General features: G+C 36.5%; 3 protein-coding genes and 2 long non-coding RNA genes across 29 annotated transcripts; 3 read left to right on the forward strand and 2 right to left on the reverse strand.

Annotated features, from left to right (window-relative positions):
• Positions 1 to 47,808: 47,808 nt before the first annotated feature.
• On the forward strand, positions 47,809 to 162,874 carry LOC137862849 (uncharacterized). Of its 3 annotated transcripts, XR_011100552.1 has the most exons (6): positions 47,810 to 47,856; positions 114,056 to 114,140; positions 133,380 to 133,429; positions 135,672 to 135,753; positions 161,305 to 161,439; positions 161,871 to 162,874. It is a non-coding gene; the product is annotated as an uncharacterized lncRNA (long non-coding RNA). The 3 variants fall into 3 exon arrangements; XR_011100553.1 differs by lacking the exon at positions 114,056 to 114,140 and having other exon boundaries at positions 47,809 to 47,856; XR_011100551.1 differs by lacking the exons at positions 47,810 to 47,856; positions 114,056 to 114,140 and adding an exon at positions 114,147 to 114,269.
• Positions 88,228 to 93,483, forward strand: LOC137863197 (uncharacterized). Of its 3 annotated transcripts, none has more exons than XR_011100736.1 (4): positions 88,228 to 88,429; positions 88,788 to 88,996; positions 92,477 to 92,546; positions 92,952 to 93,483. It is a non-coding gene; the product is annotated as an uncharacterized lncRNA (long non-coding RNA). The 3 variants fall into 3 exon arrangements; XR_011100737.1 differs by having other exon boundaries at positions 88,229 to 88,429; positions 92,477 to 92,541; XR_011100735.1 differs by lacking the exon at positions 92,477 to 92,546 and having other exon boundaries at positions 88,279 to 88,429.
• On the reverse strand, positions 120,063 to 277,928 carry UNC13C (unc-13 homolog C). Of its 4 annotated transcripts, XM_068695259.1 has the most exons (33): positions 274,950 to 277,928; positions 258,719 to 258,741; positions 258,135 to 258,199; positions 240,071 to 240,149; positions 230,754 to 230,825; positions 223,970 to 224,189; positions 219,873 to 219,932; positions 218,421 to 218,648; positions 212,667 to 212,808; positions 206,165 to 206,334; positions 204,583 to 204,698; positions 202,663 to 202,826; positions 195,430 to 195,580; positions 191,894 to 191,962; positions 190,461 to 190,550; positions 189,728 to 189,856; positions 182,916 to 183,049; positions 174,984 to 175,069; positions 162,882 to 163,008; positions 161,847 to 161,943; positions 161,275 to 161,418; positions 160,201 to 160,278; positions 159,184 to 159,261; positions 158,753 to 158,782; positions 151,062 to 151,150; positions 148,711 to 148,860; positions 146,939 to 147,062; positions 144,165 to 144,221; positions 143,085 to 143,165; positions 139,976 to 140,123; positions 126,156 to 126,248; positions 125,059 to 125,218; positions 120,063 to 121,681 (listed from the first exon to the last, which is right to left on the reverse strand). In XM_068695259.1, the coding sequence occupies exons 1-33, from the start codon at positions 277,915 to 277,917 to the stop codon at positions 121,396 to 121,398; spliced, it is 6,708 nt and encodes a 2,235-aa protein (XP_068551360.1). In that variant the 5' UTR covers positions 277,918 to 277,928; the 3' UTR covers positions 120,063 to 121,395. The 4 variants fall into 4 exon arrangements, with proteins under 4 accessions (XP_068551360.1, XP_068551362.1, XP_068551361.1 ...); XM_068695261.1 differs by lacking the exon at positions 219,873 to 219,932; XM_068695260.1 differs by lacking the exon at positions 158,753 to 158,782.
• A 137-nt stretch (positions 277,929 to 278,065) lies between these two features.
• Positions 278,066 to 332,369, reverse strand: LOC137862848 (protein unc-13 homolog A-like). 13 transcript variants are annotated; one of them, XM_068695270.1, is made up of 9 exons: positions 332,212 to 332,359; positions 330,824 to 330,853; positions 326,881 to 326,980; positions 323,061 to 323,178; positions 321,248 to 321,371; positions 316,831 to 316,966; positions 300,195 to 300,255; positions 292,426 to 292,498; positions 287,104 to 292,266 (listed from the first exon to the last, which is right to left on the reverse strand). In XM_068695270.1, the coding sequence occupies exons 1-9, from the start codon at positions 332,282 to 332,284 to the stop codon at positions 291,986 to 291,988; spliced, it is 996 nt and encodes a 331-aa protein (XP_068551371.1). In that variant the 5' UTR covers positions 332,285 to 332,359; the 3' UTR covers positions 287,104 to 291,985. The 13 variants fall into 13 exon arrangements, 12 of the variants coding, with proteins under 12 accessions (XP_068551374.1, XP_068551373.1, XP_068551380.1 ...); XM_068695269.1 differs by having other exon boundaries at positions 300,195 to 300,258; positions 332,212 to 332,357; XM_068695273.1 differs by lacking the exons at positions 287,104 to 292,266; positions 292,426 to 292,498 and adding an exon at positions 278,066 to 278,203 and having other exon boundaries at positions 332,212 to 332,324.
• Positions 332,370 to 342,912: 10,543 nt separating this feature from the next.
• Positions 342,913 to 467,812, forward strand: WDR72 (WD repeat domain 72). Of its 6 annotated transcripts, XM_068695264.1 has the most exons (21): positions 342,913 to 343,424; positions 344,971 to 345,162; positions 351,958 to 352,119; positions 353,206 to 353,312; positions 356,116 to 356,194; positions 359,040 to 359,211; positions 359,746 to 359,822; positions 360,843 to 360,962; positions 363,255 to 363,400; positions 363,744 to 363,840; positions 365,561 to 365,702; positions 366,196 to 366,438; positions 366,981 to 367,201; positions 368,560 to 368,755; positions 383,049 to 383,254; positions 399,288 to 400,108; positions 405,034 to 405,125; positions 407,307 to 407,389; positions 412,978 to 413,089; positions 460,997 to 461,095; positions 466,978 to 467,812. In XM_068695264.1, the coding sequence occupies exons 3-21, from the start codon at positions 351,967 to 351,969 to the stop codon at positions 467,031 to 467,033; spliced, it is 3,222 nt and encodes a 1,073-aa protein (XP_068551365.1). In that variant the 5' UTR covers positions 342,913 to 343,424; positions 344,971 to 345,162; positions 351,958 to 351,966; the 3' UTR covers positions 467,034 to 467,812. The 6 variants fall into 6 exon arrangements, with proteins under 6 accessions (XP_068551365.1, XP_068551364.1, XP_068551367.1 ...); XM_068695263.1 differs by lacking the exon at positions 344,971 to 345,162; XM_068695266.1 differs by lacking the exons at positions 344,971 to 345,162; positions 460,997 to 461,095; positions 466,978 to 467,812 and adding an exon at positions 413,940 to 414,977.
• The last annotated feature ends 108,904 nt before the right edge of the window (positions 467,813 to 576,716 follow it).

The raw sequence follows: 576,716 nt of genomic DNA on the forward strand, positions 1-576,716 counted from the left end.
ACTTACTTTTTCTGAGTCTCAACATCTCTAAAGATTTTTTTTTAAAGGTTTTTACATATGTGTATGCTTATCTTCTGATATACACTCTATGTTGTACATTTGTAGTTGTCCCTGTTTGTATGACATATTAGTTCTTCATCTTCCACTGAAGCTCTGCTATACTACTGAAATGATGTAACTGTAAAGAACTGCAACAGACCAAAGCTTAAAAAGTGTTAGAATGCTTCTGGAGGTTTCTTCCATTTCTGATAAGGAATGAATTGAATGTTTGGACTGCAGAGCTTGTATGTAGCTGTCTCTTTTTACTGTAAATTCTTGATTGATTTTTATCTGAGAGAAGTTGAAAAATAAAACTCTTGAATATGGATGATATGAAGATAAAGAGCTTGAATTCGGATTCTGATATAAAGTACAGAGAAAATATTTCAATTTTATTTTCCTTTTTTTTTTTCATAATTCAGTAGCTTTTAAAATCAGAATTTAAATGATATTTAATTAGGCTTCTCTCTCTTATAGTACTAACAAAACAGGAGAAAAGCCTACTTTTATGTTGAAGCAAAAGTGCTTGCAAATAAACTGGTGTTTAATCAAGTGATCTGGGTTAGACCTCAGTCCTCTCTCTTTGTTGGTACTTCTGATGTTGTGGATGAATTTGTAGCACATATTTCTGAGATGATAATGAGACTCAACTCATAGAAGCATTGGGAAAATACCGAGCTTTGTAAACTGATTTCTCACCATCAGATGAAAAACTAGCTAAGCGAAAATTTATGCCACAAAACTTCAAGTGGCTGCATTAAGAGAATGTTTAAAATGTATCTGCAATTAAGCTAGGAGATGTTTTCATGAAACTGCTATTAGGTAATTGATGGCTCTTTCAAGAGAGGTAAGATGACAGCACAGCTGCTCTATAAATCACGAAAATTAATGTTTGTCCTGCACTTTTCTAATAGCACTGTTCTTGATTAAATCTTCTGTTCTCTGCTCTCGCTCCTAGAGAAATCTTGGTGCTGATGTCAGTGAGACTGTCAGCATCTCATTCACAGAACAAACAACCTGGCTACTCTCAAAGGATTTGCAGTTCTTACAATGAAAATAGCTCTTTCAACATAAATCAATATCCCAAAGTCATAGAAAGTCTGTAGCCAGGCAAATAAATAGTTGCACTAGAATATTCTTAGGCTCGCTTTATACATTTTGTGCAATCACTGATGTGCTAAAAACATTGACTAGGTCAGAAATAAATGAGATACTAAGTGGATCAATTAAAGCAGTTATCTAATTAGGTTGGGTATAAAAACATGTTTTACAACTTCTTACCTACTGGAGTACGAATGGTTGATAAGCCAGGGAGAGTTTTGTTCAGGAGGAGTACTGGTGCAAGGCCCTCCTTCCGTGGATAAACCTTCCTTGGAAAGAGACTGCTCACTGTTGTGTGGCTGATAAACAAACCTGATATCCAAAGGGCAGGCTGTACAAACTGGCATCAATTCATTTCATCAAATATGGGTGTTTGTGTGGGAACAGAGGACCTTTAGGTATCTTTGGTTTGTTTTCCCCATTTCTGAAATTTGGTGATATTTTACCCTTGTTATACATGTCAGTATGATTTAACGTAAGTTTGTGTCTCATAAAAAAGCATGCGTTAATGTTAACTGTGCTAAGGGAAAGAAAGTGAACTAGGTCTACAGAGCTTCTTTCCAAACTGAATTTTTCTGTAACAAAAAAAGAGATGTCCAAAGGGTTTTCCAGCTGGAATTTAACAGGAACTGAATATTATTATGGCCTGCATTTTGCAGGGGTTGTTCAAATATTTTTCAGTTCTGATTTCCCACAAGATGTGCAGGAAGCCTGAGTATCAGTGGTGAGTGTTGACAAGCAGTGCAGCAAGGCTTACACTGAACCTGGAGAACGTGGCAAAAACAAGTGTCTGTGTTTGTCATGAACAGGACAACAACAAAAAACAGTGAAATGGGGGGTGGGGGAGGGCATGGGGGGTCATTGTCAAATGTGCACTTTTATCTAATTGTAAATTAATTTGGAAGTCTTTTTTGTTATACATTTTAGATGCTCTTTCTCTCTCTCTCTTTTTTTTTTTTTTTTTTTTTTTTTTTTACTCAGACAGCCCGCCCCCAAAATGATGATTAGCTCTGTGAGGTGCTGCAGCCTTTCTGAATGCTCTCTTCTGAATGCATTGCATCCTGATTCACAGGGAGCTTCTTAATTTTTTATAGCTTTTCAAAATCTACTGTCACGAGACAGTAATGAAAATAATGAAACATCCTTATGGGGAAAAAGTGCTATTTTCTTTTTGATTTTTTCCCCTGCTCACTTTCTCTCCTTTCCTCTCCCTTTCTCTCCTCTCAGTCGTTTCTCCCTGCCACCTTATTGGGAAAGATTCTCTTTTCCACGATAGGAAATATTTGGAAGGCATTATACAAAACATCAGCACTTCCAGTTTTCTCTGGTTGTATTTGACAGTGGTTAATGAAGTCCTGATAGAAGCTAATTAAGTTGAAAACAGTCTTCTAGCTGTAAATACATCTAGTGAGGAAATGAGCAGTATTATTGATAGGACTCCTTCCCTTGATTGCTTATATTGGAGCTTTGGGCTTTAATGTTATGCAAAGCAATGGGAGATACAGGCATTATTAAAGACACCTGCATGTTCAGCATGCTATTCATTGCCTCTTTTGAATTTATGTTTCAATTAAAATAAATAAATAAATAAATAAAAGGTGGATCCCTGCTGCCTGCTCGTGTTGCAGCCTCCAGGGGACCCCTGGGGAAGCTGTGCTCAGGGTGGCACTCGCAGGCTGCAGCTTGTGTGGGACAGCAGGGAGGCAGGGCAGCGGGCAGGGAGCCAGCAAGGGTCAGTCAGGAAGAGCTGACTCACCTGACTTGTCCTTGCAGAATTTTGCTTATTTGGCATTTCTCTCGTGGAAAATTTCTGTCTGTTGAGGAACTGGCTGAATTTGTCACCTCTCTTTCCATGCTCCTTGAGGAGGGCTTGCAGGTCTGGAGCAGGGGTTGCAGAGCCAGAGCAAACTGCTTCAGCAGAGCAATGCAGTGGGCTTGGACATGGACTGCTCAGCACAGGGCACCTGGTACCCTCCACTGAGACCCTGGGGGTCTGCTGCAGGGAACTGGTGTAGCTGAAACAGTTCCTGAAATAACCATGCAATCCAGTCAGTTCTAGACTGGAATATTTTACTCTGAAGATGCCTGAATTAAATGGACAGATTTCAAAACAGCAAACACAAAAAATCACCCCAAACTTTATGCTGCAGTTTAACAGTATCCTGTGAGATATTTGTGTGTGTGCACACAAGCCCTAAAATGCCCGTGTTGGTTTTGTCTTGCAAGTACCCAAGAAGAATGGTATTTACTGTTTGTCTCTATGACATTGTGCCACCATCGCCCCTTTTTTTAAGCAGTTTTTTTCGTATTTACCTATTTATTTATAGCACATCTTGTTATAGCAGCTGTCTTTCTACCTTTGCTTTGCCATTTAAGCATAGAATTTCAATTACACCCTTGTCACCTCTGAAGTATTGAAACCATTTACAGTATTGTTGACATGTCAGTTATAATGCCTTCCTCTGTGCTCTTCAGAGAGATGGCCAAAGGGGACTGTATGTGACGAAGATCAATTTAATTATTATTATTATTATTTTTTTAATGTTTGCCTTTAATATAGTCAAATAAATGGAATTTTAAAATAAACTTAACTGTTTGAATCCAAGGGAAAATACAAAGCAAGCATGAGGACAGAATATAACAAATCTTCATACTCTTGTTATTGTTGTTGACTTTGTCTCTCCCTCCTCTGTTTAACAAGAGCTTTGCGTATTTATGTGAAGAAACTTCTTGATAATATATTGGTTTCTGCAAAATCTCTCCTCATTTCTCTGCAGTTTGTGCTCCAACCACAACAGGCTGTACAAACCACAGCCAGGCCAAATTGGTTGCTCACCTGTATGGCCCCGGCAGACACAGAGCGTAGCAGCAGCATTGGATTTCCTGCCCATGCACAGCTCCATTGTGCCATGCGTGCGTGGCAGGTTCCTGGGCCAGGCTGCATTTTAGAGGGCACAGGGAGGAATCTGGATGTGCAATTTGGAGATGCAGTTCTGAAGTTTATAGTTTAAGACTTTTCTCCAAGAAAAGATTTTCTGCTCCAGTGTACCTGAGGTTTGCTTTATACGTTGGTCATGTCTTAATTGGTCATGTCTGAATCACTGGAGAGGAAATCTGCAATATTTGCTTTCATATATGGTGCAACTGCATTAGTCCTTGACTAACAGAAAATGAAATTTTCCAGTTTTAGTAGTAAAATGGAAATTTGGAGAATACTTGGTGCTAATACAAGTAGTACTACAGTAGAATGAGGCATTTGCTGTCTTCCGAATAATAGCAGAAAGTCAAATGAACAGTGATTGCCAATATACATATTTTTCCTGAAGGATCAAAGATAACTTCCAGTAAGTTCACACTTATAGCTAACAGAAAACAAGGAAAGAACAGAAAATAAAGTTGCCAGACTTTATGTCCCTTTGGGATCAAGGGTCATTGAGTCATGCAGAGATATTGAAGCAGCAGAAAGTAGAAGTTCTCTAGAAGCAAAATAAAAACACAGCTCTTTCCTTTCCTCCCATTCACAATGTCAACACACGCTCTCTGCTACTTAGCTGTAATTTCTCCCTAAGAGCTGCTCTGCCAGGTAGAGTGGAACCAAGCAGTGTTTGAAAATGTTTGCATTTGCCCTGAATAAATGTAACATTGGCATAGTGGAATGCTACTTGTAACTGAGACTGGGGACTGCATTGCTGTCCATGTAGTAATGTCCCTTACGAAGCTTGTGTTAGCTCCTGTGTAACTATGTGGCCTGTCCAGGAACGTGTGTCCTCTTTCCTTTCCATCAGGGGCTGTTTTCCCAGGGCCGTGCAGCTCTGGCCTCTCCCTGTGCTGCAGCAATGAAAGATGCACACAGTAAGGGTAGCATTTCTACTGCCGCCTTAGCAGGGAGACAGAGCTTCTTCACAAGGTAACTTGGGAATACAAGGGCTGGAGAGCCAGAAGTAATCCTTTTGAGGTTCAGGGGATGACAGAGCTGCATTCCCGGTGCGGCACTTGGATCTGCTCGGGCAGCTGCAGCTGGGTGGTGAGGGAAAGGCTGTCCATGCCGTGCTGGGCATGCAGAGACAGTCGCAGCCTCCTGGAAGCCTGCAGCAGGAAAGCAGACCACGGGCAGTGCCAGGGCTGAGAGAGGGGACGCCTCTCTAGGGGCTGTTTATGGGCCTGAGGAGTTTGCTGAAAATCACGATGAGCTGAAAAGTGGTGTATTAGAAAGTGAAGAGCAGTAGAAAGAAGCACTGTGCAAGGACACAGTAGGAAGGGAAAACGAAATTTGTTCTCAAGTCATTTAATTTTAATCTGTCCATCCCAGCAGGTCTACGTTTTCTTGCTTTAAAAGGTTACCTTGGTCTAGCTTTCCATATGCTTCATTTTAATGAAACCTGGCTTTACAGATTGGAAACCTTTGGTGCCTTTTGGCTTTGAAGTAGTGAAGCAGCTCCACTTTGAGCTGCTGGCCAGTTCAGGTCTTATAACACATGGCCAGCAGGAGAGAAGAATAGATGTCCAGAAATGTAGAAATGTGCTTTTGAAAAAGGAATGATAAAGAAGAAATGCAGCCTCCAGTAAAAGCTCCAAACAGCCAAAATACCCACCACCACTCTTTTTGTCACTGTGTTCAAGAAGATCGCTGCATAGTCACGGTTTGAGTGGCTCTTCTGGCACATGCACTATTGCTTCAGCCTAGGAAAAATAAAGTAGCACTGTGCAGGATATCTCAGCAGGGAAAAATCATAGAAACAGAGCAGAGCTTTGGCATATGTAATTTCCTTTTTTAATTCTCTCTCTCTTCCCCCCCTCCCCCCCACCCCCAAGGTTAAATTTAAAGATTGGGATTTTCAATTAAACCCAGTTTACGTTTCCTTCTCCCATTGTAGATTCTTCATTTCCATCTTACATTTGTGGACCACATTGCTAAATATGCAAGGGTATGAATCCAGATTAAGAGGTACTGTTAGCAGAAAATAAATTGTTTTGTTCAAGCTATGGCCATGCTTCTCAGGACATTGTCAATGTCACAGGATTTGGGTTGATGCTAGGATTACTTGGCTGTTTTTTTTTTTTTTTTCATGTTCTCATTCCATTTCATGAGAAATTTAAATGTCTTTCATAATAGTTATCTTCACAGCTGTGTAGATTTAAATGAGAACTGATAAGAACAGCAGGTGTTGGGGCAAATGATGGCATCAAGATTCACCAAATACTTAAATTTTACTTCTCCACACCCACATTTTAAATTTACAACCTCCTTCCCTTGGATAACAAGCATTAACTTTTTTCTTTTTCTTATTTTTTTTTTTTGTATTCTTTTTCTTTCTTCTGGTTAACACCAAACTGAAATTATCTGCTTCATATCAGAATTGTTTTGACTAAATATGTTACTCATGGACGTATATTTAACCTCTTGGTGTGGTATGAAAAAGCATGCCAATGACTTTCTTAATACCTACTTTCTTTTGTTTGAGTGCCTATCAGAGCCTTTAGCTTTGCTTTGCATTTGAATAAATGTTGTAAAAGTGGGAAGAATGTTGATGAGATTGAACGTTTTAGCTTCAGGGTTTGACACTCTAAATCTGGCTAAAATCTAAACTCTTTAATGTTTCTTTATCTGTACTGACAAAAAAAAAAAAGTAGCGTAGGCTGAAATTCTAAATGCTCACTGAAGTGCAGTGGCACATAGTGATTTCCTTGCTTTAGCTATGATCCTTCGTGTTTCCCTGGCTGTTCAACTAAAATCATTTTTGTCTCTCCTATAGCACATTGCAGGCTAGTGATTGAGAACTTTTTGGAGAAACTGCACAATAATGCAGGAGGTTATTCAGATCCTATCTTTACTATGAATTTTGTAAGTCCTACTATTACTGTTAATGACAGGTTTGGGGAATGCTGGCAGCTGCTTTGTAGTTTTTCCTTCTAGCAAGACCTGCAGTGTCAGGCACCACATGCCACTATCCTCATCACAGGGGCTCGCTGCTGCAAAGCTGTTCACATCACGTTTTCCTCCTGAGTTCCCGTTCTAACAAGGAAAGTAGCAAGTGCCAGATTTCTTTATTGTAAATTAAGGATTTCCGATTTGACAAGCGGAGATGAAAGTCAAACAATTTTTAGGCAGCAAGGGAATTCAATACCCTGCTTGTTTGACATTACTGAGGCACTTTGCTGGTGGTGTTTCTGAATATTAACTAATCTAATGTAAAAGGTTTGGTGTCAATCTAGAGAAGCAGTTGTTTCTTTAGAACTGGGTCTTGGGCCAGTCATGGGAGTGTCTGACCCACCTGGAAAATGGGGGAAACAGTGTTATTATGCAGGACTTTTAAAAATTGAAGTTGTCACGTGAACCTCTGGTGCTTTGTGGCAACAAATTTGAAGAAATTTATAGTAAAGCAAGTCCTTATACAAACTGAAAGTGCTAGCAGAACTTAATTACGGGCAGGAAGAGAACTGAGTGTCAGATGAATAGCTCCCCTAAAGGTTTTAATTTTTAATTATAGATTACAGGAAGATTTTGCTGAGTTCCCTAAGATCAATATGGAGTACAGATCATTCATTCTCACTGCAGTGCACTAGTGGCATAGTTATAAATATTCAAAAAGAAAATGGAAGTAATGTAAACAGGCCCCCTGTTCTGAAGACAATTACACTGACGTACAATACCGTTATGTGCTGTGACATACTGCAGCCTGCTCAAAGGCAGTGGCCATGTTCCAAAGGTCTAGGAGTCCACAACAGAAAAACTATGTAATTAGTGACTGCATATATTCATCATGCCTGATTTTTCCCCAAAGATTCCTGCTGGTGGATTTTTCCCCAGCAGGTGAGCAGGCTGCATTGTAGTGCAGTAATGTTTTTCAGAATGCAGTGTCTGGTACAGCCTTGCAAGCACTGCTCACTTCAGTGCATGAGCATCACACTTTTTTTTTTTTTCCCTGAAGTATGGCATTTTATTGTTTTGCTTAATTTTTGCTCAAATTGAGTTGCTATATTACTGACCTTTACCCACTTGGGGACTGTTATTCTGAGATTATTAGATTAATAATTACTATATTCAATTATTATGTTTAATATAGTCAGCCAGTAGCTATGCTATTCCCTAAAATAGATTAAAATAAGATTCAAATTTAATTCAACAAACCTTTGATTATTTTTGTGTTGCTGAATAATGCTGAAAAACGTATGGTTATTTCACTTTCATATTTATGTAGTATTGATTTTTTAAAAATTTATTTTTTTTGATGAGCAAGGTAGAGTTATCTCTATTGAAAATTTTCTAAGATAAAATGACTCTAATCAAGGCACCCTGGTAAGCTGTCTGCATGGCTGATGTAAGCATGGCTGCTTACACTTACAAGATTTGATCCTACCTTGTGCTGCTGCAAGCTAGCTCACTTTGCTGTTCACAGAGATTGTGGCTTGATGACTGTTTTATGAGGGCCAAAGGGCTGGAAGGTTACACTGAAAGAAATGAGGAATACGTGGTGCAGGAGCTGCTTGCTGCAGATGCCAGAGTTAATTAAGGAGCTTCACTGAGCCTGGTTGTGGATGCTTCTAATGCACTATGCAATTGATTAGTTGTAATTATGTTTGTGAGTTAGATTAACAAGACTACACTGATGTTCTGTTAGTTACCCATCATTATTTCAGTCCTGCTGGTCAGTGTAACAGAAATCTTCTCTCTTATTCTGGTTTGTGTGGCAGAATGCAATGCCAGAGACAGACAAACTGCTGACTGAGGTGGGCTGTACCTTTTAAGAGTATTTCAGCTGAAAAATAAATTACCTGTAAATTTTGCAGAAGAAAATAGCTTTTGGAGACAAAGTCTTAGACTGAAACTCTCTTCAAACATACCAAATGTCTTATGCGTTGATGGGGGAATGGGGATGCATGGTATTGTCTTCAGCTTGTGGAGTTGGCAGAGAACAGGACATGAAATCAGACGAGCAGCACACGCAGAACAACTGATGTTCCTGGCAGGTAATTCATTCTCTCAGGTGTACTTTTTTTTTTTTTTTGAACCACCCAAAAGATCTCCTATTAAAGGAGGGAAAATCCAATAGAAATCCAATGAAAGACAACAGCATTGTCCTTTTCAATGTGGCAGCCCATAGAGATTTTTTTGAGTAATATTCCTTGTGTTTTCCCATGTTGCAACTTTAGGTGACGAAAATGTGAGAATTTTTTATATTTTTACACTCATTGCCAACGTGGAGAGCTGTGAAGAGGAGGATTTGCTCTGCAAAGATGGTTAAAGCCAGATATTTTGATGGGTTTCCTGATGTTCTAATTTAGTTGTTAATATTCTCTGATGTCCAGAATCCTTCATTTTTCAGCAATAGGGATGAAAACTTTACGCAATAATTCTGCCTTAGCAGGACACACTGTTTGTGAGATCTTTCCTTCTTGCCTGCGGTTATGAGAAGTAGGGATCTGTACTGTTACAATTCTGCAGGCATTGTTCTTCACTTGATATTGTTGTCTGCGAGCCACAAAGGTGGGGGACTGTGTGACATATTTATCCCAAGTAGAAAGTGCAGTCACAAGAAATCCCACTTGCAAGAAATCTCAAAATTATTTCAGTGCTGGATGTCATAGGGAAATGTTTGTTGAGGTTATTGGTACAGGGGAAGAAATGAGGTTAAAAGCTGAAAAGCTGAGGTGCAAATAGTGGATGCAGCAGACAGAAGTGTCCTGGTCATCAGCCAAAGCAGCAGACTGCAGCAGATGCAGACTGGCACTTCAAGGGGAACAGGTTATTCTCTAGCATTAGACAGCCCCAAATTGCATATTCAAGAAGGAATATAAAAATAATTATTTAAGGATTTTTCTTTGTGCATGTCTGAGAAAATAGTAAGTCAATGAGAACACTTTAAAAACTAATGTGTGACTTGTGCAATGACTCCTGAGTTGTGTATTCCAAACGCTGTCTCTGTGAGTGCGTGTGTGCTTCCCTGGCTGCTGGGAGGGCTGCATGGAGCCCTGCTGTAATCCCTGTGTGCAATCCTTCTGGAGTTCCCTACCTCTGGTTAAATGGCTTTGCCAGAGCACCCTGGCATTAACTGTGACAGGGAGCTACTTGTTGAAGTGGTAGTGCTTTTGACTCCAGTGTCCCGTATGAATGGACTTTGTCTTCTTGTTTCGACTTGTACTTTGTATGCATACCATTGCACAATATATATTACCCCAAATATTTTAGAAATTAATGTACCATATCAATATTTCAAAGAGCTCTGAAGACTTTGAATGTCACGATGAGAGGAGGCGTAGTTCAAAAATTAAAGCTTAAAAGGATGCAGTTGGAAGAAGTTTGGGCTGTCTGCCCAATTTGGACACAGATGTGCTGTATGACCTTCGTGTAGGACACCTCAAGCTCAGTCTTTCTTGTTTTGTGAGTAGGTCTGAAGACTGCAGCGGAGACTACACGCTGCACAAAGCAGTATTCTTAAATGTAAAGGCTGTTACAGCAAGGTGGGCTGCTACTGCTCTGTGGAAGAGGTGACTTCCAGACTGCAGCAGAAGTGTTTTGAAAGTAGAGGGTTTTGCATCAAATCACAGACACTCCAAATTTACCCTCTGCAAATTAAAATCTTACAATGAAACCCAGCAGCATCTAAGGATTATCCAGGCCCTGACCAGAGGTCAAAGCAGAAATCCATGGGAATTCCGGGAGTTCTCTTTCTGCTCTAATAATAATAATTGTTATTAAAAACCAAGAAGAAGAACAAGACTTTCTACAAGTCTATTGGCAGCGTCTTGGAAAAGAACTGAACACAGTCCTCTCTCCCTCTGCTTTGGAACCCATCTTCTCAAATCTTTCTTCCTATGCCTTCCTGCTCTGGGAAATAAACTTCAGAGGCTTTGTTTTCTTACAGCTTCTTTCACCAGCAATTTGGAGTCACACTTCCCTTACTAGGAGCATATTTAAACCATTGCTTTAATAGAAATAATCTGAGTGTGACTGAGAGCAGCTTTTGCTTTCATTGCCACTCTGTGGACCATTCTGTAGCGAGAAAGCAGTGCTGGTTATGCATCTGCACAAGTTATGGCCTTTCCAGTAGAGAGGGGTGCAAAGCAGAGACACCAGGGAAAGAAAAGGAGGTAAGATTTTTTTTTTTTTTTTTTTTTTTTATAGGAACATATGGAACATATTTCAAAGTCAAAGGGGAATTTAAGTTGTTGGAGAATAATTACAAAAATTGGAGCTGGGCCAACATGCAAAGCCTGGTGTTCCTGGCTCTTACAAATGGCTCCATGAAATCTTAATGATGAGAAAATGTCAAGGCCTCAGGCTTTACTCTGTGGGCAGAATGTAATCTCTTGTATGTATTCCCTGAGGTCTTTTGGGGCTGCTTACTCAGTCCCTGACAAACGGAACCTTTACTATAAATTACTAGCATAAACCCACGTAACACTTCTGGTTTTGTGGAAGGTCTCCCTTTCAGATTGATTCACTATTACAGGACCTTAAATCAGAGATTTCAAAAACTTGTACAACAAATAAGGACACCTGAATTTAAAAGTGTTCTGAAGTTGAAGAAAAACAGGAGTTGCATTCATTATAAAATAGCCTTGGAACAGTTTCACAGTTTAAGAAGCTTAAACCTTGGTGGTTTCTAGAGAGAACTTGGATCTGTAAACTGGCCTCTTGCTATGCCTGTTAATCAGCTGAGTAGGGAAGCCAAACCTGACTTTCCCAGTTTTCTTTCTTCCTGGTCTTCTACCAACAGACTTGATGTGCAATATCACTGTAAAAAAAAGAGTGATCCTCCAATAGACTGTGGTCATAAAGGCAAAAACTTGACGGATGCTAAAGGCAATCTTTAAAGAAGTTCAGAGTGTATAGATTTTTAGTTAGGTCAGGGATTTGGAGATGTAAAATTAAACTACAGAAGTCCTCAAACATTTGCAGTAACTTTTTTCAAGATTAATCTGTCAGTTACAGCTTTGTCCAGAGCTGTCAAAGAAAATGTTATAGATCTTATTTACTTTTTGTAACTTTTTTCCAGTAAGTATGCCAAGTGTGATAACTATATCATATAATCAGTCCTAAGAGTGCATGTAAATTTAAATAACAGTAATAGGGGTTAGGATCTGGTGGATGTGGTTTGAACTGCTCAGTACATACTGCCAAAGAATCAGGACAATTTCACAAGCAAATTCTGGTCTATTATGTGCTTACATTCTGCAGTCATAATGTTATTGGAAAAAATGTAATATTCTATTTGAAGGACTGTGACCCAATTAATGAGTCTTTCCTGATGTATCACTGATTTCCAACCTTTTTCCACTGGAGAACAACTGATTTTTTTAAAGTGAAGGTTGGTTTCTTATATTGCAAGTTTAAACCTACTGAGAATGGGCTTCTGGCTCTTAGTTACATTTTTTATAAATACTGCTGATTCTCTGCCAAGAGTCCACAGACCATAAGGTTAAAACTTCTAGTTTACACAAACAGGATGTTTTTACCTCTGTTGGATGGATGCCATCTTTGGTTGGCTGTATATGGATGTTTAACAGCCATTTGTGTGAGTGTATGCAGTATTAATGGATGCGGAAAAGAATGTGGGAATCAGTAAGTAAATCCTTGTGCATTTTTTTAAAGTCAAACCTGTTGCTTCCTCTTCCCTACATCATCTCTGTCCACCCAGTGCAACCTATGGTATGTATTTCTGACTTCTGCTTCCACAGACTTTTCCAAATGGTAAATGGTTAGAAAATTGTGTCTCCTTCATGCTGCAAATGTTGAATAAGCTTTTCACTAAAAACTATAATTATAGTTTATAGTTATATATATATATATATATAGTTATATATAGTTATATATATATAGTTATAGTAGGTATGTATTTAGATGGTTAAGTTTGCAAAAGATGAGTTTTATAGCTGCTGTGTAGAAAGACTTGCAAATAACTTTATTCCTCTGCTTTCAAGCTCTGATTCAGAAATATTCCATCATTACTTTATATTCTGCTGCAGCTGGTAACAAAGCAGACAGTGTTTGCAGTGGAAAACACTGGTTAATATCGAGGTTTTAGGTGTTGAACTTTTTAAGTAACACATTTCTAATTGCAAACTACAGCTTCAAGATCATTTTCTTACTGAAAATCCTGCTGCAACAACTGAAGAGGCAGTGATTTTTGCTAATTTCTCCATGCAATTCAGGTTCTATGTGAAAAGTAGGGGATGTTTTAAACATATGAGTGTACGCTGATAGTGGTTAATGAATAGAAAGTTTTAAATGTTATAGAAGAGTCTTGAACTTTTATCTGGCCGTATAAAACAAGGTCAGAAAGATATGATAGAAAGAGTGTAGCAGGGTTAAATAAAAGAAAAGATGGATGAACTGTGTGGGTCTGTGTACAGAAAGTGTTTATATAAGCTATAATTTGGAAGCTGCAAGTGCAGCACTGGTTCTTGATTAACAAAAAGAAGGTGTATAATTTAATTGGAAAGGTTTACTGAGTTAGTTTGCACAGCAAAAACAAAGAGTATACATGAGAGAAGAGAATACATCCAAAATACCACTGACAAAATTGTCACTTGTCTGCCCTGGCAGGGAACATTGGCGAGAATGTGAGACAGAAAGGTCAAAGAAAGAATAATTGGAAATGGATATTTATAGCCTCTTATGTATACCTCCTAGGCATTTCAGCATATAAAAATGCAGACTAAATCAAGAGAAGTTGATGCAGGTAAGAAAGGTCAGGGAGACAGTCATTGCTGAATGACATTAACTGTATTTTTGTGGAATTGTTGGGGTAGGAAAACCATTTCTGTATCTGAAGAAAATGGCTGTAGGAAACATACCAGGTTTTCAGCTAAAATATTATTATACTTTTAATAATCTTAGTTTTGGCCCCGACATTAGTTGCTTTGGACATATAGGAGTTGTAGGTCCACACCCTGTTTGCAGAGCAGAACTACTCAAAACTCCCCAGCTCCCCAAACAAGATTGTTAATGAAAATACAGAACTGCAAAGTTCTGAAGAAATCTCTATTCTGTGCTTCGGATTAAGGACATGGAACCTACAATAATTGTAAATGAAAGGTCTCCATTGAAGGCATTACTAGAAGTTATATGTTAATGATCAGAGAAAATCCAAATTTCAGTTGTTCTCGGAGGCCAAGACAGTTGAATTATGAATGTCAGTAAAACCTGGGCTAAGGTGATCAGACCTGCAGAGATCCAGCACAGCCCCTCCAGGGGAAAGGCTGCTGCCCTGGGTTGTTCTGGGCCACTGGGCAGTGCAGTTACTGCGGCCAGGTGGGTGAGCTGAAACAGGTTCTGGACTGCAGAAGGTTGTGTAGGCATGCTTGAATCAGATCTTCGTTCTTCATTACTGCTGAGATTCCACATCATTTTGGTTGTTCCTCAGTCACTGAACTTAAAAATAACATTGCTTTGCTCAGCTCTTCTGACTAATGAGCTGGTCTGTCTGTAGGAGGTACCGAACTCATTGCTATTCATTGCAACAAAAAGCTTATTTAAGCTCTTCCCACCTGCCCCCATGATACTACAGAGTAGGGCAGTCTTAAAAGTAGAATTAGAGTCCTTGTGCTGAACTTTTCTGTTAGAGCTTTTAGCACCATTAAACATTCAGTGCCAGGTACACTTTGAAAGGTGTAGCACTGTACCTGTTGTGGGCTTTTCATCTCCTAATTACCTGCGAGCAATTTGGGTCCAAGACCTCAGGTCTGAATTTTCTCCTTTCAATTTATCTCTCAGAGTTTAAGAACACTATTAAGAGGTGAACTTGAAATTCTCACTAAAACTTAGAAAAAACAGCTGAATGCGTTTAGTCTTTTCATGATTGTTCATAAGGATCTATGTTTGCACCCACACTGCCTGCCTGTCACCACATTACTGACAGAGACTTGAAAAAGAAGCAGTGAAGGGACAAATGTTTGTTCTTTAGTTATTGATTTCGTTGGCATGAGGTTTGAAGAGTCAATGAGCAAAGCTGTTGAACTGAAATACCTGTTCATTTCATTGATAATACGGCAAATAAGGAGATTTTGTATTACACATAATCTTTGAACACTCCCTGGACCCAGATTTCTTAGGGGTTTAAGTTTTGTGAGGGCTTTCTATCTGCCTCTCTCTGTTCAGCATCCAGCAGTCCAGGATAACTGCAGTTGCAGCTGAGTTTGCCTATTCAAACATTTGTGTCCTTTTCATGATAATCTTTTCAGGTGGATTGCCTTTTCATATCTTTTAATTTATGGGAGAAGAATAGATTAGTTCATATATTTGTCTTTATATATTTTGTCTTTAACAGACAAAACTAAAAGACTAATTTTGCTAATACAATATTTTCAGGTTTACTTCACAATTTGATAGAATATAATAATAGTAATTATTTTTTTACTGACAATTAATTTAAAAAATCCAAGATTTTTCTGTCTGGGTATTGCTGTGCGCATAAAATCTATTTTATAAACTTAGCAAATCTGTGAATTCAAATGGTCTTTGAATTTGCTTCCACCTGTTTTCATTGGTTGGAGTATGTTATATATTTCTTAATTGGCAGACCTAACCTGTGAGCTGTCATCTTCTGGTCTTTTTTTTTTTTTTTTTTTTTAATTATTATTATTATTTTTTTATTTATTACATATCCCAAATCACCACACTGTAATTATATTGAATTCTGTCTTTAATAATACTTGATTTATTTAAAAAGACAAGTCTGAAGTGATAATACCCTGGAGCAAATTCAGATTGGTTTAGCTAATTGACTTCAATGGAGTTGGATTAGCAGCAGATAGAAGGAACTTTTTATTTCATCTACGCCCCTGGCATTACCTTCCATTTATGGAGACATCAAGCAAACTGGAAGTCAAACACACAGTTGATGGTATTTGGTTTATCTGGAGTTTTCAAAATGACATTGGTGGTCTTTCCATCCTCCTAGTCCAGGAATCTTGTGCCTGTAACTAGTGAACCAGAATTTTCTGCTGCATGAATTGTTACCAATTTGTTGATTCGCCAAAACCAATTCAGTATAATTTCTGCTTGTTGTGCTATGATTGGCAAATATGGACATGGATTTTTACACATATCTTGATATCTGACTGCTGTAATAGTTCTCCCCTGGGAATCATGAATAACAATAATGAGAACCTTTGTGTATTTCAAGCGAGAAAAATACATGATGTGTATGCTTTTTGGACTGTTTTCTTCTACAACAAAACCCACAAAGTATAAATAGTGTGACATGATGTAGAAAGTGTGGCAAAGGCAGACTATGAAATGTGCTGCTTTATTCAAAGTTCCTTGCCAAGGCTGCAGTACTACTGAAATAGATGTTATTTACGTTTCATATTTGGATATTAGGTTTTCATAGTGAGATTGTGTACAAAAAGCACTTTTCTTCTCTAAATAGATGTTGATTTTTGTACTTTGAAAATGTTTCATTGCACTAACCTTTCTGTGTTGGAAATGATTGAATAAAATTGTTTTGATGGAGCAAATGATTTTAAGATACATAAACTGTACTAAAATTACATTGAATTCAAGCTCCATCTGTTGAAACATTGAGAGTTTAGGATATTAGGTGAAGATGGAATATTTAGGAGGAAAACTGCAGTCCATGTGGGAACCTTGAACACTAGCAGAGAACTTACAGACAGGCAACCAAGAGAGAAGGGGCTGGAGGACACAGAGAATGCTGCAGTGTTTGCCTATATATATATTTAATTTATATGGGTTGAGATACACAAATCTAAATGTTTCTGGCAAATTGAATTAAATATGAGAATCATCTCAAAAATAAGTGGCAGAAACATCCCAAGGGAAAGATCAGTAGAAAAGATCAGAAAGATCATAGATATTGAACTATGTGATCTTTCCAAAAGTACCTTGCACAGGCTCATAAGAGCTAATGAGGATGCAGGAAAGCATAACTGCAAACAACTGTCATTTCCATGTGTTAGCACTGTGATCATTTTGAGTGTCTAATTCACACTATGAAAAAGCCGACGAACTTTGAGACGTGTCTTCTAGATAAGAAAGTTGTTTCCTTTGCAGAACCACATGGTATCATTTTTTATCCACTTATGAAGGAAAATATTTTTGATGTCACACTAGCTATGTTCAACACAGATCCAGTTCATTGTTTTGTGTGCTTTTTGATGTGTGAAAATGTTTGTGCTTATGTTATATTCTGTGCATCTCCAAATTTCTTCTTCTGTCTGCTGACCTCCCAACCTTGTAAATGAATCTGTCAGGTAAAACAGCACCAGATGCTTTCCAGAGATTCAGATACTTTTCTCTTGTAGTGTTATACTTACCATTTCAGTAGTGGGAAAAAAAAAAGTCATGATTTTCCTTCTGTAAATCCAGGTTTTAATGTTCCTTTCCTCATGCATTTCAACTTAATCCGCGATCTTTTGTTAATTTAGTATTTAAAAATGATCATTTTTTGCTATTATGTTTGGCCACTTAGTTAGCCTTCTCCGAGGTTACTATTGCTATTCTGTATTTACCGAATTTCTGCTTTCCCTTATGGGGTTGGCTTACGCACAAATAATGACCTGCATGCTTGACGGCTTGCTGAATTAATTATACCACATAAATAAGTTTGATCAATACATATCTGTCATAAGACTCTTGATGCTTTGGAGAGCATTAAAAATCTTTTCTCACTCTGCATTGTTGAATAAAACTCCCATCTCTCTCTTCAGTTTAACCTTTAATGTCAGAAGCGAATTAATTGGATAACTGAACTCCATGAAAACAGGGTATATTTTGAGATTGGATGACACTGGCTATGAACATCAAATATTAAATAGGTTCTGAAAAGCACTGAAACAAAGGCAGGAAAGGCCATAATTCATTCTGCTTCAGAGACAATATTTTGGCTCTTGTTTTTCTAAAACTTTGGAGATCTATTGAATTACCAGGATTTAGATAATGAAACAAATGGAAAATTGTCAAATAAGTGAGAGGTATTTTCACTCTCATTCATTGGTATGTGATAACTGATGCAGTTGAAAGGAGAAATCAGCGCTCATCAGCTGAACATCATGTCATATATTGTGTCCTCCTGTACAAATGAAAAACCCAATGGCAGGAAAGTCTCTTCCCTGTTGGGAGCTAAATTTAAATAAGCAAAGCAAATTGTTATGGAAGATGTTGTGGTCATGTCAATGTTTGAATATTTAAGGTATTCACAGAAAAGCTATGACAAAACTATAGATTTTCTCTGTTGAAAAATGTCATCATGCTAAAGGAAAAGCAGTTTGTGGAATGATTGTTGCTGTTAGTGCTTTTTATTAAGGATGGACCTTATTTTTTTCAATTTCTCACTAAGGTGAGAAATTGAAAGAGAGCAGGAAAAAAAAATAAATAGTAATAGCTACATTCAAACTAAATTGTATCTTCATAATGGTTGTAGAATATACAGTCTGCTGGGATTGTCTTTCACTTTTTTCAGCACATTTTTAAAGCCTGATTTTTTTTTTTCAGTGTAAATCAAAGTTTCTCTATTGCTATGTTCCTGACAGCATCACAGTAGAAAGGTATGTTCCCTCAGTTAGTAAAATAGCTTAATTCATGAGTAATTCTCTTTAGTTTAGAATTCTGCCATTCATAGATATTGAAAACCTAAAATGTTTTATATCTTTGTATACAGAAGCAATCAAATTATAAGTAGCTTATGAGTCCCATAACTCTGCTATAGGCAAAGATATCAGGATACAAGGGTCACCATGCATTTGAGGTAAGTGAAACTTTTTAACAATTTATAATAGGAATTGGAAAATGTTTATTTTTCCTCAATGAAAATTGTTTTGGCAGAAATGATCTTCGGCCTCTTCCTACGTTTTTATTGCTATATGTTTATGCAGCATTAAATCATGTGAATCATTCAGCGATATCACCGTGTGGTCTCCTGACTGCATGGGCCAGTGCTCTCCATTCCTGTGAGACTGGGAGGTAAAAACACCCACCCTTTGTAGCACTCCCGTGCTCAAAGGGAAAAGCACCACTTGTTGCTTTTTAGTGGAACATGCATGGGGGTTGATGGGGCACCCAGCCCAGGGTTTATTCTTTGCCAGAAGCAGCAGCAGATGTGGTTTGTGGAGACATCAACAAACTTATTAATATGGAGAGAGAGAGAACCAAAAGCAACAAGGTTGAGAGAATAATGGATATTATGAAATGTGATTCTTGTCAAAACTGATTTAGGGAAAGCAGACAATAATTGAAATAAATGAATACTCTCCATTGCACATCTCCCTTCCACTCCCGCCAGCACTAAAGAGACATATGAACGTGCTTTCTGCTTTTTTTAATGTTGGCTCTTTGTCAAGGTTACCTGTACTTGACCTTCTGATACTGTGCTGTAAAATGCCTTTGATGTTGTGTCTGGAATGCAAGGCACAGACTTCTCTTAGAAACGCAAATCCCACTGGAAGCAGTTGCATGTATTTCAATAAATGCAATCATTTGAGTTACTTAGAGTTCATGTGACAGAAATAAGAAATAAATTTATGCAGGAAGCAAACACAGACTGTCTATAGAAAGTGGAAAGCTGGTATCTGTAGCTGGATAGCTATGTATAGATGAGTACCTTTTTTCTTGCATAACTTTTAAGTGGGTTTGTTTTTCATAAAGCATTTCTTCTGATGTCAGCTCATTAATATTGTGAAACTTGGCTTAGAAATGTCTGACAAAACTAGGAGATTGCAACCGCTGTCATCTGAGGAGCTATCCCTTCAGGCTAGTTAAAGTGATCCTTTTGTGCTGCAGGGAGAGTAAGCACAGGTAGGACTGAGCTTCCCATTATGTTGCCTATCTGGAGGAGGATACCCTTGATAGAGGTGAAGTCAGTGTTACAGGAAGCCACCTTCTTCCCCTGGAGTGAGAGAAGTGGCTCTGTGATGGTTTTCAATGTATGTGTCCAGAATTTCTGAGCACTGGTTTGAATAGCTAGGGAACCTGGAGGTGTCACAGCTAAATTTCAGAAGAGAAACTTCCTAGAGTGTTCCAGAAAAAAGGCTGTAAATGTTTTTCTACCGAAATGCCCCAGCTTCTCAACAGTAGGTTCTGACTCAGCAACACAGAATTCCACAGAGCCAGTTACTGAAGTGTGTTTCAAAAGGTGGAGCCTTGGAGATTGGAGTCTATCATTTCGATGCAAAAATAAGGATATTATATATCTTCTGAAATACCTTAGAAACACAGAGGGTTAGTTTTGACATCTATTACTGGCAGGGCACTGGGAGATACTAGGTGTTACCAATTCTTAGCATGCTTAAGAATTTGGGCCAGTACTGAAGACTTCAGTTATCAGTATAAAGATGGCATATAATAAGATCTTTTGCATTAAAAAAGGTATTTCAGATGAATCATATTGTGAACATTGTAGAGCAAATGCAATAACAAATCATTCAGATTTCAAATGTTATAAATGAACTAAAAAGAATCTAGCAAAATAACATATTGCTATTGAAAAAGTATGGGATTCTGCAGTTTAAGAATAAATGCTTACAAAAAGGAGCTGTTTTCAAGATGGCCATGTTGATATAGACCAAAATTTTTGTGCTTGTTCCAGTGTATACAACTGATATTCCCTTTCTATGTGTTCCTTTGTGTTAATAAATAAATAAATAAATAACCCTTAATTTTTCCTTCTTTCTAACCTCCTCCACACTTGAATCATGTAAAATTTCCATTGGTGAATTTTCCAATCATATTTACTCTACCTTTCTGTCTTGTCTTGTGTGTGAGTCTGTTAGTTAGTTTGTTGATGTTGTTCAGCGTCGGCTGAATATGAGCCAGCAGTGTGCTCAGGTGGCCAAGAAGGCCAATGGCATCCTGGCTTGCATCAGAAACAGTGTGACCAGCAGGGCTAGGGAGGTGATCGTCCCCCTGTACTCGGCTCTGGTGAGGCCGCACCTCGAGTACTGTGTTCAGTTTTGGGCCCCTCGCTACAAGAAGGACATCGAGGTGCTTGAGCGGGTCCAAAGAAGGGCGACGAAGCTGGTGAGGGGCTTGGAGAACAAGTCCTACGAGGAGCGGCTGAGGGAGCTGGGCTTGTTCAGCCTGGAGAAGAGGAGGCTCAGGGGCGACCTTATCGCTCTCTACAGGTACCTTAAAGGAGGCTGTAGCGAGGTGGGGGTTGGCCTGTTCTCCCACGTGCCTGGTGACAGGACGAGGGGGAATGGGCTTAAGTTGCGCCAGGGGAGTTTTAGGTTAGATGTTAGGAAGAGCTTCTTTACTGAAAGGGTTGTGAGGCATTGGAACAGGCTGCCCAGGGAAGTGGTGGAGTCACCATCCCTGGAAGTCTTCAAAAGACGTTTAGATGTAGAGCTTAGGGATATGGTTTAGTGGGGACTGTTCGTGTTAGGTTAGAGGTTGGACTCGATGATCTTGAGGTCTCTTCCAACCTAGAAATTCTGTGATTCTGTGATTCTGTGATTCTGTGTTTTTTGCTTTTCAACACGCCAAGGGCAAAAATCTGACTATGGGTCCTCCTGTTGCACGCAGTGCTGCTGTGACTCCTGGGTGTGCAGGGTCCCCTGGCAGGGATCAGGGCAGAGAGCAGGGCAGGCCAAGGCTGGGGTGTGCATCCAGTGCAGAAGCAATCCTGGCAGTACTGTGCAGTTCCCCTACCCTGAGACAAGCTGGTTTGCTTTGTTTTCTGTTCCTCCAGGAACAGAGTGTTAAAATGAATGTATGGGCATTCCTTTGGTGATAACATATGGAAAAGCATACTTGTAGCTGGAAAGTGGTCCTTGCAACTCGGCTCCTTTGAATATGGAGCACAGCTTGCTGGTGCTTCCCTTTATTTTTTCATGATACCATTTTTGTCTTTGTGTATCCAAAATCGACTTCTTCCTGTATGTCCCTACTATACTCTGAACTTCTCCCCCCAACCCATTGTCGTGTAAGTTGTCTTATACAACTCTCCACACCTTATAAATAAAAGCTGTGATGCTGCCTCTGTAATTCCTCTGCATTGTAACACCTTGCTCCTTATTTCCCTTACTTCTGCATTGCCATGTCCTAACCCAGGCTGACCCAGGAGATGTGCCCTCTTCAGGCTAATCCTTTCTGCAATAATCCCCTAACTCACAGCGCTAAGGGCCTTGGTGCTTTTGGGTTCTCTGTCTGGGCTTCCCAAACTTTGTCTCGGCTGTGTCCATCTCTAAGCTGTGCAGTGCTGCAGAAATGCTAAACAGCTAACAGGTCCTCAGCCTCTCCTTCCTACACAGTCTGATTGCCAGCCAGCAATGTACATGGGATCCCCACACTGCGGCTGGTGGAGAGAGCAAAGGAGACCTTCCTGCGAGGCCGGAGCTCGATGGGTGCTGTGGAAGGTGAGGGACTGAAGGTGAAGTCTGGTGGCTGTTCTGCATCTTATTTCTCCCAGGAACACTTCCTTCTTTGCTGACTATCTCTCACGCTCTGTAAGTCCCACCCTGCAGCCCAGCAGGGCTCCTTCCCTTGGACAGGGGCTGTTCAGTAGCGCTTGGCCTCTCGGGAGGCCCGTGTGGCTTCGGAGGTGCACCTTGCCCACTGTCATGCTGCACCTCATCCCCAGCACGTCACCCAGGGAGGTGACATCCTTCAGGCTTGGCGGTGATACCTGGTTTAGGTACATCATTATTTCTAAGTCACTTTGGCAGGAAAGTTTATTTACATTTCGTAATTATCTTAAAGTCTCATTACTGCAGACACCTGGTACTTGCTGTCACATTTAAGGTTGCAAAACAGTTCCCATAGCAACAGCTGCCTGCACACCGTCATTTTGCAGTGTTTCCCTATTGGCTAAAAAATCCACAATTGCTTTCTGTCTAAGGTTTAATTTTCCCATCAATCAATTCTGAATTAATTGGAGGTGCAAGAATATATTATTTCTTATTAGACAAAAACTATCTTCCCATTTTCTTTTAGACAAAGCTATTGCAAGATTAGGCAGGCTGAACGCTACTAGTATTTTAATCAATATAAATCCCATTTAAAACATTTGAAGGATTTAAATTGTGGCCATGTCTAAAGACCCAAAATGCGTTATGAATCAAGAGATATTTAAATTTCTTTTACCACTATATAAGAAATGAATATTAATCTGGAAATGCATCTCAGATCTACTGCCAGTTCTCAGATCTCTTGGCAGTTTCCTGTGCAGCACCTTTGTGTTCACAGCAGCTGCAGCAGAATTACAGGTCTTCCATTGTACTTTCTGGTGCCTAGCAGTCTTGTGCACAGTGTTTCGAATACACAGCTTTCTGCTTGAACCCAAATGCCATCCTATCCAACAGATTAGAGCCCACATGTATTTTTTTTTTAAATGCCGTGCAAGTTAATCGCACATTTATGTCTTGAGAGATCAGAAGAAAATAAGGACATTATGCTTAAATTCCTTTTATTCCCTGTGTAAAGGTGTCACAATAATCTTCAGTAATCTAAGGATACCAGTTTTATTCATGAAATAAAATATTTTTCTATTCAAACTAAATATATGTATATCTTTTATAGTAAAACACTTTGTATGATGGAATGAGTGTATGGAAAGTAGATGGAGTGTAAGAAATTACTTAGGTTTAAGTAGAAAATTAAACAAATCAAATTACATACTGAAAATATGTCACAATAAAAACAATGCAGTAAGGTTGAATACTAAAGCTGGTACTATTGGTGTAATTTCACCTTATTTTTCTCCTTCAGCATTAATATTTAATAACACTGTAATTTAAATGTATTCAATATAATAGACTATATATAATAGACTATATAATATAATAGACTATATATATAATATAATAGACTATATATAATAGACTGTATAACTTGGGCTGTGAGTCTGAGATGAGTTCAGTGTACTTTAAAGCTGTTACAATAACAGATTTTTTCAGCAGGAAATATATTTTCAGCAGGAAATATATTTTCTAACATACCTGTGCTCCAGGAAAAAGTTTTGCTCCTGAGAGAATTGAACACATTGACTTTTAAAAAGACAAGTGGTCCAAATCTTATTTGAATAAATATCTCATCAACTTGCCATTAATATGTTGTAATGGGATTAACGAATGGTATATTTTGGACAGTTAATTTACAAAGGAAATACCTATTTTCCCATTTGTGTTAAGTAGTGTATTCTAAAGTATCTGAAACATATAATTAGTTTAATTAAAATTTAATTCTTTTAAAAAATCTGAACTGTACCCCTTTGAATTGGTAGTTCAGTAGCAGATTAGCAGAAAAAGATTAAAATTTACTTATTCACCCTTTGCAGCCTCTTCCAATATATTCAGACCTGCTGGGTTTTTATCACATTTTTGTTGACATGTTAATGTATAACGTGAAGGTGTGGAAAGACTGTAAGAAAATGTGGGAGGAGAAAAATCACAGACATCTTAAATAACATTCAGAGTAAGTGAAATGGGTGTATGGATTTTTTGCTGCTTATGTCCAGATACTAGTTTTAGAGGATATTAATTCTAAGCATCCACTGAATGTGTCTCTCAAGTCAGCGTGGTTTTCATTTTTCCATTATAGCTGAGTTCCAGGACTGTTCTATAACAGCGTCATTATTTTTACAGTCTGACACTGCAAATTATGTAGCAATATTAAACTATCTTGTGGTGTTTGAATAACACAAGCAAGTCAGTAAAGCAGATGAAAGCTGAGGTTTACAAAGACAGCTCTAGCTAGAAAAGCAAAATGGGAAGGATTTGTTTTTCATATTCAACAGCAAGCAGAGTATTCCTATGACTATGGAAATCCAGGATGCCATTGTTAATGACAGAGTACCTCAAATTAAATAGCAAGCATTCATATTTTCATGGAAAAGAAGTAATTTTCCTGGCTGTGGAGGCAGGTTCTGCAATTTCCTTTAATATTTTATCATTGCCACATTTTTGTGTAACATGTTTCCAAACACTTCTTATGAGATTATGATAATGCATAATAGACGTAATGAATGTCTACTAGTGTCTGGGGCTTGAACATGTTTGAGGTTTGTTGTAGCAATACCATCTTCTGACAAAGACTTTTGAGGAATGAGAATTTACATCTTACAACATTGTTTGTTTTTAAATAACATTTCGCATATAGTTAAACAAAACAAAGCACATCCTTTTGAATTAAAAGCCTGTCAAGCATGCCAAGCTGAGAGTGGACCTCTGGGTGAATATATTATTTGCTATCTACATATAGCTCATACAAACTCTCAACTCAATCCAGCCCTTGTCTGGTGCTAATGACCAGGATAACTGCTGGAAATAGACATATGGAGTCTTTCCCTTTGGGAGGGATGTGTGGCAGGGGCATACTTGGTACCACCAGCTTCAAATACCGCCTTCTTTTTTGTTCTTGATAGACTGGGTTTTGCTTTATTTTGATTTTGAGTGCCTGTCATAGTATGGGAGGAGATGTTCTGAAGCTGCTTATATATTGTTTACTTTTGCTGGCAAAAGTCTTTGAAAGAGGGATCTTTGAAAGATAGTGTGTATGTGAAACAGCCTCATTCTAATTTACACCAAGACTGGAAAAAAGCCAAAGTGGGCTTCTCTAGAAATAAGATGAGTTGGCAACAGCTGTAATAATATTATCTCCAAATCTCTTAGGTCTTCTGATGAGGACCTTGCCTCAGGCTGCTGAGGTGAGTGATTGAATTACAGTGGATTACATTCTGTTGTTGAGTGTGATTTATATCGACAAAAGGAAAACAAACAAACAAAAAAAAACAGTAAAAGAATAGTAAAAAAGTTTTTATCTTACTAAAAAAGATGACTCAATGTCTCAATGTGCAGAGCACTTTTTTTTTTTTTTTTTTTTTTTTTTTTTTTTTTTTTTTCCCCAGTGGAAATCACTATGGCAATTGACAAAGTATGATTTTAATTTCACAGTGTTCTTTGGGTTTTGGCTGCTTTGGGTTAGTACTTTTATCTCTGTGAAAAACAGCGTAGAATCTGGGGCAGTGTTTGAAAATATATCCTTGAATGGAAGTTATCTGAAGAAAGAAGGTAAACCACCTGCTCAATAACTAATGTTAGTGCTAGAATTTACCGTTGGGTTTTATGCTAGCAGGACATGATGTAGGCTGTGCTGTTTAACAAAAAATCCATACTGTGTTGGAGTACTGAACCAAATATCTGTCTTCTCCTGTTGCTTAAACATAGCCTTACCAGGCATTAGCCATGAATCTAGGAGCATGCTGAATTTACTGCAGGTGGGAATATAGAAAAATATATTTTCCAGCATAGAAGTGATTTGTGTATCTACTGATTTTCTCTGCTCTTTTTTTGTGATAAGGGGATTCCTCTTTCTGGGTACTTTACTACACAGTGTTTGGCTTATTAAATAAAAATGTAATAAATATTCATAAAAGTGTACATTTCTTATATCATTGATTTCCTTTCAACAGTTTATAGAAAGTTTCTTTAACCTACAATAAGAACAACTTGAAAGATTTACCATGTCAAATATATCTTTTTAGAAACTCAGAACTGTTAATTTCCTTTCCAATTTTTAAATTCTCATGAATTTACAATGACTTAATGATGAAAGCCCTCCCTTCCTTGTAGTGACAAGGCCTCCATATTCATCTATAACTTCAAGAATGTGTAGACTGTGTAATATTTCATGGCAGATGGATTAAAATATATCTTAACAAAAGTATTTAATTAAGTTTCAAAAATGATAAGCAAAAGAGTGTTTACAGCCTTGTTTCTTCCAGTGTCATTAACCTTATACAATGGCATCCTGTCATATTTCAAAGCTGAACTTGCACAGTTTCACCTTCTGTCTAGTATTTTTATTCACAATGCAGTCAGCTCTCTGTGCAGTCATATATCTTATTCATGTAGTTGTTCACTGATGCAATGATCAAGTCTCTTGTCAATCTGCTTTTCATTAAGTTGAATAGCTTGAGTTCCTTCATCCTTATTATTATTTTTTTCTTCAGTTCTGGGTTATTTTTGTGATCCTCTTTCCAGTTTCTGAGTGGCTATAGGACCATGAATGGCAGGGTCTGATAGTTATGTCAGTGCACTCCTCAGTGGCAAAGCTTTTCTTACAGTCACTTAATATTCTACTGTTCCATATATCCCTTTTCTCAGCATAGCACCAGGGACACATTGAAGCATGAGTTTTCAGTGATCTTTAAGGTCATTCTCATTCTGAGCAACTGTTGTCAAAGGAGATCCCTTATTGATTTATTTTTTTTTTTCCACATGTACCACTTTGAACCTGTGCCATTAAGATTCCTTTGATTAGATTGTGACCACCCAGTTAACTCTAACGATGCAATGACTTCTGTCATAAATAAATGTTATACATTTTAAAAATTATTCCTGTGTAGATTTACCAGTCAGTGGACTGCTCTTACCTATATGCTGGCAGATCTCTTAAGTAAGTTTTAGAAATATTTAATTGACTCTTTGCAATCCCTCACATGCAAATTTTTCATTCTAAATTAAGTACCTTGAAGACACCAGAGTGGACTGTACTGACACAGCTGTCTCTATCAAACTGCTATGTATCTTTCTAAAAAAGCTGACAGGTTGTTTTAACAGGACCAGCTTACTAGGAAAACATCAATTATTTCAGTTTGGCTGCAGACTGGCACCGATGAGCTTTGTTGCCAGCTACAAGATCACTGCTCTGGGCTTTGCATAAAGCTGACCAGTTTTTGATCTAGTTTCCCTGCCACCACTTTTACCAGTTGTAAACACTGCAAATACATGCAAATTCCATGCTTGAGAATTTCATTTGATTTTTTTTTTTTTTTTTGGTTAAAAAATTGTTGTCAGTTGTTCAGCTAATTATCTGGACCTGTTGATTTGAAATTGTTACATTTCTTCAGATGCTGCTTTGCATCTTCTTTTATTACAGGTTGTGCAGTTCTGCTTTGGTCACAGTCAGGTAGGAAGAATATGCGTTTTAGTGCTATCTTTTAAAATTTAAATATAGAACAAAGAAATAAGAAGCTTGTATTTTATGAATTGGTATTTGATTTTCCTATCTGTATAAAGTAGAGAGTATATGTCTTGCTGATGAATTGTTTTTTAGAAATTGTTTTTAAGAGCTTGTTCCTAATGTCTATGACCCCACAGGCTATTTCATTGATTCCTTCCATGTCTGTGATCAGTCATTTGCATTATAGATCTTATTAAATGGCTATTAACTTTTTGCTTTGTGTTTTTCTAGCATGTTTTATAGATGAATAAAATGGAAGTCCATTTCTTTTCCCCCCGTTTTTAAATCTAGTATGTTTTTTGGGTTTGTGAAAGTGTGGGAAGCTGGCATCCAGTAGGATTTTTGCTAGGGTTTTCATTTTGAAATATAGTACTCTAAGCAGTGATATTGCTTTTTCTATTACAGCCATACAAGATGTGAAAGAAGGAAGAGTTTCAGGAGGTGCATAATTTATAACCCCTTTTATTTATTTATTAAAAAAAAAAAAAAACACAAACATTTTTTTTCCCCCTAGAGAGAACTTAAAAAGTACATTGGATAAAGCAACAAATAAAAATAATAAGAAGAGGTATGAAACCAGGAAGAAGAAACTTCTGTATAAAAGTCTCTGAAAAATGGGATGATTATACAAGAGAAGTTTTATTCAGCATGAAAAGATTAAATCCAGGAATGACATTTTTCTTTTTAAATTTTAACTTCCTCCCACTAAGCACAGAGTCATGCAAATGAGGGAAAGGTACAGTAATTGAGTCCTTTGAAAGTGAAACATCACTTAGAATCAGGAGGGAATTCAATGAACTATTTAATTTAGAATCTCTTTCAAGTGTATTAAATAGGGTTTCTCGTTTCTGAACTTGCACTGGAAAAAGTTCTAGTTGATGTTAAAATATTTGTTCTATTTAAGAGTATTGTGTTTCAGTTTAGAGGTAGGAAAGGCAATGTCATCAGATTGAGAGCTGACCAGAGTGGATATATTACATGGATTGCTGTCTTGTGTTTTGAGATCTGTGGTGAGCAGGACTTGCTAATTATGTTTGCTGACTTAGATTGGAAGGAAACTTTGATTTGAAGAGATTTAGTGCTTTTTACCAGAATTACTGGCTGAAGTTTTGCAAAAGGAAACTTAGTTTGAATTATAATTATGATTATGTGCTATCAGCAAACTCTCATTGCATATCTGTGGCACAGATGGCAATGCAAGGAACTTATGAGCATGAGGCAGGACCATAAGTAATGTATTAGTCAGACTGAAAGCTCAGTCTGTTGTTTCCAAGAGTAACCAGTTGCAGTTAATTAGGCTTCTGGAAAACAAATTGTTCTTCCTGGGCTGTCAGTTCTGTATGGAGTATTATGTGTAATAGCATCTAACTGACCCATTTCCTGTAAACGTCTCTGATTGTTCTTTTTGGCCTTATGTTTCTAGAATGTACCTGGCTTTGTTTAAACTGGCCTACAGTTAAACTGTGAGCTATAAATGTCTGCACTGTATATAACTGGGCACAGTACTACCTGCCTTCTAGCTTGCATTGGCAAGTCATTCCCTGTAAATCTTAGTACAATGTGCGCAGCTTTCTCTGCACCAGAGTGGCTGTTTTTACAATGCCACTCCATTCCTCCTTCCTGTCATTCTTCCTTTTGGAAGAATACCTTTTGGTCCTATTATTTTTATTTATTTATTCCCTCCCCCCCCTCCCCCCCCTTTTAACATTGGTTTCCTTTTCTGTGTATTAATTTGGATGACATTTCTCATGTTCTTCCCTTTCAAAGAATAGCACTGTTATAGGTATCCTCCTGATGTTTACTGCACTGAACTGCAATGCAAAGCAGCAGTATTCTCCTCGTAAATTATACTATAGGAGAAACTATGAAGAATTATGAGAATAGGAAAATCAAAATGTTAGTGACTAAATTACCTTCTAACTTTACTCTTACGTTGTGTAAAGCTGGATACTTGTTTCTATTTTTTTTTTTTCTCTGATTTTGGAAACAAGTCACATGCAAAAAACATCTCCAAATTACTAAGTAGTGCAACTGTTTAAAATGTGACAGCAGCACTGCTCAGTCTGCTATCACGAATAGCTGTTTTTGTGTCTCATTGCTGTGGGTTGCCATTTCAAAATATGTTTCCAGAGACTCAGAGGAATGCAATCCCCTGTGCTAGAAGCCTTCCAGATGTAATATTCTGCAATAACCTCATGCAGTTCAGTAACAGACTGACATGTTTGCAATGGGCTCAGGGAAGGAAATATTTTTCTTTGAAAACCGGGCAATCTCTGCTTCTTGTGGCCTTGTGTGAGCCACAAGTTGGAGCCTGCAGAGGTGCCTTCCAACCTCAACCGTTCTGTGGTTCTGTGTATAGGGTAGCTGGAACAAAGAGAATTTGGGCTGTTTGTTTGAAGTAGGTATTATCTCTGAGAAATTAAAGCATAAGGAATGCCATCTGGCCCATGAAAATATGCCACTGCAATGATTACTGTATTAAAGAAAGCAGTCTCCTAGCATTTAGCAGGGTAATGAATATCATTGCTATCACTTGAAACAAGATGGCAAAACTGAGGATTTGTTAGAGCGAAAAAATTCTCCATTGTTTGAGGAACAAAATTGTTCTAAGTCATTTACGTGGCCTCTGGTCACCAATTAGATAAATTCCTCAGCTGATCCAAGTCCCCTTAGCAATGTAAAGCTGGTGCTGAATTAGCTTTACAGCTTCTCTTCTAGTGGAAATGCATATCTGCCACTGCACATGGAGAGCATCCTACAGATTTTCACTGTTCTGTTCTTTAAGTAGCTGGTGCTTCTCTTGGCACTTAAAGAACCCGGTATTCATCCTGGGAGATATCAATATCTTGCCTGTGACAGCAATGCATATATCTCAAGCTGTACAAAATGAATTTGTGTCATGTCACCTGTAGAACCTGATAACCACACTGATCATTTTCAGCCATGGGAAAGCTTTTGTGTTTGATTTGAGCAAGGAATGCCCGGATAGTCTGGAAGTGATTAGGAAGTGGTTGTCATTTTACAGTGCAAGGCTGGTAGCTTTTTAATAGCCTGGTGAATGTGTGTCTGCATCTTTCAGAAAAAATGGAATGAGCTTTAACTGAAAAATACACACTACTTAATTCTGCTAGTCCTGCCTGGATGGTGGTGCGTCTGCAGCCAGGTAAGAGTCTTACTGAATCTTACCGTGCCATTTACATTGCTGACAAACTCATATTGCAGCTGTACATATAGAAACTATGGGAAGCAAATAAAACATTTCTCAGTTATTAATTTAATAGTAGACTTTGGGCAAATGAGTGAACTTCCTGTTTCCAAATATGGCCTCCATGTTTAGGTCCTCTATACTTTATAGGTATTTAATAATAGCTGTTTTCTTATCCTGAATTCAAGAGGATTGAACACCTACTTTTTCTATCAACTACTACTTAAAAGCATACTCTAGATTTCTAGAAACAAACTGAAAAATCAATTTAAGAAATCCGAAGCATTTATGAAATATGATTTTTAATTTCCTGGACTTTAGCATCCCCATGGTACAATGACTGTCTCAGCTGGATGTTGAGGAAGTTTGTCAACTTAGTGGCAAACTGGAAGGAAGTCACTAGTACTGTTCTTGGATTGCACTATAAAAACTGAGGAGAAGAAAAGTCCATGGTCGTTCCGTTTTCCTAGCAGAGCTTTCTCCTTGATGCTCTGTCAGGGGGAAGTCTGAATTTCTGTTGCCCTTCAATGGACTTGCCTCTAAATCTCACAGATATTGGGGTCCATGTAGAAACTCTGAATCTCCATGCAGTTATGTGCCCCTGGTAACTGTGCAAACCTTGTCAGCACAGCCTTCAGGGATCTGTACTTTCCATCAAGAGATGCGGTATAAAAAATAAAGGTATGCCTTCACAGTACTTCTCCATCCTGGTGCACAGCCATCATCATGTCTGCAGTAATTGAGGAAGATGCTTTAGTAGGGTGGCCTCTACTCAACTATACATAACTGGGACTATCTGTGGGGAACCTTTGTATGTCCATATCTGCCCCCTGCAAGATGGTTGTGATGCTGGTCATGTAGTTTCTACTCTAGGTACAAAAGAGTCCCACTGTGAACTTGCTGGACTGGTTGTTAAATACATTAAACTCTTCTAAATGGAATCCTTGCATTGAATAGTAAAATTCTGTGTTTATATTTATCTTTGCAGTGTCTAATTAACTCTCTGTGAGATTGGTCATTCACGCCGCAGGTTTCCAGGAGCTATGAACCAATTCTTAATTCTCTGTTAAATGCAGGGAGTTCTCATTTTAGAAGTTTTCTTTTGTATGTTGAAATTTAAATAATTTGAACTTCAAACAGGCATTTAATTTTACCTATTTTTTTCCCTTGGCTTTGATAAAATAGTGAGCCTGCACAAAAGGTAAAATTGTTCAGCTGACTAGCTTGAACAAACCCTTTCTTGAATAAAACTTTCTCTTTTCTCACCAGTTAAAGCTTTGTGGAGTTTTTTAGACAGGTATGAAAGGCACCTTGTCTGCACATTGCAGAAGCTCACAATCGTTTTCTGGAAACTGCGGATGGAGGTAGATTGTTGTGCTATACTGGACAACTTCCAACACATTTTCTCCTGTGCTGCAGGTAGCAGTGGCCCATTCTTTGCCAACATTTATATGGAGTTATTTTAATTTATATGAAGCTCCGTTTATAAAAAAAAAAAGAAAAGAAAAAAAAAAGGTTTTCAAATGCTTCATTGATTAGTCTCATATCTCAGAAATATTACATTTCAGTAACCTACTTACTCAAGTTTTCACAATAATTATAAAGTTTTCTAGCAATAATAATTTCTGATTGGCAACTTTGAATTTTGTTGGCTAAAGGAGCCTAAACATCTAAGTTCTGAACTTTAGAAGATATAGTAGGAAACTATATAAGGAAAATTTCCCACGTCTAAAATAAGATTAAAATAGAAAATGTAAAATAAACCTAAAAAAGGTTTTTTTTTTTTTTTTTTTTTTTTTTTTTTTTTTTAATGTAAGCTACTGATCTATTTTACTCATTTTAATTGGAAGAAGGAAATGTTACTTTGATAAATAGAAAAAGCTTAAATTTAACAGTAAAGGTAGTCTTCTTCTTTAATATTAGCTGTTTGACTCTATGGGCTATTGTTTGGAAAAGTCACAGTGATAATATTGTGAAATATATTGAGAACAGTTTTACAAACTTTGGCCTGCATGTACAGTATTGGATACCTTTATGTTTAATATATCTGTCCCTTGGGTTTATACAAAACAAAAATATTCCTACCTTTGTAGGTAACTGGGATAGTTCCTTGCAAAATTCCTTGTTTAGTCATTAACAGTGGGGTTGTTTATTAATTTTGTACTAAACTTCATGAACTTATCTCTACTGAGAACACATCTTGTGTTGTAACTGGGCTGCAAGTGGAAAGATTGCATGCTTGCTCTGGCTTACACATGCTGGGGTAAATGAGCTGCAGTGGGGTGGTGGAGCTGAATCCACTAAGGTAGGCTATAATTGGAGATACAAAGCAGATAATTAGAGACATGATAATTATGGATGTGAAAACCCCTCCAGCAGAGGGACACAATTATATGGTTGTGCTGTTGGCTTCTCAGTCAGGAAGCTGACAGCTCTCCACTGCTTGTTGAAGAGGACTGTAGTTTAATGACATGAGACTTCATAAAGCCAAAAAAAGCCTATTTTCTATCATAGAATAGAATACTATGACTCCAATTCTGGGAAAAACAATGCTGAATTTCATGTATAGATATTTATCAAAATCTAACACCATCTATTCCAGCTGAGTTAGGCACATACCTGGAATAGCAGCAGCAAATCTACTGATATTACAGCAGTTATTCATTTTTTATGTTTCCATGATACTAGAGTTATTTCAGGGACAATATAATGTGGAAACACAGACAGTGTAAATGGCCCAAGGCCATAATGGTGGTACCAGTTAGATAAAACATTTTTTTTTGTATTGCATTTTATAGGCATTTCATGTGCCCCCAAACAGCTTCACTCATGAATAGTATTTTTGTTTTTTTTAATAACCTGTGGGCCTCTGTGAAAAGCAATGACAACACTGTGATTGTTTTGCAAGCATGTTTCTAGGGTAAAGTATAATGACATAGTCATACAGCATTTTTGCAACACAGAAACTGCAAGACTATATTCTGACTCCCTTGCAGAGTTGCTTTTTCCCCAAATAATTGAATGCATTAAATAGCAACACCACCATTTTTGAAAGATTATTTCTGGTTTGGATGAACAAATATATATATATTTGGTTAAGATAATATATATATTAACTCAAAGGTAGTGACTAATTTTAAAAGCTATGATGGGTCATATTTTATCCATCTGTGATTATCAGAGTGTAGAAAAGTCACTCTGAGTTTAGGCAGGAAATTTTGTATCCACTTATAAAAGTAAAAAAACAAACAAATTAAACAAACAAACAAAACCATAACAAAATAGAACAAAAGAAAGTGTAGACTAAGAACATCCTCATGCAGGAAATCTGTTCAGAAGAGTTCTCCGTGTTGCAAAGTACAGTGCTGAACAAATAATACCACTGCAACTGAAGTAAATTTTCAAGAAATGTGCAAATGACAGAACCTATTGAACATGGTGTTTTGCTTAAATTGCAAGTCAAGCTTGTCTGCAAATACTAAAAAAGGCCTGAATTAGAAAGATGGCTTTAAGGAGCAACTGTGGTAGTCAGTTATGAGACAGTGTGGGGAGGTAAAGATCTACAACACAGTAGACTTTCAGGCCATTTTAATGCTTTAGAGATATATTTTCTTCTTCTTTTACACATCTTTCTCATCCCAAATCTCACTCGTGAAGGTCATTTGCTACGTGATTTTCTTCATTTCTTCCTGGGATGAATCTCTAAACATTTACTTGGATGATAAGTTATGTATGTATATTTAGATGTTAGAGAAAAGATAGACTGAAATGTCTTTACAGTGAGATTCTTTGCAGTTGTAAGGTAAACTTTGTCTCCATTTTGCAGACAAAATTCAAGGAGGTTGTTTGGTCCAGAAGATTTAGATCTGTACAGAACTCAAAATTATTTGTGTGTAAATAATGGGCTGACTGTGGTGTATCCATTATTGTATGAATAATTTATATAGACCTGGAGACCTGCTGTATGCTTTAATGTCTTTAAGGCAAATGCGCTTGTTTTACAAACAGACAGTTAAAAATCCAGTACTGGACAGTTAAAAATCTGTTTTACTTTCTGGTTTAAATTACCCTGTAAGGTGATTAAGTCCAAGCTATGGCCCTTGACTTCACTGTCTTGACGCAAAGGTTGCATTTCATTTCTGCAGCTTTATTGCCTTGACAGTTTGCCTGGCAATTGTAACTGAATAGTGCTGGAGACTAAACCAGGTTACTGATCAGACATAATAAGATAGAAACAGGTTTTCACTCTGTGTGGCACTAGGTCTGTGAGCTGTTGAGAATAACAAGCACTAATTATTTAGATTATAATACAATAGTGTCTCCATACTAATGACAACCCCAGGGAACTTTCATGGGTTAGTTTGACTCCAAAGCAGCATGGTTCTTACAAACAAGAGCGATTCAAACTTGTTGTGCCTGTCTTACAGTGCTCATTGCTATTGGGAAACCATGTTTTGCCTATTAGTAAAGCAAACAAACCTGGTGGTGGTATAAGGAAGGCAGACCAAGGCATTGGCCAACCCACATGCATTTTTCATCCTGAAGTGGTATGCAGGCACTGGGATCTAAAATACAGACCTTAAACCTGGCGCAGCCTATCTTTGAATGACAATGCAGTGGGCTGTGCTAATTTTATATGACATTGACATCCCCAAGTGCAACCTTTTGAAGTAACTACTCTTTTCCAGAATATTAAAACCACTAAATAAGTGTCAAATAGCATCATTCAGTGTATGAAGAATAGTTAAGGAAGTAGATCCTCATTCACACAACTTTGATTTTTAGATCGTTAGATATAAAGCTCATGAATCTTTACCAAACTACTTCGTTCACTGAAATCCATAATTGATTTTTTTCACCATGAGACTTGTGCTGAACAAATCAATTTTTAGCATCTGTCTGAAAGCAGAGGCCATAAATCACCTATTTTACTATAAACTCTTGGGATTTCAGTAACAGGTTTTCAAAGCCTGTTGGACTAAATTTACATGAGGTGTATATTTACTTGTTTTGCTCTAAAATATTCTTTAGTACAATACATATGTGCAAATAAGAGAGGTTTTATTTGGTCTGTTATTTCATTTTGGTTCAAGACATTTATTGGCTCTGATTAAAATGAAAACAATGGAAAATACATTGAGCTTAATATTTGGTTTGGATTTTTTTTTTTTTAAACAGTGTTCTGTAAAGATCTTAATGAAATTTAATGTTTACCATGACTTTGTTTAATCAGTTACTTATTTTGTATTTCATTCACTCCTAAATACCTTGCTTGGAGTCAAAGCCCTACTATTTTAGATGCTATAGAAATGTGAAGGAAGAAGACAATCTGTTTTTACCATCTGCTACTTGTTCTTGCAAATTTGCACTTATATGGCCCATTTTACACAGCATATGCAGTTTCTGTCATATTAAAAGCAATGTTTGCCATATATTAACTGAGTACATATGAAAGGCCTTGCCTGAAGTTTCCGTGCTGCAAGTGCCAATTAAATAGCTTTTGGTAAGAGGAGCGGTTCTCAGTACAAACTTGCGTGAATGTGTTGGTGTCTGTAAGAAAGAGCTGTAAGTTAAAACACATTTTGGGAAGGAGCAAAAGAAAAATGACAAAGTGTCTGAATATATGCTGGCTTCACCTACAGATGGTTGGTTTCTTAATTCCTTTTCAAGGTCATGAACTATAAAGAACAGATTGTATAAGAACTACCTAGTACAGAATTACCTAGTCCCTCTTAGCTGGCTTCCCATGGTTGTTGTGGCACATGGTCTTTCTATACCTGTTCTGTCACTGACTCATTGAGCAACCTTCAGTAGCACTCTTGGAGTTGTGTTTCAAGACATCTGCAAGCACTGCACACCTTTGCCTTGTTTTTTTTCTAAATTAAGACAGCAGTATCTTAACTTGATGTAGCATCTGTCAATGAAACAGAAGATTTATGAGTTTGTGTAATTGAGAAAGATGCATGTTGCCCATGTGCTGGAACTGTGGAGGAGAGATTTCCCTGTCCTCTAGCTCAGCTTCTGTATCTATAAATTAGAGATTATACTTAACCATCCTTTGTGCAAGACTTGTAATTTCTCAGCTGATGCAATTCTCTAGGATTATCTTCTTTCATTTTAGAGGTTGTTATTTTATCCATAGTTCTAATTAAACAAAGTTTTAATTTCTAGTAAATACACACCAAATCCTTAAAAAGTATGGATATCAAAAGTTTATAATAGAAATAATTGAAGATTTGAAGACTGAGACCTTAGGAGAGTCCCACTCAATGACTAATAACTGAAACATTTTAGTGCTTATAGTGTGTGTGCGTTTATTTGGGAAAATAGTTTTTAATGAAAATGACAATTATTTAACATTTTGTTTTCTGAGATTAAGGTTAATAATAGGAAAAACATGTTTTCTGAGTAGAGGATATGACCTATAATTTCAGGGACTATACTAGTTATAGAGAAGTACCTTAAACTGCTTAGAATAGACAACATCAGCTAAAAAGCAGTGCTGTTCTAAAGTATTAAGCATCATTGCTATTTAATACAAACCCTGTATGCACCAGAAAGCGGTTAATGAATGAATCTGACTACAGCTACTAGATACTAGCTAGTGGGTTAGGACCAGGTTTAAAAGTGGAAGAGATTATTTGTAGCTGGATAGAAAGCAACCTGTCAGCAACCCTTGTGTATGTCAAGATGTAAATGTGCCTAAATCCCTTTTGGATGAAGATTTACTCTGTTTCCTTTAAAGCCTTTTTATTTCATATGTGCTTGTCTCTTTTCTGTTCCTCTGTGTGCAGTACTGGTGCTTTCCAGTAAACAAGATGTGAATTCAGTCTCCTATTACAAAATGGCTTCACTGTCGGCATGAATAGCAGTAGCATAAATATTTTGAGGAGGCTTTCAAATTGAGAGTATGTTCACTCATATTACAAGTTAATATTTGAGAAGTGCTATATGTTTATTTAGAAAAAAAATGGAAGAACTGCTGATCGGCAGGACAAGCATTGTGAGCGTTTTCCTCCTGATACCAAACAAATAAACAAAACCAACCAAACAAAAGAATTACCACCACCACCAAAAAAAGCTACCAAGAAATGTTGTTTCCATAGTCTGTCAAGATGAGAAATGAAATTGAAACTTGCTTGGAAACCACAAAGAAGCACTTGGAGATAAAATCTGATGAAAATCCATCAGAGTGGCAGAGAGTGATTGTATTTCAGGGCAGTTCACCTGTCTGAGATGGAAGGGCTCTGAAGCTGCAGACAGTGACAAAATGCTTGGTTTATTATTCGAATATTTTTGTCAAAGCTAAAGCTTGACAAATTTAAAATATCCTCCTGAAAGATATACCATGACAAGAAACTTTAAATGGGAAACAGTGTAATTTCATGAGTAGTGTCATTTATAACATTGCTGCTTCCAGAAATCTCTGTTTGTGTATCTCAAAATATGTGTGGATTTTACTTCCACATAGCAGTGGTTACTTTGATCAACTGTTATTGTATCTAAACTTTTATTCTGAACGTGAGAATTTTGTTTGTTTGTTTTTAACAGAAAGTATATTCTGGTCTAAATGGAAGGTTAATTGTAGAGTTGTATTCAGTCTGATAGCCACACAGGTACAAAAGATGACAGAATTCTTACACTTCCCAGAGGCTATTTTTTTCTGCATCTCATTTAGAAAATATTCATCCCAACCAGCATGTAGTAAGAAAATCTGAAATTTTGGAGAAAACCAAAGTTTGAACAATCCTAACCAATCACAGTTCTCTTTTATGAGCAGAAGGTGTTCAAATAAATGTGTTTTTCTTGGTAATATTGGTCACTAGAGATGCATTGCACTGTCATTTTCATTTATTTCAATGCCCCTCCCATGTGTTTGCACAGTTGCATTATGTTCCTTATTGCATCTGCAGTTGTGCATAGTGAAAATTATTACTGAAAAGGTATTGATGTACCATGTTTGCTCAGAGATCATGTGATTCCAACAGAGAAGCTGGCAACCTTTTCAGATGGCAATCTACACAGAGCAAGAACTGGGTAAGCCAAGGAAAGAAAAACACTAAAGGAAGAGTCTCGGAATGTTAACTGTTGGTAAAACCTGAGCTGTTCATGAAAGCAGGTGAAGCAATGGACAGCACTTCAAGAGAAAAGGAAATGGAGAGAAGCTATAGACTCAGCAGTGAAGCTGCTACTATGGCAAGACCCTGCAGAGCTTTCTGTCCATATATCTGAAATCCTGTGTAGAAAATTCAAATGAAGATATTCTCTGCTTAGCTGACTTGCAAAAACCCTTTTACAGCAGTAAAGAGCTGGTTAGATAGACTGTACTTCATTGTTTTTTAACAGCTCTGCCATTAGCAAAGGTGTTAGCATGTGAGTATTCATGTTTTGCTAGTGCTGAGACTGATACATTATCAATTTGATTAAGCTTTTCTTACTGTGTCTGTTTTCTAGGTATAGTCAGGATATTGTTTGCTTCAAAGTGCATTATTTAATTTCACTTGAATTTACTTAACATTGTGTTAAAATTTTGTGTAGTTGATCTGTTTTTACATTTTTAACAGTACTTTATTTTTATAGTGGAATATTTGGAACCATTAGAAACATTCTCTTTTGCATATCTGACAGCAGGAGGACCAGCATCTATTTTTGGTTCTCTCTGCTTTTATTTGCAAATTAGCACAAAACTCCAACTGCTGACATGGAAGAAATGCAAGCCAACATTATGGTTTTGCATGACTGTACATAGCTTTACGTGAATTATCTTAGACATTCTCTGGAGTCATGGAATTGCTGCTGGCAAGGAATGTGATAAAAAAACATTTTATTTTTTATGCCATGGTCAAGAGATGGTGGTTGCATCTTCATGAAATGATTGCAAAATGTATGAGAAACCCTAGCTATCTTCATCTGATAGGTGCAATAAAATGCTCAGACATAAAAACTATTTGGCTCCCTTGAAATACCACAAAAGCTTCTGACTCAGTAGCTTAACCATCTAAACTTGCTGCTGCCCACAAGAAAGTTGAGCTGGAGTCTATGAGTGGTATCTTGTCAACAGTCTTAATGTGATCTAGGAAATGATACAGCAACATTCAGAAAAGAATGTCCATCAGAGTTTTGCAATCTTTTTCTTAGTCTTGACATGGATTTTGGTCTTCTAGTTTTGGAGAAAACTGACATTTAGATGCAGTATGTGCTACATTTTCAACAGTTTCTACAAAGCTTGGAGGTGTGATGGTTAACTAAACAAAGAGATTGTCTCTTTTCTGTTATTATATTACCGTTTGTGAATTTTACATGTTGGAATTTCATGGGACATGAAATGTCACATGTGTGAACTTGAAATTAGAGTGAACGATATAAAATTCTGAATTAGAGTGAATGATATAAAATGACCATTGGTAAAAAAAAAAAAAAAAATGCATTGACAGATCCTGATTGGGCATATTTGCTCCAGAGGGATCATGCTAAATCAGTTGATGTAACAGGAATAAATTGCAATTTTAATACAGTGCTTGTGCAAAATTCAAGGAAGTTACTGATTGTATTTCTCATTGAATACTTCTTTTTCCATTGCGCTTCCTCCTGTTTTCCATTTACCACTTGCCTTCTACCTCTAGATACGAACATTTTCAAGTTAAGTAATAAAGTAGCAATTAAAATTCAGGACGCAATAAAGCTGGAACAGAAGTGTGTGTTACTGCCCTGTATAGTTACAGTAATTCAGATTCTTTTGTCAAGTCAGGGTTATCAAGATTCCCTCCCCCCCGCTCCCCAGTTCTTTAAAGCTCTTAAATGCTATGAAAGCCAACAATTGGTTCCACCTGTTTCTCTCCTACAGGGTGGAAAGAGCATTGAAGCATAGGTGAAAACAATCTGTTTCAACTAATGTTTAAAGCTCCAGTAAATGTGAACTTTTCACCACAAGCCCTCTAAAGATCTGTAACCATGTATTAGCGTGCTCTTACTCAACTTATTCAAGAAATAGCTGTTTGTTTTATTACACACAGATAAATATACACACACTTGCTCATGCAGCTATATCCAGGTAAATGAGTCAAGAATACTAAACCTGAAATAAGCTGCGCATTCTGTAATTTTGATGCAAGTTTCCTCAGGCTTTGCTAATGTTTCTTTTGTGCATCTATCAATCCATCCGTCTTATCCATCAATGGATATCTTTAAATATTTGTGTTACAGAGTCCCTTGATAATTATTTTTTCCCCACCCAAGAGCAACAAATTGTGTTCAGAATATTTGCAATCAATTCTTTGAAAGCAAGTATTTGAATACTTTAAGCTAAAAAGAATTGATGAATTTGCTGTATTATTGCAGAGAGAATCTCAACTAGCTGAAAAACTTATTCATGATTTGTTGAGCTCTAATGCAAACACACTTTTACAATAAAAAGGATTTATATTGATTAGAATAGAAATTTTGATGAAGTTAAAGCCACACTCAGATTGAAACCCTAAGTATCTGTGATGGACTAGTAAAGATACATTTAAAAATCTGACTAGTATTAATATTTAAATATTAAAAAAATGTGTTTATCACACCAGATGGCTTTTATTGTAGTTTCAGAATTTCTGTAGAGGTTGTGGGTTTCAAGTATAATCATGGCCTTTAAGAATAATGTTCTTAATTTGTGTTTTCTTGGAAAAACTAATATTCTAAAAAAAATAGAAAAAGAAATTTAAGGTGTGTCCTGAGGCTCTTTTTCTTATTCAGGATAGTTTCTGATAAGACATCCCTAGATTTGTTATGTCCCTTTTGTATAAAATGTTTGCTGTAATAGAAGTAGCACTAGATTAGATAATCTACTTTGGTTTTACAACACACATGCTTTTGAAAATAGCCTTTGATTTGAACTTTGAAAGCTACAAAGAGTATCTAATTTACCTCATTTAAATATATATTTTTTTAATTTCTGGTTTTGCACCCATGCTTTCAGAGGCTTGTCCTTTCCAAAACACAAAACAAAACAAAAACAAACAAACAAACACTGTTAGGGCCAAATTCTGCATTCACATGTGTCAGTTGAACCACAGAGTTCAGGGCAGTGGCATTACTTGAATCAAGGACACAGTCTGACGTAACTAACTGAGGCCAACCACCTATCAAGACGACACTAGAGTTACTGATACCTGAAAGGTTTAAAACCATTTTTCTTACTCTATTTAATATAACAGTTCCTAGAACTTAGACACTCTCCCACCAGCATTTGTGTATACAAATGATCAGGTATAAATAGTTTTTAGTATATTTTCTGTAATTATATCTAATAGATAATGAGCAGTTACAAATTGATCAGGACATCAAATTTTAGTAGCAGACATGCCATATGGCATCAGAGCTATAATTGTTAGGATGTAAGAATTTCTTGAGAAAATAGAAGTTGCTCCCAATCCTATAAATTCTACATGAATGTTCTTTAGGATTTACATTATTTTAGAAGCAATCCTCTTTCTCTTCTCTGTTCCCAAACATTTTTCAATCTGTCTGAAAAATGTCTGAGATTGTTACTTTTCTCTGCAGGCCTCCAAATTGCCTGATGGGCTTAAGATTGATTTCTGTACCACAGGTGCATTTTGTCATTTATGAACTTTTTCAGCAGCATTTTCAAAAATGAATGCCTAAAAGTCAAGCACTTTCAGTACCCAGGTGGAACTAGTTTGAGTTTCAGATGAGCTGGAATTTCCCAGAATAGCTACATACCCCTTCAAATTAAATTTTATATTAAGTGAAAAATTGAAGATGTTTATTTTCAGTTATCAGTTAAAAATATATATATATTTGAAGGGTTAAATTTTTGCAGCATTAGGCAAAAAATGCCTGCCAAAATATTGCCTACCTGGCTACAATTTGGACAGTTTAGAACAGCTGTATTCCAAACTGGTTGCAAGGAACTAACATATGAATTTCAATTAACTTACTCCTTTCTATATTTTTGGGCGGTACTCTGTTTTGTTTATGTCCAGGTTTAAAATTTGGTTGGTATTAGCTTTTAAAATAACTCTTCTCAAAACACAGTAAGTAGCTACCAAAGAACAAGGAATTTGAGACACGAGCTTAAGGTCAAAGCAATGGAGGAGTTACAAAGTCTCACTTGATGACTAAATGCTGGAAGAATTAATCATGTGTATATCTTGCCTAATACCGAACTGTGATTAACAGTGGCTGAGCTACATGTCTGAGATCCTGAAATGTTCTTAATTTCCTGATGCCATCCCAAAATACAATAAAAAATGTTTCTTTTCATTTTCTAGCTTCTGTAGCCCTTTACATTTCTTGAACTGTTTTTTGTCTAGAATTCACAGTTTCTAATTGACTAAAAGTAATTGCCCAGTTGTCTCGTGTACTAGTTTTTACTACAGTTCTAGTGTGCTACTTCTGCATTCAAATCACACAGATAATGGTGCTGTTTGTTTCATTAAACAAAAGATATATAAACACATACAAGTGCAAACATAAATCGCACAGTAATCAAGATACATTATGTCACAAGACATGTTAATTTTATATTATAAAATTTTATTTGCTAAATGAAAGATAAATTGCAATAATGTGAAAGGATACTGAAAATTATTTTTGATTTAGAGCCAAGTCTGGGACTTCCCTGTGTAACATGGTAGATTTCCATGATAACTACATTAAAATATAAGAGGTAAATGGTCGTGCCATGCTGTATGAAATCAGTAAGTATTATGACGGTAATCTATCCACCAATTTTATTTTTATAACCTGATACATTTTATTTTAGGTTTCTAGGTTTGGAAGTAGTAACAAAGTTTTTAAAAAGTTGTTGTTGTTGTTGTTATTATTATTTAATTTCCAAATTAATACCTAGACCTAGATCAGGAAAAAAATAATAATTAAAAACAACAACAAGATATGTTGTATGTTGTGAATTTGGCTTCACAGTAAGTAGTTAATTGAATGCTTGCATCTTTGCAAAAGCCCTGGCCATAATAGAAAATTGAAAAGCTTCATATTTGCCTTTTTGATAATAAAGTAAAAAAAAAGGCAGAATATTTTTTATCTTGCAGAACAATATTTTGTCATTGGTAATCCAACATACATTGCTTTTCTAATTATTTTTTGTCATTCTCATTTTGACTATAGACTAAGTAATCTAAATTTTAAGAACATAGCATTACTGATATCCATTACCTTGTAAGGCACGAGTAACATAGGGAGGTTCTTCAAGCTATAAAATGTCATCTGTGTCCTTATGCTCTTGTAGCTGCATTCAATGGCACAGAATTTTCCTTCATTATTTTCCTCAAAATGTAAAACCTCCTACTTATTTTTTCAATATTTCAGGTAGTGGCTGTGTATCTTCTGTAGTCTGTAGCAGAAATTAGGTTAGTACTGGTTGGTTTTAGCTTTCTTTCTCGTGTATTTCCCTAAGCTCAGTGTTTAGACTTGGTAATGGTATTTCAGCCTGCTTCTCTGGGATGCTTAGTGCCTTCCTCTACCTTAGGTGCTCAACTTGTTTAAGATCAAGCCCAGGATAAGCACATGAGCTGGGTTTTCCATACAGTCAGATCCCAAAGTTCATCTTGGGAACTGATGATTTACTGCTTTGAGAACACTAGTCTGGAGAGTTGTGCGTCTGCAGTAAATACGAAGCACAGAACTCGTTAATCAATGAGTATAGCCTATTATTTCCTTAAATGAGAAGGATTCTATGGTTAACAGTTCCCACAAGAATTTTAGGGCAACACTGTCCAGTATCAAATATTTGTATGCTGGTCAGACTTGATATTAGACCAGAAGTACTCTTTTCTATGATGGTTGGGAATCCACGGTTAGGAGACAGAAAGTTGTGCTCCTGCTTGTGATGTAAGTTTTCGACCTGGTTTAGGCATGGAGAAAGGAAGATTTTTTCTTCAAAATGTAAATGCTCAGTTCAAAAGGTAAATCTGCTCATTTTCTAACTCAAGTATTGCTTTAATGTTAATAAAGTAATGAAGAGGTAATGTTAACATTGATTAAACTGTTGATCATGCCAGCTTGACCACCGGAGCTCTGCACATCAGAACATGCATTACTGCTTGTCATTCTTTTAAGTTGTTACTCTTTAGACTGAATGATTTTAGAAGAAATATATTCTTCTTCCTTAGTTTTAACCTTAACGTTACATACGAAAAAGAATGCAGACTCAAACATTTAAAGCACTTATAAAAAGTCTCCTTTTAACTAATTTTACAGTATTAATGACTGAAAAGACCAGATAGTTTTCTTCTGGAAACCATTCATTTAAGAGTATGCCAGCTGCTCTCTAATCATTTTACAATCTGTTTTGCAATATATAGGACACTGAGATTTAAAATAATCTACTTTAGGACACTGAGATTTAATATAATCTAATTTACTGAATATTTCAGCATTTGGAAAGGATTTTCAGACTTTTCTGGGAGTTGTCTAAAATATTTAGCAGTTCCTAATTTGCAGAGTTTTTCTTTTTTTGTAATTTTGAAAAACAAGAGGAGATGTGAAAATACATTTTTTTGTTGTTGTTGATAAAGGGACTTTAAGCTTTTATTCAAATTCTGTAAATGAAAAGAAATTGTATCTATAGTTCTACAATATGTGTCATGGAATGATAAAAAGCTAGTTCATGTTTGCTTTGTAAAAATGCTTCATAATTTTTTGATGCAAAATAATAGTGAAGAACATGAAACTCTTCACTGATATTATGAACTCTCATAAAAGGTTTATAATTTTCTTCATCAATCGAATGCGGATCAAGTATAAGGTATATCCTTAATTATGTTATGGTATTTTTCAATAAAATTCCTCACTTTCAAGAAACTAACGTGTAAGGAAGAAATATTCTGTGATTAATTCTGACTCTGTAAAACATAACAGTACATCTGGAAGCTATCTTTAAAAACTCTTGAGTTATGCCATACTTAATGAAATTCTGATTAACAAATTTGCAATGGAAGTTAGAACAAAAAAAAACAACAACTGATGTTGAAAGGGATTGCAGCAACATTTAGTGAAAAGTAGTGATATGTTGTTCTGAAATATATGTGTATATATATATTTGGTTTATTCTGGAATACATTTTATACAGAATTTTATAATAAAGTATAATATTTTAGAATGACTCTATACCAACCTTTAAGTATAAGTGTTGGTTCTTTGGCTCTGATTTGTCATCCCAACTCTGGAGGTTGGGTATAATGGTGTCATGATTGAATAAACAGATCACACTTAAAATTATGCAAATATGTATAACTGCTCTATTGAAGTAAAAAAAATGAGAAATTATGTTTAATATTTAAAAAGCACTGGAGCCATGTCTGGTAGGTTAATCCTCTGCCTTGGTATAGTACATACATAACTCAGCATTTCAAGAAGCAAAATTATTATTTTATTTCCCAGCTGATCCACCTATATAATGTAGATACAGATAATGTAATGGAAATTCTCTAATTCTAGTCTTCACCATTAAAACAAGAACATGACCATCATTACAAGTACCAATTCAATCTGGAAAATTCTTATCTTCCTCTCGAGCACAGTTGTTCCTTATCAGACACTTTTAATACATTCTAGTGAGAAGTAATCAGTGTGGCAGTGTTCAAAAAGTTATGGTGGTGATATGATCTCATTGCTAAGAAGCTTCACTATTATAAAACAAACAAACAAACAAAAAACACAATAAAACTCATTCTTCTCACCTGAATATTTCCTTATCTAAAGCCTATTGTGTGTACCTTAGTTAGTTTCCTCAGATGATTTAAACTTTGTCTTCTACCTTACTATGTATCCTAAGTATTGATGATCATTATCTTTTTGGCTAAAACGTATAGAGTATTTATTGCTTAATTTCAGCTTTTCAGGCCCTTCATGTATATTTACATATAGAAAATATTATGCTGGAACATATGTGGCAAACAATGTATAGAATAAAATCAATGTCCTTTTGCCTCTCTGTACATAATAGCAATTTAATTTCAGCCAGCTTCTACCTTGCCCAATGCCAATGTCACTATTTGTATCCAAGCCTTGAGCTGTGTTATTAATGGTAAGATATTAAAAATAAAAGAAAATACAAGAAATAAAGTCAGGTTTGTTACTTTGTTGTGGACAGAGCCTTTCTCTGCCTCTTATATGTCTTCACGTGTAAAAGAAATAATTTTTAGTTTCTCCTAATTGTAAAGAAATGACCTATAGTTGTATTCAATACTAGGAATATGTAGCATACAGCAAAAATAATAATATTTATTTGTAGCATCTCTGGGTGAATTGAGAACATACTTATGATGCAGATGTGAAATCTGTTGTATCTCTGATATGAATTCAGAACATATTTATGATGCATATGTAAAACTTCCTGGTGATGAATGTTAATACTGCAGATTAAGACCCAAAATCAGTAAATGGAATATTTTCTTGTACATATAACTCCGGATTTCATGTCTAAGTACGCATCTGAAGAACTGAAGAATGTAAATTGATTGCAATGTATAGGGAGACTTTCGGTTAATGTCTTTTTTTCTTTTCTTTTTTTTTTTTTTTTTAGTGTGTAAGCATGATAGTGTCCAGATGTATGGGACATACAATTCAGGTGAGTATTCTGTTTATCTATAGTTTCCAGTCAACTGTTAGAAATATGTTTGTGCTGATGTCTGATCCTTGATTATTTCTAAATGTTTGACCAGAAATAGTCTTTGCAGTGTCTTGTGAAGTGTCTTTCAGCTGTCTGGGTTACAGCATAATCATCATATTGCTCATTGTCTCTTGGGTCAATGTTCAGGCCTCTGAGCTTAACCTGTGGAAGAAATGCTGAAGTTGTTTCTAAGAATATAATTTGAGGTAAAACTCTTTTTCTATTTGCTTTGAAGTGGATTAGTTACAAACCTTTGCAGACCCGAGAACTACAAAAATTTCATTGTATTTTCACAGGACAGATTAACGGCAAAAAAGATTATATGTCTTTCATCTTAAGATAAATACATATTTCTGAAGTACTTTAAAATTTAAAACTGCATTAGAAGCTTTTATTTGTAGGTTATCTCTGATTCAATCTGTCTTAATAGATTTATGTGCACAGTGTAAATTGATTCCTACTGAAAAGAAAGACTAGGAATAGAAAACACATTTTTATACTGATAGCTCAGTGTAATGGCCAGGAGAATGACTGTTTCATGGGTGACATGCTCTGTTGTATTTTCAGACCCTAAGAAGCAGAAGTGAAAGATGTTGCTAGTCTATCCTTAAATATATTGAAATCCTTGAGGACTGCCTTTGGAAATGGATGATTATGTTTAACTTGTTTTCCACTGATCAGAGGAAACTGAAAATTCAAACTATTATTTGATTTCCATTTTTTTTTTTTTTTAATACGCAAATAGTGGGTTTTTATTGTTTTTATAACTAAAGCATTTATACGCAAGAGTATAGTCTCCCTACATGCTACATGGCATCCCAAAGAGATGGAAAAGATAGATTCTCAAATGATGTGTTATGGCAGAACATAGTTGTAGGCAGCAGTTCAGATGAGGCTCTATTTCATTTAAAATATAAATGTAATAAAGGCTTGGGCAGCAGTAGGAAATTGTTATTGATTTCCATGCATGACACACCGCTGGCTTCTGACAAAAAGCTGATTACAGACACCTTCTGTTCAAGAAAGTATCCAAATATTCTGCCTGGGGCAGCCTCATAGATGGTGCTCAGCTGTCAGAGCCTTTGTGTGAGTACCCAGACGAGGCTAATGAATGGTGCACAGGCTGCCACGTCTTGGACAGACTGTGCATTAACTAGAAGCGCTGCAATGGTTTGCAGTTATGGGGTTGTTTTTCTTTGTATTTGTCAGTTGCTTGGGAAGTAATTGGCAACAAGAACTGGTAGGAAATGTTCTGATAAAATATCCAACAGATCAAGAAAGTTAGGCAGTTCCTCCAGTGGATGAGACTGGTGGGTCAGTTCCATTTATGGACCATGGAAGCTCCAGGTCACAGAACACAGGGGATTCTCATGACAAGTTTGCTCCAGAAGTGTGGACCCTGAATGTACTTGTCGCGTTAAAGGGGTGTAGCTGATTAACCATTACGGGCCCGGTTAGATTCAGAGTACTGAACCAGTCGGACATTCACCAAAAACACATTAACCGCCTGGGGGTCTAGTCAGACATTCACCAAAAACGCATTAACGGTCTGGGGGTCCGTTCGGACATTCACCAAAAACATATTAACCACCTGGGGGTCCATTCAGACATTCACCAAAAATGCATTAACCGTCTGGGGGTCTGGTTAGATTCAGAACACTGAACTATCACGGATAACCACCCTCACCCTAGTTGCATTAATGAGAGCTATCACAATGCAATCAAGTATGGTTTATTACAGCAACAGTTAATCAGGTTCTTTTGGATTGCCGGCGATAGTGACTGTCTGCAAAAGCAAGCTAGTATGCATGAAATACACAGGTGTTATAGGTGTTACAGATGTTACAGGTGTTATAGGTGTTGTAGGTGTTACAGACGTTATAGGTGTTACAGACGTTATAGATGTTACAGATGTTATAGATGTTATAGATGATATAGATGGTATAGATGTTACAGGTTTTGTAGGTGTTATAGGTGCTATAGGTGCGCAGCCTAGAAATAAACGCGTTAAAAGATTATAAGCAAGTATTCAGATGTCACCCAAAGGCGTCCCAATGGGGGGGGAAGAGAGGCTCAGCCCGTCGACTGATCCCAGGAGTCAGGAGGTCCTAAGGATGTTGTATGTCCTCGGATGGTATCTCCCCTGACAATGGTATCTTCCCTAACATCCCCTCTCTCTTGGGCCAATTTATATTATTTTCTATCTTCTAGGTGGAGCTTGAGTGGCTCTAGTCAAGCATATCTTAGTAATGATTGGTGTAGAGTTTTCTTGTCTCCGTTTAAAGTAATAGGCTCCGAGAAATTCAGGGCGCATGCTCAGTGAGGGGTGGTCGCACCTTGGAGGCGGGTAGCTTTTGGGATGGAGGTGTGTTTTGGTATTATAATGATACTATAATGAGCAAAAAGTACACTAGGGTACAGCATTTGTCAAAACATGACAGGTCTTTGGCTCAGGGTGGCAAAAAGTGCAGCTTTGTGCACAAGAACAATCGAGGCCCCACCTGATTACAGAGCCTAGCCGTGGTGTCTCCACTCCACTCTACGCTCCGTGCTGTTCCTTAGGGCTAGCACACCAAGTTTCCCCAGTGTGATAGCATCTAAGGTTGGGAGCCTAGGGAACGCTCAGGTAATGCAGTTATGCCCTACCATGAAAGCCTCTTCAATGTTGTACCTTTTCCTTAAAAATGTGAATGTTAGTTTTATTTTCCTAGTTACTTCAGGCATTTACACCACATAATCCACCCCGTGACTATAGTCACTCAAGCTTCACAACGGTTGAAATATGTCGGGGATATCACATACATTCTCGGATTGAGGTTTATCGAGTGTATGTACATTGTGTAGGGATGCTAAACGTTTCATCATAAACCAGAGTTTAACATAGAAACTAATTGTTAGTATAAAATATAATACGGTGAGTATTAGCAGAAAAATAACAGGGTGAAGCATCTTGTTGAAGATTCCCTTGGCAGCTGGCGACCATCCAAACAAAGTGTCCCACCAACGGTGTCTCTCATCTCTCTTTACTCTTTCCATCACTCGATGTATTTCTTGTGCATCATGATGGACAGTAATCAGAGTCTTTTGTCCATTTTCTCGGACCTGTGTCATCAGCTGCTTCAGGTCCTCATGTACCAGCAATTTCTTCACCAAGGTGAGGTTCTTTCCAATAGGAGTAGGCAGCAGTTCATGAAGCAGAATATAATTAGATGTAATAAGTTGGTAAGAAGTGACAGGAACTGAGTATTTAAAATCACATCCTAGAATTTTGGTAAAATTGCAAACACAAACGTTAAAGTGATTACTGGTATCTACCACTGTATTATCTACGACTATAGAATCACAATGAGTTCTCATACAAACACAACCTTTCCCGATATATACAAGTACAGTTTCAAGGGTTTCATTAGGATGTATCTCAAAGTGGCAAATATTTTGCTCAATGTCAAGACAAATGTCTTGAGATTCCAGTGTGTTACTTTCACAGGTGAAACCTTTTTGTTCACGCACAATGCATGCATTTACATCAATTGTTTGCCACTTTCCTCCCTTTTGATGGGCCCATACTTTATGCTCTTTAGGATAAAGTATAGTTCCATTATGATTGAGTCGTAATGCAATGATTGGATATACATTGTATATGGTGGCATTACTTACAGTAAGTATAAAGGCAACAATTTTATCATTTTCTGCATAATGGGTAAAGTTGACTAATTGCCACCACGCTTGAAATTCTTTTTCAAATTCTGAAGCATTATCCCAAATCAATTTTCAAATTTCAGTGGGCAAAGTTCCTCCTTCTCCCTCTCTAATAATTGCTGCTGCTACAGATTGTATCCATAACTGTGCTTGGATACAGCTCAAGGCAAGGGAGGTATTGCCTTGGGCTTTTTCAAGGGCATTTACAATTAATTGATGATCATTTTCCTCAATTTGTTCCCAATGGGGTAAAATATCTGATAGAAGCCATTGATTTGCTCCTAAAGCCAATAAGGATGATTTTATTGGTTGTTCCAATTTCCTTAGGTCATCTGTAGTAGCAGTTACTCTACTCATTAAGACCTCAGCATCAATGCTATTTAATATACCTAATCCTGTCCCTAATAACCCAGTTGCATCCCGTGGCATGCGCTGAGATTGTTTTAGAGAACGTCCATGTAACCATGCTAACCAGCCGGTGTAGGCAGTTCTCAGAAAGGTGGCACATTTTGAGTTAATTTCAGAGATATTAATGTGCAGCGCTAGCTCTACCCTTTTTAGGGACCAACTAGGGTTAAAGAGAATTTGTTGTTGTCCCACATTTTTAATTATGTAAGGACCTGTTTTGAAGATGGAGGGAGTTAGACCAATGGGGGGCTGAGTCGGTTCATTTTCAAGTACCTGCGGAGGCAGAGGCTTCTTATCCTTTGTAGTCGATGATGTTTCTGTGTTAACCATGAATTCAAATAATATTTCTGTGCCTCTGGAACCCCAAAGACAGTACACAATTATAGGTTTAGTGAAAGTAAAATTGTACCAGCAATCAAAATTTGGTTCTGTTATTTTAGTACAATCAGTACTATAATTTTGTGGTCTAGTAGAATCAGTGTATACTGTCTTAATTTCAGTCGGCCGATTATAAGTGGATCCATTAGTTATTCGACAACCAATTTGTATTAGCTGGCCAGATGTGGCTTGAAGTTCAGCCATTTTTAGAGAATCATTCCAACTCCATTCATCTTTCAAAAATATTTTGTTTCCTTGTAAAACTAAGGTGGATAAATTTAGGCCCCTTTTGTTCTGAGGTTTTCCAGTGACTGTGCTATACTGTGACAATACATGGTTAAATGCCATGGTGAAACACCTCAGCTCCATGCACAGCCACAGTAGCTAAGTTTCCTTTAAGGTCTGTAATTGCATCAAGGTCAGGGTAAAGCATAGCATCATTAATCCAAACTGTTGATTCGTCATCTTCCAGCTGTCCCTATACAGTTTGCTCAGGGTTCCTGTGAACACAAAAGAAAATAAAATATGCTCGGTTGTATTCAACTGGCAGGGTTAGAAAGAGGGTGAAATAGCAATCTTTGATTTCCCATGCACAGAAATATTTGGGAGTAGTTAGCACTATTGCTACTGTTAGAAACACAGAGGGCTTTCACTATCTCTGCCATGTTTGGAACTGTGGCAGTCAAAGGTGTAGTGTTAGCATTCAGCTGTCTGTATTCCACTGTAAAATGCCATTGCCTGGTTGGTTTCTTTACTGGCCACACTGGTGAATTGTAAGGTGAATTGGTCCTTTTAATAATGTCTCTTTTTTTTCAATTCTGTTACCACCGCGTCAACCCCCATAAGTGCTGCTGCTGACAAAAGATATTGCCGATCATTAATGATTTTAGCAGGGGATAAGGATATGGATGTTTGTAACAGGCTTAGTCTCACGGTGCCTGAATCCCTTTGATGTGTCGCGAAACTCCACACAGTTCCATCAGGGAGTTTCCACATACGACCATGCAGTATGTCAAATCCTAAAATATTAGTGTATGCAGAACCAACTAATACTTCTACCCTGGTAAATTTTTGTTCTTCTGGCAACCAGAGTGAAATTTTTGCAGTGGGGCATTGTTTTTCCACACCATTGATTCCCGTGAATTTAACCCTGCGTTGACCAGGTTCATGGGTCGTTAACCCATGTTCAGGGTTTGTGCTGTCTCGTGCGTAATTACTGATATTTGGGTCCTGGTATCAATAAGAAAATTTACCAATATTTTTTTGGGGTTCAACAGGAATGGCAATGATAGGGTCAGAGTGTTCATTAGAGAGCCATTGAATTGCTAATACCTGCAAGAGCAGACAAGCATTGGGACGGGCTGCCCAGGGAAGCGGTCGAGTCACTGTCGCTGAGGGTGTTCAAGGAAAAGTTGGACCTGGTGCACAGAGACATGCTTTAGTGGGTGACATTGGGGGTTGAGTGATGGTTGGACCAGATGATCTTGGAGGTCTTTTCCAACCCTAATGGTTCTATGATTCTGTGCTACACTGATGAGAGGCTAGAGCCTGAGCTGGAAAACATCATGTGGAACAAGGCAGATAAGGCCGCAATTTGCGATGTCCTGTAGTTCTGCCACCTAACCTAACCCATAAAAGTGGCCTAAGAGAAAGCTGGAGATGGGCTCTGTCAGGGAGGGTAGTGATGGAACAAGGAATAATGGCTTTGAACAAATGGAGGGGAGATTTAGACTAGATGCCATGTGAGGAAGAAGTTCTTCACTCAGAGGATAAAGCACACATGGGCATTGGGGCTGAAGATGCACCGCGCTTTTGTCCTTTTCCGTAAACAATAGAATGAAATTCCATAAAAAGCAGCGTTAAAAATAAACCCAGGGCACAGGATGCGAGGTGGAGGGCAATCCCTGTGGCCGAGGGGCAGCCTTTCTCTCTGGCAAGCCAAACGGCCCGGGGAAGCCAGCCCCACACAAGGGGCCCTCAGCTACCCCAAACTGGCCACGCACGGGCCCCTGCATCACAGAGGCTTCCTGAGGTCACAGTGGCCACCACTGCCCCGCCCTTGCTGCGGGCCCTATAAAAGCGGACCCCCGCCGCTGGCCCGGCACTCGCTGAGCTTCGAGGCCCTCTGAGAGCCGGCATTGGCGGCAGGAGGAAGAGCCAAAGCAGCAAGGCGAGAGGCGGCCCTCGTTGGTGTGAGCGGGCAGCGACGCAGGCCCAGTGAGCACCAGTAACGAAGGCAGCTGTTAAGGAGAAGGAGATGGAGGAGAGTTATGGGTGGAGGCAGAGCGCCGGCGGCACGACCGACACCAGTGCCCAAGGCAGCTCTGGCACCCAGGCCACCGACACCCTGAAGTGGTACCATGGGTACCGCAAGGATGTGAGGAACAGGCCAGCCCCCCAGCCACACAGTGACAGGGGGCCTGGGCCTTCTTCCAGTCCAAATGGCAGCGTGAGGAACCAGCAGGACCAGCGGCCAGACCACCACCAGGAGCGCGGGTGCAACAACAACGCGCAACGCAGTGTGGGGCCCAAGCACGGCCAGAAGGAAGATGGCAGCGTGGGGCCCAGAAACGGAAACGAGGCGCAGAGTGGAACAGGACCTGGGCGTGAAAATGAACAACCCCATGGCTCAGCACCCCAGCCGAGAAAGTGCACGGAAAAAAGGCATCACATAGAGCCAGCTCTCGTCAAGGACAGGCTCAAACTTCAGCAAGGCCAAGCCGTGCGCTGTCCCTCCCCTAAACGAGACAACGACTCGGGCCATGGGCCTTCCAATTCACCCAATGACGGGATGGGGCAAAGGCAGGAACATCGGGCAGGCAGCCACACGGAGCAGAGGGGCGCCCATGGAGCAAGCCCAGACACCTACCGGCGGTACCGCTGGCACCGCAGCGATGTGAGGAACAGGCCATCCCCTCCACCACACAACGACGGGGGGCCTGGGCCTTCCCAGAGCCACTACAGCGGCAAGGGGCAAAGGCACGTCCATTGGGCAGACAGCCCCATGCAGCAGAGGCGTGCCCAGAGTCCCCAGCACAGTGCAGGATCCAGGCATGGCCAGAAACCTGACGGCAGCATTGGAGCCGCAAATGCAAATCCACCTCGCAGTGTCACGGGATCTTGGCGTGCAAGTGAACGACCCCGTGGCTCGGCACCCCAGCCTGAAAGGTCTTCTGAGGGAAGGCATTGCGTGCAGCCAGGACCAAGCAAGGACAAGCTCCGACACATGCAAGTCCAAGCCGTGAGTCGCCCTTCCCCTAGACGAGACAGCAGCTCGGGGAATGGGTCTTCCAGCTCACGCCACGATGGCACAAGGCGAAGGCAGGAACATCAGCCAGCCAGCCACACAGAGCAGAGGCGTGCCCATGGAGCAAGCCCAGACAGCTACCGGCGGTACCACTGGCACCGCAGCGATGCGAGGAACAGGCCATCCCCTCCACCACACAGCGACGGGGGCCCTGGGCATTCCCACAGCCACCACAGTGGCAAGGGGCAAATGGAGGACTATTGGGCAGACAGACACGGGGAGCACAGGCATTCCTACACCAGGGAAACCAGTGCAGGACCCAGCCACGGCCACAGATCAGATGCCGGCAGTGGTGGCACGAAGGAAAATCAAGCCAACGGAGGCACGGCACCAAGGAGTGCAAGCGGACGAGCCCCTGGATCTGCTCCCTGGCCTGAAAACATGCCAGGTGGACGACAGCCCGTTTGGGCAGTGCCAGGCAAGGACTGGCTTTGCCTTCTGCCCAGCACTGTGGAGCCGATGGAGACGGATCCGCCAGGAGACGAGGAGGAGCCGATGGAGGTGGATCCACCTCCGCCAGAACTGAGCTGGGACCCCCGCGGCGCGTCCTTGCTCTCTACTCTCCAAGCGCACAAGGAGCGTCGCAAGAGTGCCCGCCTAGTCCCCTACTTGTTGTCGCGCCGGCTCCATCGCAAGCATTAGCTTGCGATGGAGCCCCCAAACACCATGGACATGCCTACCTGCAGGACGTCCCGCCAATAAACCACTCTGTTGCTAATTCTCAGGGGTTGTGTGTGTGTGTTTCTTTCCCATCCCCCAGCCCTTGTGCCAGAGGCGCCATCCCTTCTGCACAGAGCCTCGAGGAAGAGCACAAGAGAGGACCCAGCTGCCTTCGATCTGCTGCGCTGGGGTGACAGGAAGAGTCCCCGAGGGCCACCACGCACCTCTAATATTTGTGAAAATAGACCGAGGGAGGGGTGAAAATAGGAGTGTGTAAGCGATGATAGGTGGCTAAATTCTTCTCCTAGGAATGGGTTTCTCTAGCTGAGTGATTGGTAACAACAGTCGTGGAGAAGGCTGAGGTACTCAGCAATTTCTTTGCCTCCATCTGCACTGGTAGATGGGCTTCCCAAGTCTTTCATGGCCCTGAACCCATAGGTGGAGGCTGGGAGATCAAAGTCCCACCCACTATAAGTGAAGAGCAGGTTCAAGACCTCCTGATGGATCTCAGCAGGGACGCCTGGTGTGGTAGTTAAAAACACTCCAGGTCCCCAAAAGCCACCTGCTTCTTCCTCACTCAACATAATTCGATCTCCTCCTTCAAGAGAAACTCGCCACACATATTCCACTTCCGATTCCCCTGGTCGCCTTGAGAACTTCTCCTGTATTTTAATCAACTCCGCCGGTGACCACGGAATCGTTCGCACAGTAGTGCGGATTTCATCATTGTCATCAACAGTAGTCTCAGTCTTAACCAAAGGTCTCAAGGAAATCGATTGAGGTTCAGAGCCAGAAACCTCTTCAACACCATCATCATCGTCAAACCAGATATCACCATCCCAACTTTCAGGGTCTGCATTATACAACAGTCTACGAATCTGCTTAACCGGAGCACAAGGCTGTATTTTAGTTAACAGATGACTAACCCTCTCCAGCAATTGTTTAAGATAATTATTTTCACTCACAAGTTTATCCACTCTGACTCCTAATGCTTTTCCTGTCTCCCTTTCAAAGGCCAATGATGACTTCAATATTTCATTCTCTGATTTCAAAGCGGTATGTTCCGCATCAGAGATCAGTTTGGGAGCAGGAGTTTCTTTAGCTTCTTGCTGAGCCCAAGTCAAACAAGCTCCTAACACAGCACAAATCGCACCTTTACCCTTTCTTTGACCAATCTTTCGTGAAGCCTGACACTGCTCAATGCGCTCCACCACCTTTTCCTCATCTTTCCAAAACTTTTGGGAAAACTCCTTCCCTGCCTGGGAAGGGGCACATTTATATTTTTGCAGAAGTTTATCCATAGCAATCCTGCTGACTACGCCAAATTTACCGTCGCGTTAAAGGGGTGTAGCTGATTAACCGTTACGAGCCCGGTTAGATTCAGAGTACTGAACCAGTCGGACATTCACCAAAAATGCATTAACGGTCTGGGGGTCCGTTCGGACATTCACCAAAAACGTATTAACCACCTGGGGGTCCGTTCAGACATTCACCAAAAATGCATTAACCGTCTGGGGGTCTGGTTAGATTCAGAACACTGAACGATCACGGATAACCACCCTCACCCTAGTTGCATTAATGAGAGCTATCACAATGCAATCAAGTATGGTTTATTACAGCAACGGATAATCAGGTTCTTTTGGATTGCCGGCGATAGTGACTGTCTGCAAAAGCAAGCTAGTATGCATGAAATACACAGGTGTTATAGGTGTTACAGATGTTACAGGTGTTATAGGTGTTGTAGGTGTTACAGACGTTATAGTTGTTATAGATGTTATAGATGGTATAGATGTTACAGGTGTTGTAGGTGTTATAGGTGTTATAGGTGCTATAGGTGCTATAGGTGCGCAGCCCAGAAATAAATGCTAATACCTGCAAGAGCAGACAAGCATTGGGACGGGCTGCCCAGGGAAGCGGTCGAGTCACTGTCGCTGAGGGTGTTCAAGGAAAAGTTGGACCTGGTGCACAGAGACATGCTTTAGTGGGTGACATTGGGGGTTGAGTGATGGTTGGACCAGATGATCTTGGAGGTCTTTTCCAACCCTAATGGTTCTATGATTCTGTGCTACACTGATGAGAGGCTAGAGCCTGAGCTGGAAAACATCATGTGGAACAAGGCAGATAAGGCCGCAATTTGCGATGTCCTGTAGTTCTGCCACCTAACCTAACCCATAAAAGTGGCCTAAGAGAAAGCTGGAGATGGGCTCTGTCAGGGAGGGTAGTGATGGAACAAGGAATAATGGCTTTGAACAAATGGAGGGGAGATTTAGACTAGATGCCATGTGAGGAAGAAGTTCTTCACTCAGAGGATAAAGCACACATGGGCATTGGGGCTGAAGATGCACCGCGCTTTTGTCCTTTTCCGTAAACAATAGAATGAAATTCCATAAAAAGCAGCGTTAAAAATAAACCCAGGGCACAGGATGCGAGGTGGAGGGCAATCCCTGTGGCCGAGGGGCAGCCTTTCTCTCTGGCAAGCCAAACGGCCCGGGGAAGCCAGCCCCACACAAGGGGCCCTCAGCTACCCCAAACTGGCCACGCACGGGCCCCTGCATCACAGAGGCTTCCTGAGGTCACAGTGGCCACCACTGCCCCGCCCTTGCTGCGGGCCCTATAAAAGCGGACCCCCGCCGCTGGCCCGGCACTCGCTGAGCTTCGAGGCCCTCTGAGAGCCGGCATTGGCGGCAGGAGGAAGAGCCAAAGCAGCAAGGCGAGAGGCGGCCCTCGTTGGTGTGAGCGGGCAGCGACGCAGGCCCAGTGAGCACCAGTAACGAAGGCAGCTGTTAAGGAGAAGGAGATGGAGGAGAGTTATGGGTGGAGGCAGAGCGCCGGCGGCACGACCGACACCAGTGCCCAAGGCAGCTCTGGCACCCAGGCCACCGACACCCTGAAGTGGTACCATGGGTACCGCAAGGATGTGAGGAACAGGCCAGCCCCCCAGCCACACAGTGACAGGGGGCCTGGGCCTTCTTCCAGTCCAAATGGCAGCGTGAGGAACCAGCAGGACCAGCGGCCAGACCACCACCAGGAGCGCGGGTGCAACAACAACGCGCAACGCAGTGTGGGGCCCAAGCACGGCCAGAAGGAAGATGGCAGCGTGGGGCCCAGAAACGGAAACGAGGCGCAGAGTGGAACAGGACCTGGGCGTGAAAATGAACAACCCCATGGCTCAGCACCCCAGCCGAGAAAGTGCACGGAAAAAAGGCATCACATAGAGCCAGCTCTCGTCAAGGACAGGCTCAAACTTCAGCAAGGCCAAGCCGTGCGCTGTCCCTCCCCTAAACGAGACAACGACTCGGGCCATGGGCCTTCCAATTCACCCAATGACGGGATGGGGCAAAGGCAGGAACATCGGGCAGGCAGCCACACGGAGCAGAGGGGCGCCCATGGAGCAAGCCCAGACACCTACCGGCGGTACCGCTGGCACCGCAGCGATGTGAGGAACAGGCCATCCCCTCCACCACACAACGACGGGGGGCCTGGGCCTTCCCAGAGCCACTACAGCGGCAAGGGGCAAAGGCACGTCCATTGGGCAGACAGCCCCATGCAGCAGAGGCGTGCCCAGAGTCCCCAGCACAGTGCAGGATCCAGGCATGGCCAGAAACCTGACGGCAGCATTGGAGCCGCAAATGCAAATCCACCTCGCAGTGTCACGGGATCTTGGCGTGCAAGTGAACGACCCCGTGGCTCGGCACCCCAGCCTGAAAGGTCTTCTGAGGGAAGGCATTGCGTGCAGCCAGGACCAAGCAAGGACAAGCTCCGACACATGCAAGTCCAAGCCGTGAGTCGCCCTTCCCCTAGACGAGACAGCAGCTCGGGGAATGGGTCTTCCAGCTCACGCCACGATGGCACAAGGCGAAGGCAGGAACATCAGCCAGCCAGCCACACAGAGCAGAGGCGTGCCCATGGAGCAAGCCCAGACAGCTACCGGCGGTACCACTGGCACCGCAGCGATGCGAGGAACAGGCCATCCCCTCCACCACACAGCGACGGGGGCCCTGGGCATTCCCACAGCCACCACAGTGGCAAGGGGCAAATGGAGGACTATTGGGCAGACAGACACGGGGAGCACAGGCATTCCTACACCAGGGAAACCAGTGCAGGACCCAGCCACGGCCACAGATCAGATGCCGGCAGTGGTGGCACGAAGGAAAATCAAGCCAACGGAGGCACGGCACCAAGGAGTGCAAGCGGACGAGCCCCTGGATCTGCTCCCTGGCCTGAAAACATGCCAGGTGGACGACAGCCCGTTTGGGCAGTGCCAGGCAAGGACTGGCTTTGCCTTCTGCCCAGCACTGTGGAGCCGATGGAGACGGATCCGCCAGGAGACGAGGAGGAGCCGATGGAGGTGGATCCACCTCCGCCAGAACTGAGCTGGGACCCCCGCGGCGCGTCCTTGCTCTCTACTCTCCAAGCGCACAAGGAGCGTCGCAAGAGTGCCCGCCTAGTCCCCTACTTGTTGTCGCGCCGGCTCCATCGCAAGCATTAGCTTGCGATGGAGCCCCCAAACACCATGGACATGCCTACCTGCAGGACGTCCCGCCAATAAACCACTCTGTTGCTAATTCTCAGGGGTTGTGTGTGTGTGTTTCTTTCCCATCCCCCAGCCCTTGTGCCAGAGGCGCCATCCCTTCTGCACAGAGCCTCGAGGAAGAGCACAAGAGAGGACCCAGCTGCCTTCGATCTGCTGCGCTGGGGTGACAGGAAGAGTCCCCGAGGGCCACCACGCACCTCTAATATTTGTGAAAATAGACCGAGGGAGGGGTGAAAATAGGAGTGTGTAAGCGATGATAGGTGGCTAAATTCTTCTCCTAGGAATGGGTTTCTCTAGCTGAGTGATTGGTAACAACAGTCGTGGAGAAGGCTGAGGTACTCAGCAATTTCTTTGCCTCCATCTGCACTGGTAGATGGGCTTCCCAAGTCTTTCATGGCCCTGAACCCATAGGTGGAGGCTGGGAGATCAAAGTCCCACCCACTATAAGTGAAGAGCAGGTTCAAGACCTCCTGATGGATCTCAGCAGGGACGCCTGGTGTGGTAGTTAAAAACACTCCAGGTCCCCAAAAGCCACCTGCTTCTTCCTCACTCAACATAATTCGATCTCCTCCTTCAAGAGAAACTCGCCACACATATTCCACTTCCGATTCCCCTGGTCGCCTTGAGAACTTCTCCTGTATTTTAATCAACTCCGCCGGTGACCACGGAATCGTTCGCACAGTAGTGCGGATTTCATCATTGTCATCAACAGTAGTCTCAGTCTTAACCAAAGGTCTCAAGGAAATCGATTGAGGTTCAGAGCCAGAAACCTCTTCAACACCATCATCATCGTCAAACCAGATATCACCATCCCAACTTTCAGGGTCTGCATTATACAACAGTCTACGAATCTGCTTAACCGGAGCACAAGGCTGTATTTTAGTTAACAGATGACTAACCCTCTCCAGCAATTGTTTAAGATAATTATTTTCACTCACAAGTTTATCCACTCTGACTCCTAATGCTTTTCCTGTCTCCCTTTCAAAGGCCAATGATGACTTCAATATTTCATTCTCTGATTTCAAAGCGGTATGTTCCGCATCAGAGATCAGTTTGGGAGCAGGAGTTTCTTTAGCTTCTTGCTGAGCCCAAGTCAAACAAGCTCCTAACACAGCACAAATCGCACCTTTACCCTTTCTTTGACCAATCTTTCGTGAAGCCTGACACTGCTCAATGCGCTCCACCACCTTTTCCTCATCTTTCCAAAACTTTTGGGAAAACTCCTTCCCTGCCTGGGAAGGGGCACATTTATATTTTTGCAGAAGTTTATCCATAGCAATCCTGCTGACTACGCCAAATTTACCGTCGCGTTAAAGGGGTGTAGCTGATTAACCGTTACGAGCCCGGTTAGATTCAGAGTACTGAACCAGTCGGACATTCACCAAAAATGCATTAACGGTCTGGGGGTCCGTTCGGACATTCACCAAAAACGTATTAACCACCTGGGGGTCCGTTCAGACATTCACCAAAAATGCATTAACCGTCTGGGGGTCTGGTTAGATTCAGAACACTGAACGATCACGGATAACCACCCTCACCCTAGTTGCATTAATGAGAGCTATCACAATGCAATCAAGTATGGTTTATTACAGCAACGGATAATCAGGTTCTTTTGGATTGCCGGCGATAGTGACTGTCTGCAAAAGCAAGCTAGTATGCATGAAATACACAGGTGTTATAGGTGTTACAGATGTTACAGGTGTTATAGGTGTTGTAGGTGTTACAGACGTTATAGTTGTTATAGATGTTATAGATGGTATAGATGTTACAGGTGTTGTAGGTGTTATAGGTGTTATAGGTGCTATAGGTGCTATAGGTGCGCAGCCCAGAAATAAATGCTAATACCTGCAAGAGCAGACAAGCATTGGGACGGGCTGCCCAGGGAAGCGGTCGAGTCACTGTCGCTGAGGGTGTTCAAGGAAAAGTTGGACCTGGTGCACAGAGACATGCTTTAGTGGGTGACATTGGGGGTTGAGTGATGGTTGGACCAGATGATCTTGGAGGTCTTTTCCAACCCTAATGGTTCTATGATTCTGTGCTACACTGATGAGAGGCTAGAGCCTGAGCTGGAAAACATCATGTGGAACAAGGCAGATAAGGCCGCAATTTGCGATGTCCTGTAGTTCTGCCACCTAACCTAACCCATAAAAGTGGCCTAAGAGAAAGCTGGAGATGGGCTCTGTCAGGGAGGGTAGTGATGGAACAAGGAATAATGGCTTTGAACAAATGGAGGGGAGATTTAGACTAGATGCCATGTGAGGAAGAAGTTCTTCACTCAGAGGATAAAGCACACATGGGCATTGGGGCTGAAGATGCACCGCGCTTTTGTCCTTTTCCGTAAACAATAGAATGAAATTCCATAAAAAGCAGCGTTAAAAATAAACCCAGGGCACAGGATGCGAGGTGGAGGGCAATCCCTGTGGCCGAGGGGCAGCCTTTCTCTCTGGCAAGCCAAACGGCCCGGGGAAGCCAGCCCCACACAAGGGGCCCTCAGCTACCCCAAACTGGCCACGCACGGGCCCCTGCATCACAGAGGCTTCCTGAGGTCACAGTGGCCACCACTGCCCCGCCCTTGCTGCGGGCCCTATAAAAGCGGACCCCCGCCGCTGGCCCGGCACTCGCTGAGCTTCGAGGCCCTCTGAGAGCCGGCATTGGCGGCAGGAGGAAGAGCCAAAGCAGCAAGGCGAGAGGCGGCCCTCGTTGGTGTGAGCGGGCAGCGACGCAGGCCCAGTGAGCACCAGTAACGAAGGCAGCTGTTAAGGAGAAGGAGATGGAGGAGAGTTATGGGTGGAGGCAGAGCGCCGGCGGCACGACCGACACCAGTGCCCAAGGCAGCTCTGGCACCCAGGCCACCGACACCCTGAAGTGGTACCATGGGTACCGCAAGGATGTGAGGAACAGGCCAGCCCCCCAGCCACACAGTGACAGGGGGCCTGGGCCTTCTTCCAGTCCAAATGGCAGCGTGAGGAACCAGCAGGACCAGCGGCCAGACCACCACCAGGAGCGCGGGTGCAACAACAACGCGCAACGCAGTGTGGGGCCCAAGCACGGCCAGAAGGAAGATGGCAGCGTGGGGCCCAGAAACGGAAACGAGGCGCAGAGTGGAACAGGACCTGGGCGTGAAAATGAACAACCCCATGGCTCAGCACCCCAGCCGAGAAAGTGCACGGAAAAAAGGCATCACATAGAGCCAGCTCTCGTCAAGGACAGGCTCAAACTTCAGCAAGGCCAAGCCGTGCGCTGTCCCTCCCCTAAACGAGACAACGACTCGGGCCATGGGCCTTCCAATTCACCCAATGACGGGATGGGGCAAAGGCAGGAACATCGGGCAGGCAGCCACACGGAGCAGAGGGGCGCCCATGGAGCAAGCCCAGACACCTACCGGCGGTACCGCTGGCACCGCAGCGATGTGAGGAACAGGCCATCCCCTCCACCACACAACGACGGGGGGCCTGGGCCTTCCCAGAGCCACTACAGCGGCAAGGGGCAAAGGCACGTCCATTGGGCAGACAGCCCCATGCAGCAGAGGCGTGCCCAGAGTCCCCAGCACAGTGCAGGATCCAGGCATGGCCAGAAACCTGACGGCAGCATTGGAGCCGCAAATGCAAATCCACCTCGCAGTGTCACGGGATCTTGGCGTGCAAGTGAACGACCCCGTGGCTCGGCACCCCAGCCTGAAAGGTCTTCTGAGGGAAGGCATTGCGTGCAGCCAGGACCAAGCAAGGACAAGCTCCGACACATGCAAGTCCAAGCCGTGAGTCGCCCTTCCCCTAGACGAGACAGCAGCTCGGGGAATGGGTCTTCCAGCTCACGCCACGATGGCACAAGGCGAAGGCAGGAACATCAGCCAGCCAGCCACACAGAGCAGAGGCGTGCCCATGGAGCAAGCCCAGACAGCTACCGGCGGTACCACTGGCACCGCAGCGATGCGAGGAACAGGCCATCCCCTCCACCACACAGCGACGGGGGCCCTGGGCATTCCCACAGCCACCACAGTGGCAAGGGGCAAATGGAGGACTATTGGGCAGACAGACACGGGGAGCACAGGCATTCCTACACCAGGGAAACCAGTGCAGGACCCAGCCACGGCCACAGATCAGATGCCGGCAGTGGTGGCACGAAGGAAAATCAAGCCAACGGAGGCACGGCACCAAGGAGTGCAAGCGGACGAGCCCCTGGATCTGCTCCCTGGCCTGAAAACATGCCAGGTGGACGACAGCCCGTTTGGGCAGTGCCAGGCAAGGACTGGCTTTGCCTTCTGCCCAGCACTGTGGAGCCGATGGAGACGGATCCGCCAGGAGACGAGGAGGAGCCGATGGAGGTGGATCCACCTCCGCCAGAACTGAGCTGGGACCCCCGCGGCGCGTCCTTGCTCTCTACTCTCCAAGCGCACAAGGAGCGTCGCAAGAGTGCCCGCCTAGTCCCCTACTTGTTGTCGCGCCGGCTCCATCGCAAGCATTAGCTTGCGATGGAGCCCCCAAACACCATGGACATGCCTACCTGCAGGACGTCCCGCCAATAAACCACTCTGTTGCTAATTCTCAGGGGTTGTGTGTGTGTGTTTCTTTCCCATCCCCCAGCCCTTGTGCCAGAGGCGCCATCCCTTCTGCACAGAGCCTCGAGGAAGAGCACAAGAGAGGACCCAGCTGCCTTCGATCTGCTGCGCTGGGGTGACAGGAAGAGTCCCCGAGGGCCACCACGCACCTCTAATATTTGTGAAAATAGACCGAGGGAGGGGTGAAAATAGGAGTGTGTAAGCGATGATAGGTGGCTAAATTCTTCTCCTAGGAATGGGTTTCTCTAGCTGAGTGATTGGTAACAACAGTCGTGGAGAAGGCTGAGGTACTCAGCAATTTCTTTGCCTCCATCTGCACTGGTAGATGGGCTTCCCAAGTCTTTCATGGCCCTGAACCCATAGGTGGAGGCTGGGAGATCAAAGTCCCACCCACTATAAGTGAAGAGCAGGTTCAAGACCTCCTGATGGATCTCAGCAGGGACGCCTGGTGTGGTAGTTAAAAACACTCCAGGTCCCCAAAAGCCACCTGCTTCTTCCTCACTCAACATAATTCGATCTCCTCCTTCAAGAGAAACTCGCCACACATATTCCACTTCCGATTCCCCTGGTCGCCTTGAGAACTTCTCCTGTATTTTAATCAACTCCGCCGGTGACCACGGAATCGTTCGCACAGTAGTGCGGATTTCATCATTGTCATCAACAGTAGTCTCAGTCTTAACCAAAGGTCTCAAGGAAATCGATTGAGGTTCAGAGCCAGAAACCTCTTCAACACCATCATCATCGTCAAACCAGATATCACCATCCCAACTTTCAGGGTCTGCATTATACAACAGTCTACGAATCTGCTTAACCGGAGCACAAGGCTGTATTTTAGTTAACAGATGACTAACCCTCTCCAGCAATTGTTTAAGATAATTATTTTCACTCACAAGTTTATCCACTCTGACTCCTAATGCTTTTCCTGTCTCCCTTTCAAAGGCCAATGATGACTTCAATATTTCATTCTCTGATTTCAAAGCGGTATGTTCCGCATCAGAGATCAGTTTGGGAGCAGGAGTTTCTTTAGCTTCTTGCTGAGCCCAAGTCAAACAAGCTCCTAACACAGCACAAATCGCACCTTTACCCTTTCTTTGACCAATCTTTCGTGAAGCCTGACACTGCTCAATGCGCTCCACCACCTTTTCCTCATCTTTCCAAAACTTTTGGGAAAACTCCTTCCCTGCCTGGGAAGGGGCACATTTATATTTTTGCAGAAGTTTATCCATAGCAATCCTGCTGACTACGCCAAATTTACCGTCGCGTTAAAGGGGTGTAGCTGATTAACCGTTACGAGCCCGGTTAGATTCAGAGTACTGAACCAGTCGGACATTCACCAAAAACGCATTAACGGTCTGGGGGTCCGTTCGGACATTCACCAAAAACGTATTAACCACCTGGGGGTCCGTTCAGACATTCACCAAAAATGCATTAACCGTCTGGGGGTCTGGTTAGATTCAGAACACTGAACGATCACGGATAACCACCCTCACCCTAGTTGCATTAATGAGAGCTATCACAATGCAATCAAGTATGGTTTATTACAGCAACGGATAATCAGGTTCTTTTGGATTGCCGGCGATAGTGACTGTCTGCAAAAGCAAGCTAGTATGCATGAAATACACAGGTGTTATAGGTGTTACAGATGTTACAGGTGTTATAGGTGTTGTAGGTGTTACAGACGTTATAGTTGTTATAGATGTTATAGATGGTATAGATGTTACAGGTGTTGTAGGTGTTATAGGTGTTATAGGTGCTATAGGTGCTATAGGTGCGCAGCCCAGAAATAAATGCTAATACCTGCAAGAGCAGACAAGCATTGGGACGGGCTGCCCAGGGAAGCGGTCGAGTCACTGTCGCTGAGGGTGTTCAAGGAAAAGTTGGACCTGGTGCACAGAGACATGCTTTAGTGGGTGACATTGGGGGTTGAGTGATGGTTGGACCAGATGATCTTGGAGGTCTTTTCCAACCCTAATGGTTCTATGATTCTGTGCTACACTGATGAGAGGCTAGAGCCTGAGCTGGAAAACATCATGTGGAACAAGGCAGATAAGGCCGCAATTTGCGATGTCCTGTAGTTCTGCCACCTAACCTAACCCATAAAAGTGGCCTAAGAGAAAGCTGGAGATGGGCTCTGTCAGGGAGGGTAGTGATGGAACAAGGAATAATGGCTTTGAACAAATGGAGGGGAGATTTAGACTAGATGCCATGTGAGGAAGAAGTTCTTCACTCAGAGGATAAAGCACACATGGGCATTGGGGCTGAAGATGCACCGCGCTTTTGTCCTTTTCCGTAAACAATAGAATGAAATTCCATAAAAAGCAGCGTTAAAAATAAACCCAGGGCACAGGATGCGAGGTGGAGGGCAATCCCTGTGGCCGAGGGGCAGCCTTTCTCTCTGGCAAGCCAAACGGCCCGGGGAAGCCAGCCCCACACAAGGGGCCCTCAGCTACCCCAAACTGGCCACGCACGGGCCCCTGCATCACAGAGGCTTCCTGAGGTCACAGTGGCCACCACTGCCCCGCCCTTGCTGCGGGCCCTATAAAAGCGGACCCCCGCCGCTGGCCCGGCACTCGCTGAGCTTCGAGGCCCTCTGAGAGCCGGCATTGGCGGCAGGAGGAAGAGCCAAAGCAGCAAGGCGAGAGGCGGCCCTCGTTGGTGTGAGCGGGCAGCGACGCAGGCCCAGTGAGCACCAGTAACGAAGGCAGCTGTTAAGGAGAAGGAGATGGAGGAGAGTTATGGGTGGAGGCAGAGCGCCGGCGGCACGACCGACACCAGTGCCCAAGGCAGCTCTGGCACCCAGGCCACCGACACCCTGAAGTGGTACCATGGGTACCGCAAGGATGTGAGGAACAGGCCAGCCCCCCAGCCACACAGTGACAGGGGGCCTGGGCCTTCTTCCAGTCCAAATGGCAGCGTGAGGAACCAGCAGGACCAGCGGCCAGACCACCACCAGGAGCGCGGGTGCAACAACAACGCGCAACGCAGTGTGGGGCCCAAGCACGGCCAGAAGGAAGATGGCAGCGTGGGGCCCAGAAACGGAAACGAGGCGCAGAGTGGAACAGGACCTGGGCGTGAAAATGAACAACCCCATGGCTCAGCACCCCAGCCGAGAAAGTGCACGGAAAAAAGGCATCACATAGAGCCAGCTCTCGTCAAGGACAGGCTCAAACTTCAGCAAGGCCAAGCCGTGCGCTGTCCCTCCCCTAAACGAGACAACGACTCGGGCCATGGGCCTTCCAATTCACCCAATGACGGGATGGGGCAAAGGCAGGAACATCGGGCAGGCAGCCACACGGAGCAGAGGGGCGCCCATGGAGCAAGCCCAGACACCTACCGGCGGTACCGCTGGCACCGCAGCGATGTGAGGAACAGGCCATCCCCTCCACCACACAACGACGGGGGGCCTGGGCCTTCCCAGAGCCACTACAGCGGCAAGGGGCAAAGGCACGTCCATTGGGCAGACAGCCCCATGCAGCAGAGGCGTGCCCAGAGTCCCCAGCACAGTGCAGGATCCAGGCATGGCCAGAAACCTGACGGCAGCATTGGAGCCGCAAATGCAAATCCACCTCGCAGTGTCACGGGATCTTGGCGTGCAAGTGAACGACCCCGTGGCTCGGCACCCCAGCCTGAAAGGTCTTCTGAGGGAAGGCATTGCGTGCAGCCAGGACCAAGCAAGGACAAGCTCCGACACATGCAAGTCCAAGCCGTGAGTCGCCCTTCCCCTAGACGAGACAGCAGCTCGGGGAATGGGTCTTCCAGCTCACGCCACGATGGCACAAGGCGAAGGCAGGAACATCAGCCAGCCAGCCACACAGAGCAGAGGCGTGCCCATGGAGCAAGCCCAGACAGCTACCGGCGGTACCACTGGCACCGCAGCGATGCGAGGAACAGGCCATCCCCTCCACCACACAGCGACGGGGGCCCTGGGCATTCCCACAGCCACCACAGTGGCAAGGGGCAAATGGAGGACTATTGGGCAGACAGACACGGGGAGCACAGGCATTCCTACACCAGGGAAACCAGTGCAGGACCCAGCCACGGCCACAGATCAGATGCCGGCAGTGGTGGCACGAAGGAAAATCAAGCCAACGGAGGCACGGCACCAAGGAGTGCAAGCGGACAAGCCCCTGGATCTGCTCCCTGGCCTGAAAACATGCCAGGTGGACGACAGCCCGTTTGGGCAGTGCCAGGCAAGGACTGGCTTTGCCTTCTGCCCAGCACTGTGGAGCCGATGGAGACGGATCCGCCAGGAGACGAGGAGGAGCCGATGGAGGTGGATCCACCTCCGCCAGAACTGAGCTGGGACCCCCGCGGCGCGTCCTTGCTCTCTACTCTCCAAGCGCACAAGGAGCGTCGCAAGAGTGCCCGCCTAGTCCCCTACTTGTTGTCGCGCCGGCTCCATCGCAAGCATTAGCTTGCGATGGAGCCCCCAAACACCATGGACATGCCTACCTGCAGGACGTCCCGCCAATAAACCACTCTGTTGCTAATTCTCAGGGGTTGTGTGTGTGTGTTTCTTTCCCATCCCCCAGCCCTTGTGCCAGAGGCGCCATCCCTTCTGCACAGAGCCTCGAGGAAGAGCACAAGAGAGGACCCAGCTGCCTTCGATCTGCTGCGCTGGGGTGACAGGAAGAGTCCCCGAGGGCCACCACGCACCTCTAATATTTGTGAAAATAGACCGAGGGAGGGGTGAAAATAGGAGTGTGTAAGCGATGATAGGTGGCTAAATTCTTCTCCTAGGAATGGGTTTCTCTAGCTGAGTGATTGGTAACAACAGTCGTGGAGAAGGCTGAGGTACTCAGCAATTTCTTTGCCTCCATCTGCACTGGTAGATGGGCTTCCCAAGTCTTTCATGGCCCTGAACCCATAGGTGGAGGCTGGGAGATCAAAGTCCCACCCACTATAAGTGAAGAGCAGGTTCAAGACCTCCTGATGGATCTCAGCAGGGACGCCTGGTGTGGTAGTTAAAAACACTCCAGGTCCCCAAAAGCCACCTGCTTCTTCCTCACTCAACATAATTCGATCTCCTCCTTCAAGAGAAACTCGCCACACATATTCCACTTCCGATTCCCCTGGTCGCCTTGAGAACTTCTCCTGTATTTTAATCAACTCCGCCGGTGACCACGGAATCGTTCGCACAGTAGTGCGGATTTCATCATTGTCATCAACAGTAGTCTCAGTCTTAACCAAAGGTCTCAAGGAAATCGATTGAGGTTCAGAGCCAGAAACCTCTTCAACACCATCATCATCGTCAAACCAGATATCACCATCCCAACTTTCAGGGTCTGCATTATACAACAGTCTACGAATCTGCTTAACCGGAGCACAAGGCTGTATTTTAGTTAACAGATGACTAACCCTCTCCAGCAATTGTTTAAGATAATTATTTTCACTCACAAGTTTATCCACTCTGACTCCTAATGCTTTTCCTGTCTCCCTTTCAAAGGCCAATGATGACTTCAATATTTCATTCTCTGATTTCAAAGCGGTATGTTCCGCATCAGAGATCAGTTTGGGAGCAGGAGTTTCTTTAGCTTCTTGCTGAGCCCAAGTCAAACAAGCTCCTAACACAGCACAAATCGCACCTTTACCCTTTCTTTGACCAATCTTTCGTGAAGCCTGACACTGCTCAATGCGCTCCACCACCTTTTCCTCATCTTTCCAAAACTTTTGGGAAAACTCCTTCCCTGCCTGGGAAGGGGCACATTTATATTTTTGCAGAAGTTTATCCATAGCAATCCTGCTGACTATGCCAAATTTACCGTCGCGTTAAAGGGGTGTAGCTGATTAACCGTTACGAGCCCGGTTAGATTCAGAGTACTGAACCAGTCGGACATTCACCAAAAACGCATTAACGGTCTGGGGGTCCGTTCGGACATTCACCAAAAACGTATTAACCACCTGGGGGTCCGTTCAGACATTCACCAAAAATGCATTAACCGTCTGGGGGTCTGGTTAGATTCAGAACACTGAACGATCACGGATAACCACCCTCACCCTAGTTGCATTAATGAGAGCTATCACAATGCAATCAAGTATGGTTTATTACAGCAACGGATAATCAGGTTCTTTTGGATTGCCGGCGATAGTGACTGTCTGCAAAAGCAAGCTAGTATGCATGAAATACACAGGTGTTATAGGTGTTACAGATGTTACAGGTGTTATAGGTGTTGTAGGTGTTACAGACGTTATAGTTGTTATAGATGTTATAGATGGTATAGATGTTACAGGTGTTGTAGGTGTTATAGGTGTTATAGGTGCTATAGGTGCTATAGGTGCGCAGCCCAGAAATAAATGCTAATACCTGCAAGAGCAGACAAGCATTGGGACGGGCTGCCCAGGGAAGCGGTCGAGTCACTGTCGCTGAGGGTGTTCAAGGAAAAGTTGGACCTGGTGCACAGAGACATGCTTTAGTGGGTGACATTGGGGGTTGAGTGATGGTTGGACCAGATGATCTTGGAGGTCTTTTCCAACCCTAATGGTTCTATGATTCTGTGCTACACTGATGAGAGGCTAGAGCCTGAGCTGGAAAACATCATGTGGAACAAGGCAGATAAGGCCGCAATTTGCGATGTCCTGTAGTTCTGCCACCTAACCTAACCCATAAAAGTGGCCTAAGAGAAAGCTGGAGATGGGCTCTGTCAGGGAGGGTAGTGATGGAACAAGGAATAATGGCTTTGAACAAATGGAGGGGAGATTTAGACTAGATGCCATGTGAGGAAGAAGTTCTTCACTCAGAGGATAAAGCACACATGGGCATTGGGGCTGAAGATGCACCGCGCTTTTGTCCTTTTCCGTAAACAATAGAATGAAATTCCATAAAAAGCAGCGTTAAAAATAAACCCAGGGCACAGGATGCGAGGTGGAGGGCAATCCCTGTGGCCGAGGGGCAGCCTTTCTCTCTGGCAAGCCAAACGGCCCGGGGAAGCCAGCCCCACACAAGGGGCCCTCAGCTACCCCAAACTGGCCACGCACGGGCCCCTGCATCACAGAGGCTTCCTGAGGTCACAGTGGCCACCACTGCCCCGCCCTTGCTGCGGGCCCTATAAAAGCGGACCCCCGCCGCTGGCCCGGCACTCGCTGAGCTTCGAGGCCCTCTGAGAGCCGGCATTGGCGGCAGGAGGAAGAGCCAAAGCAGCAAGGCGAGAGGCGGCCCTCGTTGGTGTGAGCGGGCAGCGACGCAGGCCCAGTGAGCACCAGTAACGAAGGCAGCTGTTAAGGAGAAGGAGATGGAGGAGAGTTATGGGTGGAGGCAGAGCGCCGGCGGCACGACCGACACCAGTGCCCAAGGCAGCTCTGGCACCCAGGCCACCGACACCCTGAAGTGGTACCATGGGTACCGCAAGGATGTGAGGAACAGGCCAGCCCCCCAGCCACACAGTGACAGGGGGCCTGGGCCTTCTTCCAGTCCAAATGGCAGCGTGAGGAACCAGCAGGACCAGCGGCCAGACCACCACCAGGAGCGCGGGTGCAACAACAACGCGCAACGCAGTGTGGGGCCCAAGCACGGCCAGAAGGAAGATGGCAGCGTGGGGCCCAGAAACGGAAACGAGGCGCAGAGTGGAACAGGACCTGGGCGTGAAAATGAACAACCCCATGGCTCAGCACCCCAGCCGAGAAAGTGCACGGAAAAAAGGCATCACATAGAGCCAGCTCTCGTCAAGGACAGGCTCAAACTTCAGCAAGGCCAAGCCGTGCGCTGTCCCTCCCCTAAACGAGACAACGACTCGGGCCATGGGCCTTCCAATTCACCCAATGATGGGATGGGGCAAAGGCAGGAACATCGGGCAGGCAGCCACACGGAGCAGAGGGGCGCCCATGGAGCAAGCCCAGACACCTACCGGCGGTACCGCTGGCACCGCAGCGATGTGAGGAACAGGCCATCCCCTCCACCACACAACGACGGGGGGCCTGGGCCTTCCCAGAGCCACTACAGCGGCAAGGGGCAAAGGCACGTCCATTGGGCAGACAGCCCCATGCAGCAGAGGCGTGCCCAGAGTCCCCAGCACAGTGCAGGATCCAGGCATGGCCAGAAACCTGACGGCAGCATTGGAGCCGCAAATGCAAATCCACCTCGCAGTGTCACGGGATCTTGGCGTGCAAGTGAACGACCCCGTGGCTCGGCACCCCAGCCTGAAAGGTCTTCTGAGGGAAGGCATTGCGTGCAGCCAGGACCAAGCAAGGACAAGCTCCGACACATGCAAGTCCAAGCCGTGAGTCGCCCTTCCCCTAGACGAGACAGCAGCTCGGGGAATGGGTCTTCCAGCTCACGCCACGATGGCACAAGGCGAAGGCAGGAACATCAGCCAGCCAGCCACACAGAGCAGAGGCGTGCCCATGGAGCAAGCCCAGACAGCTACCGGCGGTACCACTGGCACCGCAGCGATGCGAGGAACAGGCCATCCCCTCCACCACACAGCGACGGGGGCCCTGGGCATTCCCACAGCCACCACAGTGGCAAGGGGCAAATGGAGGACTATTGGGCAGACAGACACGGGGAGCACAGGCATTCCTACACCAGGGAAACCAGTGCAGGACCCAGCCACGGCCACAGATCAGATGCCGGCAGTGGTGGCACGAAGGAAAATCAAGCCAACGGAGGCACGGCACCAAGGAGTGCAAGCGGACGAGCCCCTGGATCTGCTCCCTGGCCTGAAAACATGCCAGGTGGACGACAGCCCGTTTGGGCAGTGCCAGGCAAGGACTGGCTTTGCCTTCTGCCCAGCACTGTGGAGCCGATGGAGACGGATCCGCCAGGAGACGAGGAGGAGCCGATGGAGGTGGATCCACCTCCGCCAGAACTGAGCTGGGACCCCCGCGGCGCGTCCTTGCTCTCTACTCTCCAAGCGCACAAGGAGCGTCGCAAGAGTGCCCGCCTAGTCCCCTACTTGTTGTCGCGCCGGCTCCATCGCAAGCATTAGCTTGCGATGGAGCCCCCAAACACCATGGACATGCCTACCTGCAGGACGTCCCGCCAATAAACCACTCTGTTGCTAATTCTCAGGGGTTGTGTGTGTGTGTTTCTTTCCCATCCCCCAGCCCTTGTGCCAGAGGCGCCATCCCTTCTGCACAGAGCCTCGAGGAAGAGCACAAGAGAGGACCCAGCTGCCTTCGATCTGCTGCGCTGGGGTGACAGGAAGAGTCCCCGAGGGCCACCACGCACCTCTAATATTTGTGAAAATAGACCGAGGGAGGGGTGAAAATAGGAGTGTGTAAGCGATGATAGGTGGCTAAATTCTTCTCCTAGGAATGGGTTTCTCTAGCTGAGTGATTGGTAACAACAGTCGTGGAGAAGGCTGAGGTACTCAGCAATTTCTTTGCCTCCATCTGCACTGGTAGATGGGCTTCCCAAGTCTTTCATGGCCCTGAACCCATAGGTGGAGGCTGGGAGATCAAAGTCCCACCCACTATAAGTGAAGAGCAGGTTCAAGACCTCCTGATGGATCTCAGCAGGGACGCCTGGTGTGGTAGTTAAAAACACTCCAGGTCCCCAAAAGCCACCTGCTTCTTCCTCACTCAACATAATTCGATCTCCTCCTTCAAGAGAAACTCGCCACACATATTCCACTTCCGATTCCCCTGGTCGCCTTGAGAACTTCTCCTGTATTTTAATCAACTCCGCCGGTGACCACGGAATCGTTCGCACAGTAGTGCGGATTTCATCATTGTCATCAACAGTAGTCTCAGTCTTAACCAAAGGTCTCAAGGAAATCGATTGAGGTTCAGAGCCAGAAACCTCTTCAACACCATCATCATCGTCAAACCAGATATCACCATCCCAACTTTCAGGGTCTGCATTATACAACAGTCTACGAATCTGCTTAACCGGAGCACAAGGCTGTATTTTAGTTAACAGATGACTAACCCTCTCCAGCAATTGTTTAAGATAATTATTTTCACTCACAAGTTTATCCACTCTGACTCCTAATGCTTTTCCTGTCTCCCTTTCAAAGGCCAATGATGACTTCAATATTTCATTCTCTGATTTCAAAGCGGCATGTTCCGCATCAGAGATCAGTTTGGGAGCAGGAGTTTCTTTAGCTTCTTGCTGAGCCCAAGTCAAACAAGCTCCTAACACAGCACAAATCGCACCTTTACCCTTTCTTTGACCAATCTTTCGTGAAGCCTGACACTGCTCAATGCGCTCCACCACCTTTTCCTCATCTTTCCAAAACTTTTGGGAAAACTCCTTCCCTGCCTGGGAAGGGGCACATTTATATTTTTGCAGAAGTTTATCCATAGCAATCCTGCTGACTACGCCAAATTTACCGTCGCGTTAAAGGGGTGTAGCTGATTAACCGTTACGAGCCCGGTTAGATTCAGAGTACTGAACCAGTCGGACATTCACCAAAAACGCATTAACGGTCTGGGGGTCCGTTCGGACATTCACCAAAAACGTATTAACCACCTGGGGGTCCGTTCAGACATTCACCAAAAATGCATTAACCGTCTGGGGGTCTGGTTAGATTCAGAACACTGAACGATCACGGATAACCACCCTCACCCTAGTTGCATTAATGAGAGCTATCACAATGCAATCAAGTATGGTTTATTACAGCAACGGATAATCAGGTTCTTTTGGATTGCCGGCGATAGTGACTGTCTGCAAAAGCAAGCTAGTATGCATGAAATACACAGGTGTTATAGGTGTTACAGATGTTACAGGTGTTATAGGTGTTGTAGGTGTTACAGACGTTATAGATGTCACAGACGTTATAGATGTTACAGACGTTATAGACGTTATAGATGGTATAGATGGTATAGATGTTACAGGTGTTGTAGGTGTTGTAGGTGTTATCGGTGTTAGAGGTGCTGTAGGTGTTGTAGGTGTTATAGGTGCTATAGGTGCGCAGCCTAGAAATAAACGCGTTAAAATATTATAAGCAAGTATTCAGATGTCACCCAAAGGCGTCCCAATGGGGGGGAAGAGAGGCTCAGCCCGTCGTCTGATCCCAGGAGTCAGGAGGTCCTAAGGATGTTGTATGTCCTCGGGATGGTATCTCCCCTGACGATGGTATCTTCCCTAACATCCCCTCTCTCTTGGGCCAATTTATATTATTTTCTATCTTCTAGGTGGAGCTTGAGTGGCTCTAGTCAAGCATATCTTAGTTATGATTGGTGTAGAGTTTTCCCGTCTCTGTTTAAAGTAATAGGCTCCGAGAAATTCAGGGCACATGCTCAGTGAGGGGTGGTCGCACCTTGGAGGCGGGTAGCTTTTGGGATGGAGGTGTGTTTTGGTATTATAATGATACTATAATGAGCAAAAAGTACACTAGGGTACAGCATTTGTCAAAACATGACAGGTCTTTGGCTCAGGGTGGCAAAAAGTGCAGCTTTGTGCACAAGAACAATCGAGGCCCCACCTGATTACAGAGCCTAGCCGTGGTGTCTCCACTCCACTCTACGCTCCGTGCTGTTCCTTAGGGCTAGCACACCAAGTTTCCCCAGTGTGATAGCATCTAAGGTTGGGAGCCTAGGGAACGCTCAGGTAATGCAGTTATGCCCTACCCTGAAAGCCTCTTCAATGTTGTACCTTTTCCTTAAAAATGTGAATGTTAGTTTTATTTTCCTAGTTACTTCAGGCATTTACACCACAGTACTGAATCCTGTCCTCAGGGAATGAAGTGATCAAGGGGGCTACATCCTGAATCCGGCTGTCATTTGGAGTGAAATTTCATTAAGGTAGGGCTGTGAGGTTCCTGACTGCTTGCCATCCTAGAGTTCAGCTTGTGTGGAACATGGTTTCTCTGTTGAGAGATATGTGTGAGAGGAGCCCTCCTCCTCCTGTGATTCTCTGGTGATTCTCCAGTCCTATAAGCAACATTGTTGAGTTGATGTGACTTGGCCCCAAGATCTTTTGTTTTCAGAATACTGTAGTTCAGTGTACTCAGGCAAAATTTTCTCAGAATTCCTGATTCACAGAAAGTTAAGAGAGAGACTGAAGCCAAATCAGAATTAAGTTGATGTTTTTAAGTAACTCATATACTGCCTTTACAGCCAGGTTTTCTGACCAAAGGGAAAATTCAGCTCCTAGAATTTTTTAATTCCATGAGAAGACATTTATAATACTTGTAGCATGAAGTACAGTTGAAAAACTCAAAAAAAAAAAAAAAAAAAGACTTTTAATCGTTTATATTGTCTACCAGATAGTTTTTATTTTAATTGATTGAGGTGTCACCAGGTGAGCTATTCTGGCAATTTTCTCTGTCCTTACTTATTAGTATTTGATAGTATTTGATGATCTATAAATGCAAGACAAATACTAAAGTCAATTTTCACAATGCATTAGGGTAATTATTGTATCACGTTATTAGTCTAAAACTCAATTGACTGAATATGTAGCAGAAAGACTGCCACGTATAGTAGTATAGTATGGAAGAGAACTGTAAATTACTTATAAAATCACTGCTAAAGAAGATACATATATATATATATATTAACTTGTAATTTAGTTTTGTTCAAAGGTGAACTTGGAGTTCTGAAACATATTTAGTAAGCTTCTGTATTTGAAACATTTCAGTGACTCTAATAGCTGCTTTAGATTGAGCTGCTTTTGGTAGTCACAGATATGGCTGGTTGGGACGTTTCATCTGGCTTAGTCTGGGAAATAAAAAATGTCAAAGTTATGTAAGAAAGCTCAGCAGGAGACTGTTAGATCCAGCAAGTGCTATTAAAATGTTATGGCTAGGATTCCAAATGACAAGGGAATGGCCTTGAACAAAGAAATCCAGACAAAACAGGAAAACCTTTCTAAAAAGGCTAATTATTTTATATATATACATAATATGTTATCTCCTGTGATAATTATATATATATTCAAAAATTAAAAAAAAGAAAAAGAAAAAGAAAGAAGAAGAGCCAACTCAAACTGTTATAACTGGTGTCAAGAGATGATACAGCTCTTGGTTGATGGTATTTCTCATGGCAGGGACAAAAGAAGTGATTTCAGTCTCTGTGAAGCTGAGGGCAGAATACAATAGATGAGAAAAAAAATCTGCTAACTTCATTTACACCTGTAGTTTGACCCAGAAGGATTTCAGTACTTTGCTGAATGTGTTCATCGTTTTGTAAAACTGTAACAGAAATCAGAAGAAGTCTGATTCAGAAGACGTCAAATTTTGTAGCTGTAGACTTGCACATCTATATTTATTCCAGTAAATGTACCCATTTATATTACTTTCAGGATGGTAGAAAAGCCGTTTTAATTTCATATTAGTTTTCCTGTCTAGAGAGAAAGAGATATAAAGCAACACTTTCTCTAAAAGGTAAGATGAAGTATCTTTTCTTTAAAACAACACTAACACTTTAAAATAAAGCGATTCTTTGTTCTGTGGAACACATTTAGCAATGAGAAGGATGCATCTTCTCTTTTGTAAACATATAGTTATGTATTCATTTGGTTAAAGAACATAGGCATAGAACATAGAATCTGAAAGGACTTATTTTCATCTATAGGAATGGAGTCAAAACAATTACATGTGTAATTCATGACAGTAAATAAAAACTCATGATAAAGTATACTTTGTAGAGAGTTTCTCACATTTTATTTTGATAGTATTCTTTTTCTGTTGCTCTCTCTTATGGAAGCTATTTGATTTTTTTAAATTATTTTTTAATTAATTAATATTTATCTTTATACTCATAATGGTATCATGTTTCTGTTAGAAGAATGGGAGGAGGCTGTGGTGAGTGCAGTGGCAGCAGGTGGGAAGGCTCCAGCAGGGAGAAGCCAGCCTGGCCTTGGAGGGGGTGGAAGGAACCTCCTAGGGACCGGAGGAGGGCAGATTTGGCAGTGTCTCAGAACAGGAATGTCTACAGGACTCTGTGTGGTTCCTGGATACCACAGTACTGTCCTCTCTTTTCCTCCCTTACAGCAGAGGAAACTTTTCCATTTTCAATAAGAAGGATGCAGCAAATTTAACATCTGTAACATAATCCTACTTTAAACTCTCTGGGAAAGCTTGAAATGTTTGGGGTTTTATAGTGCTGAAAGCAATTCTATGCTGAGAAAGCTCATTGCTTTCCTATACTAACCTGTTTGTGTCTGATGTATTTTACTGTGTGTTTGTATTGTAATTCCTTTAATGGAAAGGATGTATTTTTATTATTATAAATGCTAGCATTTATTTCTTAGATCCATGAACATAGCTAGATATACGAGGAGGGAGGAAATGATTTTTAAACATTCCAAAAACATCTCCTCCATCTCCTCCATTTCTGCTGTGGTTGGAAAATCCTAGATTTTTGAACATTGATTACTTCTAATGTTTTAAGTAATGGAGAAACAAGTGTTTTTAAGAAAATTAATCTCCCATCTGCAGAGCAGGACAGATGTTGAGTCATGGTTAAATAGGTGTAAGCTGCAAATCACCATTAATCTTAAGCAGTATTGTTGACGACATTGAAGGCTATTTTTTTTTTTTTTTTAATTTTAATTTACCTGTAACCAATGTTAAACACTAGGATATTTAGGATATTTTTTTTTTTCCACCAAGAAAATGGTCATTGCTGGTAGAAATAGCTGGATTATTTTGAAAGCTGATCTCACTACCTCTAGCAATACATGCATATTTAAACAAAATTAACAAACTTTCAAGGGGTTTCCTGAGCATAAAACAAGTAGGATCTTTATTTGTTTGTTTATTTTTCCCTGTTGATTTCTTTTCCACAGGCATAACACAGGGCTATTAGTACATTATCAGCATGTGATATGACTCTCCTCTCATTACCTCAGAACTTTATGCAGTAGCCTAGGATGTCCCTGGTATCCTTCACTTTGCCTTTAGCTCCCTCCCATGTCACTTTACACATCTGACTGGGCATGGGACAGAATATTTGCTGTGGCAGATATCGAGCTGTGCACATGCTGTGTGACCAGCTGGCTGCACTTGCTTTTCACCATACTCACCTCTACTTGCCTTTCTGACCGTGGGCAACTGGCCTAGGTCTCTCTTGGTCACTGCTTATTATAAATCTCTAAAAAGGTCATGCCTTTGAAATACTCACTGCTCTGTCAGTTTTGCTTGGAATTGGCCATAAGTTTAAAAACAAACAAATGTGATGCAGGATATTTGCAGGTTAATAGAGGTTAATGGCTTAATTCTCTCTTTTAAGGAAATCAAGATGGCGTATGCAACTGATTGCAGGCCTATGCTGTAGTTCTTAAAAAATGAGGCACTTGTATTTAGGATAATTGCTGTTCACTGCAAGTTAAAAAAAAATCTAATTTTTTACGTAATGTGTGCTGGAATTAGAGCTCATACTGAATAGACTAGATCTTTCTGGTTTCTGTTAATCTCTAGCTGGTGTATTTGAAGCTCCATAAAAAGAAACTGCAAAGTAATTGAGCCTAAAGTAATGCATTAATAACTAATCTCCTAGAATTCATCAGCTGGAAAGAAGTAAAATATTTTATTTATTATTTATTTCAGGATGTTTTGGTTATGGCCTGCAAGTGAGAACTATAGAAGAAGACTATAGTGGAATACAGAAATTTTAAATAAGAATAACTAGTAAGGTGATTATATAGAACAGTACCTAAATCCTTTCCAAAACTGCAAAGAAATTTTTTTTTTTGTGAAGCCTGAATTCTTATTTATTAACTATTTACTCATTTTTAGAGAAGAATGATTTTATTCTGGAGTCTTGACACAATATTCTAATCAAAAAATGTACTCATTATTTCTCTGAGGAATTAGTTAGCTTATGGAAATTTGAGTGTGTATAATGTGTTCTAATATGCTGAATATACTTTTTCTGAGCTCTTTGATGAGCTACAGTAGAGGTGTCACATTAGTAGGAAAAACATGAATACAGAAAAGAAAGTCTTTGTACTGTGAGAAAAGATACTACTGTGTTTGGGGTTAACCAAGCAGGATATTGTACATTCTGTTTTCTGAGTGGTGTTAATAATGGAAAAAACCCACAGTATGAATTCAGTGTACCGTACATAAACATGGTAATAGTGATAACTCTAGTATGATATATTCTTAATCACATAATAATCATGCAAGTATCACAAAATGCATGATTATATTCTATCGCATTATATAACAATATATAATACATTACACAATTAAATGAACTGACAGTTATTATTTACAAGATATAGTTGTTATTATTGTAATATCTGCTAAAATGTTAAAGCTGTGGTTCTAATGGCATTCCCAGTTTTTAGTAAGACAATATGAGTACTAACTGAGGGGGAAGTCCTCAAATGTGCTGGGCAATTTGTTTCAGAAACTGTAGAAAGCTAATGGAACAGCCATTTTATGTTAGATTTGGATTAATAGGGGGAAACTAAGAAGCTAAGTTAAAAGCACCAGGTGAAATAAATAAGACAAAATTAGTTTTTTTTTTTTTTGAGGAAAAGGAGATATTGGAACAGCAAAATTATACTTTTCAGAAAAACAGACTTCCATAAATTCAGGGAACAGGATTTCCTGTGAAGATAGGCTAAGTGATGAGTGCAGCTTTTGAGGGAGACTGAGAATTTGCTTTTGTGCGTGTAATTATATACAATGTGGAGGTGAAACAGCAATGATAGAAACAGACCATAGTGGCTGTATTGGAAACTTTTCACTGACTTCAAGATCAAATAGAAATCATACAGAATGAGGAAAAAGAACATGTAGCTATGTCAGAATGCAAAGGAATAGAACAGATCTGTAGGGATCAAATTGGTCGGGAATTTTAATTATCAAGAGGCACAAAAAACAAGTAATGGGGCTAGAACACAGGGGAAACAACAGAGACGTATTACCACTACTAAACAGAAGAAGCATAAATACTCTGGTACAGAGAAGGATAAAATGTCCAATAGTTTTCTGCAAAATTTGTTCAATAATTTTCTGCAGAAAGCTCAGTGTCTCAGTGCTTGTAAAAAAAAAAAAAATTAAAAAAACTAACAAGGAAAAGAAGGTTAGGTCAATTTACATAAAACAAATGTGTTGGCATACTTCAGGGATAAATGTCAAAGCTGTCAGTATCTGACTGAAGTCACCTTACAATACTTGGCAAAAAGTAGCTAAAGTCCTTTTGGAACTCTGTATGGTTATCTTTCTGAATGAATGCAGACAGATGCTCTGCAGAAGTGTTGGTACAACTGTGCTAGCTGATCTAGCCTGTTCATACTAGAGAGCAATCTCTTCCCCTTCCTCTGAGGGAGGTCCTAATTCAGTGATTTTTCATAGCAGAGGTTTTGATCCAATCTACAAAGATAGAGGCCAAATACACAGTTCCAGTCTTTAGACTTCACCCTTGTTTCAAGATGGTTTAGGGAGTTTTGATTAAGACCTAAATCTGCTTATGAGAGACAGCTGGTTGATTTGCAACTTGTCTGCCAGATGCACTTGTCTGCCCTCATACTTCTAGGTAATGATGTTTGTTATGCCCCCTTCTGGAAATGTACTTTGATTTTTTTTTTTTTTTTTTTTTTTTTTTTTTTTTTTGGTAGTACAACCATTAGGTACAGTTCCTTCTCCCTCTCTGTTTAAGAAACTGAAATATTTCTTCTAGTAATCAGCAACATTGTAAATGCATTAAGAATTTTTTTTTTTACATTAAGAAGAAAAGTAAAATAAAATCTCCAAGTTCATAATAAGGACAATGGGAGGCATCTTTGAGCATTCCTGAAGATGAGTAAATTCAGTGGCTCCTGAAGCAATAACAAAAATGTACCAACTACAACTAGAATTGATTTGTGTGGCTGAGGCCACAGTGTCCTTTTACACAGGAAAGGCGAAGACAAATTGAAGATTCAATGTAAAGCTGAAGAGTGAGAAGGAAAACAGAACATAGCTCAGCATTGATTTTAAGGTATATATCTGGAATTAGAAAAAAGAAGGAGAATCAAAAGAACAAAGGTACTGAGAGAGAAAGCGGAAGGAGCTGGAGAAAGGGTGGCACAACTAAACATATACCAAGCACCTGCTTATGTCTGATATTGTAAATTGAGTGCACCAATAATTTCTAATTGCATCACATCAGAACTCCATCTTGATCTTAGTAAAACTGAAGCACAGAATCACTGAATTGTCTAGGTTGGAAGAGACCTCAAGATCATCAAGTCCAACCTCTGACCTAACACTAACAAGTCCTCCACTAAACCATATCGCTAAGTTCAACATCCAAACATCTAAATAGTTCTTTCTGCACCCTGGGATTCATGTCAACAGTAATTTCTACAGTAAGTTCTACTCCTTACGCAAAAGAAGAGAAGCAAGGTGCATCTTCAGCCCCAATTCCCATGTGCGCTTGTGCTCTGAGTGAAATATTTATTCCCCACATCACATCTAATCTAAATCTCCCCTCCATTTGTTCAAAACCATTATCCCTTGTTCCATGGCTACACTCCCTGATAGAGTCCCTCTCTGGCTCTCTTTTAGGCCACTTTTACGGGTTGGGTTAGGTGGCAAAAATGCAGGACCTAGCAAATCACAGCCTTACCTACCTTGGTCCACATGTTCCATATGTTCTTTTCCTACTAGATACAGATATACTTCTGTAGCCAGAAAGAGCTTATTAGCTGACTGGTTCTGCATGCCACTATGCTGTTAACACATACTGTTACCATAACCACAAGTATAAAAGTACACTGTTATCGATCTCTGTAGCATAGCAGCAGGAAAAAACTTCAAAACTATGCAAGGTAATTTTCAAAGGGTAAAATATAAATCTTATAACTGGTGAAAACAAAGAAACAACAACAAAGGGCTGAGAATCAAGTCTTGAATGCATCTTTTAAAGACTTTTATTAATTCTTTGTGAAAAAGCAGAAAGAACCTATCCATATGTAATGGGAAAGCATATGAAGCACCACAAACTTTTTCCAACATGTTCCTTGTGCTGCCACAAGAAAATCTTCAGACAGCCTCATCTCTTAAATCTAGTCAGGAACAACACCTTTATTTTTAAGATCTTAAAGTCTGAAAGTAAAGGCCCTATTTCTTGGCACATCTCGCTTGCAATTCATACTTAAATGATAGCGGTCTTAAATATGACTAATGAAAAACCAACAGGTGGGGAAATAGTGAAAATTATTATTTTCTTTTCCACTTCATTTTGAGGTGTTTCTGAAATCTGTGTTCTTTATTTAGATTTAAGGACTCCAGCAAAGGATATTTCCTAGGCGTTTTATTATGCCCATATTCTGCTTTTGTCTCAACTAAAGTCAGAGTCAGAAATGTTATATATCATTATTATTAAATGTATTTAGGTTTAGAAATAGCGATTAAGTTTTGTGTCAGTTAATGTTAAGTCTCTGGAAATGTGCTGTATATGTTTGAGTTCAGCTTAGTGGAATGTTCTCTGACAATAGTATGAGTTACGCTCTTACATTATGTCCTATCATAAGGCCATACTCTTTCCTGTAGATTAATGTCTAGGTGATGGAACCTTAAGAGCACTGTGCTATCTGTCTGAATATCTCACTGTGTTATGTTTACTGCTTAAAAAGCTTGTTGCATAATGACTGACATTACTGTACTGTTTGAAGTAATCATGTTACAATACAGCGTATGCTCTCAAGAGTGCAGTTTAAATTTCTACTTTATTGGACAGTATGTAGTCTGGCATAATTGTAAATAGAGTAGAAGAGAATGGCTGTGTCCTGAGGTTGCCCCAGTACACAGTGCAAAGATGAACACAGTAAGTAGAGCTGCTGGAAAATGTTTGCAAATTTGTAAGATTTTCTACATTTTTCTGATTCCCTACTAAAATACATGATTTTGATATATCCACTAAAACTCAGCCTGTAGGTACAATCCAGTTATCACTGAGGTTTGTCTTTTCTTCTTGTCTCAGTGAAAAGCTTTCCTTCTGCCTTCTCCCTGATCCACGCTCCTTGCTGTTGTTAAAAAAAAAATGAATTTGAGATGAACTCCTTTGTTTATACACGTTTTGTTGAAAAACTTTTGCTTTGGGCTAATTTTTTCCACTTGGCAGCCACCTTTTGTCCCGGAATCTCTCTGATAGTTGCTGTACTATTTGGCAGCTTGTGGCGTTGCAAGGTGTAATGACTGGCTTCAGATTTTCTGTTTCCTTCCAGCACTGTAATATATGGTGGTAGAAATGCTGTGTATGAACCCCTTTTTCTTTACAGAGGGGATGACAGGTTACCATTCATCACATACACTTGTAAACATTTCAACTAGATGTAACCAGAAGAGTGGTGCAATTATTCCTAGTAACTTTCTCTCCAGTATAATTTTTTGACATCATAGGCAAGCCAGCATGAATGTACTTTCATTCTTCATCTGAGCAAAAGCTGATGCAGTTCTGTTAGGACTGTCATCATGACCAATTCCATTTACAGTCAGTCTAATCTCTCCTTTTTCTTTTATTTCTTAGTGTGCTATTATCAATACTCTTTCAGTGCTGCACATAGCATGAAAACTGTTATGCTTGTAAAATGTGTTAAGTTTCTGTACCTTGAATTTGCACTTATTAGAGTGAATTTGAGCCATTGCATTCCAAATTTGTTATCTTTCTATTTGACAAAATATGTGTGGAATTTTCCCCTGACACTGTGACTGTTGTGAACTGGGGTCTTTGAAAAATATTTTCATGCTGAGGAACCAGATGGACAGGCAGCCGATCAGAATACCTCCTTGTTTAAAATGATATGAACTTATTTCCTGTTAATTGAATTCATGAGGTCAGCGAGAACTTGTTTTTAAGAATAATTTTGTCCTTTTCATTCTTATAATCACTTACTATGACTTTAATACCAACATAATCATTCCTTGCTAGTAACTTCAGAGATTTAAATGTTGAAATTAATATTTTTGATGACACAGCAAGTCTTTGTGGAATTCATAGTCTTTCCAAAAATTCAGATTATTATATAAAGTCACAGAATAAATGAGCATTTTTTAAGAATTTGACTTTGTGTTTCTCAGGTGTTATTTAATGCAAAATAAACAAGTAGCATAACTGCCATCCTCAAACCAAAACCCAATTCCTCTTTTCCCCACTTCAGCAATCCCAAAGTAGGAAGTATGGTACTATTTAGGACTTGAAGTTTGGTTGGCATTTATTCCCATGAATGGGAATTTGGAAAAATGACTGGGATGATTATAGTTTTTTTTTTTCTCTTTTCATTTTGTACAGAATGTTGTTTTTTTCTCCCCTCTGATGCACTTTATTTGTATTTACCTTGTATCTTACTCTTGACAAGGGTTTTGGCATTATATGTGCTTAAATAATGATATTTGCCCCTAGAAGACCGTTGTTCTGAGGACAGACTGAAAAAGCAAAACAAAACCCAGCCCAAAACCTTTTTTAAAGAAACAACTTTTGGGGAATGATATAAATTACGTTGAGATCTTGAAAATGCTACATGATACTGTGAGAACTTTGAATAAAAGTCTATGTATAAGAACTTTTTTCTTTTCTTTTTAATATACTGTTTTCTTTTGAGGCAGCTTACCAAGTGGAGAATTATGTAGTAATCCAGTGCATTTATAAGAATAGTTCTTAGTTTTAAGGGTTCACTTTCAATAAGAGTTGTTATATTCCTCTTAGAAATTACTACAGTTGCTTAAGGAGTATGTCAGAAGTTTTCCACACAGGCAATGTTTCTGCAATGTTTCTAAAATGCAACTGTGAGAATTAAGTGCTGTTCACCTGTTGCCAATGAGCCTCAGGGTCATTCAGGCAGTGCACATGTGTGGCTGGGAAGAAACCCTACAATTCAGAAAGAAAAATAAACTCATTAAAATTATCTGCTTTAAAGTATCCAGACTTTGCTGGAAAACAAGGTGTGGGTAAGATGACTCCATACAGGTCACATGGTGGGATTTCAAGGCAATTAAATCTTAGAGGAATTTGGTCCAATCCTCCAATGTGAAAAAGAATGTGTAAAAAGAATGTGTGCATCCAGACCCTTTGGCTCCTCCAGGTACCTCCTGCTCTTTTGTGCATTTACCTTGTTTTTAAAAAATGGCATATCGCATGCTACAAGCCTTCCCTATGGCAGGTGATAATAACTCAAAATGAACCCAAACCTGATTGCAGATTAGTAAACTTGTGATATGATTTGCATTTTGCATGTAGTCTATGCATTTTCTCAGTTGCTTCATCATATGGGCCTTCTAATGTATCATTTTCTGGTGAAAAATAATCTACGATAGGGAGTTATTTTCACATGGTGGCTATCCTTACAGGTGCCTAAATGGTCCATAGTATTTTTTAAACTTTTAGGTTTCCAGGTGCCAAAAAAGCTTTTGTTTTTAAAAACTGTGCTTTCTAATTCTAAAATATAAGCAACATAATTTTGCAAGTTATACGAACAAATCAGTTATTTGATAATATGCATACATAGATTCTTCACAAAAACCTTTCTGCATTAAGAGTTTTTGTTTTCAGTGTTTTCCATCTTCTCTACCTTTCCTCTTTCATAAACTAAGCTTTTACACTAGCATTGTGTTATCTTTCCTTGCTCTACTTTCCATACTTAAAAACAAAACGAAACAAATGAGTAGAGGACTGATGTTGCTAAATAGAAACGATGGTTTTCTTGTGATGGGGGAACATAGGAATCAGAACAAGAAGACAGTTTATACTGGAAACAAGATTTATTGTTTTAGGTTAAAGAAATATAAATGTTTGTCTTTACAATGTTCATGCAGCATAATTACACCACACCAAAGCAGTAAAGAGCATTATCAAGCTTGCTACAGTTTGACTGTTAACAACAAACAAACAAAAGATCATAATCCTCCCCCAGTGCAGAGCTATCTTGACTTTTTTCTTTTGGCTTCTAGCCCTGAAGTTGTGATAGGTATGTGCAGCTGCAACAGGGACCATGGATGGCCTAATTATTGTTCACAGCTGCACTAACTGGAAAACTAGCTGGAAACACCAGTGCACATCGACTGGGGAAAGGTATCAGGGTGAGCTCAGTGCTACCAGTCAGAAGCTGTTGTGGGAAGTCCCACTGCGGGGTGCTTGGGTGAGCTGAGGGGGCAGTGAGGTGAAGAGTGCTGAGGTGAGAGGAGTCCTGCTGGGGCGGTGGTGGGGTGAAGGGTGCTGAGGTGAAGTGAGGGGAGTCATGCTGAAGGGCAGTGGGGTGAGGTGAGTGTGCATTGAGGTGAGGGGAGCCTGGCAGCAAGGTGAGAGGTGACCAGGTGAGAATGGGAGGAGGGCTGGGGGGAGTCCTCTCAGGCCAGACAATGCCTGCTGGAAGAAGGTTCTAGAGTTGGCAGGGTGTAGTTGTGGGGTGGAAGCTGGGGTGGATGGCTGAGAAGGGTGGCTCTTTGGAGTTGTAGGTCAGTCCTTGCATTGGTTTTCAGTAAATCTTTGAGTTTTCTTCACTTAAAGATGGAAAAAATTGTACACTTTCTCAGGAACTTGATGCAGGCTCACCACCAAAAATAGCCTGGCTTGCAGTGTCCCATAAAAAAATTTGTCCAGAAAAACTAGTGGTGGATGGCACCTACCCTGACAGAGGGGAAAGGATGTCCGGGGAGGAACTGCCAGCCAGAAAATGGTAAGCAGCTGAGGAAAATGGTGGAGAGGAAAAGATGGTCATCTGTTCTGTGACTTTTAGACTCTGGTAAGCCAAAATTTTTTTTTTGTTTTGTTTTTTTGTAATCCCCCTCCCTTTCTTTCCCACTTCCTCTCTTCTTAATGAAGAGGATAGCTCTGAGAGGGGGGGAAAAATTATAGGGGGAAACTTTTTTTTGTTCCCTCTGAATTGTGTCCTCTGTGATTTAGTTTTTTGATTCTTGGAGAGGCAACTCCAAAAAATCCATTTATGTGCAGCTCTAATTGGTAGCTTTAAATGTTCTTTTATTAGTTGGTGTCTGTCAGTACAGTCAGGAGGCATTCTGAGCTCTGTGAGGGAAAAAATGCATTTACAAATGCATCCGATTCAAATCAGTAGTTAGGCTGTCAAGTGTCTGGCAAGATATAGATGAGTTACCTTGCAAGCATTAACATCATATGAATGACAGTTTACAATGTCATTCTTAAAGGAGTTTGGGACCTCAGCAAGCTGCCTGAGTGTAAGGATAAAAAATGTGATACAAAAATATCTTACATTCAGAGCAATCCACTTCCAAAAAAAAAAAAAAAAAAAGATAATTAAGGCTAAGACACAAAACATGCACACAAATGCTGCAGCTACATTTAAGCGGTGATAAGCAGTGACTATATTTTGGTGCTTGGATAGTTATGATCACAGTGCAGCCATTATCTGGTAAGTAAAGTTGCAACTTTGAGATCAACACATTAAGTTCACTTTTGAGATGTATATTATGCATCTTAAAACAAGGCTATACTTCCACTTCTCAGAAATCTTACTTCAGCATTTCTTGATTTTGTTGTAAGAAATCACTCTTTAGAGTAGAAGTGAATAGCTTGAACTTGTCTGGTAGATTTCGCATATTTTAATATAAATAAAATGAACATTAAATATTTTGTATTCTTACATGAAGTATAAGCATCTGTCCTGTATTTTTACTTAGTCACTTGATTTGCTTCATCTTTTGTATAATTAAAAATCTGGTAATATAATATATATACCTTATGCCCAATTGGTTTGGTTACTTTTTGAGGCTAAGCTTAATTAGTTTGTCAACAAAATCATATGAAAAGGGAATGAATGGTAACTTTAATTATGACTTACAGCTTAATTTTGTGCCATATTCTAGCTTCCTTTTATCAAAATTTGGGCTGCTTAATATAAAGCTCTCTAGAGGCAGCATTACTTTCTAACATCCAGTTTTAGAACTGAGCTATCATTTTATAACTATGGGCTAACAGGAAAGCACGATTCCCCTAGAGGCTGTTGCAAGCAACTTGGTAAGAAAAAAGAAATATTTCAGGAAACAGATTATCCCTGACAAATATATACAGCTGTCTAATAGAGCAACCTCCTCAGACCCTGTCCATGTCACAGGATTTTTCAGGTCTCTATAATCTTCTTACTTTTACAGAAGCCTGTTTTGTATCCATTAGTATGCATGTGTATATTCTAATAGACTACAAAAGTGCTGTGTGACCTACTTACTGAGAACCTGGTTTTACATCCCATTAGTGTGCATGTATTTTTACAGTAATAGACTTCTAAAAACACCACATGACCCATTTATTCTGCTTCATCAGTAACTCTCTATGTAGTGTATGTGTATATTTATATGTATGTTCTTTTTCATTGTTTATGAAAATCTTCCAATGCTGAACAAGAGCTCTGTGCTGTTTGGACTGCTTAGATGCTAATATGATATTTATTCTGTATAAAATAATTCATGATACTTAAAGGCATTTGCAATGAAAGAAAACAAAATGTAGACAAGCAACCTGTATTGAGAGGCAGATTAATATTGCAATGTAAGATGGCCTGTTTTTTAAAGATATCTTTCTCATTTTACTGATTTCCTGTTGAACTTGCTCACACCTTACTTGATTCAGTTTTTTTCTGAGATTTACTCAGTGTGTTCAGCATGAAAGAAGTTCTTATAATAGAAGACAGTTTTTTTTTTTTTTTTTTAATTTTCTTTTTAGTGTAATCCCTGAATGTTGTAAAGGACCACGTGTTTTGTTTGAAAGCTGCCATCTGCCTGTGTTGTTTGGTATGCTTTATATTTCAAGCTGATCTTAATTTTATAGATCTCAATCAAAACTCTTCATTGATCTAAAAGGCTGAGGGATCCCTGTAGATTCTAATAGAAAATGTTTATAGTTGTGGTCGTCTTTGTCACCCATTTTCTGTACTTTCTATTGCTCAGTTTTATTCTTTCTGAGGACAGGGATATGGAAAGTTAATAGCATTTAAGATACATGTCAACCATGGACCATGTAATAATGTTTTGGTCTCTGTTTTTTTCTCAGTACTGCCTAAGATTCAATTTGCTTTTTTGACTGCCATCGAACAGTAATCTGGCAGCTACAAGAAATCACCTACAGTTACCCCAGATCTGAAATCCAGATGAAGGAACTTAGCCCATTGTATATACAAAGTGATCAATTCCCTTTATATTATTTATATTCAGCCTGATCTGTTAGGGTGTGGGTACTTTGGCAGATGCTTAATCCTTTTGTCCTATACGTTTTCAAGGGGATAGTTTTGTGGTATAGTGTCATTCTTGGGGAGTTTAGATGATCTGTGCATTGGTCCCTCTGTTTTTGAGCATACACTGAAATGTATATCTTGCATCAAAAACATATGTGGTAGTGGTTTTATAATATCATTCTTCTTGTAGCACCCATACTGGTAAGGAAACTATGCCCTGTATGTAGGAGACGTCTTTGAAAACTTAAGAGCCCTTTAGGTTCCTATCTGCATCTCAGGTAGTTGCTTGTTTTAAGTGGCACAGCTGTGCCACTTAAACCTGCACGATGGTCTGACCCTGGAGTGACTTACTTGCTGTCCTTCCCTATGTGTATCTTGTAGTCAGTCACTAGTTTATACCAGACTGCAGCTTGGAGAGCTGGTCTCAGAAGGTGTTGAAACAGATATTCTAGTACCAAGAGTAAATAGGCATAGCAGAGGAGAAAAGGACAGAGTGGTCTAGTCCAAGGGATTTGTTTTTTGGGAAAAAAAGTGAATACCAGTAGGAGAGGTTATTACATTTCCCTAGGACCAATAACGTGTCATTTGGTGTGATGTGAACCTGCTTAATTAATTGTATTTAATTTTGGGGGTTTTATACTTCTGAGGAAGAAGCAATTGCATGGGGGTGTTCCACACAAGCAAGTTGATTTATTTTGTACCTCATCTGCACATAGATGCTTCCCTTTCCATTATATTGTCACTTATAATTTACATTGTGCCTAGGTTCATTAATTTCAGTACTGGGATTTCTTAGTGTAACAGGAAAAGTTGATCTATCGAGTATGATCTCATAAGATCAATGTTGTAGTTAACTTGATGCACAGCTAACTGATATTTGATCTTTAGGTAATCATGCACGAGTAGGGAATGGCACCATATGAAATAGGTTTTTCTACCAATGATATGTGACCTGCAAGATAACTTTTGTAGATGGCCATCCTGTTTTTCCTGTTTTGACTTTTTCAAGTGGAAACTCAGTTTGAAGAAATCACAATAATTCATGTCATTTGGAAGCTTTACATTAAAGTCTTGATGAAGTTCACGTAAGGTGAGTTTTTTTAAAAAATAAAAAAAAATTCTAGGAGTTATTGCTTTCCAAAATCCTATTTAGACTTGCAAAACATGGTGCATTTTCCCTCATGATAATTAATTTGAAGTGGGTATCAATGTTATGTCTGAAACAAATGGACATGTAACCTGGAAAGATACAAGATTGATTTTTAATTTAATGAGGTACATTCAAAAAGGTGGTCAGCCCACTCAATAAATATCACATGAGATAGGTGTTAACATTGGTTCACTTAAATGTGTTTTGAACTCCAAACAATAGCTTATTAGAGTTGCAATGAAGACATGCTCAAAAAGTGAGAGAAGTCTAAAACCAAAATGTATTCAATATATATCTCTGTGATACATAAGTATATTTTTATTGCATATTTTTATTTTATTTTAGGCAAAGTCCATCAGTGGCGTGTGGGTGTCTTACTGTGTTGAACTTTTCACCACCATAAAACTCAGTTATCCAGACTGCTCAATGGAAAGTGGAAGTAAACATGGACATATTTATCTAAATATTCTGTATTCCTCTTGAACGTCAGTGATTGCTGCTGTTCAAATATTGTTTCAAAAATACCTTGTAGAACTGTTGTCTTTGATTTTTGCCTAACTGAAGGCTAGAGAAATAAACTATCAAGGCAGTTGACAACAAGATCGTGTCTGAACTTAATAAGTAGAGTGTATCGGAAAAAGGACAGTAATAGTACTCCCCTGCAGTTGTTGTTTTTAATAGTTGCTTGTTTTAAATTTTTGTGTGTTTATCTGACTTTTGCTCCCTTCTCTGGAATGAATGTTGTGCCCGTTCCTGACTGCGGGTCAGGTAAGTAGGCATGGCTTGAATGGAACTTACTGAAAGTTGTGAACAGACTGATTTTTGTTATATTTTCAACTTTATGAAATGGTTGAAAATAAAAGGAGTAAATTCAGAATATGTTAAACCACTCACTTATGATTAAAATTACAAGGGCTTATGAATGCTTCTGTGTTGAACTCAATCTTGGGGGACAGCTATATTTTATGCAAGATTAATAAACTGAAGAAGGGAAACAGCTCTTGACACATAGAAACATGACTACTCAGAGATTACTCATTTAGCTACTCCACAGTAACACAAATATGTGTATAATGTCAAGTGTCAACTGCTGTTATTTTTGTAGTCTTTATTACCTGTGTTGAAGCCTTGGGACTTTAGCTGGAGAATCCAGGGTACCTCTAAGCATGAATGGTCTACTGCTTTGATTTGCTCATAAATTTTAGTATTATGTGTATTAAACTTACGTGTTTTATTTTCTGAAGTGGTTCCATCTATGATGTGGGTTTTAACTAAGTGACATATCCTTCCCAACCTGCCAAAATATTAGACACTAATTACAGTTTATGATGCTTAGGATGAAACAGTGAAATTGTTGCAGATTGTGATTACAGAAGGGTTTAGAGCCATAAAATGCATACAGATATTGCATATGGGAAAAATAGACTTAAGCTGTGTTGATAACTGTGTGTAGGTTTCAGCAGAATTTAATATTTCTTTTTTCACTGAATTCATGAATTTTCTGTGGCTATTTTTAATGATCCCCTGGGCCCAAATTGTGTATTGCATAACTCCATTTAGTGTCACAGAAAATTACTTACTGCTTTTATAATATAAATCACAAAACAACATTGTGTTTTGTTTAAAAATAATAGTTGATCTTTAAAGACTTTTTTACAAATAGCAAAATACGACTAAAAAGGAGGACTTGAAAGCTTAATTGTTGCAGTTTGTATTGGTAATTACAGCAGTGAGTATCTGACTATCTCCTAGAACTCTTGTGGGATTTTATCTTTTGAGAAAGAAACAATAAAAATAGGTTTTGTATTGAAATAATTTGCAATTGTAGGGAAAAAAAGTTGACTTAAATGATCAGAATAGTTTATTTTAAAGAGACTGTCAGAGAGGACAAGAGTAGAGGGGAAAAAATGAGTGCTGAAAGGAGCCTTAGAAATAAATCAAATTTATGTGAGGCTCAAATTAAAAGGCAAAGCAATGGTATATTTATCTCTTCGTTCTGTTTTCTCCATTTTATGGTTTGCTCAGTTAGCTTTTTATTTAGTAGTAATGAGAAATAACAAGTCTTTTTCTGTTCTCAGTGTGCTTTCCTGTGCCTGTAACTCACATTGGTGGTTTGTGAGATTGATCTTTCTTAAATAATTGTTCTACTGCACTGTATCAGTGGTAGAGTTACTAACTTCAATTGACATGAAAAACTCAACTAATGCATAGCAGTTGTCAGAAGAAGTGTCACCGCAGTTGTTTGATTTTTTTTTTTTTTTTGTAAACTTTTGTGAAGGTAATTCTGTATAACTCTGCATCTTAAATCTATAGATTTAAGCAGATTTTGAGGTTCTATGGCTAACCAAACAAGTAGTGTTGAGAAGAGGAATCATGGTTGAAAATTGTATCAAGTATGCAAGTTCTTCAGGAGGCAAACGTTAAAAGTACCACGAAGTGTGAAGCCTAATATTTTCTGAATAAGAAACCAAAGGGTGTCCCCATGTCAGTGGTTTGGATTGGACTAGTTATGCTTAGGAAAGTAATCCCCTGATTATTCCCATCTACCCTCCTTTTGCATGATCATGAAGTGGTCCTGGTGCGTGCGACTTTCACCATTTTGGGTGGTGGTACACAGTACAAAACTACAAAATAAATTCCTGTGAAGTATAGATCTTGGAATTTAAGTGTCTCTGGGTTCACTCTGTGGATCATCTATTAGTCCTGATTGAGTAGACATGGCTAAAGTTGGGGCTGTGGTTTTGTTGGAACTGGTATAAAGTGGAAATCACCATGTGGCATGAGTGGTATTATCATCTGAGATGCTATTCCACAGACAAAATAACCTTAGTGAGGAATGTTATTAAGATACCATGGCATATTTCACAGGAGTTGGAAATACTATAGCTTTCTGCCTGTTAAAATGCTAGCTTCATCAGGTTTTGAGGAAGGAGAAAGACATAACACTGAGAAATTGTGTGGAAGAATAAATTGTATTTAGGCTACTTTGTTCTCTCCATGTAGCACATATACTGCCTGTATGGCTCTAACTATATCTGGAGGAAACCACTTAAGATGTTTGCATTTGTCTCTTTTTTTTGTATTGTTTTTGTGTTGATTTGTACCATCTACTTATTTATGAACATTCTGTTCATTTTGTGATAAAGCTGAATAGTATTACAGTAAATCTGTATAGATTATAATGGCTTGCTTAATGAAACTTAATTTTTGTTTAGGGCTCTACCACTTTATATTTTTAGACAGTAAACACAATAGATTTTCTTCCTTAAAATGATAATGCTGTGTAATCTGGAGACTTCTCAAGGGATTGTCATTAATATTTTAAACACTTGAGATTATTACCCTGTCTACAACAAAGCATTAATTGATTGTGTTTACAAAACTATTGTATTTTATGAAAAAGCAAGCTAATATTACAAATTTTGGCTGAAAGGAACCATTATTACTTGCTGAGTTGGTGAACATCAAGAACTAGAATTTAGTGATTTGTTTTGTGGCTGCGCTAAACTAATTTCATTCTTTGGATCTTCATCCCATTTGAGTTCAAATGATCTCTTAATTTATAGTAGTAAATGTTTCTGTAATTTTTGGAGAATATCCAATTATTTGGCTGTTGACATTGCTCCATCTGAGAGCAGGTTAGAGAATTTCTAGGAATCTATTGTTAATTAATTCATCTGGTTAAGATTAAGCTAAATGGCCCAGTAGTTATTGAAAACCAATCTTTTTGAAGTGAAGGAGGAGGGCACTTCAGAATTTAAAACTATTTTAAGAGAAGTGTTCTGAATACTGCATACTATAACATAGTTTTGCAAATAAGAATTGTCATTTATTCCAGCAGCAGTGATAGCCTTTTAGTGTTTTGTCTCATTGTTTACTCAAAATACAGAAGAGTGTAAAGTATTTTGGATATATCGTTTAAAATTCCCCCATCTGTGAGTGCACTAAAACAGTCTTGTTCTCCATCTGTCCCTTGTTTCTGTCATATGGTTGAATCAGTGACACGTATGGTTGTTTTTACTTTGGAACAGTCTCAGGCAGAAACTGAGTGAACACAGCTAAGTGAACTATGTTTAAACATAGTACCACTATTTTTAATAAAATATATTCCCAATTTTAGTATTAAGGATTTAGATTTAAATAGTTCTGAGTCAAATCCTGAATATAAAGTAAGATATTTTTTAAGGGCTTTTAAAAAATTATTTAATATATCCTATTAAAAAGGCATTGCATCGTGTTTTATTTATGTCTGTACAAGTGCTTTGAATCTGAAGTTGCTGCACAGGTATTGGGGATTTCAGCTAATCACTTTAGCAAAGGGAGGGGATGATGTGTTCTATGGCAAAGCAAGAAAAAATAGTGCAGTTTAAGATGTAACATTTTTTTAAACTTTAACATGGTTTCTCAGTAGACAACTAATCTTTGTATGTGAAGGGAAGGAACTTGCTCTAACACATATCTAGAAAAATCTACAAACTTTGGGTAACTTATTCACAAGGATTTCTGTGTGTTTGTCCTTATTTTAATTTGTGTTTCTTCAGAAACATGAGATGACTGACTCCTTGGCTCATGTAGCATTCATGTTAATGTTCTATCTTTTATGTAAATACCGTGGCTGAGATTAGAAACTTGGATTCTAGTTTTATTTAAGTGATGTCACTGATTTTTAGTGCAGTTTTAACTAGCAATGGAATGACTAGGAAGATAATTTTTCCTGCATTCCTCTCTAACATTTTTTTGCATGTATTTTTTTCTCCTTTGGAAATACGTTTTCCCTGTCAAATCTTTAAAAATGTATAGTTCAGGAGACTGTTACTCATCCTAATGCCATCCTATTTACCTGTTAGCTCCATAATGCAAGATACTCCTCATTAACACCTGAGGAAATAGGGTTGTGCTATGCTGAAAAATGCAGTAAAAACATAAATATATTCATTAATTGCTTTTCATGGACTACATTTAGTCTCCAGATAATTTTGAACAACTAAACATAACAATTGCATTTAAAATTTGAAATCCAGTTCATGAAGATATAAAAAGATAGTGTTTTAGGTTGTCCCTCCTGTGGGAATGGGCTTGGTCTGTAAATATTTGAGTACAATTCTTGGTGTAATTTCTGCTTTAATGCATCTCTGTGAAAAATATTTTCATGCTTTTTACAATTTTGAAATGAGCATATTATATACTGATTGATATCAGATTAGCAAAGTCTAGAAACTTTTTTTTTTTTTCATTTGGGCTCAAATCTTTGGTTAATTGTTTCATGACAAGGATTGCTGTTATTAGCGTAGAGCTCCTGTCTGATGCTTTCCTTTTGCAGAGAAGCAGCAGGTTTTCACAACGTGGCCAGCATTGTTCCTCAACTCTGCTTCTACCTCTGTGGTTGCCTCTTTTCACCTCTTGTATTCCTGCTGAGGCTTCAGTTCAGCTACTGGCTGGTGATCTTTGCTATAAATATAACCACCTTCTTTTGACAAGCTCATAATAAATGAGAGAAATAGTAATTTTACACAAGTCTGGAATTCTAACTTGATTGTTGAAAATTAAGGGCTTAGAAACACAAAATTCCACTTCTAAAAATACATCTGAAGAGCTGCTCAATGCAAGATTTGCAAAAGTATTCTTATTTTGCTAATCACTGGTAAGGAACTGCTGGTACTTCTGTGTTGTGGATAAACATTTAGAGAGGTTGTCATTGCTGTTATATGCTACATTTGTAGGAAGTCTAGCACAACAAAACCCCAGACTTGTCCTGTAGGTGCTGTCTCTGTAAATGTTCAATAACAGGGCTGTGGTAGGTGTCAGCAGATGGTACTACTACATGCACTACACGAGCAGTGTTCTTATCCTATGAGCATATGTTCAGTCTTGGGAAGACATGCTGTGTTGCTCTTAGCTTTGGTTATGCGAGTCTCAGTACAGTGACAGGTCTTCTGGAGAAGGCATATGAGAGCAGCAGGAGACTTTGCTGCCTATCCTGGTTTCTGATTAAATTTAATTTTTGAGGCAGAGCTGCTTTTTGAGAACTGCCCACTGTTATTAAGTATGTTATTGAAGAAAGAGATTGCCTACAGGCATTTCAATCATCATTTCTGTCCCAAACCCTGAACGGAGGATCTGTATAAATAGAACAAGTTATGTTTAAATTATACACAGACTTGACGTCTGTAGTTTCTCATCCATTAACAACTATTGTGCAAGGCTCCACACATCTTCCAAATGATGGAAGAGTAGCACCAGAGCAGATGCTGCTGTGGGAAGAAAGGGAGACAAGGAGGGGAAAAAAAAAAGTATTTTACAGTATCATATACACCGTGTATGGCTTTTATTTCAAATGATCTATTTAACAAATTCCATGGACTTTTTTTTTTTTTTTTTTTTTTTTTTTTAAAGGAGAAAGCAAAGGAAAAAATAACTGTTTTCTGGCAAGTAAATTTAAGTCCATAATTGGCTGTGAATATAGAAGAGCTTTGGTAATACAGGCAAATACATTTCTTGATTAAGAGGTATAGATATTAGAGAAGGAAGAAATATCACATGTTCTTTCACTTTGAGGGGCTTGCTAGGTAAAGCAATGCTCACAAACAGAAGGCATTCTTGGAACTGAAAGTCTGAGACTGTATCAGCAAAATCAGCCTTGGGAAGAAAGGAAGGTGGTACACAGTCCTGAGGTTACAAGCTGACATGTGAATCATTTGACAAATTCTTTCTGAATACAAAATACTCCAATGTGAATGCTTTCCCAAATTTAATTCAGCTTTTTTTTTTTTTTTTTTTTGCAAATGGCTCAGCAGTGTTAATTGGCTCTCCACCTTTCAAAAATCTGTACATCTCACTTTTTGTTGTTCTGATAAATATTGGATGGCATCTATAGCTTCAAAATCAAAACGGGGTTTAAGTGGCAAAGACTTCTGCATAGAAGACCAGACTGAAAGGGTTGAAGATGGATTCTGCAGTGACTCTTCACGTCTTCAGTTCAGTTTACTCTCCTTTGAAATTTTACTTGGTCTTCTGTGATCTGGAGATCATTGTAGTACCCAAATACTAGGCAAATGAGCACATAACCAGCTAAGCCTATCCACTGGTATCACTACTAGCATTGTAATGTAGAATCAGATACTCTTCGTTACAGAAGATTTTTTGGTTAATGTCATATGCTTTAAAGGTAGTTTTTCACTGTTGTGTTTGTCTTCACCATATTTTCTGCGTTTTGTGACTATGACACATAAAATACACACAAAGTGGTTCCATTTTGGCCTGCTTTCTTTACTTGTACATCATGGCCCAGAAGAGCTGCTTGTAACTTTTCTTGCTTGTTACATATCTTCAGCTTTACACAGAATATAAAGTGTGTGTTGCTATTAGTTATTTGCTAAATGTTGCCGATAAAGGGAAAGTCTTTAATTGCAGTAAGTTGTTTCCATAGTCTGGGAGCCTGTACAGGAAGTTCCTAATCTTTGTTGTAGAATTGAATTTGTTCTTTATTGCTTTAAAAGTAAGAAATCAATGAGGTATAGTCTGAGCTAGTCAGAAATGATTTCTTCAGCAAGTTTTTCCCAGTTTTCTAGGAATTACGTTTGTCTGACAATGTGGCCAATCGATTCATGGTGCTGTACAGTTTTTAGGTGTATTAAAAAAAAATAAATTTTTGCTAGTTGGCATAAAGTTATGAGTACAGCAATAATTAAATCCCTCTCTGGTGAAGTGCTGCTACCCAGTGCATTGTAAGGGTGTTCTTAATAGGATATTGGAAAATTGCAAGGCAATTCAGAGAGGATAAAGAGAGATGAACAAGAATGTCTGGAAATGGAAGTAGAAAGAACAGGGTTTCAAACACCACCTTCTGTGGTTAAAGTATACAAATATGCCTCAAAATACAGGTGCCACCAGATGTTTCAGGAACCACTTGTGTGATATCATATATGCAGGTAATGCAAATCTAACATGAAGAAAGAGGAAATAAAGTTGTGCTGCTTTTGATGTACACATGTTTTGAGGATATATTCTGTGCTGAAATAGCTTGCGTATCATCATTTGCTTTATATTTCAACTCATGTTTATATCAACATACTCAGATGCTCCAAAACTTATTTTTGTAATGGCCAATCAGCAAGAGAGCTAAAGCATGTGTCTCAAGAATTGCTTGTCAACTGCATAATGAAGATGAATGGCGTCTGAAGTTTTGTGATCTGATTATGCAAAAATAGCTTTTTATGGCAGCAATGATTTTGCTTTTGCAGTCTGTAGAAAGCCATGCACCATGCATTTTATTAATCACACAAAGTAAGATTTAAGGGAGGGAGGTGGGGGAGAAAAGGTGCTGGGTATTCTGGGTCTCTTCCAAGCAGGTGGCTAGCCTGGTGCTAAAAATTTCATTCATTTTGGGCAGACTTAATGGTAGAAAGAGTATCAAATGACAGTGAAATTCTCAAACGACAGTGAGCTTAATTAAGAGTTGATTCTGCTGCTGTGATTTAAAGAACACCTAAGACAATATTGAATGGCAAATATTTACCAGGATTGGCTAGATCATAAAACGGATGATGGAAATGCCAAGTAGGACTGTCCTGAACTCCTGATACCTTGTCTTTCCTGTGAGATCTAATTATAAAGAAAACTTGTCGATGACATCTTTGATATACTCTTGCATCCAAATGAATTCAGAATTTGTCTTGGTAGGCAAGCATAAGCAAACATAAGGTTTGGGAATGTTTCTACTAGAAGCCAATTATGAAGGTGGTGTTTTATTTTTTTGAATTGGAAAACACACAATAACACTTCTGTCATAAGTTCCCATTCTCCTTAACATCTAGAAAGATTATGAGACATTTCAAAAGGCACAGGATGGCTCTTGCTGTGTTGCTAGGCCCTTTGTTTAAACTAGGAGAATCACAAATCTCACAAGCCTTGCAGGTGTCTTTTTCTCAGGAGATTTTCAGATTTATGCAGTTAAGAACTCTTCCTTTTGAAAGGTTGTTATTACAGCACATTGAGCCTATGGAGGATAAGGATTGTATGTTGTTACAGCAGCAAATGACAAGTCGTTTGTCTGTTCAATAAATGGTTGGAACTGATTTTTTTGGGTGCAAAGGAGTGAGTTCTGTATCAGAAAGGAAGAGGAAACAGAATGAAATTGTATGAGTATGTGACTTCCATTCATCTTCAGACTTTCTGTGAGCACTGGGGCAATTAGAACCCAAAGAATGGTGATGAAAGCAGAATGCATTATCACGTGGCATCATAAAACTCCAAATATACAATGTGATTTTTTTCCACTTGTATCCCAGTAGATAGCTTGTGTTTGCTTTGTGTTGTGACACAATCCCTGCAGTATTTTCTGGGCATTACTTTTTTCACTAGCACTGCATCTAGTCTCGTCGCTGTTATCCAACTCAGTCATTTCTGCATTACCATACTGTGTATAAATCTGTACAGTATTTCTGTTGTGTTGCAGGAAAAATGTGACCTAATTTCCCAGAAATAGGGCCTGTCTGAAGGTAGAAATTTAAAATAATGACTGTGCATTCACTTTAAGGCAATTGTTTGAACCTAGAAGTATTTTGCAGCATACAGGGCTGCTCTGTAGTGATGTGGTAGGGACCAGTTATTAAAGGATAAGACTGGACTGAAAGGGCTCGTGGTGTACGAGAATGACTTATTGGAAAGAAGACACCCATACTTTCTGTCTTTATTCACCCAGTCCATCTTTTTCATAAATGGGAATTTATAAAGCAGCATTAACAGTGAAGCATTTGTAACATAAAACTGTGGTATCAGAATGTGCGTTGACCTCAGGGCTGGAATTCAGTGTGTTTCCTAATGGGAAAATTCATCCTAAGAGAGTCGGTATTTGAAGTACTAAGGTCAGATAACAAAGCTGATGATGATAGTAGCAGTGACAATACAACTGAACTCAAAACAAAGTCAGTAGAAGTAAAGGAAGTGGGTTGTTATTTTTCTAAATTTACTATGTTCTGCTTCCTGTCTTCCTTTGGTGTGTAGGACAGCATATTTACGGTGTGCTAACAACGCACTGAGAGATTCAAGGAGAGCTACCTGGAAAATGTCTTAGTATTAATTCACTAAAACAAAGAGCATGGATTTCAAACCTATGTGAGGTTTTCGTCTTTTTGTGGTTTAATTCCTTCATCTCAGGTCTCTATTATGTTTATAACTTTTGTTGTAAGGAAAATATGACACTGGCTTCTGCCAGTATTTAGGTTACAGCATGGATTCATCAAGCTTCAGCAGTATTGTGGATGCGTGGTTTTGGTTCAGCCTATTTAGTTGTTTCTTGGAGAATGCATTGGCTTTCCAAGGTTATGGTGGGTGGAAGTACCACTGGGAAATTCAATAAGGAAGCCACGTCTCTTTGCAAATGTGTAATATGAAAATTCCATTTGCTCAGTGTAGGGTAAGAAGTGTTTGTTCAAAATGATATAAATAAGAAATGTCTTTGACAAGCTGACAGTTACACAGTTATCCATACCAGTGCAGAGTGCAAAATAGGTGTAAAAAACTGATGAAGATTCTCTTATAGTTCTTAGTATTGGTGCTAGAGTTCAGAATTGGGAAGAATTAGGCCTTTTTAAGTGATGGATGTTTAAAAGCTGTTTGGCAGTGTGTCAGCAGACAGGAGAGAGCAATTTGTAATAACAGAGACTGTAATCTCATTCCAGAGAGAGTCTGAATGAAAGGGTTGCGTGGTTGTTTGTTTGTTTGTTTTTTTGTTTTTTCTCCATGTGTCCCAAAACTCAGTGCAAGACACTGATCCACCTTTTGTTATAAACATTTCTTTATAAATGGCTGCCCTTCCCTCTAAGGGTTCCACTATGCAGAACTTTATGGAAGTGCGAAAAGCACAAAGAAGTATTGCAAAGTCAGCCTCGTGTATTTTTAATTGAATACCATTCACTCCATCTTCTTCAGTCAGGAAATAGAAAGCAGAAATGGAAACATGTCAGTCTTTGTATTTTATGTCTTAACTGCTTCAGCTTTCCCTCTTCCACTAACTACAAAGCAGTGGAAGAAAATATCTGGGGAAAAAAAACATCTTTGTGATTTACAAAAAATGCCCTAATTACATAAATGTGTAGTTTCTTTCCTTGAGAAACATTTATCAGGGGAAATGTTTTTCCTCCAGTGGAGAATTTTAAGATAAATGAAAAATAACTGAATCTCTTTTCAAGAAGGCTTTAAAAAAATATTTGTTTTACTAGCAATAGGTAGGGCCCTCTGTATCTAAAAAAATAAAAATAAAATCCTAGCTGGATGGCCTTTTCCTTAACCCAATAGAGACTAATATCCAGTCAGCCTTCACTAAGCAGTTGTTGAGAACGCTTAATATCTAAGTATGAGAGCTTCTTTGTGCTCCTTGGAGATCTGGCATGTAGTTTCAGAAAAACCTCTCAGTGGTATACAATTGCCTGAGTTCTTCAGGTGGTGTCTTTTTCCAAGTGAATTTGATTGTGGCTTGTGAACTTCATACACAGACATTTAATGTTTACTTGTTAAGGTTGAATTTCTAAAATTAGTGTCTTGATTCTGAATATTTTTGCATATTATATGCAGGTTTTTCAGTGAAATCTGTTACAGAAACTGAATTCACAATGTAACTCCATAATAGCACTTCATGTGCTCTCCTTATGGTTGGAAATGCAAAATCTACCCATTGATATCAAAGTCAGCAGAGGAGAAACTGTGTAAGCAAGTAGTGAGATAATTATGAATGAGTTTCCTGGTGTACACAGGATATTGCTAAGTGTTGCTAAACTCAGTAGATTCCAACTGTTAACAGAAGGACGGTGAAGATAATTACTTAAGAGACCAACAGTCTGTATTGACTCATTTACAGTTCTTAAGTGTACGTAAAGAGCTTTTGTGCAGCAGAGCCAGAACTTAAAACCCTTGTGAAAACATGGGAATGCTGTGTTGTTGTGTTTAAAAGAAACTGGTGCATGACCTAATGGCAACTTATCTGATAGGAAGAAATGCTGAACCATTTCTTTTTTCTGAAGCGAAGATCCAACAGGAGGAGAAATTTGTGACTAAAGGCTAGGATATTTGGTATGTGTTGTAGTTATTCTCTAAACATACAGAAAAATAAGCATGTGTTGATGAATATTTTGAAAAGGTTAGGGAAATTGAAACACAGTTTTGTACAGTAATATTAAACAATATTTACTGAAGAAAAATTATCTGATTTTCTGAAATGGCAGCGTCTGTCATTTCATATTTAATTCAGAGAGATTTTTTGCTTCTGGAAGAAGCTCCTGTTAATCATTAGAAATGTTACTGTGATTCCATTGCAAGTTAATTAAACACAAGTTGCTTATTTGGACATTAGACTGATAGAGATGTATATTTTTTTATACCTACTATTTATCTATACACTGATATATCATGGTTTGCCATCACATCCACCTCAAAAAATGGCCAGCATTTACATGTTCAGAAAAAAGACCAAAAAGCAAATGTGGCCATTTAATAACTTCTGCATATGTATATTTTTTCCTTCTGAGCTCACAAATAGTGGTCGTTTTTGGAGGTGGATGTGATGACAAACCATACTCTACTAGCGTGTTCCAAGCATTGTTCTCTAGCTAAATTACAAGTCATAGTAGTTCTCTGTATGGGCAGTAACTTCTGAATGAGCAAAATCCCTGGAAACTCATTGCCTAGAAGTGAATGGGCTGTTTTTTCCACTCTGTTCCAAGAAGGACAGATGCTATGCTCAGGCATAGGCTGAATATTAAACAGTACTTCTGGTGGTTCTGCATGACTGTTCTAGACATCTTCACAGTGCATTCATGACTATATTTTACTTATACCCACTAATGGTGCTCTGCTTATCAGCACTGAAACAGATAATGATACATTTTCCGTGGTGTCTATGGATTTCTTTGTTTTGGTACCGAATGCTCATGAATTTGAGCAGTTTATTTAGCTGGATCAGTGCACTAATCTAACTTGCCATGAGCTATGTAAGCACTGCTGCTGTCACAAGGAAGGGGCAGGAATGCATGACTGGGTAAGGCTTCCAGGGGTGGCAGCGAAAACTTCATTTGGCATGAGTTGTATGAAGCTGTGCTTGAGTAAAAATAATTTCTGTATAAGAAAATGCTGTTGAAAAGACGAGATTTTCTTATTTTGATACTGTTTGTAGTACTATGTTTTTGAGGACTATTGTATGTGATGAAAAAAGAAACCAAGTATTTCAAAAGGTATCAAGATCTTTTTTTTTTTTTTTTTTTTTCCTCAAAATGACAATGCTTTTTTTCTTCTCCAGTGTCTAATTCTGGTAGTGGTGGAGGAGGAAGTATGATAGTGTAATGCCTTCTAAGATGCCGTAGAAGAAGAAGATACAATTAGAAATAATTATTTCAGCCTTTCTCTTGCTGTGGTGGAAAGGTAGTTGGGCAATTAGTTATTTAGGGTATGTGAAATGGCTTAGAACCTACTATCCCTTCCAGCCAGTTTTAGAAGAACCTAGCAGGTATTAAGGGTGTCCTGATAGATTCCCTGCAAGGTGGAGTAGCTGGGGGTTGAACATTCTCCCAGACGAGAACTGCATTCTGAATTATTTCCCTTCTGCCTTGTACAGGTTGTGGCATTGCATTTAGGCTGGAGATTTTAGAGCAAGAACACAGATTATTAATGAATTCAGGTTATTTTTCTCATAATTTTTCATTAAATATATGGCAGCTATACCCTTTTAGAATGACTGAAACCCTGGTTTTGAATTCAGTTAAGTGAATGAGGGATTTATGATGGAAGTTATAATAAAAATGAATGCACGTAAACTAGAAAGACAAGCCTTAAAACTGTGCCTAAAGACCTTATTATAGCTATAAGGATTGTTCGGCATTCAGGTCCTTGAATTATTGTACTATAATAATATGTTAACCTCATAATGCTCATATTAGGGTTTGGTTTGTGTTTCCTTCTCCTCCATTCCTTTCTCTTATATTTGGGCTTAAAGCCACTCAGGAACATGGTAGCCACATAAGCTGATACCGCAAACAATTCAAAAAGCTTATAATCACAGCAAAAGCAAAAACTTTTATTACAAAAACTGTACTAAAACTGAAGAGGTTGTAACAAGTTTTCATCTAATCCAAATGCAGAACAACATCTGCACCTTTTTCTAAAGGGTCTACAGACAAAAAACAATTTATTTATAAAAGCCCTGGAGAATTAGGTTTTTTTTTTTTTTTTTTTTTTTTTTTTTTTTTTTTTTTTTCCCTTCCCTAGCTTACCAGATTCAGGCTGGATTTTTGCAGCTCCTGTTTTAGTCATTCTCTTTCCAAAAAAGAGTGTGAGAAATTATTCGGTAAAACTAAATATAGGAATTCAAAGTGGAAAGGAGGTTTTCTTTAAGTTGTATTTTGTGTTATGCTAGAAGGTTGGAAAAGTTGCAGTAATGTATTAAATGGTTTTGTGGGTTATTATACTGATATGTTGTGGGCAGGATCTGTGGCTATGTGACCAAGAGCCACACAGTGAGTGGACAGTGGTATAAATAAATAAAATACAGCATATGTAAGACTTTTAATTTAAATGATTATACTGCCTTCATTGTTCAGGAATTGACTGATATGTTAATGAGTTTGATTGAATTATGTCCTGAGGCATGCTAATTTGAGTAATGCATCTTTTATTACATAAGTATATACAGTTTACACAGAACTGTCTAATTTATTTTGAATTTTAATAAGGTTACGGCTTCCCTGTCAGGATCTGTGCTAACAGCCATTGGTTGTAGCAGGTGAGGAACAACAATGTATATGGTAGCTGATAGCAATGGATATTTTGAGGCTCAACGAATGTTGAGCTTCAAATCTCAAGGGGAAAAAACAAACAAACAAAAAAACCCAACAATATTTATTTACTTATTATTTTTTTAAAATAATTATCTCCATATATATGGCAATGTAGGTTTAACCATCCTTGGCAGCATGTATAATAAGGGTTGGTGATGAAAACTGGGAACCTTCCTGACATTAATTTTAAGTCAGATTTAGTTTTCTCTTTGATTTTAGGAGTTACCAGTTTTACTGTGATGTAATTCAATATGTGTGAGAGAAACAATTTCTACATCTTCTTGGCTGTAGTTGATTCAGAAATCATTAGAGCGCATACAGTTCAAATTATCCAGCAAGAAGATGACAGATGAGCGGCTTCCCTGGGTCAGACTGAATGCCTGTTTGATCTGGTGTCCTGATTCTAAAGAAGGAAGAGAGTTTTACTTTTTCACAGCAAGCTGTGTGCAGAACTGTAGGGCTGATGGTTTTCATTAGACAATGTTGTATTAGATGTTTTTAATACCTAGTAATGCAGTTGCATTTTTTTGTCAGAGTTCAGGAGTTGACAGTTACAATTTGTAGTCAATTTTGTTATATTCTTTATATTTCTTAAAATTAAGATTTTCTTTTAAACTGAGGTTGTTTTTTGGAATTTTTTTGTATGCATATGATGGGGATCTTGGCATTCGAAGTCTGATAGGCATTCAGGAATGTGTCCATTTGCATACGCTTTTAATTACTTTTTTTTTTTTTTTTTTTGAAATGAACTTGAACCACTTTGTCTGTGTAAAGACTTACAGGTTAAATAGATTTTGCCAGGAAAGTTGATGAGCTTAAATAGCAGTTGTCAGTTTTACAAGTGCAGAAGTTTTTTTTAATAACATGAACTAAAGGAAAGATAAAATTCAAATGAAGTTATTTTTAAAACATCTTGTACTTCTTGAACTCTTGCTCACTGATGGAGTATCCTTGATAGAGTGTAGGTGTTAGCCTTGGCTTCTTCATTGTCCAGCAGAAATGCTTTTGTCTCTTTAACAGTTATAGCAGAATATCTTTGCCATATAATGTTTAATCTTTCCTTATCTTTTAATTACTGTGCAAATCTAACAAAAAAACTGTCTTTGAGCTAAATACTTATATAGATTTAGGGGCAGGCTGGTTTCCAGTTTTGTTCTCTAGCATTAAGAAATACGAAACTGGTTTGGGAAAAACTCCAACTAATAAGATTTAAAGGCCTCATTTAACAGTTTGAACACAGGCAGGCATAGGTTTATCAATAAATAGCAGTGTGATTGTACATGTGGACTTGTAGAAATGTTCATAGTGGTATTTCCAAATAACCCTCGCTTCTCTGCCACTCAGTATTTCTGAATAATTTTTAGCAGCAATTTTTAGCAGCATCATGTTTATAGTTGACAATAGTATAGTTGCATGCCACTGAAGCAAAAAGGGGTGCTAGGTTATTTAATCAGAGTGCTGCAGAATAACTAATTGTAAGACATGTAACCTGCAGATAGACAACTATTTTGGCATGCTTGAAGCCTGGCTCTGTTTCTTGTTCTGGCATAGATATGTTATGTTACATCCATCATATTGTATGATGTTAATTAACTGTCTCTGCTTCTGTTGTCGTTTCTTATAGTAGTGTGTCTATCTATTTTGATAATCCATTTGCAGCAAGAAATATCTGCTTCTGATTTTATTTTTAGGGATAATAGTTGACATATAAGGGATATATGCACCATATATGCTATAAAACATGGTCTAGTTAAATACAAATATAAGCAGATAACTTTTCCTTTCTATTTTTTCTTAGAGGAAGTTTACATTACTTTCTGTAACTTAATTGTAAATTCAGTATAACCGTAGACCAGACAGCATGCTAAGTCTGAATTAAAAGCTTGTCAGTTTGAATTTTAAATTTGTATCTCAATTTGCACTTCTAGCTTAATGAATAAATAGTTCCTTAAATTTGAAAAATACTCAGCCTTTGGGGATATTTGGATTTTTGCTTTGGACTTGCATTTGATATCTAGTGATAGCAAATAGAGAGAAATTAGAATTTTACTGAGTGTGATAATAGTTGAAAATAAACTAGACCTCATAGTTTTTTTTGTTGTTCCGTATTTTATTTGTGGACTCTGTGAGTTCTGGAAACAAATCCTACTTCAGATGGTATAATGAGATTTTTGTTTTGGCATGGTACTTTTTCAGATAGGCACCTTATAAAATAGCCAGAGGGAATCCTGTAGAACTAAGTGACTTTGTAATTTCCATATAAAGCATACAAAAAGTACTATGGCTGTGTATAGAGTTACGCTTTTGTCTTTGAAAAGACGTCCTTTGATAATTTTAACCTCCGCCAAAAGCACAAAAGCTACTGCTACTAACTAAAACGTTTCATGCACCAAGGCCCTCAGTAATTCTGCAAGACACTTCACAATTTAGTAATTTTTTCTGTTAATCTGTGAATAACAAGATTACACCAGTACTTAATTATTTTACAGTTTGACTAACATCTAAAGTCCTCCACTAAAAACAAATGTTCTCTCTGAGATGAGAAATTCAAATAATTGCAGACGTGATGTATTTTTTTATATGGAATAAAAATGTAGTACTTCAGAAAACATTGCTCTGTTCCTAGAGTAATGTGTGCGTTTGTAGTGGAAACTAAGATACAATTATCTCCATGTGGGACTGCACTTGTCCTCTGGAGATATCTGCTTTCATTGAAACATGCTTGCACCTCATGCTTGGCACATCTTTTTCTGTAGGGAGAAAAGTAAAGTACAGTGAATTCAACAGTTAACAACTACTGTTGTTTTCAGAGGTATTTAAATCATGCCTAAGGCAAAAAAAAAAGTCATAGCAAAGTCCGAAATTTGATGGTTTTCACTGAAGATGGAAACCCCACCCTCCCTTTAATGGTCTGTGTAGCGAGGCTGTTGGCTCTTGAGCATCAATTTAATCTTAGTCAAAATTTAAAAGAACTGATGATGCTTCATTATAAAAAACAAACAAAAATGCTTTTTTTGATTGTAAAGCTCTTCCTTTGGTAAAATAAAATAGAATTTGCTTTTAATAAAATATATTGACACTGAAATACTTATTATACTATAAATACTTAAAACAATTTGATAAGCTTGCAGCCTAAGAGGTGGCTTTGACTCTTCAAGTTTTATGGATTTGGATTTTTCTTTTTGTATCTTTTTTTTGTGTCCTTAAGAATGGAATTTCGTGAAACTTATTCCACTACTGCATAGTTTACAAATCTCATTGAGAATACTTTTTTCTTGTAAATCACATTTGTGGATTAAATTATGCTGGTGAGAAGTACCTTATTTGTAGCTGATTTCATCAAGCTTTTTGATCTGTTCTTTTAAGTGTCCCGATTTTGAAGATAATAAATCTGCTTTACTAGACTTTCAAAAAGTAGATGCTTAATGCAGGCTTTGGTGCCAAGTCAGTTTTGCTACTAATGGTGTATCTTTTTTGATGGATCTTTAAATAATACAGAGTTACGTGCAAGCTGGCTTTCAACCACAATGACAAAAAATGAACACGTTTCATTACTAGAGGCATAATCTTGAACAGCTTTCCTAGACTTGCTTTAAATGCTCTAGTATCAAAATTACCTTTTCTGGATGCAAGTTTCTGCATTTATTTGGAATATGAATGCTGGTTCAGGTAGTTTTTGTTCACAATGCCTACTGAAACAGTTACTTTATTGCTCCATGTGTACCACTGTAGTAACAGATATTAGCATATACTGAATCTTTAACACTAGAGAAAATTTGCTGTCTCCCACTTTTCCTTTCTTTAATGTAAAATCTGATGGGATGGGCTACATAAAAAGAGTTAGTTTTTGGTGTGGAACACTGAATCTATTGTTCCTTGTGACCAGTGTGGCATGGCAATCCAAGAGATCTCTTCCCAAATCTTTGGGCAGCTACAAAGTTCTGCTGTGTGAAGAATTGTTGTTAGCTTCTAAGCTAGAGCATTTTTCTGAGTGTTGATAATGAGGGAAGGATAAAAAAAAAGAAAACAACAACACAACCCTATAAACTTACCTCAAGCATACATAGAGACAATAGCACAGCCTTTTGGGTTCCCAGGTTGAAAAGTTGCATATTCTCAAAACTTTACTTAAATGGTGATCAAGTACTCTTGCAGTCAGGTATTAAACATGTTTTATACATGTTTTCCTTGGCTGTGACTAGACAGAGTCCAACCCATATTAATGATTTTGTTTTTGTTTGTGTGCAGTGTAGCTTATTTATGTGATACTATGGCATTGGCTGACTAATTTTACATAATAAAATGCTTTGCAGAGTGCTGAATTTGTAACTACTGATTTCAGTAGCTTTTAAAACTTCTGTTTCAAACAATGCTCAGATGACAGACCTTTCATGAGCATGGGGTGTGGACAGAAAGAATAGGAAAATTCTGTTGTAGTGCTTCTCTATCATGTGTTAACCAAGGCAGTACTGAAACTATATTTTGTAATTGATTTATATCTAATCAATTTTGTTCCTCTCATGGAATCTCGAAGTGCATCTAGAATTGTATTTCTCCTGCTCTTTTTTCTTTCTTATAGTCATGGTCATCTTGGAACACGTATCTGATAATTATCCTGTGTCAGTTAGTTGTCTAAATAATTTACATTGTAAGAGTCTCAAAGGACTCTCCCGCTGACAGGTCTGATTTAGAGTTGTGAAGTCTTTGTTATGCAAAAAAGCCTTTCTCATTTACTTCTGCACTTCCTTCTCTGTTCTATTGCAATACATCTTGTTTTGGATTTTGGATTGGTAATACTTTGATGCTGTCATGCAGATACAACTGTTCCTTGAAATATTGATGTTCATTTCCTGATGTGCTTACTAACCTCTGCATAAAGATCAATGGAACACTTGGAGAACAGTTAATTTTGTTTACTGACAGAACTGTTGTCTGAAGCAGTGGATCTTAACCCATTTCTCTGTTTCAGTAAGCTGGTCCTAGCTGTTGTGTTGAGACAGATAGGACCCTTTCAGCTGGAGCTAGCCTAAACAGCTATCTCAGTCATCAACAGAGATTTAATCCCTTTTCACAGATTTAGCTAATGGGTCTAAATAGTAACATTTAACAAAATTGCAAGCTGTTTATAGAGAAAAGATTCAGTTTATGCAGTAAATATATGTAAGCTTTGCTTTCGTGTATATGTGACAGCGAAGAACATGTATTCAGTTATACTTGTCTTTGTTTTCACCTGGTAAAAATACAAACAGCAAATCCTTTAGTGTTTGTGTGCATTTATGTAAACAGTGTTTCTGGTTTCTAATTTTTTCTGCAATGTAATTTCTCCCTGATCAGAAATGAAGTTCTCTGCAGTAGAGAGATGTGCTGCAATTATACAGGCTATTGGACATTATAGAGCGTATCTGATATGAGCTAAGTTCACTGCTGCTCTTGACTTCAGGGGATCCTGCAGTGTTTTTTCTCTAATGACAATCTGAATAGGGGAGAATGAGGGACTTGATTTAGTTTCATAGCAGTCAGAATGCTGGGGAAGCTCAGTCTGACATGAGCCTCTTTTCACAAATTACATAGGAAAAGTTGATATCATTCAAAGGGCATATTGACTTCACATGATCAAGTAGGTGCAAATTAATATGTTGATACATCGATGTATCATTACATGAAAATTTCTATTGTTTCTCAAGCTCCTCAGGAGAATATCCCACTTAGTTAATGCTTTTGTCTTGTCTGTATATTACTCAGGGAAATAATCTCCGCAGTCTTCAGCCTGAACTTGCTTGTGATGGCCTCCAGGCTGGGAATCTGGTGTTTTTTTATTACCTATTATTTATTTGCCCACCTTGTGCACCCATGTATACAGATTTGGTACAAAAGGAATGCAATCTGAAGCTGGATTACATTCAGACCTACTCTGAATCTCTTCTTCTTCATCTACATCCTTTTTTCTGAGTGTTTCTCCATACTACTGGAGACGATTCAGTGAAGGCTACTAAATAAATAAAAACTTCAGTGGCTAACTGCATTTTGAAGATGATCATGTTTCCCTCCTATCTCTCTGTAAAATATCCCCTTACTCATGCCGCTTTGCCCATCACCTGTAATGCATTTTTCTCATCCTCTCTTTCCTGCTGAGATTGCTCTCACGTTGACAGAAATTAACTCCTTGTCTTCAAGGTCCTTTCTTCTACCTGATCAATAATGGTCATAGTTATCTGCACTGTATCATTTCAGCTGTAATGGCAAGGCAAGGCAATGGCTTGTGTTTATTTTTATCTCTTTAAAATCTTAAAACAGTGGTGTCTAATAAACTTACTACATAATAGTGTAGCTATTCTGTGCATTCAGGTTACGTGTATTACTGTTTATGTACGACTACTGTATAATGTGTATAAACTCTGTGGTTTTATGGACAAAGCCCTGCCAGCTTACGTCAAGGTAGCAGGCATTGTGTATGTACCGTGCCATCTCTACTTGGAGAAGAAATCTGGGAGACTGTTATCTGGAGGAAGGGGAGTCTACTTAGTACATGGTAATTTTCCATTTCTATTGTACTATTTGGTGCATATTTTGGCTTTTCCTTCTCATTTTTTGGTGCTGCTAGTCAGTGTATTACATCTGTTTTCCTAGTGTCATGACTTCAGACCTGGAGGTGTAACCCACGTTGGTGCCAGCTGTCATCACTCCAGCAACAAAAAGTTTCCTTCTTAAATGGGTAAATGTTGAACAAAATATGTGGGACCTCTTGGACTCTAAAGAATTCCAAGTTAGAGGTGTCTCATTAACTGCAGAAAAAGACTGCGGAAAACCAAGGGCTGTGTCAGCAGACTCATGTGTACTTAGGGTAAGTGAAGATGGTTGTGTTTTTTTTTTTTTTTTTCCCTGACTGTTCCCTTGCAACTTTGATAAAGTCATTTGTGCTACCAATGTGTATTTTACCCTTCATGCATGTAGTCAAACAACAGCATATATACAGCTTACAGAGCAGAGTTGTGAATGCTTCAGTAAGCTGTTTTCTATAGCCTGTCACTCATTCTGGGTTGTTCTCTTTCCCTGGAACTTGTAAGAGTATTCTGAAAATGTAGAGGAATTATGTGAGACCCCAAGTCAATGCAGAATCATCAGAGTTCCTTTTTTTATTTTCATGCAAACCTTTATGGTCCATTCAGTATATAGTGTATATCAGCTTCCAGATCTTGAGTTGTTCTTGAATAGAGGCTGGGAAATAAGGCACAGTAAGACTCTTTTGAACAGTCTGTTTTATGGTCAGGGCTCATCACTTAAAATGGTCTGGCCTACAGTATGCTGCTTGCAGATGGTATATCAAGGACTTATTTCTAAGGTGAACTGAACTTGTTACTATCAGTAGGAAATAGTTTTCTTTCTTTTTTTTTTTTTCTTTTTTTTTTTTCTGGTAGTTCCAGAGCTTTGAAAATTTTAATTGTAATGTTCAACATTTTATTCTCTATACATTTAAACTGTTGAATTAAATCATTAGCTGTACATATTACCATTCCTGAATTCGTGAGATTGTAGTTGTCCTCCTAAGCTGCCTTTCAGAAATTAACATGTAGTAAAGAAATTAAAGACATACTGGTCTAAACATGATTCCTCTGGGTAGCTTTAGAAAGTTGTTAATATATATATTTTTGCCTTCAAACCTTTTAAAGAAACTTCACCACAAAACAAGGCAGACATAAAATAGTTGGGTACTGGGAGAGTGGGTTGCATCTGTTTTAGCTTACAAGACTGGCAGTGTTCATATTGGTCTCATATTGGTCCCTCACTACAAGAACAACATGGAGGTGCATGAGAGAGTCCAGAGAAGGGCAATGAAGCTGGTGAGGGGTCTGGAGAACAAGTCTTAAAAGGAGCGGCTGAGGGAGCTGGGATTGTTCAGCCTGGAGAAGAGGAGGCTCAGGGGTGACCTTATTGCTCTCTACAGATACCTTAAAGGAGGCTGTAGTGAGGTGGGGATTGGTCTGTTCTCGCACATGCCTGGCAACAGGATGAAGGAGAATGGACTAAAGTTGCACCAGGGGATGTTTAGGTTGGATATTAGCAAGAACTTCTTTAAAGAAAGGTTTGTTAGGCATTGGAGTGGGCTGCCCAGGGAAGTGGTGGAGTCACCATCCCTGGAGGTCTAACGTTTAGATGTTGAACTTAGTGATATGGTTTAGTGGAGGACTGGTTAGTGTTAGGTCAGAGGTTGGACTATATGATCTTGGAGGTCTCTCTTCCAACCTAGACAGTTCTGTGAGCCTGTATAATGGATGGTAGGACTTGGAGTCAGTACTGTAGTAGACAGAAAAATAGTAAAGAACAGACTTCTGTTTTGTCCTTGGATTATCTTTTTTTTCCTGACTATCTTGAATAAGTCACTCAGTTGAAAGCTAACCTTTGACATTTTAATGTCTTTTGCTACGAAGTTTACAGTATGCCCATGTGTTATTTCATATTCTGCAGTGATTATTTAATTAAATTCCCATGGAATTGTGAATGGCAGCTTTAATTGCTCTTGTGTTTGAAATGTTTGCTGAATGGCAAGGTGGTGTTAAACTGTAGCTCATTTTTGGAGCAGTTTGTGTAGATAAGATGATTTTCAGCTATATAATTGGTTTTAAAGATCCTTTTGTTCATTTTCTTCTTGATTGGGTTTGTCATCAAATTAGATTTTATAGGAGTGTGTAGATTCATCATTTACAAATTAACTTATACTTTGTATGCACAGATATATTCTCCAGATACATGTTTTAATGGTTCTTTATATCAACAAATACTTGTAGTACCATCTTTTTGTAATATCCCAGTTCTGCTTATTAGTCACAGTCTAATGCTTGTCTCCAATCTTTTGATTGTCTTCTAAAATATTTTTTTTTTCCTGAAAATTTATTTCTGTGAGTTTTTGGTAGCACAGCTCAATCACATAAGTATGATGGCAAAAGGCAAATACAAATGATATGAAAATACCATCAAAATAAGCATGTCTAAACAACTGAATGACACAGCTGGGCAAGTCTTGAAAAATATTCTGTATTTACAAATAACGCTGAGTCAATGTATGTTAATCATGTCTGCTAGTTGAATTTAAATTCTTATAATTATTTGTTTGCCACATATTTGTTCAGCTCTTTTCTTTTGTTTTCAAGGGATTTGTATGAAATGGGTACTTTAGTTCAGAGTAATGTGATAATGGTAAATTTTCCATTTGTTTTCAGTACTTGCCTACAAATTTGATTTCTACCATCACTGTCATGAGAATATCAATGGAAACCAGTGAAATAGATTAGAATAATAAAGCAATAAAAATAATTATTTAATTTCTTCACATTTCTTAAGTCATTTTGTTAATAATCTGTCGGAGTTTTTTCTTATTTGACGCTAGTTGTTGCACTAATTTTGCACACTAGTTGTCAGGATGGTTTTTCACGTGGAGCTGTCTAGTATGCACAAACCCCTGTGTGGTCCAGAGCCTCTCACTGATGTTAACTTGAAAAGTTCAAGCTGGATTTCTCTTCCTCAGGAAAAATTACTTTTCCTTTTATGTATGTTGGTTTATCATCTCCTGAAATCTATAGTTTCAAATATCCACTTTGTTCTCCTGTCATGTATACTTTATATGTAACTTTTTTTTTCTCAATTTGAATAAGAGTTGAGAACTTAGATATGTGTTTTTCTTTAAAGTATATTGATACATGGTGTAATCAGAATTAAGATTATTGTAAATATTTAATTATAGGGGGCATGCAGAAAATATTATGTCTCCACAAATTCTGTGCAGTCTCCTTACTGTAAACCAGTAAATATTAGAAATTAGATGTATTTATTTGCTGCCTTTGGACAGCTGTTGATTATTGTGGAGTTTTAAACCAAATAATTTTATCCTTGATTAGTAATGATTGTAATGATTAGAATATGAGTTTATAGATGTAATATTATTATAGATTGTTTTTGCAATGGAAGACTTTACACAGATACTTTGGACAGATTATGTAACTATCACTCTTAAAAGGCAACAATGCTAATTGCATCAATCTCAACTACAAGTTAGCCTTGGAAGCTACTGCTTATAGGTCTGGTTTGCCTTATGTCACAAGTACAACTGAGACATTTGTTAAACCTGTCATAGCCTACCCTTCTAAGTACACATCTCTTAAGGTGTGGAACCTGAATATGTCTGCTTTTGTAGTTCTCCATGGTAACAGCATGTTTTTGATGGTCCAACTTTGAGGATGAGGTCGACCAGAAGGTACCTTCAGAGTTACCTTTCAACTTAAGTTATTTTGTGATTCTAGGGTATGTATTTGGTGCCTTAGTCCCTTCTGTGTAAGCCTGTGCTAGTGATGCAAGTAACATGCACAAGCATGATATATGAAGAAATGGGTTTATAACGTAACTTTATTATTGGTGTTGTTGATTTCCTTTATGGAAGGGCTCACTAGCTACCTGAATAAAAGACAACTTTCCCGTTGTATTTAAAAAACAAAAACAAACAACTGATTATGAATCAGAGAGGATTAATGGTGTAGAACTGAGTTGAGTTTGTAAGAACAGTTTCCTACCTTTGGAAATGAAGCTCTGCAAAAAAAAAAAAAAAAGTGATTGCTCCTGTTGTCTAGAAAGCAGGATAGTGTATTGCAGATAATGCATCTCTGTGCTCTGGAGATCATTTATACCTGTTTGTACTACCACAGCTCAGAGGGCTGGCACTCATTTCTGGAGAGCTGGTCTCTCTCTCTGCACCTTGGTGTGCTGCATGGTTGGTTGGGCCATGGCTGAAAAGGGGCTCCGAGATGCTGCTGGGTAATTTGCAGCTCACATTCACCTCTGGACTTAGGGACACGTACAGTACGTAAAACCATAGACAGAGAATGTATTTACTAGATAAGTAAGTAATAGGGGTTGCCAGCATGTTATTTCATAATGCTGGGGGGAGGGTGGATCCTTTATAAATGTCAGTTGTCAGAAAAATCAGCCTGGTTGCCATATTTGTGTAATTTCCCAGTATTCTCCCAACATCTTAGCTAGTCAGTTGTATGTGTTACTAGTGCTTCCATAGCTCTGTATCCAACCCTAAAACTAGAACCTGCTACCCAACTTTTGGCCTACTTCATCTCTGTAGCTAGTTTGAAATCCTTTGCGAGGATAACTACAGCCTGAATGTGGTTTTCAAAACAGTAAAAGGTCATTTGTGCTCTACAATCAGAGATGCAAGGTATGATGGCATGATACCGAAATTCCACATTTAAATAAATCATTAAATAAATTGCTGACAAATTTCCTCTTGGAGGGCAAAGAAGATATGGAGGCTCACAGAACGAGAGAAATATTTTCTGAATTCTTCACAAAAGATCTCTTGATTCTTCCAAGACACAGAAAAACTTTCCACAATTATTTACAATTCAGTAAAATGTCTCGCAATTTTCAATGACTTTCAACATAAATGATATAAAAGAAGCCATAACGTGGTTGCCATTCATATATGGCATGAGACAAATCTTTTTTGGTGTCTAGCTAGGTGGAGTTTTAGGGCATCTGGAATTTTTTGGGTGTGTGAAGATTAAAGGTGGTGCTGTGGCCCTATATACATACTGATATCGTTTTAGACTTAATGTTTGTTTTTTATCTTACTCTTATGTATTTAATTCAGGCATTACTAATTCATTTTTTTGGTCAGATATTAGCTGTGAAGCATGCTGAGGAGAACGTAGTTTGGTTCCCTCTTACATTTCCATCCTGTAAAATAAACAGAAAAGACAAAATACTCTCTTTTAAGCCTTATTGAACTGAGTTATATGTCAGTTCTAAGTATACTGGTTAATTTGAAGTTCTGTCATATTCCAGGCTTCTCTAAATGTATTTGTTTACCCAGATGCATATCAAATGAGTCCCCATTTAGTAACTGTTCCCTGACAACTTGTTCTCAAATCAAGTTTACTCTACTTCCCTTTCTTTCTTATTTCCTTATGTATATATACTAATATATACTAATATTCTCAACAAACAGAAATGGAATTTCAACTTGAATTTTGATTACATCGGTTGTCACTGAGAAGTTAAACTGCCAAAACCAGCCGTCAGTTCACTCAGGTTAGTTCACTAGAGTTAAGCAAATGTTCTCATAAACTATTTTTTTTAAGACAATACAAAAAAAAAAAAAAAAGAAACAAGTTCTTATTCTTTCATATATTCTGCATTGCATACAAATCAGCAGGGGATTCACTAATACCTTACTAAGATAGTGGGGTAGTTATTGTTAACTCTCTAATAAAATGTCTTCTCTAAATATCTAATATATACACTTCTCGAAAATCTAATTATTGGTCTTAAGGAGGATAAAGGATGTTGAAAGATGTTCTTAAAATCTCATCTAAATATTTTATGAAAGGATATCCTGGCAAGAATGCTTTACCTACATGGAACTGTGTACTGCGTTTCAGAAGCCTGGAATCAACTATAAAAGCTTTATATCCTTTGTTTCTTTTATTAGTTTTTGCCCTAAGCTGAAAACGCCAACCTGCGTTAGCGATGCTTATAACTAAAAACAATGACAAAGAATATTCTGTGTGTATTTTAATATTACAGAACATTATATCTGTATTGTGTGCATTAATACAGAATGTTATGCACATTAATAAAATGTGTACCTCATTTATAAATGTGACACGAGATATTACACTTATAAAAGAGCAAAGTGCTAGACAATGGAAATCATGCTTTGATATAGTAAAATGCTGTATTGTTACCCACTGCATTGGCTTCACATGCAATTATAACCAACAGGAATATAAATATCAAACGGTATAAATAGAGGCAGCTTTTTTTTGTATTTTATTTTACAATTTATCACTAAATATATTTACAGGACACGGAGTTTGCATTAGTGCAATACATAGTAATGTTGCATAAGTACAAACTGTTGATCTTTTCTAATAAAAAAAACAAAACAAAAACAAAGAAAAAACAATCCAAACAACAAAAAAGCCAAAATCACCCCTCCCAAAACAAAGCACTTAACTGGTGTTACAGCTAAGTATGTAAAGCAACCTTAATAACTGAGTGAAAATTCTAACAGCATTGTTACTTTTCATAAACATTTCTAGAAACAAATCACAACCCAACTTTATGTATTCCAAACTATTAACCCTTCTACAGTACCATATATTTTTTAAATGACTTTTAAAGCACATATACTGTACTGTATGACAGTATTTTTCTACAGATACTGACTTACCCTTTTAATATAAATATGATATTACCTTGGCAGTTTTGAAGAACAAAGTTATCTCAAGATATCAAACATCAGTAACAAACTCTAGTAAGCGCAGCTTCTTGAGAACTTGCTTGAACAGCATTTCTTCACAGTGATATTTATGAAAGGTTGGAAAAAGATTAGCATAAAATATTTCCATCCTTTTTCAGTTTTTATGCAAAAATCATTACTTTTTATTGGTAATTATAAAATTACAAACACTTCTATAAGTAACTGCATCTGTAGTAATGATAGAAAAAGTTATCAGTAGGATGCCTAAAATGAGGTTAGCATAAAATGAGGTTTGAAGAAAATTAGATAAATCTTTTCTTAAATAACAATATGGGAGATAATTTAGAATAGGCAACATAGTGGTTTAACAGAGACAACTTAATTATCAATTCAAAAAGCTATTTATTAATAAATGTTAAAGGGATTGTGATGAAGCAAAATCAACATTTTAAGTGATATAGTGTATTATTTACTCTTAATCTTAGTTTTGGCACTTCATTGGAACAATTACTTTAACAAAGACCAAAATATGTAGAAAAGGTATACAGCTCTTTGACATACATTGCAAATGTAGTGCATAAGTACTGGCAAACACTGAAAACATAGTTAATTAAACATTCCCACAAATTTTTGCATGCATGCACTATTTAGACAACAGCATTGGATCTATGGTGTTACAGTGACAGTCTTGAATTATGGGAGTATTTTAGGCCGTTTCTTCAGCAGATCTTGTTTCTGATTTAAGTCTTACAAATTCTTTAGCAACTTCGTCATTGGTTCTCTGAGAAAGTATTCTAAGAATTGTCAATCCAGTCTCATCTACAAAGATATTTCTCAGCAAGGGATACCAAGATGCACAGCTACCCCTCTCTGCTATGTTTTGCAGCTGAATAACTGTCATTCCTATAATGCGATCTTCTCTAGCAAAGCAGTAATCTTTCACTGAGAGGTGAAGCTCGTACGCTCCTGGTTTATCTTCATTACTCAAAATGCTGCAAGGATGAAAAAGATGAATTTAGAACAAGGAGATGAGTTTCATTCCTCTGAGGAATGAGCATGTCCTGTAAATATTGTTGATATTAAAATGTTAGTGGTAGTTTCATTTTTGTAGTTCATTTTCTACAACAGATTATTGTTCAGCTTTTAGATTTCTACATGTTAGCCTTTTGCTAGGAACTGTTAACATAGTTCCTCTTCTCACTGACCTGAACAGAAATGGAGGGAATTTCATCAGTTCCTTCAGCATCTGAACCACTGCTACTTTTCGCCAGAAAGTACCTAAAATGTCCAACTACTACCGGAACTATAATAACCATATCTTTTTGGTGAACTACAAAACAACAAAAATGTTTATACGGACATCCGTGAATTAGACAGCTTTCACTTAAGCATAGCATGCATCATACATAGGAATCAAATCTTGATTTACAGATTTTGCTCATTTTTCCCGGCTAAATAACTAGGAAGTCTGTAAGTAGGTAGAAGCAGCTTCTCTGCTTTTAATTACCTGTTTTTCTAAACCTAACTTCTGCGTCTGCAGTGTAAAATCCTACATCAATATTTGCCACTGCTCCTTTTTTTTTTTTTTTTTTTCCCCTATGAGCAATCACGTGGATCTGATTAGTCACCTCTAAGCAAGTTTTGCACTGACAAAATGTATCTTGGCTACACTTTTATTTCTGTTCATTCTGTCAGGTCCAAATTAGCTGGAGGATGTACAGTACTGCTTACTCAAAATTCTATACTTAATGCCTGTGAATACTGATTTCTAATGTAACACAAATGAGATATCACATTGAGAAATTAATAGGAAACATTTCTTATGATGGCAGTTTCTTTAAATAACTGTCATCTTATCACAGCTTTTTAAATTACTAACTTTATGCTTTGTTTTTAGTTACTACTAGTGCAGTAAGTATTGTTCCTGGATAGAAATAAGAAATTTTAAGCATCACTTTATTTTTGAAATGACAGCAAGAACACTATTTTAGCATATTTCATCCAGTAGATCCAAGATGTTTTAAAAACTTTTGTTTAAAGTTCAAAAAAATAATAAGCTCTGAAACCTCACTTTTAATTTATTCTCTTCCAAGGTATTTGGAGATCCTCTATGCCACTTTAAGTACTGGCCCAAAAGCCATATGTAGCACACACAAGATGGCTGATATCCCCCCAAGCCTAGAGGATAGTTATATTTAATTAGAATTATACCTACTGACAGGCCAAACCAAACTGGAGAAAGTGTTCCTAGTTATGCAATTTCCCCAGTGGGAATACTAACGCAGCCTGCTTATGTCTTTGTTCTGCCTGAAGTCAATACTCATTTTGCAGGTCACTGCAATCCCTTCAGGAGGGAAGCAGCTGTTATGCTCAGTATCATAGATAAGAAGGTGGGCTTGTTTCCTAAAAATCACAAAGTATTTGATTTTATTCTTCCTGATCCTTTACTCATTTTTCTGGATCACATGGGCATATGTAGGGCAAGATAACACTCAGAAAACAGATTCACAATATAATTCCATTTAATCTAAAATACACAAGGACCTAATAGGCAACCCTAACCTTAGTGAGGTGCAGTCTGACTTTTACAGTGTCAGGTTGTGTGATGTATGTAAAAATACAATATTAAAGATGTAATCATATAAAGGATCTGTGCATTTCTATGAAAGCAACACTTGAAATCATTTGTCAGGCTTCAGGAAGAAGGTATGGCTTTGAAATATCACTTAGTTCCTCTAGAAAACACACTTCATAAATATTTTTGACATCAACTGATTGAATTCCTTTTTTTTTTGAGTATTATTTTCCTACGTTGCTCTAAGTAGAACAACAGAGATGCTCAGAGTGCAGTAACTGACTGCATTACGAATTTACTGAAGGTTGAGTGGCAGGGTACTGTTGAATAGATGACTGATTTTTAGATTAAATAATAAAAGTTTGGTATTTGATATTTTATTTTCTTTATTAGTGTTAAGCACCTTGTTACTGGGCAAAAAAGACATTTGAATACATCCTTTTCTACATAAAGTAAAACATCTATGTTATTTGTTGAAGTTGTAATGAAAGAAAAAGAGTCATACTGCTATAAGTAAGAAGTATAAATATGAATTTATAATGTCACCTTTTCCCCTCATAAATTACACTATTTTTATGCTTATATGTAATACCTATATAGACAGGTCCCAACGAAGATGAATACATAGAAGTGGATGTATACTGAGCTTTTAGAAGACAGTGGTATTCATGAAGATGAAAAAGCCTGAGCATAGTGATGATTTTCTACCTATTTTAGTGTAATTTCATTTGGATTTTCATAAATTATTCCATTTTACTTTATTTTTAATCTCTTCTATCCATGCAGTTGTATGTAAACTCAGCATGTTAAGTTTATTTTCATGTGCTTTTACTAGCTGCAAACAAATAAAGGAGATATTTGATCCATATACATTTCAGAGATTGCTACTTTTGTTTACAGCATAATCTCACTGAATTAAATATAATTTTTTCTGGAAAAAAATATTTGTGTGGAAGGGCCCAGGATGTGATTCCAGGTGATGCTTTCATCCCAGGCAGCTCTAAGGAGCTGAGGTTCCCAGACTGTGTGGGAAACAGTTCCAAAGAGGCTGTGAGAATTTTCTGACTTGAGAGTTTGGACATGGAGATTTCTTTGCCTCCGGTTTTCCTACGATGTCCTTCTTCAGCTTGTCCTTTCATGATCATATGTCAGCTTGCTACTCTGTATTCTTAGAGGTTATTTGTCATCACTGTTATAGCAATGGGAGAAAGAAAATCACTTGGCAACAAGCCTTAAAAGCAACTTCACTGACAGACACTGAGAAAATGCTCTCTCTCCTTCTTTTCTATCTGTGTGTGTGAAGTGTGGCTGGAAAATGAATTGGTTTCAGTTATGGGAGGAGAAGTGAACAGGTTAAAGAGACGTGCTGTGGGAAATACTATGTGTAAAGGTCCAGGTCAGATGAAAAATTTCTTATTGCTTTGAGGATTAAACAATAGAGATAATAACATTAATAAACACATGCACAATACTTCAAATACTTAGATATGTCAACAGTCGCAATGGCCTAGAAATCTAGCAGTAAGAAATGAATTGTACATTTTGACCAGCTGAAAGGTGGTTAAGGCTAGAAAGCTAAAAGGCGGCAAGCTTAGTGGTTGTCATTCATCTTTAGATAAAGCAAAGATTCAAGTTAAATAGTTTCGAAGTTATTATCTCATTTATTATGGATTGTGCTTTATATAGCCTTAACTTTAGAATTTTATTACTTTGTTTTGTTTTTACAGGTTAAATTGCAAGGCATTCTGGCAAAATTTGCATACGATAGGTAATTAACAGCAAATAAAGACTTACAATTGGAAAGTTTCATTGTATTTTGGTGACCAGGTGTTGCTCTTTGTCTTGGTTCCATGTTTTCTTTTCTTGTCACTTAGGTTAGGACCTAATAGACAAACTTCCACAAATGGCCGGAACATAGCTGTTGTTTGCCAATTTAGATTATTAATTGCTACAACTATAAAGAAACAAAAGAAATGAAGTTAAATAAAATCCTATTAGAAGAGCTCCAATTAATTATCCAATATGACCAATGAAAGGTGCCCTGAGATCTTTCCTGTAGGATACCTACACCTAGGTTCAGGCTGGATGTTAGGAAAAGGTTCTTCACTGAGAGGGTGGCCGGGCACTGGAACAGGCTCCCCATGGCAGTGGTCACTGCACGGAGCCTGCTGGCATTTGAGAAGTGTTTGGGCAATGCTCTCAGACATAAGGTCTGATTTTGGGGTGGACCTGTGTGGAGCATGTGTCTTTGTGGGTCGCTTCCTTCCAACTTAGTATATTCAATGGTTCTACCTGGCAAGTCTAGGAGGATCTTTGCCTGTTCTGTGCCAAGTAAAACCTCTGACTACTTCCAGTTAGAGCAACAGAAAATATAAATGTATGTTTTATGAATACTTTATGTTAATAGCTGTTTTGTCTGCTATGTTCATTAGAATTAAAAAGTTAACCTATACTAATCTGAGTGGTACTGGGTTTCCTTTGGAATTAAAATTTTGCAGAACAAAGCATTTTATTTGTTAGAAATAGAACATTTTAAATTTTGGTGCAGTCATTTACCGCTCACCTCTATTACGGCTTTTGAAAATTAAATTATGTACAAGCAATTCAGAAGTGTGATTTGTCATGTTAGAATTTATAATTCCATAACTACATAAAAAAAAAAAATAAAAATACATTGACTACACTGGGAAGCACAAGACAGTACTAACCTGCCTAGTCTTAACTTTTGCTGATGTTGAGCAAGGAAGAAGTACAATCCTTATCACCTGAAGCCTTCTTACAGCTTTAACAGTTGTTATTTCATTGTTGTTATGTTTTACCTAGGATTTAATGCTTGGACATTTTGGACTTTGTTGTTGTTTTCCTTTTAAAATTAGCTCTTTGGAACTTACCTTTTACAGTAACTTTATGCTCACCAGTTCCAGGATGTGTGGAAACATCCACCTGTATAGATATTTCACCCACTGAATTACTAGTGGTTTGACCTGAAACAATGATTAATAGGTTAACATGCTTTGCTTCTCAATACATCAAGAGAAATAGAAAGTGAAAGGTGAGTGGTATTCTCTGTAAGAAACACTTAGAAATTGCTGATATGCATTTCATATTCAGAAGGGAATCAGTTATTGGTTTATAAGAGATTTTACCAAAAAAGCACCTAGCATTTGCAAGTGTTTACATGAAGTGCCTCAGTAAAACGAGAAAAGCTTTTCTTTAGAAACCTTCCATTCTGGTTGCCGTCAGTTGTGTGTGCATCCTGAAATACAAAAAACTGGTGCTTTTATCAAACTGCTTACATGCACACCCCAAAACCTTGGGAAGTTCTGTTTATTGCTATTGATGAATCCCTTGATGGGAAGAAGCTTGTGTTAAGTCTATAAACAAACTCCTAAAGTTCTGCACTGACAGAGGCTTAAAAAAAAGTTTCTATGTTTCTAAGCCAATTTGCACATAATGGTTCTCTGAAAGTAACTCTCAGTATGTATTCAAAGGTCCATAAATATGTCAGATTATAATACTACTATATAAACAAACCTGGATATGTTTGCTTGTTCTTTAATTGGGTGGCTGTGAATTTTAACTCTGTGGCCTGTGCATTTGCTTTCCATTCTAATCTCCATGAATTTATAGTAAAGCAAATTATTACCCCTGTATAACTGGCAATCATTTATTCGGGTTCACAGAGGAAAGATTCTGCCATCTTTCTATTTGCACATAAATTCCCTGTGCACTGGTTCCCCTTAATCTTTACGTGAAGAGAAACAAATATTCCTTTAGAAGTTCTCCGGCAGCCCGTTCAGGAATTAAGGGAGGGGTACAATGAAATAGGGTGTCATGTATAAAATGTAGTGGGGAAAATGATCATAGTCACCAGTGTTTTGGTAAAAACACACAATCTAGTGTATATAATCTGGTTATAGCTGCTATTTCTGAATTGCAGGGTACGTGTACAAATTTTACTGCTAGATGTATTCCAGTATCAATCAGATGGTTTGGACCTCTTTCAGTGTGTAAATAGTGTTACACATCAGGTTTCTAATGGCAAGAAGTTTAGTTTCAGTGGTAGCTCTTAAACTTCATGTTATATTTGGATAATTCTGTAAAGAAAGCTGTACTGTACTGAGCCCCTGATTACATCGCTGAATCACTCTACATCTTGTTCAGAATAATTAACCTATACATTGTTCTTATGAACATGCATAAAAAGACAGGAATTACATGGGTTAGAAAACCTAAAAAAAATAAAAAAAATGAGTAGAACTGCCATTTTTTTTAGAAGAGTAATACAATGTATTTATCTGACTGTATAGTAGAATTAGCCTTTGTTTAGGAAGTGGAAGGAGATTCTCATTTGTCTAGGCGATGTTGTTACAGATATTTCTTTTTCTTTTCTCTTGCAACCATGGTATCTTTAGAACTTGTATTTGTGTGTAGCATAGTATAATATAGTTTCTTGTTCCTGAATGAAACTTTATTTCTCTGTTAAAAAAAATAATATATATATATATATATATGTATATTTGGAGTGCAAAATGCTTTTATAAAATTATTCTGTCCAGAAAAACAAGATGACTTCTTTTAAATGAAGTTGTCATTTTCATTATACACAATGTAGTGTTTTTAATGAGTTTACATTTAACCCAGCTTGCAGACTTATGTGAAAGCTGCCAACATCTTCCCTTATAGTTATTTGGATTCATTAACTTGGAGTAAATTAAGAAAATCTTTTTTTTTTTTTTTTTTGAATCTAAAATTCAGAAGGCGGTATATCAATGCTGGTAGCATATACATACATATATATATATATATATATATATATATATAGGTCATTCAGCAGTTATCTGAGGCTGTAAAAGAAATCAAAGAGAATAGAGCTTCTTGACCATTGTCTTGTATCATGTTGTGAAATGCCATATCTTTATATTGTTACATGCTGCACACAGTTCAACCTTAACAGGTTCCCTTTTTTGGTGTTGGACTTTTTTATGTATGACACTTTTGATAGCATATGTAGCCATCATCAGCTGTAAAGTCTGAGTTAATCATACTGCACCTGTAAAACATTTTTTTTGTTCTTCTCATTAAAAAGCTTTTGTTGTCAAGCTGGGCAGGAGAAGAGAACTGTGAGTTTGCAACATACGTTAAAGCTTGGGAACTTTGAATGGATAGGATTAACCAAACATACAAAGAGGAAGTATGTGAATTTATCAAACACTTTCCCACTCAATAATAATAATAATGTACTTGAGTATATAATAATAATATAATATATAACAAAATATAATAATAATAATGTAACTTGAGTCAGGCTCATCCTGAGTATCACTGAAAATATCAGTTAGTGTCAATTACTTCATTTAGCCTCTAGCTTAAAAACCAAAAAGCAAAACCCCATTTGGAGAAATCAGGAATGTTTTAGAAGAAAATGATTAACATTTATATTATGGCTGAAACATAGCAGGATGTTAACCTCTAATAATGACTCCTTAGATGTTACGGAGACAAAACCTGTTGATTTGAGAGAGGTCTTATTCTGTTCCTCAAACTCCTATTTTATTTATTTATTTTTTTAACTGCACAAAGTATTGCCTTGCAAAGGTCTCCTAACTGATCTTTTTTCTTTCCTTTTCATAGCAGTCTGTAATTCACAACAGCGCTGTAAGCAATACCACAAACACATAGTGGGATTAGTGCTGTGTGTATAGTGCTGATTGATATGGTTGTAAGGAAACCTGTGTAAAATGTTATGCAGATTTATACTGAAAACAGCTGATATTAAAATGACACTACTGCTGAGGAAAACTCCTTCGGCAGAACATCTTAGCTGGTAAAGACACCTTCTAGTGGATTCCAGAATTGTTTCCTTCAGTTTACCAGCACATCCATCTTGCATTTGGTTTCTCCCTTTCTCTCACTGACCTGCTGAACACACTGACGGTACAATTCTAGAACATTCAGTATTTGCTTATATCAGTTTTTGTTAATGTTCAAGAGCTATATTTCATTTTAAAATCTCAGATCTGTCTCTGCTGTTTTATTTTCTTTCTTGCTACCACTCCCTGTAAAGTCACAGTGTTAATTAGTGATCCTGAGTGTGCTATGGAAAGGTCATTTTCGCCTACAAGCAAGTCAATTTAATGGACAAAAAATATCTAGCCCTGTACCACAGAAGATTGCACTTTTCTTCCTTTAGTACTGTAACTTAACTCATTAGAAATTTAACAAATGTACAAATTAATCTGTTTGTTGGAAATCCTTATGTTTGCTTGTGTACTACTGCTCCAACTCTATACTATGCTTTAGATTTTATTTACTAGCTAATTTATGTGAAGCAAAAGACAGCATCCTCTCCCAGGTGGGTTTCTAAGTGATCACCTACATTTAGACTGTGGTCGCTCTGTTACAAACAAAAATCTAAGAGAAAAAATACTTCCTCCATCCTAAGATGGTTGCTCCTCAGTGGACCAAAAGTTTAGAGCATTCAGGATTTGATTTCTTCCTCATTTAGCACCTGGAATGTCATGAATGTGGTAATGATTATAGTCCTAATGATCTTGACAGAAAAGAGCCATTTTGGAGTCAAATATTTCAAAGTCAAAACAGTCATATTGGCTACAGTGAACAGTGTTAGATTACTGTAGAGAATGTTAATCTGATTGAAGAATACTAATCTGATTTACACTCTACTGATCATAATTCTTTTTTGTGAATACAAACAAGTTATTTGCATGCTCTGTCCCTCCACTGTACAAGAAAACGGTGAGAGACATATTGGGCTGTAAGAAGCAGAGTTGATGGTTACATCTGCCACACACAAAGAGAGTTTGCGTGTGGCAGATGTAACCATCACAATCCACAGTGAATGCTGGAAGAGCAGTAACAGCAAGTACATTTAAAATCAATTTGAATATTTGATATCCTTACTTTGACAACAGTGTCATTGGCTTATGGTAGAGGAACAGTTTAGGAAAAAAAAAAAAGTGTAAGAAAAGAATTTGAGACTTCAAATAATAAGACTAGTGCCTCTGGTGTATACCATCCATACTGACCTGAAAGTTGGGGCATGGCAATTGAGATGTTTTCATGAATTTTTGGAAAAAAAAAAATAGAGAGAATAGCTTGTTGTAGTAGTTACTAGGAGCACTGGTATGCAGCATGGACCTCTCAATAAGATTGGCAAAACACATCTGAGACACTGACCTAACATTCAGACTGTTCACAGGTCTTGACTCTGAATCTCCACCTGCCATGCTTTGAGTATTCAGGATAGCAATTGGTGTACGTAATTACTGGAAATAACACTGAAATAGCTATGCCCAAAGTCTGCACCATTTGCATAAAATTATACTTAGTATTTGAGATATTCTAATATGAACATAAAAGTTTACATAATAAAGGAAATTCCCATACACAAGTATTTATAGAAGATGAGTGCCATGCCTAAAAAGGTATTGTCTGACCTACCTGTTCACAATGTTACTTTTTATCTGTTACTTTATTTAGAAAAATGCTGTCATCAGGCTTGGTATCTCTTTATTTATAGCTCAATATGGCAAAATTTGGTAGCTATAAAAGCGAAACTGAGCCATGAAAACTGAGCTGTGAAAAACAATTTGGTGTAAAAAAAAATTAAACAACTAGATAGTACTGAAGGCAAAGAGAAAAGCTGTCCCTACACTCAGTCATGCAAGCCTTTTCTTTCAATTCTGCGCCTATGGTACAGACTTTAAAAGTAATAGCACAATTCTAGATTTAACACATTTCATGATATGGAACATCAACTATCTTATGTTCTATCTTATGATAGCAATGTTTTGTTTTGAAACTGCTTCAAGCCTCAAGATCCTTCTGTATTCATTATATCTTGATGATGGTAGTTTCATGAAAAATTATTAAATCTGGAGGAGACCTTGTCTGTTTTTCACAACATGAAGATAAAAGACAGGAGCAAATTGTGTGTGTCTCAGACATGGAGAGAGAGAATCTAAAGGCATGCTTGCAAAACGAGGATTCTTTTTCTAAGAATTTCATAATTCTCTCATTTCTCAGATTCATATTACCATGTTGGTATTTGTTATTTCTCTTCATCCAGTTGACATAATTATATACTCAACTTTAGATATTCGCATTGCCCCTTTCTGCTCTACTTGAGCATTCTGGCTCTCTGATTTCCCTAACTTGCTTCCCAAATGGAAGTGATTGATTCTTAAACAGATTTTTCAGCCTTTCCCTTTACTTTATTTGACCAATGCTTTCTCTGTATGTCTACACTGCCTCCTTTTAGTGTCTAGGGTTTTTATATTTTTACAGTTCCAGGGCTAGATGATCTTTTAAAGATTTCCTGGAGCTTTTTGGCTTCCTGACATTTTTCTCCTCCCATCTGGGCTCTCATAAAGTTGTTCAAGTGGTGACTTTTTGCAGTATTTTTGCCTCAAAGTGGTCAAAGGTAATAAGCTAGGCTCTGAAACTGTCTTTATAGATGTATTAAAAGTTCCTAAATGAATGTTGATTTACATTATTGTTATTATTATTGTACTCTGAATTTTAGGATTCAAAGCCTTCTCTACTTCTCTGAGAATTAGAAATCTGGTTTAAAATAAAACCAACTACCTGTACGCTAGTTGTCATGCATGACATGATTTTAGTACCTGGGACAGAAAAGCTCACTAAGTGTTATAAGCCAGGCAATAAGAACAGCTGAACTGGCAACATTGCTAAGTGGTAACCCTATCCTGTCCCATTTGCTGGCTAGCCTGTTCAGCATAAACCTGACCACTTATTTAAATACCATATTGAGGTTTTCACGTTATTGTCTGTACAAGACATAAGGATTAAATAGTTGGACATATCGTCAAGCTTTCACAGAGCTTAGTGCTCCAGAAATCACATAAGTTATGAAATCAATATTTTATTTCAGATGTTCAGATTTAGCATCTTCTGATTAATAATGCCAATAAAGTACATCTATTTTCCTGGGGTACTTCTGCTAATTTCTTAGAGAACTTAACTTTAATAGTCACCCTGATCTTTTTATTTTTATAGGATCCTGAGGCTCTATAATTTAGAGAAAAGTCTATAGTGCATGTTTTAATATTATTCTGTAATATGGAGATTAAATTAAAGATGAATTATTAAGTGCTGCATGTTGGAAGTTAAATGACTTCTGCACACATGATAGAGAGGAGGAAGGCAACCAGGGAATACTGTTTTTTCTCCCAGCATATTGCAGAAGTTGGCTTACTCTATTACAGAAAAGCATGAGGCTAGGGAAAGAATGTTGAAATATTGAATTTTGGCTTGGCATTTGAAAATAATTTCCTTTAATTTTTGAGCACGTAATTTCCTTCCCAGTTTTGGTGGCTTTACAAGAGGAATTATAGTTGTTCATTCTAATTAGGTAAATATTTTTCATTCTGCTTATCATCTTTTCTTGTTCTTGGGTGGTTTCTCCCTTTTCAGCTTTCAATTGTCTATCATGAGAACAAAGAAACCCAATAAAGATTAGTTGCTGTGAAAGAATACTTTTTTTCTGAAGGCATTTAAACACACGGGTAGGGAATGTAGTATGAGCTTCATGTTGCTAGATGAGTATTGATTTTTCTGCTTAAGCGATACAAACTCTTTAAAGTCAAGCTAAAAAATATAACTTAGTCCTTCACAGTTTGCTATGTCATAGAGCTTTAAAAGAACACTAGCATTTTCTAATGAAGTTTATAAAAACATAACTTGCTGAAGATACATTAAAAATATTTTTCTGGCTATTTCTGATGCGGAACTGTTTTAGATGCAAGAGTGGCATTTACTTTGAAGAAAGTACTGGTAATAAATGGAAGCGAATTCAGGACACCAATGTTTGAAGTGGTTTTATTTTTTTAATGTAGTTTGCTAAAACTTAAACCATACTCATCTAAATGTAATTACAGATGATGCTAATCAAATACAAATATTCACTACACTGACTGTAGTTTACAAAATTATTAATGATTTAAGACATTAGTTGCTAAACTAAACCACAGATGTTAGCCTGCTTCAGTAGCCTTAAAAGGTGGAGGTATGACTTCACTCAACAAAAAGTTGACTGCCAGGCTGAAATATTACTATATTTATTTTTTTAGGAACTAATTTTGAGAAGCATTGCCTGGACTGGTCTGAACTTCAAGTAACAGTAAGTCAAATATGCCACAGATTAGAAAAGTTTGTCCAATAAACACGGATGTAGTTCTACCAGTGTTTTGAGTCTGTTCCTTCTCTTATGAAATACAGTAAAAATTTGTCTTTATGTTTTTATGATTTTGTCTAGATTGTGAAACTGTGCTTGACTTTAGCTCAAGTTTAGTTAAAATTAGCTTGTCCTGCCTGAATTGTCATTTGACCTTTTTTTTTTTTATGTAAAGTTGATGTAGGTTGACATATTCTGTAAGTATATCATGTGCAAATACATGGTCTTTTGCAGAAACCTAGGAGCTTTTCTTGACGATACATTCTGTTGGCTTGCTGGCTGCTGTGTAGCTGTTAGCAAGCCATGGTGTGTTGAGCAGGGTTTTGTAGTTCAGGCTTGGCAGTTTACTGCAATATAACAACTGACTAATACTTTGCAAAAGTATACTATGTACAGACAATTTGTTTGGTGGCAAAAGATGATGAAAATGATCCATATTTTGTAGTCTGAATTTATGCAGATATGTTATCCTGCAGTCATATGTAGAAAAAGCAAGGAGAAAAAAAAAAAACAAAAAAACAACTCAAATCACTTTTACATTAAGAGCTAGTGGTGCCCAATCTAAAAGTGACAAGTTCCAGTGGACAAAAGTTCAAAGGAAACAGAACTAATCAGTGATCTGAACGTCAGGGGATCTTTTTGTTAATTGTGTACTGACACTATAAGATTCATACTTGGTTGTGTTTTAAATGCACTTGTGGAAGTATCAATGACCATATAAAATGTACCATAGCAGTCACTCAGGCCTTGAAATGCACATTTCTTCACCAAACTGCTGTCAAGTTTTTCAGTCTGGGTCCTATATCAACATCCCAATTATAGAGATTCTGAAAGCTACCTGCTTCAGGAAACGGCTTTTGGCAGCACTAACACCAGAAGAATGTGTTTGCAACAGGTTCAACAGGGTCTTGTATGGCACTGCTGAGTCACCTGGACACCTTCTGGTTAATACTAAATGTGAGCTTCAGAGACGTGTAACCTTCTTTAGCAGTTCCTAATTTATGGTGTGTAAAATTGTAAAAGTTTTCCTAGAAAACAATGTCAATAATTTATTTGCAAAAGGGCATGCTGCTCTACTAGTTTTATATTTGTGGGTTGAGTTGAAGTAGCTCAATTGCTGGCATGTTTTGCTCATTTTTCTGGAAATAAAATTCTTTTTTTTTTTTTTTTTTTTTTTATATACTAAGGGATAAACAGTTATCTCCCTCCTCACTATCATATTAATACGAATGTTAAAATCCATGATGATCAGAATCTCAACAGTATTTAATTTCCAAACAATCTGAAAGTGTGTGGCAGATTTGGGATAGCAGTGGTGACGTAGTTTGAGAAGAGAAACTGTTCTCCCCTGTGACAGGCAGAAATACAGATGCTCCATATGATAGTATTTGACAGAAATTGTCACTTTGCTAATCTTGATATCTGTGCTGTGTAATACATGATGCTAATATTTTTTTTCTATTACCTTTCATTTCCACAGTGTGATTGCAGATTTGCTTCCACAACATTGAATGAGGATTGAATTTATGGCATTCATCACTATAACCCTTTAAAATGGCAAATTATTATACGTTTAAAAAAAAAAACCTTGAAACATCATTAGTCATTCAAAAAGTATCTTGTTTTGTTCAGCATTGTCATTTATGTATTCAAACACTTGTCTGTTTTTGAGTATATTCTTAAGAGTCTGTAGCAGTGCTTTGGAAAGGAAAATCAATCAGATTAAGATTATAACAGTTAACATCATTTGTCCTGACTTTATGATAATTTGCTCTTAAAGCATGGATCTGTACAGTCTCCTGATGTATTTGAAAAGAAGATGTTTAGCTTTCACATACTTAGGGATCTCAGTTTTTTGTGTGGTGCTTTCAGTTCAGTAAGTAGTTATTTTGAAAATCAGGAATGTCTTGATTAGTATTGCCCATGGAAAGTGCTTTGTTTCCGGGAAGCTCTTTAGGAATGTGTAGCCACAAAGAGTTGGTTCAATAATCACCCCTGTTATTAAATGGTGAAAAAGCATGTTCTTTGGTATATTTGGTTATTGTTACTGAACTTAACTCTGCATATATATGAATATAGGTAGTAGCTTAACATAAAAATTTTACGTAGATCTTAAACTTTCTAGGAGAAAAAGGTAACTCTTCCTTCTCACACTGATCCAGCAAATTTTTACCCATCTGTTTATTAGAGACGTGGCAGCTTCATCATGGAAAAGGGAGAAAAAAAAAAGAAAGAAAACAACAACAACAAATCTTTGCCTGTGATTAAAGGTAAGCCTGATTTTTGTTTATTTCTAGTGTAGTGATATTTCATGGTGAATATTGAGTGGATGCAACAAATGATCAGTGCATAAATTATTGGCTGGTGATATATAGCACTTTGAAAATAATTCGTTAGCACTTTGACAAATTAAAATCTTATGTGAAAACATTAATGGATATTTAAGATGGTGACTTCTTTCAAATAATTATGTTCAAAGGGCATTTGTGATTCCCTAATATAATTATTTTGGGTTAGAGATACTATTTTCATTGCAACAGGTTGCAATTCCTCCTGTTGCCAAGGAATGAGTTGGCATAGTAATATGTTATAGATATGCATATACAAGCATGGCGCGTGTATATGTGCCTTATATTGCGTAGCCTTTTCTATGTGGGTACATATATAACTGCTTTCTGCTAGTATGTTTATGAAGAAAAAAAGGTGCTCCCTTTTGTCTGGTATGCTTGCTGTTCAAGTTTTAGCTTTAGGTTGTTTAAACTCTTTAAAATGAAGAGACAAAAACCTGTAAAGAGAAAGCGGCCTGACTGTTTACCTGCTGGCTTTTTTGTTGTATTACAACTATACTAATTGTATGTATGGAAGAAGCTTGTACAGCCCTGCAATTCCTTATTTAGTTTTCCTATTATTTACCTCAATCACAATGCAGAGTTAGCCTTCCTTGCCCTTTTCTCAGTTGGTTTGATGTATCAATGCCTCTAAAGGAAATTCTGTATGTTCTGCATTGTAACTGAATATAGTGACAAATGGCAGCTGCAGCAATTTGGCTTAGCTAGATTGCATCATTCCTTATTCTGAAAGCCAAAAGTGCAACACAACAACGTGCTAGCCCTCTATTCCATGTTTTTTCCTCATACAGCGAGGATTTGATGTGGGATGTTCTGCAATGACAACTTCTAAGTAATAAACACTTTGTATTACAAGTAGAGAATCAAAGGTGTGGAAAATATACGAGGTAATAAGGAAAAAAGAACAGTAACCTGTATTAGTAACACAACTGGAGAGTGTTAGCTTAGCTGCACTAACGGATACTGCACTATAGTTATTATTTAAATATTGGGAAGAATTTATTTCCTGACTGAGAGATTAGCTGAACTGTATAGAGATTTGGGTGGTTGTTTTTTCATCCATCTTCCACAGCATCTTGGTGCTGTGAAGATGTCTGCAAGTTAAAATTCAAGTTACTTTTGCTTTGTAGTTGGTAGATGTCCAGTAAGTGCATTTGTCCATAAGGGTCTTGTTTCTGTTGAAACAGAGTTTTAAGTGGACAGGGAAAAGCTGCTGAATGACTTGGGAATGGTGCTCCTAATGGCTGGTTCAGCAAGGACTAGAAAAATAGTTGGCTTTTGTGTAGTGACATGACAGTAGAGTTCTTGTAATCAATTGTTCTCCAGCTGTCAAGGACTGGGTGGCAGATAGTAAAATGCTACAGCAAGAAATGCTTCAGGAAAGGATCACAGATTGCACTGCACATGTTACTGGATAATGTAATTAAAGCACACCTCTTGCATCTTGCTTATCTTGCCATGTGTTCATAATATATAAAAGGTAGACTGATGGTATGCAAAAGAATAGAGGGTAGAATATTTCCTTGACCTCAGACGTGAACACAAGTTATTACAGAAAAACTCAGTGTCCACAAGGTAATGAGGAATATTTTCACTTTTGCATTGTCATCATGGAACTTGTTTGTGAGAATTTTGATGAACTGGTTGTGCTTTTTATCTCTAATATTTTAAGTTCACCTACAACTTAGGATTCTATTCAGAATAATATGAAGAAATATATTTCAGAAAAATAAGTACCGTTGACATTAAACAACTTTAGGTCTATGCAACTTTTAAATAGTCACTTCAGACCAAAAGAACTTACCAACAGTGTATAGAAACAGGTTATGCTGCCAGAAAAAATCCTGAAAGACGAGCTTTGAAAATTGTTATGCATTTCTCATTGTGATATCTGCAGGTGGCTCATGATTTTTTATTTTTTATTTTCAGAATTAGAGTTATGGAGGTTAAATTACAGTAAAAATAAGCTACTTAAGTTAAAAATTAGTAATGAATAAAAAGAAAAGATGACTTTCAGAGTAATGAAACTTTTATCTACAGTCATACATAGTTATTATTCAATATACTATTTTCTTTAAAACATTTCATTTCCCACTGCTTCCAGTTTAATTACCTCCAACTGTCTTTATTGATTATGGATTGGTTATATGCACAAGTATGAGGGCAGATATAAATCCAGTTATACTTCAGAGAAAGTTTCTGATTTGCACAAAGTCTCATTCTAACTACATGCTAATGATATAGCTACAGTTTTGAGACTGGAGGTTATAATGGATGAGTTTTTTTGTTCTTTTAAATGAAGCATTAAAGGATGATGAAAAGTTTTGAGTCACTTTTCCTTAACTTTCATTCCCTGTGGCTACACTTTTGATAATATTGGTGTGCAAATATAGGCATGCTAATGTGTGCACAGAAATGAACACAGACCTCAGGCTGAAATCATGATGAAAAATCAGAAAATTCAGGTTTGCATTCAGAGATAATAAAGGACTTCTGCTTATGGCTACAACCTGGATAATTCTCTCCTGAAGTTACAATGAAAGTGTGCATAAGAAAAAGCAAAATGTACTAGTAATTGATAATTTTCAGCCTAAATCCATATTGTTAATCATTTCAGAGAGGGGGAAGAAAAGAATCTATTTTTTATATATTAGAGTTTTACAGCAATTTTCTCACTTCTAATATATGAATTATTAACAAAGATACTCAGTCTAATATGGAAGTTGCCCAGAAACTCACTCATTCCTTATATTTAATCTTGGGGGCAAGCTGCAAAACAAGTGTTCCATACTTTTTATAATGTTGAGTAATGTACTGTAACTTCAGAGGTAAAAGCAATTGATTTCCTGCTTAACTGTCCAATTAAAACTTTCCTGATTCTCATGAGAGGAGCAGGGTAATTATTTCTAGACCAAAAAGTTGTATTTTTTTTTCTCAAAGATACTTAAAGGCAGGCCATTTATAAAAAAAAAAAAAAAAAAAAAAGCCCATTGCATTCAAAAGAAATCTACTATAGTATCCTATTATGCAAACAATGGCAGTTTATAGAATGAAGAAACTGTTCAGTTTGGAGTGTAATGTACATTAGCTATATGAAAACAGTTTCTGCATTTGCTATATAAGTATGAAAATACTGACCTATATCAATAAGAAAAATGGTAAGATATAACTTTCCTTTAAAAATAAATAAATAAATAAATAAAATCTTTGCCTAAAAGAATAACTGTAAACATTTACCCTCTTACAGAAACCAAGTCCTCTTCTGAAATATAAAGCCAATAATTGTATATATAGGACATATGAAGAGGACTTTGCTTTTCAATTTTTTGGGTGCACTGCACCAAATTTCTAGAACAGGAAAAAACGGCTTTAGTGTTGGTGATCAAATTCTAAATACACCTCATATGGCATCCTTGCATGTGGTCTGCCTTAGTTTACTTTTGAAAAAGCTCCAAAACTTTGAGATTTGGTAAGAAGGCAGAAAATGATGTGACATATTCAATAGGATGATTTTAAGTCTGAATTCTGAAATACGCAAATCAAAAAAAAAAATAGGGAGCATAATCACTGTTATTTTAGCCTACTGAAACCTCCTAATGCTTTTGAAGCCACAGATGGTCTACTAGATGGAGAGGCAAAAGTTCTGTAATATAAAATCAGTGTACTACATTAAGAACATATTACTCACAATTTCTTGTTCTTAATCCCAGAAGGAAACCTTAAGGGATATGTCATGATTTTTGCAGTTATCTGTGGTTACTAATTAATAGCCATCATCTCTGAAAGTATCTAAAGCTTCCAAAATTTGTTATGATTTGTTTCTGTTTCTGCAATTATAAAATGCTCTCTGGTATGCAACCTATGCAACTCTGTTAGTGTGTGGAGTACTTCTGTAAATATTCCTGATACTAAATATTCATATAGAGCTATGGGACCTATTGTTCATGTGAAGAGATAGTCTGTTAAATATATTGGCCTCAGATAAGCTCCACCAATTGACAACAGCGATTGATATGGGATAACATCACACAGGCAGATTTGTGACAGTAAACTCTAAAATACCACAGTGTTTAGAGACTGTGATTGGTAACCAGTCATTTAAAACACTTAAAATATAATTTGATACATGTTATAGATGACTTACTTTGAGATGTTTGAGTGTCTATAAATTTCTTTATCAAGGCATCAGTAGTTTGTGTGTAAAGACTAAGAGCGTATCTCAGGGACTGTAGGTCTGGGCTCTTTTCCAGGAAGTTCTTTTTCAGCCCACTTCCTCCAGCGTGGAAGTATTGCTAAAAAAAAATAAATAATCAAATATGGACATTGAGAAAGGTAAAATATCTAACAGATGCCCCAAGTTATATACAGATAATTTTAAATAAAATTATTACACAAACTTTTTTACAAATAACCTTGACAGTGTGATTAGATTTGTGATTGTAGCTGTTGAGATAACTCTCATCAGCTCTCCTACAGAGCATCTTTCCAAAGGTGAAAATTTAAGATTTATAAGGGTAAAAATTATATTAAATTTAAATTTTGATCTTCATGATCTCAAGCATTTTTATGTAAAAATGTATGTATATACAAATACACACGTGTATATTATATACATGCAAGGTTCTTTTAGGTTGTGGGGATTGCTCTGTCTAAAAATTCTAAAACCAAGGCATGGTTTATAGTACAAGTAAAGAAAATATTCTTTCTGAAGGAAGGTTGCCATTAGAAATTTAAACGAAATTTAAAAGAGAGGATCCTAGAACATGAAGTTTTGGATTATCATTGCTTTGTAACTGTCTGTACCTGAAATCGTTTCTGCTTTGGGAAATGACTATAAATTCCATGGTAGTTTCCATGGTGGTTATCTTGTTTAATCTCAATTTTGACCACCTTTCTGTGTTGAGGGTGACTGTGTATTACAGGGAGAAATGTACGTATAGGAGGAAAACAAAGGATTTTATGTAATCTGGCTGAAGCTGTCCAAGTTTGTCAGTGCTGAACAGGACTGGAGCCTGATTCCTAGTTCTCAGTGATGATCCATGGGAATCTTATGGTTTTCTTCTAAATAATAATAATAAAAAATGTGATGTAAGGGCTATACAATGTTTGTTCTGTTGACAAACAGCATGCATTCTAATGAAAAGTTTTAATGTTTTTTTAATCACATGTAAGCAGTGTCAGTTTAAGAGGTTCTGATAAATCACATTTATTTTTTCATCATTTCATACTTATGTGAAATTTGTATCTTTCCAAGTGCATTAATTCATATTGTACTTTCCAAGGACATCTCTATTTTATGAATGGGTAAAAAGTGTACTCATGCTTTCATGGAGGATTTTAATCAATTTATAAGCAGGTGTTAAAATCTGTTAATGATATTTCCTGTTATCGTGGCAATTACTGAGATATATTTTAGTTGTCTCCCAATAAAATCTTATCTACAGCAGCAGCTGGAAAGGACTAAAAGCTCCATGAAAGCTGACAAATATTAAAAAAAAAAAAAATCAAGGAAACCTAACTCTAATCTTGTGTCTTATTTATTTATTTTTTGCCTTTGCCTATAAATGTCAAGTTTTGCATGTAAACAAAAATAACGTGACCATATCATTATTGTATCTCAGTTTGAGATAACTGAGGCCAGAACACCATTTTCCCTTATCTATCTGCTAAGGTTCTTTTTATAACATGCAAAGAAGGATAATATGGATAAGATGAAAGATCATGCCTTCATTTTACACTCTCCCAAGCATTAATACAAAAATCATAAATCGAATTATTTTTAAGTTGTTCATTGAATTAATTTTTGCAATCAAAAATTTGACTAATGAAAGCAAAACCAGAAAAGAATGTGAGTACAGAGATGTTCCTCCCTTCTAATCCCTTCTGTACAATAGGTTATTTTCAAGACACCGTATGTCATTTTTACCAATCTTGTATTATTATTTAGGCAGAATTTTTTGACTTTCAAGCTATACTTAGCATTACCCAGAAAGTGTATGTTTTGATCATTAAACTTACAAACTGGATTCCCAAAGCAACACAGTAGTCTTTTTTTCTTGAGTTAATTCTCAAAGTTTGTCTTTTGTTCTCTTTGTAATAGTGTAAGACCAATTTCTGCATGATTATGGCTATTTGTTTACTATTTTGGAAAAAAAAAAAGATTTTGCCATTTCACGTAACATAGTACAGGGAGCATGTTATAATGCCAAGACACTGACTCACAATTTGAAAATATTTTTTTTCAGAGTGCATTTTTTCGCTCAGTTTATGAACATAGCTCACAGAGGAATACTGAAGAGTGAATTTTCATTGTTTCTAATATTTCTCCCCTAAATCTAGGCTTTAGTTTAGTAAAATTATTAATATCTATAACTCCTGATTACTCTTAAGAGTTTAAGTGCTGGAATCAAGGTTAGAATCCTTTGATCAAAACCAATAAGATTGACATGTTAAACTAAAGAGTCTACAGGGTTTAGTTTGGGAGGACACAATTGTCCTTCACTATTTTGTTCTGTTTCTGGTTCCACAAGAGCAGTAATTCCCAAATGTTATATGTAAGAAGTTAAACCAAATACAAAAGATGGCAATTGGGAGCCCTGTTCGATAATTCTTTCTTGTTTTTTGAGACGTTATTTTGTTGCACTGGACTCATCACGAATGTTGTCGTCTTTGAATCTTCAATTTAATACTGAAGTAGCTGCCTCCTTCCCTTTCTTATGTGACAATCAATCCAATTATTTAGGAAAAACAGTAAATCAGATGGTGAGTTCTAAACTATGAAAAGTTGAAAAATTCAACTGAACAGTGAAGTTAAAATAATATACCGTAATTCATGGTAGAAAAGGCCTTGTTTTCTGGTGTGCTGTAAACAACATCATATATATTTGCAGGAGAGTGCAGCTAGGAACAACTGAAGTTTTCTGCCTCTGCTCCTTCCTTCTGGGAGAAAGAGAGGCTAAATGAGGGTTTGGCCTGACTGCACTAACTCTAAACTGTAAAGGAACACAAGAATCAGATTTTGGCCACCCATTACTTTATTGCTGAACATGTTCTGTCTGCAAGTGGTTGAACAATTTTTCTAGTTTATGCTATTATTGCTTTCAGGTCACTACAAAGCTAGGATCAAATGTTTCTTGTCATATTCAAGGGATCTTAATGATTATAAGGGACCACTCTATATAAGAATCTGCTGTTTTATGTAATTATATGCTTGTTCATTCCAACACAGAACAGAAAAAAACGTAAAGCTGTACCTTAATAGTAGCTAGTGCTACTTCCATTATTGCACACTGCCTCAGGCTCAGACTTCTGGCATCCTCTCGAATCACGTGGTCCTGCAAGGCAAGTTAAGAAGGCAGTTGATTATGAAAGAGAATCAGTTCTGAGGCCTGTCTATTCTTGGAAGAGTTTGCTCCCCAAACTCCTGTGTTTAATAGGGATTAATTTAGTCTCAGAATTCTAACATATTATATTGTTTCTTGACAACAGGTTCTGGGGAAAAAGAACCAACATTTAATACTCAGCATCTGCATCACTATTTCTTTCTTTTACAGACAAATTTTATATTCAAATAATTATATTGGATGATACTGAAATATTTTTTTATTAATGAACCTTAAATTTTAACTGATGCTTGTTAATGCAGCGTGTTTAAAAAAAAAACAAAAAACTTTCACATTTTAACATAAGTTAAATAGTCATAAAGTGACTATATACCTGTGAACTTTGTCTACTATAAGCATCCTGTAACTGAATTAAGCAACATTTTAATGATGCTAGCAAGCTGAGTATTTATAGAAACATAAATTTGTCTGTTTCTCCTCAATTCTGAAATGATATTGTCAAAACTGATTGTCAAACAACTGACATTAGTATCAAATGTCTAAGCTCTCTGTGAAGTTATATTATGGACTTCAATAATGCAGTGCTGATGAGTATACTGCAGAGGTTTAAGTAACTATTTTCAGTAATACACTGAACAAATTTACCAGTACTCCCATCCTAGCATTTTTTCAGAACTGGTTCCAGAACAGCACACAAATATAATTCATTTTTGGTGATATTTAATGCTTATAGGACTAGTTGTGCAACATGGGAATGATAACTTCTTGATTACTTTATCATATGAGCATACTGTCTATTTTTTGTTTGGATGAGACTGTAAAATCATTACTGACCTATGAATAGCTACTGCCACATTCAAGCTTATTATAGTAAATAAGAACAAGAATGAGTCATGAAGTCTGTCCTCACAGTCACTGATATTTCATCTGTTTTTCTGTTAGAGCAAGCCATTCACAGCTTCATTAGACTATATCATTAGACTACATTACCTTGAGTTTTGACAGTTGTCCAAGATCTTTGGCTGCACTGAATATCATCTGAGGCCCCTGTAATCAAATTGAAAATTCAGGAAACATACTCAATACCGTGTAGTTACTTTCTGTGTCTTCGCAGGAACTAAGACATTAGCCAAAATCACTGTTTGTGGTGGTTTTACCGTGCTAGGCAGCTGAACCCCACAACTGCTCTCTCACTCCCCCTCCCCAGATGAGGAGGGAAGAAGTAAAGAACAACTCACGGGTTGAGATAAGGATAAATTAATTAAAGGGAAAACTAATAATAATAATAATAATAATAATAATAAGGAAATATTATTAACTAAACAATTTAACTAAAAGGGAAAAAAGGGAAAGGGGAAAAGGGAGGGGGAAAGGAAAAAAAAAGGAACAAAAACACAAACAAAGGCTATGTGGAAGTACAGAGGAAAGAAATTACTCTCTAATTCCCACAAAAAGCAGCATGTGCCATCAGAGGGCTCACAAGGTGTTGCACATCCCATGCCACGTGACTATAATCACACAAATGAGCGATGCTTGACTACGTCCTTGAAGCAGGACCTCAACGCATGTAGCTGGTGTTCGGGAAGAGGACCAACGTTTTTTTGCAGTGAGAACCCACACTCTTCTTCCTATTTCCACCTTTTATTGCTGAGTGTGACATCATATGTTATGGAATATCCCTTTGGTTGGTTTAGATCAGCTGCCCTGGTGATGTTTCTCTTCTCACTTTTTTGCCCGCCCCCTAGGAGGGTTAGAGAGAGTCCTGATGCTGTGCTAGCACTGCTCAGCAGTAGACACAACCCTGGTGTGATACCACTGCTGTTCTAGCTACAAGTGCAGAGCACAGCATTGTATGGGCTGCTGCAGGGAAAGTTAACATCCCAGCCAGACCCAGGACACTGTTTTGCAAAGCTAAGAGAACATTTAAATTACACAAGATACATATTTTAATTTACTTGATAGGGTGAAGTAGCTGAATGCCTGAAGCATGATTCCTTCCAGTTTCCTATATGTGATACTGCCTATTCTGATGGTAGTGGTTTCTTGTGCTTCTAATTTTATGTCTAATATTTTTAAGCTAAGGCTTGGATTGTTGCTGTACAATAAGTCAAAGAGATACTTGTCCATAATCAAGGCTCTCAGATGCTATGCTAATGTAAATAAGCACAGTGGGAAGTGAACAGCCCTGAAGAACCTGCAAAAGCTTAACTCATTGTCTATGGTGAAATAATCAGTTGTGTTAACACACCAGATAATGGTCTAGTGTTAAGTCAAAACTATTTTTTTTAAGGGTACTGACATGTTCTGAATTTAAACCCATATTTTATGATCACTAAATCCTCTATAATCATTCTTGACAAGCAGTTAAAAAGAGCAGCAAAAAAACAAACCATACCAAACCAAACAAAAAAAACCCAACAACACAAAAACAACACAAAACAAATCCCTTACCTCTGAACCATACTATTCTATGATTCAAAGCGTAACAACTGATCTGCATAAAGCAAATAAATGTTCCTAACTCCTGATGGGAAATGCAGTTGCCATATGTAAGCACTATTTATGCATTTGCATATAAATTTTGCACCAAAATGTTGAAAAAGCGAATGGAAAACCTTACACGTATAAAATTGACACAGCTACTGAAAGAAGAGAACCTGTTTCTAGTTATGCATAGTAAAAAACAGCAATATAATAAATATGAATAATCTCAGTGAATGGAGTCCTTACTATGGTGATGGGATTAGCTCTACTCTAGAATTACTAAAAGCTCATATTATTTCATTGCTACCTTAGCACCATTTCAATGTGTTCTATTTTCCCTTTTCCCTCTAGCAACTTTCTGTCATACATTTTTAATATGTTTTATGCCTTTAACTTATGGATCCTTACAAATATGTTTTTAACAGCTTTATTGGTAACATAGGATGTATACAGTAAAGTTGCCCAGAGGCACTCTACAGCAACATAGTGATTAGCTTGTCATAAAGATGGTGAATTCATTCTATGCAGGATTGGAAATGGGAAGAATTAACATTTACATTATCCCAGACCAGAAAAGAAGAAAGGAGCTGGGGAGAGGGGGTGGTGCTCCAGGCCATTTTCTTCCATCCTTCTATCCTTAGAAACAGATTTTACCAGTCCCCTCAGTGCTGTCCCCATTCTATATTCATGTCAAGCCATCACCCACAGTGGTCTTGGATGTAGCAGCACTACTTTGCTTGTTAACATATAGTCTATTTCCCTCTTGTATGTAAATACAGTCCTCCCCAAAGAGAACCTCCGATCAATTCTGCTATTAAAAAATAATAATAATAATAAAAAATTGTAGTGCTAAAAATTGGCTTCAGTTTCCTGCTCTTAAGTACAGGCAGGGCTGGAGAATGGGATGGAAGCTTCCTCACTTTATGGGAGCTGTGGCAATATCAATGACTGAATTCCTAGGAGGGGCCAGGAACACTCTTGTTACTGTGCATTACAAAAATCACACTTAGAAACCCTTATACAAAAGCATGCTGCAGGGTCAGTGATTCTGCTTCTCTTATCCTACAGTCATTAAAAAAAAATCTGCCAAAACTGCTCCAGGGTGGGGCCGGCACTATCACAAAGCAGGCTCTTCCTCACTAGCTACAGAAAAGCAACCTAAATCCTTTCAAACACTGGAAAAAAGGTTAGTATTAGAACCCCCTAATCAGACACCTGTTTAAGCACAATGTTTATTAGAATCCTTTATCATACATGTGACCTGCAGCTGTTACACTTACAGTTTGGTCCGTCAGTGGTGGAAGCACGATTTGTTTTTCTATTTTGTTCAAGACTAACTTCCAAAGCTCTTTTAAAACCCGTTTCAGAACTGTCTTCTCACAGATTTTTGCACAGAGGCTTAAACTGGAATAAAACCAAACACAAATACGTCTCCAAAAATAGCATTAGCACTTCAGAGGTACTCTATCAGTATATATTCAGATTAATGGGCATAGTAGTTTAGCTTTCTCTACTAATACTGATCTCTCGATAGATTAGTTATTGCACATATTTATTTTTTAGCAGATTAGAAAAAAACATGTAAAACTTCACTACTTCTCTTGTTGCCTAATATATTACTAACATGTATTTATTGAAAATGCTAAATATTAATATAGTAAAATGTTAATATATGTTTATAATTCTATTATCTATACTTAATTTGTGTAAGAAAGGTGGTAGTCCCTAAGTGTCTTTTCTTTTTTTTTAATTTCACATCTTTCTGTGCATTAGGCATCTGCTAAAATTTTGTTTAACGTTCCAATGGTAAGGAACATTGTCTATTCAGAAAGTAATTTAAAACCACATTTTTTGTTTCCATTATGTCATTATTGTATTAAATCTCAAAGAAGGTATGAAGGTCGTTTAAAAAGTGGCAATCTGGAATTGAACCTGACAGGCAAAAGTCAGTATTCGTATTTTTAAAATATGACCTTAGGATAGCACGTGTGAGTGTATAAGTATTTTTGTTTTTTCTTAAAAAACTTGTGCTATGAATAAACATCTTAACAATAATTACAATTGAAAACCACACATAATCCTCTAGTAAATTAGCACACAGGACTAGGTAGATAGGTAGCAATAAAATGCTGACATAGATACAGCAGCCAAAAATTTTTGCCAGTTTAGGAAGCTGGGTGCTGCACTCGACAGTATTACACAGTCAGTGCTTATCATAAGTACTTTAAATAAGTGCTCGGCCATTGCCAGCTGGCACTGAAATTCTCGTAACTGCCAAAGCCCTCAAAAAATGAAGCCTAGAAAAATTAAACTGTAAAAGACAAAGCAAAATCCCTTACAATTCCCTCCCATGCCCCTTATGTTCCAGGTTTCCTTTAGACTTTGGCTATGTATGTATATATATTCGGGAGCTGTGTTTCTAGTCATGTTTTTAAGACAATAGTCTTAGAAACATCAACCTCATGCTTAGAAAAACTAAGCAAGCATATAGAGGAATGACCTGGTGAGTGAAAACTCAATTATAAATGTATCCTTTAAATCAGTTTTTGACTTGGGTATTACTAGTCAGCCCACAGAACTATTTTGGACTGACTTCTGCATAGTGTCTTAACTGATCATAGATGCACAGCAGTTTTTCAAAAGCATAAAAACCATCTTTTGTTGTGTTTTTGATGTCATGGAAGTGCATGTAAATAAGCAGGGGGTCACTGGGTGTCAGTCTAGACCAAATGCCAAACCATTTCAGCATATGGAGTTACTATATTTTGTTCAGTACAATTTTCTTTATACAACATCTCCTGGTGCACAGGCCTTTTACTAACACTAACTAATAAATACCTCAAAATATGACAAAAAAAAAAAAGACAATAGAAAAGGCAAATATGATGCCTATAAAAATATTGCTTAGTATAAATAAAGCTGGTACTTAAAATAGTTGGAACGCCTAAGGCTACTACAAATATTAAAAATACTGCAAAATATTTCTAGTCTGGATAAGACCAAGTAGCAGCAACTTCCTAATGTGTCACACTCATTAATCTGCCATACTTACGTTTTATCGAGGAAATCCATGAGCGGCCGAAGCACAATCTCTGCATCAATGGCTGCACTGTTCTTATTGGCCGCTGTGTTCCCATTTCCTCTCATTTGATTGAGTTCAGAGCTCATTTGTCTTACACAATCTTCAATAATAAATTGGAAACTGTAGGATAGAGGGAAAAACAAGAATGAAAGAATTATGGGGTATAAGACAGTATTCATCATTTTGCATGAGATTTGTCAACCAGAACTGAATCTTCTCTGCAGTGTTGGAAAGTTCACAAATGCAAGATGCTGCAGTGCTACAGACTGAAAATACCCCCTTCTATGCATGATAACTCATAAAATTAATACATTTACTGTTTTGATTTTTTCTCCCTTTTCTTGTTTCAGTTCTGTCATTATGCTTTTCATACATTTGTGGTAATGCCATTTATTTTCTGAAAGCGATAGATGTACAAAATTTGTAAATCCACAGTTTAGGATATGACTGATGACAAGCTAGCAACAGCTCAAGATTTTATTTTTGCTGTGAAGGCACAACAGGAAGAGGGGACCAGAGATTATTTTTTTCCTTTGTGGTTAATAAAAGAAACAAGCTTTGGTGTTCTCCTTGAGGACAAATAGAAAACTTCTACTGATTTTGCCCTGTTAGGTTCAACTTGTCTTTTTCCTGGGTTTCACAGAGTTAATGCTATTAGAAGCTTTGCCTATTTCTTTGCAACTAGTTGGAAGGGCTAACACATTTGGACTGTTTAAAATAATCTTTCACTAAAAAAAAAAAAAAAAACATGTTTAGAAGTTGTTACAGATACTTCCTCCTTGAAGGAATCATTTTCACCTCAAAGGGCGTGTGAACAAGCTCTTGCTCCTTGAGTTATGTCTTGTCAGCTTATGTCCAAATTATTCAGCTTCCTAATTGAACTGGTAGACAAATGTGTGTGACAGTCTTCTGATATCATTGATTCAATACAATCTTCAATAAGTACATTTAAATGATACAGAGTGGCAGTTACTCAGCATCAACAGTTTAGAGTCAGAATAAGGCTTCTGTATACATAGTAACTTGGTTTATGAATTGATTTATGATGAATGAAATTATTTTTGTATTAGTTTATGAACAGAAATGCAAAACACAGTCCATAAATATACCAGGCCTTCTAATGTGAAAAGATAAATAGCAAAGATTAATGCAATGAAAGTGAAAGAAAATTCACTATAAGAGAAAGAAAGAAAACAAACACATTTTCATTATGCATTAAGTTCCAGATACATTGCTCATCAAAAAAATAAAATGCAAGTCTCCATGTGAAAACACTGGAAAATCAGAAGCTTTTCAGTTGACATGGACTTACACACTCTAGAGCCTTGGTTAAAACGACCATAAAGCTGTTATTGAAGCTGCTCATGTAAACGCAGTCCCTCAAATAAAAATAATTAGGCGTCTTTCTAAGACGTTAACCTCACAAACTCTGGCAGTTATCTGACCCACAAGTAGTCAGTTTTAGTTACCTGAAGCATATTCTAGATTGAAATAACACTGAGTATTCTCTTCCAGAAATCTAGTTGTCTTGTTCAAAAAAGTAACCCTGGAATGAGACAGCATTCATACCCTGTCAACAGAGAAACCAGGGTCTGGTAGCAAAGAGAAAAGTTAGAAACAAAGCACATGCAGGAAAAGTGAACACAGTCCACCCAGATGGTTCACTGCTGGATTAAAGAAGTCACTACAGCCTTTGCTTAATGAGTACCACTAATCCCCCTTTCTTAGATTCCTTTCTAATTTGAAGCAAAAACAGCTTGCAGCTTCTCATAGCACAGATTTGCTGCTGGCCCAGTGAGTCTGAGTATTCAAGACTTCAGAGTGCACTCTGATTAATGAAAAATTTTGAGAGTAAAGAGAGCTCAGTTCAAAATTCTTGCAGATCCATAGGTAAGCAAATGACCCAAGAAGATCAATTACAGTGACATTTCAGGCAGGCTTAACTCAGGCAGACATCCTTAGTTGAAGCATGCCACTCAGAAATAAGTTGTCAGTCTCAGGGAGTAACATATACATGGTCAGAGAGAGGTTTAACATAGCATCAAGCAAGAAAAAAACAGCTATTTTTGTTTTCCAGAAAGCATAACAAAAGTCAGCAGCCTTATTTCTGTGACACATTAGTGACTACAGACCATTTTCAGTTTTCTTTGCAGTGAAGTTACTGCTCTATTTCAATGTTTAAACACCAATGCACACCATGATATCAGGGCAGAAGCAAACTATGCTGTGGGACATCCAAACAACTACCGAGACTTAGGCAATAAATTAGGTTAATGAGCAGGACTATTTCTCTAAGATTTGCAATAAAATAATTTAGTTACCTTGTGGCATATGTTACACTGAGTTCATCCAGGACACTACCAAGTTTCACCTGGAGTTCTTTTAGAACAACACTAGCTTCAGGATCCAACTGCAAAGAGATAAGTAATGTTATATTTTTCTTATATGCTTTTTTTTTTTTTTTGGTTAAATTAACAAATTTGGAATTATATGCAACAATACACTGCGCTATGGGAAATCAAACGTGGAAACACCTGTTACAACACAGGATTGCTTAGTGAGCCTAAAATTCCAATTGCCAATCAAAGGAAAATGTTTGACTGTAATAATGAGGAATTGTTGTTGGAAATCACAATGTGATTTCCATGTGTGCCACGGAGCAATGGCTTTCTGTGGGACAGTGAAAATTTTGTTAGCAGACACAAGAACAGAATGTTCTATTGTTAGGCCAATGATATTCACAAAGCATACCAAAAGAAGTTAGTGCTTATGTTAATAATACTGTCTATGGATTAATTTTTCTTTCTTTCTTTCCTTCCTTTTTTTTTTTTTTTTTGGTGCATCTTACCACTGCTTATATTTATTTATTTATTTAGTGTTTTTCTTGGAAGATGTTTCCATTTTCCCATTAATGCATCATGAAAGTAGAACAGCCCACTCTGGAAAAGATGGTTTAAAAGCTATCCATGCTGCTTCTACTGATAAAGTATGAGGGAAGTGAATCCACTGAATTTCAGTATTTCTATTTCTAAAAGCCATTAAGACATACATAATTCAAGCACAGTGCAAAACATTTGGATGTACAGGGAGAACAGCTCCTGTATCTTTCATACAGGTTTTCTAAACATAGGAAAAGAGGAAATGCAGGGGAGAAAAGTAATTTTACATTTACAGGGATGGGGATTCATGCACTGATATTTAATCAAAAAGGTACTCTTATGATATTGGCCAGCAGCTTGCTTTATTTGCTATGCATGTTTTTTCAACAACAACAACAAAAAAAGACTTTTTTCTTTCTCCCTAAGCTGTAACATTCAGGAAAAATAGTTACAGTACACTGTAGGGTATGATTGATGATCATCAGGACCAACAGCAGAATACAAGTTAATAGCTGATGTTCCAGGTTTTTCAGCTACCTGCAAGGTAGCTGCAAAGGTACCTGCAAGTGTTAGGGAGTGATTTTCAGTGATAATCCTCAAATTCTGGGCTCAGTTCAGCAATAAAGATCTTCAGGCAATTTCAAAGGAAATTTTGCGTTTGGAATACACAATCAGGTCATGTTCATATCTTTTGACTATATGAGTGGGGTTTAGTTCTTATTCTTCATCTGAAGCATCAGCTTCAGAGAGCATCTCAGAGTACTATGGTGCAGTGGGTCAACTCTTTTAATCATACTTTAGAGAAAGGAGTAAACTATGTCACAGCATATTGGATGGCTTACATAAGACTACACAGGAATTCTAATGCAAAATAAAGGAAAATCTAAGTAAACCCTGAAACACCCCCAAAGATCTGTGTTATAGTCTTACGCCATCCGTTCTCTCCTTAAAGATTATGTGTGGTTTAAAACCGTAGAAAATCTATGTTCATTACAGTTTGTCAAAAATATGAAATAGGTGAAGAGGGTAATTGCTGTATGTCCTTTAGAATATAGTGATGTGTAGCACTTTTCTAACCTGAGAAGCTACTATTTTAACACTGTGAATACTTTGTTTTTATTTATTTTGCATTGTGAGAGGTTCTGTTGCTTCTCCACTTCATGTCTTAGTAATTTCCCTGGCAGATAAACTCTGACAGTTCAAACACTTAAAGTGATTGCTTTCCTTCATATGAAAAGCAGAGACTGAAAAACTAATTTTACTGAAACGTCTGTATTAGTTAGCAAAGCTAGAGTTGACTAATGAAGGGAGCAATTTTTCCAGAAGATGTGTTTAACAAGGGAATTATAACACCTCCTTTGGTAGGATGCATAAACCATAAACTACAGAACTCCACTAGAATATTAACACATTTAACAAAAGAAAAAATAAAAATGAATGCAAATGCATTCACATTGAACATTAAATTGAACATCACATTGAACGTCACTTTAAAGAAAACACAGAATACTGGGCAGGCAGAAGACTCTAATTTTCTTACCACATTATGTACAAGCTAGAGAATAATCTTTTTACTAGGTCAATGTAGTTATTTTCTATCAGAGGTTGTTGTGAAAACCCCAAAATACATTTGCTAAATTCACCTGAAATTGGACTTAGTTTGGTCAACAATAGAAGGATCAATTACTAATATCATATTGTCAACAAAACACACATTATAGAAAGATGCATGCAAGCGCTTAAAGTTTTAGAGGGCTTTGTGCTCACAAATTACACAAACGAGTTTGTGTGCACAGTTGGAGGCAGCTGGAAGGACATCCAGCCTTGTGAATACACATGTTCATGCTTACTAATGCAGTGTCACAGGGAGCAGTGGAATATAAAGAGGTATGCAGGCTGTTAACAATATTTCTGAGTACCACTGTTTTGTTTTTTTTTTATTATTATTATTATTTTTATTATTATTATTATTTAAACACAGGACAACTTGAGTTCTTCACCAAAACTAAAATGTGCACTTTTCATTTACCATGTCTCCTCTGTGTGTCAGTGAGTTCCCAGGGCAAATCAGAGGGTCCTCAGGCATCAGTCCTTGTCTGGCACCATCCAAATATACCTCAGCTATGAGCCACTTTTTGTCTGATATGAAATGACTATGGACTACTAGGTTCTGTACTGTGAAAGTCCTTGGGGAGTATACTATTGGTAAAGATGGCTTTAGAATGGCCTTGGTGCAGTGAAGATAAGACATAGCTTTTGGTACCACTGCACATCACAAACTAATTTTTATGGGTTTTCTTCTGTATGTCTTATCTTTGAAACATAAATTAATCCACTGATTTGTTAATTTAAAAAATAGGTTCAGCTGTGCTGACTTAAAAACAAACAAACAAACAAAAAAAAACAAGACAATAAGTTTTGGAGAATAAAAAAGGAATTTCAGTGGAAGCAGAAACTGCTACTGTTTCCCTCTTAAATATTCTATAAAGTTGCAATTCACTACAGGTCTGCATTCTGCAAAAATGACAGAGCTGACAGCATAAAATCACAAAAAGCTCATAAAGGATTTTTTTTGTTTGTTTGTTTGTGCTTTTGAAAGATCTAATATTTCAGCAGTGATGTGAACAACTCCTGCTAAGGCACTTTTTACCAGGTTTGCTTATTCTCACAAAAGTGTGGGAAATGCACTATAGGAATGTGCAAATGGTTTAGCTTAATGAAGTGAGACTTACACAGGTTGACATAACAACACTTACTACTTGAGACAATAACACATAGTTTTCAAAGCCACTATGTAAAGGAAATAAGTTTCCCAGTGCGGCAGATCAGTAATGCAGAGGTGAGTTCCTTTATCCAGTGACCAAGAAAAGTCCTGAGCATTGTTGACTAGTATTGCTTCCTAACAAGAGAGTAATAATTAAAACAACCATTTCACAAGCTCATCTGCTGTTGGAAAACTGCAAATCTGATAGTACAGAGTGGGGAAGGGAAATGTGTAAGAACTCAGGTAAATGGAATTTTTATTAGTAGCAGTTTAGGAAAATAGATACTAAAATGCTCAGCTGCAGAACTCTCAGCTACCCAGACAGACGATGAATTTTAGGGCTAACCTAGTCCTAATGTTACGCTACTTTGCAACCATCTAGAAGGAAAGGTAGGCAAAAGAGAATGATAATCGGCATTGAAGATTATGTCATATGAGGATATAGATAAAGTATTGAGGACTTTTTTTCTTCAAGTCTTGCCTGCTCCTATAGAGTGAAAATTAAAAAAAAAATCCAACATGCTGAATAAATTTTTTAGGAAAAGAAAAAAGAAAACCCTAATTGAACAGATTACTGCTGAAGGAAAGAAGACATCATTAAAGTGTCATAACTAATTTAAGAATTGCTAGAGAGGAAAGACTGTTTATCTCAGCTTTTTGTGTTGCATTTACAATTTATGACATATGTGGGCTAGTCTTCAAATATCATGGTAGGCTGCTAGTTGTCAAAATCTGGATTTTGTTTTTAAGGACACATTTTATATGAGTAGGTGAAATGCTGCTAACCTGTTAATTTGTAGACCATACTTTTCTGTCTTTCTTATATAAATAAAAATTATAAATGTATTTATAAACATTTATATAAAAATATAAATATATTTATATATTTATAAATAAATGTATTTATAAAGATTTGTCTTCACAAATATATATTTTTAAAATTATTATTATTTTAATTTGTTCCCCATCTTAAATAATAGTTTTTTTTTTTTTTTTTTTTTTTTAATTTTACCCACAACAGAACATACAACTTAGTCTGTTGGCACACTTCATACGATCTGTTAATTATGGATTATTTAATTGATATTTAGTACTTCAACTTATACTTCGTGCTAAATAAAAGCAAATAATAGCTTTGTTGAGCAGATGAAAATATTTTTAAAAATGGTTGTACATAATTGCTTCTAAATGCTGCTTAAAGCTATGATTTTTTTTTTTTAATGCTACAAACCTTGGAAATGAGTTAAAGTTCTGATGAATTTGGCTGCTTTTTATATAATGTGTTAAATGGAGCTATTCTATGCTGTAATGTAATGCACAGACGTAATCTTCTTAATGGCAAATTTGTTTCCATAGGAAACTACAGAGATGAAAATTACTTTTGCATGAATTAATTGGAACCTCTCTAATCTTAATTCCATTCATCTGCATTTATCTGGAATTTCACAGCATAGTTTGCTTATACTTTCCTAATGGGACTACCTTGTTACCTCTGTTCAGAAAAACAAAAACAAAAAGTAAAAAATTTACATCTAGGAAAGAGACAGATATTTATCAGACCTATCACTTCAATGACAGATCCCCCCAGCTGACTGGCTAGGTAAGGTGAATACAATTTGGACACTAGAAGTATTCTGCCTAAATATGTTATGGGTCTGGGCATTTGTCATCCTATCAAAGTTTCGAGTCCCACATACAGACTTCCATAGGAATTCCTGAGCATTGCTTGTAAAGTTGGAGCTAAAGTTACTGGAGTGGAAATATGATTTGCCTATACTTGATATAATACTGTTGCACATAATCTACTTTCTTTCAATTTTTATTTTTATGTTTTAATAAAAAACAGCTAATTGATATAGCTCAATTTTACAGTATTCTGCCATGTGGGGAAAAGCAAAACAAATATTAGTTCTTTTTTCTTTCCCTTTTATCAGCTCCCAGTGTGTCGAACACAAAAGAATGAATTAGTGGAGATATAAGCACTCTTTTTTAGACTAAACAAACTGGAGGACAAAACAAAATTCTACATTATGATAGTCTGTTTCCACTATTTTGTCACTGACTTGACCAAAAAGAACAGTGGGTTGTATCCTACTTAAGTACCTTTATTATAGCAAACTGCTCTCATTCATATAATCCTGTAGAATTCTTCCCCGTTAGGCTACAGCAGACGAGAAGAGTTAATGAAGAAACTCATTTTGTTCAGACTATTTTATTTTAATGGCAGGAGAGCAGACAGCCTAGTCTTTTTCTCTGTTTATACAGCTCCCTGTCCTGCAATATGTAGTAAGCCTAATCTGAATATAGGGACTGTCATTTGATTGTGGTATTTTGACTGCTCATAATGTGGCACTGAGGACATTAACAACATTTAATTTTTCTTAGAATTAGTTTTGTTTTAACTGAGATATAATTTATTCTGCTAAAATTATCTGCCATTTTTTTGCCCTCCACAAGCAAAAAATGTAACTACTTTCTCTTGTAAGGAAGCTGCTTAATTTCTGGCTTTAAATACTAGTTTAACAAGGCAAATAGACCATTAGCATTTATGGTCCTGGAATGTCTAGGGGATTATCTATTCCAGTTGGAGGACAGATACTTTAGGGGCACTTGGATATGAATGAAAAAAAAAAAGAACATGAATGTACTTCTCTGCAAGAAACTGCCCTAATGAGAAACAAACAAAACCTTGAATGTAGGCTGCAGGGGCCAAGTGTTCTGTGGTTCACTATGCTGCCAGCAGCAACATCCCAGCCACTTTCCCCATTCAGGTCAAAGCCCAGTGCCGATCAGGTTTTGGAATGAAATTCCACCCTAAGATGCATATAAGAGATTAGCAAGGAGACTGAAAGTACTGTAAATATATTTTTATGAAAATTAAACTTGTTCTTTTTTTATTTGTTATAATGTATAAAGATGAGGAAATAAGTTTATTTTGGACTTTTCAATACAGCTGTTTTTCTTAAATATTGCATATTAATTCTGCCCCTCCTGGAGCAGATTTTAAAGGCCTATTTATTTTTATTAATGTGTTAATGTTACCATAGCACCATGCTCTTTTTAAAAAATATAAGTTAGTCTTTGTTGCTCACTGGGTCTTCAAAAAAAACACAAACAACACAACAAACAAACAAAAAAAACAAAACGGTATCCCTATATTTGAGACGTTCATCTGGAACCTGCTATTCATTACTGTCCAGTGAGCAGGAAACGGGGGCGTATTTTACCTCTGCAGAGCCCTGCTGTTAATGTTTTAATACAAAAACTGTGTGTTTTCCAGTTCTCTAACACTTAGTTCTAAGGTTTAAGAAAGTACCAAACTTGTCTCAAGAAAAAGTTGATATATTTGTAACTTATTTTCTTCAAGCCAGATAGTGATAATAAGGATAGTATATTCATGATGTAAATATTGCTTTTTAACAAGAAAGCAGGTTTCTGTGTCTTGAAAAGATGTTAATTTCTTAGCTTTCAAAACAGGCAGTTAAAAATACAGATAATAGTTACTGTAAGAAGGAGTCAGAAACAACTATGACTGTTATCTGCAAGCACATGTACACACCTACAGAAGGTGAGTTCCAATAGATTGAGATCTTGAGCATTTTAAAATGTTTTCTGATACATTAGTCAAATAAGCATGTATTTTTTTAAATAAATACATATGGCAATTTTGAAGTATTCATGTAGAAGACTAGCAGTTGGCCAGGCAACCATTTGCTATCTTGTTTTTTTTTTTGTGCTATTTAACTAAAACAAAACAAGCAAACAAACAAAAAACAACAGCCAGGCTTTCAAAATCAATGCTATTTCATCTCCAAAATGGTAATAATTCAAAAAAAAAAAAAAAGAATATATTAACATTTATTCTGATTAGCCAAAGGGATTTCTATAAGTGTAGAACTGTAATTCTCATTCATACATTTGGTCATTCAACATGTGAGTTAAAGACTAGAATCAGCAAGTACTCAAACACTTATTTATGCCCCTTTCCTGTTGACTGGACTTCAGGCACTTTTAAAGTCTTAATGTATATAGAAGGAGATAAAGCCAAGCATTTTCTGGACTGTTGAGTAGCAGCTCTTGCTGAAATAGTGCCTAGTCTTGGACAGAAGTAAGCCCTCAGATATTGAAAAGTGCACTTAAAAATATTTTCATAGCTTTTTAGAAATTCTGAAAGACTTCACAGTATCTGCCTAGTAAAACATCTCAATTTAGAGTGTCAACTGAAAGCCCAAGCATAGCTCTTCTTTATTTTAGTTCATAGGGAATTACACAAATACATCAATGGGGATTAGTAGGAAATGTGACTGTTCTTAGCCTTAGAAAATACATGTATGTTCAGGAATAATAAAAGATGCTTACTATCACAAACCTCATAAGAGAATCTCTCTCCTTCTTTCTTCTGCTCGGTGGATTGCAAGTCAGAGGCATTAGACAAAGACATGACACATTACAGACAAAGCACAAGGCACATATTTTGCAAAATTTTCAGATACAAGCAAAACATACCAATACATAAAAAAGCAAAGTATGGTCCGATACAAATGTTAAAGTAAAGCTGACAGTACAGATTACAACACAAAACACTCAGTGCTGATAGAACTTTACAGATCATTAGCATATTTCTGTGAAATAATGCTAGGTCTTTCTGGCATTGCCAGGGCATTAAATAGTTCTGCATATACTGTTTTTGAAATTCTGATTTTCTTTGCAAGCAGAAGTGAAGGCTGTTAGTGGGTTGAAAACATGGTGCTAATGATCTCTAAGGAACTTTGAGTGATCCTGGAAAAAAATACAACTCACCTCCTTCCCTCCCATGGACTCAAACATTTTCTCAAGCTGGACTCGTAACTGTTGAATGTTGTTCATCAAGATACAGGACTACAAAGAAAACACAAAATGTGCAAAATAGGTATATTTCTTTTACGCATGAATACGTGCATTCATAGTCTCTAGGCTAAAGGCAAGTTCTTCAGCAGACCTACATTCATGCAGTTAGGTTCTTAGAGGCAAATCTGTGTTTCCTGAGCTCTGCTGCCTCTCCTTCCTTATTTCACACTCCTCTTTGCCCAGCCAGCAAACCCACACAGCCAGTGACTGTCTATTATGCCCTTAAGACAATGTCTCCCCCCAGGAGACTGTATACCTTCTCCCAACCAGCTGGGCAGTTTTCACATCTCAGCGTTTCACATTCTGAACCTTACATGCCATGTAATTGCTAGTCATAATTGATATAATTACATCTTGTGGATTAATCACATACATTATTATCTACTTAAGAACATATATAATAACAACCAAAGTACTTTGAGAGTGAAAATAGATGGGGGAGAGACTGGTTCCTAGACCCAGTCTTTGCAGAAAACTGTGACAGCTTTGTAACTTAGAAAATGGCTGATGCATAACTATGTGAATAAAACAACACATAATTCTTTTAATAACAGAATATTATTCCAGAAGTGTGTGTGTGTATATATATATATATATATATATATATATATATATTATTTTTTTTTTTTGTCAAAATGTTTGTGAATAGGCAGGATTTTCTTTTCACTGCTGCATGGAGAAAGCATAGAGTGATAGTAGCAAAAAAGTCTGCACACACTCCCTTCACAAGAAATAATGATCTTACAAACTCTTCCATGAATATCACTGATAAAAGAAGCAAGACAGTGCAAAATGAAAACTCAAATGTTTTTTTTTTCCTTGGAAAATTTGAAAAAGAAAAGATGAGAATGTATATTCACCACTTTTACTTTTGGAGTATGCCATTGTATAAGGAATCTAGGCAGAAACAGAACACAGATTTTTACTCACCACATTTTCTTTATCACAATATGAGCTGAAGCAATTTGAAATAATTGCAGCATATTGAAGCAGCACCTTGTTGATAGTCTAGGAGAGGAGAAGAAAGTTTTAAATGGTATCATCATGCAAAACAAAAAGTGAACACAAAGAGGTTTGTAGAAGCTATAGATTTTACAGGTGCTTAAATATTCTGTATATTTTATTTAATTTCAGATTTAATTTAAACAATCCTGTGAACACATTTTCAAATCCTTGCATGGCAGATGGTATTTTGTTCTTAATGGAATGTAATCCTCAATACTAGAGGGACTATTGTTGTCATACTGATTTTGAGAAGCACTGAAGGCTCTAGTTCTTTGCAGTGTGCTACATACGTAATGGAAGAGTAGCAAACTCAAAAAATCCTCTAGGGTGACAATGCATAGATTAAAAATATAATGGAACAATAAGACCAAGAGAGCACTTTTCAAAGCTTAGCAATATGAGCTTTGCAATAACCGTGTAAATAAGAACTTTGCAAATGGAAAAATGTTGCAATGAAAACACAGGAATAGAAGTAAATGCAAGCTATTTTAAAGAAATCACAGCTATATTAATTAATATGAAACTATTATTAATTATTAATACGAAACTTGGGAGGAAGCATTGCAATCCAAATAGACAGCTGGCCTAAGTTAAGTTTATCAAGCAGCAGGTGAATAAGAACTACCACCTCAGTGCTCCAACCAACAATGCTTTATTGCCATACCTTGAATTTTACCTTCCCTTGCACTGACTAATTAGTAACATTTCTCTGAGCTGCTCTATTATTTGGATAGTAATCAGTACTTAGCAAAAATAATAATTGACTATATTAGCAATACATACATATGAAATCTCAGGATATAATTTCATAAACTGGTAAATGATTTTGTGAAAGTAGATGAAAATAGTGTTTTAAGAACAAAGCAGGCAGTATGTATTTCTAGTCATAGCTAGAAGGGATTGCTTTTGAATAACACCGGAATTAGCTTTTAAGTACAATGTCAACACAATGGCACTCTCTCTCTTAAATTTATGTGAGATGCACTGATTTTAACCTACCTTTGCAAATCTTCTCATTAAATGAGACAGTGCTTCTGGATTAGGACACTCCAGTTTCCTGATAATCTCAAAACTTTGATTGAGCTGCGTGAAGACATCAACCACAGAACAAGAAAAAAGGGCATGATCTGATGTTTGCTGAAACTAGAGAAAGAAGACATTCAAGTGTGTTAATACTTGTTTGAAATGTATAACTGTTTTTGAAATTCCTCCTAGAATCAGAATAAGTAACAAATAAATAAAATCTTACTGGTAATACTGAGAATTGTGATTTTTTACCTTTATGTTACTTTCAGTCCCCTTAGAAGTAAAATCAAAATTCTCTTTCATGACATCAGTATCACATAATTGTTAGTAAAGCTATAGACTGAAATCTATGAGGAATTTAGGCAGATGGAATTGGAGCAGGAGTTTGTTCATAGGGTTATCTTTTAAGTATTGTTACTGCCACTTTATTTTAGGAGGCCTAATGAGCATACTGCAGGATCAAGTGTACTTCTGGTTTTGCAGTACTAAATAATTGTGTTGCCTTAGTACATTCTTTTTCTTTGCTTTAAAAAATAAGGACTCACCCCATCTTTTTTGTCTCTTTCTAGTGCTCCATGAAGAAACTCCATTGAGACATCCTCATTTTCATCCAGCCACTGAATGACAAATGGTTCAAACCACCTGAATATTAAAAACAATCTTGTAAAGTACATTCCATAAAGATCCTGAGAGAAGAGGTGCCACCCCACCCAGCAGTTTGGCACTTTATGCCTCCATATTTGTTCTAGTTGCCAAAAAGTCTTTTAATCCTAGAAAAAAAAATGTCACCAAAGGTACTGTTGCTACCAAAATGTCTTTCAGGCTTCACCTCCACACTATTCTAAATGGTCTACCCCAATGATGTAGAATTTGCAGTTGCCATCAGACAGATGCACCCATATTTTGCAGGGGATCATATTCATATTTATTTAAAAATGTCTCTTTTTTTCAGTATTGCTTCTTTTTAAACTTTTTTTATTGTTGTTATTTGCATGTGAAATAATGTGGAGAAAGGTTTTCTTTAATAAAATGTCAGCTGTTCAATTCTTATTCAATTTACTTAGATTTTTTTGAAGCAGTGAAAGCTGCCCAATCCTTTTGGCAAACCAGAAAACTTGCTGAAGATTAAAGACTGTAAATAAATATTGCTCATACAAAAGTGGACGGTTGAATATATTAATTTCAGAAGGAAAGGTGAAAATGAAAACAGCAGATAAATATTAATCAATTGCAGTGACAATAATCTCAGTAATGTATCCCATTAGTTTTGTATCTTGATCCAGATTTGTGTATGAAATGAATGCAGGGGTCAAGAACTAATATTGCTGCTGTTCCCACATTTCCTTCCTTACTCAGGAAGTAAGTAGTACATTTCCTTACTCAGGAAACTTAACTATTAACAGTTTTAAAAATTAATTTTACAGAATGAAGAATTAAAAAGGATGAAGTGAAAAAAAGTATATTTAAAATTATTAGTGCTACACCTTTTGATATCTTGCACAAACTTGAGCATAAATTTTTGAAGAAAATAAATTGCACCAAGCCCAAACTCATGGGATACTTCCCTACACACTACTTACAGAGAGTATTCAGGCACTGCATCCTTGAAAGCATGGAGCTCTCGCACATACTCATTATAAAACCATTTCACTTTGAAGTGCAAATTCATGTAATCCGTGCTCTTGCATAACCGCTGCTTTTCATGTTCTGCAATAGAAGGAGTTGAAATAAAAGTATTTAATAACATTTTGACAGTAAATAACATTCTTGTGTCTCAATACACTATTGATACAATAACAATGCCGTACTTGCATTTTAAAGCCCAACTGGTTTGATTTTTTTTTTTTTTTTTTTTGAGGTAGTAGCAACTGTGGAGTTTCTGAGTACCCTTAAGAAAAAACAAACATACAAAAACAAAACAAAACAAAACAGAAACTGACCAAACTACAATTTAGGATTTTCAGCTCTCTTTGCTGCAGTGAGAAAACCTCACAAGTTTACTGACTCTGTTATTTAGATTCTTTGGTTGTTACAAATTCCATAAAAAGCTGTATAGTAACGAAATGCAGTAACAGCTGTACGTGCCAGTCCTATCTGCAAATCCTGCATTTGCAAATGGGCTGCATTTATCACATTCAGTTAAGAATGAGAAAGAGGAGAGAACTTTGCATGTGATTTATAGATGGCATAAGTAGAAAAACTGCCTTAATAAAATGGATTTGAAGATTATCAAATGGGCTTCTCCACCTTTTCAATGGCTTCCTATTTTTAACATAATGGGTATGAAGATAATTGCAGGAGTAATGAAGCCACCTGCTACTTTGGAGCAATTGTATCTGGAACTTTTTATTCACTAACTTCCTGTTTCATAAGAAACCTGAGAGAAGAAGACCAGGTCAAGGAAGGACTCACACCTTGAAGCTCGTTGAAATTCTCTCCCCTAACCACTTCCACTTCCTGTATTTTTAAAGGCTATTTTTGTAACAAATATCTATATTTCTTCCAAGATTATGACCCTTATTTTAGCCTTTCCACTGTGCTCCACATTCTTTTCTATCCATCCACTTCAGACCTTGAACATCAACTCCATTCTTTCATTTTGTTAGCTAGCAGGCACTTTATCCTTGCTCAAGTCTTTCATTTCCTTTTCCCACAGCAGGAAACTGTGGATTCACAAATCTTGAGCAGAGTAATCTTTCCTTTACTTACTGCACACAGCTGCCTAAAATCTCCACAGATGGCATGTGTTTGAAGTGTCTTGTCACTTTCACATTCTTCCTTAAACCAAAAATCTCTTATTTCTGCTCACTTAAAAAGTGAATTAGTACAGATGCCCACCAGGAATAACATTATTTTGTAAATATTATGCATAAACATTTCACCTCTTTCAAATCACCTTTCTGTGAAACATTCTCCGTTTTTCAGCTCTGACCAGGTACATTAACAGGAACTTTTTATTTTTTTTATTATGTTACACCAATACTTCATTAATATCACAGTACCGTAACACCCTCTCTCTGCCCCCTTCCAAAGGGAAAAAAAAAAGTTTTAGAAGCATGTTATGCACTGAATTACGGTTTTGTGTGAATCATTTTATGAAATACTCCCAGGGGCTCTTACTGCCTTTTTAACATTGTGTTAGCATTTGCACCTTTATTACCTTTTCATTACTCTAAAGAAAAAACAGTAAATCAGCTTCTGTCTAAACATTGCATTTGAGAGTATTACAAATTCTCCCTAGCATGATTATTGTTTTCTAGCTTTAAACAGAACCACAGAGAAAGATTTATGCCTGCTCTCATGGTTCTTACTTTCTACACACTTGAAGAATCTTATTTTTCTGTTCTGGTAGGAATTTTTCCGCAAACTGTTAGTGTAGATAGCTAGATTACCAAACATTTGCTCAATAATAGGTAGTTCTTATATGTGAGACCAGTCTTTGAGAACGACTATCTTATCAAATTATTTATACATCTATTTTTTAAATTAAGAAAAATCTCTTATTGCATTCCCAATAAAGTGGAAATTCTGAAACGAATAGTATTTTTTCATTTGAGTTTTACATGAATGAGTTATTAGTTTACACAATGCAACTTAAGAATGCTGTAGTATCACAAACCATGCAAATGTTTATTTCATTTCAAGTAATCAGATGCTACGAGTGATGGGCAAATTTGTCCAGGAGGGTATAACTTTCTTTTGGAAGTTTAGATCTAACTTATATTAAAAATGGGTACAAAAATAATTCATGATAAACTGAGTGATTTTTTTCTTCCTTCTCTAGGCTATTATACTGTGGAAAGAATATTTCAACAATCTCATATTACATATGGCTACATATAGGTGAAAAATACATACTAAAATCTTAATATAAACATATGAGAATATCAGAAAATACATTGCATGGTCTCAAAAGTCATTTGGTATCTATACATATTATTTCTTCAGCATACAGAAACAAAAGAACAGGTAAGACAGGTGCACATAAGAGTCGGCCCATGACAATTTTAACTGGATGATATTAGATGAGTTCATCCACAATAACCATGAATGTAGGTTAGAAAGCATAGGAACATCACTGTAGCCATTCTGAATTTAGATTAGGACCCATGGATGTTTCCACAATTTCTAAAAAAACTCACACAAGTTAATACAAATATGAAACAACACAGGCCATACATTTTCAGTTTGGAGATCTAGTGCTATAGATTTAATCTCTGTACTATTGTAGTGAACTGAAAGACTATAACTGAATGTAACGTAATGGATCAGGCCACGGATAAAGAAGAAAGCAAATTTAAATTTCATAACTGGTTTAGAAGTTAACATTACATTCTACTAGAATTTCATCTCAGTGTTTTTATACTTTGCTAAAGGCAATGGAAGTCACTGGTTATTAACTGAAATAGAGAGCAGGACACAACTAATTGATAATTATGGGTAATTTACATTTGTTTTGATAATGTGAAATACTACCGACCTTTCTGAAAAGGCTCTTAGTTTCAGGGTAAATATAATAAACTGAAAACTAAGACTGAAAAACTTGTTCTGTCATTACCTCCTTTTTTTTTTTTTTTTTTTTAATTGCAATTCCTACAACTGATTTGCAACTGATAAATAATACTAAAATACTATACTAAAGTACTAACATAATAAAAAAAAAACCTCTTTTAATTCTCATTTAAAAAATATGTCTTTTCATAAGAGACTTCTGCATCATACTCAATTTTATCTCTGCATTTGCTCAGAAATTTTCATCAAAATATCTTTGAACACTTCACAGACGTGATGGATTCCACCTTGAACATCTTTATGCAATGCGCATATGCACAAATTAAGCTGTGTTATTAATAATGTACAAATGTGGAACTATGAAATTTACTAAGGGGGTGTATATAAATTATGAAAGGCAACATGGATGTGCACATATTTCTTAACCACAGAATCATATTTCCTCAGTGAACAGAAACTAAGAAATGAAGGCAGGATTAATTGTAAACTGTGAGGAAAAAATGGATTTACCTTTTTTTTTTTTTTTTTTTTTTTTTTTTTGTCTTGCCTGTAGTGGATTGAGCTAATCAATCCTTGACATAATGAAGACTGCTTTAAAAGCTGAATTGACATCGCATTTATATTCAAGTAGGAGTTCTCAGAATGAGTCCATTTGCTCAAAGCCCTCTGCTTTGCTCCATTTTCTCTCTACTATGTTACACTAAACATTATGATACCCTAAAGATTTCAAATTAATTTTGACAAGTAAACTTTGATTTTAATTGAATATTATTGAGTTGTTTTTTACTCTTTATTGAAAAATTGTCTTATTAGTCTCATCAATTTATTAATTCCTCAGCATCAAATACTTCCCAAATAGTTCTGAAAGAAGTGGATGGTTATGTTATCAACAGGACAATTCAAAGATGGAAAACAAACTGATTAAGCATAAACTTGCTCTGTCCTGCTTGCAACTAAGACAAAGAAAAATGCCATTACTGAAAATAATAAGATCAACCTTAGTATAGATTCTGCCCTTCAATATCACATCAGTTAAATTTAATAAACAGATCAATTATATTCAAAGAACAAACAGAAAAAATCTGCCTTTGGGTATACGTGTCTACTATGATTGTGAAAGGAAATAATCACTTGCATCCAAGGACTGAACTAATCTGTGCTTTCTTACTGTTAGTGGAATTCTTCCTTTGTACATAAATTTATCATGGAAAGCCTACAGAAATACAAGCTATGAATGGATCAGAAGAAATTGTCCATTCTATCTAATAGGAGATCTATGACAATAATTAAAACCCTGATTCCGAAGAATAGAAGAATATAGTGGAAGTTTCAAATGCTTAATACTGGAAATATTTGGACTAGATTCTCTGCTCTTTGGCTTGACAGAAGATTGCAAATTGAGCATAACACCCTACCAAATAGGCATGGTAGCATTTTATAAACAATTAGTAGAACAAATTGCAGAACAGGAAGAATCAGACAGCAAGATAAATGCAAGGCTTTAGTAATTACCTGTGTTTTATCTGGATCAGCCTGTATAGCAAGAAAGGGCAAAAACACAGAGACGTTCTCTAATTGTTACCCCAGAAAATGCACTTAAAGCTGTTAGTTTAAGTGTTTGTAAAAAGATAATGTGGAAACAAGCAGTTTTAATGGATTTATCCTATTCTCCCGAGGAGTACTGGGATAGATATCAAATGTTTAGTTTAGATCTAATGCACTTGCCCATAGGGGGAAATTTAACGGTGCATCTAGTAAAAAACAAAACAAAACAAACCCACTAGTTAATCTCCATACATGGATAAGTCCTGAAAGTAAAAAATGGAGTCTTCAATAGAACTGGGGCTGGGAGAATAATATTTTTTTTGCAGACATATGGTCTGATTTTTATGTGGTCCTGTGTGGAGCCAGGATTTGGATTCAAAGATCCTTGTGGGTCTCTTCCATCTCAGAATGTTCTATGATTCTGTGAGGAAAGCTTGTATGAAGTGGCTTAATTTGAAGTTTAGGATTAAGCAAGATTAAAAATATCATGAAGGTTGCTTGTTATATTCAAGTTTCTTTTTCTCTAAGGTTTTATTCCAGTTGATAAAGAAAAATAAGAAAGATGGCATTGGTCAATGCTTCTAGAAAGAAAGAAGTACAAAATGCAAGTTGGTTCACAAGGTGATTAATTCACAGAATTCATGAAAAGATGCAACTGGATCCCCAGCAGCTCCACTCTGACAGAAGAAGGAGGAAAAAGCTCCCAAGAAAAAGGAAAGGGAAATTCAAGCCCTAGCTGCTGTACTAAATCCCTGTATTAGAGGAATGTCCTGGAGGAATGAGAAGGATGAGCCTTTTCGCCAACAGATGCTGAAGTGCACTAAAACAACACAGGTCCCCTCTCAAGTGACTTTTTGGGGGGGCAAAATCACAACTTTTTCTTGATTACTTCTGCCCCCCAGCAATAAAATTACTCTGGAAAAAAAGGTGTAAGTCTAGTTTTTGTAAAAATATGAGTTGCAGTGAAATTGCATCATCTTACAGGTGTAGAACAATAATCAATCACAAGAAGAAATATGAGGCATAATAGTGTTCCAGGCTAATAAAATATAGAGGAAATCTTGACTGCCCTTTGGTATAAGATGGAGATTTCTTCCTACTCCTAGAGATGACATCACAGAGTAGTTTAGGTTGGAAGGGACCTCTGCAGGGCATCTGGTCCATATCCCTGCTGAAGCAGGGACACCTAGAGTAGGTTGCTCAGGACCATGTCCAGAAGCCTTTTGAAAATTTCCAAGGAGGGAGACTCCACAGTTTCTCTGGGCAACCCGTGCTCGTGCTCCACCACCCACACAGTACAGAAGAGTTTCCTGATGTTCAGATGAATCCTCCCGTATTCCAGTTTGTGCCCATTCCCTCTTGTCCTGGCACTGGGCATGGCTGAAGATAGCCTGGCTCTCTCATCTTTGCACCCTCCTTTCAGGTATTTATGCACGTTGGTAAGATTACTCCCTGAGCCTTCTCTTCTCCAGGCTGAACAGTCCCAGCTCTCTCAGCATCTCATCATAGGAGAGGTGCTCCGGTCCCTTGATCATTTTGATAGCCCTCCAATGGACTCTCTCCAGTATGTCTAGGTCTTTATATACAGCCCTTTCAGCTGAACAGAACACATCTCCCTTATTTGCATACTCAACTTACTAGTTTACAGAAAAGACAGGGACATGTGATGTATTATTTTACCCATAATTAATTACCCATAGTTATTAATCACTGTAGGTTTCATTTAAATTATCATATACTGTTTAATTGTCAATGTACTGTGGTAGCACTAGAAAATGGTGACTAGCAAAATTGTCTTGCTCAGAAGTAGGCAGCCTTCAGGAAAAGTTGTTACATAAATGATTTACAATCAGTGACTGCTTGGGTAAGAGCTAATAACAATGTTCACAGTAAGATTAATTTTCAGTGGATAAAAGAAGATTAAATGAGGCCAGAGCTTTCATTATCAAATATATGGGGCAATATACACTGCTATTACTGAGTGTCAACTTTAAGACTAAATAATGACGTCAGACATCCACTGCATTTTCTCCAGCAACATCTGGCACAATGAATACATCTAAAATGGAAAATAAAGAGTGACCGAAAAGCATTTCTAACTCTCTTCTTCTTCCAGTCATATCATATTCAATTTTACCATCTGCCAGTGGGAAGTTTATTATTAAACCCAGTTATAACCAGCTTGTCCTTTTCCCTTTCTTCCTCTATTCCCCATGAGGCTACATTTGACTCTTCTCTCAGGTCTCTGGAGAAACCAGGATAAATCCTATTTGTTAAAGTGTGTGAATACAGAATGGGACTCACTAAAATCAAAAGGTTTAATAGTTTGATACCCTCATGAAATCCCGCATTCTGACGGATACTGCCTTGCTTTCTCTTCCATAACCTGTGCCTCCCCACCCTCCCCACCCCAAATCTGCTCTGTAGTCTTCCTCTAAGCCAAAGCTGCATTCTACCTTAAGAGAAACTTTGTAAATTGTTAAGTTGGAGTGAAAATGGACTTGAAATCTGTCACCAAATGGTGTGACCATTTTGGACAACAAAAAACTACAAAAACAAATCTATATTAAGTGCCTAAAATGGTGTAATGACTTTCATCCTCTTTTATTTTTATATGGCGTGACACTTCAGAATACTCCTTCTGCAGGACTGAGGCTGTCTCTCACTGTATCTATACAACAGCTAATTCATTTCTGGCCTGATCCTGATACTGACTTCTGGCCATTACCAGAATTAGATTATCATAATAACAACAATTAGAATGTACTATTTCTAAAAAACTGGATAACTTTGGACATTTGATCTGACCTATTCAAAAATCAGAGAAAAAGTATGAAAAACACACTTCTGAGGACACAGAATAAAAAAAATACTTCTAAAATTGTATGTCTAATTTCCTCTCATTTCTCTCTCATCACCTTTTAACCTTTGCATCTTCATGCCTGGAAAGGAAAAGATTTCTTACCATATGAAATCAGTAACAAATTATTTGCACTGCTGTTAGAATTCTCTCTGTTCACATTGGCTTGTACTATAAATACAGAATACTTTATAGACCAAACAGTACAGAAATGTAAACATCCTATGGACTCAGGTATGCTTGTATAAACTGAATGCTAAAAAACAATGTATAATCAATTTTGCATATTACCTTATGAATAACCTGCAGAGAGAAAAAAAAGGGCCAAACCTACCTTAAAGGAGTCTATAGCAAGGTGGGAATCAGTCTCTTCTCCCAAGCACCAAGTGATAAGACAAGAGGAGATGGCCTTAAGTTGCGCCAGGGGAGGCTTAGCTTGGATATTAGGAAAAAATTCTTCACTGAAAGGGTTGTGAAGCATTGGAACAGTCTGCCCAGGGAAGCAGTTGAGTCTTTGTCCCTGGAGGTCTTCAAAATACATGTAGATGTAGAGCTCAGTGACATGGTTTAATGGTGGACTTGGCAGCGCTAGGTTAAAGGTTGGACTAGATCATCTTAGAGGTCTTTTCCAACCTAAATGATTCTATGATTCTAAGTCAGTTCTCAAAGAGAAATGTGTGATACCTTTTCCATGCAGAATCTACACAAGAAAATAATCCTGAGCTCCTTAGATCAGAAAGAAAATTAAAACTAGTGTGGAATCAATCTGTTAAAGTTTTCACAGAACTTCTAATATTATCCAAAGGCAAAACATAGTAATTATTTCTGAAACAAAAGAAAATCTAGAATGAAATGAATAATTCAGTACCAGATTTTAGTGCAATCTATTGTTTGCAAGGCATGTCAACCTGGAACATTGTAGCCCTGATCTCAGCAGCTGTGGAGACCAGATCTCTGCTTTGGGATGCCCATTTTTCTCCTCACCCATTGAGTGAGCTCTTTGCCCTGACAGCAACCATCTACCCCGTCACATGCAAACACGCTACGATAGTATTCATACAGATGTGCAGCCACTGTGATTGAGCAAAAGGCCACTGCTGTGGAAACTGCTGTTCCCTTTGTCTTCTACATCTCACAGTAGCAGTCTCCTAGCATCCTGCCATGCCCATCACAGAGGGCTGGACTGTTCCTGGGGAAGAATCAAGGGGGAAGACAAGATGGAGGGGTGTAATGACTGCTGCTGCTTGATTCCTAGCACCTATTGGCTCCTATTACAAAAGGGTCAGACAATACTACTGAAGAGCAGCAGTTCTTCACAGCAGTAGCTGCAGCTCCCTACATCCCCTGATGTAGATGATGAGGCATTCAGCTGGTCAGAGGACATAGCCTGGACAGCCATTCTCACTGCTCTCAGGAAAAAGGGAAAATAAGAGTGTAAACTAGTTGTTCCAGTATTCATTTTCTGTTTGAGGATGAAGTTGTGATGTATTCATTCCCTGAATTTATGTTGATGTGAGCAGTGGGTAGGAATTAATAAAGTGGGAGAAAAAAAAAACAACAACAAACAACAACAACAAAAAAACCCCACACAAGAAACAGAAGCAGAATCTTGAATAAACTATTTTTTTTTAAATCACATCAGTGATAAATTTTCAAATGATGGACTTTTTCATTGTCTCTTGGTTGGATGCAGAAAGGAATCAATTTTATAACACCAAAATGATGCTTGAGAAGATTAATATTAAATTGGATCAGGTAGAGGTTGTGATAACAGCCATGAACTGTACATATGAACAGATGGTAGTCTGCATTAATAACTTGGAAGGCTAGACTGGGCATAGCAGAATGTGATGCGCTTTAATGATGAGGATGAGCTCCATTAAAAACATGAGGATCGAGTATGACCATATTTAAGGGCTTGCTTCTCCTAATTTTGCAGAATTGAAGGAGAAAGATCTTATTGTCACTATCCATTGCAGAATCAAACTCAGTTTGCAGAAGATTCAGGGAAAGAATTAATAATTTAAAGAACAGTAAAGCTGGAGAGAGGAGCAGAATGCTGATATATATATTGTGATTACACTTATCAAGATTCCTGTTTAGGAATGAAAACACAGAAAGTGAAAGTATGTACATTTATCAGAATTTATAATGAATTTCAATTTCCTTTACTTATTCTTTTTCCACAGGAACTGTTTCACTGTTGATTCTGAGAGTAACCTGGGATTTTTACTGAGAAAAATGGCATTTGCTCCTCTCAGATAGACAGTATCAACAGCAAGAGAGAGGCAAGGCCATACAGAGGGTCTCATTTGGAATAGACTTAAATAGTCGAGTGCCTCCTAATGAATCCTCTTTACATCTTTCTAAACAATCAGGTATTACATTAATATTTGTTTTCAAGTCCTTATCCAGCCCAACCTTCCAATTTTGTATGATTAATTCTGCTTTAAGAGCTTCTTGTTCTAGCTTCTGAACCAGAATACAAAACATTGCTTGATCAAGTAAATGATCAAATACACTCCACTTAGCAGTTAGAGTGGTCTTAAGAGAATTGCTTTCTTGCAGTACAGAACATTGATAAGCACAGCAGTGCTCAGGTGTGGCTGTCTGCAGAGTGTAACTATGCATCCAAAGTTATGGAAGCCTGACAATATAATGGCAGTTAGAAATTCTTATTAGTCTTTATGCTAGTTACCTGTAAGTATGATCAGAACATTCAGTTACTGTACACTCATCTGTTGATGCCTCCTGATTTACAGCTTGTCTAGACAGCAAAATGTTATCACTGACATTTCCAGGAATATGTCCTAACCCAAAGTAGTGGTTTTCAGTTGGTCTTCATATTTCTCAGCTCTGATCAGCTTTCACTGATCACTCTCAAAGAGATCAGTGATCTTCTGCCTAATGTTATCTTTCTCAGACTAGTTCTTTTGATCCTCTGACATGACTATAGAACATTGAGTTCTAATACTAGTTTGCAAATCTCTTCTTCTACCTATGCCTTAGATTTGGTTTCTTATATCTTCTTCTGTCATTATACAGATTATAATCACTACTCCTGTAATTTCCTTCTTCCTTTCTTTCTATCTTTAAGTTCTTCTGTTGCGCTTAGTGTGAATATTCCAATATTAAAATAATAAAACTATCAAATTAAAGTAACACAACAGTAGATGAACAAATCAATTTTCCCATTAACAGGTGCTTTAGTAACTTGTCTTTTCTCTCTTTATCATGACAAAAATCTGCAGTATCATCAAAGTACCACATTAACACATTAGACATCGTGGAGTGAATAATACAGAAAATATTCATTGAATACAGTTGTTGTTTTTTTTTTTTTTTTATCCATTCTGCCTGTTGAGTTGCACTGTAGTTTAAATCCAACCGTGCATTTATTTTCATCCCTGGTAGACATGTTCTGCTGTTAGTTAGGCATGACTGAAGGCAACGTGAGTTTTTCTTTCCTAAAAATCACAATATCTGGCTTATTCTAATTAGCTATTTCTGTAGTAGTGCAAAGAAAAAATTGGATAGCCCTTAAAGTCATTTATTCTTCTGAACAGATTTTTTTTTTTTTTAATATGAAGGATGAGACAACCTTCCTTTGTAAAAATAGTATTCTACATTATAATTCCTTTTCCATCATAATAAGGTTGACCATGAGTTTGTCAGTAAAAAGTTCATTGAATTCTTTACAATTGGTTTCTGAGATAGTCATTTTCCTTTTTTTTTTTTTTCTTTAGAGAAACTCTGTAAAGGGCCACACACAAGACCATTGGAACACATTTCATTACATAGCTTAGACAGCAAAAATCTTCCAATCAAATTCAGGTTTGATCCATTTAGTTCATTTTAGCTATACTCTTGACATCAGATGGAAGCTAAAATCCTCTTTTGCATTTCTCCCACATTTAAATCTGAACTCTATTTAACAGATAAATAATATTTGTGAAGTTCAGATAAGGCCATATTTTCTTCACAGAAATGTGTTAGTTAGGGTTTGACAAATTTCTGTTCAAGGGATGGTTTTAATAATTGTCTAAAATTAGTGTGATTGTATGTGTATGGGCTTTTTTTTTTTTTTTTTTTTTTTTTTTTTTTTATCATTTATTAAGCCTATTCCCTTAATTCTTAATTTTCAGCATTTTTTGATGTAGGTATTTTTACTTGTTTTTCTGCAGTCATCACAATTTCATGAGTGGGTCTGAAACCATTAGTAGGAGATTATCTGTAGCAGAGAAAAATATATTTTGCCCTTGGTTAACCATAGTACTACTCTATAGAACAAAAGGAAACTGCATTTGATTTTGTTGGAAACAGACGACCTGTCTTTAGAACACAAAGGAGATTTCATTATCTGTATGTGTTTTCTCCATAACTTCATTCTGTAAATGTTTCCTATGGGCATACTAGCAATTTTCAGCTAGTAAAAAACTCTGGAATGCCTGTAATGTGCATAATTGCCTCACTAGCAAGCATAATTGTGATTTTTGGACATTGGTGTTTATGTCAAAACTAGGTAATAAGAATTAACATTTCAATTTACAACTTTTTTGTTTCCTTGCTCCACAGATATCTTCATATAGTCACAATACGAGTCTCTTCCTTTACAATGCTTTTTTTTACGAAACTATGCATCATCTTAAACAAGTATATCAGAGAAGTCCTACCACCTGCTGAAATGTGATTCCAGGTGTGATTTGCAATGGAGGTCAGTATGGGTGAACTCTCTAGTGCAATTAATAATTTTTTTTATAATTACCTTCAAGCGCATATTTCATGTCCTGGGCAAACAGAGTCCACATGATTTCAGCACTGATTTTCCCCATGTTCAACTCTTGAGGGAACCTGCAATCAATCACATTACATTAGTTCATCTGCTGCTAGAAATTATGCTTACAGCTGCACAGCAGTAAAGCAAATATTTGTACAAAGAAATTATTTTCCACAAAATAATTCCCCTATTATCCACTCACTGTATTTTCTGTTCTGCACCATCCATCCTTCAAATAAAAACTTAAACTGCCTCTAGTCTAATGTCAGAGGCCTAACAAATTAGTTGAATGTTGCACCAATTTCATCACATAACATGCTTTAAACCAAGGAACATTTATCTATCTTGCAGATAAATCCTCAACTTCAGGCAAATCAAGTAGCCTATGAAGAACCTGAAACTATTGGCTAAAATGTTTAGAACATACAGGTTTGCCTTAATTCCTTCAGCACCACACTGGAAAAGAGTAAAGTTGTTTGTGAAGCAATATTAAGCTTATTAGGCTTATACTAAGGGACCTTGGCTTAAACTAAAGACCCTGTTTAGAGAGGTTCACTTTGAAGAAAGGACAAAATAATAGAGTATGAAATGTAGAAAAATACATACCTCTAATTAAACTTTTAGTTTTGGTCTTATGCTTTATTTGTCTTTGAAAAAGAGTCCTTTTGAGATATTTTTTGCTAAGTATTTGTCCACATTTCATAGATGCTAGATGTTTCTTGCTCCACGTAAACAAAAAGCTTTAATCTTTCAGTTACTATTTTCACTGCTAGCTGCTATCAAAAGCTTACATTTTAGTGAGACACTGTATTTTTATGTCATATTTGAAAGGAGAGCTTTTTATTTTTTTTATTTTTTATTTTTTATTTTTAAGTCTGTCCTTACAACAGTTGTGGAATTGACAATAATGTGAACAGTTTCCAGGGCACAGTCCAAAGCAGGCAGCATGCCACACAACTAAAGAACAGAAAATACTGCACAGAACCACAGAGTGATAAAGAAGTTTATAATACTACAGTGGTGCAATGAGAACCATATGAATACACTTGTAATTCACCATAAGTACATAAAATCATCAAAGACCAAATTCATGAGAAAACATACGGAGCTAGGGCTTTTGTCTTGTGTTTATTACACCACTTTCCACTAGCAGAGAATTTGATACAAAGTATTTTCACCTTTTATTTAATAAATAAAATTATTAACCAAATAACTAACCAAATTCAGAAAACATTCTGCAATAATTCATATAAAAATTTAAGAAGTTTTAAATTTCTCATTGCCAAAGAAGGAATGAGAATGATGGACAACTGTATGACAATAGCAATATGATCTAAGCAATGTATTATTTTCAGCGGTAAATAGCATTACATGAATGTTGCTCAAATAGAGATCATTATATCAACCTCTACCAGACTACATACTACCCTAAGAATATATAATATTGAAGTGTGTGTTTTTTTTAAGTGGGACATACTTGACCATGATCTTATCAACAGAGAAAAAGTGCTTATGCAGTTCACTACCTGTCACTTTACAATGAAGCAATTGTTAGCATAAATCACTGGTATGCCTTTTATACTGATGGCTGCTTAATTACAGAATTTGATATTAATTCTTTTAAACATGAAGTTATTTTTATTAAAAAGCTCAAATGTATTAACTGTAACTGTCTTTAATTTCTTTACCTGCAGTCCAGTCTGAGTGCTTTCTGAGCACCAGACTTGAATTTTGACAATGTGTCACTGAGGAAATTTTTAAAAGCTGTTTTAATATTGAGAATGTCTTTTGTCCATAAAGCAAAGCTGGCCATAATGGAAGTCTGGGTCTGATAAACACACACTTATTTGATTAGGTCTGTGTATCTGTGTTTATATATTAACTTATAAATGCACATACACACACAAACTGCAATTATACTTTTGTTATGTTAAATGAGTTCTATACATTATCCTCAATTCACCCCACTTGACTTCAGTTAGGTACCTAAACTTGATGGTAAGAGATACCAACTTCTGTGTCCTCGAGAAAGATATACTTATTGTATAATCATCAACTGGACATGCCAATGAAGTTCCATAACCTTAAATAAGGCCTATATAATTTTAGGTTAATAGTTAAAAATTGTTTCATGTCTATGTCACGTTTTAAATGAATATATGTGTTTTAAATCTTGACTTTTACTCTACATTTTAAACAATCTATCCCATTGTTACATACCCCATTTATGAATTCTGTATGTGCCCACTTTAGAAGGGCACATACAAAGCTTGACACTGAAATACTGACCAAGACTGTGTATGTAAGTACTATATAAAGTGCTAGCCTTTTTTCCTGTGGGCAATTGTGATTGGTATGGCATTGGTATGCACCGCTCCCACCACAATTTATCCTCAGAGATAGCTTTATGCATGAATAATCGTATTTACTTCAATTTGGTTACTCATGTAAAAATAATTTACTATTTGCATTACAGTAGCATTTAGAAGCTTCTAAATTATTTAAGAAATTTATATGCAGGAATTCTAAAATATGTAATGAGAAAAATTCGCTGACTTCAGAACTCATATTTGAAAAAGACAAGAAATAGAATGGGGAAAAATACAAGGTAAAAGTGACTCCCTCAAGATCCTGTGATAGGTAATTGTCAGTCGGCGACAGAACTGAGCCCTCTTCCCCATGAAGATGTGGTTCTAGTTTGCTTTAACATACATATATACGTTTAAGTATATACACATACAATTACATGAATATTGAGAGAAAATGAAAAATAAATAAGAATAGAAAATTTCAGGTAACCTATTAGCATTCATTTGATATCTATCCCTAAGTAAATGATGCCCCAAAAGCTAATCCTTTTCTTGTTCCTAGCTTTCACTTCGTCAGAGATGTTCTTAGTATCATCAGCCATATTTCACTGTCCTACTAAACTGATAGGTTGAATTACCAGCATTATGAAAAATGCTCATGTCAAGAATTTATGCAACAAACAGTAATGCAAACTGCCGAGGAGGACATGACTGATATTGTATTATGTCTGTTGCTCTCACAGGCATAATTGCTTCTCAGAATGTTAAGTGCATGTAATATTTTCAACATCCTCTTAATGTCCAATTTCTAACATCTACATATCCATGGGTACAGCAGCAGAAAAACACAGGCTTGACATTTGCAACCACAGTTAAAGCTGCTTGGAGGATCCTAAAAGTAACGTTGCAAAAACAAAAACAGCTTCTTATGAATTCCATATTGTATTATATTCCTTCCTGACATAATGTTATAATGCTAAAACGAGTACTTGATAACCCTAGTGTGCAACTTCCAATTTGTTCTATAGATAGTTCTGGTACATCCTGACTTGAGTTCCAAATGTCAGAAACAGCAGTAGTGTTTTAATGTTATATATCTTTCTGGCTAAGAGTAATGATAGGATAAGCTATATAAATCTGTTATTAGTTATTCTGTTATTACTAGTTAGGTGTTTTTTCCCCTCCCCACCCCCTCCCCCACCCCCGAAAGTGACCTGCATATAGTATACTCAGACACTGATTATGAAAGTCATATGTCAGAGTTTGCAGCAGTCTCTGCTGATTTAGCACATTTGGGGCCACAATAGAAGGCAAATTCCAACACGTCCAAAACCATACATAGAATTGAAAGTAAAAATTAGTCAAAGCATTAAGATATAAAGAAAAAATGGCACCCCAAGAAGATTCTTTTAAATTAATCACATTTTTAAAATATGTTACATTTATATAATATGTCATATTTAAAATATATATTCACAGTCAAATTCTTTGCAGACCCTGGTGGTTGGATTAATGTGGAAGTTCTCTGTTTCTCTGACCAAATATGCAACAACTAGAGGTACACTCAGGGCCAATTCTCCCTTTCTTATTAAGGTTTGATATAGGAGGATCTTCACTGAAAGATGAAAGAGCACAAGTGAGAAACCACCCTTCATTAAAGGACTGAAATTATTATTCAGTTCCAAACAAGTAAGAGAGCTCAATGATTTCTTAGCATGATTTATTGCTGTGCACAAGATGTTAATGGATGATAAAGCTGCCGGTTTGGATTCAAAAACTAATAATAAAACTAAATAAAAGCAACAGGTATGCCAAACACTCAGACAAGCTCAAGAGAAAGGGATCATGTCTCCTCCCACTGTATAAACAGCTGGATTGCATAAGCTACTCAAAAATAAATTTAGAGCTATGTTAGATAGTCTAGGGCTGATTTTTGAAAATTGAAGGCCAAGGTGCCATCTCTAAGTTGGAGTTGGAGACACACATACACACATGCCTAAACAAATTATAAGAGGGACAGTGATAGGACTGGAAGACAAGGAGCTTGCTTGGTGCTGTAAATCCATGCAATGACTCATCTGGTCATTCTGAGCAAGAAGTCTAGTACTTCTGCTGTGATAAAGGAACTAAGAATCTAAACACAACTCTAATTAAATAAATACTGACTCATACTATATTTTTCTTACTCTAATGAAAATAACATTTCATGTTCCTGGATTTCAGTTTGGGCAAAAAGACTGAAGTTAACTATATCTTACCTAAGCTCTATCTAAACTGTACCCCAGAAATTCAAGTACTGGAGAAAATCCCAAGTCAAACTCTTTGAAGGAAAATCAAATCAATCTCTTTGAAGGAAACTGAGGAAAAGATTTAGGCACCTCATTGTATTTTGCAAAATCTTTCATCCTACTCATAGAGGGAGGAGGTATATTTGAAAGAATGTATGAGAGCCACATTTGTCAAGAAAGAAGTATGCATCCTAGAATTCCTTCACCAAATTGCAGGAAGGACAGTAAACAGCATTTGTATAATGACTAGTTTATACAAACACTGTTTTTCACATCATCTGCTCTAAAAGGGTAATGGTAGCCATGACATGCTCTCAAAAGTAGAGGAGCTGTAACGCTGGAAACTGTAGAGCATCACAGTTTAGAGTTAACAAAATCTGGAGCTAACATTCTAGTCCCTTGTCTTCTGAGTATCTGCCTAATAGTCATTATTAAACTCATTATTATACATTTGATTAATCCCTCATCACCATGGTAATGAAGCACAACTGTACTGGTGCATGCATGCTATCCTTTTGTGCATTGCTAAGCCTGTGATGAAAAAACTACATATACCAGAATATTTGTTTTTCTTTCCTGTATGTGAATGCAGACAAGGTTTTTGTGGTTTTGTTGCTGCTGCTGTGGAGTCAGTCTTCTCTCTGTCCTCTATGTCTAAGCGTTTAGTAAGATATGTGTGTCCATCATTTATGTACTTTAATTTAGTGTTTATGGGCTCTATGAGCACTTAATTTCAAGTCGTCTCTAAACTTCCTTTCCGAAACTTCCACACAAAACTATCTGATGGGCATTATACAACTATCATAGTTAACTGTTGTGGTGTTGCAAATCTGTGAGAAGATAACAAGGCTTAACACACAAAAGAATCATAAGAAAATTTCCATATGTTGAAGATAAATAATAACAGCAGCATTTTCTTATTAGAGGGAAATGGTAATCAAACATCAAATTCTAGAGCCCCTGTGTAAATAAATAATTTTATATTACTTATATATTATTTATCTTATCACTGGTTATATAAAAATACTTTTTTTTTTTTTTTTCCAAACAGTTCCAAAATTTGGTCTCCAAGCAGATTTTCAGAGAAATTTTGCATGCAAAACTCTACACATTAGGTTTTCGAGCCTTTGTAAAAGCCACACATTTTTACATTTCTCAGGGAAGCAAGAGGATAACCAGGAGTGTGCTCTATGAGTAATTTTCTCTTGCTACAATAATTTCTGTCTCATGGGCCATAGTTTTCCCAATTTTTCTGTCATTCTTGGAACAACACTATAAAATCTCAGTTTATCCATAACATTGCTCTCAAAATCACCTTCCTAACTTGCATGACAGTCTCTAATCCTCAACTCATAAATCAAGCATACAATAAGTGGTGAAACTTCTTAATAAGCAGTATGTTAGGTTTTCATGGCAATAACATAGCCATTCAGTTACTGATATATAATTATCTCCATACGTTTCCAAAAATGCTAAATTGCATATAGAAGATATCCACTTACAAATTTCTTCCCTCTATATGTTTTATACAACTATACATGCTATACAACTAAATTGAATGCCTTTTACTAAAAATGTGCAGAGTCACAGAGTTTAGAACTTGATTTCCAAATGCACAAAGATATTTCAAGCAGATTATTTTTTATTGTTGATGTTCCTTTTAATTGAAAAGAAATTTTATTTTGCTAGCATTTTCTGCTGTCCTGCAGCATGTGTCCTAATCCTCTCAGAGGAACTCTGTTCTTTATCCCATCCCTTACTCCATAATGTTTGCCTTAGAATACACCTAGAACAAATTTTAGGATCAGCTGTCCCCCAAACAATTTCTTCTACTATGTACTATTCAGCGAAGATACTGGAATGAAGTTCGTATATGTATTTGTTCAGATAGATGTTTTATAAGAAGCATAACTTTTATACAGATAATGACACAAAAATTGAGCTTTAGCCAAGGAACTTCACACTAAACTGCATAAATGTAGTAAACAGAAAAAAAAGTTTTGTTTCTTCTTCGGAATAGAAAGATGTTCTTTAATAATGCCAGTGCATGAAATAATTGAACAAAGAGATGCTTATTTGCCAGGACTGAAACAATTATTCATTTATTTAAAATAATGACAGGAATCAGAAGGCAAATATTTTCCAGTATCTGGTTATCACCAGGAAGTTTCTCTGGGGACTAAGTCTAAATCCCGTGGATCCATAGACAATGTGCTACCTTTTACTTACAGGCAAGCACATCTCCATGTACAGAGTGCCTTTCTGTATTTATCAAATATTGGCTGAAACAAGCAGAATTGTTCTCACTTCCCTTAAGACCATTCTATTAAATTTCTTCTTCCACTGCAGACACCTGTATTACTTTTTTTAGCCATCACACAAGTATAAGCTTCAATTCCATTTTTTGTCTAAATCAGCCAGACTACGCTGAGATTTTGTAGACTGCAAAATATCTCTAAGGAGCTAAGATAGCTGAAACTTTTCTCCAGGTCTTCATCATGTCACATTTCAATTAGCGCAACATCTGTTTCTCTGGATCTCTCTCTTATTGGTTTCAGCTTTAATATGTGAAACATGTTTCTTTGCTCTCTTTCTGTATATTTCATTTTTAAAACCCAGCATGCTATCTCCTTTTCTTGCACCAATCAATAAGCTTGCTCTTCTGTACTACTATAACAATGATAAGTTCTTCAACTTGTCTCAGTTATTGATTGGTCCTTCCTCACATGTTACATCTCGGTTCTGAGAAATCAACTTCCATCTGTGGTAAATCCAAGATACCATTCTCCATTTAAAAAATTTTCAAGTCAGCCTACTTAGACTTTCTCTCCACATACCCATAAATTTTGAGAGTATCCTTTTGTGAATCTTTTTATTATTTCCACTCCCCCCCCACCCCCAACACACACACACAAATACATAAATACATTCCTATTGCTCTATTATAATGTTTAAAAGGAGTCTCAGCATGATTTGTACATTTTGTGTGCCATGGATACTATGATAATATTAATACCATCACACTGTTTCACTGAACTTTGCTTTCTGTCTATCTATTTCGTTCTCTTGCATAATACTTTGCTACTTGACATTTTGGGATGGTTCATATACTGCTTGTCTTTAGAGTTCCTGAAACAAAATGTTTCTTTCCATTTACAAGAGCACTAAATCCTTATTCTAATTGTTGATTTTATATTCTGTATTTAAAAAAAAATCTATACTCAGATTACATTTAAAATACAATTACTGATTATGATGTATATCCTGTCCTTATTTTAATAAATCTGTGATTCTTAATTTTTATGGGGAAGGTAATTACTTACTGGTTCAAGACAGGTGTATATGCAGTTTTATCTTCATCTATGATGGTGACCATCAGAGTAATAAGCTGTGCCCAGAAGTCTAAATTCTTTGTTGTTGGTCCCTGTTCTTCTTTAGGAACTTCTTGTTTCTTACCCTGTTAAAACAAGATTTTAATATATTTTATATTAGAGAAATTAGGGTAACTATTATGTGATTTTCACCTACAGGTTATTACTTAGTTTCAAAGACTGTCTTCAAAACTAAGACTGTTTCAAAGACTGTCTTAAGTCTACCCAGATAACAGTAGTTTGTATAACAATCTGTATCTGGTTGTGGACATGTCAAAAACCATACATAGTGCTAAGGCACCCAAATCAGCAGAGAAATTTGAATTATAGTGCATGTCCACAATTCAATGAAATACATTTTTAAAATTCTTGTTGTGCTGAAACTGAGTGTTGGTAAAATGATCTGCTGAGATGGAACTTTAATATCATACACAATAAATACTGAACAAATCAATTATAAGGAATATTTCTTCTTTTGTTTTACATTAAGCTATGCTGAAGTTATTGGGCTTGCTATGCTCTTCACTCTAAATGAAGAAGCAGATAAATTTCACTTTATTTTGTAATAAGAAAAAATAGCAAAAGCTATTGCCTGAAGTATTTTGCATGGAGATTTTCCAAGGACTGATATATTGGCTAGAAGAACCAATATATATGTATTTGTTTAAAACAGGCAGAGGAAAACAGTGCAGAGTAGGAGGGGAAAAAATCACTGGAGATAGAAATACTGGGAAGAGGTAGCTAGGAATATTCAAGAGAGGTATTGGCTCTCCAAGGATTTAAAAGCTGTGAGCATAATAAGTGAGTTATTTGGTTTCCTTCTTTTCCTTCTCTCTCTCTCTCTCTCTCTCTCTTTTTTTTTTTTTTTTTTTTTTTTTTTTTTTAATTCAGGGAAATGGGATTTTGTATGCTCTTTGTAAATGAAAAGGACTGCAACCAGTTTCACATCCAAAACAGACAGTCTGAGAAGCCCCATTACATCCTTGTAGCCATCACCAGGAAAGACACGAGACACTGATATGTCAGATGGATTACCAACATGACTGTCCAGTCATTAATTAATATTTAGTAAGTAATGCAGTGTTTTATATTCCCCTAGATGGAAAGCCTGCCTTTTGTGCCTTTCTGTGTAGTTATATGTATGTATAATATTCACCCATTAAAAAACTATTAAGAAATTAATACTTTCTTACCTTGTTAAAATGTATATTTACATTGTACATTCCCTTTGCTTCTCATTTGTAGCCTATATATGACCAATTGAATGGGCCCCGTTTCTCTTTGGATAGGCCTATATTACTAGTATAGTGAATTAATTGTTATCTTAACCTCAATTAACTTTTATCTAGAATGGCAGAAAGGGAATGTGAGCAACACTTAATTGAAGTTGTTTTTGCTGTCACTGTGGAGAATTTTAGAAAAGTATCCTTAATCACCCTGTTGCGTACATAGCTGATACACAAATGATACAGCATCAGTGTTTAATGTGACTGAAATAAAGGTGAGGCTCAGAAGCAGTTACAACGGATGGTGTAATTAATATCATCAGCAATTTACAATTGCCCATGCAAACAAAAGAGCTTTTCAAAATGGAAATGATTATTGGAGCGTTAATGTGGTTTAAGTAGCGAGGTTTTGGTAGCAGGGGGCCATAGGGGTGGCTTCTGTGAGAAGAATCTAGAAGCTGCCCCAAGTTAGGTAAGGGCCCCACTGCTGAGCAGAGCCGAGCCAATAAGTGATGTTGTTAGCACCTCTGTGAGAGCATATTAAAGACAGGGAAAAAAACACAACGCTGTTCCACACAGCAGCTGGGAGAGTGAGAGGAGTGAGGAACAGCCTTGCAAGCGTCAAGGTCAGTGAAGAAGGAGGGGGAGAGGTGCTCTAGAAGCTAAAGCAGAAGTCCCCTGCGGCCTGTGGTGAGGACCATGGTGAAGCAGGCTGACCCTGTGCAGCCCATGGCATACCACGGTGGAGCAAGGTTCCATGCTGCAGCCTGTGGAGGAGACCACGGTGGAGCAGGTGGATCTGCACTGACGGAGGCTGTGGCCTGTGGAAGACCCCTGCCAGAGCAGATTCCAGTCAAGACCTGCAGCCCGTGGAGAGGAGACCACGCAGGAGCAGGTGATCTGGCAGGAGCTGCTGCCCATGGGGGACCCAGGTTGGAGCAATTTGCTTCTGAGGGATGGACCCCGTGGTACGGACTCATATCTGGAGCAGTTCTTGAAGAGCTGCTGCCTGTGGGAAGCCCATGCCGGATCAGTTCAGCAAGGACTGTATCCCGTGGGAGAGACACCACAGCACAGAGGATGAGAGTGACCGAGAAGGAGCGGCAGAGAAGAAGCGCTATAGACTGACCATAACCCCTATTCCCCCCTTTTCCTCATAGGGAGGAGGTGGAAGAGGGTGGATGGAGGGGAAGGTGCTTTTTTTTTTTGCTCATTAGTAATAGGCAATAAATCTTACTATCTCCCTATGCTGAGTCTGTTTTGCCCGTCACAATAATTACTGCGTGATCTCCCTGCTCTTATCTCAAACCTTGAGCCCTTTTCATCGTATTTTCTCCACGTTCCTCTTTGAGGAGGAGGAGTCAGAGAGTGGTTGTGGTAGAGCTCAGCTGCCAGCTGCCCACCCGAGTAAAACCACCACATAAAGTCACTCACATAATGTCACTCACCAGGGCTTTCCCCAGCATAGATTATATAAGACCTTGTTTCTATAACAAAGACTTTTTCCTACTACTTTTTTTTTTTTTTCTTCTCAGCAGCTAGTGCATGTTTCAGAAAAACTAAGAAAAAGGCAGTTGTAGAGGATAAAGCCAGTTCACATTTAGTTCAACATCTTATCAAGAGCTATATTTCTACAAAACAACAACAAAAAGCGAAAAACTACAATGGCAGTAGCTGAAACAACTCTTCATGATTTTCACGTGTGGATGTGAATCACAGGAGGTAAAATTCTATTCTTCAATATAGATAACAAAAAGTACTTAGTTTACAAAATTTGAGAAGCACAAGGAGGTGCCCTCCGTAAAAACTATCTTGTACAGAAATCCTGTAAAGATTAAGATGAAGGCAAACGTAGAAGGTGGTTAACATGAGTTGCACACTCATTGATATAATATGCAGGAGCCTATCACTTCTGGACAGATGGAAATACTACTGTTTAAGTAAGAGTAACATCATTCACAATATGACTGAGGCAAGAAATCAACCATAGGCCCCAAGCCTGCAGTGGGCCTAAGCCAGACAGCAGCTGCTAGTCTTTCCCTGGAGTGAGAGCAGGTGCTGGCCTACATATAAACCATTTCTTGTTGCTTTGGGGCTCATTTGTTTCAGCTCTCGCTTCTCACAGCTCAAATCTCAGCTGTACAACTAAACATGAACCTTCTCTCCTGCAACACCATGTTAGGATGAACTCGGTTTTCTTTCCTCCAGCTGAGCAGAGTAAGCCTCCATTGCGTGGGGAGGCAAGTAAAGATAAGAGAATAGTTAATGAAGAAGGCTAAAGAGTGGAACCTGGGGTAATTGGGTTAAGGGTTTTTGACACAAGGCTAACGAAATATTAATCACAATTTTGGTTTCTACTTCACTGTTCTGTGATACCAGAAATCACTCTGCAATATGGCTGGATTCAATGAAAAACCTTCAGAGCTATATATTCCAAAAAGATACGTATTTAGCTGTTGCATGTACAGATATATTGATGGTGAACTGTAACAGAAAAATGCAGAAGGTGGTCTCCTGTACAACTCTAGAGCTGATGCAGAAGTTAGGTAGTGATTTGAATGATCGTATTCATTGCTTTATTAAAGCTAGTTTAATTAGATTAGTTTGCTCAGAATTACCTCCCACCTGCCATGAAACAGAAACTTTTCCTGTCAGGTATTAAGATATATGTGATTGATGTTTGATTACTGTTAGTGATCAGTTATTTCAAATGGTCTGCTTTTATTCATTTTAATTTTTAATTTTTCATTTTAAATTTTGCTTTCCACACATTTTCACTAAAACTTCTCATATTTGGTACTAATTGTATGTCTATAGTTTGTAAACGCTTGTCTGTTTAAAGTTTCTACATACAAACTCACCTGCTGCAATACTTGTTGAAAGGGAGTAGAAAAGGCATGTAAATACAGTGAAACTGCTGCAGTTAATTCAGTTTTATAGCTGAGTGATATATATATTTTTTTAATTACTATTCCAGGACTTCGCACTGCTCTGTCAATAAGTACAGGACTTGAAAATAAGTGAATAAGAGAGAAGTAATGTAATGACACCTTATCCATCCTTCAGTTCTAAAAAACAATTGGAGACAGATAACAATTTAAACTTGTTTTACATTCTCTACCAAAAGAAAAAGACTATAGTATCTCTGCATTTTAAACCATCTACTAAATAGGGAGAAAAAACTATTTTATGAATTCACAGATTAAAAAAAAAAAGGTGGAAGTTTAAAAATACAGATTAGCATTTGTAGGTATTGCAGTGCTGTGCAGAACTAAGATTACTTCATATTCCACTTTTAACAGTTTACTAAAATGACTAGCATTTGCTGATAAACTCTGCAGACTTATCAATATCCAGTCTAGCAACAACTCATATTATATTTAACAAACAAAATGAAATTGCAGCAAAGTAAATGCTAGCAAAAAAAAAAAAAAAAAGTAATGTTTGACCTTGCTGCTGCTACTAATTCATAGTGGTCCTTAGCTTGCAATATAAGCTGTTGGAGAATAAACACATGAACATTCAGTATGTTTCTTGATTATTTTAGGGGTAAATGCTGGCCTCGTTATTCTGTTATCTATGGTCATTTTGGTAAAATGTCATTTGATAGAATTAAAATCCCTCCCTGATGTTCATATTTAAAAGTTTAGTGCTCTCAGACTAAACACTCTCAATCAAGGTTATCACAGAAAGCAGGAACAGACATCCTTTAAAAGATAAGGGGCAACAATAACTTTAAAACAATTCTGCATCGTGAAACTGGAAGCCTAATAACATAAAGACAGCAAAAAATGCAATCTCAGGGAGAAGAAATTACATATAAGTTTAACGAGCCACAAAAATGCATGCAGGGAAGTGGGAAACTTTACTCAGCCCTTCAACTTCTCAAAGATAATGACAACAAATGCTTCATTATTTGCAGCTATTTCAGATTAGTTCAGAAGTGTAATCTTTGCCCACCCTTCTCAGACTATCTCTATAGAATCTGCTCTCTCTCTTTGTAGCTTCAGGAAAATAGAATAAATATAATTTATCTCCGTAAAAAGAAAAAAAAAAGTAATTCTGCAGACTTCCTTCTGCAATTATTCATCAACCCTGTCATGCTTATACGAAAAAGGAAATAAGGGAAAAAGACAAAGCACTTGTGTACTCAGTTATACTTCATTACAAAGACGTAATGTGTATATCATTTATACATCATGTTATTTTTTCCATATAATATAACTCCGTTTACAGTAGTATCAATGTATCTGCAGCAAGATACATTTCAGGTATTTTAATAGGAATTCAAATAATTCAAGAATTTCCTATTACTCAACAGCAAAAATCAATGTAAACTTATGACAAATAATCATTGAGTAATTTCTTATTCATTGTGATTTGATGCTCCTGCAGCTTCATATAGACTTAAAAGTTACTGAATTTATTAGACAGTTCTTATGCAGGTGAATACGTTCAATTGATTTTCTAGAAAAGTTCTGCCTACAGGTGTTGGTGGGAGTTTCTTACGTTTGAAGTTTGGGAGCTAGAGGTAAGTTTTCTCATCAGGATTCCCTGTCAGGAGTCCCACATTAGAAAACACACTTGCATTTCAGAAAAGTAGAATAGATCGCATTTATTGCCTTTCTTGGAATGTAGGAATTCGTATTTTTTATTCAAGTGAAATATGTTGTCAAATTAATTTTGATATTTCATATCATGTAATATTAATATTCTTATGATACACTACACTGCAAATGGATGTTTGCCTAAAACATAACTCATCCCTCTCAAGGCAGTAGTCATCAAAATATCATTTTTCCAATGTACCACTCAGAAGACAAAGATAGTGAACAAGAGGTAATGGGATAAAACAATGATGCTCCTTTTAGACAGTTGTTCAATTTTGCAGATACAAATTCTTAATTTTAACATTATTTAAAGAATAAACTCTGTCTAGGTGAGAGGAAAAAAAAAAAAGCATTTTCAAGGCTTTTGCATGACATCTGGGACATGACAAATACTATAATTATTTTGCATTTACAGTTCAGCCTGATGGACCTGATGGACTGTTATTTAGAAATGCTATGTAATTATCCTCTGCTTTCTAGAAGCAGCTACTAAATCCTGGATCAAAGTACACATCACAGGTGATAAAATGTACAACTGGAAGGATAGTACATGATTTTCAGCAAATGCTAGTACTTCTCTCCTACAGTCACTGAAGTGTAATACTGGAGTTTTAAAAATTGTTTTCCAATTACAAATCTTAAATGAACAGTAATCAATCTAATTTCATCTTTCCTAGTCACAGGACAATTTTACAGCCATGTCCACTGCAAATACTAATTTATGAGTTGACATTTTCATTTTGAAACTTATCTTGTTAAACATTTAAGAATTCATAGCCACCTGTGGATGTTCTTACTGTGATGTTCTTTCTCATATAAATAAAATGAAAATAACCCCAGTGCTTTCATGTGAGGGAACACTGGAATGCTTTCTTTTTACTTACTGTAAACTAACACCAATGACTAAGCAAAAGCATGTTTGCCTTACCTGGTCCACTAACTGGAAGTAAAGATCATAGCAGTTGTCAAAAATGTATTTATAAGTTGAGTCCAGGCAGGCTCTTACACAGTCTTTCACCACGGTACTGGCTCGAGGTGGGCTCTGTAATTCAAGGACCTAGTAAAATATTTCATAAATGGTAGAATTTCAGAATCATGTAGAATAGAATAAATACAAGTGTTGCAATGAATATAGATCTGCAATACAAGATGAAAAGTGTTGAAATATAATAATGGTAAAAATATTAAAAAATATATATGTTGGCTTCAGGTGATCTTAGTTTAAAAATGCATTAAAACATACGCTTCAGTTAAGCAATTAAATGGTATCTCTAATCTTTATTAGAATGAGATTATTCATATGATGAAATTAGCATACATGCCCAAGGGTTTACATCTTAAGGTTTTCCTCTTTAAGATATCATTAAACCATATAATTATGTGATTTTCATTGCATATCAAAGAAACAACTCTTCATTTTCTAAAGCAATAGCTGCAGCTTTTTACTCCACTTTAGGATACATAATTATGAACTTGAAGTTAATGAATCATTTAATTCTCTTTACGTAGTGCCTACCACAATGACATCACAAGCTATTGTTACAAGGTGTTTTGTGATTTTATATTCCCATCCAGCTTTATCAATTTACGCCATTTTCATTCTAAAAAATCTTTCTTTCAGAACTGAACCACCTAGATGTTTTGCAAATAAAGGACAATACCTTCATTCGAAAAAAAGTAATGCTGGTAAGCAGGTCCACAGTTGATTTCAGATCTTGAAGTCTTTCAGAATTGCTGGCAGGAAAGTTATCCTGTTGAATCAGGAAGAGAGGAATCACATGAAATGGAAAATAAAGGTACTAGGAAAAAATAATCTGGGGAAAAAAAAAAAGATGATGTTTGGAAGCATTAGAAAAGTTCATCTGCTGCCTGAATTCTGCTTGTGAGAAAGTCAGTGATAAGTATCCCTTTGATGCAAATAGAAGCACTCCTGATAATGCTACTGGCTTTGTAATATGAATGTTTTAAATTACTATGATATTTTCAGAACACTGATGAAGTAAAAATAGTACAAAAAGTCTTTGGAAGTGTTGCTAATGGAAATCACTTATAGATTTTCCATAGCACATAATTCACTTATGGGCTTAAACTCTGTAGTAAGGTTACTGAAGGAATCATTCATGAAAATTTTGCTGTGATCTCTAGGTTAACAGGGAGACTGTTGGGAAATGCCATAATTTAAATGGCTTCATAGTAATGAAAGTCATCCTCATGCCCTGATAAAATCAGAATAACATTCTTCAGTACTAAAAGAACTTAAAATGAATTTACATGCTCCATGAAGATTTAAGTCTTAAAAAATGAATATATGCAGCTTCTACTACCTGTAATGCTTTGAGGTTCTTTTAAACATTCCCTTCCCTTCTCTCCACTTTAGAAAGCAAGCCAGATGAACAGAGAAATCCCTGAGCTATATGCAGCCATTCCTAGAAATTGAAAGGAAAGCCATAGCTGATGGAGCCCTTATAACATGTATCACCTAAATGTTTCATCATCCACTGAAATGGGGAAAGAGAGGCAGTTCAGAATGGTATGATAATTGGCTGGTATTCAGTGCATGCTTCTTTCCAGTAAAGGCTGGGTTTGGAACACAACTAAGTGGAAGGAGCTTCTATGTAGCATAAATGAAATTGGAATTCCTATTGTCAAGAAAAATGTGGAGTCAGAACCCAACATTCCTAGGATATCAGCTTGGTGACTGTAGAACCTCTCAAAACAAATGCAGCAGTAATTCCAATTTATACTATGTAAGTCTGTGAAGGCAATTCCCAAATGAATTAAGTTAATCATGTTGTGAACTAATTTAAATAAAGTTGTTGAAAGCTACTCTTTCTTGAATGTCTGCTCAGCTCATCCCTTGACTCACTGCTAGCTTTTGGGGAAAAAAAAAAAGGGGGGGGAAAGAAAGAAAAAAAATACTTTTTCAAATTGAGAAAATAGTTAGCCAGAAGTCTCCTGTTAGCACTCAGTATTTCAGTTTCTATGCCACAAGAGGGATTAATCTCTAAAACTTCTTTAATCGGATAAAGCACACAGGGACCTTTGTGGGAAAACACATTTGAGTTGTCCTCTAGGTAGAATATGGTGCACGTACCCTGTATTTAGATAAGTCAATCCTCAGAGAATTATGCAATTGATCCAGAAGTTTTATGAACTTCTCCCTCTGTAAAATGAAAACAAGAATATTTTGCAATAAGAACTGGCACAACTTTGTAATCAAGGGTAAATTATAGCTTGCACTTCCCCCCGTCCTTTTTTTTTCCTAAAAAAAATAATAATAATAAAAAATAATACATTTATCTACTAATTTACATTCTTAATTCATTTGAAATATAGATTGTTTTCCATTGTTTCATACAAAAGTCCTGATCTGAGATATCTTTTACAACTGTATTTTTACTTTCTAACTTACTGTAATTTACCTGGTATGCATTCAACTCTGTGCAGCTGTGCAATGCATTAGTGAGGTGATGGACACTCTCCTAAACAGTATTTTCCTTTGTTAATGATTGACACATTCTTAAATAACTCAAGCAAAATATCTAGAAATTGAAAAACATTGCCCAAAGTCTCTGACCAAAAATGCAGTAAGAGCATCAATTCAATTTAAAGTCCATAGTTATGTTATCAGCCCATACTAAAACAGATGAGCTTGTAAAAGTTTTTTATTTGCCTTGTAATTGCTTACACTCTTGAAGAAACAACTTTCTCCTCCCTTTAATATGTAAGAACTTATGTTCATTTATAGCAGAATTTGATGTAAAAGCACGATTTAAAATAACAATTCAGAAAACATTTTGCTGTGAGATAGCCAGCTGATTTGTGCCACTTCCAAGTAATACTAATGAGAGCTTTTAATTAGCAGTCTTCATATTAGAACATACACCATAGTCCACTGCACAAAAATCTGCATGCATCCTTGCCAGCCTGTGTGAAAGTCGCAGTTTATTGGAAGTAGCAAGATCTGATAGCTCTCAGAATGCTATCCGTCAAATAGGATACACACTAATTTGAAACCAGAGTCCTTCATGCACTGTCACTTGTCATTCAGCGTAACACTAACCTACATCCAAACCCACTAATTTAGCATATTTCCCATAAGGAATTATTTTATTTTATTTTATTTTATTTTATTTTATTTTATTTTATTTTATTTTATTTTATTTTATTTTATTTTATTTTATTTTATTTTATTTTATTTTTCTTGTCATGCTATAAAACTACTGAAATATTCAGTCAGCCAAATCCTTCCCAGCTGTAGCCTGAGGACTTGAATTTGAGATGCTCTTTTTTGATGAAGTGGAGCTATCCACTAACAAATGCCTTTTGGCCAAGAGAGAAAAATAACCTAATATTTTGCCTGTAAGTCAACTGTTTGAAGAAGTATCTCCAAATGTCTATTAATGATGCTTGCTACTGTCTTTCCATCCATCTGTTGAACTATGAATTGGATTGGAACTTGCGTCAAAGGTAAACTGGCATTAACATCAGAGAGAGGATTTAATCTCTCTCCAATCTGAGGATAAAAAAAGGTAGTTCTAATCATTAGCAAAATGGAAGGAAAGAACAGAAAATCTATTCAAAACATTCTAAATTTCAAAATCTTGGTAAAACTCGAAAGTCTAATTGGGCTTGAACATGGAAAGAGTTATCTTGTTTCAACAAATATGTAGAATCATACCATATTAAACCATCAATGAGTTTATAAAAAAAAGTAGAGTAAGTATATAGCAAAATAAGTACATATTTCACTGTCATGATAAAACAGTAATTAAACCATAAATATTCTGATTGTGCTATTCATCTGTGGAACTTTTTTACTTTCTAGAATGGAGCAGCATTAATACTCTTATTTCAAAGCAAACCTCTAGCATCAGGAGATAAAATTCCATTTCAGGAACATGCTATCTCCAAACTAAAGACACAGACCTGGGTTCATATACATGGGAGTTCTTCCACCAACATTAACATTTAAAATGAATTAACATTTAAAATAAGTATTTTCCTAAAAAAAAATAAAAAAATACTGTATGGATTTAAATACAATGATTATTAATGGAATTTACATACAGACTTCTGATATCCCCCAAATGCAAAAATATATTATTACATTAGTACTATTAGTGTTAGTATTATTTTAGGAGTATTTAGAACTCACTGTTGATTATCTACTGTATTTTACTGTAAGCTGTAGCATTGGATCCTAAGAACACTCAAGATTCAGCAATAGTAAAAAACAATCTTTGGTATTATTACTACACATTTTTATTTTATTCTATTTTTTTTTAAACACGAATTCTATCTTAAAGATTCTTGTGTATGAAATGCAGACATGTTTTGTTTCAACTGTTCAAAGTATGAAAAAATAACACAGGAATATTGTCCTTAATCCTTGCCAGCCTATGTGAAAGCAGCAGACTGTTGGCAGTAGCAAGATCTGATAGCTCTCAAAATGTGTGACTGTATCCACATCACCCTCAAAAAAGGACATTTCCTATATCAAACACTGTTTGCTGCAAATCAAAATTTCTTTTATCAGTCAGAGCAAATGTTTTTCTTTAAAAAAATAAAAATTTACACTTGTTCCATGTACAGATTGGATTAATATATTGGGCATAATCTGATAATTGTTTGTGACTTCTGATGAGAAGACAAAAGCAAAATTAGAAATAGATCTTCCTTGGTTTATTAGTTAAAATGTGTAATTTCATAAAGTTGTCTTGAAAATCTTGAAAGTCATGTGCTTCTATTATTCTTAGTGATGGAATAGAGCATTACAACCTCTGACACTACTTCACACTACTATAATTTGTATTTATTAAATTTTAATTGTTATATATTTAATTTAATGTCAATAAACTATTTTAAAGAAAATTTTATAATGTTTTCATACATGCTGTTAAATGAGAAATGATTAGAGAGCATATACAAATAAGGAAAAGAATTAATGCATTTTTCAACATCAAATTGTGTTTATAATCTACCTCTGTAAGGTAAGGAAAGAGATTAGACAGTGTATTTTATTTTTGTTGTCATATTTTATCTACATTGTAAAATATATATCCATAGAAAGAAAATCAACAACAACAAAGTACTACCACATCTTGAGATTCTGGTAGTCTGCCTAAAATTTCTGACATCTAGGCCCAGGGCTTGGACAGTGCACCATATTTTAGCCAAAAAAAAAAAAAAAAAGTCAATTTTTATAGACAAGTTATCTACAAATATATATGACTAGATTTGTTAGGTTAATATGAGTTTTCTAATGCCCCAAGAAAGCAATTGTAACCTGTAATTAGTCTAATGCAGTTAGTCTGCAAGACCAATTGCAATAAAGATAAAAACTGGTTGTTAAAGATTTTAGTTCTATATGTGTGTGCTGTTTTTTTCTACCCTATATTCCTTGCATATAACCTTATAAGGGTTTTAAAAGAAAATGAATAGTATCTTCTTTGGTTTTTATAGTGGTTGAATGTAGACTGGGTAAAATCTTCAAAAGGTAACTGCAACACGGATTCTTTAAAATGACCAACTTTTTTTTTAATTATTATTTTGAATTTAGAAGTTAACACCGTATCATATATTAGAAAATAAGGATCAGTATTCCATTGAAAAATAAAATCTACTTACCCCAAAGTTAGTAGCTGCAAACCTATCTGAAGCAGATACATTAGTTGTTGCTGTAGTATGAGCATAGAAAGCATTTATATTGGCCAACAATGTACTCATAACTGCTGGAACACCAGGGCACATATATTTAGAAGACAGACAGGAAAAGTGCCTGTAATTCAAACAAACTGACAATTATTTAAGGTGGCAAGGATTATTCACTTTCTGTCACCACAATTTCTTTTCAGCTGCAATGGTGTGATTTTCAAGCTATTTCATGGACAATTGTATAGACAAAAATGAAAAAAATCCAGATGTTTGATATAATTACCACCTGTTAAATGCTGATATTTTCAAATTGAACACATCAGAGTCACATTTGCTTCTCACTCTGTTAATACAAGGAGAAAAATATAATTTACCTATCTTGATTGCTATTAAGCAAAACATTAATTATTAAACACAAACTTAAACCCAAACATGAACTTTCAATCTTAAAAGGCCACAAGTGATCTATACTCAATTAAAGAAGAATTTAATTGATAATAATACAAAGACTCAAAACATCATTTTACTGTGGCTTATATTTTAGGCAACTTTATTATGAAAGGTGAACATCAACTTTCAGGTTCACCATGATTTGACTTCTACCTAACTGAAATTGCTGCACTTTGGCTCAGGACAGTAAACATAAAGTAATCAGTCTATTAATTCTGAACCAGCTTCATGTTGGAAAATGTAATTTTTAAAGATAGAGAAATCCATCATTGAGCAGGTTTGGGGCTTTAGGAGAGAAAAGGCTTTATCCCCCAATTTCTGCTGAGTCTGAGGAGATTTGTTCTTCCACAAGCCTGTAGTTGCTCTCCACTTCCCTACATCTGGAATGTTTTGATGCCAGAGAAAAACTACAGCACAGCCAGTCCTGTGGCATGGAGCTTGAGCTAACAAGGGAGTATACTGCACAATATACTGCAAGCACATCACATAGAAATATGGGCACACATGTGTCCATACAGCAATTTATGGATCATGCAAAATACAGGAAGATACACTACTGGAACACGTAAATGAAGCTCAAAGTGATGAACTCAGTCAACTACTGATGGCTGAAGCTGTCAGTAGAAGGATGAAAGATTTGATGAACCTTATACTCCCGTTATGAGCAGTTCAGTTAGAGCTGTTTAAGGTAGTTGTGAGATCTGGCACTCAGCAGTTTCCTACTCCAGTATGTAGAGCTATATAGGTCACAGTACAAATATGAGAGTTCATGCCCATATGATGTTAAATTCTATGGTAACAGAAGGAAGAGTGAAAAGGAAGAAACTGCCATATCTCAGTACATGAGTGCAACTGGTTCCTAAGCTCAACACATCCCATCATTTAGCCATACCAATGTTCAGAGTTGATAACCGGATGTTTTTTTGACACAACTCTAGCTTTTATTAAACAGAATCTTGTAAGAATTTGGGATGAGTGCTGATCACAAACATAATAACAATGTGACATGATTCTGTATTAGGTTTTGAATAGTTCCAACTCCCTGACTTGCTAGTAACCTTTTTTCACTTTTTGTAAAGAAACCAAAGACCATTACTGCTCATAGCACCTTGGACAAACAAGTACAAGAAACTACTAACCCTGACTTCCACCCAGGTCTGAGCTCTGTTTTTTATAAATTTTTTTTCATGGGAAACTAGAATTCATTAGGCAACATTTTAAACACTGTTGAGCAGTGAGAAAATAATGGCAGGCCTAAATTAGGTCATCCAAGAAAAAAAAAAAAAAATCTGTTGTAAGTATACAGTATTTGAACTGGAAGGAGGTATTATATAACACATTTACTCTAAATGTTAAAAAAAAAAAAAAAAAAGTCAGAAATACCAGTTTTAAGTTTACCTGTTTACTTGTTCAAAATAAGAAGTATGCATGTTATGTACAAAGAATTTATATATATATACACATATAAAAGCATAAGAGATAGAAGATGTATGAAAGACCTAACACAGGAAGAAAGTGAATAACATTATTGCAAAACATAAAATTTCAAGATCTGCAGTTAGGCAGGATTGTGAAGAAGATAAGGGGATCAGGGATAAATGAATACAGATGAGAAAGACACTGAGGGGGATTAGCCAAGGAAGAAGTGGTGAAAATGAGGATGCAGACAAACAGGACAGGGTGAAGAAACTCTAATCACTCTGCAGCTCTGTGCATGTCTTAAGGTCCTGTCTTGGCAGTACACTCCTCCTAACAGGAGTATCTGGCTCCTCTCTACAATTTTTCCTTAAAAGCATAAGCAAAGCAGTGTGTTGGGCCAGTACCATATGGGTCTAGTGCCCATTCAAAAAATTAACTTGAATTTTGACTGAACTTGGTCATGCTGAACTTCAGCTAAGTTCTGTCACTGCTCAAAGAATTCGCAAAACACATAATTTCAGTTTATTTGAATCTTGTAATTGTTTTCTGTTCCTGAAGATACTAAAACAAACAAACAAGCTCTTTACAATTCTTACAAGCCTACACACACACATTCTACCTACGTTACTTTTTCTGATACCCTCTTATTCTTCCAGGGGTCCTCTGAATTCCTTCGCTGTGAGACCTGCCTGATGTTCTTGTGAGTGACCCTCTTCATCATATTCCCACTCTCTGGTGTTCTAAGGGTCCAGAAGTTTGCTTCTGCTAATGAGACAATAATGTCTTTTCCAGGGTCTCTCACATCACTGGCATAGTCTATTTGCAGATGCTTTTTTAAATAGTCCTCTAGGCAATCTGTTATTTCACATCTGTCAAATAACTCATTTTTTTTTTCAGTTAGCCTCTATTTTTTGGTTATGTGTATAATTTAAAATAGAGATCTTGATGTGCTGCAGAAGGCAGCGCATGAAGATGCTTCTTTTGCTTTTCAAGTATTCCCTCTCAATGCACAGAATCAGACTATGAATGCTCATTTACAGATTAAGAAATGAGCTGAAAATACTACTCTGCCAGCACCTCACATTGCTCCAAAACAAGCCCTCTCCAACACTTTAATTTGCTTCAGAAATGAGACATCTAAATTGCAATGTTTATTTCAGAAATCTGTGTGAGGTCACAGGCACATTTAAAAAGAAGGTAACTCCAAAACTCTCCAGATGTCTAGGCTCAGGAATCAATCTTCATTAATGTGCTTGATCTCTTCTGCTCAGTACCTAGATATCAGACATGGGTTCTCTAAAATTAGTGGCAAAACAATTCTTAACATCCTTAGTTAATGAGACAGGTTACAAAACCTGTACATTTGAAGACAGACAGACATTTGAGATACTACTCACATCAGCTACTCACAGCAAGTTAAAAGTGATGCTAAATACAATCACTTATCATTACAGCTAGGTTATCACTATGGTCAGTATAGGACAAGTCTTGAACTCATCCTAGGTTTGAAGTGTGCTTTAATTATTGATGGGTGCTTAGAGTATGTGTGTGATCCATAAGGTAGTTTAAAGTAAATATGTAACAAACTTGCCCTGAAATTAAAAAGCAATTACCTGGAAAACTTCTAAAATCATAATTTTCTAACACTTTTGCATCTCACTAAAGAAATCCTCTTATAATTTAAGTCAGTTTCCAAGAGAAAGATCAGGTCATTAATTATGCATGTACAAACACCTAAAGAAAATCCCACCACATATTTGTATTCATATCCTTTTTTTTTTTTTTTAATTTATTTAATTAATTATTATTTTTTTTTTTTTTGCTACTTTAGAGCATCATTGCAAGTCTCTGAAGTATTAAGGACATAAGACTACAGCACAAGTAGACAGTGTGATGAAACAAGGTTTTAATCCCCCCAAAAGCTAGGCTAAGGAACTAAATAATTGCTGGATTTTCTAATTTATATAGAATCTGGAAGAGAAGAGATCCAGCTGGGGATGGAAGGCAGGAGAGGCACACTGAAGAGAGTCTAGGGCTTCAATCTTCATATGAGGGGTCCTTTTGTATCTGCAGCCTTTCAAGGCCAAGCCAGGAGACTGACTTCCTGGTCTTTCTCTAGCATTAGACTCTCTTTAAAGTATTTTCTTGCTGGGTATATATATTACAGTCTTGCATTGATATAGTGGCATATATTGATACTTAAAACTCCTATCATGCTAGTCATGTTCAAAGTGCTTTGCAAACATTTCTCAGCATTCCTAGAAGGTAGATCATTAAATGCTATTATCTAAATTTTATAAAATTGAGAGAAACTGCTCTAGTATACACAGCAAATTTGTGTATAATTTGTTCAATTGCATGGACCTGGACTAGAACTCAGCATTCCCAGTTCATAGTGATAATACCAAACCTTCATTCATTGCCAGTATTTTTCAGAAGTGCTTTTAAATACCACAACATGAATCTGACAAAGATGTGAACAAGCTACCTACTTAAGAAAACATTTCAACATGTCTCATATGTTTTCTACAAACAGGAAAACAATAATTTCCTTTGTATAAAATAAAATAGTGATATCAGATTATTTTTGCCAGTTTCAGGTAACCTTAAAGTTAATAGAAATCTCATCAGATCTATTTACCACATGCATTTTGAAAAATACATGTAGAGGTGATCAGTACTATCTTTTAAAAATTGACACCAAAATAATTAACAGATAATTGTATTACTGACTTACAATTTCCAAAATCTTCTAATAGACCTAAAGATCCTCAGTGCATGAGTAACCCTAAGCTGGAAATAAGAAGGCACTAATAACTCCACTCACTCACAGAGTCATACTTCTGGTGTATGCTCTGCCAAGGGGACTCAGCAGCAGTTGCTATGTGAGAAAACATTAATATTGTATCAACTGCCCTCAGGAAACAAGATGGACTGTGGAAATATAGTTTGGGTCAACATTTTAAGTTCAGGGAGATCACTTCTGCAGGTTCATCTAATGAGTAAATGTTGCGCTACCATCTTGAAAACAGACCCAAATTGTATTTATTTGTTGTAGGGAAAATTTGAACCTATTGATATAATTTTGTTATGCCCTTACTTAGATCACTGCATTGTTCTACCTGTAATTTGGTTAGTGATGTTGATGACAACATCAGTGTCAAGTAATATTTATGTGAATTTTTGCTTCTCTGTGTCTTTAATAAAATTCTCAAAATTTATAGAACCACGTTTATCACATGCAATAATATCCATGACTCTGAGAGTGTTGATAACCCACGTAAGAAATTTGAAAGCCAATTGGCTTACTAGTACTTTATAAAATAAAATAAAAATTTCTGACTACCAATTTCAAATTCACTTTCTTATTATACTTGCTGGAAATGCCAGGCTTGAGGTTATAAACAGTAAGTAAACTGGTGGAAAAGGTACAGAAGAGAACAAGAACAGGAAGAGGACAAGCCAAAGTAGGTCACGTAACTTAAAATGACTTAGAATTTTTGTGCAAGGATTTCTGAAAAGTATGTTGCATTATTTGCCCAGTTCCAAGTTAGATGTTCAGACTAAATCTACTTCCCTTTAATCAAAGTCTGTATGTTATGTTTTATATTAAAATTAAAGTAAAGCATCTTCTTAATATGAAAATGTAACCCATTTCTAACACTGTTAAATGAAAAAACTTTTAAAATTCTTGCATGTCAATTATATTTCTATTTTTACAATGCTGACTTCTGCTACATTTGAATTTTAAAAGTCAGTTTCAAACTTTTTCCAGTACTTTGATTTTTTTTCCTGTAGTTTTTCACACAATCATAATAAAGACATGAATGAGGAGAACCTTCAAAGTCACCTTTTCAGTTAAGACTGCTCAGTTAAGTACAGCCATGCTGTACTGAAGTAACAAACTACTTGGGCTGTAGGTAAGAGTAAACACTAATGCTAAATAGAGACCTGCTTTATTTCCCAAGCAAAATGGTAATAATAAACCTACCTTGGCATCAGTAGCTGTTGAGGATTCATCTTCTACAACCCTGAGTTATTTTTTGTATGGATAGCAAGAATAACTTTATCACTTTAGAGATTAAAATTTTGGTAAAACGGGCATATCACTTTAAATCAAGTTATAAAATTATAATACTATGCTAGTTAATAAGTTTCATATATTAATCAAGATGTAAAGGCATACATGGGTGATGGAAATTTAAACATGAAAAAAACAATCACTAGCAAAGAATAGGAAATCAGAAATTCCAACTTCTATTCATGAAACTAGTTCATGAATTTCTCCGTAGGTAGTAGGGATATACAATACCATGGGGGAACTGTCAAGTATAATTAATTCTTCTGTGCAACGTTAAGGTCCTTGGAGGAAGAACATTAAACAGTTATATATTACAAATATACCCTCTCCCTTTTTAATAGACATCCAGAACAATAATTCACAATGAGCTATATGAAGGGAAAGAGATGCTCATTGCAATATCAGATGTTGTCATTACATTCTGCAATAGAAAGAAAACGTTATATATTTATGTGCCCTCATACTATAGAAAAAAAAATAATTCTTTAAGATGTGCTCTAAAGAGATGGAGAAAACACAATGAATGTTCTGATTTAAAATTCCATAATATCAGCTTTCTATAGTGTCAAAGAACTCATTTGGAGTCCTCTGTTTTCCTATGGCTGCAGTAGAAGCAGAATATAACCCCTTTCACTGGCAAACTTTTTACTGGACAAGGTAAGAATATATGATAGGGCTCTCGTGTCATCAGGCTTCTAAGCTCAGTGGTGTTGTGTTCTAAAGTAATCAGACAGCTACTTCAATATAGACAATGTAGTAATATGTTCTAATACTATTAAAAATGGTTTGCATGAATTATTTATGTTTATAATAGAAGGTTACTATAGCCATTGCTGTCATTCTATAATGATTTCCATATTCCTCGGAATGAGTATGTAGCCTGTGAAACCCTCTTCTAGATAGTACAAATACCCGATCCCATCTAATACAGTGAAGTCTTTCTGATCCCTGCCACACATAAATATGATAAGGATTAAGAAATGCATTAGTGATAATACTAGTAACAGTTTATAAAATATTTATAACATATCTTAATGCCATTGCATCTGAGCAGCCCTTCAATGAGAATCAAAGGGACACAAAAGACAGAAAGAATTACGTCAGGAACCGGGGTGAATGGAAAATGAAAGCACAATGGCTTGAAACTCATTAGTTTTCTCACACATTCTCAACAGTAGTGTTAAAAAACAAACAAACAAAAAACAACAGCAAAAACAAACAAACAAACAAAAAACAACAAACATGATAATACTTACGTCATAGCTTGATAAATATATTCAATTCCATAACGCATTGCAAATTCATCTACAATTTCTTGTGCAGCATCATCAAAATACACCTTCCAGGCTTCATCACCTCTCACTTCAGGGATTTTTACAACACCATTACCTTTAACTTCCGTCAAGTAATGGAATAGATTCTAAATGAAAGAAATTTTTCAAATAGGAATTTTTAGCTTTTAAGTGGAATTCTAAAAATATGTCCAGTATAATCAGCAATATGCTAATTAACTTAGATTTTATTTATTTATTTATAAAAGGCTGGAACCAACAAAACATCCACGACACTAAATGCAGTTGTGTGTCTCTGTAAGTGTGGGTAGTGGAACTCTGGTAGTATAGGCCTATGATTCAGCACTGTGACCTATCTCACATAAAGTCACCTTAGTGAACTGGCACAGAGAGACTACAAAATAAAGTTGCACAAAAACTTTCTGTACTCTCCTATACGCCCTTGATAATGGATTAAATCATGAAGTTATAAAGAAGTATTGAATACAAATAAAATCTCTGAAAGACATACACTGATTCATCAGTGATTTTATTTTTTTAATTATTGACAGAAGTAATCTATATGATTTCTCTACTATACAGAAATGGTTAGTCTTCTTGATGCTAGCAAGAATGTGTGGAGGATTAAATACTAAAAAAAAAACACAACAAACCACTGATGGGAGAGAACTTTGTTGACACCACCTCCTTTTTTTTTTTTTTTTCCTGACTCCAGGCAGGAATGATCTATTGATCACAGAATCACAGAATCACAGATTTTCTAGGTTGGAAGAGACCTCAAGATCATCGAGTCCAACCTCTAACCTAACACTAACAGTCCCCACTAAACCATATCCCTAAGCTCTACATCTAAACGCCTTTTAAAGACCTCCAGGGATGGTGACTCCACCACTTCCCTGGGCAGCCTGTTCCAATGCCTCACAACCCTTTCAGTAAAGAAGCTCTTCCTAACATCTAACCTAAAACTCCCCTGGCGCAACTTAAGCCCATTCCCCCTCGTTCTGTCACCAGGCACGTGGGAGAACAGGCCAACCCCCACCTCGCTACAGCCTCCTTTAAGGTATCTGTAGAGAGCGATAAGGTCGCCCCTGAGCCTCCTCTTCTCCAGGCTGAACAAGCCCAGCTCCTTCAGCCGCTCCTCGTAGGACTTGTTCTCCAGGCCCCTCACCAGCCTTGTCGCCCTTCTTTGGACCCGCTCAAGCACCTCGATGTCCTTCTTGTAGCGAGGGGCCCAAAACTGAACACAGTACTCGAGGTGCGGCCTCACCAGAGCCGAGTACAGGGGGACGATCACCTCCCTAGCCCTGCTGGTCACGCTGTTTCTGATACAAGCCAGGATGCCGTTGGCCTTCTTGGCCACCTGAGCACACTGCTGGCTCATATTCAGCCGACTGTCCACCATCACTCCCAGGTCCTTCTCTGCCTGGCAGCTCTCCAACCACTCATCTCCCAGCCTGTAGCTCTGCTTGGGGTTATTGCGCCCCAGGTGCAGGACCCGGCACTTGGCCTTGTTGAACCTCATGCAGTTGACCTCCGCCCATCGGTGCAGCCTATCCAGATCCTCCTGCAGAGCCTTCCTACCCTCGAGCAGATCGACACACGCACCTAACTTGGTGTCATCTGCGAACTTACTGAGGGTGCACTCAATGCCCTCATCCAGATCATTGATGAAGATGTTAAAGAGGACCGATGCTACACTGTTCTGTCTTTGACTATGAACCTTGGTATGCCAACCAAAAATAAGCTCATCCTGAAGTGTCACAGTAGTTTTTATCAACATTCTATTTTTTTATCTTTATTTTTATCTTTATTTTTTCTTTATCTGTGCAACAACTGAATAGTAACTGTTATAATAGTTTGCTTTCTTTAACTTCTCCAACATACCTCATGTAAACAGGTGTACTGCACATGGTAGGGAGCAACTTTCTCCTCTCCTTTTATTTCAACGTTGATTTTCAATCTTATAGCACCAGAGACAGCAGATTTATCTGTACGTTTTTCTGAAGGGCAGAAATATAATGTATTAGGGACGATGAAGAACACAAACTGTCACGTGAAAAACTTTCATTTTAGAGCCAGAAAGTCCTGCTGTTGAGAACAAGATAACACCTTTTAAATAGCTCACATACAGTTCAGGCCATGAAGCTAAACAGGCTGCATAGCACTTTAAGCAACACTTTCTCTTTTTCAATAGAAATTATTTAAATTTTCTATCTGGTATCTGCACTAATTATTATTCTCATTATTAACATTTTACTTTACTTATGAAAACTATAGCAACAGCCCAGGCTACTGTGTCTTAGAGAAATTTAAAATGTTCTTAAAAGAAATCTATTCCAGTTCAGCTAAGCTGAGTCTTACAGATGAAATTATATAAATAACTTTAGTTATTTAGTTGCTGTCATTGCTGTCAATGACAATTGTCAATGAATAAAATTTGGAATTCATAATGACACATCTTAATTGTAAAATATCTTATTTGTAAAAAATATCTAATCTTAAAAAGGAAATTAAGCAAAGCTTTATTTCCATTGTTAAAAAGAAATCAAATACACATCCATACATTTTACTATGCAACAAAACATTGGCCAAGGAAACAAGGACCATTGAAAACGAAACAAGTGCTTTATAATTTCAGAAACTTATGTCACACAATTCACCTGAAGTGTTTCTGAGAACAGGCAACCTAGATAAAAAAGTTACTGAAAATTTTTTGTTATCAAATGTAGGAGATTAACTTTAAAATGGTTACTTCAGAACACTTATTGCACACTAAGGTTTTCAGAATTAAAGAAGAGTTGTATGCTTAGATTTAGATTAAGGGAAGACATTCAGAGACACACTATCATTGATTTACTTCTGGTTCAAACAGTGATACTTTTAAGACCTGACCAGACAAGAACGTACAGTCATTAAAGATATCAGACAGCATTTTGAGCTCCAGAAGACTGCCTTGAATTTAAGAGTAAGCATGTAAACACATTTAACATGTACAAAACAGAAGAACAAACAAGTTTCATGAATAATGATGGATCTAAACAATGAAAAACAAGGATGATTAGGTATAGAAAAATGGTATATACATAATCTTACAAAATGTAATAAAGTGAATACACACAAAGAAAATATTCACTAGTAAAACTTTTTACCATATAATAATACTGCGAATGGACTAGTCTGAAGTGATGGCTTTTCTTGCATTTTTTAAAAAACTTTTATATTAAATTGAAATATTTGTCTTTGTTGTGATTAATTTGCTCTCTGTAATTATAACTCTGGACTGAAACCCAGAAAATATCTTTTATTTTCAAATTGACCTGTAACATCTAAGATTTTAAAAATTGCATATCAGTACCAAAGCTACATATTTTGAAGCACCAAATCTACAGATGCTGAGATTCTACCTAAAGTTGTTAAAAAACAAAACAAAACAAACAAACAAAATAACCAACAGTAAGAATCGTACCTAAATTATACCATACATCCATTTCTCCACTCAGTGTTCTTACTTCAATTATTGTTTGCCCAAGGAAGTCATCTGATTCCTTTTTGAAATGTTGTTTTACTCTAGATTTGATGTCATCATCTTCATCCCATACTCTCACTTTTATTCTATCTGTAGAGTTATGACATTCACTGTAAAAACAGTAATAAAATTAAGCATGTCACATATAAGCTGCGTACATTTGTACTACCATCTAATTCATTGTGCTTGAATTCTGTATACTTGCTTAACTTCTTTATGTGACAGAATACCAATAACTGCAATATTGAATGAAATAGAAGTTCATACCATATTGCCAGGGGAAAGCTAGAATTAAATACATATAGAAAGCAAAGAGAGTAACTTGACTGAATTATGTATACATGTGGATAGCATTTATGAATGTTGTAAACTATTGAACATTGAAACTATTCACTAACTTACAATGAGTACTTCTTGGTGCTATTACTCTACAAATATCTTAGGAAAGATACAGTCAGATCAGTCATATTTTTTCATTCATGAATATTCTGTAGTCCATATAGTAGACCACAGAAGTAGTGGCCCAGTAATAATAAATAATAATAATAAAAAATGTAAGAAAATCTTAGAGACAATTTTCCATATGGGGAACAAAATTTTTGAGTAACTGATTTGTTTTACTCTTCTCCAGGACCTCAGTTTCCCTTGTAAGGAGAAGTAGGGACAGATTGCCATGCACTAAAAAACTGCAAATTTAAGTGGCTTATTAAACCCTCGTGAGTTGAGTTAATTTGAAAAGCTTCTGGAGGCATGAGAGTGATCCCAGTGGATAATATTTTTTTGGTCTCAGCTCCAAGGTCTTAGTTTGAGACTCGATTAAGAATTCTTGCTTGAATTCTATTCTAAGCACCATCACTGCTCAATGATCTATTTCAGCAATTCCAGCATTAAAACAGTAATACTATAACTTATCTCCCAACTGGCACCCCTCAGGGTGTGTTCTAAGAATTAATTAGCAGTGGTAATAGGCTTTGGAAGTATAAAGTGCTTTAAGTGCCATTATTACTGTCAGGGATAATCAGTCACTAAAAATGGCATGCACTTCTACCTTGCCTCACTGTGACATCACTCAATATCACAAAAATATTTGTGCCTGTTCATATTCCAAATTTCAACACTGAAGATATCTCTGGAATTAAAATATATGTTGTTTTGTGATTAGCAAGACTACTGAAATCTGGTTTCCTTTTGTCTTATGGCCAGCTTCTCTGACATCTAGCAAACTGCAATCATCAATCGCATCTTGTCTCATAATTGGGATTTTTATACATTACCCCTTCATATGGACTCCCTGGTGTCTATTACAGGGTGAGCTCATATTGAGGGCACTGTTAGTATCTCTCATCTCTGTTTGTCTGTTTTCAGAGAATGTGACAGATGCAATATTAGGGAATCTGTGAGGTTTCTTTGAGTGACTGCAAAATTCAGAAGTTAGACATATAGACATATAGGCATATAGGCATATATTAGACATATAGACATATAGGCAAAGACATATAAAAACATAGGAAGACAGATGCAGATGGATCAAAGAAACATCCTTGTCTTAAGAAAATAGGCTATACCCAGAACCAAAGTGTCTAATTTTCCTAATGAGTAGCCCCGAATTACTGATTAACACTGACAGAGTCCTGAATAGCATTTAGTTGTGCACTCAATAGAAATTTTAAATGAGGATTTTCTACTGTGGTATAGGGAGATCCATCACTGGTGAGGCATTTATGTGACCCTCACCACCATCTCTGTGTTATTAGTAGAAGTCTTGTTCTTGTTTTGCTTCTCAGGGGGATGCTACCTCAGGGAAATGTACTTCAGTACAAATACCGTGTTTTATTCTCCTGAGACAACACATATTTCCCTCTAATGTAGCTGATTAAGCTACATAAGCTGATTAAGCTGATTAATGTAGCTATAGCTGAATATTTGTTCAGATGGTCAGCACCACTGTGCCTTTCCCTGATTCATTCATCTTTCCCACATCTTTTTCTGCTTTAATTTTAGGTTAGTGAGACATGGTGGTGGCACTACCAATGGGTTTATAATCACATGTTAATCATCTTGTCTAAACCTTTAGTGATCAGTCAGATCTGCTTCTATGTTTGTGATGTTCCTATTCGAGACCCCATAACTTACATAGACTTGTGATGCTGGAAGGGACAGGGACAGGGTGGATGAATGCATTTTTACTTGCCTGCCCTGCAGCATTGAGGTTGCAAGGAGATTTACTATTAAGCTTACAGAGCTGTCTCTGCATGATTCTGCTTACCTGCCTAGCCTCTCAAAAACAGCACTATGTAAAGAGATACACATCCTGCTTTAGTCTATCTGATAACATCTTTGCAGAACTGTGTGGCTTTACAAAAATGTGGGATTCCTACCTCTGCTTAATCTGTCCAGGAAAATCAGCCCAAAGAATTCAAGAAAATGCAATGTATGTCACTTTCAAAACATTCCACCTTCTAGCCACTCCCTATTACATGCTTAGTAAAAGTGTGCACGAAGGTGAGACACAGGAAATGCGAGAAGTGAATTGTTCTTTAGCACGGAGACTGAAGGTACTGATACTTTTGAAAGCTGAAAAATTTCCTCTATATTCAGATAAGATAGATAGTAGAGATAGTTTTAATAATTTATCCACAATCTGGTGTTGCTATAACAGAAGAAATTTTGGTTATTTCTGTTACACTGTACAAGTGGTGCTCTTTAAGGAAATTCTAAGGAAAAAAAAACATCCAGCTGGATACCTGCAGTAGATGCCAGAAAGTCTCCATCAGAAACTCTGGACTGAAATATCTGAATTATGAAGCAATGGTCAGCTTCAACATGGAGATTTCAACTATCATAGTGTCTAAATTACATCAATGCTGTTTGGTGCTAGAAGATACCTTTTCTCATCATTATCTGCTAAAATATACAGAAGCAAGAATGATCAGAGACAGTCCAGTTTGTACAAACACATTTTTTCTTTCCTGAGAGTGACTGGAAATCTTCCCAGGCACACTCAATTGGATTTTATATCTTTATCTTTAATGATATTTTCAGTATACCACCAGGAAATCTTCAACAATATCAGAGATCAGACAAATTCTAACAATTTAATGATGACCCTTACATTGGCCAAGTGGCAATCATTGTCTTCAGAAAAAAACTCTTCATTGATCTAATTTAAGTCACACAGTGTCTGTTTTCATTCACTGAATGGAGTAAAAGATATCCATTGAAGCTATTTGTCAGAACCATATGATGTCCTCATAACAGCCAAAATAGAAGGAGTAATATAAAATAATCATCCATTTATATGAAAGACTTCCGGATTAGACAATTGCAGCTGAAGTGTTAACATAATGAGTGGTTGGAGGAAACATGATCCCTTCAGTCTGCAAGGCAATTTTTTAGAGGTATGCTTGCTGAACAACACTGACACAAATAAACAGACAGATTTCCATATTTCAGCAATTTGAGTCAACTGTTGAAAACAGTCAAGAAAATCATGAGAGAAGACTTCTATAATTGTGTTGGATGCTCCTGAAGTACCAATATATTTAGAAGTTTGTACAAAACTGAAAACCATACAGCCAACATATTTTTCTCCCCTGTAACTGAGTGGTCTCTCTTCCCATATCAGACAAGTTCAACTAAAGATGCAAGCAGACAGATGGCAGTAAAAACCTGCCCCTTTGTTATGGGGTTGAAAAAAAAAATCACCCATCACTGATGCCTTGTTACTCAATAAAACAATTAAAAACTATTCTGATATCTCCTTTCTGATAACATGAATAAAAAAAAAAAAAAAAAAGGCCCTTGGTACCTATAATATATTAGTTAAGGGAACATCTGCTGGCCTATTTACTTCTCTAGCTTTTGTACAAAAAATATACATTTCAAGGAAAGATGTATTCTTCCTGTGGTTTTCTTTAGTTGATAGTTTACTGAGGTGCATACGGGTGTACAGAAGCTCTCCTGTTGCTTATGAGTACTCATATTGAAATCTATGCCAGTATCCCAGGTTTCTGTGGCATGGACATTTAACAGAGCATTGCAGGATGTGTTGGTATAAACATTCTGCTAGCCACACAGTCATATTAGGATTATATATGATTCTGCAACCTGAATACTGCCCTCACTCTATTTGCTGTGACAGAACATATGCACACTGGTGAGCCATTTTTTTCCAAGTCCTTGTTTCAGAACAGATTGGGAAATTTAAATGAATGTCTTGGTAATATGATCAAATACAAGATTTAAGATTTTTTGTTTCCAGTGTTTCCAGTGATTTTATGGTAGCCATGCTCACATCTTCAAAGAAATAAATTTAGAACTTCATACCAAGTTTGCTGAGTTGCTCATCCAACTCTTGATATTATGCAACTCATACAATTAAGTTCAAGAAAGCAGTTCTGCATTTTTTTACTCACAGTCATTCAATAAGATATGACACTTCAACATCTACTGGTGTAATACAATCGAAAAAGAAAACATGATCTACATACAGGTAGCCTGTAAGAAGTTTATGAGTGGTTTTTTTTTTTTTTTTTTTTTTTTTGAATTGACTTCATTTCTAGTACTGGCCTTTGAATCTGTGTAAGGAATGGACATACATTGTTTACTATAGTTGGTTTACTTAGTACCATTTCTCAGACAAATAGAAGAGGCAATTAGGGTTATACCTCTTTCAAACTCACAACGGGAATGATAACCTCTGCAATCAAAAGGCAGCAGATTTCAGTCAAAGAACAGAGAAGTGAAAATCACCATTGTGCTACATGACAAGGAGATCATCTCTCATGTTACAACATTCTACCTTCTTGAAGAAGACAAAGATAATTGCAAATGACTGAACCCTAAGGAATGATGAGAAATAATGTCTTCCTTGTGAAAGGAAAAAGGAAAAGGAAAGGAATCAATGTTATATCCTGAAGACAACTATTTTGTTTTGTGGTGATTGGCTATTTTTCAAATGTTCTTTTACACGTGGTGACTAACCATAGATCCTGAATCCTGACTGGGCAGTCTGCAGGATCCTAAGCTGTTCTGTTACTGCTTCATAAATTCATGGATGCTAATAAAAATGATATATCCCCTTTATCATCACCAATACAAGGTTTCATCAGATAAAGTTGTATCAAATTAACACTCAGTTTTGAGTAACACTGTTAGGCATAAGATTAATAGACATACCTAAAAAAGTTCCACGGGTTAGACTACTGTAATGTGTTACCAGTTTGCATATATTCTCAGTAAGAATTCAAATAAGGCTGTGTTCTATTGAACCCTGGAATTGTATATCCTTTTAAAATTATTATAATAACTTTTCACAATTTACTATACTACTGTTTTCACACACCTTCCATGTAATATCTATTGATTTTATCTGATAATACTGTTAAGGGTACTTTCAGGGTAGACTAGAGCTTTTCTGAAAAATATAAAAAATCTGCCAAAATAAACAGGCACACAAAAAATTATTTCACACAAAATTTTCTAAACAAAATCTAGGGTTTATATTAGCCTTTCAGAGTCCTTAATTGACTTTGACAATAGCAGTTAAATGCACATAATATACTGTGACACATAGTAATCAAGCTGAGAAAAGAATACATGCTGAAATACTTATGATACATGTAGGGGAATAACATTAAAAAAAATTATATTATTATCAGATTAGTACCATTCTCAGTCAGGAATGCGTTGTATCCTAAAGCAATATTTAAAGGAAAGGAACATTATAGTATAAGTGAATTGGAATTTCCTGTACTGTAATATCTCTTTCTGAAAGAAGTTCTGAGAGCATTGCCAGAGTTAGAATTGGCATGAAAACATATTCAAACCTTAGTAAACATATTTCAGATTGAAACATCTACTATGTGGTCAGGGATGAACTTCAGTAATGTGCTGACAAAAAATGATATCATTTTCAGTCCTGGGGCTGTAGCCAAGGAAATGAGACAGAAGGATCCTACAAGACTCTTCAGATCTGACAACACTCAGTCTTGGAACTATTACAAACAACCCAGCCCAGAGTCTAAAGTGTACCAGATATTATGAAGTGCCTCATTTTCACCTATGGTAATCATACTGTTGAATAATTTTTATTTATTTATTTATTTATTTATTTTAACTTTCATAGTCAGTGTCTGAGGCACAGGAATGCATCTATAACATATAAGGTTAAAGTCCAAACAATTTGTTACTGAAGTTCCCTACAAAATTAGAATAGACACCAACAATAGATTCCTCAACAAATATGAGATCTATGAATACTATTGATACAGCTATAACAAAATTGTATGCTCTCCCCAGTCAGAGCTATTTTATTAATGCTATATATGTGCATAGTATAGAAAACATGCTTTCAAATTAGGTAAGTTTTTCACTTGATAACATTATATCACCTAAAATATAAGTTAAAAATGCAAGAAACAATGTCATCGTCTATACTCACAAAAAGAACTTCTCATCCCATACTGGATTCAAGTTTCCAAAAATAGTCTTTGTTCTCCGCTTATTTTTGCCAACTTGCACAGTGACATAGGGGTCACTTGAGCCAGTTTTGTCCTTAGCTTGTAAGCCTTGAGCACAAAGCACTGCAACAAAAGGAGAAAATGTGCTTTAGCCCTCATAAGTCTTCATTGCCAAGAAATAAATGAGGTGGTGACAGCAGCAATAGGAAACAAAGACCTCAGAATGAGGGCTGCTGAAACAAAGCTTTCTAGGTCAATTTTCCCAGCTTCTGTTGCTCCGGAGATAGATAAGATTTTTCTAACTACTGTTCTGGACTGAATACAATCTATAAATATTGTTTAATAGGCTAATAATTTTAGATTCAGGACAAAGCACAAAACAAATATTTTTCTTGCCATGTATAATCCAGATACTCTTCTTGAACTTTGATTTCATCATCACAGCAAAATAATATTGATGTGCAATTCGGCTTGAGCCAGATGATATCCTGAATAAAATTTTCTTTCTTTTTTATTTTTTCTTCCCCAAAATAAAAAATAAATATATAAATAAATAAAAATCACAAAGATCAAAGGAAATTCAAAATGAAAATCCCCAGACCTTCAAAAATCTGCAGAATGGATTACGAAACTAGTCATGAGAAACATGGTCCTGACTGTAATTTCTCTTTCTCATGTGAAAGAGAAACTATGAGCATTTTCACAATAGTTTCCATTCTACCATAGACAGGATGACAGTTCAGATCAGTTGTTATCAACTGTTTAAGTACTAAGTATAAATGACAGTTCATGTGTGTATATAGGTAATGTGTATATTCTATTTGTAGCAAACATAAATACACGTAATTTGATTTTTCATCATAATTAGTAAAAACAGAAATCTCAAGAAAAAGCAAAATTGACAAATAGCAGCCTACCAAACCCAGAGAACTGCCATTAAAACACTTCCTGTGGCCCTAAAATCAGCATAGCTAGGTTTTATTATTTTGCACATATTAGTTGATACATCTCAGCGGTAGCATTTCATAAATATTCTCTGTTGTCAATCACTGTGGATGATGAAGCTCCTTCAGCATGCTCTGAAAAACGAATACATAAAAATGGCACCTTCTTACTCAGTGTATCAGCTACACATGTGGTTCCAGTCACATCTGCTGACTTCAGTGAAAAAAAAAATCTGAAGTTTGTTACTTTTTACACACCTCATTCTTGAACATATTAACTCTTAGGAATGAACTAGATCATCTCATCTTCCCCGTTCACTGCAAATCTACTCTTCCTCGAAAATTTCTTCCAGAATTGCCAGCTATTATACTGGCCTGAACACAAGGCATCCTAGAGGTAGAACTAAAAGCATGAATATGATTTAAATATTTTCCTTCACACACCTCTCCATGTCCTCAAAGTTTGGTGACTGTCACACAATTCAAGAACTATGCTTTTGAGCTTCATGCATGGTCCCATCACCTTCAGAGTGGCCTCCGTTTTTCACAGTCCATCTGAAGAACAATCTCATATTTTCCCAAGGTTTCTCCTGGCACATATCTGTTATTCCTCAGCTCCATTGACAGTTTATGTACTGACTGACTCAAAGACAATTGGACTTTAGTGTGGACAACAGAGCCATGCATAGCTAACAAAACACACAAAAACTCTCACAGAATATTTCATTCACAGTCCGCTTGCCAAATGCTTTTCTCCTTCCCCTCCTGAATGTCAGTTCTCCATTTCAGCAATAGAAATGGGAAGTCCATCTCCCAACAAGTCTTCCTCATAGACCAAAAACTGCCATGAAATATAATAGTACTATTGTATATTTTTTTTTGAGCACACAACCCCAATCTATATATTTGTTGATTTACTTTTAAAAAGTATAGGCATGTAGCACTGTATGAATAATATTATTTTAATTATATTTTTAATTACATTAAAAAACATGCAGAGAAGTAGAAATTAAAAAAAAAAAAAGATGAAACTGTTCTAATTTTTTTTTGTTATTAATAGTGCAAAATACTTTTGTTATCTCAGAAATTATCATTAATATTTTTAGTGAGAATAAAGTGATTGAATATGCTTCATTATTAAAGAAAATCTTGATTTAACAGTTTGTGATATAGTGATTTAAGATCTGGTTTTAAGTCAAGTTTATTTTGGTACTTGATTTAATGGCTTCCATAGCTGAAAAACATATCTCATGAAGAAGATACATAAATCCAAATGGAAGAAGTGCATCATCGGCTACACTTACTAAACCATGACATATTTTTTCTGTTCTATCCACCAGTTATGCAAAGGGTTTTGTTGAAATTCAGCCATTCATTTTTCCAGATGTCAATCAGTTCTTGCAAACTAATTAAACTATATTTTTGCATTTTTGTATTTTTACCAAATAGGTTCAAAGCACATTGGAAACCCTCATTTGGAAAAATTTTTAACAAAGTAGAAAATCCTGCGTCCACGTTTTTTAAGAGTACAGATGAGAGTTTTGTTAGGTGACACTTTTAGCAGCAAAGTCTATATGGAAACATTTTCAAATATCTGTTTTCAAAATGTTCTTTCAATAGCACTTTCAAAAAATGTTTCCATTCTAACGAAATGTTAAAATGTCACCTTTGTCCAGAGAAGATAGTTTAAATGTGTTTATTTTTGGGAAGAAAAACAAAAACAAAAAATTCATAATGGAAGAAGTCAACAAATTTGGAATACTTGTCTTTTTGTAAGAGAAAAATTTCTTACTCATCTTTAAGTTTAAGAACTTGTTTATGTGCTCTGTCATGAAATAACTGGGATTTTTGTGGTCATTGCCATATCATTAATAAGTATTATAAGGAGTCTATTTAAAGGTCTTGCTTTTATAAAATTAAGCACACTAATGACAGCCTGTAGCACTTGGTGCATTTCTGCCTCCATAATGGAGCAATAATGCAATAACAGAAGAAGGAGCAGTAACAATATATAGTTTGTGCTATTTCTGTAACCTTTCCTCAGATTCCATTTTTTAAAAATCTAGTTAATATAACCATTCCACCACTGGTTACACTTGTCAATTTTTCCACAAAACTTTGCTTTTTTTCCACAAGACTTTGCTTTTTATTAAGGAAGTTTTTTACTGTTGAGAATATACTCATTCCGGTACATCTTTCCTTTAGAGTCTCACAGAAAAAAAAAAAAAAAAAAAAGTAATTCATGATTTTATTATTGAAATGGATTCTAGCAAGTGTTACACACTGAGACATGTTAGAAATATTTGTTTTCAGCCAACTCTAAAGCAAACTGCTTACACTGTTTAATTTTTTCTATTTGTTTCTTCAAACCTTCAGCAATGTTTTCTATGCATCTTCCAACAGTATTTGTTGACAAAGGAATGCATTTTAGTTTGCCTCCATGTTTTTCTATATGTTATTTTAACCATCTTTACTGTGTCAGGAAGAACAAGCATTTCTGTATGTGGATTTTTTATTTTTGCAATTGAGTTAGAAACTTCCAAAGAGGCTTCTAAAAATTCATCATAAAGTTTAATGAAATTTTTAGAGTGCTGGATTCAGTATCACATGACTGTAGACACTGCTGATTAGAACTGATTAGATCATTAGATAAGAAGGCATTTTGTTTTGTTTGTTTGTGCTCATATTATTAACATTACCTTCAAAATGCAGTTTCTTTGCCGGAAACTTTTTGAGCCACTTTCCATTTTGTGATGATTAGCTTGGTTAAAACTAGATAATATAACCCATAAACCTGTTTATCTGAACACATAAACTACACTATGTCAGAATATGATGAAAGTGAATGAATGAGTGAGGGTGACACTGAGCAGCCCTCTGTGCTGCGGAATCCCCACTCTTTGCCCAGGACTCTTTGTGTTTGTACCCTGCCTTACACAGGTGCCTCTCCCACATGGACTGAATCAGCCCAGTGCCAGTGTCAAGCTGTATATTAAATATTAGTAAAATTAAATTTCTTTCTTATCTCTTAGATTAAAAAAATACTAGTTCTACTATTTTCTTCAAGCACCCCAATGCACACAAACCCAACTTTGGAGACCCCAAGTCTAACCTTTTTCTCCAGTTATTAGCATACTTCACTTGATAATGTTTGGGGTTCTCTTGCAGCGCATACTGGCACTTCTGGTCCTATTTATTAATACTTGTGCTGTATACCAAGGAATATGGTGAATATTGTAGTACAACTGTTGGAAAGTATTAAGGGGTATTTTAAAGTAAATGTATAAAAGTTCACTTAAAATGTAACATGAACTACATTTTTGGGACTTGCAATTGTGACGAAGCCATTAGCTTTTTTTCTGAGCCAAAATACTGTATTTTGATCACAGCTTCACCTGTCCAACTCACTTCTGTTCCTGTACCAGCTGTGTGAAAGTGATATGAACAAAGCAAGGTTCAAAACTGAAGACACAAAATCCGTTTTATAATAACAGAAGATATTTGTGTGGCCTGTGGAACACTTATTTCTGATGTCAAGCTTTAAGTCACAAAGACCCCCATCAATTTTTGATTCTTTCAGGTATGGCAGCAAAGGAGAAAGAAAAGAGATGTTTTCTTATTTTCCCTTTTGACTCGGTAGGCCTGATATGAAAGTAGCTGAGCTTTATGAAAGCATAAAACTACGCTTATGGAACGCTTTCTCAGAGCAGAACCAAATATTCAGGCACAAATGCTGCTTGCAATAGCTGCACTGCAGAAGATGACCTAACAGTAGAAAATACACGGGGGAAATTATACCCTACTTGCTGCTCCTGATGAGAAGCATAGTAAAAACTTCACCTATAAAGTACCCATAAAACTTGACTGCAGCAAATGCCTTGCAGCCTGGCTTAAGAAGTTGGGGTAAAGGATAAATACAGGGTAAAACATTTTTATTTATTTTTTAATTTTCCCCCTCCTTAAAAGATGGATACATCATTGTGCCAGCGAAGGAAAGAATTAGCAGAGTATTCTGTAACCCAAAACATTTACCTAGAAGTATACATCTCCGAAACACCAGCAGGGAAAGATTACTACTATTACCTCTACAGATTATTATCATTTTGTTTATTTGACACCTGTAAAGTCATATCCAGATGAAATACTCTTTCTGCACTTTAAAGCTCTCCAGTAAACAGGACTGACAAACTGGAAAAGGTATTTTTTGTAACAATGTGGATATGTTTGGTCTTACAGAACATATATGGAATATATTTTGTAAAATCTGTTGGGAAAATTACCCTACATTACAGGTGTGAAACATCAGGCACCAAGAACTGATTTAAACAGATATTTTAGGAAAGTTTCTATAAAGTAGCGAGAAGTTGCTTGACCTCAATTCAGGCAATAAAAATGGATAAATCTCAAAACAATGGGGAGTGAAATTGTTGAGCTGTAGTGTTCATAGTATTTCAATTGTCATGAACTTTTATAAGTTGTTATCAGGGGCAAAAAAAAAAAAAAAAGAATAAAAATTTTCAAGCACAGGAGATACTAGTAGAAGGTAGAAGAAACAGAACAAGAGCTTTTACTTATTTTCCTTGCTAGCGAAGTGGAATATAAAGTACTTTTGCCAACAACTCTTGCTTAAAACACTTCCAGTTAGGAGGTTACAAATTCAGCCAATTATAGATGCACCAAATTCACAGTTTAACATACAGTTCCAGCCCTAAGTACAATGAATCTTACTCCTGAACCAGGGGACTAGGAAGGAAAGAACTCTTAGATCACACAAATTAGAAGAAAATTTACCTGTAATGGTGATTTTTGCGGACCATTTGGATGTCCCATCTAAAACACTTTGTTTTGCTGCTTTTGTATATTGTACAAAATCTTCTTTGGAAATATCAAACATTTCCTGGATCACTTCAAACACCTCTGGTCTATTTTTTTCTCTGATCTTCATTCTTTCCTTCATAGCACTAATAATGTTCTGTGTTTTATCTTCTGCACCATGTTTGGAACTTTTTTCAGCAGCTCCTGAAATCACAGAAAAGGTCAACACATTTATTAAAATATTGCTTTCTTAGTTATTTTTTTTTTCTCCAGAGAATTAGTTCTCCAGACAATTTTTCATACTGCACTACTCAAAGCAGTTGTATGTTTCATGTGGATAATACCGAGACTCTTATAGTTATTCTTTGAGATATGATATGACAAGTTAATATTCAACTTCAACCAGTTACATGTTATATGCAGAAATATTTGTTGAATCAGTACTATCCAGTACTGATCAGTACTGTGAAAACATCAGAACATCTAAATTTTCTTATACGGTTAGGTATGCTGATTCTTTCAGAAAGGTATAAAGGGTTCAGTATCTGACTCTGTTCTGACCTTTGCCTCTGTTACTAGTTAGTTAAATTTAAATAATGCACTTACAAATAATTTTTCAAATTTCATATTCTTTTTTCTCTAATTCAGTGCAATATCTTTATTTCTTTCTCTCTCTCCTTTTACAGTAGGATGATACAGGAAACATACTTGTTCCATTAGGACAAATATATTATTAACAAAACCAATGTTTAAACCAGCTAATATTTCCACCTCATTTTTAAGAGAATTTTTGGTTTGACAGCAAAGAGATTAACCTCGATTCCTGCTATGCTCTCCCACAGTGGAAATCTAATGAACAATAGAAAGAAGCAGGCATAGCAGCTTCAGATAGTTTCTTGACCACTTCCAGACACATCTCAGTATTTACTGACTCTGCCCCCACTCCAGGAAAGTTTTTTCATTCCTTACTTGAACAGTGTTCATAAAAAATATATAAATTGCAATTATCACATAAATTCACTTAATGGAAGCATTCAAAATATATTTAAATATTATGATTAATTTGGGACTACCCTAACTGCCAAACAGTTTTGTAACACTGACCTGACTTTCTCACTCCAGATCAGAGTCTATCACACTTTGTTTCTTATTCTTTAAACCTAACGAGTGAGCAAAAGTGGTTCACAAAAGCTCTGTGCTAACACTGGAATGTTCTGTGCCCTTTCTCTCATAGACTAGATATGACATTCAGGTTGCAACTGAATAGATTAAAGAAAATGAAGTACTAGCACTGGGACCAGCCAAGGAAAGAATACTCTGTTTCATAAACAATTGTGTTTCTGGAAAGAAATTGATGGGGTTAGAGAATCTTATGAAATCTAGTTTTGCATACTAAGAATTATGTGAATCTGCATTACCCTGCATTACCCTTAATAGCTGCAGGCCAGGGGTAGGATTCGAGGGAGAGATCTGTAGTCTCCTTCCTTCCTATTATGAAGTAGAAAGATACAATCCTATTAGTTGATGCAAACTTCAGGGCAGAAGAAAGCAGAGAACCTCCTAAATAAAATAAATATATTTACAACAAAGAAATGCATTTCTTTGCTGAAAAGGCCAGTCTCAATAGAAACTGAATGATGGAACACAGGTATTGCAGGATCAGTTTTGAGACAGAGCAACATTTGTTTTTGCTGATATGCTGGTAATCATCCATATATCACCTGAAGTGCAACTTGACAGTACACTTTGTTCTCACAGTACTACCAAATGTCAAAAAAACATAAGAAGAAAGCTGAACAGTAGGAATTAAGTTGTGTTATTAAAACTCAATCAACCCAATGCCTGTGCTTTTGTTATTAAATTTCATGGCTTTTTGTAAAATGTTTTTTGAGTAACCACTCAGGTGAATAATAAGTATGGAATAGAGAGGTTCTACTCTTCAGTAAAATTTTCATTATTAGTAATTTCAGTAAGTATATGAGGATGGTAGAAGAGATTAAAGTATATTATCTATGTGATAATGACTGCTAGACTGTATTAACCTATGATGGTATGTCAGGTCTATCCTATAAAATAATTCTGGAAAAGAAATAAAATACTCAAGCAGTGGTGCTGATTTGTCTGGGACTTCAAAACCACTGCAGCTTTTACTGTAAATAAATAAAAGTATAAAGACACCATGCTGTTACAGGTTTTATTCATAATTCTTCCCAGGAGAGTTGTAGAGAGTCTTCTGTCTCCAAAAGTCATAACCAATCTCAGAGGCACTTTACAGTTCTCTTTATAAAGTGCCCTCTGTCTGTGAGGTTAAAGTGTTTCTGATCAATGTCTCTGCAATACACATTGCATTGGAATAACTTACAGAAACATGACCATACTTTTTATCTTGTGTGTGTATGAGGAAATAAATATCAGACTTTTGTTGTCAGAATGGTATTACAGATATTGGAAGCATAAATTGAAATCCCTGCAGTGTTAAGCACTCTATTCCAATTCTTGATGAGACTAAACTCATCATCATCACTAGCAGCAATAACTATGTTACCTTTCCATAAGGTTGGGAAAATATTATCTAGTTAGTCTTTTTAACACAGCTCATGAAAGGTACAAAGGATTATTCCTCCTTTTAAATGGATGGTTAAAAAAAAATAAAAAATTGTTAAACAACTTGCTCTGCAATTAGAATTCAGATATTTTAGTCCTGTTCTCATTGTGGAGGAAACTCAGTTCCTTCTCTACAATACCATCAAATGTCATCATATTTTTTGACAGCAGCTTTGTGCCATTCCCACATGTCCTGTCATTGATTACTAGGGAGAAGAGACTGACGTCTCTGTCTCCACTTCCCTCCTCAGGAAGCTGTAGGGAGCAATGAGGTCACCCTCTTAGTCTCCTTTTCTCAAGACTAGACAACCCAAGTGTTCTCAGCCTCTCCTCATAGGACATGAGGAGATCAAGGACACTAAAATTAGGAATTAATACAAAAAGAATTAAATGTAAACATGAAATCAAATACCATCTGGAGAGTTCTCCAGTAATTTTATTTCATGAGCTGATGATCACTGAGCTGCCTGGAAATTGAGACAGGTGGTTCCTGCAAGATGGATGAAAACAACGTTTTCCATTTTCTTTTAAGGATATAATATCATAACCTAGGAACAAAGCATGGACACATTCTGAATGAAAATTGTGGATTTCTGCAGAAATTCTTACTGATTTTTGAGACAGTATAAAATTGGAATATGCATCAAAATGCAAAATTAAAAAAAAAGTTTTATGAAAAATCAGCATAGCCTTCTATTTCTACTATTTATTTATTTTTTATTACAACTGGTTTTGCATCTTCTACTGCTGACAGTATCAACAGCTTTTTTCATGCAGTATTGATCAGACTAATTAAGACAATATCGTAACTTACCTTGTGGAATAAATTAACAAGCTCCTTTTACCCTAGGGACTAATACAAACTTAGCAAGATTGGAATCAATTGATTTAATATTATACCTAATACTATAAGGAGGCATCTTGCTGAAGGTGAGAAGTCTAATAAAAAGACTTATAGACTGATTTCTTTTTAAAAAACCTAATTTAAAACAAGCTTAGATATTGACCCTAAAGAGCTTTAAATGGTAATTTGTTTCTACAATCTACATTAGTAGTCATTACATATAGAAGAATAAAAAAATTACAGAAGCTTAGAGGCCAATATGTCCTAGTGATTATAAGTCAGCCAAAATGATGACTGTGCTAAAAATAACCACAATGAAATGCATTCCTTTCACTTTATGGTGTGTTAACATCAGCTGTCTTACAAATAGCCATTTATCCAACTGCACTGGACAATTATTATTTTTTCTTTTTTTTTTTTTTCTTGCTGAAACGCTGAAGTCCACATACCTTGTTTCATTTATGTTTAAAATGTTTAAAGTAGCATAATACTCAAACTCATTGCATAATAAATCTGATGAAAAAACATGTCAGGATGCTCAAAAACTTTTGTGTACAAATGTGAATATCAGGAGCCTTTGGATCTGTCAAATACTTTTTTTTCCATAGTTTATCTTCTAGAGGTTTACTCTTTCAAAACTAAGCTGTTTAATGTTTCCAACATGTTTATAAAAAAAATGACTTGCAATCCTATTTATTTTTGCCAGCTCTCTCTCAACCTAATCATTTATATATTTGTAAAAATTCTATGAAGGCAATAAAGCTCTCTGAAGTAATTTTATGTATTTTGGAGCTGGCAATAATTCATGAGCCAGGGAAACTCTGGAGTGAGATTTGTTTCAGATAAGTGAAACTGAGGAAAAGATGAAAATTTTACTCTGTGTATTTCAGCTTTAGCCAAACTTCAGCTGTTATAGGGAAAGATGCATCTTGTACATGTTTATGTTACCTACAAAAACAGCTCATCTCTTACCAATTTGGCCGCAGTTTCTTTCTTTGGAAGTGGGAGAAGTGGGATTGACTTGTAATTATCATTTGAAGGTGTTGTACTACATCCGAGGAAAGGCTTGCTAGTTTTGAGTGGTAATAACAGCTCAGCCCCTCTGTGGAAGTGTGGCAATATGAACATTTAAAAACAGTTCCTGTACCCTTGCTTAGGAGGAAGTAAACTGCAACCAAATTAGAGGTAATGTAAACACAGAAAAACAAAAGTATTATACTCAGAACTAGCTGAGTTTTAACTAGTTTTCCAGTCCAAAGAAAAAGATAAAGAGGTTGTTTCATCCTAATTCTAGTCCCAAAGTATTTCCTGCTTGATATTTTTTCCCAGTATATATAGATGATTTGGTATTTGCAAAAGATCTGATTTACTCCTCCTATTTTTGTGTTCTTCCCTCTGCCCTGTGGATACCACTATAGTGATTTAACCAATTCTGAAAAGAGGATTACATTTTTAATTGCACTATAATATTCATAAGGCAATCATAAGGTAAATCTGAAAGACCATCTAACAAGTATGTAATATTTATTTTACCTTGCCATCTATATTCTTTAAGATTCCTTGGTTACAATGACTTGAAATAGCAGATATTCTCTCAGCATAATCATTATTGCTGGTGTACTCAAATGTATTTACAATCACTAACATATGAACCGCATGGGTTTACAGAGGTAATTTTAAGAAGGTATTTTGATTGCTGAAAGAATATTACTATGACTACAATGAGTATCCTTAGTATTTTCTTTATCTTTGTTTTGAGATTTCTGTTATTCTGAGTTAAAACAAAGAATGTTAACTTCATGAAAGATATCGCTCTAGATGCTGCCATATGCAATGGAAAGTAAATAATATACTGATGCTACAAAAAATTATTTTGCAACTGACTGGCATCATTCACCATGTTCCAAGTACAAAATTAACTTTCTAGTTTCTGGCTAGATCCTGAACCAAAGAAAATCATCATGCCTTCACTAATTTCTGATAATTTGGCCCTTCATTTCAGAAAATGTCTGAGCATACAGACAAAATCAAAAGGTGTTATGTACTGCAAAGTGTTAGATTTACAGAAAATACTCACTCTGCAAACAGTCAGCATTTAGAAGGTCTTGGCACTTCTCATGACATTTAACACCACATTCAGTACATCTCATGCCTTGCCTTGCTATGCCCCAAAGTAGACCTTCACATTCATAACAGTATGTAGGAGTTGTAGCTGTCCAAACTTCAAAGTTGTGAGGTGTAGTTGATGATATTGGATAGATCAAAGCCTGCAATGTCTTCTTGAAAACATGTATTTTCTGTTGAGTGAGAAAAAACATATCAGGACTTCACTTGAAGTACTGCTTCATACAAGTGAACTTGGAATTAAAGAATGTAATTACATTTCCAATATTAATAATAGTAATATCAGAATATGCATAGAAGTATTAGTTCATCTGTGAAATACTGATTTACTCGTTTCTTCTTGCCCTTTGAAAATTAAATCTGAATGACCTTTATGACTGATTACAGAAATGGAAGAATTAAGTTGGAAACAGTTCGGTCAATTATTTTATTAACAGAGCCCTACATATGTTATTTTATGTCTTGAGGCAGAAATTAAAAAAATTATTAGCATTGCATTCCCTGATGCTTTTTAGTTATCTAACATTATTTCTCAATATTTAAACACGTCCTGTGGGGACTTAGGCACACTGCACAGAATATACCTTGATTATATACACTGTTATTCCTTACTACTAATGTCTGAATAATCTCGTCATTGAATTAAACCAGGTTAAATTTTATAGTTCTGTATTCCCATTGTAGCATGTTCATGGTTTCCTTTTTAGGAACCAAGATGATTTTTACCTAATAAGCAAGAATGATCCATTCTCTTAGAAACAGACACCCATTTCTTTGAATTTTTTTAACTTATAGCAGCCATGACCAGTTCTAGAAAGAGCACAATTACCAGCTGTTCACTGATTAGTATTACAAACAACCTGAATCTCAGCTTCTTAGTGCTTAATGAGCTGAAAACTGACAAAGCAGTCACTGGAGTGTTATATAAAACATAGGGTTATATAGCCTCACTGATCTGTTTTGTTTACTCAAACTTTGTTTTTAGGCACCCAGATCTCTCAAGTCCTTCAAGTCCAGTTGATTTACTGAAAATAAGAAACACTGTGCAGTCTGTAAGCAGCAATTGGACTGTATGCCAAACTATGACCTTGCTTCATTTTTTCATTAAATGCACAGGTAGCTGCCATGAATGTATTCAAAGTTCTAGACCTGTTCCCTTGTAAATTGATAGATTGCTTCCGATAGGAAGAAATCACATGAAAAAAGGTAGCACAGTCAGAAGTAGGATATTTCTGAAAATCTGTTCTGCCATCACTTGATCTTGTGTGGATATAACACAAAGTAATGCTGGTTGTGTAGCTGTAGCAAACTGGGGAAAAACATTTTGGAATTTGTGTGGTTTTTTCATATGAACTTTATATTTACTGCTACAGTTCTGATTACATATAAAAAAAAACAAACAAACATGGCTGGGTTAGAATGCCAGTTAAGAGTATGAATATACTCAAAGGATTAATCTTCCTTAAGCAACAAGAAATAGCTTAAGAGTGGGGTCAGAGAAACAGAAAAGGAATTTAAACTGGAACCAAGAAAATAAAACCATTATTGTTTGATCTATGTGTTTCTTCCACAAGGGATGTAGCTTCAGTTTTCAACTGATTATACTCAGTTATAGTGCTTGTTAATTAATAGGACTTAATTAATAGGTCTTAATTAATAGGTCTTAATTAATAGGACTAATTATTAGGACTTAATAATTTTAATATTTCTTCACCTGTGGTAAGCACATGTCAAATATGAGATATTATCCTCTCTAATAGTATGTTGACATGTTCTTGTGTTTATGTGCCTGCATCTCCCCTCAAATATATGGACTCTACTAATAATAATTTGTCTAATAAAAATAAAAGATTTATTTTGTACATATTTGGATAACATGGCATACTCAGAACCATCAAATAATTAACATTTGCAACCACATAAAAACCATTACATTGTAGTTACAAATCAAGTGGTTCGTAGTTTCAAGCACTAGAAGTAAGGAAAACAAATGGTGTTAAGTAGCTTAGGCTTTAATAGCTGTGATTTAAGGTTGCTAGTTACATTCTAATAACAGCTTCTCTGTGAAATCAGACATTTCACGGACATTTGATCCTAGCACCTCTGTGTACACTGTAAAGATAGGAAAATAAACTACTACAGCAGGAATGACTAAAAAATATGAGTTGCTCTCAAGTGGTCTTTTCTTGGTCTTTTCTAAAAGCTCAGCTACCTAGTAACTCTCCTTAAAGAAAGGGAGGTCTATTTTGGTTTAATTTGGAAGTTTAAGAAGGAGTGGGCTAGTCACAACCACATAACACAGAAAAGTTTGTCTTTGTACATATTTTGGCCCCCTGCTCCTCATAAGACAGCTTACTAGCTATGGAGATCAAAAAGAAAACTTCCAAAATAACTGAAAGTGAATTTATGCTGCTTGTTGAGGAACTGTGTTTCTTAGAAAGCAGAAACCACCAGGTCTTTGAATATTTCTTTGCAAATGACTCTTACACTCCTGAACTCTAGTAGCATCAGTATAAATCTCACCTTTTCACCCTAATTCAGCCTCACAGATTTTTCATAAGCTATAAATCATTTGAGTATTCTGCCAGTAACTTTTATCTGCTTCTGAAAGAGCAGTAAGTAATGAAATGGCACAGCTCAATAGGCCTTGTAATATACATCCTAGAATAAATGAAGTTTTCAGAAAGACACAATCTAAATATCAGTTTTGCTGCTGAATATGATCTTTCCCTTTCTAGGCTGCTGTCTTGTTAATAAAACAAAACACATTTTTAAAGGAGAATTGTATTTATTTTACTGTTAATAAGCTTTCTTTGCTAGTACTCTGCTTCACTTAAAAGTATCTATTATATGCATGGCAATATTTAATATTGTTAACATATAGGAGGGTTATTTATTTATCTGCCTATCCTTCCAACTGAAGTTTATATCTCTCATATATTACTTCAGATACTTTTTCAATGTCAGCTATATATTATTTTCACAAAGTTGCAGCTCTACATCTTTGCTCGGCAAAGAAATTAAATGGATGCTGAAGAGAAAGCATATGCTTAAGCTTCACTGAAGTTAATACTTCGACAGTGCTTAAAACATCCTTGGATCAGAGTTGAGAACATACATGTACAGAAAAACGGGGTGATGAACATGATATGCCAGAAGGATAGAAGTGTTGAGTGGCAAAGCTCACAGTATTTTATCCTCATAATTTATTTTTTTGAGTAAGTGCCATTGAAATTTTTAATAAAAAGCATTAGTTCAAGTATTTTCCATACTGAAGGCATTTCTATAACTAATTTAACCAGTCAAATAACCTGCTACTACCAGATTCACTAATATTCCCTCCAGAAAAAGTTGAGGGAAAGTAAAAAGTAAAAAGCAAGAAGCAGAAAACCCTTAACTAGAGGAATAACTTGCCCAAAGGGTATTCTCTTTCTTAACTTTCATCAGTGACTATTATTTCATCTGGTTTTGTGGACAGTCTCTGAAGAGTTGTTTTATCCCTGAAAGTCTCTCTTCTTTTGGTTTTCATATCTTGCCCTACTTTTTCTTTTGGTGATGCCTCAGGGTATTACGTTCTACTGGCCACTTGCAGACTAAGTAGAAAAGTATTGCTTTTCATTGTTTTAAATGTTGCAAGTCAGTTTTACCACCTGAACTGTTGTCGTTGTATCTATCCTAGAAAGAGCACTCACTTGCTCTTCTTACTTTAGTACATTTAACAAGGGCTGGCATGAGACAGGTTTCTCTTATTCATCTGTTGTTTGAAGTAAAAATTATATTTTCCTCATCAAATTAACTTTTATATTTCTAAATTATTTTTGTTGTCTGACTTTCCACTGAATGCTTTTGTTTAAAGATTTCTAAGAATAATCTATTTCTAGTACTCATTTCTTCATGTGGTCTGGATTAAATTGAGATTAGAGTACAATGGCATAAAAATAATTTTGGCACATTTTTACCTTTTAGTTTCTCCTGGATCATAGTTCATTAGCTTTTCATCAAAAACAATCAGTGGATAAATGTTTACATCAAGTGTCCCACTGATATTTCTTCCTCTTTTCCTGAATAGTACTTCTTAAACTCAGTGGTGCAGTCCATATTATTCTTTCTTATCCTGCATTTTCTAGCAATTAGTACCAACTCCATAAATTATTTGCACCCTTAGTTATCCAAAGTCCCAAACTGGTAGTCCTTAAATGAAGGCAGACATATAATTGTTGAACCTGAATTTGTTGTCACAAAAGACAGTAATATTTATGAGTGGAATTTTGTTTGCTTAGTAGACATTTTTCAGTAATGCACAATAGTTTAGGGTCTACTCACTAAAACCAGATATTTTTGTATGAGCTATAACATAGCTGAAAAATGTTATTTAGTACCAATTGCATGACATAAGTCTGTTCTCTAGAATTTTCCCTCAGTCTTACAATGTCTCTTAAGATTCCATAGTTGTTCTTTGTCAACCTTTCTTGCTATTTTAAGATTGCAGAACAAAATAAATGCTGAAAGATCATTTCAAACAACAGCTGTTTCCTATCTCATCAATCCATCCATGAGCATTACCAAATTGTTCCTTTATGATTACCATATAAGCACAAAAAAGTTCACAACAAATCAGAGAGGAGTGATAGATGTGTGTACACCTGTGCTGTGGGTTTTATTTCCCAGAATGACTGTCAACATTCTGCTTTTCCTTTCTTCTATGGACCTTAACTACCATACAAGAAAGTCAACATTCTTTTTTTTTTTTTTTTTTTTCTCCCCAATGTTGGATATATTCTAGAATTTTTGCACATATTCTTGAATGTTTGCACAAGAAATATGAGGAAAACCAAAGGGAAAATTTGAGGGACACAAAATATTTTATACATTCAAATTAATGCTTCTTTTTCAACATGCTGAGTTCAGCCTTATAAATCTGCTTGCATCACAATTTAAATCTTACTGAACTAAATAGCACCTGATTCATTTTTGTTTAAAGTAACTTTCTTTTGCAAAATGTAAGTGAAATCAATAAGGGAAAACCACAACATTCAGATTTTACGAGCTATAAGAACAGGATTTTTTCATAAGATTATCCTTGTCAATTCTTGTATGAATTAAAATTCTCTTCATCGAAGATCACATATATAATTAGTAGAAGTTATATCTACAAAACCAAAACGTGTCTCAGTCATCTATGAGAACTGAAAAAAGAAAAACAAAAAAAAAACAAAACAACAACAACAACAAACAACTAAAAACATCTCCACAAGCCTCCTTGCAGAGTCCTCTCATTCTAATTGATGGTGTAATAGAGAAATGGCTGTTGAAAACAGATCGGTAAAACATGATGAAAGACAGTTTAAAACTAAAGGTCTCCACACATAAATATTTTGGAAAACAAGGTTTTCTTGCATAGTCTCTTCTTGCTGTCACAGACGCAAGTCAACAGAAGACAACTTTGGAGTAAATCAGCCTTCAGATTCCAGTGTGGGGTGGATTGCAGGATAAGGACAAAATGACATTCAAAAACAAGTCTGGAGAAAACAGCTGGAGTTTAAATAACAATAGAATTATTGTGTTCTCAGACTTCTTAACACTTTTATGATCCTCCTTAATCCTGTGGTGATGAAAATGTAACAGGTTGTGCAAAGACTGCTTTCTTTTTCTTTGTTTTACACCTGCTGCTTCATTGGGTTACTGCTAGCTTCTGTGTTAGGAGAAATAGTGAATAATTTTTCCATATACATTTTCACCACATCATTCACCATGTAGAACAGACCTTATTTGTTTATGTCTTTCTTGCATTGGAGTGATTTTATGCCTTTCATTATTTATTTATATATTCTTGACATTGTTCAAATTTTCTGAGCTAGTCTGCCTCAAGGCTGAGTATATAATGAGTTAATGCAGTAGCATAATGAATGCCAGTGTTTTCATATATATTTCTATAAATTCTTGATATTCCATTTGTCATTTTTACTTGCCTTTGGCACTAAGCTATCTTTTCAGAGAAGTCTCCATAACCACAAGAAGATTTATTTTTCTAGTGGTATTAATGATATTAATAGACAGTCAGCTAAAGCCATTTTTTTCCTCATAAATTAATTTTTTTTCTAGAGACGCAACATTTATCTGCCATTTTATAGCCTGGTCATTTGAAATTGTGAATTTCCATGCAAACTTTTGCAGTTAGCGTTAGTTTTAAGGATCAAAATTTATGATTCACGTGAAGTTCTGAACAGCAGTTGGAGAAGGAAAAATTCAAATAGCATAGCACCTGGCTGCATTTGCAGAAGATAATGACAAACCAGTCTTGTCACTGTGGATCAGGCAGAAAATTCTACTTAATAGAATGGAATAGTTCAAATGCAAGGGACCTTCAAAGATCATCTAGTTCAACTATCAACCACACTCCAGGGCTAACTAGAAGAGCATGTTATTTGAGGGCATTATCCAAATACCTCTTGAACACTGACTGACAGGCATGGGGTATCAATTACCTTGCTAGGAAGCCTTTTCCAGTGTTTGACCACCCTCATGGTAAAGAATTTTTTTCTGATATCAAGTCTGAACCTCCCTTAGTGCAGCTTTGTACCATTAAAGTCCCTGGAAGTTTACGCACAATGAAAGAAATGCTTATGCACTTGGCTTTATTCCGTTTGGTTTGTCTAATGAAGAAAATTTCTAAAACACCTTAAACAAAGATTTCTCAATTATTTAAATGAATTAAACCTCCCATTGAAAACACTTACCATTTCTTCATTGTCTATGGAGGTCCGGATGAGCATGGCCATGGAAATACCAGATTTTCGAGCTGCAAGTGTCTGTTTAAAGCAAATGAAAAACTGTTAAAAATTATACTACTAATTCAAATTGTTGAATCTGATGTAAGGTAAGATGTACTATATTATGCTAATCTAATTGGATTAAAGTGTAACAGCAGAAGTTACAAAAACTTTCATTTAATGTTTTCAGCACACAACTTTTAAGTTTTCAACACATAATGGAGGCAAACTTTCCATCATCATTACTGTTTCTATCAGCAGCGTCTAGCTGAGCTGCCATTTCTAATATAAAATCTGTTATTCAGGGTTTGTGACTCAGTTTTTTAAATCACAGGCTGTCACCGGTTTTCTGCTTCGCCAACCAAATTCACATGGTAAAAAGATAGGCATCCTGCCCTAATTTGGAAGCTCTCTGTGCCTGCAGCAACATGGGAGATCATTTTGCAGCAGTCTTACAGTTCAAGTTGTTGGTCCTGATATTTTTTTTAATTCACTGAGCATTTTTTGAAGTGCAAATATGTATAAAATGCTACTTGCCTTAAATGAAAAAGTCTTTAGGAAGCCTAAAAGTTTTTTCCTCAAAGACACTTAATATTCATTCATATAAGAAGCAGTGTGGCCAGCAGGGCTAGGGAAGTGATTGTCCCCCTGTACTCGGCTCTGGTGAGGCCGCACCTCGAGTACTGTGTTCAGTTTTGGGCCCCTTGCTACAAGAAGGACATCGAGGTGCTTGAGAGAGTCCAGAGAAGGGCGACGAAGCTGGTGAGGGGCCTGGAGAACAAGTCCTACGAGGAGCGGCTGAGGGAGCTGGGCTTGTTCAGCCTGGAGAAAAGGAGGCTCAGGGGCGACCTTATTGCTCTCTACAGATACCTTAAAGGAGGCTGTAGCGAGGTGGGGGTTGGTCTGTTCTCCCACGTGCCTGGTGACAGGACGAGGGGGAATGGGCTTAAGTTGCGCCAGGGGAGGTTTAGGTTGGATGTTGTTAGACATCCAATCTAAGGGTTGTTAGACATTGGAATGGGCTGCCCAGGGAAGTGGTGGAGTCACCATCCCTGGAGGTCTTTAAAAGACATTTAGATGTAGAGCTTAGGGATATGGTTTAGTGGAGGACTGTTAGTGTTAGGTCAGAGGTTGGACTCGATGATCTTGAGGTCTCTTCCAACCCAGACAATTCTGTGATTCTGTCATTTGCTGTAGCACAGTACATACAAAAGGACTCAAAATAAAGTAGTTTTTAATGTACAAGAAACAAGGAAATTATCTCTTCCTATCTGCCATATATATCTAATTTAAATGGGTCCCTGAGAATTAATTAGAGGGTATAATGATTAAAAGTTAAAAGACTCTAGGGAAACAAGTTCTTCCCAAATAATATCTCTGAATATCACTTTTGCTATCAGTAATCCCTGTTGTCTGACAGAAATAAGTTAAAATTTATTCCAATTTACCAAATATTAACCATAAAAATAATAAGCAAATATTCCTATATTTTACCTGCAAAATTGGGCTCACAAATCCTTCCCCCTTCTCCAAGTCATTCCAAGTATGTCTTTATACTTGTACTGTATCTGTTATTCCCTAAACCAGCTTCTTTGTCATACATTGCTGCCCTCACAGTCTAGCAGCGTAAGGTTGATCAGTTGTGCCACCACCACCCACTGACCATTAAATCTGTTGTTGCCTTTGTTGTGAGGATATATTTTCACCTTGCTGTGAAACTGGGTCTCTGTAGTCCACCATCACACAGCTATTACAGCAAAAGTTTCAATGACATTTTACATATTATAATCACAACTTTGGTAAATACGTATTGGGTCAGAATCAATTTGGGCTCATATCAGCAGAGGAGCTGAGTCATTAGTCTTTTGATGGAATGAGAATTCCAATTTCTTCCCACTTAATAATCATAAACAATGACATAATTTAAATAGATTTTTGTATTTACAGATATTAAGGTTGTTCATTTTACTTTTAATTTTTTACTTTCTCCTGAGAGCACACCAATTTAATTTTCAATGTTTCCTGTAATAACTAATAAACTTGCAGACAAACATAAAATTAGTAATCTTGTGAAACCAATTACAGGGTAAAAACTCATCCTTGGAACAGAATGATTTGATTTGATTTGTCATTGTCCATTACAGTTAATGTGGGATGCAAAGAACCCCCTTTCTTCTTTTAAACTCTCAACAGTTTCCCAAGCCTATGACATTAAATTGCTATCAGTTTACCTGATTATTTTCTGATTCCCATTATTAGGGATTAAAGATTTTTGTTTGCTTCTCTGTAACCATGAATTGCTTTGATTTCTGTAAATATGGAAAATCCCATTGTTTTATGCCAGTGAGTGGTAAAGTAAAATGGAAGAGAACCCAGCTTTTGCTTTTTGCTTTTGCTTTTTCAAGCTTTCTGTGACAAAACTGTATGCTACTGGAACCACATATCAAAGTGATAAATGGTAAGCAAAATAAGAACATCAAGAAGAAAAGTAAATTTTCATAATCAGTAGAACTATAGGTTAAAAATATTCATATTAAATACACTTATCTTCTGATCCCTCTTGAAGCATATATCTCAAAGTCTTGGAAAGTAGCCATTTACATGCAGTATATTACTTTTATAGTTTTGACCTCTAATCTTCATGTCTGTTATACTTAGAAAGTGGTTTGATCCTTTTAATTCTAAAAAACACAGCCCAAGACATTCCAAGCCATACAGCATGTGTGGACTATTTATCAGGACAGGAGTACAAGGAGGATAAGAACATTAACCTTGATTGTAGGGTAGTGAATGATACCATGTTCTGTCCTCCAGCAATCTATGAGTCAATGCACAGGAGTCTGCAGGAGAACTACAGTTACATGCTACTGGTATAAGTCAATGAACAGATACTATTTCTGGTGAGAAAAAGCAAAGTAGGGAAACAATTTTGACTTTGCCATGTGTCCTTGAGACACACGTCTCCAAGGTTTATGCCTGGAATCACATAATTTGCCATTTTGCTCTTTAATCAGAAATGTGTCTAAAATCACAGTACAGTGTCCTATCTGCAATAGCAAAGACTAATAGGAAACAGATAATTAGGCTGTTCTTCATAAACTGTTTTATCATTTTGGGACACAATAGAAGAAAGTGATATCTAGAGGGATTTGTGAGAAACCAATGAAGTTAACAGCCATTATAGATTAAATTTACTGGACTGTCTCCATTTATGTATTACTGTCAGAATAAACTGCATCTTCAAGAGAAAACACATAAATAAAATGTTTCTGTTCTGAAATACTGTAGCTGGTAATAATTCAACAGCTTGAAGCATTGAATAAACAGATCAATGTCTTTTCTTAAAGATGAAGCAAGAAGGAGAGAGTACATTTCAAGGAGGAGTGGAAAGATACTGCTAGACTCATTTATGAAAAACAAGGTGACTGGTTATGAATGTAGCAAGAAAACATTTTCCCCTACTCTCTTTTTTATTTTATTATTTTATTTCTCCTAAGTATTAGCAAGGATGAAAGGTAATTGCAGCTAGCCATTTGAAGCCTGCAGGGAGGAGGTCCAGATTGCCGGAGCATCAGAACAGGGTGAGAAACATTGCTTTCCTTTAACAGGAGACAAAAATTGTCCAGCAGTTTATAGTTGCTTACCCTAACAAATTGACATTTAGATACTATCTCATGTCTATTATTATATGGGAATTTGAGCCGAAGAGTGTAAAAGGCCTCTCTGTACATATTACTGCATCAGGAACGTATTGCCACAAGGTTATAAAAAAATAAATATGGAGTGATAAAGCAGAACATAACCTATCTAATTTTTAAATGTTCTTCCAAATCCCTGACATAGGATTTAAAATAGCTTACTGTCCTTTGTTCTCAAGTCCTTTTATACCCCCTAATAACTTGTAACTACACTATCCCATCTATTACCTCCAAATTTGCCTTGACAGCTTAAATAAATAAATTAATATAATTAGAAATCATTCTAGCAAAATCAATGAAATTGTAAGCATAATCACAAAAGGATTAAATTCAAGCTACAATTAAGTGAAAAATTTTGTGGGTGAAAAACAAGCCACCTGTTACAATGAAATAAAAGAAAGCTGTGTTTTGAGCAGCTAAAGTGGAAGGCAGTAAGAATCAGATAAGCTAGCATTCTACAATTGTTCATGAATGCTGACTGTGGCATGCAATACTCATTCCCCTGTTTTACGACAGTTTCAGTTTTGTGGATCATCTTTTCCTTCACATTTTTTTATATATTTTTTTAATAATATTTGTTACTGCTTTATAAATACTATTATTTTTAAAAGGTAATTAAAAAGTTTTTCACTGGAGGAGATCCTGATAAAAAATTAATTTTCTACATTTAAAAGCTGCACTATTTCAAAACTATTTCTGTTAGAACAAATATAGGTAATTTGTCACTTTAAGGATCTAGTCTTCAGTATATAGAAATGGATTTCTACTCTGGTGCTGTGTAGGGCTGGAGGGGGAGGAAAAAAAATCACTTGAAGGGAAACAAGGTATTGTTTGCCACCCAGGGAATTACTTACCCCATTTTCCATAATTTCGCTATTAAAAAAAAATGATGTCTAATCCTAAAATGTTCAACACAACTGTGCTATTAGGCCCAGAAAAATATTTATAAAGGAAATGGCAACTCAGCTGAACTACAAAATGATTACCGGTCAGCACTGTAATAACATTTCCTTCATATTTGTTTCCATAGCACAGACACAAGAGCATGCCTTGTCCATCCTGTCATATCATTCTGAATATTAACATTAGTCAGAAATGGCATGAAAAGCAATAAAGATAAACAAGTTCATCAAAACCTTCCTAATGTGCCTACAACTAATTTTTAATTCCTGGAACACATCATAAGCATGAAAATAACAGAATATAATTATATTCTTATGATTGCCATCCAGTAGAATTAAAAGGAAAAAAAAAAAAAAACAACACCAAGAAACTCATAGATTTACAACTGTTATTTTTATTATTCATATATTAAATTGATATTATGGATATTAAAATATTTAATTCATGTTGACTATTAAAATTAATTAGTTAAGAAAATGTTCTGCAAACACCAGGTTTATTGCAAATAGTTAAAATATTTAATTTGTATCAAATAAGCATTCTGGAAATATACAAACTCCAAGAATTCTGCAGTTACAATTTACACGAGTGCCTTCAATCTTAAAAGAGCATAAACTACTTTAATTGAGTTTTAGTCTCTGCTTCTGCTTTAGCTTCTGCTGTGGAGACATTTACATAAATAAAAGTATCAGTGGATTATAATTTTAGCTGACATGGGCATTTTCTTCTGGTGTGTTCAACAGCAACCAAGATTCATAAATTCTTGTGCTGTTATGATCAAATGATAGAGCCAAGTAAAAATGCATTCATGAATAATCAGAAAAAGATATTTGCCTGATTACAGTGATTAAACTCTATAAAGTCACCTTTAAATCAAAAGAAACCAGGAATTTTCTAGTTTTCAAAACATTTGAAATGACATTAGAAGCAAAGATTAAAGCATAATGAGATGGAAGAATAGAGTTAGCTACCTTTGTCTATGACTGGAGAGACCACACCCCTATATGGTAATCATTAGTTGGTTCATATAACTTCCACTACAGTTATTATTCCTCTGTCTGGTTGAACTGAGATTTATTTATTTATTTATTTATTAAATAGAAGTCAGTGATTACATTAGCAAGGGCACTATTTATTCATTTATTTTATTTATTTATTTTTCTCCCGGTTCACTATTAAATGCAGGTAAATTTTAGCTCTCTGTATTGTTATTCTAACCTGCCTGAATGACTACTTTCATCATCTTTCCATCTTATAATGTATATTTTACTAGAACTAACAGTGACCCGTAGTGAAACTTGTGAATTCAATAAAGAGAACTGTTGCTGTAGATGGATTTTGACTGCCTTATCCTCTTCTAATGACTCAATCCAATAATACACAAGGAAAGTAGAATTTAGTATATTAGGAGAGGGAAAACTGATAAGGCTGCTAATGTTATCATAAAAAAAAATATTTTTGCACTACTCTGGGGCACAAAAGGACATCACAGGATACATAACATGACAATATTAAGGAAATGTCACAACATAATCTTGTTAATATTTAAGGAGTACACAAATAACTAGGCAAGCAGTTACAGTTTTGTAAAATATTAGCCAGTAATATCAGGACACTGGGTAGTCCTAAGACTTAGTGGGAGTCACTGCCTACTCAACAATATGTCATTTGGAATAGATACTTTAAGTAAAATGTTAGGTCTTAATATTTCTTAGTGTTCATTTTAAATGAAAATTGGATTTTCCAAAATATGAAGTTATGGAAACAAAAGGGAGTCAAAGATACCATCTTAAGAAATTGTATATTATTTTGATAAAACTGAGGTAACATGCTGAAAACATGCAAACTAATGCAGAGAAATGGAAGTACAAAGTGATTGGGAATAAAAGGAGGGACCCTTTACAGACACTAAAATCAATGGAAAGAGAAAATATTTCCATGTGTCATTGATTAGTTATCAGGTAAGATGACACCATAGTACATAGGAGGCTTCAATTGCTTTGGGAAAACTATCTCTTGCAACAGAGATCAAATAATTCAAGCTGATTGAAATGATTATTCAAAGCAGGGAACAATTCCAACCCCTCATTATCTAGGTATCTTCTAAGGTTGTTCAATTCCATATGGGAAGCATCACGATTGAGTCCTAAACAATCTTTTTTTCATCATTAGAAAGAAGAATATTTGGAATACATAAGTTTTTTACATTTTTTTTCCCTAATGATTTTGGCATATATGATATGAAGGACAAGACGTTTACAGAATCCATAACTTAATTTAGGATTAAATTCTTGGTCATAAAATAGTTTCTGTTTTGCAATGAAAGGCCAGCATAAATTGGGACATTCATTAAATACCTGAGGCTTATAATAAACATTTTAGAACATTAAGCAATAGAAAAGCACTTACCATAGCCTGAAAAATCCAGCCGCAATATGAAAGAGAGAATGTTAATAATTTGTCAGATTTATTAAAAAGATATCAAACACTGTCAAAAGAAACTAGCAATCATTTCAACTAGTAGTATTTCTGTTTGTGAAACAGCCATATAAGTAAACATAAAAAACATCATTTTCAGTCTATCGGATCCTAGAAGGACTTGAGAATTAAATTTCTGATTTAAATGAGGTATTTTTGAATCAATCTAATAAAAGCTCAGAGCTCAAAGGAGATTGCTTAGAATGCACAAGCCTTCATATACAAATAATATTTCAAAGATGATGGGGACCTACACCATAAGTCTGAAATAAATTCCTCATATCTTGGTAAAATTGTTTTAGATTTACGGCTGCAGAACTGAGACGTAATATAAGTTACTATTTAAAAAAGCATACAGTTAAAAAGTTATTGTTAAGAGTCAAGCTATATATTTATAATGATTAAATTCCAGAATAAATTTCAATTTTAAAACTTTAATTCCTACTTGTTAAAGCTAGAATTATTTCATGAGGAGTTATCCCTAAATGACTGGATACAAATGTGGTAATCATTACCTTTGACATATTTGAATAATAAAATGCAAGTTTTATTCTATCCTTTCAGAAAGTGAATGTTCTTTTTTGTTTCATTCTGATAATGTATCATGTTTTTTAAAGAAAGGGATTGTTAGGATTCTGATGGTTTTAGCTTATACTAAGAAACATCTATCTGTAAATAACTCCAATGATTAAGAATAAAGCAAAATTCTATATATTATGTGTAAATGAATAACAATATGGCTGTAAATTATACCTGTGTAATACAATGTACCATAGATTGGCTGCTGTCAAAAAGTTTGTTTTAATGACTGCAGGCTCTACTACATTAAAAATTGCAACTTTCAATTTATTTTAGAAGGAATTCTAACCTAAAACTGCTGTTATGTTTTCTAGTTGTGATGCATTTATAGTGTCATATATATCATGATATAGTAACCGAGCAGAGTGGCCAAGAAGACACTAAGTAATAACTTGGTTAAGGCTGATCTTTTGAAGACAACTATATTAATTTACTTGGGCTGACTCCCCTTGACTCACTCTTCAGAGAGAAACTGGTATTGGGGCTCGCTACCACCAGAGACTAAACATGTATTTTATTGAATTATGACTTCTGCATTTAAATTTTAATATTTAGTTTTACTTTTGAGATTCTACTTAATCTCACTTATAGTGGAAGTCAGAATAAATCTCAAAGGAACTTCCATTCCTTTCAAATTCTGAAATTTATTTGCCCAAATTGTTATTACCCATGACTGCTAAAATATCACACTTTGTAGTGAAAGTATGTTAAAATCTTGGAAACATGCATATTGAAGTCAATGTTATTTTTCTAAAAACATTTTTTCCTCTTCCGGTATCATGATAAATCAATTCAGTCAGTATCCCAAGCACTCAAGAACCCCTGTTTTCATAAGCTAGTTCAACGTGCACATTATCTGATTTCACAAATAATATCTAAATATTCATTGAGATATTCAGATTTACCCGGTGTATTATAAAAACGGTATCATTGGCTTTTACTGGTCACAAACCATTCTATTGAGATACTTTTTCCTCCCATAAAATAATTAATTGTAGACAAATTATCATTCACATGTACAATTACTTGGCTCTGGTGAGGCTGCACCTCGAGTACTGTGTTCAGTTTTGGGCCCCTCGCTACAAGAAGGACATCGAGGTGCTTCAGCGAGTACAGAGAAGGGCAATGAAGCTGGCGAGGGGTCTGGAGAACAAGTCTTATGAGGAGAGTCTGAGGGAGCTGGACTTGTTCAGCCTGGAGAAGAGGAGGCTCAGGGGCGACCTTATTGCTCTCTACAGGTACCTTAAAGGAGCCTGTAGTGAGGTGGGGGTTGGTCTGTTCTCCCACGTACCTGGTGACAGGACGAGGGGGAATGGGCTTAAGTTGCACCAGGGGATGTTTAGGTTGGATATTAGGAAGAACTTTATGGAAAGGGTTGTTAGGCTCAGGGTGGTGGAGTCGCCATCTCTGGAGGTCTTTAAAAGACATTTAGATTTAGAGCTTAGTGTTACGGTTTAGTGGAGGACTTGTTAGTGTTAGGTCAGAGGTTGGACTAAGTGATCTTGGAGGTCCCTTCCAACCTAGATGATTCTGTGATTCTGTAACTACAATACTAGTTAAAAGAAAGATCCAAACAACTGACTAATGAACACTTTCAACACTTTCATGCTGTCAGAAGCAACTTACCACATCTCGAACAATTGGAAAAGATTTCTTTCTGCGCAGGTCTGGCATACTATCAATTCCGTATAGCCCACAGCCAGCTCTGTAGGAGATGAAATGGTAAAGAAAATAAAATAAAAATCTGTGGCTTAGAAGCTTGCACTCTTTAGAACTGCTTACAATATCTGTGTTTACAGTTAACATAAAAATTAGCAGTCATCACAATCATCAGCTAAAGAATGTAAGCTTTCTGATTATTATGAAAAATTAATGAGTGTTCTTGGTTTGCCTGTATGTTTTACCCTGGCATTCTTGCATTCTCTCAAAGCAGAGAAAAGTAGCAAAGTAGCTGAAACATTGCCTAATACCTCCTAATACTTTTTTTTTTTTTTTTTTTTTTATCATGGATTTGAAAGGTGTAATGGTAGCTTTCCATCCAGAAGACTTGTAAATTTGTAGTTGAGATATCCTGTAAAATGTTGCTGTATATGTTGTTGTTTTATGTTTGACATAAGAGTTATAATTCTAACTAGACACATAATCAGATCCTGCTATATCATTTTTCAAGATGCAACATTTTCCCTGCCAAAATCCTTTGGTTTGGTACTGTCTCAAATACCTTTTCAGTTGTTCTTTTATTTCTCTCTTTCTCAACACATAAACCAAGAAGTTTTGCAGCAAATATCTTCACATCTTCAAGTTCTCATTCTATTTGTATACAGTTATGGATGGAAAGGAAATGTAACTGAAATTAGCGATAGAATTTTCACTTCCTTCAGAAAGGTCAGTACTTCATCCTAAATCTCTTCTCCTGTCTTGAGGATTAAAACCCTCCCAATAGTAGAGTTGACAAATTCTTTATTTATTCAACTCAAGACTGTGGCCAATGATTCCTGTTGGATATAATAGATGTTACAGTCCCACAGCTGCAGCTAAATAGAGTAGGAATTATGAATCAGAAATATTGGCTGCCAGAATTTAGAGCCTGACATAGTGATAAAAACTGAAATCAATGTTGGATTAGTATACTAGTATGATAGATTGTAAACTGTTCAGGGACAGAAATATTTGCTACTCTACTACTATTACCTTCAAACTGCATCAACAAAAGCTGACAGAACTCCTAAATTGGAAATCCAAATGACTTTAGTGGAGAAAAATACATTAATAGACGTTAGAAAGAAGAACACTAACTGTGGCTTGAGTAATCTCTGAATACAAACTTTTGGGAGACTAGGAGAGTATTCTAAGGAAATATCAGTTTATGCTATGCTTGCTTTTTTCTTAGAATTTCCAGCTTATCTGCTTTTGACCACTGTCAGGAAGAGCAGGATACTGGGCTAGATGGACCTTTGGTCAGACGCTGCATTGTTGTTCTTTGTATGGTGTATTTGCTTGTTTGTTTTTAAGTCAAAATATACCATAAATTTTCACTCTCACATAGAATAAAATGGGTTTCTATTTGGTCCCAGTACTATTCCACAGGATTCTGGAAGAAATTGGCACAGCAATAGACTAGCAATATTTATTGATGTGCTTTACTTTCAACAGATAAAATTTAGCAGATTTGCTCCCTTGTAGTTTGCTTAATAGGAGCCTTGAAAAGTTCAGCTTCTGTAAATATTAACTGAACTGAACTGAAAGATTAGAGGAAAGACACTGAGAAGAAAAGTAAGATGACATCATTTAATATAAACTTTTGGGGATATTTGCTCACCTTCCATTCAATATTTCCAAAAATGTTAAGTTCTAATCAAACTTGATCTTTATTTTGTGTTTCCTCTGCACCACCCATTCCATGTACTACCATTTTGACAGTACAGCCTTACGACAGAACTTCTGGGAAAGCTGGCAGGATCAATGAATATCTATAATCTAATATAAGAGAGAATTGGGACTGTGGTGCCCAGAAAGACTCCACTCAGTTTACATACTGGTCATCCTGCTATTAACTCTTCTGTGTTTGAAGGTTTCTAGAACATGTATATGTTCTATGACATGTTATTATGGACAGATCCATATTCTGATCTGCAGAGGAATGCGGGTGCCTTCTTTTCAAATTCCTGTCTCGAAGAAATGTTATGCACAAGCACAGTTACACTGTAAAACAGTGATGAAATGAACAGAGCAAATCTACCAGATCCACCAAATCTACATAGTGAACAAAATAGAAATAGAAATAAAAAATGCAAAAGGAGTTAAGAAGATATCCTTAATATTAAAGGGATTATTATTATTAATTATATATATATTTTTAAGAGAACAAAGCTGGAATAAAAAATAAACTTATAAAACACAAAGTGTAAACAAATATTTGGGGCAAAACCAGTAAGTATCATGACATGGATATAATCTGTGCTGTGGATGTGAGAGATCAGTTAGCATCAAGGGAATTGTTAACTGTCAAAACTAATACCAGAAAGTAATGAGTCAGAAAATACTGCTGCACTCTCCAGTCCCTGAGATTGTATTAGTCTGATGAAGCACTTGTCATAGCTGCCAAACACTAAAGCTCAAAAGTTAGATGTTACACATTTGGCTCTGTTGACACACAGGTAAATTCCACAGAGGAAACAAATTCCTTTTCTCATATCCTGTAATAAACAAAGACTCTCTGAGCATTGTTTCGCATGTGAATTTTTAAAGACCGAACCTTTTTAAAAGACTGGCAGATAACATTCATGATCATGTATACATTCACTTAATCCTTTTAGTCCAAAATACATAAGATGGTCCTCAATAAAAATTTCCTAATATTAACATTGAGACATGCAAGATCTGATCCCCACAAATCTACGGGCTTAACTCAAAAATCTATGGAGTCAAGAATCTTTCTCCACAAATTCAAATAGGATTGAGATTAAACACTATAAGCTCCATATATAGCTCTCCCAACACCATCAACCAGTTAGAATTCAAAGATATTTCCTCTATGAGTATCAATAACTTAGTAATCTATTTCACGTGGTGCCAAACTTAGATGATGAAAATACATCTTTCAAATAAATTCTACATGTATTAAAGTGTCTCCATAAATTATATCATATTATAACATTAGTTTAAAACAAACAAACTAATTTCACAATCAAATCACAAAGCAACTAGTTTCACATAGCTGGTAAGAGACTGAATTATATTTCTTAGCAGAAGAACTTTTGGTCTTCTAAAGCATTTCTGTTCTTTAGCAAAATCTTGCTTGACAATGAATTTTTAAATTTTATCTTGCAAAGAAAATAATATATATAGTTTACACTTATAACATGGTTCCAAAATAAAGATGAACTGATGCTTCCATCCTTAAGTTGTATATTGTTACAAACAAACCGACCAACTAGCAGAGACTTGGTAATGGATTAAACTACCTGACCCTAAGCATGCCAATCAAGATCAAACCCTTTACATTACACTTATGTTCTGTGGGTAATGCTCTGATTACAGATGAGAGTTTCCTGTTATAGAGGCTAGCTGATGTTTTTCCTAGGGATATGAGCAACATTTTCCTAGGGATATAGACAACATTCAGCTGAGTATCTTGTCTCAGCTGAGACACAGAAATTCCCATTGCAAAAGCTGTATCTGTTGGTGGAGTGGAAATTCAGTGACGGTAAAAATGTAAACTTTAGGATTCAGCTTTCTTAAGTTTTCTTGCTAAGCAATATTTTTAGCAACATGGATAAATTTTCATAATTACAGTTATGAAATAGTAATTTCTAGAGTCACAAGATAAATATAGTTCCTTTTATTTATTTATTTATTTTTTATTTTTAAGAATCTCTGGCTTTGAAAACTATATTGTTAATCTTCACAACCTGTGGAGTTATATTTTGAAATATATTTCATTAATTATAGAGAGCAGGGAAGATTATTTTATTTTTTTGTCACTTTTTCCCATAATAGTCCTTAATATTCAAATTCCAGAGAAGAAACAAGCAAGCTGTTTTCTGTTAGTGCGAAGATATATAATGCCTTGATAGAGACACAAAAAACTGCAAGCCAACAAATGAATACTAACAAATTACTTTAGACGTCTAGTACTTCTATAGTATTTTCCAAAGTCAGATTAAAAATAATGGCTGTTGTATTAAGGTAAAATTACAGATCAGCAGTTTGATTACTTACGTAATGTAGACCAATGAAAGCAAAATGGCTAGCACTGTTTACAGACCAAAATAACAAAATATATTGCTATTCATTTTCATGAAATACTTTGGCCTTTAATGTTTGGATATAAAATCTCAGTTAGCTCTGCTATATTCTTAAACAAAAACATATATTTCTATTATAAAACAAAACCATACAATTAAGGGGGGGGGGGGAAATCTCATCATTTGAATTACTGTTTGTAACATAAATTTTTACTACATAACTGAACAGGGGAAAAAAAGAGAAATTTGAGAGGATAAATATCATCTATCGTCATCACAAAAAAATGTAAAAATGTGATGTTACTCAGGACACCTTTCACTTTGATTTTTAAGATAGACTGACAACACAATGCTCTACTTCACAGACTCTTAGGTTGAACAAAACAGAGAATGTAATAAGAAATTAAAATGGTTTAAATCAGTTTCTTTGGTAATTTTTGTATCTGTCTATCTTGATGGATTGCCTCGAGGGAATCAAACACCCACCTTTGAGTAAATGCTAGCTAGCCAGTAAAAGCTATGCTGAAGACAAACAAAAGGGTAATGTTTAAAAGAAAGCCTATTAAAAAGCGATAACAAGTAAAGTTATTGCTAGGAACGTAATATTTAGTGCCTGCATAAAACCCCAAAATATTTCAGCTATTTGGAAGAAAATACAATGTCAGTAAACAGAAGATATAGATAATGTGTGAATCTGGTGCTGCATCCGTGTGGAAGTAGAGCTTCATTCTCACTTATGCATCTGCAAATGCATCTATAAAAGGCAGAATCCCTGTTTTTTCTTATTCTTTTTTTTTTTTTTTCTTGTATTATTATTAATATTTCCTGTATGTACATGAGAGTTCCTAAAAGGAACCGAAAGAGTAAACATAAAGAGTTGCTCACATCTGGAAGCCACTTAAATTAAATATTTACAGTATTACCCATCAGTGCTTTCTTCTTATATACTGTACATAATTCTAATGATATTTTAAATAATGTTCATTAAACTAATCACTGCATCATGAAGAATACTAATGCCCATATAAGAAGTGGTTGTAATGCCTGGTAATGACCTTATCCTTTAGCGATATGGTACCCCAAAATTATTTTATAATCCAGAGCAACCATGGTATTATAAGTAACTCTTAACTGTCAAGCAATCAAAAAATAAAACAAACAAACAAACATAAACAAACTAACAACCCGATATCCAGTTCTCTTTCTTTCTCCAATTTTCTCTTTCATACCCTTGCAGTCAGTTCTGATTCTATTCCGAAAAAAGAGTTTGTCTTTATCAAAATAAATAAATAAATAAATAAATAAATAAATAAATAAATAAATGGTCTCTTTTTCTAAAATATAAGGAAGCCATGAACAACAAATTTTCCTGTTCATGGACATTTTTTTCTACATTAATTGTAGATAATTGCTCATAGGCTAGAATTAGATAAAAAAAGGCAACTAGAGACATGTATCCACTTGGAGATAGTGGAGAAGATCCACTTTCTGACCTTTTTCCCTCTGTCCACTCCTCAGTTTTAGAGAACTGGAATACTAGTTGAGAGTTCTGACACAGCACGCATTTACTAGTGATTCTTAAAAAAATTACAGGTCATTGTACATTACTAATAAAAAATTGCAATTTCATGAAAGAAATCTTATTTAACAATAACTCTTTGATCAAAAATATATGTATATATATTATTGTTCCATCTCTAGGCAGACAAAATCTGGGAAGAATTGAAAACACTCTTTTATGTCTAAGACTAAGCTTATTTCTGTGTAAGACTGAATTTATTTTGAGATCCAAATAATGATAAAAATGAAGAGGTTTTTCTCTCTCTCTTTTAAATTACTCAATATTGAATTTACAATTTAGATTCAAGGATATATTATTTTCTTGAAGTGGTTAGGATTATAGAATATTTGAGATTAAAAGAACTCGTTTTATAGAATAATTAATCTTATGAAGTTAAATGTGATAAATAAAAAATCTAGGCATCTTTAATAAATCATATTATAATAAATATATAATAACAAATAGAAATTATATTGTAATATCATTATATTACATAGATATCTATATCTATAACAAAAATTATACTTTATTATAAAACTATAACAATATATTATGTAAAATATTGGGTTATAATTATATAATAAATATTCATAATAAAATATAATATAATTCATAATTATTTAATAAATATAATGCTGTTCTGATCTTGAAATTGCAATGAATTTTTCAGAAATTTAACTTGGGGGTGAGGAAGGGAAGTGTGTCATCAATGCGTCTTATAACCACAAAATGTAACCAGAGGTTTCTGTAATAGCTTAAAAGCAGTAGCATGGAAGTAAATGAAAAAAATGAGATGGCTATTCTTTAAGGTATCTGAAGACCCACAAATCCACACTTTGGTAGAGTTCTATAATTTTTGCTGGAGTGGAAAACCATAATTGGAAATATAAAATATAATATAAATATAATATATATAACATATATAATATACAATATACAATGTATAATATAAATACAAAATATATAAAATATTCATTTTGTATGAATGCTGGGAGAAAATATCAGCATTATAAAAGAGATTAAAAGACTAGATTTACAGCTTCTCCTGGGTCCTTAGTATATTAAAATGCCACCAAAGAAATACCTACCACTTCCTCTGAAAATTAAAGTTGAATTAAAGAAGTCTTTATATGAGCTAAAAATATCACATTTGGAAATGAAAGAAATGAGCTAAATAAGAGAAAAACTGCTCTCCTGGCCAATTCAGAAAGCTGTCAAGAAGGTGTAGGGGTACATTTAGATATACTGAAATATTTTATCTCAAATTATTATATTATTAAATATAATTATATATTAATATATTAATATATATTTATATAAATATATAAATAGTAATAAAATTTATATAAATATATTAAATATAAATATAAATATTAAATATTCTCTCAAAATATACTGAATATATTCTCTCAAATTTTGGCAGACTAGTCTCAAATAAGTATGAATATTAATTTCATGACAAATTTGAAATTATGTTTGTTAATTAGGTTTCTAGAATAAAAATATGAATTAATGACATGCCAGAATATACCGCCAGCTGCTCTGATTCTGGCTAAGGCAGCGGAAAATATTTTACAAAGACAGGTTTGAGCGTCCCTCTTTCTTTGTCTGATCACATATCTGTTGACTGTTTCAGCTAACAGGTCTCTGCGGCCATCTCAGATTTTGGGAAAAAAAAATAAAAAAATTGCTTGTAAAGAGGTTCTGTCTTCATTTCCTTCTGTCCTTTCTAGTCACATAACAGTGAGGTGATGCTGGCCGACTAAAATGACTTTATGCAAGCTTTGGGCAATGCAGCCTCAAAGTACCAACCTTTCAACTTTTAAATCTTATCCTTTAGTTCTTCCATATTTTGGAAAAAAATAAACAAAAACCTTCACAACTAATGTTATTTCCTAAGTCCCCCCAGAATACATGTTGTTAAAATAAACAAACAGGAAAACAGCAAATGTATCTTTTAAAAATATATTTTCCGATATTCTTGACCTTAACACCAGAGCTGATCTGTAGTACTACTAATGAAGACAAAGTATGTACAGCATTGCAAAAATTATCCAGAAGAAAGCTCTGATCTCAGTATCTACAAAAGAAAAATATGAACACTTCTCAAAATTAACACTTGCTTAGCAGAACTGCTGCAATACTACAAAATGAAGGAATCATTCTGAATTTCTTCTACTATCTTGCAGTTTATGTGAATGATTTAATTAGTATCAGCAAGACCATAATGATAAAAGACCAAGAAGAAAAAGAAACAATAACAATAATAATTTACATAAAGCTTATGAGAATGTATATGTTGAAGGTAGTAAGTTCTAACAAGAAAAATTCATTTGCAAAAACAAAATGAAGAACTTGTTAGAATTTGATCTTTGAACATATGTATCTCTGTGGCTGTCATTGTCATAGGATCATAGCTTTCAATTCTAACAAGTATATAAACATCCTGGACCATTAAGAGATACAATCAATTAAGAGCAGTACTGAAATGAAACATAAGTGACATCCTAATGAAGGTGATGAGACTAATGAGACTACAACTTATCAAAAAAACAACAACAACCAAACAACCAAACAAAAAGCACTCAAAATCTTCCTTTCTTCATCCTGATATTTATGTAGCTGTGAACTTTCAGCATGTTATGTCACTGGACCATGGCCAATCAGCTTTACTACTTTTCCACCTCTGATCAATTAATTATATCTGCAGATGTAAGGTCATAGATAAAAACTACACAGGAATACATAACCGATAGTTTCTAACTGTGAAATGTGTTCATCTGATTCCTGTCAATATGGAACAATGCTAGGGCCACATGATATGATGAAATGTGAACTTCTGTCTTACATACCCTTGTATAACCACAAGTCTAAGAAAAACAGAGTGGTTAATGTATATAGTTCTTGTATCTTGCAAAGGAATGGTCCAGCAATTCGTGTCAATAGGGGATTTGAAGGGTTAACATTGAGGCCTGGGGCTAGGGGATAAGAGAACAAATACGTTTCAGAATAACCACTAACTATTATGACTGTTGCATGGGACACTATGCAAGTCTCTGATATCTGGCTGAGAGATTAAGGAGAAGGGGAAAGCTGAGGGACGGCTAAAAGACAAAGCTTGCATGGGATGCTGTGCAAGTCTCTGACATCCGGCCAAGATGGACAAAGGAGAAGGACAAGGAAAAAGCCTGGGAGGAAGACTACGAGCCTTCAGCACGAGAGACCCCCAGAGGGACCACTGGAGACTGATATACACGTGCCAGTGGGAGGGTTTGGATTCCGGGAACTAATTATAACAACCCTGCCTTTTCTAGAAGTAGTAATGAATATGTATTAGCCTAGGTGCATAAAAACCAACTGCCTGACGTAATTTGTGTGCATCTTGTTGGAGCAGAGGTTCCCAGCGCACCCAGCGCTGTTTGCTTATCTCTATTTGTTTAATAAATTGTAAACTTTGATTGGAATCCTATTTGGGACTCAGTCATTTATTACATAACCTACATGTTTGGGTCTGGTAGTGTTCAAATTAAACTTCTTCAATGAAAGTGAAGACAATTAATTTTTACACCATATGTTGTGTTAGAAAGTCTCTCATAGAACAACCAAATTAACTCTCCAATAAGGAGAGTTAATTTGAAAAATGCAGAAAAGATTTGGAATTTGGGAGGCTGTGACTTCCTTATGGGTGTTTGTAAAAACAAGAGCACAACTCACCTGAGAGTTAAGAGGAAGGGTGAAATGGAAGCAGAAAAACCAGCAACAGATAAAATATTTGAAAATATTTGAAAAGAGACAAACAGGAACAAAAACTTGAAATGAGGAGGAAAAATTTAACTTGATTTGACACAGGCAAAAAGAGCCTTGAATCTCTCAGGTAAAGAATGTCTAGTGTACATTTATTTTTAAAAGTACAATTCATCTAACTCTTTTAATGCACCAAGCACATATTGAAATAAAATATTATATATATATTTTTTCACAGAATATTCACAAATTGCCTTTTGGCTACATGAAAATCCTCAGTGGCATCCCTCTGTTTGTGTTCATAAAGGTTCTCATTACATGAGAAAAAAATAGTCATCCCTTTTGTAAAATTGTTGAGTGGGCAAGGAACTTACCCAGAATATTGGAGAGGTTATTTTAGTCCTAAAAAATACCAAGGCTTTCCAAGCAGTATTCTAATCCCATAAACTTGGGAGATAATGTGTTTCTCCTATACCTCCTCTGGATGTTCCTGCACCATTCTATAAGAAGTGGAAAGGGATGCATAGACAGCTTTTTTTTTTTTTTTTTTAAATATATTTTCACATAGTTATTGTTTACAGGTTTCAGCTTTTCAATTCTTTTCTTCCCCCCTTACTCTCAAGAACACAAAGATTAAGGTAGATCCAAAATGCAGCTTCCAGACACATCTATAAATCTCATGATACAAATAAAACCATACAAATTGAATGATACAAATAAAATCACATTTTATTTTATGTGAAAGGTAAATGTACAGACTGAGACAGGGATTCTCAGGGCTCTGTTACTCAGGAGCAGTTTCGTTAGTGGTGAATAAAATACATCATGTGTATAAAGGATTCTTATGCTAGACCAAGCTACTTCTGACAAGCAATGGTTTTAAAAATTACTCTCTTTTCTTATTCTGCTCTATAACAAAGCAAACAAACAAACAAAACAAACAAACAACAACAACAAAAGATTAAAATTGAGGTCCTTACTGGACTCCTTTTATTGATCACTAAGGATTAGCATATAGCAAACAAAATATGTCAAATTCAAGAATGAATAATAGTCTTTTCCTGGGAGAAAAATTTATGTATGAATTAAGAATGCTGATGACAAGAAAGAAAGAAACAGATGACATGGCCTTTGAAGGAACAACAAGAATGACAATGTGGCACAATCAACACTGGTGGGTACAGAGGAAAAAGTAAGGAGAATTTATTATGACATGAGTGGTGTAATTTATGTTCAGTCATTAATTTGCCATAACTCATATCTGTCTCTTTAAGTAGCTTATTGGTCTCCCTAATCTGTACTTTCTTCTCTCTCAGCAAGTCTTGTCATTATGATTTTCAAATTCAGTTTAACAGAAAACTCTATATCTGCTTTCTTTTCCATGTATTTGCACACTGAAAATATTTGCTTAAAAGTAACAAATAATCAAGAAATTTGTATAGAGCTATTAAAACAAACAAACAGAAATATTACTAAAACTCAGTTTGTCATCTGCAAAATATCAAAATACATGAAACATTTTGGTTTTAAATGATCACCACCATGTCCTTTGAAAACATACAAGCAGTACTGTAGCTATCAAGAAGTGTGTCTATTCTAACAGCTGGTTCTGCAACTCTACAACTCTTACAATTGCTTAAATATGGCAATGTCAGAGAATCGCACATGCATACTTCACAACTAATACTTTTAAGAGATTAAAGAAGCTAACCAGAATTTAGGGAAGTGCAATTTTGAAAGGAAAATAATCTTCTCTCCCTTGTGCAATGAATCAACAATGAGATGAGTGATATAAGAATGAATATACAATGACAATACTTGTCTGTTCTTTGCCCAGCATCCAATCATTGTATAGTGAAGACCAAAGTAAAAAGTTGAGGCATTAAGGACTTTTTATGCCTCTAACAGCTTTAGTTCCTAGTGTAGAAAAGACAATTGCTTCCTTCATAGCTGTTAATTGTCAGAATGTATGTTAATTTAGATTATACCATGTTTATACTAATTTCACTACAATAACTTCTTTGACTTTAGCAGCTATGAGACATAATGTTATTATAAACAAAGACTAATTTTTATCTCTTTTATGTATTTAATGAAGCTCTACTGCCTACCAAGGAAAGTAAGTGACTTTCACCTCAAACATCACAAAGGGCTAAGTCCTTTGCTGAACCATTCCAGAATGTCACTTCTTTATTTTCACCATTAAAAATATTTGCTTGATTTCCTTGATCATACCTTGTACAAAGTACATAAAATGCCTAATCAGGAAATGGGAAGGCAGCCGTGCAAACTACCAGCATGTTATACTGAAAAATTCATTTTGCTGTTTGAAAAAATTAAATCCCAGCTGATATAGACAAAAAAAAAAAAAAAAAAAAGGGAGAAAAAAAAACAAAAATGAATACAATACAGAAGCAAGTATATTGCCCATTATTTCTAGAAGCATCACCAAAAACAAATATGCAAACTCCAAAATGGTTGCTTCTAGTCTTTAACCATCTTGAAATCAGAGTAACACATTAATGTCTTTGCTGAAACAAGTGAGGTTCCAAGTACCGTCCTGTGAACTGGATTGATGCTTGAAGCCAGGCTAGAATTAGCCATTGGCTTGAATGACACACACAAAAACAACAACAACAAAAAAGAAACACAAAAAATTGGGGAACAAAGTATTATCTGAATGTACTCTCTCCCTTTGATAATTCTGATGCAATACATACACTGTAGAGAAATAAGACCAGCTGTGGAAAAAGCTACTACTTTTGGTCTAGTGTCTACTTGTCTACTACTTCTCCACTACATCATGTGGACCCCGGATCATCATTAATTGTTCTCATTGTATTCTTGATGTAATTAATATTAATATCTTCTCCATTGCTTTTTATTTATTTTACTGGCCATCATTTTATTGAAGCAGAGATACTTCAGAATTCATTCTTTCTGTACTTTTGAAAAGTACATGGAGAATGGCTGAGTTTTTCACCATGCATATGAATCTAGGGTGCTACTCCTTCACTCTGAGTAGGCATTGGTTGTGAACTAAAACCTCAAGAGAACAACCTGGAAGAATGATATTTAATCCTGAAGCTTTTCTTTAGTGTATATCCACCCAACACTCTAGCGACAAGTTTAAATTTACCAACCACAGTCCAAGTTCTCCAAAATTTAAAAATACCTTAAAACCATAGTTTCAAATTTGTTTACTCTTTAGTTAAATAAGGGTGAGAAACTACAGGAAATTTATCACAGAAAATAAGTGGTCTAAGATAATGTCCCATAAAAGTCATAAATAGGCAGAAGGCAGAACTTCTCCCTCCCTCCGCCCCTCCCCCCCCCCCAAAAAAAACAGACAAAAAACCACACCACTACACATCTTAAATATTGCATAATGGCAGAAGAACCCCTCTGATACAAGTCTGCAATATAGCATGATTTATTGCTGAAAGTATCCACCTCTTGTTGTTACATAATGCTGAATGTTATACTACATTAAAGGCTTGATTCTTAGCTTATAAGATGTATGACTACTCTTATGTGTATCTATACATATTTACATACACAAAATGGTGAAGTAATACATTTTTGTATATGCACAAATATATTCATATAAATACAATTATAGTTTTGTTAGAGAATAAACCATTGGGAAAATACAATTCCACTAATGACCATGTATGCATGCTGAAAATGCATATTTAAATCTTATTCTTGAAAAACCACCTTTAGTACTGTTTCTTCTGTCATTACTGAAACAGCCATGTCTTTGGGGATGTGAACTAGAAATTCGCTTATGCACAAATTTGCCATATAGGAACAACTTGTATGCTTCTAATAACGTTTAGGAGTAAATATTCAAAGGTTGTTGGCTATAAAGCGGAAGTAAAGACCAATACATGTACACTGATCTGGAACACAATATTAAATTTCTTTTTGAAAAGTGGGGAACTATATACATTTACATTTGTTTTCTACAAACAAACTGGGAATTGCTGTTTTGACAGTAAAATGTTGATCTTTATCTGCAGGCTTTGGAACGCTGAACTCTATGGCCATAGGCAATCATCTGATATAAACCGTACATTAAATTCGCTGCTTCTCTTCCCACCCCCAGTAAAAGCAACCCAATGATGTCCAGATGCAGAAATGAATATGGAGGCACACAGGTTATTACTTAAAGCAAGAGAAAAACTACTGGATAGCTTCAGCTACTTTAAGAAATTCACAGTTCCTGTGGTTGAAATGCAGAATGCCATAAACTTTTGTGAATTTATGAAGTTACTCCACATTGCAATCTATTTGGATTTGTCAGAGAATGCAAGCAAAATAAATGTTCTACCACTAAGAACATGTCACTGAAGAAAAGGAGTAATCATCTACATGCAGCTCCATCTGTGCACCATTAGAAAATTTCAGAACGAATTAGGCCACATGGTAAAATGATCAGTCTTGGATGTAACCACCATCAGACAAGCAGTGAATTAACACAGAACAAGTCTCCAGAAAGAGTAAAGGAGTAGCACCCTGGATTCATATACAAGGTGAAAAAATCCACTGATCTCTATGTACTTTTCAGAAGTACTGAAAGAATGAATTCTGAAGTATCTCAGCTTCAATAAAATGATGGCCAATAAAATAAATAAAAAAGCAAAGGAAAACATTATTTCACACTGGCATGGAAAGAACAGTAAAAACTGAGCTTTTGCCTTTTAACAGGGAAGTAGAATGTGATTCCCCAGGCAAAATGTACTTGGTCTTTGCCTTTTCTCTCTCTGCTTTCTTATTTCATGCAGACAGGTGAAGACCATAGCAGAGAATGAAGAGATATAATCCATGCCTTGAACTTGAGATGTTTTGGTGCATGTAAGTTGGGTTCAGAGTGCTGTATCTATGAGAGAGATGGGAGAGTAAAGGCAGAAAAGAGGTAACATTTATAATTAGATAAAGCAAGATATCAAAGGTTTTGAGGGAAGTCCTACGAGGAGCGGCTGAGGAAGCTGGGCTTGTTCAGCCTGGAGAAGAGGAGGCTCAGGGGAGACCTTATTGCTCTCTACAGGTACCTTAAAGGAGGCTGTAGTGAGGTGGGGGTTGGTCTATTCTCCCACGTGCCTGGTGATAAGACGAGGGGGAATGGGCTAAAGTTGCACCAGGAGAGTTTTAGGTTGGATGTTAGGAAGAACTTCTTTACCGAAAGGGTTGTTAGACATTGGAACGGGCTGCCCAGGGAGGTGGTGGAGTCACCGTCCCTGGAGGTCTTTAAAAGACATTTAGATGTAGAGCTTAGGGATATGGTTTAGTGGAGGACTGTAAGTGTTAGGTCAGAGGTTGGACTCGATGACTTTGAGGTCTCTTCCAACCTAGAAATTCTGTGATTCTGTGAAAGAGTCTTCCCTTTCTTCAAATACCTTTGGTATAGAGTGAGTGAGAAGATGAAAAGGGAGTCATAGATAAGGCTGCAGCCAGCTATGCTGGCAAAGAAGAGACTGAGGGATGCCATCATTTGGGATTAGTATCTGAATGCAGGAATAGACTGGAAAGCATAATTAAAACGGAGCCACAACAATCTTTGAGATGTCAGGGTTCTTCAGCTGAATGAAAAGTTAAATGAAAATTGTATCATTGTTTTCAGGGGTCCTGGTGAAACAGACTCTTACAAAGAGAGTAGGGGCCCAGTCTAAACAGTGTCAGTAAAAGAAGTAAGGTTTAATCTAAAAACATGAGCTAGTATTGAATTACTGTCAGTCATTTGATGCAGTCCTATGCACTTGTTACAGGATGTCTGTAAATGGGATTGACTTACTCTATCCTCAGAGGTTTCATAATTTCAACTTCTTCACCTATGAATGTAACAGATGGCATAAAAAGAGCAATTTCTGTCTGAAAAATCCTTGTCAGTAGCAAAAAGGTATCCTTATATGCAAGATGGATTTCTGTCCTTTCATCTGCTTTTCACATGTGCTGCACACTGAAAAATATGAATTCTATACACTCATACAATGCTTTTCTAAGTCCTATGCTTATTTAATCCAGGCAACTGTAAATGTTTGACTATGGAAAGTAGTGCATACAGCAAAATCATATGATCATAGAGCTTTCTGCAGGTGTGGAAATCAACATTTCATTTTCAGAACCTATCGTGACAGAGTCTGCTTACAAAATGCTATTCCTAAACTACACAGTAACTAGACGTTAAACTGCTTCTTTAAAGCAATCAAGAGCATGAAAACTCTTTTTGCAAGGAACAAGAATGAGCTAATGAGTAAATGAGCTAATTCTTATTAAGCTTACTCATGTAGGGGGACAATCAGTAAAAGACAATAGAGAAACTAGAAGTGAATTATACAACAAAAAAATGTAAAATGAAAAACCAAATGAAACTGACAATTTTCTCCTCTATTCTGGTTATATTAAGAAACAAGTCTCTAACTTAAGCAGTGAAAGCCTGACCAAATGTAATGATCAAACTGGGTCATTAAAATGAATAGAAGAAATCTCCAAGACAGTTCTGGACTAGCTTTTTTTCCCTGTTTTCTATTTTTTTTTTCTACAGAAAACCAATCTGAGAGAAAATCATTTCTTCTTATTCTTGATTACAGCATTGAATGTAACAAAAAATTCTGCACTGAACAGCACCTATAAAAGTACCTAAGAGTGTTGATTTCTATACTGTATTTCATTAATTTCAACTGCTTTTGATGGCAAATATTCTTTTCTTACTAGTTCTGAAAACTTCCATGATCTACACACCAAATATCTTAAAAATAATTGTGGAAAGGTATGAGCAACATTTTTTAAATTTATTTTTTAGATGAAAACTATTTTTGTTACTACTACTCACTAATGATTATGAGTATTTTTTCTTAGTTATTCTACAGCTTATTCTACAGTAGTCAAGATGTAAGATTCCTGCTTCTCACTGGTGATGTACATTATTATTTGTGGCGCTTCATGTCCTAAATTCACTAATCAGTGGCCTATAAGTAAAAGTGAATTGACATGGCATAGCACAAATGAAAAGAAGGATATATCTTCTTCCGAAGATGTGATGAAGATAAGATTTTGTAACAAATATTAGAAACTGCCTCTGTGATGTCTCCTAGTTCTGATGTACATTAACTTTTTTCAGCAAAGAAGTCACCAAATACACATTTTCATAATTAGCTGTCACAATTGTGATGTCTTATGAAAGCTATGCAAGACTCTATTACAAGAATTATATGAATAACAACTTAGTGAGTTTTAGTAAATGTTTTTGTTGCTAACGTATTGCTGAATAAGTCTTTAAATCAGTAATCTAATCAAGAGAAAGAAAATTGCTTCAGATGATGCTAGTTTCTTTTTGCTGAACAATATAATTTGAATACAAATACCAAAGTTTTACATTTAGAAGTCAGGAATAAAATTTTACAGCACTTGTACTATTCTATTTTTGAAATGTAGAGATATAAGAGGATAAAGAATAGTATAGTACTCAGAAAATCCCACTGAGGCAGGAGCAGTAGTTTTAGCATAATGATATATAGTGTTGGTCAATACATGAAGCAAAAGTTGCTACAATTTTAGTTTCAAGAGTTTAGTTTCCAACCTTATGAGAAAACTGCAACTGAGCAAAGTTAAAACAATCCATCTGTGTGGTTTACAAGCCAAGAGACTATACCATATTATACTATAATTTTATCTTAATGTCAAAAGCTAGCTAATAAAACAAGTCAGCAATTATCTCTCACAATATTTAATCGGTGGGGGGGAGGTTCATTTAACAACTAATCCTGTATAATGTCACCTATGCCATTTGCATGTTTTTACAGGCTGGAAAAAGTAAAAATACAACAGTCTGAGGTATGACAAACTATACAGAAACTACCTAAGCCACTAAGGAACTGGATAGTGCTCCTAAACTTGTCCAAGATTGCCTAGCAATAACTACAAATGTTATCATAACTATAGTTCCCACAACTTGTGAATAATAAGCCAATAAAGTACTGGGGGCTGGTGGGGTTGGGGGAGCTATTTGAAAGCCATAGGAATCAAAGTGGATAAACTTCACAGTATCTTGATTTGTCTCTGTAACAAAAAATCCCTACAGCTAACAGTGATTATAATAGCACACCAAGAAGATAATATACCTTTTAAATAGTTATATAAATGACAGAAGTTTTACCAACAGTTTTTACTTTTTTCCTCCTTCCAAATTAAATAATAAAAGGGTTTTCAAAATAGGAAGGAGATATATTCTTCAAAGGAAGGAATCCCTAAAAACTTGATGCAAGATCTTTTGGAGACAATCAAAGTGTGTGAGTTTCAGCCACATTCATTCCCTTTCAGAAAATGGAAGATCTTTTTCCTCTTGGCATTTTAGATTTCAAATATTTGACTGATATTGTTACATTAATATCCATTTACTAAAATGAAAACATAAAATCAAACTTCAGCTCCAAGTGTAATTTAATTTGCATGTAAAGATGTAAAAACTTTTGTCCTCCTGTAGACTTGTGGAACTCAACTGTTTCATTAATTTCTTTTGGTTTTTAATGACTTAAAAAAGCCTCTCATTTTTCTTATAAGAACAAACCTTAGAAAAACATTACGGAACTAATTTGCAGATATAAATAACAAAATTCACAGTCATATTAGTACTTACCCACTAAATGCCTGGATTGCATAAAACTTGGAAGCATCCAAAGAACTTCCACTTACTATCTGAGCCTTTGAAGGGAAAAAAAAAAAGGGAAAAAAAAAAAAAAGAAAAAAAGAAGAAAAAAAAAAAAGTACAGTTACTTAGTTGTAAGTCTTGGACAAAGTTTAACTGCATCAAACATGTAACACCTAATATGAAAAATGCTTAGAAGGGTCAGCTCCAGGCCAAAGCTATTGTAACCATTGCTTTGGAATACATTTTAGTAGCATTCAGTGAAAACCAGGGGAAGAATGCATGGGAAGGTATAAGATATTGCTTCCCAAATATTGTAGCCCTTTAAGTCTTGTGTTTTATGCAATGTAGATGACCAAAAAAAAAAAGGTATAATGTTTGACAGTAGCAGACCCCTGTGCTCGCAGTCATGATCCTGTTTATAAATGCAACACACTCAAAGGAGAACAAAAGAGTGAAAAGCTGGAAAAAATCATGCAAATTTCACAACCGAAATGAAGGAACAAAAGAGGTCAAACCACAAACAAACAACAACAAAATGCACAATGTATTTGTGACAATACATAATTTTAAACCTTTTCATCCACAGAACTGCTATCTGAAAGAGAATTGGGAAGAAGGGGAATATAGGTTAGACAAAACAACTTCTGAGAAAATACCTTAAGCTGTGAAAAAATGTTACTTTTTAAATCTGCTAATGCAGAAACAAAATGAGGAGCAGAAGCCAATTAACCCCTGGTGCTTAAGTGTTTCATAGTAGCAGGATCACTGTCTTTACTTTTTAAAAAAGTGCACAGATGTTTTCAGTAGGTAAAAATCCATGATACTTATGCAAGACTGTATGGACACCACATAATTTATATATTCTATCCCATCTCCACAGCATTATTTATTAATTTATTATGATTTTTTTCAATATCAATAACAAAATACTGGTGAAGTGTTCAAAAATAATGCTCCATTTTCAAAAAGGAGAATTTCTCCTAAAGGCTAAAATAAAGCAAAACAAAAACTTCCTGAATTCTAACTATTCTGCTCTAACAGAACTACTCATGCAATGACAGAAAATACCCTCAAAAAGTCAGTACCTACTATATAAGAATTACAATTATGCAAGTTTTATATATGATATATATCATCATAAATTGTTTAATACAATTTGTGGTTCATTCACATTTACTATCAGGCCAAAAATATTTTCTGACAGGAAAATATAGCCTTATTTTATTGTCTTGCCAATTTTAAAATAGAAGTAAATTAATAATTGTTTTTATGTACACTACAGCATCAATAAAACTTTCTTCTGTTTGGATACTTTATAGTAGAGTGCATATAAAACTTCATTGTTTTAATTGTCACCTTACTGATCTTCTCTTTTTTTCCTCTCCAAACAGAGTACACAGTTCCTACAGGTCCTCTTTACAGTTCAGATCTTTTGAGATGTTTAGATCCTCCACATTATATATATATATATATACATATATCATAATCATTTTTGGGTGTTAAACACGTGGCATCTTTTATATTTTAAACAAGCTAATTGCAAGAAAATATCACATTAATATATATATATAAGAAAAACAAAAACAAAACTATATCAACAAATTTAAAAGAGTATACCCTGTAGTATTGACAATCAAGTAGAATCAAAGGACATTGCTGTGCTATAAGCATTGGCTATTGTTGTGCCACTAATTTTAGAGCCTACTTATGTAATCAAAGATAGTACATGCACAAGAACAGGTGGGATAGAACCTGGAGATGAGTTGTTTGAAACATGTTTTTACCAGTTAGATTATATCTGATTTTGTATTATTCAACAAAGTAAGAGTGGATCAGGGTACTAGGTATTGGCAACGTGGCCAAATCAAACTTGAACCTACAGAAAATCCAGCTATGCAGCGGACACTCCTCTTTGTGAGTCTACATAAATTGCCCTTTTCTTTTTTTTGTCTACAAATCTTTTCTTTAAAATATTCTGTGAACAATCCATTTAGAAACAGTGTGCCTAAAAGAATGAACTAAGGTTTATTGTTCCAAAGAGTTATGAGTTATACAGAGTACTAAACTAAAACTATTACTAGTAGCAAAATCTTCCATGATTGAGTAAAAATAGAATAAGTACATCTCTGCGCAATAAAAATATCTGCTTGCCATGAATCCATTCCTTCTGCAGTTTTCTCCTGAATATAAATGGGGACACTGTATTGTTTCTTAATTTTATTTTTTAGATTTTTTTTTCTGTTGGGATGTAAACTATCTTAGCATTTTCTTGCTTCAAATCTCCCCTTCCCTTCACAAATACTAGATTTTTTATTTTGCCTCAGAAATTAATTCTTGACTAAATGAAGTCATAGCCATATATATGTCAAATTACCCTTATTTGATTTAGTAGATTAATAGAAATGAGTTTAGTCTCTACGTTTGCATTTTTTTTGCATATGTTTGTGAAATTTGTCTAACAGTATCAGATGTGATTAACTACTCTTTCTCCATGAGCTTATAGAGAACAGTTTAACAAACCATTGTCAACTTGATTTGAATGGCCAATAGATCCCACTCTCCAAAACTACTATAGCTTTTCATAAGCATGGTGAGAGCACAGTCTGGAATAAGTAGATGACTGTAAGCCTAGCTAGCCATGGAAGCAAAAGGGGATACGCAGTTATGGGATATGCTAAAGGAAATATGAAGAATAGTTAAAAATGAAGTGCTAGAACAAATCTGGACAGGTGAAAGAGAAGAAAGGAAAGATAGGATACACCAACAGGGCATTAAACTGGGGGACCAGCTACTGAAGTAATTCTTAAACTCATAAAGGGTAGAGTTCAAAAAGTGAAGAGAAATTTGGGGATGAAGGGAAGTTTTAAGCAGGAGAGCACTTGGAAGACGTGAAATTTTACCATTATCCTTTCATGCAACCTGTAACTTCTGCCTAGAATGTCTAACTGTAACTAAATATTCATATTTAAAAACTCACAATAAATCTCAGTATTATGTATGTGAAAGGGAATTTTTAAATATTATACAGTTATCAGACATTTTGTTACCAGATGACTAAGGAATCACATGAATTATATGCTTAATTCAGTTGTTTTTTGTTCAGAAATTTATATTAAAAATAAAAAAATGTTGAGACTTGCATTCCACATTAAATGGAATTTTGTATTTTGGAACATGAGATGGACATAAGAAATTTTCTTTACCTCTCCTGGGTTTCAGCCAGCTTCATCTAAATCCACTACACTTCATTTACTGGAACCTAATTTTGCTTTTTCCTAAAACTAGGAAGGAGAGTGACAATCAACAATTAGAAAGGGAAACAAGGCACTGCATTTTTGTTTTAACTTGTTTTATCTTTGCACTTGGTACTTAGAAAAAATTTGTTTTTCATTTTAAACACATTCCTATTTCCTTTCTCAATAGAAATTGTATAAAGCAGACAACTGGCACATATTTCCCCAAAACATACATACATATATATATATATATAATTTTTTGTTTTGTAAGAAATGACTACATCTTCAGAGACAAAATTAGTCTAAAAACGTCAGCATTTATTACTTTTTCTAAACACACTTTGAATGAAATAATCTGAACTAAGGAAGTATTCTTTGTGTGTCTGAGAGCACCAGATTGGGAAATTGTACAGTCACCAAGCAATTCACTTTGGTAGTCATTGGGCTGCCAGAATAGACAGCAACATTTTTTGATGTAGATAAGAAGTGAATTGTGATTACGTAAGAGACTACTGAACGTACTTTCATATCAGGGATTTAAGAGTAGACATCTCTGATTATACTGCTGAAAGACAATGATTTACTTAAAAGAACTTATATTCATATAACTCATTTTTGCAATTCATCCATTCTGTGGTGAACAAGAAATGTAAAAAAAAAAATAGTTGTGAATGTACTAAGAATAGTGTTATCACTGATTCAGTTAGCTAACGTTTTTGGATGCTTCTGATTTTATTTTTATTTTTTTTTTCCAAATAGCTTGTCTCTTCTTAGATTATATTTTATGTGAAAAATCACTATATTCCCAAATAACAGTATAACCTGCTTGTTGTACCTCTGTACCATATTCAATTTTAGATAATTGGAAGGTGCTCTGCCAGTTTTATAGGGAAAATACATGGAGTGATATTGCGCCATAATTGTTACTATTTCAGCCTGATGCACTCAATATACATACATACTCAATATACCTGGACGACAAGAGTAGGATGGTCATCTAGCTACTTACTATTGAAAACTATACTTACAAACGTCAAACACAAAAGGCAAAAGAAAAATCCTTTTACACTTGTGTTGGTCAGTCTGATAGTTTCAGACTCAATAATAATTAACTAGGTAAATAAGGCAAAAAGAGAAAAGCTGTTTTAACTTAGCTATGCTTACTGTAGTGGTACAATGCTCCTGCTGTCCATTTAAGTTTATCTAATTATAACAAGTTAATTAATTAATTAATGCAAAGAAGGAGAAAAGATGAAACATCACTAACTAAAGTAGGGACTTCATGATAGTTAGTTATATCACATTTCTTCAAATAAGGTCATTTTCTATGCAGTATTCCTAATAGCTGTTGATAGAACACAAATGCATTTAAGGAAGGAGAGGACAACCTTAAGGAATATTTAGCAAAATGTATTTTCAAGTGTTCTTGCTTAGCTAGAATATTTTTACAGCTCTCTACCAATCTTTACCACTTAATCTCTAACTCTCCTTTCTGTCTCTACACTTTCCTTTTTCTATCTATACCACTCCATAAGCTTCCCACAAGCAGACACAAAGTTCTGAGTAAACAAGAAATTCAAAATAATCATAAGGTAAAATTATTAGTCTTTAAGGTCCCTGTTAATAAAAAGTTCCAGACATTGAAAGGCTGTATAACTTTCAACACACCCACTAAATCCTGGCTTCTGTTAAAAAATGTATCCGCTGCATTAAGTTAGACCCTGGATAGGGATTAACCACCCCAGATTTGCTTTCTTTCAGTCCCCTCAAATAAGACCACAAGTGATTTTCCATCCATATATCAGCTTACCTGCTTTGAAGAAGGCTAAATAAAACTTCCAACAGGTGTTTGTGTTGCATAATTACTACTCAATCTTAGTCTGAAAACTAACAGATCTTGAAAAATCTGAACTTTACACTGTTACCAACTGTTTTCAAATTAACATGTGGTCTGTTTTTTTCTGATTCTAAGCGTTATGTCACCACCTTTAATTTATCATAATTAACGCTGGAATTCTTCATACAACGTAATTAGATTCTGTACCTAAAATTCATAAAAGAAATTTCTAAATAATGCTGAAATGACTCCTTCCAACATGAAAGATAAAGGAGGCAAGGAAGATATAGAAGTGAATTGTAGAATGATTTGGGTTGAAAGGGACCTTAAAGATCTAGTTCCAAGACACCTGATATGCACTGGGACACCTTTCACTAGATCAGGTTGCTCAAACTCCCATCCAACCTGACCTTGAACACTTCCTCAATAGGGCATCCACAACTTTTCTAGGAAACATTCCAGTATCTAACCACATTCATAATAAAGACTTTTTTCCTTATATCTGATTTAAATTTACTTTTGTTGTTGTTGTTGTTTTTTGATACCATTAGAAAATCAGCTAGACAATAGCCTCATTGGTAACCTTTAGAAATATTTATACAAAAGAGGTTTAGAAGACATTTTTTTTTCCATCAGTCACAGTGACCCTTCAAGCCTTTTGTCATTATTATATTTTTAGCATTTTTCTGAACAGCAGAATATCATCATAATACAATTTCTTTCATGACTGCAAAAATTTAGTTCACCCTCCTCCCAATAGTACAAAAACTGGATTAAGGTAATAAAAAATCTAAACTATTCAGAATGATTATGAAGCTATTGTGAATACATAACCCTAAATTTCTACTCTTGTAAGTATGCATAATTGTATAACACCAAATCGGAAGAAGACAAAGTTCATTATTCTCTCAAAGTACAATTTTAATCTTTAATTCTACAAAACTCTTCCAAGAATGTCAAACTGACTGATAATTACATCATTCCTGAAAGGAAATCCTTTAGACATAATACTTGCTGGAATTAGATAAAAAATACAACTGTTCAATAGAAATAGCATGTGTAAAAGCAGCCAGTCAGTAGTGAATAGTCTAAGCTGGACAATTCTAATTAGTATGCAATTGCTGAGAAGGGAAAAAAAAAAAAAAAGAAAACCAAGTCCAAACAAAAGCACTTTAGATTGTCCAAAATAACAACACAAATTAAGACAAGCAAAAATAATAAATGCTGTACCCAGTAGCTGATATTATCCATATAGAACAGAATATTACAGTATATAGATGCCTAGATAATGTTATGTTGCTGAAGCGTATTCCTGGAAGAGATACTATATGATGCCTGAAAGACAATATTAAAGCTAAGACATCATAAGAGATGAGTGCTTGTTTGACAAAGAGAATGTCAAACTTGAATAAACCTTGGTTGACAGGAGAAATGGAAGAATTGCTGCTAGCGCTTTACTAGCAGTGATGTAGAAAAATTACTAGTGGATACACAGAGAACCAAAAGAACCAAAGCAGGAGGTCAGCTTGGTGGAGATAAAAGCTGCAACTGTCTTTACTAACAAACTGGTTGGCAAATCTGAAAGAATACATGATTTAAAAACATCTCTGGTGTTTAGAAATTGAGTCCCATTAAACTTATAATAGTTCTTGTTTTCTGTTATCTTCCAACAGCTACTAGATACATCTACCTGCTTCTTAAATTTACCTCTGAAAGACTAAATCATTGGTATGATGTTAACTTTTCTAAATTTTTGGTGGTCTCAAACTAAAATCCACTTAAAGACTGGGCTTTCTTGACACTTTCGTACTTGTCACAGTGATGTTAGAGTAAAATGCAGAGTGCATTTTAAGCACACTATTCCAAATCCAAAACCCAGGGGAATGGCAAAACAAACATTATCTATAAAGGATTTCACTGAGATGCGCAGCTTGTTTTGCAGTAGCAGCATAGACAGAGGTGATGGTAGGTCAGGGCAGGAAAAATATATGGCTTCTTGGGAAACAGATCACTGGCATCTTGGTCAACAAAGACTATGCATTGAGTAGCAAATAGGAGCAGACCAGAAGGTCAAACAAGTAGGTGCTGAATACCAAAGTGTCCACATAACAAATGTTCTAGGGGCATTTATTTCAGACTCATTCATCTTGGTATTGTGGGAAATGTTTGTTCTGGATAAACTGTTAAAAAAAAATAAAATCCAAATCACACTCAGACCATCCAGTCAAACCAAATCTCCAATTGGAGATTTGCTTCCAAAGTGTAATCCTGTTGTAAAATAAAATGCTAATGGTGGCACACCCACAGATCATGTAATTATCCTACTGTTAAAGATAAAGAACTGTATGCACGTCTATGTTTGAGAACAAAGTAGCAGAACATAAGGCCTGGGAAAGCCACATTCCATAGACTATGATGTTGTTCACAGCTGCTGTCGGTAGCTCTCCTGTGGAATTGCATTCACCTCCTAGCTAGGGTGCAAGGAACTATCTAGAATATTTTTAAGCTCTTTAAGTATGACTTTCAAAAGTTCAAAACCAGATGTACTGGAAAACTTTATGACTGATTTCAAGACTGGCATTAGTGGAAGAAAATGTGAGTCAATGTATAATAATCAATAGAATAAAATCCTGAGATTCACCATCATTGTTTACTGAGATAAGAAAAACCTGATTTTATTCTGTTGATATGGAAACTGGTTTAACTAGTATGATCGAAGGAAAAGACTTGAAATATTTCAAGGCTAATATGACTTTTGAAATTTCTTTTAAAATGACATTCTCTTATGTATACAAGATAAATGGATTAAAGATAAAAATTGGTAGAAAACAATGTACAGTCGTATTGTGATATTTGGGAGTAATTCCATCCAATTCATGAGGTAGAAACATCACGTGGGTTATTACACAATATCATATAGGTTACTTTTAGACAATGTTCTCATTGGCAATTTGGTTGAACAGAATTTCATATAGCTTGCAGAAAACATTGAATTGGAATGGGTTGCAAGTATTTGAAAGGATAGAGTTAGAATTCAAAATATTCCTTACATACTATTGCACTGCTTTGGCACTAGTCCTATGAAAAGTTAGGCTTAATTTAGAACAATGGTGATTTAGGCCAAATATTAAGAAAACAGCAACTGCAGCTATATGTTATAAATCACTAAAACACGATATCCAGAAGTGTTGTAGAGACTTCCAATAAGTTAAAAGAATGTATGAAACAGACTTGCCTCACAGAATGGATTAAAACTCCATTGTGTCTATCCTTCAACTCCTTCAGTTTACAGTTCAAAGAAATCAAGAACATGACACTGACAGAAATATGTGAGATATAAGTAGGTATAAAAAGTAGTTAGAAGCTTTTCAAATATACTTTTTGTTTTTGTTTTTCCCATGATCTGGAAACTCAATCTGCTATGTTTTAGCCAGAAAAATATTTGAAATAGCCTTAATTTTTTTATTATTAAAAAGACCAACATGGCAGCATATATTTCTCCCAATACATGAGAAAAGTATCTACAATTTCCCATTGTTTTTAACAAAAAATAAATCATACCGCTAAACACTTCTGGCATTGCTCACTTTCATCTGGTCCATTTACTCTCCAATTATTCCTTCATACCTGCTGTGACAAAAAGTGCACAACACAAGGGAATGAACTGCTGTTGAATTGTAGTTGAACTGCCTTCTTTTCTTGTGAACAGTTACTACTGTATGATTTCTATTGACATGAGGATCACAAGAATACACTGCCTATGGTAGCTTTTTTTTTTAAAAAAAAAGAATAAAAAAAATGTTATTTATATATTGCTCAGATCACTGTTAATAGCAAATTGCCTGAACATAAATAAGTGTTGAAAATTCACACAGGGATGTCAACAACTACTGCAAACAACTAAACTTTTCTCTGCATACAGTGCACTATAAAAAAGATGGAAGAAAAATATCAAAAGAAAAAGGTACGGATGTGAAAGTGAAAAATAGGAAACAGTGTTATGTACTCTTGTCTATAAAAAAAAAAATGTTAACATTATGTTATGATCACGTTTTATTTTTATTTTTATTTTCTAGGAATGATGAGTGCTGCAGCAAGAGCACAAAAGAACTATCACGTCTCTTTTCTCATTCCATCTTGGTAGATGTGCAGCTGATGGATAACAATTTCTTTGGTGAGGCTGCAATTGCATTGGTGATACTTTGACCCATACAGTAGTTATGAATCTGCGATGGCACTGGTGAATCTTTTGCTGCTGTTTGGTCTCTGTGATCAAGAGAACTCAACTCTCAAAGACAAGAAGAATCAAAATCATGTTCTGCCACATCACATGTCCAAGATTCTGGTATAACATAAAGAAGTCCAACTAGTTTCATAAGTCAACTGCAGAGAAGTTACCAGCTTATCAGTCAGCAGCATGCTATCTACTACTATTTGCTTAGCTGTTTCAGCATTCAACCATTTTTTGTTTTTAATGTTTAACTTATACACCACACACTTCCATACACCATAGTATCAAGGACATTTGTGAACAGCTGTATCAGCAAAACAACTAGAAGACATGGACCTGAAAACCTGAAAAGCTTTCTTTTGGCGTGGTTATTAATATGAAAATTAGTTTATTTTCAGCAGAATGTATAAGAATTTAACATAAGGCAAGTATAAGGGAAAAAAACACTCTTAAAAATGCTGTTTATTAACAATATAAAAGTGCAAGTGCCTGTATGTGTCTTTTTTTTTTTTTTTTTCTCTAGAGATACATATTTATCAATAAACTCTGCCTTTATTTTCAGATTTACCAAAACTTCTGCTCATGCAAACCATCTTGAGAATACTCTCTACACATCAAGGAGGCACATACCACTTGTAACGAAGTTTCATCACTTTTGGCAATAATTTTACATCAGATGAAAGTGGAAAGGCTTCAGATTTTTTCTACTATTCCTAGGCACAAGGAGAAACAACTGTGTAGGTGCTCTACTGATCACCTGGCTCATGTGCATAATGGGAAAATTTGTCCCATGAAAGTAGTTAGAATGACTCTTCAGCAGCAAAACAGAAAATCTCTTTATCTTTGCACTGTAATATTCTGCCTTCCCCAATAGATCAGAGACAGATTTGAGCATATTTTCTAACTTGTGTTTTCCAAGACATTACATTTTTCAAAATGCACATCTAGATATTTTTCAACCAATTGTTTTAACAAGATTTTTCTTATCCTGAAGCTGGTCTATAAAATGACGCAGTGATATTTTGCTTCTAAAATGCAGTGATTGACATACAATGTTTAAATATTTTAAGCAAAATAAAAACTATTTCTTAATCTTGGTTATAAAATCTTAATTTGTGCTCATTTCCACAGCAGAATCAGAGTAAATAAGTCATTGGAAATGACATTTATCCTCAGGTTCTCTCAGCTCTAGAAAATTTATTTTAAATCTGTTCTCAAATACAAAAATTCTAAAGTTGATAAAAATAAATAGTTTTCTGTACTTGCAAAAATTAGGGTAGCAGACACTTCTTTGTTGAAAGAAGTTAGCAGTTCTAATGAATTACTTACATTTCAAAAAAAAAAAAAATCCTCTAAAAAGACTTTATTGAAGAAGAAAATTCAAATATTTATATTAAACTTTACTGATTGAGAACGTGTGTTTGTGTTTTTTGTTTGTTTGTTCTATGTGTTTTATTGATGGTAAAAGAACAGATACAAATATGCCAGAGAAAGTTAGCAAAAGTTTTTTTTTGGATTCCCAGACTAAGTGTAATTGCAACACATATTTTCCTGACATATTGCACACTGATTCAGTAGGGGTTATGACACTAAACTACATTTTTCAACCTCAGTTTGGTTACTATCCTTTATTTCAAAGAGATGCATTATTACAATCCAAAGATTTCAGTTAAACATAAAGCCTGAATTACAGAGGTAAAATTCAGTCTGCCATAAGAACACTATGATATTTTCTGAAAGAGATATTAAACAGGTTTTTAAAGAATAGATTCCATAACTTTTTATAAATCTTGTTTCCTCAGTGCAACGAATCTATTCAAATCAAAAGCAATGTAATAATTTCTTACCAAGCCTGTTTACATAATACATCCGTTCCACTGTCACCACCTTTTGAAGTGAGTGTGAAAGGGTATTTACACTGCTGAAAAGTCTCTGTAATCTACCAGCTTATATTGTTTACATACGAAGAGAACAACAGATTGTTATGTTGAAGTATGTTATGATAATTATGTTATGTTGAGTTACATCCCCAAATACAGCTCTGTATACTTCATACTTTTGGTTACTTCTTTTTAGATCAACTATATCAGCCACAGAGAACACACAATCAGCCTTTATGCTAATTCAGTTTTTCATCATTCCAGGTAAAAGGAATAAATCTATTAGGCATATAGTAGAAAATAAAAACAAAACATTTTCTTTTCTTCACTAATTACTTTTTTTTTTTTTAACATTTTGAGACAAAATAGAAAACCTGAGTTTGGTATTGCTATTAGCTTTTATTAATATTAACTGAAAATATTCCTGTGTGGGCTATTATTTCTTGATGATACAAAGACTACTTGCATTCATTCACTAAGATTTTTTTTCCCACTTATTCTATGCCTGATGTTAGATAGCTGAGAAGAGGATATATTAAAAAAAAAAAATCACTGTTAATACACTGTACAAAGTACAAAGTTGATGCTAAACTTGAAGGAAACTTGTAGCCATCTACAACTATGCTTTGTGCCTTCTAGAGGGGCTTCTCAGAGGACGACAATACAAACTATTACTTTTGTTGTGGCAACAGAAGACTAAGTAAAATGGGGAGAAACCACTATTACTGATAACCCTTTTTATACTGCGGTAAGAAAAAGATTGTCTCACATTAAGTTGTTCTTGCTGGTAAATCAATGAATTAACAGCTTCTTTTGGCATAATACATTCTGATAACCAAATTCTTTTATCATTAATTACTGTAGTATTTTATATACCAAATCAGAATTCTGCCATCTCACTAGACAACCATCCCCTACCCAATCTACACCAGCTTCCTAAGATGTTTTTTTTTCTATAAGAATAGCATACAAAAACTGCAAATAATTAGCTATATTTTAATCAGTCAACAGTTCCCTCAAGCAGTCAAGAAATGAGACAGGTCTGTAGGAAAATTCTTCAATATTTAAAAAAAACAACTCATCTTTCAACAGGTTTCTATTTCCTTCCTTACAATCGCCACCAACAAATATGCAGTGCTGTGACCAAGGCAACTGTTTTATTTATTGTTTCCACCTGAATGGGTATAAAATGACTAAACAATTGTAGATCAATTGATTTTCATCTGGAGCACAGCACTGGTGTTTTCAAATCCAAATTTAAGATTCGTATTCATACAACAAAACTGGTACAATACAATTAAGTATAGTTAGATATAGTTAACTGATAAATATATGTATCTACAAAATATATGTACCTACACAAATATATTAAAAATACATGATGGAGGTAAGATTCAAAAGAAACAAAAGACTGAGTACTTTGAGACAAGGCTAGACTGTTTTCTAAAGCTAATACTATTTAAGAAAATAACCTGACGTGTAAAGTTCCAGAAAACAGTTGCTAGAAAAAGGGGAGGAGGACTAGAAATGCTATCAAAGTAAGATAGCATACCCTTGTTTCAAAACAGCATAGTGGGACTAGACAGAGTTTAAAATATACGTAAGTAATATATTGCTGAAAACTTTCCTTAATCTGGAACACAATGACCACACCGCAAGGGGAGTAAAGTAATGAATTACTGGTTGGTTTGGTTTCAAAAGTTAGCATCACATTTTCCTCCTTCACACTTATTAAAAAAAAAAAAAAAAAAAAAAAACTTTTACTGATCCTGGTCTCTGAGAGTTCTGTTCTCCAGTCAGACACCACAAAATGTAATACAAATCTCTTCCTATAGAACAAGAAGTAAAGCAACTTTCATCCACTGTTTAACACAGATCCCATACCTGGCCCCTGTAATCTGACTTGCCAGTGAGTGTGTGTATTCATAGAGTAAGATGAATTCAGCTATCTTGAAACCATAGACAATCAAACGGGTTACTCTGTGGCAGAAACTCCAGACCAAAAGATTTTTCAGTCACGAAATGATCAGCAAAATCTTCATCAATAAGATCATTAAGCTATTGATTGCAAACTCTCCTTCACAGATGGAAGTCTTTATTATCATTAGAAGCAACTCACAAGAGTGCATGCAACTCTGGAAGCTTACCCAGAGTGATAGTTTCATCAGGAGAGAAACTTATTTGAACCTGCAAAAGATAAGGAGAACAAGATGGGCATGGAATGAAAGAAGCCAAGAGGGCAAAATCTAGAAAGAGAGAAAATAACAAGTGAGGACTGGAACAATAAATAAGAGGGTAAAAGTTTTTCTTGCTTAAGAAACAAACCACTGACTAAAATTTCTCTACTTTTTTCTATAAAAGTCATCACTCTTTCCATTAATATACATGAATCATTACAATGCCTCTACATCCTTACAGAATTTTAAATCCAAGGATTACTTGTATATTGGTCATATCTACACTCATCCACATATTCTATCACTCTCAATCCAGTGTGTTTCCAAAAACCTGATGTAATCAGCAATCCGCCCATAGCATATTTTTTCTTTCTATTAGAGAATAAGGTTATCCAACAAGACTCTTTCACACTGATGCATTATTTATGTACCAAAGATTCAAGAACTTTACTTAATGCATCACTATAATGAAAATAGCAGCATTTGATACTTTTCTTTTGTACTAGATTGGAGAAACAACACTACTATATTATCTGGCCATATCTCTGGTTGGCCAGGTTGCTTACTACTCTTTCCTGCCTACATGGACAAATGAAACAATTCACTAAAAAATAGGTGATGCTCTGGTTATATAATTAAGATGAATTCAGGGAATTGATCTGCAGCAAGCACTGTTCCATACACAGATAATAAACCAGAAAATGACTATGAATCAAAGCAGTAAGTGTCATAAAGCCTTTCATAAAGAGTAATATAACATCTAAATCAGCTATTTGTCACTTTTCCTTAAAGGTATTATTGCTCCTGCAAATTACAAAGATATAATACCCCAAACTATTATTTGCTTAATTAATTTAGTATTCTCCAGACATGCATGAATCCACATGTAAAGAAAGGGGCCATAGTGTGAAAACTGAAAGGCTACAAAGTGTACAGTTTGTGTGTTTCATAAAACTTCCTTAAGATCTTGCAAAATGTTTTATATAACAAAACAAAATTTCTTTACAATTCAAGTAATAAACTAAAGTTAAACATGTTTTCTTCTAGAGGACAAACTGACATTAAGAGGTACTTCTTCAAAGACTTCATACAAAGTGTTCCAAAAATGTATTATTATTATTATTTAAATCACAAAATAGTTGAGGTTGTAAGGGACCTCTGAAGGTCAACTTGTCTAATAAACCTGCTCAAATAGATCACAAAAAATAGGTTGCCCAGGACCATGTCCAGAGGGCTTTTGAGATTTAATTTGTGGATCCCATCATTTGTGAATAGACAGCCTATAAGTCATCCTGCTCACTGAAGGAAGAATCAAGATCTTAATGTAATAATACTGCATGTCACTCAGCAGAAGGCAGAGTTCACGTAATGTATTCTTTTAATAGATTACTACAATTATGAGAAATATTTTGAGTGTTTTAAACATTTTAGTTTAAAGACTTCTTAGGTGTTCTGCAGACATTAAAAGGTAAAATATCACATTCATCCACTGGATGTAATACATGAAAACCATGCTGTTAATAAGCATAGCCAAATATACTATAGGACCTGAAGGTACTTTTAACAAACCAGTGACTAATGAGGCAGAGTATCTATGTGGAACACATCTCCTCCTTCGAGTGGAATAAAGAGTGTGAAGAGAAAACAGAACTGCTACTCAAAAATTAATGCATGCCATTGTCAGGATAATCTGAGAAGTACCATTGTAGAAGTTCGTATGTAAATTCCCTTTAACCTTTTAGTATACACCCTTCTCTCTTTATTTCATTGAAAATGAATGTGGATGTCCTAGTATGACACCATCTAACCATGAAAACAATTCATGACCCATAATCTACAATGCACTTTCATAAACTAGATTTTGGTTGGCTTATCTGTAATTATACTATAAGAAATGTGTTAGCAGTTCAGAAAAAAAAAAAAAAAAAAGAATGTCTATAGACTAAAAGACTGAAAGATTTTTTTTTAACTGCTGGATTAAAGGAATTAAAAAGGACTGATCACATGAGATGTAACTTCAAAATTTTCATTTTCTAGTTACAGTATGTTATCTGATAACATATACTAAGACATAGACTTCAAATATTTGAAGCAACATGCACTAGCTTGCATTTTTCCTGTGTGCTTTCTTTGATTAGATCCTCAGACATTTATGTTCCTATTGTAGAACAGTGACTACACACAAATGCTGTTCCTCCTACCCCACAATACCTCATAAAAATCATGAAAAATTATAGAAAATACTAGCTATTGTTAGCTGATTTTTCATATATACATCATCTAATGTCTAACACAGCACTGTAGGAACGTATCTGCAAAACACAAATTTACAACCTAGTGTCATTATCTGAATACAAAAATAAAATTTAATACAGACTATCATATTAACAATTGTTTGTGGAACACACTTTCAATTTGACTATAAGTTTATAATAAAGTGTTTTTCCATGTACAAAAGAAACCTTATAGTAGCTCAAGATTTGGACGCTAATTACTGCTAATACATTCTTTGGCTAAAGGCACAATTCTTCATCTTTAAAATGAATGTATCTGATGATTATTTTTGCAATGTAGATAAAGAAAGCAAAGATTCAGTCAAGGTGACAATTACCATCTGCAAGGTGACAATTACCATCTGGCTAGCTATGGTAGTTATGTGATCCCAATTAAAAACACAAACAATGTTATTACTTTAAAATTGAAGTGTAAATTAATATTGAAAATCACTATTTTTGTGTATTACTAGAGATTTTAAGATATATATATGATTGCCTGCTTTGAAGTCTGCTAATACAGGAGTCCTTTCTGCCCCCACCTCCTTATACATAGATGTTACCCCTTACACTACCTTCTTATTTCCCCTGCCCCATTTATTTATCTATTTATTGAGGACAGACCATTCATTTAAAGGCTTATTGTCGGTACAACTAAGGACAGAATTTAAATCAGTTTAGACTTGCACTCTTACAAGTCTGTAATAAGTTATGGGGTGCATACAGGATGCAGAACACTGCTTATCAGGATGAATATAGAATCAATCATGCCTTGGAAACTGTTAAAGGAAACACTAGTATCCGAACATTCTGCATTGCTCATGTGATTACAAGTATACCAAGGAAACTAAGAATAACTCGCTGTTTAGTTCTTTAATAAGTGTTTAAGTCTTGCAAAATTTAATTTTCAAGTAATAAATTCAAAGCACTACTATTGCTTGTAAACTTCTATTTAGACATATCCAGAAAATTCCTTCAAAACACTTGTAAAATTTTAGCTTTTTGATTTCCATGGGACTATTTCACCCTATGAACAAACCCAGAAACAGACAGACTTTCTGTCACCGAATTCAAAGGAAGCAGGAGCAGACAGAAAGTAAGGTATTGTTTCTGATCCTGAGAACAATGTTTTGCTTAAAAGACAATATTAAAAAATAAAATAAAATTACCTCCAGAAAGGATCTGCTCTTCCAAGTCATTCATTCGTTTCTTGTATGCTTTTAAAGCAGCTTCTTTGAATGACGGTCGTATTATTTTCTTCTTTGGAGTTTCAGTAAACATCTCTGGGACATTCTGATTTTCATCTTCCTTTACTTCTATATGAGCAGCCATGCCAGTTTCAACTTCCAATATCTCTTCACTGACTAAACTGTCAAACTGTCCATCATACTCCTCCTCTGGAAGTACTGCATAAGGAGTTCCACATGAAGACTGTCCCAGTTCATATTCTTGTACCTGCTCACTCGTTTCACTACTATTAGTTCTATTTTCTAGTTTAGCAAGGACTTGTTCCATTACTTCAACGTAGTCTGTTTCATTCTCACCAGGTGGTTCAATTAAGTCTTCCTCATACTCTGCTTTATAGTAATAAGGCTCAGCATAAACATCAGAATCAAGTGTTGTGCTTGATTCATTTGCAGTAGACTGAGATAAAGTCCTAAACCTTCCCATGAAAGATGATCCACTGTCTTCATACCCACTTAAACTTTGTGTACTTTTATTCCAAACTACTTCTAATGCTGACTTAGCACGTTGAAGTGTAGATCCAAATTTAGGAAAGCTGAAAGTCTTATCAGAAAGGTCTATGCTTAATCGGCTATGCCATGATTTAGGAGGTGCTTCTTCTGAGTCATCACTTGGTAGCTCACTCTGACTTCGGTACATCATAGGCAATCTGTTTTGATTCTGATAAGATGAGTTAGAATTTGTTTCCTGATAATCATCATACTGACCAGTCCACTGACTTTGTGATTCACTATCAAGACCCGGACATGATGGAGAAGTTCCATCAAGGGTAAAATCATAGCTTTCTGTATCATACTGGAGATCAGAACTTTGACACTTTCCAAAATCTGTCTGTTGATCTGAAGGACTGCTCATGTCATACACAAAACCTTCCTGGGTGGATGAGTCTAGGCCCAAATCTGCCCCTTGTTCCAACTGATTCCAGTCTTTCCATGGTGAAAGATCATCATGTAAAGAAAGCTGAGAACCGCTATAGTGGCTTCTGTCTCTAGATGCACACATTATTCCATTGTCCATTACTCCACTGTCAATGTTTTCTGTGTTCTCTACTTCATTTTGCTCTGAGTTCTGTTGGTTATCTTGGACAAAAGTCTGTTCCTGGGAACTGCCATACCAGTTGGCAGAATCTTCTTGCCTTCGCTGCCAAAGTTCTCGATCTGAGGAAGACAACAGTGAACTGCCATTTGTTCTGTTAAAATACTGATTTTCTGAAAAATCCTCAGAGTAGGACTGACACAGTTTTGAGAAATCAGACTCTGAGCGGCTAAGTTTTGGTGTTGCAAAGTCATTCTGCAAATGCCATAGTGGAGTCATGTCTGAATAATAGGTCTTTGGTTGCTTTTCCACGTTGTCAAATTCCGCTGACTGATTATCATATTTTTTTCTGTTTGCAAAGGTATTATTATCATCAGTGCTGTTAAGGTCTTTAGTATTTGGGGACTCAGTATTCCCCTTTGTCATGCCTGTTTTTATTTGAAGTGCTGATTTAGATAATTTTGCATAACTGTTCTTGTTTATATCTGATTCCAAGTCTTTATCACTGTCAGGTGACTCCCAATCATGCATTTTAGTTTTTGTCTCCATTGTTAAAAGCCTCATATCCATACTCTCATATGTCTGTGAAGAAGGCATTCCTCTTTCTTTTTTATCTTTTATGTCATGGGAAAAAACGTCTGTAGAAATTCCAATGCCACTTCCCTTAAGTTTATAAGACTTTTTTAAAATCAAGTCTCTCTGTTGTGATGACTCAAAATAAACAAGAACAGGTCTTGGCTTTGCATTTGGACAGTCTCTTTGTTGCCCGAGTCTTTGGGCAAACTCAATTTTAATAGTGCTTTGTGCCTCTGAGAACCCCATTTTATCTATTAATATTTTGTAAACTATGTTTTCAGTTTTTTCAAGCCTTTCTTCAGGCACATTTAGAAACCTAAGACTTGCTTTGTTTCCCGGATGGCCTATCTGCTTAATGTAGTCATGTATGTCTCGAGTTTCTCTTCTGGACTGTACAAATCCAGTTCTCAATTGTTCAATTTCATTTTGTACTACTTCCACACTACTAGAAATTTCATCAATTGATTGTTTCAGGGCATTTACATGCCCTCTTAATTCAGAAAGTTCAGTTTCAATTTGACTTATTCCCTGAAGTTCTTTAAAGATCATTTCCATAACATCATGGGTTTGACTAATACAACCTGTTGAACTGAAACCAGGTTCAAGAGTATTTGATTTCTGGTGATGACCAGTTCTGTCTAGAGATTTACTTCTTAAACCCCATGTTTTCTTCCATGTACTTAGTTCTGAGTCTGATGAGACACATTCTTGGCTCTTCTTCCATTTCCTTAGTTTTCTCAAAGCTCCCAGCTTCAGTGTGTGTAAAGTGCGTTCTCCATCAGAACTGCCATCAGATGGTGCAAGACTACTTAAACTCTTTCTGTTGCGTCTCACAGGCATTGTGTATGATAAATACTTGTTTTTCTTGCTATTAGTTCTTACTTCACTTAATGATTCAGAATACGAACTATCATTTGAAGACAGATCTTGAACTATATCTTCATTGTTATTGTTTGTTACAAAAATTGGCTTTTGCAGTCCATTGGCAATAGCAACTCTGTAACTGAATGTTGGAGAAAGTGAAAATTCTCTGTTACTTTCCTCTTCTTCAGTTGATAAGTTGCGAGCAGATGGACACTTGGCAATCTTTTTAACAGTGCTTTTTAAAGCATTTGAAAATTTTGGATTCTTTGTTTGTCCAATCTGAGTTAAGTCTTGATCCTTTTTAGTCTGACAACTCTGTTTCCTTTTTGTACTATTTCCCAATTTCTTTGTAAACATTCCTTTGTAAATCTTATATATGTAAGATGAGATCAGGCTCTTTAGATGGGCAGAAACCATGGAGTGTAATTTATATTAACCTGTTTCCAGAAAACACAATTTTTGCTCCAGACAAATATTTGTATCTCCAACAGGATCATCAGCCAGTATTTAATGAACAGAGACTCTAGATATGTAAACTAGTGATGTTCTGGTAGCATTTGACAGGAAAAAACAACCAACCAACCAGACAACAACAACAAAAATACAACTAAAAAGCCACATCTGCTTGTTAGAAACCAGATCCTGAAGGTCTTTTGTATGTCTTGTAAAATCTCACTCTCTTGCGCATGGCTTCTTGAAGTGTCTAAAAAGGAGGGAATGATGTTACTATTGCTGCCAAAATTAGTACTGTTAAACACTGTTTATGTTAGTTGTGTTACAAGGGACGTACTTATTTATACTTTCCTTATACTTGTCCGGACAGAACTTTTTAAAATTATTGAAGCTGAAAGTAGTTCTGAACAAGTACTTTTACAAATAAAAGAATTAGATACATTTACAAACATTAACATTGTACAGTGATTCCCTGAAACTTGATATTAAAGTTTTTTGCTTTCTTTCAGAGTAATGATAATTCAGTTTAGATCCATACAAAGTACAGTAGTAGGCAACAATTTTCAGGTTAACAAGTTGTTCCTAGCTAGTAAAATAGAAACTCTCTTGGTTTATCTTTTGTAACAAGGTGGAATTCGGTGCAAACTAGCATTGTATGAATGAATTACTTTTTTTTATTCTTATATGGGAGAATATACATGACATATCTTGAGAAATAAATTTCTTGTCTTTATACCAGACTAATACATGCTATGGTAAGCCAGGACTTGAAGTGTGCATGCCTTCAAGGGTTTTGTTCTTTAAAAAGGTGAGGGGGAAAAAAGCAAACAGTAAATCCTTCTCTCCCCAAACCCTCCCTCCCCTCCACCCCCCCCCAAAAAAAAAAACAAAAAAAAACACCACACACACACACACACAAAACACTACAGAAAATAAATAGATAATGATAAAGGCAACTGATAAAACAATGTCACCCAAATTAAGTTTTACATTGCGCTGGACACAGGGAAAAAATACACATAACAGGTAAGAGAAATAAACATGATTTACAAGTCTTAGGAGAAAAGCAGATGGTATTACAACAGTAAAACAATTTTATCTGAAGAAATGTAAGAATAGATTCCAGGAGGTAGCTGGAAGGTTATTTTCAGTAACAGAAATATTTATTCCATATGAAACATAATTAATACATTCTAAAGACAAATAGATGTCTTTTTTTTTTTTTTTTTTTTTTTTGACAGCATATCATTCAGTCTCATAACTAAAGGGTAGAAACAAGACAAATAGCTCAGAAAAATCCAACAAAATAGTTCTTAAAATTACCAATTCAGTTTATAACCCATCTAAAAATTCTTTGGCAGAATAAGAAGTTTATTTAGATACATGCTACACGAACATTAAAACTTACTCTGAGGTAACATAAGAGGGCTAAGGGATATGAATTGTTCTCCTGGCCTGCAAACAGCATGGTAATGCATGAAACATTATCATCTCCTTACACACCTCAAAATATAGTATTTTCATGATGAGACTTGTCTTCATCGAGCTTACTATTACTTACGTCACAGTCGATATCAGCAAACAAATAACATTCATACAGCAAAAGCAAAAGGCACCAAGTTTAACAGAGCCCAAGAAAAACTGGCAAAAGCCTGGTTGGCTACTGGAGTTCTAGAACAGATGATGTAAAGCAGACATTTCTTTTCCAGTTTATAACAAAACCGTGCAGACCAAGAACAAACACAAGAATATATTTTTTGTCCTTCCCAAAGTTGCTGCCTGTTTTATTAGAGAAATATTATTTGTGGAATATAAACTGGAAAGAAAAAAATATTACCAATTCTGTGCTGACCCATGCATGCTAAAAATATGCTTTATGTCTGAATTCAGAGTATGAGAAGTCAATTAAGAGCAAGAAATGTTTGGAAGAAAAGAGTGCTCAATGTGGCTGCATGCAATTTTCAAGGCATGCAAATAGAAACTCAGTATTACAAAGCTCTCACTCACTAGAGTCAATGCTGACTAGTTTTCATATTGTTAGCAGAGGATGTATCCACCCTGGAATACTTTTCTATATCAAAGGCATGTTTCAAGATGACACACTTGATAAACATTTAGCTATAAAACTAAATTTCTGTAACCATTTATTGAACAAAAATTTGAAGAGACTGCCTGCTTTCTCTGCCCAGAAAACCCATAGTTTTTAAGTGGCCTTTTATATCGACTTCATTCAGGTGACTTGGACATACTTCTCATTGAAAAGATTTCAAACCAACAATGTATAAACAAGCTAGAAGTCTTTTTTATTCTCTTGGGCTAGAAAACATCTAGAAATAATAAAGTTATCATTGGAATCTGGAATATTTTATTCATTTTAAATAAGGTTTAATAACTCCTTTGTAGAAGAATCTTGATTTCATAGCCACCAATAGTGTTTTTTTTTTTTTAATCCAATGCCTGACCCATACTTTTTCAGAGATAATTGAAAATACTATAAATAGCTACAAATTCATTACTCCATTTAAACCCAGTTTCTGACAACACTGTAGGAAATTAAAAATTGTACTGTCAAACACACAGATCTGTTAAATAGAGCATATTTATCTTCTCTCATGCAAGTTACATTTGATCTCAGCTACATGTATATTAGTCATATGACCTGTTAATCAGTTTACAACTTATCATTGCTCTGTCAACTGCTGGTTTTCCAAAACTGTTTTTCCTCAGATTGAATCAAATTTGAGTCATTATAGCTTGTTGTTTTTTTCTTTGTTTTGGGTAAAGATTAATACACTAATTTAAAACAGAAGCATACTAGTGTAGGTTGAAGATCTAAGAAATAAGGAAGCATGTGTATATAGCTGCAAATCTGAACACCAGATAGATTATAGATTATCATTATGGATTATAACTCTATAGATTATAGGTTCTAATTCTTCCTATTTTATGAAATCCAGCCCTCTCCTCTTATTAAGGAAAAACAAAACATAACCAGAACCACTATCTTACAAAAATAATTTCAGTATTTACAATGAATAGGTAGATCACTGCTGACCCATCCGCTGGATTCCAACAAACAAAGCTGTAGAACAGCATCCCTTTTCAGAGGTAACCCTCTAAATTTTTGGATTCAGAATGTCACCCTCCCACACCCCCAAAAGGCAAGAAATATGCAGAACCATAGCTCTGCTTAATCTTTACACTATTAGTCAGCCACAAGGGGCCTGTGCATATTGGAAGGGGGCAGGGAAGAAGATGATGCTAAAGCTCATTTTCCGTCTTTAAAGATACATGTGGCAGTTTGTTTTCACAATACCAAGACAGTAGGGGAAACAAAACAAAACCAAAAAGCCCTTGTCTGCAGTAATACCACTCTGCAATACTGCCAAAGCAGTCAGTACTACCTGTAGGCAGCAATATCTATTTGATATATGCAAAATGCTTCACAGATATGAATTATTTACACACGTTACACAAACAAAACAATTATTTGTATCCACATAAAGTGAGATAAGTCAGATAAGATAGTCAGATAAGCTAAGATAGTCAGTTACTACCAGGAACATGAGGATTCAATAACAGAATAACTGTAATTCAGGTCTACAGATTTTTCAAGTATGGTCTTTTACTAGTCTTAGTCACCTGTGAGTAAAGCTATCCTCACATAACTGTACTTCCATCACTGTATTTATGTCTGTTAGGTGAAAGTTACACAAACATTTTTATACTTGGGATTATTTAATTAATTTACTCTAACCATGACATTAAACAGATAATTGTCTCAGATGACAATTTGTAAGAGATTAATTCGAAACATTTGTTGCTTTATATTTTTTTAATTATTTTTGTATTCTTCTTAAATACTGACATTTTTGATTGGTGTTATTGGTGAATCTCTCAAGATAATATTATACTGTTGTTAATACTGCACATTATATAACTGACCTGCCTGCAGACCCTGGAAGAGAAGCACAACAACAGCAAAGTAGTTCTGCTTCCTCTTTGGATAATTACTTTTTGTTCCAGAAAATTCTCAGATAAAACAGCAAACTTCTGCCTGGACCCCCCCGCCTCCGATCAGTCATTCATATGAACATTAAATCATTCATCAGAACACTAAATCTATGCTTCAGCTATGCCTCAGATGGATGCAGATTTGATTCTCTTATACTAATACTGAAAAAAAAATAGACTCTTGGACAATATCAATCTTAATGGCAACATCAGTCTTAATGGGGCAGAAAGGAAAGTAGAAGAAAGCAGCCACAGGAGTCATGACATATGCCATATATCTTGGCTTGAAGCTTTACAGCATCCTTGAACATTACTTGTAATCTAGGAAATTTACTTTTTAATGTTCTAGTACCATTATCAGCCAAGAGTGGCACTTTCTCCATTTGGCTGAAAAGCTAGCCCTGTTGTCCTTTAATACTATTTGGAAAGTTCACTATACTTGCTTATTTATCAAGTGATATTTCTTTATGGATCCTGGTATTAATGTATCTAACCACCATTAAATGTTACTTTTCTATTTATAGAGCACGTTACCAATACAACTAACACCAAACTGCTATTTCAAACTCCCATCCAAAAAGCACAACACCTACTTATTTTTAAACCTACAAGGCCTTCTGAAGAACTCATACATACGGTCAAGTAGACTATGGAATCCCATTTAAGTATTTAACAGCCATACAATGAGACACTGGTCACTCTAGCTATTACTTCTTTCAGTATATAACATAATAGATTTTAAGGATAACAACAGATGCAAGCGTGGCATATGTTTAAAACTGACTTTGTCTTACTGTGATTACAACAGTTTCTAAAAAAGAAATAAATATAGCTTTGCATATTAGTGAATTATATCAGCAGTTTAACAGTTATTTGGCAATTAAACTACTTCATAATATGTAGTAGCATAGCAGAAGAATTTAGAAGAAAATGTAAATTCCCAGCTTGGCAGGATGAGCAATTTTTTTGGAGACAGATGTCTCCTCTGGTGCTTCCCTACTGCTATGATAACAATGGGAAAAGAGGATTTTTATGCAAATTCAAATATGTTTTTGCTTAATTATTACTGAAGACATAAGCTGATAAAAAAGACACTAAATTTTCAATATATAAACATATATTGTTACACTGTTCTCCACACCTTGTGTAAATTCATAATATTTGCATTTCTCTGAGAAGTCATCTTACAGTAACTGTGAAGTTAAAGTTGCCAACAAATCATTAATGAACTGCTAACGTAATTGTTGAATACATTTAGAACACTATTTATTTCTATAGAAACAAATCTATGGTATAGTATTTATATTTCAAACATAAAAATCACATTTGAAGCAATTCATCCTTAAAGGACAAGTAAATGACCTTAACTAAGTCTGCAAACAAAAAGGAATTAATGCAATATGGTAAGTAATATTTAAAGGTAAAAAGTTAATGAACAGATTCCTAAAGTTAAAACGTGCTCTTCATTTGGAGAGCAGAAGTTTAGAATGGTGTAGTTGAGTATTTATATCTAATGCACACAAGGGTTAAGAAGTAGACTGCACGTGATTTGGAACACAGCTTCAATATTATCTGGTGAATTATGCGAACTTTTCTTTTATGCTTCTAGTTTTTTTTTCCAAATTAAAAAAAAAAAAAAAAGATAATGTAGTATGAAAAGATGAAAAACAATAGTGACCCTGAAAATCTTTTATCCCCTTTTCACAGCTGAGTGTACATTATGCTGTCCTACATGAGCCTACAAGAACTTACTCAATACTCACTCAGTCAATACTCACCTCAAAAGGTGAGATCTACAGACAATTCCACTTAATAGCTCGTTCCTATTTAAATGCAATCTACAGAAGGAATGGAAATACTTGAAGATAAAGACGTTATTTAGTAAGAATATGAGGATAACTGTATTACCAAGTCAATACAAGGCATATTAGCTTCAGTGAGTTAGAATATCACATGAATGTTATTTCACGTTACCTCAAACATACAAAAGATTTACTATAAAGCATTCAGAATAATCAGAACAACTTAATATTTTTGAAAAAGAGAAAGCATCAACATGGATTTCACCAAGTGTCAGGTCTGTCATTAGATTTGCCTGTATTTTTGATTAGAAGTTTTCTTTGCAGCATTATACCCTGAAAGCCAAAGAGATTTAATTTATGGTAAAGTTTAACACATATGCAGATATATACATACATACATATATGCTTACAGTATACTGAATGCACATTCAAAGTCTCGTACAATACTAACAATCTGTAATTATTACATCAAAATAATAATAATAAAAATATCCCTCCACTTCTTCACAGGTATAGAATTTTAATCCTCTAATTGTTCTGGCCTGAGCCCTGGGATGGGCAATTCTCTATGCTGAATTAGATCCCTTCTGGACAGAGACAGCCATGGAGATTTGGACCATGTTTGGACTAAATCAGTCTATGTAAGAGATTATTTTAAACAGCCTTGATGTTTTTTTGTTTGATTTTTGGTTTTTGTTTCGTAGTTTTGGGGAAAATTTTCCTTTTTTTTTTTTTTTTTTTTTTTTTAAAGATGCTTACAAAAATGATCTGTGAACTAACATGACTGTTAAAACCATGTACCTTCCATTTGTCATCAAACAGGCTTTCTGTATTTTTTGAAATGTACTAACAATATAATTATTTTTATAACACAAAATTATGAAATGGATAGTTTTTAATAAAGAATCTTTCATTTGGTGAACTGTAGCAATAATCTGTGTGTTTTACATTTGAGAATTGCCATAAGCACAAACCACCGCAACTACTAGTTGTGGTGGCTTGTTGATAGTAACATACAGTAACCCCTACAGTATACACACAGACAGGAGCCATGCTTGCCAAACACCTGAGCTGACCTTCACTGACAAGCACAACTTGTAAATATGCTTTTAAATATGCTGCAAAAACTGTATAACATTTTTTTTCTTGGCTTCAACTGACAGCTATAGAGTTACACTTAGATTTCCACAAAAAGTGAGAACTTCTACCTTAGAGCTATGAACTTAATTGAATGATACATGACAATGAAAACAGAACCTTCACAAGAACCTTCTTATGTGCCAAAGAATTTTTATAATTCAAAATTTCTGTTTTACTGTAATTATATACTAGATTCTTTCTCATGAGATCATTTCATTCTTCCTGCATTTTTACAACACTACACTTAAAAATGAAATTGGAGCTTTCGGACTTCCTTGATACTTTTACAAATTAGGAAATACTCTGAGCTATCAATCAGCCTCCTCCTCCAGCTTGGCAATACTCTGGAGTCCCAGTACCTCACCTGCGACTTCCCAAGTATTTCCACAGTCATATATAGGCATTATGATAATGCTGTTCTGGCATCAGTGCAGGATCAAGCAGATGGTATAGTGACAGAAGACCTTAAAACAAGTCTGCGGCTCGTGAAAATTCCACCAAAAACAATATTTATTTTGTATCATTGCTTTTTTATGTATGAAATGTCTTTGAGATGACAGTTAACGACAATCTCTATCATAAGACCCTTAACCAAATAACATACAGCGAATAGATATTTTAACCTTAAACTACTTTTCTCTGACACTTTCAGTCTCAACAGCATTCTCTCAACACTTTTCTCAGTATATTGAAGGCTAATATGGTAAGAATTAGCCCTAATTTTAGAACAGCCAAATATGTCAAGTAACAGCCAATTTTCATTTTACTTGCTAGCTATAGATTACTAAATCATAGCTGTGTATTGCACTAAATATAAGTTTTTTTTGTTTGTTTGTTTGTTTTTTTTTAATTATGTAATCACTGGCAGATTCATTCAGAATACAAGCATTGTACCACCTCTACTGTGGAAGAAGTTACATCTTCATGATCAACAGAGTTTATTTGCACATAAGAAAGCAATTAAGTAGTGCAATACCAGCAAATCCTTTCAAGGCACAAGAAATCCTGTCAGCTAAGGGTTAACTTCAGTATTCAGATGCTGGAACTGATATTAACCCTTTCTCTATCAACACATTATAAAAAATCCTACTGAAAAGTGGCCTGCAGCCAAATTAAAAATGCAACAGAATATTTTAAGAAGAAAATGTTTTAAGAGACTTCAGGACTACTAAACAATCAGGTGAACATTATTTTTCCTCTTTTTTCTTTTTTTACCACTAGACATGCCCATTAAAAGACAAAAATTAGTGTCCTTAGTACAATCTTTACATTTTATTTCAGTTTTATTACATAAAAATGGTTGTTAATTGAAAGAAAATACTATTAGAAAAAAATGCATGGGACTAAAAAAGTTGGGGGTTAATTAATATAATAGCATTTTTATATTTGCCATTTGCCTATTTTTTCCTTTTAATACAAAATGAACCATCAGTCTCCTAGTAAGAAAATAGTTTCAGCTACTATTACCTGGTCTCTGGAACTGCAGAAGACAGAACACTAATGTGTAATTAAAGGATGTACAAAAAACTATTAAATACCTTTGTGCTTTCTTAGGCTATGGATTTGGGGGGGGGGTGTGTGTGGAGAGGCTATATAAGAGAAGGTATTCTAACAAATCAGTTTAGCCTTGAAACAGAATCAAGCGTTTATTCTAAGCAAGCCATTTCTTCAAAGCAAAGCTGCAGGGTGTTCATCTTCAAGATTAATCAAGACCCAGAAATAAATAAACATCCATAAAGCTCAATTTATTACTAATGTTATGATCAACTAGGAAGAAAATACAGACTGATAAGTAAAACATATTATATTTTCACCATGTATCCATATCTGAATTATTTAATTTACCTTTTTATGTAACTTTAAATGTTCCAACTCATTGTGAAATTGAATACTATACTGCCTTACTCAACACTGTGAACTTATCAACATTACAAAATACATCCCCCCTCCCCCCTCCACACACACACTTTTTAAGAAAGAAGCGTTGATTCTTAAGTCGGTTTGATCTGGCAGTTTCATCAACATTGCAGCATTAGAAAGAAAATCAGTTACAAATCATTGCACTGTATTAGCTAGAACAGTGGGAGGTACACTCAGAATGAAAATAAGGAAAGGAAACAAAGGAAACAGAAAAATGTATGCAGACTAGATACAAAAATACGAAGAAGATACATACCTGGATTAAATTCTTCTTAAAAAAAAAAAAAAAAAAAAAAAAAGCAGATTACATACCACCATCTTTATATTATTTTCCTTTTATGAAGAAATACTGTGCACAACTCCATTGCTATTTTCTCATTCTTCCTTCAGCCTTAAAAACGGTGCAATACAACATGAGGCTGCTTCTCAGTGATTCAACTCAAGTGCAATCAGGCATGCTGTCAGTCCGCAACAATATCTGTTCAAAATTCCATCATATTCCCTAGGCAGCATTAAATGCTTTCTCCACCAGCCCCCCTTCCTGGTGTGTTTTTTTTTTTTTTTTCCACCCTCCTACAACTTGTGGTAACAGCTAAGAGTAATTGTATTCATTCTGCATCTCAGATTTATTTCTTCACTATAATAGCAAAATGGGAGTCAGCATCTTACTCCTGGTCAAGTACAACATCAACAGGAGAGAACAGCAATCTTCCTTGTGTTTTATGTGCTGGTAACTTCACCCATTGCTGTTTTCTTCTGACACTGTTTCTGAATGCAGTGCTCGCTGCAATAGCCACAGCCCTCCAGCGTGGAAGGCAGCCCCTCTGCTTCACAGATGGAGTAAAATAGGCTTATCGAGAGCCCTTGCTCATAGAAACAACACATGCAGTGCTTCGTGAGAGCTAGCAGGTGCACCACTGTCCACCAGGGTAACAGGGAGAGATAGCATCTCTTGGTTGGCAGGGATGTGTTTCACCTAGCCTTTTATTTATCAGTTTGACATGACACGAAGAGAAACAATTATATATATATATTTTTATTTCAGTGGGGATTTCACCAGCAGCTGATTATTGTTTTTAATTAATTTATTTTTTTAATGAATCTGCTAAACCAGTTCCTAACAATTAATATTCCATGTTTATTTAAGGTTGCTCCAGATAGCAAGCAGTATATCACTTCTTTATTTTCCATACAGTGTATTTCGTATGCTCTCAGTTAATACCCAGAGAGTAGGACTCAGTCATTTGTTTATTTGGATTCAAATAGCGGATCAGATTATTATTATGCATGCAGTAAGTAAATCATTACCCTGTACAGAATATATTGGGTGTTCTTTCAAATGTTATCTGACTTAATAGCAGGTGTGTAAGGCCACATTCAACATATTAAAGATGTATTCAAAACTCTGGCACATGAAGAACTATAGAAATACATTCAGAATGATTCTATATAAAACCTTTCATGCAAAGATGCATACCTACATGTATAATGCAAGTGTAAAAGTTTTACAAAACATATGTACATGCATACAATTGCAGCTATACTATTACCACTTAAATCTTAGAGATAGCAACACTGAAATTCCACATAAAATACAAAGTTTTCTAGCAGAAAACTATGTATAATTCCTGCATAAAGATAAAACTTCAGAATTTCTGGTCATATTTGTACCAAAGAAACTAGTAATTCAGTTATTTACATCTAAATTACATTGATACATTGAGTAAAAGATAGTGGTTAAAAGTATTTAACAATTTCTAGTAATAGTTATTTAAAGCTCTATTGGTTGTAGCTTTCACTTTCTGCAATCATTGTATTATTATAGCAATGGGATTTTGGAACACAATGCTTTTTAAGTACAATTTACAGATGGAACAATTCTAGAACATAAAGCCCAATTAATGGATATAAGTTATTTGTTTGGGTATATCATTATAAAAATAATTATGCACCATTATTATCTTTTATTAAAATTAATGGAACCTATAAATCCTCCTTTTAATTAGACTTATAGTTAAGAAGTAGATGAATGTTTTATTATTCATGTCTTATTGTAATTTTTAGCCTATAGTAATTAGTATTCTACCTAAACTTATACAAAATGATGTTTCAAATCTACCACGTTGCATGCCAACAAAAGTGCAATAAAACTTATAAATGCACAATATACAATATTCCACTGATATAAATATTCGGTAATATATGCCTAATTACCTGAGATGTAACAATAATGCCTCTCAAAATCAACAAGGCTGCTCATTAAGGATGCAAAGTATATAAAAATAAAAAATAAAAGAATCAGGCAGCCTAATCAATCATGGCTACCCACAGTAGATACATACTTATGACAAATTAACTGTATTTCTGTGAAGATTAAGCAAATGGTTTTGAGACTACAGACAGTAAAAATGGTAAATACTGGGAAAGTTTTGCAAAAATAGCTTTTTTATTTAATAAAAATTGTTTACAAATAGCGTAACTCATAGCATTTAGTGTTGTTTTCAAGCAAGTTGCTATGTATTGACCCTTTTTATACTAAACTGGAATGTTTTCAGGTGTTGAATGGTTTAATTTGAAGCCACTTATTTGAGAGCAATGAATTTTGTTTTGCAAAATTTATCTTTCAATTGTTTTTATATTGATATATATATAAATATCAGGTGAAGTGTACATATACAAAGGAAAAAATGAAGAAAAAAACAAAGGCCGTCAGATCTAAATTATGATTTATCTACCCTGGAAATAAACTTCCATACAGAACTTGCAAAAACCAGCAAAATGCTGATTCTTATTGCAAAGATCTGGACCAATTAAGAAAGTAATTTTAGTTATAAATACATCTTAATTACCTGCAACTAGATTTACCCAAATTCATCTTCACAAGAAAGCTATTTTGTATGTCTGTTCACATGATCTACACACAGATATGATTTTAAGAACTTTTTGAAATAAATATACAAGCAAAGATTTTCATTCTGTATAGTACCTAAAATAAGTGTATATATGTTCTCACAGTCCTTGTTGTGCAGATACTTCCATGTTAATGACTGGAATGAAGCTACTGTTCTTAAAAGAACATCTATACCAACCTCAGTAAACTAATACAAAAGGAACAGTTCAGACACATGGGTGATCTGCAGTTTTGTGGTTACTTGCCATGATCCCCATGTGTTGATGAAGTCATCTTTATTAAACACACCTTTAAGGGCTGACACTGTTTTAATGTACTTCATGGACAGCATAAAAAACATAACTGCCACTTGTATAACAGTAGAAATACAGACCATATACACATGCTGTGATTCCTCTTACACAATTCTAGCCAATCCAAGTATCTTAATAGTACCGGCAACTACTTCATCCAGCCAATTCACATGTGAAGAAAATCTGTAACGCACCAAAACCAAACACAACCCCCATCCAAAACCAAAACCACAAACAAAAAATAAATCCCAGTGGCATCTAACAGCCTTCACATACATCTATTCTGTATGTCTATTTCAAGTATTAGGTGACCATGACATTCAGCAACAATTCTTTGAGGCAGCCATCTGTCAGTGGTCAAGTGTTCTTGGTATAAAGCTAATGGTGCCAATGAAGTTGTATTTGAATAAAATGAACACAATGAAGCTCCAGGCACATGTGCTTGGGGGAGAGAGGTCATCAAAAACACTAGCTCATATAGAACAGAACAGAATATCCTGAGCTGGAAGAAATCTGCAAAAAAATGCAGAGTTCCTGGCTCCACACAGAAATACCTAAAAATTAAAACATATGTCTAAGAGCATTGTCCAAATGTTTATTGAACTACAGACTTGGTGCCAAGACCATTAACCCTGAGAACCCTGTATCTCATAGTATCACTGTACCTGCAAGATAAAGTTGTACAATCTGAAGATGTAAAAGATAGGTAATTTTAGCTCTGTTCCAGGATAATTATAGTATGGACAACAACTACTAACATTCCTTAAACAAATGACTACTACTTTAGTCACTGCTAACTTGCATGGAACTCAGACAGGAGTTCAGGAGGAATACTTCCATGCACCTTCACATCTCCAAGGCAAAACAAATCACCCCAACAAGCTTCAGGACAGAGAGTGACTATAATCTTTCTCATCTTTTCTAAAAAGAGTCAGACTTTTCCTTCTGTGTTTTTTTTTTTTTTTCTTTTTTTTTTTTTTTGACTGAATAGCTTTGAAATAAATAAATAACAAAACTATAGAAATGAATAATAATAAATAACAAAACTATTAGAAATGAATAAAAAGCTGAAACCACAGCTTCAATGCATCTAATAATTTCCCTCACTTAAGGATTATTATTCAGAGAAATATTGTTGCAAGTGAGAACACATGTAGTAGTACCCTTTGATCCTGATTAAGTAGTTTAAACTCTGAAGCTCTTCTGTAGGGGAAAAACGAATTCTGAAATTTCAAAGTAGTTAAAACTTTCCCAAATTTACTTATCTTTTCAATCTTATACTCAGCTTATAAAATTTTGAGTCCATCTGCACCCAAACTATACCAGTATGTATTTCATTCTTTAGGCTAAAATACACCTTAGGATATCAAGCTCAACGTGGAAAACAAATCCATCTGAAATACAGTGTAATAATCTTATAAAAAGCAATATTATATTTAGAAACCAATTACATTCTGAAAATGGGACAATGGCTTTGCCGTACAGATGCATTTTTACACACATACATACAAATATTATTAAGTTTCAGCATCTGTAGAAAGAAAATGTTTGTATATATTTTTTAGAAATAATAGTCTGTCAAGTGAAAATATTTAAGAGATTTCCATTACTAATTCTAGGTAATATAACCAGTGGTAAATAACTTCTTTAGATATTAACTGATTGTTTCTATTGATGAATACTTATACAGAAATGGTGATTTTTATAAACTGATTAGAAGCAATTTAAATTTCATAATGGATCTCAGCCTGAAATTTGGGAAAGCTGCCACAGAATTAAGCTCTCTCTATGCCATCTTCCACCTCTCTAGTCTTATTAGAGGACCAATATTCCTTCCCTTTCATTACAAAAAGGCAGTAGGTGTGTCAGTTCTTAAATTGACCAATTAAAAATAAATAAAACCAATCAATCAGTTCTTAAATCATGTATTCTAAACCTAGTCAGAGATTGGATTATTTCTTCCAGATTAGAAGGAAAAAAAAAAAAAAAAAAACAACTGGGAAGAACAGAAAGGCAGTTTCTGCAGTCAGTTGGAATGAAATCACGCGGTCTGCCTGCAGCCGCAGGGATGCGCAACAACCGCTCCCCCAGGGTGCGTGTGTGGCGGGGTCTCTGCAAGCAGCCGCCGCGGCCCCGGCTTTGCGCTCCCAGCGCCCCCCCTGCTGGCGGCTCGACGGCCCCAGGCCCGCAGAGCGGGGCGCGCTGCTGCCCGCAGTTGTCGGGACGCCGTCGACTTCAAATCGCCTGCGGACGCGGTCAGCGACAGCCACACAACTACCAGAGGTGATCACGCTCTGCCTGCTTAGCAGAATTTCTAATTTATTAAAAACGTACAGAGCACTCCCACACTTTTTTTTTTCTTTTTTGGAAGCGCATACAGAGTTTTAGAGACATGCTTCTCTCACACCATGATTATTTTCTTTACAGTATACATCACCATTTTTATCTAGAAAGAAGCCTTTATACTAAGAAGGGAAAAGAGAAAATAACTATTCATGACATGCAAATTTTGACATTTCATAAGTGCATAGGATCCATCTGTAAATTGTTTTTATATTTACACTTCAAGATGACTAGGAAGTATTTTGTATATATATTTTTTTGAAGTTATGGAGGTTCAGACCATTTCTTATTTCCATTATACCTTCTCCAAACACAACCTCTTTAAACTTATTTTTAGATTCATAAAATTATGCTTTTTAATTTCCATAAAGTGAGATAAAAGCAGCTAGAAGGTTTTAAAATCAATAGAGAACACACAATTTTCAAAACATAACAGCTTTTGGACAATTTAAGCAGAAGTTGGCTCTGATTTCAGAAAGGAAAAAAATATTATCTAATGCATTGTGCAAATATTTATTTTTGCTCTCTTAAAATTGCATATAAACTTATTATTGGTGCTACAGACAGAAAAGCATAATTAACTCAGAGTAATAAACTTGTCTGCTTTTTCTCATCGTCCTATTATACAAGTCAATTTTTATTATTTCCTCTTACAAATAATTTATTTCTATTGATTCTTCACAACTTTATTCCAGATAAAACAACCTGTATTATACGCAAACACTGACACAGATCAAACTACATGCATTAGACTTTCCATTTCTCTGCTCTATCAGTGCATGCATCCTGGTCCCAGCTGAGGAACTGAGTGTTGCCTTCAGCCAAGGAGTTTGAGTTTCTTTGATGCAAGATCTCGTACATGCTAATGCTCGTGGTTGAGTTTTACTGAGAAAGCTGTAATTAAAGTGTGAGCAAGATGAGAAGAGAAGGGAAGTTGTGGGATGACTCAAATAAAAAGAAGAGGAGCAAAGCAAATCTGAAGATGGCAATTCAATATCAACAAGGATCAGTCCATTGCAAGGAGCAGCAGAAAGATCCTTCCCCACTTTGCTGGCCCAGTGGAACACGAAAACAGAACAGAAACACCCAGTCTTATTGGGATGATGCACATATTTGTGATTAGCCTAGTAAGTTATTGATCCTAGCTTTCTCTTGTTCATGTTAAGAAACAAATAATTGCTTTGCACTCAAGTTTATCCTGCCTGTAGAGTCCCTTTACACAAGGAAAAGCTCTTTGGAACAAAAGTAACCTAGAGGGAGGAATTTACATTATCTCCATTCCACACAGCCCTCAGTCATATACTTAAAGTCAAGTATATACTTAACAGCCATACTAATGGCACTAAATAAGAGTCTGAACCACCAAACTATCAAAGAAAAAATTATTTGGTAGTGAATTGAAAACAAATGGCCAACATCACTAATTTGAAAATAGGCAAAGTGGGTAGATGGCAAAAGGGCAGATCACCAGAAAATTCTGTAAGGGTGAGACAGGAACTCTAAAGCAGGTGCTGAAATGACTCTAAAAGCTGAATACTTGCAAAAATCCTTCTCACAGTGCTAGGACTGACAGAGCAAAGGGATATATCATTTATAACAAACCTGGAAGCATAGTAATTTGCTCTCCTGGATGTTTTTCCCCAAGCCTTCACTCTCTAGCCCCTGCTTAGATTCCATCAATATCTTTTATTAGCTTTCCATTAGTATCATTCCTTCTGCCAGGTCTTCATAAGTGTTCTTTTCTCAAGTAGACAGTGCTTTTTTCTATCTCCTGCCGCCGGGGGAGATCCCAATTCGTGCCCAGTTGCTGGCCATCCCAGTACCTCTTCCCTCTCACAGTGTGACTTTTCCTTTATTGCTATTACAAGAAGTACTCTATCAATTTATCATTAACTCCAACTCTCTACAACTTAATAGATTCTTGCCTTTAACCATCCTACATATTCATCTTTATTACCTTTATTGCATTCAGAAAAAATCTTTTGCTTCTACAGAATGTTATTCTGGAATGACAGTTGATTGATACCAACTGGCTTATTTTGCCTGTTTTATGTGAAGTACACATTCTTACTTCTAAATTTTCTCTAAGAACCCTGTTGCATTTCATTATCTTTCAAGCATCACCTCAAATATTCACAAAATCCTCTTTAATTCAGTTACAAATATGCTGTAGGAGCTATATAATTCTGTAGCATATTGATTAAGCCATAGACTATCAACAAAACCAGTAATAAATAATTTAACATGGGTCCAAAGACACTTCACATCACTAACAGGTTGCTGGAAATAGATATTGAAATGGGGGAAGGTAAAGAATGTTACAATGGTCTCTCTGAACTTTGAAGCAAAAGGGAAAATTGAAGTTTAATTCTGGAATAGAGTATGTTACAGGATGGTTAGAAACCATCTTGTTTGTTGATGTTCTTTTATGACAGTCAAGAGAGAAATACTAGCTTTCTAACTCTCTATATTATTATTCCTATCTCAATTTTTGAAGAAGAAAGCAAAATAATAGTTCCTTTTCTGTCTTTGTCCAACAGATTTCTTAAATGATGGTGCAGCAGCTCATAAAGATTCTTCCCTGGAGTCTATAATTCTTAATACCTTAATTTAACTCAGGAAGGCAATTTTTACATTTCATGTCATTTTAAGGGGAAAAATACAATCATAAAAGTATTTTGTTGTTGTTGTTTTGTTTTGTTTTTAGTAACGTATATCTTGGCACAGAAGTCATGAGACATTGAAGACAAAATGACGGAATAATTTTTCACTTGAAACATAGTCCAATTAGGACATCACTAGTAACATGTTAAACAATCTACCAACGGAGCAGCACAAAACTTACAGTTACTTCCATGCATCTAGCTGCTATGTTCATTTTTTACCACGACCTTCCTTTACACCTCATTGATGTGAGATTTTGGCCTACTAGCTGAATTTCTAATCCATTAACTATACTTAGACCTACATCTTGCAGGGTGCAGTCATGTATGATTTTTCTTTTGTTTTACTACCAAACACAAGAGGCTTGTGCAATCTTTACTTTCATTCCTTGAGAGTTAACACTGGGCACTGAAGGCCAGATTTCCTTACTTTTATGCACTTGCATGCATTTGTCAATGAGGCCAATCAACAGGCCAAAAGGTACCAGTTTGATAAATATCATACAGCTTTTCTGTGCTGATTGAATTTATCTTGGAATAAAGATTAATCAATTTCACGTGAACTCTTAGAGGAAATAATTGTTATCTGCAAACATTGTACTCCTTGTTGTGGGTTCAGTAGCTAAACCTAAACGACTCGGTTTTGTACTGCTGATTCACAGATCAGTGAATGGCCTTTTGTCAAAGTAAGTTTTCCAAACACTTCTTGAAAGACTAAAGGACAGCCATTAAGTGATCTCAGAACTGTTAGTCCAATCTTTTCCTGTTGCCCCTTTTACCTTCTTCAAGTACAGTCAAAAAGTTTAGACAAGATATTCAAGATATTTTTTTCAGAAGTCAAACTACTTGATATAGCCATTCAATAATGGCCTATTAATTCAGATAATAAATAATAAAATGATTCAGGAAGGGAATACACCCCAGAAAGTCCTTCAACTACTCTGATATTTTGAACTGCCTCATAATGTCAATTAATATTCTAAACCATTGTCAAAATATCTTTAAATGGGCAAACTTGCACTGATACTAAATTCACTTGATTGAAGAGAAACTGCAGTTAAATATTTCTTTGTATTCATATTGTCAGTTCATTTGTCCCTGTTTAAATATTTCATTTAAATATTTAATCAATATGCTGATTGTCACTTGGACACTATAATTATGTTTTAATTGAGTAGGGATACAGATATTTTTATTATCAATTTAAAAAAGGAAATATTTGTTTATTTACACTTGAAGACACTTGCATGTCAATCACTACTTGGAATACAGGGACACAAAATTGTTCAACTGAAAGATTTTTGAAAACTTTGAAGTTTCTTTGGACATGCTGAAATCTTTTAAAGGGAATCTTTTCATTAATCTCACAGCAGCATAGCTCCTAAGCAGGGAAAGGATTTCTGCTTACCCAGTCCAAAAATCCCATTGCTGTCACTGTGCAGTAGTCACTTTAGTATTAGTTTATCAAGTTTTTTTTTGTTGTTGTTTGTTTTTTTTTTTTTTTTTTTTCCTGAACAAGACAGTAAATCAATACTGCTGACAAAACTAAGCTACAGATAACTTCTGTTAGTGAGCATTCACATACTGAACATCACAGCATCTGTCATATGGATAACCTTGAATCACAAAGAACAGCATAAAAGCAACGCACAGTGAATACTTAATTATCTATCATCTTTTGTTAGTATTGGAACACACAACAAATATTTTTAATGGTATAAACATTGATATTTAGATATACTATGCTCATTCTACAAACTAAGAAATAAGACATGTAAGGAAGATACATCTAGGCTAATCCATGCCACTACATTTATTTTATTTTTCAAAATCATCTCCAGTTATAAGCCACTTAATATGGTGCCACTATCTCACCATCTTTCCTGTACCAAACATAGTTGTGTAAGGGTACAAAGGATAGCTTATTATGAGTAGTTTTTTGTTTAATGTTAGCCTTCAAAGTCAATTATCCTCATTTTTTTTGTAAAATTTATATATATGTATGTATATATGTATATATATAAATCCATCTCAGGAGATGACATTTATTCAAGTGATTGTATTTCAGAAGCAAAAAAAGTCTCTAGAATAGATAGGGTTAGTAGTTAAAGATAGGAGCAAAATGACATACACTGTGGTGTGTAGGTGGGAAAGAAGAAAAGGGAGAATGTAGTTGATTGTATTTAAGGTTGATACTGAGCCAAAAAAAATAATAACGCACACACTCTAAACCCATCCTCTCATAATTATTACCAGTACTTAATAGCTCTGATTTCAATTCTGTTAGAAAATTGAGGGGAAAAAAAACAACCAAACAAAAACAACCAAACAAAAACAACCAAAAACCCACAACCTCTTCATTGTCCCTAATGATACAGTAAACATGAAACTGAAAAAACAGGTGTTGGATTCAAGAAATTCTGTTTTGGATTTTTGTTTTTAATCAAGAAGCAAAGCTACAATTAAAGGTCCCTATCTGGTCCTGCAGTGTTTTTTAAAACACAATTTTTCATGTACAATTTTTCCTCAAATGCTTAAATTCTGTCCCCTCCCATATATAGAAGTGATTTCCCTCATACTTTTATTTTAGCATTCTTACATCCTAAAAGATTCCAAGAAACCTTAGCTATTGCAAGCAGACACTGTGGTAATTTTTTATATACAGAGAAACATTCTCCAGACCAAAAGCTTGGCACTTTTCCTATCTGGTCAATGTTTGAGTAAATATTCATTAGCTGCCATCCCTGTGGTGAACTACTGGCTGTCATCTCATATTTAATCAGAACTGCCTAACCCAATCTCTTAATTCCATAGGCTAACATTAAACGCATACATCCCATATATTCTTTCTGGAACTTCAGGACCTTCAAATGGCACTTCATTGTCCAGACAGTTGCTAATAAGTCACCTATGTATTTTCCAGTGCAGTAACAGTTCATGTTTGTTGTATCTGAGAAGAGATAACTGAAACTGCAGCACTCCAACTTCTCTGTAATGGGCAGGTATTGTGTAGTTGTCTGTTTTAAAGACCATCCACATGAGAAATCTCTCCACACACAGTCACCTCTATTCTAAGTTAAACCTACTTCCTTAAACAACCAAGAATAGTGGAAATTTTTTTTTTTTTTAATGTATATATATTGCTATTGCTGTAGCTCCTCTGCTCTTAAAAGCCTCCAGTGATGGATATCCTGCAGCCTGCACCAATGCCTAAGAACCTTCCTTGCAGTTAAACCTTCATGAAGGTCATTATTTCTTTTCCCAATTCCTTACAGACAAAGACAGTTCCCTTCTTTGGGAAGCAGAATCTTACAGTACACCTACATACAGAGGTTACTTTCTTTGATGAATTACTCATTTTTCTCATCATTCATTTTCTCATGAAAATTACTCATTTTATTTGTAAATACTATACCATCTGTAAAACACATTAGAATTGTTTAGTTTTCTGATCTTGTGCTACATATATTCTTTAACGTTCTTGTGATGGCCCTTTTTAGCCACAAACATACATGCAAGTAGAAATCTTATTTTGGTTAAGCATTGGTAGAGATTTATCCTTCATGACTCAGATTTTTTGAGCAAACACTTGCACTTAATGTCATATCAATTATTTAAATTGACACGGACTAAAGCACAATTAGAATTTAAACAGAGGACAAAATAACACGTCAATAAAAAGGAAGTGTAGTGACAGCTTCAGAAATTTGCAAGCTAAGTCATCTCCTCTAAGTAATCCCTATCTTTTTATTTTGTTTCTCACACGAAAATGTTGGAAAATCCAAGAATCTTTTTTCCTTTTTTTTCTTTTTTTTTGCTTTTAAATATATGCTGTAGGTACTATATGAATTCAAAAACAATGTTCCATTTAGTTTGTAATCTCATCTGATATAAAATACATTAAGAAGGAAAAACAAGGTATAGTGGTACACAAAAGGCAGACAAACGGTATTGGTTTTGGTTCTCCACTGAAAGTGTGTTTTTTGAACTAATTAATTAAATTTAAAGATTCTAAAAATTTAAATCACAGATGATGTGGATGATAGTAATCTAACCAGTTGGCTATAATACAGATGTATTGCCTCAATTTGAGAGAAGAACACACAACATTAAAAACCTATGAAACACACAAATATATTAAGTAAGTCTATTTACTATTTTGTTTAACAGTTACTAGTAAATCTGACATACTCTTTCAATGACTAGAGAACACACCAACATCTAGCTCATTAGTTTTGAAGCTAGTCAAAAGTTTTGACTGTCAGTTGTATGGTGGCCACTGGTCAAATAGGCACTGCTTCACTAAGAAGATTAACCAGAACTTAAAAAACATCATTGGTGTTTTGAAAATATGAATTGGATTCAGGCATCAGAGAAAATGAGCTTCTGGACATGTCTTTCTGGGCTGTACTATAACTGCCATATACAACGATGACACAAGTTCATTGTTTCTGAAAATTTATCTTCAGGATGAAAAGACAGACAAAAAGACCAATATAACCTACAACCTAAGCCAATGAGGCATGCAGATATTGCCTTTAAATATTTACAAACTGGGAATAAAAATGCTACTGTATTTACTATGAGGGTGGTGAAACACCGAAACAGGTTGCCCAGAGAAGTTGTGGATGCCCCATCCTTAGAAGTGTTAGATTGCCAGGCTGGATGGGGCTTAGAGTAGCTTGGTCTGTTGGGAGGTGTCCCTGCCCATGGCATGGGGGCTGCATTAGGTGGTCTTAAGTTTCCTTCCAACCCAAACCATTCTATGATTCTTTCAAAGCAACCAAATCTTTTCAGAAGAACTAGATGTCTGAAGCTACAATTTCTGGATTAATATGCAATGAAATTAAAATGGCCTAACTACAATAATTTCTCACACATCTAAAGAAAGTTTCAAAATATCACTTTTTTTCTGTTCCAGGAAAAAAAAAAAAAAAAAAAGGCAACAACAACCTGATGGGCGGGAACCATGTGGACCTTTAAGAACCAGTGGAAGGAACTGGCTCTCTTGGAAAGTCAGCAATCACAACCTCAGATTCTGCTGTTATTAATAACAACTTACACGATGAAGAAATCTTATACTAAGTTCTTCCTTGACCTGAGAAAATTCTTTATGTTATAGTAATACATCAGTAGTTTTAAGAAGAGCTCTTACCTTCTGAATAGCCCTGGCCCATCTTGCTTTTGCAAAATTTCTTCCAGTTTGATTTTTATTTCTTCTGGGGAAAGAAAACATATTTAGAATAACAAAGTATAGAAAAAAATTAAAGAGCTCTTATAAGTGTACAGACATACTGATCAAGGCTAGGTAAAACCGTAGTCTTTTCTGTGTTTCTTCTGTATATACTACATGCTTTTTATACTAGAAAATATTAGCTTTATGGAAGTTATTCTTAATATGAACTTATGAAAACTTACCCCGGTATTTCTTGGAAAAGTAACTTTATACTTACAGGAACATAACTAAGCACCACACAGCATCATCTTTCTACTCAATATGTAGAGCTGTTCATTAAGTACTCTATCAGTAAGTGCATTCACAAGTAGCTTTACTTTGCACGTAATAATACCAAACAAGATATATTTAAACATGTAAGAAAACTCTTTATTATGATCTCTTTAGGTCTCAACATGGAAGATTTTATTCATATCTGACAAATGATACATTATGAACTAGATCAGTATTTGTTATTGTGGATAACCAGTTTCTAGTTCATTTTTCCAGAAGGAAAATTAAAGTTGCAATTAAATATATATATGTATATATATACACATGTATATTATTTCAAACACCTTTAGTTTTGTATGGATTTGAATGCTGAAATTAATAACATAAAAAGCCACTATTTTGAGTCTCAATAATTAATATTTTGATTGTCTTACTTTCATTACAATGAATATAAGGATAGACAAACACATTTCTCTCTCCTCTTTATTCTTTACTAGGGTTCTTAGTTGATAAAATAGAGCAGAATATTTATAGTGAAAAGTCCCTAGATCTGCTGGTGATTTAACTGTAAAATTAGAGCATGGCACACGCATGCTTGATTCAGCATAGAAGGAAAAATATACAGACACTAGACAGTAAACAAAACACATGTAAGAAAATATCAGACTGAGGTTCTGAAACAATTCTCATCTATCCAGGCATTCTGAAGCAGTTAATATATGTTCAAGGACAGAAGACTTGCTCACAGTAACCCCTTTGGATTACTTGGAGCTACAGTAATTCTAAGAGTATACTTGGCTTGCAAAGACATGACCCTTGCCCTTATATAATTAATAAATTATGAAGGAACATTGGCAAAGGAACGTATTTCCTCCTTATTCTGCTTCATAAGTAAGGATTACAAGATCTTTGATATCAAATGGCAGGATAATATGAAAAAAGTGTTGGGGGGGGGGGGGGGGGGGAGGGAGGGAGAGGCACAGAAGACCCTGAATTTTCTCAGTAAAGGCAAATCCTTGTGAGACAATTAGCACTGTCATCCACTGTTTGCAAATGGCACTAAAAGAATTAGTGAGAGGTTATCTTAGAACCATCAGCTCTAAAACCTTCAGCTATATCACTAAGAGGAAAAGAAAAAAAAAGTGACCAAAACAAAAACTTACATTTAATCACTTAAGCATAAGTAACAGAAATCTTTGAAACAGGAATGTCATGCAAGAGATTGCCCCCCACACTCAGAAGCTACAGAAATCAATTTTAATGATATTTCATTATTCAGCTTTTTCACCACACGTGTGAAGAACGTTGATTTAAGTTGTAATATACTAACTCAGTTCATGACTTTTACACACAGGTTAAAGTCATTAATATAATCTCTAGCATTCCTGAGGAATTTATGTAATTCAAAATATACAGCCTCATACAATAAGAGGTAAGTAGTAAAATAAGATTATATAGTAAAAATTTATAGGTGTAATATATGGAGGGCTGTAGCAGCCTCTCTACTAAGTAAGGTTGCAGAGTATTAATACTATACTTTAGTAATATCATTAGGTCCACACAATCCTACTTAATTATCTTGGATTTCTAGAATAACGTTCTTTTATTTGAAGAGAAAAGTGTTCTCTCTGATAAGCAAAGTAGACCAAACATGATTCAAGTGAAGCATGAAGAGGTTTGTCTTCCCTTGCTCTTATCTTTGACGCTGCAGGTTCAGCCTTTTTCCTACTTGCCTTTTTTTTTTTTTTTATATATATATATATAATGTAAAACATCCAAGTGATATTAGAAATTAATCCATTCCATCACGTTGCTGTTATTTAGATGGGAAATATAAGGCAATAATTAACCTCAGGAATTTTTAAGGTAATTAGCTTCAAGGTCAGAAGAAGAATTGATTATCAATGTTGATTCAGAAAACAACAACAACAACAACAAAACAGATTAGAACCATTTTCTCTGCCTTAGCTGACAGTAAGCAGGGTCAAGAGCGTTCTTATGTTTTGAAGGATAGTAGTACAAAGTCAGACAAAAGCATTTAGTTAGTCTGGATAACTTTTATAAAGTCATTGGTCTGTGATCAGTCTGCTCAGCAGTGCAGACATCTAAGGCAGCGTGTTCAACACTTGTTCCTACAACATACTGTGGTTTCTGAAAGGTAACTGGTCAGCCTCCTGTAGCTCACAATGATAGGAAGAAAAAAATAGAGAAGTCTCATCATGAGAAGTCCAAAAATACTCAGATACAATAAAATGAGCATGTAGCCCAGGTCAAAATTTTGATGCACTGTGCATCAAACTTGTCGGGTCTTTTGATCTCCCTGTCATATGAACCTAAATAACCAGTCTTGGTGAAGTTAATTTACCATCAGAAGACATATATGCACAGGAATGCGCAGGCTAGATAAACATGAAGGCTGTTCACAGTTTTATCAAAAGCTAAGGATTTTTAGTAGAGCATAAAAATTACACTGGCACTTCCATTTAACAGATGCTTCACCTATCAATTTTGTTGCCCAAACACATTAAAATTGGTCCAGCATTTCAAAGACAAAGGGCATTTTCATGGCACTTCTTATAAAATTAAATCTCAGTATTGACTGTTGAAAAGCAGTTAATTACAGAGCAGTTACAATGTGGCTACATACAAATAATTACATCTTCTGAATGCTTATTTGTTTGCAATACACAGTCCAGAACACCTGCATTGATTTCTAAATATTCATCATTAATGTTGTTTTCATCAGCTCTGACTATAACCTGAAATAAACTGTAGAAAAAAAAAGAAGTTTTGACATGATTACACTCTATTTTTTCCTCCTCAAAAACATATATTATTAAGCAGTTATTATTCAGCAATTTCTACTGCCCACTACCAACACTCATGCTGAAATTAACACATTCTGCTTAAATCAATCTCTAGTGGACTGGTCAAGCACAACTCTATCTTGATAGCACACTACCCCAAAATTGTTTATATTTGTTTTACTTGAAATAACTTCCTGGAAAGCAACTGACACTAGTCATTCCTGTAAGAATATAAAATATATAGATGCTTATTGTCATTTGTAGTTAGTTCACAGGGAGGATGGAAAAGAATATGTAAAGATGAACAGCTTCAGCATCTTTTAGCATAAGCAAAAGAAAAAAAATAATACTTTTCAAGTACTAAAGCTATAGCTTCTGAAAAATATACATATGAATGTACCTTGGAAAGCATATAGTAAGTCCATAAGGTACTTGAAACTTTTGAGGGAGGATTTACACATCTGTTGGTGCAGTGAAGCTCATCTAGAGAACTATCCAGATCTAGGGAAGTTGACACCAGAGTTTTGCACACTGGGCCAACTTGATGTTTATAATATGAACATACACCTGGGCTACTATAAACTTGCCCTTGCTATGCAACCTGCCAGGTGATTATCTGGAGCTGATTGTATTGAAATAGTTTGCAACTGAAAACAAAGCATCTTGTATCACCAGTTTTCAGAGCAACTCTCCTACTTAGTAGAAGAGAACACTGTTCATAGTGAAAAGTTTATCTGGAACTTGGATTTGTAAATGTGAGATCCCAGACTTAAGAATTTTCATTCTAAAAAGCTATAATTTAATTTTAACTCATGTCACTGATCTCAAATATAGAGTACAGATAAAAGAATTGGTATAACATTAAAAAGCTACGTAATGAGATCCAGTTTCATAAAAACACTAGGAAGAATACTAGGCAGCACACGTCTAAGCTACAAAATGTTAAGAGGACATAAATGACCAAAAAAACCCCACACAACTGTAAAGGAGAATTAAGAAGAGGGCTAGGCTTTCCACAGTTGGATTTTTATTTTTTTAATTCTCACAGATTCATGCAAGTTAGCACTACCTAACTACTCCATATGTATATATATGCATGTATATGTACACATATTTTCACATCTCACTGACAAGAGAAGTCAGAATTTGCTCCATGATACCTTTCCTGTAGTATTAAATATACCCTTGCACAAGTTATTATTTGCAGGTGTTCAAGTTGCACTTCAAAATTCATTTTCCCAACACTAAAGCAGAAAGTAATAAAAAATAAATAAAACCACACTCATGGGCCAACCACTCATTTCTACAGCAAAGTTCAATTTTCAACTTGCTTACGCTATTTTCTTTCACATTTGCTTTCTTATTATCTCTACTTTAGAAACTTTACCATCTTCACTTATCCGTCCACATCACATATATTTCAACTGCTTTCACTTACAATAATTCACATTTACAGTTCTAGGTTCTTGATTTTTGTTTTGTCTTAAATCTACAACTATGAAGCTTTAGTTTCTTTGGGATAAGGTGCTAGATTTCCTCTCAGCTTGTATTTTGAACATAATATTATCCATGCTAATGAAATTATTTTCTGATTTTGAGATCACCTTGTGTACCTGCCTAAGTTTTAAAAGTACAACAATAATATTCAGACCAAAATATTTACTAAACACATAAAAAAAAATTAAAAAAAAAAGAACAGATTTATATGCATATAGGTATGTGCTTAGTGTTTTTCTTCCCCAATTTTTGATTATCTTCTAGTGAAATATCTAGATATGCATTTATCCCTATGGAAATAAAAATGTTGTTTTTGCAGAATTACATTGTTTAAAAGTAAGGAAGGTGGTATTGAGATATGCTTGCAGAGATAAGAAAAGTTAGCAGACAACATTGTAAAATGCAGATTACCAGACTCCTTAGAACAATTAGGTGGAAATCACTGAGTCAAGTCAGATAAGCGAAGAAATATTACCACTTCAAACAGTAAAAAAGTCAAAAGAAATCTGAAATTTAACAAGCCAGCAACAGAAGGCCATGTATTGTCTGTGAAACATTGAGTAGGTTGTGAACCTGGATTACCAGTCAATGGGGAAACAGGGAAGGGAAACGGGGAAACTGTGTGACTAGTTGGTGAGTTTCTACTTGTGGAACGCCCACCATTGCAATCACAAATAAATTACTACTTCACTGAGGTCGTCGCCTGAGCCTAAGTTATTGGCTACAGAGTGTTTCTCACAATCCCCATAGTGAAACTCACATTTTTACAGAATCACAGAATCTCTAGGTTGGAATCTCAAGATCATTGAGTCCAACCTCCAACCTAACACTAACAGTCCCCACTAAACCGTATCCCTAAGCTCTACATCTAAACGTCTTTTGAAGACTTCCAGGGATGGTGACTCCACCACTTCCCTGGGCAGCCTGTTCCAATGTCTAACGACCCTTTCAGTAAAGAAGTTCTTCCTAATATCCTACCTAAAACTCCCCTGGTGCAACTTTAGCCCGTTCCCCCTCATCCTGTCACCAGGCACGTGGGAGAACAGACCAACCCCCACCTCGCTACAGCCTCCTTTAAGGTACCTGTAGAGAGCAATAAGGTCGCCCCTGAGCCTCCTCTTCTCCAGGCTGAACAAGCCCAGCTCCCTCAGCCGCTCCTCGTAGGACTTGTTCTCCAGGCCCCTCACCAGCTTCATTGCCCTTCTCTGGACTCTCTCAAGCACCTCCATGTCCTTCTTGTAGCGAGGGGCCCAAAACTGAACACAGTACTCGAGATGCGGCCTCACCAGAGCCGAGTACAGGGGGACAATCACCTCCCTAGCCCTGCTGGCCACACTGTTTCTTATGCAAGCCAGGATGCCGTTGGCCTTCTTGGCCACCTGAGCACACTGCTGGCTCATTTTCAGCCGACTATTCACCATCACTCCCAGGTCCTTCTCTGCCAGGCAGCTCTCCAACCACTCATCTCCCAGCCTGTAGCTCTGCTTGGGGTTGTTGCACCCCAGGAGGAGGACCCGGCACTTGGCCTTGTTGAACTTCACGCAGTTGACCTCAGCCCATCGGTGCAGCCTATCCAGATCCTCCTGCAGAGCCTTCCTACCCTCGAGCAGATCGACACACGCACCTAACTTGGCGTCATCTGCGAACTTACTGAGGGTGCACTCAATGCCCTTGTCCAGATCATCGATAAAGATATTAAAGAGGACCGGCCCCAGTACCAAGCCCTGGGGAACACCGCTAGTGACTGGCCTCCAACTGGACTTGACTCCATTTACCACGACTCTTTGGGCCCAGCTATCCAGCCAGTTTCTAACCCAACGAAGCGTGCACCAGTCCAAGCCACAAGCAGCCAGTTTCTTGAGGAGAATGCTGTGGGAAACGGTGTCAAAAGCCTTACTGAAGTCAAGGTAGACCACATCCACAGCCTTTCCCTCATCCACCCAGCGCGTCACTTTGTCATAGAAGGAGATCAGGTTCGTCAAGCAGGACCTGCCTTTCATAAACCCATGCTGACTGGGCCTGATCACCTGCTTGCCCTGCAAGTGCTGCGTGATGACTCTCAAGATAATCTGTTTCATGAGCTTCCCTGGCACTGAGGTCAAACTGACAGGCCTGTAGTTTCCCGGGTCAGTCCTCCGACCCTTCTTGTAGATGGGCATCACATTTGCTAGCCGCCAGTCAACTGGGACCTCCCCCGATAGCCAGGACTGTTGATAAATGTTGGTAAGTGGCTTGGCCAGCTCCTCTGCCAGTTCTCTCAGTACCCTTGGGTGGATCCCATCCGGCCCCATCGACTTGTGCACATCCAAGTGCCATACCAGGTCACCAATCATTTCTTCGTGGATAGTGAGGGCCACATCCTGCTCCCCATCCCCTTCCACCAGCTCAGGGTACTTCTTTCCAAGTCCAAATATTTCCTCCACTTCTACCTAAGATTTTCATAGGCATTATTCACATTTATGTTGACCTTCCCATTTTTTTTGAAGATATTTGTTCTTGCTTTGCCTTTAAGCCACAGTCCTTTTCCTGCACAGCTGCTAAAGATACCCTGCCAATAACTGCACCCTATTTAACCCTCCTCTTCCTGGAGGTAATTAACTACTTGTTTTAACTATTAGTTGGAAGGAATTACTTTCTCCTCCTTAGTGTGATTTCACCCTTAAGTTTATGGGTCGTTGCCATCTGCAGTACAACTGATTGAGGAACTCACAACTTATTTTAACAATTACATTCCAATTACATTATTTCTATGTCCTGACTTACAGTATGACCAAAAAATATGTGCATCATTACAGATAACGAGGTAGTAATATAGTTGGAGTAGCTGAAAATGGTTACTGGAACAGGGAGATAACTTCTTAAATCAATGTAATTGACAAAATCATTGGTTTGGTACACTGTGAAGTTAGGCCATAAATTAAATTTGTCTTGATTTTTACGTTTGCATCAATGTAATTGTAGTGTACATGACTTCTTTTGAGTAACACCCATTACCATACCATTCAAATACCTCTCACAGGCCTCAAGACAGCCTGCAGCATTACTGCAGATATCATCTCTGAACATAGTGCTGTGAGAGATTAGTCTTTTGAAATGCTAGGTGAAATAAATATTGACATCGACCTAAATGGAAAACAGAGAAACTATGTGAGCACAACAAAAAAGTTAGTTTCTATATGTGAACAGGACAGAGGCCAGAAAAGGGATCAACTGACAATATATCACTATCTTTTGTTTATTAGGAAATTGCAGTTAAAAAGGAGTAAGTTGGAACTGATAAAGGAACAGAGAAGAAAAAAAAATTGTTTTTGAGCTGAAGCAGCCTGAATTATGATGTTAGTTTTGTCATCCCCTCACAATGCAAAAATAAGAAGAGGAATAATGCAAGTTGTCATTCAAGACCTATTGTTAGATGTGCTGTGAAATAGCTTCATTTATGCTACCATTTACACGCTGTGACAAACTAAACAGTCTCTAGGGCACAAGTCTACAGTACGATAGAGCTTTTCTATTCCACTTTGACAGCAAAGTACTGAAAGGTTATCTTTTTGTCAATCTTCAGTAGTTAGAAATCCACTAGTGCAGAAGCTAACACATGCACATGCACAAAGGCAAAATATTTTATATAAAAGCTTGAATTCAGACCGAGAACAAACACTGGACAGGGTTTATGGAGACAGCCAAAGGTATGCAACAATTTATTATACTTCTGAGATATCCACAAAATTCTTCAGTACTAAACCCCTCAAGTACAGAAATTCTTAAAATAATTAAGTTACTTCAAATGGTTTGACTTTGAATGACGTAGATATATTTTGGTTTCATCATCATGGAGTTTTCTTTTTGTTTGATGAACTCTATTTCTCAAACATGGATACACACATTTTTCACAAGGTTTAGTTTACAAAACTGTGTGACTTTTATTATTATTATTAATATTGTTTTTAATACTAGAGGAAATGATTCAATTACGTTAAGTATTATTCTGAAGAACAACTGCAAATGAAGGCCTAGTGCTAAAGTGGATGAATCATAACAGTTTGGTTGGAAGGGACCTTCAAAGGTCATGAAGTCTAACTGCTTGACCAATCAAAATGCCTCTTGAACACTGACAGAGACTGTGCATCAATCACCTCCCTAAGAAGCTTGTTCCAATGCTTGACCACCCTCAAAGTATTTTTTATTTTTATTATTTTTTTAATTTATTCCCCCCTCACATCCTCAATATCCAGTCTGAACCTCCCTGGCACAGCTTTGTCCAATTTGTATGTGTCCTGGTTACCAGAGAGAAGATATCAGCACCCTCTCTCCCACTTCTGCCTCATCAGAAAGGAATACACAGCAACAAGGTCACCTCTGAGCCTCCTTCCACCTAGCCAAACCAAGTGTTCTCAGCCTCTTCTCATGCCTTCCAGCCCTTTTATCAGCTTTGTTGCCTCCTTTGACTGCATTCAGGTATCTTCATATCCTTTTATACCATGGAGCCCAGAACTACACATAAAAATCAAGGTGAGGCTGCACCCGTGCTAAATATAGGGGGATAAACACTTTTGACTGGCTAGCTGTGCTGCGTTTAATGCAGCCCACCCACTCAAAGCTGTGAACTGGACTAGACCTAGAACTGGACAAGAAGCTGTTATTCAGATAGGTGGAAAAGAGATTTTGTGATTTCAATCTTAGTATACTTAGTGTAGTGCCAATATTTTCCTGTACATTGCTGCAGAATAGTAGCTTTGAAGACTCCTTCTTACCCCCCACCCCTCCACCCCCACCCTTCTTCTCTGGCAAAGTGTATCAGACAGTAAATCAACATTTTACCAAGTAACCTACTAGCTTTTCTGATGAATACAGGGATACAAGACAGACTTCCTCACTGAGAAATCCTCAAGATATATTCTCTCCTCAATGCTGCAATAGTTACATTCCAAGTACAAGATATTTATCAGAATAAAAGCACATGCAATTAGGACAGCAACTGATTTACAAGACCAGGTGACACAAAGAAACACATGTTGGTCCAAACAAGACACAAGAAAGACAGTTTTGCTGTCCTGTGAAGTACTGGCTTCTAATCCACCTTGACTCTGTTACAAAACAGAGATATATCTCCTGCACTGAAATGTTGAAGCCATTCCTTACAGCAAATTCCTTCATACACTAAAGCAATTTTGGCAGCAAAAATGGCCCATTCTTTCTGAGAGTTATTATGCTATACTGAGGTCATCCTGTTTAAGGCAAAGAATTCCTTAACCAATCTAAATAAAATAAATCGTGATAGATAATTCATGGTTCTCAATGTTCTAAGAACATATTTGAAACATATATTCTGCAGTTTTATGTAGGTGAATATTAATGAAGTATTTTAATGTTGTCTTTCAGTAGATTTAGTTAGGATGGTATTAGCATGCTAGACAATTATTTATAGTTAAATTAAATACTGGTAAGGCTATATACCATACATTTATTCCACTTACAGTTCATTTGCAGTTATGCCTATAGATCTAGTTCAATTGCTCAAATGCTTCTTCATCCATACATTTCTGCTTTTCTGCATGTAGAGCATAGTTTAATTATTTATGTTTCAGTATAAAAATCTGCATCTACAGACATGACTGGAAAAGAAATAACTTTTTTTCATGTTGTAGATAGTCTTGAATAATGTGAACTGTGCAGTGCAATAAGCAGCTGTAAGAATAGGCCTTTGCTTCACAGGCTAAATGAATCATTAATACATACTATTTATTCAGTAAACATTTTTCCTTGAACACTTTTTTTTCCAGAGCAGAATGATATTACAAACAATAATAATCCATACTTTTTCCAGAAACAAACAAACAACTCACAATCAACAAAAAAACTCTGAGGTTTGCTTTGTGAATTTAATGCTGCTCCTGTTTTCACTTCCGTTCATTATGATTTGCAACAAACAAGCAGTAACAGAGAAGGCTCTACTGCTGTATATAAACATCTTTAGCCTAATACTGCTGTACATAAACATCTTTAGCTTAAAGCACTGGGAAAAAAATGAAATAAAATACATGTATATTCGTCTATATTGGAAATTAGTATCCTAATCTACTCATATTCAAGTAGTCTTTGAACAGAACTGCACTGTGGAAAGCAGTTGGGTTTTAGTCCAAACTTAATCTCTATCTCTAGTATCTGCTATATGTGATCAGTATTTTCCTTGCCCTTCAGCAATTGTTGCAGCCTGAAGTAAAAGGTGTTGTCATGTGCTTATACACATTTTCTGACCTCAAATATTGATATCCAAGACAGAAAAGGAAGAGTGTCCAAAGCACATGATTTTACTATTTGAGATTATTTGAATCTACTTACATGAGTTCAGGAAGACATGTTCAGTTTTAGTCATGTATCAATAATTACTATTCAATGGACAATGCTAGAAAAATCACATCAATACTAGAAATCCCATTTGAAAATCTGTATAGATAGGTAATCAATCACATAAGGAAAAAAAAAAGTAATATGAAGTTCATAACATTTTTTTTTTCATTTTATGTCAATCATAATTATAGCCAAGGGTTTGTAACCAAGCCATCACAATGCAAGTGATATTTGAAAATTATCTCTAGTGGTTTCATTCTATGTGACAGTATTGGTTTCCGTTTAGAAAGCATTTTAAAGATGAAATATGGCACAGCACTAGTAGCCTAATTAAACATTTTCTTCTCTTCCCGCAGGAACGCTTTTCTCCTTCTATTATATAGATCTTCCTATGGATCTCTTGAGCCTCTCTACCTGAAAATGGCTGTGTGTTGTTTTGATTTTTGGGGGGAGAGGGAGCGGATGGGGAGTTGACAATGGGAATTTGTCTGAACAAGAATAGATACCTGACTTGGCTATTTTGGCTTTTATATAAAGTGAATAGTTTTTCTTTTAATTTTTGTTTTAGTAGTTTCAAAGGGAATATTGCACAGAGATTGAATACACTTCATTTGCACACATCTGTGAGCATTAATTAGATAAACCATTTCCCAGAAGCTGACAAGGCCACCTACTTATATAAAAGTAGTAATTTAACTAAAGTGTTTGTTAACCTTTGAAGAATGCAAACCTTTTGGTAATTACAGATGCACAACAGTAAATTGTTATAGCTACATGAAAAAAAAAAAAAAAAAAAGAATGCATAGACCTTAATTAATCTAGAACCAAGAAACAAAGTTCTTAATGACTTCCCTATTCCATTCACACCAACATCTAATGGATTCTTCATGAATAATGTAATTACATAGAATTTCAGGGGAAGTCGGAATGATTTGTCATTTATTGTGAAAGGTTTTCACCATAACAGATAATACAAAGGCATAAATATTAATAATGAAGTCAATTAAAGCTCAATAACAGGCCATCATAGGATGCAAAAAAAGTCATCAAAACATTTCCAATAATCACAAGCAAAAGAGACACATGAAAAGATTTTAAAAAGTTAAACAGTGATTTATAGGACAAATGAAAAAATATAGTTATAAGGAATAATATTGGAAGCTAATAATAACCTTTGCCATGTGACAAAGATATTTACATTTCACAACTGTATAACCTATTTTATAATTAAGTTTTATAGGTTGGTTTGCATACCTCAGCAAATCAAACTTTGTCTTTTGTGAGAGTTAGATACCACCTCTTCTCCTAGTAGTAACTTCTCCATGATTATCTCATTGATAGACTGGAATACACAGTTATGTTGCAAACCAGGAATGATGTGAAAAATCTGTTTTTAAAAACTGTGTTGTATTAAACCAGCTACCCAAAGTACAAAGCCGTATTTCCACAGAGTTCTTCAGAGCATCCCAAGCAGAACTACCAAGAAATTTGTCAGATTAATTATTTTACAGCTCTGCAACAGAATGTTTGTCCTCAGAGAAACACAATGTACATAAAATCTATTTTTTCAAATGAGAAATAGTTTGGATATGAAAACAATAATTCAATTTAATCAATTTATCATCAATAAGAATTTTAAAAATCTACATCAGTAATTTGCAATTTAAATTTTGTGTCTGACAGGACCCTGAATAAACAAATAGACTTTCATATACTAGTCACACCTGGGGCCTCTCCAGGCACTCCTTACATCCCACAAATCCATTTAAGATCAGAGCTGGGCCTCTATTTCCTGCCTCAGGTTATGCTGCAGAAGCGACAACCTCTAGCTCAGATACAGCTCCGCCTGACAATGGACCCATTTATCTACACACTCAGTCTTGTACTGAGTTGTCCTGTCTTAAGGATCTGCCCTCACTATTTGTTCAATTCCTTATGCCCATTTTGTCAATTTGTTGAGTACAATGTTTTCTGTACACATTGCTCTTTATAAATTATTTTTTTTCATTGTTAGTCTTCCATTCAAAATCTTTTAACACATACAGTTACTACCAATTTTAAAGTTAACATAGTTGTAAAACTTAAGAAGAGGCATCTTACAAAACCCATAATCTCTTAAACTTAAAATTCACTATCTTTATGGTGCTTAGTATTCTCCAGCTCTAATTTAAACATCGATCATACTTTTTCTACTGTGGATAGCTACTGCAACGTTCTTTATAAAAAGTTTTCTTTTTTTTTTTTTTTTTTTCCCTTAAGTAAGCTTTTTAAAAGTAGTTTTTGAAAGAACTTTTACTCAAGAGCAACAGTTCTAAGCAACAAAAGATCTGAAGGAGAAACATTTGAGAAAAGCAGGAGGGTGGAACTGAAGTCTGCAAGGGCAACAGAGCAGAAAAGGATCATCAATGAGTGTGTTAACTTGAGTGACAGATGAGAATTAAGCCTGGGGAACAATAGAATGAGCTCTCAGCACTACACTGCTATCCTAAAAAAGCTTAAGTTTATATCAAGTGTAAGCCACTGTTACAACAATTTTTTCTTATTGAAAAGATCTACCTTGCTGTAATAAAATAAATGATGAACACTTTTTTTTTTGCCTTTTGGAATTTTAAATGACCGTTCTATGAAGCTAGACGAAGCTTCACCTAATGCAGAATCCCTTTCTATCCACAATGATTTCTATAACTCAGGCAGAAAACAGCTACCTAAAGCAGACAAACTGCTCAGAAGAATGCTCTTCCGAGAAAGAAAGTTCATACTTAGGGGAAGTATGAAGTAGGAAGTGGGAGCTTAACATAAACAGCTATCTTACCTTGCCTTTGGAACATAGAAGTATTTCATGATTTAAACTTATTTATAGAAAAAATAAAACAGCTCTAGGAGAACACCAAATCAAAGAACAATTGCAAGTCAAGTTTATTCTCCTATCATCCCATTGATTAAAAGTGAAAAAAAAAAAAAACAAACACTGTTACTCGATACTCAGAAAAATTATTTGCATTTACAATAAAAAGACTAAAAAATTGTTTTTGCCATGGGAAATAATGTAGAATATTATAAAACAACACATATTAAGTAGTCCACAGATCTTATCATGCTAGAAACTACAGAAATGTGAGAAAGATAGTTTTCATAAAAATAGCTGTATTCCATGTTATTTATGTGAACTAGAAGATATGACAAACTAATTCTCTCCTTGTATGTACTGCAAAGATTCACACTTACCAGCTAAAAACTTTTTTTTGACTTTCTTTCTTTTTCACAGTAAACATGAAAAGATACAATCATGCATCACGGAAGATCAGTTATTCTCAGCTACTCTGTGTTATAGCTTTGAGGGAAAAACTGTCAGTGAAAAGTAACAGAAGAATATGAACATACATGAACAGACATTATTAGTTTAAACAGCTATGGGCACATACTGGAAACATGATTTTAGTTTCAGGAATTACTGACCTGTAGCCTAGAGGTGGAAATTTGCATGGTTTGTAAGAGTTTTCTGCTTTTCTATCATTTTAATTTTCTTTCATGTGGGCTTGTATAATTAAACATATTACTGGACAAATGATTACTTCAAAAGTGATCTCTTCAAGTGAATTTAGACCTTAGCAAATGTTTCTTTCTCTTTATATAGAAAAATATGGAAGATTAATTACATTTTTAGGAGGCTGTAAAAAATTTCTTAATCTTTGAAACATCCTGAAAGTTAAAGATTCAATTCATGACACTGAAGTGTTTGTTGTTGTTGTTGTTTTTTAATTTTCATCGATTTGAAAAAAAATCTTTATGTTGCTGTTAAAATTAAAATCAAATCTAATGTTTTAAGATGATAATCCTATACATTGGTTCTATCATGGTTTTATATACAGCAACTCTCCCTTTTATTTCCACTGTGATTAAAAGGATGTATGACATCTATTTATTTGTAGGTAGAATAAGAAGTCTGAAGAACCAAGATTTTTAATACTTGTATAAGTAAGTCTTTTCTGGTCCTATGGTTGATTTATACCTCTGCAGAAAAGACAAACATCAGATAACTTATTAATATTCTTTTAAAAAGAAAGATCATTAGAGCTACTGTAATGCCTTTGATTTTATTTTTTAAAGAACTATTTTGTTTAATGTTGCTTGCTTTGGAAGTGCTCCCACTCCATATGACTCCATTTGTTTTAGTTTCATTGACAGGCCCCTGCATAGTACTTTTGTTTTTCTGGTTAACTGGTGACCACTGCATTAACATCATTTAACATTTTTAATTGGTAATTTTAAAACCCAGCAAATATTTTAAATAAGATTTTGAGTGTAACATTTTCAAAAGTTGAGTAAATTATTTTGAAAATGAGACATATGATGCTCAATATTTTTCTTTAATATACTTTTTAACACAATTTTGTTTCAAACAGTAGTTTCATATTTTACAAGACAGAATTATTCTGAGACTGATCTATTGGTAATAATCTATTGATTAATGGACTGATTTCAATCATGAGTATTTTCCTTTCTATTGTGTCAGTTAAGTGTCTCCAGAAGGGCATTTTAAATGACACTGTTAGAGGCACTTTGAAAATGCCTATAATTAGACGGAAATGTTTTCAATTTCGAAATTTTATCTTGTAATTTATTGGTAACCCTCTTAAATTAATAATACAAAAGTTCATTTCAAATTATCTGGGACAAAAAGACTAAGGAAAGAATTCCACAATCAAGATCATAGAATGGCTTGGGTTGGAAGGGACCTTAAAGATCATCTGGTTCCAACCGCCCACCAGAGGCAGGGATGCCACCCACTGGTTGGGCAAGGCCCCATCCAACCTGGCTTTGAACACCTTCCAGGGGTGGGGCATCCACAACTTCTTTGGGCAACCAGTTCCATCAGGTCACTGCTCTTACAGAGAAGAATTTCTTAAGAATTTCTTCTTAATGTCTAAGAAAAGTAATCAAGTGAACAAGTAGCGTTTCTTGTTTTACAATTCAGAACACTGTTCAAGAGAGACTCTTCCAACAAAACACAGTTCCAGAAGAGATGGAAAACAGGAGAGAACATCCTCATGGCTATAAGCAGCATGGGTTTTAGAAACAAGGATGAATGGAAATAGTGTCTTCCAGTTCAGATGAAATGTTCCTTTTATATGAAAGAAATTTGCTTTGCCATATATTTGCTATTAAAGAACATAGAAAAGTCAATGACTAACTTAATTGTCTTTAAAATATTGTCCTTTTAGAATATCACCTTAGCTTCAGAAGCACAAATATATTAGCTTTCATTTATCTGTATACAAACACACATAATTTGTTGCAACGGATTCTAAAACTTATTTATTGCTTTCAAATCATTAATTGATTCCTCTCTTATTTAATCTTATTTATTTATTTTCAAATTCCTATATTTCTGATTTACTTCTAATGTCTACATTTTTGTAGGCTAAAATCTCATTTTCTGACAATCAATGATTCATCAAGAGGGCACAAACGTTGCCAATTTGTTTGTACAGTATTCTTCATATTTTTTCTTTCAAAGGAATATAAAGATCATGTTCTGTCCCACCATGATGGTAGAAGTATGCTTCATGGCTTTATAGTTTTAAACAGCTTGCAGTCACATACTTGCTTAAAATAATCATATCACTGAATGTCACTTAAATGAAAATCAGTAAGTTATAATACATGCTTTATATGACAAATTAAAATACCTTAGTTTGTTTTCTTGCATGCTGAGACCACTTTCTATGGGTGACAGTCTATCACGTGTATCTTTATGTGAATGAGTTTTCCCTTGGAGAAGCATCCCTCTGTAGTAGTGTCTGTAATCTAAATCTTCGTGCACATCTGAGGAGGGGAATTAAAAATAAAAAGATAGTAATTTTTGTCTATTTTGTAGAAGAAGCTTCTAAAAAGTAGTAAATATTTAATCCACAAATATTGTAAGTAACATGGAAATAATTCTGTTGATTCCAAAATATTATAATTAAATCATATGTTCTACATGAAAAGCAGAAGCAGAGTTCCAACATTACTTTGTGTTGATGAATGACTCGAAGAGCAAGGGCACGGGTCCCTAGAGGAATTGTACAAGCAAGGTAAAGAAAATACAGAATTTATAGCCATGGAGTAGGCCGGATGAGAAGCATTCTTGTGAAATATGCAAGGAGCAGTCTGTCCTTGAGAGAGAGATAAACAGGTGGATCTGAGGCCCAGGAAGATAAGGAAGTAGCTTATGCGCTGTGACTGCAAGTGGGAGGAACAGTATTTTTTGCAACACTTTTAGGCTTAGCCAATAGGATAGTGACCAGTAGGCAAAATTATCGCTGTGTATATAAATATATTGATATCTGTGCAATAAAGTTGAAGCTTGTATTACCACTCATATTGAGTTGATCACTTGCTTCTCCATGCCAAAATCAGAGGGTCTTGCACCCACAACTTTGACTGTTGGAACTTTAAGTGGGCCATGCAAGTCCCCTTTGCCACACGTACTTGGAAACGGATCATTTCACAATTGAAAAAATGTACTGTTGGATTGGGAAGAAAGCAGATCTCAATTTTCCAGTTCAAGTCCCATTCTTAAAGGTCCATATATTTCTCATGTGTCCATGCACAGTGTTCCAGGATTACAACAATTTTTAGTAAAGAATCAGATTCTACCTAACAGCATTTTATATTTGCCTAAAACTAGCCTTATTTCAAGTTGTTATCTCTTTGGAAGGGTCTAGTCAATCCCATCTGCAATGAGATAGGCAAACTTACTTTCTGCATTTTATTCCATAAATCATACCAAGAGTTTTCATGAGAGGAAGATTCATGATTTGGCCCTGAACCTGAGGAAATTTTAGAAAAAAATCTGTGCATCTTTTTTTTTTTTTTTTTTTTTTTAAAGTTCTTGTTATGTATTCAGAACTACATTGATTTATTTCCTCACAGTTTGGTTAGCTGTCAAAAAAAGTAACATTAGACATATAAGCTGAAGAAACACTACAGAAAACAGGATATTGTGGTTTTCCAACTTCAAAATTTGGAACAGCACACCACCTAGACTTGTGCAAAGCACTTGACACTGATCCCCATGCTATCGTTGTCTGTAAATTGGTGAGACATAGATCTGATGAATGGACCGCTCATTAGGTAAGGAATTGGCTGGATGGTCACACTCAAGAAAGTGTGGTCAATGGCTATGTCCAGTTGGAGATCACTAACAAGTGCTGTTCCTCAGGGTCAGTGTAGGGACTGGTGCTGTCTAACATCTTTGTCAGTGACATGGCCAATGAAATTGAGTAAAACTGAATGAAATTGAAAGAAATTTAAATTCAGCAAGCTTGTTGAAGATACCAAGCTCTGTGGTGTACTCAACACGCTGGAGGGATAGGATGCCATCCAGAGGGATCTGGACAGGCTTGAGAGGTGGGATTGTGAGAACCTCATGAGGTTCAATAGGGCCAGGTGCAAGGTCTGCACTGGGCCAGGGCAACCCCAAGCACAAGTACAGGTACAAATGAGAAAAGTATATTTTTCATATGGTTTATACTTTTGACTGCAGAACAAAAGTTCTGTTTACTGAAGAGTCACCTAAAGAAGCCTTTTCCACTCATGTTTTGTAACTGTTATAATAGTTATCTGCTTGTCTTTGTCCAAAACAACAATAGAAACTTATGGTAGACAGTAAACACTTAATATTTTCTCTCTTTGAGTTACTGAAAAGACTATTCTTACATTTTATTTATTTTTTTTTAAACTGGTCTTGTCACCAAAATACCACAGTCTACTGTGGCCTAAGTTGTTCCTATCCTACAAGTACATTTTGGCCAAATCTATAACCTGCATACATTGGGTCTCAGAATCTAAGGATATAAACAGTACACACATATAAGTAATCTAAAAGGAAGGTATGATATGTATTATTCAGCTGTGCAAAACTGCTAACAATTGAAACATTGTGATTCTGTGATTCATTAACCTCCTGTTAGAAATGATTTCTCTCATGGTTAAGGCTTCTGTTTGTGAACATATGTTGAATGCTTCAGAGATTGAACCCCTGGGGGAAAACTCCAAGTTTAACTGATTTCAACAGGTTCTTGTTCATGCTTGCATTTCTATTCATAGGGGGAAAAAAAAAGGTACAAAACACAACCACCTGGTCAAATGACAGCTTCTCAACTTAGCTGTGCTGTTGCTAGGCAAAGAAGTTCAGATGGACAAAGTAAGGTAATTAATCAGTAAAACTTGTTTAAATGTGCATAAACAGTAACAAATACGTCTTGATCATCTAATTCCAGCACCCCTGCTATGGGCAGGAATACCTTCCTTTAGATCAGGTTGCACAAAGCCCCATCCAACCTGTATCCCTTATGTATACATACATGTATATCCAAATTTTATTACTGAGAATTTGATTATAGAATTTTAAATGAGATCCTCATTTTACTTAATAGTCTTTTAATAGAGCTCAGTCTAGATGGCAGTGGTCAAATGAACACCTTACTGCTACCACAAGTAAGGTTAGCTCATACTTTTAGAAAAAAAAAAAAAAGCATCCATGAACGAATTATGCATTCGTTCTATGCTATATGCATATGCAAACTATGCATTAAAGAACTTCTTCAACACTACATACAATGCTTCAAGTCTGCATGAAGCTACATGTATATTGTCAGAGGAGCATGCGGGACTCTCATTTCCACTGAATGCATTACATTGTTCTGCAGATGACGTACCTGGCATTCTCAAATAGGCAACTAGCAGGAAACATGAAGAGAAAATGCAGTCTTCAACTTTCAAATGGAATTTGGCCTAACAGAAGATTGTACCCATTCTAACAGTCAAAAACAGATTCTCTGAAACTGAAAGTCATTCAACAGAATAAGCAATCAAATTGTAATAACTCAGTTAAACTCCACGTAGAAGAAAATACGTGTCTTACTCAATACCTGAGACATAATGCTCTTAAATGCTTCCCTCTGCATACAGAACTACAGTACAACAGTGACCTCTACAGGATTTCGAGGGCACTCAGTGTCTAGAGTTCCAAGGAATGTCTGTAAAATATTATTTCTCACAAATTTATTTGTCAAGAGTACAGGGACTTAAAACCTGACACTCCTGCTAGGTAGCAGTCTGAAGTCAGTAACAACCTGAATTTTACAACTTGTAAACATACAATTAGGGCAAGTTTCTTTAACAGACATCCACCAGGTTTCTATGTAGCAAAACTATGTTGAGAGACATTTTAACCATTTTACTGATTCAAAAAACATTCCAGAAAGAACGTGTGGTGCATAGAACGTGTCAATTGTACCAAGTTTTTTTCCATTTATAATGGCTGTTCTACTTTTACTGTACGCATTGTTTTCTGTCGTCATCTTTATAAACCACAATTTCTTTGTACTGCTGTTCTGGTTTTGTACTTAAAGACTCAGTCTTTTCAAGGTATGTTTACTTTCCATCATGCTTAAAGGATATAAGCTGGTCTCATAAGTGGGAATAATTTAGGAGAAGGCACATATGAATAGCAAGGAAGCAGTTCCTACATACCAACCTCAGTTGGTATGTCCCATCCCTGGAGGTATTAAGACCACGCTGAACAAGGCCCTAGGAAACCCGATCTAGTGGATGTCATCCCTGCCCACGGCAGGGGGGTTGGAACTAGACGATCTTTATGGTCCTTTCCAACCCAAACCTTTTTATGATTCTGTTAACATGAGTTTAGTCAAACATCCAAGATAACATGTTTGCTCTAATCAGCATTATCTGTATTGGTGTATTCAGTTTTAGACCATGTAATTCAAAAATATGAAGTATTTATTATCTAGTAATCTGAGCTTTAAGGAAACATATTTCTTTCTGTAACTCTACAATCTATATATGAATAAACATTAAACAGTGAAATTATGTGTGTGGCTTCTCATGGGAACTAGCTCTGATTCTCTCATTATTTACAAATGTTTCAGTGATTAATAACTAAAAGTCTATAGAAAAATTACCATTTGACATTCTTTCAGGAACTTAAAGTAGAACAGAATGGTTGGAGAGCTGATATTGAAAGAAACTTCTTACTGCATTAATTTCTTGATTATGATATTTATAGATGTTTCCCCACACCCCCCATCTTTAACTCACCAAATGGTAATACGAAGTAGACATCCAGTAAGATCTCATGTGAAGTTGGTGTTCTTGTGCCTTGAATCTCACTTCCATTTTTTATTATTTCAGAATGCAATGTCCACCAGGCACCTGGACCTTCCTGGAAAAATATTCTATAAGATCCTAGCATAGGATTTATAGCATTATCCACTTTTTCCCAAATCAAGTTTCTCTTAATTCAATGGGAGTCTGTAACACCAAAAATTTTCAAATCCATTCCAGACAGCATAGACAAATCCATATTAAGATGATCAGATAATTATGATGCAAGAAATATAAATATTGTAAGCTACCCTTATGAACAGAGACCTTTAGTTCCCCTTTGAACTGGTACAAGCACATTCTAGCAAGGCTTAATGATCAGTAACATGCTAATAACCAAACAAAAAAAAAAAGCAGAGCTGAAGCAACTCTCCCTTGTGTTATTATAACCCATAGCAGAACTGCAGAGTTGAGATGAACAGGATACATAACTAAAAGTTCATCATCAGTAACCTGATTATAAATGGAGGCTCAGAGAGTCTGAAGAAATTAAGTCTTAGACAACCTTGTTTAAAGTTTCTACATTAACTGATAAGCCACAACCACCACATCAGCAAGTCATAACTCAACAGCTAGGATAGCAGAAAAAAAACAACTGAACTTGGGGCCTCAGTGGATCTTGGCAGCTGTGAAACAGACCAACTTTTAATTTGAACAGGAGTTACTTGCTCTATACCCATCCTCTCAAGAATCAAAATGTCATTTCAATGTATATATAAATTAGTCCCTACAAAGAAGTGGCTATGGAGACTGAAGGGATATGCTATAAGGAAGACGTTTTCTGATTTTCTCTCCATTTATTATCCAATTTACTTCATCAAATGCATTAAAAAAAATAAAAATAAAGAGGGGCAGATAGATTACAAAGCAAATATTTTTATATGCAAAGAAAAGGTGAAGTGGAACTCTCAAATGATAGACTAAATCAATCTTCCTAAATTCAGAGACTTTCAATTTTATTTTATAGACCCCATGAACTATGTAGATGAAAACAGATGGGTATGAGAATTGTTGAGTATTAGAATAAGGCATCTCTTCTAACTTTTTCACACTTCAGACTGTTTCACAGTTCTTGCAAATTGCTTCAATATTTCTGCACTCCTGAAAATCCCTTTTCTTAATTTTCTAGCCTGAGAGCAAGCATACTTACTCTGGTGGCAACTGTAACAATGTTGGATATTTAATAGCTCTTTGGATCTACCTGTTTTCTCCACTCATCCTACTGTGTTCTCATTGTAGTATTTCTTTCCTCATTATCACAGAGCAAATTTGTGTAAATTTGTGTTTTTCTGTCTCAGGGGAATTGGCTGCTGTGTCAAAGACAAAAACATTCTCTCCTCCCCGCCTCCCCCCCCCCCCCCGAAGTTTAATAGAGATAGAGGTTTACCCAAGGTCACACTATAAAGAGCCAAGGCCAAGAACCACAAATTGAAATTCCCTGGCTCAAAACCCATAAACTGAACCATCTCTGCCTCTCTAACAGGTAGAGTACAAATGAACTCCAAACTACTTACTGAATTATACTTGACTCAGTGTGTGAGCCAGTTCTCCAGGGTGTACATGGCTAATTGACATCAGCTGTCACTAAGTCACATGTGCACTATGCCTCAGTATTACACACTGAAGCAACTGAGATTATAAATTTACATCGATTATAAGTGTCATTACACTAGTCTAGGAGACTAAAAATGAGAATTTCATTAAGTTTTACTTATTTGCTTTATATTTCCACAGAAGGTCAACTTACGTCTGTTGCATGCTCCACAGCTGCAAGGGGAATCCATAAAATTCCTAAAATGCTATCCCAGAGCAAGCCTTTCTTCCACAGCTCTATAGTGAAGCCCTTTTCATCAGCACTGATTTCACTAAAAACAATTAATACACAAATCATTAAACTGAAAATGCAGGCTCTTCTACTCCGTCATAACACCGATTTAGTGATTTACAGTATATACAGAGGGGTTTTATTTTCAGTATACTCATAAAATGCAAAATAGAGTCATGATGTCGACATTAGGCTGGACATTGTTCAAAACTGCTTTTTACAAACTGATGAGGACAATTCTGCTGGAAATATGTGGCACAATTGCCAGTCATCAGTAGCCTTATTCTGCTACATGATTTGGAACTACTGGATATAACTCATAAAGAATACAGGACCAGGAAGTGCATTTAGCTCAGGTTCTTCTGAGCAGGTTCTGTATATGAGTTTTCCAGTAACCTCCACAGGACACTAGTTTCCCCAAGACAGCCCTACAGAATCTGCATTCTCAAGATCCACCAAAACTAACATAAGCGCAGGAGTAAAATAAAATAGCTGATCTTTGGTAGGTGAGTTCTCCAGTGAAAGTAGGATTCACAGTCATTTTTGACATAAAACTCGTAGGAATATTTTTAATGAAATCAAGGTTTGACAATGCTGGCCATGATGTTGCACACACTGTCAATCCATATGGACTTAGCTTCAGCTAAGAGTAATTTACAGTGGTATGGGAAAAAATTACATCTTCCCTCATAACAGCAAACAAAACCAAAAACAACCCAAAGAGAAGGAACAGAAACGATCTCCTATAGTGAAGTATGTCAGTTCCTAATATCTTGTTTTCATGGTAAAGAAGACAAGTATAAAAGATGTTTGGAGCTTATTCCCATCATCAGAATTGAGAAGTTGCACTGCAGAACAGTGCAATGTGTAACAGATACAATGGGAAAACTGCTCTCAACTTCAAGAGTTACTGCTCCTAGCTTTATTTTGATTCTATTTATAAGATGCACACACTTTATTACTAGCTGGTTTTGAATTTGAGCCAAAAAAAAAAAAAAAAATCATATCACAACCTTATTTTGCAGGATTTTAAAGCTAAATTTTAGCAGGATATATGACTCACCCATGGCATTGAACTAAAATTGTGATAAGTGTAAATAATTTCTTCATAGTATCTGTCATTTCTTTATATTTTAACATAAACAATTACATAGCATTTCTGTAAATATGAATAAAGTATGCATTATTGTCTGCTGCTGTGACTGATGGTATGTAGTCTCTGTTTGAATTAAATTTAAGTAGTAAAAGTAATCTGATTTGTGTGGTGAATTACTATATATTCATAGGTATCAGGAAAATGGCAAATGAAATCTGAGGAGAGCAAAGGGTGCCAGTCTTCAGACAAGTACTAAACTCACCATGTCACACTATTGTCAAAAATGCTGTGTTGGATGCTTCAATGTCTAATTTTCCACTGTACTCGTGGAGTTAAATAGTGGGAGAGAATTTTTGTTCAGCTTGACTCTTTACAAATATATTAAGGAAAGAGTGAAACCTGAATATTAACTTTTTTGGTTTGTTTTGTATGAAATTAGTTAGCAGTGCAATGGAATAGGTTTGTCCTCATCCCTCACCCCACCCCCAAGTGTACTATAACAAGCAGAAAGGGAGTGTCCTTAAAAAATAGACAACATCATGACTTTATAGTACAAATTCTATATAAGTGTATTTTATAGTACCTTCTAAACATCTGTCAGGTTGTAAGTTTAAGCAGTAGATAGAGCTACAGCAGTCATATAATTTATTTCCTCCAACTTCTAATTAGATTTAGTTATTTCAGTGCATGCTGGAAAATTGGTTTATGGTTATATTAGCAATGAACTGCAAACTTAAAAATAATCCTAGTAAATTGCTCATTCTCATTGATGTCATGGAACACTCATTTATGTACATTATGAATAAAAGCAAAGCAAATATAAAACAAACAAAAAAAGATGTTTTAACACATTTTTCAGGAGAATTTAAAGGACATGTTACACTTCCATTTTAACTTATTTTTAATTGCCTCCTTCTCTAAAGGTGATGGATAGGGTAATTGCTGAAATTTACATGTTGATCTTCCTGATACACTATTACCTTGCCACTCAATGTTCTCCCACTGTTTTATAAAACTTTTATGTCCAGATTAAAGTGCCAAAAAATCATCTTGACAAAACTTTAGTGTACGTTAGAAAATGACAATCTTTTTTCAACAAGCTACAGTTGCAGCATAACTTTATAGAGGCTATATTGATATTAATATTAATTACTTAAAATCAATATCAATATTAATGTCAATATTTATATATATTTTTTTCTCATTATTTTCAAAGACAGATAAGCTACTCCAGTTTGGATAATTTAAGATGAAGCTCTGACCAGTCTGCTAGAAAAACCTGATGACTGAGAAGCAGAGGAGGAATTAGCCCCAGAATAAGATTATTTTTACATGGTTGGAAACCAGCCTTTTTGAATACCTCTTTGATATTCCATTACTCTAGCCATAAAATGTCATGCAAAGAAGGTGTAAACATTGGCTTAATGTAAATAAAAACTGGTCCATCTTAGTCTTCAATTAAAGCAAGATGATATTCTGTAAGAGTTCTCAGTTGCACAACAGTCAGTTGCATGATATCAGGAAAAAACTCCAAATTTAATAACTTCAGAATAAAATTCAGATGAAGCTAAGGACATCAAGAGAGACTAAAAGCACTATGATATAACATTGATTTGCATGAAATATCTGTGAAGCAGAAGAAAAAAAGGATGGACATTTTAGCAATACCACCCTTAATGGAATAAAATTGAATTGTATTGGGTTATTCCAAATAATGTTACATGTAGAGCCTGTCAAAAGATACTTATAGTTTTTAATAATCAGTAAATAAAGTAAAAATGTTCAAAATATTCTTTGACAAAACATAAAAACTATTGGATAAAATATGTGAGAACAACTTTAAAGAAAAAGTCAAATAGTGTTTAAATTTGTAAAAATATTTCAACCAACTCTACCCTATCAGTTTCCACAAAGAGTATGTGGTGACAAAGATTTATGCAGGGAGAAAGGAGGAAATCAAAAGCATGGGAGAATGGACAGAAAAATAGTAGAGCCTACATATTTATTGTTCTTAAATACTGAGACAGTGGGGGTAACCTCATTAACTGCTTTGAAATTTTCACTTAAAAGTAGGTTTCATCAGAACGTCAGTCAATGTGTACATGCTTGGACCTTCTTGGGCAGTGAGGTTCTAGAAGCTATACAATGTTTTGGAAAAAAAGAGAACAAAAATGAATAACAAGATGGAGACAAGTTAAGAAAAAGATATGCAGACAGAAATGAAAAATGATACAGGTCAGTAAAGAAACTATCTAGATATGCTGTTAAATAAATTAAATAAATTAAAGGGAAAGAACATATGAATTGCAGAAGGAGATTTGAGAAAAACAGAAATCAAGTTACATGAGAAACAATTTAAGATGTCTTTCCTCTTATTCCTGTGTTTCTAAAATATCACAAATTAAAGAACCTAGAGACAAATATTTTCTTTCCCTTGTTGGCTGCTGACCTTGATCTGTGGTGTGGCTGAATAACTTTGCTCTGCTCCTTAGAACTTGCCTGGCACCTTCTCTGAGCTGGGTAATTTTTCCCTTTGCTTTTGCTGATTGTACGTTATCTCAGATATTATCAATTGTTCTAAACTATCCTATCCAAATACAGCAAAGATGCAACACAGACAAATGATATGAATCTGCTGTTACTTACAACATGAAGTCCTGTTCCCAGGAAGGTTCACTTCCTCTTCTGTCTATTGTAGTGCTTTTCAAATTATGGACTTTCAAAACAACATAGGTATTGAATGCATCTGAAAAAGTAGTAACAAGAACATTTAGTTACATTCCTGTTTATTTATTTTTCTTATAGAAGACATTCATCTCCAAGGTTATAGAGGTTTAACTCTTACCCCATCAAACACATTCAAAGATGTCTCTCAAATATGTGGATTTGAACAAGGAAATCCTTATTAATTATGAGATTGTAACAGGAAAATCCCTGTACGTTACAGGTAGGAGAGACCATAATCCTACATGTGAACAAGTAATTTAGTATTTTATCAGCTTCCAGATATGGCTTCTCTGATTATTTATCCATTTCTCTGTTAGATTTTACATGAAACCATCATGCATACCCTCTCTGCAAATTTTCTTTGGCTTTCAAGTGATATGATAATGGGGAATAACTATTTAACTTATGTGAAATTAATGTGAGACCACAAACTTGTAGTAATGCAATTCCATCACATCTTTTGAGTGTGAATCTGGTTTTGTCTGTAGTTACAACTGCAAACTGGTCTTCAAGTGTTGTCCCCAACTAAACTCACCCTTGTAAAAATTATTGCAAATGCACTGAATTAATATTCTTATAATAGAACCTAAACAGCAGAAAGAATAGAACTGAAAATTTTTCAAACTACTTGAAAATATCACTGAAAAAAGCACGAGAATTACTCTGCCTTTTAGGGCCCATTTTAGTTTAACCCCAATAGGCAACTAGGCACAACATAGCTGCTCTCATCCACAACAGTGTGATGTGGAGGAAAAGCAGAAAGGTAAGTGACAAAACTCATTGACTTGAGATAAAGACATCTACAGGTCAAGCAAAAGCTTTGCAAACAAGCAAAGCAAAACAAGAAATTTGTTCACTACTTCCTATCTGTATGCTGATGTTCAGTCACTTCTAGGTAAGCAAGACTCATGGATAACAGTTTCTTGGGAAGACAAATGCTGTAACTCTGAGTGTCCACTCCCTTTCTCCTTCTTTACCCCAACCTTTATTGCTGAGCTGGATACACATGTACGTTACAGAACATCACTTTGGTCAGTTTGGGTCAGCTGTGTTGGTTGTGTCCCTCTCCACTTCTTGTGCACCTCCAGCCTCTTTGCTGTCAGGGCAGCAGAAGAAGCAGAAAAGTCCAAGTCTGTGTAAGCACTGTTCTGCAATGACTGAAATATATCTGTGTTATCACCACTATTCCCATCAAAAATCTAAGAATCAGACAAGCCTCTACAAAGAAAATTAACTCTATCCCAGCCAAAATCATGACAGGGCCTTACACAGGAATCTCGTGCAGCAAAGGGTGTATAATGTTGTCTTGACATAGCCATCCAGAAAAGCTTTCTAGCCTGTATTAACATCTGGCATTCTACGTAAGGATCAACACCAGCATACTTTTTTGTTTGTTTGTTTTGGAACTATTGTCAGAGATGTGCCCAAGAAACAAGCCATGTTTGAGCTGTCTATATTAACACAGATTAATCAACCACTCTAAGTAGAGGGGAAGCTGTCTACAACAGTCACTTGAATATATGGTATCAAATTACACAGCAACTACCAAAAAGCATGAAAATGAAGTTACCTCTGTACATCCTCTTTGTACACCTTATCAACCAGGAAAGATGATATTGTTTGACAAAACGATGTTATGTAAGAACTTCTTTTTTTAAATAAAAACAGTGACCAATGTTATTTTCTATAAGACACCAATCTCCTCAAATACATCTTTTTTCTTACTTAGAACAAAATATTGACAAAGTCAATATAGATTTAGAAGTCTGCTAGCTTATTTTTGAAAAATTGTGTTAATGTGTGATTCACAGTGTCCTAGTAATCTTCCTGTTTACTTGAGTCAAAAGGTGAAATTTTGTGTTTTATAGTTAGAAAATAAAGTCATTTCTGGTTTGGAGACTTACAGCTTAAGTTGTGAGAAATTTTCAGAAGAGATTTCCGTTATAATCACTTGTCTGAAAAATATCAACCTAAGGGGTTTAATTGCAACCATTTGGAGCACCTGCATCTATTTCTAAATGTAAATAAAAAACACAACAACCTCCCCCAAAATTAAAACTCACTGCTTTAAAGGAAAACAAATGATAAGATAGAACAATTAATTAAATTACTACTGAAAGCAGTAGTAAATCCCGATTACTTTCCGTCTTTCCCCAGGTCCATTTCTAGAATAAGAACTAAATAATTTTCAGTCTGTCTGCATTATCACTGTTTTCTCTTGCCTGGAGCTTTGTAATCTGCCTTTTAAAACTGCTGTTTCACCGGGAGTTCCTTGGCCTTTTTAGCTTTTCCCTGTATCTAGATGTTACCCTCCAGCACTTTACTATTAATTAACCTTCTTCTTCAGATTATTTGAGTTATATCAAGTAACAAAATGTAAAAGCTATCTTCCAAACCAGCAGATATATGTGAAAGCTATCTTCCAAACAAACAGATGTGTAACCTCCTGAAAGAGTAATTGTCAAAAGTGAATGTTACTCAGCTACTCTGGTAGTGGAAAGGAGACGTAGATTTTGTAAAAGGAAAAAAAAAAAAGTTTTGTTTCCACAAAGCCATTACTGCAACTCCCAATTCTTTGCCTGTCAAAAATGGGGGTGTCTAGTGCAATGCTGTGCAGGAAAAGGAAGAGCAGGTTGTACCTTTGCTCATATTTTTAGCTTTCAGTGCAAAACAGAGCACAGCAGCTTTATGGCAGTTTACACAGAGGAGCAAATCAGGAGAATCTAAGAGTTTTGAGAAACATGGGGCTATGTCAACACTATACTCAGTCACCATCTGTATAAATTTCTAACCCCCCAAAAAAGACCAATTATCAGAGAATACAGCATTCACACTATTTAACAAGTCTTCTACAGAATAAGGTAAAAGTTACTTAACTTGTACCAAACAATTCAGTTTGACAATCATCTTTTGTAGATTGTCACCTCTGAGCATAAATAAAATAAAAGATTTGCTGAACACCACAGAACAGTTTGATTATGTGAGGATTTAATGAAGTTTCTTCTGTCTGTACTTGATACACATACTTCAGAGCTTACTGTGAAGAACAGCTACTTCCAAGTTGAAAAATCAGGTTCCCAGAAAGCAGCTTAACCTGTGCTACTTCAGGTTATCTTTCTGTAATCCAGTTAACTTTGAACAACTTGCAGGCATCACTTAAACATATTAACCAGACAACTACTGGCAAATTGTTGCACTGATTAGGTTCTAGTTCTCAAGAGAAGCTGGTATAATGATTTACGAAGATCTTGAAGAATCTAAAAAAAAAAAATCTAGTTTACCTATATGTGAGAAATCTCTGGCTAAGTTTTATATACATACATACATATATATATATATATATGTATTTTTTTTCTTTTTTCTCTATTCCTTGCCTAAATCTTGGTCCTAGAGGCAGATTTATAGCATCCCGTGCAGCTTGATTTTGCTCGTGTTTATGGACTAGGGCCGATGTAACTTGCTATTCAGTTAGGTATGTCCTCCCACCTTCTTTTTCCTCACCGGGAAAATCCAGACACTCCTCCATCTAGTGAAGCTAAAACACTGCACTCTTTGTAATAAAAGTTTCTCTTGACCCATGAGATATTTAGGTCAAGTTATGTAAAATTGCTTTTTATTGGAAATATCTTTAACACTTGTTTGAGAGACAATAACAATTAGCAACAGAAAATAATAGACTGAGTCTAATCTGTTTTGTTAATTTGATCTTTAGAACACTTCCTCATTTGTTTGCTGAGGAACTCTTGATGGCATGTATATTAGTCATCCCAGGTTTAAATGATTTTTTAAGGTACCTGTACACACACATGAATTTTCAAGGAAAATAAAGTAAAGCAGAAATTAAAAGGGAAATCAGACTTACCAGCTGCTTTATCCAGCCTTCCTTTTTTCACTATAGAAAAAGGAAATAATTGTATTCATATCATACATTTACAATATTTATCAAAAATTTATTAAAAATCTAAGGGATTTCAGTGGTTTAAAAAAAATCGTAAGCAAAAGTGAAAGCATCACTTACAAATATAACGACCATTGTGATAATATAATTTCTTTGAATAAATTGGGAAAAATGTAGAAAGTTTTTACAGCTTACAGAAACTTAGTAAAAACTGGATACAATACAAATAGCAGAACAGAAACAAGGCAACTAGGGAGGATCACATACTAGCCATCACTTCATAATGCTAGTTCAAAATTCTTCTCAACAGAAATCGCAGAAGGCTCAGACTTCACATAATCTAATGTCTAGCATCCTATGTATATATATTTTTAAATGCATATATTGTATTTACTCTACCTATTAGAAAAGACATGCTGTAGTAAATACCTTACCAAGTTAACATTTCAAATCCTGACTTTTTACAGGTTTTAAATTCTACTCTGTGGTGTGACTTCCATTGCGGAAGAATACCCTGGAGCCAATAGGATTGTGATTCATATAGATTTTCCTAAGTATGATAACCTGGTCATTATTTTAGATGGCATATAACTGTTAAACATCATTAAATTTAAACTTCAAAACAAGATAATCTTTAACTTTTCCTGGCGTATCACTGCATATAAGACAGTTCAGTTCAATTTGAATGAAACAATGCAGTCCAACAAAAATTAGGACTGCTCTAAGAGTATATTTATGCAAATTATGTATTTCAGTGCTATACTTATAACCTAGCAAATGCCAATAAATAAGAAAAACAGCGAGTTCATAGCTTTACATGGCAAAGGTTCCTATAGCTTACCATTGTTTTCTGACTCCCTCCCCACTTGCCTATTGTCTACCCTCCTTTTCTTTATTCTTGCTTTCACTTGTCCCTAAACATTCCTCAGTATTCTGTGGAGTTGCAATACATTTGGATAATGTCTATCTGACAACTTGAGTAATTCCACTGTGTTTTATGTTCTGAGAAATCTTTAGTTTTCAAGGCAAACAGGGAGAGACCATCAAACTGTTGCTGAACGACAGGCAGACTGTGGCTCCAAATACTGCCACAGTTCAACTGCACTGCAAGAGTGCAGAATTTATACACTGTTTGTACTACACTTCCATTGAAAGAAGCAGTACAAGAAATACTCCCACTCACTTAAATCACCAATACATATTTGCAGTCTACGAAAGTGCTTCTAATAGTCACCCACTAAATGTCACATTATTAAAAGAGCCTGTATAAGAAAAGCCTACCTTTTATAGAGAGAAGTTCCATTCCAGTCGAAAGATGATTTTAAAGGAAAAATTATTTATTTTTTACTTACAAAAGGAAAAGAGAAAGTTCGGCTTGGTGGAGATTAAATCACTCTCTACCTCTTGTTTCTTCACTGCAGGCATGTTTCATTTTTCCTATGTGCTCCTCCCATGTTTTACATGGAGCAAAGCCAGCCAATTAAAGGACCAACTATGAAGAAAGACCAATGACAAATTCTTTCTGCTTCAATAAACACCCAGAGATGGAAAAAGAAAGGAGAAATATTCTAATTGTTTCCTCACCCTCATTTCCTCAGCTTCTATCTGCAGTATGCAGCTGTCTCTAGTCTAAACAACATTCCTGAATGCCATCTTCATCTGGCAAGAACAACCACTGCAGCTATTTTACTAGCAACATACTTTGTTATTTCTTAACCTTTCATTTTAATATTTTCAAAACACTAGAAGTGTACAGAAGTTTTGATCTTTTACACATGGGTTCCCACAGTCAGAACTTTTATTTTACTGTATTAACTATAGCTAAGCGTAAGAAGGCTTAACTTTCTAAAATAAATACCAATATTACAGACCAAAACAAGTTGCATTTTAATATACTACAAAAACTTCTAACTTTGTTGGTCAACTTTATTTTTCACATGATCTTGCACCTAGGGCACAACAACCCCAAGCAGAGCTACAGGCTAGGAGATGAGTGGTTGGAAAGCTGCCTGGCAGAGAAGGACCTGGGAGTGATGGTTGATAGTCGGCTGAAGATGAGCCAGCAGTGTGCTCAGGTGGCCAAGAAGGCCAACAGCATCCTGGCTTGTATAAGAAGCAGTGTGGCCAGCAAGGCTAGGGAAAAGATTGTCCCCCTGTACTTGGCTCTGGTGAGGCCGCACCTTGAGTACTGTGTTCAGTTTTGGGCCCCTCGCTACAAGGACACGGAAGTGCTTGAGAGAGTCCAGAGAAGGGCAACGAATCTGGTGAGGGTTCTGGAGAACAAGTCCTACGAGGAGCGGCTGAGGGAGCTGGAATTGTTCAGCCTGAAGAAGAGGAGGCTCAGGGGTGACCTTATCGCTCTCTACAGATACCTTAAAGGAGGCTGTAGTGAGGTGGGGGTTGGTCTGTTCTCCCACGTGCCTGGTGACAGGACGAGGGGGAATGGGCTTAAGTTGTACCAGGGGAGTTTTAGGTTGGATATTAGGAAGAATTTCTTTACTGAAAGGGCTGTTAGACATTGGAACAGGCTGCCCAGGGAAGTGGTTGAGTCACCATCCCTGGAGATCTTTAAAAGATGTTTAGATGCTGAACTGAGTGATATGGTTTAGTGGAGGACTTGTTAGTGTTAGGTCAGAGGTTAGACTAGATGATCTTGGAGGTCTCTCTTCCACCCTAGATGATTCTGTGATACTCTTGCAATGTTAAAGTATTTTTCAACTATACTCAAAACACTGAAATCACTAAGAACTGTGACATTTATGACTACTTGTTCAGATTAGTTGGGTTATTTTTTTGTGTGTGTATAAGTATATATTTCCCACAGACAATTAACATCTTAAACTTTTCGGTCTCCATCATATTAAAATTTAGCTTTTGATCTTAGGTTTTAAATTAAACAGAAGGAGTGTCCTCAGAACTGAGGAGGGAGGCATAGACCTTTTGACTTCAGTTTCTGTTGAGATGCTGTCTGAATTTCAGTGAAAGGTGAGGACAGTTCAAAAAGAGGTTAATGCTGAGAATGTTTAATATGGAAAAGAGAAAAAAGCAGGTTGGGGGTGGGGGTGAGAGGTAGAATTTATTAGTATTTTTAAAGATCTGATGGGAGGTGTAAACCAGAATGACTCCTCTTTTTATTGCCTAGTAACAGGACAAGAGTCTGTAGCCACAAGTTGAAATTCGATATATCATATAAATATTAAAAAAATAAATAAAAATCATGAGAGCAGTTTAACGCTGAAATATAGGCTGGCCAGAAAGAACGTAGAGTTTCCACCTTTAGAGATACTCAAAACCTGTGTACAATCCCTGATCCTGTTGAAACAGGAAAGTTAAAGTAAACTATTTCAACAGCTTTCTTCCAACTTCAACAATTCTCTGATACAGTGGTCTAAACTTTTGTTTAGAATGACAAAATTCAGTGCAGAATTGTATGTAATCTGCTATCACACTGCAGGATGTGCATAGTCTTTTGGGAGGGTAGGGTTGTGTACCACAGAAGTGTCAAGTATTTGTTTTAGGATCATGCAACTATGTGATAATGTAAAGTTAATTACTTTTCAATTTTGCTTTTTAGAATGATATGCCTGCACTTCTCCTCTGAATTCTATTTACTCTGAAGAAGTCTCCCAGAACTAGATTTCCACCTTACGCAAACAATGGAGTTTCACTGAACTTAACAGAGCTAGTCTGGTATTAACTGGCTGAAAATCTAATCCTGAGCTTGTATTTGGGTCAAAATTCAGAAATGTTTACCTCAGAACAGAGGTGTGATCACTGCTCCCAAGGTTCAGTACAGAGTCCACAATAAGTCTTCACACAAGTCAAAGTCACACAATGTCATCTTTGTATCCTGAATCTGTGCAAACTCGCCTCCTCTTCCCTTCACTCACTTAGCTATCACAGCCCTTAGTGTGGCATACTGTGACTCTCCTATTCTCAGATGTGGTCTCTCTGCAGCACCCTCAAACATACTTTTCCAAGCGAAACTTGTTTTTGTTTTTTTGCACAACTGCATTTGGCATTTGATGACCCACTCACTCATTCTTATATTATGAGTGAAGTGATCATACAGTTTTCTTACAGCTGTGCTAGTCATTTTTATTCCTGTTTGAAGACCAAGATGATGCTTACAAAAATAAGAAGATAATCACAGAATCACAGAATTTTCTAGGTTGGAAGAGACCTCAAGATCGAGTCCAACCTCTAACCTAACACTAACAGTCCCCACTAAACCATGGTTTGCATATTCATTTTTTAAATATGTTCTCCCAAGTTTTTCTTTCTACGAAGCACAAAAATAAGCATATAATTTCAAACACACAAACCCCACAAAGGACCATCTCAAGCTAGTCTACATTTCCAGCTGGGAAATGATCACTGTGAATTGAGAACAGCGTATGTGCAAGTGCTTTCTCACTTGGAAAAAATCATTACATTTAACATCAACAACAAAGCACTGAGCTGGAATAAGCTGTTAGGACAGTGGCTAAAGAGATAAGAATAGAAGATGCAGTACAAGAAGCATGTTTCACTAACTAATATTTTCAGTAACTCCAAGTAAATACCTTATTAGCCATGCCTTCCCCAATGTTTTCCTCCTCCATTTTATCATTTCTTATTTAATGCCTGATATTTTACTTCAGTACTGTAAGTTGACTTCAGTTAAAAAGTCCCAATATTGCAGATCCATATGAAGAATCAAGAATTCAGGAAGACATTAAAGGAATGAACAGAATTAGTTGTCTTGTATTTCTAACCGAAAAGTATAAAAGCTGTCTGTATTTCCACCCCATTTCAATAGAAGAGAATAATAAGGTACAGTGCTTTTGTTAAAGATGTGTCACTTGATACTTTACATTGTTGAGTGATCTTCTTCTGAAAGATGTATGTAATTGTTTTGTTTTTAAAGGTGTTATATTTCCTTGTTTGTAATTACATAACATTAGCAAACTGAAACCTTGCAGCATCAAAAGTAAAGAGATTTCAGTCTGATGATTTACCTACTTGGCATCAAAACTACACATTGTTCTTCGCAGGAAGTTCTTCCTCTACAGGATATTTGTAATTCAACAAATATGGTCATGAACACATGGTTTCTAATATAATATGTTGCAGAGAGAAAAATGAACAAAGCACATTTGAATACTGATTGCGAAAACATATGAAAAATAACCTCTAAGTTCTCATAGAAGAATGAAAACAGATTATTATGACTAAGAATTCTTAGTTATAAGAAAGAATATTAAAAAAAATAAAGAGTTCAAAGAAGAATTTTTAGCCAAATTTCAGTTGTTACTAGAAGTATGGAGCGTAGAAGTTTCCTTGCATAATTTACATTTCTATCTGAATATTATGAAGCAACCTTTTATTCTGACCTGGGTATATATTTATAAAGAACCTTTGTCTTTGGAACTCCAGCATTTATTCTTTCTATTGAAATTCCCCCCTTGAGAAGAGGGGGAATCTGCTCCTTTGCAAATTAATGTGATGACTGAATTTTCCAGCTTATTAACTTTGATCAGTATCTCCTTAGTATCTCACTAGCATATGAAGCAATATGCCAATCACCTCAAAAGATGAGGAGATAAACTGGGGTTTTGGCCTTTCCTTTGAAATCAAGTATAGACTTAAAATAAAAACTAGCATGAGGAGATTTTTGTCTATTATGGGAAAATTACGCATTCTTCACATCAAATTCAAAAGACATTCTCTTTATTGTGATCACAAAACTAAGCTGAAAACAATGAGGAATTCAACCAAGAGTCAGAAAAATCAGGTTTTCCAGATTTTTTTTCTACCTTTCAGAAACAGATTCTACATTCCCAGATAATTACTAATAATTTTTCAGGAGATGCCATAAGTGATAAAATGTAGAAATAAGGAACTTTAACAAAATATGCTATCAAGAAATGTATCAAAACAACAGGATAAGCAGAAAACCAGGCAGCTAATTTTTGAGTCTGAGAAACTATGAAGCAATATTGAAGACAGGAACTACAAATTAGACCAGTTTGTTCCCTGACTCCTGAAGATAGGCACAAATATGGTTAGGGATAACTGGTGATGTGTTCTGGGCTTTACAAGAATCATCTTGATAGTGATGCATTCTATTTACCCTTTTCTGAATGGAAACAAAGAAATGGTTCTCCTTACAAATATTTCATGTTGTGAACCAAGTATATGGATACAAATTTCACTGAAATATCTATTCACTAGTTTTGGAGATTAATAACAAGAAGTCAAACCACAGTAATAAAAATGTCCTAAAGTTGTAACACATGCAAAAGATGTCTTAAATTTGTATTCAATATGTCATATGCTTTGTAGTCACAGGAGCTAGTAGGTTAGTAGTAGTTTTATCTGGCAGGTTTTTCCTCTCATTCTATTGCTGCAAAGCGGTATTTCAAGTAGAATTAAGGTAGATGCCCATAGATTTCTGAGTTTATGAATAACTGAACGCCTAAAGATAATGATAAAATTTTGTTGTTTTTAATTTAGGAAAAAGCTTTATAAGAAATGGATGAGTAAACCCAGGTAAAACATACAGATTTATATACAAATTTTGCTTGTTAATCTACATCTTTCCTTCCTTAACTACCATTCCATTAATATTAAAAACTATCAATCACCTATTTATGAAACTACATCTGGAATTAACATATGTACAGTGCTTTGGGATCTTCTCGTGAAGAATGCTACTAAAACAAACATTTTATTTTGCATAAATAAACACTGAATACATACAAATCAAGCCTCGCACCACTATACTGAGAAAAGGATCACATACTTCTGATTACATTCCCTAAGTTTAGGTACTATTCTGACCTATGAACTCTGCCTCATCATTCGGGCAACTGAGACCATATGCCTTTGTATAGGTGGATCAGAAAAGGCTATGTTAATACAAAGAAACAAATCTCTTAACAAAAGCCCAACTTATTTAGTATTCATCATCTATTTTTTTAGTTAACCATGATTATCTATAGTTTTTTGTTTTGTTGTTAGTAGCTCTGCTCCTTAGTGTGATTTGTATAGAATTGCTTGCTCCTAATTCAAATTCAACTGTGCTCATAATTAAGGAGGAATAAAGGTTTCCAAATAACCTTTGCTCACCAGCAGCCAAACTCTTCTGCTCAGTCAGTGATTGTTAAAAATACAGGTCTGTTTCCTAGGAAAGAAAATGTTTTCCAGTCTCTTGCATCTCTGTTCCACACATTCACATGCACACATGCTTTCTACCTTCATGACTACTTTGATTTTAGAGACACCTAGTGGAAATTCCAATTTGTTCTGGAGGACAGCAATGCCTTCTCATTCCCAAGTGATTTTTGGTTGTATTCAGACTTACTTACCTCTTTAAACACAGTAAATCTTTGTCTTGTCACACGTGCACAAAAAAAAAGATAAAATACATTGCAGTATTTCATACTACATGTGAAAAGTTTGGGATGGAAAAAAATGTCATTCTTTTAAGTACACATCCAAAGAAAAGAGTAAACATATCTAGTTTTTAAATTTTGTTTTCATGACTATAAAAATAGTACCTTGTTTTTATAAAATTTCTTTCTTCGGGATGTTGAATATTACTCATCTTATTCACCATATTTGGTAATTTTGCCTCTGTATCTCTTCCTAATTATAGATCTGAAATGGGTGCTTATTTTTTCTCCATTGTTTCTATACATAAAAGCATCCTGATGAATTTGAGATTCAGTGGAGTGTTTGGACCTAGCTAGCTTTCTTTTTGTCAATGGAATTATTCTATATGTAAAAAGGTACACCCTTAAGAGAGGAGGAAAAAAAGGTTTCTAAGCAAACAGATAAGAATAAGAGCCTTCATCTTACTATCACTATCCTGTGATTTAGCAGAATGTTTTCTAACCCAGTCAACCTTGGAGCCTAAAATCCAATATCAGGAGCCTAAAATCAGTTGCATTTCATATGCATGCTATTAAGCATGGAAAATTTTTCAAAGCATTGGTACATTCAATGGCTGCATTTAATCTGTATGGGCTCTTGACTTCTCTTTAAAGCTGTAATCTTCTTTTCAACTAGATTTAAAATATTAGTATTAAAAGAAAAGCAGTGGAACTATTGATAAGTATTTATATCCTGTGTCTGTTTGGAAATATAGCCATATCTTATGTTCATAAATGTTCCCTCTAAAATCAGTATTTCTAAATATCTGTAATAGCTCAGCATTTCCAGACTTTTCTTTTAAAATCACTTTATGCCCTGAAGTCACATTAAACACAAATTTACCTGAAACCAAGATATTTCCTGTCACACTTCTGTAGAAAGACAGTGCAAATTATTATTTTTTTTTTTTTCTCATGGTTTCTCACATCCCAGGAAAGTGAGAAACTCCTAGAAACAAATACAGCTTTCATTATTGCCCACATTATAAGACCTTACAGGAGCAAGACTACAGGAAAACATATGGTTATATTGTTTATTTAAAGGAATTTTAAAATTGGGAAAAATTGCTTCAAAATTTTCATATTGTTTACCATGATAGAAATAAGTATTCCACATTTTTCCTCAGAAACAACAACGAAACTCACAAAAACTAAATCCATTTTGTACAGATAATCTTACAAGGCAAAGCATAAAGATAATTATGGCAAGTGTTTTTTTTTTTTTTTTAATAGTTATGATATGGAAAAAATAGTAAGAAAGGTGCTTCTACAAGCTTGATCTAGTTCAACATCTATTCCACAATAACAAACCCCATTTCCACATTCTCAGGAAAATTAGGCAATTAATGTCTTTTTTCTCCATGCTTTCCTCTGGCTCCCTCTAGCGTCTCAAAGTGTATATTACATCTAATGCTCACTAAGTAAGACTTACTCCTTATATTTTCAAATTAATGATATTGTGATGCTGCCTTATTGTCGGACCTAGAAATTATAGCATTTCATCTGAAAGAAATCCGTACAGTTTGCAAATCCAGTAAGACAGAGATGACAAGAGGTTGAATTTTGCCATGCTTTAATTCCAGAATATAACAAGTAGAGACTTGTATCATCTATTTAACCTATAGCAATTGGTGAAATTGTATTTTTTTTTTCCCCATCATAAAAGAGTCAATTTAATCAACAGCATCCTTCAGTCTCCAGGAGTACATCCACTGGTGAACATACCCATAGCTTATCTTTGCAAAACAATAGCTCAATTGACAACAAATGTAACATTTTTCATCAATATTTCAACACAGCATACATAAGACAATAAATTCTCACTACTTGACAATTCTTCCCTAATGTAATCTAAGCTAATGCTGTTTCATATTTCAGTACACAACATCTGTCAATGTTGTTAAACACTAATTGCACATACTCATCTCAAAAATATCCCTTGATTGCTAATTGGGAACAGATGAATACTTAAGTTCATGGAAGTTACTTTTCTGCTCATTCAAGTAAAGGGGAAAGTACTTTGAGGGAGATGGAGATAGAAGAAATGGAGAAATTAGTTACTGGATTCTAATAATGTAAATAAAGACTGAAATTATTATATGGTCTGAAAAGTTAATAAATTAGTGAACTGGCATTTTTAATGAAAAATATATAAGAAATGGGTCTAGTTTGTTAAAAAAACATTTCTGAAGTTCTTTCATAGTTTTTTTTTTTTTTTTTTTTTTAAGTGCATTTCATCAACAAATTTCAATTTTTATCATAACGAAAGCAAGACTTATTTTTAGCAATTTACATTTGGGGAAAATAAGAGACTAACACAGAAGTTAGCTACATAATGTCTCTGCATAGACCAGTGCCCAAGTCTGCAGTGGAACACGACATTTCTGGAGCTAGCACTCAGCTATCTCCCCAAGCCAGAATAACCTATCTTCAACAAAACAATCAGAAAAACTCACACATACAAACCGAAAAACCTCCTGTAATAAATAACTGTGAAATGGAGTAGTTTTCCTGACAGACTGAAAGTTAGGAAAAGAGCTGGAATAAAATGCAAGTATCCTATAACAACACGTATTCCTCAATTATCATGTTTACAGCTAGCAACCAATGTTCACGTTTGGGGGAAAAAAAAAAAAAGATCTAATTTTCTTCAGAAGAGATTCTTTCTAAGCCTACGGTATTCAATACCTACACTCTTCTCCTTTGCACACTTTTCCACCTGTGAATTGCTCTTGCCTTCCTTGTGGAGAACCAACAGCCCACATAAGCCAATATCCTTTCCTCCAGCAAATGGTGATCTCTTGAAATCCTCAACTTCAAACTACATTATCTTAAAAATGTTATGAAAGCTAAGAATAAGTTGCATGATTTATACAACTAAATCGTTGTTTTTAAAGGAATAGTGATTGCTGTGCACACACATATATAATACACACAGATTTCAGAATCAATATTTTTACCATGAAACTGTAAGTGTATTTAAACGATGATAAATATGGGTATTACTTTTATAGCATTTTTTTTTCTACTGAAATAACAAATATGATGTTGAAACACCCATGACCCTCTTGAGCATGAAATATAATTAAATATAATTAAGGTGTTTGTGTCAAATAGTGCTAAAATGTACATAGCAGTTTTTCTTATGGGAGCTTCCAGCTATCAATGATTAAGAAGTCTGTCAAAAATCATTTATTTAAGTTCACAAGCAGAATTTGCAGTCCCAAGAAGTTCCAAGGAGCATAGGCAATATTTGGTTTATCTATTGGTATTACTTGGTCTCATACAGTTATTTCACTTTCTTCATAAGCATCTTCTGACTACAAAAACTTGCTGACATGCCAGTTAATGCCACTGGCTTTAGAGGGTAAGAGTTCTTTAAAAATAAATAAATAAATAGACTGCTATTAGGGCATTTTGATTTCAGTGTGACTACTACAGAAATCACCAGAAGCAAGCCCAGAAAGGAGGTGCCTTTGTAAGCTTTCACCTAAGATACTCCATGCCCGTGTCTGCCACTTGTAGAAATACAACCTAACCAGACATCAGCCTTTCCACTGGAGGCCTATTTTCAGGGTTTACAATTTGCCTACATAAAATCATTTATGAAGTAAAGCAGTATAAGAAGTTTAATTTCTTAAGACTTTAATGTTATAAGATTAAAAAAAATAATAATCTGAATGTTGAACTGCAGAGCCACTAAGAGGATAGAAGTTTGAGAGAAATGTGTTTCAAAGTTTCATAAGCTTTATGAGCTTCTTTTCCTTGTGTTTACTTACCCTTACAATGTAGCCAATAGACAAAGACTATAATTACATATAATTTATTAAAACATTGTTTTTTTTTATCTTAAAGCAGGTACCCCAGGGAAGCATTCTTAGTATAAGCATGAATTTGATATTACCAAAACAGAGACACAGCACAAGTAAGCCACCATACTAGTTACTGTATTAAAATAGGAAGTTAGCTCTTACCTTAAAACAGAAGAAGTATAGGCATTAAAGATATACATAAACTTTTTTGCACCCTACTCCCTCCCTGCGCATTTCAATATCATTTCAGCAAATATTAAGAAAATTCAGGAAGTTTTGTGCTTAGCAACATAAACTTCTAAATAATGATAACTCTCATTATTCTGTTAGCTCAGCTGTAATTAAGTCTTTCAGCAGAAAAGATAAACTCACAGTTGTATATTGCAGCTAGTCCACATTGGCTCCTCACAGAACATCTCACAGGCTATAGTTGCTTTATATCTGATACTTGAACAAGAAAAATGCAGCCTTGTGAACCAAAGGAAACCTAATTTCTTTATTCACTTCTTTTCTCCTGCTCACAACTTATTTAGTATAAGTTAACTAAGTTACTATTTTCAAGCATAAATATTTGAAGCACAGAAGTTTACATCCCTAATGATTGATACCCCCTTCACACCATGAAGAGCCTAACTCTGCAGCTAACTGCCCTCTCATACTGAACCCCCACAGCAGCTGCAGATTCCTCCACCTGTCAGAAATTAAGTTTACCCTAGAAGCACCTGTCTGAAGGCTTGCATCGCGGGAGAGCTACCCACACCTACAGCCACACCTTCAATCAGCCGCTGCAAATAGAAGTGCTCTTTATGCCATGCTTGAAGCAGGACAGATGGTTGAAAAACTACCTGTACCTCATCATCGTTAAGGAATAACTTCTGAAGGGCGGGTTTGTACATCTCAGACTCTCCCTAGGTGGGGTACAGTCTGGCCCTGCCTCTAACAACGCCTATAGACCTGTGAGGGGGCTGGCAGGGTAGCTGTAGCCCAAGTTTACCTTTTTTTTTTTTTTTCCTCTAGTCTCTATTTCTTATCATTTCGTCCATCCCCTCACCCCCACTCAGAAAATAAATAAATAAATAAATAAATAGAACTGTTAAGGCAGAAAACTACCGTTTAAGCTCTTCACCTCAGCGAGAACCACTGGGCTGTGACAGGGCGGTGCGAGCCGCCCCTGCTCCATCCACCGTCCCGCGCCCAGGGCGGGTGCAGAGCCGGGTGCAGCCTCCCCTGAGCGGGATAAAACCGGCGCCCGCTCCCTTCCTCCCTATCCCCTCCGCGTTCTCGCTGCTGCCGATCGGTCCTGCCCTCGCTCGTGGTGCCTGGGAGCCGCTGGAGGTAAGGGACTGTGCTCGCTCGGCTCTTGCGGTGCGCCCTTCGGGCACCCCCACCGCTCCGTGGGGGTCGGAGCTTCGCGTCCTGCCGCTGGTGCCCTGAGCTGGAGCGGTGGCGGCCATGAGGGTGCCTCGGGGGGGCTGGGGCCGGTGCAGGTGCAGTGCTTGGTCAGGATCCTGGGTCCAGCTTTGTCCGAGCTCCTGGGAGTTTTGTTTGAGTAGAGCAGACTTTTTTTCAACTGTTTCTGGTCCATCTGTATGTCACTTACAATACCTGTAAAGCTGTATTATATCGGAGCTTTGGTACTTGGTGTTAGCTGTCCCATGTGAGTGTTCCCAGTCCCTGAAAATCAGGAGACTTATGCATACCTTCCCTTGGCTGTGGGAGCGTGTGCTTCTTCCTTGGTCTTCCTGGAGAAAAGCAGTGATGGGAGGACACAGCAGGACAGGAAATAGTAGGCCATGGGAATGGCAGAATGCTTTTGCGCTGTTGTAGCGATGCCCTGTTGGGTAGGCACAAAGTATAGGGCATTGCAATGCCATTGCTCTCATGTTTCTGTTGTTACTTTTCTAGTAATTGCTAGGATTATTATAGCAGTGTTTTCTTAATAGATCAGGGAATTTTAACACATTGATGCCTTTGGTAAAGAACTATGATCCTTTAGGAATGCTCATTACAGAAACAGCTGTTGTTGTGAGCTAGTTCTGCTCATAAGGCTGGGGTTGGTTGGCAGGCCTGATCTCACAACAAGAGTGGAATTCTCATTACATGTTCTTGGTGTTAAAGTTAGAACTTTACTGTAACAAGAAGTGCAATCCATGCATTGCAATGCATTGAATCAGTTCTGGACTTTGATTTTGCTTCATAATAAACAGTGTCTTTGTACTTAAGCTTATTTGGCTGTGTAAATATTATAAATCATTTAGACTTGTTTACACTAAACAGTTGCATGCCCCATAGCACAGAACACTGCATAGAGGCCTGTTTGGTCATAAAGAGTATTCAAAGAGTAGGATGGAAAAATAAGAAGTTCTTGAATTGTCATAGGTTAGAAGTCTTCATTATGATGCAACTGATTACAATGCTAATTAGTGATTTTTACATCACTATATAAAAGCCAAAGGCTGGTGAAATGTTTTAATTGTTTTATTTCCAGCATCTGATTCCAAGTTTGTTTGTTATTTCAACATTCTGGAGTACAGTGTAGCTGAACCAAAAACACCACCCCTTTGTTGAACAGATTTATCTTCAGTGACTTCAAGGTCACTTAAGGAAGACAAACTGAGTGACCAAAGCTTTGATGAATGTTCACTGACTTTGGGTTTGAGAGTTTTTCAGATTTAAAGTATCTTGACCTTGCCAGATTTTCTTTTCTGTTAAAGTACTGTAAAGAAAAAAGAATTCTGTAGGCTTAGTTATGGCTAGTTTGTTACAGAATCTGTGGTATGTCATAAAAGTCAAAGTACATCAAACCTATTGCAGATTATATATGACTTTGCTTACATCTATGTGAATTCTTGACACAGTTTGTTATTCTCTGTTCTCCAAGGCATATAGGCCATAAACTTGGGGTTGGAGCTACATTAGCAGATCCTGTGATGCTTGTGGGAATCACTAGTTCCTTAAAGAGCATAAAAGACTTTCTTCAAAAGAACTTAATAGGGAAGTCTAAGAAGCTGTCTCCTTGCTGGCACAAGGAAGCAGCACTTTTTCCATATGGAAAACTTACTTTTTAATAAAGGTAGGTATAGTTTAGAGTATAGAAAAGCTAAGGTTAAAATTAGGTGCAACTTCGTAGAAATCTGAGTTTAATATCTGCAGATACTGGTGTCCCACTTCTGTTATATATACTTTCTTGTAAGAACTGGAGGAGTGAACTTCTCATAAAACCTCCCTGATTAAATACCCACATAAGTAACGCTTTTCGCCATTTAAATACATGTATGAGTAACTCCACTGAAGATGAATTAACTGATGCTATTTGTATGCTTAAGGAAGTTCTACCTTAATTCAGGTAGGACTAAGATGCTTAAACATCTAATTTTCTATAGATAATTAGTCTTGTATTTGATAGGACATTCAGACAATAAAAAGAAATGTGGTTTTAAATGACACCTGGTTCCAAACACTCATATAATGTACTCTTTTTTCCCCCAAATAAACTGCATGTACACAGGATCTCTTAATATGTGGTTTAAAAACAAGTTTCTTAGCTCACGTGCATTAATTGTTGTCAAACAATGTTTACACAGCTACTAGATCCTTGATTTTGTGTTGAAGCATTTACTGAAACATTTACTGTTTAATGACAGTAAAAGGAAGTGTTTTTTTATATTTTTCCATGTATTTTGATTTTTTTTCACTTGGCCAAAGAGCATCTCGTGACACTTGTCTAGCAAACTTTAAATAATAGGCTATGGGGTAATGCAGTAACTTCAAGGAGGTGTAGGTTATTCTATTGTACCTTATTACGGTGTGTAGAGTACAAGGGTTCTGAGTTGCTTATGTTTTCACTGCCCCCGTTTTCCAGTTTAGGAGCAACATAAACTATTTTAATTAATATTGTGTCACCAAAAGGTTTTGAAATGGCCAATTGAATTCTGCCAAGATAGAGTCTTTTGATGAAAACATATCTTTATTGATTGTAGAAGAAGAAAATCATTCTTAAAATGAAATCCAGAGAAAAATCATATCCCTCAGAGAAAATTTCTGAGTGGCAGGCTGAGATTAACATCATAAAATTGAATTTGTGCTGCAAACCTTTGATGTAATCAGCAGCTGGGAGATGGTGTTGCCCTTACTGTGCTCCTTCTGATTGTGGTAAATTATTGTGTGGAATGAAATAAGTGTTTCTTGTGTCACTCGTTCAAGAAATACAAACGAACTATTACTAGGTGGTTCTTGCTAGTTAAAATGGTCTGTATTGATTCCTGGTCCTGGTATCTTGCTCTCTTGGACTGTAAAGCGGCACATTCACACTGCAGGGGAGGTCTGCTGGTCACTCAGCAGTGACTCTGGCCGACTAGAGTGTAGTTCTGCCAGGTCTCCAAGCAAGTCCTGTTAAATCTTAAACTGAAAGTTAGTGGCAGGCTGGCAGGACCTCCAGGATGAATGTGGGGGGATGAAACCACCAAAACAAAGTAGAGAGAGAAGTGTGGAATAATGCAAGTTCTGGCAGAATACATTAGAACAAAGTAGTGGGAAATAGAGATGTCGATGACTGAAGTATTTTAATTGTAGCCCAACGTCTGATTAGAGGTATTAATTACTTGAAGTATAAAATCATTTTTTTCTGTTGAATGTACATCTTAAAGGAGACAGTTATATCTATTGTGTAATGTGCTGAATACTAATTGGTTTGAAGTTGTCGCTATTAACTACTTCAAACTTATTTCTTATCTTTGTCCTGTTGTTTAGTGTTATTTCTTTGGTTATCATTCCATTTCAATTTACCTAACCTCATGTCCTACCACTATCCTCTCTGCTTTCTTCCCTGCAGCCTCTACCTCTCTGTTTTATTCCTGTTTCTCACTTAAGCTTTCTCATATTTCATTTCTTTTCTAACTTATTCCATTGCATGCACCCTGCTGTTTCACAAACTGCAAAATATTGTTGAGCTGTATTTTCAGATTCATGGATATAAGATTCTGAATAACAGCTTATGTAAATAGCAAAGTTGGGACCAGCAGCATGGGCATTGTGGTGTATCAGCAAGCTTAAAAAGGCAGCATTATGTTACTTCTGCACCTTTAAAAGTTTTTAGCTCTAAATGCAATGTATTTTAATTGTGGCTATTAGAGGGACTTGTTCTATATTGTGGACAGTGAGTGTAATCTTTTAGTTCTGGAACAAATATCTTTGCTGATTTCTGGAGATAACACATCATTCTTAAGGAGAGTGCAGTATTTACAGGTTAAAGTAAATTCTGAGAAATTTGTGATAGCTTTGACTTGCATTCTGCTTTGTTACATTTAAGTAAAATATTTGTTTCACTAACTACAAAAATGTTGATAGAATGTCAGATACAGAATAGAGAGGAATAGGAGAATGAGCTGGGTTAGGAACACACAAACCTTAGGAATTTGTTATCAAAACCTACCAGGCTCTGCTTAAAACATTTCCTAACACTTCACCACAATGATCAAGCTAAAGAGGGTAAAATAGCTGACATGCTGTTTCATGTGGCCATCAAGGATATTGCTGTTTGGGCAAATAGCATTTTGATAGATGCATGTTGCTTCTATAAAATTTTTCAATAGCTACTTTTAATCAGTTTGGCCAACTTAACCTTCTCTAAATATTTGAATTTTGAATACAATATAAACAGTAAACTGCTCATCTCTTAATACTTTCAGGTCTGTAAATGGGTTTCCACCCTCCTCTTCCCCCCCCCCCCCCAGTTGTTGAGCATTTACCTGGATTTTGAAACAACTGACTTTGTATTCTACAGGCTACACAGAAAACAAAATAAGTAACAATACAAAGCCAGAAAAGACTTTCTGATGGGATGACTGTCATCTGTAGAGTGATTTTTTCTTTTTTTTTTTTTTTTTTTTTTTTGTCAGGGAAGGTATACAAAGTCCATCCTTCCCTACATAAGCTATAAATAACTATTCAGTACCTCTCATTATGGGATGTTTTGTGAAGGAGGCTTCTGTCAAAACTCATGTTTTATTACATTAACTGTTTAAGATTATATCTAAGGCAAGTTCACCTCCTAGTTCTAAGGACCTTGACACATTAGAACTGAAGAATTCTGAAGTTTGCTTTGAAAATTCAGGATGTCTTCTTGTATGAAGAAGTGATTCCTATAACTGTAGTTAATAGTTTAATATTGTTCCATGTATCTCATACAGAAGAGTTTCCTTTATGCTTTTGAGTAAGCTCTACCTATAAACATAAAGCCAAATAGAGAATGTAAGCCATAGACTTCAGTGGGAGCAAAACACAACCCACATCTTTCACTTCAAATGGCTGTAAATATATGCTTAGAAATGTGTCCAAAAGCATACCTCCTCCTCTTTGCAGCCTTAAAGTTTTTGATTAGACTTCTACAGAAGCTGCAATGTATTTAGAACTATAGTTGTATTTAGCTATTCAAATGGAAGATGTACAAATGAAAAAGATGTACTGTACAATGATCCAAAGTAGTTAAAATAGCACACCTGAGGTCCTTCAAGCTGTGCAGATTGGCATAATTTTCCAAGAGGCTTGTGCTGTGATTCCGGTGTGAAATGTTCACAGAACTAGAGACTGCAGGGTGGAGATATGACAAGTTAGAGGTGGAATGAACTGGAATGGTTTTAACTAAGAACAAGAATATTATTTTGACAGTCATGAGGGAGTACTTCTTGGCAGTGAAGTGAGGGCAGGACAAACAGAAGCGTATTAGGTTACAAGCGGGGAGAAATAGGGAGCTGGACTGAGGAAGCTGATTTAAAGTTGGATTACAAGCTAATACAACAAATCAGATGTGCTTGAGTGGGCAGAGCTGGAAGAATTTAGCATGTGTTGATAAGCTTACATGCAGGCGAGATATGCCTTTGGCAATATTTGACTTTGTGGAAACAGATTTTACCTTTCTAAAGGAATAGTCTGATTTATATGAACTCTTTTTGCTCTAGGTGTTATCACCTTCAATAAATAGTTTTGATAAAGCTAATAGACAAAGAGTGAGTGTATGTGCATGTAAGTATACAATATTTCTAGGGTCATGGTATTCTTTGAATAAAAACCTTTATGCAAAGTACTTCTATCTTGTGCATTTAAATATCTTGATCTAAAAAAAATTAAGCAAGGGGGAGTAGTTAGGGACAGTTATATTAACACAAATTAATATAATCTGTTTTCTATTTTTCTCAATCTTCAGCCACAAAGGCTGAATATAAAAAGGTCAAAAGGTTCTTGTAAACCTTCATTTATATAAAAATGAATTTAGAATGATTTGTCCTTAATGTGGTCTAAAACAAATGTGTACAAATAGAGTTTGTATATTAGCAAATTCCAGTAATTTGTTTTAATTTGTGTTGAGTTCTCTTATGCATCTCTTACTCAGCAGTGGGTCTTCAACTAAGAATATTTGTCTTGATTCTATATTTCTGATAGAGAAAAATACAACTTACAGCTTCATATTCAATGCAGTACAAAACTGGGTTCTGCTACCTTATGGTGTTTTACACCAATGGAACATTCCCATAGCACAAGTATAAATGACTATATGATATGCAGGAGGGGGAAAAAAAAGGCACATCTTAAAGACCTAGGATTTGGCTTATCATTCAAATATTACCTTTGCAGCCATCATTCTATAAATGTTATGAAAAAGGTGAATTTTCTTTGCCTAGCCCATATCTAGAAATGTATCTCTAAAGTTTGGGTAGAACAACTATTTGGGGCATAAAACAAAGAAGAAAATTACTGTTTTTCAGTAAACATAATACTTCATATGACTAGAAATTAAAAAAAAAAAAAAATAAATAGAAAAATCAAATTCTAAAGCATTTAGAATATGCAATATATTATAGGCCCACACTGTGGGCCTATACCAAAGTTTTGTTTTAAAAGTAAGTTTATTTTAGCCTAATACACTCTTGATCTCATAGTTAATTTCTCAGGTTCCTCTTCCTTTGCCTTTGACATTCTGGTTGAGGTTGCATGGCCAGTCCTTCTGCACTGATTGCCATGCCAGACTTTTCTGTTCTTTTTCTCAGTGGCTGAGCTCTTCATCTCATGTTGTCAGCAGTTAAGACCATTCCCATAGTTCTGTGTCACTTAAGGCTTTTATTAATAGTAGGGAAGATACTTACTGTCTCCCTTCAGCTGCTATGGTGTTGAATTTAGCAATAGTTTGAATTAAATTTTCTTTAAACTTAAAGGCTGCTTCTGTTTTCTTTTCTGCTTTGTAGTCTTCTGAAGTATCATAGGAACTGCAATTTCATGCTCTTGCATGATTGTTACATTACTTCCTTCAGCTGGCTGTTATCTGCTGCCACATATTTTGTACTTCCCAGTTTGTCTCCTGATATTTCAGCTTTGCTGTCTTCTGCTTTGGTTGACTATTTCCATCTGTACTGTTCTAGCACCTTATTACTGGAACCTGTTTCATTTCAAATATCTTTGCAAAGGGTATGGGATATGGAAATAGTTTGCATTTGGGCCCAGGTAGACACTGCCAGTTTATTGTAGGATTCTTCATGTAAAGACAAGGATGATAAAGACATTGTTCATCTGTGTAAGTTTTTTAGTAACCATTACTTTTACATAAGTTCTCCCAAAGGAGACATATTTGGGTGTTTCACTAGTTCCCCTGAGAAGTCTTAACAGGACAAATATATATTTTTAAATAAACTGACTATTTAAATATCAAATTATTTATGTTCACATGTTTTCTCATTTTGAGGATGCCATTGGGAGTACTCTGTAAATATGTTACACTTAGGAACACATGAATGAAAAAGCATTGAAAAACACTGAAACCAAAAAAAGGCAGAAGGCTTGTGAGGTGACTGAGACAGCAGTTTCCTCCCCAAGACTTTGGTTGAAGCAAAACTAGTACAGAGTCCAGCTAGTAAGCTGAAGTGTTTTTAAAACAAATGTGCATCAATTTTTAGAAACAAAAAAGTAGAACTTGTTTAATAAGGAAGATCTTGTAAGTACTGTTGTCTGAACAGACACTGTAATAGTTTCCTAGAAATGCAGTTCATAAGAATCTTGTGACTAGCAGTCATTTTGGACAATTCCAATAAACTATTTTTTCTCAGTAGTGGTTGAAACCTATTATGCTGACAAATCTTTCAGACAAGGGATACATGAGTTAGGAAGAATGAACAGTCTTGTTCTACTACATGCTTACTAACGGCAGGTCTGCCCCCATCTTCCTTTTGGGTCACATCTGTAGGAGATTATGCTCAGTGGTTGAGGGTAGAATTTTTCACTGTCCTAGGTGTCATTTCTGTCCCTGACCCACCTCCCATTCTGTCCTTCTAGCACCCCATTTCTGTCTTCCTTTATCCTTATAGGAACCACAGACTCTACTGATACCCCTGTTCCCCTGTCATCCGTATCCTATAGTTTGCTGCTGAGCTTGAACAGCACTGCTTGTTAGGAGGTAGACAGTAGGCACGGTGCACTCCACCAATAAAAACTTAGGGCAAAAATAATGATGTGCCCATCTGATCTAAGGCAGGTTGTGTGAGACAGTACGGGACTCCTGTTGCTGATACTTCAGTATTGTGATAGTACTGGTATCTAACACTGGTCGTTTGTTACTGCAGAAATTTAAAATAGCAGCACATCACCTCACTGTCCCATTGTACATATAAGCTATTAATGGGTATCTATTTCAATGGAAGTGTTAGTGGGATATTGACAACAACTAGAAAATGTTTCAAAATGTCATCTTTTCTGTAGCTCCCCTTATCAAATGTTGATTCAATTATTTGATTGTGTTTTGCTCTTGGTTGTGCTGTGGTTCTTTTTTTTTTTTTTTTTTAATCACATGTGACTTAAAATCATTTCGACTTGTTTCTGTTTTCAGGTGCCAGCTATGAATGTACCAGTACAGGCTGTGGCAGTGTGGGGCAAAATTGCTCCCTCTCACAGCATCACTGCTATTATGATTACAGATGACCAGCAGACTATTGTTACAGGAAGTCAAGAGGGACAAATATGTCTCTGGGATCTTTCATCAGAATTAAAGGTTTGTGTCTGCCAAATTGATGGATTGGAGTTTTCTCTTTTATTACCAACAGTGGAATTATCCATACTCTTGCACTTAAATTAATTATTAAAGAGTGTGAGACTTGTTGTAGGAAACTCATGAAGCAAAGTTATAAATGTTGAAATACCTATATGAATAACCTGTTATTTGTGGACTTCAGAAAACTTTTCATAGATGATCATTGACCTGTATAATTATAATTTGAAATTGTGCTGTGAGTTCTGCTTTAACTCACATTAATATAAAATATATGCTACTATTTTAATTCATATCCTGTGAAGTGTCTTTCTTTAAACCAATTGATGACTGTGACCTAACATTTCAGGATTAAACACCTATTTATAAAAAAAAAAAAGCTCTCTACCAAGTTAATGGAAAAACTTGTAAAAAGATGGAAGTAGTAAGATGAAATATTGCAAATACATATTTTTGGTATAATTAAGCTGCAAACCTACTGGCTTATTGCTACTCTTTCACATTTATTTTCCTCAAAATGGAATGGAGTCAAAGCAATTCTAAGTTTTGACTGTGTTCCTAGAGGGATGGCTTTGTTTTAGATTTTGACATCATCTGAGCTCAAGTATGGCTTGAAACTTTAGGTGTTTTTTGTTTTTTAATGGGGCTACCTCTTTCCTTTAAGATGACCATTTAGTGAAGCTAATCAGAATCAAAGGGGTTACTGAAACATATTAAGCACATTCTTAAGAGTTTTGCTATATCAGTTCCCTACTTCGCTTTTGCCGTTTTTGCTGTATGTAGTACTGCAAGGGCCAGAGTTTCTGTACATTACCAGTTGTATTACATTTGACACTCTGTATTCACTGTAGTCTTGAAATTGTTTCTTCTGAAGAATTTACAAACACTGTACTTCATACTGCCAGAGTGCAAACTGCATAGTCTTTGCACATTTCTGTGCATCCCAGAAACATCATTAAAGAATGCAAGAATATAGAACACATTGTCACTTACTGATAACATCTACAAGTAGTATCTCTATTTTTTAGATCTTTGTAGCTTATACAGAAAATGCTCTGTTTAAGTTAAACCATTGTATTATTCTCCTAGATTTCATCTAAAGAAATTCTCTTTGGCCATACTGCTTCTGTAACTTGTTTGGCAAAAGCAAGAGAATTTGAGAAACAACCATACGTAGTAAGTGCTACTGAAAATGGGTAGGTAACTGAATCCTCAATTATTCATTTCCTGAATCAAGAAATGTATGGCACATATAGGTCAGATTCTGCATTTAGCAAAGGGTCTTTAATCCACTTCCTCTATGCTATGAAAAGGATAACATTTAGTTATGATAATGACTATATTTATCATATGATAGGCTAACTGGGAGCCAGTGTCTTGGACAGCAGAAGGGCTTGCCAGTTTCAGGTATCTAGTTAGTGGTCAGGAGAATGAGGGTCAGCTAGGCTCCATTCAAATGGAGAATCCCAACCTGCAGCAGGGAATCAAGATGCTTAAAATTTTCAGTATTTTAGTGTTTCCTTCCTGAGTTCAGTCTCAAGAACAGAATTGGTAAAGGAGGCTCACATACTATGTCCAGTTTATGCTTGCTCAGTGACCAAATCTGACTAGCTATTTTGGAGCATGTCCTTCTAGAAGCTCCTGATCTTGCAGATTCTCTACTATGTTTGTAGTGACTTGGCCCACCACTTGAGTCAAACTAATTTCTCCAGTGTTTGCAGGGTAACATTTGAGTCTTTTTTTCCTCTGAATATTTGATAATCCTTTCAGCTGGAATTTGAAGCCCATCTGTTCAGGCTTTCAGCTTTTGAAAGCAGTTAGCTTATTACTTCCTTATGGGTTGTTCTTAAATAAATTTGTCTTGCTACTTAATACAGTTCCCTTCTCATATTAGGTTCATCTTTTCCATTTAACAGGACAGCTTTAAAACATCTTCCCATTATGAGCTCCTCTCAATTGCCCTTCTTCAAGTTACATTTTTCATCATCCTAAGGGTACTACTTTACCATTGGAAGGCTTGTTTCTTTTCCAGCCATCACCAGCTGCTAGGATCTAATTCTCTCAGTATTTGATTTACAGGAAGAGGATAACTGAACAAACTGGTTTGGGCTTCTGAACCCAAAACCGCTTACTTTTATCTTCCCAGTGGGATGGTCTAACCTGTAAAGACTGCAGAAAGGGAGATAAGTCTACAGAACTTTTTTTTTATTGACCTCTTACAATTCTAATCAAAGATTCAGAGATGAAACTATTTTTCATCCTAATTTTGAAGTTCTGTTAGTGCAGTGTTATTTCCAGATCATATTGGGAGAAAATACATGTATACTGTGTTCACAAAAAAACTGGGATAAAACATGTTAAGAAACAAACAAGACTTCTTTTGCTATAGGTATGCTGTGAAGAAAGAAGTTCATATTCTGAAGGTTCTGCATCTGAACATATCATTGGGCTTGCTTGGAATGGATATTGGTAGTACTAGTCTTCAGGCCCCTTTAAATGTGTACTTTCTACCAAATTATACCTTACCTTTCATCTGTACTGAATACAGGCAAAGCATCTATCACTGCTTACTGGAAGGTTGCAGTGTCAAGTTGAGATAATTACCAACAGTAAGCTTCATCTTCAGGAGATGTGGAGTCTGTCCAACTGTACTGTCTGGCCTGTGAATCATTCAGTTCTCTCCCACTTTCAACCCTCCATCTCCTTCGATTGAGGAAATTGTGTGGAAGATGTTTGTTTCCCCCCAGCCTAAATCCTATGTCGGTATCTTGAGTGTTTCTGTAACTGACTTATTCCAGAAGGATGAATATCAGACACTTTCTCTTTCTAATATGCAAATGTTGAGATCAATCCATAATGATTCAGAGTCTTTCACTGATGTGAACAAAATTTCACTTTGTCTGCATGTAGTATGCCCTGTAGGACAGGGTTATCAACATGTTACATTACTTGTCCCTTGTGGTACAAAAAGTAAATTAAGTGCAACATACAGAAGCTGAAGTTATATTCCAGTCTAATATGTGCATGTTTGCATGTATGGATAGCAGTGTAGCTGAAGTGGTAAAGTTAAATTTCATATTCTGATATCACCAAGAAGAAATTCATTGCTTTAAAGTGACTAATAGTGTGAGAATTAAATTATGACTTTTTGGTCTACAGATTGATACACTGTATAGGTATAGATTATACTCTTCCCATTTAATTGAAAAATGTAAATTAAGTAATATTCTTAATTTCTCAAACTGTGAATGTTGGTGTGTAGAATAAAATGCAAGTCATTGAGTTTTTCTGATATATTAAAATATTTTTTCATAATGTGTTCAAGTCCTCTTACAGAAAATGTCTTAAAGTATAATTAGAGAAATCATAAAATGACACAACATTTAAATTGATTATGTTTCTGTTGTACTCTGATTTCAAAGCATGCTGAATATCTTGATGAAGACTAGCTAGTGAGTCTTTCTCAAACATTACTCTTAAATGCAACTAAGTGCAGCTGTAATTGTTGCAGATATTCACGCTGTAAAGACAGTTCAGGAACAGCCTCACGGTGGCACTATTTAGTCTTAACAGAATGCATCAGTTCCCCTCGATGCCTGTTCTGCAGCAGCATTCAGTTTTTGTTTTTCAAAACGCGTGGTTTAAGTTCAGTGAAATGAATCATTTTCAGGAGGATGTCATTCCAACGAATGATAGTTACAGTGACACTTTGACGAGCTGTAATGGCAGTATACCTACAATTTCTTGTAGACAAGAGTTAGCCTTAAAGTCAGGTTTGCTGTGAGGTAGCAGGGTATAATTACCAAAACAAAAAGAAACAGATACTGTATGTCATCCCCCGCTAATGACCACAACATTTTCTTACCCAGTAATCTGTAACAAAAAGCCCCATGAACGATCAGACTGCACTTAAGTACAGCACTAAAGAAAAACTTGGTGCAAAATTATTCCAGCCAATTGAGTGGAAATGACAGAGTAATATGAAATTGTTTTTGGCAGGGAGATGTGTGTTTGGAATGTCGCTAGTGGACAGTGCATTGAGAACACAAAGCTTCCTTATAGGCACACAGCAATCTATGTAAGTATAGCAACTTTGTAACTTTTCATGGAATGTCTGTTCATTACAAGAGGAGTTTGCTTTATTAACGTGATTTTTCAGAAGCATAGTTTTAAACATAGCTAAAATAGACTTCAAAGAAAATTTGTTGCATTAGCTTTGTTATTTTTCCTTTTGACCTTCTTCTAAGAAAATAACTAGAATTTATGTTCATCTGTATTCATTATTCAAATTAAACTGATTTTAAGCCACAGATGTCTAGAATGCCATGTCACTTAATGTATTATAAAGCTTGGTCATCAGGTAAATGCCACTGTCTTGTAATCTTTACTTTTGTCCTGTGTTAAAATGGCATGGGAACTTCAGGTTTAATGTTAGTTTTTGATGTATTTTTGAATTACATGCAATCAAAGCAAATACAGTGAGCCAGTTTGCATAAGATCTTATTTTCAAACACATCTGAGAGGTTTTGATGCTTAATTGCTATCTTCTAAAAGACTGCTTCCAAAAATGTACTTTCATTGCAGAATTGAGGGGCAGATTACAGAGTATTTTTTTTCAGAGGCCAAACTGCTTTAAATCTTTCTTCAGATGATCCCAAGTTTTTGGCTTTAACTGTATCAGGTACACTAAATATCCAGATATTGGAGTATGAGGGTGTTTAAAATGTGTGTGTGCACAGGTATTATTTAGGAGCCCAGCATGTGTGAATTCGATTCAGAGAGATGTATTTATTTCTGAAAGTATTAATAAGAGAACTTGGGATTTCTTGGTTAATTAAAATGCTGCTTATATTCAGTGAGGAAGTCTGTGGTGGAACTAAGTTTGCAAATGTTGAAAATCTGAGACCTCACTGAGTTCTCATGTGACTCTTAAACTATGGGTGAATTCAGCATTCACATTCTGCTAATCTTCCAGCAGACACTGTTTTCATGTCGATGTTTTGGTTGATGTGACAAACTCAAACATAACTGTCAAAGATAAAGGGAAGAAGGAAAAGCTTAGGTAAACTACCAAATAAAAAATATAGATAAATCACATCTTAAAAATGTATACATTTATTTATATGTGCACCAATATGTGTATGTATAAACAGCGTAAAAAGCTATTCCTCTAATTTGTATGTGTCTGTAATAAAGCATATATGATTTTGTTTGTACGTACACACCATATTAATGCCCCCAGTTATGTAATTGAAGCACAGTATGATCGGTGTGTTGCTTAATTAGATCTTAATAGTGAGTTATGGAGAAGTTTGCAAAGAAACAGACAGATCTGGCCTAGCTGATTATCTGATAATCTGTGTCCTTTTGTGATGATCAGAAACAGAAGCTTAATTCTTATCCTTCAAGTAGGAGAAACAAGTACTTCAGAAGTATTACTTCTCTATTAAGAGGTGAGAAGTCTACTTATGGCTAGATAATTATTTTTCATCGATAGCATTGACAATATGGCTAAAAGAAAATATGAATATCTAAGAAAACTTTAATAGGAAAGAAAATAATGTGACTAGAACAAAGTTATTCTTAAAATTCAATTTTCAAGTATTAGTAATAGCTTACTTGTTTTGCTGTAGGTCTTTTTCTTCCTTTAAAGAATAGCTGTGTGTGGCATAGTAGGACCTGAAAAAGAATAGTCTCATACAGAATGTAATTGCCTGGGAAATGTAGTGCATACTCTTTGATAACATCACTGTCCTAAAATGTTGCTTTTAGTTAATGCTATCCTATTTAGTGTTTCCTTTTGTTCAACTTAGGTGGTTCTGGTGTAAATTGCAAATATCAAACAGTACAAACAATATTTGCAGTTTGAAATGAAACTTAACACCAGGGTCAACTCCTAACCATTTGTGGGACCAGCAGTGTGGAATCTCTTCTTAGAGGACTGGCTATACACATATTCCTGTTCTAGCCTAGTTTAAGAGTACCAGTTACGAAAGTTTCCTATTTCTAAACACTTTTTCTTCTGATTATTTATTTCTGTGACAATAGTTATCCTCTTCTCACTTATTTATCTTTTTGGTTTTAGACTTCCATTATTTAACCGATAGTCTGAGAATTATCTAGCTAAAATTAGTAGAGAGGATTTTAAACAAAAGGCAAAAACTCTGTTATTAGATATTTATCTCTGACTACATGATAACATCATTAAAAAACGAGAGCTTGAAAGCTTTTTTACATGCTATTGCTTATGTATTTATAACAATTCTGTACAATTATAAACAGATATAACATGAAATGCAAATATGCTTGCACATAAGACACCTCACAAAAAAATCTTCATAATTACTCTGCACCTTTGTCATCTGTTCTCAAGTACTTTTCTGTGTGTGTTTCTTCTATTTTCTTTTTAAGAAAGAATTGTTCTTTTGAACACCAAAGCAATTAGTGTCATACTGAATAATATCTCAGAGCAGAAATTATTTCTGAAAAATAATTGAGAATTCAATATGAATCCTCTGTGTTTTTTACCTGATTTTTTTCCCATGTCCTTATGTACCTCTTGGTGATGGAAATTTGATCTCATCTCCCTCCGAACACTATCTCAGATAAATAAGTAGCAAATTCCTTAGCAATTTATAATTAGAACTAACACCTTAATTGTTTTCAAAAATCCTAGTAGGCAGGGCAGATAACACTTTTAATATTAAGTACCTCTTTTAATATATGTCTATTGAATTGTTGTAAATATATGTGGAACACTTGTATCATAGGCAAAATGGTGTATTGACTCATGCTGTGTGCTATATATTTTTAGTAATTCTTTGATTGTTAAATAAAAATTCAAGTATGATATGCTTAATGTAAAAAATATGCATGCACACTTACATAGCTCTGTATGCTGATGCTTCTTTCCATTTGCACAGTACTACCATTGCTCATTCCGAATGACAGGTGAAGGCTGGCTTCTTTGTTGTGGAGAATATCAAGATGTTCTTATTATTGATGCTAAAACTTTGGGTGTTCTGCACACTTTGTCTTCTCAGTCTTCTGATTGGATAAATTGTATGTGTATTGTTCACTCTGCAAGAATTCAAGGTATATGTTATATATGTATTTATGTAAGTCAATTTACATAATATTTTTTGTATAGATAGTAGAATTTTAGATTTACAAATATCTAATGCTTTGCAGAGCAGTTATGTACAGGATGTTAATATTTCATTGTTGATACCTTAAAAGGTGTTTACATACTTTTAATGCTGGTCATGTTTCATTCAGTATCTTTCTTAAAGGAAAAACAAATGGTCTCTACAATAGTAAGCAACTCATTACTTTAATGTGTAATTACAAATTAATTTGGTAATATCAGGGAAATTTTTGGGTGTTGAACTCCTATTTTATCTTCTATTGGAACATATCTATAAAGCAAAATAGTTATTCACTATTTGCTTGTATGCTTTGTATTTCAATGTGCAAATTAGTTGTTTAATATTTCATTTAAACAGTACCCTGCAGAATCCATCAGGTTTAGTACCGTGTACAACACCGTTGTCTATACCAAGGTTCTCCTTTGGTGTTAGGCACTGTTTGGACTTGGTTTCAAATTGTCTCACTGTTGCCTTTTGACAGAAGACTCGTTGGTTGCAGTGTCTATAACTGGAGTTCTGAAAGTATGGGAGCTATCTTCATCTCTGACTAGCATACAGGTCAGTTTGTATGAGCTATGAAATGATAATTGGAACAATAAAAAAAATACAGTAATATCCTCAAGTGAGGGATGTACTGAAACAAAGCACAATGAGTGAGAATCTTTTGGACGTGCATTAAACCAGATTGATTAGTATTGTTTGTGTCCATGATGAAGATGTTAGTCCTCACTAGGTTTCAAAAAAAAAAAATCTGAGAAAAAAAAATCCCCCTATTGCAATTTAAAATTATTTGAGCCACTGGACAGCTCTTAAATTGATGCAGCAGTCTTCTACCCAGGCTTCACATCTTTCCATATTCTGTGGTGCAGAAGCTGTAATGGTTTTCTACTGTCTCAATAATGTCACTCAATTCTTGGAACCTTTTCATTCCTTTAAACTAAAAGCTCTTTTAAAACGTACTCTTTGTATGTCCTCTTCATTGTTGCTTTTTCTCAAGATGGTCCTCTAGTCTTTCTTCTATTTTTTTATTATACTGTCTTCATTTGGAAAACTATAACTGTGTCATGACCTATTTGTCCATCTTCAAACTCACTTATTCTCTTCAATTTTATGTTAATATCAATAGCTGTCACTTGACATGCACAGGTGCTAGAATTGGAATACAATGGTTTGGTTTGGATGACTGGGAATGCAGAATATTCTTTAGCTATTTTGAATCTGATAATATCATTCTATGGGTGGTTGTAGCTATTTTTTGACTGAAGAATACTTAGCATATATTCATGGCAGCAGGTTCAATCCATAACCTGCCTTTAGTTCTTTTCCATGCTCATTATCACTTAAAGTGAGATCAAGATCTGAGCCATGCAGAATGTCTTCTGGTTACACAGTACTTGTGAAGCCTACTGCACAGTACTCATGAACGTTGTTCTCTTATTACAGTTTTAATCAATAATATGTTGTTATATGCTTTGAAAATACATGTCAAATAAACATTGAAAAAATGTTTTCTATTCTAAAAGTAAAACTATCTGGAATAATTTGCTTGTCTTTTTTTTTTCCTTTTGTGCTGTGAAGGAGAGGCAAGATGTATGTGAAAAGGAATCAAAATCTCTGGACTGTTTAAACTGTCAAGCAATACGGTTTTGCACTTACACAGAAAGGCTCCTTCTAGTTGTGTCCTCCATATGCTGGCAGGTATGTTGTTGAGTCTTATTCTTTTTTAATTTTATTAGTAACTTTGAAAAGCTTATTAATTCGTCCATGAAAATACTACTTTTCTTCAAGTTAAAATGCTAACTAATGGTCAGATGTGTGCTGTCCTCTCTCCTGTTATTTTAACTGCCTTACTGAGTTGAAGTGTTTATTTTTAATTAAAGTATTTCTGCTTTAAAAGTTTGACATGAAATATACTTACTATCCCATCAATTTCAAGTATTATTCACACTTAAAGAATGGGGTATATTATGGCCTTCTCAGCAGTGCATCTCAAAAGGAGACAAACACATACTAGAAGGACATGGAATTAGAATGAGTCCAGAGGAGGGCCACAAAGATGATTAAGGGGCTCGAGCACCTCTCCAGCCTGCAGAAAAGGAGGGTTGTTCAGCCTGCAGGGAAGAAGGATCTGGGGGAACCTTATTACAACCTGCCAGTACCTAAAGGGGAGCCTACAGGAAAGCTGAAGAGAGACTCAGACATGTTATCAGGGAGTGTAGTGGTAGGGCAAAGAGTAATGGTTTTAAACTAAAAGAATAGATTTAGATTAGATATTAAAGAATTTCTTCCTTCTGAGGGTGGTGAGGCACTGGAACAGGTTGCTGAGAGAATCAGTGGCTGTACCATTCCTGGAAGAGTTTAAGGCTGATATGGATGGGGCTTTGAGCAACCTGATCTAGTAAAAGGTGTCCCTATGGCAGGGGTATTGGAATTATATGATCTTTAAGGTCCCTTCCAATCCAAGTGACTCTATGGTTCAAGAAATTGCATATGAAATGTTTAAGTATGTCAGAGGTAACCACAGTCAGCAAGTCCTCAGTAATTAGAAGCCTTTGTTTCATCAGGGCCTCAGTACCTTTAACAGTAGCCAGCAAAAACAAACTGCCCAGACTATCACTTTCTGTTTCAGTTGTAAGAAAACAGATGATTGTGTAGTTACTGAAAATGTAATTTGGTGTTTTAAAAGTTGGTCTGCACCGTGGTGTGAAAACTCAGTATTTTTCACCTTGGTTGTGACTTTCCTCTTGTGCTAATAGCTCAATTATATTAAAGTAAGGACCTGATCCAAGGAGTACTGTCTGATGGGTGGCGTGTGGAACTCACATGCATGTAGACTCGAGTCAGCTTTAACTAATACACTTAGGATATTCTTGAGACTTCTCTTGTGCTATTTAAAGTCTGTACAAAAGCACTGATAAGTTTTCTATATAGAACAGATAGGTTTTATGTGAAATGAAAGTAACATTCATTGTTTTCTATACATTTGTATAACGTTTTCACAAGAGACACATTTCTTGTAACATTTTGATTATACATTTGAGTATTTTACTGCTCGAAGCAGTGGTATAGATGTGTAAGCTGTTTGTTTTAAAATTTTGTCTGTTAACGAACATATAGCTTTAAAGAAAAAGAGAATGTTACTTCTTAATTAGAAAGGCATGTGGTATGTGTTTTAAAGATTCATGTGTGCTTAGTGACTCAATTTATAGTAATGAAAATATAGAGGAAGTTAGCTATGAAGTAGCTCCTATACGAGCAATTCATAGAAAGATTTTAGAATGAGAATTTCTTCAAACTGTTGGAATAAATTATTGAATGTGGCTAAGAGAACTCTGCATGGGGCTATTAGGAACATGCACAAACTTATTCAGTTTGCCTTGCTCATATCCTGTTCTGGTTTAAAATGGCAAGGTCAGAGGAAACAAGCTTTTTTTTTTTTTCCTCATAAGTGGAAAAGCTACAAGAATTATTCCAAGCAAATGGATTTATACATATGTTTTATGTGTATTCTTTACTTTCAATTTGTGTAAAATAAAAATGTTTCCCAAACACAGAAGAAAATCTGTTCTGTTAAAATGTGCTTTGGTTACACTAGCAGTTTCTTGTACAGAATTCTTAAAGAATACCAACAGAGGTATTCAATGTCTATCAGACTTTAGTGTCATATTTGTTACATACTAAATCATTATTTTTAATATTTACTGGTCTGTTAAGTTATATAATAAAAAATGCAAAGCAAAACCTAAACCCTATCTAAAATCTACTAATATACTAGAAGCCTTTAATTTTATTTTTTGTCAGTTCATCTTTCAGATATGTTTTGATTCAGATATTATGGCATTTTGATGGTATAAAAACTGTTTTGTCTTTAGCTTGACTTTGTAGTGAAACTACCTTTTATGTTTTACTTACTGATCCTTTGCACAAAACTAGCTTGAACTAAAATGAGACAGTACTGTTTATATTTTACTGTTTTTTCCTCTCTGTTAGGTTTATGATTATTGTGACTTCTCCTTGCTGTGTACTGAGTTCAGTAAAAGTGGTCAGTGTTTTGCTGGTGGGGAAGTACTAGCAGCTTACAGACTGATCATCTGGACAGAAGATGGTTACAGTTACATCTACCAGCTGCTAAACAGGTGGGCTCAGATGGGAAATTCACACAAAAAGTTCAGGTACAAGATGAACTTTGGGAGGTTTATTATGGAAAATCTCTGCATGTTGCAAATGATCAAAAACCTGAACAAAACCACTTTGGCACTCAAAGATTTACCCTGAATTTGACAGCCCTTAGCCTTTGTTTGACACAGCAGGGGACACAGGAATAAGATTAGCCATGTAGAACTTGGGCAGCTGGTGCTGTGATTTCACAAAGTCGCTTGTAATTGCTTGGTAACTTTTAATTTAATGTGTGGATCTTGGACATTACCATTCTGCTTTCTAAAAATGACTCTTTAAATCTCTTATTTTTAAATTATGCAGTGGGCTTTCTAAAAGCATATATCCTGCAGATGGGAAGGTGCTGAAAGAAACTGTTTATCCTCATTTACTCTGCTTTACTGGTCTGAAGGAAAATAAGGTAAATTCATAAAGGTTTACAGTCAGCTTCAAAATCTACTGTTTGTTTTTAGTAAATTACCAGAATGATCCCTAAAAATTGTTTAAATATCAACGAATCTGAATGTTGTATAAAATGAGTAAGGCATTCCTTCATTTGAACACTTATTTGTAAATTTGGAGATGTTCATAATGTATTGTCTTAATCTCTGGCAATTTTTCACAGAAATCCTGTGTCTTTATCTACAGACTTTTATTCTGTTTTTGTAATACAGGCAGAGCTTTTCTTTAAGTGGTCTAAAATAGCTTTAGATCCTTTTATTTGCGCATCTGTAAATAAAAGCGAGCAAAATGTAAGCAAGTTGTTTCATTCTTGTTCTATTAAGATATGCATGCATGTTTCAGTGAAATTGTGTAAATAGGTTGTTCCCATGTATACCTATCTTAAGCCGAAGGGGTTTGAGTCTATGACACTTTATTTAGAATACTGTTATCTTGAGCCTTCAGAGGCATAATCAAATGCCTAACTTACATTGTGAGCAGACTGACAGTACTCAGAATGCATAAAATACCCACGACTCTTCAGAACTATGGCTTCTGCCTTGAAGAAGCTTCTTTGGTAAGAGAAGAGGAAGAATTAAAGTAGGTGATCTTTACTTCTGTTTAAGAACTTATGATTGGCAGGGTATATCAATTTCAAATTTCCAAGTTACTGCTTGGATGAGTTCACTTAAGCTATTTTGTTTGAAATCTGTATCTTGGTTCACTGTTTTGCCTTGTGTGACCAGAGTGAAATAGGTCAGGAAAAACGGCTGAACAGCTGACAGAAATACTGAACAATGGATAGAAGTTAGGAAGTAGAAAATCTGTGTGGAGGTTTCTTACTTTTGGAAAAATAGAACAAAAATAAATCTAACCCTTCAGCATAGCAACAAAACCAGAATCAAAGCCATTATGAAATTTGTTTGAAATTGGTTTTGGAAGATGTGAGGTTAATTCCTGTAAGCATTGCATTTTTGTATTTGCATAAGAACTCAAGGAAGTCTTTAAACAGTTTCTGAAGATATGCAAGGGAGACTTCTTTTTTTTTTTTTTACTCCTGACTAGAAACACTGTCAAATGTGTGTTTTTCTTAGAAAGCATTTGTACTGCATACTTTTCTGAAACCCGACATTTTCCTTCAGCTGAAGGAAAATAGAACAACTCATGTTACCCTCAACAATCCTTCTGATCTAAAAACAGTTATCCTAACTGGGGAAAGATGCCAAAAGGTCATTTGTCATGGGGGGAGAATAACCAGAAAGCATGCAAATACGAGGGTTACAGTGAAGGAAGGAAAATAATATGTTGACCCCCTCCAAATGTATGTATTTTTAATAATGTCCAATACTATTTTCTTATATTTCTGCTCAAGTATTTACCCTCCTGCATAGATAATTTTTATAGCCAATATGGGGTCTTCACTTAGAGGCAGTGAACCTAGGGATCTCTCCAAGTACGTTTTTCCATTTGAGAAGTAGGTTCAGCCAAAGGTACTGGCAAAGCAGAGGGGCTTGCACCAGACAGAGTAGACCTGGTCCGAGCAGAGCTTAGTGACATCTGAGTGTTCAACCTTTTATTTGTTTTAGATTTCTATGGCTTTTGATGCCAGAAACTTTGAATTTTCAATTAATTATTGCATTATTTGATCAATTCTTCTACAACAGAAAAATGATTTGCTATTGTTTTGGTTTCTTTGGTAGAGTTTTCCTTTTGTTATGGGCTTTCTGAACGAAAGGAAGGAGCCTTTTTATAAGATTCTTTTTTCTGGTGAAGCTTCAGGAAGAATCACTTTGTGGCATGTTCCTGATGTCCCTGCATCAATGTTTGATGGTTCCCCAAAAGGTCTGGAATATCTATACTCTCAGTACAGTCTCTTTAGTTATGTCTTTAAGTCAATTTTCATGAATGCTTATTCTTATGGAAAAAGCTTTAACAGAAAAATTAGTGCTCATCTATATAGTGTGATGATTGCCTCTAATTAGGAGCAACATCAATCAAGAGCGTCCAGGAATGGACACAATTTCTTTGTATAACTGAACAAATCTCCCTATTTCCACCTGTCCATAAACACATCTTTACTAAACATCATCAAAATTTGCTTAGCTGATCCTACTTGTGGCTTTTCATGGACAGGTAATAATACTTAAAGATTTTTAGTGAGAAGATATGATCCAATGTTGGAATGGCAACTGACTTTCCAACTTCAGGATGCAGAAGGGATAAGTTAGGGAAATAATGGAGGAACTAAAATGTATGTTTGATTTTGGTTTGGTTTTGAGTTAAAACAAATGTTCCTGCCTCTCTCCACCCCCTACCCTCACTACCCTCACTCCAGAGATCCCAATTGCAGCAATATGGAGTCTTCAGGATAACTTTGATAAAAACCTTTCCATGTCAGAAGGCATTATTGATCATCTTTGTGCATCTAAATATGGAATTGAAAGTGCAGTTGTGACTTCCTCTGTGTACATACCCAGCCTTGATAAACTTGTCTGTGGCTGTGAAAATGGGAAAATTTTCGTAACACTAGGCTTAAAAACTGCAAGAGCAAGACTTTTAGAAAATGTGTCTTTGAAAGGTAAGTTTTAACAATTTTACCTATTATCTCAGCCAACTTTATACTTCCAATATCCCCTTCAATGAGCCCTGTAAAAATTCACTGAAAGTGAAGTTGATTGTCAGGCTCTGAATGAGAAAAGGAAGATTATGATGGACTTTTCCCTCTCTCTGTAGATAACTTACTAAGATACAGTTTAGTACTACCAAGGTGCTTTGCACTGTTAGGAATCTGGGAATGGCTGCAGGGATTAAAACACCTGGAACCTGGGTTGCAGGATGTCATGATAGGGGCAGTAGTCTTTTTTATTTTCCCTCAAAAAGATGATTCCACTGAAGGAATGAAAAGGATACATCTTAATAGCTGAATCTCAGAATGTAAATCTTTGTCCTTCCTTTTGGGAACATGTCTAAAATTGCTTGATCCTATGGATGTCTTGCCTAAAACTCATTGGATGAAAGTTCCCAGTTGTATTTGTTTTCTGAATCAAGGTATTAACAAATGTGTTTATTATTAAATTAAAATAAAAATAATCTTTAAAGAACAAAATACTTCTGTTTCAGGTAATCTGTCTCATAAAGTTTTGAATGGTCATAGTAGCAGAGTTACATGTTTACTTTATCCACATGATAACTCAGTCAAGTTTGATCCAAGCTGGCTTCTATCAGGGGGACAGGATTCTGTTGTGATCTGCTGGAATATATTTACTGGAGAAATCTTGCACCAATTTATTCTGCAAGCTGGTACAGTGATAGAGCTATTGCGATCTCCAGAAAACTTCAAAGTAAGTAAAAACATAATAAAAGGTATCAAATATAGATACAAACATAAAAGTATATATATAAACTTATGCGTGTGTTAAATATATCTGTATATATGAGAAGAAAACACTATCTGGTGGTACTTCTGTGACATTTTGGCTTTGATTTACATTCACTAATCAATTGCCTTGTTTGAAAGTTATTTTTAACTCTAAGGCAGTGACTTTTTGTTAATTTGTAATTTCAGAGGTTCAGAAAAGTGCTAAAAAAAAGTGATGTAGTGAATTGAAGTTCTTAACAGTCTACTCATTTTTTTATATTATGATTATCAAGCTATTTTAATCTGTTTACACTTTTCAACTTGAGAAGTAGATCTATAAGGTTAGAGATTTGAATGTAGTAAGACAAGAATTAGACCAATAGCACTTCAATCTAAATAGTATTTCAATCTATACGGTTGTATTTAGTTCCTGACAGATTTCTGTGGTCCTTTGTATGTACACAGTTGTGTTTTATAAGCTTTAGAAAAACGTGATTTGTTTTAATTTAATTTTGAAGTAAGAATTCATAAGAAAAAAATTACTGAACCCTTTATGAAAAATCACTGAGCAAATTCTGTCCCCATTTCATTTGTCTTAGCCTACATTTGATACTTATAATTGGCTGAGAGTTTTCTTAATGATAACATTAAGATTAAGCAGTCTAAAAGACCTTCATCAATGATGCAGTTGAATACCTTCTAGAGGCCTGGCACAAGTTCTTAATGTTTGTAAGGTTCCTTAGTGCTTTTTCTGGAATCTAGATAGGACTTAATACCTGCTTGGATGATGAACCAGTTCTTAAAGGGCTGAATTTTTTCATAGTGTGAATTTCTTTTCACCAAAAATTATTAGTGGAAAGGGGAGGCTTTGCAGAATCAATTCCATACAATTTTAAATTAAACTGCAACATATCTGTTTTTCATTAGAAATATACTGCCCTTTGCTTTTGTGCCTTAAGACTTGATATAAGTTTATATCACATGATTAACAGTTTGGCTTAAGTTAATTTCTTTACTACTTTCTCTTCAAGGGTAACTGCAGATAATTATATATTTGGTTATATAATCACTGTTTTGTCAGACTAAGTACTGTGGATTAATGGTATTTAAATTTCTCATATTTGAAAAATCAGAGTGGGTGTGTATCTTCCTATTTGTGTATTAGTTTTACAGCTAGTCTGCTAAAAATGCATCAGAGAAATAGGCTGAAATAAAATATTTTCCCAAACTAGTATGTTTCAAGAAATATATCACTAGGCAACTTGCTCCAGTCTTGTATCAGTGGTGTGGTCATAGCTGTTTTTGCAGTACTGATAATGAAGTTCTTAATCTATTCTACAGTTTAAAGATCACAGCATAGTGTGCTGTGTGTGCAATGATCACTCAGTAGCTATTCTACACCTTCAGAAGAGAGAGTGTCTCCTACATGCCAGAAAGCATCTGTTTCCTGTGAAGAAGATCAAATTTGACCCCATTGAAAATCTGTTGATTGTTGGATGTGAAGATGATTCAGTGTATGTTTGGGAAATTGAAACAGGTAACAAGTTATATGTTTACTTTAAGGTCTGTCTGTCTGTCATGTTAGGCTATACAAACCTAACTTACAGATGACTGAAGCAGAAGTACTAACACGTAGAACATTTTATTTAGGAAGCTTAAATTTTATATTAATATATAATTTTATATAACAGGCATGATATAAAACTTCCATATGGTTCAAGGTATGTCACTAATGACATAAAATAGCTTATGTCAGATCCTGATAATTGGATCATTAGCTGATGTTGTAGTGAATAGAGTTGAATATTTCTGGAAGCTAGGAATAAAAACAACGTGCTCTCTTGAATTAACAAAAGAAATTTACTGTTTTAACAATACCAGATTATAGCATGAAGTTCTGCTTTCTTCAGCAAAATTAATTTGAAAAACCTTAGATATAATTGTGAAGCTCAAAACTGTAACTTGGAAAACTAAAACTGAGTATTCAAAGTTAAATTGTAGATTTCCTCCAAATTAAGACTGATTCACAAGTGTAATAAATGCAGTTATTTGAACTTTTCCACAGAACATTGGAGAACGTACTTGCACTAGACGTTGCAATAGAGTGTTTCTGTGCTGTTCAGAGTAACGTGCCTTGTGTGGTGGAAAGATTACATAATGAGTCTAGAAGCACTGAAATGCAGAGTATATTAAAGCTGCATGAAAACTGTTATGTGTCCTGTATAACACTGGAACCACAGTTTGCTTCACAAATCATTTCAGTGCAGTCCCTGTCTAGGCTGTGTTTACTTCAAAGTCAACAGTTATACAGTGGAAAAAGTGTTTAATGAATCAGAAACATATAAAGGCTCAGGTTGGAAGGAACCTTAAATGTGTGTTGTTAGAGAAGGCCATGTCAGCACAGGAAAAAAAGCATTTTGCAAAATTAAGTGATGCCTAAGCAGTCTAGGGCTTTGAATTTAGTACTGACAGTAGGGATACTTTGACCACGCTGCAAGGATAAGAGATTCTTCCTTAATTTAAAAAAAATAAAAATAAAAATCTCATGGGCAGTACTTATTGTGGAGTGAATTCAGTGCTGCTGCTGTGTGTGCTTAGCAATGTGGAAAATCATTTTGACTCTCAAAATTTGTAGAAAAGTAAAGTTAAAATGCAAACTTTTGCAGTAAACTATAAAAGACTAATCCTTTCTATCACAATGCAATGAACAAAGCAGACCAAGAAGTTAAGGGACTGAAAGGGAGACAAATGTACCTCAGTTGCAACTGTATTCTATTGCAACTAGATGAAGTCATGTGAAAATATAGTGAGTTCTTTGTGAATCACTGAGATTTAATAGTGTAGGATTTTAACAATACCAGGGAGACAAATCAGAGTATATTTGTCCCCTTTAGCTATCAAAATAATGCCTGCTTCACAGGAAGTAAAATGGATGCCACTACTCATGTATATTATGTAACGAAGGGTGAAGATAGTTAAAAGCACCTTTAATTGATGTTTTTGTATCTTTTGCTAATAACATCAGGCCAGAAGGAGAACTACAGTCACCACAATTAAGGAATATCTGGTAAATAAGGGATGCAGTTATTTGCTACATTAGTGAATAGCTTCTGTATTTCTCTTTTTTGTGAAAATATAGCTGAAAAATATACTGAAATATATACCTGAAAAAATGATATCTAGAGAGAATACTCAGGAAAGCCTACTAAGATATACTGTAGTTGGTTTAATGTAAGTTATGTTTTTATTCCAAGAGAACGTGAAAGGTCGTAGCATTGATCCTTGAAATTGGCCTGACCTAGATCAGGAGCTATGTAGATACTTCAGTATCACTCAGGCAGACAGCATTATTCAGATGTATGGGGAAAGATGTATATAGCATCACAGAAAAAACTCAGCAGGAACAAAGCAGACTTCCGTTACAGTTTCATCTGTTGGTTAATGGATAGACATGCAAAGTACTAACTGCTGATGCAGTTACCTGTGAGACTGTCCCCTGATATTTAAAAAGGATAGAGTCTAAGTGACAGCTTTGTGTTTGGATTCCATTATGGATATGAACATAAGATTAAAATGTTAGTAATTTCTATAGTCAAGAAGTATTTCTCTTCTGGCTGTACTGTTAGTTTCCTGACTGAAGCTTTGCCTCCTTAAATGAAAGTCAACAGATTTTGTGTCAGGCTTGTATATCACTGTTTGCAGTTTTTTTAAATGAAAAAAAAAAAGGAACTGTTATTGTGCTGGAGTTAATGGATAACTGGGAAAACAGCCAGTCTGTTTATAATTCACATCCCCAAATTAAGGAATTTCCATGAATACTTAAATATTTACACTGCTGTAGAGTCTGCAGTAATTCTGTTGAATTTGACAAATGACTTCACAAAAGTTTAGGGGTGTCTAGTACCTATCACTGGCTTTTAGCGATACCAGTTTAGCTTCAAAACTGTCCTACCAGGTAATTAAGAGAATGAACCCTTAAGCAAATGAAAGACTTCATTATACATTACAGTTCATCTCCTCAAGTTCCTATGAGGGAGGCCAACACTTCTCAGAAAGCATTTAGAAGCTCAAAATATCTTTTTAGCAGGCTTTTATTTTCTTGTTTTATGGGGTGGGAACATCATCACAGATTAAATCTAAACCAGTATTTCTTCATGTGCAACCTGTACAATTTTCATAAGATTGCTGAAGATACTTTATTTTACCTTGTAAATGGGAAATTGCCAATGAGTATGATGGGCTGCCTCTATTTAAAAAAAAAAAAGGCATTTAATGATACTTTATACTGAAGTGCATTAACTGGCGAGAGTTGACTAAGTGAAATTTACAATTTACCTTAAATAACTTGGCATTTACATGTATTTACACTTAGATATCTACCTATAAACTAGTAGTTTAAACTCTGTCTTTAATGAATAGGAGGAAGTAGGAATAAGCAGAAGTGCTTATCTTTTCTCCTCCAATAACTACAAGAAGATGGGGGGGGGGGGGGAGGGTTTGGGGGTGGAGGGGAAGGATGTTTAAGTGAATTGTTTACTGCTTTTATAAGTCCAGAATAAGATGAATTGCATTTCATCCTTAGCACTTTGATTTACAGAACTAAGTAAAATTATTCTATGTTAAATTTAAATGTTGCTGCTACATGTAAGTAGTAATATAGATGTTATGAACTAATATTTGTGTAGTTTAACATTTTGCCTACAGTTTAATATATGGAAGCAGAGACTTTCCATTAAGGTGGAATATCCTTCCATGGCAATAAATATTGATCTAATAAAACATATGGAATATTAACATAGCATGTATACAAGATACATTCCAAATTGGTGTACTAGAAGACAAATATGACAATCAATAACAAATTTTATTTAAATTAGAGTGCAGAATATTTTCTTCAATAGCCACCACTTGAAATCCGCTTCAATAAGGAAATCAGCTCTTATCTATTGCTCTTATTATCTGCTCAGGAAAATGCATCTTTGAGTTTGTTTTTTTTTAAAAAAGGTAAATATTAGTGTAAGATGCAGCAATAATAGGATCAGTTTTCTTCCTGATTTACACACCATATTTATGGAGCCACACTTCAATCTAATACATATAGACTGAGGAAAGAATGGACAGACTTTTTTGAGCACGTCATTTGCTGAAGGTAGTTTTAGTTTTGAGTTAGTACTAGTTTAATATGACTATTCATCATGCTTGCAGAATCATCTAGTAACTTACTATATTTTTTCCCTGCAAATCTCGTTCTGTTTTATTATTTAACAACATGCTTATTTTGAGTTAAAAATAAAATGTAGCTTAATCAACCTTTTTGTTCCACTGTCACGATAGTAATATACAGGTATGATCTGTTTCTACTAATGGGAAGGGTGATTTTACTATAGCTACCTAAAATGGGCACTCTTGGGAAACATGATTCATGAGACATTGTTTGACTTCTGTTCATCTGTTTTGATCACTCCTCTTCTGAATTGTTTATGGATCTTTACCTCTTACCTTTTACATGTTAATATTCTGTACCATTTATTACATGCGGGGTAATTAAATTAGTTATAAATAGCAAAGGAAATAATTATAGCATTCTGAAAACTAAATTGCTAAAGAACAACAGGTTATTAAAGTAGCTATGTAACTATGCTTGAGATGTTTGAAGGAAGTAAAACGTAAAATTAAGCTTTGAGAAACTTGATGCTAAGGGTAAGATTACCTGTATAAATCTAACTGCACAAATTCCTTCAGTATTTAGTTTTCTCGTGCACTTCTGAATGCTGGAGGACAGACATCTACTAATTTGTAGAATTGCATAGTGTTTTGTTTCTGTCTACATTATGTGCTGCACTCCCAGTTTCTGTTACAGTACTTCAAGCCTTTTATGAATATATTTTCATGTATTTTGACACGATGGTTATCATAGTATGAGGGCTTTAATAAGAAAACTTTTGGCATCTTCCTGTCAGGTGCAGACTCACTGCTTCTAACTTCACTTAACACCCATAGTAATCCAATGGCATATATAATTTTAAAAGGTTATAATGTGCAGAATACATTGTACTTGCATAAACGTGCAAGCTACCTCAGCTGATATTCTGTTATCCCTTCCTGTCTCTGCAACTTTATGTTGATATTTACACAATTTTCTATGTGTGTATAGCTTTTCATAGAAGAAAAGGAATTGCTATGACTTCTGTTCACTGAAGTCTATATATGTTGTAGTATGGGATGGAGTCTGTATAAACCTCTCCAGTTTGAGCAAGCAAATGGTAATGATGCTACATAATCCCCTTCAATTGAAGTTGCCACTATGGTGGGAACAAGACATCAACATTGACAACGTATTTAACAGAAGTGTTCTATTCAGTTTTGATTCTATGCTCTAAGGCATTAAGATTTTATGCAACACCATGTGTTTCATGACTAATATGATAACAATAATAAATGATTTCAAACACTTCTGTTGGGAGGGATGGGGGGGGCAGTCATAGTCTGACAGTCATATGCCAGAACACTTTAAAACACCAGAGTTCATTTTTAGATATCTATGCTTCAAAATTTTTTTACAACCGGTGCCAAAAAAGTCTAAGTCTCTGATAAACTCTATGCTATTGTTATATAAGCTTCAGGGTATGTGGCGTTTCCTTTCTTTGTTTTAAAGGAGACCATCTTTTTAGTACATCTGATAGCTTTACTCACCTCAGAACAAATTAATCAGTTAAGAAAACTAAGCTTTAGGCTTCATTTAGGGACTGTAAGGAAATAATCCGGAGACTTTTAATGAAACCCTTAAAACTATAGCAAAATAAACTTCAAGTTTATTCTTAGATAATTGTAGAAGTAATCATAATTACTCCTCTCACCCTTTTGTCTTTGCAAAACTTAGTGATTTACAGTCTCTTTTGATATCTTTCATTTTCCTTTTTCCTCTTTCTCTTTTTATTTCATGTCATCAGTCAGACTAGATTTGAATGGAGTGTATGGCCTATCTGGTAAATCCTGTGTTTGCTTTTCATATGCTGCAGGCTGTGGTGTAGCTAAGGTCAAGGTCATAGCAGTCACTGATTTTTTTTATTTTTTTTTCTCCTCAAGTGCCCTCTGCATAGCCTAAAGACATGGGTTGATTTTTATTTATTTTTTTTTTTAAAGTTTTAGATTCCTTGGTAACTACATCTGGTAACACTTTTGTGAAACACTACATGTGTACAGGAAGAATCTTTCATATGGTACCCCATTATATTATTGGGAGCAAAAAAGGCCTATTAATAACTTTCTGTGAAGCCCATTTATTTATTCATGTATTTGTGGTGAACAAAGTTTATCTCTAGGGTCCCATGCTCCTTGTCAGAAGTCTAAGTCACTTATATGTTTGTAGGAGTAAGATGCAGTAACAGTGAAAAGGTTTTCTTAGAAATCAGTCTAGTGTCTCCTTCCTATGCAGTTCATGTGTGTAGGGTAATGAAATTCATCTGTAACTATTGGTATAACACGATTCTTCAAAAGTGCCAAAATCTGCAATAGGCATTACAATGAGATAATACCTAACTAGTTCTATTGAACTCTCGTCAGATATTTGGCTAGTTAACATTAAGCTTTTGATAAAATTGTTGTAGTTATTAATGAAAACAGTCAGGTAGTAGAGGGCTTTCAGAGATGCCAGATTATCAGGAAGAGGTGATATGACATGCTTTAATTTCTAGGTTGGAAGAGGTGATATGACATGCTTTAATTTCTAGGTTGGAAGAGACCTCAAGATCATCACGTCCAACCTCTGACCTAACGCTAACAGTCCCCACTAAACCATATCCCTAAGCTCTACATCTAAATGTCTTTTAAAGACCTCCAGGGATGGTGACTCCACCACCTCCCTGGGCAGCCCGTTCCAATGTCTAACAACCCTTTCAGTAAAGAAGTTCTTCCTAACATCTAACCTAAAACTCCCCTGGTGCAACTTTAGCCCATTCCTGTCACCAGGCACGTGGGAGAACAGGCCAACCCCCACCTCACTACAGCCTCCTTTAAGGTATCTGTAGAGAGCGATAAGGTCGCCCCTGAGCCTCCTCTTCTCCAGGCTGAACAAGCCCAGCTCCCTCAGCCGCTCCTCGTAGGACTTGATCTCCAGGCCCCTCACCAGCTTTGTCACCCTTCTCTGGACTCTCTCAAGCACCTCGATGTCCTTCTTGTAGCGAGGGGCCCAAAACTGAACACAGTACTCGAGGTGCAGCCTCACCAGAGCTGAGTACAGGGGGACAATCACCTCCCTAGCCCTGCTGGCCACACTGGTTCTGGCCACCTTCTTGGCCACCTGAGCACACTGCTGGCTCATATTCAGCCGACTGTCCACCATCACTCCCAGGTCCTTCTCTGCCTGGCAGCTCTCCAACCACTCATCTCCCAGCCTGTAGCTCTGCTTGGGGTTATTGTGCCCCAGGCGTAGGACCCGGCACTTGGCCTTGTTGAACTTCATGCAGTTGACCTCAGCCCATCGGTGCAGCCTATCCAGATCCTCCTGCAGAGCCTTCCTACCCTTGAGCAGATTGACACACGCACCTAACTTGGCGTCATCTGCAAACTTACTGAGGGTGCACTCAATGCCCTCGTCCAGATCATTGATGAAGATATTAAAGAGGACCGGCCCCAGCACCGAGCCCTGGGGGACGCCACTAGTGACTGGCCTCCAACTGGACTTGACTCCATTTACCACAACTCTTTGGGCCTGGCTATTCAGCCAGTTTCTAACCCAACGAAGTGTGTGCCAGTCCAAGTCCAGAACAGCCAGTTTCTTGAGGAGAATTCTATCATTTAATTAGTCTTTTACATGCATTTTACACATGCTCAGTTCGTACCCACACAATCTTTGCTTTCTTTATTCTAGAATTACACAAATAAATATTGATAAATGATTTGTTTAAATAACATTTAATTTTTAAGGTACATGTCTGTGAATGCATCCATAATATGGGCCCTGAAGTCTGCTTGCTTATACAAAAAACACTTGTTCATACTTCTGACATTACTGTTAATAAATATCACTTAATACAAAACTATGGATCAAATATTAGGTACTCTGCTTCATTCTTAGGAGTTAATTGAAGACTGAGATGCTTATATCTCCCCCAAAGGGAGCTTTTTTTTGTTTAGAAAAAGACTAGTGATTTAGCTCTTCTGTTCTTAGGTCATGGTTTGACCTTCAACATCAACAGTTAGGGCAGATGCCGCGTAGGTTGACATCTTGACATCTTCTTGGTTTCCCCCTCCTCCTCCCTACTTCATGCTTAAGAAGCATCCTTAGAGAAAGGGAGAACCTGCTGTACGCTGTTGAACCAGAGGCAAAATAACTTATTTGGCCAATGTTACCATAATTCTAGGAATATGCAGTGCAACATTAAAGAATGTCTGGTTTAACTAATATTTCTTTGTTAGTAGCTCTGCGCAGAAGTCGTGTTATCATTTGCACTGTGTTACTTTGAACACTGAATAAATTGGAAGGTGATCCCATGATTGCTTCCCTGGGGACTCTCCATTACCTGATCACCCCCTTAGTGAAGAACTTTTTCTTAACATCTAATTTGAACTTCCCCTGATGCAGTGCTAATTTGTTCCTTCATGTCCTATCACTAGTCACAAAAAAGATCTGCTTTTGAGGAAGATGGAGACAGCAATGAGGTCACCCCTCAGTGTCTTCTCTAAGCAGAATTAATCAAGTATCCTCAGCTGCTCATTACAGGTCATACACAGAGACTTAAGTCCTTTTTTTTTTTAAGACACAAAATATCAGCACTCACTTACATGTATTTAGCATATTTTAGAACTTCAAATGATCCATAAATGTGAAGATGTGTTTTTGATTTTTTTCATGGGTAAACCTTTAAGCTAAAACTTTGTTCTTTTTGTGTTATCTTGCAAGTAAGCCTCAGATTAGTAAGTAGATTCCACTCAAATATTTCAGTTGTCTAAATTTGAGTAATTATTCAGTAACTTGGTGATGTAGAAAGTACTGGATCTTGGACAGGTCTGTTGAAAAAGCAGTATTGTCTTTTCTTCAGTCTGGAGAAGCTAAGGGTGTGTATTTTGTGCAGAGAATAGTAAGGTACATTTATATTTAATATATGTTATTTGAAACCATATATACTTATGTACATATATTTGCATATATTTCATGTATATTCAGTAGAACATATATAATTAATTCCATATATTTTCTAAAAAGTATGGTTTCTTATAGTTGATAGCTGATGTCCATTCTTTATTGCTAATTAATTAAGTAGGATATTAAAAAAAAAACAAAAAAAAAACAGTAGTGGAAAGGAAAACTGATTGACGTGGTCATTGCGGTCTGAAGGATTCAACTCTATTCGATGTTTTTAATTCCAGACACTAAGGGATGATTGTCATGCTCCATGTTTAAGATGGCAATATAAGAATAGTGAAACTACTTATCTTTACTAAGTTCAGATACGTTCACTTCTTCAGTTTTGCTGACATATGTACTAAATTCTTGTTAAAGGATTGTTGTCTTTAGCTGTTCAGAATAGTGGAGTGAAGAAGCAAATGGGAGTTCTATTGGCTGTTCTTTCAGGGTATCTTGTTTGCAGCAGAAATCTTGAGATGAGGACTGTCTGTGTTAGAGAACTTTGCCTACACTGTGTAAACTGTGCACTACATAGGTAATGTCAGAACTTCTCTTTACATAGTTCTTTCTTGCCCTTTTTTTAACTTAATATTTTTACAAACTTACTAAAGCAGTTCTAAAAATGTGTATTCTGAAGAATCTCAATGTTCATCAGTTAGACTATATGACAGAAGTCTTCTGAATGTGGAAATCACAGCAGTGTCTGCCAAGTCCATTTTCCTCAGTGACAACTATTCTACTTGCTCCTGTATACAGTGCTGAAGTCATAGTAAAATATAATTTCAGAAATAAATACATTTCAATAGGCAGGATATTATTTGGTCTATCCCATCTGTATTTGTTAGATTTTATTTATTTAGCTTTCTGTCTCAATATTGGTTTGAACTGTGTATTTTAACTTAACACAATGCTTGTTCCATCTGGTTTATGTTATTTGATATTTGTGATAGAGCTAACATTTCAGAGATTTTTTTCAAGTGCTTGAATACTGTCTTGAAGCAGAATGGTAGACTGCTTGAAAAATAAAAAAAAAAAAAAAATAAAGCATTTTATAGTGAGGAAGGTGTAAGTTCTGTTTCTCTGACTCAACCAGCACAGAAAAGATGCAGGTGGATGCTCTTCAGATGAAAAAGATATTTATGGAAAGGAATATTTTGATAACAAATAAAACACCAAGAAATAGCTAATATCATGCAGATGATAGTTGGCCTGACAAGTGGTGATTTTGTATTGGCTACTAGTAAATTTAAAGAAAGACTTGTTCTTAACTGCATGATCTTTTTAAATAACATCAATTCTAAAACCATTTTTCATTCACACAGAGCACCTCTGCTATAAAATTCAGCTGAGTTACTAGGTCACAGCAGCACTGCAGTATTGAGGATGTCTTTTCAATACTTTAGCTGTGACAGCAAACAGAAAGCACTGGAGCCTGATGATATGACAGGTCATGTGATGTCAGTGAATACCTTGTCTTGAAAAAGATAATATGCATGACCTCCCCAGTAAAAATGCATCATTCAGTAAAAGCAGAACCCTGAGAACTGCATGGACAGCACTAACACCAAGAGACCCAATTTGTAGTACTTGGTCCATAAAAAGAATAAGATGTTGTAATAGTCTCTAGCCAGTCACATCTAGTGGTCCAAAGCTGCCCAGGAGAGTGAAATACTCCGCTCTTGTCTGTTCATGAGACTTGGTTGCCATGGTCACAACCTTAGAGAGATAAAGACTTTTTCCTGTATTTTGTATGTATAGTAGGGGGTCATAGCAGTGGACTTGCTGTTATATAGGAAATATTTTCTCCTTCATTCATTGGTACCTTAACCTTCCCTGTCAAAAGCTTTGGGTTCATTTGTGTTTAAAATACTCCAGATTGGAAAGAGTACAAACAAGACAGCTTTCAAATGTACAGTCTCTTTTATTGCTCTTTATTTTTGTTTTCCCTTAAGTTTAGGGACAACACTTGTAGCTACAGTTTCTGGAACAAACCACCTAGCCCCTGTATTTGTTCAACTGTCTGCATTGGTCAGAATCTTTGTTACATGAACAGTTTTCTCCCTAACATGCTTCTTTCTTGTATAGTTGTATTCAGGATTTGCAGCATATACCTCTTCCTTCGTCTCTGCTGCCTACTCGCTTTGCAAATGAATATTTCAGTCTCTTCAGAAATGCAAACACAACTGGATAGGATAAATGTTTTCTAGTACTTCCACGATTGCCCAGCTTCCCCCATCATCACAACCATTTCCTTGTGTACTCTGTGCCCTTTTATTGCAGCTTCAAATGTATGCAAATCCGTGCTCATAAACATACTGTGCTCTATGACTTAGAAGTATATGCAAACAGGTACACCTTTAAGAACAGAGCTTTCTTCTGGAAGATGTTACTTATGATTATAAGGAACCTGAGATAGCCGCTATGAATAAATAGCTTTAAGATGGGACTCCAACTTGAACTCAAGTTTTTGAGAATGATTTTATGATATCATAGCCTTCTGTCAGTAGTAAACGAAGCTGGTTGTCCAGGGAATTTCCTATGTGAAATTCCTGTCTACAAACGCACCTTTCTTAATCCCCACCTGGCTTCTTTTATGTTACTCTTGTATGTCAAGGGGTCTTTTTTTTTTTCTCTCCCATTGCGAACCTGGATGTGTTTCTGTGGCTTATAAGAAATCAATTTTCTCCAAACTGTACCTACAAAATAGTATACTTGCTGTGGCATGATCTTGCCACAACCAGTTGCTGAACACTTGCAACTCAATCTGTTTGGTTTCTCAGTTTGCATCCACAGGTCTGTAGGATGTAGAAGTATGTCTGCCAGTATTTGGAAATAAATATATATAAAATGTTGATTTGCTTTCATATACATCAAGACTGCTCGTTTATTTCATTCAGGCAATGGTCTTCAAAAGAGAAATACTGATGTCCGTCTATTTGTGCAAGGAGCTAAGGGATGGTGAGGCGCACTTAGGTGTAAATGCAGCCAGCAAAGCCTGTTTTGTATATTTGAAGCTGTCTAATACTAAAGAGTATGTAAAAACAGGTCTTTAAAATTTAATACTAGGCCCCTAAAATTATTGGATTCATTAAGAATTTTTCACAAATTCTGCCTTAGCTCCTTGCCCATAAAGGTAATATCCTATTATTTCACAGGGATATTACGGTACTTCTTTCTGAAGTAGCTGAGCGTGTAGTTAATTGTAGTGAATTGTACAGATTACAGTGATTTGAAAAACAAGGATGGGTAGAAGCATGTACACATATACATTTCCTGTATAGTACACTTGCAATGGTAGGTCTTAATGAGAGTTTAGTCTTCTACACTTAAGGGAGAGCTACTACTTTTTTGGTGACTTTTATTTATCTTGTGTTCTGAACAATGCAGTGAGATCTGTGGAGAGCACCAAAAACTATTCTGTATGCATAAAGAAGGTAAACTAATATTGAATGAATGTCCACATTATTTCCTTATAAACTTAACTTTACAAATGCGATAACACTTTTAAGAATGTTTGTTCATTCATGTGTAGTATGGATTGTATAGTCCTTCCTTGAATTTTTGTGCTCCTGAAATATTGAAATGTTGCAGCCAGTATTTTTTCCTGAAGCATTCATAAGCAGTCTGACTGAAGATCTTAGGCCTCTTGTTTTCCTACTCACTTCTGTAAGTCCTTGGCAATGGCTGCAAATTCTGGGAAGGGATGAAGAAAATGACATCGAAAAGAACAGGGCCTGATTTTTATTTTTATTTTTATTTTTTTTTCTGTAATAATATAGTGTAGTTTATGGCATTCAATTGAGTTGGAGGGGACAAAAAGTCAGTTGCATTGCTTTCTTGTGCTTTGAACAGGAAGGCTATTGGCCACATAACTGAGGTGATATTACAGTTAAGAGAGATGAGTTTTGGAGAAATTTCAGGTAAAGAAATTTTATAGAGACAAATGCATTGTGTGAGATCCCTCAATCCCAGTCCAATGTTTTTAGCAAGTGCTACTGTTAAAAATTCAATGTTACTTTTCTTTTTTTCCTTCACTGACAATGAAAGGGGAAATTCATGTGTTATTACTTGAGGCTACAAAGAATTTAAATTTAAGGAAAAATATGTCACATTATAGCAGATACTTACTTTTAAATTGTTCACATGTCTCTTATTGCTGCTATTTATAGGAAATGCAATAGTTTCTCAAGAGTTTAATTCATGGAGGAAATTTGTAGTATTTATTAGGATCTCATTTTAAAATACACTCAAGCTCAGTTACAAAGCTTTAATGTTAGTTATGAATAAAGTACTATTACTGGAATATCATCTTCTTTTGGTCATGAATGTTCATTCTAATTATTTCCATTGTTTGTATTTAAATATCCTGCAAACTTCAGATATTGAGCCCTGTTTTCTATTCTCCAAAGTTTAGCATTTAGAGTGCTATAGAAAAATGTATGTGGAATTTTTCCTGATTCCAGTCAGACCTTATATCTTGGTGGGAGGGGATGGGAATACAATTTCTATGTAGAACATAAAAAGGGGAAGAAAGTTTTAATTGGGAATGTAACTTGAAGGAGAGAGAACAGAGCAAATTCATAAGGTCTTCATTCTGTCTGACCCATAAACAGCCCAGAGACTCTGGAAAAGAGGTGTGCTGCTGTCTTCAAACAGAACCAAACAATCTTTTTCCATTGGGGACTGTCAGCCTTCCAACACATGAGCAAATGGATGACATCATATTTAGCTTTCCTGACAGCATTTCACTCCTCTGCACTAACCTAGGAAATCACATGAAGAGTGGGAAAAATACAGTCAGAAGTATCAAGAATTAGAAGTCACTAGTCAGAACTAGATTAATTTTAGACTCCACAATTTTTCCATGTCGGCTAGAATTTCCAATGCCTAAGGTAAACAATTTGTTCTTCAGGAGAAATGAAGAGGGTACAGTAAGAATGAAAAGAAAACTGAAGAAAGTAACTGAAGAAGAACAGAGCCAGAAGCTGTTCCTTGGGGAAATAGCACTCAAATCTGCCTGTATTGTGGATGCAATGTTTAAAAGAATTAGATTCCCTATATCCACACAACTGATAAAGCGGTCCATGAAACATAGTATTCCTGACTCTTAAGCTAGGTGTAATATATTCAGCTATTTAAAAAGTTTCAGAGGTAGATGGGTTTTAGTAACAGAATGAAAATTTTTGAGCTTTCCCTTGCTATTTGTAACCTAGAACACTAGAGGACAGCACTAAAATATTACATAAATACATTATTGTTTACACTGTTAATTACACACTGAAGGCTTTGTGGGAAGGAAAACAACTGAGAGTTAAAGTTAGGGAAAGTGGTGTTTTGAAATTTCTTCACTCCTTTTGAAAGTTGTATCTGACATCATGTTATACAGACTATACTAAGTCTATTGATGTTTAAGGTATTTGTTAGAGTCTCTTCAGTAGTTAAGCTTTTTTTTTTTTTAAATGTAATAATGCAATAAAATAGAATCTTGTGTAGAATTACATTTTTAATGTCTAGAAAGTAAGGAATTAGTTGGCTTGTCTATGAATATAGGTTAATGATTTATCTGTTTACATGAAGTGTACTGTGTTAACATAATATTAAAATATTTTGTTGTAAATATTGTGTTATTGTCACAATATTCAAATGGGAATATGTATTAGTGTAGTTCCTTGAAAAAATTACAAATTGTGTTGTGTTTTTCTAGGCACACTGGAACGGCATGAAACAGGCGAAATAGCAAAAGCAATTCTTTCTTCCATTGGAGATTCAGAATACTTAGTGGCAGATGCTCTACTTCCTATATCTCAAGAGTCAAAAAGAAATAAAAATCCTGAATACAAATCCTCTAGCTCTTATAAGCTTGGCATGGTCTCTTATAATCTTACTCATACAGAAAAATCTTCAGATAAGGTAAGGATGCAAAGTAATGCATTTCTCTAGGGCACTGATTTGCGATACAAACTATTTACCCTTTCGTCTTCACTGTGGAGCCCTGCATTAATGTTGTGGATACTTGGTGTAAAGTTTGTAAAGCCATGTGCCTACTTGTTCAGTTTCTGTACCATTTTGTAAAACAAGTGGGAGGTGTATAGGAGGTGTAGGAGGTGTATGTATAGCCAGTAGTAGATGATCTCAGAAGGATTTTCTTGATTTTTAGCATATGTTTTGACCCTATTTGCTTATTCTGCTAACTTAAGACTGCATCTATTAGCAATACCCTCAGGGCAAGTGAACCCACAACTTCAGTTGGAAGTCTTGAGAAAAGCACATCATGGCACAATGCCACTGGCATTTCCCTCATTGCTCTTCTACAAAAGTGCAGATTTCTCTTGACATGCAGTAGTAGTTTTTATTGGTTGTTTGTTTTCTGTTAACAGCGGGGAATGGAGTGAAAGTGCTTTTCATTTAATTAACTTTGGCACACTTATTGCTCAAAAAGGGCACAGTGGGCACCAAATATGTATGTCAGTATTCAGGAGTGATATGATTGAGCACAATATCTAGCTTTATTGAACATTTTTTCACTAATGTAATTAAACAAGAAAATTGTGACGGATGGAAAAGATTTGCTCTTCCTTTTTGTTTTCCTTTTTTATATTTTGAATAATAGAAGGAAACAGTACAGAAACTAGTGCTAATATGCTGTTAAAGCTGAGAAAGAGTACAAAGATATTGAGAAATAAAGTGGAAAGCTCATAAACAAATTTGTTTATGGCTCAGATATATATGTATATTACTTTTTAAAATTATCTATAAATAGCTGTTATTTGTTAAATGTAAAACTAACTTTTAAAAGAATCTCAAATTTAATACAATCTCAGATTTAATGGATTATGTATTACCTCATTCAGGCTGGAAGATAATGGCAAAATGGCAAATACCTTTTTCTCACAGTCTGTTTATCATAAGTTAAATATATTCACTGAATTTTTGATACAAACATATCTTAAGAATGGGGATTCAACATTGCTTGTTTGAGTGTAGTCTTAATACCTTTTTGGAATAGTTTTTCTCTGTGATGAATCAGAGGAAGATGATCTGTTATTCTTCAACAGTAAATGTAGATCAAAAATACTTTCCTATGAGTATGAGAAGGTGAGAAATGTTTTCCCTTAGCTCGCATGTAGAAACAACCTTCACAATGGTCTCTGGCCTTTTCCTGGCTTTTTCGATTGTGTTAAATGAAAGACTGGGTTTTCCAAAATTCAGTCTGATAAAGGATAGCTTAATCCAAGTCTTCATTCTGAACTTTCTTTTCTTTTTTTTTTTTTCTTTATTGCACTTAAAATTTATATATGCCTTTGAGTTTATAATTATGCTTGTTGAACTCTTTATATTTCTCTTTGACCTTTTACTAACCTTCGTCTGATTTCTAAAGTTCTTTTTGATCCCATTTTCTGAAAAGTCTTATTAGAGCATAATCCTGCTGAGCATGTTGTGAGGCAGATGGTGTGCTAGTTGGCCATTGACACAGAATCTGATCTCACTATTGCTTTATTAAAAGGAATAGTTTCTTCAAGTATTTTTAAAGAGAAATAACAAAGTTATAAGCATCTTAAAATCAAAATTTTGGCCATACATTTTTAAATCAAAAATTGTATGGATTTAAAGTAGCTGGAAGGGAGATGTGCTGCTCGTGGAATATAGGAAAGTAGTTTTTGGCAGATTATAAAGCATGCAGTTTAATGTGCTTTAAGGATTATTGTGATTTTAATTTGGAAGTAATGTCACAATAGGTGACAGTGGAGTTATAATAATTTATAGCACTTTTTGAATAGGCATGTGTCTCGGCTACTCTGAATCTGCAATAAAATATTCCATTTACATTTTTAAACTTTGCTCCTTAGTTATCTTGTTCTAACAAAAACTTTGAGAGAATATTATTGATGGCTCTTGGACTTTCCTATGACTGTCAAAATACCTCTTTTCTTTCACCTTCTCATTTTTTGTCTTTGTAGTCATGTTATGTTAGTCTAGTTCCTTAACAAATGGAGATCTGTACTTAGGAAAACTGCTCTTCATTCAACTAAAATCTGCTGTCCGTTGCATCCAGCATTTCTCCCCACTTCTGTCTCCATTAGAGAAGATTCTGTAGATTCCTGTGGGAGATACTGGAGGCTAAATGTATAGGGTGTAGCCAAACCTGGGAAGATAATGACAATGGAGGTCCACTTAATGCTTTTCCAGAAACCCAGTGTGGTCTGCACAAAGGGAGCATGCCGCCCTGTGGCTTTTTATACCTGATACTTTTTTTAATAAAGTTCAAATAAAGGCTTCTTATTAGTTCCACCACTTTTCTTAGTTCTTATTCTGGATTTTTTTTTCATTTTTTTTCTTCCAAGTGTTTTGTGTTGACTCTTTTGGAACACTGTGGCTTAGCATCTTGAAATAATTTCCTGAAATCCACTTTCTATGAAACTAGTGGAAGTTCTGTGGATATCAGTGGGTTCAACACTTCATGCTGTATTATTAGGTATATAATGATGACACAGATCAAACTACCATGAAAATTTCAGGTTCTCAAAAGTCTTTATCAAAATGCGTATAAACAATCACTAATTCATTATTAATTTGCTTCTTTGGCAAATTGTATAATAGAAAGTTAACATGTTAAATTATTGATGACTGATTTTGTGTGTGTGTGTATATGTATATAAATCAACTTTAGCTTGTTTCTGAATTCAGTTTCAGAAGACATGAAACAGAAAAAATGAGGAGGCTCTTCTGTCCTTGTCAATATTACGCTTGTAAGCAAATCTTATTTTGCACAATGATCAACATGAAGCTCACAAGCAAGATTCAGTATTTTTTATTATATTGTTTTGTCATTAAATATTATATTTAAGACAAAATAACATCTGCAAGACGATGGTTTTTCTTTCTTCCTAAGAAGAATAATATTCTCACATAACATTCCAGCTTCAAAGCCTTTCTTTCAAAACATTTGTCGTCATGTAAATCACAGATACAAAAGCAGAATGCTTTGATTTCATGGTGTTTTGACCATTTTAATTCTTTTATTGTGCTGCACGTGCCAGTGGGAGTACCAATAACAGATGAGTGTGACAAATGCAGTTAACACAAGATCCATATTAATGTTGTCAAATACCCTTGATATATTTAAACAGATTTTAATTATTTTCCGTGTCAAAAGACCTGGAATATATAGTTTAATAGTTCTTCAAGAAAGCTTTACTTAATATGTGAATGTAAAACCTCTCATAAAAATGAAACTTTTATATTGGCCTTAGTCATTGACATAGGGTATTCATCAAGTCGGCAATTTGTGTGGCAAAGTGCCATTTGAATAGTGTATTGTTAGAATACTTATGGTCCACTTGACAAGGGCTCTTGCTGTAAATAGTGCAATTTGACTCCAGCTGTTAAAGAGTGGCTTTGACAGCAGCCAAATAGAATGGAGATGCTTTACTGCACCGCAGAAAAATCAATATTGGGTTCTTGTTCATAGTAACCTGTTTTTTCTTTCTTTTTTTTTTTTTTCTTCCCCAGATTTACACAAGACTACCTAGAGTTCATTTGTGGAGGTTTAAATATTTTTAAGTGTCTGCTTTATTTTCAGATTAGTATTAGTGATAAATGATGCATGTGTTTAAGAAGAATAATAATCAGAAAGTATTTTGTGGATGTACGTAAGCAATGTGGTAACACAACATTATTTCAACTCTAGCTTATGTGGATGAGTATTAGGATGTGGGTGCATAAGTTATGTAACTAATGACAAAGTCTTTCCTTCCTCTGTATCTCTTTTCCTTTTTTGTACTGCTTCTGTGCTATCATGGTGTTTTTTTGTGTTTTTTTTTTTTTGTTTTGTTTTGTTTTTAAAAAGCAGGTTTCTTTGTTGTTCTTCTTGTAACAACCCCCACAGATGTTGACAATCTGTAGTGCCATTGTAGATTTTCCTGAAGCATAGTCTTGCTGGTGCTGAACAGTTTTCCAGCAGTATTCAGTGACACAAGGTTGCTATGATACCTGGCCAGTAGCAATAGGTATTGAATCACTGGTCTTAATTACAATAGGCTACATACTAGATTGTGTGCTCCTGGTGTTTGTATGGAACTAGCTCTCATCATATCTTTAAATCATAACTACATTTGCTATCAAAGCTGTGTAAAAAGCTGTTTTTTAAATGTGTGTGTGTGTCTGTGTGTGTGTGTGTATATATATATATATATAAATTCTTCAGTACTGAAGATTAAATGAAGATTTAATTGATGCACAAGCTAGATGTTTGGGAATTGTTTCCTTGATGTTTCACAAATATAAAATATTAGAAAATTTCTCAGCTTCTCAGTTTAAATAATTTAGATGTAAATCTGTGTTTTCAATACTCTTAGATTTTTAGTGCACTTTCCATATGATTAGAGCTTCCTTTAGATAAAGATGTTGGAGGAAGAAGAGTTTCTAAAATTTGTACAGTAATTGCTAAACTAAATGATCCGTGTTGGCCCTTGGTTTTTTGAATTATACTACTGAAGAGCTAGACCAGGAAAGGGAAACTTTTAATATTCTCTTCATATCTGTGTAGGTAAGATGAGCAAGACAATGATGAAGGGATGAAATATATTTATCTACATATGAGCATTTATAGGAGTTTTTGTTTTATATATTTCACTTCACTATTTCTTAAAATACTGATCTTTGAGCTCTGAGCTATAACACAGCGTTAAAGAATGTTGCAGACAGTCAAAAATATTGAAGTGTACAAGATCTGTAAAGAGTAATTTGATTTATGTAATTATTAGAAGTAAGTATAACTAGCGTAGTTTAATTAACAAATACTATGGCACTCTTAAAATGCATTTAAAACATTTTACCTAATATTTGTACTAAGGAACTCCTTATTCACTTAACAGCATACATACTTTGCTCTTATCAAAATATATATATATGATGCCTCTGAAACAGAGGTATTTCTTCTGTAGTAGTCAGGTTCATATTTTTATAATTGCTTAAAACTGAAGAAATACACAATACAATGTATAGAAGTAATAAATTAAAAACCCTACTTTGTGTTGTAATATTGTACAGAAGCAAAAGGCAAATAAGTGCACTGTAGGACAACAGCAGACATTACTTTTAGTAAAATAATGGATGCAATTGAAAATTGTTATTGGAAAACTGGAAAATAACTACGAATTAAGTCTTACCAATGGGGAAACTGATAGAATAGTGGAAATTAATTCAAAGCACAAATACCAACCAATACTTTTCAAATATGAGATCAGAAGCACAGTACATTAAAGTCCTTTTATTTATTTTGTTTAGTGATATTTATAGCAGTACTATGCAGTTACAAACTTTCATTATTTGTAAGAAACGGACTACTAAGGCCAAATCAAAATAGAAAGACGAATGTTTCTCTTTAAAGTTGGTAACTTTTGTTGTTCTGCCAATGTATTTCTTTTTCTTGTTTAGGGATTGGTGTTTAGAAATTGTATTTAGTAGTATATTATTTAAATGTAGTAGTAAAATAAGAAAAGAAACAAAGATCTATATATAGATTTCCCATAACCCAGATGCAACGTACTTCAGTACCACATTTCTTGAGAAAGACACAATTATGTATTTTGTCAAGGGACCAATGTGGCAACATAACTACAGTGAAGGAATCACTTTGGAGTTCTGAGATTAAATAGGTGACAGTCAAAGGGCATCATGATCCTGAGAGAGGTTGATAGCTTGGACCCCATGCTGGCTTTGCTGAAAGTTACTGCAGTTTTCCGAATTCATCAACCCAATCAATAATTTGTTGATTTTAGTGTTTTCTCTACTGATTACTTAAAAGAAAAGAAAAGGCTGCCATAGTGATATTGTAAAATATTTTAGTCTTACAAATGTGGATAGTAAGCAACACAGGTTGACTAAAATCTGTGAATAATCTTTAAAGTTTTGTTTCAAAAAAGTCACAGTACTTATATACTTCTACAAGTTTTTCTCTGCTATTATACTGAAGGGGAAGTATTATACTTAATATGTTTGTTTTCTTTGTCTAGAAATCTAGTTGGACCCTGTGCTAAAGCTACAGAAGTGCTATAAGGTTCTACTAGAAGCAGTTCAATATCTGTAGTTCTTGTAAAGTATTTCACACTGAAGGACCATTTACTGAAGCTAAGCTAGCCATTGCTGTCTTTGTCCTTCTCATCTTTCCATGTACTTCAGTTGCCATGCTGTAATTCCCTTCTCTATCCCTTGGAAGCTGTAGCAATTTTTTTCTCTTTTTTTTTTTTGGGGGGGGGCGGGTTTGGGGAGGAGGGTGTATGTCCTGAGTTTGGTTTCTACCCTATTGAAGTGCTATTCCCTTTATCTTATTCTCCATTGATTGTTTCTTTTAGTTTCTTTTAGTATGTAAAGTTCTATACAGTTCTAAATCTTTTATTTTACCTTTACCTCTAGAAATATCCCTTTAGAAGTCCCTAAGATGCAGCTTCATCTGTAGATTGGCCTAGTTTTTCCTTGTAAGTGCTTTACCTTATTATAACTCTGAAATTATAGTAAATTAAATCATCTTTGTAGCCTTTATGTTTTGATGTTCCACAGTGGAGTTCTTGAGGATTATTCACAATTCATGACAAAAGAACGGTGGAGTCTTTGCACTTGTGGCAACAAGTATTTTCTGTTTTAAACATTAGATTCCTGGCCTTTTATGTATAATTTGATTAGTGGTATTTTAGTGAAGAAAAGTACCAACAGGCATTCAGATCTGTGCTGAGGTGTGTACCTATGCCCATTCAAAACAGAATGGTAGCTTTGTCAGAAATACATTGGCAGCTTAAATGAAATTATGGAACATGCAGGGCTTGCAGAATGGTTTCTCCTGAAACCAACACCCAAATTTACTTTGCAGAAGAAAGACTTGTTATCTGCCAGCATTCTTCTAAAAACATTAAATCTCTTGCTTCCTTTAAATAAGGCAGAAATAAAGGATTGAATTGCAGATCAATTAAAAAACATTATCAACAACAAAGCAAAAGAAAAACAAACAAACAAAAAAACCAATGCTTATATTTCCTTCTGATGTGTTTTTCCTACATGTTCTTACATTTCCTACTCAAACCTGAATTTGGTCTGCTGGTCAGGTTTGGCTCTTGCAATTAATTCTGAGAAAGATGACTTAGCCAACCAGATATGTCTGAACATTTATTTGGAAATACTGTCCTCTTGGAAACCTATGCAGTACTACTGCCTTTTGTAAGATTAAACAACTCAAAGAAAGGATGACATGAAAGCTATAGGTACAGAGATATTGCTCTTGTTCTGACTTATCCTAGAAAATGCCATTAATGATACAGGAGCTGAAGAAAGTCCAGCCTGCAGATTCATGAGTTTTTAAGGATGGAATTTTCTAGGCTAGACTACATTATAGCATCTAAGGATTTAATCCCATAATTTCCTGTTTGCTTGTTTAGGAGAAGGTCACTTTCTTAGAATTCTATTGTGTACTTTCTATGTACTTCTAAATTATATGAATGGGTTTCTTACAATCCCATATGGAAAATGCACAATCAGAGCAGCCCAGGGCAAATGCATTATTTCAGCTGGAGTCACTAAACAGCCATGCGTTGGTAACTTAATTTTTTATATACATCAGTTTTTCTTGGAACAAAGTTATATTCCCATGCTGTTAGCCTTCTTCTGTGGTCATGTTGGCAGTATCTCTTTCCAGCATTATTCTCACAGATATCTGGATATTCATTCTTCCAGTAAATTCTTCAGTATAATTCCCATATCCATGAATCAACTCTGTACTTTGTGGATTACTGTGGCATTGTTTCTTCAGCTGATCTAGGAAAAATGGCAGATTTTCCATTTTACAGATTTTCTAAGAGCTGGGTAAGGCCAGAAAAAGTTTTGGCTATTGCCCATCTCTGAGTCCTGCATGTTTCTAAAGATTAATCATTTTTGGTTAGGGAATTTACTTCTACATTCAAGATATCTTAATATGTTAGGATGTAGACATAATATACATATATTTAGTATATAAATTAATAAGACTTCATTTAAAAACACTTTATACTTCCCTTCCATCTCTGTTTTTCATGGTGCAGAGACTGTCTAAGTAGACAGATTTTATTTTGAGGTGAATGGATCCCCAGTTCATTTGGATTTTTTCTGTAATACAAATATTACATAGAAGAGACATTGTTAAAGGTATTAAAAATAGTAAATGAACATGACAAAGTGCTGAATGCCCACCTCAAGAGAATACTGTCTGTCCTGTGACTATTACTAACTGAACTGTCTGAAGTTAAGTGATAAGAATGACCTCATTATAGTCATGTTTACTCTGTTTAGTGCTCACCCTATGCATAACATCAGCATTGTTTTGGGGTGGGTGGGCCTGACCTGTCTTTGCCTGCTTTGGAAGTCTATAGATACTTTTAGTAATAAATTGTTCACATGCTCCCTAAAATCAAGTGATCCTTAAGAAACAGGAAGGATAGATGTGGGAGTGTGGATGGATTTTCTGTAAGAGTTGTATTGGGTTAGTCTACTATGTAGAAATGAAAGTGCAACTGATGACTTGAATCCTTTAGCCCTGTGTGAATTTTTAAAGATAATGTGTACTTAAGATCTATTTCAATTGTATACCTATAGTCTGTAACTATTTTTTAACCAAATGCATTTTTGCCCGTATCCTAAATTGTTCATTTCAGCAGAGCAAGAGAGTGAAATGAGATAGCTGTGTATTTGCAAATGACAGAGGGCTTATTGTAAGACTATTGTGAATAGTTGATTCAATTAACATGATGATAGAATAAAGAACTAGAAAATGTTTTAAGCTAGTATTCCTATAAAACATCCATGATGCTTTGCCAAAAGATTCAGATAAAAACTTAACCTCTTGGATTTATTTTTCTGAAAACTAAGACATGTTTTAAGAAGAATATGCCATGGTTTCATACAATTTAGGAAATTTTCAACAGTATATCTTATTAAGACTGTATAACACTCATTGTGTATTCAATATCATTGATGAACAATAGATTGTTTTTCAATTACAAATGCATATATATGGCAAGACCACATTTATATCTATTACCAGTTCTTCAAGCATCACCATGAAATTTGATGCTTTCTCTTTTGATATTGTCTGACTGAAATTTTGGTGCAGTAATTTAAAGAGTAAGGTTTTTTCAAACATTTAAGTTCAGGGAAATTTGCAATCGAGGTCCAAGCCCTATCCGAATGCTCTGTAGTATCTAACTATTCTAGTATTTCTCCACTGTATGATCTGTTTGAACATGCGCTTTGTACTACACTAATTCTGACTGTCATAGTAAAAGCCTAGATTAAATTTTCTTCTTGCCCTTTAAATGAATAAAATAATTAAGCTTTCAAAATTTGAAGTAACTTTGTCATAACTAGTAAGTTAAGTTTTACCAAGCTTTTAGTTTTAACTGTAGAAGTTGAATCTGAAAAATATATTTTCCTAGTCAATAAAGAGGAGTTGTGCATGTATTTGTAGTGCAGATTTAAGATGTGCTGTTTGAAATCTGAGATTTTTTGTGGAACTTGGCAGCAATATTTTATGTTCATAAACCAGGTTGAAGCCCCAAACACAATTTCATTTATCTTTATATTCTAAGCTTTATAGAATCTGCAAAAGTGTCCATCTGTTCAGCTGAGATTGCTTCAAATAGTGAGTGGTCAGAGAGACTTAGCTGATAAAGGTCAAAGGAGCCTCTTGACCCTGTGATACTTGCTAAAGCAATTGGAGCATAGGGACTGATATACAGTTAGATATAGCTTGCTAAAGCAATCTCCACTTTAATTGGTAATGATAGCAGGAATACACAGTAAAGTCATTGCTGAAAGAAAACAAAAAGTATCCAATATAGTAATTTATTACCAGTCAGTGGGTTTCACGCACTAGGTTGTTTTACCCCTGCAGTGGTCAGAGAAAGCAAAAAGGTACTCTAACACTTAACTGGAAATGGATGCCCTGCTGCTATCAGAGATGCATGGTGGTCAAATGATTGCCTGTGCCATTAGCTTGGTAATGTTTTCTCTATTGTAAACTCAGCTCCCCATGTTCTTCCTGTGCATCAGCTGCAGATTGAAGGCTTTCTTGTTTGTCTTCTATTTGTGCTGCCAATCATCAAGCTGCTGTCCACCAAGCACATTTCAAGGAGGCAATTTTTTTACTACTATCGACTACCATCTCCAGCAGCCCAGGGCTCAGAGGATTTAGAAATGAATTTAATGCTTTAATTTACACTGTGCCAGCCATTTTGTGCATTGTTTATGTATTTGTATTTTTGAGACAATTACAATCTTTCTATTTTGTAAAACTGTTAGATTGCACCTGCAAATATGTCCCTGAAACATAACTGTTCTTTACGTGTATTATATAATGTTACTATTTTCATTTAAAAGGTTAAAAAGTCTAGTCAGGTAAAGCCACTTACTAAGGTATTCCATATTAATATTAAAAAAAAAAAAAGAAAAAAAGAAAAAAGAAAACAACAACAAAAACTTGCTACCCACCATCAAGGACAAAAACATAATGGAGAATAGAATAGAGCTGTCACTGGCAATACAAGCGGTTATTTAAGACAACTGGGCGTGGTAGCCATCCTTCAGTCAAAACAGTTCTTCCAGATCCATGAACCAAAAATTTGAAACATAGGGTAGGAGTAACAGACAGATTTTCACAAACAGCTGTGAGACATGCTTATTTTTTTATGAGCCTAGAGGCAGACCAATGATGGGACATGATTCCAAGAAAAGTTAGGAGTTCTGAACTCCTGTTGATATCCTAGTAACTGGTATAATCAAGATGCAGAAAATTTTTCACCTGCAAAAAAATTTTAGTTGGCAAATTCTACTGGCCCACTCTCCTTTTCTTTTTGGTAGCTGAGCTTTGTCACATGTTAGTTTATAAAATAATAATCCTACTTATTGTCAATGCTATTGATTGCCACAGAGGTAATGAACAGTAAACGGGAGTAAATGAAATATGTAAAAGCTATTTAAAATTTCTGTTGTCTTTGTAGTGTAACTCAAGGTCAGATTACAGAGAAAAAAACCTGTTAATTTCATTAAAATACATCTAGTCATAGTCTCAAACATTTTGTGCTATTTCAGAAATTATCATCTAAAGCAATTTAGACTATAAGAGTGGTTTTAAAAACATTTTTTTGCTTAATAATATTTGTGAAAGGGTGAAGTGTGTGTACTTTTTTCGCATTTTTCACAGATTGTCTTAATTGAATACACGTAAGCAGACACACAAGGATGCTGGTATTTAACTGATAAACTAGATTTCTTTTTAATAAGTATATTTAATAATGGATTATTTACTCTTTAAAAGTGAAGGTCATGCTTACAAACTTTTATTATGGACTTAAATGCTGTGTTTTATTGGGTCTATGATTAAGTGGTCTATTAAGACTATATTTTAATGATTGTCAAAACAGTGAAGTTTAAATCTGCTTAAAAAAAACTGCAGGACACTAACAGAAAATCCCCTTCCCAACTGCTACCACCCCCTTCCCCAGGCCTCAAAATCACCCATAGCACAGTTTAAGAATTTTAGACTGCTTTCTCAATACTTCAGTGATGCTCATTGCCAGCCCCCCCCCCCCCCCCCCCCCCCAAAAAAAAAAAATCTAACTGAAATTTATCCTAAGAAAAATTTATCCTAAGAATAAGTTGTTCATTTCAGCCTAACATTTTCTAGAACCTACTCTCACAAGAGAAAGCTTAAAGGAGTAGAATTTTAACTCCCTAAATGTTGCATAATTTAAAAACAAACAAAACAAAAACCTTACAGATTGGAATTGGCAGAGTGGCTCACATTTATGCTTTATATACCATTATTCATATTGCAGGATCTTTTGTGGCTTTTTTTTTTTTTTTTTTGTTTATCCCAAAGTGTACAATGGATAAACGAAACCCAAACTCTGTAAGAATCCCTTTTAATAGTTTTGGACACGTTTTTGTGTAGAAGTTGATACTACCCACACTGTGAGAACTGAGCTATTTCTTTTTAGTAGTTTTAAAGTGCTCTCTAAGTATACTTTGAGTCTGGTTTTCCTTCTAGAGTCTACCACATGATCTTGCCACTTTATTTCTTTTATGTAAAATAAATGTCAAGACCATTCTTGTCAAAACTATTTTTAGCACAAAGCCAACAAGAGAGTGCATCTGGTAAAGAAAGCTGGAGTGCAGAAATAGTACATATACATGAGGAGCTGAAAAAATACAGGAATCCTTGCCAGCTAATGGAAGTGTGTATTTTACATGGAATAGTGTTCCTAGATTAAGTTGTATCCCAGTGGAAAAATGCTTTTAGAGATGAGAAGGCAGCTCGATAAAATAACACTTGAATTCTACTTCCCTTTAAAATTTTACGTAGTGTCTATGTCTTAAATATGTTAAAGATAGCCCACACATAGATCAGTGTTATGGTAAGGGTAGCCCCCTACCTCCCACTACTCATAAACAAGGGAAAATGTTTTCTGGGCTGCTAATGTGGTTTTGTAAAGATTTGTAAAGAGGGAAGTAAAAGAGCAGTCTTCTAAGTTATGGGAAGGAAAGGATTCCATGTTAAAAGAAAAGAAATCCTGCGAAGTTGGCTCGTGTCTTGTCCTGGCTCAGATACCTTTAATAGCTCCCTAGATGGCCCCTAGAGAAGTCATAGTTGCCATGCATGGCATATAGCTTGGCCTTTCAAAGCCTCCTTGGATCCTTTCTTTTCTACGTATAGAAAGCTGTCATTCAACCAGAGATGAGTCTCTGGATATAATTTTAGTCCGTAGCCAAGCTTCTTTAAAGCTCACAGGTGAAGGCCTCAAATGGAGCATTATCAGTGAATATAGATTCCTCCAAGCAGCAAATGCTCTGAACTCCAATTGTTAGCAGGAATGTCATCAACATGGCTGTGTTTTTGAACAAGGGAGGTCTCACCTCTTTACTAAACTTCAGCATCTAACAGGGTTTTTGTTTGGTTTGGAGAGGGGAACAAACACTATGTTACTTCAGAATTTGTTTAAATTAAGTTGTGATGGTTTCAAAAGCTTTATGAGAATTTATCAGTTTTGTTATGAACTAGCCAATATTTTAACTTAAATGGCTGGTGGTGGTATTAATTTGGTGATAATGTATAAAGACACAATAAAATAAAGTGCTTCCGACATCCCAGTTTCCAACTTAAAAAAAAGAAAAGTGTTAGGTATATCATGACAACAAGAACGTTTTTAGTGACAGTTTTTAGACCTTACAAAAACATGTTTTTCTTTTTCTAAAATTTACTTTCTTGACTGGCATAGATCTCCTTCATAGTGAATTCTTCTTAAACTTACTGCTAGTGATGCAAAAAAAAAAAAAAAAAATGGTAGGAAATTCAGCTGATTCTTACAACTAAAGTGCGGTGGTGTGCCTTAGCATTTATAGTTATTTTAGATCCATACACCTGGATAATGACAAAAAGGACAAAGTTCAGCTTTTAAAATGTGGATCAAGTTATTGAAGCCAAGAAAGGCTTTTTCCCTGTAACAACTTTCAGAAGTTTTTTTTTAAATAAATAATCTTCCTAATTGCTCAGCAAAATAGTAGATGATAGTAGATGAACATTGGTGGTCAGGAAAGAGATGCCAATGTGGAATCAGAAGGTAGGCCGTGCCTACAATAAAAATTAAAATTAACAATGGTAAATCAGAAAAAGACGCCTCTGGTCATTTAACCTGCAGAATTGAAGGAAACCTTTGTATTATTAGATGAATCCTTTTTTTTGACATGAAAATTTGAAATTCATTGGGAGGATGCTAAGGCTTGAATGGCTTGATATTTGGGTATACACAGTATTATCAGATCAACTAATTTGGGTTTGAAAGATCCCATGATATATGAAATTGCATCAAGCAAAAATTGTCAGAAAAAAAAAAAAAAAGTATCTTATTACAGAGACCTGTGTGTTGGCAACAGGAAGACCCCAAAGTTGGACCATGTGGTTCAGAGACAGGTCATGCTTTGTTATTGCAACTTCTATTAGCCCACTTTTTGTAATCAAGTTATTAAATTCTTCATATGTTCATTTAAAAATGATAGTTCTGATACTTACCTGTATATAGTAAAACTTATTTTTGTAAAATACTTCTGGAATTTCAGGAAAGACAGTACAGAATGTAAATAATTTAATCTACTTTTCAATAACCATCATCAAATGCTATTCCCTGTTCTCCAGTTCATTGTTAGTTTTATGGGTTTCCTTCCATTTTCTGTCATCTTATGTTACAGTGAATAGCTTGTCCATATTTCTAAATAGTGTTTTATGTCTGAAGCTTTAGATATCCACCTTCTTTCAATGGAATTAAATGCCTATGGCAGAGAGCTAAGGTAACTTTGTAGATGCTTTTAGGATCAATGTCAATAAGCTTTCATATTGCCAATAAACATTTATTGTGGCCTTGCACCCAGTAGCACCACCAAATGCCTCAACAGATTGACATTGTCATAGTATTTTCTTTTGTTTGTATGGTGATTTTTCTAAAGGTTTCTAAATGCTAGTCAACCAAATATAAATGTATAGAACAAAGAAGAAAGTTCAAAGCCTAAGAATGCTTTCTATTAATGTTAAAACTAGCTTATGAATTCCACTGTTTGCATTCCATAGGATTCTCCCTATGTATCAGTAAATATAAAGATTAAAATAATCCTAGTGCTGAAAAACAACAATATATATATGTTACAATATATACATTAAAGGAAAGGGATAGAAAGGAAACCTGAACAAGCTGTTATAATCTCTTGCTTATGCCTTCCCATAGAGATCTTTAAATAAGATTTTATATTTAGAGTCTATCTTCACCTGGTGGTAACATCATTCTCTAAATAACAGAAGGGCAAAATTTTTATTATCCAAAACTAAGTAGTCAAATTACTTGTAAACATGGTTAAAGTTGCACCTGTGTTATTTGTAACTAAAATATTAACAGTTTATGAATAGTTAATCTTATAAAACTTGTTAGCAATGTAAAAGCAGTTAGGTAAAACTACTCTTGAGAAAGATGAGTTAATCAACAATCATTAATCATTCAAATTAAATCTAGCTGTCACCTCATTTTTACTAATATTTGTTGGTAGTGTCTTTTAAGATTCAGCTCACATGCTCAACAGAAACAGTTCTTCATTTGCATTAGCATAATATTTCTGACTATCACAAAACAAAGGTCCAGAAAATCCTGCATCACCTGTGATAAGGAGCATGGTGCTACGATGTCTCTTTGCAGAAGCATCACTGGGCTGAAAATTTGCTTCTCTATCTTTCTGCTTGTACATGCTCGCTTGTAGAGATGAAATAACTGGAATGAACACAGTGCTGAGAGTATAGGCTTGTGCAGGACAATAAAAGCATACAAGTCGTAACTGCTTAAAGAAACGGGCAAAAGAATCAAAATGGAATTTATACTCATGTCTGTTGTTTCCCTGAAGGTAAAAGATGCTTCTTTAATAGAAAGAGCAGGTTTCTGATATCAGATGTCACCATCTCATAATTTGACTTTAACATTTGATGGTCCTTCCAGTAACTTCAGAAGAGTGCCCCTTGGTAGTGAGGCACAATGATTCCTATGAAAGAAAGTAGTTGTTTTCCTGGAAACTCATCTGAAATGTGTCTCAGACAAACAAAAAAAAAAAAAAAAAAAAAAGTTTCTTCTCTACAATGAAAATTTATTAGAATATTCTTACTTTAAAAGATGTTGGGGAATTGGGGTTGCAGTATTTAAGTACATGTCCCTTTGCATATATGAAATGATGTAGAAGGAAAATCTTTTTCCTAAATAAGAAGTGAATAAATATGATTAAGTTAAACTTAATGGAGTTAATGGATTTAGCCTGTTCTATATGCAACTCTATGCAACTCTATAAAATTACAAAATATTATGGATTTGTCTTTGGACGTTTATTATTTTTCTTTCAGATAATGGATAACAGCCTCATTCGACAGCCCTTTACTGTTTTACCAGTTAAGACAAAATGGAACAGTGCAAACTTTCATATTCTATTATTTGATCTGGAAAAACTTGTGGAACTTCTGCTGTCATCTCAACTCTGTGGATTAAAGTCATCAAATTCATTCCACAACCTTGACACTATAGAAAGAGCCAAAAGTACTACTGAGAAAAGGGCACTGACACTAAAAAGAAATAAAACTGCTGGTTCCATATCAACAGTTGATGGGCAAGTAGATGTTCTTTGTGCAAACCAAGTCAGTGGGGATACTAATGCAGTTAGATCTTTGGAAGAAAGTGGTGGCATAAAAAGACAGAAAAAAATGAAGAGTTCAAGAAAGATTAGAATGCAATCATCAGGAAACATTGATGTGGACATCGCCACAGATACAGCTAAACTGCTTTTGTCATGTCTCTTACCCTGGGGTGTAGATGAAGAAATAGACAATCTTTGTGTAAGACACCTAGATATATTACGGCTCCAGTGTCCAGTTTCTTTTGGACTTCTGTCAAATGAAAGTCACATATCACTGATGTTGCCGGGATGGAAGTGTACTGATTGTGGTGTGCTAGAAGAACACACATTGAGTAACTTGTTTTCAAAGAGAGTGTTTGATTTATCAAACAAGTACCTTGCTGCAACTGAAGGACAAACTGAAACAAAGGAAGAACCAGTGAATAATGCTTATGGAGCAAAGGGATCGGAAACAGTTCTTTTCTTATTTAACAGAATAGCTTTAATCAACAGGATAATTAACATGCCTTCAGCAGATACAAGTGAAATTGAAAGGTAAGAACCCTTTCTTTTGATCTTTTTTTTTTTTTTTTTCAAAGTACTTTGAAAGAAAAGGGAGGGGAGGAGGAGAGAATGACATGACCGATTTTGTTCTTAAATATGGATGTATTCAGTGGAATTTGCATTCTTCCTGTAGAGATTTTTTTATAGGATGTCTTTTCAGTGAAAGAATAGGTACAAGTTAAGTATCTTTACAGATGATGAATAAACTGACGTAAGAAACTTTTCAACTGAACAAAAATTTGAATTATCCAACTTCACACCCTATCTTTCCAGAGAACTCTTTTCCTCACTACTTAAAGTAAGGAGAATAATGAGGTCTCTTCAAGCACATTTGGAGACATGTATTAACACATTTGTGCTGTTTTAACTTCCATTCCCTATTAGCAATATACGTCCTTTACCATGAAACCCCTACCTCCACAGATAAATAAAACATGAGAGGCAACAATCTCTACTTCTTATGTTATCTACACAGAGTAATAATGGCAGCTAGAATGAATGAATACTTTATCAGCCCTTATGTTACAAGAACCATCCCAAATAACATTTGTTACTTAAAACAAATTTATCAACTAAATGCTTTTTCCGCATTTTGAGAAATAGTATACTCATTATTATTTGACCCATCCAAATAAGGCTCACTAGTCAGCTAATGGGTATTGTCCAGACTGTTTTTGTTCAGCAAACCAATGTTGGTCCATATTTAGTATTTTAGGGACAATGAAATTCAGTGTTGACACTATGACCTAGAGGTAAGGAGGGGAACAAAAAATACTGATCCTGGTGCAGCAAAGAACTGTGCATCTTCCACAAGGATCTGGGCATTCAGGATACCTCAGTAGGTATACAACATCCTGCAGGACAAACATGCATTTCTCAGTTACTTTTCCTGCTTATTGCATTGTCTACTGGTACATATTCAACACAAGTTCTTATATTAAAGGACACCTCCAAGATTCCAGCTTGAATATGAAATCTTTTTTTATGCAAGAAAATGTTATGCTTGCATTGTGTCTTACAGTACTCTGTTGGTAGAGACAATGTATTCAGTTAGGAACATACTAAAATCATACATTTTTCCTGACAAATTCTAGCTTTGGAGAATCTCACCCATAAAATTATTGCAGTTGAATAGAAAAAATACGTAGTTTATTTTGTGAAAACATTATCATACAATTTTAAGCTTTCTCTAGGAAAGGTAAAGCCATAAAAGCAAGTGTCACCTGTAGAAATACGTGATTTTCTTATTGTACGAAATACAAAAAATTGCCATAAATTTCAGTTTAAAAAAAGTTAGTTTATATTCAATGACTGTGAAATGCTTTAGTTCAGATTTTTTACATGGTTTGGTATGGATTGTGTCTTTTTTTTAAGAGATGAATAGTATTCTTATTTAGAGCTGTCTTGTGACTAAGTTTCAGTTTGGTGCCATTTGTGATGCTCTCATATGGGCTTTTACCTCCTTATGGAGTCATCTGAATAAGAGCTCTTGAGTTGTATCCATTTAATTTTTTATTTATTTTTTTTGGGGGGGAGGGAGGTTGATTGGTTGCTGTTAAGCTCCCCTGAGTTCCTACACAGCAATACCATGCACTATGAGTCCAGATAGAGATAACACAAGTCTTTTTTTTTTTCCTGATTTTACTTGCACACTCTTGTGTGTTTTTAAGACTATTCCTTCCTAATAAGGAAAGAATATTCTCTTACATATTCAGAAAAAAAAAAAAAAAAAAAAATTCTCTTACATATTCAGAAAAAACTAAAAAACAAAAAAAAAAAACCAAAACTGAGAAGTAGACACAATTTTTCGCTGCTGTTGAAAGATAGTGTTCATTAATAGGGAATTTGATCAGAACTAGAGTGTATCTGCTGAAATAACGGAGACCTTAGAGATTTTAGAGTAACCTGGGCCTTTTCCCTCTATACCGCTGGTGACAATTTTTTTTTCTCATAATGGCTTTCTGTTCAGACCTTATTCTCCCCGCTACATTCCAAGAACTGTTTTGGAATGTTAGACGTGTGAGTAATAATTCCCTTTTTTCCCTAATAAACAAAGATAACAGATGAAGTATGTAAAGAACTTTGTACATTTTCCTAACAGCTGTAATGTGCAAATGATGCCCCACTACAGTAAAGAATCATCCCTTTGACAGCAAATCAAAGTTGTGTGAGTAAAGACAACAAGATTGTTTTTCTGTCTCATACACAAAGAGGTTATTTAAAGAAAAAATAATCTGTCTTTGTAGAAGAAGCATATTAGAGTCAAGGAAACGAATTTCATTCTTCAAAAATTAGTTTGTTGTTTGTTTTAATGATTCCAAAGTTGGTAGGCTTAGGAAAAAAAAAAAAAAAAAAAACACTATCTACTTTAATGCGATAATGTTATCTTTGTGTCTGAGTATTAAAGGCATAGTTCTGCTATCTGAATTTACTATCTAAATGTATGTATAAATTCTGTATAACCTTAAAATCAGTAATGTGTATGCAAATGTATCTCTTTCCACCTAGAAAGCCCTTTTCCCGTGAAGTTTCCTTTTTTTTTTTTATGCCTAGTAGTATGCCTAGTGTGAACATGACCATTTATTTACCATGTTTTTGTGATTTAGTATTTGCTGCACTTATTCTTACAAATAATTTAGGTTTGAGAAAATTATCACAACCTATGGTAATTTGTTTTTCATCTTCCAATATGACTTGTCCTTATTCCTTATACATTATTCACTTTGTTTTGGGGTTTGGAATGAGTTTTGTTTTGGCAAGCTGTTAAAATAATGCACTTTTGCCTAATTAAAAGTTTGAAAGAAGCTGAGCAAATACAGTTTTATATAGTCTGATTTCTAAAAGTACAGCATGTAGCCACACCTGCTTGAGCAGTTGATTTAGCTGAAACTACTGCATGCCCAAGGGAAAAAGCATATATTGAATTCCAATTTGCTGCAGCATTTGCTAAAGGAATTAGTAAGACTGCTTTTATAGCTTGTAAGAGTGCTGGTCTACTAATTATTACTGAGGTACAAACAATTTTTACTAATTCAGTTACTAATACAAAAGAAAAGAAAAAAAAACACACACATTTTAATCTCATTTTAGTAGGATCCTTTTACTTTTTCAGTAATCTCCTTTTGAGAGTTACAACTCTTTCCTTCCTGTGGAAGTTTACTTTCTATTAGCACACTAGTGCAAACAAGAAAATTGAAGCTTTTAAACTTAAACACTTAAATAGATTATCCAGTGACCAAGATTCTTGCTTAATATGTATGCAGCTGAAATGGAAATTCCTGCCTAATTTCATGACAGAGAATAGATTGCATGTTTATTTCTGTCAATGTAGACTGGTGTCTAGCTACTGGTTTGATAATTCAGGGATGACAGCTTTCTTCTTTTTATGCTAGACCACTTCTTTGCTTATAACATATTCTTGCAATAACATATTCTTTGGACTGTAGGGAGAATTATTTTATTGTTAGCTATGGCCCTCATCTGGGGAAGGAAATAATAAAGTTTAAATCCCTGTTCTTTGGCATATCTGATAATTTTGCTATTACAGGAGAGTGAAAGGATTTTTTTGTTGTTAAATAAAATACATTTTTAATGAGAAGAATGAGAACTGGAAAATGAATTCAGTCAGTACATACACTTTTGGATATTCTTGGATGAGTCTGGTATTCTCATTTTGAGCAGATACATGTCCTTGTCAGCATATATACATGTATGTTTCTGCATAAACCATGTCTTTAGCAACTCATCACTCCCCAGTGAAAAACACTTGGTTGACAAACTCTTAACTCACACATTTTCAGGTAATGATTTGGATCAATATGTTTCAGGATATAGTTTGTATGTGAACTGTTAGCTACCTGATACACACACACACACACACACAAAAAAAAAAAAAAAAAAAAAAAAAAAAGAATGAAGTATGAAAAAAATGACTTTGAAAAAACTTGACTTGGGACTGAGTCTATTAGCTATTATTCATAAAAATATTTTTGATTCTGCTTTTTTTTTTTTTTTTGCAACTTGACCAACGCTGTGATAATAGAGGAAATTGTAGTAAAATGTCAGGTTATAAAAGTGGAACAGAAACAGGAAAAAGCTAACAGATCTTCAAATAACTTTTGTCCCGCTGCATTTTGAGTTTTGTGTCTGTGTCTCAAAGTGCTCAAGCTGACAATTTTGAGAATTGCTTAGTATTGTAAAGCTTTCAAAATATTATGACTTATTGTTGGTTGTAGTGAATTTGAAAGGTGAAATATATTATTTTTAAATGACACACAAATTCAGGGTCACTATAGCAAAGCATTTGAAAGAAATAGTTTAAAATAGTGCAAGGCTTTAGGGGGTTTTCTACTTCCTTTTCACCCGTATTCTTTGTCTTCAAGGGTTATGGTTCCTGAATTAGCCAGAGACAAGTACTGAAGGGTTCTCCTAGATACTAATAGGTATACAAACATGTCCCCTAAATTGTAGCTCTTTATCAAAGTCCCAAGTATTACAACTATATTCCAAGTGAATATTTAGAACCGTGAAAAGGTGAAAACCTGTAAAAATTAAAGCTGTCACTCTTGGACTTTTATCCTATGTAATAGGAAAAAAAGCTCAGGTACTTGGTGAAAATAGTATTTTGATGAAATCCTTTTCACATGACTTTGCTTGTATAAAATAATGTAAGAGTTAACTGGAAGAAGTTTTGGCTAAACATGAAATTTCTGCATATGGATGATTCTCAGACTTGTGTATATGTGACTGTTTCAATAGCAAGTTGAGAGCAAAAGTGTGCAAGTCATTTGAGGATAAACTAATTTGTGGTTGACTGATAGTAATAGCTACAGTGATTATGAATATCTATCTTAAAACAGACATAAGGTTTTTGTAAATATGTTCAGGTTTTATTTAACACTTCTGTATTATTTTAGTTCACATCGATCAGAATTTGTACATGACAAATGGAGAAATATGGAAGCAGCCATGTCTTCGTTTTCCAGTTTTTATGGAGAGTTATCAAGCAGTAAGTGTTGAAGAATGACAATATTAGCTTTTTTTAGTGTGTTTTGCATGCATTTAATTGCTAAAATATATCATTTAATTTCAATAATGAAAAAACTATTTATATTCTTTAACTTTGAGGAGGTCTGGATTGACTGGTTTAATATGTTTTCTGTGAATATCACTTTTACATGCAAAAGCACATTAAATAATACAAAGATATGTGTTGTGTGATGGCAGAACATTTGGCTGAGTTTCTAAAGATATCTTCTAGCAATCTGAGAAATAGAAACATAGTAATACAAACACTGTTGTCTTCCCCCTCCCCCATCTCCCTCAACATCGTTACATGCCCACCCTATAATACATATGACCCTTCAAGCAAACTGTTGCCTTAGCAATACAAGAGTCGTGTTGACTGTTTGGTAATGCCAAACTTAGACTTTTGGCTTAGTGCAGAATAATGTAATCTCTTCATGTTAATGTCCCATAGGCAATCGTTCACCAGTCTTGGATTGCAAGTGACTTTAAACTTGTTTTTATAGCATGTAATGAACCAAAGAGTAGAGGAAAGAATATGGATATTTGACATTATACATTACCTTAACAAATTACAGTGTTCCTGTTATGAGTTAAGTCCTGTCTAGACAGATAACATGGACTTTTTCAAGCTAAAATTTTTTTCCCTGGTATTTAAATAAACCTTAAAATCCCCATCTAAAATCAGCTTGTGCATCACACAGACATTTTAGGAATGACCACTTTAGCATCAAGGACATACTGGGCAATGTTAAATCTTAATTCTGCTGACCTTTTGGGAGTTTCTGTATATATTTACACTTGTAAAAAGAGATGGGAATAAAGCCAAATTAGAACAGGAGCATTTTGCATATATATGGACATTAAACTGAAATATATTTGCATGAGAACAGACAATAAGGTTGGATAAGGTACCATATTTGCTGTTCTCTTTTTGATTATGGGAGATGCTTGCTAAATGACCATTTATGCTTAGAATGGAGAAGCTTCAGGTTAGCTCTTATCTAGGTTAGTAAGAACAATAGAAGCTGCCAATTCAAATAAATATTGCTTTGGGGGGTGGGGGGGAGAAGGGAGAGAGCATTGTGTTTGAAATAATCTTTACAGTGACAGAGACTTGGATTGACTGACAGAACACGAGAGAAAAATAACACTATCTTCTCTTTTATTGCAATGAAGTCAGGCCATATTTAAATTTGTATTCAGTTGAAATCATTGAAATGAAGCAAATTCTGTTTCAAAGGTAGAATGTTAATTGAGTAAAAAATTCATAATCTGGTCCCAATGCCAAATCATTAATCAGAGGATATAGCATTTGAAAATTTGGCACTAATTACCTATACTTATAAAATGTTTTACCATATCTGCTGGCCAACAAAACAAACAAAAAATCAATCAACCTTCAACTTGGCAATTGTGCAAGTTTCATCATCCTGATGTATGAACAAATTTCAAAATTCAAATTAAAATGTGAGAATGAAAGAAGTTTACCTTCATATGATCAGTTTTGCCTTATTTTGTCAATGCTTTTTATATTTTTGTATTAGCCTTTACATTTTGTATAATATGGTACGTTATGTCAGCTACCAGAGGTAAAGAATGTAGTGCTTGCCCTTATCCCATCTAACCATAAAATAATATCATATGCTCTCATTTTATTTTCCTTTCTTTTTCACTTTTCTTTTTGATCATACCTGCATGTATATACATATATTTAAATATTTAATTAGATACTGACAAACATAACTATTTCACAAAACCATTTACTGAATAGCATACCAATCCTCTTCAGACTACACTAGTGAATACAATTGACTTTACAGTATACGTATACCCATGCAATTCTTTCAAGCTCCAGTCTTCATGGCAGGACTCCATCATCTCAGTGGACAACTGCATTGTATGATCAGAATACTTTCAGTATTTTTTTTGGTCTTTGCAAATAAGCAGACAACTGTAAACAAAAAGGACTAATCTGATTTTGGATAACTGTAAGTAGTTCAGATGACAATGTGATATGGGTGCCTTGCGATTATGTCATTAGATTGAAACGTTCTGAGAAATTATCCTTTTTCAGATGTTGGAGTTAAAAATGTTTAACATCTTTGTATTTCTGTATTTATATGTGTACTGTCAGTTCATAAGTTATGTATGTGTTTTTCAGAAACAAGTAAACACCATTCCCCTGACTTTAGGAGAGTTTCACTGCTGAAACTCATTTGTTGTTGGAGTGACCAATCTATAAAGGTAGGTAGTAGGCTGTGTTAATAGCAACAATCTAATCTTTAAGTGACATTGACTGTAGTTTAGTACTTAGAATCTGTAATGCGATACCGTAGTTACCAATTTAAGGAAAATATTATATCTAAATCATGTCATTCATATCTTTAAAAATCAGATTACTTTGGTATGGGGTATGCTATTTATAAAGCCTTAATGTGCATGCTCAAATATGAGAAGGTAACCATCCTAAAGTCTGAATGAATAGTCACCAAGTATGCTTCGTGATGTTTTCTAGAATTTGCAGCATGTTTTTATATTTTCCATTGAATTTAGTGACTGATAAGTTTATGCAATGATAATGGCCTTATCTACCAAAGGAGATTAGTGTGTGGAAAGATAAGGTGTGGAATAAGCTACCTCATAACTTTCATCTGAAAAGATCTTAAGACACTGAAATTATGAAGTACTGCAAATACCATCCTATCAATCCTACACAAATTTTAATGTTATTAAGACTCAGGTTTGCAATGATCTTTAACCAGCTTTGTAGTGCATTTTTTCCCGTTTGCAGCCAAACTGCTGTAAATGCCATAACATTCAAAGCCATTTGTGACTTTGGCAACAGGGGTGGGTATTCAGCTACCCACATTTATATAAAATGATAGTTTTATTGATAGTAGAATGGCTCTCTTACTGATTTCTTTATAAAAACACAGATTCATGGCCAAACTGTAAATCCTGAACAGCCTGATGAAACAGTCATGTATGTTCTCTCCCAGCATCGCTAGTTATTCTACTTTTTAAAAGTTTTTTCTTTTTTTTTTTTAACATCTTTTATGGAGGATACTGACTCTCAGACATGACCCAAAGGATTTGCCATTTATTGATTCCTCATCTCCTTACAGTACTACAACAGATTCTGTGCAAACAAGGAAACTGAAAGAACTTGCAGCAAATGATTGATCATGACTTTACTGACTAACTGACTTATTGAAGTTTAAGGGCCAAGGGAGGTCTTTTTGTTTTAAACTTTAAAAATGCACATATTTTAAAAATATTTTTACAGGATTTATTTCACCGGTTGATTTTAAAGAAAAGGTTATCCTCATTCATTTTCCTGTTCTTTTGGGTGAAATACTGCTGCTTTTTGCCACACTCCCACCTCACCCAGAAATTACTGAAGTGTTTTGGCCTTTCCAGAGATACACATATATAGAAATAATTGCTTGCCCAGAAACATTTAATATGATGAAATAATGACTGTGCTTACACTATATTTAAAATAAACTGTTCCTCTATAATAGATGTTTAGTTGTATTTTAATTTTATTTACTGTACTCTTATATTATTTCAGCTTTATGAAACCTTTGTGGCTTAAAGAATGCAAAATAAAAATAAATAAATTAAAAAAAAAAAACACAAACTGTAATGCAACTGAAGTGTTTTGATGTTGATTCTGGGAGATATAAGCATCCTTTTTTCCACTAGGAAGATTTCTTTGATAATTATTCCTTTGCTCTTCCTAGCTCCTTATTATTCAAATAATAGAGATCAAAATGCGTCCTTCCTATTCCTTTACTCAGTCATTTCAAGAAGAATACAATATGAAATAATTTGCTTCCTTCTCTTCTGCTCTATGATATTTTCCAATCTCATTGAGTGAAGCTACTTCTTGTTAGGTTGACTTCCCTGAAGATTGAAGTCCTTTATCACTTCATAAAAATGTTTATAAACCAAGTAAACTTCTTCCTACAATGTGCCTTATTCCATGAGCTGAACATTTTGTAAGACATAGTAAACGACCATGTTTCCATAGCCTTTGCTATGGAAAAAAATAGCCTTTAGCCATTTTCAGTGCTAATCTCGGCAAAGGAAATCAGGATCAAAACAGTAAGTTTTGCATGAATCTTTTATAGGTCAGTAGTTCCACTAAAAACAATGCTGTCTCCAACCTTTGTATATGTGGTCAAGGATTTTATTACACGGCAATATGCAAGCAGTCTATCAGACTTGTTTGGCACCAATCAGTTTATGGGGATTCAGTAGTTTGTCTCTGTTTTATGTATGACAGTAAGTGGAATCTGTAGTGTGACACATCCATATGGAAATGTCTGAGCTTTGTCCCATTAACTACTAATGCCTTCACAATCAGTAGGGAGTCATGCATCTGTTTTAGTTCTGAGCTACCTGGACATAAGCCAGTTCTAATCTTGAAACTGTCCCAAGTAGTAAGACCATGTTAGAACTGTATTAATTCAGGACCACCATCAGAAAAACAGTTTATATAGCTTCAGTGTATAACATTTAGGTTCTGGTTTGGAAGTCCTCTATCTTTCTGATCTTACTGTATTCCTTTTCTCTACAAGAAAACCTGTATCGTTGATAATTAATTGGCTACTCCGCACAGTCTTCCCTTAGGAAAACTGCTGATGCCATATTTAGACCTCTGACATAACCATTTGCATGAGGACTGTGGTTGCTTTAGCCTCCTCTTTCACCACTGGGAAAAGATAGAAACTATGGAGGGACTGTTCATATTTTTGGAGGAATGAATCATCTCTGTACGTCTTCATCTTTCTGTGGATTTCCACAGTACACCTATATTATTGTCACATCAATTACTTCCTTTCAGTTAATACCTAAAATAAGATGGGATAAATCTGAGACGTATTACAGAGAATTTTACTTTCAAGCCATAGACCACTTACTGTTAAGGCCATTGCTAACAGTAGTACAGATAAGCAAGTACCTTTTTAGTTATGCTACTCATGTTTACAGTAATTTCCCTTAAAAACTATGGAAGCATTTGTTTTTATGGTGTTTGACTCTACCTGAAGACAACTTACCTCATTATTAGGGTCTACACAATTCCCCTGATAGTGGATCCTCTCCATAGCCATGCCACTGATAATTAATTTAATTTATACTCCCCCTGCTCCATATGACTATATGTCCTTGTAGTTCGGTTGGCTTTCAATTTCTTTATATTAGAGAAAAGCAAGCTGGATGCTACAAGTCTGATGCTTTGATCTGTATTTTTTTTTTGCTCCCTGATGTGCCTGTGTTATACAGGTTCCTGGGAGTCAGATTCCAGAAGGCTTAACACTGTAAAGGCTACGGCCTGAGCAATAACCAGGGGTGATGCCTTCTCTCATCAGACCCAGTCATTATAAGAATAGTTATGCTTGGAAATAATTGATTAGGAGAAGAAATGAAAGTCAATATAACTTAGTATTTATGTAACAGTACTGCTTGCTTCTGCTCTTGTTCACTTATGTTTGAATTGTTCTCAGATATTGGTGCTGCAGGTCCTGATGGTCAAGCAATTACCTTTCACCACTGAATATCTCTATTTGTAGTTGGACATAGAGTATTTATACCTTGTCAGGTATACCCTTAGAAGAAGTATAATTTCTATCATATTTCACAGTCTCAGCTCAAAAGTAGATGATTTTTTCAGAAATTTTCACAATTATGAGAAAAAAGGTAAACAAACCAAAATACGTGTTAGCCAACAAGATAGAAGTTTTACATGTAAGTCGGAAGAATCCTGAAGACAGACTGGAAAATGCCAAAGAGAATGAAAAGTACTCATGTAAATGTGCTAAAAATGGGCAAAGTTTCTGGGGATTTTTGAGCTTGGAGATAATGTTAGATGAGGTATATAAACTGATGGGGAAAACACCAGGAGGACAAAACCAAATGTGAAACCACAATGAGCCCTGTGGAAATAGGGATTCAACAGTAGTAGACAAGTAGCATGCAGAGACATACAGGTGCCTGCACAATATTATGCTGTGCCATTTGCAACAGTTTTTTTTTTTTGTTGTTGTTGTTTTTTGTTTTTTTTTTTAAATTCTGTTGTAAGATGTTAGAGGAAATAACGTATTATAAATGCTGTCTGGCTCACATACACAGCAATGAATATCATATCCAGATTACCGACAGGTTCTTAGTATATCAGAAAAATAAATAATGTGTACAATTCTTTTGTGTAATCCTGTTAATTTTTTTTTTCTTGGTCTGAAGTTTTCCTAGGACAATTAAAATGTCTCTGGGCTTCTTTTTCTTTCTTAATTATTGTAGATACATTGTAAGAGTCCTCTATAAAGTCAGGATCTGGGATCTGAAATCCCAAAAGCTCAGGGTTCTATTGATGTGAGGAATCAGAAAATGCCTTTGGTTTCCACTGTAAAGTCAAGTGCTATTATAGCAAGATGGTTTGCACTGTGTCACAACACGCAGAGCTGTGTTCATTTGCTGTGAACTTCCACACTATGAACCTGACTGGGGTACACTTGTCTGTAATAAGGAATTTTGTCATGAAGGACACCTACAGCCTTTGTTCTGCTTAATGATTTGAATTTACAAGAGCAGCTAGAAATGTGATTGAGGATAGCCCACGAATTCACTGTACTTGATTAGTGAGATGAATCTCTCTCCTCCAGGCAGTTTGAGGAAACCTGTGTATTGACTTAAATTCCTATTTAATTTAAATTATTAACATACTGTTTTTAATATAACATTATATAAAGAGCGTTTATAATTGAAACATTTCACTTATTTATTTTTATATGCAACTTAAATTTATATTTATGTTAAGGTGGGGTACACTGTATTGGAAACTTCAGATTTTCTCTGTCCTTCGGGAAGAATAGTTGAATAACTACCTAATGGGGCCTGGGGGGGGGAAAGGGGGATGTATCCCTTTTCTGATAGACATACCAAATAAAAAGGTATACATGCTACCATTCTGCATCATATTGAAATATAGACTGAGTAGGAACTACAAAAGCTCAGGTCCATTGTGGAAGTTCTCCATGTGCTTTATACATGTACATGTCTTAGGTTTTAATATTTCCCAAGTTCTCCTTGGGCTTCTCCACTAAAGCAAAGATGTGTAAAAATAATAACCTTGTCATACAGTTTCTAAACAGCACTGTCTTAACACACACGTGGTGTTAACGTAACAGGTATTACAAGTGCCATTTATAGGCTGTTCATATTTGCAGCAGTTGTTCCTTTTGGATAAGAGGAGTCAGTGGAACCTTTTGCTTCTTGTGTTAAAAAAAAAATAAAAAATGAAGTATTAATACAGTTGAGCTGGAGAAATAGAAGATTGCAACTAATAATGAAACATCTTGAAAACTTTTTGGAGAAGACTGGACATCCAAATTTCTAAAAATGTCAAAACACCAAGTCCTTATTCAGCCCATGAATCATTGCACACAAAGAAGCAAATAAAGATATTTTTTTTTTGGATGATATCACCACCTGTCCTATCTGACACATATTGTCATGACCCCTTGATATCAAAGAGATAGTAGGCAAACAATTCTAGTTTGGAGATTAAGGAGAATTAATGTTTAATTTGTGAAGAAGTCACAATTCACAATTAACATTTGTTAACTGGATAGCAACATCTGATGATTACTCGGTGCGTATAGAACCATATGATTATTGCTGTCTGAAAGATATTGGTAAATGTTGACTTTCTAATGGCATCTACTCAACCATCTTAAAATCTTCTGGTATTTGCTTAAAAGGGACAAGTGCTTAGATAAATGACTGAAGTAAAAATATCATCCAATTATAATTTGCATTTTTGACAGATTATTGAGGCAATGCAAGCGGTGCTGTTGGCAGAAGTTCAAAGGACTATGAAAACCTTGAGAAAGACAGCAGTCTACAGAGAACCATTGGCCATAGTAGAGAATGGAAATGGTAAGTTGCAGACACTGCCAAAGACTGAGGAGGCAAAGCAGATGGGTTTGCAATACATTAAAAAATTTGCCATGTAAGTGCAAAATTTATTGGAATATTCTTTTAGCTGAGAACTTTCTCTAGTACTCAGAAGTTAGCAGTATGAGTTCATAATACATTATTACCATGTAAGACAAGCCAAGTGGCCTAATTTTGACCCTATCAGCCTATTGCTTTTTCAGATGTATGTCAGGGAGTTAAAGGACTTCTACACTCTCTCATCATCTCACAACATTAAAGAAGAACAGATAGTTTTTTTTGCTTGTATGATTTCCCTTATAAATATAATTGTTCTGGTATCGTAAATAAATCTGAAAATAAAGGAAGAAGTGTGCTTGAAATAGGATCAGTAAATCATAATTAAAAAAAGTTTTGCAAATGTATCTTTTCTATGACATCAGTCTTATCCAGCACTAAAAATTAATTGCTTAAATTTTATAACTTCGTAATGTAATATAGAATATTTTATTTTTCTTTTAGAAATAACCTCCCTGCAAGGAGATATCAAATACATTTTACAATTAGATCATTTCATTTTACAAGAAGCCTACCCTTTGCAACTTTACAGTGGTGCTAATGTTTATGGTAAAAAAGATTGAACTTGAATTTATATTATGAAGTTATACTTTTTTTTTTACCACATTAGCTGAGTCATAAAATCAAGTGACCTGAATTTTAGATCTGATCTTATTATTGAGCCTTCTCTTGGGAAACTAATTTATAATCTCATTGAGTATGTGTCTGTCATATAAAATTGTTGCATACTTGCTTCTTCCAGAATGCTAAAAGCTATTAGTCATACTTGTTTCAGGCCATGGAACAGTACTGACCCTAAAATTTTGGCTGTTGGAATACAACAAACTACAAACACTTTGAATTATTATCATATATGAATTTAGAATTTGTTTACACTGGAAATAGCATTGAATCATTCTAGTTCTATGCAGTTTGGGATAAGCTGCTTTATAACTAAAAAACATCCCCAGCAGCAAAGTTCATACCTGGACTTGATTTCAAAATTCCTGAATTTTCAGGCTGCATTCCAATACAGTGTTTTGATACGGATTACAACAAACATTGGATTAACTAGAATTTGCAAATGCAGACATCTGCAAACTCCAGATGTGTTTAAGTGTTGGGTTTGATTCAAACCCTTCTATACTAGATGGAAAAAAAAAAGTCTCTTATGTAAAGGGTGCTGGAATGATTACAAGATTCTGGTAGTCAAGTGCTATTTAATTCTGCTTGAGTATTGAGGCTCACAAAAGTTATGAACTGAGAGCAGCTACTCTAGATTTCCAGTCTCTGAAAGGGGAATGTTTGTTTGCATGTTATGTTAAAAAAAAAAAAAAAAAGTCTTTTTTTTCCTTACCCTATTTTTTGCAAGTTAATCAAGAGGAAACTAGAAAATTCCTCTGTTACAGTGAGCACAACACTCATGTGCACCTATAGTGGTTAGGAAATAGCTTTTTTTCCATACTTGAACCTATAAAGCAGTGTGGATTTTATTTTATTTTTTTAATGATCATTGTTCAGCAATGTATTCTGGAGCAGACTGAAACAGATAGGAACACCAGGAAAGAGCTGTTACACTATGAGTATTTAATATACTGTTTTTCTTTTTTTTTTTTTCTCATTTCCATTACTGTTTTAACTTACTGCATTATTCATCATATTATGTAAGTAGCACAAGTATTCTTATTTTGGCTTTTACGGTTTTCTAATAGGAACTATTAAAAGGAAAAAGTTGTTAAAAGGAAAGATAAATGCAACTAGATGTAGTTTCTTTGTTAATGTCAGTGATATGATCATTTTGGGCCTTTTCCAAATATACTGATAAACATTTTCATATCAATGGCATGATTGCTATCTGTGAGCTTTGGTTAAGTTCTTCAGAGAAACTGAAGTTTTCCCTGCTTTTTTTGGTTGTTGTTTTTTTTTTGTTGTTTGTTTGTTTGTTTGTTTGTTTGTTTTGGTTGTTTGGTTCTTGCTTTGTTTGTTTGTTTGTTTTTTGACATTCATCATAATTCTGAAAAAGGACATTGCACTAATTTCTTATTGCCTTTTTCCTAAACATTAGTAACCTTGCATTAATGGTACCATTTAACAGATTTCACCGTGGTATCATTTTCCACTGCCAGCTAAGTCAGAAGAGGTGGGTTTAAGGATCTTATCTACCCTTATTTGCGTAAACTAAGAGGAAATAAATCTGCTGACATCCTTTTATTCATCCTTCATTTTAAATATTTGATCTTATGACATATATACCTGGTACAAATCCACACATGCTGAACTTATTAGATCAGAGGAAAAATGGTGGTAATCTCATTCAATAGCCCAGTGACTGGATACAAAGAAATTGGGTAGTCCCTCCTGTAGTTCATTTGAACCCACAGCTCCCTCAACATTAATTCATTGCTTATCTTGCTTGAATTGCTTATTCAAGGTGTTTTGCAGTGAGTTTTTCAAATTCATTTACAGATGTTTCACTCTTAATGCAAATCACAAAATATTTCTAAGTGCTAGAATATTTGCAAAACTTAGAAACTAGCTTCCCTCACCTCCAGATAAGTGTTGTGTGTAGAACTGTAATCTCCTTTTAGCCAGTGCACTGAAGCAGTGTCATATGTGCCATCCCTGAATGTCTATTTCTTCTAATGCAGAAGGAGCCAAAACTATATTACCTGAGATAGCAGTCAAGCACACAAGTTTTTCTGGCATTTTTTGCCTAATTTTATTTTTTATTTTTAAATGTGAGTAACTGGATTCAGTTGCATTTTAGGAAAATTGAGAGGATAAATGTGTTTTTGATATTTATGCTCAGATATTAAATAGAGGAATTGATGTAAATATTTCAGGAATGCCAAAAGTTGGAAAAGTGAACAGCAAACACAACATACCAGCTTTATTTGTAAATACAGTATATTATTTTAACTGCATCTTAGATTAGTGAAAAATCACACTTTAGCTAAGTTCTGGTTAATGCATAAAAAAATACTAATTTAAGTATGATTAAAGTAATGATTAAGATTTTAAGTATATTTGAAAGCTATTAACTATAAGCTCATCTTCTGCATGTGGTTTTGGAGCACTTTGAATTATTCAATTAAATTGGTTCTTGCAGGAAAAACAAGCTTCTTGTGATAAATACCATTACGAAATTAACACTCAAATGTGAATTTCAGAGTTCAGTGTGTCAAGAATTGTCAGAGTCTTATCTACAACTTAATGTTTTGTTAAAATAAGGACTCCTATTTGGTCAGTAATGATAAATCAATGAAAGACAAGATATAACAGCTTCTGTTCGCTACAAAGTGCAGTGACTTGCAGTGGAAGCTTGCAAATACTTCTGTTGTCTCAATTTCAGAAACCAGTCTGGTTGCATACTTTTATGTGAAATTTATGCATATTTGTTAGGAAATCATTTTTTGATGGTGCCTTTTTGTATAGCAAATTAATCTTCTAGCATGCCTCTGAGGTCTTAACGTTTTGTCAAAAAAGTGCAGATAAGTACAAAGGATGTGCTTCTGTCTGATACTTTTTTTTATCTTGTCTTCTTCCTGTAGCCGACTGCCTTTTCATATTAGACCAAGCATGAGATTTGACTCTATATTTAAACAAACAAATTTGTACCATTGACATCACCATGATTACATTTAATCGAAAACTTGACCTTTGTTGCCTGATTGATGTAGAAATAACTTTTAGTTGTGTCAGAGACATTTGATAATGTAACCACACATTAATATAACTTGCATTGTTTCTGTTCTGATGGAACACTCCACACCCAGGGATCTTGAACATCTGATGAATTCACTGTACATTGAGATGAATGTATCTGTCCTCACATCTTTACATTTCCCTTACTGTGTTAGTTTCAGGTTTGGATTTGAGCTTTTGAAACATAATATTCAGTCTTTTGAAACTCTTTGCATTGCTGTTGCTGGGTTCCATATCCAATATGAATCAAGTAATCAAATAAAATCTGGGAAAAGGTGTCTAGTTAAGTCCTAGAACATCACTTAAGCAGAAAAATAAATGCATAAATAAAAGGAGAAAAAAAAAAGTGAAAGAGAAGATTATGGATGCAAAGGAATTGAGGTTAAAATAGAGAAGTCCAGATAAAATAGAGAAGAAAAAGATACTGTAATAGAAACATGGCAATGTAAACAGGGTGAAAAATTTCCGGTGTAAACAGGGTGAAAATTTTCCAGTGGAAGTCATATTCAGAAAATTGGCTGCTGATTAAAAAAAATTCCAGGAACAGAATTTGATCCCATTTCTGGCATGATACAGGTTTTTGATGTTAGTTGGCAGATAGACAAGAAAATGAGGAACTTTTGACAGAGTGCATTATTTTGTCTTGAACTTTGTCAATTCCAAATTGTGAGAAGACATGATTAAATGTAAAAACTGATAAAAATCCAACAGCATGGGTTTCAAAGAGTATGAGACAGAATCCTCTTTTTGTAAGCACATTCAAATAATATGAAGGAAAAATACAAGTTGTTATTGGGAAGAAAACTGAACAAATGGGAATCACCTTTCATTATGACAGATTTCCTAAAGAAAAGCAAGTGAAGGATTTGTGCTAGCTTTTATCTCTTTGTGAAATTCACAAATCATAGTGCTATTTTCTTACATGCAAATATTTGAAGGAACCTAAGATAGTTTACTCCACAAAACCTGTTTTAAAGATTTTATTGCTGTACAGGAAGCAATGGTTAATTCCTCCTGATTTCTCAGACTAGTTCAGTTTTTCAAGAGTATTGTGATTATTTTCAGTTTCACCTATGAAGACCTGGAGTATGACTCCGGAGCTTGTATTTTCACAGGCAGAAAGTAAGTGCCACAGGACTAATAGATTATATGAGATGAGCATAGGTTTTGGTAATTAAAAAAAATAAATAAAAAATTGACATGAAGAAATCTTTAGATTCCAGGTACTGTTTTCATAAATGGAGCCTCCAAAATGTGTAAACTGAAATCACTTTCAGAGTTGCACAGCACCTGTGGTTAAAAAAAGTACAATTTCAAATTAAATTGGTTAAAATTGACCCTCTTCCTATATAGTCTCTCTACGCTTTTGAAGGATTTCTAAACTTTTGGTTGTAAAGCAACTTCTGAACTAAACACTATGTTCGTATTTTCTTGTAGTTGTTACTTTTCAACTGGTTTGAATTTTGGCTTTTTCCACTCTGGCGCCTCTCACATTTTTCCAGTCTAACAGTCTTTTCCTGTTGCATGTTATGTCCTCCACCTGGATTCTTCCAGGCTGCTTTATCCCTTTACAGTGCCATCTTCCTTTTCAGCATTCTTCTCTAGCTGCAGAGTCTTTCTGATTTCGGCATTGGTCTTGCTTCTCTCTCTTCTAACTCATCAGAAATTCTCTTCCATTTGGACCTTGATATATCGCACAACCCTGCCAATGGTCTTAGTATATACACTTCTTTGGCACGAAACATTGTCTACTATGGCTGCCTTGAAGTTTTCTATGCTTTTTTTTTTTTTTTTTTTTTTTGTTGTTGTTGTTCTGCATTAAGCTGAATGGCAAGTGAAGCTATAGAATTTGTTGTATGGAAAAAATGTTAGGAGGCTTTTTTTTAAGATAATAGGGGTGGGGATAATAGAACCAAGGATTATATATACGTTGAAATGTTTTAAAGAAAAAGGATAGTAAATGTACAAGTTTAGTTAGAAAGGAATGCAATGAATAAAAATAATTTAAGGAAGTTATTTATAGATTTGTTACAGGAAGGCATTTGGAGATTATTGATACAGAAGATTTACAGTAGTTAATTAGAGATGCTCAACTTATGTATTAAAAGATAGACTTTCAAAAAAATTTGTTAAAAGTATGATACTACTTGGTGAAAAAAAAAAGTGATTACACAAATTGCAGTTTAAATAAAATCAGATGCTCTCACAGGTCATATCAAAGCTGTCAACATCACAGCAGCAAGAGGGAAGAAGTTCAAACACTTCAACCTTTTCCTAAGTAAATATTATGAATTTCCCTCTGGAACAAAGTATTATCACAGAGATCTGCAGAATCACAGATTTGTATGGATAATCATAGAATCAATAGGGTTGGAAAAGACCTCCAAGATCATCTGGTCCAACCACCGCTCTACACCAGGCCAACCTTTCCTTAAACATCCCCAGGTATGGTGATTCCACCGCTTCCCTGGGCAATCCGTTCCAATGCCTGACTACTCTGTGAGGAAATGTCTTCTAATTTCTAACCTGAGCCTCCTCTGGTGCAACTTGACGCCATTCCCTCTAGTCCTATCACAGAATCATCACTAGTTACTTGTGAGAAGAGGCCAACCCCCAGCTCCCCACACCTCTCTTTCAGGTGGTTGTAGAGAGCAATGAGGTCTCCCTTAAACCTCCTCTTCTCCAGTCTAAACAACCCCAGTTCCCTCAGATGCTCCTTGCAGGACTTGCGTTCCCTTCACCAGCTTCTCTGGACACACTTCATGTCCTTCTTGTGCTGTGGGACCCAAAACTGAACGCAGCAGTTGAGGTGCGGCCTCACCAGAGCAGAATACAAGGGGAAAATCACCTCCCCGGTCCTGTTGAATACACCATTCCCGATACAAGCCAGGATGCCGTTGGCCTTCTTGGCCACCTGAGTGCATCAGGCAAGAATTAATCAGCACCACCAGAACTTCTGCACAGCTTTCCAGCCACTCTGCTCCAAGCCTGTAGCGTTGCATGGGGTTGTTGTGGCCAAAGTGAGTGTTTTAATTCAGTAAGGTAAAACTGCACACTATTGAAACATAATATTTTGCTCAAAGGAAGATTTTTATATTTGCTTTATTTTCCCAGGAAATAAGAATGTTACAGTATTTTCAAAATGAATTTTCCTTTTTCTGTTCACTCTGTTCATATTATCACAGATATGTTGGCCAATAAGAGCAGCAAGTTCTGTAGACAAAACTGACATTTTTTACTTTGTCTTGGACAAGTTCATGCAACTAAAAAAAGCTCATTAAAGTATGAGACTTCAGGTCACTTAAAAAATCTCTGGCTGACCAATTTGGTATGCACTTGCATTAGTAACTAGCAATGTAAGAAATGACACTATAATCAAAATTTCATCACTATTGAGTGAGATTTATCTGTAATCTCATTATAGTCCTTTAAACAGCAAACAAATTAATCTAGTATTTGACAAATACAAGCTGGTGACAGCAGTAGCTTTCTTCTATACTGAATATGCATTAAAAATGAGTGTATTATATCTTAGTTTCATATTACAAATATTTCCAGTAAAAGAATACAAATCAATGTTATATTTTAGCATCTAACCTGTGGTTTATCTATACCACTGTATCATCTCCTATATATCCAATTAAAACTGTATTTTGATCCAGTAGTCTTTAATATTAGTGGTCAAGTACTAAAGGAAGCCAGCTTAAAGACTCATTCTAGAACTACAGCTTATTTCATTCCATGCATCATATATTTTACCAGAGAACTTCTTAATGTAGCAGAAATCAGATTTAGTGTGTATTTTTACACAAAATCAAATTGTACAGGCGCCATCTCAGACTCCTCCAAAACATTAGGAAGGATAGAATTGCTGTAGGACACTGGTCAGGGAGGGACTAAGGATGATATGTATTCTAAATTCAAATGCACAATATAGTTTGGGCCATTTTCTACTTTTTGTTTGTTTGTTTGTTTGTTTTGTTGTTGTTTGTTTTGTTTTGTGTGTGTGGTTGTTTTGTTTTTTTTTCAGTGTTTATATACTGACCAGGAAAAATTCTCATAACTTTCTATTTAGATCTTTAAAGGTAGATGCTTTTTCTTTTACTGTTAATGCAGGCATAAAGTTGTTATTGTCTCATTTTAATCCCTCTACTGATTAACTTTATTTATAAGTTCATTGGGCAAAGTGAAATGAAAGACTGAAAAATTTAAAGCTGGTTCTGAGTTCGGTCTTCAAAATAAATAAAGGAACTGCACATACTTCATGTTTAAAACAGTGTTCCTAGCTTTTTGGGTGTGAGGCTAGTCACCTCTGTCTTTTACGCTTTTGTTGAAGAGCCACAACTTGTCATACCTTGTTTTGTTATTGTGAATGTCCTTACACGAATTATTCTTAGTCAAACAGTGTTTAGATCACAAAATCACAGAAGGGTTGAGGTTGGAAGGGACCTCCAGAGATCATCTGGTCCAACCCCCCTGCTCAAGCAGGGTCAACTATAGTATGTTCCACAGAATGGCATTCATGCTGGTTTTGAGTATCTCCAGAGGAGACTCTACAGCCCCTCTGGGCAGCCCATTCCAGTGCCCTGTCACCCAAACCATAAAGAAGTTTTTCCTCATATGGTGATGAAACCTGTGGTTCAATTTATACCCATTACCCCTTGTCCTATCACTGGTCACCACTGAGAAGAGTTTGGCCCTGTCCTCTTTACGTTGTCCCCTCAGATATTTGTAGAGGTTGATAAGATCCCTTCTCAATCTCCTCTTCTCTAGAATCACGGTACCACAGGTCTTCAAGTGTAGGTGCAGTGGCCAGCAATACTGTGACTTTTTATTAAGCTGCAGATGTTTCAGGACAAGACAAAAGTACAGTGCTCTGCCATCTGAAAATTAAAAAAATAATTAAAAAAAAAAGTTTAAAAACAAAAAAATAAAGGAGCTCAGGAACATATTCACAATTTCCAGTCCGAGCCTAAGAGAATCACAGAATCAGAGAATTGCAGGGGCTGGAAGTGACCTCAAGAGATCTTCAGATCCAATCTCCCTCCCAAAGCAGGTTCCCTAGTGCAGATTGACCAGGTAGGTGTCCAGACAGGCCTCAAATATCTCCAGAGAAGGAGACTCCACAACCTCCTTGGGCAGACTGTTCCAGCGCTCCATCACCCTCACTGTGAAGAAGTTCTTTCGCATATTGGTGCAGAAATTCCTGTGATCCATTTTTTGCCTGTTGTCTCTTGTTCTGTCCTCACAAACTGCTGAGAAGAGTTTGGCCAAATCCCTCTGTCTCCAACAGTTAAGGTATTTGTAAGCATTAATAAGATCCCCTCTCAGTCTTCTTTTCTCAAGGCTGAACAGGCCCAGATCTTTCAGCCTTTTCTCATAGGGAAGATGCTCCAGGCCCCGTATCATCTTTGTGGCCCTCCGCTGAACTCTTTCCAGGAGATCCCTGTCTTTTTTGTACTGGGGAGCCCAGAAATGGATGCAGTACTCCAGGTGAGACCTGACCAGGGCCGAGTGAATGGGGAGGATCGCCTCCCTTGACCTGCTGGCCCCACTCCTTTTAATGCATGCCAGGATCCCATTGGCCTTCTTGGCCACTAGGGCATGCTGCTGGCTCATGGTCAACCTGTCGTCCACCAGGACCCCCAGGTCCTTCTCTGTAGAGCTCTTCTACACCAGGTCATCCCCCAGCCTGTACTGATACATGCAGATGTTCCTTCTCAGGTGCAGGACTCTACGCTTGTTCTTGCTAAACTTCATTTAGTTTCTTCCTGCCTAGCTCTCCAGCCTGTCCAGGTCTTGCTGAATGGCAGCACGGACTTCTGGTATGTCGGCCACTCCTCCCACCTTTGTATCATCAGTGTACTTGCTGAGAGTGGATGCTCTTCCCTCATCAAGGTCATAGATGAAGATGTTGAACAAGACCGGGCCCAGCATCGACCTCTGGGGAACACCGCTAGTCACAGTTCTCCAGACAGACTCTGTGCCACCAATAACCACCCTCTGAGCTTGGCCAGTCAGCCAGTTCTCAACCCTACCTTACTGTCAACTCTATCCCACGCTTTCTCAGCTTTGCTAGCAGAATGTCGTGGGAGACAGTATCAAAAGCCTTGCTAAAGTCAAGGTAGATGCCGTCCACAGCTCTCCCCACATCTACCCAGCTGGTGATGTGATCATAGAAGGCAACAAGGTTGGTTGAGCATGATTTCCCCTTGGTGAATCCATGCTGACTACTCCTCATAATCTTCTTCTCTTCAAATTGCTTGGAGAACGGCATCCAGAACAAGCTGTTTCAACACCTTTCCAGGGTCAGAGGTGAGACTAACTGGCCTGTAGTTTCACAGATCCTTCTTCTTGCCGTTCTTGAAGACCAGAGTGACATTGGCTATCCTCTAGTCTTCAGGCACCTCTCCTGTTCTCCAAGACTTTTCAAAGATGATAGAGAGTGGTTTGGTGATCACATCCACCAGCTCCCTCAGCACATGTGGATGCATCCCAACAGGACCCCTGGATCTGTGTGTGTTGATCCCACTTAAAGGCTCCCAAACCACTCCCTTCTCAACCAGAAGGGGAGCTCTCCATTTCCCAGACTCTTTCTCCTCCCTCCAGGGTCCAGGAGTCCTTGGGGGAGGGCAGGGAGAAGGGAAGGTCTTTGAAGCAAAGATCGAAGCAAAGAGGGCATTCAGTATCTCCGCCTTCTCAGTGTCCCCCGTTACCAGGACGCCCCCCTCGTTCAGCAGGGGACCTACATTATCCCTAGTCTTCCTTTTACTGTTTTCATGCTTAAACAAAACGAAACAAAACCAAAAAAAAACAAAACAAAACACTTATTATTCTTTATCTCCTTTGCAAGCTTCATCTCAAGATGGGCTTTAGCCTTCCTTGTTGTGTCCCTGCAGGCCCTGACAATAATCCTATACTCCCAAGAGGACAGGCCCTTTTTCCACATTTCATAGACTTTCCTCTTCCTTTTGATCTTGTCGATGAGCTCCTTGCTCATCCATGCAGGTCTCCTGGTCCTCTTCACCAATTTCCTACTCAGGGATGCACCGATCCTGAGCTTGGAAGAAGTGCCATTTTAAATGGCAGCTGATGGCATTTTCAAAACTACATGCCCAACAACAATGGCGGCACAGCTACAAGTCAGCTGCACCCAACTGGTCATGGCCAATTCCCAGCACCAATTTATCACATATACTTAATTATCCTTATTTATATATTTATATATATATATATATATATATATATATATATATATATATATACAGTTTAGTTTGGATCCTGCCTTTTCTGACTGACTGAATATACAGAGTCATGGTGTTCCCTTAGACATGGAAAAAATGTGAACAAAATATGGAAAATAAGTGTGTAGGTTACAACATAATGTTTTGATTTCTTGTTCCAGAATTTATTTTCACCAAGCTATATCTACATAAGTCTTAATGTTAACCAGAAATGTAGAAAGAACAAAAACTGTTGTTGTTTTGTTCTGGCTTATTTATTATTTTTATTTTTTAGCTGTCTGGTTTTATGGTATTTTTTGTTTGTTTATTTGTTTTTTTGAACCCTAGTTAGGTTAGGTTTTGAAGTTTGTGCTTTCATTATCTTAACTTAGCAATATCCAGAATTTTAGTGCTGAGATTCTCAGTTGCTAATTGGCTGAACTGCCAAGCAACTCACAGGCTCTGTTTGCACTATTTTCCATTTTTCCACTCACCCAGCTGCTTATACAAAGGTTATCAATAAAACAATAGAAAAAGGAATCTCAGGATGCTTTAGTTCTAAGCACAACTCTTCATCTGGACTTATCTCTGCTAATAATATGTGTGAAGTTGTTAATTTTCTGTTATGTGTCCATTATGAGAAGCAGACTGCTGGGGGTAAAAAAGTACTTCTAGGTATAGGCATTCATCATGAGTACTGAAGATTAGGCCTGTGATAATAACAACAGAGTTGAACAATGTAGTAGCAAAATACTTTGTATGTTTAATAATACACCATCTAGCTTTTTTCTGGGCTGTCTTGATGCTTTGTAATCACCAGATCCACGTTACTATTTTTATTCTCCCTTTAAAATCGCTATTTTCTCTGCTCACATACCCGGGGCAGGGCCCGGGACTGCGGCAGGGCCGGTCGCGCCGGCAGAGCCCATCGCAGGGCCTATGGCGGCAGCAGGGCTGCGGGTGGGGCCCATCGCAGGGGCCTGTCATACTCTCATGCTCTTTGCCATTCCTAACTTTGTTGCCTCAGAACACATCTCTGGGTGGGATTTTTGAGTAATTGTTTAACCTTAAATAAAGCCTGAAACGCATTCAGGAGACATAACGATAGTAACATGCTGGTTTGAACATCCCAACGATATACAGAGTTTTGAAGAGGCCTCTCTAGGAAGGAGGAGGTGAAGGAGAAAGGAAGAGTGAGGAAGTGGAGGAAAGTGTCCCCCTTTGTTCCGTTGTGCCCTCTTCCCCCCCATAGACTGGCTCTGTGAGGAGACAATGTAAAGATTGTAATTATTAATAGTTTCTGATAGTGATGACAGCAGTGCTGAGTAGAAATACCAGAATTGACTGGTAATTTTATCATTTTGTAAACTAGTGTTACGCAGTACAGCAAAATAATAACCTTAAACCAGCCCTCAGAAATTATAAACAGTATGACAGGGAACAGTAATATGCTATGCAACACAATTCTGAGAACCAACACAACAACCCTGTGAGGAAAAAAAAAAAAATCAACATTGTGATCAGCAGCTATTAACTGATATAATACTTATAACAATTTTATTTTAACATATTCTGGTCAGATCTGCCATTATTTCAGTGACATCTAATGATAAGGCAGAGGGCAATGGGTACAAGCTGGAACTTAGGAGGTTCAACTTAAATATGAGAAGAAACTTTTTCATGGTGAGGGTGACAGAATGCTGGAACAGGCTGCCCAGAGGGCCTGTGGAGTCTCCTTCTCTGGAGACATTCAAACCTGCCTGGATGCATTCCTGTGTGACGTGATCTAGGTGTTCCTGTGCCAGCAGGGGGATTGGACTAGATGATCTTTCAAGGTCCCTTCCAATCCCTAACATTCTGTGATTCAACTCTTTGGGCCCCAAATTGAGTGCCAAAAGGAGTTGTGCTTTAACCTGGCAGGCAGCTAAGCATCAGAGCCATGTGGATGGTGGAAAGAATTGGGGGAAAAGAAGTGGTAAAAGCTCATGGGTTGCGATAAAGGCAGTTTAATCGGACAAGAAAGGAAGGGAAATAATTAATTATAAGTAAAGATTGTACAAAGCAAGTGATGCATAATGCAGTTGCTCACAACTTGCTGAATGATGACCAACTGATCCTTGAGCAGCGGTCCCATTCCTGCCCTTCTCTCCGCTCCCTGGCCAGCCACTCCATATTTATTTTTCAGCATGATGCCGTATGGTATGGTATGGTATGTCTACCTTGACTTCAGCAAGGCTTTTGACACTGTCCACTGTCTCTCATAACATCCTTATAGACAGGCTCAGGAAGTGCGGCCTAGATGAGTGGACAGTGAGGTGGATTGATAATTGGCTGGATGGCAGAGCTTGGAGGGTTGTGCTTAGTGGTGCGGAGTCTAATTGGAGGCCTGTAGCTAGCTGTTTCTCTGAGGGGTCAGTACTGGGTCCAGTGTTGTTCAAATTATTCATCAACAGCCTGAACGATGGAACAGAGTGTACTCTCAGCACATTTGCTGACACAAAGCTCGGAAGACTAGCTGATACCCCAGAGGGCTGTGCTGGTATTCAGAGGGGCCTTGACAGGCTGGAGGGATGGGCCGAGAAGAACTCGAGAAGTTCAACAAGGGCAAATGCAGGGTCCTGCACCTAAGGAGGAATAACCCCAAGCACCACTCCAGGCTGGGGGCTGACATGCTGGAAAGCAGTTCTTCAGAAAGGGACCTGGGAGTCCTGGTGAATAGCAGGCTGATCGTGAGTCAGCAATGTGCCCTTGTGGCCAAGAAGGCTGATGGTATCCTAGGGTGCATTTGGAAGTGTTGCCAGCAGGTCAAGGGATGTGATCCTCCCCCTCTACTCAGCCCAGGTGAGGCCACGCCTGGAGTATTGTGGCCAGTTCTGGGCTCCCCAGTACAAGAGGGACATGTAACCACTGGAGCAAGTCCAGAGGAGGGCTACTAAGATGACTGGAGGACTGGAGCACCTGTTGTATGAGGACAGATTGCAAGAAGTGGGCCTGTTTAGCCTGAAAAAGAGAAGAATGATGGGGAGACCTCATCAATGCGTATAAATATTTGAGGGGAAGCTGTCGAGAGGATGGAGCCAGTCTCTTTTCAGTTGTGCACAGCGAGAGTATGAGAGGCAACGGGCACAAACTGAAGCTAAGTATGTTCTGTCTGATTATGAGATTGCATTTCTTTACTGCAAGGGTGACAGAGCACTGGAACAGGTTTCCCAGAGAGGCTGTGGAGTCTCCTTCTCAAAACCCACATGGATGCCATCCTGCACAGTGTGCTCTGCGTGATCCTGCTCAGTAGGGGGTGGGACTAGATAATTCTTAGAGGTCCCTTCCAACCTTGGCCATTTTGTGATTCTGTAGTGTCTCTGGTCAGTTTGGGTCAGCTGTTCAGCTTGCATCCCCCCAGCCTCCCCATTGGCAGTGCTGTATGAGAAGCTGAAAAGTCCTTGACTTTGTGTAAGAACTGCATTGCAACAGCTAAAGTATCTGCATTATTCTAATCTTAAATCCAAAACACAGCACCAGACCAGCTACTAGGAGGACAATTATCTCAGCTGAAACCACACATTTATTTACTTATATCATGCATAAAGCAAGTGAATACAACATTTTTGAATCATTTTGAATATACATAAATTGTTCCCAAGCATAGTCTGTACCTGTTTGAAAAGTTTCCATCCTTGAATTTCAGAATATCTGACACCCCTAACTTAAACAAGTTACTATAGAAATTCAACTCGGACATTGAACTAAACAGCGAAAGACAACTATCTGGTAATAAGACAAGTTAAATGCTTTAGTATTATTGATCGTTTAAAAAAAAAAAAAAGTGCACTGAAAAGTAGAGGTACTTAGTACTTTATACAAGGCTTTATTGTAAGTGTTGAAGTTGAGTCTAGCTAAAGTCCACTTAGCAGAGCAACACAATTGAGCAGTTCTTGTCTCTAATAATAAAAAAGTAAAACGTCTGCATCAGCCAAAAAATACAGAATGACACAAAAGACACTATTCTTGCCTATTAAACTTATTGAGAAAATATTGAACTGTATGTAGATATGTATGTCCATCACTATGTAGAATGTTCATCAACAGAACTGTTAAATTTCAGAACGTGGAAGTGCACATAGAGATGAGCACAATCTCCACCTTCATACATTTTTATAAGTATACATGGACATATATACAAAAGATTTGTATGCATCCATTTGCATGTTATGTCTCTTATGTAATCCAGAATCTAGCTTTTCTCTTTAATGTAACTTAACATCACTCAGCTCAATAGTTCTTTGAGCTTTCAAATGTAGAATAGGGTAATTGTAGTTTGTAAATAAAATATAGTGATCTATAACAGCCTTTTCTTACATGATTTACTTAGCCTACTATATAAGGCATAGACAGAACTCCATATAAAATTGTTGTAAGATGTTAGCCAAGAATAGTCCTGGCTGAAATTTTTGTATGTGGTTTTGTTTTTTTAAATTAAATAAATAAATAAATAAATAAATAACTTCCATACTTTTGAAATTATGGAGGAGAGCGGTAGTATGACTATTGCAGACTTGAAAAGGGGGAAAATTATCATAAGGCATCACTGCATTTCTCCCACTGATTTTTGCCAGATGCTGGTAAAAGTGTCAAAAAAAAAAAAAAATGGGAAAGTGCAACTTCAGTGTGGCCTAATGTGTTCAGTATTACAGGTTCAAATTCAAAGGCACATGAAGGACCTGTAATCCATAAAAGTTGCTAACTTGGTTTTTGTTTTCAGAACCCTTTTAACACTTTTGTATTTCAGAATAATCCTGGATTTATTTTATTTTATTTATTTGGACTATACTGTCAAACCCCAAATAGCTTATTTCCTCACAGAAATCTTTATTTAGCTCTGTGCTCATATGATGATGATATCACTGTTGTTTCAAAGCAGATAAACAATAATAGAAATGGTATTTCATATTTGGATGGTGTGTAAAACTAATCAGCACAAGATTTCCAAATTCTGAAATGTAAGAAATACATTGTTCAAAATTTCTCCTCTTATTCCTGGTCCACATCTAGTGTTTCAGCAGATGCTTTATTTTGAGTCACAGTTAGATCCAGTAAGTATCTTATTTTGCTTCAGTAATCTATTTTAGATTCACTTTTTGCATTGTACTGTACTAAAAAAAAAAAAAAAAAAAAAAAATTCAAATTGTAATGAATACAGAAAACTTTCCAGTACATCTGGGGATTTTTTTTTCTCAAATTCTAGTAAATATTTGCAGAAGATTTTTTTTTCTATTCTTGAAAAAATTCAACTTCTGTCACACTTGAGATACCTGTCACTAATGCCCTAAAGACCAGATGCCTGCACTGTTTTCATATGATAGATGTTAGTTTCATCACCTGCTTGTACTCCTAGAAGATGCTCAGATAGCCTAGTGAAGATGGTGAAGTAGGAACGTGAACCCAGGAGGTACTTTCTGTAGTATATAGTGAATAGCTGCTACGTGCATTCTATTTTTCTACACCGCCCTTATGTAAGGATACGCTTGGGATTTTCTTTTTCCTTTCTTTTTCCTTAAGTTCCAGGATTAAATATAAAAAGAAAGTAGATCTGACATAAGGAAAGCATTCTTGTTCAGTTTTGTGTACTGATAAAGCTCTATTGCTAAATTTTCTGTTTCTTTTAGAAATCGAGTACTGGCAGGTTTAACCTCACCACACTGAAGAGGTTAATGCTGACAACATTATCTTTTATGTCAACATAAAGACTTATCTGTTTTTGTGTTTCAGTGTAACTCAGGCAACAGTTTTAATTTGTGTTTTCAAGAAAGCACAGCATTTTGATATCAATGAGAGTGATCTTTCAGACAGGTGTGTTCTAGATCATGTTAGCAGATTAAGACCATATTAAGGCCATCTTTATCCCACAGGAAAGAATTAGTTATTTAATTAGCACATACCTCTGGAAAGGTTCAAGGAGTTCCTTTCATTATTGAGCATTGCTATCTATGTTAAGGTATGAGTATTATATGAATTACACTACTGCTAATAGTCTATATTAAGGAGGAGGAAAAATCATGATTGTAAACCTGTATAACTTTCCTTTGTATAACAATGATGTAATGATTTAGTAAAAAAAAAAAAAAAGCAACACTAAAATGCCAGTAGAATGTCTAATCTAACAGGAATAACAAGCACATCTAACTCATGTACTGGGACAGCAAGGCGTGATACAAAAAAAGAATAGACTGATGGAAAGACAGGGCAAAGGGAACCACTTTTTCCAAACTCTGCTTGTTATAATTGTGTATAACAGTTATAATTGTGTATAATTGTGTGTATTTGCAAACCAATATCTCCAATGTTCCATACTTTAGAAGGGCATAACTTCCTTTTAAGTTAGCCTGGTTTTTGTGAAGGGTCTTGAATGGTCAGTTCACAGATACTATAAGACAGTGTTCTTGAAATCTTCTTCTCTTTTTAACTGTGACTCTTAACATGTCATTCACTGTTTGTGGTGAAATTCACCACATTCTCTAGAATGCTAACCTCCCTGCCTTGGGATGGATGCTCATCCCTCCCACCCCCACAAAGGTGGTATTGCAGTTTGAACCTTAACAGCGTAGATGCATTTTTCCTAAAGCTATGAATGAATAATGTGATGAACATAGTCTACTTTATGGAAAAGCAAGATTTATAATTTTTGGATCAGTGGTCAGATATATTACTGTACGTTTTCTATTTTATAGACCATCTTATAAATAGATGCTTTATTTATAGAACTAATAGGTGAAAATATAATGATACAAAATGAAGAAATTTCTTTATTTCGTCCAGCTGTCTGTGTGTGATATTTGAAGTTGTGTATCAGGTTTTATAACAGAATATGAGGGGGAGCTCTCTCTTATAAAAGATACAGTTTTAGGGCTCTGTGTTTTTAGGAGTCGAGCAGTAAGTCTTGCAACAAAACAAAAACCTTTAAGACCTTGTTTATTGAATTCTGTTGGCTAAAACTGCCAAAAAATAAATTAATAGCTGTTACCACTACAGTGCTTTTTTTGTTCACAAGAAAAATATCTTGACATATTTTTTCATTTTGTGATTGGTGCACATTTCAAGGGTATAAATTAATCTTCAAAGGATCCTAGGGAATATCTTTCCTGGACACTTCACTTATACATCAAGTTGGCCATGTTAGCAATCTAATCACAAACCTGTAATTCAGTGGACAACAATTTCTTATTGTGACCAGTGTAGCAGCTTTTACTATCATTTAGGTCAGCCTAAGATTGCTGATGCACCATATGTTTCAGGCCACAGATGATGGATGGTATCCTCTGGTGCCCAGCCCTAAGTGATTGGAAAGATTGAAGACACACAGTTCACTTAAGCTTGCTTACTATTACATCAAGTAATCAGCGTGATAGGCAAACCTGTGCTCTTTATGTCACACTGCCCAACTTTCTGCAGGGACATTGTGTCAAAAAATCTAACATTTCCAGATGACAGGCCAGTTACTAGAACAGCTATTTAACAACTGGATTCATCCAAAAAGCTCAATAAAATGAAGAAATCAATACACAGTTTTAAAACACCTTTATTTATATGAAGCAGACATGCTGTTTTGTATTTAAAGGGTTTTCATTCTGAGGTTGACCTTATGCAACAGAGATGTAACTGTGCAATCCTTCTCATAATTCAGCCTTTGGGGTGTAAAAACAGTGTTCCCAATATTAATCACTGAGAATTGCTACTTTGAAATAATTATAAATGCTTTAGAAGTCTGTTTTAAATTTCATAGGTAGAAACACACAACATCAATTGGAAGTTAAAGACAGAAATCTTTTTCCTAATGCCTGTCTCTACCGATAGCAATCAATGTTATTTTCATTCTCCCCAACTCCCTTGGACCAGTATCTAACCCAGGCAATTGAGAGCATCTGCCTTTTTATCAGGATGCACTGTGGCAAGAAAAGTCTTCTATGCTATAGGAGCAAAATCCTAGATGAGAATAAAAATGACATTTTGCATAAAGTCCTGCAAGACTAGTAGTTACATGCATCAGTCAGAGTAAATGCAACCAAATAAAATCATATTAAGTGCTTAAAATTATATAGTTTAAAACTTCTACTGATCTTATTCTATAAATGGGTATTTTTTGTTTTGAACTTGGTTGAAAGCTGAATACGTAAGACCAAATGCCTATATACCCACAGTGCCTATAAAAGCTAGGCAGATTTGTGAATTCAAGCTGAGTAAAATGCTCACAGTTTGCCATTAACTATCATTTTTTGTGTTTGTATTTTCTAATTAAAGCATAGCTACTGCATGATCTTTGATGATTGAACAGCTTACAGAATTACAGAATGTTGTCCTAAAGTAGCAGACATTGCTTATTTCAAACACTAAATCCTGGAAGGCATTCTGCTTTCTTTTGTCTTGACTTCTTTGCCTTATTTGATCAGTTATTATCTTCACAGTTGTTATATAGACTTAGTTAAGGAGACTGTGGCCTAACATCAAAATAAATACATTTTGCATATTTGAAATGTACAATTAGTGAGAAGTATTTCTAAAATAGTTTTAAAACCATTTCAAAGCCAGTCTCTTCAAAGTCAGGATTTCAAGACAGGCTTCTGCTCGTCAGCCCTTTGATAGCTGAGACTCTGAATTTCATAACCAGAGACGATTCAGGCAGCAGCCTCTAAAGTAAATATTAAACTAAGGTAATGGAAAGAAGAAACTATTTTGAAGCAGAGAGTCAGGGGAGAAGTGATTAACATGGACTTTAAAACCAAGTTAAAGAGGTGGGGAGGGAATATGTTGAGAAGCATGGTATCCATAAGGCTCATTCCTTCACTGAGAGCAGAAATTGTTAGAAAGCTGATTAAGAACCATTCTTCTAGTCAATACCTGAGTTACATGACCTTGTCCATACTAAAACTGTGCTTTTTGCAGCCACTGGCACTTTGCTGGATGAAACACCTCCTGGAGAGACATAAGTTTATTGGGCTTTTCCATAGCTTGTTCTGGTCTGAAGATGTTCTCACTTAAATACTGGCATTTACATTGAGGCATTGCAGCTGACAGAGCAACAAAAATTGAAGTATATGAATAAGTGCAAGGATAAATGAAAGCATTCCAAATATCAATTGCACTACTTTGGCTTTGCCAATTTAAGAGAGAGAGAAAGAGACATATAGTTAAGGAAAAAAACTATCTGAAAATACATTTTTCTTCAAAGGAGAGTCAGTGAGATCGAATGAGAGATCAACCTCTGGAAAGTTATTTTAGTAACCTGATGAGCCAGGTATAACAGGAACATTAACTAAAATAGGGTATTATCAAACATGTATACCCTGAAACATTATTTTTGGAATTTGTTGCTTTTCTAATATCAGAAATGTCAGTCAATATGAAACATAGTCCCTCATATTTTCTTCTTTATGACTGTTCTGAGTTGGATAGCAGTGGCAACATGCCAGTCATCTTCATTTGAAAGAAGAAGTTAAAAGCAGCACCTAAAACTGTGTTGAGGTATCCATACTGGAGTATGAGCAAAGAGAGGTCCTAAATACCTATAAATAAGGGTTTAGGTATTTAAGCAGTGAAGAACAATCTCAGTAATCTCCCGTACCTGTATTTATATCAGACAATAATATGAGTCTCAAGTCCACACGCTGATCTTAAAAGTTATGGCCTATGTTGTTTCATATAATGATTCAAATGAGAGCCAGCTGGTTCCTGAGCCTGGGAAATCTGGAACTGTCTGCAGGAATAGTGGCATGTACACAGTGGAGCGGGCTAAGCCATGTCCTGCAGGTATGTTGTGTAGAAGTGACTGGCTCATAATATTTGGGTCTAAATTGAGTCTGAATTCAGACTACAAGAGCAGTACAGCCTCAGCCAGTAGCTAAATACCTTCAAAATCTGAACCAAAAAAATCCAACTTCCTAAAATAAAGAGAGGTCACTGCTCTTATTAAATTTAACAGTGCCCAAAAGTCAGGAGTGTTTAGGTCGCTAACTGTATATGGTTTATATCGGTAATGCAGTGTTGGCTCTTTCAATTTAATTTTGTTTTCAATTTTTAATTTTAATTTTCCCTAGATATCCCAAGCATGGAGATGAGCATTCAGTTTTTGCTAAAAGCAAGTGTAGTGTAATAATCAGGTTTTGTGAATATTTATTTATGAAATCTATCAGTAGTGTCATGTCAGTGGAGAATGAAACCACACTTGGAAAACAAAAAGGCATTAGGAAAATAGAGATTATATTTTGAAAAAAGTGAATGACTTCATTTCTGAAGAAAGTAGCACAGCAGGTAGATATTGCCTACTATGCATAATGGTGTGGTTTTTTTCTGTATCTTTAAAATGAGACAGTTGTTCCTGAACAATCAGTCCTGTCACTGCAATAAGAAGCCTGTGGTAAAACTGATTATATTATTTTCAGTCACTGCAGTTAAATGGACAAGAGGCAAAGATTTTACCTACTGCAATCTGCTATCCCTTTTAAAATCCTGTAAAGATGGCAGACACATGTTAAACACTGTGGATTGTTGGTAAAGTTAACCGTGTGCATCCAAAAGTGGCAGAATATGGACTAAGGTGCAACCTCAATCTGTGCTGTAATAAAGTAGCTGTTCATCTGTGGTCAGAGATCGTCATGAAAGACCTTGAGTTCCTTCACTTTATTTTGCAGAAAGGCCATCAGACAGCTTTGCATCATCTAACTCTATCAATCAAGGACCTCAACCACTGCTTTCTGCTGAAAGCTTTCCTGTTTGGCTCTGTTTTTCACAGACAGCTCAATAACTTGTCTGTGGGGCTGTGATAAATGTACCATGTGCTTCTAAACTGTCTCTTTAACGCTGAACTGAATTTCAACTTGTAATGCTTGTGACTAATTGTTTTCATCAGAAACATTTTGTTTCCAACTATTACCCAATAGCCTCTGATTATCTCATTTTTTCATTTATTCTCTGGCAATGGTAGCATTTGAAGGCTGCCTTCCATACAATGGACTGCTAGAAGGCTAGATGTTACTCAATGAATAAGCTGCATAGTGTAAAGAATAAAATTAAAGCAAGCCCACATGAACAAGAAATATCAATTTCTAACACTTTTTTTTTTTCAAAATAAGTATTAAATCTCTTTCTAATTACAAATTTTTCTCTTTCTGGTTGTGAGTTAGTCCTAAGTGAAACATCCTTGTGCTTTTCTCAGTATATAAAAAACAGGGCTGATACCGCAAAACCTCATGCTATTTGGGCACAATTGCCCATTTTGCTGAGAAGGCCCAAAATAGCGCTATTATGGCAAATGAATAACTTCTCACTCTGAAAGAAGGTGGTTCTTTCAGATCAGGTTGTAGGTCAATGGCAGGGCAGGGTAAGGAAACTCATGTTGCAGCTGTCTGCAAATGAGCTTCACTTCTGATACAATATAAAAAGGACTCCAAGGTTGGTAAAGGTTAAAAAATGGATAAGAGGACAATTATGTAAAATATGGGGAAGCAAAAGAGTTTTCATATCTGGACACAAACTTCCCAAGCATTTGTGTAGCTCATACATTTTTAGCATTTTTAATTTATGGTCTTAAAATCTCTGAATGCTAAGACTGAAATTAATACAGTTTAATGGCTGAGAAAGTATGGTGATTATTGAGAGTACATAGATAGATAGATGGAAATTATGTTACATCAAATTAAGGTCCTAATAAGGAATGCAGGTAAAAAACGTATGTTGTGGGTTGTTAGGCAGCATGAAGCTTATGTACAGAGAAGCTGTTCCTTTGAAATATAAATAGATTAGAATATGTTTAATTGCTGTGACAAAGTGCAGGGTAATTCTCTGCTGCAAATTCATGCAAATTACAAAACTGTAGTATGCATTCAACATCAGAGTAAATGGTCATCTTCCCAGGGGAAAAGTGGTATGCAAAAGGACATTTTAATAGAAAATAGCTGCCACAGAATGCAAAATCTGTTCTGGGATATATGAATGTGACTCCTATCAAGCATAATTGTGCTCAAAAACTGGCAACTAGGACTTTAATGTGGACCATATTAGACAAAACATACCCAAATCAAGTATTAGTTTTCTACTTTTCTCTATAACAGTACTGGTAGGAGAGGAAAAAAGAGCATAAGACATGTTAATTGCTTATGGGAATATGCTGTTCCAGGTTAGGAAAAATAAATATTGTAGTCTGGAAAGCATGTTGATTTTTGGTGTACAGTACTAGTTTACACATTCCTCTTTTAGAGCACAAAGGTGAGCACTAAAAATACATCTTTTGTACCAATGAAGTAAAAAATTACATGTACTGTGAAAATTTTCATTCCTCGTGTCACTGCATAAACATGCAGAATCAAAAATAAAATAGAATGGCATTGCTGTACTTCATGAAAAGGAGGGCAAACAGTGGAAAACTGCAGCCCACTTTGCATTAGCTGTTACCACAATGGCATAGCAGCACAGGGTACATTAGAGCACAGCTAGATTTGTTTAACAAATTCTGTGTGTAGGACCTATCTGGGATGATTTTCTATAAGAGAACTTTTTACTGTTATTACAGTGCCAGCTGAGTACAGTAACCTTTTTGACTTCTCCATTCCTTACTTATACCCTTGCAAGCCCATAGAGAGATCCAATCTGTAGTATATATTTTTTACTCCTGGCTCACAAATAGAATACCCAGAAGAAACCTGCTGTGCAAAGCCAAATAGAATTTCTGCTTGTAGGTGACACCATTTGCCAAATCTGTTGAGCTCCTCCTCTCCCTCTCAGATTAAAGTATTTTCAGATATTGGTTAATAGATTCATCTCAAGACTGTGACTCTAATTCTAGACAGCAGTGTTCTGCCTCACACAGTTTTACTAGTAAGCAATTAACATATGTCCAGCTGATCTATGTAATGGAAGATTTACTCTGTTAGACAGAAGCTTCTGCTGGTGCACGTAGCCTCCAGGGTCTCGTCCAGAGAAAATAAGTATGAAGCTGTTGTGAACAACTCTTCTTTGGCTTCCAAAATGACTTGTGCTCTCCTGGTTATAAAACAGCCATAAAAGAAACTGAATAGTGGGGGTTTCTGGTTGTTGTTGTTTTGTTTTGTTTTTTCCCTTTATGATATTTTCCAAAGATCCCATATATATGTGTGTGTGTGTATATATATTTATATATTTATATATTTAAGAAAGGTATGATATTGGAATACCATAGCACTCATCAAGAAAAGGAAGCAGCAGGGATGGGGTTAAATTAGGAGCACATAAATTAGGTTTGACACTGGTTGCCCACTATAGAGCTCATGTCAATTGTAAGGCAGAGTGAGTATAACGTTTTAAGGAAATCTAGCAGAGTCCTTAAAATACAGGTATTATTTAGTGGCAGGAAAGAAATGAAGCAAGTCTAGGTACTCTTTACTGATACACTGGATGCACTAAGATAGTCTTTTGCTTGTGTAGGCTACTGCTGTCTTAAATACATGAAGTAAAGCTACAGGCAGATTTTTTGAGCAACTTTTGTAATCTAATCAATTTATAATCAAATTTTATTTCAATTGCATGCAGGCTGGAAGTGCAGGGGCTGGTTGCTGTTACTGGTTCCCTAAATGAACGCACTAAGATTTAGAAGCTGGGTTCACTAACAATGAGTTTAATTGGTAGCTACACACAATACTGAAGTCCCAAAATTGTATTCTAGACACACACTTGGCTCGGTGAAAAATTGGGATAGATTATGTAGAGACAGTGTTTAATTCTCCTTGCAAAGTCCTTACAAGTGCAAACGGAGGACATGTGGTCAAGACAATCCCTTGTGCTAGCTCCCCTAGCTATTGGCTGCTATGAGATCTTTAGAGGCAGTGATAAATTTGAGGGTAGTCATCTGACTTGCCTTAATCAGCACTGATTAAAAAGATCTAAATGGCTCCTGGCAGCCCCTGGATCAGAAGGATGCAGATTCTTTCTCCCTAGTGGTATGCCAGTCACCACTGTGGAGGTAAATTTCATCTATAAATGTCAGGGGTAACATTTCAGTCAAAAGTTGCACAGTGGCACTCAGAAGAGCTGATACACTGTGGGGATATAAGAAGAATGTAAATAACACTGCAAATATTACGAAGTTATTATGTACATTGATTGTATGGCCTTTTGAGGAGGTCATGTTCTTTTCTGTTGACTCTGTCTCTGAGAAGATATGGCATAAATAGAGAAGAGCTTAAAGAGAGGCAAGAAAAATTAACAGGCTTCTTTATAAATGTAATTTTAAAAGCCAGTCAGTTTAAAGAGGGGATAAATATGAAAGAACGTTGCAGAAGCATATGAAATTACAAATGGTTTGGCAAAAGTAAATCAGCTACTCAGTCATCTTTATCCTTTCTCGTAAGTCAAGAACATACAAACATTCAGCTAAACTGAAAGGTTGAAGCTTTAGAAAGCTTGAAAGAAAACCTTTCTTCATAACACCTCAGTTTTGCCTTCTATTAAATGGGGCAGCAGTTTTTCTCCATCTCCATTAAATGTTCCAAGGTTCCAAGTTCTTAAGCACCAGTCCCCATGTAACTTAAAAATAACTTACACAAAGTTCTACAGAATTAAATAGGCCATAGCAATTTTTCTGTAGAATTTTAATGTAGGATCCAGGCTTCTGTATCTAAGGAGCACCCTCTGTAAAAGTATTTATAGTGACTTTTAAAAGATATGGAAAAGCTCCCCGTCAGCTTTGTAGCTCCTGCATTGTATTCACAGTCAAATATTGAGACATGAGGAGAACAAAGCATTTATTTACTTTTAACAAAATAAATCTCAAAAAAAAAAAAAAAAGAAATAATCCAAGAACGGTATTTAGAAATTTAGCATATAGCTGCTAATTCATGCAGGACAAAAGCAAATATAGAGGTATTTGTGTAAATTCATACAAGCAGCTAGAGCATACCTGACAAACAAGCTGGCAGTTTGTGGAGCTCAGACCCAACACCCAGGGTGAAGTCAAAACTCAGGGTTTCCAGGGTCTGGAGTGGAGTAGTGACCCTAGGCCTTTCATGCACAGAAACCTAATGGTGGGTAAGAGAATTACTTCTAGTATAGGGGTCTCTCTTCTTCATGAACTATCTACTTTGCAACTCTTTCTAAGAACTGTTTATGAAGTGTTCAAGAGAAAATCGTTCTTGGCCTTACATGCTCTAGGCTTGTCTTACACCCCCTGAAGAAAGAACATATTAGCTTGAATTTCAATAAAATAAAATTGAATGCATCTTAAAAGTATTTTTTTTTTGCTGACTTGCATTAAATGAGGTGCCAAACAAAAGCGCTAACAAATTATGCCTCTTCAAAGTACATCCCCTGAATGGGAACCATATAAATATGAAGAGAAAAGACCTCATAGGAAATGTTAGTCAGGTATTATATTTTGTGGCTAAAGGCCATCTAGGAGAAGCAGTAAAATAATTGCTGCAGTAAGGATTACGAAGTATGTCATATTGCACCTCACTGTAAATATCACTTTAATTTTTTATGGTACAGATTATTTGAAAGTTTATTTTATATACTGCATAGCACTTAAATGTCACTGGATCTGAAACCCTTATGCAGGAAGCTCATTAGTTGAGCTGTCTGCGTCTGTATATCTGCCATCAGCATCTGGTGAGATGGCTGCTGCTGACCCTGCCAGACTTGGGTCATGAGGTCAGCAGGTCTCATTTATTATTCAAAATTGCTTTCTGACCTTTTATCTGCTAGGTCAAAGTATGCTGCATTTTCCTTGGTTGAATTTTATAGTGAAATCAGTATCATGCCCAGATAATATAATTACCAATTCATGTGAATCTCATCCCTCTCTCTCCAAAAATGTACTCACTCTGAGGTTGATGAAGTTCAAAGGGTTGCCAATACAAATACACGTATGCTTCAAGACCATGTTTATACCTTGTCATCCTTGTGAAATAACACATGTAGCTTCACATCTAATTCATGCTTCAAATTGTTCATCTACTTTCCACCATTGTGGTACTGAGACAGCTAAACACAGAGCTTTGTATCTTGCAGATCTCTCTCATCTTTCTCACTGCCATTCTTTCACATAGATTTCTTTTTAATGCTTTTAAATGTGATATACATACTCAGTATATTTTCAGTAGTAACAGTATCTATTATTTCAGCTCCACATATGTGTATCCATTGACAACAGGAGATCTAGGACTGTAAAGCAAAAAATGCTAATAAAAAATGGAGACTTTAATTGAGTTTGAAAAAAAAAAAAAAGTCCAAAATATTTTTACAATATTTTTTGATTACAGATGCAATCTAGATCTAGAAAATCAGTGGTCAGCATGATTTCACTCTCCAAACAGAATCAAGAAGGACTCTGGTGAAATTAATGAAGATCTGATGATTTGAAATTTTCATTTTGCAGTGAATAAATAGGTAGCATAACATCCTAATAAGAAAATTATTTTGAAGTTTTAAAGCACTAAACTTAGAGGATAAAATTAGCCAAAATTAGCTTAACAAGCCATAATACAGTATGGAAAATTAGAAACCATATATGGCAGATTGATTCTTAACAGGATCTGTGCCGTTCAGCATTATTCCTCTGGAATGATTTCATCCTTTTTAAAAGAAAGAGTCAAAGGTCACATTGGTCTTGCCCTTGAAGCAGACAATATGAGATGTCAGCGTGTGTTTTCTGACACTGCATATGATGAATAACCTTGACATAGTAATAAACACATAACCTATATTAACGTTTATAAGCACAGTGAAGTATTAATGCAATATATACTTCGACAATATATTGTGAATACACAGCTTTCATAGAAATGGATTTCCTCTAGCAACACTGTAGTGAATTTATTGTTTGTTAAAAATTGCTGTAAAATACAAATTCTTTAAGTATCAGAATTCATACATATCTGAAATATGTCCAACCATATATGCATACAAACTGAGTAAGAGAAATACTTTAAGCAGACACTGGATTAAAAATATGCAAAAAACTAAACGTGATTTGTATTTGTGGAGATTTGTAAGAGAATTGTTAAATTCTCTTAAATTGTAAGAGAATAGTTTGTTTGTTTGTTTTGTCTTTCAAATATTGTGCAGTTAATTGTCTTTGCAAGTACAGCTTTGTCATAAATTAGTATTCAGTAAAAGTTATCAGCTATTCTCTTGGTATTTCCAGTAGTGGAGAAATTAATTGTGTACTGGTATGATGTTAAAGTGTACCTAACATTTGGTTGGAACAAAGGAGTTTCCTGTAAGTAAAGGAAGCTGTGAATCTTGTTGTGGGAAGACTGATAACATGATGTAATAGTCCTAAAAAAAAAAAAAAAAAAAAAAAAAAAAATATTTAGCTTTTAAAACAGCCTTGTATTTGTTATAGCTTTCTTGATGACATAAAAGGTTTTTCTCTCTCTCATTTTTTTTATTTTTTATTTTTACTGAGAATTAAATGAAGCTATTGTATATTAATGAAATGCAGGAAAACATTAAAGATACTACTTTGTCCTGTGCAGAACAGTTTGAAGTACAGAGTTAGTCTTGTTCATGAGTAATATCTGTATCTTGCAAATATTCTTTTGTACATCATTTTTGCTTGCTTTTAGCTATATAGCATGCTCCCAACCTAGTAAGCTATTTCTAATATAGACAAGCAGTGTCAAAGTTTGTCAGTATTCTCTCTGAATCTTTTAGAGAAGTCACTACATACTATTACATGTAAGCTAACCCCAGTTTCTACTCCAACTTTTATTATTATGCAAACACTATTATAACCATGGTGCAATAAATATTCACACTATGTGACAGAGTTGGACTAATGCCCTCTATCTTAATACTTGCAAAACATCCTAGCAGATATCCTGGTGTACTTTACAAAGTGAAAAAAGACATTTGTCATTCCTCCTCTATATTATGAATGTTACATGACCATGAGATATACTTTGTAGGAGGTATGTGTACAAGAGAGGTCAAGAATACATTTCACAGGATTAAATGAGAAGAAAAATATATAGAAAACAGAATTAAGTAGGTTAATGAAAAAAAATTTATCTTTGTATTTTAATAAACACTTAACTGCTCAGAGATTGACATGTCTTCACATGGGTCCATCATTGTTCCTATCATTACATATGGTGTAATGTAATCAGGTGATTTGTAAGTATTATTTTGGATTTTTTATTTTCTAGTCTAATGTTTGCAATTGATGTATTTTAATATAAATATCTGCTTTTAAAGCAGAAATATACGTTCTCTCACTGTTGACTTTTTGGATCTTACCTGAGACGTATATTATTCATCTATTTCACTTAAAGAGGTGACTCTGAGGGAAAATTACTTTGAAATATAGTGAAAATGAAATCATTTAAGGACAGCTAGATAGCTGGTCACAGTGTTTATCATGGTGGAGTAAAGAATATTAATTCCCAATTCAAAACTCATTTTAAACCCATCATTAATAATCTCTCCAATCATGTTTGGCTTCCATGAAAAGCTAAAATGAGCTATTACTGGTGTTTGTATAAGATGTTATTGTGTTAGTTGTTTTTTAAGGAACAAGATTTATAAGAGGTTGACTGAGCTGCTAGAACAGGCAGGGATAAACATAAAGAATGATCAAGATACAACTAAACTAAAAAAAAAAAAAAAAAGACAAAATAGTCTCTCTATTGTCTTTACATTGAGTGTTAAGTGAATCTTAAGTAATGAAAACTAAAGGAAATAACATACATCGAGATAAGTTTGCAGTTCCAATGAAACCATAGAAAACACACCAGCTTTTTGTGGGTGTCAGTGTAAGAATAATAAATAAGTTGAGGAATGTAACCCATATTCATTTGCACTCCATAGCTTTCTTCATGGACTAAAACAAAACAAGTGGTTTGCTCCTCTCAACCACATTTTCACTTTTCTTTAGCTCAGAGTGACTGAGTGGTTGTCTTGAAATAGAACGTGAAATGGCACCTGCCACCACTAAAAGTGTCAGATACAAATAATAGGTTTATAATAATACAATATGGTAATACTGCTGTGATCCCAATTTTGTATTTTTTCTGGAAAAAAAAAAAAGTTTTTTTAATCACGTTGATAGATTTATTTATTTATTTACTTATTTATATTTTTTAGCCTGTCTCTGTTTTAAAGAACAAATCTAGGTACTAAATGTTTTACACAAACAACTAAGCTACTTGTGTATTCTTGAAAACCTACAGGTAACATACACTATAGATATCCTTTCACATACTGTTGTAAGAACTCTTTTGATTCTGTAGCAAGGGAGACAGAGGGCATAAAAATACCAAAACGTAAAGCAGTTCTCTCTCTCTCTGCCAAGGCAGAGGCAGGTTCTTCCCCTCTGCAAAAAGCATCAGGCCATGAGAGCACCTAGAAGCTCACCTGCATTTGTCATCTGGTTGTGACAAAGGATGTGCAAAGTGTGAGGTGCCTATGAGCATCAGTGGGTTCTGTGCATTTAATTAACCTCTGAAATTAGATATACAGTTGCAGTACACCTGTGTAGTCTCAAAGTTTTGGACTAAGAAAGCTGACTTTTTTTTGGGGTGGTGGGGGGGGATTTGGGTCTCGATTAGCTTATAACTTGGAAAAGATTGGAAAGATTCTAAAGTGCCAGTTATATTCTGGTGATAATGAATTTTTCTTCTGATCTTCTGGACATGATTATGGAAAGTTGTCTTACATTTTATCTGTTCTAATCTTTTTAATACATCCAGGAGAATTTCTACATTGCTTGCTTTTATCTCAGTTACCTTGGCCAAACTCAGGCAGTGGTTAAGCAAGTGAAGTTCTATTGACTTTTGTAAAAGTGCACCTAGTTAAGAGCAGCGTGAACCCAGCTCCCTGAACATTCTGTGATTCACTTCACAAGAACGATGTGTTCTCTGTTAATAATACTACCGCCATTGCACCGTGCCTTTGAAACTGCAGTGAAGGTCCTGCTGCACATTTGTACCTTTTTTTTTTTTTTTTTTTTTTTTGCAGGAGCCCTTTTAACATTTCCACTTCACTCAGCTTACAAGCTAGTGTGCAACTTTTAGTGATCTCCTGAACATGCAGTTTTGTTTCCTGAAACACTAAATTGTTTTTATCTTTCAATATGTAGAGGGATGTATGTGACTGTTGCAGGAAGCACGGCCGAAAGCACGACAGACACACAGTAGAGTCAGATCATGCTCCATTTTATTGCCCGAATAGCCCAACTTTTATAGTGAATTTTACAGGGGTGGACAGTGTTTCACACAAGATTATTGGTCAAGAGCACTCAGACAAACAACTGCAAGAAAACAACCCCACCTGCAAGAAAACAACCCCCTTGTGATTAGCAGTCACATAGACCTTGTCCTTGAAGCCAGCTACTGGTAACAATATTTTTCTGAGTTCCTCAATTGGGCGATGTGGGAACACTGTCATGGGAACTTCTCATAGTTGCCCTGGTAGCTTGGTTTGCTCAGCTACAGCAAGCCATGGGATTTTTGCTGTTTCAAGAAATCCCTCAACAATTCCCCCTTCTTCTTTTGAGCAAACCAAGCCCGACACAGCAGTTTTACAAGTGACTCTTTAGCTATACTTACAACACACAATGATGATTACCACCACCATAACCCAAATCCTTAATCCCCGTGTGACTAAACCCAGCAACCATCTACACCTTGTTTCAAACAAGTCAGTGAACCATTGATTGAAAGGATTGATACCATACTGAATCTTTCTCATATGCTCTTTCAGGAAAGTAATGGATTTGTGAATTGACTCATTATGATCAGAAAGGTTTAAACAGTACATTCCCTTAAAGTCCTCACACCCATTCCTTTGAGCCAAAAGCAAGATGTCAATAGCAGCTTGATCCTGTAAAAGCAGATGTCGCAGACTATTTTGATCTGGTAACATCTCCTCAAGTATCTCTGTCGTGGCATAGGCTTGCCTCTCGGCCCAGCATTCCAATTTTTCTAAGTTGTTACGTGCGGCCGCAGATGCCACTCCAGACACTGAAATTGCTAATGCCGCTCTAGCTGCAACCCCACACAATTCGACATTATCATTGCAATCCAATGCAAGCAATGCCCATTTATGTCTGGTGATCTCACGCAACTGTAACAAGCTAGGAGCAAATACAATGAGTTTATCTAAGTAACATGGACATCTGATAGCATTTGCAGGGATACCATGCCAGGCCCCATCCCCACAAATCAGAAGCACATCAGGAGGCAAGGCCAAAGCTGTACAATTGTTCCAAACACTGTAGTTGTTACCCCTTGTCTCCATGCTATAAACTCCTAAACCCTGCTTAGCAGCGTCATTGTAATCACAGGTGTTATTTGTGTTTTTGTACTGGTATGGCCCTTTCCCGGTTCCTGTAGCAGGATTCACCTGATACCCACGGCTACGTTCACATTTGTAGCCACCTTTCAGGTTGATACAGATTTGACTACAGATACCAGGGTTTTGACATTCATCAATTCCACAGTTTCTCTTTTCTACAAAGTCAAACCCAGCTGGACAGTCACATTCATTTATGTTGCATTCCTTCAGGGGCTCATCACCCCAGTCCTTGCAGTCTCTCTGCTGGTTACACACTTTATTGGTATCTATGCATTCTCCACTTCTGCACTTGAATTTGCCAGGTCCAGAGCACTGAATAACATTGTTACAGTTTGCTTCATCAGTGCCATCCAGACAGTCTCTCACACCATTGCACTGCCTACTCCCATGGACACAGTTCCCATCTTCACATCTGAACTGGTCTGACCTGCAGGTCTGAGAAGGGCAGTTAATTTCATCACTTCCATCCTTGCAATCAGGATCTCTGTTACAGTCTTTTTCACCATCACATTTCCAGGACACCAGGATACACTGGGTTGACTGAGGACCACAGCTGATTTCATTTACCTGGCATGTTCTCATATAACACAGATCAGCAATCTCATCAGACCCATTTTCACAGTCCGGATCCCCATCACACGGCCATCTATTTGGCACACACTGACCACTGTTGCACACAAAGTCAGATTCAGCACACGTCTTCTTCACACAAGCACTCTCATCACTGCCATCTGAGCAGTCTTCACATTTTGCTCTAGCACTGTCGGCAGCAGTGCACAGGCAGGTGAGGGCGAGCAGCAGGCAGAATGCCCCACAGCGCGGCAGTGCCTGCCGCCGCCCTGCACCTATGTCACTTATACTACTCCTATTACCCGTGCTGTCAGTGTCAGTGGCATCCACCTGGTACCGTTTGTGACTTTGCCGCCCCTTACTCTCCCCCTTTTCTTTTTGCCACTGACCATTCACCACAAATGGATGAGACACATGATTACTAGTTAGGAAAGAGAGTGTAACGTCTGCTATACGGCTGCAGGCAGTGCCAGCTGCAATCCTAGAAGCTGTTTGTGAACGAGCCTGCCGGTGGTCATTTGGCAGTGTAATCTGCGTCTCTGCACTCCTGCCCTGCAATAGAGCTAAATCGTCATTAATAGTCCGTAGAATGAGGCAACCCCACGGAATGTTATCCAGAAACCAAGTTATAACACCGATCTGGGGACGAATAGTCCTTTTTGCATTGCAAGATAAACCTATTATAAAAAGAATGCCAAAGAGAAGCAGCACAGCCGCCGCTGCCTCCATGGTTACGTCAGACAGGCTGCAGGGTCCTGATGTCCGCCCCTCTGCCCTGTGCCGACTCGCTACACGGTGAGGGTCGGCTGCCGTTGTCCACTGATGCCTCTGGTTTCCCGTAGCAGCTCGATCTCGGATGTCCCGCATCACACCGTGATCACGTCAATTTCCCGCGGCCCTCCGCAATTCCACGTCCCGCCGCAACTCCGTTTCCCGCGGCCCTCCGCAATTCCACGTCTCGCCGCAACTCTTTTTCCCGCGGCCCTCCGCAATTCCACGTCTCGCCGCAACTCCGTTTCCCGCGGCCCTCCGCAATTCCACGTCCCGCCGCAACTCTTTTTCCCGCGGCCCTCCGCAATTCCACGTCTCGCCGCAACTCTATTCCCCGCGGCCCTCCGCAATTCCACGTCCCGCCGCAACTCTTTTTCCCGCGGCCCTCCGCAATTCCACGTCCCGCCGCAACTCTTTTTCCCGCGGCCCTCCGCAATTCCACGTCTCGCCGCAACTCCGTTTCCCGCGGCCCTCCGCAATTCCACGTCCCGCCGCAACTCCGTTTCCCGCGGCCCTCCGCAATTCCACGTCTCGCCGCAACTCTATTCCCCGCGGCCCTCCGCAATTCCACGTCCCGCCGCGAAACCCCGTGTCCCACCGTTTACCGCGTCTCTCAGCGGGAGTACCGCGTCTCACCGTGAGGCCTGTGTACCGTGTGTCCGGGCCGGTGTCCGGTCTGCTCAAGCGCCGGTCGGATGGGCGCTCCGAAGTCCCGACGGCGCGGCGAGATCGCGGCGCCGCTGGTCCCGGCGCCGCCGGTCCCGGAACCGCTGGTCTCCTGGTCTACCTGCGTTCGGATGTGCCGGCGCCGCTGGTGTCCCGCTGCGCTGCGATGTTTGCCCCGGCGCCGCTGCGATGTCCGTGCTCGGCTGCGATGTCTGCTCCGGTGCGATGTCTGTTCAGGTCCTGTTCAGGTCTCCCGCTGCGATGTCCTGTTAAGGCCCTGTTCAGGTCTCAGCCTGTTCGGGCGCCATATGTTGCAGGAAGCACGGCCGAAAGCACGACAGACACACAGTAGAGTCAGATCATGCTCCATTTTATTGCCCGAATAGCCCAACTTTTATAGTGAATTTTACAGGGGTGGACAGTGTTTCACACAAGATTATTGGTCAAGAGCACTCAGACAAACAACTGCAAGAAAACAACCCCACCTGCAAGAAAACAACCCCCTTGTGATTAGCAGTCACATAGACCTTGTCCTTGAAGCCAGCTACTGGTAACAATATTTTTCTGAGTTCCTCAATTGGGCGATGTGGGAACACTGTCATGGGAACTTCTCATAGTTGCCCTGGTAGCTTGGTTTGCTCAGCTACAGCAAGCCATGGGATTTTTGCTGTTTCAAGAAATCCCTCAACATGTGACTGTCCCTAGATTCACCTCTGATTGTGCAGACAAGCTGTTAGCTGAAAGCATATAAGAACAAAAAGCAAATTAACCAGTAAACAAGAGAAGAGTACCAGGAGTACAGTTTGAAACAGGCAGGACACTTCCACATGGAATTTCTTGAGGACTGGATCATTTCTAAATAGCCAGAGTATGCTTACCTTTTCTGTGTGGGAATTAGGATATAGACGTGTGCAAATAAGCACCAGCCTGGAAGAAGTAGGTTTCAGAATAACTAAAGATATTTCAGATACTTTGAGTTTTGCATACAGACTCTTGTTCATGTTAATGCAAGAGTTGGAAAATCACTTCAGCAACAAAAAACTGCCACAATCAGAAAATCAGAGGTTGCATGAAATGATTTATTTATTGAATCTAAGAGACTAAGACTGTAAGTATGACACTTTACTGAGTGGACACTCACAATGAAACCAATTTGATTTAACATTTTCTATGATAACTGCTTTTCTAATGTTGATTTTAAGATCAAGAGGGAGAAGTTTTTGCTGTATGCTCACTAAGTTATATCTTTGTTTTCAGAATTAACAAGGAACTAATGATCAGACATCAATGAAAAATCAATTTGTACCCATCGACTTGACTACCATGATAATGCTGGCTCAATTCAAATTACTCTGAACATAATGCAGCTTCCCCAACTTTCATAATTTTATGGCAAGTCTTAAGCTACCTTGTGTGTTTCTTTTCTGAAAGTTCAAGTTCATACAGCAATAATAATAGGAAAGTATTAACTTTTAGTAAAAGCAGACATACACACACAAAACAAACAAACAAACAAAAGGAACGGAATGGAAAAAGGACCTAATGACCTCAAGTTGCATCAAGGGAGATTTTTGTTGGGTATTAGGATAAATTTCTTTACTGAAAGTGTTCTGCAGCATTGGAATAGGCTTCCCAGGGACTTCCCTTGGAAGTGGTGGAGTCAGCATCTCTGGAGGTCGTGAAGAAGCATAGATATGTAGAACATAGGAGCATGGTTGAGAGGTTAGAGATGGACTTGCCAGTACTAGGTTAAAAGTTGGACTAGATGATCTTAGAGGTCTTTTCCGTCCTGAATGATTCTATGATTCCTTCTTTTTTAAGTCTCAGTTTTGAAGAGTTGAGTCATATGCTGAAGGTGGGCAGCACGATCAGTTTGATTGCAAAATTTTAAGATTGGGTGCATTGAGCTTCAGGCTCCTGTTTCATCTTACAAAATATATTTAAGTGAATTGCAATGAATCTGACAATTTAAAAAATCTTGCTGCTTTTCCTCTGGATTCTTTCGTCCTCACACTCTTATGTGGCATTTGAATCAAAGAGAGTATGGATAAGCTCATACTCATGTTACTTGTTGGCTCTTCAACCTCTGTGATGACTAATTCCAGTAAAAGCATGGTCTTGTACCGTGTTTCACGTATCAAGAGAAAGATCATCTGCATTTTGGAACTGTGTTTTTCAATTTTTCATGCGTGTGGTTTCACACAGCCTCTGAACTACAGGGATACTTTCAGTCTTCTCCTTAGATGCCTGTCTCTTTGCAAGTGCCTGTAGTCTCCTCTTTCTTACTTATTTATTGCCCATCTCAAAGTGGAGGGTCCAGGCCCTTTTTCCATTTACACATATGTCTCGAAGATGGCCTGAGAAATAAAGTTGAGCACAGGTGAATGGTATTAAGGTGCAATAAGAATGGTATTAAGGTGCAGACAGGGGTTATCTTTTACCTATTAACTACTTTACCATTTCTTGGTCATCATCTCATTTCAGGGAGTATCACATTGCTTTTCTGGTAATATATACTGTACTGCTTGAAGGGAAATTCTGTTTCCCAGATTTGTGTCTGCTTTGTCATAACTGAAAAAAAAAAATAAAAAATGGTGCACATTCATTACCAACAATTCAACAAAGCACCTTTCCAACATTTATATGTATCAACATTTTTTTTATTATTAATTCATAGATAAGTAAAGTATAGATTTTGTTCTCAACTGCATCAGGGGTGTAGCTCCATTAGAATTAATTTGGATTTATGCTTGTATAAGAGCTCAGAATCATAGTCCACATGTGCAAAATGGATTTCTAGCTACACTACAAAGGAACAATTACTTGGAGCAGCTGTTGTTTGGGAACAAATGCAAAATGATATAAATCCATTAGAAGCTAGTTTGCTGCCTAAAACACCAGTTTACTACAAAAAAATAAAAATAAACATGCAACTGAAACTTGTTAATTAAATCCAGTTTAGTCAAGAGTCATGCATAATGTAACAGCTACTGCGAACAGTTCACTCCTTGTTTAAATTTCCTTCTTGCTCTTACAGACATGAGGATCCTGTACATCAGGTAGTCACTAATAGGATTTTGCTTTCACATACTTGGAGAATGTCCTAGTGCATGTTTGTAAGACAAAGCAGAAGGATTGGATATGCAGATTTTTGCTTTTATAGTATTAACCCTAATCACTGAAAAAAAACATACCTTGGCAAGTGTTTCATACATAGTACTGCATGACTACATATGTACACCTCAGAGGTCTTCAGGCTGTATGAAATACAAGTGGCCTAATGCTTTAAGCTTTTAAGTAATAATATTATGACTGGGCTGTGTATGTGAGATAGCCACTTTTAAATGGAACGTGAAATTCTACCAGAAAAATAGTATTTCTATGTCTTCCAATAATTTCTATGAAGAGGATTTTAGTAAGCAGTCCACTATGCACAGCAGTGTTATTTCTGTAGTGCTGTCATGTTAGTGGTGAGAATATGTTACTACAACACCACTGCTAATGTTCAAAAATTGAATTTGTTTAGAAGACAGGGACAGAAAAGGAAGCAAGTGGAGTTCACAAATTAAAAATTGTACAGCAGTTTCACTGCAAAACCATCTACTACTCATACAGTACCATCCAATTAATCCATTACTCTTAATCCAGGTACAATCCTTGCCAGATATCTGGACACAATCATAGGCTTTTAGGATTACAAGTAACATAATAAAAGATAATGACCAAAATTAAGCACACCAATACAGAACGCTTGGGTTAACTGGGCCTGCCATGTGCACACTAAAGCAGCAGTCTGTTAGGTTTAAAGTGAGATTAAGGAGTTGTGTAACCTGCAATTATGCTGTTTTTCATTAAAAAAAAAAAAAAAAAAAAAAAAAGATTGGGCTCAGTAGGGCCCTTCCTTATATTTATCTCTGTTTAATTGGATTGGGAACTGCTTAAACATCTTTGAGTTGGAGCTTAGAAGAAGATGATCCCAGCTGTTTTTCGAAGCTTAAGACAGCAGGCAGACAACATGATCATGTCAAGACTCACACTAAAGCCTTAATCCTACTTTTTCATCAACTAGCACTACAGCAGAGTCTTTAACCTTCTAAGTACTAAATGTGCTTTGTATCTCTCACAGGACATTTGCTGTCAAATGTTACTGTCCAATAATATTAATTTTGCTTCCTTTCTGACGAGGACTTTAAAGAATAGTTTCTATCTATCTGAATTTGGAGAGCTATAGTGTAAACCTGTATTTTCAGTCCTTTTAAAAATACAATTTAAAAATCAGCAGTCATCAAACTCTATTGCTCTCTAAGGAAGTGAGGAATTGCATTAACCTGTACCTCATCTGTTATAATGTAAAACCCAGTATATTGGTAACTGTTATTCTTTGTACACGTAATACTAGATTGAATACAGTTTTATTTTCAATAGGAAATAAATGGCAACAACTTTAGATTTGTTCAGGTGTTGTTTTTTTTTCCTATGAACTGTTAACATGACAAAAAGAGACTTGCTAACTAGAGTGTTCGTTTGGTAATCCTGGAGTTGCACAAAGATTAAAAGTTCTAATGATTTTTCCCTGAATCTGTTAATAGTATTCTGTGAAATTTGTAATGCCATAATCTTCTTCTCTTCTCTTCTCTTCTCTTCTCTTCTCTTCTCTTCTCTTCTCTTCTCTTCTCTTCTCTTCTCTTCTCTTCTCTTCTCTTCTCTTCTCTTCTCTTCTCTTCTCTTCTCTTCTCTTCTCTTCTCTTCTCTTCTCTTCTCTTCTCTTCTCTTCTCTTCTCTTCTCTTCTCTTCTCTTCTCTTCTCTTCTCTTCTCTTTTCCTTCTTTCCTTTTTCCTTTTCCTTTTCCTTTTCTTTTTCTTTTTCTTTTTCTTTTTCTTTTTCTTTTTCTTTTTCTTTTTCTTTTTCTTTTTCTTTTTTCTTTTTCTTTTTCTTTTTCTTTTTCTTTTTCTTTTTCTTTTTCTTTTTCTTTTTCTTTTTCTTTTTCTTTTTCTTTTTCTTTTTCTTTTTCTTTTTCCTTTTCTTTTTCCTTTTCTTTTTCCTTTTCTTTTTCTTTTTCCTTTTCTTTTTCCTTTTCCTTTTCTTTTTCTTTTTCTTTTTCTTTTTCTTTTTCTTTTTCTTTTTCTTTTTCTTTTTCTTTTTCTTTTTCTTTTTCTTTTTCTTTTTCTTTTTCTTTTTCTTTTTCTTTTTCTTTTTCTTTTTCTTTTTCTTTTTCTTTTTCTTTTTCTTTGTGAGGCATTGCTCCTATTTGTCCTAGTGACACAAGGCTGCCAGCAGGAAAGCAAGCGTAGTTAATGCTCAGCTGCTCAAACCAGTCAAGCAAGCTAGCAAGTCCCAGCTGTGCTACTTGATGTTTTTTGATTGCACCTAGTCCTCAATCTGTGAACTGTTTTCTGGACTTAGATTCATCAAGCTCTGCCGCTTTAAAAACTCATGCAGGCAGGCATCCTAGGATATGCCATTATAAGCTGCTGCCAGGGGATCTTCTAGGAGATAAATGGAATCTGTGTGAAGTAAATTAGTGTGAACCAGTCAATCTGTGTGTCAGCCTCGAGCCACATCCATGGGTAACTAGCTTGCTGACTGAAAAGTCCACTGTCTTTTGCCAATCAGAGGTCTCAGCCACCAGGAAGCAGTCCTATACAACATTAGTTTCTTGGAATAATGCCTGTTTGACCAGCTAGTGAAACTCTTTGGTATACGGTACTGTACTGCCTGAGTTTACTTATTGCTTACAATTGAACTGAAAATCTTTTAAAGTCCGATAACATTTTAACAGTAGGGAGCATCACAGAAATGTCTTGGAAATAAGTACTTCCACTTTTGTACGGCAGTCATTCAGCAGTTTCATGCTGTGCTGCTGTTGGCTTTACCTCCCTATCAGTAATGCATCTTCAAGGCCATAAGGCAAAGTAATGACAATAATCTGTCCAGAAGAGGTTAATAAAGATTCTCTGTGTATATTTTTCCCCATGGATTAAGCTATTTGGAAAGCTTTGATCAAGAGATGGGATGAGTATGCAAGCTATAAGATTCACATTATGAACAGGGATATGTGAGTGTCATAAAGTGCTACACACTGTTGTTTCATTTTGTTTTTAGAAGTAAACTGAGGCAATCAACAATAATTCTTGTGTATAAATGGAATAATTAAAAGGATTTTGGACTTGAATGCCAAATAAATCTATCTCCATGAATAATCTGGCAATAATGCAATTTTAAAAATATGGATTTCTTTATTTGTTTGATGTTCTTATAGAAGCTATTGATATACTAATAGGCAACCATATGTGCAATATGAACTATCTCACACCATTAATCTGATGTGCAAAAAGCAAGACTTTATATATTTTTTAGAAGACAGGACAGGACAGGACAGGAGAGGCTATACATTTTAAGGAAGGAAGGAAAGGAAAGAAAAGGAGAAGGAAGGAAGGAAGGAAGGAAGGAAGGAAGGAAGGAAGGAAGGAAGGAAGGAAGGAAGGAAGGAAGGAAGGAAGGAAGGAAGGAAGGAAGGAAGGAAGGAAGGAAGGAAGGAAGGAAGGAAGGAAGGAAGGAAGGAAGGAAGGAAGGAAGGAAGGAAGGAAGGATTCTTGTAAAAATTTATTTCTACTATCTTCCAGTGACTGGATGGAGGAAAAAAAAAGGGGGGGGGGGGGGGGGGGAATAAGTATAAATAACATTAATCAAATGTGATTACACTATTCAGTCCTACACCAGTTTGTTTAAAACACACACAACTGGATATTTAGGGAAACTGGATAAAAGAAAGTTGGGCTTTCTGGCTAGAGATTATTGAGAAGAAAAAGCAGTGTATAATGATAAAAGAATTAAAGATGGTTTGGGGTTACATTTTCCTTTTTACAATCCTCCTAAGTTTTACAGAAGCATATGCTTCAGAGCTTTGCAATAAATGCTGTGTGGGATTTTATGGGAAAGAATTTTATTTCTTGCAGCAGAACCCACTGAGACAAATTTAACTAGTTATGTACTTTATTATATATAGTACACAGAATACATGGACAGATTCTGATATAAATCATAACTAATATCAAGACAACTGCTTTAAAATTGAGTGAATGTTTCATTGCACTAATGAAACAAAAATAGGATGTCCTTTGAGAGCATAATTTGTTACATGCCACTGTATTTTAGTTGAGAGAAAAAGAGAAGTCCCTCTGGGTGAATAAAACTTCAAGGTATATTGGGGAAAAAAATCACTGAAAATTTCAGTTTTCCTGTCTGGAGTAATTCTGTCCTCATAGATATAGAGAGGGAGGAGAAAAAAAAAAAAAACAAAACAAAACAAAACAAAAAAAAAATGGTTTTATATTTTTTTTATTTAAAATATATAAAAACCTTAAACCAAATTTTAGCCAATGTCACATTCAATCATCAGAACAAGTCATTTTCAATTAAGTGACAACTGCATACATCAGTTGAGTATTTTCTTTGTGGTTTTTGTTGTTGTTAATTGATTGTTTGTTTTAATGGCACTAAATGTTAAGAAATGATGAGCAACTGATGTACTTTGTCACCAAGATGAATTAGTGATTTATATGACCTAAGAAATGGTTTGGGAAAACAAACAAACAAACAAAACCAACAGGGTTCAATTCAATAAGGGCAAGAGCAAGGATCTAGACTGAGTAGGATTAATCTTCTGGGGAAAGACAGGATGGGGTGGAAACTGTGGCAACAAAGGCAAACACTGTAGCAGATTCTGTAAACAGGAGCATCACCTGTAAAACGTGTGAAGTAATCTGTGTGCTGTACTCAGTATTGGTAATATCAAAGGCACATCCCCAGCCTATCTGCCTACTGGCACACTGCTCAGTGGTGAGTGCTATCACTGCAGTGGAAGGGTGAGTGCTCCATATGGGCTGGTGGTACTTCATTATCGCCTTGTCCTGTTTCCAGTTGATTGTGGCAAGTGCTGATAATACTTCACCTGCCATTTCATGAATACTTTATGCATTTTTGTACTAGTGAAAATCAAAATACATGGCAAAATAAAATAAAATAAAATAAAATAAAATAAATTTAATGCTAAGTAGCATAGTAATTCTCAACTTGGGAAAAAAAATAAATAAATAAAATTTGAAAAAGGATACAACAAAAGACTGGTTGAACACCATGAACACCACAGAGAGTGTAGTGTGCAGGAGTCTTCCATATACCTTCTTCTTCCACAGAGCTGGGGAGTTTCATGTTAAGCTAATAGGGACACACACAAATGAAAGAAGATGCATCCCTATAAAACCATAAAAATCATAAAACCACAGAGCCTTATATGTTAAGGCAAGTTAGGATATGGGGTCTGAAAATGCTACACACTTAGGGGAAGAGTGGGAAAGTTTATGGAAGAACAATATACTGAGAGTTATTAAATATCAAACAAAGCAAACAAACTAACAAAAAGAATCTGTTTCTGGAACTAACCGAGTGTCAAAATGTAATTTAGGAGGAGTTTCTGGTGGTTTTACTGTATGGGTGTTGCATTCTTCCACTCTTCCCTTGGCATTTACTTTTAAACACTGAGGTAGACAAGTGCAATAGATGATGTTTTCTCAGTACGTGAAGGTATTCTTACTCTTTATGACATCTGTGAAACTTCCTTTTAAAAATAGTGTTCAAAACATTTATTTCCAAGTTGTCAATCTAGCTTCTTTGGTGTATTATGGTTATGGTAGACCCAATGAATCCCATTGAAGAGCAGATCAATCTATAGAAGTGAAAAATTACCAAGTTTTTCTTTTACATACTTGTTTTTCCTGCAGTTTTACTTAAATTCAGGTTGGTTTATGTTCTGCATTGGACCATAACTACATGTATAACCTATAGCCAATCTTACCTAATATCTTTGAATGAAAAATAATTTTTGTTGGCCCATCAGCTTGTTTTGAAATGTCACATATTGAATGACAAATATGTTATTGTTTTCTCTGCAGACACACTGTGTTTAATTTATTAATCCACCTTATGAATAAAAAAGGCATATTATCAAAAAATGTGAATTGGTTGATTCACCTGCGTTATGCCCTGTGAAAATCGGTATGCAGAACAGGTTATTTAAACTTTAGTGTCTGATGTTTCTTTCCAGCATGGAACAAGGCTTTTCAGAGTTCAAACAAAACATTTAGAAATAAGATAGTGATTAGCTGTTGCTGTAATCAGTGATTAGTACATATTCACAAAGAACAGCTTATCATTTAACAGCTCTTTTACATGAAGACTGTTCTTTCACAGGCAGATCACAAATGAGTTTGTGATCTCTTTGTAAATAATTTGTTTTTATTTTTTTGGAACTTGAAATATTTGGAAACTATTTACATAAACGTTTCATTGAATACTCTGATCTGATAACATTCATTTACTATTCTAAATTCCATACTTATCTTGCATTATTGTCTTTTTCTTTCTTTTTTAATTTTTTAATATAAGAGAATCAAATTCAGTAAACGACTCTGAAGAGCTTATTAAGATATATCAGAAAAATTACCACAGTCCTCAAGATTGATTCTGTACAATGAAGATTTACGTCATTTATACATATGAAGTTCAAGGTCTTTTGCATCTATGAAATCTGTCCTTTTTTTTACCTTACTTCCATGCTAACAAGGGTAATTTCTACTATCCATGTTTTAAGAAAACATGGATAAAGAAAATATCATTGGGGTTATGTCAGAAATTTTTGTTTCCTAACTTTTTTCTCTGACACATAGATTTGGGGTTTATTTGAACTCCAGAAATTTACATCACTTCAGCTACATAAATTAGCTTTCAAATGGAAACAAACATAATGTTAAGGTCCACTTAAGTCCAGAATAAGATGGAATATCCTCAGAATAAGTAATGATCATACCATTTATGGTTACATCAGTTCTGAAATTCCATCAATAACCTAGGTATAATCAATTCAAAACAATATTTCCCCTATTGATATTTGAACATAAAATCACATTCCTGTAGCTGAGAATACAGTAAAGTAGGTTTCAGTTTTACAATTTTTTGATTTCTTTCCATGATTACATAATGCCATTTTTAAACTTTCACTCTTTATTTGGGCCAGACTGTTCTTGTCTTATTTTTAACTTTTCAATTCCCTTTGTTCTTCTGTCTTTTGTGATATTTTTAAGGAACCTTCCTCTTCAAATAGAGCATGTAACACACTTACTGTGTGTTTAAAAAAAAAAAAAAATGTGAAGACCTTTGCCTAGGTCTCTTTCTTTTCTCACTGCATGCACTATTATATAACTTCACAAACTAGGGTATTGTGAAGTTTATTTGCCTGTATTATCTAGGGAGATAAGTGTATTTAGAGGTAAGTGACAAAGCTAAGATACTCATCCCTCACTTGCACCAGTGACCTTATCCTGGTTTTCTGAAACATTCACTTGCTGACCTCACCCTTGCTGGCTGAACATCATTCTCCAGCAGCTTTTTACTTTAGTTATCTAGAGATCTGCTTCTCCATCGATGTGAAAACCCTTCCCATCTGTACATTCCACTTCCTCAAATCTGTTGCTAACGGCTCTTTCCCAATCAACTATTGATGACAGCGTTTCATCGTTGTTTTCCATCATTAGTCAGATGGTATGAGCTCTACCCATGACCCTTTTTTAAATAAATTTTGTCTTTCTTGGGCTCCTCTGACTCCATCTTCTGAAGAATCTCCCCTTATCTGCAATATTTACTTTAGCGTATCACATGGAGATTCTTCTGTTTTGTCCAGGGATCTGCTAGACTCTCATTTGATTTCTTTCTTGTTCAATTCACACTTTCTTTCTGATGTATGCCATCTGTGTATGGACCTCCTTATAGCTGTCTTCTCTTCATTATCAGAACTCAAACAGATATGTGATAATGAAGAGAATCAGATCTGGTGGTTCCACTAATGTTTGTCATGACTGCAGAATAAACAACTAAATCAGAGCTCTTCATCATCTCTTTCAAACCTTCTCTCTCCTTACTTTCTGATTTTGTGATTCCGTCCTTAAATCTGTGTCCTAACAAAACCCTCTAATACGTCTCTTTTGCATGTTTGGTCCTGGCCTGATTCAGAGCCCTCACTCCGCTATGTTTTTGGACACACTTTGTGTCAAAAATAGTTCAAATTCTGCATGTATTTCATCTGAGAGGCAAGATTTTCAAGTCCAGTTGAGGAAATGGCTAAATGATTGTGTGCCCTGTACCCCAGCTACATATTGTCCTCTTTGTATTTGATTTGACAGAAAGGGCTGAACAGAAGGGAAAATGCATTGCATATGTTACATATGATAATGAGTTTATACTGTTTGGTCCTTCCCCCATAGGTGCCCCAAAGATCTTTTTCAGAGGTGTGAATTTTGCCTCAATATCACACCACATTTTAAATTAGACTTCAAGTAAGCATTCTTCTTCCATTGGAATCACCTTAATTAAACTAATATTACATAGCTTTTAGTAACTAGACCCAAGAAAAACAGTGATAGTTTGAAAAGGATGGCCACTAAGAGTTACTTACTGGATAAAAATACACCTCACAACTTATCCTCAAGTCAGGAACTTCAGGTCCATTCATTTTGAAAGTCTAACTCTGAATTTTTGGTGACCATTATGTTGTTTAGAGAAGATAGCTATTGTGATTTTTCTCATCCTCTCCAGAGGCATAGCTGTATGTTTTGTTTTCTCCCTTTTATCATAGTATTCTCTGTTGGAAATTTTCCTATTGCTCTACTTCAGAGGAGTTCTGACTTCTAAATTCGTACAGCTGTAATGGCTCTATCTATCACTCAGCACAGCAGAGCTCGGTGCTTAATAGGAAGAACTGTTTTAGAAAGAATGTTCTAATAAATCTGTCACAGAGCAAATAAATAAATACAATACACACACTTGTGGTTTCCAGTTTGTCTTTTTGAAGTGGGAAACCTGGCCTTCATATAAATTTGAAAATTATTTAAATATTGTAAAAATCAGACAAAACCACAGACATCTATGAAAACATTTCTTCCTGCACATGTTGTAGCATTTTCTTGAATGAACGAGAGCATATTTTATTTACTGTAAGTTGTTCTTCACTGTCAATGCACCTCATGCAGATTATTTTGTCAACACTTCAATGGTAGAGGTATGAACTAAAACGCCTCTTTATGTGGATAAGTTGACTGTTGTTACACATTTACTAGCTGTATGGTTAGAAATTTAAAGACTGCTTTTGCTTGGTTGCCATCTGCAGCAGATGTTTTTAGGAAACTATTTTTTTTCAGTTGAAATATGCAATGTTAGTATCAAAGATTTTACTATTTTGTTCTGTTTTAATGTTGTATTTTCAAGGGTCTAACTCCACAATTGTGCTGAAGCACGATTGCTTCAAGCGGATCCTGTGTAGGTGTAGGAGTCAAGAATGATGGAAACTTTTGGTGACCTGGGATCAATAGCTGCAAGCTGATGGAAAGTGAAGAATGTCAAAGTGGAATATGTGTATTTTGAGGTCTTCCTGCCTTAATAATGCCCTGATGCCTTGTTAATTCACTCATAATTTTGGCAAATTTAAATGGGTCCGGTAAAAAACCAAAAACAAATCCATCAAAAGTTAAAACGGAATAATTCTTTCTTTAAATGGTACTTGTTTTAAAAACAGGATAAATCTGTGCTGGAATTGTTTATAGCCATTGTGATCCCAACCCACATGGACTGGAAGCCTGGAACTTTTCTTAGTTTTGTAGATATTAGGGAAAAAATAAGTCAGCACCATTTATTTAAGAAATGAGATCAGCTTTTAATTAATCAGAGTTTTAATGGGACTGAAAATTTGAGATCTAGTCTTTGTTCTTCTTTAATGCATTTTTGGTTCCATATGAAGATATTGAGCAGGAGAGAGAAATTAACATTGTCAAGATAAAAACCTTTATTCTTTTCAGCAAAACTCGTGGATTTTTTGGAAGACCAAGAGAATTAAAAAGTCATATACAGACAAATAATTATTTCCATGAAAATATTTTTGTACTCTAAAATTAAAATGTTTTTAACGATTAAGTAAAAGAAATCAAATTTTACCATATCTAAACTGCAATTGAGTCTATTTTCTTCTGCATGCTATTATAGCTATATATATTATGTAGTTATAAACATATATATTATAATTATAACTAATTTTATTACACATTCAAGCTTGTTATATTCAACATGTTTTAATCTTAAAATGGATGTAATTTCTCTCCTGGTGAATGACTCCAGTAATTGCAAAACCAGCTAATTGGTCTTTTATGTTGTTTACTGGGTTCTTTATTGAAACAGAAAAGCACTTATTATGACTACTAAATTAATTTATTATTTTTGGCTTATATAAGAAAAAAAAAAACTTGTTGTTTTTTCTTTACTTCAAAGAGATCCAATTTAAGCCAATGCCTCAAACTTCTCCCCAGATGAATTCTTGTCTATAGACTTTTCAAATGCGTTATGGTTGCATATATGTACTTTGAGTTTTGGTTTTATATAAATCTATCATTTGAGTTTATAATTTATATTTTCAGCATTGAACGATCTGCAGAAGATCACGAAGTCTTTTTTTCTGGATATATTACATTTCTCTCTCCCCCGTTTTTATTCTTTATTGCTCCAGTTAGTGCACTGAAGCATGACAAGAGCTCAAACTCAGCAAACTTCCAAGATGTGGAGGATGTGCCTGACAGATGTGTCTTGGAAGAGTCTGAGAGTCCAGGTGAGAACTATTTAAAGACAGTCACCAAGTATCAAGTGATAAATCTGATGCAGCTTTTGGGTCTGTGAAAAAGGCACATTGTAATGCTGTTTCCTTTTTAGCAGCTGCAATGTCAAATTAATGGTCACCTCCAGGGGTCACAGTATGGAGCTGTTATCCTTTCCTCTTTCATCAACAATTCAGGTCTTAGAAAGGATAAAGGCTTTATGACCAAAAAGAAAGCTGACACTACCAGTTCATTATAATTAGTTTTGGACTATACTGCTTAGTTAATATATGTATGATGTCTGACCCTTTGAAGGTAGCATGAGATTATGAAAACTTAGAAGCACTGTATATACTGCAGTTGAATGTAGCAGTGGACATTCAAACATTGTATCTCTGGAGGAAAGCAAATTGGTAGTGTTGAGTACCTTGATTCTTTTCTCTAAATCAGTTCACAATCATGATTTCATTTTAATGACTCTTAACATTGATTCAGCTAAATGGAGGAACATCCATAAAGTGCATTATTTTTGGTGACTAAAAGATTTATCTTCATGTAGTTTCACTATCTTTCTAGTTATGGGATATCTAAGAAATTTATTAAATGATTCCCAAAGGGACACAATTAAATATCAAATGTATCCAGTCACAGATGATTAAAAACGTTCTGTGTGACTGAATATTAAGATCTTTCAAACAAGCTGTGAGTTTGACCCACATACAACATATATGTAACCTGGATGTAGCACTCATTAGTGAAAGAGTTAAACATCTTTCTTCACGTGGTATTTTCCTTTCCTGCTTTATCTGGTGTCTGTGTACCCTCTTGCATCTTTGTGTGCTGATCCGTGTATCATATTTTTGATTCATCGTCTCTGCGGCCTGTCAGCTTAGTTAAGAGATTTCCAAATCTTGCAGCCTGTGCTGACAGGGGGCAGCTGCCAACAGTCCCCTGATCCTTCCCCAAGGAACACTGCTGAGATTTAATTTTCAGTCAAAGGGTGCAGTCTGAAATCCATGTCAGGTCCCCTAAGTCATCTCAGAACCCAGAAAGGACCCCTGTCTGGGGGATTATATTTCAGTGCACTCCACTCCTCCAAGATTCCTTGGGAGTTCAACTGCTGTCATATACCTGATTTGAACTACATTCCCTTTTCATCTTTTCCACAGAAGTGAACACCAGTATACGTTAGAATAATTGAAACCAATGAATTGTAAATCCATATTCACTTTAAAGCCACATTGTCTTGGACTCACTGCTGTACAGCAGAAGGCAGCATGAGATTTAGAAAGAAATAGGTAAGCTACTTGAAAAGGAGACCAGTTTAATTTCTTATCACGGCTACATCAAACTATCTGTGGTACATGGCACCTCCTTCAGAAAATATCTGTAGTCTCTTCTACAATGAGTATGCACAAAAATTGGCCATCCAAGTTCTGATCTGTTTGGAAGTGAGAAAGAATTTAAACAAAGTGGTACTAAAGCACTGAGGTGAGAATTAATGTGCCCTTAAGATAGCTTTAATTTTAATCTTGATTTAAATTATTCTGTGGGGCAAAATGCACGCATTTGGATGGAAACTTGAATATCCAATTCTGCCTTCTGCATGTCTATATGGAAAGAATAAAAAACTGTCAGGAGGTGAATATTGACTAGCAAAAATACATGTTGATAAAGCATATAAACTTAAAAACTGAGTTCCATTCAGTCCATCTGACATCATTAAACTGGTAATAAACAATGAATTACTCTAGCTTTTGTTTCTGTCCATTCCTGCATTTTAAGACATCTTGTCTTCTAGGTCTGAAAACCTCAGGAGATTTCACTACTGGTCTCACTGCTTTCCACTGAGAATTTGTGGCTTGGTTGTCATGGAGACATCGTATTTCTCCAAGAATTGCTCATATTGATCCGTGGACAGGCGTAAATGGCCAGGCGAATGTGAGGAGTAAAGGGGGTTGGGCAGTACTATAAAATGACCAGAGGTTATGGGTCAGAAATAAGCTCATAGCAAACACTTAGGTAAAGAGAAAGAAACAGTTTCATTTTGTTTCAGGATTTCGTTTTTGCACTATATGCCATTGTCTTCTTTCACTATAGACTGAAAGAAACTTGTTAGTCACTTGTCATGTCAGATCTTTGGTGCTTGTCCTGACACAGCTGTCAGCCTTCCAGCTCTGTGCAGTTCAGGGACACACAACAAAGAGCTAGGAACATGAATTATTTATTGCTCCTTGTGCGGATGAAATTCTGTGATAAGAAATTAAGACACTTCTGACAGAAGTGCTTGTTTGAAAGGAAAGATTTGGTAACAGAATACATTCTCTTAAAACTTACTACTTACTTTTAGAAGCAAACATTGAAACAATAATACGACATTCACTTGGGTATGATTATCTGTAGTGTTTCTCAGATCCTTTAACTTCAGAATGGATCTTGGAATTTGAGAGTGCCTGGGAGGTCAGAATTTGATTTGATGAATCCTGGGACTTTAGAAGCACTCTCTCACATATTCAAAGTCTCAGCAAACTTACAAATTTGTTTTTATATAAGAGTTGTAGGTATGTGTTTTTTGCAGAATCTGTTGCAGTTTGCTTACCATATGTTGATATATGCACAAAAGTGACATTAAGAAATATGTTGACTTTATTTATCTCTTCTGATGGGGAAAAGGTGAAAGTATGACAATATACCTGTAAGAAATTCCAACTATTTCAAGAAAGGATTATTTATGACAACTTCTACCAGAATCAGTAAGGGTTTAGATGCATAGAGCAGCCATTAACAGACACATCTGTGTACTGTGTTTTCTGATGCTGAAAGGTACAGTATCTAACCTTGACATTAGACTGAGAATTATTTTCAAAGTGATCTTAGTTTTCTAAAATCACATAAAGCATACTTGGCTAATTTTGCTTTCACACTTTCTACATGTCTGCACATTATCTCACTGCTCCAGATGTAGGCTTCCAGCAGTCATGGAAAAACATATATACTCTGATGGCAGGAATCTATCTGACTACCCAAGACCCCAGTCTGAGATTTACCTGTGATTTCTTATATTCAATGTGTGATCCGAACTACTCTTAGATGGGAAATGAAACCCTTCAACCTGCACTTTTCTCTTGGATAATTCACAGCAAACACTTTTCACTTGTGATAGACACAGGTAAATATCAGACTGCAGTTTCTTGTCTAAGCGAAATAGATTTTAGTTTCTCCCTTCATGTGCCTACAAGCTGCCATTATCCGTGATAGTGGTTCATGTCTATTTTAGCCCACACACAGCGGAGATACAGGGTTTCTCTCCCAGATGCCTAATAGTAGGTTTATCACTGCCATTTTCCCCACATGCTGAGGACTACTTCTGTTTGATATGCAAAGCCTTGGCTTTTCAAACTTGCCTCTGCTCTTGCCTTGAACATAATAATCAGATAAGAATTGCAACAGCCTTTTGTAGAACTTAACTTTTAATCATACCAACCCCCCATAAAGAGTTCAGTATCAATTAGAATGCTTCTTCAGTATAAATATTCTCAGCACAGTTTTCCATTTTATCAGTCAAATTTTCCACATTTAGAGAAATTGAGAAGGAGGCTGAAACTGGCCAAACTTAGGTGTCCAAGTTAGAGTTCTAGGTCTGAGCTACTCACCCAAGTTTTCCTGCGTAAACAATGGTGGAAAATTAACACTCCTAAAGGCAGATCATCCTATTCAAAGGGAGTTGCTTAAGATAAATTTTAAGGGAATTGAAAATGCTCAGAATTTTGTCAGTTAAAATTTGAGAGGAATGCAGCATGGCTTGACACAGCTGGAGATGTCTTAGCTTCCATATGGGCTGCAGTCCCACTAAGGAGGCTTCTGCAAGCATAGCTCTTATGAGAAAAATGAATAGATTGGAGCTGGAGATAGGAGCAACAATGTAGGCACAGATATCCCTTGCTTCTTATTTCCTCCAATGCAGATTTTGCACCAGACTAGGCAGTAGTTTATTATTTTGCTAGGTAATACAGGGAAATTGACCCTGAACAGCTCAAAATCAAGCAAAGAAACAAAAAACAACCGAAAGCTGTAGATTGAAATTATAAATGGGTTTTCCATCTCTTACATGAAAACCATGTAAATAGTGAGAAATCTATATATTTATGGCCTTCGGTAGCCAGGAAGTCTGGCTGAGTCAACTGGCCCCTTCTGCAGCTCATGATCCTCCCATGCCTTCATTGCAAAAACATTGTACATACTATATTTTTCCTTCTTCATTCAGGACATAATGGAATTCTGGTTGTATAACACTTAATAGTGAAAATACAAGCAGTTTTCACAGGCTAACACAGTGGCATGTCCTAGGTAGATCTTGTCACAGAGATGAGAAAGGTCTCTGACTGCTCCTAAAGTACCATCTGTTAGAAAAGGAATTGCAGCAAATAGAAATGAGAATATGGAGATGTATCAAGAAGAATAGATTCCTATTAGCCACAGTGTGCTTAAATATTCATCGCTACAATTGTGATTACCTTGTTATCAACCAAGTTATAATTACTTTCTTGAATATTGTTACTAGCTCCAAGTTCCTTCCATCAGCTGAAGACTACGTTCTTTACATCAGCACTATGTCATCTTTATCTATATTGTTCAGTACGCTGGCAGGAGGTATTCAGTAGATTGACAAGTGTGTGCAGCACCCTAGAAAAGCATGATTTTATTTTTTTGTATTTGCATCATCATCAATAGTAGTTAACAGTAGATGTGAACTGGAGTGCTGGAGGCTGTTCACAGGCACTGATAGCCCATAGTACTCATCAACTGTGTATAAAATATTAGTGGCTAGGTCTAAGTCCAGAAATTAAAGTCCATAAGAATTTCACTGCAGTAGATGCAATGTCACATCCTGTCAGCATTCAGGGTTGCAAGTATTATGATTCATTTTTTGTTTGATTGGTTGATTTTGTTTGGTTATACATGGTAAATCAAAGTGTAAAAACAGAAGACTACCTCAGGGGACATCTATGACATATGCAGAGAGATGATAATATCATAAACTGAGAAGATAGTTATTATATTGGGAGAAAATAGTGTGTGCTTCTTTCTCTGTGCTCATGTATTCATAAAGTGTGCCATGTCTATTTAAACAGTGTTTCTAATAGAAGCATTATTTTAAATTCAGGTGGTAAATGTTGTCATATATTAAATGGGAAAAAATCATGAAACTAAAAATTGATGATTGAGATTGCTTTTCTGTAGAATTCCAATTAACTGTGACAGAGTTAAACTATAATGACTTGTTAATATAGCTTCCTATCAGTTCTGTGATATATAATATATATATAGCTGTTATATATACATATAGCTGATATAATAGCTGTTTACGGCTATTATAGAATATTTTCTTTGGAAAGAATATATATAAAACTTGAAAATAGTATTGTCAGAGGAAACATAAATAATTTACTAACTTTATCAGAAATTATCTTCCAGCTGATCCACTAAAAAGTGTTCCGTTAAAAGATGTTAAAAAAAAAAAAAAAAGAGAGAGAGAGAGAGAAAACAGTAAGAAGAAAAGAAGAAGAAAAAGAAGAAAGAAAAAAAAAGGAGAGTAGGACTGTTCAGCAAAAATTCTGGGGAAGGCTATAAATTTTCTTAAGCTATTTTGGTTCCACATTGCCTCTTGTAATATAGCAATTGTGATGCAAACAGAACAGAACAGTTTTCTAGAGGTATATTTGTGCTCTTTTTTTAACCCTAGTGTGTTGATGCTGAAAGTTTTATTTTCATTACAAAAGTTATAAATTATTACTCTAACAAAAGATTGTCAAATAACTTAATTTAAAAAAATTTTGCTTACTACTTCAAACTGTACAGTCATTAAACCAAATTAATACATTTCTTTCTTTTCCAGATGATATGAAGGCACATCCATGGATATCTAAGGTGTGCTCCTGTAAGGTGTGTTAGAAAAACCCTACTTAGCTGAAAGAATGAGAAGATCCCAAAGAGCAGCCAATAAATAGGACATACGTGGTGTGGACATGGAACAGCTTGCTGTAGCTATTATCTTATACCTTTAATAATTAATTTTCAGAAGAAATATCTTTCATAAGATCTGCTACTTTTTGCTAATTTATTGACTTCAATTCACACTTTCATTGTTTATAGATTTATGTTTATTCAATTTAATTTCAATAGTTCTAACAGAAAATATCAAGTCCTTATTATAAGACATTTTTCAGTAGTTTAAGTAGTGACTCCGAATCTTACAACATTGATTGACCATATAACTCTTGCCTTTTAATATTCTTTTGTATACAACTAATTTAAACAAGCTAATTCATTTTTTTCTCTCTCCTTGGCTCTGACTGTTATTACCATTAACATTTTAACACTGAACAAAAAACAAACAGATTTGAAAAAAAATCAAGAATTTTCTATGATTTAAAGGAAAAACATACAGTTTGAATTAATTGTGGAATATCTAGAAACAATAAAGTAAAATTTTTGTGTGCACAGGACAGCATGGGTAATTGATTTTAAATCTGGTCTTTTCTAGCATGTAAATTTTCCTTTTATAAATACTGCCAGCAGTGTCATCTGAAGAAATGTGGTGCCAGTATGAATATGGAGAAGCCCATCTGTGTCCTATTCTCAAATGATGCACTTTGTTGAATTGTATTTGTGCTCTTGGGGAAAAACATTCAAACATTTTTGTCCTTATTGAAAAAAAAAAAAAAAATAGGTTTGGAAAATACGTGCAGTTGATTAGACTCAATATTAGTCTATCTCCTAAAGTTCTGAGAAATTTATGCTGGCTTGACAAAGAACAGCCACACAGAGTGGTAAACTATCTGTATTACCAATTGTAGGAGCGCTAATGAAGTCAAAGGGACTTTGTGGATGTGTTCTGGATCTGTATCTTATGGTGGAAGCCATCACCTGATACTATCCTTCCTAACTGCAATGTTAGCCAAAATCTGCCTTAACGAGGAAAATGAAGATTTCTTTGGTGTGAAAAGATTCTCTGGCAATGAATCTCTCCTACCTGTGGGGAAATGTGGCTGCAGGAGTGACAAAACCAGGTTCTTGTTGCCATACTATGACATGAATTTGGTTAAATGTGAAACAGACAAGAATTCTTTTGTTTGTTTGTTTTCTTTTTTATATCCCGTGACTCTGTATCTCTAAGCTATAGTGTATGAGGTCTTCAGAAATGTTGAGTTGAAGGGCATTATGGGAGTAGTCTTTCAGCTAAAGCAAGCATTCAGCTTTAGTATATTCAGCATTTAGCATTCAGCTAAAGTATATGTCATTGAAATGGGCTGCAGCCCAGGAAAAAATAAAGTTATTTAATGTTCTTTTTACATGCCTTGCAGAAAATTACATCTTTCACAGATTAGTCAATGTGTTTTCCACATTTGGTATTTTTCAGGAATAGCTTTCTTTATTCTTAGAAGTCATTTTCCCATGTAAACCGTATCTTTTGTTTATACAGTCTTGTGTATGAATTACCATGACTAAACAATCTAGATGTTGAGTGGAATGGCTTCATTCTTTCACTTAGCATGCTGGATGTCTGGAGTAATTTCACGGACTTATTTATACTTGCATAACACAAGTTCTGCACAGCTGAAAGCAGAACGTGCCTTCAGCTGACATGTATCCTCTTCTTAAATTTATGATTAAATTAGAGATTAAAACATCAAGAAGGTAAAAATAAAATTAAAACTACAACTACAGGAACTTAGTAATACATGTACCTTGCAGACAGTAAACCAAATGGACTATAAGGCATGGATTTGCTATCTGTTTTGCCACACATCCTTGTCAACAGTCACCTCTATTTTGCTGCAGTACTCTTCCATTGGCATTGAAACGTCCATTTTCCTTCACTACAAACATTACTACTTTGTATCAGTTCACTTGGGCCAACTCTGTTCTTAGTGCAAGAGTAGGAAATCTTAAAACAATTTCTGCTAGATATTTTAAAAACTGAGTGTTCAATGTGGTTTCATAGCTCAAGGAATTGGCATTGTCCATAACACCCAGTATCGCTGTGGTAGCAATTACATTTGTGCAACACAATATTTGATTGCTTGTCTTTAATTCCACAAAGCAGTGCACGTCAGCAGACTGCCAATACAGACAGCCCTTTGGAATGATTTGTGCAGTGATGATTGGTGTTTGGCACATGCTTATGCGTGCTTTCTGCTAATTATAATTACAGTATCAGTAAGGTAAGTGTTCTGGGTCTGGCTGGGTGGAGTTAACTTTCCCCACAGCAGCCATATAGTGCTCTGCTCTGCACTCCTAGCTAGAACAACATTGATATTGCTGCCTATTTCTGAGCAGTGCTGGCACAGCATCGAAGCTGTGACTCCAACTCCCCGCCCCAAAAGGCCAGTAGGTTGGGGTGGGCAAGAGGTGTGGAGGAGCACAGCCAGGACAGCTGACCTAAAGGGGTATTCCATGCCATATAATGTAATGCTTAGCAATAAAATCCGGGGTGGAAGAAAGAGAAAGGTGGAATTCTCATTATGAAAGTGTTCCCAAGCCCTGAGTTTCTGAGTGTACAGGGGACATGCTTTCCAAGAACCAGCTGAACATTGCTTACTGATGGGAAGTATAGAATAAATTTTCTCCTTTTGCTTCCATGTGGCCTTTGCATTTTTTTCCTTTCATTAAACTGCTCCTTATCTCAACCCACAAACTTGTCTCTACTTTCATCATATTTTCTCCCACTTTCCTTCTGAGAAGGGGGAGTGAGAGAGTGGTGTGGTGGTGCTTAGCTGCCTATCAGTTGGTAAGTCATCACAGTAAGGCAGGAACTTTTTTAATTATGTAGAATGAATATTTTTCCAGTGTGGTCTGGAGGTCTTTCAAATAACCAAAAATATACTATATGCTCAAGATGAACTTGCTTAGAACAATCTTTTTGTATCAAAATGATGATTGAAAAGACAAAAAGGTTCTGTGCTAATGCACTATGATGTACCATTCTGTTCATGTTTATGGAGATTGATGTTACAATGAAGTTGCAATGTAATTATGAATATATTTTTCTATTGTGTTAAACTGAAGGAATCCTGACAAAAGGAGTCATAGACTAATGTTTTAGAGTACTTGTCTAAGTTTTAGATATGGAATTAAAAAGTCTTAAATGGCTGTATTTCTTAGGGAGAAAGGTCCTTTTTTTTCTTCTTCCTCCAGAAATCATGGGGTCTCTTAAACCTTATAACTCAAGTTGTCATTTCATATTTTAAGCAGTATTAGGACATCCTTCCACTAAACAGGGCAGTTTCTCCCCATTCCAGCCATATGCTTTCATGTCTCCTTACTTATGTTTGCACTAGTGCTCATATGACCAGGCCATGTCAACAAAAACACTGGTCTCAGTGCAAGCAGAGAAGTAACAAGCAGCCCAGGGTAAGAAGATGGGTGATATACCAATACCATGTAAGTAAGGGGCAACCCACAATTACATTAGCGTTATCTCAGCACAAAATTGGAGCTTTAGGATGCATTATGAAAGGGTCTTTCTTGAAAATAGATCTTTGGATTTCTAGCTTTCAAATCGTATAGGCATTTATACATTTTTGCTCACAATTCTTTATATTATCCAAAAAAAAAAGGGGGGGGGGGAATGGACATGAGACACGACACATTTCTGATTCTTTAGTACAAGCCCAAGTCAAAACTCATTGACATGTCTTTGATTTGAGGGATTTTGAATTTTCCAAATGATTCATACTTTTTAAATGATCACTGACAGAGATCCATGCCTGGAAACTTCCCTGAATATTAGACTGTTCATCTATGGCTCCAAATACAAGCCACTGTATTTTGAAATCTCATGCTCTTTACATAGTTTCCATTTCTGGGTTCTATTTTTTTTAATTTTGTTAAACAACACTCTTTCCCAGTCAGCTTATCTGAAGGTAAATTGGCATAGAATTTGAAATATATATATGAGACTTGGCGTTCCATCAGAGAACACTGCGATTCAGAGAGAGAAAAAGAGAGACTTTAACAAGACCACAATGCAACAGGGCTACAAGCCCTAAATAGAACCAGGAATCTAGCAAGGGAAACGATTTTGCTAATCTGACTGGCCTAAAATTGCTGAAAATTCTGAAAAGAATGGGAAAAGGTATAATAAACAGCATCATTTCTCTCCAGGTTTCTTCTCCTTTTGAAAGAACATGTTCTCTGAAGGCAGACTGGGCGAGTGGGCTGGAACACAAATCTCAAAGTCACTGCCAATTCTGAATAGTTAACAAGCATGCACACGTCCTGATGCAGGTTCTGTGAAGACAAAGTCCTGCTCCTCTTAATGTATATTTCTGTTGAATTTTGCAGGTCATTCTTCTTGCAAGAGAAAAGGATTCAAAGGAATTTAAAGGGCTGGTCTTCCCCTTTTTCCTTCTTCACAGAATAGCCAGTGTGAGCTGCTAGGCAAAACTCTTAGAATTATTACTAGAGACTGAGCTAGATTTGATTTACAATTTGAAGTCATAGATCCCCAATGTGATACTTGAGCAATATTATTTTAGAAGTAATACCAATCTTGGATGCAACACAATAAATAAATAAATAAATAAAATTACATGATCACCCAGGATTGTCTTATTGGGGACCATGGGAAGTTTGTTTCTTTAATGACACCTGCTGGAAAGTCTAAAGTGTATTCAGGAGCTGTGCTGCAGGACATAGTTGATGCTCACATAAACTTTACGTTCCCCATATTCTGAAGAATATGAGAGTCCTGTACACGGTATGATAGGTAAGTACAAATATAAATGCCAAGGTGAAGCAGTGAAAGTTACTAAGCAATATTAAACATAAGGAAGCTTCGACATCTGCCAAGATTTTTTTAGGGTGGACTGTGCACATGATGAAATTGTTACACAATTCCAATTTAGCTGCACTTGTCATTTTCTTTCATGTATTTCTAGAAAGAGCAGCTGAAGAAGGCTGAAGAGGACAGTTATGCAGCCTGAATTTTCATTAAGTGTCTCACAAACTTAGAATTAAGAACTGTTTTTCTTCCTCTGGCAATACTCTCAATAAGATAGCCATGAAAAATAGCATCACCAAAGTAATATATGTAGTGTAATTAAGTACATTTTTCCCTCCATTTTTACAGAAACCAAGATTTTTTTACTTTGTATTTAGCATTTGAAAGCTTAATACTCAGCAGAAAAATGTTAGAAATATTAAACACTAGTAAAATAATTGTATTTTTCTTATCTATTCTCAGATTTCATCCAAATAATTTGCAAATTCCTTGTTTAAAGGGATCTGGGGAAATTGTACTCTAAATTATTATGAATTTCCCACACAGAATCATAAGGCAATAAAAAATTGTGTTCAGCTTCATAACTTTTTTTTTTTTTTTCTGTAATCACACTGGCAAACAGACTTAAGATCTGCCCAGTAAAATGCAACAAATATGTTTTTGTTGTTTGTTATAGTTTATAGTCTTCCTGCCATGTAGATGGCAGCAGCACTCAAGACTTGAAACTCACACCAGCTTTTTCTGGAGCTTATTCCATAACTCCATGTTCAAGAATATTATTGCCATAAATGAACTAAAAACATGATTATTTTTAAGATGGATATGACATTAGTTGCACATATATTTAAAGAAGGCTGCAAAATCATAATATCAGTTTTTAAAGGGGTGTTATATCTGCCTTTATGAATATAGATGTCACTGTTTGTTCTTTGTACATTATGATTTATTTTATTTCTCTAAATTAAATTGCTAGTATTTTTTCTACCTTGTTAGGCTTCAGGACACACATGCTGTTTCTGAAGGTCTGAAAATGTTAAAATTTACTTGAATAATCCCTATACATATTTCCCTGCAGAATGAGAAGCAGCTAGTGGCTGCTTGGGCAGGAAAGCTGTTGACTGTGAGCACCCTTGTCGATGATACAAAGAGAAAGAGCAGAGAAAGGTAACGGAATGCGCGGTGTAGGATTTTGTGCTGTGGGCTCTGCTAATCATAGTACTTTATAAAAATATCATGATTTATCCTGAAAGGATATATTCTGAGGGTCCAGATTTCTTTAGTTGTATGAAATTGTCTGCACTCTAACATTTGCTTTGCCTAAGTAGAGCAAGGTTTTAAAAGAGAAGCAACAAAACTGAGAGCCAGAATCAAAGCTGTCTTAAAGCCTCAGTCTCTTTGCAGCATCAGTTGAAACCTCAGGGAAGCTTTGTGGGATCATCTTCAGGCCCCGGGAGATAAAAGCAGGTTTTAGACATGTGACTGGATGTATTCGTTGACAGGGCCATAGAGGAAAAACTACCACAAAAAACAACAATAACAAAAAAATAAAATAAAAATTAAACAAACAAACAAACAAAAACCTATGATGTTATCTCCTTGAGCTAGGAAACACTTGTCAAATGCTGGAGGCAAAAGGTAGTGTTTCGGTAACCTGTAATATGCAGTAGTAGATAAGCACTAACTCCCAAAGTTTCCTAACCAGTAGCAGCTGCATTAGCAGGGAGACTAAGTACGCAGTGGGCAGCATTTCTCATTTCATAGGTTCTGGGCTACCAATGGCATAAGTGACAGTTAGTACAGGGAACAAAATTAGGCTATATGCTTTTCAGAGTAGGATACACTATTTTGTTCTGTACGTCTGCTGTTCCTGACCCTTGCTGACACTACAAAAGAGAAGAAAAAATAACAAGAGTAGCACTAAAATGAAACCATCGCCTACTACGACCATTTTGGACAGCACAGTCCTCTTTTGAGTAGCTACCTCTGTTTTCTGCTACAGTAATTTCAAATATTACCTCTAGCAACCTGGACTCCTTCTGGCAGTTCAAATCAGGCTCTATCTGATAAAATGGGGATGCATTTGGTGTATCTTAATCCATATTGAGCACAGAATCAGAGAATGTAAATGTGAAAGTGAGCAGATTGTGGTGCCTCACCCATGCAGAACTGTCACTGCTGCAGATTTTGACTGGTCTGTTCTAGCCTTGTGCAGAAGCTGGCAGGGAAACAGGAGGCCATATCCCTCCCTTGTTATACAGTGTGAAGCAGAAAACCTTGACCCAGTAGATCACCCAGCCATTTGTAGTCAGGCAGCTGTTCTCCAGAGGACAGAATTCCACACTGAAGAGTCTATTATAGCTTCAGGCTGCACTCGATGGATGATGTGTCCCCAAACAGGCTCCTAAAACATAATGGGACTACAACCAAAAAGCTATTTCAGATGTCATGATACATATCCTGGAATGATGGCATTCCTGCTGCTTACCTGGTGCTTCAGGTAAAGGACTAACAAGGGGAAAGTATGAATTTGTCGCTTTTAAAATTTGTGATGTCATTAGAAGTAGAATTAATTATAGCGAAAAAGGAGCAGCAATAGGACACCTGCACCACAGCTTTCCATGTCTCCTGCATGTCACTGAGTATGACGTTACATCTGCTATGTGGGACAGGGCTAATGGGAAACCTCTCCCATTGTTAAAGCTCTTCCAGACAAATACGTGCCTAGAATGAACATGTTTTAAGTATGTAACAGGTATGTTATGGAGATTTAGGAGTTTTTACTCTCCATTGTATATCACTCATGAAATGAATGTTACAGATTTTTTTCCTGTGAGCATACATATATATTTGCCAGAAAGCTGCTTTAAGGTCCACCAGCTCTACGTGTGTGGTGTTTTATTTTGTGTGTTTGTGGTTGTTTTTGTTGTTGTTTTTTTCTTGAATACATTCAAAATGATGCTTGAGTAATGAAAATATCTTTTCATCTTTCCGTCATACTCGTAGTACATTCAGTGTAGTTATGGTAGTGTTCTGTGCCTTGCAACAAAAAATGCATTTGCATTCAAATTGCAGAGCTTATATTATGATTGTGCACAACCTATAAAGAACATTTTTTTTAAGCTCTTGGAAGCTTAAAATATATTTCTGTATCTTTTTACTTTGTCTATGGAATAGAAATAATGACAAGGCCCTACATCAAAGTTTTTTTTTGTATTTGTGCATGTGGGTGATCACTGCATTCTGTCAGCAAAACACACAACAAAAATTACACAGGAAAAAGCTGATAAATTTTCATTATACCTACCCAAACTTTTTAGGCTTTTTAGGAATAAGCAAAACTAACTGAGTAATAATGATATAGCAACTCTGATAAATATCAAATATGTCTTTCCTTAGGGATATTTTTGCAGAATCACCTTGGAGGATAAATGCTTTTAGGAACTTTTTTTTTTTTTTTCCCAACAGTAAGATTTATTTCAAACTTCTGAAGAAGTTGAACAATTTAATGGCTGGGATACTGAGAAACATATCAGACATGACACCATAAGGGAAGATTCATTCTAGCCACTGTTTTTTATATTTGTTGCTTTCATTAAATGGAGTGACAGCCAATGAATCATTGGGTGGTCTTTTGGTCTGACAGTTTGGGAATCATTTGAGCAATTAACAGACAGTCAGCCAATTGCAGTGGCTAGTGATTAAATTACAGAGGTTCTTTGGTGGTTTCCATTAAGAAGTCTCTGGGAAGAGTCAGGTGGATCCATCATCTATCATATGATGAACATGTGTCTTGTTAAATTTACTTGCTTATTCAACTAAATACTTAAGAATATTATGTCACTCAAGAAGTATTGATATTTGAAAGATATTTCATTATTTGGTTTCTACTGTACTAAGTCTGTGCATGAGGAAAATTTAGTATACTGTTGGGGTAAACCTTTATCTTTAAAATTTCTTTTGTAAGAGATTTCAAAAAGTCCTTTCCTCATGTCTTAAGTCATATCCCTGACTAACTCCATGAATTCTTTACTGGTTTCTCACTAAAAATTATTTTCTCTGTTACTTAACTTTTTTAAGCAGATATTATTGATATGAACTTTTTGCTTAGCCCACAAAGCCCATAGCATCTCACGTTACTCCTCCTTTTTACCATACCTAAATCTGTAGAAAGTCATTCAGTGTTTCTGCTGTTTGTGCATTTTTTTCTTCCTTGTGTGTGTGACAAATCTATCACACTCTTCACATAATTTTGAGTTTTTTCTTTCTCCCATGACACCCAGTAGTTAAACTCCCATAGGGTAAGAGCAGAGTAAAAGCAGCAATAAGGAAAACTAAAAAGAAGTCTATTAGCAAGAGTAAATATTCTAGTATGGCCAAATTATGGTCACACTGACCTTCAAGCTGCACTCTGATCTTTTATGGTAATTCTGAACGGAGCTGCTGAAGGTAGATGTAGATGTCAATATGGTAGGAATAAACTATTTCTGGAATTTGCATAGGATACATATAGCCATAACCACAATCCTGCATGTCTTGGGCACAGTCCCCCACTACACTGAGCTCACACTTGGGATTTTTGGAAGGGAGATGGGACTATAAAATGAATCTCAGCAACATTAAGTTTTCCTAAATGTTTAGTCCCTTTCCCTGTGGCTGGTCTTTCTGGATTAGTCAGAAAAGTGCTTTTGCTGGCTAGCAGAGAGGGGAGGAAGCAGTTCTGTGCGTTTTACTGCTTTTACAGCTTCTGCACTAAAAGATACTGGGAATAGGAGGGATGCTTGCATGAGTTCCTTAGAGATGGATTCAGCTCCCTTGCACATAAAAATTTTGCCAAGGTTCTGACAAAACGAGTCCTCACAGCAAATGACATGTTTTTCTTATCCAGTATTCAGTCCTGGACCATGTCCTCCACCAGGTTTTACTCAGCCAAAGTTGCCTCCAAAAGGGCTCAGGGGCGTCAGTTGATCAGCAGCAACCAGTGGTTTAATACAGCTTGGCTTCTGCCTCTTCCTAATATTCAAGGGAAGATAATAAAGCAGGAATAGAGCCAGTAGGTTAAGGACGTAACCCAACTTGAAGGAGAGACTTGGGAAGGAGATGAGGAAGACAGTGTTAAGAGGCTTTATATTCAGGTATTACACAGTTGAGAGAGTTGCTGGGGTAGGATCATTTTCTAGGACCATTATAAGGACCATTTGATTTGTTAAAGCATAGATATGAGCAATAAGAAATATAACAGAGAACACAAACTTGAAATTACTAATCTGCCTGGCAAAATAGTCTGCCTTTTACATTCTTATGAAAGTTGATAGTGGACTATGTTCTGAATTCTGTTATGCTAACTATAGTGAAAAAAGAAAAAACATAGGTACTTAGGATAAACAGTGAAATCTCTCTAGCAAATTATAACTACTGTTTGAGTGAGCATTGCTAGAAATATCTCTCATGCATTTGAATAGCATCTATTAATAAAATGAATGAGTAGAATGTAGACAAATATAGGGTGGTAATACAGTAAAACAAATGGCCCTAATAAAAGATGCTGTTGTACTATACTGTTTTGAATACTATCATGAAAGCAGCTTACCTTTTTGCTGAATCCTTGCAAAAATCCTGGGCTCTAAATGATGCAGCCATGTAAATAACTCTGACAGTTGCATCTTGACCACATAATATGAAAAATTGCTAGCTCTCCATAATTGCATTGTCAAAAAATTCCTTATCAGTATGCAACCTCCTGTTACAGACAAGCAGAATACAGAAAAATCTACACAGCCTGCAGCCTTCAGAATGCTATTCTTACTGGTATTATCAGCAATGACGATTATCTCTAAATGTTCAACAGTAAATCCAGGAGAATAAATGGAAACATTTCTCCTAAGTGGTGTATAACAATACCTGACATTTGTATAGCACCTTTCATCTGTAAGAATCCCAAAGTGCTTTACAAAGTCTGCTGGGATCACTTCACCCACCACTGAAATGTAGCTATCTCCATGGTGAAATTCTACTTCCATTCCACACAAACAGCATTGCACAACAGTGTTTTTGTAAGAAGTGGCAACTAAGTGAAATGCATTGAACTATTCTTGTGAAAGCTATCATAGGATCCTCAGCAGCAGCCAGTGGTTAAAGCTTTGATTTGGAACGTAGAGCAAAAAACAGCAGCTGCTTCATTCCCTCTGCCTCACAGGCTTTCCTCCCAGCACACACACACTCCTTTTCTATTCCTGTTCTTCTTGGAACACTGGGCCTATGGTGGGACCACCAGCGCCAAGTACAATGACATGTTTGACCTTGCTTATCTCGCCTATTACCAACAAAGACTATTAAATAAAATACTACTAATGAATGCAGTTCTACTAATGAAATCACAGTAGTAAACATGGGTGCCTGAAGTTTTCTTTAGATAGATAGTCATAATGAAAACAGAATGCTTAAAATTTTATAGGAAAAAATGGGCATCACTAATCTAAGCCTGGGCTTCTCTGATAACTTTGATCTCTTTGAGACTACCTTCACGAAATTAAGTACTACTCTGTTTTGCTTCATGAAGTACTTGCATTCTTTTTTACTGTCTTAGTACTATATTTATCTATGTGTAAGAGTGGTTATGCCTGTGCCCTCACAGTAAAGTGACTAGAAATGGATGCTGTATCTGCACTGGTAAATTAGAGTAAGGGATCATTCTCAGGAATGGGTTCTCATCTATCTGTATTGATAAATTAATGGGACAGTCTCCAAGATCTTTACCTGCAAGAACTAACACACTTTCAATGACCATACCTGCTAGGAAGTGTTTAAAGATGCCTATGCTCTTCTGGAAATTAAAAGTATTTTGCACTCAACATTTCTTTCAGGTCTTTCCCACCAGTTGGCTTTCTTGCCAGAAGACAGTCCTAGGCCCAATTCATTTGCTATTACATATAGATATACATATGTACCAAGGGTATATAAAGAGAGTATAAGTGTAGTAGCTGTGCATTCCTGGATGTGATAAAAGCCAGTACAAAAGTGGATAGTATCTTCTTCAAGAGAAACAAAGGATGCAGTATGAGTCATATTGAAAGTGCTCTACACATATTAATTAAATTATGGACCTCAAAGTACATGTTCTTACTAGAGTTTTCTATTAAATTTTCATCTCATAGAAGGTTGGGAGCAAGCCAAGGCAGAAGGTGTGAACCCTGCAGAGTTTTGGAGAGCTTAGCTCCTCCAGTTGATACAGATATGATCCCTCCAACATAGGTTTATGTCTGTAATGTGTCACTTTAAAAAGTCAAGGTCCCATATGGGTTCAATCCACTGCAGAGTTAATATTTTATCTTATATTTCACCTTCTCTATTGTCTTGGCTGTTATTCGGCAGTATGGGAGTCAGTAAGTTCCTTTTCTTTTAGGTCTGGGGAAACATTGTACTTGTCAGCTCTACAGGGCTAAATAGATCTATTTTACTACTAAGAGCGTGATGGTCTCTGCTCTTCCACAATTACAGACAAGGAAGGGAATCAACAGTTTTGTTTCAAAAGAAGTTACTGATGTATTTCTTTACTAGAAAAAATGCAGGTAAAATAATTCATATACTTTCTCATTCTGTACATCAATGTAGACAAAATATAAGTACTGCATTTGATAAAATACTACACAACTTGATAGATTTTTTTCTTGAAATTACTATGTAAATAACAGATGAGCACGTTAAGCATGTTAAGTTACACCTTTTACTTCGTAGATATATAGAAATAAAAGGGAAAAACTGAAGTGATTGTAATATACCGTAGCAAGCATCTTTAAGTGTAACCCAAGCATAAGAACAGTTTCTAAAGACATGCTGTTGATCTGAACTGAAATTTGGAAGGATTTCTCTTTCAGTTTCTGTTCCCCATAAATTGTGGAAAATATAACATTTTCCAGCTCCATAGGAATTTTGTGAGTCCAATAAACTTTGTGTCAGTTGAATACTATAGTGGTGGGATCTGTGTAAGTATGGATGTAAATAGTATATAAGAGTTACATGCTATCAACCATTCATTCCTGTAAAAGCGAGGGAAACATCATACTAAGTACTTAAATGTAATTATTTTTTTCTCTCAGGAAGCTTCAATGTGCTTTTAAAATAGAGATGAACTGTAGAGTGAAGCCTAAAGTAATGGTAATATCCCTGAATCCACCATGAGATATTCTGAGCAGTATCTTAAGAAAGCACAGTGCGAATACTTTATTGGAGTTTGTCTTGCACACAAATCCAAAATGTTTCACTGCCAGAGAGACAAAAAGATACGTGCTTATCATTAATGTTGGTTTTCTGCACTATATGTGTAAAATATCTGCTATCAGAGATGCTAAATTAAATCGTTTAGTAGGAGTTAAAATGCATTAAAATATAATGTTGTAAATTTATATTAAAACATCACATTGCCCTATCCCTGTTGGTGTTCAGGGCTGGGTTGGATGGTGCCCTGCGCAACCTGGTCTAGTGTGTGGCAATCCTGCTCGTGGCATGGGATTTAGAACTGGATGGTTTTTAAGGTCCTTTCCAACAGAAGCTCTTCTATGGTTCTGTGATATATTTACTGTGAGCCCACTGAAATGGATTCACTGATTATGGGTGATTTCAAGTCCTATATATGTATATATATCTATAAACACACACACATATATATGAATACCTATCTGCTATATCTGCTATTGTATATTCCATATTGAGTCCTATTTTAAAATGGAACGTGAAAATTTCAGTTACATTGTGAAATTCCAGCTATAGGACTGCAGAAAGAGTGGATGAGATAATACTTAACTCTTTCCACTGCACATAAGTATCACAGACCAATCTTTGTGTAAGTATCACAAACAGATCTTTAGCACGTCCTTTCAAAATCAATAATATTGCCTCCTCCAACTTCTTTATTTTTATATGCGCAAATGTTTAATTTTCTTAAAGATATTTTAAAGATAAATGAGTCTAATTTTGGTCCTAACAATCAGACCAGAACAATACAATTGATAGATTTGGGTCCGCTTTTGAAATGTTAACCTGTTACAAGGTAGGTCTTAGCAAACACAGTAACAAACGAAACCTACGAGAATCTGACCGCTTATGACCACCCTGTCTCCAAAGACTTTATGTTTGAGGCCGAAATTCATCATTTGGCTTTTTATATTTACTTATCATCTGACCACTTAACTTCAGTAAAATCCATTTCCTCCTTAAATTCTCCAACTTTTTTTTTTTTTTCCTTTATTTGGCAGACAGTTGCTAATCACATGTATAATACTCTGAGCAAATTTCAGGCCATATGGGGATAGAATAGCTTCCTGCATATTTTACCCTCTTCCATCCTTACTGTTTTCACTTTATATGTGAGACTGGTTTGCATTTGTGAATGAATGCTATGGTGTATATTGTCTGCAATGAGAAGAGGGATCATGTAACTGTTAAACCTTTAAACACAGATGATGAAGTTTAACAGAGACATTCAAATTCACCCATTCAAAAACAACATTTACTACTACCTCTACCTGCTCTGAAGTGGAATTCTCTGCAAAGAATCAGCTGAGTACACACAATAAATTTTCCTTATGCCAGTCCTGGACAGAATGTTTTGCAGTCTGGTGGACAGAACAGGCTGACACAGTGTCCTCTGAGTGCTAGACTGGGCTTTGCTGCTAGTCAGTGTTGTCGGGAGAGCGGATCCGGTCCTGAGACCAGATTCAGAGTTTTAAAGACTTGTCATATGGATTTTGATCTCTGAGTTGCCTTAACAAAAAGCAAATTCTGTAGCTTCCTCTACAAGGTCTGTTTGCTGGAAGAAGAATGCTTGTTCAAAGCTAGCCCAGCAATCATCATTCATCACATTGTCAGTTGCACTCAGATACCAAAGCACCTTCAACAAAAGTTTTGTATTTTAACCTGTTGGTTGGTTATTAAATTAGAGTTTCCCACAAAGTTCCAGTAGTCACAGACACTTTGTGATCTTTATGGGATTTATATTAACTCATAGAAATCTTTACAAGGTTGCCAGAAGGTGTAAAGAAACTAATGATTAACTAGATTCTTCCTAGTAATTTAGAGATATTGATGAGTGCTAAGTTCAAGTTGCTGTTAGTGGTAAAGAGTATTGCCTGCAATGCTTGATTCCTGCTTTCCACAGGAATTAAGAAGGAAGTCTCCCACACTCAATGCAATCTTACCTCTCATTATTTTATATTTTTTTTAATATGAAAAATACTGTTGTTATATCTGTCAAAATTGTATAACTGCTGAATAATTTATCACTGCAGCAATGAATTAATGACTGCATATTCAAACAAATTATTTGTCTGAAGAAACCATCTTTCAGTCTCTGTTATTTACTAAAAACTAGTTATACTGTCCTTCAACTGCTTTGATGCAATAAGTAGACGTATTCCTTTTTCCTTTCTGCTTTACACTACCACACTTTGAATTGTATGATCTGACTCACAATAACCTGAAGCATTTACTGAAATCTGGTCCTGCCAAAGGCAGAGTCATCCACTAAAACATGAGTCCTGAGACTAAAGCTGATGCGATATTATCCTCAAAAATTATTGTCAGTAAAAACAGTTACATTAATTATCATTAATATTGGAAAGGTCTTTTAATCTATCATCTCATTTCTGAAGCAGTTAATAAGAGCCCATAATATATAAGTAAGCTATCTTAAACTACAGATTTAGTCTTATTTTAGCATATGAAGACCAGTTTTTAAATATTCTGACTTTGTTCAAACAGTTTTGTGTACAGTTCAAAAAAGGTACATATTTGATAACATAATGTCAGTACCACATGCACCTGTTCCCAGAGAAGGCTGTTTATTTAAGGTCTGAAGCAAGGTTCGATTTTGAAGAAAACTTGACAAGGACAATTTTTTACTTACCTTTACAAGCTGACAAAGCACAATAATAATAATGATGGGTGGTAGCACTCCAAGTTTTCACTCACTTGAAACACCGCAGAACAATTTATATGTATTTGTTCTTTGCTTTCACCTTAGTATTTCACAACCGTAGGTGGGATTTCCAAAGCTCAAGGAATAAAGCATTCAGCTCTCAGAAAGAGTCACTAGAATGCATGAAGCTCTGCTTGTTCATCTATAGCAATGCTGTTCTTCTGATGCCCCGTGCTTAGACCACACTCCTGGCACTTCCATGAATCACTCCTCTCTGCAGTATTGTCAAATGCAATATTGGCACTTTCTGGAACTGTACATCAATTTCCCTCAGCACCTTACATAGAAAGGCTCAGCCAAGCATCTAGAACAGATTCTTAGAATCTGTTCTTAGAATCTTAGCATCTAGAATAGATTCTTGCCTTCCAGCCCACTCTTCCTCCTTGCCCAACATCTGAACTCTCATGTCCTTCTGCCATTTAGCTGTACGCACACTTACACACTGTGGATATTTGAAGGATATATCTGAGGGATAGGAGAGGTGCTTTGCCATATGCTCTCCATGAGCAGAGCACTGGGAGGTACCAGCACAGAACTATTCTCCTGAAGACCTCATCACTCACAGGAGAGTGATTCTCCTCTGGGATCTGGCCCTGATCTGTCTGTGATACTGGAAGGAGACACTTTATCCTTCTTTGCACACACTCCCTCTGTCTAATCAATTCCAAACTAAAATACAAGAGGCTGGTGTTTCCTTGGCAGCTTTTTAATGGATATTCAAAATAGTTAACAAATAAAGTGGACATCTATTTAACTCTAGAAAATCTGTTCATAGGCCTTTGGGGTTGAAGAAAAGTATACTTTTGACTTGTCTGTAGCATTCTCCAACCTGAATTCCATACTAATACTAAATGCTGAAATAATATCATCGTAAGAGCTGTCATTTCTATATTCCTGTTAGGGTATTCCCATCATCTGCAGTGGGAAACAGTTCTGTGTCATAAGTTTATACCTTTACACTTTATCTGGACAGTCTTTAACTGGTTGCTCTTGTGAAGGAACAAAGATTTTCTGAGCTCCCTACCTCACAACTGTCAAATACAGGCAGTAAGGTCCAGGATTTTAACAAACTTTCCAAACTTTTCAATATGTGTTTTTGTGGTTTTCCTTATCAAATGCCAAAATCTTTCCATGGATTGAAAATTTCTATAGGGCATACTTGTGTACTCATCTGATTCACCTTCTGATTTTGAGCTGTGGATCAGGTTTTCCATGAGGCCTCCTGAAAGACAGAGGTATCAGTCGAGCAAACCAGAGCAGGCCATTTCCTGTAATCATCTATGCCATCATCTGTGCTGGATCATGGCAGCAGCTGATCAATAGAGGAGTATTTAAATATGTTAGAGCCTGAATCTGATATTCTACATGTTTAACTGCATAAACAGATCAATAGGACAGGATTGATCTCCATTGATATTTGGCAGTTTTCAAATACAATTAAACCACATTTGGAGTGCTGAAAGTACTTGAAATAAACAACTGGGCACTATTTATAATTTAAAGAGCTACTCAAAAAAATTTAATAGATCAAGCAGTTGTTTCAACAATGCCAGTGTCAAGGGAAAAGTTGAAATCCATACACTGTATATAAATAGCAAACTGAAATTAATGACAAACTGAAATTCAATGTGTTCCTTAGCACATATTATTATATACAAATATTTCAGTATTTATGATGATATGGTTATGCAATTAAATTGGCATTAGCTGATGTATATGAATGACTATGCCTGAGTGGAATCTGGTATTGGCATTATTTGTAGGAGAGCAGCACATATTCTTCAAGAGTATAAATGGAGCCATTAATAACTCTTGTAATGTGACTAAGTTGCCAGTATATAAATGAGATCCTGTTGACAAAATGGCAGCTTTAGCTTTCTCACATCCCATAAAACAGTAGAATGCAAGAGTTACACAGCTATTTTTTTGTTTTCACCACTCTTGGCTGTAACTGCATGGTGTCTGACAGGGCTCCAGCAACTCCCTGTATTCCAGAGCACTTCTGTGATTTGACACCTGGCCTCTCTATTATCCCTTCTGAGAGCCTGGCACCAGCTTGAATTTAGGCTCAAGGAGATAGATACTGGAGGTCATATGATGGACCAGTGCCTACAGGTTTTCTCCGTGGCAATTTCAGCTGAGTCACACCAAATTTGACCAGAATATTCCTTTGGGGGAATAAGATATATTGGACACTGGTCTCCCTCAGGGCAGTTTTACACAGCACTGAAGAATCAGTCCTAGTGGAACCTAATGTGAGAGTTGTGGATTTGATCCAGAATGTACAAGATGATTAGGATGTTTGCTTTCTATAAATTCTTTGCAAAGAAAGGCTTATGGTTTAGAGCAATTCAAAATAAGCAAAGGAAGCAGATCTGTAAGACTACTCTCTGCTTTATGCTGACAACATTTTGAAACATGCCTGAATGATATCAAAAGGTTTCCTCTCCCAAACACTCAAAAATAATCCCATCTGTTTGCACTTATGCCCATATCATGAAAAGACTGGAAAGTGATCGTGATGGGTACCACCTTCCTAATCTAATGCCAGATAATGCTAAAATTAAATAAATAAATAAGGCTTTTTATTATGATGATTGAGAAGAGGAAAGTATAGCAAGTTTCTTTTGCCCTGAAAGACAGACTGGTTAAGTAGCTTAATCACAGACTCACAGAATGCTTTGGGTTAGAAGGGACCTTAAAGACCATCTAGTTCCAACGCCTTGCCTTGAAACCCCAAGCTTATCTGAGCTCCTCCTAGCTTACAGAAGTTTCAGAACACATGCATATGAATGTGTAACCTTCTACTGCATGTACACACATAAGATTCCCAACATAACTGCTTTTTCTGTTAACAATACCAGAAATTCTTTTACCTCAGAGGCACTTACAGGGTAAGATTAAGAGGCTACATACAGTATTAAACTCTGCACTGTTCCAGTGGTCACGAGTAAGCCCCTGAACCAATCTGTTGCACAAAGCAGCACAGTGAAAACTGTACAACAGAAATACTTTGGCAGTATTACCCGAAGAGACATGGTGATGACTTATAGTACACCCTGAATAATATTTCTTCTCTGTGCTTTATCTGGACCAATAAATGCTTATGCTCCTGGATGCAGGAAAAGCTGTTTGTTCTCCTCTACTGACATCCCATTAAAAACAAAATAAAGTAAACATATCAGAATTAGTCCCCTAAAGCTTCTATCAAGCCGTCTGCCATGAGCACTTTGGTCTTGTCTTTGTTTTTTCCTTTTGCCAGCTTTTGGCACTCAGGGGCAATCTATCTTTGGGAGAGAGACTATCACTCTTCTTCCTCAGGATGTATGGGAAGTATGACCCAAGACCTAACAACTGTGGCTATTCAGAACAACATCAGAGGGCCACATAATAAATAAGTAGCCAAAGTTGTTGAAGAAAACTTCTTCAGGTGGTGAGCATTACACTACAATTAAGAAAAAATACAAAATCTTCCAGTGCGTAATTATAGGGTAACTAATCAAAAGAAAAATTTACTTCCTAACTCTACCCATAGTGGTCAGTTTAAATCTTAAACCTGGGGCATTTTTCCCAGGATAACTGTGAGGAATTATCTGACTTCTCATTATGCTTCCTGAAAATAATATTCCAGTTTTATTTCTCATCATCAAAGGGTAAAGAAGGAAAGAAGCATCACCACCAGAAAATATACATAAGGCACCTGAATTTTTCTGCAGTTCAGTGGGTTTTAGGACTTGATGGAAATGCAAACCCTCTAATGGCTTTCAGGCAAACCTTTGTTTTCAACTGATCATTACTAGTTCTGACCTTTTAAATCCTCTGCTGCTAAGGGAGAATCTGGTCTTTACAGAAAAGCTGTTCTGTATTCCATTCATAGACAGTGGAGAACTTAACTATATTTACTGGTATTTAACATACGGAGCATATTTGCCTGGAAGGTAGATGAAATCTCCCACATTTAAGATCAAATCAATTTGAATTTAAGGTCACATTTGCAGAAGTCAATGTTCCGTAAAATCAAAGAAGAGCTTAATTCTACTTTATTTTATTTTTTTTTTCTCCACCAATCATCTGTGTAGTTTCCCATAACATAGTTCTGCAACCTTCTTCCCTTCCTATCCTTGTTCACTCAAATATTCATATGAAAGCCAGTGATGTGACTCCAATCTTACTCACCTGAGTGGAGCTGTGAGTGTTTAGGCCAAAGACAAATAATGAACTTTATTCTGCAAACTTCATATTTTTACTTTTCACTTCCACAGTATCAATTATATTGCAGAGCCTACTCACATCAGTGTCTCATCTGCTTAAAGAGAGGTGCTCAGAATCTAACCTTTCTTCTTGAGATGAGATATACCCAGTTTGGACCATCTAATTCATGTGATTTCAGGATAATAATAAAATAGGTCCATGTGATTTCAAGGTGAAAGTATGCGTATCTTCATTCATAAGCAAGTGCTTCTACTTCAAAGGAGAGGAGATTTGCAGGAATCAATGATCTGCAATATCTTTTTGCTTAAGGTGTAATTGCCATCTAACATCACTTAGGGACTTTGCTTTTGGAGAGGTCTGGGAAACACAAGTCCAAAATACAACTTTCTGGTTGGGAGATTTCTAATATTGGAACATTGTCTTTGCACACTACCAAGCCACAGCCTTTTCCCTTGAAAATCTAAACAGGAGAGGAGATAATAGGAGCTGCTCCTGATTTCCCTTTCCACCTTCCCTGTGAAAGAAAGACACGGCATGTCTGAAAATGACATTTATGTTGTTAAGAATAATACTGTACTGTTCTTTAATTTTAAGTGAAAAAATCGATTATTTAGTCTTTATGAAATCATGAAAAGTTATAGACAAAGTCAAAAGGAAAAAATAAAATATAGTGTTAACTGCTTCCCCAAGGCCAAAAGGACTTCCCTTAACAGAATAGAAACAATATCAGAAAAAAATAGTGCAGAAAATGGGAAAATTCACAAACATGTATTTATTGGATTTTGAAATTATATTATTAATGTTATACATGGGGTAGGCCACTGAAATGTTTCTATCAGCACTTTCCTGTTCTGATGAAAAGTTGTCAGCCACTTGAGCAAATGGTTTTGAAAGACAAAATAGAACAGGATAAACTACTTTTTTTAATCAGTACACTTCTAACTGGTTCAGGGGAAAGTTAACAGAAATCTTGCTGGCTGCTACTGTTTAGATCTTAGGTAAACACATGGCAAGTTGTGAACTCCTATTTATATTTCATGTTGTTTATTGCTGAATTGACAAAGGACTCCTAACCTGTCCCTGCCTGTCAGGATTTGAATCTGTGTTTCCATACAGTCAGCAGGACAAATTCACCTTGGATGTAAATGAACACAGTTCTACTGAAGTCAAGTGAGTTGCTTTCTCTTGCACCAAGGCTTAATTTGATCCTGGATGTTTAGATCACTAAGCTGTGCCCTCTGGCTTAGCAATTCTTCAGCTGAAAGATTACTTTCTGACTGTGAATGCCAATAGTCTTCTTACTCTGGTAGCTGAAAAAGTAATAAGTGCATATAAGGGTTTCATGAACTGCTTCACAGGTGAAGGGAGACAGCCCATTCCATTCTGAAAGTGTCTCTCACCCTTCAAATGAAGAGGAAGTCTGAGGGAATGAAAGGTTAGTGTATTTTTGTGACTGTTACATCAAAAACAAAAAAGTTGGGACTGTTAGAGATGAGGGGAACAATTGTAACTTGTTTCCATACAGCATTCATTCAGCTCTGAATCAACAGAGCTTGTAAACCTTTGACATATAGATTGACCCGAGGGGGAAGAAGGAAAGAAGGATGTAATTGCACCAATTAATCTGGAAAGGCATCTGAGAGAGCAAAGTCTTTAAAGAAAGCCTGATTCTGATCTTTGTTAGAGTAGTGTAAATCCAGAGTGATGTCACTGAAATCAAAAGAGTGTCTTCTGCTTATTGGTTATAACCTGGACCAGAATTTAGCTTGGAAATTGGTTGTTCATCCTGGACTAGCTTTGCTAATTCCAGTCACAGCTCTATAAGGGGAACTTACATATAGAATAGCAAATATTTTCAGTACATCATTAAAAATTTAAGGAATTAACAGTTTTGTTTCACTGATTTGGCATTTTGCTACAAAACATTTTGAATAAGGATTTATCTGGTACTTATCAGGAAGGGAAAAAGAATCAGTAATGTGTACAGATCTGATTAGTAGGTTTATTCTAAGACTTGTTATATTCTACAGAGGAGTCAGGCCATCAGGAAGCAAAGTAACATGATCTCCAAAGCAGAATGGAGACAATGAGCCATCTATCATTTTGATCTATTGTACATTAAGAGATTAGCAAGTCTGGGAAAGAGAAAATATATAGAACAGAAGTGCATTCTCATTCTTCCTGAGAAATGGGGGCATTTGTGAGGCCCAGGGAGCTCTACAGGTAGAAAAGGAGCTCTTGCATTCTGCTCCCTTTGTTTATGCCTCCTGTCCCATTGATGCAGAAGCAGAGCCAGCCTGTCTGCTTGCTCTTCCTGTGATGTGTGCTGCAAACTGAGGAGAGGGGCACAGAATCCAGTCTGTCACCTTTGTACGGAGCTGTGACACACAAATGCAAGCAGGTAACTCTCATCCTTCCAGTTCCACTTCCCAATGCAGGAAGTACCAGACTTAATGGAAGACATGCTGACAGCAGACCTGTAGCTAACACATCATTTAAATAATCCCTGACTAATTAGTGAAATGATAATTCTAGGAGACATTGAATGAAATGGGAGGTGTGGAGTCCCATTGAAATGTAATACTGATTTGATGCCTCTACATTTGCTAGATGCTGTAACTAGCACTTCTGATCACCTATTTACTATCACTAAGCTATTTATTATTGATCAGAAGCAGGTCTGGATGAGACTTGTTAAAACAGAGGTGCAGCTTGCATGTTGCAGTTTCTGGGGATAGTCTCCACATAAGAATAATTTCTCAAACATAACTCAGAACACAATGTCTTATCTCCAAGCCACTTCTAATACCCTGGCAGCAATGACAGCCTCCTGACGACTGCTTTTGCCAGCTTACGTACATCATTTCTGGAAATCCTAGAAAAAGTGGGCAGAGCCTAACACATTTTGAGCAAGAGTAGTTCCATTTTTTTTAAATAATTTTGAAATGACAATCTTTGAATTAAAGGTTATGATGTTTACTATAGAGGAAATACTTGGGAATCTTAGCTTCTTGTCTGCCTTTAGCGTAGTCACTTGCATGGGTTCATTTGCTTGGTCGGCCAGAAATCTAACAATTTGCTGTAACCATAAATTTTCCACTCACTGCATTGAGAGTTAGTCCTGGCTGATCATACTGAAACCTACTGAAACGACATGAGTCTTTTAGACTCAGTGTCTGCTGCCAGTATTTCTTTGGCATTGCCAGACATGATGAGACATTAGGTCTGGATTTTCTAATCCACCTCTTTTCTTAGGAAAAAATGCAGTTGGGAGATTTAAGATCTGATCCTGTAATTCTATTTCACACGAGCAATCTCACTGCAGATTAAAGACTAATCATAGAGGGATTTGGAGGATTGGGCCCTTTGATTTCTCTTCATGCTAAGGCTCTTTTGTATCTGGATCATCCCATTGCTTATTGTTCTCCATTTTTGCATAGGGCTTTAGGAATAATTAGAAGGAAATAAGATTTTCTGATTTTAACTTAATCAGTAACATTTAAAAAATTACATTTTTACATGGCAAAGAATGCATCATCCAAAACAAATATCTCCAAGGTATTTGGACCTGCGTCTAATTGACAGCTTGGACATTATCACGATTGTGGGATTGCTCTTTGTTCTGATTCACAGACACAGTGAATGTTTGATAAATGTTACCTTTTTAATTCTTGATAACATTATGAAAATGTTAAGAAATGTTACAGCAGATAACCTTTCTAGACCAAACAACAGCATTAACCATGTGAAGTTAATAACTGACTACAGGACATTTACTTAATTTAACTTTAAAAAAGTTTTGCTCACACTACTCAAACTTTCCCTTCATTTTTATCTCCTTTTCTCCAAGGCCAAAGATAAGATTTTCCTCTTACTTACTGTGGGTCAGCTTTCCATGAGACTCAGGTCTGCCTACAACCAAAACCAAATATTTATGGGTATGTGGGTATGAAACAGCACAATGATAAATGCATGATAGCACACCAGAATAGAAGATTTCAAGACAACAGTATTTGCTGTCTGAGTTGGACATTTACTTAGTCGGTGTAGTGAGGAGCAGGTACTTTGATATAAATCAGATGAAGTGGTTTTGAATGAATAACTCTATACTCTGAAGTATGACTTCAGAGATCAGGACATATGAGTGCACAGGTGTCATTTTGCAATGAAATCCACTAATGCTTTCTGTACGTGCCTAAAAACACTTTGTTTCAAGGTTGTGCTTCTGAGAGGATATAGCTCTGCAGGTTTCTTTAAAAAGAATGAAGTGCTAAATAATGGATTAAAGGCTAAAAGAGGATTTGAAAGGTCTTCACTGTATTCTTAGTATATTTCAGTTATTCATTTTACTCCTTAGAAACACACTTCCACCCTGTATTTAAATTTGAAGCATGTCATGGCATTGCATATTCTTAGACTGATCAGATAAACTTGGAAAATTTGATGTTTAACCTTCATCAATTATTACACAGAAACCTGTTTTGACAAATAAAATTGCCTGTAGTTTGGTTCACTTTAGGTTCTTACTGGCTTCGTTTTTATGTATTTATATATCAATATCTATCTTTACATTATCTCTGCTGAATTCCTCATCCAATACAACAGATGCTTGGTTTTAAGCATGTTAGTAATCACACTAGTCCTAACCTCTTTGCCAAACTGAGGACATAGTGGACTTTCATGAAACTCGTGATAAGTCCTGCAAAAATGTAAACATATTCTTTATTCTATGCATGTTAATAATGACTGTGACTACTGGTGTTTAAATTAGATGCTTTTGCTGGATGAGTACCTAAGTAGAAATCATCTGACTAACTTTTGCCATTAATAAGAGCACAAATCTTGTCCTTTCTCTCACTATCTCTCACAGGAATTCACATGGGACTCTGACAGTCAAAGTGCAAGTTTCACCTGAGTGTGAGTGGGGCCTTGATACTATGAATTCCTCTGTAGGTGGAGCACGGGCTTGTTTTATACAGGGGGAGGCTGGTTTTGAGACTAAAAAGTAATCACTTCAGATTTAAAAAAAATAATTTTTGCAGTGTTTGTCTACTACTACTTACATTAGTGGATACCTTAGTAGTGCAGCAAGAAGGAAATAACAGCCGTTTTGTTAATTGGATTTGTTAATAGTGGTTGTCTTCTGCAATCCTCATCAGAAATGTCCTGACTTTTTGTTCAGATTCCTCAGACTGCAATATCAAGGGCTAGAAATGCCAGTCGTTTCTACTTTACCTTACAGATTGTTACCATTTTATTCAGCTGTGTGAAAATGTCTTATCTTACTAAGGCAGTATTTTATTTCCAGGCATGATTAATTGATTTACATAGTTAAATATATGAAATACACTTGACCATTGTTGCCAAAGCCGTATGTTGACAAAATAATTTTTTTAAGTCTGGTGAAATTTTATTCTATTTTTCAAGTAAACATTAGAGTCAGTCTCCGTCTCAAAACAAACATTATTAAACTAATTTCTTGGGCTGTTTTGTAAGCCCCCTGCCATTCTTGCAACGTGATGTGAATGACACCATTCAACTCTTTAAATTTTTGTAAAGTTCAAAGTACAACAGAGATAGGAGTGCTGGATAAGATGGCAGTTTTATTACCTACAAGCTAGTCACTATCAGTGACTACCAGGGTTGGAAGGATTATATCCCATTTACGTTTCTTTAATGAACTAAAATCAGCTGATATCTGTTCTTATTGCCAATGACCTTAGCCTTTTCAGATGTAGTTTCTTGATTTTATTTGGCACTATTTATATCTTAACCTGAAAAGCTAAATAATATCCTTTTGTTTAACAGAGATCTGATTTACATTTTACATACATCTATGGCATCACTGGAAATGTGTTTGGCTGTGGTGACGTATTACGTCTGTTGAAATGAACATCAAAAAATCATTTAATCACTTGTAATGTTTTCTCCCCTTCTAGGCCAGGGTTTTGTAAGGGTAGAGTTCTGCTAATGCACACTTCTGCCGGGAAGCTTCCCAAGGTGGGGCACAAAAGATGCTAAGTGGCAGGAGGAGGATGAGTAGAAGCCATTAACATTCCCTCGGCAAGGTCAGATTTGATGTTTCCTTTGTTTGTAGTATCCAAATTAAGAAGATGCTTCTGTGCTCTCAGTGTTGCTTCTACATAAACATACTCCTGGGTAATCTCAAACTGGTCACATCTCCTTACTATTAGCTACCCATTAACAAGCTGATTGAAAAGGACCCAGCACAGCTTACACAAAGCACTGACTATTTTCCAGGAAGACCAAATTTCTCGTCATCTTCATCAACACTTCAGACTATCAATATACAGAGTAAAACACTCTGGTTCTGAAAGGCTATGATCATAGGAGAAACCTTTGCATTCTTTTTTTTACTGCAAACATGTGTGGGGAAGGGGAGAGAGAGGGAAGGGAGGAGAGAAAAGGTGTTATCGTGTTCTTTTTTTTATTTTTTTTTTCTGAAGCCAGTATTACCAGCCATTTTACTTGTACTTTACTATTATTATCTAGGTGATGGCTGTGACATGTTGATCATATATGGCAGTGAGAAAATTGATTTCCCTCAACAGAAATGCTTCCAATTTTCCCTGGGCCATAATTTTATGTCCACAACAAAATAAAAGGGTCATTTTCCTTAAGATGAGGGAATTGAAATCTTTGATAAAAGCCATGGTAAATGTTGTACTTTTGATTGCAGAAACTGCAGTTTTCACAAACATCTCTCCTGTCTGTTCTGTGTGCATGTGGGGCTAAGTGGAGGTGAGAAAAGGAGAGAGAGAAAGGAGGCAAAAATTAGCTTTGTGAAAGACTAAGAAGTTCTGAAAATCTGCAACTTCTTCTTGGACACTAACATTTGTTTCTCTGGGAAACTTTAGGACTTTATTGGTAGCTTTCAGTCAAGCATCTCCTTTTCAAAAATGGCTCTAGTCAAAGCCACATTTTGCAACCACCTGTTTTTAGATTTATTTGCATTTCTGGTATGATTTTAAACAAGCATGATGGAAAATGTTGATATAAATAAATCATAAAAAATATATATAACAAGACTATAATCATTGTACAACAATAGAAATTAAAATGATCTCTTCTACCCTTAAACAATTCCATTTATTGGAATTTATTAGATTACTATTTCTGGCAAAATACAAAATTATTGGCTGATGAGACTAAAAGCTGCTTAAGTCCGATTCTTCTGTCAAACAATTTCTTTGAACATAAAGAAATTTTTGGAAATGTTTTTTTCTTCTTTGGCTCTTTACATTGAAGTCTGGGAAGTTGACCAGACAGTCCAACATTTTTTTTCAGATGTAATTATGGAAGCAGCCTGAACAAAATTTACACTGAATCCTTACATACTCAAGAAATCCTGAAAAATGACCTTTGAGTACTCTACTACATTGATCTTGCATGTCCATAGTCCCATGTGTCTGTGTAACACAGGTGATGATGTCTCACTAGAAGGTTTTGTTTTTATAAAACTACACTGTTTGATACCTTACTTCTACAAGATGAAAGATGCTCATAATTGGCCTCATCTCAGTTTGGTTTGTGGAGTGGCAGGGGACTTGTACCCAATCAAAGTTGTGTTTCCAGAGTTTACAATGAAGGAGTGTTTGAACAAGAAACAAAGCGTGAACAGTCCTTTCCCTGTAAGTCTGGTCCACATTTAGTGCCAGGAACCATATGTAAAGAATATCATTTTTTGGACTGAAACACACCATCAGATAAGTACAATGTTTTCTCTTGCTCTTGTATACGTGAGGGAGAGTTTACTCAGTTTGATTGCCTGATGGATATTTGGCTGCATTTTTTTTAATATATTTATGATACTCCACCTCTTCAAAAGCTGGTGAAATCTGAAGTGGCTGATATTCTTTAAATTGGATGTTGTTCAGACTTTCCTCTGCTTACAGATAATGTGTGCAGGAATACAGCATGTAAGAACCACAGCAGTGCAAAGGTTAATTAGGATGCTGAGGTGCTGCTAACATCTAAAAAGAAAAGTGGTTTGAGAATCTAACCCAACCTTGCATGTTGTATATGTATTGTTTGCAACACCCAGAAGATGTGTATTTGTTGGAAGAGTGTATCTTGTGATCTTTTTGCTTATTTCATCTGTAATCAGAGAGGAGAGAAATGGAAGGGAGTTCAGATTGGTAACTTGTGTTCATTTCACTGGGGACATAAACAGGAAGCAGTAAGTCATGAAACAAGAGGAGTGAAAAAAAATCATGGCAGCTTTTTTGAGGCGGTAATTTTCACAGCACCAAGAGATGTAACTGTTCTTTCTTTTTTGACTTGGAAGTTACTTTCTGATTAATAGCCTATCAATAAAATCATATTCTCATAATTTTTTTAGACATCAGGGGGTTAGATTGCAGCAAGTACTGAAAAAGAAGAAAGCTTGTGTCTTTTACACAGCTAGTGATTGAAGGGCTTGGTTATAAGAGGATTTTCACATTTTGTCTTCTATGAAAGGTATATCAAAGAATAGACAAGGCCAGTTGTGAGAATTTGGGTTTCTGCTCCTGATTTTTGCTTCTCTTATTAAGACACAGTACACAGGATCTTCTCTGCATTTTCACATGCTGAACCAGTGGAGAAAATACAAAGTCAAGGGAAGTACATCTTATGGGAGAAAAGAGTTCTGCACTATGTTTAGAAGTGTCAGGAAAGAATCACTATTAGAAATGGCAAAAGTATGTGCAATCAAAAGCAAGGATCACTTTCTGGTGGAGTGAGCAAAAGAGAAAATTAGACGGGTTTAATATGATATCACGTCTCATCAAACAGACAGAGGGAGCATAAAAACGAGGCACCTGAGAGGCAGAAACAGATGCTAGAATGAGGCCTTTCTTCCTACAATTGGCACAGTCTTGAGCTCTCCTCTTAATGATTACTTAAGGAAACAGTATCAGAAAGGAAAAGTTTGGCTCTGAGGTGACAGATACCGGCATTGACAGTATTGGTGACTGCTGCTGTTCTTGCTCAGAGAGAGGGAGGACTCAAACCCTCTCAAATGTTCCTGGATAGTCAATGGCAGCCAAATTTGATTCCAGCTGAACTCAGAGACTGACAAACGTGTTGTGTGTGGACTGTGTTTTGCCTCTCTTGGTTAACCATCTGGAAATGTGAATTGGAAATGTGAATTGTGGTACACCGGGAGCAATCACCCATTACAGCTGAGAGTGGATGATGGGAAATGAAATGGGAAAAGGGAGCAGACAGTGTCTGCTGGGATTCTGCAATTGGCCAGAAAAAGAGCAGACAGAAGCCAGAGATGCTGGGGTTATATGATTATGTGCAGTACACACTCCCTATCCTCCTAGTACCCAAACTTTTTAAGGGAGACTCCTGCAGCATCTTTTCTTGCTTTGTAAGTGGAAAGAATTTTAGGATAGTATAGAGCATCGTGGAGTGCTTTTCAGTACTGTGTAGGCCAGGTTCTAACATCAGTCACATCTGAGCAATTCTTTTCACTTCAACAAATCTGGGAGATTCCACTTTCCCTCTCAGATATTTTTTCCATCACCAGAATAAGAAATGCTATTTATTAAAAATAAAATCCACATCTACCTAGTGACAGTTTGAGAATTCCCTAAGCAGACATAACAGATGCTGCCTTACTAACATCTACAGAGGGAGAGGACGTGAAAAAAACATCCAACATCTTCTGAGGGGGAAATCCAAGAGACACAAACACCATTTTTAATTTATTTTACATCCTGCTTGGTTTCATTGTTAGTAGCACTACTCCAGGAGCCCTCTTGAGCTCTCCTGCCTTTCCTGCCTGACTCACAGAGGGAGTACTCACAGCAAGCTCCATTTGGAGGTGCTTCAGGACAGCAGCAGAAGAGGGCTCATTCCTGCTTGGGTCTGAGCTCAGAAATAATTAATAATATCTTAAAGCACCTAAATCCCTGAGGATCCTACATGGCATACGGCATTATCAACTGCAGCCTTGTCAGTGGAACATGACAACCATCTTGTGACTGGAAAAGGTGGTTTTACACTCTATACAGCTGCCCCACCATGATGCTTCCTGGCACTGAATTTCTAGCAGCCATGTTCTCATTTGCATCCTGGATGCAATAATTTCTCTAATAATTATGAGAGCACAGTCCATCAGCACAGTGGCATGGGTTCCCATCTCATCCTTCTGTTGGAAGTTTTGGAACATCATGGGTCTATATGTTAAGTGTGGAACAATGTAGTGTGCAGCACAGTCCTATAAACAATTTCCTTTGTACCTCAGTAAATCACATCTATTAGGTTACTAAGCCCTTCCTGCTGATGGACCAGTGTAAATGGGACATAATGGAAGAGAAAATTTAACCCCATAGCAGTAATAATGTTATACCTATGTCACTGTATCCTGCTATAGTGCTACAGATTGTATTCTGTTTCCTGTTTATCTACAGCAGAGTTTGGTACCTTTTGTAACAATAAGGCTTTATTTCTTCCATGATTTTTAACTGGTTCCTCTTGCTTTCTCTCCTCAGCCATGCCATGCAGCCGTATCTCATAATTCTGGAGTGTCAGGTTTGGTGAAATATTACTGCATATTATTACTACAGACTGCAGATAAAAGCAGCATACTGGGAACAAGTAAAATGTCAGATTCTTGCTTAAGGAGCTTACAGTGGTGGTCCCACCATCAGGTACACGGGTACAAATTTTTTGTGCAAGAGATGAGTCTGATTGTTTAGTCCTCACTTAAATTCACAGCTAGAGGTTGGAACCTAAAGGACAACTCCAAAGGCTAAAAGAAAGTCCTCTACCTTTTCTTTTTAATGAATAACAGAGCTCACTGACTATTATGAGTGATTTGGCACCTCAATATGCAATAGGCCTAGACTGAGATTTTTCAAAACCACTACACATCTAATTTGCATTGATTGAAAATCCCATGAGGCACCTAAATACCTCTGACAACCTTACTGTGTCAATTCATAAAGCTCGCATAACTTCCTCTTTCTCACATTGTGCACACTCTTGATTTTTACTGTGTGAAAACCTCCAAATTCATGTTCCCTTGATTAAAAGGATAACTGTATTTGTAAGCAATTTTCAGGTATTATGGAAAGCCTTTCTAAGCAGTGCTTTCTTCTTCTTGTAATATTCATTGCAGTTCTCTGCAGCCATCCTGCTGCAGAGTATGCGCATCATATTCAGATTGAGACAGTGTAATGCGACCATATGAATTTCCTAACTGACCTTCAGTTCTCTTGTTCCATTGCAAAATGCAGCTTTCTGTTCTACTAAGTACACCTTACAAAGAAGGGACAAGTGAAAACTGATTTTTTCACTCTTTTGCAAAAACAACAACAAAGTTGTCTCTGTATCTGAGAAATTCTTTTGCTCATCTCTACTGGAGACTGGATTGTTTATTGTATTGACGGCACATCATTTGGGATGGGTTTTAACAAATATGACCATTTATTTGTATCAAGGATTGGGGGGGGGGGAGGGTTGTTTTGATACATTAAATACCTTTGCAATCATTTTTTTTTTCTTTCTTTTCTTTTTTTTTTCTTTCTTTTTTTTTTTTTTTTAAGCACTAAATCTCAGCATGACTGTATCCTGCAGTGGAAAATTACTACCCATTCAGAAATGTGCCTTGTTGCATTACAGTCGTATATTTGAAGACTCAAACCTCTATCTGCAGCACAAAGGCATGCTCAACAAATGACTTAGCATCTTTGTTCCTTTATCACTACACTTTATGACAGCATTTGCTACTTGTTATAATCAAGGTATGCTTGTGAAATTAATCTTTTTGCTCTTTAGCTTATATAATTATTATGCATCTTCATTAAAATGGGATATTACAATTGATAGCTATCTGAATTTGTTTCTAGCTGTGTATGAATTAGTTTTTGAATGAATGAATAAATGAATTAATGTTTTTGCAGCAACAGATGACAAAATTTAAAATGTACTATCTCTTTATCAAAAAGGCTGCCAGGAACAGCATTTACAATAAATTGTCTTTTTAGACCAAATGCAGAGAGGTACATTCCTAGTCAGCTCTGCATGCATGATGCAAAAGGTAAGAGGATCCAGCTACAACTACCCTTTTGGGGGGTTGATTGTTAAGAATTTCTCTCTCAATATGCACTTGGATCCACATTAGAAGCAGTCGGAGGCTTTTAAGGGTAGAAAATCTCAGGACAGTGTACAAAATCAGAGTCAGGGTCATGACCTTGACTATTGATCCAGCCTCTCTTATTTCCACAGCTTGCTGAGGCTTGTTCTTCCAACCTGCTGGTGTACATTAGAGCAGAAATCCATAACATGGCCATGTTCATCCAAGCACAGGAAGAAACTAAATTAAATGTTAAAAAACAATCTGAGGCTAGAGTTGGAGACAATTCATCATGATCCTAGACGTCAGGCAGGTAGGATGACCAAGAGTTCCTCAGCCAATAGACCCCAAACAGAATATGGAGGGGCCTCAGTGCCTCATTTGTCAGGTACAGAACAGATAGTCAGAAAAACACCAAGGAAAAAAAAGTCTACCAAAGGTCAGTGTTTTAATTTCCAATCATGCACAAAAAAATCATCTTTTGGAATGCAACCTGTAATTAAGGTTTAGAGGAGAGAGGGAGGAAGATAAAAAATTATCTGAAGTTAATGTATTAACAGTCAAAATTAGGAGGAAATAAAACTGCATGGAAGAAGTGTACTAAAAATTGAGTCCAGCTGAGTTCTTACAACTGTGGAGCTCAAGTTCAGGTGACAGCATTTGACCACTGACTTCAGTTACCTATTAAAATCAGCAGTCAGTCTCTTTTTTCACTTTCAAAAGGTATCTCAGTGGAGTGCTAACCTTTCTTCTTGATGAAAGGGGTTTAAAGACATATAATCTGTGATGCAGAGAATGAACTCGGCATTTTTAATAAGAGAGAAATTCTGTAGGCGGTTGAACTGTTTAGAAGCTGCCCTTTGCTGATTCTCAAGCTGATCTTATTTGTACTGGACACAGAACACATGTCCCTTATATACTCAACCAAAACATGTAACCTAAAGGATACTTCTCAAACGGCCTTTTTTTTTTTTTTTTTTTTTTTCTTCTTCTGCTGGGAACTACAAAACATACATACTTTGTAAGTACTGTGCAAATATTACAGTGATTGAAAATAGTTACAAACCCCACTGCAGTCAGCACAGCTGCTGTTCTAATTTAGCTAGCTGGTGAAAAGAAGAACTTGCCAGTTTGTGAACGTGAATTACATTTCCTGTTGTGGTTGAATTGTGTTCTATCTCAAAACATTGATAAGCAGGTATCTGAGCTGAAAATAGTCTACTGTCCTTTAAATTTATTTCTAAATTATGTTATATTATTTGTGCGTTATCAGCATGTGCTGTTAAACCTCATCATGGTGAATGCCAATCTGATGGAACATAATAAGACATAACACAGTTTGACAGCTAATATTTAAAGAAGAAATCTTATCTCTCACTATCTAAATAGCAAAGGGCTCCCATTCAGACACTTACAGATTCTTAGTGGATATCTTGAGAGAACAGTTAACCTGAGCTTTCTTGGAATGGTTCTCCAGTATAGACTGCAGATTTGTACATTTATGAACCTAAAACAAAACGCATTCTGATTTTTAAATTCATGCTAAACAATTTATGTACTGCCTTTCTAATTTGTGGTACTCCAAGAAAAATTATGTAAGTGATATGAGTGAACTGCTGGAATTTTGTTCTTTAGATGTCTTTTATCAAGTGTTCTGCAATATCTGAATCAAAGAATGTATTTTAACTAGGCACTTTAAAAACTAAGCTGTTTTCCAGTTAACAAAAGTGGGAAAGATTTGACGTATCTTAGGTAAAGGAGTTTGCTGAACACAAATTCCTGGAGGCTGTGCATCACACTTTGCTCTGGTTTCTTGCCTGGCTCCTTTCCAGTTAGCCCAGGGTGACTGTAATTCCATTTTCCTGCATTATTAATACTTGCCATTCACACAGACATAACCAAGTACTTGGCAGTCTACATATAGCTAGAAGATCTATATCCTACTGCCAAGGATTTACACTTTGTCATATTCTTCCAAAGTGCCTACATTTTTGGATTGTTATGTTTATCCATCATTAGCTTAATTTTTATCAGCAAAAGCTTACAGTTAAAGTTGTATACTGGTAATTTCAAAGTAAAGTTAAAAATGGATTTTTATGGATCAATATCAGGGCAATAACACCTTATGTTCACCACTTGAAAAACTGAAGCATTTCAAATTATATATCTTATTCGGAAAGTTTGACTTGAACATTTCTGAGTTTCATAAATGATCTTTTAAATTGTAAAACTACTTGAAAGTTGAAAGGAACTAGTGAAAAGATCCGTCAGCTTCCCAAAGCAGACCTCCTTTTCGGAAAATAAAGGATCAACTTTACATCAATGAAGCAGGCTGTGTCAGATGTACATCATCTCTGTCACTGAATTCCAGAGGTACCCCTGATCCTGACTGAATAATTTAATTGCATGCCAAGACTCTGATACTCTCTGTGCAGATGGCAAGCTGTAGCAAGGTTAGTGTCCACCCAAAACAACACTCGGACAGGAGAGATGACAGCATGCCACCTTTTTGCAATGCCTATTGACCCACTTCTGCTCAAAAATATCCTGGCCAGCATGCATGAACATGTACTCATCATTCAATAAACCTGAATCCTTCAAAAGAGTAGAGAGAAACAGCAAAGCCATTCACAGCCATTCAACTAGGTATGATCTGTCCTTGTGGCATTTTTGTAGCATGCTATGTGACAGGTTTTTGTCCTCATGGTCTCTGACTTGCAGAGAGTAAGGGTTTTATTAAGGGAGAAGCAGATATTGCATTTTGCAAACATTTCAGTATTAAAGTGAAATATTTCAGGTTTTGGTCAAGAAAATGCAACTGAGCACTGTCATAAAACATTTTCATTTTTACACTGTAGACATTTTAATGCTGTTACATTCAAATACTCCAACAACTCTATGGATGTATAGTGGCACAGATTAGTGACTATTGCCTTTGACATCTCCAGAAGTCAAAGTTCCTAATCACACTACATATACTCTGATTAGTACATCTGCTACCTATCAAAACTAAGATTTGTCCCTTTTCAAACATGAAAGCGTCTGCCTTCCTCTTCCCTGATGTCAACCATTACCCTCTCAATGTATGTACCACACTGTAATTTAGGGGTGTGATGGTCCTATGAAAGGGCTTCCAGCCTGAAGAAAGTGATTATTTCATTTGGTCATCCAAAAAGACAAAGAAAGGTGTCCTGGAAGTTGAATTATTTTTTGTTCAACACTTCCATCTGTCCCATGTTTGAAGATTCAGCTGGCCTCTTCCTCCATGGTTATGTCAACAAGTGCCACTGCTGTACCTCCAGCCACCACCCTGCTACTTCCCACAAACACTGAAGCGGTGAGTATATAAAGAGTCAGAAGAAAAGCAAAAAGGCTAAGTATGAAGTTCTGATGTATGAGAAATAGTTTTGTATGAGTCAAAGACAAGGACAAATAGGAAGGGAAGACCTTGGAGGGTTTCCAGTTCACTAAGAGGATTCATTTATACATCAGGTGCCATGGCCTTAATTTTCATCTGTTTTTGTTCAAGTCAGATACATGTGCAAACCAAGGACATTGTCTCTATTTGCTTTTGGAAAAATCATAGGCATTTTATACCGTATTAAAATGTAGTAATATTCTGTGCCAGGTAATGCAGTGCTTCCAATCTCAGGATTGGGTTTGCATGATAATATTTATCTTTCCAGTTTTCTAACAATCAAATAACAGAACTCTACAGGCAGGGTCTAAGATATTCCGTCAGGGAAATGCAGGCAAATTTGGACAAGTTCAACAACCCTTTTAAATATTAATTTACCATAGTACATTAGTAGTTTGAATGTAGATGTCTGTGTTGTGTTAGTGAAGATTTCTGTAGTTCCATATTACTGCTTTATAGGACTGAGAAATAAGATGCAGAAGAAGCAGAACTCTGAAAGAAATTGTAGCTGAGAGACTACTGAATAGTACAAACAGCAGCTGGTGACCTCCTAGTGCAATAACAAACTAGCATTTAGAAAAAAAATCTGGAACACAAGTGCTTCTGAAGAACTTGACTGTAAATGCTGGCCCTAGACATAGGCTAGAGGAATACAAATGGAACTCCAATGGCACATGGCAGGCCATTCTGGATTGACTTTGCAGTTACTGTTAAATCATATAGGTCTATCGTTTAATAGCCTCAATCTGGTGTTTTTAACTGTTTAATCCAAAAGTTTTTGTAATGTTTTCTACACAGGCTTGAGGTACCTTCAGTTGGGCTTGCTCTCCCTAGGCTAAGTGATCCTACAGGTTGTTTTGCCCTGCCCTGAAATAAAAAAAATACCCAAATGACACAGGCACTCTTTAGCTAAATGTGAGTTGAAAACTTAGAACCAGACTATATATTTCACTTCATCATATAAAGGCTCTTGGACATTGTTATTTGACCATAGAGATTTCTACAGACTGACATACCACAGAAGAACATTTTCTCAATTTTGGGGGAATTTGGTATTCTTAATCTTTATACCATGCTAACATCTAAAAAAAAATCTGAAAACAGTTTTGGGGTCCAGTAGTTAGAATGGAAGTCTCCAAAGACACGTAATTTTTATTGTTTGCTTAACTTAGCTGCAAAATTTGATTCAGCTTAATATTGTGCTTGAAACCACACTTCCTTTTCCAAATACATCTATGCTGCTTAAGTAACCAGGAAGAATGTATCTGATAATTTGCCTCCTTGGAGTCCTAGTATTTTATTTCTTGCATGAAGGAAAGTGGCCATCAGAATGTAGGGGTGCTGCATTATAATCAGAACAGGGCTTAAAAGGAGGACCCTAATTCATTGTGGGTTAGTTGGACGTCTCTTTATGAGCTATAATCCAGTAGAACTCAATAATATTTTGCAGTGAAAAAAATACCATCAAAAGCTGGTTTTGTTTGTTGTTGTTGTTGTTGTGTTTGTTTTTAATGGTATCACACAGTTTTCATTGTCCTTTTTAAAACATCACAGAGGAATTAAAGGACCATGACAGATAAATGCAGTCTTTAAAGCTACTCATGCATTCTTAATGGACAGCTTGTTAATTTGAGGTCTAGGTCATGAATTTGAATGCCATTCACTAAACACCTCTTTGTCAACAAAAGCTAGTTTTCCCTTAGGGTAAATTGTAACTCATTAATTGTAATTAAATTAAACATATGCGACAACTAGAAAACCCAGGGTGCATTCAGTGAGGAACTGAATAGCAGTCCATGGTTGAGTTCTTGGATGTTCAGGTTTTTTGCAAATGAGAAGAAAGTAAAAGTCTATAGTTTTAATAGTAGATAGATTCAATAATGAGAACAAGAATTAAATATCTTGCCCATTTAATAATTTTTATTAATGTTCTGTGGGATACTAATATACCCAAAAAAACTGACATTAAAAGTCAGGGTTTTTTATTTTGTAGATTTGAGCCAATAGTCATGATATTCAAAATATTTTGTACCCCGTAAATCAACCTTATGAAAATGTAAACAATTTTCAGTCTGTATTTATGTTTATAGTAGTGATTAAACTGCTTTAACAGCAGAGGCCTTTGTACTTGGAATCTCTGTATAATCCATCCTCAGGTCCTGAGTTAAATCAGTTTGGTTGTCAAAGATGAGTCCCTAATGGCCAATGGACCACATCACAAAGCCATCATGTAATTGCCACTATTTGGCATATTTGGCAGTTCCTATTAGGAGAGGCCCAGGACACAGCTTGCACACTGAAGCGTTACATCATCACAGATTGGACACCATGAAACAAGAACTGGGATGAAAAAGATATACTGGTTTGTACTTTTTTTTTTTCCTCATTGAAAATGTGGATAGAGGTTTTTATTCAGATTTGCAGGCTTTAGCTACATTTCTGAACATCCTGGATTTAAGTATTTGATTTTCATTTTTTTATCATTTCATTTTTTTCAAGTCCTATTTTTTCTTTCTAACTAATTTGCTAAAATTGTTACAAACTCATGAAATTTTTGTAACAATTTGGGGGGAAGGAATGTTTTTATTAGAAGGTTTAGTACAGTTTAACATGAAAAGATACAGTTCGCTGAGTATCAGTGTACAAAAGCATCATACACAAGAAGAGAGCAAGCCATGGTGCATGCAGACACTAAAACTGCAGTTGTGATTCAAGCACTAAGTGGTTAACTTAGAAGACTGAGGACATTCAGAAACAGTAGATAACTGACCTTGTATTATTTGTTCGTCTGAGATATGTGCTTATAAAAATTCAGTTAATATGCTCTCTGCAGTTTCCTAGCTGCAACCCTATTGGGAGCACGTCTCTATTTAAAACATGTGTGTTGTTTATCATCACTATTTGTATCAAAATCCCCACTGTGAATAGTCAGGTGACAGATATTAAAGTGGGGAACCTTGTATAAGCAGGAGTGCGAGGCCCCTTTGAATGTGTATGAAGAATGTTAAATGGAGTGTGGGGTGAAGATATACTTCACCTTTCCCTGATGCTATGGCTTACTCACAAGAAACCCAAAAATGTAAGTTATTAATAAACACCACGGCATTGGACGTGAATGATCTCTACATGAAAACTAATCCATGAACTCCAGTTTCTAAGGCTTCTTTCACGTTACTAACTTATCTCACCTTCATCATTGACCTAGGCCTGAGCAGAAGCACCTCATCAGCAATAGAGACATACCATTTCCAAAAGTTCTCACTCAAAGAGGCAGTTTGACTAACAAATTGCCAGCACTGTAAAAAGTGTTTGGATCTCTCCCTGTTGTACAAAATGCAAGCTACTGAGCTGATAAGAGTACATGGGAAATTCAAACTCCCAAAGAAGGATGAAAGGCAGAAGGAAACAGGAAGATAAGTATCAGATTTGTTTCCTTCTCTGGCTTTAGAAACCAAATCTTAACAAAAAAAAAAAAAAAAAAAAAAAAAAAAAAGCCTGGGATCTAAGCTAAGCAAGACTTAATGCACATGCTGTCTTTCCTGAGGTCTTGGAGTAAATAAACCCACCTTCCACAGAGTTATTCTTCCTTACTTCTAGTCACAGCATAGAAGTGCTTCAAAAATACAGCAATGACAGCCACAAGAGTAGGAATGATCCTTATGGTTGCGTTGTCCATCTTTCATTTAGCTTCTGTAATGGAGCTCAGCATTAACTACTTATTCTTCATTTCTTCTGTTTTCTGCTTACTTCCAATTTGTATAAAACCCTTCCCAAGAACTAGCTCATTAAGATCTAGAAACCTCTGTTTTACTAACAGGTAAAGGGAGGCTGCATGGGATTATATAACTGCCAGTTTCACAAGCAACCTGTGAAATTTTTTGTTCTGCCTTCTCTGTGGTTGACTAATCTTTCCCTTTCTCTATCAGCAAGCAGTGTCCTGTTGGTTCAACACTATCATCTGTCTTATAAATTGTATTTGTGTGATTGAGTAATGATCAGGAAGTGGCATACCTGTTTTGCTTTCCCAGGTGTTATGGGCTTCTCCTCATAAAGTGTATTGCTGTTACAGAGCACACAGCTGCTTGATTTGTTGAACTTTTTTTTTCTCTGTTTTGCTATTTCATGAACAAAAGTGTTGCTTTCTGAGCCCTGACTTTTGTATAGCCAGTTACTTCATCTCCTGCTATGAAAATCCAAGAAAGAATCCTCCTCCACTGGACTTATATTCACTAACTAAATCTGTGGGAGCAGTGATCAGGAGCATGAAGTGCTAATGCATATTGTATGAGGCTTTGCCACAATGTTTGGCCTTCTCTGGGAAGCAGATAAATGTAGAAAGCGTTCCCCACAGTTCAGCAGCTACTATGCCTCTGTAGGCAAATTCAACTGACCTTTATAGCATATTCTGATCTTGGGTGGATGCAGCCTTGAAACTGCCTATCTCTTTTCCCAAAGGCCCATGTTTTACCAGTCTATACCCTAATGCTTAGCACTGGCCCTTGACTTATCTTTCTAGGTAGCCACAGGCCACTCAATCACATTGGTCATTGTTGCTAAAAATAACCTTTATCCATTCAAACATGTCATTCAGTTGCAACACATTACAAAATTCACCTTTGAGTCCAATTGGCTCTGTTTTCATTGACAATGTGAAGAAATAAAAAATACCTGACTGGTTTTAGCCTATCTGGTCATCCCAAGAAAACCCTTTCTTTACCTTTGCAGATACTAGACATCCCATAGCAAGCATCATGCCACATGTAATTACCCCATGATGATAGTGATCATAGCTTTATCACTGTGGTCACAAGAAAATAACAGAGGCTCACTAAGTGCAAACGAAATACACTTTGCTGGCACCCTTGAGAGGCTGCTTGTGACCAGAATCTAAAGTCAGGAAGGACTGCAGTGAACTCAGACAACAGTGGTTGCAACTTCCTCTCATCACCCCAGTATAGTCAAATCCTCCTTCTCTTCCCAGATTGATCATGGGGAAGAGGCAGAAATACAACTGTTTCTGATATTACTGAATAATCTCTAAGGTCTTCCACAAATGTGAAGAACAGGAAATCATGGTTAGAGCCACTAAAAAAGAAAATGAGTCACGCTGGGAGAAAACACTGAGGTAAGAAATACATCTTACTCACAGGTTCATGTTAGCTTGCTTGGGGATATCAACTTTTTGGCTGTCTGGCTGTATGATTGCCATTGTTAAGATCTCTCAACTATTTGTGATTTGATTAATTGCTTGAATGCTCCACTTCTTCACGAAATGAAGTTTTATGCAGATGTATTTGTACATATTGGAGTTCATTGTTAGGCTGCTCCTCCAGTGCAAGCATATCCTGTCCAAACAACCAGATTATATGTTATTGAAATCAAATTTCAGTGTGTGTATATTTGTGTGTTTTTAGGTGATTTCTATGTCTGTAATAAGTCTGGAAAGCTATTTGTAACCAACAGTATTAATATTTCCTTTCCTGTGTCAAGAACTGAGGGCATTTTTCTACAGGGACTGCGTTTGCATGAAGGTGTAGGGGAAAGAGAGCATGTGGACATCTCTGTTTTATTGCTTCTCATGTTAAGAACCTCTGTGTTTCTTGGCAATTTTAGACAAATCCAATGTTCTTTTCTACTTGTTTAGTTTACTTTTGAGTGACCCCAAATAAAAGGTGAAGGAAAGGCAAAGGAAATTATTTCTGAACATGCACAGAGAATATTAGAAGCCATTTTCAGCATTCTTATAATGACTTTGCAATGGCTGCTTATATTGTCCTATAATGAAGACAAATGAGGCCTTGAAAAGCTTCACACTCTCATGGAAAGTGGAACAGAAAGTTTTGTATCATGAAAGCTATGCACAGGATGAAATGTGTGTTGGTGAAATGGCCAGCACTTGCTGAGTACTGATCAACCTCACCTGTAGGAACAGGTGGGGTTCCCTCAGACACGCTGCTAAAATTCAAAGGTTTTACCAAAAAAAAAATAATAATAAAAAAAAAAATCTTAAAACCAAAAGAAAGTAAAATTGTTAAAGTTAGTTGAATGTGTTGACCACACTCACCCAGAGGCCCGCATCTGTGCTGGAACGTACTGTGAGGCCCTGCAGGATGGGTATGGACAGGGGGTTTGGGGCACAGCCATACTGTGGCCCTGAGGGCATCATCAGGCCAGGATGGCCCCACCAGCCCAGCCATGGCCTCCCCACACCCTTCCCAGGTTCCACAGCTCCATGTCAGCCTGCCTTGCCTCAGCCATGCTGGTCTCTGGCTTGGCCCCACCGCTGGCCTGCCCTCCCACCTCTGCACCACAGCCCTGACAGTCTGAAGCCCTGGGCTGAAGTATGGAGCTCAGACCTCGTGTGCACATTGGTATGGCCTCAAATCACCCCAGGCTTGGAGGGTGGGAAGAAAGAGGACTGAGAATCCAACTGCCAGGACCACTTCATCTGCTGATTTTAAGAAAGATTACATAAGTACAGTGTCAACTCCTCCCTAAACTGTAAGAGAAAATCCTAAATACTCTCAGCAACAGACACATCTTCTTTTCCTCAGCTGGCACTGGAGGAACATTGTGTGTCCACAGCTGTTGCTGGGAAGTACAAACAGGCTAATGGCCTGCCTAGGAGCACCTGGGGCAGACTGCAAGGAGGGATCTAAGGCATGCATGGCTGTATGGCAGGCTGAGGTATAGGTCTGATTGTGGGTGAGAAGAATTTGATGTCCCTAAGGCTCATGAAAGTTCTGAGGGAGGAGGCTGGTGAGCCCAAAAAAGCTGTTTTGTGCCATGGGAAAAGGACCGGGTGTGTCGCTGCCTCACCTCACAAAATGGAGGGGACTACTACTTCCAGTGTGCGGATCCTGCGTCGCTGCTTTCTACCAGTGAGCGGTGGTTGCTGTGCCTTTCTGTGAATAAACTAATGAGCTTGTTCTGGAGGTCTATGTAAACTCAGCTTTTCCTGCTTGCTTTTCACCACGGCCTGGGTTATTTTATTCATCTCCACACGAAGCCATCGTGACTGAAGTGAGCAGCAGCCTCTTGCCTCCTCCATCCTGCAGACAGAGCTCTATCCATGTAACTTATGAGCTTGCTGTAGTGGCCATAATGACTCTGGGACAGAAAAATAAATACTTCAAGGAGACACGTTGACAAAAGAGGATGGATAAAAGGCATCTTGTGCCTTTCCATGGCAGACTGCTTAAGGACACTTGAAAGCTGGAGTGGCATGCAGTACCTACTGGGCTGTCTGACAAGCAGTTGAGGTGTAGGTAAGAAACCTGATGGGTGCTGTGGGTGCTCTCCTGTGCTTTGGTTTATATAATTGAATCCCCCTGGACTGAAGGGTCGTGAAATTCCCTGAGGAAAAGCAATAAGCAACGAGGCAATTGCTGAGGGAAGACGTCTAAGAATACAAAGAATGTAGTGAAAATGTAGGGAGAATGACCTTCTTATCAAATCTCTATCTCTGATATCACTCTGATTCTTTGTGATTTTATTTATTTATTTTGCTTTCTTGGCTAGTTTATGAGAAGTAAAGGCAAGAATATTCAGAAATAATTGTGTATGATTAAAGTAAGCCATTTCACCTGTTCTAATGGTTCTTGTTTCCTGTAAAGTCAGGAGAGAAATATTAAAGAACTGATCTTCTTACGGGTTGATACTGTACTACAGATTAAGGGTTAAGATATTAAACATCAGGGGCATTAACTGTTTTGCATCTGGTTTTACAAATGAGCAGGGTGGAGATTTACTTAAACTGTGTCAGATGTTTATGGATAACAGATGAAGAATTAGGAAGTGTGCAGATTAACACGAGTAATGATTAAGAAAAGCTTATGGACTCTAAACCCTCTTAAGGTCTATGATAAATGATGAGTGATACAAGAAGGATATGCACAAACGTGGTTTGAAGGGGCATGAAAACTTACACAGCAAGGATTGCTTAGTTGGCGTCTGAATTTTGGACATCATCAGAAGGATGGAATTAACTTTGGCAAACTCAAGCACTGTAGATACCTTTCTTCTATCCTGTTCTCTTCCTATGACCTATTAGCTCTGAATTTGGTTGTTGTATGTTTGCTGCTGTTTACAAAGTGTTGAGAAGCCCTCTGTGGCCTGAAGGATATTACCTGGTTGCATATGACTGCATTAAAGTCAAACTTGAAAGGGAAACCTGGGTCATCTGGCTTCTAAATATTAAATAGGTCATGTTCTGACACTCTATTCTTACATAAGTTGCAATAAAAAAGGACATAATGTGGTTTTGAAGAAAACAGTGTTGTCAGTATATTTTAAGTATGGCAGATGTTTTTTCAGAACTAACATAAATGTAAGTATTTTTATGTTTGACAATGGCACTTTTACCTCCTGAGCTAGAAGCATCTTAGGATCTGAGAATGTTTGCAGTTAATACTTGGTAAAAGTCATTCCATTTTTATTTTTTTTTATGGGGTCTGCTCTGTCATGTGTAGAGAAAGGAAAAGAAGACTCAACCTTATAGAGCTGGCTTGGGTGGAAGGAGTTGTGCTAAGAGGCACTAGTTGGAAATTTGACCCCCCAAAAATTTTAAAAAAATAGAAAGCACTGTAAGAGGAAGGGGTTTATGGAGTTTGGGGGAAGAGGATGGGTAAGTCAATGTGCTTGGAGATAAAATGCCTGAATTAGAGAGACATGAGCTACGTCACAAGAGGAATTTCCATCTCCAAGTGTGGAGATGAAGACCGTACAGGTAAGAGCTAAAAGCAGCTGCAAGTAATAATCTGGTAAATATTGTGGGAAAAAAATGGGAAGGAGTTAGTGCCATTGCAGTGCTTCCATTAGTCTGGCAGTATTGCTGGAAAGAGATAAGAAGAAAATAGTCTTCCTAAGGAAAGAAGGCACCTCTGTGGTAGGACCAGGGACCAGAGGTGTAGTTCTACACTACTGTGCTGAAAATATTGAGATCCAATGGAGAGGGATATTTTGGCAAAATAATAATGCCAAGGCAAGGTGAAATGTTGAGGTGAGAGGAAATAGATGCGGAAGAGGTCACCCACTCCTGTCCTAATTGGAGGGAAAATGGAGTGAAATAGCAAACCTATTTTTCCTTTCCTTCTTTCCAAAGCTGGGTACCCTGCCCTGCTCAATAAGGGCATGAAGGTTACATTGGCTCCTCCCATTCTTTCTCTAGTAAAAATTTTGGTTTTCCTGACTCCCTTTACTTCATTGCCATCCACCCCCACCCTGAAGAATCATTTTGGTCTGTGAAAATGCAAAGAGAATGAAATTTGTGTGAGCAGTCAAGGCTGTCCTGCTGTTTGTCTAGCTTTCCTGTGGAAACTTCTGCTTTTTTCCTTTCTGCACTCAAAAAAACTACTTCAGGGATATAGCATACTGTAAAAATGTTATACAGCTTTATGTACCCCATTGATTACAACAAATAAAATTTGAAAACTAGGGTGATGGTTACAACTGAATTCACAAATGTTTTTAAGGCAATGTTTAAAGCATACATGAACTACAGTCCACAACTTATGCTGAGTTATAGCTGGAAGAGTAAAGGGTTGGGTTTGCCCCTGGTGTAGCCTCACTTAGCAGGGCCCCAGCAGTGACCATCAGGGAGTCTTGGCTCACAGTGCTAAGAGGCTTTTTTCTCCCGAGACACCACTGGAAACCACTTCATTTTTGTAGACTGTCAGTCATGAGTCAGAAGTGAAGCAACTCTTTAAAATTTCAGGAGGGAAAAATGGATTTGGGTTCTGTTAACCCACCCGCTTCAGATATTACTGCTGTTTGTGTCTAGGTGGTAGAACAGCTGAGAAACAGAATTATTGTATCTGATGTTCTGATGCAGTCTGAAGCTATATGTCCTGCAAAGTGACCATGTTTGATGCATTTGTTAATTAGAGGAGATAATAGTTTCTGTAGTTTCTGGGAAGCTTTTTTCTGCATTGGTGACTTAATTCTTTGTTGATATATAGAGTTGGACTCTTATTTTAGATCGGATCTGAGAGCCAGTACTATGTATTTTGCTTAGGTATAAGTGATGTTTTCACAAAATCACAGAATTATAGGGCTTGGTTGGACCCGATGATCTCTTGAGGTCCCTTCTGCCATGTTTTGACTTGCTGCATTGTGTTTAAGTTACTAAATCTCATTGAATGTTTTAAAAGTAATTACTGTTTTACCAGAAAATGTGGTTTACCAGAAAACTACATAACACATAAAGGTTTTCACCCTCAGCCATGTGTGCACATGCAGACCATATGTGCATCCAGGGCTTGAACACAGGCTTGCTTAGTGTTGCCTGTCATACTTTGAGAACTTTGGTATTCATGTTATTGAATGTGCTAAGGGATTTTTTTTTTTTGCCAAATAAGCATTTTTGGGCTAACTATGAGATGTGTGAGAGAGGACTGGGGAAACTGGAGTTCTGCTTCTTCTGTGCTGGGCACTGTTTTGGTGGGATAGATGTGGGAAGCTGTGCCCCTGTCTGCAAGGGGCACCACTTTCCAATCCCTTCTCCTCTGGGGATTAGGGAAAGGCAGAGGGCAGCATCCTGGCTGAACAGCAGCAGGAGGGTAGGACATCCCACATGGTGCCTGTCTTCCCTTTTCAAAGGGTCAATGCGGAATCCTTCTGCCTGCCCTTCAGAGTTCAGATAGAGAAATCCTGGCAGTCCATAGAGCATGGAGGTGGCCTGTGAAGGGGGATCTAACGCTGTTTCTGTGGGAAGATGAACGTTACCTCATGGCAATGAACTGGTAACCAGGACTGTTGTCTACTGAAGGCTATAAATGACATTCTGTCTTGGAGAAGTAAAGGGAAATTCAGTTGCTGGGCCATGCCTTCAGCATGCAACACTGGGAGGAGATGTAGAGTTTGTAATAAAAGTTTAAAGAGAAAATATATCCAGATTTGACTATTTCACGGCTTGAGCTTGCTCCTTAAAATGCTGCGGTAGGTGGAACTTGTCAGAAGCTGAGGCACAAATTCTGAAAGGCCTTCTAATGAGGGAAAGTAAAACTGAAAAAGCAAATTGAAATACAGGTAACTTTAAGTTAAACTACAGTAAATCAGGTACAATTTACCAACAGGCCTTAAATATTTCTGAGCAGAAAACATGGGGGGGGGCACCCTGCTTGATGTGAAGTTGCAATCCCTTCTTGGCGTGGCGATCACAGCGTCACCAAAGACTAGTGGCCAGTAATGAATGTGTTGCACTCGAAGATCCCTCCAGGGTTCTGATTCAATCTTTTGAGTTATAGGATCAGGACAAAATGAACTATTTTTCAGGCTTGTAAATATGTGACAAATGACAGTGCAGGAACTATTGATTCCAATCACACTGATACAATGTTTCATAGTCAGGACGGACCCGCTTTACAAATTACTTGCAAGTTGAACAGCAAAGCCATACATAACATGCTTCAACCCGTATCAATCTTCTAGGGTGTTTCTGTCACCAGTTGCCTTCAGATTTGAATAAAGTGCTCCACATTGAAATGTGTTTGTTTTGTTTTGTTTTTTAATATTTTTCTGGGTGCAGGCAGTGCTTTGCCTTGAAGCAGAATCAGATAAGGGAACTTAGGCCCCTGAAACAGGGTTTGGGTTTTTGTACGGTGCTGAGCACATCTGTCATCTTTGTAATGTTAGCAATGCCTAAAATAGCCTGCAGGTGTGAGGAACTTACTATCCTCTACATAGGGGTTGTTTCTGCAATTATTGGGATGTAAGAAACACTTAAGATGAATCTAGGTCACCTCAGCTGATTCTGAGGAGCCAGTTAAGTTTTTTGGAATTCTCTGAAATAATGGATGTAATTGCTAAATGTGGTTGAATTTGCCATGCATTTCTGAAGCTGACTTTAATATTTGAAGTAATCTTGTTGTGTTTTTTTGTTTGTTTGTTTGTTTTTTTTTAAAAAGGAATATTTTAGAGTCCAGGCTAGTAGAAATTTGTTACATTCTTGGATAAAAAAGCAATAATAAAGAAAAAATTGTATGCTGCATTACACATGCTGTATCTTGCACAAACTGAGCCTACTGCACGTGACAAGTTGTTAATGTCACTAACCGCATTAATGGAATGTGTTTACATACAATGGTAATGAGGGCAATATAAGAATCTATATAAAATGGAGAAAAATAAAAGAAAAAAAAACTCTAGTCCAGTAACTTTTGTATAGAAAAGTTTTTTGGGTTGTTTGTAATAGGTAGGGACTTACAATATTAATAATGCTTGAAATCTCTGTGCTCTATATAGAATTCAAATGAAAGCTTTGTTTTTTTAATTAGGGATAAAATTACAGGAGGTTTAGCAAAGAAAAGCTCCTTTGATTCACTGATAATAAATGACCTACGATGCTTTTCAGTGGGATGTGAATAAATAGCTTCACCTGAGAACAGCTCTTGGTCAATAGCAGACATCTTCAAAGTTAGTTGCAGCAGGAAAGTAATAAAAAGAAATACCCATGTTTCTAAGGAGTGATTATAGTGTGCTTGGAGCCACAGAAATGGGTGCAATATTTTGAGCTATGTAACAACTGCCTGTGTTTCCTGGCTTGCTCCTGTTATTCAAAATTCAGCCTTAGTTCACCTTGCTTTATTTCCTTAAAGGATCCCTGCATGGTAATTTATTATAGGCGTTTTTCCTTGCTGCTTGAGGGAACAAGCCATCTGTGTATCATAAAGATATGATAAAATAGTTCAGTGTGTTTGTAAGTCAGAACAAGATGGTTATTACAAAGAGAATCTCCTGCTCGTGGAGGTACTTGTACTACTGTGAGCACTGCTGAACCAGATAGCATGTAGTCTCATCCTTCACTTCACACCCAATTGCAGAATCAGGTTGGGAGGGGCCTTAAAGACCACCTGGTTCCCTGCCTATGGCAAGGGGGTAGACACCTTAAGACCAGATTGCCCAAAGCCCATCCAACCTGGCTTTGAACACTGCCAGGGATGGAGCAGCCAGGGCCTTGCTGCCCTTCCTTTTCTTTTCTGTCCTGTCATATCGGTTTTTCTCCTCCATTAAACTGAGATAAACCAAAAGGCAGGAGAGGTTAGGGAAATAGCAACGCTACCACCAACATCTCATTAGGAAGCCAAGCTTCTGGAACGGTTATAATTAAGGAAGGTTTTGTTTGACCACATGCCCATATCAAACCATATCATTGGCTGAGCTACGCAAGCAAGGTCAAGCTTCTACTGACCTCGCTAAGTGAAGTCTTAGTCAGAAAGCTATTTTAACTGTAGTATGCTGCAAAATCTAAATTGTAGTTGCCTGCCATTTATTTGACTGTGCAGGCTGTGGCTATAACCCAGTCAAACTGCAGAGAATTCAGCTTTGCCAAGCCAGGCTATACCAAATGTGTGGCTTCCCAAGTGATTTTTTTCTCAAGCTGGAATCCATATTTTTTTATTTATTTTTTTTGCTGCTTCACTTGGTTGATCAATGGGTCCCATTCAGCGGTAATATTGACTGAGAAAACTAGCTCAGAATGTCAGATGAAGTTCATACTGCTCCAGTCTGTAGGAGGCAGTTGTAATCATCAGCATTTTATAGCACAGCAATGGTACAAAGCAAGAGGTTTTATCTAGTCCTGTCCCAGATCTACAGGAAGATGTCGTTCAAATGCTTTGTCATGTGGTTAGGGAAGCATTTAATTGCAACTTTTTCACTGACCTCTGTTACTCTGTGGACCCGTGTTTGTTTTTCTATAACTGGCTTGGCTCACAATATCTGACCCAATATCCACAGATAAATCTTTCTCAAATTATAGGGTTGTATGCAATAATTGTTTGAAGTCTTGCATTTAATCCAATGCACTGTGACAAAGCTTGTTGACATCTATAATTTGAAAAGGGAGACTCACTTATGCCTTTTTTTTTTTTTTTTTTTCTAAGCAAGGCTAAGGAATATACAGTAGTAGGTTCCAAATGCACTTTACAAAACACCTGTAAGGGCTAGAGGAAACCTCCAGCAGACAGAAGCTTAAGTATCACAGATCCTTATGGTTGTCTCAGTCAATTAAAATCCAAAGTTGGCCACTTTATTTGATGTTATCCAGTTAAAAGATTAGAATAATCTGTATTCGCCCCTTTCCTTTGAGTATTCCATAGAAGTTTAACTTTCCTGATTTTCTTTGCATTTGAACAATACATGGCACAGGTTCTGGTGCAGAAGTAAAAGAAAACAAAAGATTTCTCACTCCCTTTCCATCCTCAACAAGGTGTTGCTGCTGGGTGGTGGAAAACTGAGCAGCAGCTCCACGAGCAGACGGACCGAGTTGGCTCACTGGTCAGCTCAGCTGGTGCACTGGCAGGTCAGACTGTGTATGAACTTGATGAAAAAATGCTTCCAGTATGTCTGTGGGAAATCTATGGGAAGGGGAAATAGAGCAAGGCTGTGACCTTTGCTCTTATATTCTCAGAAATACATACTGACTCCAGCTGAGAGCTTTCAGGAAAACCACAATTAAACCTTTTTCTATTTATAGTCTACAGAGTGTGTATGATCTGTCTGCTGTGTGTATTCAGGTTGGACATGTTTGCATCAAAAAGCTCTGGGAGGCCATATGGGTAAACTTGCAATGCTTCACTGGATTAGCAATTTCTAAATCTGGCATCTAGTGTGAGAGACTTGGTTCCCGAGAACAGAATTTCTAATAAATTTAAATCTTGCTTAAGTATTTGATGCTTTCCTCGCAGGAGAGATGATCTAGTTCCTTCATCTTTGTGGTCCTTTGGACTCTCTCCAGTGTGCCTATGCTAGTGTTAATTTTGTTGATTCTTGAACCCTGCTCTGTGCCTGCGCAGCTTGTTTGGGCTTCCAGCCTACTAGCTCCTTTCTTTGGAGCTGCATAAAAGCTGTAGGAAAACAGGCACATGTCTTTCCTGTATACTTCCATTCCCAGCTGTGCTGCTATGCACCCAGCCATTTGGATGCCTGCTTGCTAACCCTAAATGTGTAATAAGCACCTTTAATTTGTTATCTTTAAAATCATGTCATTGAGAACAATACCCACCTTTATTCTGTTGTCTTAAATGCTAGAGCTTGGATGCAGCCCCACTTGTGAAGTGCATGCTGTAGTGGTTCACAGCAGGGGCACCTGCAGAGTCCTGCTGCTTCTGGTGCCCACGCTGCCAGTGAGAAGGGATTATGTCTTGGCAGGGTTTTTTCACAGCCCTTGAGAGGATATCTTCTGCCTCTGAACTTGCACAGAGGGTGACAGGCTGCAAGGAATTGCAAGGCTGCTCCATCTGCATGCAGACCTCAGGAGTAGCAGATGGCTGGCTGCTGTTATTAAACTGTGCATCTTTCCCTGAAGAATTAAGGTTGTCCAAGTGTAATAACCTCTCCTTTTTATCTCAGGATTGCTCTCAAACAACAGCTAAAAGGGGGAAAAGCACTGATAAAACATCATCACTTCATCTTGGCTACTGTATTTGGATCTTCTGTGAATTTTGTGACATAGCCAAAGAAAAATTTAAATATTTAGGTGGCACCAAAATTGGAGGAAAATGTAGGAAGAAAATCTCTCCCATTTAAATAGAGATGGATTGAGTTGTGTGAATAAAGCTCTTGTGTAGACTTCATAAAACTGTTAAGAAAAAGGGGACATTACCTAAAATCCTGGGGTAACTGAAGTGATACTGTAACATCCCTGAATAAGCCTTACATGAGCTCTTGCTCCTTAGCATTATTCCCCACTCAGAGGGAGTGTTCTTCATTACCCATGAAAACATAAAAAATGATGTACATATCTAATTTTAAATGCAATCATGTTTATCTCCTTCAGGTGCCTGCTATATTTTATTAATACTGAGTAATGCCACCCTTCTAACTAATGAAATGCACCCCTAATAGAGCAATATTTTGAGATATGATAAAGTGGACTTATCATATCTGAAGTGTCCAGTACTTGAAAACTCATCAGACCTTATTTTAATTTTCATGGCATTAAGTCCAGTAATACTCTTTAATGAATGAGCAGCACAAGACTTCTGTTGAGGAGAGAAAAAAAGAAAACTCATTCTCAAAATTTGAATCTACTGTTCGGTTTAGTAATTTCTGAAGTATTTGTCTTGTTTTCTGTGTATGTATCACAATTTTATTCAGTGTTTAAGACAAGCTTGTGTGCATGATTTTGCACAAATAGCCTCCTTCTTAAACCATATCAGCAACTTCTCCCAGCATGAAACAAATTACCTATTGGGAATCTAAACCAGAAATCATTGATAGATCATAATCGGGTCTTCAGGGTTAGCTTGAATCATAGTCCTAGGGGTGAAAGGTCAGAACTTCAAATACTTCCCAATTCGTTATTTCCTTTCTTAATAGCATTCGCTTAGATACAGCTGTTAGTACTTCCAGGCCCAAATGTGTGGCCTTGTTTGATAAAAATAAGATGTCATTCTGGAAAGCTTGTGTGCAATTTCTCCTTAACTTTGTAGCAGGAGCACTAAACAATCAAACCAATAGCCAGATCACTTGTACATACCATCCCTTACATTAAAAGCTGAGTGTGGTAGGGTAGAGTAGGAAAAATCGTCTTTGCTGCAATTAAATATTTTGAGTCTATCCAACTAAAATCAGCTGAAAATTGAAGGACTTGGCTGATGTGAATTTTCTTATCCTGCTCATAGGGAAGCTTTGTACTTGTGTAAAGGCAAATTCATGGACTATAAGTTGTGTTGGTACACACAACTGACACAGACTATGTAGAGGTCTGCTCTTTAAAGGTATGTCCAGGAGTAGAAAGGACAGAAGCAAAGTACAATAATTTCTTCATAGCAGAATGGGTCCCCAAGGGGCCAATCAAGTTGGTATAAGTCACAGTGGTCCTCTGGCTCAACCTGTGTTTTACCAGGTCACAGGTTAGTAACTATGGCTAAACTGCCTGGGGTGGCCTGGGCTGCTCTGCAGAGAAAGGCAGCCTGAAAGGGCTGCTTTTGTGAACTACTTGTCCTGGAGTACAGGAGTCATGCATGCTCTCTCAGCTGGTGGTAACGGGCGCAGCCTGTCACAAGTGGTGTGCTGGAGCAGTCTAGGATGGAGGCTGGTGGCATTTGTAGGGTGTTTTCCCAAGGAACATAGTGCTTCAAGAAGCAAAGTTGGTTTTGCAACTAGTAGTCTCTTAAAGTACTGTTTTGTCATTTGCTTGTGTGTCAGTGTTTTCAGAACCTTAATTTAATCAATAGTTTACAAATGGTTGGAATTAAATGTCAAGTGAAATTTCAAAATCTAGGTAAATGCATTAACTTTAAACAGAAGCTCTTCTTTCCTATTTCAAGTAAGCAATTTAGTCTTTGGAATTTTTAAATTTTGTTTGTTTGTTTGTTTTTCCAAAGGGTTTTTATGCACCTTTAAAATATCTTGTCCCTTTCCTAACTGATAGGAATTATGGCATGTTAAAAAAAAAAAGGCAATAGTATTTTGAACTGTTATTTCACCTTGTGCTTCTCACTGTCCACCAGTCCCTAGGCTGGTAAGTCATTCCCTTGCACGCACTGAGTGTAATGTCTGTTGCTTCCTTGTCTTGAAACGTCAAGGACTGGCTCTGCTGAGATAACGTGAAAGCACACATTGGCCCTGGCTGCAGCTTCCACATGGAATTCATTAGATGCCAACAGAACCTTGTGTTCTGCAGAAGTAGTGTTTATCTGCTTTCCCAAAACGTGTAACTTGTAACTCTGTCAATGGCTAACTGCTGTCATAATATAATTTGGTCACTAAGCAAATTTTTTTTTCAGTTAAAATCTTGGCAACCTCTTGCTGTTTCTATATGCAGTCTGGGTATGCCTTTAGACCATAGGAACTCTGCCATTAATTTATTTAATGAGCTGTACACATTCCTTTTTTGTTTTTACCATACTGAAAGGACAAAATGGGTGCCCAAGTAGAAAGAACTGCTAACATATAAGTTGAAAGTGATTTTTTTTGGAGACGTCTTTTTTTTTTTTTTTTCCTCTCTGCTGAAGACTTTGTTCATCAGAAGCTTTTTCTCAGATATACTTTCAAATGATCAGCTGAATGGATAATTGTGTCTGTTTGCATCTCTGAAGTTTTCCTGCCTAGTGTGACACCCAGAAAACTGTTATTGTACAGCTCAACATTAATTCCAGGCAATAGGTAACACCGTTTTCTTCTAGCAGTGCTGTATTTCCACTGTTTTTCCTCTTGTTTACTACATTGGCTCTGGAGACACAGTGAATGAAATTTGCTTCTAGCTTTTCCAAGCACAAGCATACAAAGCATCGTTGGTCAGTGCTAGGTATGTTCACAGCTTCATAACTAAAAGTTGCATAATTTGAAAGGGAACAGAAGGCTATTGAAACATATGGTAGGTCATTCTGATTGACCTTACAAGCATCCGAAGTGATTTCAGGGCCAAATCTAAATCAATAAATACAGTTTCTGTCCAGAATAAGTTTATTTCTGTCATTGTCGGGAGGTAATCTGTGTGCATCTGAATTCTTATCAGTGCTTCCAGGTTTAAAATTTTGGATGCACATTGTGCTCTCAAGCTGAAACTTGGGATGTGACATTGCATTGCACGCAACCAGAGTTGAGGTCAATAGAAAAACAGCAAAGCTCATATGCAGACAATCCGGTATAAGCTGAAACACCAATATGCTTCATTTCTGTGTAAGCTATTCATGCTTTCTCTATGAGAAAAATATTAATCAGTACTAAAATGAAGGTTAATAGAAGTAAAGCCAAAACATTCAATATTAACAGCAAATTAATGCTACTAGATAAATGTCTTCAATTATGATCTGTTTCATTTAGTTGCAGAGGGAGAATCAGGTAGAGATAATAGTAGCAATCAATTCCTACTATTTGGGTGAAGTAGAAATTATGAAGTAAAACAATTAGCTTAAACACAGAGTTATTTAAAATGGAGGTTAAACAAATCCATAGGATGTAACTGTCACTACAAATCATGTTTCTGCCAATGCTCTGAGATACAGAAGAAGCCACATCTGATTTGAAAACTTAAAGCTCGAAAACAAATTTGTGGAGAAGTTAGTTACACATTTCCATAAATCCTAGCTTGTCTGTAAATACACTAGTGCAAAGACTTTAAAGGAGTCTTTCTATTCAATCACTTATAATGGGATTATTCTGGTATACACTATAGAAGGGATTTTCCATGCATCAGCTGCTATTGTATGACCATACATAATTGGGTCTAAGTGCTTACATCAGCTGCCTATTATGTGAAATTAATTTTTGGAACATATGTTGTTGTATTTATACCATTGTTGTTTCATGCTAGATTAATTCTTCAAGGGTTACAATCACATGACACTTATCATTTTAATTATGCCTCTTTAGTTGCAACATATGACAGCTTTTGACTTCTCACCCTCTCCTTTTGCATGTGTGACAGATAAAATTATTAATAAATGCTTGTTTATTATGTAGTTATGCTGTACATGTCCACAGGGTGTAGGTTGGCCTCATGTATTTTACCCACAGTACAGTGTCAGAAGAGCCTTTGTGGTTTGCTAATGAGCTAAATCCCTCTAACACCACACACACTCTAAACTGCCAAAAGCCGTTTACACATTTGAACATATACAAAGACTCAGCTGGGTCCTTTGTATAAAAGATTAACTCTTTATTCCAATTAAAGATGAGCTGGCCTGGCTTGGTCCAAACAATTAAAAACTGGAAGTAATGAACAGAATTGATGGGCAAGGGGGTTTCATAGCAACATTAGACTTTGTGATAGTAAACAGGTATTTTTACAGATTTTTTTTAAACCTGATATGGATTGAGAAAATATGTCCCAGAGAACCCTTTTCCTCATGTTCGTCTCTGAGATGTGTAAGATATCCTGGCTTTAGCAAAGTCTCATTTCTGGCAAGAAGCTAGTTCTGGCTGTAAGCAGATAGAAAGAGGAATGTTTTGGCATAACTTAGTGCACTTAAACCCTGATATTCTCTGCACCATCACTTCCTTCTGAGGTTTGAATGGCACACTACTTGACATAGATTTTACAACTTCAATTAAGAGACTTTTTATTAGTCACTTCAAAACATTTTGGCTTTAAATAAAAAGCTTGAAACTGTCAGCTTCAGAGCCCTCTAGCCAAGTTTTCATGTTACTTTTCACTTTCCCACTAATTTTCTTTGTCTTGTTATTCCAAAACACCTGAAACTATGTACGTACTTAAGTCTTTTTTTTGTTCCCATGGAACTGGTTTCTCAGTGAGAGCTGGCTGGCTGAGTCATGGACAAGGGCGGCTAACTGTGTGGAAGAGAGGAGCATGCATGCAGTGCTGCTCAGTGTGTGAAGATACTCTAGAATGCTTCCTATCCTTTTTAGTAACAATATCGAAATATCAGCTAATGGCTGATGCTAACGGGCAGTAGCTTTGCAGGCAGAAGCAGGATTAGAATGTTTTTCAGCATGGGTCAATACAAGACATTGCTTTGAAATGCTCTCCTACTCTGTGTTCAGTGGCATAGGACCATTCTAAACTCTTGTGCCTGCAGTTCACAAGCCATAGATGACGCCATAGATTCCAAGTACAAATGTTATGGTCACAAATTGATGGTTCAGTTTTTTCTACTCTGTTTAGGCAGCCCTGCTCACTCTTCCTGGCTCATTAGGACCATTGGTTAGTCCTGAGTGTCCTCCTGTCTTCCAGCTGGGGCTCTGTAGCTCATGTGTAGGACAGCATGCTGGCTCTCCTGTGCCACTGTGGCCCGCTGGTAAGGAAACAGCTTGTTCAAGTTATAATAGCCAACACAAAATGGGAAACCAGTATGATTTTATAGATATGTCTGAACACAGAAGAATGGTTTAAAAGCTACCTGACCCAGGTATTGTTTCACGTTAAAGCAACTTTTGAATCCTTTGCCACATGTAATAATACGGTTCTTGACTAGACATAGACCAAACAGTATATAGTATCATGTACATTGCCTATGTTTTTTCATAATTATCAGAAAGTATTAATGAAATCCTATAAAGTATGTTTTGACAACGTTAGAAAAAGAGTACCTACTGAATTAAATATTACCTTTAGTGAGGGCTTTGTAAGGATAGACCAAAGCTTTTGTGCTCTCTCTCAAGAGCTGAAATGACTACTGTTCCAATTAAATTTAACTCTATTGGATAAAGGAAATTAAAACTCACGCTAGTGTGATACCATTTCAATGAATGGAGTTACGTGGTCTGAAGGAAAGAAGAAGCTCACGTGTCCTGTTAGTGTTTGAAAACAATTCTGCAATTTTCTTCCTTAAAAGTGGTAATAAAGGCAGAAAAATCTCAAATCTGAGCAAGGAAAGTTATTCAAATGCCTCACACTAATGTGAAGATGCAGGCTCTTCAGAACTCTGCAACTCCTGGGAATTGGATGTCTGTGCTCTCTTAAAAATCCCAGTGGGCACAATCTACCGTGTTAAATGCCTGAATGCCTCCACTTTATGTATTTCTGAAAATTCATGTAAAATCTTAATTTTGGTGCTAGACAGAAATCTCCATTAACATTCTATGAGACTGCTTTTGAAGTGTTTGTATGTCGCATGTTGCCTTAACACTTGTCTTCTATAATCGCATAATCCAGCAAATTCCTCCCTAACTTTGAAGGGCGGCATAGGATAACCTTCCCAACACATCAGTTAAAACACATCACCGGGAGCTGGGGGGAGGGCTGGTTTTGTTCTTGCTGTGTTTTTACATCTTCTGTTTTTTCACCTCCATAACCTTGTCTGATGGGCATCCCTCACATTTACAATGCCTGATGTGCTTCCTGACATCTGTTCAATTTGATTTTCTATAATTTCCATTGATGCCCCTGTTTTCCTGCCATTAAACTAGTATATTGCCCAGCTGTATTCTGGGTCAAGAATGGGCAATCTTTTAAATCTAGTATAAGGTGAAATATGACTGTGGAATGGGGAAGGGAGGAGGGGGGAAGAAGAAAGGGTAAGATGAGGACTATAAAACTGACTGAAGGGTTGTCTGTCCTAGAAAGGGAAGGTATGTGTTTATCTGGGGGAGTGGAGGGGAGTGAAGGTGCATGTATATTTAAGGAAATATATTTGTAGGCACTGGAAGGCTATGTACGCCCGGCAGGTGGAATGCTGTCTGTAGCAGAGATGAATACAAGCAGAGACAATATCAGCCTCCCTACCCCACAGTGACTAGCCATTGACCTTAACCCTGAAGGAAAGGGGCACTCTCACTAGGGGAATTGCATGCTTACTCAGCCCTAAGCCACATCTGAGCCGAAGCCACCAATTTTGCCAAATTATGTGTGATGCTTTTGAAATGTGGACTATTGTCCACCAGGGACTAAGCTAAAATGACTGAATTCATTTCACTTAAGTTTTCAATGGCAATAACATTATTTTTTAAAAAAATACCAACAATAAAACATTTATCATTCTGATTTTATTCATCTTTGTCATTTACTTATGTTTCATGGTAGTTTGTAAATGGCAGTGAAGTTAATGCCCCATTATTTCAAACCCCTAAGGTTAGATTTTCAGGCTTAAATTGAATTTAAAAACCACATGTATAGTTAATTTGTACATTAACAAAATTTCTATCAATCAAAAGAGCCTTGGGCTCTTGCAGATTTTTTCATGTTTTACTGAAATTGTTAATAGCTGAAAAAGCCTAGAGATATTCTGGCAGATACTCTGAATGCCTCCTTAGATGAATCTTTAACATTCTTCTGCTTTGCAAAATAACAGAGAAAGGTAACAGCTGGTGTACCCTGGGTCATTGGTGCCAGGCCAGTACTGTCAGAGCATCCTCTAATGGTGTTGTTAGCAAGTGTAATGACACTTCTAGCATTCAGTTTGTGGTCTATTTGTGGTCTAATTTTTTAGAAAACTAAGCCATGGAGCCTTTACCTGAACATTTTGAAGCACTTTGAATCAACTAGTAAACTTTAAAATTGTTACTTTGTCAGGAAATCTATAAGTATTTCTTTCACTGAGAAATTTTTAGAACAGGCTGTGTCGTGTTTGTCTAGAGACAATGAAAATTGGTCACAGAACACATTGGGCTTGGTGACAGAATGATAATGTGCTTTTTAACATTTGAAAAATGCTGTTTTTCATAAAAATGAGGTTCTGGGGAAATCCTGCTGTAGATTCAGTTTTGAAAGGAAGTAGAAAATGCCCAGGCAACAGAACTTGCCTGTGTCGCAAACTGTGTCCTAAACAGATGGAGAAGGATGGTACTGTGTATGTCCTTCAAAGCCTCAACTGTGAATCCCCACACGTTTGGCTGCTTGCAGAGCTGTACGGTTTGTAAATGCCCATAAAGCTGCCTCCCATCTTGACTTGAGCTGCAGAATTAGGGACAGCCTTAAGCCCTGTCTTGCTTCAGCACTCTCTAAACCTGCCTGAGGCCACACAAGTGCTGCAAAATCAATTACTTGATAGCCTACTCCTCTGTGGTCAATTGCTTGCAGCACAAAACTAACTTTTCGCAGAGTTGAGGATGAGCAGAGGTAGAGGCAGCCAGCCCAAACATGTTCCATTTGGACAAAGAATGGAATATAGGACAGGCTCTGAAAGAACCAAGGGACCAAGATGATCTCTCTAAGCTTTAATATATATATATATATATATATATATATATATATATATATATATATATATATATATATATATATATATATATATATATATATATATATATATTCTCCCCCAAACTGCCTTTATGCTTTCCTTTCCCACAAAAAGAAATCTAGTCTGCTGTCATCCTCTTTCTGGAAACCTCCTTTACTCTGAAGTTAAAAGCTAGCAGTGATGTGACCCAGTTAATAACCAGGCAGTTATAGCTGTTGCCTGTGTAATTGTAATGGAAAGGCTCACACCTTCACTGGCTGACCTATAGCCTGTATTCACATTTACAGGAAATTGTAAACATTTTTTCCATAACATTTCCTCTTACCTGCTGTGTTCATTTGTTGCATTAGTGGTTGGCTTGGTTGATTGTTTTTTGCTCTTAAAATCTAGCCTCTAAGGAGGAAAAGGAGATGACTTGTCCCACCAGTCAGCTTACATTTGGGTGAATGCTGCCCAGGAAAAAGGGCATCCACGCAAACAGTCCAGCAAAAGCTGCTACTTGGGGCAGGGACCTTAAGAGGCCTGATGGAGCTTCCCCTGGTATACATTGTAGTCAATGGTGCATCTCTTTTCATAGGAGGAGAGAAGTGGTAGAATTTGTGACTTTTAGCTCTTTCAAAATAGAAATTTTATCTGTATGTATAATTATTTTAGACTTTGGAAGAGAACTGGAAATTACCTGCCAGGTATTTTCACCCCAGTTCAATTCAAAGCCTGCTTCTGTAGCTTGGTAATGGTTAAAACAATAAATTTGGTCTTTACCTGATAATGTTTCTTTCTGCATTACTTAACATTGTAGTAGGACTGAAAATGGATCTTTTCCCTGGTTTTAAACTACTTTGACAATAAGTTCAGTAGCTGGTCTTCTATATCCATGCCTGTGTAGGAGTGGTTTCAGGCTACGTGTCTGTGTGTGATGAGCTGACCTATCACCCACCCTGATCAGCTGGAGGGATACATCAAGATCTACCAGATCTGGAAAAGAAACAGCATGGATAAAAGCTGACTCACGTACTTCTATATGAAGTCCCTGCATTTCACCATGCCTGCTTCTACTCTGTGTGTGCTGGGCAGTGGTGGCAGGTAGGACTTTGAGTAGATAGTTCAGGAAGTTGTGTAAAACAATGCAAGACCCTTCCAGAACCTGAAGTCTGGGGAAGGCTTGCAGGGAAATAATACTGTGCTATTGTTCTGAGAGACTCAAGTGCAGTTCAGATCAGTCTTATTTTTTCTGGTCTGTATTACCCTAAGTTGCAAAAATATCCTTATCTATAGTTTAAAAAAGAAGCTACAGGGATGCAGTAAAAGGAGCGTGAGAATGGTATGAAATAAATGTAATTTCAAACATACCCATCATTTTTCATCATTGAATTATACTGGCTGAAAAGCTTCTATCTATCCTCATCAGAATCTCATTACAGGTCAACTCACAAAGTAAAGTAATACTCAGTAAAAGTAAAAGTGACAGAACTTAGGTCTTTATTTCCCAGCTGGCAGATGGCCCAATTCCACAATTATTCACCTTAGAGGAGTAGTAGTAGTCATGTGAGTAATACCAAAGAGCTTAGTAGTGCTTTACTGGCAAAATTGATTTATATTTTGCATAAATAAATACTGAAGAAATGGTTCCTTTACAATTTGGAAGCAACGAATGTACCGTGTCCTGTGTGTTGTGTACATTACAATAACTGAGGCAGTGACCATGACAATGGCTGTACCACCACGGCCGTTATCTGGCTTCTGAGAGGAACCAAGAGCAGACGTTTAAGTACTATAGCAGAGTGAGCACATGATGTCCTACCAAACTGATCTATTCTGCACTGGTTTGTGGATCAGAACCTTGAGTCTGATGTGGCACCTTTTCTGTTCAGTAGCCCTCAATGGATTTTCCTTCCATGAATTTGATTGGCTCCATTTTGACCCTTTCTACCTATTACTAGATAATAATCAGAATTTCTCAAGCTCTTTTCAATCCAGATGAAACTTGTTTTATAATCAGAGGAATGATTCTGCCTGAACAGAAATGATTATTTTCTTTAAAAAAACAAACTGTACCTATGGAGAAGATCCAGCGAGGCTGGTGAACCCTGCCACATTCTGCCTCTGTGGTGTCCTGCAGCACCAAGGCTATGCTGTGAAGGCACAGCTGTTGGAAACTTCAGGTGGGTTAAAATTGCATAATGATGTGCCGTGGAATGCTAGCGTAGCACAGGTGTAAGCAGGGGATGGGGGAACACCATAACTGGAAGGCATAACAAACTTCAATCTAATGTTCTTTACTCTTAGGAAAATTTGGTATAGTACTTCAGGAAAGGGAGGAAGTCATCTCAAAATATTTTTTTCTAGGGGAAAAACATGTATCCAAGCAAAACAGGAAAGAATTCCTCTAAGGATCTGGGCTAGAACTTTTGTTTAAAAAAATTCTTTATTACAGACTGACTTGTGTATGTGTGCTCATGCGTACACATGCAACGATTTTTGTTAGCTGTCTACAGGAGCATCTGCTGTTGTAGAGCCTTGCAGATTCCCTCAGGTCCAGTTTTGTGTCTGAGGAGAGTGATGCTTCCCCAGAGCTCTGCTGTCTGTCTACAAAGCTGGTTCCTTCCCCAGAGCTCTGCAGCTTCCCCATAGGATTAAAGTCACTTTTCTTTAGGGGTTTGTCTGACTGATGACACTGAAGGCTTTCATGTCTACAGCCTGTGGAAGTTCTTATGCTTTTATAGTAAGGGTGTTTGGCTTACTGGCTTAGACAGACAGATTTTTCTTGCTACTTTAATTTTGGCTTTGGATAAATTGCCTCTTCCTAGAAAGAAATAAAGATGAAACAATAATAATCCCTCTATCACAAAAGAATAGAGTTTCTGGATTTTATTCTTGCAGACTAAATAGACAAGTAAAAAAGAATTGTCAACCCAGTATATTAGCTTTACTTAAACCTCTACCATTTCATGGTATCACTATAATGGCAGCACTGCTAACTGGTCTGATTTTCAGTTCATAGTGTGCTAAAGTATTTGTTTGAGATGTTCCCTGGTTCTAGGCGTACAGACTATTCAGGAGTACTGTTTGACAGGTGCCATGCCCTCAACCACTTGAAAATGCTTTGACTATTTTTGTTGTAATGTCTTTACATGGAATTATAAAGAAACTTGATTAAATGTCTTGGTGATTTCACTTTGAAAATTTAAGCTGTGCTTTTATGTCCTTTTATTTGTCTTGCAAAACGTGCCTACTAGCTAAGAAAAATGTTTTACTTCTCCAAAGTGCTTTCCATTGCTGGAAATCCGAAATAATTAGGAATGCTCTCCTGTATGATGCCTGCTGTCTGAGTCCTGGATACTAGATGAGTGCATATCCTCCCTGTCATCTCCAGCCTCATGGGAAGGCATGGGATATCTTTTACATGATTGAAAGCACACAACAAAGAGTATTTTTCTTTCTAACTATCCCATTACTAGAAAACATAAGCTATTTTAACTCATCTGTTTTTCAATGTATCACTCCTTCATTCACTTTTATCTTCCTTGACTAGGACAAACGGCTCTCAAACAGGAAATGTGGTGATTACATAGCATTTTTATTTACTTTGGTAGTTACAGAAAATGATGCCCCAATAGCTCAGCAGGTCAGCATGGATAACTGGTACTCCTCATCCTGGTGCAGGCTTGCAGAGGCAAAGGCAGCGCTATCTGCACTATCTAGGTAGTGCAGCAGTGTCTGAACCCAGGGAGGACCAGCCTAATTAAGCTAGCGCTGTAGTAATGCTAGTGCTGTTATAGCTAAAAATATGCTATCAGAAATGCAAATTTAGGCAGCGTGTGGGCAGATATGGTGCTCTGCATACCACTGGCTTCTCTGTGCATGCTGTATACCCACATACCTCTTCCAGGAGATATATTTGTGTGAGGAGAAAAGCCCTACTCAGCCTCAGTCACTTTTAGAGCCCTACCAAGTTTGTTCATGGGAAACCTTGCTTTGCAGTTGCAACAAATTACAACTGCAGCTCTTGCAATGAATTTGAGTACTGCACTAATAAAAAGATGAACAGTGAAAATTATCCTGAAAAAATGCAGTACTGTTCTTTAGCTTTTTGTCATAATAAGGAGAAATGCATTATTTTTTCCTCAGAGTTCCAACCTCATAAGCACTCAAGTCCTTTTTCAGCTCCATTTGAAATCAATGTGAATAAATTGATTTCAAAGCCTGGTGAATTCGGTTGGAGTTACTCCATTGACTTTTAATGTGCTTTCAGGTGTGCTCTGTAATAGTGGTATGATAGCACCCGAAACAGGAAAATTTTAATTTTAAAATAAGCAATGGGGTGATGAAATTCTTATTATAATAAGAAATTCCTGCAAGCTGGAGGAATAGCAGGGTAGTGCTTGACCACAGTATCTTAAGCACTCAGCCCCCCTAAGAAAATGGTCTATTTTTCAATCAACATGGTGACTGCAACATCTGAATCAGCAAAAGCTGTGATAGATCTAGTACAAATTTTTAAAGCTAAAAAAAGTATTTCTAAAATTCAAAAGTGAAGGCTATACACTGGATTCTTTCAGCTGTTTTTAATTAATTTCAAGTTAAATTGTATGGTCCGTTGTTCCAGTACCTTTGAAAATTGCCTTGGGATGCCTGTGTGTGAAGGCAAGTATTAAAATTAAAACTATAATGATTGTTTTTTTTTATTATCAAAGTGGTCTGTGCTGAATTACATCTGTATTTGAGACAAAACATAAGAAAAACATTAATTTTCAGCTATTTGGAGCATCTCTTTCTAGATGGAAATTGAAATTGCAAAGTAACTTTTTTGTGCTCATATATTTAAGACCTTCAACCTTTTGCAAAGATAACTGCATGGCTTTTAGGGAACTGTACCCATTCACACTGGCTTCAGAATGACACAGATGTTTGTTATTCCCTGTACTCAGTGTTCAGTGTTAACACCTTTTTTGATTTTTTTTTTCTGCACCAGGGTGTACATAATAGCATCCGTAGATTTATTCCAAAGCAGCCATTAAATTAGTACAGTAGGCAGTTGCTCCCTCAAACACTATAAAGAGATGCTCCCAAGTGAACAGGGCAAATGTCACTTGTATTGGATCAGGCTATAGGTTATTGTTCCTTCTGCAATTAAATACAGACAGCCCTCAAATTCAAGCCTATAATAGCTGATGTGGAAATAGTTGTGAATGTGAACCACTCAGATAACAGTACAAATGAATATCAGTGTCTGTTACTGTGTTCAACTTTGAAGACTTTCATTGGTTTCCTTTATCCCTAGGTCTCCTAACAAGAGACCAGAAGCCTGACACCGAGTACTCCCTATCTTCCATATTACTGATTAGTTTTAAAATAAAGCAATAGCTCTTCAAGTACATGAGAGGGTTTGTGTTGATTTAACTGGAGAAAGTTTGTTGTTTTTTTTAATAGTTGCAAGACTGCCTAGAATGATAGTTATGTACATGTTTATGCTAGTTTATGTACATGTAATCAACTTCATTTTCCTTTTGAATCATAATTTGACTCAATACACATAAGCTACCATCACTTCTCCAAATCCTTTGAAATGAACTTTGTAATGTCCCTGTGCTGTTCATTAACATACGTTATTAATTTTTGCTCTGTTTCCTCCTCAATACCTACTAATCCTAAAGTTTAAATCCAAAAGATTACAAACATGTAGCACACTGGCATAAAACCATAATAAAAATAAGCACTAGAATGAGCCAGAACAAACAAAGCAGGTTATTGTTTAAAATTATATCTCTAGGTGGTATATGCCTAGCAAAATATGGACTGCTTTCAAAGTATTTCTGGCCTTGTTTGTGCAATTTTTCCATGAGCAGACTTAATAAATGAGATGAATGGGAGGAAGCCAAAATTTGCTCTGTTAAACTTCAGTTTCTACATACTGCTAGCAGCTGGTCCTAACAAAAGAAAAATGAAGCATTCTACACCACTTTCCTTAGGCAGACAAAGCTTTCACTTGTTTTGATGAAAAGTTTTCAATTCTAGAAGTTTTTTTTAATGTCTCTGAGCTGGAAATATGCTGAGGTAGATGATACCTCTACATCTTTTACCCCTTCTTAAACAGTTAACTCTGTCCAAAGGCAGGAAAACAGGGAGGACCAATGTACTTTAAATGAGTTTTAGCTTGAATTTTATCTTGCTTAGGTGTCCCACTGATTTGTCATTAATTTATTGAAGAATAAAAATCAGGAATCTTTGAAATGTGTGATATTTTTCCATCAACTGTTTTTTAAGAGTTCAAGGTTGTTCTTGTGGGAAACTCAACATAAACACGAACTAAAATACTTTCTAACATGGGGATTCTGTCTGAGCAGTAGGTAAAACTAATGATATCTGAATTCATGTTGAAATAAGTTTCATTGTGCCCTTTCAGATGAAGAGGCCTGAGTGTGGAGTAGGGCATTGCTGTTGTTGGCTTGATGGCAGAAAAGTCCCTAAATATAAGAAGGGGCAAGGAGAAAAGCCTGGAATAAGAGTGCAGGGAAATCCTGGGGGCTTGGCCCTGGAAATTGTCACCACCCACTGGAAGCTGATTTTCCTGATTCCTGTTGGTGTGTACCCTCCCTGAGCCTCACTGGGTAAGGACAGGTTAATGTCTGGCTGCAGAACTGCCGAAGGGACAGGGTGAAGCTTATTCTTGTAAACACAGCATTTCCATAATTCCACGTGGGGGGGGAGGGGGGAGGGAAGAGGGAGCTGCAAAATCCTGCCTTGAGGCAACTATGCTTTAGTTACTCCACTAATGTAGTGTGCAAAAATAAAATAAAATTTCCTAACTTAGGAACGATTAGCACTCAAGAATTAGGAACAGCTTTTTATTGTTGCTGTTGCTGATGTGATATTTATTACTGCAATTAATAAATTTGAATCAATTCCTCAAGCATCTTTTTTATGATTTACAATGGATATAGAGCCATCAAGCCTATCAAAAGCATTAATCTTTAATATGAGGACAATTCAGTTATCTTGCCAGAAAATTTTAATTAGAAATTCTTCATCTATGTGATGCTTAGCTGTAGTGTATCAAGTTTTGGCTGCAGGAAAATGTTTTAAGTTAATTAATTCTTAAGGAAAAAAGTTGCTCTGAAGGTTGAGCTTTGCTCTCATTTTCTAGATAACTACTCAGTGTCTCTTCTGCCCTTGACAAGAAACTTTTATAAATTGTACCAATTTGAAAAGTTGAACAAGGTTTTCTGAAGACATGTGCATCTATCCTCAGAGCGCGAGTGGCTCTGGATGTGCTGCCGTGACAGGGAAGGCGCCTTACCTCTTCCAGGTGGGCTCCGTAACTCAACCAGTAGCCATCTCATAGCAGCAGGATCACAAGCTTTGAGATCAGGAAACAGGGCCCCAGGAAAGCTGATTGATGCAGATGATTGTCTCCTGAAGAAACAACAGCTGTAGTTGGTCAGAAATGGTAGCTCAATTAAATCTTTTTTTGCGACATGATATATTATCAAAATGAGAGTTTTTCTCTTTCATTCCAGGAAAACATCTCAGACATTATTATTGACAATATATTAGTGGTAAACCTTGATTAAGATGATCTGTGCAACTGAAAAGCATATTTCAAAGTTTCTAATTTATCTAAAATTAAATTATACAGAAGCTAGTATTTTTCTTTATTCAGCCAATTGCATAAACTGAGAGAATACTTGCATTAAAAGAAAAAAGAAACTAATTCCAGGTATTTTAAAAAATAAGTTCACAAGAAAAATCCCTAATCTAAGAATGATCTAATCCTGTGTATATATTTATCCATTTCCCACAACAGTGGTTAATCATTGTAATAGCTGAACTTACAGGAAATAGTTAGTGTTTTCCTATCTAATATTAAATAACAGATGTCTATTTCTTTTTAAATGTTTATGCACGTATCTCTTTCAAGTAGCAAATTTAATTTCAAAGTCATATTGTGCCTCTTTCTGACCACCTTCCAACTGTTATGACATGAAAATAATACAAGAATTCATTGCCAATTTTTTTGTTAGATAATGTTTTAAATATTTGATATGTAATCAGGAGATTTGTTTTTTATTAAAAAAAAAAAAATAGTTATCTGAAATATGAAATTTTCCTCTTCTTGAAAATCTGCTACCTGAGTGCATTTTTTAAAAGCCTGCTCAAGCTATTGACTTTATCACATCTTCCACAAAAGGATTGCCCCATTTCATTTCAGGTCCACAATTTTGGAAGCATGCATCTCACAAACACCTTTGTACCCTGGCTGCAATGAAAGCTACACTATAACTGGGTTTGTTGGTAATGGGCTGAGTACACTGGTGCTGTCTCTAGGAACATGTGAGAACATGACCACCATCCTCATAACACATCAAATCAATAAAAGGCACTGGGAAGTGAAATTTGGGTTTTGACAAACCTGTGCTAGTGGTGTTTCTGTAGCTATTTTTTCACCAAAACTCTGCTCTACTTGAGCCTACCTTTTTTCTTCCAGTTTCACACAACCAGTATTATGTTATGCCACAAACAAGATACATGATGATACATGATGAATCAACTACTTTCCACATTTTATTTTAAATCCAACAGGACATTGCTACTAATGTGCTGGTCTTCTGGAAAAAAAAAAAATACTTGTAATATGATTGAAGGTATAAGTGTTTGAACCAGGACTGACCTTTAGTTAGACAGTTCAGCTGTTTATTTAGGCCCTATGAGAAGCTTGTATGAAGGGCAAACAGCACAGATGGACCAGAAAATGTGCTTTGTGGCCAGTGAGGAGCTAAAATGGTTTTATACTGAACCTTAGACTCTGGTTTGATGTGTGAACATGTCACTTAAGAGACCTCTAAAATGGAGCAATGAAGCTAAATGAAATGAGCTTTGCAGGGTGCATAAAATCATTGTTGAGCAAGAATAATTGTTTCTTCCTTGTGCTTGTAAAACAAACCATGTCAAATGCAGATGAATTTACAGAAGACAAACAGTGGAATAGTCAGAATTTTTCTTTGATCCATTTCATTTTTTCAAAGCTGGAAACTTAATATACAGCTCTTTTATGCAGTGTTCGGTGGCTCTTGCTACTGTGACTTTATTTTCAGGCTCAAACTTCTACATATCTGAGTGTGTTTTTTACATGAGGTGTGCTTTCAAATGACTTAAAATATAGAAGGTAACTGTACTCTATAGTAAACTGCTTTCTGTCATCTTAAGAGCAAGCATGCAAGTTAACTGTTTGTTTGTGGTTTTTTTTTTTTTTTTTGGTTGGTTGGTTTTTTGTTTGTTTGTTTAAAAAAAAAAAAAAAAAAAGTCATGTAGTACATTACTTTCTGTCTGCACCTCATCCTGAAGGCTGGGTCCCAGACCCCACAACTGAAGACATTGTGTACTCATACATTGTGTTTAGAAGCCTAAGTCTGTAAGCTATGAAGAAGCAGTAATAGATGAGATGTTGTTTAATTGTTGAGAAATTAATTTGTTATATGAGGAAGTCCAAACTCATCAGTGGTAAAAATTAATGGAGACTGGAATCTTCTGAAATTTGGCCTAGTCTATCTCCAAACAATTGTATTCCTGCAGTTCCAACTTTCTCTCCCTGTCTGGGAGAAGGCTAGTATACTAAGGGAATTAGCAAGGGACTACTGCTTCTCAGGGTAGATGAAGGAAGGGGATATTGAATGCCATTAATTTTTTTAAACTGAAGGACCACCGAGATGGTATGAGCACCTAATTACAGGGTTTCTCAAATGTTAGTATTTTATAGATTATCTCATACTGACTTTCAGAAGTCTTGACCAAGAGACTTATATGGCATTTTAGTCATTTAAATGATGCTGCTAGTTTTTTGAAGGCTGTAAAGTAGTAAAATTCAGAAGAGGTACAGACGTTATCTGCCGTAGATCAGACTTGAAACCCAGAGGGTTGGTACAGGCAGAAGTTTGCTACCCTTCCAGTAATATCAACATCACCATAGCAGCAAGTATAGTGCTTGTACATTTTCTAGTTCTGGTTGAAAAGTTCAATGATTCAAGAAGACTTTTCTCCCTTCTAGAGATGGGCCCCAGGTCAGGAGTGAAGCATGTTGAAAGAGCTCTTCAGTAAAGTAACTGGTGTATACTGCAAGTGTTCTCCATAATGTATTTGTGCAGTGGATTAGATTTTCAGTGTCATAAATCTGAAAGTTCAACATCTTTCAAAAGCAATGTATGCTCTTACAAAAAATAACCTAATGGCTGAGTAGAGATTTCAGTAATGGGATCAACAGTGCTCATGGAAAACAAAATAAGCAGGAAAGGTATTTCAACTTGAAAGTTGAAATCCTAACAAAGCAAAGTATTAAATAAAGTAGATTTATATAAATATAATATTTAGATTCTAAATCGCAGATATGTATAACCCAATAGTACACATTCAAAATTCATAGATGAATGTGCTAGTGAGCGCTTACCAAGAGGCATTGTAATGTTTCTGTATGTGTTAAATATCCAGACCTTGAAGACGTTTATGCTTTAGCTACATAGACATTTAGTTCTCATACTTCTAATTCATTTTGCTTGAATACTTGTAATATGGGACCAGATGCTGGCTAGAACAATCAGATGGGGATTTTAGGCACCCAGAATTATATTTAGGACAGAGGACTTTAATAGGTTCAGTGGCAGAAGAATCAAACAGTTACCCCCTGAAATCTAAATCATCAAATTGTGCAGTTTCTTTAATACATTTGCAGGGCCTTAAGGCTCCCAGCACTTTTGGTCTACATTATGCTGGTACTCTGTATTCAACAGGGGGAAGAGTAATAAAAGTGTATTTTCTGGGAAAGTTATGTGCTCTTTACAAAGTATGGGTGTGAAACAGACTAGCATGTTCATGTGTGTAAGCCTGAAAATAGAATCCTTCCACAGATTTAATATTCTGTATCAAGAAATCTTCAAACTGCAATATGTATAGGATCTACCTTCCTTATAAGGGACTTATATTATTCTCTTTGATGAAAATCCTCTGGCTGTCAAATAGTGTGCATGAAGGCCTATTACATTCTCCTTTATTACAGCAACATCTCCTTGTGACATTCAAAATGCTTGTTTTTCAAGGATGCTGTTATAATTAGGTCCAAAGCGTTTGTAATAAATTCATAGAGATCAATGAATAGTTCATGAAATAGCTTCACATTCACTTGTGTGAAGCAGTAGTGCAGCAATATAAAAACTAAGAAAAAGCAGCTGAAGTTGCATATAAAATTAAATACTATTCAGCTTTTGATATGAACTTAAAAGGTTATGCTTTTCTTTTACTCTATGTATGAAAGTGTTGTATTTGTCTTAAAATCCTCGAAAATCACTGAAAACTTGGAGATACTGAATTTCATTTTGTTCTTGCTGTGGGATTCCAAGGATTCCCATTTTATTTAGATGAAAATACATCTAAATAAATAACCACGCGATTATTAAACACTTGGAGTCAGTTAACACAATAATAGGCTTTTAACATCTGCTCTAACTCTTGACTATAGGTTGCTGCTACCAACAAACAAAAGGTGACCCATTTGCCAGGTAACTAATTGTTCACTATTTCTGTATATGTAACTTAAATGTTTTAAGAACCTCATGATAATTTGTGTCCATGTAATTAAGATGGCACAATAAGATTCAAATGCTATTTTGAAGGAATATCTTTTAAACATGCAGAAGCTTTTTTTACCACTTAGAATATGCATTTGCACTGTTGTGATGTAACAATTATTATTTGAACTTCTTATAAATCACACTTTATAAAGTCAAGTTATTGAACACAGCATACTTTATAAATAAACCAAACACTTTATGACATGTAATGGACTCCATAAACACGTGGTCAGGTATTATGATAGTTAAGGACATTGCCAAGGACAAGCCACATAATTAAATCAATGATTCTGAATTCACAGAATTTGGATTGTGAACATTTACTCTTTAGAATTTAGATTTCAGACTGAACACACATACTTTTAACTGTGAAAAAAGTCTTTCTTAAATTTGTTTCAAATAGAATGAGCCAAAATTATTCATTCTTGAGACTTTGATATAACCTTCACCTTTGGACTAGAAAGCTAATACTGAAAATGTATACTTTCATGAAATAGTATTAACACCAGAAACAGCTTTTCACTCAGTTGAACCCATCACTGTTGTTCTGTAATACAGCTAAGCTGCTCTTGATTTCTGAAGATGGAGTATCACTCTGCTTTAGAATTGCTTTAAGCCACTTTCGCTCTTTAGAAATGCAGGACAATGAAGAATGAGGTGCTGCTTTTTTTGTCTATCAGTCTGCATAATCAATAGTTGACACAAAAGGACTAATTGCTCTTAGCATTTAAAAAGAAGTGCTTATTAGCACGAAAGCTGTGTATCCTCTTATTTTAGTTACTCTACTACTTTGATACTTATCTACAGTCACAATCAGATAAAGAGTTGATTTCAGCAGCCAGGACCTGTAGAACAACTAAGGACTATAGGAGGGTGGGAAGAACATAACGTTAGAAGTGTAATCCTGTTGTCAAGAGGTTTCTCTTCACTGTTACTGAACTATTGGCCTAAATCCTTTCCAATTTACCTTTATTTTTAATGCTTAAATCAATGAATGATAAAAGAGAGATTGTCATAATTGAATTTCAGGGAATATACAGTTAAAAACTTTGTAATCATGTCTGTTCTGCATTCCCTTCCTTGTCTGGAATCCAGAAGTATAGTAAACTGCAGTGAAAAGCTAACACCATTTCAAGATGGTTTATTTTAAAACAGTGAACAGGAATAGGCATAAACAGAATGTAAAGTGCCTTCCACTGGTTGACTACATCAGATAATGCTCCAGACAATTGATTTTGTTGCTTGCAGTTATGTATGAAGCAATATGTTGGCCTGATTCAGCACATATGCATCATGAGGTTGTGGGAAAGGCTAATTCTACTGAGCGTTACCAAAGGTGTGTGTATATAAAGCAAATCAGTGCACACAGGGAGGAAATTAAATTGACTAAAATGCTTGCAAATTACCCAAGATTGCTCAACATTTTCCACGGCCATTTATATCTTAGAAATTCACTGCACCTGATGCTTTTTGGAGTTCTCAGTTTGAATTTTAATATAAACTTCCTGTAAAAAGATTCCTGAAATGCTCTGAAACATTAATTAGTAATGCAAAAATGACCTTAAGTGCCTTCCATACTCTGTGTTCTTACGCTGTGCTACAGAATACAACCACACTCTGAAGTCTACTTGAATGAGAGGATTCTTACAAATTTCTGTCACATTTTGGTCAGAGCCCATGTTCACTGCTGCTTGTGGAAGGGCAGCAGCTTACAGTTTGCTGGAAGTGGGATACTGCAAGAGAACTAGCATTTTCTGTTTGTTTTAAAACTACAGCATTGAGGTGACATGCAGAAGCAAGGGTGCAGAACACGTTTTGGTTTTGTTTGTTTGTTTTCCTACAGAAGCCAAACATTTCTCATACACTAAATTTTATTAAGCACTTAGAGGAAGTATGAACATTTGAATGTAGAGGACTGAGGTAGGGTTGCAATGGTAGCTGATGTTTGCATATGTCCTGCCTCACTCCATCCCTTTGGCTCCCTGCTGCACCACTTCCCAGCTTTCTGCTGTCTTCATTTCCGAGTAGCTATACAACAGCTTGTGTGGCCGCAGCACAGTGGAGATCAAAGGGGTAGAAATAGAAGGGTAAGGAGTGGGACTATTAGCAGAATTGCTCCAGAAAGTTGAAACGCAGAGAAACTTCACTTTCAAATTGCATTTGCCTACCACCAGATGTCTAAATCCATAGTTAAATCTCTTACGGACACTATCTGGTAGCTCCCTGCTTCTCCTGAGGTCCATGAGAGCTGTAGATGTACGTGCAGCGTGTACTAAAACAGAGTCAGTAGAAGGTCTAGCTGCACTTCAGTCATGATTTTATCCACATTGATCAAACTCTCATTGAAAAGTATCTGGGTTGCCACTGTAAATGAAGAAACAGGACTGTGGCATTGCAGGAGGTTGCTTATGTTTATTAAGCTATTAAAATACAATGATGTGCTTCTAGCTGAGGGATGCTTATAATTTGAGTCAGGACTTTTCTGTTGTAGAATGGCAGAGTTTCTGGTGTAGAACTGCAGAGTTTCATTTACTTCCAGGTGAGGAACAATTAGTCTTTTATATTCAGGTATTTTCCATGTTTTCCATAGATTGTTCTCAATTTATTTTGAAAGATTTATTTTTTATTTTATATTTTTTTTATATTTATTTTATATTTTATTTTTTATCTCAATTTATTTTGAAAGATTTGCTTCTATGAATATGGCTGGGTTTTGTTCCCCCTTTTTTTTTTTTTTTTAACTGACTTCTGCTTTTCCTACTGAATTCCTTCTAAACTAATGGTTTGGGGTCTTTTAGGAGCTAGGTAGAATTCTTATTTATTCTCTGCCTTTGGTCACCTTTGGTCTATAGTATGCTTAGAATAGAGTGTTGCTGTCCAGCATTTTATTTCATGTGACAACGTTGCTACCACAACCTCTAATTTTAATTGAAAAGTTTCTGGTATCTTTCCATGACATATTAATAGAAAGAACAAAAATTATACAGAGTTTTTCAAGTGTCTAAAACATCCTTTTACTCACATGGTTGGGAATTATTTCCTAACTGGCCACTGCTAGCACAACTCTCAATTAGCTCCAGACTTTAAAAAGCAATTACACAAAAATCAAAATCCCTGTTATAGATATCTGCTTAATATAGAACAAACGGATCCTGGATAATTAATGGTATGAGATGGAGATACTTGTTTCTTAAAGATACCTTTTTTCAGATGGTGCTCCAGCAATCTTTTTTACCTTCTCTCTTACATTTATTCCTAAGAACTCTTTCCATCAATGTATGACTAAGTCATTCTTTTATCTTGATTTTTGTGAAAAACTGTTTTTCCCCCATGGCTTCTTTTGGCCTAGAGCTTGTGAACTTCAGTCTTTGTCAGTATGGAATGAAGGAATACAAAATTTTCTGCAAATTGCCCCAGTGTATTAGCACCAGAGCTAAGTGAACCTTTCCAAGTGTGATTTGAAAGGGTTACTTTCAAATCATAACTTCTGTAGGAGATCCAGTTCATATGGGTTCACAGGCCAACCAGTTAAAGGAAAGGTTTCAGGCTGAGCTGCCCCCTCCCTTCTCCCTACATGTTTTCCCATGGGTTGGATCTCATTACAAACCCACAGGCAAGGTACAGGGTCAATCACATCATGTTAATTCATACAGGTTGACTGGTTCACTGGGACTGGAAGCTGGATTAAAGGTGAGAAGTTTATCACAGTAACAGAACTCTGATCTTAGAAAAACAAACATCTCTAAAATAGGTCTCTAGTTACCATATGAATCAAAATTTTAAATAAAAACAAGATCATTTTAAATAATTGAGGGAATCATACAGGGAATCAATCTTCCCCTGCCAGGAATACTCAGAGGTTGGCTTTACTTCTAACACAACAAGAACTCTGATCTCAAGGAACTATTCCTTTCTGAAACTTGGGTATAATTACATGAGCTGGAGTATAAAATAATAATGAGACAGTTCTATATACCTGGGAGAATTACAGAGTGAGACACACAAGGGAAGGAAACATTTTAATGACTTTTCTGGCTGGAGAAGTGAACTCAATTGAAATGCTTTATCTTTCTGTGGACGGGGGAAAAAAAAGGTTTTCTTTAAAAAAAAAAAAAAAAAAAAAAAAAAAAAACTCAGCCGAGCAAAAAATTGCAGTAGACAGCTTTGATCCCTTGCATTAATTTTAGCTAATCAAGGAAATGTAGGAAGCATGAAATACTTTTCTTATGTGAGCTCTCCTAAGGAATATATTTGAAATATGATATGAATATCATGAGTCTTACTGTGGTTGGTCTGAAAGCAATCAGCAGCATCCCAAACAGCTTTGGCTTCGTTCCTCTTCACTTATTAGCATTGTATTAAAATCAGGCTGTATTAAAAGATTTGTTTATATCTCTAGACCTAAGCAATGCCAAGTGCAAACAAAGTTTGTATTGTTACCTCGTTTACTTGATGATCATGCAGATTTATACACTTCATTTTTCTCTTTGCTTGCTCTTGCAGCTCTCATTTGACCATTCTTATGAAAAATGCCATTCAATTTGAATTGGATATATGCCATGAACGTGAGGGTTACCTTTGGCAGATACATGGATATTTAAAAATGGGTTTGTTTTCTGTGTGCATGTATAGTGTACCTAGCAGACACAGTACCTACTAGCAGCAATTGAATTGAACTTTTGAAGGTATTGCTGTACAGTAGGTTTGAACCTAAAATGGCTGACTAGTTTCTAAATAATCCCCTAGGAAACAGTTTAGTCTAGGCCATTATCTTGATAGTTCATAATTAGGTTCAATAATAAAGCTTGTTTTGCTGACCTAGGTCAGATCATGGCGTCCACCGCATCTGTGCGCAGTGACCTTGCTCCGAGAGTGTATTGTTAGAAAATCCATTATTATCATCACATACACTTCGGAGAAGTGGCTGTTTTGTGAATTGATGGTGTGATGTTGCCACTTTAGATAAAAGAATCCATGAATTATTGACTTAATGAGTTAATGTTGCTTGATTTCACAACAAGGTCTTTTTAGTCTGGATGCTATTTACTGAACACATAATCACAACATATGAAGGAAGGCACAGATAATAGTATAGTGCATTTATAACCCTCTTCACTTCTAACAAAGCAAAGTGTTAGCTAAGAATTGTTCTGCTTCCTTTGGAAACCATTAAAACTTATGTAATCATAAGCGATTCCTGTTTAAACAATTAAGAAATAAAATGTTTGTCACTGATTTCTTCTGCCTTCCTTCTGTTTGCTTATGGTCTGTTGCCAACAAGAACTTCTTAATTTTTAAGAATCAAAAGATGTTTTTGTTCCTATGCCTAAACCTAATGTTACGATCACATGGAGGTCTGGAGAAGGCTGTCAAAAGTCAATCCATGTCATCCAAAGTTCATCATCTTCATACTTTTTAAAGCAGAGTTCTGATAAATTTATGGTATCCAAAAACCTTGACAATATCAGGTTTTCATTAGAGAATGTAACTTGTGAGAGGAAAACAGGAAAGCATATACACAGTGTGTCCCAGAGCAGATACTTCAATGGTATAAGTATTTGAAACCTGATACCTGTGCTCCTTTGATCCTAAGGTGTGAATCCTAGCTCTGTTAACTCTTCACACTTGCAAGATAAATAACATAAAGTCTGTGTGCAGTGTCTTATGGAAACATATGTCCTATGGAAATATAACTCTCACTTCAAGTGGAGTGAAATTTGTTTTCAGAGACAGGACTACAGCATTCAGCTGCATGCATAGATCTTCAGGAAGGGACCACATCAGCCCATACTCTCTCATTCTTCTGAGAGCACCAGTTCTTAATCAACTCTATGTGAAAACATAAATAACTGTATTGAGTTGTCAGCTATTTGTATGTAAAGTTTTTGTAGAAATAGATGTGATTCAAACGTGCTGGCCATGTGTGACTTGTCTTGAGAAAACTTGATTCTGACTCTTGACTCTTTTGTGTTTTTTAAACTTTTCAGTCTCTGAGCATTGTTAATTGCTTCAATTGCTTCATCTTTTCTACTGCTGTCCCAGTTTTCTAAGGAGCTGCCAGATGGGACTGTGTCGTCAGGGGTGAATAAAATAAACTGACCCTTACATATATGCACAACAAATACTTTAAGGGCTGGATCTCATGTTTGCTTTCATGATTTTTCATTTTTACATTCAATTGAATATTAATTATGTACTATGCTGGACTTTGGTCCACCTGAAAGATGGAAGTTATGGTGCCGTGAGTCCAGGTCTACAACTGACTGGCTGTAATAATGTGGTATGTGGGAAAACCTGGGAAGCAGCCATACCAAGCTTTCTGGAAACTTTTGCGAGTGAAGATGCTATGTACTGGATCCACGTGACGCCTAGCTGCTAAATCCACAAGTCTGTATAATCCTCTGTGATTTTGTAATCTATGTTCATTGAAACAAAGCAATGCTGAGGACAATACCCATCATGGATATACCTAACAAACATGGCCCCTCTAAGTTTGTCTGAGTCACCAATTTAGAAAATCATCAAGACTTTATTCAGAACATTTGGTTTGCAAGTATTTTTAAATAATGAAAACAGAACTACTACTGCAGGAATTCAAGAACTAAAAACCTGAGAGGGCATGTGAGAGATCTCCTAGAAAAACTAATTCTTTATGCCTGACCAGCTCAGATCACAAACACGGGGTTAGCTGAAAGCAGCCTTGAAATTCACTGGAAACCAAGATTTTTAACTGTCCGTACATCATACTTTATATCACAACACCGATAGTGAGATAGATGATGCTCAAAGCCAGGAACAATCTGCACATAAATAGCAAGTTAAGTGATGTACTTCAGACATGGTGAAACATTTCTTAATGGAAAAAGTGTTTCTTTCAAATGTTCAGTTTTAGTTTATTCATCTGTCTTCAGTCTTCTAATCATCTAAAATTCTTTAGAAACCTGTGATGGTGTTAAACTAATGCATTAGTACATTCTGATTCTTGTTGATATTGATAAATTGCAAATGAGTTAATGATTAATTATTTGGAAATGTCATCATAATTTTAAAGCATAAAGCAGAAGGAAGAGTAGTTCATTTTCTTTACTACTTTTCACAAATCAGCACAGAGGAGGAGGAAAACATTCAGGTTTTAAGGAAACTCTCAAACAAGAGTCCCTATGTTTTTGTGGTTACCATCTCAGTATTACCTATTCAAAGGAGATCATTTAGATAGTTAACTCTTGCAAATGGGGATAGATTGTTCTTTTTAATGATATTCATGGATATATTAGGACTTATGTATGTATGTATATATGAGTTTTCTAAGAAATGGTGAAGAGGCAACACAAGTATGTCAAATATTTCCAAAGCAAGCTGCATCAGCAGGGATAGCACATGCAAATGTCATTTTCTTCCCCAGTTAGTGTGAAGGTTTACTACTGTTGCTTTTCATTAGCAGGTGTGCTTGGCACTAACCCAAACTCACGTTCCATGGGCTCTGGTTTCCTTGTATGTTAGCAGGAGGAGAGGGGTCAGGGCAGACTCTTGACCATTTGTCTTCCTTCCCAAGTGCTGCTCTCTTTGTAAACGAAAGAGGGCAATCGATAGGGCAATAAGGAAGGAGGACAAGTAGCCTGCTGGTATGAACTAAGTGGAATGGTCTGCTTCTTCCCAAGGTCTTGCAATTTGCTGGATCATGCTATAGCTTGCCAGTGGTAGCTCAGAGAAATGCAACAGATGGAGTTTTCATAAGGAATGTGCATGAGAACTTTGGAATAAAAAAAGGCATTTTACATTGTCTTATACCCTTCCATCCCAGCCCACTACGCAGAGGTGGAAGGGAGGTGATGGTTTCATTGGTTTGTCAGCTGACTGTTATCTCTGTGTACAGTGGATAGGCTGCTGAGCTCAAATACTCTATGGGAAATGCCTTCATTCTGCTGAGGCAGAACCTGAGACCTTGATTTCAGTAGTTCTCTACATGTGCACCTAGCTGCTAGAAATGTTGGCAGTACCTCCTGCTATTTTTTAATTCGCCATGGAAAAAAAAAAAAAAAAGACAAATCTCTGTGACAGACCACATAGACTTAATCTGCCTACACCTGGAGCTTATTCATTGCAAATAAACTCAGACTGGTAAAGCATACAAATACACGGCAGTAGATGTACTTTGCAATTCTTAAGGATCATGTGTGCATACCCTTTTCTTTGCTTCCTTTGTACCAAGTTCCCCAGTGCTGTGAAATTAGTTTTATGGGCCTTTCAAAGCACTGAACTTGAATAATTAACTTCAGAATATCCAAGTGTGAGCTGAGGGCCTTGCAGTGCCTTGCAATGCTGCAATCTGGAAGGCTGATATCTTATGACCTACCAGGACTAAAATAAAAACGTGGACATGTGGTAATGTGGTAAAGCCTATAGCGAGCAATTAAGGGTGTGTGTTCATAGCTCTCCCCTATTTATATAAAGTACTTATTTCTAACCTTCAAGTGTTCTGAGATATTAGATTTTAAACTTGTCAGTGCTCTAGGAGTGCCCTGAACATCAAACCAATGTATTTTGGGGCAAATTCCTCATTTGTGGGAAGGAAGAAAACTTTTTTTTTTTTTTAGCAGGTTATTATCTGAAAAAAATAATAATAATGATGGTTGTCTGCAAGCAGCTGATAGGTTTGGAAGGTTAGAGGTAGTCCTGGCAAAGATGGATTAGTGGGCAGAGTGCAGGTGAGGCGGTCAGAGGTGCTGGAGAAATGCAATTTATCACTTGGTTTCTGAGTTTAGTACATGTATGTCACTGCTGCATATATGGTGTGTATGTAATTATTTTATATGAAGGATAATACTGTTTTTATCATTGTAAAGAGTATTGGCATCTGTACTGGTGAGAAAGTATGAATTAGCAGAGGGATTTTAGTGATATTAATTTTATTTTAATTTTAATGATATTAACTTCCTGGATTCCTATGATCAAGCATGTCTCTATGCTTCATTATAAATATGTGTACTTTGTTTGCTGTTTCGTGTATTTGCAAAGCAGAATCTTTATATCAAGTCCCGGTTTTCTTCTGGTTTTGGGTTCTGAACCACGTCAGTTACTTCATTAGCCATACTTGCAATCAACTACTTGTTTGCTTCCCTGTTCTAGGGCCCCCAAACTATACTTTCTTCCAGTTAACTACTGCGTTAGCCAGATACGTCTTTTGCTATCCAATTTTATAAAAAACCTCACTCTTGTTAGGATGTAGGATCAGTATTGCTTACTGTCTCTGTAATAAATATCATTGATTTAAATGTAGGTGCCCGTAATAGAACTAGCCACTGTAAGCAAGAGTAGCAGAGTCTAACTCACTGGATTTTACTGGAAATCAGATTTTTTTTCAGCTGGTTCACTTGATATCTTCACAGCTGCAATATCTGTTGGGTGTCAAGGAAGGTGCTAAGAGCATCAGATAATCTTTCTGCTCTTTTCTAATACAATAATAGTAATTGATGGGAAATCTTCTGCGAGGCTGGCTGTGCTGCTTCTTTGCAGTTTACAGTAGCAAGTGGTCTGCTTTTATAATTGTGAAAAATCGCAGTAGACATCTGGCACCAGAAGAAATCTAGGTAGTAAGGGCAGAAGTTATCAGAGAGGCAGTGTTAATGAGAGTGCATCTGCTTTTCAAAAGCATCAATAAATTATTCAAAATACTAAAAGGCTTCCTGTTCAGTTGTACCTATAGTAAAAGAGCACAGGGTTTTTGTTGCGTCTTTCTACTGGTATAACTTCTATGACACTTGCACATATTTTCTACTGGAAATAGAGTTTTAAGGTAGGCTGAGGACACATTAAGCTTATGCTGATATTCAGCAGTAGAAGGAACAACAATATGTTTGGGGAAAAAAGTGTGGTTTTTGGATATTGTTGCACATAAAGTACAGTATTTTAATTTTCTAATGGAATTAACTTCTTGTATAACATAGAAGTTTTATTTTCCAGACAGGTTCAAACAAAGTGACTTGTAGCAGGCTGAAAAGTAGGTATCTCAGGTTTTTATGTTACTTTTCAGGCAAAACCTGTAGTCAGACACCTGTCAATCATCCCTGGGAAGCCTTTTTAAGCAGCATTTGATAGCAGCCATAAATAGCAACTTTGTAAGGAAATTAATATGGATGATCCATTATACCAATCTGGAGGGGATATCATGACCAGTACAATAGAAATCACAACAAAATCAGAGAGAATACTTCTTAGGAAAAAAAAAAAAAAAAAAAGCTGTCTAAACAGCTGTCTTCATGAGAATCTATCAGCTGGGACCAGTCAATACCAAGCGTAATGCACATTTCAGCTCACAAATGTATATCTGAAGCAGCTCTCTTCTGTCCTGTTATTTAAACCAGCACAAGCAGAGGAAGCCTCCACCTTCCAGCTCTCTGATAACGGTGTAAATGGCTCCTGACACTGCAGTACCGGGAGTCAAATGTGATCGGTGCTCCAATTACATTTTGCTCAGACATGGTCATGCCTGCCTCTGCCAAGCAAAATAACTCTTCAATTACTGTATTCCTCATCCTTTAGCGAAGCTCTTCTCTTTACAAGAAACTTGACCACGAGTTTAGTCCTGACCACCAGTGAAACACTGAATTGACTCGCCATAGGCTTGACTGTTGAATCTTCTTGCAGATGAAGATGTCAAAAGGCAATCTGTAGTGAGAATGACAGCATGATTAACCAGAATGAGGCCTAAGTCAGAAGTAGCATGGACCGCTGGGAAATTAAGGCACCAATTTTTGCCGTCAAGATTGGCTGTGATAGGGCAGTATATCCTAGCAACAGCAGAAACCTTAACCTTGCCATCACAGCAAAAACTAATTTTGTTGTGTTATCTGTTCCAGTATCTTTTAATCCAAGGTCTTTTAAATGGAAGGTAAATACTCACTTGCCACTTTTCCAGGAGCTGCTTTCTTCTCTAATTAGGGAATCCCTAATTCAGTGAATTAAGGGTTACAGAAGCTTTAATACAAATTTCTTTATCTTCTTGAAAAAACTGCTGTGAAAAAGGCTCAGTGACATTTTGTTGCAGTTGCAACAGGTTAAGATACATTTTAATAGCTAATGTGGTTTTGTTTCTGCTTTGGAGAAAATCTGTATCTCAAAATCTGAGCCTCGAGTTGTAGGTTGTAGCCAGTCATGCAAGTACTATATAGAAAACTAACAGTGGATGGTAAGAATAACTTGGACAAGAGGGAAATAATAGGATTAAACACAATCTTCATGAACGGCATTTCCTTCACATTGTGGGGAGTATAGCTTATGCTTTTCAAATTGTGGATCATGGTGTTACTAAGCCTACCAGTGACCAATGAAAATCTTTTTATTTTAAGAGCAATGAAGTTGTCTACTGAGGACATGACTTATTTTTCTTTTATATGTAGTAAATCATTTTGCAGTCAAGTAGTTATTAAAGTGGATATACTTTGCATATTAAATAAAGTACTGTTATGTTCCAAGAGGTACAATTTGCTATTTTAGCTTTGAGTGACACTGGCAGATCTTTGGGTCAGGCTTAAATCTCTTTGGGTGGGTCTCCATGTTCCTAGACATGGGTGTACATGGATGTTCTTTGATTATCATGGTTATGGAAATATATCTCTTTTCCTACTGTATTTTCTGGTGTGTGTATATGTGTAAAGGCATGTGTGTGTGTATGTAGTAGGGAAGAGTAAACTTGTCTTCATCTTTCTGTCAGTTCCAGGAGACCATTCCGCAATGAGTGTATGAGGGCAGCAGCAGCAGATGTGAAGCTCATTCAGTTCCCTTTGGGGAAGTTCCATATGAGAATCTGAAAAGTGGGCAAACATTCAAGTAGAATCATAGAATATTCCGAGTTGGGAGGGACCCATAAGGATCATCAAGTCCAACTCCTGGCACCGCACAGGTCTGCCCAAAAGTTTAGACCATGTGACTAAGTGCACAGTCGCATCACTTCTTAAATTCAGACAGGCTTGGTGCAGTGACTACTTCACTGGGGAGCCCGTTCCAGTGTGCGACCACCCTCTCAGTGAAGAACCTCTTCCTGATGTCCAGCCTAAACCTCCCCTGCCTCAGCTTAACACCATTCCTGTGGGTCCTGGTGATTATGGAGAATAGGTCACCTGTCCCTCCCCTCCCCCTTGCGAGGAAGTTGTAGACTACGATGAGGTCTCCCCTCAGCCTCCTTTTCTCCAGGTTAAACAGGCCCAATGCCCTCAGCCTCATATGTCTTTATACCTCTAGGCTCTTCACCATCTTAATCGACCTCCTCTGGACACTTTCTAACAGTTTAATGTCCTTTTTGTACTGTGGTGCCCAGAACTGCACACAGTGTGTGCAGACCTCGAGGTGAGGCCGCACCAGCGCAGAGTAGAGCAGGACAATCACCTCCCTCGACCGACTAGCAGTGCTGTGTTTGATGCATCCCAGGATACGGTTGGCCCTCCTGGCTGCCAGGGCACACTGCTGGCTCATACTCAACTTGCTACCATTCACAACCCCCAGATCTCTCCCTGCGGGGCTGCTCTCCAGCTTCTCATCACCCAGTCTGTGCGTATAGCCAGGGTTGCCCCATCCCAGATGCAGGACCTGGCACTTGCTTTTGTTAAACATCATGCGGTTGGTGATCACCCAGATCTCCAATCTGCCCAGGTCCCTCTGCAAGGTCTTTCCACCCTCATTCGAGTCCACAACTCCTCCAAGTTTGGTGTCGTCGGCAAATTTGCTCAGAACACCTTCTAGTTCTACATCCGAATCATTTATAAAGACATTGAAGAGGACTGGCCCAAAAATGGAGCCTTGAGGGACCCCACTAGTGACCATCCGCCAGCCAGATGTGGCCCCATTTACCACAACCCTTTGAGCCCTACCCGTCAGCCAATTGCTCACCCATCGTATGATGTTTTTATTAAGTTGTACGCTGGATGTTTTGTCCAGTACGATCCTATGGGAGGAAACCGTATAAAAAGCCTTGCTGAAGTCCAAAAAAATCACATCAGCTGGTTTTCCTTGATCAACTAGATGGGTGATCTTATCATAAAAGGAAATCAAATTTGTTAGGCAGGACCTACCCCTCATGGACCCATGTTGGCTGGGACTGATGACTGCACTGTCCTCCAGGTGTGCTTCAATACTTTTCAGGATCATCTTCTCCATAATTTTACCAGGCACTGACATGAGACTGACAGGCCTGTAATTGCTAGGGTCTTTTTTCTTGCCCTTCTTGAAAATTGGCGCAACATTTGCCAGCTTCCAGTCTACTGGGACCACTCCAGATTCCAAAGATCATTGAAAAACAATTGAGAGAGGTCCTGTGGTGACATCAGCCCACTCTTTAAGCACCCTGGGATGAATCCCTTCTGGAACCATGGACTTGTATGGATTCAGGCAGAGCAGCAGATCCTGCACACATTCGGGGCAGTTGGGAGTTTGTCATTCCCACCATCATGGTCCTCCAGCTCAGGGCACCCTGGGTCCTGAAGCCCATCATCAGTGTTGAAGACAAAGAACGCATTAAACATCTCTGCTTTGCCTGTGTCATTGTGAGGAGACCTTCCCCATCAAGTAGCAGACCTATGTTTTCTTTGGTCCTCCTTTTTCTGTTAACATATCTAAAAAAAAATAAAATTAAATTATTGTCCTCCACAGACGTGGCCAGCTTCAACTCTAGTTGGGCTTTGACCACATGAATTTTCTCTCTACAAACATGAACAGCATCCCTGTATCCCTTCCTCGTCACCTGACCCTCCTTCCAGCAGCCGTACACTTTCATTTTTCACCTAAGCTCCAGTAGAATATCCCTGGTCATCTAGGCCGGCCTTCTGCCCCACCTGCCTGACTTATGATATTTTGGAACTGCCTGGTCTTCTGTTTTTAGGAGGCAGTGCTTAAAGACTGACCAACACTGAGGGACACCAATGGCTTCAAAAGCAGTTTCCCAGGGGACCTTGCTGACTAGTTCCCTGAGCAGCCTGAAATCTGCTTTCCCCGTATCCAGGGCTGAAGTTTTGGTGGAAGTTTTCCTTCTGTTGCCATAAATTCTAAACTCAACCACTTCATGGTCACTATGACCCAGATGGCTGCCAATTGCCACATCTCCCACAAGACCCTCTCTGTTCTCCAGCAACAGATCTAGGAGGGCACCTTTCCTAGTAGGCTCCCTTAGCACCTGCACCAAGAAGTTATCATCTAGGTGCTTTATGAACCTCCTGGACTTGTTCATGTCAGCCGTGTGGTGATCCCAGTTGACGTCTGGCAAGTTGAAGTCTCCCATAAGGACAAGGGGAATAGATCTCAAGGCATCTCATAGTTATGCAAAGAATAATTCATTGGTGTTGTCGTCCTGGCCAGGTGATCTGAATAGATTCCCACTACAACATCCCCTTTATTTGTTCGTCCCTTAATCCTTACCCAGAGGCTCTCAACTTTGCCATTGCCACCTTGAAGTTCTCCACACAGTCCAGCCCATGCTTCACATACATTGCCACCCTACCTGTCCCTCCTGAAGAGCCTGTGACCATCTATTGCAACACACCAGCCACAGGACTCATCCCACCAGGTTTCACTTATGCCAATGATGTCATAGCTGTGGGACTGGGCCAAGACTTCTAGCTCATCCATTTTATTCCTCACACTGCATGCATTTGTACAGAAGCACTTCAAATGCACCTCCCTACACGCAGCACCTTATGGAGCAGACCAAAGGACCTCACTAGCACAGAGTCCTTCTGATTATAGTGCACTATCCCTTAGCTCATTATCAGCGTGCCTGGTTTTATCCCTTTCCCCCTTTGACTCTAGATAGGAGGAGGCCTCTCTGGGGTTGCTCTGTTTAATCAGCCTTGAAAATATTAAGAATGTGACTTTTTTAAGAGCAGTTTTCAAGGAGATATGCTAATATGTTTTGGTATTTCTGAAAATCAGATGTTCCGTGGACTTGATATTGAAAAAGTCTGCCCATGGATTACAGTGGTGTGTATGTGGTAGCATCAATAATACAAATATTTTTAAGTATGGATACCTAAATATAGTTTCTAATCCATGTTCATACATCTAGATAGAAACTATTTTCCAAGCTGTCAAGTACCTGTAGCTCTCACTGGTTACAGTGGGATTCATGAGCATATATCACTCATGAAATTTGAGGAACTTCTGCTAAGAGCACAATTTGGGTTCTGTGTGATGTATGTTCATTAAGGTATACAAATTTTGTCCATACACCAAGCATGCAGTATTTTTAGCACACAATCTGAATATAACACCTTCACTAGTAGTAGATGTTAGAAGTCCTATATTGATAAAAAGGAAAGTAGATCCTTTTCAGTCCTCCAGTTCTAGGAGATGAGTCATAGACACCGTTTTGTAAATTTCGCAAGAAAACAAAACAGAGACAGATAAATATCCCACTGTTGTCCTACTATGCTGGTTGACTTACCTGTGGAACAAGTATTACAATAACCTTTCATTAAAAGTTTGAAAAGCTAGATGTGAAAGTTTGCCTTGCCATGAGCAAACTGTCCCACAGTGATGAAAAAGGGGAGAGGAGAAGCCAAGAAAATGCTTTAATTGATTTGTCAATGCACCAAAGTGTGAACAGGCATGATGAAGTGTAAAGAGGGATGTGACACCAATGTGGCAGAGCTGTCACAGTAGAAAGGGTTTCCTATAAAAGTGATGGCACTTAAATGTTAGCTAGGCCTGTCTGAGCTCTCATATTCTAAGGAAATTTATGCCTTAGAAGGAAGAGTCTAGCCAACTTGTAAGCAGCCAGGCATCATAACATCTCAAGAGGTAAACACACACAAGCTGTGAAGAACCCCTGTTTATATCAAGTTTGCGAGTTATGGGGATTAAGTAATCTCTGATGGATCCACACAGTAACCCATCTATGGATATAATCTTGGTGGAGAGGCGGGGATCACTAGCAGTGACTCTGTGTAGTATCTTTTCTCCCAAAGCACCATAAAACCAATAAACACAGTTTAAGTTGGAATCAATATCCTCAGTGTTTAAACAATGCCCCCTCCAAGGTATAATGCAGCAGTTCCTAGGTGTTGCACATTAGACTACATTTCAAGGAGGTAGGGTAAGAATGTGAAGGTGAGGCTATTGATAGTTAAATATAACTGCAGGAGATGGATTTGAGCCAAACTATTGTACTGAAGGGTTGTTGTGAAGTTCTCCAAGGGATTTTTACTAAAGAGATTGTACCACAATCATCTCATCCCAAGAATAGGAAATCAAAGAGGATGGAAGCCCTTAGAGTCTCGGGGGTTTTGGCTCAGGACTCACTTGATTAACTGGGTATGAATGTTACTAATTTAATAGTGATGCTTCATACAACACCTAAAACACAGAGGGAGGTATATACAGTGTGTTAAACTTGTTCGTAGGGAATTAGGTGTAAATTATTCTGGAAGGGGTTTTGTCACCTTCGGAGGAGCATGTTTGGAAGGAACCATGTCAATTATTGCTAGGCCATATGCCTTTGCATTTGCAGATGCATCAATTCCTATCTTGCTATAGGAAACCAGATTCAAATATGGTCTTGAACTGAAAACATTGGCAGAAGTACAAATGCAAGTGAATGTGTATATTACTACTACTGATGTTACTCTGCCACTTTGAAAAGCACCAGTCAGGCTCCATTTGGATTATCTGCAATTCTGTAATGTATTATAGGAAGGACATTGCTGACTGAGCTTGTAAAAGTGCAGTGGAAGGCAAACAAATGTATGATTTAGTGTTTTGAAGGTATGACTTATAAAGGAAGATTGACCTAACCTGTATTCTTGTAAGTTGAGAAGAAAGATTTGAAGTATTGAAGAATATTGGTATGGGCAAAAAATACTGAAGTCATCTGGAAGGAGATATATGTCCTAGTTGCACGCTAGCAACATTGTGTAGCATCACCAAATCAATGGCATGTCTAAAGCTAATTTAAGACGTCTGTTATCGTAAGGCCCATGACTGGGGTTCACAGAGCCAATGCTCAGTGCTGTGCCCAGCCAGGGAGCAGGCAGAAGAAAGTGGGGCTGCAAGGTACCTTGCACCAGGCAGTGGCTCAGCATGGGGCCAAGCCCATGTTATCAAGGGCTTGGCTTAACATCACAGGGAACCGGACTTCTAAAGTGAGATTTAGGTGAGGCTGATGAAATCTCTGTTGCTTTCCGGGGGTTCCTGGAAAGTCCAACCCAACCGAGAGGGACAAAAATAAGAGAGGATGTAAGTACCCTGAAAAAATGACAGACAAAATGATGGGATGAGATGGAGAGGCAGGAACCAACCTCTGGCCGTGAATGAGAGTCAGCAGGTGCAGGGGAAATACAATGTGCCTTGTAAATATGAAAGTGCTTTTTCTATAGCTTCAGGGAAGGTGGTGTCAAACCAAGTGTTAGAGAAGACCATAGAGCCTGGAAAATGAGCCTGAAGCAGCATCACTAACAGATAGTTAGAAAATATGGCGTTATTTGAGTTTTGCTGTGAAGAAAAATAATGCTTAATGAGCATCTGAGACTGCAAACCAATTCATTTGGTTACTTGTATTCCAGATAAATGTAAAAGAGGGTGGAGTGCTGTGATGGGCTGCCTGTTCAGTTCTCAAATTCTTTGGCCACGGTAACATTTGATGCAGCAAGGGAGAACAGGCATGTGCACCAGCCAGCGACACATTTATCTTGAAAGATATCTATGTGACGTTGCTGCTGCCCACCCTCCCTTCCTTCCCCCAGAGTGAGCTTACAAAGCACATTTATTGTCATAGCTGTATGTTATCTACAGCGGGAAAGATTCTGAAGTAATTCCATTTGATTTTTTATTGTTCTGTTTTCACAAATCTACAACAAGTCAGATGCTAAATGAGCATCCAATGATTGGACATTTGCGTCAATGTCTCACTGTTGACTTTTCTGAAGTTTTAAGGTCTGAATCTTTGACTATGGAGACAAATGCTATTGTCCTGTAACGTGGTTGTGGTCCAGGTCTTTAAGAATGACTCTGAGATGCCTAAAAACATTTTTTGCTGGTAAAAATTGATTTCCAATCAGTATGATATCACTTGAAATTGAGTCTTTCACTTAAAGCGAATTTGTACAAAGACCAATTACCATTGATTTCTAAGTTCTAAATTGTACCTTTCTTTCAGCTACAAACATAGCAAAGACAGCAATAGGGACATAACCCAGAACTCTGGTTTCTCACTCTGTCAGTAAACAACAGCTTGGGTTTCCTTACTGTACAAGGAAGGGCTGGATGGAGATGCACTTCCCCACCCTGCCATGTGCTATCTGCTTTCTTTCAGAAATGAGAAATCTCTGGAGAAGGGCACAAAGGTACTGAGAATGGCAGTGGAAGGAGATGAAAGAAAAGGTGTAAAAAGTCTTTATTTAAAATGCGAGGACTGCTGGTTAAAGCAAAACCACTTCTATAGACATGAATACAGAACATCTCCTAGGCAGGTCTGAGCTAATCTGGGGGTGGAGAAAGGGAGCAGCCAGAAAAGAGCTGGGACGAATCCAAGCTCAAGCAATCTGTGGCCACAAACAAACCAGGTGGAGACAGAGTGGGGAAACTTTTCACATGGTGCATTGTGCTAGTGACAAACCAGGCTCAGCTACTCTAGAGTAAAGGATTTGGAAATTGTACGCTGCTCAGGTCCTATGTAGGGTTCTCCACAAGTACCATTCTGTCTGTGTTTTTCTTCTAATTTACAGTAGGTGTATCATCACTGCTGAACACCAGTTTTAACCAAGTCTGTTTTCTGCATGATTTCTGCAAGGACATTTTTATTTTGTATATTTTATATATGAGTATATTTATTTTTTAAAGGCTTTTTAAAAGACTTTGGAAATGTCTCTGTTCTGTGGTCCTAAAGAACCCTAATCTAAGCTAGAAAACAGGACGCTTTTCCCAGCAGGTCAATAAAATGATAGATGGATTTGAGGAACTCTGCAGTAGAGGGCACACACTCCATTCTCTGCAGGAATAGCTGAAAAGATGAGCTTATAGTGGATAATACTGAATCAGACTGTTTTGCAATGTACCAAAATAAACTAGAGGAGATTGCCAAAACTATGCATATTCACTTGCATCAGCTTTTGCATCTCTATATAGTACACATTAAGGTAAGAGGCAAGTTTGGATACAATCTCCAGGGGAAAGAGTAATGAAAGACAGGTTTTGGTAAATGTAGCACATATTGGGTTATATTTAAATATATTAAAGTCTGATTTTCCTCTCTTTTTGATTGACCTCTCATGATTTCAGAGGAGCTATTCCTGATTTATACTTGGGGGTGAGAAAAGAATCCCACTCCTGAGACTTTTATTTATATTTTATTTTATTTTATTTTATTTTATTTTATTTTATTTTATTTTATTTTATTATTATTTTATTTTATTTTATTTTATTTTATTTTATTTTATTTTATTTTATTTTATTTTATTTTATTTTATTTTATTTTATTTTATTTTTCCTATTACCTACATGGTGAATGCTGTAGTTGTTCCTGCCAGGTGCTGAGCCCCTCTGGGGGTGTCTCAGCTCTCACTGCAGTACCCAGCCCACCACAAATTCTGCATTTCAGCATCGCCTGAGCCTGCAGTCCTATGAAAATGTAAAAATGGTAGAAGCTTAGCAGGCAGCATTTTAATTCAGCAGTTTGTATTCTACTTGGTTGTAAAATAAAGAACTAATGTTGCTGACTTTTCCATATGCTGTTTTGAAACTCCTGAATATCTTTGTACATAATAGTCTATTACAACATCATTTCAACAGCAAAGATATCTGACTTAAAAGATTAAGGAATTTTATAAATACTTCTCTCAGGCAAAACCAGTACTAACTGTTGATGAGCTCGACTCTCCAGGGTAGGTTTACAAGAGAGAGTAGGGATTTTAAGATGCAGTCAGGGAAAATCCATGGTAGATAGGTGTCTGCTCAGGCATTTGTGTCAGTCTGCCCTCTTAGGCACTTGCCATGCCTTTGATCAGTGTGGTTATTCTACAACTATATTAATTGGGTTAAGCTTTAAAATAAAATTAAAACAAATAAAAAATCTGAAATACTATAGCATAATGCTGGATATAATTATTTGTTAAAAATGTTTGATAGCAGCATAAATTAAAGTTATAATTGCAAGCTATATACATCTTTAGTTAAGTACCTCTATTTAAAAATATCTAAGACTGAAAGCCTAAAACCCTAAGCACTAAAAATCTAAAAGTCTGTGTACTGACCCACCAGAAAAGCCTGGAAACTATTCAGTAGCTCTCAGCTCTTGCATTTCTTGCACTTAGTGGGCACCTTTGTCCATTAAACCTGCAGATGAAACAAGCAGACTCTTGCACAACCTCTGAAATGGCAAAAAGTAACTTCAGAGGCTGTGTGGCTAGTGGAGACAGTTTTGTCTTGGGTGAGAAGATTATTCCAGCTCATAGTACATTGCAGCACTGTATGCCCTGGGTGCACAGGTGAGAAGTGTGCCTGCCCTGAGCACAGAGCAGTGCCGCAGCAGTAGGGCTGCGTGAACATGCAGTGTGAACACGATCCAGAGGCCACACCTTTCCCAAAGAGCATCCACAGCTCAGATTGCCTGCTCTGACTTGAAGCTGTGCAAAAGCTCTCGGATGTTGCTGATGTTTTGACTGGTGTTTGCCATCACTTAATGGGCTGACAAATGTTCTTAACTTTTGTCACAGTGGTCAGAACTGAGAGAGAAAGTGGGTCAGTCCCAGGAGAGCTGCTGCCCTGTGCGGTAGGGATCTGCTCATTTAGGGAGGTTCCTCCAGGAAGTACAGATAGAAATAAGTGGTGGCTGCATAGAAAAAGCTCAAGCAGATGCAAGTATTTGTTCCATTTGAAATTTGCAGATCTGATTTCCTGCAAAAAGCACAACTGCAGCTCCAGTACTTAAAGAGCAAACTGAATGAAAGAGGCTGCTTTCAGGCAGCTGTAGACTTGCACACACACAGAATTTCCATCTCCATGAAATGGCTCCTCAAGTCTTTGGGGAAATGGAGCCTATGTTTTTTTCCCCTTTTTGTCTGTCTTCTGAATATCTCCACTCTTAATAACCTCCATCTCCAACCTTATGAAGGCTTATTGCCTTTAAAGGTTGTGCATCTTGTCTTGGATAGTGCCTTTAATGTGGAGTTTCTTTATCACCATTGTACAGCCAGACTTCTCCTGTTTAACGTATGTGTTGAGATAATCAGGAATGAAATGTCTGAAGTCGGTCAGATCCCTGTTAGAATAAGTGGGCAGAATTCTTCTGATTTTAATGGTTTGTAACAGTTGTGAATTTGATCCCATACCTCCTTGAATAATAGGATTTTAAATACTGTGAGTTTAGGGTAGGGCAGGAAGCCCTGGATGAAATATCTTATTGCATTGATTTGTCTCTTATTTTCTGTCCTATGAGAAATACCCAACTTGCAAATAAAGGGTCAAGAAGGATATTTAACAACGTATGGTCTATACAGTATTAAAAGACCATCTCACAGTTAATCATATGATTAATTTCTACAAGAAGGCTCCACTAAGTCTGCAATAAAAAGAAGTAATGAGGTTTTATAATAAAATTGAAAAGCTTCTCTAAGATGCACACAGAAGTCTTTTAAACAGAAAGGTAAGAAAAATCAGCTGCCTTCCTTTCAGCTGTGTTTGCTGCAATAGCTTTCTTTGCATGGGCTCTTGGGCTCTGCAATGACATCTAGCCCTGGATTGAAATGGTCAAGTTATAGGGCATGTTTTAGGACTTTTTTCCTTTTGCAAGATATATTTAAAGAGAGTGAGACAAGGTTCACAAAGTGTCTAATGTACTGTTATTAGGTTACTGGCATTTTATAGAAAGAGCCGATGATCTGCAGGAGGGTTGACGGAGGTGTATAGGATGGTTCTGTAACTGTGGTAAGATCTGGCTGGTTCCTCAGAGGCTGTTTGGAGGCACACATTTATGTTAAAAATGGCAAGCAATAAATCCCACTGTAATGCTACAGTAGCTGTTGTTGTAGTGACTTGGCACTTACACAATATATTATGAGGTTTTCAGCAGGTGTCTTAAATTCCACTGAAAAAGTCAAAATGCATATAAGGACACTTGTCCCGAGAGATAGAGAGATCACAAACCTGAGAAAAATGCATAGGTAAAGCAGATGGGCCAGAATAAAGCAGAAGAATACTAATCCTCTGTCAAGCCATGCATTAACTCTTAAGTGTTACTGCAAACTAGAAGGAGCCCACTTGCACAGAATTGAAATCATGAGGCTGTAGGGAGAGAACCTGCAGCTTGTGAATCTGGCATGCCTCTGCTCACCAGAGAAGGTGGCAGCCATTGAAAATGCCAGGGAGGGCTCCTGCTTTCTCTTGGGGATCCATCCAATGAGTAATTTAAAGCAGCACATTGTTGCAACATGCAGTAGTTACCAAGTCAGTAGTACTGAGTTCCTTCAGCTCATAGGAATTAATTTTTCTGCCATGTCCTATTTGCTGTCCCACCAGTGAATCTGGTAATAGGCTTAACAATGAACTAGTAGTCCAAGAGAACCTGATCTTAAGGTCACTTTAGTGGATTTCAGAAGCAGACTACATCTAATGTCCATGGATATACATTTTGCTATTTTTTTCCTAGCACAAAATTGAACAGAGCCTTTTGAGATGTGGTTGTAGGAGGACTCTGACTTCTTATGAACAGAACATGCTATGAAAATAGAGGAGAAAACTTTCTTCCCTTTTTGCAACTGAAGTCTGCAAAATTTTCCATTTTTACTCATGCAATCTGTCCTGTGTGTAAGCTTGTTAGTTTTAAATATCTTGTATAGGAATAACCATAATTTCAAAATGTATTAATTTTCCTTATTTAAGGGAAGGCTTCCTTATATGAGAAAGTTATTTTGACTTGTGCGCAAATAGTTTGGATCCAGCCAACATGTGTTTTCTTGCAAAACTCCTTCGCAGCTTTGGTTCTAAAACCAAAGATCCTATCAAGATTTATAAAGGCTGTTTTGGGGTCAGAACCTCATTTGGAGTGGAAATCTGCCTTATTTTGTCTTTTGGTACAAATTTAGTACTAGAAGGGTTGTCATTTTTTGCATATAGAAAGTTCTTTAGGGAATTCTGTGATACTCCTTCAGAAAGGCAGTTCCTGGCTGATTCATCTAGAAAATGTCTTCAGGCAGATTAAGTTCTTTGTGAACCTCTATGAATTCCTATACAAAGTTTCTCCCTCTTGTCTACCCTAAAACCTTTTTTTCGCTCTTCAAAGTAAAAGACCTGGGCAAGATGAAAGGTCTGCAGAGTTGGGAAAGCTAGAATGAAAGTATTGCAACTATGCAACCAATAAAATAAGCAGTTCAAGTGTACTAGTCATATAGTTGCATGAAATTCCAAACATTTGCAATGAAACTAAGTTAAATAATTCCTTAGGGGCAACCAAAGAGTTGCACGTGCTATCAGTGTCTGCAAGTCTCAGAAAGCACTTATGGTTGAAGATCAGACAGAAACTGATCTCTGGTTCTGTAGTAGGTTTGCTATTATCGTTTTTACAGCCTGCTGAGATAAATTGATGTTTCTGCTAAAGGGATTACATACCTTGGATATCTCCACTGTAGAATCTGCCTCTAAGAAAACATTTCTTATGAGATCTACTCTAATGCATTAAATACCCTTTTAGATTGAGGAGAAACTGTAAGTACTCCATGATCCCTCTTCTGCATTGCTTAATAACAGTAGGGCAAATCCCAGAGTCCTTATAAAATCATTACTGAAATCATTAGGTGTTTTGTCTGACTGAGGATCGACTGTAAACTGACCAGAGGTTTCATGACTCATCCTCAGGGGACTCTGAAGATTGATCAAAGTTAGATTGCTAATGTTGTGCAACTTATCCCCCTGTGAGTAAAATTTAAAGGGCACAAAATAGGTTGAAATAGGAGACAGTCATCAGTTCTAAAATATTGGAAATGCTGTTAATCATCAGGTAATCACAAGGTAAACATACATATGTATGTGTATTTTATTTTTGTACATATATGAGTAAACATTCACACTTTCATCTTTAGTGTGTCACTAAACACAAGCACACAAAAACATGAAAAAGCAGGTTAATTTTTTATCTGTAATACTGATGTTGATGAAATATTAGTGCTGAACTACATCAACAATCACTTTCGACAAGATAATCAGGTGTACAGCATTTACATATACCACTTTAAACTTTGGAAAGGGAGCTCACCTGAGTCAAAAATGGAAATTTTCCTCTATGTGTATATATAAACTCTTTAAATTTCAGTATGAAGAACGTAGACAGCATGTAGAAAAAACGCACCAGAATTTTGCCTATGAGCCACGAAGTCAAAGGGAAAATTCCAATTTGTCATGGGTATAACATTTTGTGTCATTGCATCCGTCTTGTTAATATCAGCGTTGGCTGCTTTCCCCCAGACTATATGAAGATGTAAGCAGTTGGCAGTCCTAGTGACAATATGTAAATTACTCAGAGTGAACCTGATCTTGTATAATAAATGCCAATTTGACTCTAAATTTGTTAACAATATTTTAATGTGGTAATTGAGGTCAAAGAAGACTCCAGTTAAATACTGTGCTATCTATAACTGTCAATGTTAAATAGTACTTAGGTATCCTTGCTGAAAATCAGATATCTAGGTTAACATATATCATTGTTTTTTTTGCAGCCAGAAATCAAATAAAGTGTATTAGTCTCAGCAGCACGTAAGTATATTAGTTTATAAATGTGTAGCTCCAACTATCTATAGCTTTTTGGACTTGTTTTGTATTACAACAGACCAGTAATTGCACTTTTTCCTGTTCTGTATATAATTTTGATTAGAAATCAAGTAAGAAATACATGCCTAAAGGCTTCTGGAAATTAACTGGCATGTTTCTGTTCTGTCAGCTGATTGACGAGGTCCAATTTTAACCAATTTTATTCATGGTTTAACTTATCATTGCTCTTTTAAAAAAGCTTTACAACACCTTGATAGACATGCAAGTGATGAACTTCTTTTCAGTCCAGTGTAGTTGCTTTAGGTTTTGTCTATTAAAATATTCTCATTTTTCCCTCAAGGTCTTGGCATTCATCAAAAACATGTAGGCAATAGCAAGTCCACCCTCAAAGATATTTTTACAGCTTGGGTGCAGCTGTAGCAGGTATGGGGGGGAGCTATGCAGTTACCTTCCTCATACCTTCTCTGTTTAACACACAGAGCCCTTCATTAGCTCCCCTATACCCAGGAGCTAATTTATTAGACAACAGGAACAGCTTTGCTTATGCACAAGGATATCTAAAATCTTATATCCTGATATGTGGAAATGGTTGGCATATTTTTGTTCTAGATAGGTGTTTGGATTTTTTTGTTGTTGTTTAAAAAAAAAAAAAAAAAAAAAAAAAAAAACACACTCCAGCTGAGTATTATTTCAGCCAAAGCAGATTTGTTTCAATTTCCTTATTCTAATTTTGTCCCTTGTTAGTGGTCACTATTCAGTATAAGAGGAAAGGATTTCTCCAATGGAAGTAGTCTGCCTCTTTCAGTTTCATTAGCCCGCGGTTTGCAAAGGGAATAATCACTAAAGAATAGTAGTCTCTCGTACTGCCCATGGTAGCATACAGTAGCTCTGAGCCCACCAGGGACCACCAGCATAACCTCCTGTGCAACACGTGGAAGAGGTTACACAGAAGACGCAGCCATGAGTCCCTCGCTTTCCTTGGTTGCCACCTGAGAACTGTCTCTGTATGACAAAAAAGCTGGGAGCAGCCATGCAGTCCTTAGCACTGACACAGACTCACTGTGCAGTGGGACAAGTTCCAAAATTGCTTTGCACCATCCTCAGTGGTGAGTAAATACAGAACTGTTCTATTTTTTGTGTACAGATACTGCTCTTTATAAAATAGTTCCTCAGTTACCTCATGACCTCTGTTATTTCATATCATTTCATTTCAGCCAGGTGCAGGGAGCTATTGGTGAAGAGTAAAGACCATGGTTGATAAAGAGGAGATGGGCTTGCAGTCCTATAGGAAAACAGGGAATTCAATGCAAATAATTTCTTATAGACATGGAAAATTGTTCCAACAGCACCTGCCTGGGACAGAAGCAGCTTCTCCATGTCCTGCAGCTGGAGTCCTGGTCTTAGCATGAAAGTATATGTGTTACTGGCCTAATAATAATGATGATTATCAGTAGGTTTTAGGGGATTTACTGTTTAATCCAGGATTTCAACCTTTAATAAAGAATTCCTGTTTAATTTTGATCCTATGAAGGAAGGGCAAAGTCTTATTTTAGCTGACCCTCTAAATATAAAACATTGTCTTCCATTCTGAACACTCAGGACTTGTACTTTGTGGATGGTGTTATCACATATAATAATACCCTGAAACCTATCCCAGTTAATCTGGTTGTTTGGGGTTTTGTTTAGCACCTTGTAAACTTTGCACATCTTATAGCTTTGCACTGACTGAATCACCAGATAAGTAATAGCTTCAATAAAATCTCCTCTGGTGGAAACACTTCATGATCAAATTTACAGAACAAGTTAAAAAGCTCTGTATATAATCCTTTCCCTCCTTGTTAATGTTCATACAGGGTAGCACTACTATAAAGTATGTTCATCCGGTGAATAAAGGTACTGCATGATAAACCAGTTAACAAAAAGCTGGTGTTAAATTTAAGCCGATTGGATCATTTCCACCTGCACTGATTTCAAGCTCCCATTGCAGGCAGTGGGGTTGTTTGTCTGGGGTAAGGAAAAGGAATGGGCTGGATGAGGTCTTTAGGATTTAGCCCCTGGGCTTCAAAATGGATTTAATAAAAACAAGTAATAACCTGTAATACAGCATAAACCCTGCAAGGTATAAGGAGAGAGAAGGTTGGCTGAAAATGAGTGGAGAGTCTACCTTCCAGTATAGTTGGTAGTTAACACAGCAGACCTGGAGAGCCTGATTCAAATCCCATAGAAGTCGGTGCTTTTTACAGACTTTGAATCAGGTTTGTGCGTTCACTGGTCAGCAAAAGGTTTCTAGAACAGTCACTGTGTTGCTGCGGATGTAATTTTACTGATTCCAAGTTACTTTAAAAGTAGCATCGCAGATGTTGATTATTACTCAGTCCTCATCTGCCTGTTTGCAAACAACATTGCTGCAATTATTGCTGTGGCACCTGATCAAAAGATTGTAATGTAATCTGGAGTGCTGGTACTATCAGATATCCTCATAAAAATACACCAGGACTGAATGCAGTGTCTTGATTATCTTGACTTTAATATGTCATTTAAGAATAATGTCCTTGTCTTTATTGGAAGCCAGGGCTGACATACAAAAACATTATTAGTAGCTAGACTAGGGCAGCTGGAGCAGTGCAATGGCACTGAATGCAGAAGATGCAGTTCAGGCACAGAGCATCTTGTGTCTAGTGGTATTTCCTCTTCATCCTCAGGGGAATCCAACTAAACCCTGGACATTCAAACCCAGAAAATTGCTCTGGCCTTGGCTAGACTAATAGAAGTCAAAACTTCAATCAGGCACTTATTAGTTACTTTGCACATGTGATATAAGGTGCCTTTGTTGGTGGCAAACAAGTGCAATTGCAGCTTGGAATTGACTTTTTTTTTTTTTTTTTTTTTTTTGCTATCTTTGCTCAATATAAGGTTAGGATTGGGTCATGTACCAGGGCTTTTACCAAATTAATGCCATCAGGGGAATTACACTTAGATGGAATTCTTTCTATCTAAACAATTTCATCTGGCTTCTTCTATGCTTTTTCTTTTTGTCAGTTGATATGGGTATATAAAATAATTCAGACAAGTCAACAAGTGAAACAATACAAAAAATACCAGGTTTTGAAAGAGACAGCAGTGTTTGCATCAGCTTTTCTGCTGCTTCTTCAACCTGAAAGTTCTAAGGATCTGCTGCTTTTTATCAGTCTGAACCAAATTTTGTGACTTGCCTTTTGGTAGGAAACTTTAATTTAGGTTAAATCCAGGATATTTCCCTGAATTTATAAAGGATGATTTGCAGTTTTATTAAGCCCTACATAACATCATGAAATTATTACCATGAGCACTTCTGTACTGATATCATGAGAAGATTATTCGCACACAACTTGGGTCGATGCCAGCTGCAAAGCTGTATCCATGTAAAGACTTTTCGTTAGTGGAATCTATGACAATGCAACCAAAGCCGCACCTCGTGCACTTGCCCTTGCAATGATTCTTTTCAGAAGGATGTATGGAGCATGTCCCAAACCTTCAAGATGAGGCTTGATCACAGGACATGACATAGCTGCTCTTGCCCCTAAGGTTATACCAGGAGTAGGTGATTACTGGAAATAGGAAAAGAAAAACGTTGTATAAGTAATACAGATATTTAGTAAAGTCCCATGATGATAGCTGACTTCAAATTCCAAGATTAGGATAGACTTCCTGTCTTAATAATTTGTGGACTGATGAATGCAGGGCTTTTATGCAATGACTCCAAATTTCCGTGGAAGTAAATAAGGATCATTAGATTTTCAAATTTCCTTTAGACAGCAAAGAAAACTTTCTGAAACCTCTCTATTAAATGCTTCATGCTGACTACAGAAGTCCTGGTTATTGCTGTCAAAATTCACCTGTTAGAGTTTAGGTCCTCATCTTTACTCAGGTGGAACGTATTCCTGTTCCATCAGCTGCATCTCTGCCATCTAAGCTGAGACTGCCAGGAATCTGCAGTATCTAAAAGAAAATGGTTTTTTGTTTAGTTACATTTATCATTTTCTTTGACTTTTCTCAGCTTTGTATCTCCCTCCCCCTTTTTTTTTTTTTTTTCCATAACACTTACATTGGTATTATATGAAGATAAGTCCAAGCAAGACTATAAGTGAATAATATTTCTAATAAAAAAGGAAAATAGTTTTCATCTTTTAATAGTATGGCACTATAAACAGCATGAAGGTAAGAGTAGGGAGACCAATTGTATGTTTTTGAAGTTTAAGATGAAAGGAAATTGAAGAAGAGTCTGACCAATGAGGTTCGTAATGTTTGGGGTTTTTTTTGTTTTGTTTTGTGGTTTGGTTTGTTGTTTTTATTATTATTATTATTATTATTATGGCTATAGCATAAAGCTAGCTTTCAAAGGCAATGCCTGCAAATAAAAGGTATAAGCACCCTACCAACAGAAGCTTCCATCTCCTCTAAATGTCAACTTAGAGATTTTCTAAAAGTAGAGATGTTTCTTCTTTGTTATGGTAACAACATTTTCTATGTGTTTAATCGATGGACTTTTAATCAGTTAACTTTGATTTTATTTGCATGCTTATGTGCTTATTTTGATAAATTAATTTAATATACTCTAATTTTAAATATGCAAGTATAGGCTGGCAGTCAATGACCTTTGATTTGAAAGGAGTGCATTCAACACTGACAACAATTTAATTAAGTTTTTGTGTTCTTTGTGACTAGGAAATAATCCTTTTTTATCCTTCCACCTGAATGAATTGTGCATGATTCTGGAGCAGGGCTAACACTTCTCACAAAATATTTGACAATTAATCCCCATTAAGAAGTTCAAATACATCTACATAGTGGTTGTTGATTGACAGCAGTTCACAGCATTTCTATGTTAAGCATTTCTATGATCACATTTTATGTGAATAATACTTTTCATTATGAAATCTTGTCTCTTGGTTATTTAAACTAAGATGATTTCTGGCAGCATCTTCTCCCGAATTGTGTAAAATACTTTTTAAATGGTTTTAGAATATTGTCTGTAGATTGACCAGTGCTGTACAAGTGTATGTGATGATTTACTTCATTTCCAACCTAAAAAGTGAAGAAATGTTAAAAAATGCAAGAGAAGAGTTGGAATTAGTTTCAAGTAATTTCTCTCTATGTATATTTTCATACTGCATACATAAAACCAAGATGATGTAGCTGTTCCTCAGTACACTTTTCACTGACGAGCTTCCTTTGTATATTGCACTAGAGCATTAGCAATGCAAACTGCACTGTGGTCCAGGACAAAGCTCATATTTCCCTGCACTTATACCAGACTTTCTCACCCTATTGGTCTCCAGTTTTCCGTGGTACAGTGATTGTTGGGGAGCTTCATCTTTCTGCTAAACCTTACTACTTACTGATTTGTGGTTTAGAAAACAGGGATGTCTACTGTTATAGCTAGGGTAATACACTGGCTCTACTTTAGCAGCAGTTTGAAGCCTTGTTCTCTCCTGCACTCTGCAAGGTTCTCACCCCCAAGAGTCCTTCAGGAAAATAAAGGAAAGGCTAACTTCTCAAATACCCTTCATGTCTCTGCATGATTTCCTGCAGTCCACTTTCTAGGTCTTTTTTTGGTGTTAATGCTAAATCTTTGCATCTCTCTAATCTGAACCAACTGTAGAGGGACCTTCAGCACTTCCTGTTCCTTGTAGAAATGGATTTCATGGAATTTGTCCTCATCCTGAATATCCACAAGATCCTCAGGTGCTAGCTTCCTTTCATGTGTTTGAAAGTCCATCAAACTAGTACGGACTACTGAATGAATTTCTTTTCCTTGTAAGAGTCACTCTTGGAGAAAATCAAAGAGGGTAGGTCTAGAACAAAAGCTATTGTGAAATAATGCTCAGAGATTAAGATAAGGCTGGCATTTAGCAACACAGAGGGTGCAAAGGTTATACAGTGAGAAACAAGCGTGTTTAATATTAGTTTTGGGATATGGGAGCAGAAAGCAAACCCAAGAAAAAGAGACCACAATACCAAATTTTGAGTTCTTGATAGTTTTCCTTAGTTAGTTTTGCAAATTTAAAATTGACCACTGCATCCTAATGTCACATTTTAAATTATTCGCAGTCTTGCCAATTTGTTTCTACATGAGTAAAAAGGAAAAATCACTACAAAACAATCCAGCTCCAAATGCTTGCCTGGAAATCTAGTATTATACAATGTGATCTACAGATGTTATGACCCCCTGTTTGTAATATTTTCTTCTTTGATAAAACTTCATAAAAGTCAAGTTTCATCTGATATTGAATTTTTATGACTACTTAGAAATGCCTGAAAGTTTATTTCAGTATTGATGCTGACAGATCTTTTAACTACAGAAGGACATTAGATTCTCTATAATCAACACGATTATTAGGTTTATATTATAAAACTATGTTACTGCCTACAAATAATATGAAAGAAAAAAAGAAAATAGAAAATGCCTATCTTAAGTAGCAGGAAAAGAGTGATTAATCATCCTGTTCATGTAAACAGGGTTATTTTTCTTTTTATAACATGACATTGAGCCAAAAGTATGTGACTGATTTTATAAATCAGTCACTACCCTGTTCATGCCATCTTTTTTTTTTTTTTTTTTTTTAATGCACTCTGCATTAATATCCTGCCTCTGGCTTGTTTCATTTAATTTTTTCCTTGCCAGTAGAAGGTAAGGAGCAATGTATGTTTAAATGCAGTAAGCAGTTCTCTGAAGAAAAAAAAAAAATCACTAAAAAAAAAAAAGCACATACACACGAGAAGGTAGAATTTGGGGAGCTTCCAGTGGGAATTCAACAGTAAGCATGATAAGCTTGTTTTGTGTTTGGAACTAAAGAGTGAGATTTTCTGTTAGGCTTTCAGAAATTGCTCCTGCAATAACAGCTTTACTGCTGTTAAACCTCTCACATAATATGCAACATCTTTCTGACTCTTCATAAGGATTTCCAATATCTAGCAATGGTAGATAACGCTCAAGACCATACCCTGACCTTCAGCTCTATGACTGACTAGGCCATTTTTTCACTGTCCTTGCGTCCTTGTGAAAAACGAAGCTTTTTCTCAGCCTTTGTTTTTATTCTGATTGCTAACCAGGCAATAATTCTGCTAGCTTCTCACTTGATCATAGAAACAGGGAATTTCAGCAAGGCATGAAGCCAGAAATCCAGCCAGAGGGGATTTGAACTACTGTTTGAATTCTGTTTTATTTTTGTTAAGCTATTTGTTGTTCCCCATGTGCTGGAGCTCTTCCTAATCCAGTTGATGAATTCATAATAATTACCATAAATACTTAAAGTACGGATTTATGTTTCTCACTGGCATGTTTTTACTCAAAGTAATTTTTTTTTCAATCCATTAGTAAAATGTTTCTACTTTGTCACTGTGTTCCTGGTTTTGTAAGAAGGAAGGTAGTGGTAGCTTTATCCTACATTGTAATATGCCCTGGACCAAGAAAATACTGATGAGAATAACAAGTCAAATCATACTTTTTAATCCTGTCTGTAGAGAAAAGATCTATTAGCACCTGTCATCTGCTGAGACCAACTACCTTGCCTTATCTTATTGATAAGAATTCCACTGCTATGTTGCTATGTTTAGAAGCTAAGTTGCTTCTAAAGTTTCTCTGTGAAGTCTTTTTCTCACAGTTGTTGGTTTGCATTAGGCAACTTCCAAGTCTTTCCACTGGCAGCTACTCTCCACAGCCTAATCGGATTCAACACGTTCTTCTCTTTCTGGAGAAGCCAAGCTGATGGCTAAGATGTATTGAATTTCTTCTCCTGTGAGGAAGTCTCTTCATCTAACATCCAATATCTTTCATAAGTGCATGTATTTTAGACAATATCTTGTTTCCCACCCCTAATGTTTTAGTAGATATCCACTTCTATCCAGCTACATGTTAACACTCGTGGGGTCAATAATATCGATTGGTCTTGGCACTTGCCCATTCCAGGCATCCTCATACTGGTCTGTCTTGTCATGATGCCTTGGCTTGGTTTATTGTTGACACTGTACAAAACACCAGGAACTCAACCAAATTGGACATGAAGAAATGTAATATAAAATGAGCTTGCTATTCTTTCAGTGACTAGTCCTCTAAACACCATGATAATTGTATTGGATAAAGAATCTCTCACTCCATTTTAGTGATGGCATGGTATAGTGTTTATCCCACGTTTGTTTATTTTTATAATTGCCTACTCTATCAGGAAACTACTCTTGTTACCTCCTAAGAAATCTTAATTTCACATCTAAGAGTTGGTTGAAAGGTGACACTCATAGCATTTGGTTTTTCTGTTTCTTTTTATTCTTATGTCTTCCATTGCTTGGCTTCTTTCTAAAAGCCTACTGATCCTTTCTCCACATGATGACTATATAAAAGCTATTCTTCCTTAACCTGTATTACTTTATACTTCTGTTCATTTCTGGATCTTGTGTAAAACTATTTATTGTAGACCAGTACTTTTTTCACATTTTTCCTACACCTGAATTTCATACTTTCTGGTATTTCCAGAACACTAATTCTGCTCTTAAGAATCAAAACTGACTTGGGAATCATTTCAGTAGCTGTGTTCCCAAATACACACCCATTTCTTGTTTGACAGAGCATATGGCACAATGCGTGATGCATTTCCTCATGTTGTAGTTCCCCAGGATGTTCTCCCCAGCAAAATATGAGTCTGTTTATTTTTCCATTAGTCCAACTGCTTCATTGCCAAGGCAATTGGAAAACCCCTGTGATGTGCACATACTTCCAATGAGATTAAGATGATTCTAGTATCCCCTCTGAGTCAGCAACATTGTCACTACCTGAGAAAACCCACAGACCTTGTCAGTCACCCAATATGTAAAATTCACATCACTTAATGTGCAGTGCATGTGCTCACACCTGTTTGTATGTGATAGATTAGCTGTTTGTTTGTTTGTTTTGTTTTTTTGTTTGTTTGTTTGTTTTCTATATCACACTCAAGGTTCATAGGGAAAAAAACAGACTCAAAAAATAACCTTTTTCTCCTCTTCGGTTATGTAGTGCTTTGTTTCATGGGCTTACTTAACATCTACTGGCAAATAGTTTTTACATAGCAATGTGCACGAGATGGCATGGTTGTGTTAGAGTAGCATGCAATTTTTAGGCATTTTATGTCTGAGATGGAAAAAAAAGGCCAACAGCTAACTACTAACCACATGATCAGAGTAGTTAAATGGACAGCCCCGGACCACATATTTAAAGCTGTGCAGTAGATGTGGGGCTGTTTGTTCAGTGCTATCCCATCACAGAATTACACAGCTCGCTGTGGTTGCAGTCTGATAATTATTATTGATTCGCTCTCAGGCTGTCAATCTGGGGACAGCGCTAAAGCAGTCCATGATGGACAGAAAGAGGATTGGACAGCCACCATCCAACGAGGAAACTTCATCTTGAAAATGAACTTAGATGAGATGGTGCTAGTGGATAAGGGTAATTGATGATTGTTTCAGAGTGGAAGAAGGGAAAAAGGAGAGATAAAAAATTCCTCTTTGGCATTCATCCTTAGTGGCCTGTAATACTCCAGGGACTGTCTGCAAACTCCACAAAGTTTCTATTTTCAATGGTTAGCCAAATACACTGCTCTTACTATAAGTAGTGAGTAGCTTAAGGTCACCAGAATCCACGAGAAAGAACAGCATGCCAGGAAAATGACTTTCCTAACCTGCACATGTTCTCTTGACTGCCTTTGTTCCCAAACAAATGTTAGCACTTTCAGGCTGGTTAAAACATCTAGTACTTAATACGTGGATATTAGCATGATGGATCTGTATATTAAAGATTGGCACTTGGAAGTGATGCAGCTACAAATTATATTTTGAAGTATCCATACCTTATTAAATATTTCTCCATAAATCTGTCCTAATAAATTGCCAACTCACAAGAGAGGAAATAGTCCTAACAAGTGCTGGACAGCAGGGTGCTTCCCAAGCAGAGTCAGAGGGGCCAGTCAGCCAAAGCAAAATACAAGTTTAGTTAACAAAGCAAAGGGCACTAGGTCACCAGCATCTCAGACTCCAAAGATTTTTCTTGTCCTGTTTCTGTATTTTTGGGGTGCCTAAAAAACAGTTGTCTTCTGTAAAGACAGAACAAATATTTCTTTGGTCTTCCCAGTAAGACCTGCTTAATAAGAATGAAGTGCTGCTATAACTCAGGCATACTTTTGGTGCAGTAGTGCATAAAAAGACAGAACACAGCTTGGGCTTCCTCACTAGTATGTCTGTGCTAGTAATCTAGCCAGGGGCAAACCTGAGGCTCTGGCACTGGCCTGCAATTACCTACTGCTGAATTTATGGTGCAGTCCCTGGAAATGTTTTGGCCTGGACCAACTTGTGCTCCTCCAAACAAGCAAATCCAGGGTTCACCTGCTATGGGGGAGGCATCAAGGGAGAGAATGGCTGCATGGATGAAAGGTGTTCTGTACCATCCTGTTTAAAGCCCAGAGGACAGCCTCTGACCCTCTGCTTGCATAGGTGTAGTGATTGTGTGATGCCCTGTACAAATACAATCCCTGGTCTAGATTTACATCCAAACCAGATGCTGCAGCTTTATGGTAACTGCTGTCACATGTAGATGGGGGGAAGAAAAGAGGAAATGCAGGAAATGCGCTGTGTTCCATTTTATATGTTTTCTTTTGGATCTTCTTTTTTACGTAGACATCTTTTTTTCAAAAGATACCAGAATAAATGTCTGAGTAGCTAGGGCTCTTTAAAAGTCCAGAGCACTGAGACAGAGCAGAGGCAGTATGATCAGAGATCACTAAGAGCAGAAATCTTGAGAGAGGTCAGATGAACTGCAAAGCAACCTTTCTCTACTGGTGGCTTTGTTTCCAACCAGTGGTATTCTGCAAAAATTATTAAGGAACAGTGAAATGCAGCCAAGTGTTTACATTCCCCTTCCTGTCTCATCCAGTAGACATGACAAAGGTTTTGTTTATTCTTAATGGTGTTGGAAGGGAAAAAGAATTGTCTCCATGTGCTTTCCAGGGCCACAGGTCTGCCTAAAGGCATGTCAACAGCATCGAAGGTGTAAGCCTGGTGAGAGGGATTTATCATCTTCTTTGCAGGTAGCCAGAAAGGTATAACTCTGGGATACAGCTAGAAAGTGGTTAGTCCTTCTTCCCTCTTATATTCTTTATCGTTAGATGAACTTTCAGATATAGCAAAATTGCATGAAACTTCTCATCACTGTACCTTAGAATTAGCAGAAGAATCAGAATATTTTAAACCTGATCAACATTTGATGTCTGTATGGGACAGTAGATTGTACCAACCAGAAGCCAAGAACACCAAGTTTATCCTCAAGTTCTAGGGTCCCTACAGCAACCTAGATGCAGCCTTAGGATCCTCATCATCACAGCAGGAGTGCTGATGGTGCAGCCCATTGTGATACCCATGTGTAAAGAGAACTTGCCTTCTCCAAATGGATTACTGAAATGTCAAATTGGAGTGAACAAATCAAGGCACGCTTTCCAAAGACTAACCCCTTTAAAGCTGTTGTAATCTATGTGCATTTTAGGTGAGATGTGGAGATTACAGTGCTGTTTGTATTTGGGTCTTCTACTTCTTTGGCCCTAAGCAGGACAGTTTTATATCCCTGCTTTCTAGTTAAAGGCAGAGCTAGATGTGGTGTTAGCGAGAATGTCAGATCAAAGGGACAGTTGGGGAGCAACAGACCATGTGCTCCATGCACTGCCCAAATTTTGACACTCTGTGTACAAGATTATTATTCTTAGTATTGGTCAGGTGGCATTTTGAACTCTGCCAGGCTGCCCAACTGTTTGTCTATGCAACTGCTCCTGTTTAATAGCTGCGATGCCCTGCGTCTTAGAAGTCCCCCTTTCCTTCAGATTTGCTGACTTTGATGTCACAGCAAGGTCTGCCTAATCTTCTGTACTTTCCCAGAAATTGAGAATTGAATAAAGCTGTGTAAGTTGAAAGAATTGTTTCTCTGATAAGATTGTGGTTTTTCACTGTTGATACTAATTTGTATCTTTATTATTTATGTTAACTAGCTTGCTCGGCTATCCCTCTTTGCAGCAGCAATAACTGCTAGTGCTGGGCCTGGGCCAAGCTGCATAAATGCCAGGAGAAAGCAGTCAGCTGTCCACTGGGTATTTGTGTACTGTTCAGAAATAGCTTGAATATCGCTTTGGGTAGCGCAGCCTTAGAAACCTTGGCTTCAGTAGCTTGCCTTATGACCAGGTTGCCTTGTGATACAGGTTATTGATTTGCAGCCTGCCTGGGACAAGGGGCTGCAAGGAACTGAGAAGACCTCATGGCACATCAGAGAGAGGGCAGTGACAGAAATGCAGAGAAACTCCTCGTCTTTTATCTGATGGGCAGCAGAAATTATCTGTGGCTCTAAAGAAGCTCATTTCTAGGAAACAACAGCCCATTCCATGAGCTCGTTGGCATGAGCCCCACCAATCCCTCCCACAATGAGAGAACTCAGGTTTTCTGGGGCCACACAAACATTATATGGAGGGGAAGCCAGTACAAGAGCCAGAGCAGCACACTTTACTCTCCTGCATAGGCTTATAGGGCAGGCCACATTTTAACTTCAGGGGCCACTTCCTCAAGTTACAAGCTGTAACTTAAGCTGTTACAACCTTGTTGTGACAGTGACACCCCAAAAGCACTAGGAATGAAGACAGTAGGTGCCCGCTGAAATGAGTCACATGGGAAAGGACTGCTCCATCGCTTCTCATGAAGAGCACTGGCGATGAGCGGGTGTCAGTGCCAGTATTTTCCCTTAACACAAAGAGTGCCCTCGTGCTCTGGGCTGAGAGGGGCAGGGAGGTGAAAACTGGTGTGAGTGGTGCGTTTTCTGGAAGCTAGACGCCTGCAAGTGCAGGGCAGAAAACTGCAGCTGAAAATATTGAATTTCTTCAGATCCCTAAGCAGGCCTGCAGATATAATAATTGATCACAGAACATCGTAGGCTGCTCTGAGATGTGCAGAGATGAGGCAGGAAAAGGCACTGCACCTCAGCTGCCTCGTTCTGTTTCTCTCCATCATTCTTTGTGTCACGTCTGCTGCCTGGGGTTGTTCGAGCATCTCCCACACCTCCGACCATCGTATGACAGCTACTGCCAGAGGTGGCCCTCACTAGGGGCTGACCTTTACATCTGTGTGCATATGCATTTTGTTAATACTGTAGTGTTTTAGAGAAGTCCTTTCAGACTGCGACACCATTGTTTTTCTCTCACAATGCCAGTGCAATATTCTGTGCACTCTTTAGGAAGCAAGAATGGTAGCTTTTTGCCTAGGGCTCAGTGGCCTAAAAGTATTATTCTGCACTGTTTCAACATTATCCTAAGAAGCAGCATTGCTGCTTTCCTAGTAACAGGGTAATAACCCAAAACAAGAGTCCCATGCTGCCATGGGTATAGAAAGGAGGGGGCTATTTATTCCTTACACATTGCAGCTCTGAGTAGTCAGGCCTTTCACAGAAGCACCATTACGTGATTTCTGACCCAAGTTGGGACTGGGGAATACCAGCCTCAGGAAAGAGGAGCACGATAATCCTACAAATGGTCAGGACACACTTGTACGTCATTTGAATGAGGCTGTGTCTGTCAGCAGGTAAGCATTTTTGTAATATAAAAGAAACTGGTTTGCAGGAGCTACCCAGAAGTCCCACCACTTGGAGCAGGTGTTATGATAAGATAATGGTCTCTGGTAGTAACCCTTGTGAATCACAATCCTTGAGGAAAAAGTAGGACAAGCCCTTCAAATTGGGTTTCAAAAGCATATAAAGAGCTGACCTTACAGAGGTAGTTCAAGGAATAACCTAATCTTTCTGTCCCATATCCCCCCATGTACAAAAGCTTGCCTGAAATTGAAGGGGGGGCTAGGGGGAGGCTATAAGGCAATGTTGATACCAAATAAAAAGAACGGTGTCCCCACGAAATCATTTTACAGCCTCTCTCTGCAATCTGCAGAGGATTACAGGTTTGCAGCATGGTTATATCTGGCTGAGACCAAGGAGGGTTTGTTGCAAAATGGTTATCAGTACAGAACCAAGGCATGAACAACGGCACAAATGTAGAAAGCCTAATGATTCAAATAAGCCGAGTGGAAGAAATGATGCATTTAAAGACAGTATCACTTGAAGAAAATATTTTCTGCTGTGAATGGTTGTTGTTTTTTTCCCCATTACTAAACTACAGTAAGCTCTTACACACTCACGGGCTGTCTT

The sequence above is a fragment of the Anas acuta genome, chromosome 12, assembly GCF_963932015.1.
Source record: "Anas acuta chromosome 12, bAnaAcu1.1, whole genome shotgun sequence".
NCBI lineage: Eukaryota > Metazoa > Chordata > Aves > Anseriformes > Anatidae > Anas > Anas acuta.

Coding starts and splice junctions, on each gene's coding strand:
- UNC13C (XM_068695259.1), bottom strand. CDS start 277,917: ATGGTTTCTGCCCATCTAAAGAGCCTGATCTCATCTTACATATATAAG. Junction 218,649..219,872: donor CTGGCCTGCAGCTATTAAGG/GTAATGCAGGGT, acceptor CTGTGATTTCAG/GAGCTGCTGAAAAAAGTTCC. Junction 163,009..174,983: donor CATGAAATATGCGCTTGAAG/GTAATTATAAAA, acceptor CTTCTATTGCAG/AACATGAAAAGCAGCGGTTA.
- LOC137862848 (XM_068695269.1), bottom strand. CDS start 332,284: ATGCCTGCAGTGAAGAAACAAGAGGTAGAGAGTGATTTAATCTCCACC. Junction 321,372..323,060: donor CTGTGGAGCATGCAACAGAC/GTAAGTTGACCT, acceptor ATATTTTTCCAG/GAAGGTCCAGGTGCCTGGTG. Junction 316,967..321,247: donor CTACTTCGTATTACCATTTG/GTGAGTTAAAGA, acceptor TCCCCTCCTCAG/ATGTGCACGAAGATTTAGAT.
- WDR72 (XM_068695264.1), top strand. CDS start 351,967: ATGAATGTACCAGTACAGGCTGTGGCAGTGTGGGGCAAAATTGCTCCC. Junction 363,841..365,560: donor CTGGTCTGAAGGAAAATAAG/GTAAATTCATAA, acceptor TTTCTTTGGTAG/AGTTTTCCTTTTGTTATGGG. Junction 405,126..407,306: donor TTATGGAGAGTTATCAAGCA/GTAAGTGTTGAA, acceptor TGTGTTTTTCAG/AAACAAGTAAACACCATTCC.